General features: G+C 40.8%; 17 protein-coding genes and 1 long non-coding RNA gene across 61 annotated transcripts; 8 read left to right on the top strand and 10 right to left on the bottom strand.

Annotated features, from left to right (window-relative positions):
* The first annotated feature begins 29,210 nt into the window (after positions 1-29,210).
* On the top strand, positions 29,211-43,144 carry arsj (arylsulfatase family, member J). Its single transcript, XM_058626256.1, has 2 exons — positions 29,211-29,897; positions 41,107-43,144. The coding sequence occupies exons 1-2, from the start codon at positions 29,575-29,577 to the stop codon at positions 42,503-42,505; spliced, it is 1,722 nt and encodes a 573-aa protein (XP_058482239.1). The 5' UTR covers positions 29,211-29,574; the 3' UTR covers positions 42,506-43,144.
* A 13,034-nt stretch (positions 43,145-56,178) lies between these two features.
* Positions 56,179-137,351, top strand: camk2d1 (calcium/calmodulin-dependent protein kinase (CaM kinase) II delta 1). 12 transcript variants are annotated; one of them, XM_058624013.1, is made up of 20 exons: positions 56,179-56,583; positions 59,313-59,407; positions 93,115-93,174; positions 98,742-98,796; positions 101,199-101,264; positions 102,761-102,833; positions 109,012-109,114; positions 109,552-109,635; positions 110,963-111,057; positions 111,814-111,936; positions 112,026-112,109; positions 112,783-112,825; positions 116,154-116,194; positions 119,399-119,458; positions 120,840-120,884; positions 122,214-122,262; positions 134,731-134,806; positions 134,899-134,993; positions 135,214-135,442; positions 136,013-137,351. In XM_058624013.1, the coding sequence occupies exons 1-20, from the start codon at positions 56,522-56,524 to the stop codon at positions 136,014-136,016; spliced, it is 1,542 nt and encodes a 513-aa protein (XP_058479996.1). In that variant the 5' UTR covers positions 56,179-56,521; the 3' UTR covers positions 136,017-137,351. The 12 variants fall into 12 exon arrangements, with proteins under 12 accessions (XP_058479996.1, XP_058479997.1, XP_058479995.1 ...); XM_058624012.1 differs by lacking the exon at positions 102,761-102,833 and adding an exon at positions 104,077-104,149 and having other exon boundaries at positions 56,180-56,583; XM_058624015.1 differs by having other exon boundaries at positions 56,180-56,583; positions 116,157-116,194.
* A 1,627-nt stretch (positions 137,352-138,978) lies between these two features.
* Positions 138,979-281,736, bottom strand: ank2b (ankyrin 2b, neuronal). 27 transcript variants are annotated; one of them, XM_058624393.1, is made up of 52 exons: positions 207,736-208,112; positions 199,578-199,679; positions 196,751-196,849; positions 194,766-194,864; positions 194,523-194,621; positions 194,179-194,364; positions 191,283-191,306; positions 189,164-189,262; positions 188,247-188,345; positions 187,730-187,828; positions 187,151-187,348; positions 186,943-187,041; positions 185,700-185,798; positions 185,449-185,547; positions 185,033-185,230; positions 183,772-183,870; positions 182,868-182,966; positions 182,485-182,682; positions 181,638-181,736; positions 181,456-181,554; positions 180,645-180,743; positions 180,444-180,542; positions 180,257-180,329; positions 179,925-179,981; positions 178,948-179,089; positions 177,829-177,916; positions 177,287-177,390; positions 176,785-176,823; positions 174,752-174,976; positions 173,235-173,333; positions 171,959-172,113; positions 171,540-171,751; positions 170,794-170,998; positions 170,618-170,714; positions 170,302-170,530; positions 169,657-169,782; positions 169,446-169,568; positions 168,864-168,896; positions 168,617-168,638; positions 163,990-166,119; positions 161,533-163,578; positions 160,946-161,023; positions 160,363-160,494; positions 160,111-160,260; positions 159,148-159,376; positions 158,657-158,717; positions 144,143-144,235; positions 143,735-143,818; positions 143,483-143,647; positions 143,183-143,371; positions 142,940-143,031; positions 138,979-141,762 (listed from the first exon to the last, which is right to left on the bottom strand). In XM_058624393.1, exons 1-52 carry the CDS (start codon positions 207,877-207,879, stop codon positions 141,531-141,533), a joined length of 10,245 nt encoding a protein of 3,414 aa, XP_058480376.1. In that variant the 5' UTR covers positions 207,880-208,112; the 3' UTR covers positions 138,979-141,530. The 27 variants fall into 27 exon arrangements, with proteins under 27 accessions (XP_058480376.1, XP_058480377.1, XP_058480381.1 ...); XM_058624394.1 differs by having other exon boundaries at positions 161,533-163,575; XM_058624398.1 differs by having other exon boundaries at positions 164,548-166,119; positions 207,736-208,111.
* Positions 281,737-287,938: 6,202 nt separating this feature from the next.
* aco1 (aconitase 1, soluble) lies at positions 287,939-299,375 on the top strand. Its single transcript, XM_058624767.1, has 21 exons — positions 287,939-288,069; positions 290,374-290,504; positions 290,592-290,760; positions 291,753-291,890; positions 291,992-292,061; positions 292,169-292,352; positions 293,851-293,990; positions 294,088-294,259; positions 294,342-294,442; positions 294,640-294,756; positions 295,353-295,512; positions 295,622-295,757; positions 296,366-296,450; positions 296,554-296,710; positions 297,159-297,283; positions 297,380-297,484; positions 297,645-297,787; positions 298,079-298,226; positions 298,327-298,449; positions 298,770-298,955; positions 299,038-299,375. Exons 2-21 carry the CDS (start codon positions 290,396-290,398, stop codon positions 299,152-299,154), a joined length of 2,685 nt encoding a protein of 894 aa, XP_058480750.1. The 5' UTR covers positions 287,939-288,069; positions 290,374-290,395; the 3' UTR covers positions 299,155-299,375.
* Positions 299,376-304,944: 5,569 nt separating this feature from the next.
* On the bottom strand, positions 304,945-308,018 carry paqr9 (progestin and adipoQ receptor family member 9). Its single transcript, XM_058624768.1, has one exon. The coding sequence runs from the start codon at positions 307,178-307,180 to the stop codon at positions 306,020-306,022; it is 1,161 nt and encodes a 386-aa protein (XP_058480751.1). The 5' UTR covers positions 307,181-308,018; the 3' UTR covers positions 304,945-306,019.
* Positions 308,019-315,549: 7,531 nt separating this feature from the next.
* LOC131456892 (leucine-rich repeat-containing protein 72) lies at positions 315,550-319,083 on the bottom strand. Its single transcript, XM_058625565.1, has 4 exons — positions 318,872-319,083; positions 317,457-317,648; positions 317,302-317,379; positions 315,550-316,541 (listed from the first exon to the last, which is right to left on the bottom strand). Exons 1-4 carry the CDS (start codon positions 319,018-319,020, stop codon positions 316,340-316,342), a joined length of 621 nt encoding a protein of 206 aa, XP_058481548.1. The 5' UTR covers positions 319,021-319,083; the 3' UTR covers positions 315,550-316,339.
* A 2,718-nt stretch (positions 319,084-321,801) lies between these two features.
* On the bottom strand, positions 321,802-346,323 carry frem1a (Fras1 related extracellular matrix 1a). Of its 2 annotated transcripts, XM_058625924.1 has the most exons (37): positions 345,241-346,293; positions 338,650-339,052; positions 337,133-337,227; positions 336,547-336,857; positions 335,782-335,978; positions 335,332-335,655; positions 335,127-335,235; positions 334,798-334,929; positions 334,337-334,681; positions 334,099-334,241; positions 333,688-333,884; positions 333,505-333,595; positions 332,267-332,434; positions 331,969-332,177; positions 331,353-331,446; positions 330,992-331,244; positions 330,165-330,368; positions 329,236-329,421; positions 328,806-329,002; positions 328,509-328,719; positions 327,781-327,925; positions 327,553-327,694; positions 326,954-327,149; positions 326,553-326,817; positions 326,000-326,417; positions 325,567-325,768; positions 325,336-325,480; positions 325,117-325,246; positions 324,912-324,984; positions 324,176-324,322; positions 323,849-324,054; positions 323,731-323,778; positions 323,454-323,639; positions 323,166-323,297; positions 322,742-322,857; positions 322,564-322,649; positions 321,802-322,470 (listed from the first exon to the last, which is right to left on the bottom strand). In XM_058625924.1, exons 2-37 carry the CDS (start codon positions 338,890-338,892, stop codon positions 322,268-322,270), a joined length of 6,549 nt encoding a protein of 2,182 aa, XP_058481907.1. In that variant the 5' UTR covers positions 338,893-339,052; positions 345,241-346,293; the 3' UTR covers positions 321,802-322,267. The 2 variants fall into 2 exon arrangements, 1 of the variants encoding a protein (XP_058481907.1); XR_009239982.1 differs by lacking the exons at positions 321,802-322,470; positions 322,564-322,649; positions 322,742-322,857; ... (16 more) ...; positions 329,236-329,421; positions 330,165-330,368 and having other exon boundaries at positions 331,193-331,244; positions 331,974-332,177; positions 345,241-346,323.
* Positions 346,324-346,802: 479 nt separating this feature from the next.
* Positions 346,803-347,838, top strand: LOC131455923 (uncharacterized). Its single transcript, XM_058623801.1, has 2 exons — positions 346,803-347,067; positions 347,423-347,838. The coding sequence occupies exons 1-2, from the start codon at positions 346,803-346,805 to the stop codon at positions 347,836-347,838; spliced, it is 681 nt and encodes a 226-aa protein (XP_058479784.1).
* A 1,176-nt stretch (positions 347,839-349,014) lies between these two features.
* Positions 349,015-361,034, top strand: tspan5a (tetraspanin 5a). Of its 2 annotated transcripts, XR_009239924.1 has the most exons (11): positions 349,015-349,483; positions 351,802-351,852; positions 352,879-353,025; positions 353,140-353,310; positions 354,429-354,554; positions 354,883-354,930; positions 355,319-355,435; positions 355,551-355,612; positions 356,605-356,728; positions 358,196-358,235; positions 359,066-361,034. XR_009239924.1 is itself a non-coding variant. In XM_058625286.1 (10 exons), the coding sequence occupies exons 1-9, from the start codon at positions 349,403-349,405 to the stop codon at positions 358,206-358,208; spliced, it is 816 nt and encodes a 271-aa protein (XP_058481269.1). In that variant the 5' UTR covers positions 349,016-349,402; the 3' UTR covers positions 358,209-358,235; positions 359,066-361,034. The 2 variants fall into 2 exon arrangements, 1 of the variants encoding a protein (XP_058481269.1); XM_058625286.1 differs by lacking the exon at positions 356,605-356,728 and having other exon boundaries at positions 349,016-349,483.
* Positions 353,304-361,160, bottom strand: LOC131456725 (uncharacterized). Its single transcript, XR_009239925.1, has 4 exons — positions 361,054-361,160; positions 356,973-357,020; positions 356,568-356,843; positions 353,304-355,482 (listed from the first exon to the last, which is right to left on the bottom strand). It is a non-coding gene; the product is annotated as an uncharacterized LOC131456725 (long non-coding RNA).
* A 4,123-nt stretch (positions 361,161-365,283) lies between these two features.
* rap1gds1 (RAP1, GTP-GDP dissociation stimulator 1) lies at positions 365,284-388,458 on the bottom strand. 2 transcript variants are annotated; one of them, XM_058625143.1, is made up of 15 exons: positions 388,086-388,458; positions 384,110-384,217; positions 383,730-383,852; positions 381,647-381,772; positions 377,229-377,375; positions 374,362-374,490; positions 373,006-373,131; positions 371,695-371,838; positions 370,313-370,444; positions 369,498-369,632; positions 368,774-368,899; positions 368,208-368,347; positions 367,954-368,080; positions 367,161-367,289; positions 365,284-366,078 (listed from the first exon to the last, which is right to left on the bottom strand). In XM_058625143.1, exons 1-15 carry the CDS (start codon positions 388,087-388,089, stop codon positions 365,951-365,953), a joined length of 1,824 nt encoding a protein of 607 aa, XP_058481126.1. In that variant the 5' UTR covers positions 388,090-388,458; the 3' UTR covers positions 365,284-365,950. The 2 variants fall into 2 exon arrangements, with proteins under 2 accessions (XP_058481126.1, XP_058481127.1); XM_058625144.1 differs by lacking the exon at positions 377,229-377,375.
* Positions 388,459-389,931: 1,473 nt separating this feature from the next.
* On the top strand, positions 389,932-405,096 carry slc1a1 (solute carrier family 1 member 1). Its single transcript, XM_058625261.1, has 12 exons — positions 389,932-390,238; positions 393,262-393,402; positions 396,110-396,202; positions 396,355-396,469; positions 396,973-397,015; positions 397,129-397,224; positions 398,033-398,217; positions 398,717-398,824; positions 400,132-400,254; positions 400,373-400,567; positions 400,733-400,867; positions 400,962-405,096. Exons 1-12 carry the CDS (start codon positions 390,139-390,141, stop codon positions 401,200-401,202), a joined length of 1,575 nt encoding a protein of 524 aa, XP_058481244.1. The 5' UTR covers positions 389,932-390,138; the 3' UTR covers positions 401,203-405,096.
* A 1,914-nt stretch (positions 405,097-407,010) lies between these two features.
* spata6l (spermatogenesis associated 6-like) lies at positions 407,011-414,361 on the bottom strand. Its single transcript, XM_058623800.1, has 12 exons — positions 414,005-414,361; positions 413,393-413,530; positions 413,160-413,208; positions 412,322-412,363; positions 412,095-412,219; positions 411,630-411,722; positions 410,636-410,905; positions 409,583-409,682; positions 409,335-409,381; positions 408,603-408,718; positions 407,875-407,968; positions 407,011-407,124 (listed from the first exon to the last, which is right to left on the bottom strand). The coding sequence occupies exons 1-12, from the start codon at positions 414,050-414,052 to the stop codon at positions 407,056-407,058; spliced, it is 1,191 nt and encodes a 396-aa protein (XP_058479783.1). The 5' UTR covers positions 414,053-414,361; the 3' UTR covers positions 407,011-407,055.
* Positions 414,362-414,447: 86 nt separating this feature from the next.
* On the bottom strand, positions 414,448-418,465 carry trmt10a (tRNA methyltransferase 10A). The gene is made up of 7 exons (XM_058624895.1): positions 417,995-418,465; positions 417,309-417,483; positions 417,168-417,239; positions 417,010-417,084; positions 416,656-416,805; positions 416,438-416,543; positions 414,448-414,996 (listed from the first exon to the last, which is right to left on the bottom strand). Exons 1-7 carry the CDS (start codon positions 418,201-418,203, stop codon positions 414,812-414,814), a joined length of 972 nt encoding a protein of 323 aa, XP_058480878.1. The 5' UTR covers positions 418,204-418,465; the 3' UTR covers positions 414,448-414,811.
* A 2,734-nt stretch (positions 418,466-421,199) lies between these two features.
* c3h4orf54 (chromosome 3 C4orf54 homolog) lies at positions 421,200-438,871 on the bottom strand. Of its 2 annotated transcripts, XM_058624890.1 has the most exons (5): positions 438,615-438,871; positions 436,011-436,118; positions 432,778-432,845; positions 427,320-432,128; positions 421,200-421,501 (listed from the first exon to the last, which is right to left on the bottom strand). In XM_058624890.1, exon 4 carries the CDS (start codon positions 431,904-431,906, stop codon positions 427,332-427,334), a length of 4,575 nt encoding a protein of 1,524 aa, XP_058480873.1. In that variant the 5' UTR covers positions 431,907-432,128; positions 432,778-432,845; positions 436,011-436,118; positions 438,615-438,871; the 3' UTR covers positions 421,200-421,501; positions 427,320-427,331. The 2 variants fall into 2 exon arrangements, with proteins under 2 accessions (XP_058480873.1, XP_058480874.1); XM_058624891.1 differs by lacking the exon at positions 438,615-438,871 and having other exon boundaries at positions 436,011-436,162.
* hacd4 (3-hydroxyacyl-CoA dehydratase 4) lies at positions 437,344-443,098 on the top strand. Its single transcript, XM_058624896.1, has 7 exons — positions 437,344-437,617; positions 438,653-438,759; positions 438,854-438,981; positions 439,076-439,185; positions 440,088-440,194; positions 441,134-441,241; positions 442,041-443,098. Coding segments are annotated over exons 1-7 (645 nt in total). The 5' UTR covers positions 437,344-437,615; the 3' UTR covers positions 442,124-443,098.
* On the bottom strand, positions 442,729-480,448 carry focad (focadhesin). 2 transcript variants are annotated; one of them, XM_058624888.1, is made up of 45 exons: positions 480,365-480,448; positions 475,032-475,097; positions 474,847-474,918; positions 474,374-474,448; positions 474,023-474,177; positions 471,742-471,840; positions 467,491-467,592; positions 466,559-466,784; positions 463,037-463,246; positions 462,857-462,944; positions 461,801-461,994; positions 460,913-461,173; positions 457,782-457,886; positions 456,533-456,634; positions 456,001-456,128; positions 454,847-454,973; positions 454,607-454,741; positions 454,435-454,485; positions 454,132-454,215; positions 453,772-453,907; positions 453,476-453,664; positions 452,385-452,506; positions 452,177-452,269; positions 451,237-451,325; positions 450,952-450,993; positions 450,750-450,858; positions 450,540-450,656; positions 449,829-450,067; positions 449,638-449,727; positions 448,829-448,976; positions 448,590-448,709; positions 448,375-448,497; positions 448,195-448,272; positions 447,736-447,807; positions 447,255-447,357; positions 447,090-447,170; positions 446,862-446,990; positions 446,660-446,775; positions 445,447-445,707; positions 445,225-445,314; positions 444,372-444,549; positions 444,191-444,288; positions 443,831-444,082; positions 443,241-443,316; positions 442,729-442,868 (listed from the first exon to the last, which is right to left on the bottom strand). In XM_058624888.1, the coding sequence occupies exons 3-45, from the start codon at positions 474,901-474,903 to the stop codon at positions 442,795-442,797; spliced, it is 5,424 nt and encodes a 1,807-aa protein (XP_058480871.1). In that variant the 5' UTR covers positions 474,904-474,918; positions 475,032-475,097; positions 480,365-480,448; the 3' UTR covers positions 442,729-442,794. The 2 variants fall into 2 exon arrangements, with proteins under 2 accessions (XP_058480871.1, XP_058480872.1); XM_058624889.1 differs by lacking the exons at positions 466,559-466,784; positions 467,491-467,592; positions 471,742-471,840; ... (3 more) ...; positions 475,032-475,097; positions 480,365-480,448 and adding an exon at positions 463,435-463,555.
* Positions 480,449-482,275: 1,827 nt separating this feature from the next.
* Positions 482,276-531,283, top strand: mllt3 (MLLT3 super elongation complex subunit). 2 transcript variants are annotated; one of them, XM_058624893.1, is made up of 14 exons: positions 482,276-482,385; positions 483,419-483,599; positions 502,911-502,993; positions 505,089-505,232; positions 508,099-508,137; positions 509,190-509,318; positions 513,035-513,607; positions 519,486-519,555; positions 520,389-520,442; positions 521,321-521,459; positions 521,544-521,640; positions 522,574-522,642; positions 523,976-524,047; positions 528,704-531,283. In XM_058624893.1, exons 1-14 carry the CDS (start codon positions 482,374-482,376, stop codon positions 528,833-528,835), a joined length of 1,794 nt encoding a protein of 597 aa, XP_058480876.1. In that variant the 5' UTR covers positions 482,276-482,373; the 3' UTR covers positions 528,836-531,283. The 2 variants fall into 2 exon arrangements, with proteins under 2 accessions (XP_058480876.1, XP_058480877.1); XM_058624894.1 differs by lacking the exon at positions 520,389-520,442.
* The last annotated feature ends 2,271 nt before the right edge of the window (positions 531,284-533,554 follow it).

The following is a 533,554-nucleotide window of genomic DNA, read 5'->3' as shown; positions in this document are numbered from 1 at the left end:
ACAACAATTATTGATATAAAAGATTGAATTGTCAAAACAAATACATTCATTAATCTTTTTTTTTATAAACACAGTGGTATAAACAGTACACATAAGACACAAAAGGAAACATATACTTCGGCTTTAACACCATAATCCCCAGGGTATACTCTTATATCAGTCTAGTGGTTTCACAATGGTTGTCATACAGTAACAAACAAATAATCATATTTTAATCATATTTTAATCACTATTTTCACATGGGTTGTTACAGCTGGATATCACACTGCTCCCCTGCCAGCTGAAGGACGAGGTGACTGCAGTTACGTCATCATCCTGGACATATTTCACAGTCTGATTCTTGCCCATTGACAGCTCTTTTTTCCCACCACCACAGACTTCCTGCCATGTATCACTCACCTCTCTACACATCAAATGAGAAGGAGACTCTTTAACCCCTCCCCCCCCCCCCCCCCCCTTCTTCTAAAACAACTTTACTGAGGCGCTAATTCAGAAAAGCAGCTTTAAAGCTGTAGTACGTAACTTCCGTTTTCCGTGTTTCTCAGTTTGGCAGCGTTTAGATCATGCGTCACCCTTGCTGCACACAGGAAGTGATGCTTCTTTTTTTGTCCAATACAGATGGATACAACAACAACATTGCGCGAGTAAAGTGAGATGACTGCAAACGGGTTCAAAAGCGAATTCTGCTGCTCAAAAATGCAGTTGGATAAAATCCTACTTGCCCCGCCCACTGCTGCGCTGCCGCTACACACACACACAAATGGCGCTTTTCTATTATACAATGCTACCATGCTTCTGATCATGAATGTGGTTAGTTTTACGCAAAAACACACTGGTCTTAGGGTGAAATACCGTGTTCTCATGGCGGCTTTTCAGGCAGTTGGTGGGACAGTTACAGCTTATAAATTCATTTAATACTCTTTATCTTATTAATGTGGGAATATTTTACAGTTCATGTTTTTCTCATTTATCATGTACATAGTGAGTCATACATGCTTGAACATTAATCAAACAAACTCTGAGGGAGTCACGCAAATCCATATCCCTCCAACAGCGCCGGTTGGTTTTGTGGTCCTTGTGAACCTCAGCTCACGTTTGCGCGCCAAGTGTCAAAACACGGAGTCCAAATGGTGTCACGTTAACAAGTCTCTGCTGGTTTTGAACCTCGCAGCTCTGCGGTCGTGTATGGAACGACCTCGGCACCGCAGTCATGTTCCATAACAGAGACTGTGGGCCATGGCGTCAGGCCCACACACACTCTCGTCTGGCATCGCAAACGCGAAACATCCTCTGCATGTAAATGATTCGCCATTTACACATCGGAATATTCAACTGCACAGCATAAATAAAGAGTTCTGGAGATGAACCAAAGAAATACTGACTCAGCAAACCTGGTGAGCCAGTTAGACTCCACCCTGCCTAGTATGACCTGCTTCCTTCACCACAGTCAAGACAAGTTCCACAAGATGTACAGTTTTTGTAGTTATTCCACTGTGATGTGTTGTTTTCTAAGGAAAACACAATTTTTTTTTGTACCTCGTGAACATGTATCATACATTATACAATGTGATCTATACAGAATTTCTATTATATTTGCTGGAATAAGCTCCCCACTGACATGCATGTTATCACTGACCTGGGCCTTTTCAAATATGAACTCAAAACATATTTATTCAGAATGGCTTTTAATACTCAGTAGTGTTTTTATTCTGAATTCTTATCCTCTGGTCTATGTTTATGAAATAAAGCATTTTGTGGGTTGTTGTAAAGGGCTATGTAAATAAACAAATAAAGCTATTTGTTTATATATTTCAGTTTATTACATTTGTCGTATCATATCTTCCACTTGAAGGGGGGTATATCGCCACCTAGTGGAGCGGAGGCAAACACACTTTACTGAACAAATTGGTGCTTGTACAATGGGAACAGTGCAGTTGAACTACAACTGTAGCGTGACTTACCGGTACATGAAAACGTACTAATTGACAGTGTTGAAATGTAACAAAGTAAAAATACTTAATGACTGTACTTAAAGTAAGTGAAGTACAAAAGTCACGTATCTGTGCTTTACTTTGCTATTTATATTTCTAGCAACTTTTACTTTCACTCCGCTACATTTCCTTTAACTATCTTTGTTACTCGTTACTAGCAAATAAAATCAGAAGATGAGCTGGTAATGGTCTGAGCTTTTCTAGTCTTGATGAACTGCTTAACACTACAGTTTTCACTGATTCACACACTGCAACATGGGGTTAAGTCCCTTAAGTACAGTCACTTAAGTAATATTGTGACTTCAACTTAGTTAAGATACTTGTACTTTTACTCAAGTATCCATTTTAGGTACTTTATACAAGACTAAACTAAACAGCACGTTGGGGTTGGTGGGAAAATCAATGTAAGTAGCAAATAATAAAGATATCACAGGCACTTCTGAGGTGTCATTATGTCATTACTCCAAAAAAACCGATGGGCCTTTGCCTTTGTTATTCCTCCAATGTGCTAAATGTGTGCAGACTTGTCAGCTGTCCTGCACTTTCACAGACTTGACATTTGCCTCATGCGCATATTTGGCTCAACTGAACCATCATCATGTGCAAAACACTCCTCACGCAAACGTCGGGGAGGAGGCGTGTCCGCAGCGTCGCCAACCACACACCGATCACACGGAATATGATGAAGTGCCATCACTTTGCGTTGTAATGAGGTGTTTGCCGCACATTCCTAGGTGTTTTTTGAGCTTGTCCCACTTGGCGCTGAGTGGCTGCAGAGATGGGCGTGTGTGTGTGTGTGTGTGTGTGTGTGTGTGTGTGTGTGTGCGCGGCCATCAGCTGGCTGGAGCCGAGCCTCATGTTCTGTTCTCTGGCTCTCTGCATGCAACAGCTGGAGCTGTGCAAATGACTTCTCATGTCTTATTCACACGCAGGCACACACACATTCCCTCATTCTTGTACATACACAAACCAAATGTGAGCACACTGTATACACACACACACACACACACAAGCTGACGAGAGGATGTTTTTGTTTAAGATGAGGCCGTTTTATTGGTGTGCAGCTTGGTTTTCGTTGCTGTAGCTTTTCTCCCGGGGGTCCGACAAATGAAATAAAACTTTATTACACATTACATGTAATGATACATAACATCAAACACAGGAAAAGTGGAAACTACACGAGAAACGGAGAGAGACTGTGTGTGGACACGCCATTTGCCGTTTTTGAGCATTTTGCAGGTAAACAACACGTGTAGTTTTGTCTGAACTTAAAAGGAACATGTGTCAGATAGTAACCTCATCCTAACCATACGGCACGTCTTCACCCTCAAAATGTAATCATTTACATTAAAGGGGGAATTGATTTAAGGGGACGCCAAGTCCCCTTAGGTCGTTTTTTACACCTAATAGTCCAATAGACTCCGGGGTTGCAACATTTAGTGGAACAAACCAAACCTTTTGTCTGACAAGACAATTTTCCGTTTAAAATCCCCGGTTGTGTTTGTGTCATAAAGAGACAAAGTTCCGTCCATTTTTTACGAGTGAGTTTACACGACGGCCTTCAGCCCCATTAGAGACAATCCAAACACGCGGGCCCCATCCATGGACAGATCGCCCCCTATAGTAAACAGGGTCTAATTGATGGCGGGGTGCGGGATGAGAGCACACATAGAGTCACTCAGTCATTGTCAAAACACCTGCACCACATCCACACACAGTGACTCCTCCCTGCACATGCACACATCCCCCCCGAGGGCCGATGTCTGCGAGCTATAACGTTAACAAACAGCACACACGCCAGCTGCGCAGTGGAGGCAGTGGGGAAAACGCTTTTATTACTCATGCAGTCTTAAAGCTTCACAATGCATTAGTGCGCTATAAACAAAGCGGTCCGTGTCATCCAAACATGTCCAGCTGCAGACGTTTTAATACCTTCAACATATCCTTTCTGCTCACGCACGCACGCAACAAGGAGTCAAAAGGTGGACGAGAGAGGCTCAAAACAAAGAGCCTTAAAGGGGGCGACTTTTTTTGAGTTCTTCAATGTAGTTTATTATATAAATGTAATGTGTTTTCTGCTTTCTATTAGAAAGGAGAAATTAATTCATTAATTCATAACCCTAAATCCACTGAGAAACTTAAATGTCCAACGATTAGTTCTGTTCCAGTGGGGAATCGCTAATCAGTGGCGCCTCTATTGCAGTGTTTCCATCATGGTTCAAATGTCCTCACAAAGGCAGGTTTAAATCAAAGGTTGTACTACACACACACACACACACACACACTCATACTCGTATATATAAAAGACAGCTGCCTGATAAATCTGCATGAACCCGACTTCCTGTTGCAGAGAGTGAATCACGGAAAGTGAATGCGACGCACAACGTGGCCGAGGACGCGGTGCAGCGGAGATCACGTTGCAGAGGGAGTGAGATGATATAAGTTCACATATGCTGAATACAAATACCCCGACAGTGTTATGTAACCGCTGGCTTTCTTTTTCTTTTCTTTTCTTTTCTTCCACATCATCCATTCCCTCCTGCTCCCCGAGTCTCAGACGAGCCGAGATGAGTCCAGATGACTTCCTGTGTAACATCTGCGTGTGTGAACCCAATGTGTCACAAAAATAAAATCCTGTTATCCCGTTCTCCGCTTACACACGGTTCTGTGGTCGCTGGTGATCGGCCAAGACTTCAGCGGGGAGTGACGATGTAGGACGAGATCACATTACGACGCCGCTAACAACTTTCCTTGATTTCTGAGAGGAAATTAGAGCCTGCATTTAGACATTTACTGGACAATGACTGTTTAGAACAGCAAGAATCTGGTGATTTAGTGCAAATGTGAAACATGTTTTGGTTCTGGACGAGATTAATAAATGCTTCACCGAATCTTTCTCCTCTAAATCAAAGCAGCAGTTTCTCAACTTTGGAGGGCTTAGAATAGAGCTGCAACTACAGTAACGATTATTTTTACAACTGATTAATCTGTTTTTTATCGATTAATCGAGTGCTTGTTTGATCCTTGTTTTTCCCAAACCTGGAAATGATGATGTCCTCAAATGTCTTTAATTTGTCCACAAACCAAAAACGATTCGGTAACAAACAATTCTTTGTTATACGGAGCAAAGAACCTGGAAAATATTCACATTTAAGAAACTGAAAATCTGATTATTAATAAATAAAAATGAAAAAAAAAGAACCCTTTAAGACACGCGCGACCCGTAATTTCCGTAATTACACAAAGGTCTGTGCTATCGGCAAAATTCCAACTGTTTCTGAAAGCTGAGGAGTTGCACGTCAAAGCCAACATGTGGTTATTACGGTAATTTCACTCGTGCTGTTGCAGGAAGCCAGCGAATCAGTGTCTTTGTCAGCAGAGAGGAGAGAGTTGGAAAAACACCTGTACATAGTTTCCATTTTTTGGCCTGTTTTTGGACATTGAGACAAAGACTGTTCATATTTCACATTTAACACGCTAAATCTGGTGTTCGTCTACAACTACAGTGATTTTTTTTTCTAAATAAAACGATTAGTTTTTTCTTCTTTTTAAATTGGTAATACACTATTTTAACATACAGTAAATTGTAAATAACTGCCAGATTCTGGCCCTAAAGTCCAGACGGACATTTTGAGGCTCAAAAGTTAAAGGGTTGATCATCGATGAATTGTCGCAGGCCTAGTTTAGAATAGAATAGAACTTGAAAAATGTCTTTGGTCTCACCATCAAACACATAATTATCAAACATAGATAAAATAAATAAGAACAGAACGTCTGTCACACCACACAGTGTCCAGTTTGTGTATCTTTCGTGGTTTAGCTCTTATTTTGAAATCTTTGTTCCATATGTGTGGCTAGCTTGACTTCCTGCCCTTTTTGCTTCACGCCCTCTGATTACAGATTACACACACCTGTTCCTAAGTGTTTTCACCTGCCGCTCATTAGCCCACCTTCATTTAAGCCTGCATGCAACACGCTGGAGGATTTTCAAAATCTTTTTACACAATTTTACACACACTGACACAACAGACTTTGTGAGCGATTTTCACCGCTTTAATCCTGGGAAAGCACAGATTAGACGATCCAGTCAAGGCGCAGGACCACACACTTGGTGTCTAATCAGGAGGAGATTCCAGGGATTTGGGATCTTCACAAACATCTAAAAAAAAAACCCCCAGTGTTTGGGTCTTTTAAACTTTTTTAAAACTGTAACATTGAGTCCTGGTAATCACATTTCCCCCCCCCTCCCTTGCATTTTATATCTGCAAACTTCCTGCAGCTATAACATATCTGATTTATACATGTGGCCCTCAAGTAAAGTTTCATGACAAACACATCTGCTCCGGCTTGGACGGAGAGACACGAGTATGAGCGGATTAACCACACAGTTATGGGAAAGAGGACTCGGGACTCTGGAGGATCCGAGTGTCTCGGCTCCTCTGGTGCATCTGCCCTCCTTCCGTCCCTGAGGCGCTGACACAATCATGACGGCACACACACACACACACACACAGCTGGCTCTGTTTAGCAGTGCATCTCCCATTGTGCTGCCATTATTTAATAGCAGCTTTGGTGCAACACAGAGAGGGATGTTTACGTGGCCGAGGCTCAAACAGTCATTACGCGGCCAACCAATGAAATCGGTATGCGTAATTAAAGTATCCATAATTTATATTTATTTAATGTTTTTTTAAACAAGCACAAAACTTAAACTTAAGCAATAAAAAAAAACAATTATATTGTTGTTTTCACAGTGTGATAAAGATGATCACAAAGACCACAACATCTGGTGCCACTGCATGACATACATCTATTTTTAGCATTAGCTAAAACAGAAAATGGAATTACTAGCTCTTTTTGCTACTGCTACAGAGCTTTGAGCATCATAAAAACTTAAAAACATGAAAAGCCCGCTCTGTTGTTTGACTTATCGGTTCTGTTTGTACCCGATCCGCGCTGTAAACGTGTGTGAACTGCAGCGACTTCCTGTCAAAACGGGAATTTGATGGGATTTTTTAAAATAATACACGTATACATTTACATTCTCGCTACAGTTTTAGTTCGTTTTACATACACACAATTCATGTTCAGTTAATTATAACTCTAGTTTTGATTTTTCTCCAATTAACTCTGCGTTTGTGTGTGTATCTGTGTCATTACCTCGTTTATGTAACCCTAAAGTTTTAGAACAAACAGTTCAGCCACTGCTGAGAAAATAGGGTTTTATTGTTTTCCTGGGCACTGCGAAGCGGATCGGCACTTCCGTATGTTGATGATGTCATCAGTAAACCTCACCACTCCTCTCACCACCGTAGCGCCTCCCGGTGCGGGCGCTAGTCCGGGCACATCCGGTTGCATACATTCAACCGCAGAAGAAGAAGAGCTACTCTCGTTGTAGCTGCTGAGATGCAGAGCATCCACCGTGCCAGAGGGGGAGCTGTGTATCTGAGAGCTGGCCTACCAATTACATCACTTCCAGGCACCTGGCCAATCACAGGACAGTGGGAAAGCTCTCGTTGGCTGGCCAATCACAACACAGTCCACGTTCTGGGGGTGTGGTTTTGGTCTGAAACAGCTCGGCTGACGAGAGCGTCAGTGAGGAGATATTTTGATCGGCTCGTTTGCAGCGATTAGGAGGTTTTTAACCATGAAAACAAGTTAATATATGTAAGTAGACCTCCATAACTAACATATATGTGTGATACAAGCATGTCACCTTTAACTTTAGTTTTCGTTAACTATAATAACCTCGGTGCTGAGAGAGACACAGAGAGAGTCGTGTGGAGTTGACACACAGACAACATGAGAACACATTTGGCAACGGCTAGAACGAGACAGACATTTGTTTACATTTAAAAATGACACACTACAGTTTCAAATCCAGCACAGGTTGACCAGTGTTTACCTTAAATGCTGATATAGCACTGATATAACCACACGTCCATACATCCATCATAATCTGAGGTATACACACACACACACAGAGAGAGTCATGTTATCATTGCGGTGTTGTGTATCCAGCGAGAGTGAGGGAGCAGTCGTGAAAAAGCTCTTTTCAACGCACTTCATGTATGGTGAAAGAGAGTCAGTGTGTCGCTGAGAAACACACTGCTCATTTATTTATGTCAGAGCGACCTGGCTACACACACACACACACACACACATGCAGACTGCAGCCCCCAACCCCACCTCGCTCACACACCTCCAACCTTAACCTGCACCGGGTTGGTTAAAAATAGCTCAGCGGCTTCACTGTGGGCCGCCTTTGTGCGGGCGATTTGGACGTTATTAAGAGGAGGGGAGGTGTAATCGCACACTCACCCTCACACCCGTCACTCAGCTTTTCACTCACCCACTTTTCACTGATTCACTCACAACGGCACAGAGAAGCTTCATTTTGATTTTACAGGTTTGTTTTTGTTTTTTTTGTGCAAACTGTCAACAAAAAAAAAGAGCTGATTGCAGAATGGATGTCAGGTGTGCAGCCCGGTTGGTGATTGCAATCCATGAACTGCAGCTGGAACACACACACACACACACACACACCCAAACACTGACAGAGGCTGATGTTTTGTGCTGTGTTTTGGGCCACGTTCAGGTAACAACTCTGAAAAAATGACTCATAGCAATGTTTTCCTCTTATTGTGACTCATATTCAGGGCTACGTGGACACAGAAATAGGTTTGGCAATTCTGATTTTGAACTATTTTTGTTATGCTATGTTTACCCAACTTTTTCTCATAGACAATAATAAAATAAGGCTTAAATTAAACGTGACAATTGTTGAAAATGAAAAAAAAAAAGCATCAATGTGACGATTAAATGGCTCAAACTATTGTTCTAACTCTTGTGAAAACGTGATTTATGGGGAGTAATATAAACACAGTGGGTCTAGTTTTTACTCCAATCACCAAAATGATCAGTTTTAACCTCATAAAACTGTCTTTACATCTTTAATAACAGACCTGATCGTCGCCGCTAACCTGTTTACAGACACCCTCAGTATTTCTCTCTGCAGCTGCAGGCCTCGGTCCTGTGCGACACAACAGCGTCTCTGTGCAGCTCGGGTCTGAGGCCGAGGCGGTGAAAACAGATGCCTCCCGAGGGAGCGCCGCCACCGCCGCTGTGGACACCGATGATCTCTGGTGAGGGTTCATCAGGCGGAATCGACCTCTGAAAGAAGCACTGACACAGTGAGGTTTGTGCGATCGTGATGAGGTTCAGCTCTCCAGTGTGATACAATACTGACAAAAACCAGCAAATGGTAGAAACTGTCCAAGTCGTACAAAAAAGAATCCTTTCAGAGGTTTTGCAGACAAACACAGGCACAAAGTTTGGCAAAAAATAATAAAAAAAGCACCTGTTTTGGGTTACAAATATTTCAGAATTGAGTTGCAAGTGGTGCTTTCAGTTTTCCAGTTTAACTCATGGCTTGGCTTCACTCTCAAAACTACCGACCTTTCCTCTGTGAAGACATGAATCATTTGCAGTGTCCATCAGGGAGTTCATCCACTCACTGACTCTTTGTGGCTGAAGAACACAGTCATTTGTGCAAATGGAGTCAAATTAGATCCGACTCAAGTCTGTAAACAGAGGCCGAGCCAGATGATGTAAACACTTGGGCGGAATAGCCCATAACTGTTAGAGTGAAGAAGGTGTGGGGTCATGCTACTGCACAGGGATATTTAGTTTCAACGTGCAACCAGAGTGACACACTTTCCCAGTGTCCAATTAGAATCTAATTAATCGACATGAGAACGTTTTCTAGATTAAACCCCATTCTTACAGATTAAATAAAAACAGTTTAAACATGGTAGCAAAGTGTAAAAGTGTTCCTTTCATGTGAATTTCTATATTGGTTCATATCTTCTTCATCTGCTCTGTTTTTGACAATCATTTTAAATTCCTAAAAAGCTACGACATGCATTCATGTTGTGAGTGTTAGCATAGCCATTAGCCTAGCTGTTAGCCACGAACGTTTGTGGGCGAAACTTGTTCTTTACAACTCTGGCAATGCCTAATATGCTTTTGTTTCATTAATTGGATTAGTTGAGCGGTTGATTCATAGAAAGACAGAAGTAAAAGTTGAATATTAACCACTGTAGCGTTCGTCGTCTTTCTCTGGCTTGTTTTCGTGACGTCACATTTCACACACTAATGAAAAAGAAAAAGATAAAAAAGAAAATCACCACAGACGAAATCAACCACTGATAATGGGAATCATCTGAATCCCCTCTTTCTTAAAGGGTTCACCTGGGTGTAAAAAAATCCCCTGATATACAGCACTAGCTATTCTTTCTGTTTTGTTGTGGAAGTTCCCCTCATGTTTATAACCAGCTCGGTGAATCAAACACATTATTGTGGTCTCTACAAACCAGTTTTCTGGCCTTAATTGAGTCTGCGGAGAAAACAGCGCTGGTACATTTTCAGCTACAATGCCACAGATGTGTAAATTCCCCTTATCTCTGATTCAAAAATAACTACTGTAACTCCCACTCTGCTGGCTTTCTAGCATGTTCTCTACACTTGGTAGAGCAACCTTCTCCTGTGCCTGGATATTGAAGGGAATGCAATCCGTTGACCGGTATTAAAGGTGTTGAACTGAAGGGGTTCCCGTCCTGTCTGGCACATCGGAGCTTCTGTGTTCATGGGGGATTGTTCCTCAGACAAGGCTCTCACTTATTTATGGTGTACCACAGGGCTCTGTTTTAGGCCCCACCCTTTTTTTCCCCTCTGGGATGAATATTTAAAAAAAAAAAAAAATATATATATATATATATATATGGTGTATTAATCACATTGAAACGCATGACTTCATGGTGTTTTGTCACCCTGATGGAGTGGATGTAGGTGCACTAGACCCTCTAAACCCCAAATTCGACTAAAACCAAACTTCTTTTGTAGCTGCCCCCAAACTATGAAATGATTTACCCATTGAAAATAAATCTGCCCCCACTATTGGAAATTTTAATTCACTTTTAAAGACCCACCTCGTTTCCTTGGCCTTCTCTTCAGGATCAGAATAGTCTACACTTCTATCTAGATTCTTACCATTTTATTCTTTTACTATTTTACTTGGTCAAGCTTTTGTTGAAAATAAAGTTGACTTAACTTGACTTAAGGCTTCATGACTTGAGCTCAAAACGTTGACGTGTAACTCAAACATGTATCCTAACCTGTACTTGGTATGATGTGTTTGTCCAACATCAATTTTAAAGAAGTTCTTTTGTTATTGCGAGGTCTTTAAGATCTCAAGGGACTTCCTGGTTAAATAAAGGTTAACTAATTTCTAGTTTGTTTGTTTTGGTAAATTGGTTTCTGCATGTTTTGAATCCAAACTCTATGCAAAAAAAACCATAATTCCTCCAGGGAAAATCTCCCCACTTTGTGCTTTTGTTGCTAACAATACAATATAATTGTTTTTACACAAATTGCTGCAAAACATTCAATCACCCGCACACACCCCGAATCCAAGCTGTGATTAGTGGCAGTGCGACATGTCAATGCGGTTCTGCCTATACAAGCAAAACAACCACATAAATCTTTGCATACAAACACCAGCGAGGACAGATCTGGTATCAGATCAGCTGGTGTTAAAAAACAGAGTCATAAAGGAGGGCACATGGGGACATGAGGCTGGTGTTACTCCTTTTAGAGACAATGAGACAAAGTAGACCCTGAAAACAGTGGGTTTTCGCAGAATACATTAGGATTTTTCGCACTAAACCTTTTTTTTTTGCGACATGCGGTTTACCCAGTGCTAAGCCACTGTGGTGTCACCCATTGGTTAGTTTGTCTTTTTCCATATGTTTTTTTTTTCCAGGCACTTCTTCACTGACTTCAATCCCCAGACAAGAAGACTACGTCCGTTTTTACATACTGTCTATATGTCAATTTCCATCAGCCTGTTTTATGTGAATTTTCATAAAACTAAATAAAAACACAGAAAATTACAAACAAGAATCTCGAAATGTCACAAACAAGTTTTTATACTTGAGGGAGGTGGAAAAAGTTGGTGTAATTATAAAAGCTAAACATTGAAAAAGTGTAATGGAAATAGATTTAGTGAATAACAAATGGCATTTGGAAATCATGTGACCGAGACTCCAGCAGAAACACATGAACCATGATGAGGAATTCAGGGATTCAAAAGGGAAAGCAAAACCATGGGGAGAACATAAGTGACTTTCGTTTATGTTGAATTTACTGTTCTTACATTTTGATTCAATGTAAGGGCCTCGGGTCCCCAGAGTCCCTTGAAACACCCCTGTAAACTGCAAACCAACTTCCTCACTGGTTCTCACAACGTTTTGCTACTGTATAAACTAATCTACAAACAAAAAAATGTTTAAAGTTCACATGTGACGCAGTGCAACTGTTTATACTGCAATTTGTGGTTGACAAACTATATTTTCATCACTAAAAGTTTCAGTTACAAGTGGACTGAGCAAACAAAACGGTGTTTTTGCAACAGAAAATGGTGTATGAGAGGTTTATTCAGCGTTGTGATTGACAAAGTAAGAACCTGAAAAGCAGATATATAAGCTACAGGAGCCCTGCTATATATGGATAAGATGTATGATGTGCTTATTTTGGGATAGTATTGGACTACTGACCTGTATACAAACAGGTATCAATTTACTGAATGAAGTTTGTCTACCTTCGCTACACTAGTTGGCAATATTTCATTTTTTGCTTATTGTTGTCATGCTGTTTCCGGTTTAGCTGGCGGCTAGTTGTTAGCATGTCGATCACCATTCCAAGTCTTTCTATTACCCTTGAACGGGTTATATTTATTCAGTTCAAATACTATACGAACTTGTGGCGTTCCTCATGGAACGATTTCAGGTCCGCTACTATTTAATGGAACTTGTTGTTTTACATGTCACTAAGGTTAGGACTTAAACTCTAAGTCTTTCTATTATCTTTTGACACAATAATTCCTTTTTTTCTGACATCATGTAAATGTATTGAGTGGAAACATGCTAAACAAGTCCAAACCCTTGTTTAGCATGTGCAGTCTGAGCAGGCCTCCTGCTGTGAGGCTGAGAGAAGGTTTATGTTTGGGCTCACTGCATGTGCTGGGATGAAACGGATAAGGAGGCGCAGAAAGAATGTTCACGAGTAACGTGGGCTAGCTGATCGACATCTGTCCAGGGGGCGCGACCTTTGACCTGCGACCGGCACTGCGGGTCACTGACAGGAAGTGTGTGGAGGTCAACATTGTGGTGCGAGTGGTGGGAAAAACAGCAACACATACGCAGCTACCGGTGTTATCACGTCTCAGAAGACCAGAGGAACATCCACGGCAAAAGTCCGAAAGTATCTTCTGTGAAGGAAGTCTCACAGTAAAAGATGTGTGTGTTTAAAAATCTAAAAAAGAAGAAATGTTGCCACATCTCAACACCATCAACCAGAGTGACATCTGATGACAGCCTGAAAGCACAGTTCGCAGCCATGCAACACTGTCGAGCTTCTCAGTGCGGCGACTTCACGCTGGGCCTCAGGAATGATAAAAATGCCTAATGTGGTAACAGCGTTTACTCAAAGCAACACCAGCAAGGCTCCGCTTCTGCTCGTCTGAGGACACAGCCTTAGAATAACCCTTTCATATGTACATTACGCACTTCAAGCATCCTTAAGGCCTTGCTTTACGAAGGCCACCATCTTGCATTTCCAGTTTTGAAGAAAGAACAATATCCTTTCTTGTATGAGAAGATCTCCACTATTCCCTGACACGCTTGGGAAAAGGAAGAGGAATCATCATAAGATGTCATTCATTCTTAAACACTGGAACTTTTTAAACCTTTTGCGAATCATATTCAATCTCCTCCTGGAGCCATGTTTAACTGTTAACCTTTGATTTCCGTCGTGGTAAATAATGTACCGTTACAATTTTTTTCCAAATGCTAAAAGAACTTGTGGCGTTCCCCATGGAACAATTTCGGGTCCGCTATTATTTAATGGAACTGATGGTCTTTACAGATGTTTTTTGACATCACTGTCTTTGTTTTACATCTCACTAAGGTTAAAACCTAAATTCTAGTTATAGATGAGAGAAACTACCCTGAGACAACAGGCGCTGGCTCCAGACTTTCAGCAAATCGGCTTTATGATGACAAATATATACGTTTGCCTCCTACAAACAGCCTAATATACTGCCATTTCTGAAACTGATGAAGTTCAGTTTACAGGCAGGAACTTCATTCTAATGGAGGGAACAAAGCAGATATTGTGGACCTTCAGCCTTTTCTTATAAATATGCTTTTCCATGTTTTTTGCCATAATGACAGTCAGTGCGACCTACGTGCCTGCGTCTCATACAACCATACTTCAAAAAAACCTGAACTATGCCTTCAAGTTGCACTTAATAATGCACCATAACAACATATTTGTGCCTTTTAACATATGTTGCTGCATCAAAGCCGAGCCTTGGAGGCAAAGATTACCATCAACGTAAATGAACAAAGGGCACGCGATTATTGTTCCTTTATCCACGTTCTCTGCGCGGCTCTCTGTTTAGTGTCCGATGATGTTTTCTTTGTTAGCTAAATGCTTGCAGAGCCTCTCCAGTGTTTGCTCTGCATGTAGGATGACTTACATTGTGGTCAGGAGCTGCAAGACAAATAGATCACATGTGCTCTAATGGACTTACTGGCTGGTACGGAGGAGGCACGCTCTGTGTCTTCAGGCCTTGGATCGGCAGCTTGGCAGAGGCAGACAAAGCCGCCTCCCCGCCCGACTTCCCAGCGCTACACTGGCCAAATAAGATCAATATGGGCGCCGGAGGACGTCTGTGTGGCTGTGTGTGTGCTCAGAGAATGTGAAGGATTAGTAGCGAGGACAGTAGATGGATTGTTCCTCGGTGGGGGGAGGTTTAATGGTGATGAAAGCCGATGTTGCAGAGGGTTTTCTGATCATACTCACCGACTCATCCTGGCCGCTCACATCGGTCACACACACTTCCAGAAGCCATAACTTCCTGAAAAGATCAAAAAGAACTTTAAATTTATCTAAATTTAAAGTCTGTCTGAGCCGCGGGACGAGTGGCTCGATAGTGTATTGAGTTGCAACTCACGGCTGAAGAGATGGCACGGGCCGACAATAGAAAAGAACAGAAAATATTGCATTACACTGCATGAAATAACCGTGTCTGGTGCTGTTTGAAAGAGTTCCACTAGGTTTAATATCTTAAAATAGCAAAGAGGTGATGTCAAGGATAAGGAAAGAACATGCAGATACAAAAGTTACGTATACGACAGAGGGGGGGATTTAGCCAATATGGTTATAATTCCTCAAATTACTGGGCTATAACTCCAGAGAGGTCAAATGAATAAAACAGGGTTTTATTGTTTGCTCATGGAGATAATAGAAAACATTCCTATAAATCTGTCAAACAGTCAAATTTGGTGAGGTTCTTGCAAAGTAGGGCTGAAGGATTCTTCTCCCAGAGGTGTTTTTAGGCATTCTCATCATGGAGGAGACCCCAGGGTAGACCAGGACATGCTGGAGATATCACATATCCCGGACGGATTGGGAACACATCGGTATATCCTCGGTGGAGTTGGTGGAAGTGGCTGGGGGAGAGGAGTATGTGGGCTTCTCTGCTGAAATCCAGACCTGGCTAAGTGGATAAAGACGAGGCAAAAGGATTGACTTTGTTTGCTCAAAGTGTAACTTTGTTAAGTTCTCTGCGGCCAGACATTGGTGTCTTGTAAGAAATCGGTGGCGGTGATGGTTGTTTTCCTTTAGCTTCAGCCATTATAGCGTCCCACACAGTTTCCCTTTTAAACCGCATCTAAATTTGCTATGGTTACGCTTGCCGTCCACATGACCCCTGAGTTTTGGAGCACCTTAAACACAGACGTTTATAAATGCTTCTGACTCAGGTTTAGTTTGAAAACTCTGGGGATGCATTTTCGTCTGGACGGGGCAGAAACTGAAACCGTTACCGGTCATAACTCCAAGATCAGCTTTGAACGTTGTGCCCAATCCCATTTCTCCTTTTTGCCCAAAAAATTGAGACTGATACGTCTCACCGGAGATGATCAAAAAAGAAAAAATGGAGATGTCAGAAAACATTTTGAACATTCGGGAATATAAATGGAGCAGTTTATAGTACGTACAGGAGACTGCAACCAATATTTTTAGTGGTTGGCTTCATGAGGGTAACATTAGTTTCCATGGATTTGGTTAATCTGGGAAAGGTCTTATACTCCTCATTTGAAGTTTTGCCCAAGAAAAATCTGTTTTCAGATAATTAACCTCTGCATGTCACCCTACTCTTCTACCAAGAATCAGGTTCACCCCATTATCAGAATATAAGCAATTCCTTCTCTTTTTCTTCTTAGTTTTAGTCAACTTTCACAAAAAAATGGCAAGTGACAACACAGAAGATAAGATCCAGAGCTGAAATGCCCAAAAAGTTTGGTTTCTAAATGCAAACGCAGCTGCACGCATGGAGCCAAATGTCCCAAAACCCTCCACCATGAAGGAGATATATTAGGACCTGCACGTCCCCCCCCCCCCAGAACGAAGCCCGCATCCTGCTTCTGTTTCGTCCCGTAACAGTCGCTTCGTCCTGTGTTTATTTGTTCTTGAACAAACCAAAGTTTTACGATCTCACGAAGAGGCCACCAGACAACCGGCCTTTAAAAAAGAAAAACACTGGACCTGATGCCAGATTCATCACTCGGGCCTCAAGAGTGACTTTATCCTTTTTAACGTTTGATTCTGCTGCTGGATGTTAAAGTCTTCTAATACCACGAGGACAAGAGCAACTCACTGAGGTGCACTTCGGCTCCCAGACTCGGGGGAACTCTCTCAGATGGCTTTTCCCGTGTGCCGCAGGGACACATGTGTTATGGCGAGCGAGGGGCGGCGGGGAGGCTCGCGCCAGCTGAAAGTGCGCGGAGCAAAAACAAAAGGTCGTGTTGATACAGTCACCTGAGCCGACTGGATAACACATTAAGTAGCAGCGGACTCAAGCCGCTGGGGAGCAGCTGCGCACGTGGCCCGACACAAACCACAGTGGAATAACACTAATAGATATTGCACCGGCTCGGTGGAAGTGATTTACCTGCGCGAGGCACTGAGTTCTTCATTACCCCGTCCATCCCGGGTGAACGCGCTTCGGCCCGGTGTCGAGTTGCAGCTGCGGCGTTGTGACATCATGTGGAGGTGAAGAGCCCAGTGCTAGCTCACCTGACACAAGAGGACCATTCTGTGGACACGTCTGGCCACATGTGTCGGGGGTTAAAGGTCAGATTCATCCTGAATCAGACCTTGGTCTCTGTCCGTCACTGACGATTCGGCCCCAAAGGTTTTCTTTTTGCATGTTGTCGAGATACACAGCTGATTTTGTTTGTCTCCGCTCAGGTTTTAATATTTTTTGCCCCCCCCCCCCCATCTGAAATTTGAAGAATTTCCTCTACATAATCCCCAAGAAGAATTCTCATTACCTTTTAATGAAGAAAAACTCACTGTGTTTTCTTTGGATTATCGACTAATGGCGACACTGTATCTGTTGAGACAAGCTTATCGCGATATGATTTACACATAGATGGTGAGATTCTGTCTTTTTGAGTTCATAATGAAGGACTTCACAATAATTTACTGGAAAAGTTGGGTTTTAAAGGAATAGTTCTGGTTTTTTTTTGTATGACGTGATGTCAAACCACTGGAAATGAGTGTTTGCGTTGCGTTGTAAACTGCTCACGTACCTACACCAAAGTCCATAGAGAAAATTAACGATTTTACATCGCAACAAACAGGAGTGGTTAATCCACTTCTGCCTCCGTTAGTAAGTTCAAATGTGTCATTTTGTGACTTCTGCATTTGAAATCCTTTGCTCAGATTGACCAACGTGACACAAACTTCCTAAATGAGGCAGCAGTCGTGGAGCAGCTGCTGTGTCACTGTGAGCTAAAAATGCACATTTTCTCTATGGACTTTGGTGCGAGAGACTGAAGCGTTTACAAACTTCAGTTTCCAGCTGCAAACTTCTGTTTAGAGGTGAGATAAAGCAGATAATCTGTTTTTAGGATGATGTAGACTTAAATTGGCTTAGATTTCATCGACATTTGGATTTGTTAAGTGGACATAAATGTGTTGTTTTCATGCATCAGCCATAACAACGTGGCAGAAGACCAGACGTCGTGCTCATGGTCTCCTCGGCTGCCATGTTTGGATGAACCTCTTTACTGCACTCTATCTGCGCCACTATCTGTTTTGTCTGCTCCGCCTTTTTTGGCCTCAGTGGCCTGTGTTGCTCTCTCGCCTCGCTCCAGATGTGTTGTGCGTTGACAAGTCAAGGATGAAACACGAGTGTCCACTTAACACGCATACCTTCATTTCAGCGCTCACTGCCTGGGGGTGGTGGTGGTGGGGGGGGGGGGGTGTAACCGGGATTCGACCCTTATCGTCCCGTCATCTGCACTGACTCAGGGAGTCAAGCCCATCACTGCTTTCACCGTACGAGAGCAGGATGTCGGGGGGGAGGGCAGATCTTTAGTCTTGCTCGTCAGATGCTGTGATTAAATCATAGAAAAGTTCAAAAATCAATCGAAAGGAACATGTGGATTTTAAAGAAGCAACATAGTTTGATCATGTATTTTTCCTCAGAGCAGATGTGTCAAAAAAAAGTATGATTAAAAGGGGAATTATTTTGTCCTTAGAGCCAAATGTGTGTGTTTTAGCATAGAGCGAAACTATGTCATGTGTTGATTGACAGATTAAAGCGTAGCATAAATCTAAATCCATTCAAATAGAGATATTATCATGAAATACATGGAATGGGATAAAGGGTTTTTCTCCCCCCTTTTATTAGTTTTTTGCCTCCACAGTTGTATTTTTATATAAACATAAACAGATATGGGATAACTGTTATTATAATTTTAGTTATTTTAGTTTCATTTCACCTTATAATGACAGATAGCGACTTGTACTTTGAACAACGCCTGACAAATACGTATAACCACTTACATCTTTAACGGCATTACTACATACAACTACTTAGAACTACTAATAATCAAGCTATGTACAATTACTTACACCTTTATCGAACCCTGAAATAACTTATAAGTTCTTAAACCAAGCAATACTTTTTTATATAAATGTTTACGAGTGCATATACTTACTTACCTATATCTACTAATAACTGCTTATATTTGCTTATACCTACTTGTACTTACTTATTGCTACTTACAACTACACATGCTTACAGTATGACGACATAAAACCTATTTAAACTTAATTAACTACTTATGACGACCTATATTTATACCTTCTTATTCTTAATTATAACAACGTAAACCTCCATACAGTTTAATAACTACCTACACTACATATACCTACTGAGAACTCCTTATATTTAAGTACCTACACTTATACTTACTTTTAAGTACCTACAATTACTTATCTTCGTCTTCTTCTTTCAGCTTAACTGGTACTTATACCTACTTGTATAAATTGTACAAAAACAAGTGCAGTGAACGCTTTAAAATGAGGATAAAACACCGTAAGAGTGAAATATTACTGGTGTATTGATAATGTTTGAAAATGAGTGAAACACCTGTGTGTTTCCTGCTTTGTTGGTCTCAGCTGTGTGTGTGTGTGTGTTTGGTCCACACAAACGTATGTGGTGACAGGTGAGAAAGCCACACACACACACACACACACACAGTGATCCTATCTGAACAGAATAGCAGGTTTGAAGTGAGCCGAGCAGGAACAAACACGGCCCGTGCCCGTGCTGAGCTTTCTGCACCGCAGCCCGTCTGACGTGCAGACAAAGCAGCCGGGGTCTGGTTTGGAAGATAATAACAGGAATATCATCTTAAGATTGTGTTTCGGTCGTCCACGTCAATTATCAGCCTCTCGTTACCGCAAGACAGTGTCGGCCTGATGTTGGATCAGGTAAAAACAAATCTATATATGAGGTAATCCTCGCAAACAAAGATCCCCTTTGTCTGCAAATGTGTTACTATTGAGCCAAAATGAGTGGTAAACATGAAATGTTTGCAAAACAGCTCGTCTCTGCCCAGTCTGCTCTATAAAAGCCTGGAGCTGGAGCTGCTCGCTTTTATTTCCTAATCCCTCTGCAGCTCATTATGAAGCTCGAACACCAGCAGTCCTTTTTTTATTGTGTTTTATTTTTTTTATTTTATAGGTCAGAAGATCACATCAGCTGAATCACACTGGTTTTTTGTGTTACCAGATGTTTTAAAGACGAGCAGAATCAGTGTTTCTGTGAAGCCAAAATGTTACAAGGCGAGTTCTCCTGTCAGATGGAGCAGGAAGTGATGAGGCGTAAAAATCAAGATTATGTCCGACACTGACAACAAGGTCATGTTTGTTGTGTTAGCGCAACTTAAAACAGACTTTTAAAAAACACATCGAAAATGACTTAACCCTTTAACACCTAAGCCTCACACACACAAACTGTTGCATAATTACGGTAATTGCTCAAACGCGTCGTATGTGACATGCTCATTGTTAGAGGGATAAATTTGGACTGTGCTGACCCTTGACCCGGAGATGATAGAAGACGAGGAAGACATTTAGACCATTTTTTGGAGGGTTTGGTACCTAGTATTGTAAAAAAAATATGTACTCCCTCCGAAACTGTAGGGGGAGCTCTGCGGAGAAAAAGGCATAAGAGCGACCAGACTTGCAAAGTTCCCGCTTTGAGTTGCACAAAAACAGACAGGAAAACACAACCTCCTTTGTCTTTTGTTTTCTTAAAAACATATGAGATATATAAAATGTGTCAAATCCCACAGAGACAGTTTCTATCCAATTATTATTATTATGATGGGGTTTTTTTTTGGCTTGTCACAATGTCGACCATAGATCTTAAAGAAAAAAGAACAATCAAATCTCCGCATAGTTGACATTCCGCGTCTATCTGCCGATCAGAGGTTATCTACGCTCGGAGACCCAGTGTCCTCCACCTGCACCGCCATCAGCTCGCTGTGGAATGTTGGACACAATAACAGAGACGGGGCGATCTGATCTATAATCTCCATGTCAGACTCTTCTTACACTCCGGAGCCGTTTCCACTGTGTTGCTTTGAACGACACAAGAGCCTGGAAATGTTGACATACACAAGCTGCTGCAGCCGAAAGGTTAACAGCTTTTTACACTGGCAGGAAGTACGTTTCTTTTCTTCTTTTTTTTTCTTCTTTTCTTTTTTTCTCTGTGAGTGGAAACGTTGCTGCGCGTCATTTCTTTGGCACAGAGTGGCACTGAATCAAAACGAAGCCCGCAGCTGTTGATGAAACACAGAAATAATCTCAGCTGAACGGAAACATCATTTTTTTTCTTTCTTTCTTTCTTTCTTTTTTTTCAAAACTAATGATATTAAAAACTATAATTACCCGGGCAGATTGTTTGCACATTTTTCCACCCAATTTTTCAGAAGGGGATAAAGCACTTGTGGGGGGAAGTGGCTAATGACGGCGGGTGTTATGAATCACTCAGCCAGTACAAACTGTTTCCTTCAGCTGAAAGATTTGTAGTCGCTTAATATGTAATTCCATTACTTTGATTCTAACCGCAGCAATTGTGTCATGTTTTAAAATGCACTTTCAGCACATTCAGCAGTTAAAACCCACGCAGCTCGTCCAATTCAGTCTTTTGCCCGTTTACTTATAATAACGATAATAATAATAATAATACAAAGTTAATATAAAGTACACTTTTCACAATTTAAATGACTAAGTTCTTCAGACAAGTCATAAAATATCAGCAGAATAAATAGAATTTTCAGTTGTAAAAGCCAAATCAAACTTTGAGTTGGTTGGTGCGGTTACACAGACGATAAATTGGTTTCCAAAAATGGAAAAATGGTTCCCAGTGAGGAAAAACAACAACAACAAAAAATACTTTTTCATAGTGAGAAGAAGGAAGGACAACGTACCAGGAAAAAAATGGTCAAATATATCAACATGGTTTTTGGAATACGATTTTCTGAATTAACAGAGGGGAAAGCTCGCAGAAGCGGGGCCACACGGTGGAACATGTGGCTAGCACTGTTGCCTCAGAGCTAGAGGGTTCGGGGCTTTCTGTGTGGAGTTTGAATGTCCGGTTTGTCCCGTTTCCTCCCACATGTCCAAAACAATGCAGAGGTTACTCGGACACTCTAAAGTGACCCTAGATGTTTTCTTCATGTCGTGTAAACATGTTAGTCTGACTACTATTGGGCTATAGTCTTAGTCAGACTAACATAGAATGTGATTCATAGTCTGATTACTCCTGCATGTACACGTTTAGTCGGACTGGAGTCAGACTTCCCGTCCTCCCCGGTCTTTGACCTGGAAGCAGAAGGAGACAACAACTGGGCCAGTTGTCCGATTGCCTGTCTTAGTCAGACTATGACGTACTGAGTGAGTGGTTGTTCGTCTCCATATGTTGACCCTGCGATGGCTCGGTGATCTGTCAAAGTTGTACCCGGTCTTTCGTGCTCTGTCAGCTGGGATTGGTTACCAGCAGCCCTGGGACCCTCATGTGGAGGATAAAGAGGCAGACAAAGGATAAAAGCTCAGTACAAATCTGCCATGTTGCCGCTACCATGTTTTCATCTGCTCAAGTGGTGCATTTCAAACGTAGAGTGGTGGAACTTTGATCGCACTTAACTGGTGTGAATATGGGCTCGTTCACTGAGAACTAAGTATGGCAAGATACCACTTTTTTTTGTGTCCGACACCGATATCACAAAGACATAATTCTCTAACTGTACTGTATGTTGTTTCCCGAAAAAACAAGACATAAACAGCCCAAACATGCCTCAGCTCAAAATGCTTTTGCTGATTTTTATTTACATTTTTACAGGGAAGAATGTGTCTTTTTGGATTGTATTTTACATTCTTATCTGTCCCATATCCAATCCAGTGCTTTTGACCAGTATCTCACCGATAATGACCGATACCGATTCCCATCCCTACTGAGAACACCTAGTTGCTAATGGGAACCACAACCAGTAGGAGAACCATGCGGGTCCATGCCAGGTTCTTATGTGTCCGAGCTCTATGTGACCACACACACAATGCATTTGGGCTGGATATGGTTTCCCATTACATATAAAAAACAATCCCCTTCTATAAGAGTAATTATGTCTGGAATTTAATTAATTTGAGTGTCCTTGCTCCATGCTCTTAAAACAAAGCATTTACTGTAGAGGACACAGATCTCAGGTATGCACAGAGGCCACACTCTCGCCACTGTCTTACCAGGGTAGCAGAGTGAGGCGAGGCTGGTTGTGGCACTTTCCAGCTGTTTTACACATGGAAATGGAGAAATTGACAAACACGGTGCGTGAGTGAGTCAAAAAACTCGAAAGTTACCCTCTGCCAGTGCAATTTGTAACATGGTCTGATTTTGTGGAGCTTCCCCATTTAAGTACAGTGCAAAATAGTAGACCGGGGAGTTTGAGGTCCCATTATGTGAGTGGTAGTCATACCTGACCACCCTGTAAAAGCATGACTCAGGACTCATACTTCCCCTGTAGGGCTGAAGGATATGGAAGCCCATATATGCCTGCAAATGAAAAAAACAACAACTTGATAACTCAAGTGAAACATGAGAATAGTAGCCACAATTTTGTGATACAAAAGAGTCAGAATTGGGATTGTTACTGGGAGCTACAATCTCAGTATTATAAGAAACATGAGACATTTTATCTCATATTTGGAATGTATCTGATTACTTTGATGGTTTATCACAGTATTATGACATTTATCTAAGAGTTTGGAAGAGTTTGGACTTTTAATCTCCCAATTATGAATTTCCACTATTAAGTTCCACCTTTGACATGAATTGTCAAGGCTTGGTTTTCAAACAGCTTCTTTAGTTTGGGAGCTGTATCACTCTCCCACAAAAGCAGGAGGAACAGAATACGTTTCACTCCACAACCTGCGCTGAAATGATTCCTACTTTAGCTCGTTCTGGTAGCGTGTGCAGACTTGTCGGAGACACTCTCCTGCTCCGCTGTTTGCTCTGGACGCTCCAAACTGTCAACTTTGCTTTTCATCCGGAAAATGCGCTCCTGACTCGACACCGCTGGCTTTTTTTTTCTGGGTGTGTGTGCACGTGCGCCGTTTGCTGTAACGCATGCTATTCCAGGAGATTCTGGGCTGCAGGATGTGAGTGGTCTTTCACAGGCGCACTGCACCACCACCACCACCACCACCACCACCAACCCCAACCCTTCTCCACCTCCTGACCGACTCACTGGCTCACAGCAGGACTCTTTATGTAGCAGCATGCTAACATGAGCAGTTACAGAACTGAGATAAAAACATGATTTTGTCCTAAATTTACCTGAAAAAAAACGTTGGTTGCCGCTATTTGTTTTTTTAACACTACAATTAATTTTTCAGGGAGTTGTCTTTGCGTTTTCAGTCAAAACTACGACCCGTGTTGGAGTTTGCCTCCGTCCTAATGACTTTCTGCTTGCATCACATTGACTAAAGCCATGTTTCCATCATGGCACAGTTTGGTCTGGTACACCAACATCAAACGCGACACAACACAGGACATCCAGCAGATTTTACATTGTTTGAATAGACTTTGGGGCGTTGAAGCTGACTGTCGTGGGTCTAGCTCCACCCACGCTGTACCGTACCATCACTCTGGTTCCGCAAGGGACGGGTACCAAAAACATGGAATGGTTGCGGGTACATTTCCTAATGGAAACGCAAACAAATACGTACCGAAACACACCATCAATGTCATGTGGAGCTGTCAGCGCTTCGAACAATGGTTTGAATCCAACAGACATTTGTTTATATTTAAAGATTTAAGGTCGGTGTCAACAGCGTAGACAAAGCAGCGGTCCACCCCCAACCGTCTTATAAATGTGGGCGAACTACACATTTCACATGTGCCTCTTTGTTTGTGCCTCGTCCGCCCATTGTATTCAAATGGCACCGAGATCATCGCCCCCAGTTTGGATGTGTTCATTTCCCGCTGCATATCCCCATATGGCTTTGCTCACACAATGATCGCATATTTCCTGTCACGCCTGGACGGGGATAAAACAAAAAAAAGAATTGAACGCTGGTATTTTGGCCCCCGAACAGCCCAGCCCACCACAATCAATCACACACCAACCCAACTCCGCGCTCCCCTGAAAATGTACACCAAACACGTCCACGCCCTGAAAACACTGCAGCCATGTCTTGAGTGAGCGGGAGAAACGTTCAGAGGGAAGAGACGCGATGAATACCTTCAGAGGTTGGCGTTGCCAAATTGTGCTGTACGTATACGCCAATAAATTCTCTATGAATCCTGGAACAATGGGTGGCACTGTGTGTGTGTGTGTGTGTAAGGGAAGAAAGAGTGACAGTTAAATTAGACGTGACGCAAGACTGATCAAATGATCTGTGTTGAAAATCTCACCAGATCAGAGAGTTCTCCCTGGAGTTCTGCTCTGTGAACAGTCACGCTGTCCTTGTTTAATGTGGACATTTGGACATGAGTCATCTGGCACGCGCTGCCGAGGGATGACCAGTTGCTGCAGTTGTGAAAAGGGTGGAGCTGCAGGCTTGCAGGCAGCAGTTTCAGGCCCACAGAGTTAGGCCCCCCTTTTTTGCAACAGCGCCAATCAGCGAATCGGATGTGTAGGAGCCATATATTCGTTTTTATATTCTGGGTTTATTCCTCCTGGACACCGGGGGGCGTAATGGTAAAGGTGTTAGATGGCAAATTCAAAACTGGACCAAACGGGAAACGCTCATTATCTGTTTTTTCATTTTTCATTTGAGCACAATATCGGAAATTGGAAAAAAAACGAGTTGTTACCCATTGATAGGTCATTAGAGGTCATTACACCTGTCAAAATTATTAACATTATCATCATAAACTAAACTTTTTCTACTCGAGCCCATGATAAACAAGGTCAATATGATCTGAAGACCACCATAGATTGTTATTTGTAAGAGAAAAAAAAAAGTGCAAGAGGCGTTTGGGTGATTGCAATCTGCACCCTCGCCACTAGAGGTCACTAAATCCTTTACACCGGTCCTTTAAAAGCTTTATCTGGTGATTTCTGTTGACTACAACCAGTCACATAAGCTCTATAGAGTGGCTGCTCCGCGTGTCACTCATCCCCTGCAACCGTATGCACTGCACTTCCCTCGGCTATAGGAGGATGTGAAATACATCCCTGCTGCTCTGTTATTGTAATTTATGTGTCATCTCTCCGGGGCCGACGCGTAAATCAGATGCCAGGTTTTTGGCGCGAGAGTAAATCCAGATAAGAAAAACAAATGACACAGCTCGCGCTGGGACCACAATGAAAACAGATCACTTTTGTGGTGAGGTTCCGTCTCACCACTGCAGACGCTGATACAGGTGAGTGTTGACAGATAAATAAGCAGACTGGTTTGTACCTGTCGAGTACACAAACAGGTTTAAATGGGACAAATGTCTGAGGGGGTTTTCTTTTCTGCAGCTTTTAACCTCCACAGCATGTGGGGAAAGGAACCAGTGGGGCCCGTTACACAACCTCAACGTCACATGTTGAAATTATGAGGAAATCCTAAAATTATGGAGCAAAAACTGTGTATGAAAAATGGACAACCGGTTCAGAAAGTGAAGTCTAGGGAGTAGGATGGATGCGGCAGTCAGCCACCAGGGGGCGGATCCAATGGTTGCATGAGACTTTTAGAGCCTGACTTTAATCTGACTTTGAGTCTGATTAGTGAGATTAAAGTCAGAATCCAGATTTTTAGAACCTGACTTTAATCTGATTTTGAGTCTGATTAGTGAGATTAGTCAGAATCCAGATTTTTACAACCTGACTTTAATCTGACTTTGAGTCTGATTAGTGAGATTAAAGTCAGAATCCAGATTTTTAGAACCTGACTTTAATCTGATTTTGAGTCTGATTAGTGAGATTAGTCAGAATCCAGATTTTTACAACCTGACTTTAATCTGACTTTTAGTATGATTAGTGAGATTAAAGTCAGAATCCAGATTTTTAGTAACTGACTTTAATCTGACTTTGAGTCTGATTAGTGAGATTAAAGTCAGAATCCAGATTTTTAGAACCTGACTTTAATCTGATTTTGAGTCTGATTAGTGAGATTAAAGTCAGAATCCTGAGATTAAAGTCAGACTTTTAGAGTGACTATAATCAGATTTTGAGTCTGATTAGTGAGATTAAAGTCAGAATCCTGAGATTAAAGTCAGACTTTTCGAGCGACTATAATCTGACTTTGAGTCTTTAATGAGATTAAAGTCAGAATTCTGAGATTAAAGTCAGACTTTTGGAGCCTGACTTTAATTTGATTTTGAATCTGATTTAGTAAGATAAAGTCAGAATACTGAGATAAAAAAAAAAGTCAGAATTCATGCTGGGGTTTTTCTTACATGTGGCCCTAATACTCTTCCGTACTCACATGATTTAAAACGTCAGTGATCATTTTCTTGAGCAGTTAATGATCTTAATCACCAGTTTTGTGTCTTTTCCTTAGAACATGATGTCAGTTTTGTACATCATGTTCCCCTTCATTGACACAACCCACAGCTTCAGCAGCAGTGAATATGTTTTGCATAAAAACCAACAAAAACTATTGTGTAAAAAATTCATTCTTATTCCGAGAAAAAGCATGGCTACGTCTTGACGACTTTTCACCCACGTAGTGAACATGCTGTTGCTCTCGCCGCCGCTGCTGTGCTGATGAAATCCACATTCTTCAAAGTGAGTAAATGAATGAATTCCAGTCTGAAACGCGCTGCGTTTCCAAGGAAAAAGTGAACAGCTGTGCAGGAGGCAGAGTTGCAGGCTGCTGAGTGAGGAACATTTTACAAACAATAAATGGCAGCGGGGTGGTTTTCACTTGGAAGATCAGTGGGAAACATTTTTTAAAAAAAAAGCTATTGTCTCACCTGTGATGCATTTGATGGATTTTTATCATCTTACACATGGTTTAGTCCACTGCCTGTCTGGAATGATAAAAACTCCACCTGGACGGAAACCAACATGGAAAGCAGCTATTTCCACAGACTGTGCAGGGCGCTCTGCTCTGCTGCTGCTGCTGCTGCTGCACTTATATAGCTCCACTATGTGTTAATATAGTCTTTGACTGGTTGTTTTATCCCTTGCAAACATTTTATTATTTTGGGACGGACACTTTTTGACATCTGGAAGATGTTACGAACACGTGGAACATGTGGTTTTCATTTGACCAACTCCTGGATTAACATACAGAAAGGGCACACCAGAGCGTCACTTACAACCATTTCCATAAACAATAACCTGATTTGATCAGGAGAGTGGAGTTTGTAAAGTGCTCACTCTCCAGCACCAAAGTCCATAGAAAAAAGGAACGTTTTAAAGTCATGGGTGACACGGGAGCTTCTGGTTTACTGCTGAAAAGAACACATTTGAGCTTTGTGATGAACAGCAGTGGGTCAACAACCCCTGTAGTTTAGTAAGATAGAGGCTCACTGTTGGAGGAAATCAAGACAAATACACTGTAAATAAGGCTGCACTTTAAAGGAATATTTCATTCAAAATCCACACTATTGACTGTCCTGTCATTTAAACTGATGATTTTGAGTTCAAATGCATTGATTTTTAACGTTTTAAAAATTATATTTTACATTTTTTCTACATTAGGCTCACTTTGGAGCCCCTATCTTGGAGGAAATCAAGAATAAATGCACTGTGCATTGAAATTCACCCACTGAAGCAGCACTTTAAAGGAAGATTTCATTCAAAATCCACATTATTGACTGTCCTTTCAAGTTTAGGTTTGATTTTATAAAGTTTAAAACAGTATAAATGCACAGATTCTACTGCCACTTACACTTTATTGTCTGTCTGTGAATTTGAATAGATGTTATACCTTTGCGATGAAAAACCCACACCATTGAAAAAATGTATGTGTTATATGTTAATGCAACCAGAATAAAGACAAAGTTAAAGTTTAAATAACGTAAAATGAGAGTTAAAGACATATTTATTGAGACGAAATCGACAAATTCAACTTCAACTTTTTTTTTTTTCTGTTTTCACAGGACTATAAGAGTCTCAAACACACACGGAGTGAATGACAGCTGTGTTCCCTCCCACCCAAGTCATCGTTCCGGAGCTGCTCGTGAACGCATCACCGCGCTACAGTGTGGTGTTGTTGGCTGAGAGGAGGAGGAGGAGAAGCAGGAGGAGGAGGAGGAGGAGAGGACGCATGGTGCTGCCTCCACAGCCGGAGTTAGCGCTCAGTCACCGGTGTCTCTCTGCTGGGATGGACCGCTGTGTGTGACAGGATGGAGGACATCAGCTGCGGTGGACACGCTGCTCCAGACTGTGTAGCGTTTGCGTGGAGTGTGAAATCCTCTTGCGCGTCTTCCGACGCACACGCAGACTCGCTGTGCGCTTGAGTGAACTTTTATTGAGTTAGTCTCGGACACATCAGCTGTTCACGGGGGTGCGTTTGTTTTCCACGTGGACGTTCAAAGTGTCAGAGGAAGAAAAAAAAAAACCGATGCGAGCCCGATTTCCATGCGTCGCCGTTCCCCCGGATCATGTGCACCACCACCACCGCCACCACCGCTGCTGCTGAATCCTCCTGAAACATGTTCATGCTCTGGGTCCCGGTGAGTCTGTTCCTCGGCTTCATCGTCGCGCAGACGTGGAGCGTTCAAATGTCGTGGGAGAACTGGGACGCCGAGCAGCTGCGCAACCGGGGCAACGAGTTCGAGAAGGCGCAGGCGGGCAGCTCGCAGCCGCACATCGTCTTCATCCTGGTGGACGATCAGGGTTTCCGGGACGTCGGTTACCACGGCTCCGAGATCAAGACCCCGGCACTGGACCGGCTGGCGGCGCAGGGAGTGAAACTGGAGAACTACTACGTGCAGCCGCTGTGTAGTCCATCCAGGAGCCAACTCCTGACCGGCAGGTACAGTCATGATGATGATGATGATGATGATGACCTTTGACCCTCACCTGACACTACACCACAGGCCCAATGTAGGCTCTTAATCAGATTACCTAATCATAATTAATGCAATAAAACTTCTCCATCTTGAACCACTATAAAGACTTACAAAAGCTTTTATTTTGGTAACAGTTAAAGGTGCAGTGTGTAGTATTTAAAAAGGTTTATTGGCAGAAATTGAATATACTGTCCATAAGTGTGTTTGGGATGCAGTGTTGTAATGTAACAAAGTACAAATACTTTGTTACTGTACTTAAGTACAACATTCACGTATATGTACTTTATTTTGTTATTTATATTTCTAGCAACTTTTACTCCTCTAACTATCTTTGTTACTCGTTACTACCAAATAAAATAGAAGAAGAAGAGTTGGTATTATGGTCTGTATTCATATAGAGCTTTTCTAGCCTTGATGAGCTGCTTCAACATGGGGTTAAGTGTCTCGCTCAAGAGCACATATAGACTAGCAGAGCCAGGAATTGAACCCCCAACCTTCCAATTTGAAAGACAACTCGCCCCACCACTGAACCACCATGGCTCGTTCCTAACGCCTCACTTTTTTAATACCTTTACTTCTAAAACTTAAGTACATTTTGTATCAGATCTGATCTTGTAACAAACTTGTACTTTTACCTTTAAGTGTCCATTTAAGGTACTTTATACAAAACTAGACGCAACACAATAGATACATTATCAATTCTGCAAGTTGGAATTCTTATTTTTATTTATTTATTTATTTATTTATGGAAAAGCACATTAAAATGTACAATGCCAGGTTGTAGCCTGAGGCTAATTACCGCCTTTAGTCCCTTGGCAGGTTGATGTTATACAGGATAAAAAAAAATGAAAGTACATTCAGGGAATCAAAAAATAGAGACATGAGAGCTCACAAAAAGACAATTGTTCTGGAAAATATACGGCACATTGTTGCATAATTGCTTCATTGCACAAATCCGTTCACACAACATATTGTAAATGTATAATATTTATCCGAACTGCATTACACGCCGTTGCGATATTCAGTTTCACCGATGGCTCGATGCCATGGCGTCGTCTCCGAAATAAAATACATTCATGCTACGGGTTTCTTCACCTACCACTTCCAGAACCCCTGTCACTCCAGACGGCAGTTTGTGAAACACGTAGATTTCGGTAAAACTGATCCCGCGGTGCGTTCAGTGTGAACACACATTTTGTACGTACGCTGGATAAGGGCCTCGCTTTACGGAGGAAGCAATAAGCATCTGCTGCAGCCGTTCCCAAACGACAAAGGTCGAGTGTGGAAGGACCAGTGACATCTCAATTTCCCAAGTGCTTTAGAGAACTACGGTGGCCATCACATGCCAGAAAGTATGTCTTCTTCAAAGTCTGTTGCAGCTGATGACGTTCTTGCATGTAAAGATGATTTAATGTTGGTCTTCTTGAAGACACAGTTGGCGTAACTGATGAAATAATTCTAATTTTTTGTCTTCTGCTGCTGCTCTGCAAAACATTAGCAGTTTTTCATAATGAGTGAACGGATTGATGTTTCCAGAGATGAGCTGCTACTGCGGCTTATTATCACAACCAGGATCTTCTTTATCAGGCTTTTAGATCTAAATGTTCTGATAAGTCGTCGCTTATCAAAGCTCGGCTTCCTCCAGGCGATTGGAAAGCAGACACCGCCGTCTCTACCAGCTTTTTACAACTTGTAAATGCACTGGACTGAAGAGAAGGCATTCTTTAGTTTATGTGCACATTTAGCTATAATTTTGGGGAGCCAACGTTTTTCATAACTGATAAAACTAGATAAGGTTGTTTGGTTGCCAGAAAAATAGACATAAAGAAAGGAATGCTGAGGATTTCCAACTCCAGTTCAGCCTCCTGGGGAAGATCATGTGATATCATGGAAACGCTTCACATTAGCCATTAAATTGACCTCACCCTAAGTTACGTAGGGTGAGGTCAAGCTTTTAGCTCCACGTTGCAATTTGCAGGGATTTAAAGGACCAGTATGTAAGATTTACAAGGAATCTAGCTCCAGAAATGATAAGTACAATATTTCAAAGTTATGGTTTCATTCATTCCTTATCACTTAAAAGCCACGATGTTTGTTTCCAAAAGGAATTTAGTTTGTCGCAATACGCCGCTTCTCCCCTAGAGGCCGCCACATTCTACACAGAGGTTTTCAAATGAAGGACAAAGCGTACAGTAGATGTTCTTCTGGCGCGTTCATACCTAATGTGAAGCGCTTTGGAGGATTTTTGCTGTTTGAGCTTGGGTTTTTGTCAAACACAGTTTTTAAGGTTTTCCAAATAAGGGAGCGGTAGTGCTACCGTAGCAACCACGCGGTGTTTAACACGGCGACAGGAAGCTGTAGGGCGATATCAAAGGGGCGAGGCTGGTTAATGTGAAGAGTATCACATTTACCAGTTAAGTTGTGGTCTGGTTTTTTGCGCTTTGACATCAGCAGTTTTCCCTCTTTGTAGCGTACGCAGCTCCGCAGGGTTTGCTCTCGCGCGCTGCCTCCGCCATCTGCTCTGCTCCTCAGCAAGGAAAGCTTGGAGCCTTGCTGGGCACCGGTGACTTTTGGCAGGCGTCCGAGAAAATAATGAGAAACGTGCAGCCGCCACCTCCTCGTTCCTCCGTTTCCCTGGTAGCTGCTCTGATCTCTGGACTGCAGAAACAAAAACTATAGCGATAACATCCACGTAGGAATTACAGGTGGAGAATCTGATTGAGCTACACTTCCTGACCCAACGGCTGCTTGCAGGGAGGTTTGTACTGTACGTGTGTGGCAGTGTTCATATTAAATCATCAGCAGTCTACTTTGTATCGCTTGGACACACGCTGGAGTTCTTTCAAGTCACATTTTGGCACACGAACAAAGACTTGTCAAAGACAAATATGACTCCGAATCCAAAGCATCATCGCCTCGTAAGAGTCTGATGAAGTTTTACAGGCTGTTTAGACTGATTGCCATGGCAACTGCCTGCACCTGAACCCAGCTGCATGCTCCTGGCATATCCTCAGATTTTATTATACCTTTATTTCTTTGTTTTAATGCCGACTGGACCAATCCCTGTGCGCTCCTCTCACCTGTCCCCCAGATGGACAGGTTGTTCTGCCTCATAAAAAAACCCCCCGAATGTTCCCTCAGGACCACAGGGTCCATATAAAAATCCTGAATGATACAACCCTCATGTGACCAGTCCAAGTCACTGATTGTGAATAACAGTACCATTATTTTTAACAAGGATCGTTCTGGATTAAAGACTAGTTTATGAGGAACTTGGATTTTTGGGAGATTTGCTCTTTTTTTATGGGATAATTGACCTTGGTTTTACATCACGATCAAAAACAATCCTTTACCTCAGAGTGAAAACAGGACTCAACAAGGGTAACTATGAACCTGTAGTCACTGCAAAACTCATGATTGTATACACATAAGCCTGTCAGCTCATGTTTGGCATCATATAAGGCATCAGATTCGGTCTTGTGGGCGATCGTTTGTCTTTTGTTTTGTTTCGTGTGGTCGTACCCCCCAAAAGTCTTAGAGTCCAGTGCATCATTTGTGCCCCTGAGTGTCACGCCATAAACGTTCTTAATACAAATCTTATCTTAACATGACCAGAGCACAAAGTCAACTGAGACGAAACCGGAGAAACCGAGGGTAGCGCGACGCCAGACCACATACGGCCGAGCAGCACTGCTCGAATGCCGTGTTCCCGAGTGTGGTTAGGTATTCTATAACTCGTCACTGACAAAAAGAAAACAACCCAACTATGACTTTCCCGTCCCAGAACGTAAACAGAGACTTACAAATGTGAGTAGTTTGGTAAAATTTGAGAGCTGTAAACAGGGAGTTTTGGTTCTGCGGCGGCTGCTCTACAGCTGAGCTGAACCGTTACAGGTTTCATCCTCGCCGAGGACAAAACGAAGTCTGGAGTCACATCAGAAGTTAATCACATGAGCGAAGGTTCATGTTCAGAGTGGCTACTGTTGCGTTACGCCATGACGTTATGACCTGTGTGATTCCACATGGTTACCACAACCAGTGGAGTGAAGATAAAAAAAAAAAAGGACTTGGCAAAAGCTTGTCAACAGCTGTTGCTGAGAACGTTAACAAAGCACTGGGAACTCTCCAGTAACAGGAGCTTGAGAAACTCCGAACCTGTCTGATTTTCTTTAAGCTGCTCTGATGAGATTAGAGGCCCAAAGTCGGAGCTTTTGCCCAAATTTGGGGTGACCTTGCTCTTCAGCCACATGACCTTCCTTCTCATGTGATCGTAAGCAGTGGATTGCCAAGCAGGTGTTGCACCTTGAGCAGTCTACGATGAGGCATAACAGACTCAATAGATCTGGAACCTTTACAGTTGTTTTTTTTTTTTTTATCCTTTGTAGTTAAGGAAAATGCGCTTTTGAAGTGTCAAAGATTTATGTTGCAGAGTTTGTCGGCCATGTTGCCTTACCTGTCTGGACAAATCCCACAGATGGACTTTCTGGAAAGTTCTGGAGATCATAAACAAAACATTCGGCTCTTGTACGACTGGTCTGACTCTCTCGCACTTTCATCCGTTGCCTTGACTCTTGGTCAGCTTCACCCCTCCGGGGCAACACTTTGATAGATGACCAGAAAACCCTGATTAAATTCGTCAGTTTCATTGTTGTGGAATGAGCTGCAACCATCCATCAAGAAACAAAAGATGAAGAATGCAGTGAGAGGGCTGCAGGTCAGCGAGGAGCAGATCTGCAGCAGGTTTAGTGGCTGTGTTCCAGAATGCTCTTCTGCCATCCTGGAACACTCCTCTTATTTCTCAGACCTCTGGTTCTGCATCTGGTCTAAACCAGCGGGCAACTTGGACTGCTTGTTTTCTTAAAACAGCTCTTTTTCACTCTGCTCCTCACCCACTACAACTCCCTCTCCCACTTATTCACACACGTCCCAACTGTCCACACTTATCTCAAGCATGTCTAAGCCCCTCAGTCACCCCCTTTTCTTGGCCCCATGGCCTATCGCAGAGCTCCGGATTGAGTAGCGCGCTGACAAATCAGCCCAGTACATATGCAGGCTTTGAAATGTGTGGAAAAGGAAATATTGACAGGGGACAATTTGTTCCTCATCTCAAAGAAACCGTAAAATATAAAAACCGTGAGAGCACAAAGTCCAAAGCGAGGGGGCCGCACTGAAGGGAGACTTTCAGAGATAGCGAGGAAAGTAAATGAAGAGCTTGCTGAAAGGAAGAGCTAAGTGAGACCAACGACTCCTGGGCTGACTTTGATTAAATGCAGAGTGCTGTGCTTATTTGAACCATATGTGAGGAAGACGTGGAGTAGAAACATACGAGAGGGCTCCGGCTACGGGCATCAGGTCCTACACAACCTCAGTGGCTCGAGCAGCGGCCATTGCACTTGTCTTTTGGGACTTGAAAGATTGCCGGCACTTGGCGATTTGAGTTTAATGGTGTGTGTGATTTGCTGGCCTTGTGGCTCAGCGGTTGTGTAAATAAACCAGAGCGATAGAGTGATTACACTGGCGGACCATAACTTCGCTTTTTTTATTTATTTTTTATGAGAAAATGGCGTGATAAGACGTGGAATTGAGCCATCGTCTTTTAGAAGTATTCCCCCTGCTTGTGTGTGTGTGACTTGGAATTCTTAGTGGATAAAGGGTTCAGGGATGTGTGACCTCCGATCTGTGGCCCCTGCGCTTTAGCTGCAAATGTATGGTTTTAAAAGAACCTATAAATCAGTCAAGACAGGAAAGACCTGCAGATCTCCAGAGGGCAGTTGTTACTTCAGTCTTTATTTTCAAGTCTTCACGTAATAATTGTCCCCGACATTTCCCAAAACCGGCAAAGTCAAGATCTTCTCCGTCAAATCCTTGACTCGGTTTTGACTGATTTGTAGAGGAATCACAGGCTGCACTTAGCATGACATTCTCATTACACGCCTGTAACCTGTTGGTATGTGAACACCACCAAACCTGCAGGAGCCGTGAGCGCGAGGAACTGGGGGCTCTTAAGGGGTCAAATCCTAAACACGCACACATGTGTCTTAATAACTTTGCACAGGTATCTGGTCTCGGTTTTTGCTCTTGTGCTCCACTGTCTGGGTTTTATCATTGATTTTTTTTCCTGTCCTGGCATCAGTGCAAAAGTGCGTGACGTGTAAAAAATAAATGAAGTGAAGGGCAGAAGTGGAAAACTGATCCTTGTAGAAAAATAAATGAATTTAAAAAGAGATTGACGATAATGGAGCGTAGAACATCCAAAAGTGATTTTATGTATGTTTATGGGCAACTTACAAGGCTAAATCTACCATGTACTCTGCGTGCTGGAAAATCTAGATTGTGGTGAAGGTTTCTTATGTGGATTTTCTTTTCTCAATGAAAATGAGGCAGAAACTTTTTTCTTTAAGTCTTTTTTTTTTCCAAAGAAATAACTTTTCAACACCAAGCTTGGTTCAAGCCCTGTTGTTGATATTGTCGTCTTTCCCACAAACACAACTGGCTTTGCTTCTTCCTGTCATCCCCATCCCTGGCTTTGTTCATTGCGTTCAGATCTCATCGCCTAATGACAGGCCAACAATACATCCTCTATCCCCCAGCGTGCATGTTTGTAATTGGATTTCAAAGCCCTCCCTGCATAGACCACCAAGTGTCAAGACATTTTTCTCATTGCCATTCGAAACCACGACGCTCTCTCTTGGCGCCCACCAGGGCCAGTGTGGTCTCATTCTCATATTCACTGACCCGACCTCAAAGACTTGCAACAAATAGAGGTATCGAATTCAGATTTGTGCCATGTTATTACCCTCAGCAGTTGTAACATACCCAAGGTCCTGGGAACCAGAATTGAATTCATGGGAAACCTGTTTTGCCAACTTGTAAACACTACAATTTCCTCACTTGATTTCAAAAAGTTTTGGAGGCCTCAAACCCAGATGGCATTTTGTTGTAGCCAGGCGTAGTGCAGCACGGTGGATGTCTCACCAGAGATTAAAGCGCTCTGCCCACAGGTTTTTCCAGAAAGCCTCCACCAAACGCAGCTGGCAGCAGATCCTGCTGCTGCTGATGAGGTGGGTCAGCGGTCAGGGCTTCCCCCTGCGAAGCGGGGGTCAGCGTTACTGGCAAGGGCAGAGCCGTTGACCACAAACACGCTCCGCCGACACAATGCAGCAATGTACAAGTCACTGTGGTCGTCCTAACATCTATCTAACATCTGCGTCCTGTGGATATCAGATGAAAGTATCGGCTGATGATTGGCTGAGTTCATCATGTTTTTGTTGGACTGATTCATGTTAATTTCTCAAAGATTCGACTTAGTAAATAATGAACCTGTCAAGCGCTATTTAAAGTATACGCAAATATGAATCCAGTAAAAACATCACGACTTCGTCTAAGACTAGACTAGACTGACGGATGACTGATGCAAAATTGTCGGCAATCACCACTTTTAGCATATTGCTTATCAGTATTCGTCATGGAGAGCCAAACATAAAAACAAATGCTACTGATAATTGGTTAATACAGAAGACAGCAATGTTACTAAAGCAAGAGCTGTTGCCAACTTAAAAGTGTTTATAAAATTGTCTGCTGATTATTATTATTATTATTACCACAGACCTTCAAACACCATTCTGAGGTTACGTTCGCTCCACCGAATCGAAACTGAAGCTCCATTAAAAGCTCAATTAAAAGACGATGCTCTGGCTCACTGTGCTACATGCAGGGGAGTGTGCGTTTGTTTGGAGAGTGTACGACTCGAGTGATAAATCAACAAGTTATTGGCTCACGTGCCACATGTTAACCTTGGAGTTACTTTTGCATTCTCCACAAGCAGCAGAAGATCACTAGGCCTGGCCAAGCCTCTGGTTCTCTGCCAAATGAATCCTCCTCTCTGGAAACCTACACCAGACACTTATTTTCACTCCCGTTCCCTGGTGACAGCTTGACTGCACACCACTAACCTCAGGAGAGAAAGAGGGGAGGAGGTGGAGAGGCATCTGGCTACATCAGTCCCGCGTCTTCTGGCTGTCTGCCTTTTACTCAAAACAGACGTAGGGAGTCGCGCAGAAATTAACTCGGATCTCATTGTGTTTATCTTCCCACCGTCCCAGCTGTGCAGCCTCAGTGTGAAACGAAAACATAGTTAGTCACATTCTCAGTAATGATAAAGTTTGCTTGGCTGTTTTAAATTCAGACCGCTAATCCCACAGCGCATAGTTTCGATTATGGGAGACTCAGACGTGGTCCAAATGTCCATTAGTATAATTAGATCTGATCCAAAACGTGGTAGACCCAAAGAACAGCAACTCAATAATATGATGGATCGCCATCGATTAGAAACGTAGCTAACATTATTTTTCATTGCACTCAATCTCTTTTTGGAAGACTTTACTTTGATACCTTGTTCTAGGGAATGAAAACATGTTTTAAGCTGGGATAAGCAAAGTATTTTTGCCATTATTGGTCAGTAATCAGTAATCCCATAGTAACCTTCCAGCATAAAGTCAATTAAGTTATCTTACCAGGACTTAGTTTGACCCAGGACAGTAGACTTTGAATAGTCACAGGGCAATTCAGAGAAATTGGTTTACTTACTGCTTACTCTGCAAAGCAACCTCAAATAAACTAAAGGAAAGTCAATAAACATGTGTCAATATTGGTGGAGCCTTTCAGAAACAGAGTCTAGTTTTTTAATAACCTGGAGTTGCGACTCAACAATGCCAGCTACAGCTTTTGTCAGGTTTTTCAATAAATCTGTCGCAGCAAATCAGGGACAGATGTAAGGGTGCCTTCTTTCGAGTAGAAGTCTGGAGGACATTATCCACTTCTGATGCAATATTTTAACAAAATACTGGATGTCACTTTTTTGGAACTTTCCTCCCAAAGCCCATCATTTGGTGATATTCGCAGTCACTGAATAATTAAGATGATGTGGTGGTGTGAGAAGGAGAGCGCCCTGAAAGTACTCAAAGGTCCAGTGTGTGAGAATTAGTGACATCTATTGGTGAGGCTTAAAAGTGCAACAAATGGACGAATCCTCCGCTGACTCCCTCCCTTTCCCAAGTGCTTTAGGAAACTGGTGATCTTTGCATACCAGGAAGAATGTAAACGCTCTTTAACAACTCTCTCTCAACACTCTTTCTGCCGTTTGGTGTTTCTTCTTCATCGGTTTCAGCATTGGGTATATGTACAGTGTACTTGTCTGTGAAGGCGCTCAGTCGTCCATCCAAATCATGGTAATCTTTGAGTGCTAAAAACAAAGGCAACTGGACTTCTGTAAGGTTCTGTAAGACATTTCACCTCTCATCCAAACGGCTTCTTACGTTCTGATTTTAGTGTGGGAGTCCCCAGGTTTTTTTAAACCCTTGGTGGCACCTTGGAGACCTTAACATAGCCATCATATGAGTCCTTAAAGGTGGGAATTGGGGTGAAACTGTTTGGGGAGGGCCCTCAAGACAGCATTGTAGGTTGACCTGTTTGAGAAGTCCAGTTGCCTTTGTTTTGAGCACCTAAAGAGTACAGATCATATATCACCCAAAAAACCCCTCTTGGCTAAAAGGGCAGAAGATGGATGGATGGATCCCGGAAAGCAGAGAAAAAGAGCTTTGTGCCCATATACCTGTCATGATAGTGGCCCTCAGGACTTCTGCAGAACGACACATTTGTGACGTCAGCTTCTTAGTACCATAACTCTTAAACGGTTGAATAACTGCCAGATATTGAAAGTGAAAGTTACCTTGGAAAAAGGGGCAGAAGAGCTCACTCATTGAACATTTTTTGATAATTCTACAGCCATAAAATCTAAATAAATCCAGAATTATCATGTTGGTCATAAGAGGGTTAACAAAACCAAAAAATGCATTACACATGTCCATTCAAACAAGGCAGTTGTTGCAAGATACAGTAGCTGCCTCTATAAAGCAAGTCCCTTCCCTTAAGTACATATAAAAGGCTTACTCTAAGGCCATGAAAATCCAACTTTTTTTTATTTTAACACAATTATACAATTATATAAACCCAATCATGGTTAGCATATTCAATTTTTGCCAATAAACCCTTGTAAACGTTTCACACTGGACGTTTAAAAGTTTACATTTGTGGTTTCTATCAAAGTTGCTCGATACAAACAGTCCCCTTTGCTTATCAATAGTGCTGTGTTAGCAGCATCGTTTTCACCAGGTCACAACTCTGCTTCCTGTCTAGCCTTGAGTGACAGGTCCTCTGTTTTGGCTCTGGGCCCCCAAACTTACCCCAATACCATATCCACCTCTGCCTGCACTGCCAGACTTCAGTTGAGCATTACTCTGTGCTGGGGTTACCAGCCTCTAAGTATCCTCTGGTCAGCTCAAATGTGTTTGCTTTGGATGTGGTCAAGTTGTAATTAGAATTGAATTGAATTGAATAAAGTATTGGTTTGTGATTCCCCCATACAAAGACTCTCTCTGTGACTGGACAACCTGTTGCCTGTCGGTCTGTGTGGGAGGAAAAACATTGTCTTTAATTTTCTAAATATACGTCAGCAGCAAATTCAATGTAAAGGTTTTTTGTTTTTGTTTTTTTTTTAAATGGCAGACAGTAGCATATAAATAAAATCCTATTATCCTATCTGGAGCCATTTGCTTCTCTTAAAAGTTTAGGCAAAGGAAAGCTTTTCAGAATGTTTGGCAATAAGGCCAAGCTGTAAATGTCACTCTGTGGAAGAGAGCAATGTACAAGCATAACACTCTAATGTCTAGCTCTTATGTTTTTGGCAGATGGTTTAGTGCTTTTTGCAGTTACCGTAATTGATTTTCTTTTTGTGTGTAGTAGCTAATGGGTTCAGTCCTTTTTTGAGTTTTTACATTACGCATGCAAGCATATGAAAATGTCTCCATTATACTGACCAAAATAATTGTGAGTCATGATATAACTGTGAAAATATGCTTTTGAAATCTTGAAGTAACTCGAAAATGCCCTGAAGGCATTTTGTCCAACGAATTCTCATTTTAAATAGACTAAACAAGATTATGATATATCATGAGCTCCTGGAATGAGGGTAACATTGTGGCTCCTGAAAATAAATCATTAGGATTGTATGTTGGTAAGCCAGACAGCATTTTAGATCAATGATTTGTACCACAATAATGAGTTTTCATCAAAGTTGATTCATGTTTTTGACCTAGTGATGTCTGTTTTTTCTAGGTATCAAATCCACACTGGCCTTCAGCACTCTATCATCCGACCTACCCAGCCCAACTGCCTGCCCCTGGAAAATACCACCCTGCCCCAGAAGCTCAGGGAAGCAGGGTACTCCACTCACATGGTGGGCAAGTGGCACCTGGGCTTCTACAAACGTGGTTGTCTCCCCACCCAGCGTGGTTTTGACAGCTTCTTCGGCTCCCTGCTCGGCAGCGGGGACTACTACAGTCACTATAAATGTGAAGCGCCCGGTATGTGCGGTTACGATTTGTACGAAGGGGAGGAAGCAGCTTGGGAACAGGACCGCGGCTTGTACTCTACTGTGATGTTTACTCGAAAGGCTATCGGTATTTTAGCCAATCACAACCCTCGCAAACAACCTTTGTTCCTCTACTTAGCCTATCAGGCTGTTCATTCCCCGCTGCAGGTTCCTGCCCACTACCTCGAGCGCTACAAGGCCATCCCGAACTTGAATCGCCGTAAATATGCCGCCATGGTGACTTGCCTCGATGAAGCTATACACAACCTCACGGTAGCGCTAAAGCGCTATGGTTATTATGACAACACAATTATAGTGTACTCTTCAGACAACGGAGGCCAGCCATCAGCTGGTGGAAGCAACTGGCCCCTCAGAGGGAGTAAAGCCACCTACTGGGAGGGGGGTATCAGGGCTGTGGGCTTTGTTCACAGCCCCCTGTTGGTGAACAAAGGGACAAAATGCCGATCTCTGGTCCACATCACGGACTGGTTCCCTACTCTGTTGACTCTGGGTGAAGGGACAATAGACGAAGATCTAAATCTGGATGGGTACGACGTGTGGGAGGCTATCAGCGAAGGCCGCCAGTCGCCTCGACAGGACATTCTACATAACATTGACCCAATTTACATCAGAGCCAAAAACGGTTCATGGAAGGCTGGGTACGGCATATGGAACACAGCCATCCAGGCTGCGATCCGTGTGGGCCACTGGAAGCTCCTGACAGGTGTTCCTGGGTACAGTGACTGGGTGCCACCACAGACCTTCTCCAGCCAGCGGCTAACCAACCGCTGGCATAATGAGCGCGTGCGTTGGGACCGAGGTAAATCCCTCTGGCTCTTCAACATCACAGCCGACCCTTACGAGAGAGTGGACTTGTCTCTGCGCTACCCACACGTGGTGAAGAAGATGCTAATGCGGCTAGCGCAGTACAATAAGACCGCAGTGCCGGTGCGCTACCCAGCCAAAGACCTCCGTTCTAACCCTCAGTATAATGGGGGCGTTTGGGGACCCTGGTTCAAGGATGAGAGGGACAAGCAAGGGGAGGAAGAGAGAGACAATCATTTGTTCTCCAGCCATCTTGGAAAAAGAAGGTGGAAGAATAAATCAAAGAGCAGAAAGCTGAAAAGGAGGGTAGATGGCTAGCTTGCCCCATTTGTGAAAGACTTAAGCTGCCTTTTCTCAGGGATTGACACTTCCTGTTTCAGGATTGTCCTCGTTATAGGCTAAAGAACTCATGTTCGTTTTAACTTGACTCCAGTTAATACTGTATGAAAAATCAAAGCAGATGGAGCTTATGAAATGCCTCAACAGAATAAGGAAAGGATCCACTCGTTCAAACACTACTGTCATGCCCAGACACAGCTAAAACCTCATGTTAATGTTCGGGGCATTTAAAGAATGTTTATTTTTCTAGATTGTGTTGCATGCTTGAACTGTTGTCACCTTTTTGAATTGCTCTGTATACTCATGTGTCACTTAGAGTAGCAAATCGATATTCATAGACAGTTGCCATAAATTATGGTAACAGGAATATATATATATATATATATAAAAAAAAAATCATGATTCTATAATGTTATTGATTGCAGCGATGCAGTCTTGTGGACACAGATGTAGGATTTATGTGACGTGTGAGTTGATGTGTGTTGGTTTTATAAGCACAGTCTGTCTGAACTCAAAAATAATAGATTCGGTTCTCTCTTCTCGATGACGTCTGGTCCGGCACCAGGCCAACCTGAATGTAAGACAAACTAAAAAAAAAATAAAAGCTCCAGACACAAAGCTCTTTGTCTCCTGCTATCGTTCATGCTCTGTCTGGTTTGCATTTTATTCCAGCGCGATCGCTTTTATCCCAGTGACAGTAAGTACTCGTGTAACTGGAAATGATTTACCATTTCTCGCCTTTCTATAAGCTGAGGTATGGCCACAAAGAACATACACTCATGGAAAATATTATATAAAGTGCTATCCCACCAGTAATAAAGACATAATTGCTTGCCTCACAGCCCTCATCAGTGTTGATGTTCTGTAGCGGTCGCGGAAAATTTGGAAAACCAAGCATTTACCCCACCGTCAGCTTAATATTTTGCAACCTCACTTGAAATATGAATAATAAATGTTTTGTTATTTAATTACGGGTGGTGGGACCAGTGAAGTTGTCCAGGTCCGCTCTGGTGAGTTGGTCCATGCAGCTGTTCTTAGGTCTTCACCTCAAGTTGGACAGCTTCAGTCGACTTGTGTTTGCTAATTGTCGGAATAGTATTACATTAGTATTTGAAAATGACCAGAGAGGCAGAAATCGATTCCCGACAGCAGTGCAGGCTCCACAGCTGCAGACACCACGGCAGATCATGGAGACAACAATATCCTTGACAGCGGCAAAGCCATTATGGAGAAAACAGACAAAGTACTACTTTCCCCTTTTCATGACGTCAAACCTAATGTCGGTGCCGTGGTTAGAACTTCCTTCAGGTTAATTTCAGACCCTGTTTATACCTGGTTTTAACATCTATCCTGAGTGATCTGGTCTGGTGTACATTGCACTAAAGTACAAATCCATCCTGATACGCCCTCAGGTCTGAACGCAAAACCACATTCGAAGGTGGGTTGAGGACGCATGACCGCAGTCTGTCCTCCTCGGCTGGGGTCCTCTGATGCCCTGATGTATCTGTAGCCACCAAAATATAAACAGTAATTTGTTTTTCTAATGGTTAGAAATCTTAATTTAATGAGAACTATTAGGTGGGGTAAGGTTTTCACTTGCCACAGTTTACATCACGAGGCATCTGTTTTTAGTTTTCAGCTGAAATCTCCTCCCAAAACAGACTATTTCTATTGCTGTTGTTAGTATTGTTTTATATATACAGTAGATCATTCATAAATCATGTTAATTAGTGTCTAGTCTCCGAATATGGGCAGACTCTACAAGGATATGAGAGAAACTGTGGGTAATCACATAAATGCCGCAGCGGATTACGCAATAAACGGCCGACTCTATTTTGGTTTTGATTATTCGGTTAAAATGAGTTTCACAAAGATATGCTTGTATTTTTCCCGTCATGGTTACTATGATAAACTGAATCAGATAAAAGTTGATGTTTTGGCAGGTGATAGACATATTTTTACATTTGTGTTTTGTTTTTTTTTTGGTTCTGGATCCCGGCCCATTAGAAAAATGTTCTTCATGTGTCTGTTGCTTGGCATTTATGTAAATAGTTCCTAAACTCAGTGACATGAACTGTTCATTACGTTGGGTAGTAAACGGTTTGTTGTGCTTTACAGGACAATTAGATCTTTTAATGACACTAAATGACTGCTAAACGTCCCCTAGACCAAAAGATTTATTGCTGCCTATAAACGGAGCCCTTTCTGTTTTGCTGGGATTTGACTCTGCAGCTTGTCTATTTGTCTTTGTAATTGGCCTAAGCAGCTTGAAATTTGCTATGCACATAAGGAACAATTGGAGCCCCAGAGAGAGGGGCTTTCCTGTGAAATAGGCTGTCAGGCTTCACCACCGCATAGTCACGCTAACTTTGATCCCCTCTGCCTCAGAACCCAAATCTAGAGCCAAGTTATGACTCAACTTTCACGGTGACATTTGTAGCTTACACTGATACGAAGATGGGTGTTTCCACCCCGAGCCGCTGTAATGCCTCCTAAAGACTGGGAGATCTCGGCAACGTTGAGAGTTCATTAAAAAAAATCCCAGTGGGGCTACATGGATCTAATAAACGTGGCTAAGACCCCAAGTATGATGCGGACACCTTCTGAATCATAGGCCATGACGCAAGTCATCACTCAAGTCATCATCTCCAAAGCAACTTTGCTAAGTAAGACCATGGGTCTCAAACTGTGGTACACAAGCTTCCTCTAGTGGTACTTTCTGATCCCAAAAGATTCATACTGTCTTCTTGCCATGTTTTGGACCACTTCCTGTGGTCCTCTGAGGGAGACAGCACCCCCTGCTGTCTTTGCAAACCTGTACAAAAACAGGAATCAAGACACGTCACATGTTAACGTCACGTGACCCTTCTGAGGAAGACCACAGGAAGTGATCGGAACATGTCATGGTAAGCAAAAATCCTTGTTCTTTTTTTTTTTGTCCGACTAAACAAAACTTAAGCTAGCTAAGCTAACAGTATTTACACCACTGTGTTTTAACATGGTGTTGCTATGAGAGCTCACTATTTTTCTCAGGTGGTACTTGGTATAAAATGTTTGAGAACCAGATGCGAAGCAAGTTAGCGACGTCATCATCCACCCATGTAAGTTTGCAATGCCATCAGCTATGACATGAAGATTCATTTTGCATGCTAAGAAGATGAAGATGTATTGGATGCCACATACAGGCTTTGAGATGGTGATCCAACAGTGTCAGAAAACATTCCTAAGCTACCTTCCGCCTCATCAACATGACACCAGTTGTTCACAGTGTGAATTAGGAGCAACATCTTGGACTCATAATCAAAGAATTTGCTGCGTCATCTTTCGCCTGGAACAGTGTAGCAGGCGTAGTGCAGGTGAGGTCTACTCGGGTTAATGAGTGGTTTTTGTCAGCTCCCTCGCAGGACTTGTGCCCACAGACCGTATTGTACCCATGGGAACCAGAATTCACCCGGGTAAGCTCGGCTTTACTGTAGCAATTCCCCACGTATAACATAAGGGAAGAGTGAGAATTATAGAAGATCGGATTCTTATTTTACTGCGTCGGCCTGAATTTCCTCTCCCACGAGCTGTAGGAACAGTTAAACCCTGGTTTCTCTGGGGAGTCACATTTGCTTTCAGTTATGGGCATTCACATCCCTCTTATGGGAAAAAAAAACCAAAGGCATTTCACCCCCCCCGTGTAACTGAGCTGTAAGGCAATACATCAAGCTCCCTCACTCTGTCGCCTCACATTGAGAGTGCCCATTAGTGCTCATTGGGAACGATAGGGGAAAATAAACCTGATCGATGGCAGAGCCAGACGCCTTTGATCAATGTGAAGGGCGGGGATACCATTTTTTGCTGGACTCAGCTGTGGCACCGCACCTGAAATGTAAAGTTCTTGCAGGATCACGGTGCAAAAACCGGCCAAATTTGTGCACAGCCAACTGGAAAGAGCTGCCGGCGCCGGAGCCAAGAGCTACGTCCTGAAACACCATGACTCAACGAGACCCGGGCTCTTACATTATTTGTCTCCCAATAAAAAATGATGTGATGAAAAATAAGAATAATATCAAGCAGCTGTGTCCAAAACAATCAAATAAATAACACAGCAGCCACGAGGGAACCCCTGAACAACCGTCCCAAAAGTGTCTTAACAAATTTAATGCTTGAAATGCATCCTTTCGCGGGATTACAGCGCGCGAGGCTCTGCTCTCCAGCAACTTGGCAGAAGTGTGACATTCCATTTGTGAGAGGTAGTTCAGTTTTTCCCTCTTTTCTTTTTTGTTTTTTTTTTTGTTCAAGATGATGTACCAGCATGTGAAACAGCTGCTGTCATGTTTCAGTGACATCATAGGAAGTCCTTGCCTAGGAAGTGGCTGGAGGAATTACAGCGCTGATGCATCCTTTTTCCTGTGTGACTCACAGTCGTGCACAGCGCTACCAGTGCTCGTGCTGGAAAAGTACAGTCTTCTCCTGCAATAACGATGTGACTGTTGTTTATTAAACTCCATAAGACGAGTTGAAGTGAGGTTTAGAGAGGACAGAGGAGTGGATTAGCTTGACGGACAGTCTCACTTGGCTGTTGCTCTTTCTCCAGGAATGGGGATTTCCTGCAATGAGCAATTTCATTCATGCATGGAACTGGAACGTATCTTGGCCACCTTCAGCAACAACTTCTACCACTCCCACTTTATCCACATTATGACATATCGCCCTGTTTTCACTCTTCCCCGGCGACCACTCCCTTTATATCTTTATATTTCTTTCTCATCCTCATTAATCCTTGTACACACTTCACTCACGCATCTCCTCGCCGTTGCAGCCGCTCAGACGTTCTCCATTTTCTCTTAATTCCTCCCATTATTCTTCTTTATTTGCACTCCTTTCATCCTGTTTCTCCTCCCTCTCTGTATGTGTGTGTTTGCGCCACAGGTTTTGCTCAAGTCCAGACCTGTAGGGGGGGGGTTTTGGGTTCCTGCGCCAGCTGTGTTGCGAGCGATTCCTGCATCCATATCTTAGTGGTGTTCTGCTCCCCCCCCCCCCAGGCTTGCTGTCCGCTTGCCACCATCTTAAACTCCTCTGCTGCCGTCCATCACTCCTCCTTTTTGATCTCTCCTGCAAAGTGTTTTGAGTTTTTCGCTCCTCTAACGCTGTCAATCAGCCGGCTGCAGAGGGGAAGGTCCTGTGGTGCAGTTAAATCCTGACGCCGCGTGCCCTGTCCACACCTCTAATGCTGTGTTCACACCGAACCATCAGCCAGCGCATTGTTGCACTCCCTGTTGTTGGAAACGTCCGCAGAGAGAGAAACCGTCGTCTTGTGTGGTTTCACGAACACACCCCGCTGAGCCGGACACAACTTGGCGAGTTTCATACTTTAAATTCTGGAGCTCCGTGTGGATGAGAGCCGCTTCCAGCGATACTTTCGCCGCCAAGCTGTGAGCGGCTCCGCGTGGTGTGTTCGTGAAACCACACAAGACGACGGTTTCTCTCTCTGCGGACGTTTCCAACCGCAGGCAAAGTGTCGTACAGCTCCGAGTGTCCACACACAAAAATACCACACCGGCCGCTGGCAGGTACATGACATCATTCGGAGAATCTTAACGCTGATTGGCCATCGTGGGGTGGAGTGGCTCAGTGGTTAAGACCCTACCTTGTGTACGAAAGGCATCATGGTCGCAAGTTCGAATCCACCCCTGGCTAATTGTACTGACATGTAATGTAATGCAATGTAATGTGTCGACGCGTCCGTGCAATTTTTCGCAAAAGTTGAAAAGAGCGATTTTATCGCGTCTTTTGCGCAGTAGTTGACTAGGCCGTCCAGAATACAGACATGAAGCTGCTTGGGAAATTATTTCACTATAACATAGACCAGTGGTTAGCAATTGGTGGCCCGAGGGCCAAAACTGGCCCGCCAGCATCAGCATCTGGCCCGGCAGATGTCTTAACAAATCTGATTTTAGATTATTTGCTTATCTTCAAGTTCAAAAGCTTTTATTCTGAAAAAATATGATCTCATTCAAATAGATTCTCTTGCTAGAATGGACAGTTTAACCCACACTAAATGTTTGTTTGTTTGTTTGTTTGAAGAATAAAAATTAAAAAAACACTGCTGTTGTCATGGTAACAGCCAGATTTGGGGGAGTAAATGTCCATAAAATAGCTCTTTTCATATGTTAGGCTCAAAAAAGAAGCAGTAACTCTTCAAATTGAAATGATGCAAGACGAACACTAACAGTACGAGTACGTAAGCTGGTGATTAAAGACACCGTCTGCATTATTGTTAGTTTAAGGCAACAAATGTAGCTTTTTGTTTCTGACTGAAAACATGCAGACGTGATGAAGACACCATATTTTGGCCCAAATATTCAAATAAATATCAATTTACTTGCTGATCCCTGACATGGAACCTTCAATTTTCATGTCACACGAAATAAAAAAGCATGACTGAGTGAATGACTGTATGAATCTGACTCTGACTCACTGAGTGCACAGGGAACGTCCACTGTTGTATCTCACCTCATCTCTTTCTCCCTGTTCCTCAAACAACATACAATCACGTCTTTGTTTGATTAGTGTTTATACAATGAGCACGTGGGCAGAAATGTGAGCTCGTGCACCACCTGCTGAACGCACCAAACCCTTCCAAACTCCGAACTGACACTGGTGATGAAGAGGATGTCAGTACTTATTTAAAATGACTTCCATCTTCTACAATCAATCTTTAATCTGTCTTTTACAGACTCATCTGTTCCTCATCTGTCCGTCATCAGAGCTTTTGTCTGTCTATTTCACTGTTGTGATATTTCTGTGTCCAGGACGCAGACATGTGGGATAATTTTAGCATGGTGCAATTTGTGTTTTAAAGCCTTTGCACATCAACGGTGATGCAAATAAAAAAGCATGACATTTGTCCCAGAAACAAAACAAAAGAACATCCAGCTATAATAACCAATAATAATAACATATCGTTGTACTCCGTGTTCCAGTTAAGAAGGGTTAGCCACTGTAGCCACTCTATAACAACACTCTATATAGTATATACTGTATACAGTATGCAAAAAAAAAAATTGTATCTGATTTACTGTGAAACAAATACAGCAAACGTGGTTTTAATGGAAAAAGTAGAAGTGTTTGTTTGGTGGCAGCTTGGAATTCCAAGGTCAGGGTTTCAGGCGGCATTGCCGTGTAAGGAAGTTGCAAATTCCGAGTTCCAAATGCAAATGGAATGCACCCTTGCCTGAGCTGCTTCTGTTTGGTATACACTTCTACCGCGACATGTTTTTGTTGCACTTTTATCACATTAGTGATAGTACCTGGTACTTTTTTTAGCCCCTGCTCTGACGAGGTTCAAAGTGAGCTGAGCCGATACTAATATGGGACGCCGACAGACTGCCGATCACTGGTGGGTCAGAGAGTGTGGTCACTGTAAGAGTCCGACACCGAACTGCAGATCAGTGAAAAAGACTTGAAAAAACTTTATACATTATCTTAAAATGTTCCTTTTCTTTTTTGTGTTTTGTGTTTCATATATATATATTCTAAACACACATCTTTGTACATTTTGGTATAAGTTCTCTTTCTTGCAGGGAGTTCGGGGGAAATGGGTGTTAGATGGTGGAGGGGGTGAAAAAGGAAAAAATCCTGAAAACATGTTCAGGTGTTAATCTCCAACATAGACCGCAGATAATAATAATTTATAATAATATAATTGTGGCTTTATTAACACAACAGATATCAGGTGAACTGCATTTCCTTCAACACAGTAATGCAGTTTTATCAGTGTCATAAATTACATCATCATCATTATCATTTTCATGCAACCCCCCCCCCCCCCCCCCGTCTTCACCCACCCACCAAGAGGATGACGTAGTGAAATCAAGGCTTATAGGTGATCAGTATCAATGCCGATGGTGTTGTTTTTCTATCGCCATTAGACTGTGGAATCCGTTTTTACTAAGTTTTTAATAAGAGAAAAAATAGATACATCCTGAAAAATGGGAGCCGCGATATTGATGTAAAAGCAAAGAAAAGTGAAATACGCGAGTCAGAAGCACAGACATAATAATCAGCCAAAGGTCAAAAGTTCAAATGTTTCTGAACATGTTACCACATGAAGAAAACCACACTAGTTTCTCACTAATTGTTCAATAAATACTTGAATTAGGAATTAATAACTTAGTGAAGACAGAAGACAGAAATAACTCTCCCCACAAGTCACACCCTCAGATTTTCTCGATAACCCGCTTCAGTAAATAAACCAGATTGTAACAGCTATTCAGATCCGCGTGTTTTTTTTCCGACTGTTACGAAACAGCGTCGATCAATCACGCTCCACCGACTCGACCCGTGGTTTGAATCAGGTTGAGGAGGAGGTGAAGGTCCAGCTGTGGTACGTCAACTCCAACTGGATGTGACACGTGGGCCTCTGACTCTCCTCCAGGCAGATTAACTGGAGTGAGGACGGGGGAGGACGGGGGAGGACGGTCGGGGCTTCTCTTCGTTCCCAAACAGCTGATTGTGTGGCGTTTCCTTCATTGAGTTTTCACTGATTTTTGTTGTTGTTGCAGAGCTTTTAAGCCTCTTTAAGCCTCTTGTTTTGATCTTACACATCTTTTCTGTTCCTTACCGAGGTTATTATAGTGAACGAGAATCGTTAACGGAAATAACGAAAGCTAAAATTGATTAAAAAAAAAAACACTTAAGTGAAATTAAGTGTTAAAAATAAAATGATAACTAAAATTGTAGCGTAAAGTTTTGGTATTTGCAAAATTTATATACATAAATAATAAGTGAGTCCGATTACATTACGTTACATGTCATTTAGCTGACGCTTTTATCCAAAGTGACTTACAATAAGTGCATTTCACAACATTTAGATACAAACAGATGAGAAAAAAACCCCACAAAATATAAAGTTATAAAATACAGTCAAAGTTCAAAGGTTTCTGAACAGGTTACCATGCAGATTTTTTGGTTATTGGCACATCTAAAAACAGCCTGTTATTAGACCTCAGAGCTCGGGAACAAACTCATTTTAAACGAAATAAAATAAAAACTAAAGACTGTTTTCACACAGGAAGTCATTGTGTGAACTCAGTGGGACGATGCTTTCACCGATGAAAAGGGGGGAAAAAACAACAACACAGAGACGATATGAAGTATGACAAACGGGAGGAGAAATGACATGGCGGCCCACCAGAGAGAAGTTCCACTGTAAGTGTGTGAGAGAGGGGGATGATTCGTCCCATCTGGCGTCATGGCGTCCCGCTCAGCTGTTCACTGTACTGGCAGAGACCCACAGTCTCCTGCTGCAGAGACCTCCTCCATTCCTCGTCTCTGCCAGGAATGGAGAGAGGGGGGGGGGAGAAAAGAGGTCTTTCCAAGCGAGCAGACTTTAAAGCTCTCCACCTGTCACATGACAGGGTGTGGGAAGGAAATCAGAGGCAATGGAAGGTTGGACAACGCTGGACGTCGACACTTTCATGATGTCATGAGGACGACCTTTCCATTTATCCCTCTGTAGGGGAAGGTGATAAACGTGTGTGTGTGTGTGGGATGACAGCAAATATTTGATTTCTGACTAAAATACCATTTCATTTTAGTCTACTTTTAGTCAATTTAACCTACAGTAGATTTAAATCTAATGAGTTTGTTTGTATTATTTAAATGTTTCTCTATCATCCTAAAAATTGCCATGGGAATAACACACAACTCCTTATATGGACATCCTGGGGGGGGGGGTTGTTTATAGGTCACATCTTCACGCTTTAAAGATTTTTTTAAACTTTTTAACTGTGTATGTCCAATTTAAATTTTTTTTTTTCTTAATTGTACTTTTGTGTGTGTTAATTATGGAAGAGTATTAGGGCCACATGCACAGCATGAATTCTGAGATTAAATGCTGTTTTATTTTTTTGACTTTCTTTGAAAATATCTATGTGGCCTAATACTCTTCCGTAGTTTATATGGTTGTTGGAAATGAAAAGAAATATATCATTTCATCCGATTGCATATATCAGACATTGTCGTCCAGTTTTTATGTCACAACATTGCGTCCTTTTCATTAACTTGATGTCTCGTTTTGATCGGTTATCGTAAAGAGTACACAAATCTGGTCTGTAAAAATGTAAATACAAATCAGCAACAGCATTTTAGCTGTTACTTGGAGACTTCTGCTTTAAGAGCACAGATGTAGTTTTAAAGGTGTAAAATTGGACTGATAGCAGTAGATACTCAAGTTTGCGATATCTGCATCAGTGTCATGAAAAAGTGACATGTGCATGAAAAACTGGTTAGTTGGATATGAGGGGAAAAAACTCCATGTCGTAAAAGGTTCTTGAGATAATCCTACATGTATAGTTTGAAGCAGAGATTCCAGACCATGACCTAAAGTGACCTGTTCGTAATCAGAAGCCGTATTACAAGCAGAGCATCGTTCAAAACCAGTTATCCTCCCGCACCTGTAACTGAAAACACATGGCGGTGGCTGTGCATCAAGGGGAAGAGTGGGTCGTCAGAGGGCCGGTGGTTTGATCCCCTGCTCCTCCAGTCTGCTTATTTATTTATTATTTCCATCTTTGGGAAAAAATCGGAAAAGTTTCTTCTGGCAGTTGCAACGTGTGTGTGTGTGTGTGTACCTGGTATTCCTTATGTTGTGGGGACCTAAATCTGTTTCCACAGTCACATTATGAGGACAAAAATCGAGTCCCTATAACATAAATGACTACATTTTAACGTGAAGACATGTTGTAAAGTTAGGCTGAGGTCAGGGTCAAGGGTGTGTGTGTGTGTACCTTACCTAAGACTTATAGTCTTTTTTGAAAGTATTTTTATTGCGGACAACCATCACTTTTTTGGTCTTTACATGTGTCAAACTGTAGCTGTTTCTTATATAACGAGGCTTTCGGGCCTCCTGGGCCTTCACTCTGACCTTCTCTCTCCGAGCCGCTCCCTCCGCCAGATGGGAACGCTGGATCTTCTCTTCACATGAACTCCACATGCTGTCGTTAACTCACGCCAACACACAGGAAGGGGGGCGGGGGGGGGACTGTACCGGTGTGCTGTATATGTTACATTACATATCTAACTTCGCTGCGTTGTGAATAACTCTGTGTGTATCCGTAGACCACCTGTGATCACGGCTGGACATTCATTTTCAAGGGATAGTTCATTTTTGTTTGAGGTGCGGTTGTATCGCTCACCCACACCAAATCCCATTGAGAAAATCATCATTTTTACCTGGCAGGGACTCAGGAGCTGCTGGTGTGCGGCCGCCTCGTTTGTTACGTCTGTGCCACTCAGGAGAGTCCGACCAAAGGTTTTCAATCACCAAAAGTCACCAAATGACGCATTTAGAGTTAATAATGGAGGCAGGAGTGGTTTGACAAACGCTGTGTGCTGTGGTGTAAAATCGACGTTTTTCTCTATGGGATTTGGTGCAGCTGAGTACACGGTTTACAGAGCGACACACACTTCAGTTCCCATACCATTGAAATGTATAGAAATGAGAAATATGAAAGAAAAACCGTGAGTAAAGGACGTGAAAGATATTTTATTCATTATTTTTCTGTTTTCATTTACTGCTATATACACGTTTTATTTAATGATAGTGCTTATTTTCATACATATACATCATGTTATGGCCAAACACCATGATTGTGTTGTAAGTGTAAGTTCATATGATCTTTTTGAAAAAAATAAATAGCTTTTAAAGAGCAAACTGAAACCTATTGGAAGTGTGCATTGATCCTCTGCCATGGCCAGATGTTCTGAATCTACTGTGCTGCAACAGCGCCCCCCTCCTGTCATTTGCTGTCTCTCCACTCACACTCACAACATGTGGACAACTCACTGTACATTTCCTGCCAAATAAATAAAGGTAAAATGACATAGTCCTGCTGATTAAATGCTGCACCAAAGTAATGATAAACTCAAGGTCTGTAGTTGCTTTTATATGGAGTTTATCATCAAGGAAACACTATGATTTAAATGAGATTCACTCATTTAAATCATAAACTTCAGATTAAGTTTACTTTCACACTGGTTTACATTGATTCACCACAGCAAACATCACTGTGTGGGTATGATTGCAGATTATTTCTTTTTAATTTGTACTGAAAGCTCATTTAAAGCTGAACTAACTTGTGTTTATATAACTGATAATATCGATTTAATATGAATAATTTATGGTTAACTTAAAAAAAGTTCATTCAAAGGTACTTAAAACTGATGAAAATGTTGTAAAAACAGCCTTAAACTGATGAGGCCACGTCATTTTGAAATGTAACAGCTGCGTGGGTGAGATTTCACAACAGTGAATAAATGGCTGTTATTGCTTTGCAGACTCAGTCTGCAGCTCAACTCCAAGGTAAACATAATCTGTGAAATAATCTGACTTCTTGTTCTGAGAGGAAAATAAACAGGGTGTCTGATCACTAGGGGGCAGCAGAGGGAGGCGGGAGGCTCCCAGTTTTAGCAGGAGCACCTTCTTCTCAGTCTAAAAATAACTCATCGCCATGGTGATGGTTCTGATGGACTCACTCACACTCACACTCACACATTAGTGGTTCACTTTACACCACTTCCTCACTGGTGGATTAGATGAGATTACAGGCTAAATGGGGATTAATGGTGATCCAGCATAACCTGATCAGGCCCCTTTTGTCGTTCTGAACCAGTTCTGTGACACAAAGTGTTGGAATTTTCCCCTTAAATCTGTGTTGACGTTGTCTGTATATACTATGATATAATTACTTTAAGTAATAGCTTCCTATTAAGGAGCTTCCTGTTCATGTCTGACCCATTTTTATCAAAGCAGTCTGTGACATTTTCACTCCTTATATTAAATAATAATAACAAAAAAACTAATAACTGCACAGAAAGTTGAGTTTGACAACAACAAACATTAAAAACACACAATAACACACTTGTTTCTTTGCATGAAGAGAAACAACAGGAGAAAATGTTTCAAATAAAAAGTTGTGGTGGAGTCTGTAAACACAGTATGATGTTTTTCTTAAATATTTACTGGAGTCGACAAGAGACAGAGGTCAGAGGTCACAGCAGGTCTTACTTCCTCTCTCTCTGCGGATGAACAGAGGAAGGAAGAGGTTTGGCACCAATAGCTCAATCTTTGGCCACTAGAGGGCGCCCGTATGCAGGTTGTCCAGGTAGAGAGCGGTCGGAGGAAATTGAACCTCATAAAGCTGCACACCGCACAGCAGGCATAAAACCGGATGATGATGAGGATTTCACCTCCAAAATAAAATAAATAAAACATTTCAGGTTGAATGTTTTTATTAATTGAAATATCCCAAGGTAGAAATAAGATTTGCTTTGAAAGGAAAGATCTTGAAATCACCCACAAAGATGATGTGGCAGTTGTCAGTTGTTGTTCAACTTGAAGGTTGTGGGTTTGATTCCCGCCTCCAAAAGCTGGGTACGAATTATGAATGAAGGCAGTAAAATTGTACATCTGTGGTGGTTGTTAAAATATAACCAACAAAAATACATTATTTTAATTATTATTATTTTAAATGAGAGTATATTTCACATATTTTATTGAAAATACATGTGAAATACAAACATATATTATTTTGAAATCCGGGCACCGGATATGCAACATTACGCGTGAAATCCGCTTTGACGGCAATCAACTAATCCAAGTGTCAGTGAGGAGACAAACACAACAGCAGGTCGCGACGTGTGTGACAACTGCAGGACAAGCCGGGCTGAGAGCGCAGGTGCTGGGAGGAGCGAAGCCGAGCTGTCACCGCTGTCATCCAGGGAGTCACTTCCAGGAACATTCCCCGAGTTTTGCCTTTTTTTCATCTAATTTTTCCCCCCCTTTGCGGAAGACGACAAGTGCCACTTTGGGACACGCACACATACACACACACAAACACAGAAAGGACGGGGATTTGTGGAGAGTAATCAGTGAAAATAAAGAGCAGGTGAGGCGTTCACGTTCCAGAGTTGCTGCGTTCACGTCCCGGAGTCTAACACCTTAACATGGCTTCAACGACCTGCACCAGGTTTACTGATGAGTACCAACTCTACGAGGAGCTCGGAAAGTAAGTCATTTTTTATTTTTGTTTAAATATTTTATTGTAAATGTAGTGAAATTGCAACGTGTTTTTACTATTTGCGGACGCCTACCTGTTCCTGCCGGGATTCTCAGACAGCACGTACGTCGTGAAGAATCCCATTCAAAAATCCTACCACGTATTTGTGTCTTATTCATAAATGTGTGATAACAGACTTTTTAACCTGAAATTCATGTTTAAAACTTTTCCCTCATTGTTATCTCTACTATTTGATTCACCCTTTGTTACTAGTTAACGCCCACTTGTGTTTTAAAGGAAGGGTGTGTTTTTATCACGGTCTGGTGTGGCAGTTTTTTTTAAAAGTTCAAATTGCACTACAAAGCGCCACTTCAGTGCACTGGAGTGCATGCGGAATGATCAAGCGGTCAATTGTAATGTTTCTCCGCTTATAAACTACGCTGCACAGTGCATGTACATCTGGAAGAGAAGCAAGACAAGTAAAAACAAGCAGAAATTTGGCTGGAATTTCGTTAGAAGTGCAGGACAGGTTAACCTGTAACCCCTGCACTGACGGAAGCTGGGTTTAAAATGTATACAAATCATTTTAAATGTGTCTTATCATCTTGGTGACTGTATGTACTGCTTTTAAAGTATATATATAGTTATTGGTTTGCACAAGTTTCCGCCCCTGTAGTGGAAAAGCATCGACATTCCTCAGTGGCTCAGGCACAGAGTGGTGACCTCACATTTACTGTGCTTCGTCCTGAGTGTGTTTTCTTGTATTTTCTCCACGGTTCCATGTGTTGACATAGATATAGAGAGATGTGGAAGTAGATGGACATGTTTCAGTGGAGTGGACAGTGTGAAGTGTCCGCAGCCTGGGCATTTTTTTTTAGACTTTTAAGGTCACAGGTCAAAGGGACCCCAGGGGGCCCCTGCAGCAAACTAAACAGAAGTGGCGTTCAGCAGCGCAGTCTCTGTTTTAATCAATGATTAATTCCCAGTCTTTTTAATTGTCTTTAAAGCTCCACTGTATAACATTTTGGAGCATTTATTTGCAGAAATTGAACATACATACCTCAAAGGTGTTTGTATAAGCTTGTGTAATAGCTTTAAAATAAAAAGTGCTTAGTTTATTTAGCCTTAGTTTGCACCCTAGGCAAAGGCGAGTTTGTTGTCATTTTTCTACAGCAACTCAAACAAAGAAAGAAAGAAAAATTGGTTAGAAACCCAGTTTTCTGGTATTTCAGCTTTTTAAATGTGAATATTTTTGTGTAGCCTTAAAGGAACATTCCTGTCGTGGCAGCATGAACACTGTACTTTAGATTCATTGTATTTCAGCTGCATATATTTTGAAAGAGTGACTATTTTTAGGTCTTTTCGAAAAGACGGGGTGTCGCACTGCTTCTGAGAATCCCCTCTGTTCATTAGACATTCACAGCAGTCTGGATTTAGACCCGTACCTTTCGCACGTGTCATGTTCAAACTTTCCTGGCATCCTTTAACACATCCTTCCATTCACGCACCATTTCTTTAATGAGCCGTGCATTTCTTTCTGTGCTGCCAGTTCGGTCGGCACGTTGTTTTTGAGTGAATAAACAGGAAGAGGGATTTCTGTTGAGTGCACTGAGTGTATATACATAAATGACAAATATAAAAAGGTCATTTAATGTCACGCAGAATTCCGGCGGCAAAACACCCAGAGATACACAGCCACTTCAGAAGCTTTTTCCCCTCATTATATTCTGTCGGTTTAAATGGTCAAACAACCGAGACCTTCAAGAGTTCACCTGTGCCTTTTTTAATTTTAAAGGTACAGCGTGTAAAATTTATGGGTGAAGTTACATGTTTCAGTTGAATATCCCTCACCTCATTCTAAATGTGTTTAGTTTGTCCATTGCGGGTTTATTGTAAAAATATGGTCGTCCAAAATCGCCAAAAGTGAACTCAAAATGTGAGTTTTTTCTGGTTTCTTTGCTCCGTGTCACAAAGAAATCTTTAAAACTGAATAATTTCGGTCTGTGGGCATAACAAGACATTCGAGAGTAGGGCCGGGAATGACCGGGTACCTCACAATACGAGACGCGATACAAATAATATCGCGATACAACGATTCTGTGATAGTCAATATATCGCAAGACAATTATCACGATATCTGTCTAACTGAAGAAAACAAAACATTACCGTAAAAAGTTAAAAGGATTTCTCTATTTATTCCCAACATAGAGAACAAAGTGCATAAAAAGTCTATGTATTGAACGTGGATGTCATCTCTTAACGTAGCTTTCTCCAACATTATCCCGCCATAAACTCCCTCTTCTTCGGCCAGGTAAGTTTGCCTCATTCATTTGAGCAGCGCCACCTTGGGGACACATCAAGTAGCGACGCCCAGCGAAAATCAGTGTTAATTTATTAATTAAAATATCGATAAATACCCTGGGGTATCGATTATCGTATCGCACGAGGAAGGACGACGATGTATCGCCGAAACAATATTTTCATTTCAAATCATCCTTTGTCATTTATTTAGTGCATTGTTTCATATTTACAGATTTTGATTCAAACAATTGATAATTCAGCGCAGCATTAAAATTTCCAAGAGTTCTAATACTCGAATGAGGGAAGCGAATGATGGCGTCCACTCGCTTTTCTGCAATGATTTTTTTGTGTGTAACCTAAATTTCGGTGCGAACGCACCATCACACTGTCCCTGTAAATGCCGTGACTGATCCGTGAGTGTCTTGTGTGTTGTGCAGAGGTGCTTTCTCTGTGGTGAGGAGGTGCATGAAGATTTCCACGGGGCAGGAATACGCCGCCAAAATAATCAATACCAAGAAGCTGTCTGCCAGGGGTGAGTACACACACATACATACACACACACACACACACACAGACAAACACACAACTGTGACGTGAAAAGCTGCTTTGTTACAGGCCTCGAAGCGCTCCGTCACTCAGGCATGTCACTGTGTAAACACTACACACTCTTTTTTCTTCTTCTTTGACTGTACTTTTTCTTCCTCCCTGTCATGTCCTTTTTCCTGTGACTTCACTCGTCACTGTGGCACCAACATGCAGGGAGGCCAGGAGTGGCATTTTTATGACTCATTTCTCCGATACACAACCACAGCGTCGCAACTCTGACGAGCTGCACATGACTCACAGCGCTGCTTTCACACTAGAGCGCGAGAGGGTGAGAGACGGCAGCATGGTGAGGGAAAAACTCCCAGTGCCCTTTAAAAAAAGATTGTGTATGTGATTTTTGTTTCCCCCTCTCCTCTCCTCTCCTCACCTTCCTCCTTCCCCCCCATCATTATCCGTGCAGCGTGGGCCGAGGCTCCCGCTGTCTGGAGTCTGTGCCGCTGATTGATCCCAGCACAAGACCTTAATGGGGTGATGGGGGGAGTGCACGGTGCACAAATGCACAAACAGAAAGGCGATAGGCCTGAATAAGTGCACGGAGATGGTGAGAAGTGGGGCGAGAATGCGGTTTTCATAGTGATAGATCAGTTTTTGTGAGGTGTGACTGTATGAGTAACTGACACAGTTCCCACACACCCTTTACCCCGGAGGTCTCAACCTCGAGACCCTCCAATCGATTTTTTTGCACGGTAAGTAGGCTTTTATTGTGTTGCATATTAAAACAAACACTTTTCTTGTGAAATTCTGTGAACTACTGTCACAAATTTATTGTTATTGCAAATATTGTTGTTGCAATATCATGATGGAATTGCTTTAAGCTTAGAAACATTAGGCTCCCCCTCCTGATGAGACTAGATGCTCAGTGGCCCCCAGGTCATTTGCGTTTGAGACCCCTGCTCTCTATGCAGCAGCAACCCAAGCAAAAAACAGACTTTAGCCACTTAACAAAAGACTAATCTAATCTATATTTGTAGCTTCGTGTCTCCATTTGACAACTTTTTTTGACGGTGAAATGGAATTTGTGAACTTGTCACCAAACTCCATTCAGAAAATGTATGTTTTTAGCTCATGGGAAGTTTTTGCCACTTATAATTATCTGAATGAAGGAATTTGAACCCCGAACTCACAAATGAACTCACGTAAACTCACTTAGTGGAGGCAACTCCTGTGTGCCACAATGTAAACTTTGGTGTGCGGGAATGCGTCGTTTACGAACTACAGTTTCCAGTCAGAAAGCGCTGTGTAGTGGTGAGACAAAGCAACAAACATATTCCTGAGACATTGTAGAATTAAAGTCATGTAGATTTTCTTCGGTGAGCCTTTTCAGTTCAGTAGCTAAAATCAGTTTTTCCTCCTTGTGTCTCTCACAAAGGGGCTGCACACAAAAACCTGAATATCCATTTCAAAAGTGAAACGAAATCTAAAACGAGTGTCCACTCTGCTGGCCGTGATGAATCGCAGGCACAGTATCTCCATTCATTCTGCACAAATGGAGGTGGAAAAACAAAAAAAAACGAGAAGGTCTGTGGCTCCTGGGTCTAATCTGTGGAGCCGTGGCTGCAGAGGTGAAAGCAGAACATGAGCGATGAAAGAGAAGAGGGCAGATGTTTATAGAGGGGGGGGGAGTCCATGATTGATTCCATACTCGGATTGCTCTGGCCCGATGCCTTCGCTGACGCCGAGTCTCCCTCACCTGAAGGAGAAAATGAGGTGGAATGGAAAGGTTTCTTGAGGCGTGGTGTGTGTGTGTGTGTGTGTGTGTGTGTGTGTGTGTGTGTGTGTGTGTGTGTGTGTGTGTGTGTGTGTGTGATGTGCCAGCGTGGTGTTTTGTCGACTGCTCTGGTGTTTGTACAAGGAAAAACTTGTGGAAGCAAGAAAAAAACACAAGATATAATTAGTTCCTCATTATTTTTGAGTTAACCCCAGTGGAAACATCTCAGTTCACATACACAGAACTGCGTTATTATTTTCATGGTCCTGGTTGGTAATATGATCGGTGGTCTCTGCAGATTCAGTACTGAGTGATGGGAACAAGGCGCAGGTTTGATGATGACTTTAAAGCAATACTTCACCGATTTGCATTTAGCTTTGTATTACTAGAATAGGGGTAGTACTTTTGAAAAATGGTGCTTCCCAACCTCAGTTTCCCCTGAGTTGAGAAATGTCTTCATTCTTTTCTTTGTTACGTGCCCACCAGTGACACTTGGTCCTGTTAGCATGACTGTTAGCAAAGATGGCGGACACTGTTTACATTCTGTGAATGAGGACCCGTCCCCCTACGAGTGGGTCTAAAAAGTGCGGAATTAGCGTTGCAGTTTCAAGCCTCGGACCAAGTGTCACCGGTGGGCATGTAACAAAAAAGATATTTCTCAAACTGAGGTATTCTTTTAAGGCAACAGTGTGAATGGTCGTGTTGTGCGCTTCTGACAACGGGAAGTACACAGTTATTATTATTGTCTGTGGCTCTTGGTTATGTCATTTATATTTCCTCACTCCTCTCCCTCTTGCTCTCCTCTGGGTCAAAATCTCCACCGTGAAGGCCTCATGGCCACAAGTCAAACACAACACCAGGATCCCAACATCACCGTCACTCAGTGGTTGCACACTAGCTCACTGGAAAAAAAAAATAAAAAAAATTCGTTCAACTCTCAGCTCCGAATCAGGATCAAAAATATGGATTTTGTCGAACATAGATGTCATATTTAAGCCTTTGATGATGATTTAAACCGACGTCATGAAGCAGCAGTGAGTGTCAGAAGTGAGGAAAAGAGCGCAATGGGGACTTATTATGTCTTCAGGCTGATACAGCAGTGCACTGTGAAACTTGACAGATACCAAGGCAGCGGGAGTGACCTCAGGGTCGCGTCCAATGAGGGGAAATCCCAGAGTCGCCGCTGTACTCGGTGCTGCTGCTGCTGCTGCTGCAGCTGCGTGATGAGAAATCCTAAACAGGATGCTGTGTCTCTTTGGAAAGACCTCAATGTGGCTGTAAACCTTGGCTCCACACCAAAGGAAGAGCTTTTTGGATGCAATGCAATTCCAAGGAGCATTGACATAACTGCAGCTGGATATACAGGGATAGATCAGGTTGGTTCTTTTGGATGCTTACACAGACATTTGGTCACAGTGAAAACATGGCTGCCAGTGGCAGAAAAACAAGGGAAAAAAACTGAGTTTAGCTGATTTAAAGAAGGCTCACAAGCCAACAATAGGAAAGTGACGTCTGAAAATCTCTCACTCTCCCACACCAAAGTCCTTTGGCAGCCACATTGTCAGTGAAGTGGCGCATCTTGTGTCGTTAGTGTCGTTACCTAAAATAATGAACTATCCCTTACTAGTCTTATGGACAAATTTGTCTCTTTATTTTGACAGCGGGGAAATACCGCATTGTAGATTCCCATTCTGTATTTTTATTGAACCTGTGTTTGTAGCATTGAATTGTCGGATGCAGTAAGGCAGAGTTTTCTCCAGCCCTTGAAGTTTATTGTCAGAATATATTACAGCAACAGCACAGAGCAAGGTCACCCCCTCCACGCGGGGGAATCGGGAAATGGGCCATTGATATGTAGATGGCACACAGCTTGGATTGAGAGCAGCGTTGGCGTACGCAGCCAAGTTTATTAGCTTTAATGGAAACCGCAATATATAACAGCTGTGATTGCTCACGTGTCATTGTATAACATGTAAACGGGCCAATCTCAATCTCTCGTTGCTTTATTTTCAGTTTCCTTGTGTGCATAGTGTGTTTTATTGTTGAAGAATTCTGGATTACAGTTGGAAGATTTGATTTAAACGATGGTTGGTCCAATTTAGTCAAATAGATCTTATGTCCTTACAGATGCAGGTATAGGACAGTTCATGGTTGAAGGTTGACACCAGAGCAGAAATCTACACTTAGTTACTATTATTTGCAGACATTTATTGATCTAAATTCTCAAAAATGCTGGTATTTTGAGAATTTAACAATATTAATGTTTCTTTCCGGGTTATCAAAATGCTAAATATGTCCATCCATTGGATGTTCTACTGCTTTATCCTCCACATGAGGGTCAATTTAACAGTCAATTTAGAGTCCAATTTGCCTAATCCCAGAATCTGTATGATTTTGGACTGTGTGAGGAAACCGGAGAACCTAGAGAACCTGGAAGAACATGCAAATTCCATGAAGAAAGGCCATTGTTCCAAATGGATCTTCAAATGGGCAACCAACCATGTGGCCTGCTAAATATGTGTTCCAAATATTTTGTGATGACAATCGACTAAAACAATCAATCATCTTATGGCACTGTGACCTATGGGAAATTGATATGTTCTACTCTTGTCAAGCATAATACTATTTAATTGAGAAGGATTATGTAATCCATTATAATGACTGAAGGGTCAAAAATAAAGTTAATCTAACCTAATTATAGTGATTCAACTGGAGTCAGTGGCCCAATGGCCTTCAAAAACGATTTTCTGCTTGGCTTTTTTGATGAGTACATATGTCCTGGGATTGCTTTGTAGCCTTATGCTTCCTCCCCTTTGGCTAGTTAGATAAATTATTGAGTTATAGAGCATTTTTTCCTGTTTCTTCCCCCTTTGTAATGTTGGGAGGTTAGATTTCCATCTTGTTTTTAAATCTCTTTTTAATTTATGTTTTTGCATGAATTTAGTGAATGGTTTGTTGGTTTGGGCAAATATGTTTAATTTGACTCTACATTTATAGCTTTTGTTGTGTTAAAAGTTGATAATAATAATAATAATAAAAGCGAGAATGTTGCAAATTTGGATAGAGCTTGTGTGCACTGCCGCCCGCCTTCAAAATAAAAGCCAGGACGTTTGACTGATGCATTGGCCAGATGTTGTGGACTGAAAGCATGTCCTCAGTGACAGTGCAGAGGTGCATGAGGGGAAAACTAGGACAGCGGTTAAACACAGACCTAGTGATGCTTGGACTTGGCCGAGTGGAAATGATCACTTGACAAACCCACCAGGCTGTGGAAAAAAAGCGAGGTCTGGTTCAGGATCCAGCCATTCTCTCTTTTTTTTTTTTTTTTTTTTTGCTTCTGGAAAATACCCGAGGCCGCGGTCGCTCACGGTGAACTACTCATTCCCATGGAAACAAAAGAGATGGAGAACTAAATATAGTCTGTGGGGTAATATAGGCATTTGACTATATTTCAGGCTTTGTTCTGTTAATTGGCCGAGCACATGACGCCTTGATTGTTGTATGAATCACTGAGCTCAGACACATTTAGCTGAACAATGAATATCATGTACACATGCACACAATGATGCTTCTTAAAGGGAGGGTTCAGGTTTTTTGAAGTGTGTGTTGTATGAGGCACTGAGACAAAGTCGGCACCGACTGTGCCAGGAACCAGCTTGAGACAGCAGCAGGGACACAACACTAAAAATCTGCACCAAGTCTAAAATATCTTAAGACTATATAATATATATGTAATAACCCATGTTTCTGACTGGAAACGCACACTGTAAATCACTCTCCTGCACCAAAGTGCAAAGAAAATCACAATTTTTACCTCGTCAGTACCTAGTGGCTGCCGGTCTACAGCTGTCTCATTTAATAAGTTGGTGCCACTTGGTTAAATTAAAACGAAGTATTTCAAACACCACATTCACAAGATAACAGATTATGAATTCACTGACGGAGACAGCAGTGGATCGACCACACGTGTTTGCCTTAAGATAAATCGCTGATTTACTCTATGGACTTTGGTGTTGAAAGTTAGTTGAATTAGTTTCTGGGAAGAAAACACCGTCTAGCAGCGAGATAAAGCCGTGACTGTATTCCCAAGATAACATAGTCTTATTAAACTGGCCTAGATTTTATTTGTTGAGCCTTTTTAATGGATATAATCTGTATTTCTATATTTTTTAATGAGGGTGAGCGTCTCAGGCCTTATCCCTTAAAATGCTGGTGCCAACTACTTATAATGACCACAAAGAGCAGGAACAGGAGCTGGATACCTTGAAACTGTGGTTAATGTGTTCATGTCATGTCAGTGCATTCACTCACACACAAAATGTGAAGTGTATCTCGATAGAGTGCTATGTCAGAGGTGGGCATGCCATGTGGGGCAATCGCCGGATTTGCAGTTAATGTCACGGACTCAACACGCCATTGACACTGAGCCCCACTAAGACCAGGCATGAAAGAGATGGATCAAGGGAGCTGAATTATGCGAGAGTGTTGTGCGTGTGCGAGTCTATGTGAGTTTGCGTGTCCATTTATAAAGGGTAAAGGACACATGACACAAAGTGTACATGATATTTGAGCGTGTCCTGCCATTGTATCCACATCGGCTCATCCCTCAGGTCCTGACTGACCCATATGGCCTACGAGTAGGAAACCAGTGAGCTGTTCACACAGACCCATGTTGACACAAGCATAAGCGATGAGTCAGTAAAGCCTTGGAGAACATCCCCGTGTCTTCCTCACCACTTAAACAGTGCGTCTCTCCTTTCCTTAAGTGATTCCACTGACCCTGGTTGCTTTAGTCAGGGCTTGAGCAAATTGCAATGAATGCATGAATGATGCTGGAGTGGTGTGAAAATATCACAATATCCCTCCATGTAATCTTCCGTGTAGAATGCAGATCGATCACTCTACATACCTCAGATCTAAGAGGTGTATGTGTATTTTATTTCATTTCATAATCTGAACATCAAAGGTGATCAGGGCTGCTGCTTTTTTTTCCCTATTATGTGACATGTTATCCCTATATTTTCTGCTTGAACACACAAACAGGGCAACATTAGCTATTGTCACAGTTACCATTAGTCACTGCTCATCTGTGATGCTTCTTCTACACTGCTTCAATCGGGTGGCGCTAACAACTAACATTTGATTCGGTGAGAACCACTACTTTTCAGACGGTTAAGTTTTGCTTGTGTCGTTCATTTTCACAGCAAGGGAAGGAATAGGACACATTCCTACCAAAGAAGAAGCGAACAATGCTTCACCTCCCTCGGACACATCTGGTTAGAGCGGCTCACAGTCAAAATCTGGTACAGAGTGTGTGATGAGCTTCTAGGCTGTAAAATTTCAAGTTTGCGCTTTCTCCCACTAGTTTTTTTTACAGATATCCAAATTTCTGTTGGATCTGGTCTGTATCTGCAACATAAAAGCAAAAAACTGTCAAAGAAAATCAAACGTATCGTAAAGAAAACAAAAAATACATAAATTACTAATTACTACCATACAACACTTTTCCAAAAGCCTCTCATCTTTCTGCTCTAAAAGTCTCTCCCAGGGGGAAACAGGTGGAGGCGTTTTATCTACTCGGGTTTCTTTTTTCCCCCTCCTCGCTCAGGCTCTGTTAGTCTTGCATTGATTTTCACATCACTGTGTTTAACCCCCCTGTGATTGATTCACCTGAAACCACAGGTTTTGGAGTTTTCTTGCTTTCTGCCTTGAACCGTATCGGTTTTTGCAGCAGTCTTCAGTTATGCCACAATAGAGTTGTATATATCTCTATGAGCGTGTGGTGTTGAAATGCATCGGTAAAGTTTAACAGGAGCTTAACAGCAGCAAGTGTTTGTATGTTTCCAATCTTTCAACTCAGACTCCCTGGTCTTGTTACTGATGCACAGCTGCTTGCGGTGTTCTAAAAATATCTCATTAGAATGGCGCGAGGGAGCATGAAAAGCAGAAATCAGGCTGCCATGTAATAGAGCAACTGTCAGCGGGGGTGGAGGACTCCTCAGTCCGTGGCAAAAGGTATTTTCATCTCTGCCTGAGCTAATTTACCCATCAATCACCGGGGATGAGAGACACCTATTGTTCCACCTTTTATTTACTTAATTGCTATTCCATTTTTTGTCCACTTTTATTTCTACCCAAATATATTTGTACTGAGGATGAGATGAATAACTGAAAGAACAAAAGGAGCAGAGGACTACAAATCGGCATGAAATATGCATGATGATGAAAACAAACGGGCATCTGACATCACCCTGAAAAATTGACCTAACAAAACAGGATCTCATTCTTTCATTTGTGGAATTACTTAATCTAATACAGTGCCACAATGTGACACATTGTAATCTGTGGATTCAGTGGGGTACAATTCTTTTTTACTGCTCAGCCGGCAGGCAGCACATGGCAGGTATTGAGCATTTGATGATGAAATACGTCAGTGGGTGCTAAGCTGATTTGTCTCCTATCACCCACTCAATCAAAGCCCACAGGAGGCACCTCATCAATACTGATAAGCTGCATTGTCTCTCCTCTTGTGCAATAATAACAGTGGATGGATTTCTGTGGATTAGCGGCTCAGTCTCTCTGAAGTCGAGCCTTTGTCTGATGAATCAACCTGTCGTTGAAAAGAAAGAGGCCGGGCTAATTCTTACGTCTTTTTTTTTTCTTTCTCTTTTATTGATGTTCAGCTTAACAGCACGAACATTTTCTAAAAGCATAATGATGTTTTAGAATTGAAAAGTTGAGTGTGAGATAAATGGTGCTGTAAAAAGTGCTGTAACAATCACTGACTTAATGGTAATAATATTCGATAACTATTAGAATTAGATGGTAATATAAATGCAAGGAACCTCTGTCTTTTAATCGCAAACTTGGCAGGTGACTTACTTAAGGCACCAGTGAGTGCAGTGCTAAATTTGGTGGTGTTTGGATAAGAAATGCAGGAGATATTGGTAGAAATGCAACAGATACATTGCTAAAAGAGCTAAACTTCCATCCCAATACCAATAGATATTGCATTCATTTTGTGGAGGTTTATTTATTTACTTTAGTGAGGTGTAAGGAACTGAAGCATAGTCTGTTTATCCTACTGCACTTTACTCAAGCATAGGTCGACTCTCAAAGCTTGCCATTGAATCAGATAAGCTGGTATGTGACCTGTTTTATTGCTTTTTGGATAAGAGCTTTCGTTGTGTAATAGAAACTGAGACCATTCAAACACACCAGAAACACACACACACACACAAAATAAAAACTCCACAAACACAATAAAATACACATATTGAATCTTCCACAGTGAAATATGTTGGGCTTTGACAATGTAAATTCTTAATACAATGAAAAGACTTGGTCTGGCCGTTGGGCGGATTGTATTTTGACAATTTAAAGTCACAAACAACATCTTTGTCATCCCACCGTACTCTAATTTCAGCCACCGCAGTTTCATGAACCAAAAACAAAATTACACTTTTGTCCTGTTGCTTCATTATAGAGCTTTGCACAGTGCCGTTTCTCCCGTGCTCACTTTGCCGTATCCCTCTTTGCACGCTCACGTCATCAACACAGCAGTAATGTCACCCCAGTTTTCAGCTGCAGCTGCGCACATGCTCGCAATCTGTATTTAGTGCAGTTCTCTGTGTGACACCACTGTTGGCATAGAGTAATCTTGTTCTCAGGGAAATATTGGAAGACTTGAGTAAACGATCTTTGAAGAGGCTCAGTGATATCGTGACACATTTTATTACCTTTTAAATTGCCTTTTTAGTACAGATATTCTTAAACCGAGCCATGTCCTTCAGGTCTTCCTTGAGAAGTGTCCCACGTTGGATTTTTGTGTGTATTGTCAGTCCGTCACATGTTTGGGATACATTCAGTTGAACAACCTATACATTGACCGGACAATCGGAACACAACCCTTTTTTGGCAATTATCTCGGATTCTACCTGTCAAGGTACCTGAGTGTATCCATTTTTCTGAGCTGGTAACCCCATCTCCCTCTTCTCTGAATGACAACAGGTTTGGTTAGGATGTAGTTTCCCGTGCACTACCTGAGCGTTGAGCTCTGCCTTTGTTGTACCAGGGTTGTCAAAGTCTCACGATGCAGCTGACTTGCATAGAGTTCCTGAAAGGCCTCAGGACAGGGTTCCTGCTTGTTTCAGAGATAATGTGAGGTGAGGAGGCCAGGCATGTGATGTTTGAGGCCATCATATTCGGCCAGATAAATATTGAATTGGTAAGCATAAAAAAAAAACCCTCAAACATCATAAGCTGTGTCTCTAATATCGATGTTTTTTTTCTGTTTGCCTTCATGTATCATTGTTGCAGCTACTCAAGGTAAGCACTTGAACCACTCAGGTGCTGTCTCTCTCTGATTCTTTGAAACATGGGAATAAATTGGAGTAGTCCCTCCAGTCTTTATTCTAAATCCTCTTTTAGGCAAGTAGGCCAGCCACTTGAGGGACAGGCTGCCTGCTTTAATTAGGGCTTCCTTGTCTGTCAGTCACAATTCGGGTATCGTCCAGCGGTACTCTCTTTCGCCTTAATAAACCATTCCGCTCGCACTGAGGGTCCAAGGTCAGCCCATCGCTGTGCCTCTGAAGCTCTCTGGAAAAGAGCAAATCCCTCTCCTTCATCCTTTTATCTCCGCACCTGCTGCGAATGGGAAGCCATTCCACATGGCACTGACGCCCGAACTTTAATCTTTGTGTTCATCGCTGTTTCTGCGAGGAGATAAGGGTAGAGTGGGAATGAGATGATGACCCGTGAGAGATGTACAGTCTCGTAGCTCTTTGGATACACCATCAAAACAAAACACATGTCCCGGATTTGAATAATGTATTCATGTAATTGCTGCTCTGCTACACAAGTGTAAATGTGATGGGGGGGTTGTCTGTCTCTTGCTGAAGGATTTTGCCTTTAAAAAGAAAAACAAGTAGTTCAATCAATCCTTCGTCAGCTCCATGGAGGAGAAAATAAATGAAAAGTGTGAGTATCAGATTCATAAAGCCATAAAGCCATAAAAACATCTTTTAGCGCTGTTTGTGTAACTTGGATTGTTGCACCATAGCTTCAGTGCAGTGAAGCTGTATTTATTATACTGAAGAGTAACTAGTAGCTTAGCTCACTACATCGTCCAAGTAGCTTGCTCATCACCACGGTGAACCGCCACGAGACAGCAGATGGTTAATAAAGTCCGTAGAGCTTTTGTCTTATGATGACCTGAATTGTTTAAAGGTGCCCCGGGGGTTTCTCCTGGAGTAATTACCCACATCGCTAATGGAACTCGCAGAATTTTCCCCGTGTTGCAGAGGGACACTCTCTGGACTGTGTCAGTAATAAGGCTTCCCTAATGCGTGGACAGTCTGCACGTAATATTATGCACCAACAGCAGAGGTGAAAAGCTGCCAGCGCCATGTGAAAGGCGTTGAGCCCTGCAGGACCACTCTTGGCGAGAACCTTGTTTTGTCTCTCTCCCTCCATGCCTTCCCTCCCATCAGTATGTTTTCTCTCCCTCTCTCTCTCGCTCTCTCTCTCTCTCATGCTCAGTGTATGAAATCAGGAATTGCATCAGTCGCTGGGGCTGTTTTCAGTCTTGTTTTTAGGGGAAGCTACAGCAACAGCTTTCTTTTTTCTGCCTAAGAGACAGACTTGGGTAATATTGTGTGGGAAAAGTGGAATGCTGTTTCTGTTTTTCATTGTCACACTGGAGCCAGTCCATAGTTGTTTGTATTATTTGTTCTTCTGTCAACATGAAAGGGACAATCTGCCTCTTTTGTTTGTCCTTCTGAATTTGTTTCCAACACTGATGGAGCATTCTAGTTTCTTCTATCCATACATGCGCGCAGCTCCTACTCCCCCTTATGTTTCATGTAACAGGGTTAAAAACATGGCAATTGTCTTGATAAGACACTGTCAGATTGGCCATTAATCTAATTTGTAGTAGAAAAAGCAATCAGAGAGAGCAAAGCTCTGCCAAGCTGTATCTGGATCATCACCAAAATCGAATCATTTATACCTTGGGCCATAACCTACTTCCTCAGCACGTTTTATCAAACTCAAAGTGACATTCTTCCTTGTCCTTTTTAAATGTGTTTTCAAATTATGTAATCAACAAGTTGCCTCCTTCCATTTTCCTTCGCTCTTACCCTTTTACCTCGGGCAGTGTGTGCCCACGTGTTGACATTGCTGCCACAGTTTGTGATGTTGCCATGACGCACAGTTCTGCTCATTAACTAAATTTCCAAAGTCCAGAATAGCTCTAGAGCTTTTATCTAACCTGGGCAGCAGGAGCGGCTTCCATTTCCTGTCATCGGCCAAATCATCGAGTCAACATCGCGGAGCTCGCAAATTGAATCGCTTGACAGCAAGGTCGATGAATGCTGAACAGCTGGGATAAACATAATCAGAAAAAGGAAATCTAATGTGGGGAAGGATATCCAGGTGGGAGGAACTGGCTCTGCAAAGTCTGTGATCCAATAAGCGAGGGGCCATATTCTCTCCACTGTGGAGCCAAAACATCCTTAGAACTCTTAACCTTCAAATGGAACAAGGGCTATTTTCAAAGGAGCGAAGGAGAGAGTGAAGCACACTGATGGCATGGAGAGGTGGGAACCAGGCAATAGGGGGTGAAAACAACTGATATGACCTGAGGTTAAGAGTGTTTTCTGCATGCAAGGGTTTTTTTTTTTGAGAGCAATATAGGGAAGGCACGACAGGTTAAAAGCACACAGCGCGGCTGAATTAATATCAAGTGAGTAAAAGTAAAAGAAAAAGGTTAGAGAGTGGGAATGCAACGCTTTTCAGCCTTGGGGAGAGAAGAAGCGACAGAAGCGTAGAGAAAGTGACGAACATGTGGGCGAGAGCCAATAGAAGAAAAATTCTAGTGACTGTACTGAGGCAGTTAAAAAGGTAAAGTAGTGTCCGTGTCTGGTCCAGCAAAGACCTTTTTTTGATTCCTACAGAAATTGGTAGACCTTAAACGTTTGGTACAGACTCTGAAAGAATACATGGCTTATGTATTTACAATGTCAGCCAGGTGTTACTTTGTTCCAGACGAGTTTTCCTATGACGCTATGAGTGGTTGGTTTTAAAGTAAATGCACGTCTGGGTTCCATAACTCTTTAAAATTCTAATAAACAACATGTAGTATGTTTGAGTGCACTTAAAGGTCCAATTTGGAGGTCTATCAGCATGTCTCACTTTTGAATGAACCTTTCATATCTACATCAGCAGTGTGTTATCTTCCACATACTGTAGTTCCCCAATGCTGTACCACAAGGTTTCTACAGTAGCCCTGAATGGACAAACCAAACACTGGCTCTCTCTTTCTTTTTTTTTTTGTATAAAACCTGAAGGTCACCGTCATTTCTCCCACATAGTTGGAAAGGTAGAGTGACGCAAAGGATACACTGGTAGTTTTAATCTGAACCCTCACCACCAGATACCACTAAATCTGACACAATGGCAACACCATTGGGTGGCCACTATAGGGACACAAGACCAGGGTTACACTGGGGTTAAATCTCCCAAAAATAATGGCAATGCACAGTGTTTGCATGATAACTCCTGCGATAACTCTTACAACATGTACATTGAAATCGCTTGACCTTACAGTTTGATAAGAAACTGTTTTGCTTTATTTGCATCACACAGAGGAAAGATATTTTTGGGGGACCAGTGTGAAGTAAAGAACAGGAAGATGTAGGTCGCTCCTTGTGACACATTAACTTTTGTCCAAATTCAAAGAAGCAGCACATGGTTGTATGTTAATCTCATTGTGTATTTGCTCATGAGGTCACCATTTAGCTGTGGGAACATGAACACGCTGAAGGGCATTTCTGTCTGTTTCACCCTGTGAACACACAAAGTCAGCTGCTCTTATCATGAGTTCAGTGTGGAAAAAATATGATTCGGCAATGACCTCACCACAAACTCTGGATTATTGACAGAATTGGTCTACACGGTGCAGCTGTTTAAGCCAGCAATTTGCTGTGAATTTCATCTCCGTAAGCTTTCATTCACACATTACTCCCCAAGCCATAAAACATCTCTTATTTACCATTATAGCGAATGTGGCACGGTTTGAAACATAATCCCTCTTTCATCCCACCTTATTTCTCTTTTGGCTGCACCTCTGACATTTGCTTCCAGCTTCTTCTTCTTCTTCTTCTTCTTGTTCTAAACATTGGCACAAGGACATATTCAGATTAATAAATATTGTCACAGGGCTGTGTGTTCAAACCTTCCCTGAAACAGATGGTCACTCTGCTCGGTGGTGCTGGACTGACGCTGTAATTCCAGTTTAACTCAGGGATTCCACTGGCACTTCCACAGTGGATACTCGTAAAAACACAATGGAAACTGGAGCAGATTCTCTGAACACAAGCTGATCCTTTCCCCCCTGAAGGAAATTGTTGAGGTTGTCAGATTTCTGTTCTGTCATTATCAGTTCACAGACAGTAAAAAATGAAATTAGACTAGTGTGGATTTTACAGTGTGGAAAAACACCTACTGTTTAAACCCATGGTTCTTAAACTGTGGTACATATACCACCAGTGGTACGCGAGCTTCCTCTGATGGTACTTACCAGGGTATATCGGCGTGGAGATGAGGAATTTTGACTGGAGTGCATAGCGGTGTTACTTTGAGAGCTCAATATTTTCTCAGGTGGTATAAAAAGTTTGAGAACCACAAAATGGAGGAAAAGCTATGCTGTGATTTTAGCTAAATCTCTGATAAAGGAGGTTTAATGACTATTATCTGAAAACTGTTGAGCCGAATTGTGGAGGTTTTGCAGGTAGTATATTGGTATCAGCATTCTTCTTTCTTCTTCTTTTAAAAGTACACCTCTCTGTGTCTCACTGTTCAGTACAGGGTGTTTTGGTGCATCACATTCTGTTTGTGTTTTGATCCAAATGCAAGGACTTTTCTCTCTTCCTCCGTGTTAATCATAATCCATTCAGAACACAGCCTGAACCGAACAGAATGTCCCTTACAGGACGGAATGGAACGGCACAAATGCACTCACTATTAAACCCCCGCTTAAAAATAGTCTCCGTATCATCCTTAATAATATCTAATATTGTTCATACTTTAATTAAGTAAATGTCAGCGCGTGTGGATGAGGCCGGTGCGGTTGTGCAGGTTATTGTAATTTCACTCTGCCACAGCCTTTTTAGAAATGTCCTGATAAAAACAGTTGAGTATGCTCCTATCAACCATAACTACAGTACAGGTGTTAAAGGGCATCGTGTTCGCTGTTTGGATTCTATTTATAGCACATCATACTCCTGTAATTTGGGGGACTTGGGGAAAGAAAGTGAACACACCTTTAGCCTTACCTGGTTGTAGTGCTAAATGTAGCCTCTGATCGGTATTGGGAAAACATCCAATTGTGATTTTACTGACAGATATTGTGATAGTGGAATAATTTTTCAAGTCTAGCTGGAGTTCAGTGTTGAATCAGAATCTTTTTTTTTTTTTTTATTGCCAAAAAGCTTTTCAATGATGTGCTGAATCTTCTAGAGGTCACAGCCCTGTTTACTGCGAGCGTGAACAGTGCGTCATTTCAAATCTGCCAAATCTATTTTCAAATCAAACACGTCTGTCACGTCTGGTTTTCTATGGGGCAGAAGTTGAGTTTTGTCATTCGTTTGGGCTCACCCTTTCTTTGACCTTTCGACACCCTGTAATTTGTGTCAAGATACTCCAACGCTGTCTTCCACCTCTGAGCTCAGTCAGTTACTGAACTGTCTTGGGTTAGACAATGCAGAATTAGTGAATAATGCTGTGAAATAACACATTGTCATTGTTGATTTAACTCTCTGGTCGTGCTACACAGCTACGGTTTTGTACATCTTTAGGTTGAAAGATGGCAAAACAATCCGTTTCCTGTTCATTTGGTACGTTCCTCCAGGCATAAGCAAGGGTAGAATCCGTTTATCCCTAAATATACATGTGCCAGTGGTCGTGGTCTCATGTATAACACAGAAAGTTTCTTGTTTGTCCATTAGATTGGAGTCTGGAAATGATCACAGTGGCTGCAGCGGGAGATAATTGCGGTTGTGTCACACCGCTGTCGAGATTTACCGCCTCCACTTGAGGGTGACTCACTTCTATAAACTGACTCAATGAGGTACAAGGAATGAAAGAAAAAAAAAAGTGTGTGGGTCCTTGTTCTCTTGTGTGTTGTGTGCGTCCATGTGTGTGTAGTTTGTATGGTTTTGAGTCTCGGGACATCTGCTTCAGTCCTTGTTTTCTCGGGTTTTTTTTTCCGAAGTTTTCGAGTCAAAGTTGGTGTTCATCAAAAGCAAATTGGTGCCACTGGTGACAACCGGTTACACCAAAGAGCTATTACAGAGGGAACAGGCCCATTAAGATATACTTGTCGCTCTTGAGAGAATGAGTCAAGTGTATTGTTCAGTAATGAATCTTTAAACATTTCAAAAGATAATTATGCAGTGTAAATACACAGTGTTTGCTGTCATAGTCTGGAAACTGAAGGTTGTGGCACTTTGTAAACCACACTAACTTTTCCCACACCAAAGTCCTCACAGAAAATTAGTGTTTTTAGTTTGCGGGTACATGCAAACTGTTGGTCTACTGCTGCCTCTTTGTAAGATCACAAAATCACACATTTGTGTTTCTATGATGTAAAATGGCTGGATTTCTCTATGAGGTTCGGTGCAGGAAGTTAACAAAACAACACCATCGTGTCTAATGCTGCGTTGTGCCACGCCATTTGCACCATGGGATCACTGCAGTTTTTGTTTTTGGCAAGGTACATATAGCAACCTGTGTCTTGGGCTCCGGGTGCCCACACACAATTGTGTGCATTGATTTTTTTATGTAAACTCTGGTGTAACAGTGAGATAAAGCATTGAACATATTCTAAAAATGGCCTACACTCAGGCTGATGTAGGTTTTATTGGGTGAGCCTTTGTAAGTGGCTGAAATCTGTTTTTTTTTTTTTCCCTGTTATCCTAGGTCAGAGCTTTTAAGATTTTACTGAGCTTGTGCCTGAATGCTTCGCAGCAATAGTCCCAACTATTGATCTATTTCACTCCTCTTATCAGCGGCTAGGTTGGTTGTGGTGGCAACAGGCTAAGAAGGTCTGCTCCAGAGATCTCCATTTATATATCTCTCCCTCCAAGGCTGAGTTCAAACACCCCTATGGAGAAAACTAATTTTAGCCGCCTGAATCTGTGACACTTTGGGTCATTAGCCACAGTTAATGACCACAGACGAGCGTGAGAACGTGGTTCCACTAGTAAATCGAAAGATTTGCCTTCCATTTGAACGAGGTACTTATATGAATCTATTGTGATATGTTTAGCCACTGTAGTCATACGCAATTTACAGTTGCTTATAATACCTGACTGAAGATCTACATTCATAAAATTGGATTAAGTGATGCATCCGTTAACTGTACAGTGTTTTGTCCTTTGACCCTCATTGTTGCCGTGTGTAGCATGACAACAAGAAGAAATGATGATATGCTGAGCCTTTAAACATGGGAAGTTTCAGTTTGAGTGAAAGCAGGCCCAGATCCAGTGGTGGATTTATCTTTTTGTGTGCCAGCATGTGTAATCCAGGGTTTATAATCCCAGTCTCGTGCTGCTGTTAGTGCATCACAGCCAGAGACTCGCACACATCCTCTTCCTCTTCGCTCTCAGCAGCTCTGGATTATGTCTCTCCTCCGCTGGCTTTGTTGTCCCTCACGGTCGTACATCTGTCGAAAAGTCCTCTAGGGCAAGAGTGGGTTTGGAGAAATGACAGCTGGGAGTTAGAGAGGAGGAAGTGGCGGTCCCCAAGTGTGCGCGTGGTCAAATCACATTTCAAGCTCAATGCCATAACTAAAGGTCATCTGAAGAGGTTTTATTTTTTCCATCCGTTCACGGACAAGATGGATTGGGCATCATCAGGGCTTTGGCCAGGGCTCAGGTATATTTTCCACATTGCCTCAGTATTAGTGTTAACATAAATATAAATCTCAAGGTTCTTTTAAGAGCCAGTTCAGTCCAGTGAAAGCAAGAGTGCACAGGGTGAACAAAATGGCATGGACCCATTTCTACTACATAGAACTTCAAGATGAACTGTTAATTCATTCCCACATTTACAGATAATAAAACATGCGTTTATGGTTTTTCTCACAAGAGTTTAAGGGTAAGTCATAATACAATAAATGACACTGACTTTGAGTGCAGGATTTTAAAGGCGTTAATATTCTTTCAAGCACTGTCCGCCATTATCCTTCATCAACTTCTCCTTCAGCAAGTTAAAGATCAAGCAAAGCCAAAAATGTAACTTCTGTCACCAAGGCGCACAGTACTTGGCTTGGCTCTACTCGACTCTTCTCAGTTTGGTATCAGGTACATTGTTTTTCAGTACTTTAATACTTCCTCAGCATAGGTGTGTTCATGATCGCATGGCCGCAGGATGTACTGTACCATTACATTAGTCACTGAACTGAAATACTCGCTGGATTTCCTTGCTAAATGTCGGAGATTAGTGCATGTTTTCAGGATTTTTAACTCTTTTTAACTGATCTATGATTCAGCATTGTTCGGTTTGATTCTTGTGTCAGACGTCGCGCTCATGACTCTTCCATGACACTCTCTTACCAATCAGTGGCCGGTTCTCTGTTGATGTCACATTTTAGTATCTACTCAGCTCACCTGGAACCTCACCAGAGCAGGTACTATCCCTCATGGAAAAGCAAAAAAAACCGAAATCTACTTGAGTAGAGTCGAGCCGGGATGTGCTAGAACTGTATAGTGGAAAAGCGCCACAGTAGCATGACACTGGTACGTTTCTTTAGAGCCAGTACTGTATTGTGTCATAATTCCCCTGTATGATAAACACAGTAGTCACCACATGAAAGCTACTCACTGCAGTGTTTAAGATTCGCAATATTGCAAATCAAGTCTTCGTTTTTCTGCAAAAAACCTCAACTTGGTGGCCGTGAAAATGAGATAGTGAAAATGGGGCTTATGGGAATTCAGTGGAAATGTGGATGCTGTCATTTTTCATTATCTCCAATTCTAGCATTAGGATGAAGAGTTTTAGCCAAGAAGTGTCTATGTCTGCCACTTTTGTCCCATTCCTACCTGTGACACACAGACACAGACACACACTTTCCCCTCAGGCTGATGGTGTGATCACTTTCCCCTTTAATCCCGTAGACAGAATGAGATCAGAGAGCTGCTCTAATGTAAGTTTGGCATCAGACAGCATTTCCTGCCCTCCTGCTTTACAGCCTTTGTCAAACATGAACACCCTGAGAGGACACTGTCAAAAGTCTCGTTAATCTTTGTGACTTACCTTTTTTACTTAACTTCTACCCCCACCAATTTCCTCAATTCTTTGCAACATGTGAGAAGGCTGAACAATTAACACACAACTTTTAAATGAGCACTAATGACATGTAAGCGTTTGGATAATGAAGGCAGGTTAGACGGGAGTTAAACCTAATGGAAATTTGTAACAGAGTCCCCGCTCTGTGCAGTAGAGAGTGCAAGCCAGCAAGTGTTGACTCATTAAACAGACTGTTTTCCCAGTTGACGGTGACTCACGCCTGCAGCACAATCTCTGGAGCTGATGAGATGTTTCAGTACCACGTTTACTTTCAAATACCAATTTTGATACCTGGACCTTGCCAATACTGAGCATTGATCCCATTCAGACTTGCACTATATGTTTCAATCAGGCTTTGGTTTGGCCCCTTATCTCCAATGAAGGGCAAACTTAACGCTTCAGCATACCGAGACATTTTGGACAATGTTATGCTTCCAACTTGGTTTTGCAACAGTTTGAGGAAGTCCCTATTCTGTTCCAATAGGATTGTCCTCCAGTGCTGAAAGCAAGGACTATAAAGACATGGTTTGACGTGTTTTTGTATGGAAGAACTTGACTGACCCGCACAGAGCCCTGACCTCAACCCCATCAAGCACCTTTGGGATGAACAAAGATTGTGAGCCAGGCCTTCTCGTCCAACATCAGTGCTAGACCTCATAAATGAATGGACACAAATTCCCCAAAAAGCACACTCCAAAATCTTCCAAGAAGTGTGGAAGCTGTTAAAGCCACAAATGTACTGTATTATGTATTTGAATACAGTCCCTGTTGGTGTAATGGTCAGGTGTCCAAATACTTTTTTCCATATAGTGTATCTTAACAGTTGTATTTGACTGACCTTGTATGAAGTATGCAAAGATTTAAGCCATTGGACATATTTTATAATCTAGTTTTACACTCACAAGAGAACAAGAAACACCAACAAAGAACTGCAACTTAAGAAATTAATTAGCACATTTTCGAAAAAAAGGAGCCACAGTTCTTGTATACAGTAGACGTAGCTTTTGTAAATGTTACACTGACAGAAATTGGTTCTTCTTGCACTCTTAATACAGAAGTTTGCCAGTGGTGCTGCTGTGGTTTTATAGAGGAAAGGAAAAAAGGCAATTATCTGTAGTGTAGCGTTTACAGGGTTATCCGGGTGAAAGCGTGTACTTAAAAGATGTCACATTTAAAGATTTCTGTGCTCCCCAATGCCCAATCTGGGGTGGATTTTCAGCTGTATCTGAGGCATTGTAACATTTCTAGAAATGTGGAAGGTTGTGTCCAGATGAGGGGCTCGTTCTGGTGGCAAGTGATTCAATTTGACCCCTTGAACCTGCCCTTCTGAAGCCTCTCTGATCAAAGTGTAGCAGAGGTAGTGAAACGGTGATTTGTCCATCTGCACTTTAATGGCTCCTTTTAGTGAAACAAACACAGTAAACAACAGCCATTTTAAAGACTCACTGGGCTCGGGTCATACCGAGAAAAAGCAGCAAATGACAAAGAAAATTGAACAATTATCATGAAGTGAGAGGTCGCATGCTTTTTGGTGTTCAAAAGACAAGGCAGATAACGTGACAGAACCCAGAGCAGGTGACAAACGCTGTGGTGGAGATGAAGAAATAAAGGTTTTGACCTGAGGAAAGAAAAGAGTCTGCTCACATCAGAAAAACCATTAACACGGGAGGTAGCACTTCAGTGTCATCCAGACGGGACGCACTAGCAGCAATTAGCTGCGAGACCTCATCAGTGATGATGACTAAGTGTGTCTTCACATGTGAGCTTTTGCTTTTTTGCTCTGGTCTGAATAAGTTGAGTTTGAGTTCCTTTTAACCGAGAGGAGCTCTAATGCTTCATCCATTATTGTTAAAACAGGTGTCAATTCTACTCTGGATACACATGCTGTCCACATTACCCAAGTGTTTAAGAGCCCTAAAATGGCCATACCGGAAAAAATTGTATTTGTTTGAAAGCTCTGGGTCTGCGTATAAATCTGGACAGACATAAATGGAGTCTTGTTGAAGCAGTTACCCTCATAAGTGTCCTGACTGGCTCTTATCAGTCATGACTCCACCAGTAGCTATGAACAATTACTTTCAGTTTCACCTTGATGTCAGTCTTCCAACAGAAACCCTTAGAAAGTGGATGCAGATTACTCCTGATACGGAGTCGTAAGACTTGTTTGGATGTTGATTTGATGTGAAAATGTCCATTACAAATAGAAGCTGCAGGCTGTCATAGTTATACAGTTGTCATGGGCTAAGAGTTTTACTCATACAGCAGTTTAACTTGACGGTTTTGGTTCACTCATTGCTTTTTTTCTGCACACATACTAATGGGTTTCTGTCAGTGTTGTTCCTGTACCTGCACACACACAGTTAGAGAGCGGCTGTTGAACACAGCGCAGCGTTTAGCGTCTAAAGAGCCCGATGTTTGTCTCCAGAGACCAAATCAGAGCTCAAAGGAGGCTCATTAATGGACTTAGATCCACTGGGTGGACACAAAAATATCTGCGCATGAATGCTAACGTTTCCTTCAGCGGTGCTGGATGTGTAAAAGGACTGATTTTTTTTTTGTTAACATGTTAGTAATAGACTGTCGGCCTTCACTGCAGTTAGGTTAAATTATACTTGACAAGGTTTGCATTGTGTTCAGAGGATGTCTGTAAATTACAGATGACTTTTGGAAATGAAGGTTTTCTCTGTCCCCTATACTTGTCTTGGTTTTGGACTGAAAATAACTTTTATCTGTCGATTTATTCTCTCTTATTATTCTCTTGAGTAATCGCTTGGTCCATAAAATGTCAGAAATGATGTTCTCAAATGTCCCAAACATTTATATATATGGAGCAAAGAAAACCAGAAAATATTCACCATTTAAGAAGCGGAAAAATCATAAAACTTGTTTTAATAATAATTAAAAAAAAATCTTAATCAATTAATCGTCAAATAATTGTTTCAACCCTACTTTGTTATTCTCCCACACATTTTCAAATCTATTTTTTAACATTATATCAGAAAGACATGAATTTGTTGTCACTCTTCTCCCTTTCGGCTTCCTATAAAATATGATCTGGAAGACTGTTGAGCTTAATTTTTCCAAAGTCCTGACTAAAACTCTTCTTTAAGCCAACACGGCCCCCATGACCTCACTATTGAATGTCTTTATGCTGCCTGATTCTGGATAAAGAAATCCTTTTTTTTTTGGTATTTTTTCCCCCGGTTAGTGGAAAATGATGAATCATGTTGACACACTTGATGGATGGAAGATGACAACAGAATCGTTCAGTGTCTCTTTCATGTAGCATCCATAACTGATGGTCTTGGAAATGTGACTGTGCAGCGTTTGTCAGTAAACTGGAACATTACATAGGAAAATAATACCATCATAGTTTGGAGATAGTTTTATGGAAAATGTGTAATGCACTTTCTGTCATCAGATGTGGCTATTGTATTGGAGAAGAGGCGTTTTTCAGCTTGTTAAATATGAATATTTTCTGGTTTCTTTGATCCATATAACAAACAAATCATTAAAACTAAATAATTTGGGTTTGTGGACAAAACAAGACATTTGTTACAGCATGTTTTTGTATCTGGATATAAATACAGTGAAATACAGTATAATTAAAACCGCATAAAGGTCAGGAGATGATACTGTTAGGCTCAGCTAATATAAGTACAACTTTCAGGTCTAAATAGGGTCAGTTTAGTAGCTCTATGTAGATTATGTTTATTTTAAACTCACAGAAGCAACAGTAGCTGGATATTTGCTGCGATATAAGAGGTCGATTGTCTCCAACTGCACTTTTTTTTTTAGCATGTTTCACTTCCTTGTTTTTACTGGCAACAGGTTTACTATTTTGTGTTGCTCCCCAGAGTATAATCTGTTTTTGGCATATTTAAATACACCATGTACCATGTTGTGAATAGAACTTAGAGTCAATATTGTGCTGTGGTGGTTGCGCCTCCCAGTAAGGCCACAGTATCACTCTGTATGTTTCCATGCTAACACTAGCCTGAGCTTCATTAGCAGTGAAGGCGACACTTCACTGTATGAAATATATAATTTACAAGATTAAAAACAAAGTCTACTTTCAGATATGGATTTGAATGGTTACGAGTACTAGCGGGAAATGGATTTATAGTAATGCTAGGTGGCGATATTCCCCACTTTCTGCTTGTTAGTGTATATTTTTTCAGTTTAGCTTGTGGCTCATTGTTAGCATGCCAGGCCCCATTTTGAGTCTTCCTACCATACACGAACTTGAAATAATGGCAGATTGTTTCATGGCTAAGATACATGCAGAGGCAGCCGGACTCCCAGTGTCAGTATTCGTGTTTACATTTATTATTGAGTCGAGTTTCAGTCGGACAATAATTATTTTTTCTAATGTCACGCAAACAGACTGATTGGAATAGATATTATCCAGTCTTGTATTAGAAGTACAAGTAAAAGCATTAAAAAAAAGTGAGGAATTAGGATTGAACCATGGCAGCTCAGTGGTAGGGTGAGTTGTCTTTCAACGGGATGGTTGTGGGTTCAATTCCTGGCTCTGCTAGTCTATATGTGTCCTTGAGCAAGACACTTAACCCCATGTTGTAACGTGTGAATGGGTGAAAACTGTAGTGTAAAGCAGCTCATCAAGACTAGAAAAGCTCTATATAAATCTGATTTTATTTGGTAGTAACGAGTAACACAGATAGTTAGAGCAAATGTAGTGGAGTAAAAGTAAAAGTTGCTCGAAATATGAGTCACAAAGTACCGATATTTGAATTTTGTACTTAAGTACAGTAAAGTATTTGTACTGTGTTACATTACAACACTGATATCATCACAACAAGTGCTGCAAAGACTACTGGCAGCAGCTTTAATGTGATTTTCCCCAAGAAGAAAATTAATGACAAATTTAATGCTTGATATACTCCCATAAGCTGTCACAGTCAGTTAGGTCCGACATATTTTTAGTGTGAATGTGTTTGTTTGATGTTATTTGTGAGACGATGGAGTCAGGGGAGCGACGGCAGCGAACCAGTGAACTGTGACAAAATGGTGAAAGAGAGAAGAAGAGACGACAAAGGATGAGAAGAAGAAGAAGAAGAAGAAGAAGAAGAAAGGGATGGAGGGGAAAGATGAAAGTGAGAGATGTGAGAATGAGTGTGGCATTAACTGAAGGTCGCCAGCGGGGGATTTTCTCAGTGCCACGACGGCCTGGGGTTTGATCGGCGGGTCATGTGCCGACATGTTTTTGTTAATTGCTCATGAAGATGATGAAGAGATTGTGTTGCTACACAGAAATAGAATGTTTTTTTTAGCACTATTCCTCTGTCTTTACTATTTTGGTACCATACATGGAGGAGATTAATTTTCTCAACCTTCATTTAGACATTTAAAGCTTTAAAATATTAAAAATATACATGTTGTAGCAAATTTAACATAAAAATATGCATCTACTGTGCTGTACTGTGATTATCCTGACCTAATAATTATAATTGACAATATAATTGAGATAAATGGTTAGAAATAAACACTAATCTCTTTACCTTACAGTTTCATAAGCAACACAATATTTGAAAGGCAAATAAATAAATAAATAAATAATTTAATAAATAAATAATGAGGTCCTGGAAAGATTTCAATTTTATTATAATTTTTCTTCATTATGTTGCTTTCTAGCAAATATTGAAAAAGTGTCAATATTTATATAAAAGAAATGCTAGCTTAGCTTTAAGACATTTTTACATTTTAATCTTCTGCATTTCACATTCTTTTAATTTAAAACAAGTAAATGACGGTTTTCATCATATTTTTATTTTTTATTTTCATATATAAAAATAATGACTAGAAAAAAGGCACAAACACAGATTTAGAGATTGGTTATGGTGCTTAAGTGTGACGGTTTGAAGTATTTCAGTTCAGCACTGTTTGTGCTCCATTAGAGGGTGAATTCTTGTTCCGTCCAGGCTTTTTTAGTTGTAACGTTAATCCCTTAAACCCTGGACGACCTGCACGTCTCATCCTCCCTGTGTGTTTGTCAGCTTGCTTAAGCAGAAAAGTGTTTCGGTTTTTTCCCTGTTTATACAGACTTTCCCGCAGAAACATTTTTGCCCGGGGGGGAATGTGTGACACCCAGTTGTGTGCATTCTTTAGTGCACTTGGTCTCGCAGGTTTTGTTGAAGCAGGCCCAGACTTGTGTACATGGGTGTCATTCTTTTTGACTTGGTGTCAGGAGTTCACTATGACTTAGGTTTTTGCTATGCTGTAAAAACTGGAACATCAAATTGATCAATTAAACAGTTTTTTGGTTATAAAAATAGCTACTTTACAAAAAGATTGCTGTGATGCTGCTGGTTTGTTGCAGCAGGTGTGAAGTTGACATATTCCCTCGTTGTGTGAGGCAGGGTGTCATGGCAGCAGTTTAAAAAAAAGATAAATAAATAATATTTTGCTTAGGTAACATACTGTACAACAAGGTGTTCCAGAATCCTGGGTGTTCCCCAAGGATTCGTGCCAAGATTTGTTCGTGTCCTACTGAGATCAACAGCTGGAGGAGCTCAGGTTTTGGGCATGTGGGTGCTTGTGTGCCTGTCTGTTAACCATACTGTATAAAGTAAAGTTGCCAAAGTAGTTCTTCATTATAATGGCTTTAAATATATCATCTATGTCATCTGCTAATACTGACCAAATGAATAGCCAACTATAGCCACTTAACAGAAGGCAAACCTGATAAAAAAAATCTTTATAATGTGTTAACCACTTCATTTCACTTCGACTTTAGGTAGCCTTTTATGTCTAGTAATTGAAGATTATAAACTGCTCACTCCTTTAATACCAAACCCCATAGAGAAAATAAGTAATTTAATATTATAGCACACAGGAATTGTTCGTCCACTGCCACCGCCAAATGTTGTATTCTTTTAATTTCGGTGTTTGAAATCCTTTGTAGTGACATAAACTTGCCAAAGGTGGCAGCAGAAGCAGAATGACAGATTTTCTCTATGGACTTTGGTGTGGGAGAGTGAGTCGTTCACAAAGCGACACAAACTTCAGTTTGCAGTCTGAAGAGGTCAACGTGATAAAGCGTTGTTTGTGCCTTCCCTTTAAAACAATAGTCATTATCACACTACACTGATTAGAATGTTACTCTGTAGTGAATCAGTGTGCACATTTGATCCAAGATGAAGGAAAAAAAGAGCATGCATCATTGTGCAATTCACTGCCCCATGAGAAAAAATCAGTATGGAAACCCAGCTGGTCTGTCCAAACCTCCCCCCTCCTCCTCCTCCTCCTCCTCCTCCTCCTCCTCCTCTCTGTATGTAACAGCTGGGCCTGTTCTCTTCCTGTTTACACTACATCAACTTCATCACATGATCAGCCTAAACCATCAGTACATGTGCTGTAGCTGCAATCTGGCTGCTTTTTTTTTTTTTCTGTGAACAGAACTAGAGAATGCCCTTGTTATTTGTACATTGTCATAGTCGGTAATAAAGCCATGCATTTTTGAGACACCGGTCTGTCCTCTGAACGTCAATTTTTTAAAAGATACTCACTCGCTCACTCACACACTCACTCGCTCACTCACTCCCTTGGTCATTACTTACTCTCCAGATCCTCCTGGACTTTAGCTCATCAAAAACTGAGAGCTGAGTGTGGGGAGAGAGTGCGTAATGCGTATCAGAAAGCTCGGCTGTCACATGCAGGATTATGATGGATGTCCCACTGACTGCTCGTGACGCCGTCTGAGCCCCTGGAGGCCGGTGATAGCGGGGCAGACCGCTGACCGCCGCCGCTGGTGCCACCTGCCCGCCCACATGCTGACCCATCATATCAACCTAACGCCACGTATTGAAGGGCCCCGCGTGGAGAGAACAACCAGGACGTCGCTGAGTGAAAGCTGCTGGGACAGGGAATATGGAGGATCAAATAAAGTAGCCAAGCACTGATCTGACGGCTTCATGTCCCCCGACGAGACTACATGCTGCTTGACAGGCCTTTAAGAGAAACCTGTGAAATTCCACTGACATATGTCATGTAGTTCTTGTGTTTGGCTTTTAACCTGTCAACTCACAGCTGTTCATTTTCCGTACCTATGACTGCGTTTAAAAAATAAAAAATGGCCTTGAGTGGAGGATACAGCGGTAGAAGACGGATGGATGGATGGATGTTCTCATTTAGAGGAAAATGGACAACAAATTACAGCACATATGAGTGGACGGACACCAGCGTCATTGACAGCTGGTGTCGTCCAGTCAGTGGGAGCCTGGTTGCAGGTGACGTCTGTGAACCTCCAGTGCATATTTGTCTCGGAGGGTGCTGACTGTATCTGTGTCCATATGCTATTCTTTAGGAGCAAAATGGAGCATTAATTCTTGACCTTGAACACTTGACCTTGAACATTTCTTAACCATTAAACTGTTAAGTTTTAGTCTAACGTAATCTTAAATCTGCCCCACACTAGAGGAGAATTGGCCAGAATTCAGTCCCGATCTGGCCCTCCCGAGAATTCTGATTTTAGGATGATATGAAGATTATTTAGCCAAATGATCTCGTATTGTGAAGGATTATCAGACACAATTTTAACGTCACGGAATTAAAATTAAAATATGAAGTATTAAACAAGTTTTACGATTTGAACAGCGATAAATTGTGTGAGCAGAACCACACAATAACCAATGAGAGCGAGTTGGGAAATGGATGTTGAATACTCTTTTTTAGAACTATAACTTTTACAAGCCAAGTTGATTCTGTCTTCTCAGCAACATTATGACATTTTTTTTGTGTTTCTCAGCACAAAACGTCACGCCTCCATGTCTGTTTATATTCTGAAGTCACGTTAAATCATGCGAGTTTCTGTGAGATTCCAAATCCCTGGAATCTCCAACCCTGCAATAGTTTGATTAAACACCAAGTGTGTGGTCCCGCGTCTCGCCTAGATCGTCTCGTCTGTGCTTTCTCTGGATTAAAAAAAAACATTGAATATCGTTTACAGAATCTGTTGTGTTTGTGGTCTCCCACGTTTTTTTAAAAACCAAGTCAGATTTAGTGTGGGGCAGCACCGACAAAGATTTAAGGAAAGGTGGATCTTTGTTTTTGTTTAAATAAATAACACATGGGTTGTCCAGGCTCTACATTCCATCCATTCTTATCACCTTCTTCCCTCTTCACCTCCCACTCATCCAGATACACATTCTCTGAATGTTAGTCACACCTGCTCTCTGCTCTTGCCCACGGCAGCATCAGTCCGTCTCTCCATGTGTGTTTGCGTGTGGGCATGTGCTGTGGTTTCCCGACCTGTTCTATTTTTAGCCCTTTTCACGTCACATCTGCCTCCTTTGCCTTTGTTTTGTCTCTACTGGTGCTGTGATGATGATGATGATGTTCTTGTCTTCACTTAAGTGTACAGGTAGGCAGAAAGGGAAGGGGAATGTGATAAATGAAGCATAAATACAGCAGCAGCAGCCGCCTCCCACACAAACGCAATGCACTTTTCTTTTCTTCCGTGCCTCAAGCCACGGAGAAGCAGTGTTGCCGTTCAGAGAAGGCTCACTGCCGCTTCTGAATAGTTGGTTTTACATCTCGAGTCACAGTTTTTTTTTCTCATTTCTCATGTTTTATGACACAATTTTTCCCCGTTCTTTTCACTCTGTGTCATCATAATGGCAACACGAGCCGTCTGATGGCCTCGTTGCGCGGTCTCTGAGCGGCTGCAGTGGTCAAGGTTCTGGCTTGGAATATCATCTGTGGGCTTAACTGTGCCAGAGCTGCGAGTGAGTCAGTGCGAGTCTGTGTTGCTCTGTATGTCAAGGAGTTTGGCCTCAGGAAGACCTGAGAAGCAGAATACGATGTGAAATTGAATGAGGAAGAGAAAGAGTCTGTAGTGGATAGTAACCTAGACAACAGGTAGAGAGGTTATTTCAATTATTTATTTTACTTGTATATTTCTTGATCACTCTTGAGCCTGTGCTGGTTATAAAACGGACGTCTAAGAGAAAATCGCACCGATCGTACTGAGTCTAGCGGACTATTAGGTATGAAAATGACCATAATGTCCTGAACTTTAACTTAATTAACAAAAACTATGAATTAGCCTGTACTACTCATGATCAGCAATGCAAGTTATACTATTTGTGAAGTGAGCTACAAGCAGAGGGCAGGAGGAAAATGCTACCAACATGGAACCGATGTAAGTACATTTCAATGACAAAAGAGCATCCAAAAAACATGATTCATGGTCACGTAGCTTCAAAGTATCAGTGTGAGCAATAGAATAAATTGGGGATAATAGTGGAAACTTTTACAGTCTGTCCACAAAGGCACTATTTACCAATGAAGGAATCATTTTATACTAAGGTTGAGGAACATGCGGCATCCAGGCCGTGTGCAGCGTGCAAGACATTTCCAACCCATGAGGCAATTTATAAATAAAAGCAACTTAGGAGCAACAACAACATCATAAAAAAAAATTCTCATGACAGCAACTATTTTCCTGCAATTTTTAGATCATAGTTTGACATCTCGCCAACTCTGCGTCAATGTGAAGACGCACATCGACGCAGACACTGAGAATCCTTGTTAGCTACAGCTAATTGCATTTTATCAGGGCTCTTGTTACAATTCCTGCAATTACACACACACACACACACACACACACAAGAGCCTCCAGTGCCACTGCAGCTCCACCAGTAAATAAAGTCACAATGATTACCATTGCTAATGATGACTGTCAGCTCAGGCGTCAGAATAGACCTGTGAAGCTGACCCACCACCCCTCCGTTGGGGGTTGCGCAGCGAGGATCGGTGTATTGTGGGAGAAAAGCGTGTCTCGTCTTCTTCCCTGAAGTCATTGTCTTATTCATGAGCCAATGTGTTTCAGGTTTATCCAAGGAATAAGCAATTGTTACAAGGCAGTGGGTTTCAGAGTGTAGACACTGTGCTTGCAAAAACACAGTTTTTGATTTTCGCTTGATTTTTTTTTATAGTTTGGTTTCCTGAAGAAAAGACTTATTCAGTTTTTGTGAATTAAAGTCAAATTTTAAATTGTTATAGGGTCAGACAAGCAGCAAAATTTACTGTCACACATGCAGCAAGGTTGATGGGGAACTTGTATATTATTGAAATTTGGAGAAAAGGTACAATGGGGTGTCATCTGCGTACAAATTGATTCATTTTCCCAATCAGGAAACAAAATTGTAAAAGTCATAGGTGATGTTTATGGTTCTAAAAAGTAGCCAATTCTTTACAAAAATAGAAGAGAGAGTATTTAAAAATGGCAGATTTTTGACCATGAACCACCAGTCATGTAATATCTTACTATAATACTAGTTCTGTGGAATGTCTCAAGGATTAACATATAAATTGAAAGCGATATAGGACCATATATGAGGTTCTGCGGCACAAACACAGACACAGTAGTTACAATGTTAGAGAAAATATGTGTAACCACTGACACTGCTGTGCTGTAAATGATTTACAGTGTTGTCATACAAAATTTACCAATCAAAAATACCATGTTAAGTGATGATAAAAACCCAAGGTTGTGATATAAATGAAAAAATAATAACAGCCCAATGATGGTTCCCTGGGGCACCCCACAAGATACAAGGTGAACAAAAGTAAAATATTTGACAGGTGTAACAGAAAGTGTCCAATTAAAGAGACACGAGACAAACCATTTTAATGGCACAACCACTGATCCTGACCCATTTCTACAGTCTGTCAATTAGTAGGTTGTTAGTTCAAAGTGTCAATAGCAGCTCTTAATATATATAGTGTTTTGAGAAAAAGAACTGTGCCTCATATTCTGTTCTCTTTCCAATCCTTGCCTTTTTTTTTGCGTTTTGGCATCACTTGGAATCGGTTGACTCAGTCTGCTGGAGTGAACATGTAGAAGGGAGAGCCAGGAAATAAGAGAGGAGATGTTGCCTGAGGGAACAGGCAAAGTAAAATGGGTTAGTATGTATATGTGGGCGGTTTGATATGTCAGGGGTGTTTTCATCACTTCTGCCATTTTCTTATTACACTCACTCTCCTGGTCTCTTGGCACCAAACTCCATTACTCACTTATGACTTGAATAACAGCAGGTGAAAATGGTCAGGAATGACAGATCTTTTTCGTTTTCACACTCAGTGATTAAAGGTTAGACTGTTTTAAAATACATGTGTATGTGTGCTTGTTTCGAGGTGGGTATGTGACAGTAATGACTGTCTGAGCACGTTGACGGATTATGTTTTAAGTGACCGAACCTCGCTGTCTGTGATTGAGAAGCCAGATGTGCTGCTTCACTGCGAAGGCCGCTCATTTGATCAGTCAGCTGAGATGAAAATAGCTGGCTGTCCTCCTTTCTGTGGCCCGGGGATGATGTTCAGGAGCTCATGTAGGTTTGTTAAATGGGTCGGCTCCTGAGTGAATCACGCCAGGGCACGCAACAGGAGAAAAATAATATTCCGTTGACTTATAATGGCATGGAAGGTTCTTCCGTTAGCTGAGGAGTTTCTGAACTGGTTGTTTAGAGTTTTGGAACCTTAAAACTAAAATATTTCTGTAAAATATCGGGTATTGTTGGGTTTTAACTGGGAACCATCTTTCATCAGAATGTTACAGCGTGTAGAAAATGAGTCACGCAACATTCCACATTGCAAATCAACAATCCCTTGTGTCCTACTCATATTTTACACTGTTATTTGTTGTTATGTAGATTTTAACTGAATGTCAGTTTTGCCTGTAGCATAATGTGCAACAATACGTATTGCTAATGAGATTTAAAAAGAAGGAACAGTGTATCTGTGTGCAAAAGTCTATAGCCCTCATTATAAGAGGATATAAGGGTTTTGGCCCCAGGATTGTGTAAAATTGTGTAAGTAAGTTCCTATTCACATTGTGGTTGAGTTATTTTTAACGCCACAGGAATTACAGTTGGTAAAGTCTGAGTCAAAAAGGAACTCTAAGAGAAACTGAAACAAATCCAAGATTTGCTCTCACATTTATTTTTGGTAAACTTGACAGACAAAACGACTTAAATGCAAGATATTCTTCTGTTCAACAGAAAACCAAACCAGACATAATAATAAACAATAAACAAATAATTTCACTACTTTCAAAACCGTTTTTATGACTGCATTTTGAATGGGACTATGTATTTTCAAACAGGAAGAGATGAAATTATCTGAAGTATAAGAAGCTGCACACAACATGTGGCGGGCTGATAATGAAGACTGTGAACGAACGGAAGGAAGAGACCAGCTGCCTGTGGTGGGATGTTTGACGACGGGTGAGCACCACTCGTGCTGTGCATCTTGTTATGTCACAGATTAGCAGCAGTGATGTGGAGATAGGGAGGGAAGTCTACTTCAAACCCAGTGACTGAGAGGATTATGGCCCCCCGTGAAAGTGCATCCCATTGGTCAGATTAGGACTAAGAGACTTGTAAAGCGAGGTGTGATTGGAGTTGGTACCGTCACATCTGACACTGGTGATACTGTACATTTACAACAGATGTTACAACAGGACCTCTCATATCTGGTCCATATTGAGCTTTTTCTTTTGGTACAATCTTACTTACTCTGCAGCCAACTATTACCCAAGCCTCAACAATTTAAACTTGTTCTGTTGAACCTCCTCCCTCGGCTGTTCCAACTTTCCCCTCAGAAGACTGCTCTTTCCCCCACACTGTCCCATGATTTTTGCCTTACTTTTGAGAATTCAGATTGGATTAACAAAATATAGTTCCAATGTTCCCTGAGCTTTTCCAACACAACTGCCGAATTTGCTATTTTATCCACCGCTTCATTTTCCTTTATTCCTACGTGAGCTGGCACCCACGTGAACCCCAGCTTTATGAATCCCGTAACATGATTTCTGTGACTATTTCTGATCTGGCTTTTGGCTTTCCCTTGTTTTATGGCTTCCAATGCGGCGAGGGAGTCACTGGGATAAATGTTGAGGCTGTCTTAGAGTCTTCAACCCACCTGAGGCCCAGATTATTGCCAGGATCTCTGCTGTACAGAAACAATCTTGTCATTTGTTCTTTTCGAGAAGCTATGACGCAATATTACGATATTCCTATTTTGGTTTAAAACGACGCTGTAAGAGCTGAGATTAAGCGCCGGCAGGGGACGTAACCTGTGATGGAAACCCTTCAGTGTGTGAGTGTACTTCACTGGAGTGTGAATTCCCATGAGTGGATGTTAGCATTTAGTCACTGCTGCATGAACGTCGAGTGGTTATTGATGAACGTGGCACTCGAACACATCGGACTTTACATCCAACGTTAGCGCATGTGGTTACATCACCGGGGGCCGTGGAGTCGAGCGTGACAATCCTACACTACTCACAGTTGACTTTTGTCTGATCACACTGTCAGAATGTCTTCCTTCATCCTGTATTAAGAGTATTGCTGGAGACGTTTTCCTCAAATGGATTTCTGTACTCTGTAATGAATTACGATCGTTGGTTTATTTGATCATCTGTTTCGGGAAGGGAGGGAGTGGTGGATGGGTGGGTGGATCTCAATACGTGGAATCTCTGCGCTGATGTTTAAATTGCGGGGGCTGCTCCTCGGACAGATGTGACTGATGTGCCGTCTTATTGTTTCCCGCAGATCACCAGAAGTTGGAGCGCGAAGCCAGGATCTGCCGTCTGCTCAAGCATGCCAACATCGGTAACCAGCGCTCCCTTACTATTTCTTTGTGTCTGTCTCGTCCATATCTGTCATGATGTCTCATCAAGAGTTGTGTTTAATTAAAGTAAAGTAAGTAAAGTAGCTAGTTAAGAGTTGTATGATTATAGGTTATGTACCCAATTCCCATCGCTCGCTATTGATTTAGAGCTGCAACTAACGATTATTTTCATAATCAATTAACCTGTTGATTATTTTCTTGATTAATTGAGTAATCGTTCAGTGCATAAGATGTTGATCAGTGTTTGTCAAAACCAAAATGATTCAGTTTAAATGATTTCATTGTTATCTCGAGCAAAGAAACCAGAAAATATCCACATTTAAGAAGCTGGAACTACTTAAATCTTGTTTTAATCATGAAAAAAGCTTCAAACCGATGAATTGATTATCAAAATAGTTGATGATTAATTTAGTAATGGATTAATAATCGATTAATCGAGTTATTGCTTCAGCTCTAGGTTAATTTGGACACTCAGCCATCTATTGTCGGGCCCAAGCCCGGACAGGAGCGTTGCTTCAGGAAGGGCATCCAGCTTAAAATATCTCATATGTAGATCACTGAAAAATGTGATCCGCTGTGGCGACCCCTAGAGAGGGGAAAAACGAGAAAAAATGTTTAATATGTAGATCATGAAATACATTTTTAATACTTTTCTAGGACTAAAAGAAATCATACTGATGCTCCAGTATATCCTTTAAACTGCAGCAGAAGTGCAGTTGGGATTTAATTCAATTCCAAGTGGTATTAAGAAAAAAAAACAACCTTAAATTTGATTTAGTGAACCTTGGCAGCACAGTGAGAGGAGAAACAGAGTATTTCCCTAGATTTGATAAAACTGCCTGGAAATGATCCAAAATAGCAATGAGGCATATTTCACTGGGGCAAAAAAAAAAAAAGAAAAAAAATGTTCCTATCCTGCTGTATATTGGCACAGAAGCCAATGTATGACAATAATCTTCAACTTCAATACACCCAGACCACTGGCAACTTATGGCCCGCGGGCCAAAACTGGCCCACTAGCATCAATTTGTGGCCCAAACAAAATTGAAAGGAGCATTTCCTATTTAGCTGTTGAGCCTGCAAAGTAAAACACATAATGTAGAAACTTGCTAAGGAAAAAATGTATTTGATGACCCCTGATCTGGACCCTTAATTCAGGTACGGTGGGTGATAAGTGAAGCTAAACTTCTGGCTACCTTCCTTTCCTTTGCTGCCATTAGGAGCGGATCCTGACTGGTTTAAGTTACTAGACTTTTCCTTTTCTTAGCTTTCAAACACAACAGCTTTTATATTAATGTCCTAGCGCTGTCTCCTCACCGTGACTCCAAGGGCTGCAGAGCTACCTTTTGAAGGTCTTTAAAAATGTAGCACACTCATTTATTGAAATGACACCAGTGTTCAGTGTGCGGGGATGTACAACACAAACCACACAAGAGTTTTTACTGTAAATGTAAATGAGTTCTGCCTCAGGGGGGCGTGGCCGTGGTGAGCATATTTACATTGTCCCATACTTTGCATGGGCTTTATCTACAAATATAGCACATCTGCATACATGAACACCCACATCCCCCACCACCACGTCACAGATACTCACACTGGGAGCTACAGAGACCAAATGACTGTAATTACCACCTCAGTCATGGCATAATGAAAACTAGCATTTATTAGTTGTTTGGTCCTTTTCTTTCCTCTTTAGGGAAAAAAGATGGATGAGTTTGTGGCAGCGACAAACGGATGAATAATGGGGGGTTGGTTGGGGATCGATAGACCAACGCATCACCATGGAGTGTTATAAAGATAAGAGAGGGCTATCTCACAGAGGTTTGGCTTCCCATGTGTATTGCCCAAACTAAACCGAGGCTTTATTTCAATGGAACACAGTAATTTTGCATTGAGAGAGACAGTGTTAATAGGTGGTTAGTTAACAGACCGACATTTTAGATCCCTTTAAATGGACTTTAACTGTTTCACAGTTAAATAAGCAGTTGAGGAAGACGTGGATCAGTAGGAAAACCTTGATAAAATGTTAGGAAATCTTGCGTTTGCACACATCCGCTGTCACTTTTCTCCTCAATAAATGTCCCAGCGCTCTCATTTGAAGATGGTGACACGTCGGCAGCAGCTGGTGTTGGACTCATTACTACAGTATGCCATTCACGAAGCACCCAGCTTGGGAAAAGCCCTAATTCCTTTAAAGGTTTCAAACATCAATATAGCAGCCAACAATTATTTTCTATATATAGAAACTGTATAGTGGATTAATGACGTTAGGGACGTCTTTGTTTTGGTAGCTTGTGCAGGCGTGTGCTGTATGTGTGAAGCCGTCTTTGTGTCATCATTAGCCCTCCCCACACAACAGATGATGACTCCAGCTCCAAAAGGCCGCGTGGACACACTCATTTTCACCCATTTGCATTTAAATAGGCACATAATCACTTCAAATACACCTGTCTGCTGCCAACCACAGTGCAGTCAAACTTGAAACACTGTGGCTACACCTTATTTTATGCCGTATATGGACTAGGCTAATCTTGCCACTTGGCAACCATCTTGTTCACGCCTTTAGGCAGCTGTTATAGACTCACAAAGACCAGGTTCCTATCTAAATAAATGGAGGAGAAAGACGTTGGGGCAGACAATATTGCATTTATAACCTCTAAAGTCTCCCAGTGATAGATCTCTGCGATGATGATCGGGGAATTATCTGACAAAGACGTCAGGGAATCCCTTGGGGAAGATCTTTCCTTTTTTTTAAAAATCTTCTAATCCATCCATCATCTCCTATTTTCTCTCCGACCTGTCTCTCTTTAACCTCTCTCGAACACCGAAATTGGAATGACCTTTTTCCCGAAGCCCCTTATTTCATATTCATACGCATTCACGGCGCAGTCGTTCACCGCTGAACGTATTTCCAACAGAATCCATTTCGCCCAGACGAAAATATCATAACTAGAGCATGAGTTATTCCCCCGCTGACCTTATACAGACCAAACAAATCAATTGTGGATTATTAAAACTGAGCCAAAATCAATTCTAGCGGAGCTTTTTTTTTTTTAATAATATTATTGTGCGGGCTGTTAAAGCTGCATTACGTTGGATCTACACTGTCAATGATCACTCATTAACCTCATTGGCACTGCATTGAATTTTTGAATCATCTGTCTAAGAAATGTGCTGTAATTACTCGAAACCATTAAAACTATAGAGGGAACTGTCAATCTTCTTCGTGTGATTTAGCATTTAATACAAAATGGACAAAACAAATCCCAATAGTGTATTATGCAGAGATGAGACAATGCCATACTCAGTGTAGTGTCCAATACTGTAATACTGTACTAATATTGGACAGCTCCACTAAAATCCAATACAGTCCAAAGAGAATGGAGATTGGAGAATTATGCCGGGGCTTGAGCTGTGTTAGGTAACCAGTGTGACACAGAAGAGTCGTTTAACTGCAGTGAGACATTAATTATTGACTGCAATTACAGCGTCTCCAGGGGTTAATATTGTTGTAACAGTTATTTAGGCTGTTCTTAACCAGCTCTGAGAGTTGTTGTTGCCAATCAGTAAAACCTTGAATATTTAATCAGATTTATGCCCTGTTCTGTAGTGTATTTAAAAAGAAAATAACATATGCTTTCACTGTAGTGAGACCGCTCAACCTACACAAAGCCAAATAAAGGGCATACATTAAAATTTCAACAGTCTCTCCTCATGTATTTTCCACATAATAGTACATTCACAGCTGTATCTCCAGCCTCTTATGGAGAACAGAGGTGAATCATTTATTTCTTATAGCGGTGTATGAATTCACTCTGGCGACGCATGGAGACTGTGCTGACATTTAAACCCCAAGCAGCAAATTCTGTGTTCTTTCACTTCATGACTAAATGAATGAATGATTTTTCAGCTTCTTAAATGTGAATATTGTTTATTTTTTTTTAGCTCCATATAACAAAGAAATCCTTAAAACGAAAATAATTTTAGTTTGTGGACAAAACATGACATTTGAGAAACATCATTTCCAGGTTTGGGAAACGCCGATCAACATTTTACAACTCGATTCATCGAGAAAATAACCGACAGATTCATCAATTATGAAAACAATCGTTAGTTGCAGCTGTATTTATCGTGATGCAAGTATCTTGCATCTTGCATATTATCGATATCCTTTATTGTGAGTTCCTGTGCGATTCCCACTCCTATTTCACATGTTTGTTGGGAGACTGTGTGTCGTTAACGTATTAACGTATCTGTGTCGGTGATGATGAACGGTTTATTTCACAGAAGCTGCACATGAAGGATTTGTGTGGCTTTTATCTGCTCAAAAAACCTAAAGTGTGCTGTTTAATATTAATATGCTTGATACAAGAACAGTCACTTTGATGAATATAATTAAACCTTTAGGGAAATCAACTGTGTTTTTTTTTGTGTGTTCCTACATCTGACAGTGGCATGAAAAGAGTTCTTTTCAGTCACTGTGTGATGACTAAAGAGCTGTTAATCTCGGCAAACTGTTTCTGAATGTGAATATGCGAGGGACAGGGCGGAACAGAGAGCAAGAAGACTCTGTGTTTGTCGAATAAAGACGTTATAATTTGTCTTCTTTGATGTGTGGATTGTGAATGTGAACAGACATTGGGCAAAAAAGTTGGGGAATAAAATCAGGTTATAGTTGTTACAACAAAGGCCCAGATTTTTGCTGTTTTCACCGGAATCCACCAGAAAATATTGGCACTTTAAAGGCCAATTAAACACCAGACTATAGAACTGATGGACTCCAAGGTTTCTGCCGACATTTCACATCAATTAATCCAGTATCAGGACTGCAGCAAACTATTCTTTTAATGATAGGTGAAGATTAAAAATAAAATTGTATTTTCTCCAACCAAAACTCCATTTGCTGCAAATAAATCGCAACATATTCATATTTAAGAAGCTGGAATCTGGAAAACGTGTTTTTATTCTATAAAATACTCGCTCAAACTGATTAGTTCAGTGGTTCTCAAGCCTCTTATACTGTGTGCACCAACCGTAGTTTTCCAGGCTTAACACGTTGTGATGTCATCTGTCTTTGAGGAGTAATATGACATTTAAATGGGGGTGGAAAAAAAACACAATGTTATGAAATCTCTTTAAAAAAAATCATTTTCTTACATTTGTACAACCGAGGAAATGGGAGAACAGAAACAGTTGGAACAGACTCAGAGAAACCTGGCAAATTAACTGGGACAACAAGGCTCTTGGAATCCAGAAAACAAATCTCTATTATAACTGTTCTCTCACAAAACTGTCTTTAACAATGACAAATAATAATAAAAACAAAAAAAACAACGGGTGATTTTAGTGTCGGAGTCTTAAACACACTCCCCACTGAGCGGAAACAACGCGACTCTGGTGTTCAGTGCTTAGTTTGTGCTTCAGTGAGTTGTTCATCCGTCACGCAGTTACCTCCTGCTGCTTCCCTGGATCTGCACAACACTGTCATACATAATAGAATAACTTTCACGTCTCTTTTGTCCCCCCCCTCCCCTTTCCTTTCTTCCAGTGCGACTCCATGACAGCATATCAGAGGAAGGATTCCACTACCTGGTCTTTGACTTGTAAGTGCAAGAGATGTTTATTTCTACGTCGCCTCTTTGTCGCGTTTTCCTTTTTTACGACACTCACAGGTTTGAAATGTGCTCAGCGCACAAGTGCAACCGCTGTACAAGTTCAAATTTCCCCGCGGTGACATTTGGGTTGAGTGCCGTGTGTCACGACAGATGAGAAGATGGTTCGCGCCGCTCATTTAATCCGTGTAGGGATGGCACTTTGTGCTTCTGTGGGGGATTATAACTTCACCTGGAGTCAGCTGGTGACTGCAGATGGCTCGACAAGGCTGGTTATTGTCTGAAACGCCGACTGATTGCGGTAGTCCATTAAAGCTGTAGTATGTAACTTGAAAATAAAGCAAATGTTCCATTTTAACCATTGCGAATTAAGGCGCTACGTGATTCTCTCTCTCTGTCAGTGTTTTTGTTTTTGTGTCTGTGGCGACACAAAGCAAAACAGCTTTACACTTTTCACTTTTCAGATTATTCAATTATTAATCGATGACTTAGTATCAGAGTATTAGGGCCCAACTGAAGAGAAAACAGTATTTAGTCTTTCGAGAAAAGTCGTAATATTACAAGGAAAAGTCATAATATATGACTTTTTCTCATAATAGTAAGAGTTTTTTAATAGTACAACTTTTTTAATAAAGTCGTGATATGAGATTCTTTTTATCATTTTAGAATTAAATGTATTATTATTATTGTTGTTAAATAGCAACAGAATGCAGAGGTAACTCCACAGCTGATCATCTGAGATTCTGCTTGAATAATAATTATGACTTTATTTTCGAAAGGTTTTTTTTTTTTTTTAAATCTTCAGTTTGGCCTCAATACTCAATTGGAATGTTTTTTGTTTCTTTTTAAATGATTAAATCAAGCGTTCAGATTCTTCAGCTTCTTAAATGTGAATACTGTCTGGTTTCTTTGAGACATTTTGAGGACATCGTCATTTCGAGGTTTGGGGGAAACAACGATCGGCATTTTATGGAGCAGACAAGTACTCGAGAGTTAATTGAATGACAGTGCTGAACCTAAGAAACAAGAAAACACCCATAAAAAGTCTCAGAAATGGATTCTGCTGCTAGACCTAAACCTGTAAGAACTCTATATGTGCAGAATTCGAGTGCTAGAAACACAAGAACCTCATATTTATATATTTATAACCAGATTGATGTCTTCCACGTGAAGCTTGGGTGCTTTTCAAATCCGATGCAAATTTAGAAACTGACATGAATGATGTGAGATTTACATTATCCGACACATTTCAGTGATACATGAGGGGAATTTCACGCTCGGGAGCTGGATGTTTTGTTTCCTCCCGACTCTAATCTGCTGTTATGAAGCGTAAAAAGAGAGCGGTTTTGCCTGCATTTCCTGCAGCAATAATCATCTATACACACATGTATATGTATGTGTTACTTTGATGATGAAACACTTATGTTAGGCCCATGAGGCAGCTCACTCTCTATTAAATCCACCAACCTCCTCTGCTGCTGTCAGTCGTCGTCTTCCTCTACATCTATTACATCCATTTCCCAATTTGTTAATCACGCAGTCAATATCCTCATCCGTCATCGTGAAACTAATAATCCAAGCTTTCTCTCTTCCACTTCCTTTAATCTACTTCCCCGTTCTGTCACTCCGCCTAACCCCTGGTCAGCTGTTTGCAGACTAAGCTGACCAGCTTCCTTTTTTGTCTTAAACTGTGCATTTAAAGATTTAATGCAACAATAATTCCATAATAACATTTCTGGATTATTTTAATCAAGTGATTTTGATGTGTCTCTCTGTCATTAGTACATTTACTTACTGTTCGTATCAGAACCCTATCCGCATTGTTAGGACTGCACTTTTTAAATCATCGGGCACAAAGTTATTATCGGATTAATAAAATCAGATTATTGGAAAGTTTACAGTGTCTGCATAGGCAGCAAACCAGAAACAGCAATTTTACTTATTAAATCATGTCAACCCCCTTTTATTCATCAATTTACTGAGGGAAAACTAATTTAAAACGACAAAACATGAATACAGGACGTTCAGAAGAAGAGAAACATAAAGCAAAACAAGACAAGGTAAACAAAAAGAAAGGTAAACAAAGAAAACAGATAATGAAAAGGATATACTCAAAGGAAATAGTGGTCTGTTTGGCTTGTTTTTCATTTGTGTTTAGTATGCGACAGAAAATATAAACAAAACAAAAATGTGTTGACCGTACCACAGTCATTTGTTTATATTCAACATTTATCCAATTTGCATCCATCTAAATTCTGGTGGGTGCATGTGTGGCTTTATGTATTTGTTTACTCATTGACCAAGTCACATCTTCATCTCAATAATGCAAACACAATGATCACACGTTGCATGATTTTATTATATTTTGAATGTCTTTTGTCCGTCCCCTGCAGAGTCACTGGTGGTGAGCTGTTTGAGGACATCGTTGCCAGGGAGTACTACAGTGAAGCTGACGCCAGGTCAGAGTCACACCTCACTCTGTTTACATTTCTGTCAACCAATGTGTGACGTGAAACCTCGTTTATTTGGTATCATGAAGGCATATTAAGGTAGAAACACAGTTGACGCCTATTAACAATAATATAAAGCAAAAACTTAAGCAAATACTTAAAAAATATGAATGTTTAAAATATTTCAACTAAAATCTAGCAGTATTAAAGTGTCTCCTCTTCATATGCCTTTCATGCTCCTATTTCTCTCTTCACATTTCCTCTTCTACCTGAATTTTACCTTCGATCATGGATCTACTTTCCCAGTGTCGCCGTGCTTCCTGTTTATTTTTAAAATCCACTCAAAATGGAACCAGTTTTTGCAAAAAAGAAACCGCTTCATCCCGAAGAATCCCTCTTCAAATTCCTCATCCAGTGTTTTTTTTTTTCCATAAAGCTGGGTTGAAGTTTGTCTTCCAGAGCGGCTCCAGGTCCTCTGATGTTCAGAGTTGCTCGTTTATGAAAATAAGATCCACATTTTGGAGAAATCTGGATTCTAAGTTGCAGTGGATTTTACTGATTATGTAATTATTATTTTTTTTTATATAAGCTTTATTGATGAAAACAGCATGCGTGTGACCTTTGTATATCTCTCTATGTTGAATAGCATAAAGGAGCAGTTCCACACTGTGCTTTCTTTCTGAAAGTGACGTGAAATGGTCCATAGTTAGCGGGAGTTAGCCTAGCTTAGCATTAGGACTGGAAACAGTGGGGGAAAGCTAGCTTACAGCTGTATCACTCATCAACATATATTCTAGTCAATAAATACTGTAAATGGCATAAAGGAGCGGTTTGCTTCAGAATGTGACGTGAGAACATGGTCCGTAGTTAGCAGGAGTTAGCCTAGCTTAGCATTAGGACTGGAAACAGTGGGGGAAAGCTATCTTACAGCTGTATCACTCATCAACATTTATTCTAGTTGAATAAATGGCATAAAGGAACAGTTTGCTTCAGAAAGTGATGTGAGAACATGAGTATCGTATAGTTTGTGGGAGTTAGCCTAGCTTAGCATTAGTTCTTAAACCGGGGTGAAAGCTAGCTCATCAGCATTTATTCTAGTAGATGAATAAATGGCATAAAGGAGCAGTTTCTTACTGAATGTCATGTGTGAACACGTTCAGTCACAGAATGTTGTCTAGCTTAGCTGTAGAGCTTGAAAGGGCGGAAAGCTAGCCTAGCTATGTCCAGCCATTTGTGCTTCCTGTCTTTATGCTAAGCTAGGCTAATGGGCTCCTAACTGAACTGAAACTGTCATCTCACTCCAGAAAAGAAAGCAATCAGTCATATTTGCAAAAAAAACAAAAATAAAGGGTGAACTGTTCCTTTAAAACATTTCCTCTGTAAATGGAGTGTTGGTACATGATGTGTTGTGGTGTGTTCTGTCTGTTCTCCTGACATTCACCTGTTCTCCCTCTTCCTCTCCTTCTTGCTTCTGGCCTCCTGGTATCTCTCTCTCTCCTCCACAGTCACTGCATACAGCAGATTCTAGAAAGTGTAAATCACTGCCACATAAATGGCATAGTGCACAGGGATTTAAAGGTTAGTAAGTGATGACAGGAACGGCCAAAAGACACAGGGCCTGCCCACCTGCGGCGCCTCACCCCGCTCCTCCGCTGCCTGATCAGTCGACTAGTTAACCTTTTCGCAGAGCGCCGCCTCCCCGAAAAAACACAACCGCCACCACCCTCCCTCCCTCCCTCCACCAGACACAGCTCACACACACACACACACCGCCACCTGACAGAAGTGTTCAAATAACCACTTACTGCACGGCATTGTGGGCAGTTTTGGCAGGAGAAGGAGGCGGTGGGTTGTGTCGTTTCCTGGGGAGGGGCTGGTAGATCTCTTGTAGATGACCTGCCCCTCCTGTATCGCGGGGCACAAAGTGCATGTAGCATCTGACCAAACCCATGCTGTGACGAAGCAACTGAGAGGCTTGAGGCCTGAGGGAGGAGAAGGAGGAGGAGGAGGAGGAGGCTCCAGAGAATCGTCTGCACACACAAAACACAAAAGCTTCAAATTGAAAAATCCCAATCTGATTTGTCTTTAGACATTAGATTAAATGATGTCCAGTGAACCAACAGCACCTCCACTACGTTATAGGATTAGTGTCTTTGTCGTGTAATTTGAAATTATAATAATAAGACTTTTTATGGACAAAACCACACATTTGAATCAGAGTTTGAACACTTATTATTAGTATTTTGAGATTCAGAAAAGTGTAAACAGTCTACTCCACGCGATCTTTTGTGACACTTGAGTCAAACAGGTTTGTGGAGGTGATGTGGGTATCATGTAGTCTGTGTCTGTTACATGAGAACCAGCTGCAGATTTGAGACCTCCTCCCCCCTCCTCCTCCTCCTCCTCCTCCTCCCCCTCAGTCTCTCGGGGTCCTGCTTCTCGTTAGCCTGGAGCTAACACTACTTCTGTTTTGAGACTTTGGCGGAGACTTGGCCGTGTTGTGTGAGCAGCAGATGATGGCGTAATTACAGCCATGTTTTTCTTTCCTGGGTTCAGTCACAGACACACACACACACACACACACACATACAAAAAGAAAGTTGGGGAGAGTGTTTTTGAGTAAATGGTCCATTTTAGCATAAATTGCTCACCACTGTGGCCTCTGGGTGAGTCACTTACCACAATGCTGTACAGTCACGAACACGGCCATGTTCTCCCCGTCCCTCCCCTCCCCTCCCCCGAGTGTCAAAGTGAGCTCACAGCCATAGACCGCGATTGGTAGCTTGTCACTAACCCATGGCCCCCTGGTGTTTGCATGCAGTCATTGCATTCAGCAGATCCTAGAGGCCGTGCTCCACTGCCACCAGATGGGCGTGGTCCACCGCGACCTCAAGGTAAGTAGACGCACAAAACAGACGAAGCAATCTCAAAGTCTTTGGTGTCCCTCATTCCAGCAAGTCTGTGTTTTACTTTTCGTGTCCCCTTTTTTCTCTGCTTTGACTCTGACTTTTTAACGCTACCAATCCTCCAATCAAAAAAATCACCCCACGCGATCATTTCCTGTCGCTCGGAGATGTCGGTGCACATTTTTGCAGGTCACAGTTTGCGTTCAGACCTGGATTTAATATTCATCCTGAGGGATCAGATCACAAGTAGAGCAAATTTGGATTCTACTCGTGTCTGAAGAACATCTACCATGGTTCACATAAATCATTCAAACTGAAAAAGTGAAAGATCTTGGACTATTTAGGTCAAAACATTAGTGCAATGATTGCATCCGCACTGGTCTCGTTTCCATCTGATCCAGTGCTGCATTTTCTCGCTGTGCTTTGCTGCCCAACCTCTGGATTTGCCAATCAAATGAACCAGGTGTGTCTGAGGTTTGGTTTACCTTCAGCAGTAATGAGCTCACTCTCTTTGCATCCCGTCCCTGCGCCGTCTGATTGGCGGTTGCCGGGCAGCTGCCACAGCTCGCTGCAGAAACACAAAGACAAAACAAATACAACCCCCCCCCCCGAAAAAAAAACAAGCAAGCAGCAGAGCAGAGGTGCGACAGGGAGAGCCACTTTGTATTGTGTGTGTGTGTGTGAGTGATTTCATGTCTCAGAATGATGATTTTGAGCAGCACAGTGAGAAAACACTCACACACACACAAACAGGAAGGCAATTCATAGCCGTCCTTTGTACTAAGTGTAGCACGATAGTTTATGTAAGAGTCTAGACGCAGTATAACACACAGAGTTTTGACTTGCATTCATTTCGGCAGCCTTAACAAAGCCTTATCTCTAACTTTAACCATAATCTTCACCTCTAAGTTCCTCAGAAATTGGAGAACAAAATCAGTTTATAAGGGACTACTGGTCCTGCTGAGGTCAGGGTTTGTGTCAGAAAAGGTCCTGAATACACATACAGTTAATTCTCAACAGACCACAAGTAACAGGAAGACAGAGTAGAGCTTAAAAGAGAGGTCATAATGACAAGATAATAGTTCACACAAATGCAACACAAGGTAAACAGCGACACTGCACACCGATCGACAACATAGCACTGGAAAATGCATATTGATCATATTTAGGAAGTTAAAATAGACAAAATTATTCACAAAAAGGATATGTGGACACACCAGCTCTAAAACCACAACACTAACACTTTATTCTAAATATCCATTAAAACAAAAGTATAAAGAGATAAGACTTCATCTTTAATTAATAGTCAAATACATAATCTAAGAATTCTGGGGGTGGGGGGGCTGTACATTGTTTGTGCATTTCTGACAGTCAACGCAGCTTGTGCATTTGTCAGCATCACTGTTAGTCCTTCAGACTGAGGCAGAACCCCTGGGCTGCTTTTTCGTAGGCCAGTAATTCTATTTACTTTATGGCTCGCAGTATTACACAAAATCCAATTACAGCTATTACACACACAAGCAGCAAGGACGGAGCATAAATCCTGATCAATCTGATATGAACTGTACTTTCTGCACACACATACAGGACGTGTGTGTGTGTGTGTGTGTGTGTGTGTGTGCGGTTACACAATCTGCACATTGCCAGGTGTTAAAGCACACTGAGCAGCGTCCACACAGATCTGTGTCACACCATCTGTGGCGTGATTCGAAAGGCACTTTTCTCTCCCAAATGGATTCAGATATTACTGAATCAAAGCAAAACACAGGTGCACCCCATAATATTCTACCACATTGATTTTCTGTCACATCTCAAGTCACGGAGAGCGAACGTAGAACCTGAAAGTGCAGAAGCTGCCGATGATTGAATAAATCAGTTTTGTCATCACAGTCCAGTAAGTTAAGTAAGAATATATTGAATGGCCACTAGGAGGCGACTCTGAGCCTACTTCTCATTTGATTTATAATGTCAGTCACCCTTTTTCGGCCATTTGGCATGCCTACGCCTCATTACCCTAACTCCTAGACCGTTTGTCTAGCTAGAAAATTCAAAAACTATGGATTGGCGATCCGTCCAGGGTGTGACCCCGCCTTTCACCCTATGTCTGAGATTGGCACAGCACCCCGTTTGACCCTCATGTGGAGGATAACGCGGTAGAAGATGGATGGATGGATACCGGAAAGCAGAGAAAAAGAGCTTTGCGCCCATATTCTTGTCATTACGGTAGAACCTCAGGACCTCCACGGAACGACCGTCCAATCACAGACAAGATTCACCGGAGAATGACGTCAAATTTTGTGAATGATGATGAGAAAAGTAGAAGATAAAGTAGAGCACTTATGAGTGGACACTGGTGTGATTGACAGCCGCTATTGTCCTGGTTGCAGGTTCATTCAGTTCAATTCAATTTTATTTGTATCGTGCCAAACCAACCTTATTTATTATTTAGCCTTATTTAATTTAAGAGAAATCTAGATGTGTGGTCATCTGCCTCGACTGGTTGGGGTGAAAGGAAAAATGGGGCACAGAGGAGAGGTGGGGGAGCAGAAAATACAACAGTTGTGAACAGTGCGTGATTCACGATGCTTCAGAACGGAAGTTCAGCTCCCCGTGAACTCTGTGTGTGTCTGTGAACGCCTGTTTCAAAGCCTTAAATTTTACAGTTTTGGCCAAAACACCATGTTGTAGTTTTGTATTTTAAACCAAAACGTGCACTTGCCCGTCACACAGTGTTTATGCCCTATTTTATACTGTGGTTTGTCCTGCACTTCACTCTAAATTCAACAAAAAATTTATAAATTGGGCGTCATGCTGTGTTGAGACCATAAACTCAACACAATGTGTATGGACTTTATGAATCAAGTAAGACGTCGACTCCTTTTCGCACATGAACCAGCTGTCGTCCATTTCTGTTACGACGTCGGACAGTTGGAAGAATCCCAACACTGATGTGGAAGCACAGTGCCCGATTCAGTAGCAACTCCATTTCTTGAATGTTGCTTCTGTTTCGGTGACATTTGAAGAACAATGACCTGCATGAATGTGAATCTACAGTGAAAACTTGCTTGACCTTCTTCCTTTCTTTTTTTTTTATATATCCTTCATTCCTGGGATTTCATTGGGTGTTTACAGTGGACGATATCAGGGTCCAACGTTTGCAATGACTGCATGACGCTGATGAATGCATCTAGCATCAAAGTCCTCCTCTTCCTCCTCCCATTAACCTCTTCTTCCTTCCCCCTCTTTAAACCTCTAACCACAGCATGCCCTTCTGATCTGCACGTGTCAGAAATCTCTATCTCTAACTGCTTCCGAATTCCCTTTAAATGCACATGTTTTTCCCGGCGCAAACGAACGTCTTGTCGGTGAAAGGCATGTGTGGTACCCTCCGGAATAAATAGCACAAACGGTATGTGTTGGTGATGTGTGGGCCGTGTATAACGAGCGATATGAGCCATAATTCATTCCGCATACACACGTATACACTCTGCTTTCGTCGGATGGGGACACGGTGCTGTATACTGTATGTCTGAACTCAATATGTCAGCTTTAACATACAGCGTGTGCGAGTGGGAGGCTGAGGAACGGGCTCTTTGTACGGCAGACATTTTCGTCAGAGAATCACAGGTGTGAATAATCTGATGAATTATGGCTGGGTTCCATTTAGCTGCCTCAGTTTTGACGGCGCATACTGGTTCACTTCGATATTACCCTGACGTACATGAACGGAGCTATCGTTAATCTGATTAGTACCACTTTTTGGGCTTTTCCTGCCAAAACACGTCACCGTAGGATTCCTGATTATGTCGTTGTGAAAGTGCCTTAATATAAAGTGAAAGTGGCAGAATTCCTCTACCTACATCTGTTTTTAAGTCTGGGTTCATAAGCGTTCAGCAAAAAAAAAGGTGGCAATCCACCTGTGAACGGCTGTTTAAAAGCCTTACATTGACAATTTTGGCCAAAACATCATGTTGTAGTTTTGTAATTGTCTGTCACACGGTGTTTTTGCCCCGGTTTATCCTGTACATGACTCTAAATTGAACAATATTTTCTAAAATGGGACATTTCGCTGCATTGAAGAAGACCCCAAAATTAGCAGACGAGACCATAAACTCGAGAAAAATGTGTATTAACTTTATAAATCGAGTAAGAAGAAGACTCATTTTCTCTCGACTAACGAACAAACTCACTCTCGCTCACCCAGGGTGAGCACATGAACCAGCTTTCCTCCATTTCTGCAACAAACACACACTTTATTGATATAGAATGCCAGAATCTTCCACCTGATAGTAGTGAATTATTGTAACATAATTCTTAGCTGTTATTAAAGCCGTCGAAGCAGTTTTTAATATGGTCTCAAATTCTATTACACATTCAATTATACATTTATATAATGTGGATTTACAAATGTAGAATGAGTAAAACTATACAGACATCTAAAGTAAAGTAAGTCACAGTGTGTGAATTATGGCTCGCTCCACGTGTCACAGTATGCCGTGGCTCCGTAGAAAACGAGGTGTAATTTCTTTTCGACCGCAGCACGCTCCTCTTTTGTCGTGATTATGTTGCACCTCAGTCACTTCGAATGATTTCCTGCTCTCGAAATGTCAACAAATACATTATTCATGTTGTCTGAATGTTTACCAAAGCCCCGCCCCCTACCAGAGCTTCGCTGACCCGAACACAACAGAAAACAGGTCCTGACTCAGGTCTTAGGTCGTACAGTTCAGGTGGACCTGTAAATAAAAAATGATAGACAATGACCTCAGCCTTGCTTAAATCTTTATGAATCCCAGTATCAGAGTAAAGTATCACTTAAAGGGTTTGTCTTTGTTCCCTTTAACTCCAAGCCAGAGAATTTGCTCCTAGCCAGCAAGTCGAAGGGGGCGGCGGTTAAACTGGCCGACTTCGGCCTGGCCATTGAGGTGCAGGGAGACCAGCAGGCATGGTTTGGTAAGTGCGCATCACTTTTACAGCTTTTAAGTAACACTGCATGAGCCTTTTATGTTTTAAATGATCTAGTTCATATTTGAAATGGAACAATTCCATTTTTTTTTGTCCCAGTTTTCTTTCTGTTAATGCCTAAATCAAGTAATCTGGAGCCCAAACTAAGTCCCTTAGTTGCACCGCTCTAAAGGGACAGGGTGTGTCCCTGCTCCTGGCTCTTACATCAGTCTGGATTGGACAGATGTCAGACCTATTTCTCTCCTTGTGTTCCCCAAAGAGCCGAGGAATAATTGGTCTGTTCCCTCAGCTCCAGCCTCGCACTGTGTTCTGACTTTAATACCGCTTGTTGTACGTTCCATTGCCCAGAGGGTCTGCTGCTGATTTGAGGTTTGAAACTAGGCTGTGGTGGGGAGCTTTAGTGTGTGTCTGTGTGTGTGTTGCAGGGTTTGCCGGAACTCCAGGGTACCTGTCTCCCGAGGTGCTGAGGAAAGATCCCTACGGGAAGCCGGTGGACATGTGGGCGTGTGGTAAGATTATTTTTTATTTATTTATTCTTTGGTTGCCCCTCGTTTTCCATCCCAGTGGAGCAGGTGCTCGTTACTAGTTGCACACAAATCCCGTCGCTGTGTGTGAGACACACAGTGACTGCAGAAGTTTGCTGCAGGTGCTCATTTTCTGACACCCATAGATGGCACAGATGACTTTTACCTGACAAATTTAAACACTCTGTGTTAGTTCATGTGGGACATGGTAGTCATTGACTCAGCCGAGCTGAACATGAATATGCACGGTTTCCTAAAGATTGACAAATTGGCCAATGGGCCATTGAAGAATCAACAGTGACAACCTCAAACACAAGGATTATTCGATTAATTGATTAGAGATGGGACGATACCGAACCCTTTATTTTAGAACAGAGGTGTCAAACTGGCGGCTCGTGGGCCACATGCGGCCCCGCATTTGATTACATGCGGCCCACCAGTATCATGTTATAATGAAAACGTGGCCTGCGAAAGAAAATAGACAGAATATAATACTTAATATATTTGCCAGCAATATTTTTACAATATTAAGATATTTGGTTGTAATTACATCATCGCCATCTTTCTAAATCACACTGTAAGGTTTTTTTTTGTAAAAATCTGTAAAAATCACCTTCACATGATATGTCCACCCCCCCCCCCTTTTTTTTTATTTTATTTCTTTATTTATTTCTTTATTTACTTTATTACTTGTACTGTTCATTTCATCCACATCTTTCTCTTTCACTAGGTTTTGTATGTTAGGCCTGGCAGTGGGTGGGGGGTGGTGGGTGGATAGGGATTCCACATTCAGATGTGATGTCTTATGCTCATAATGTATTTTTATTTATGTCCGTCAAATTATTAAAAAGGTTCTATAAATAAAGAAAAAAAAAATCAGCTACACATTCTGTACATTCCATGGTGTGTGTGTGTGTGTGTGTGTCTGTATGTGACGCAGTGGAACACAGAGGGCTCTTACTTCTTGAATTAATCATTGCTCACGCTTATTACACACACTTGTGACGGGCCAGGGCCACCTGGGCCTGGGATGTCAAACACACACACACACACACCTGTACTGACTCAGCGGCTGCACAGAAACAATGGCCCGTGTTGTGTTGTGTGGCCACCGTCCAGCCAATCCAAACCCTAACCGTCCCTGGTAACGGCAGCAAAGTCAGACACTTGGTTTCTGTTTCTGTGAACACGCCGATCTATACTTAGACGTGGTGCAGGTTCATTCATGTCTGTCTTTATTTCTCACTTCACAAACTCAGGATTGTGGTGTTTTGGTCATTAATGTTTGGTTTGTGTGTGTTTTGTCGTGTAGGTGTGATCCTCTACATTCTCCTGGTGGGATATCCTCCATTTTGGGACGAAGACCAGCACAGACTCTACCAACAGATTAAAGCTGGAGCCTATGATGTGAGTGGGTGCATGTATAGGCGGTCAATGCAAAACTGAGGAGCACCACAACAAAAAACAGAAAACAAAACATGAAATTGAGTTTTTTTTACATACATTTACTTCGTTAGACAAGTCAAGGAGAAGAGTCCAGAGTTTTCTCTGGAAGTAAATCCACAGGATCAGCTTTAGCTGGAGGCTTTGAACTACTTTCTGCTTCTGTTGTGCACCCAGTTAAGTTGAACTTGTGAACTTGTAGAGGACATCCTGAACTTGGAGATTTCAGAAAATGTAGAGATAAAAAAGTAAAGTTAGCAGGTCATGGCAGAGCTCGGTAAAGTGGAAATTTATGAACAATGAAAGGGTTAATCTTACTGTCTTTTCTTCACTAGTAAAAGATATGTTTTATTAATTATTACAGTATTGTTTTGTGTATCGTTATCGCTATCGTTCTCATTTATACGTATTATTTGCAGCCGAAAATTGATTAAAATAACAAACTCAAATCAAGGGAGTGTTGATATGTGCTCGTCTCACAAACACAGCTAAGGTTTCTGAAGGTTTTAGAAAACAAGAGCCAAATACATGATAACAAACAGAAAAAGGAGATTGATGTTTTTGTGAGGTCTTTGTCTCCACTGGTCGGTGTTTCCTCTGCAACTCTTTCAGTTAGTGTCAGTGTTTGTACAGTAAAAACGGAGGATTTGCAGCTTCTTAATGTCGGTGAGAGACGCTAAATAAACGTTTGCCGCGGTGTCTCCGTCTCTCTCAAAACAGTTCCCGTCCCCAGAGTGGGACACGGTGACTCCAGAGGCCAAAGATCTGATCAACAAGATGCTGACCATCAATCCAGCCAAGAGAGTCACCGCCACAGACGCTCTCAAACACCCGTGGATCTGCGTATGTATCGGGTTTTTTTTTTTTTAATACAAACACACGACTGAAAGTCCAGATAAGCTCATCTCTCTTCTCTCTCTGTGTGTTTACAGCAACGCTCCACTGTGGCGTCCATGATGCACAGACAGGAGACTGTGGAGTGCCTGAAGAAGTTCAACGCCAGACGGAAACTCAAGGTTGGTAATAACGACAACACTGTAACACACACTTTTTTTGTTTGTTTTTTTATTCTAGGAAAGAGGAAGTAGTCAAATAGCTGCACCTTTTATCAACACATTGAGTATGAATAATTCACCTGCTAGAGAACTGACTGAAGCATTATTCCTGTATTTAAATCACTTATCTGGCTCCAACCATTCAGCAGAGAATTCACTTCAAATAGTAGGTTTTTAAAGTATCATATCCCATCAGACCTTTTAGATCCTAGGGACGGAGTGCATGAAAAATGTGAATAAAAACCACTCGCAATGAGTTAATATTGTTTAATTTACATTATCAGGGCTATTGTAAATGGGAAAAATAATTTATATATATATATATAATATATATGTATATGTATATGTATATATATGTATATATACATATATATATATATTATAAAAAAAGTGCCTTGCTTGCCCACATACAGTCCTAATGGTTTATTTTGAGGTGCTACAAGAGGGAGTCATTCCAGGACGTAATGATTTTTTAGTACTCCAATAACAGAGGCTTTGTTTTAGAATGATTATGATCACAATAATATCATGACGTGACCTTTATTCAAAGTTACCCCAGGCTTTCTGTGGACCTCTGTCTAATCATTAACCTTTTAGCTTATGTAAACATCATAGCCTGTTTGTCTCTCCCCAGGGTGCCATACTGACAACAATGCTCGCCACTCGCAACTTCTCAGGTAGGAATCGACCAGTTATAGTTACAAGTGACGGCCTTTATGGAGTAGTTCTTAGGTTTTTTTTTAAGTGGAACGGCCGGACTCTGACTGCGTCGTACACACGTCCTGTGCTGAGGAGCAGCAGGAGACAGACAGAAACTCTGTGGAAAATATCAAGAGAAACAGATTTTAGCCGTTTAGCAAAGGGCTTAGCTAAAATTTAGTTAAGATAATATGTCAAAGGGCTTTACAGCGTCTCACTCTTAAACTGCCTTTTGTCTGTGACATTTGTGTCTGCAGAGAAAGTCAATTATTTTAACTCTTAGGGGAGCTACGTCTATGAGGTGACTCCAAATAAACGACTTTCAGTGCAGCAGTGGATGTGTGCTGCGATGCAAAAATTGATGATTTACAAAGTGACACTAACTTCAGTTTTCAAATGGTAAAAGGCTGCCAACATTAAAATACAATCACATATAGAATATACATACTCTTTAGATGGTGTAGACTTATATTTTCTGCCACTAGGGGTCACTCCCTCAGTTTAAACAATAACAAAAGACCTAGTTTGATGATGTCGGGATCATGAGCTTCAGCTCACTTTGTGATTAGGTGACTGATCCTCTCCGTCACTAAGTGAGTGTTTAATGTATTGTATGACAATACATTAAACGCTCACTTACTTTCAATATAAATGTGGATTTGGCTTATATTTAAAAAAATTAAATATAATATTAGTCTTTTGTAATTTTTAGTTACTTTAATGGAGAAATGTTACATGTGATTTGAGCTGACATACGTCAGATTTGATTGGGTGGCCTTTCTTAGCTTTTGTTAAGTGGTTTAAACCTGGTGTCTCCACTTTAAGCCATGTTTTTACTGAGCTTGTGTCTGTGTGTCGACCACTGTTTCTCAGCACAGGGAGCTCACGTCACACAGAGCGCAGTATGTAAGAGACTGGCCTGTTGTCCTTCTCAACAAAATGACTGTAACATTTGACGTTGTTTGCTTCCTTGACTTTGTCTTTATTATAGATTTGTCTTTTGTTTAAGATGCATTTCTTTCAAGTGCAGCTGTTTTTGAACACGTCCTTCAGTGCCTGTTAAACTCCACCTATTTCCTCACTTTTTTTCAGCAGAGAATGAAGGATCAATAAAGTCCTGTCTACAGGTCAATTGCAAAGTGCAAAACCTTTAAACGCAGTCTAAAGCGATGGATCGTTTCTCTTTGTGACAAAAAAACAAGCAAACAGTCGAAGCTTATATTTTAACACTGATGTAAAGTAACCTGTGTACTGTCAGTTGCCTTCAGAGAATGTTAGTGTTCACCTTTGTTTTTCTTCCTTCCTCCTCTTGTGTGGTAACTGGTGTGTAAGGTAAGAGTCCGCAGTGCAGTTGACACTTGTCTACAGTGTCTAACTACCCCGTCAGGTTTGATTCTGAGGCATGGCATGACGACTAAAGCACCAGTAGAAGTGCTTTCAGCTGACTCAGCGTGTCTGTTAATAGTCATATTGGAGGAAAAGTCTGAACTCATCTACCATTTCCGTCAGTTAAACATGAAGCATGTAATTTCTGCCACTAGGGGTCTATCCATCCATCCATCCATCATCTACCACTTTATCCTCCACCAGAGGGTCGCGGGGGGTGCTGTGCCAATCTCAGCTACATCGGGCGATAGGCGGGGTACACCCTGGACAGTTTGCCAGTCCAAGGCAGGGCCACACACACATAGAGACAAACAACCATTCACTCTCACACCTATGGTCCAATTTACCTAATCCCCACTATCAATTTATGGAAATTGTGGTCTTCGGCTCACTACCTGCCCACAAGCAGCTCACTTCCAATTACTCCAAGGCTTGTGCAGAGATCTGTGAGCTTGTGCAGCTGTGATTTCATGGAGCAGCAAAGACACTGAGGTGACCAGGCGATAGAATTTTTATAATCAGCCAGGTAGTTAGCAATCACATCAAGAACCAGTGCCATATTGGGTTTTGGTGCCAGCGCTATTTTGAAACTGCGGTAGGCAGGTGTTTTTGACATCTTTCTGGGGCGTTAAGCATCAAATCCAGAACTATTTTTATCAAATGCGTGGAAATACTACTACCAAGATTCTCCATATCAAATTTAATACTTTTGAAGTCCTTTTTTTACTTACAAAAATAATGGAATTTAATGCCATCTGCATGACCGTAATAAATTAAATCATCAAATTAGATTAAGATAAGAGATAAGTATTATTATTTATATAATCATTTTCTACACACTCAAAATTCCTACACTAGGGTTAGGGTTAGCATTTCTGAATTTCCCCCAAGAGGAAGTGTGCGTACCACTGGTGCTACACGTACCACAGTTTGAGAACCATGGAGATTAAAGTCAGTGATTCCTATGAAACAAAAAACATCTAATTTCTTAAAGCACATAATTAAACAATCACTTTCAGAAATACTTTCCTATAATCTGAGACGTTATCTATCTGTTATCCCATAATACTTTCACATGATGAATGATACAGGGCAACCTCTCTATGTATTATCCAATGAAATGTTTGGCTCCTTTTTTAGGTTTCTTTGCAGAGTTACGAGATTTACATTTAGTCAAAAAGGTTATAATGGAACAAGCACACTTTCCTCCAGTATGGCTGCTAATAGACAACTGATGGCATTGAAAAGCAGCTCTTAACTATTAGACATGCACATGTCTTGGTTTCGACAAATCACTCCTGCTAACGCTACCCCTCATTTTCACTGAGGCCGCATCAAAACACCCCGAACTCCTTGTTGCTCCTGCCTCCACCACCCACTCTTCTCTTTCTCTCACCGACTTTCCCTGCACGTTGACTTAAACGCCGGTGGTTTTTCCCCTGCCAGCAAGAAAAAAAAAACAACAACAATCTCTTCTCACATGATTCCAAGTCACTTCTTCCAACAAACCCAAGGTGTTTGTCTTTTTTTTTCCACTGGCGTGTTTGAGATAAAACACACAAGTGCCTGTGTGAAAGCTGGCAGAGAAAGAAAGAGCGAGAGAAGCTTAAAAAGCCCAGTTCCTCGGACACTGCTGTGCCGACTCCTCAGCACTGCTGCCACTGTCTCTTACAGTCTCATGTGATGAATCTAATTCCACGTTCCAGACTTAATGATCCACTAAGTTTTATTTCATCTCGACTTGATTTGCATTGCCCCCCACCCCCCCTTTCTGCTTCCAATTCTAGCAGTATCTCTTTGAGGTTGCTGGTAATTGGGCAGCCTTGAATAGACCTTATGCATGCGTGTGTTTCTGTGTGTGTATGTGTTCATTCTAGCTGGCCACTGATTTCCCTTCATTGTTGTCTATTTTCTCAACAGCAGCCAAGAGCCTGCTGAACAAAAAGCCGGATGGTGTCAAAGTAAGTCCAATCTCTTTTTCATTTCCTGTACAGAAAGCGTCGGTGACCTGTGCGCCACACTGTTTTTAACACAGTGTGGAACTTTTGGACTCTTTTCAAGTGCTGTTCCTCGAGTGTTGTAAGGACTGTCAGTGGTATTAAATATTACAGGGAATGTCATCATTGTTTTGCCCACAAACAGCCACATGGATGATTTGCTTTTCTTCGTTTTCACTCACATATTTGCAAAAAATCATAGCAGATTTCATTCACGTGACACATTGTACGGACATTTATTATAAATGTGTGTTTGTTAATCAGGGCTGTTTATTTGCAAGAATCCTGAAAGCAAACGCAATATATTATGATTTCCCTCCCCCCAAAAATAGTCTAATTCAAGCAAAACTCTCATTGGAAATCCTGCTGCCAACTAGTGGTCGGTGGCGTAAATACAACACAAAACAACTGTCAACAATATTTCCAATATAACTATACAGCGCTAAAAATAAATGATACAGTAGCACACCATTGAAATATCACAGTATTTTAGTGTGGCTGTATTTTCTTCCACCTCTTCTTACGTACACGTGAGGATATTTAAAGCTGCAGTCCGTAATCTTTGGCAAACCTTAGGAAAAACCTTTTCATAAGCTGAGTCTTTCTTCTGTTAGCATTCTGGTTAACACTCAGCAAACTACCATTCATTTTGATTCATTTCACCCTTCAGCTAATGTATATAGCCTCGATAGTCTCTTGCCTTTTTGCTCTGCTTTCTTCTCCACCATCTTCTCCAAAACTAACCATCTTCTTTAGATGCTTATTCTCTTAAAAAAAAAAACACATCTAGTAGAATCAAGGTTAAAATGTCAAAGTAAGAGATTTGACTCACTACGATAATAAGTTGTGAAACCAAAACAACGAGCACCAAAAACCAGAACTCCCCCCCCCCCCCCTTCTCCTTCAAAGTTTCATGTTGACTTTCACACTTTCATTCTTGTTTTGACTTATTTCCTCTTCCCTCTTTAATCTCGGCTGCCTCAATGACTAATGTGTGTTGTTTCTGTGGTTTTTTCTCCTTTGTGGCAGTCTTGCCTTTTCAGTATAGACAATCCACCTGTTTATTCTCTGACTGCTCTCCAATGTGTGCTCTCATTAACCAAACACAGGCTCAGTTACGATCAATAAAAGTGATCAGTCCACTTATGATCTATGTTATGGCATCAGAATGGGACTATTCATTATAGACTAGTCACTGTTTTTTTATGATCTTGGGCAATAGCCCATTTACCCGCTCTACATTTTTATCCCTGCGGGGCTTTATGTTTTTGGGTTGTCATTCCATCTGCCCCATTATTGTGAGTGTGAAATCTCAAGAATGTCTTGAGGGAGTCCTTCCAAATTTGGCAACAAAAAAAAAAATGTTCTCCTGGAACTGAGAATGAGCTGATTTAATGTTGGTGGTCCACGGTCACATTAACCTCACAAAACATGTTTTTGGCTTGGACATTGAATTCCTTTCAAGCCCATGTTATGTGACTCTGAAAAACCTAATTTAATTGTTAGTGAGGGTGGGTCATACATTTAGACTTGGATTCATTAACTATCTTGTTGTGTTGCCATGTCTGCTCACCAAAGAAAAGGAAGATGGACAGCTCAGAAGATTTGAGGGTAGGCCTTGAGCTTGTAGATGGTAGTTAGCAGTAGCCAGAATGCTGCACAGAGCTAAAAGATGGGGAGTCACTGTCTGACTGAACAGACTGAGGGAGACATTAACAATTTAATAACAATGTTGGCATGTTACACTCCTGGAATGTTCTGATTACAAGACACTGTATTAAAATCTATAATCTATCAATTTCTCTCTGATCAGGGCTCTGGCTACTCTTAATGAGATTGATCTCGTCATTTCAATATAGAGTTTTATTAACTTTGCATTCTGTATTTTAAAAGTTAGAAGTTAAAAGGTAGCTTTTTTACTTTTTGATAAAAGGACTTTTAGAATCAACACATTTAAACTTTGGAAGTTAAATTGTAGCCACACAGTTGGTGTAGTGGTTGGCACTCTTGCTTTTGAAGACGTGAAGGTTTCACTACCCAGTCTGAAACAAGGGCCTTTTTGCATAAGGTTTTCAACTTGGGTTTTCTCCAGGTTATCCAGTTTCTTTCCCTAGTCCAAAAACATTCAGATTTGGGGGATTAGGCAAATTGGACACACTCTAAATTTGTGTGAGAGTGGATGGTTGGCCCTGTGATGGACTGGCGACCTGTCCAGGGTTTGCTCTATGTCAGCTGGGATTGGCACCAGCCCCACCAAATCTTAACCTCTGTGTTGGAAGGAAAATCTTGCTAAATCTGTGCTAAATAGCTCTTATTTTGACATCTATTCGTGACCTAGAGTGTTTGATCAGAGCTCTGATTGTAGATCTAGGAGAAACTTTCCCAATTAGGCAGTTTGTCTAGGAACAAATCGCTAAAATACAAAATGGTAATAGCTACATTTGTCCAAATGCACCAACCTTTGCCTCATCTGTACTTTGCATCTCATGCTAAGACGACCAACATATTAAAACATCAACATCATCTGAGTGTGTTGATGTTAGCTGAGGGGATTACTTGTCATATCCAGGCCATATGGCATGTACTGTAATCTCGACTGTTTCGTTGCGGATCCTCGTGCCAAGTAGTAACCCCCTTCAAATTAAGTGAGAATTTGATTTGAGCAAAGTAAGAACGATGTCTTTAGCATAAAAGCAGTTGGTGTTTACAGTTCATATATGAAGGACTCAGCGGATGATCTCATCCTATATTATGTTGAAAATGCTGCATCATATGCACCCATTCACCAGGTAGATGTCAGTGCAGAGTTTCCACTGATTCATAAATCTTCTGCAGAGTAATTGGGTCATTTGTTTTACTCCAGACTGTCATTATATTTTCATCTACCTCAGTGAGCAGGCAGCCCCTCTGAGAAGAAGCCTCCAACTTCATTTATTCACTCCTGAACTTCATAAAATCTGCCGATCTCAGCCTCAACCCTGAAGCTGATCCGGTCTGTGCCGGATCTTTGGATCATTCAGCTGTGACTCCCTGACAGAAACTCTCCAGGCACAGCGTTTTCCACTTTTTCCCTCCACAGCAACTGCTTGCATTAGTGTTTGGACACTAAGCCTTGTCACTTCTGCCCTGTCCCGCCTGTCTACCTGTCTCTCCACTCTGTCCCTCCAGATCAACAACAAGGCCAATGTGGTCACCAGCCCCAAAGAGCCTGTCCCCACTCCTGCTCTGGTACACTGTCTGTCTGCCTTGCCGCATGTGTGTTTGTCTGCATGACTCTGTCAAACGGTCCGTCTATTGAATTACATGTCTTTCTCTTTATTGTCCATTGGTGTTTTATTTCTCCACAGAGCTCAAAGCCCACAAATGTCGTTCATGAATTGCGTAACATGAGCTTGTCCACAAACAGGATCGCTTTATTGCATTGCCACGTTGCTGTACATGGGCTACATTCTCCTTTGTTGTTGATAATGACTGTAATGACAGCACTGGGGTCATTGCACGTCAGCTGTTGCCACATAAAAGTCTTTGTTGTCAAATTAAGTGGAGACAACAATGGCTTGTTATCAGGCAGAGACATATGGAGTTCCAAAATGGGTTTTGAAAGCAGTAAACTGTAAATAACCATCTGAATTTCAAGGTTAAAACATAATGTGTAGTTAAGCTAGTAGCCTAGCATACCACATGTGAGTGTAACAATTAGATTAATTTCACATTTTGAGATGTTTAAATTCAAACTCATTGTTTGAACAAGACATAGAAAGAATATTAATAGAAAGAACATTGATGTCACTGATGTTTCGTTTGTCTTAGTCTCAGAGCTAAAGCTAGAGGAAATTAGCCTAGCGTAGCGTAAAAATGCAAAGCAAGGTTTTTGCTAACATTTTCCAAATATGACGAAGCACATTTAAATTCATATTTTGGTGGATGCTAAGTTCAGATGTTGTAATTTCACTTGCATAGACATCAGAATAGTTTAATTTGTTCAAGTTTTCCAATTGATTAGATTTCCTCCCTCTATAATAATTGCATTGCTGTCATGAGTTTACTATTTGAAAGCCCAAATTTGCCATTCCAGTTACAAGAAATCCTAGCTTAGATTTTTAAAGTTCAATAATTAATGCTCTCCTTTCACTGCTTTGAAGAAAGTGCAACTTCTACTGAAGGGATTTAGCTTTTTTCCACTGTCTTTGGTCATCTACCAGTCATATGGCACATGTGTACAGTTTCCTCTAATTTTTTAACTTCACACCGGGTTATTTTACTACAAAGTTGTGTATGATTGCTCTGCTTCACATCTAAACCTTCCACGGGTGTTGAAGTTGTAGAAAACCTTTCTATTCTATGGTTGTTTGCCAGGAAAAGACAGATATGGATCATTTACCACAGTGTCTGTGTTTGATGTCTTTGCAAAAGGATTTTACCTGTCGTTCAGGGAACTGTCACAACAACCCCATCTGTCTGTGATCGTGCTGTAGCGTAATGTCGTAAATCTGTCTATTTCCCTTACTTCCTTCGCCACTTTTATGTCTCTTCCTTTTCTTTCCCTGTACGTTTCTGTCCCACTTCCTTCCTAACTCACTTTTTGTCCCGCGTCGACCTCTCAAATCAGGAGCCTCAAACCACTGTTATCCACAACCCAGCTGATGGAAACAAGGTATACAGCTGATCAGGTGCTAGTCTGAGGCTGTAGTCTGCTGCGCTTAGAATAGAGCCTGGATGTTGTTCCTTCAAATATGTGTGTGTGTGTGTGTGTGTGTGCCAGTGGTTGTTCTTGACGCTCAACATGTCAGGCAAAAGAGAACAATATGGACTCGCATTGCATGACGTCATCAACTGCATGTCATCCTTTAACCTCATAGTGTTCATCTCAGAAATACAGTTTTTTTTTACAGTGTATCTTTCTATAAATAAGATAAAAAAATTTTTAAAAAAAGTTTGATGTGCCGCCATCGTCATGGTAACCTCACAGTCACTGTCATCATTGTGTGACCAAGGGATTATGCATGCTGCTGCTGGAACATAATAAAGACCATGCAAACGTTTATTCCAAAGCTGTTCCAAGCCAAATCCTGAAGACAATCTAAGCCTGGAGTCCCATTGACTTTTTTTTCCTATATATGGTTCTATACATAATAATGTATAATCCATAAAATGGAACATGAGTGCATGCTCGTGTTTTTTGTTTTTTTTGGCTTTGTGCAGTGACATGATGATGTTGTAGCTCATGGTGACGCCTAATGTGTTTTTGTGCATAGACAGAGCGTTTGTAGAGTCATATATGAAACGAGTGTAGAGCTGTCCGCTTAATCCATCACTACAGCGCAACTTCCTGTTGGTTTTGTGTGTGTTTGTTGAATATGATATTTGTGTAACATGTACGTACAACACATAAATGAACAAAGGGAAATTCAGTTGAACTCTGTTGTTTTTTAATCAATTTTAATTAGATTTAGTAAAAGTAGTCTTTCAAAGCCAGAGAAGGGGCTACATCCATACTACTACATTTGCATTTAGTCGTCCAGACAAGCATGTGCCAGGATTAAAACGAAACAGATTTCTCCTCTGCAGTTGTTTGAGCTTAGTTCCAGAAAGCACAACCAAAGAGTAAATAACAGCAGCTAATAAAGGCGGGGAAACCAGCAAATTATGTTTTAATGAGAACCTATCTGGAAGTAACTTCTCAGTGTCCTGAGCAAAACGCAGCCCTGGAGATGTCAAACGAAGACAGAACCAGCTGCATTTCCACTCTCCTCTGTTTTAGATGCTTCAAAACAGTGTGGACAGCAGGTGTAAGTGTCGCTCGCACACAAACATGTAGTAGCGTGGATGTAGAGCCGAGAGTGTGTCAGCGCTTCCTGGATGAAATAAAGACAGCGGGCGACAGCGGTATGTGATGGAGGGGTGAACGCTGAGACAGGGCTTGTTTGTGCTCAGTCGTCAGCCTGCTTATACTCACTGGGGGTTTCTATGTGTCGTCTCACAGGAGTCCAGCGAGAGTGCCAACACTACCATCGAGGATGAGGACGTGAGAGGTAGGACGGTTCAAACTGTTCTTCTCTTTGCAGGACTTGAAGGTCACATATCTTTTTCTTCTTTGGGTCACTCATTAGTTATCACTACTGTTTTTTGGACTAACCGTTAATTGGATGCGACTTGCATGAGTGTCTTGCACGTGTACAGTATTATTCACTGTCTTTAAAGTGTTACCATGTTTCATTTCCCATCATTCACGTTGCTCCATTTTAGCTGGACTCGTGTAACTTTTCTGGGTAGATTATGGGCCTGTACACACGAGTTGAGCAGAATCTGTAAATGTTTTGCATTCTACCTGCTTTTTATTCACACATAATCTTTTTTTTTGGAAAACATGTCCAAGAAAACACCATCCTTGTGTTTCCGTGTATATAAAATCTACAGTACACAGTTTGGGTATCGGGCACGTCGTTTTCATTTTAGACATTTCCAACACTTTTTCAGGATTTCTAAGTATTTTTAACCGATCTACAGTTCGGAATTGTTCGCTTTGATTCCTGTGCCAGATGTCGCGCTTGTGACAAAAAAAGTACTAAAGTAAAGTACTATTGCATTCCATCGCAGGGCCACACACAGATAGAGACAAACAACCATTCACTCTCACACTCACTCCTATGGTCAATTTAGGGTGTCCAATTTACCTAATCCCCACATTGCATATTTTTGGACTGTGGGAGGAAGCCGGAGAACCCGGATTTTTTGGAGTTGGGTTTCTTCTTTTCTTTTTCTGATTCAGTGAGTTTGATTCAGTGTCGCACAGATACGGAGGCCAAGTATCATAGCGACTCAGCTCTATTAACAAACAGAGAACAAAGGTATTTCCTTATCTAAATAACAAAACCAGACAATCAGGTAGGGTCACATGACTGAGGTACTCATTAACAAATGTTGATTAAATCATGATGTAACCAGTTTTTGGAGCTAAACGGGGGGAAACATTTGGCATTGACTTTTTTTGATGATGATTTTGATCAAAAACTAATTTTGAACTACAGAAAATTTAGTAGAGTGTAGAAGTTTCTCTGTTTCTCTGAAGCAACCAAACATCTGAGAAGAGCAGTACAAAGTTGAAGTTGCTTGTCGTCACTGAAGTCAATATTTTTAGTCCATTTCTTTGAGCTGACCAAAGACCGTTCCTGATTTGTGATTGTGTGTCTCTCTGCCTGTGTTGTGTGACCTTTCTTTGACCTTTTGACAGAACAGAAAATCTTACCGACTTGATTTTTCCCCACATTTGCGCCATCTTTACAGTACTAAGACTTTCCTCATTCCTCTGGCTCGTCACATTCATATCCTTACCCTCACTATGTGTGCAATCATGCTTCCACTACATACACCGGGCCCATTAAGGGCTAAGCCTGTCCCCTTTATAATGACCTCCATTGTTATTCGTAGCTGATGGGGACATCATTCCTCAATGCTCCAGTAACCTGATTCAGAGGGGCTTTGAAATTGCTCTACTTATTACAGTCTTCACTAAAATGTGCTCAGGTTTTCTTTTCTTTTTTTTCTTTTTTTATTCAGAATAAGACAGTTTCTCCCCCTCATCATTTCTTCCCACTGTTATTATACTGTGATCCTGCTGCTCATCTGTCTTTTGCATTTTTTGCTTCTCAGCCAGACTTTGAGCAACAAAGAGCCTTAATGAAGAAATCTTTATGAATTAAAGGGGAATGTTTTAATCACGACATCTTTTGTGGTGATCACAGCGGCGCTTTTGTGGAGAATTAAAAACGCTGGTATCGTAACGAGGACATGTCCGATTCATTTGCCCCTACTGTACATGAATGTGGAATGTATGAATGTTTTATTTCTTCTCTGAAAGAACATGGGATTGAAAAACCCTCATAAGCTGTATCTCAAATCAGGGACTGCTTCCTTCAGAGGCTGCATTTGAAGACTGATTGTGTCACAGTGTCATGACTACAAAGGATCCAACGAAAAGGTGAAAGTGGTGGCCAACGTCAAAAGTCGTCTTTTTAAGTTGATTTTAACATACATATATATATATATATATATGAGACTCAGGCAATACAATCTGTCAGTTTAAGTCAACGTTATCCTTGTCAGAACAAATAATAAAATAGAAAGCCCTCCATCACCAAAGTCCATAGAGAAAATGTGCGTTTTTAGCTCATGGGGACACGTGTGATGCTGTGCTACTGCTGCCTTGTTTGGTAAGTTTGTGTCACGGAGTTGAATCCAAACAAAAGTTTTCAGTCACTGAATTTGCTAAATAACACAGTTGAACTTTCTTTGTGGAGGCAGCAGGGCAGCAACAACTCCTGGGTGCTATTATGTAAAATTGCTTATTTTCTCAATGGGGTTTGGTGCGGGGGGTGAGCAGATCACAAAGCGACACAAACTTGAATTTCCAGTCCAAACAAAAGCTTTGATAAAGTAAACTATATTCTTGAGTTTAGTTAAGTGTCTCCATGTGTCCCTCCTGACAGGTAGGTTTTCAGTGGACACTGTCTCAGATTGATACTCATCACACTTGAAAAACCTGAACTATCACTTTAATGTTCCGAGTGCTTCGCCTTAGCCCTCAAAGTGGACAAACATGTAATTAAATCACTAATTTCTAATTTATACGCCAAACATATACATAAAAACAGGTGAGTTCTAAAGTTTATTCAAAAAAATATCATGGATTACTAAAAAGAAAGCATGAGCACTTCCATTTAGTTTGTAGACAACATTTTCTCTGAAAATAAACCACTTAAATCCATCCACTTGAGAGTAGTTTAAGGGTTGGCTGAACTTCCTGGCAAGTGTTCATTTCTTAATTAGACTTAATTAGTGTGTAGTTAAAGCAGGTGGATTAAAAAAAAGTAAGTGTAACTATGTCATATTTATGTCATAGTCACATAAATAAAACAAATGAATGTAGTGAGGTGAGTTGAGCTTTATTAGAATAACCTCTTACCTTTTTTTTTCAATTCTGAATGTTTAAATGCAGAAGTGCTGTCTTATAGCACCCCCCACAGGTCAGGATTTATCATGACATCCTGACTTGTCAGTGTCTCTGTGAACCTTGATGACAGAGAGTAAAAATTAAGAAATAATAATTCCCCTTGTCAAAATAAAGTTACAAAGTTATTTACAAGATTGTTTTTTTTTTTTTAAACTATTCAAATAAGGCATCCAAAATGTCTCAAAAATGTCATAGTATAGTAAGATGTCCAGGAAGAATAGCTTGTGCTGTAAATACACGACTTGTATCTGTAAGGTTTTGAGTTCAAGTCCCATCATCATGGGTTTTAGTTTCAATGAAAACAGTCAAAAGCATAGGATTTTGTAAGGTCATGGCCTTGAATCTCACAAATAGGATCATTCCAAGACTTCAGAACATAAAGACACCAATAAAACAATGTGAACTAGCTCAGTAAGATTAGCTTGTGGTGAAAAAATAAAACTTCTCTGTCAGAGCTTGTGAGTTCAAACCCTATCTTGATGCCTTTCTTTTTTTAGCTCAAGATTCAGTGAACAGTCAAAAGCTAGAAGAAAACATTTATCATTGTCAGAGCTCAGTAGTTTAGAACACTGCTGTGAAGGTCACAGAGTTCACAGGTTCAGTTCCTGTAGAGAACGAGACATTTTAAAGTTCAATAAACATCCAAAGTAAAAACCGAAAGGAGGTAAAAACTCCCAAACGAACCAGTTACACAATGAGTGATTTTGGACGACATACTATACTATGACTTTTTTGACTGATTTTCGACGACATGCTATACTATGACTTTTTGACTGATTTTCGACGACATACTATACTATGACTTTTTTGAGTGATTTTGGACGACATACTATACTATGACTTTTTTGACTGATTTTCGACGACATGCTATACTATGACTTTTTTGACTGATTTTCGACGACATACTATACTATGACTTTTTTGACTAATTATGGACGACATGCTATACAATGACTTTTTGACTGATTTTCGACGACATGCTATACTGTGACTTTTTTGACTGATTTTCGACGACATACTATACTATGACTTTTTTGACTAATTATGGACGACATGCTATACAATGACTTTTTGACTGATTTTCGACGACATGCTATACTGTGACTTTTTTGACTGATTTTCGACGACATGCTATACTATGACTTTTTTGACTGATTTTCGACGACATACTATACTATGACTTTTTTGACTAATTATGGACGACATGCTATACAATGACTTTTTGACTGATTTTCGACGACATTCTATACTGTGACTTTTTTGACTGATTTTCGACGACATGCTATACTGTGACTTTTTTGACTGATTTTCGACGACATACTATACTATGACTTTTTTGACTGATTTTCGACGACATACTATACTATGACTTTTTTGACTGATTTTCGACGACATGCTATACTATGACTTTATTGACTGATTTTCGACGACATACTATACTATGACTTTTTTGACTAATTATGGACGACATGCTATACAATGACTTTTTGACTGATTTTCGACGACATTCTATACTGTGACTTTTTTGACTGATTTTCGACGACATACTATACTATGACTTTTTTGACTGATTTTCGACGACATACTATACTATGACTTTTTTGACTGATTTTCGACGACATACTATACTATGTCTTTTTTGACTAATTATGGACGACATACTATACTATGACTTTTTTCACTAATTATGGACGACATACTATACTATGACTTTTTTGACTAATTATGGACGACATACTATACTATGACTTTTTTGACTAATTATGGACGACATACTATACTATGACTTTTTTGACTAATTATGGACGACATACTATACTATGACTTTTTTGACTGATTTTCGACGACATACTATACTATGACTTTTTTGACTGATTTTCGACGACATACTATACTATGACTTTTTTGACTAATTATGGACGACATACTATACTATGACTTTTTTAACTAATTATGGACGACATACTATACTATGACTTTTTTGACTAATTATGGACGACATACTATACTATGACTTTTTTGACTAATTATGGACAACATACTATACTATGACTTTTTTGACTGATTTTCGACGACATGCTATACTATGACTTTTTTGACTAATTATGGACAACATACTATGCTATGACTTTTTTGACTAATTATTGACGACATGCTATACTATGACTTTTTGACTGATTTTCGACGACATACTATACTATGACTTTTTTGACTGATTTTAAACGACATACTATACTATGACTTTTTTGACTGATTTTCGACGACATACTATACTATGACTTTTTTGACTGATTTTCGACGACATACTATACTATGACTTTTTTGACTAATTATGGACGACATACTATACTATGACTTTTTTGACTAATTATGGACGACATACTATACTATGACTTTTTTGACTAATTATGGACAACATACTATACTATGACTTTTTTGACTGATTTTCGAGGACATGCTTTACTATGACTTTTTTGACTTATTATGGACGACATACTATGCTATGACTTTTTTGACAAATTATTGACGACATACTATACTATGACTTTTTTGACTGATTTTCGACGACATGCTATACTATGACTTTTTTGACTAATTATGGACGACATACTATACTATGACTTTTTTAACTAATTATGGACGACATACTATACTATGACTTTTTTGACTAATTATGGACGACATACTATACTATGACTTTTTTGACTAATTATGGACGACATACTATACTATGACTTTTTTGACTAATTATTGACGACATACTATACTATGACTTTTTTGACTGATTTTCGACGACATGCTATACTATGAATTTTTTGATTAATTATGGACGACATACTATACTATGACTTTTTTGACTAATTATGGACGACATACTATACTATGACTTTTTTGACAGATTTTCGACGACATGCTATACTATGACTTTTTTGACTAATTATGGACGACATACTATACTATGACTTTTTTGACTAATTATGGACGACATGCTATACTATGACTTTTTTGACTAATTATGGACGACATACTATACTATGACTTTTTTGACTAATTATGGACGACATACTATACTATGACTTTTTTGACTAATTATGGACGGCATACTATACTATGACTTTTTTGACTAATTATGGACGACATACTATACTATGACTTTTTTGACTAATTATTGACGACATACTATACTATGACTTTTTTGACTGATTTTTGACGACATGACTTTTTGACTGATTTTCGACGACATACTATACTATGACTTTTTTGACTGATTTTCGACGACATACTATACTATGACTTTTTTGACTGATTTTCGACGACATGCTATACTATGACTTTTTTGACTGATTTTCGACGACATACTATACTATGACTTTTTTGACTAATTATGGACGACATGCTATACAATGACTTTTTGACTGATTTTCGACGACATTCTATACTGTGACTTTTTTGACTGATTTTCGACGACATGCTATACTGTGACTTTTTTGACTGATTTTCGACGACATACTATACTATGACTTTTTTGACTGATTTTCGACGACATGCTATACTATGACTTTATTGACTGATTTTCGACGACATACTATACTATGACTTTTTTGACTAATTATGGACGACATGCTATACAATGACTTTTTGACTGATTTTCGACGACATTCTATACTGTGACTTTTTTGACTGATTTTCGACGACATACTATACTATGACTTTTTTGACTGATTTTCGACGACATACTATACTATGTCTTTTTTGACTAATTATGGACGACATACTATACTATGACTTTTTTCACTAATTATGGACGACATACTATACTATGACTTTTTTGACTGATTTTCGACGACATGCTATACTATGACTTTTTTGACTAATTATGGACGACATACTATACTATGACTTTTTTGACTGATTTTCGACGACATACTATACTATGACTTTTTTGACTGATTTTCGACGACATACTATACTATGACTTTTTTGACTAATTATGGACGACATACTATACTATGACTTTTTTAACTAATTATGGACGACATACTATACTATGACTTTTTTGACTAATTATGGACGACATACTATACTATGACTTTTTGACTAATTATGGACGACATACTATACTATGACTTTTTTGACTGATTTTTGACGACATGCTATACTATGACTTTTTTGACTAATTATGGACGACATACTATACTATGACTTTTTTGACTGATTTTCGACGACATGCTATACTATGACTTTTTGACTGATTTTCGACGACATACTATACTATGACTTTTTTGACTGATTTTAAACGACATACTATACTATGACTTTTTTGACTGATTTTCGACGACATACTATACTATGACTTTTTTGACTGATTTTCGACGACATACTATACTATGACTTTTTTGACTAATTATGGACGACATACTATACTATGACTTTTTTGACTAATTATGGACGACATACTATACTATGACTTTTTTGACTAATTATGGACAACATACTATACTATGACTTTTTTGACTGATTTTCGAGGACATGCTTTACTATGACTTTTTTGACTAATTATGGACGACATACTATGCTATGACTTTTTTGACAAATTATTGACGACATACTATACTATGACTTTTTTGACTGATTTTCGACGACATGCTATACTATGACTTTTTTGACTAATTTTGGACGACATACTATTCTATGACTTTTTTGGCCAATTTTGGACGACATACTATACTATGACTTTTTTGACTAATTATGGACGACATACTATACTATGACTTTTTTGACTGATTTTCGACGACATGCTATACTATGACTTTTTGACTGATTTTCGACGACATACTATACTATGACTTTTTTGACTGATTTTAAACGACATACTATACTATGACTTTTTTGACTGATTTTCGACGACATACTATACTATGACTTTTTTGACTGATTTTCGACGACATACTATACTATGACTTTTTTGACTAATTATGGACGACATACTATACTATGACTTTTTTGACTAATTATGGACGACATACTATACTATGACTTTTTTGACTAATTATGGACAACATACTATACTATGACTTTTTTGACTGATTTTCGAGGACATGCTTTACTATGACTTTTTTGACTAATTATGGACGACATACTATGCTATGACTTTTTTGACAAATTATTGACGACATACTATACTATGACTTTTTTGACTGATTTTCGACGACATGCTATACTATGACTTTTTTGACTAATTATGGACGACATACTATACTATGACTTTTTTAACTAATTATGGACGACATACTATACTATGACTTTTTTGACTAATTATGGACGACATACTATACTATGACTTTTTTGACTAATTATGGACGACATACTATACTATGACTTTTTTGACTAATTATTGACGACATACTATACTATGACTTTTTTGACTGATTTTCGACGACATGCTATACTATGAATTTTTTGATTAATTATGGACGACATACTATACTATGACTTTTTTGACTAATTATGGACGACATACTATACTATGACATTTTTGACTAATTATGGACGACATACTATACTATGACTTTTTTGACAGATTTTCGACGACATGCTATACTATGACTTTTTTGACTAATTATGGACGACATACTATACTATGACTTTTTTGACTAATTATGGACGACATGCTATACTATGACTTTTTTGACTAATTATGGACGACATACTATACTATGACTTTTTTGACTAATTATGGACGACATACTATACTATGACTTTTTTGACTAATTATGGACGGCATACTATACTATGACTTTTTTGACTAATTATGGACGACATACTATACTATGACTTTTTTGACTAATTATTGACGACATACTATACTATGACTTTTTTGACTGATTTTTGACGACATGCTATACTATGACTTTTTGACTGATTTTCGACGACATACTATACTATGACTTTTTTGACTGATTTTCGACGACATACTATACTATGACTTTTTTGACAGATTTTCGACGACATGCTATACTAGGACTTTTTTGACTAATTATGGACGACATACTATACTATGACTTTTTTGACTAATTATGGACGACATACTATACTATGACTTTTTTGACTGATTTTCGACGACATGCTATACTATGACTTTTTTGACTGATTATGGACGACATACTATACTATGACTTTTTTGACTGATTTTGGACGACATGCTATACTATGACTTTTTTGACTGATTATGGACGACATTCTATACTATGACTTTTATGACTGATTTTGGACGACATGCTGTACTATGACGGTTTGGTGTCATTTTAGATGACAAAGTATACTTTGCTTTTATAGGAAGTGATGTCAGTTGGCCCAGCGGTTAGTGTTGTTTATTTTGGATACCAGCCTCCCCAGGGGACACTGGTTCGAATCCTAACCCTCACAGTATCTAAGACATTTTTATTTGATTTTGGACCACATACTATACTATGACTTTTTTGGCCAATTTTGTACGACATACTATTCTATGACTTTTTTGGCCAATTTTGGACGACATACTATACTATGACTTCTTTGAGTGATTTTGGACGACATACTATACTATGACTTTTTTGGCCAATTTTGGACGACATACTATACTATGACTTTTTTGAGTGATTTTGGACGACATACTATACTATGACTTTTTTGAGTGATTTTGGACGACATACTATACTATGACTTTTTTGACCGATTTTGGACGACATGCTATAGTATGACTTTTATGACTGATTTTGGGACGACATGCTGTACTATGACTTTTTTGGGTGATTTTGGACGACATACTATACTATGACTTTGTTGACCGATTTTGGACGACATACTATACTATGACTTTTATGACTGATTTTGGGACGACATGCTGTACTATGACTTTTTTGACTGATTTTGGAAGACATGCTATACTATGACGGTTTGGTGTCATTTTAGATGACAAAGTATACTTTGCTTTTATAGGAAGTGATGTCAGTTGGCCCAGCGGTTAGTGTTGCTTATTTTGGATACCAGCCTCCCCAGGGGACACTGGTTCGAATCCTAACCCTCACAGTATCTAAGACATTTTTATTTTATTTTGGATCACACTATGATACTATGACTTTTTTGACTGATTTTGACGATATGCTATACTATGACTTTTTTTGTGATTTTGGTTGACATACTATACTATGACTTTTTTGGCCAATTTTGGACGACATACTATACTATGACTATTTGAGTGATTTTGGACGACATGCTATACTATGACGGTTTGGTGTCATTTTAGATGACAAAGTATACTTTGCATTTATAGGAAGGGTAGGCAGTTGGCCCAGCGGTTAGTGTCATTTATTTTGGATACCAGCCTCCCCAGGGGACACTGGTTCGAATCCTAACCCTCACAGTATCTAAGACATTTTTATTTGATTTTGGACCACATACTATACTATGACTTTTTTGAGTGATTTTGAATGACATACTATACTATGACTTTTTTGTGATTTTGGTTGACATACTATACTATGACTTTTTGGACTTAATTTTGGACGACATACTATACTATGACTTTTTTGAGCGATTTTGGACGACATACTATACTATGACTTTTTTGACTGATTTTGGACGACATACTATACTATGACTTTTTTGGCCAATTTTGGACGACATACTATACTATGACTTTTTTGACTGATTTTGGATGACATGTTATACTATGACTTTTTTGGCCTATTTTGAACGACATACTATACTATGATTTTTTTGAGTGATTTTGGACGACATACTATACTATGACTTTTTTGACTGATTTTGGACGACATACTATACTATGACTTTTTTGACTGATTTTGGACGACATACTATACTATGATTTTTTTGAGTGATTTTGGACGACATACTATACTATGACTTTTTGGACTTAATTTTGGACGACATACTATACTATGACTTTTTTGAGTGATTTTGGACGACATACTATACTATGACTTTTTTGACTGATTTTGGACGACATACTATACTATGACTTTTTTGGCCAATTTTGGACGACATACTATACTATGACTTTTTTGACTGATTTTGGACGACATACTATACTATGACTTTTTTGACTGATTTTGGACGACATACTATACTATGACTTTTTTGACTGATTTTGGACGACATACTATACTATGACTTTTTTGACTGATTTTGGACGACATACTATACTATGATTTTTTTGAGTGATTTTGGACGACATACTATACTATGACTTTTTTGACTGATTTTGGACGACATACTATCCTCTGACTTTTTTGACTGATTTTGGACGACATACTATACTATGACTTTTTTGACTGATTTTGGACGACATACTATACTATGACTTTTTTGAGTGACTTTGGACAACATACCATACTATGACTTTTTTTAGTGATTTTGGACAACATACTATACTATGACTTTTTTGATTAATTTTGGACAATATACCATACTATGACTTTTTTTAGTGATTTTGGACAACATACTATACTATGACTTGTTTGAGTAATTTTGGACAATATACCATACTATTACTTTTTTTAGCGATTTTGGACGACATACTATACTACGACTTTTTTGAGTAACTTTGGACGACATACTATACCAGGGGTTTCATAGCACAAGTTGAGCTAGAGGGTAACATGTAACTTTGTGCGACATATACTATGACGTTTTTGGGTGTTGTCATAGTAAACGTCATGTCGTCCAAAATATCACAATAATGTCATAGTATAGTAAGGCATCCAAAACCCAACAAAAATATCATTGATAGTAACGTGTCCAAATATGTCATAGTATAGTACACTGTGGACATTAGCACTCTTATCTCAAACAGTTCCGGATACCTTGTAAGCTTAGTCTTTGCTATTTGCTGAGTAAAGTCCACTGTGACTTTCTGCTACAAAACCAATCGGAGCAGATGTACTCTTGTCCTCTTAAAGCTTCAACTGAAGCTGGAGCTGCTGAGAAGGACATATTTAGACGGGAACATGTTTCACCTCGTAGCAGTTAGTTTTCTGGTCCTAATGTCAGTGGAAAGACTGAGGTCACAGGTCACACAGCTGCCGATTGTAAGCGTCCAGTCGTCCTGGAACAACAGTGGCGATGTCGCTGTTGAAGGTAAATGTAGATTTAGTTTGCTGCCATTTCAATCCTTCACGTCTCTTTGTTCACGATCATCTCCATGTTCCCAGTGTCAGTCGTTGTTTTTTACTTTTATCCTCAACAACTGCACTTATTCTGTCCACTCATTGTCTCCTAGCTTACCTACTTAGCATGAAAGGTAATTTTGATGTTGTTCGTGTTGAACCACTAACTGAACTTCCAGTCCTTGTGATATTTGTGGTTTTGGAGAACGTTGTGACTCTTCTGTCCCTGTGATGTTGGATCGACGTTGTCTTTATGTTCCTTCACTGATCAATTTTCTTATTTCATCTATATTTATGAAGTTGTCTGCTCTTGTGTCTCTCAGCTCGTAAGCAGGAGATCATCAAAGTCACAGAGCAGCTGATTGAGGCCATCAACAACGGAGACTTTGAGGCCTACACGTGAGTTCAGCAAGCATGTCACACGCTTGCTCTCATGTTATATTTGAAGCCGATGAATTAACATAACCTGGCGTCTTTGTGCACAATTTCAGGAAGATATGTGATCCTGGCCTCACGTCCTTCGAGCCGGAAGCTTTGGGAAACTTGGTTGAGGGAACCGACTTTCACCGCTTCTACTTTGAGAATGGTAAAGAAACTAATGTGCAGTTTCCTGCGTCCAAGAAACTGGTGACTTGGTTAATACTTGAGTTTTAATGTCACCAAAATGTAACAAGAGTAGTTTTAACGGTCTGATAAATGCAGCCCTGAAATTTAACGTCTCCCTGAAGAGAAAACTGTACAATATTTATTTTTCAAGGGTAGAACGTCTTGTCCACTTCCTGACTTGTCCTTGTCGTCCTCTGCAGCTCTGTCTAAGGCGAAGCTGCCGATCCACACCATCCTGCTCAACCCCCACGTCCACCTGATCGGAGACGAGGCCGCCTGCATCGCCTACATCCGACTCACCCAGTACATCGACGGCAGCGGCATGCCTCGCACCATGCAGTCAGAGGAGACACGCATCTGGCACCGCCGTGACAGCAAGTGGCAGAACATCCACTTCCACCGCTCCGGCTCGCCCACCGTGCCCACCAAGTAAGGTCAAAGTTCACCTGGGTTGAGGTCTAGCCTCCGGGAAGCTGCTGTGGATCGGAGAACACATGAACATTAAAGTCTTTTTTTCCTCCCTGTTTCCTTGTTTGTTCTTGTCTTTTTTTGTTTATTAATTTTATTTGTCCCGAAAAGCATTTTGTTTTGGGAAACAAAACCATGTTTTTAACCCTGTTGTGTTCATAAATATGGCATGAATTTTGGCAAATTGTGTATTTTATTTCCAGCTCAGCTTCTACAGTGAAGTTAAATTACACCGTGTACAAACAAGTGTCACACTCATACCATTAAGCGCCAAAAATGTCCCATTGAAACATAATACATGCATTTTATTATATCTGGGTGTCAATCTGGGATTTTTGCCTTGGAATTGATTATTTTTACTACTCTCGACCACACATGCTATTTCCACTAGATGGCGTTTTTGGCACTTTATTAATACTAATTAATTAGTATTTGATAACAATAATTAGTTCAGATAAAGCTGAATGACAAATAACAAAAAACAAACATAAATGCTGTGTATTCTCATCATAATATTAATTTGTGTTGCAGTTGAGAGGAACATCTATGATGACCAAACACCCTCCAGCCTACAACAGTCAGCTGAGAAGACCCCGCCCACCAAGTGTCCATCTAACCCCACCTCCTCAGCCAATCCCTGTCCATGACAGCTAGAGCTCCGCCCTCTTCAGTGTGTTGTTTACATATTGTCGCTGCTGGACTGATTGATGGTTATCATACATGTAAAAAAAAAAGAATAAATTAAGGGAGAAACTTTATCACTTACATTTTGTAGTGAGAGTGTGTGATATTTCCATCCACTGCATGATTTTATTTTTATTTTGTTTTAATAAAAAGTGTTTGGTTTTTTTCTGAGGAGCCTGTTGGTCAAATATGTGAACCTTCCAGTTATCATGTAGTGAGACTTTTTTCATTTAAATATTGCACATATTCAGGAGCTGTTGTGATGTGTGTGTTTTTGTTTTATTGTTTTTTAAACGACTAATATATCACATATCTGCTTTTTTTTTTGAATTGCCACTTCTTGAAGCTCAGACACAGGCTCGCTTTGTTTTGGTGACGTATAGGTTTATGGTATAGTTGACGTGAATTTCCGCTCTCTTGGCGACGTTGTGCGTTTACTAGGAATCTTTTGCGACGTATTAAAAAAAAAAAAAAAGAAAATGAATAAAAAGATGAGTTTAATTTACGTGTGTTTGAATCATCACACGTGTGAAGAGTCTTATGGTAGAATGTAAACTATAGAGATATAACGTATAAATCCTAACGGCCATTCTGTGACTCTTTCCAGTTTAAAGTCATATTTTTCATATTTAGCACACGACTAATTATGTGAATTTTCTTTTTTCTATTTTGCGTTGTTTACTTTTTTATATTGTGACATTTGTCCCTCTTTTTGTCATATTATCATATTTCTTTAACGTTCTTTGTTTGATTGACACGTCTATATTGCTCTGCTTCTTTTCTTTTTTTACCTATAGTGTATGTTTAATTTTACGCCAGTGTTTTTTACATCACCACAGTTTACACTGGACACCATTAAAATAGAGAAAATATCATGTTCACACAACGTCAGTAAGTTTCTGTTGATTATTGCAGCTATGACAAATTGGAACATTTTTTGGCCAAAGTTACTAACAAGCATCTCTGTTAGTTATTAATGTGTCTATAATTATGTCACTTAAGGTTTTACATTTAATTCAGATGATGTCACATGGTTTCATTAATGATTTTTGCTTCTTTTTTTTTTGCTTTAACACCACTTTTATTTACTTTTTTAAAAATCTTCCTAAAGCGCACTTTTAGGAAAACCTGATGTATGTTTTAAGAAAAATAAAAAAATGTAATGTGTGATTTATGCCAAAATGAACTGAACTGGACTCTTGTGTCTTTTTTTCTACCGATATGACATCAAACCTCGTTTTTACATTTTACAGCAGAATAATGGTGTAAAATTGCTTATAGTAGTTACACCAGAGAGTTTAAATAGTATCACTTTTACAAAATAAACATATCACGTACACCGTTCATGTTATAACACAAAACTTAATACCTGTAGGTACAATTATATTAAAAAAATTATTATTTGTATTTGCAACCACATTATCGAATATTCTGATATATCAGCAGTAGAAGAAACCAATAATGTGGTACATATTGTTTATCTCAGCACATCTTTTACTAAATTTATTAAAGCACTCCGACCGCTAGATGGCGGCAAAGTGCTTCCAATATGAATCTTGGTCTGTGTGGAATGTGCATCAACTTTACGTGCACAGTGTCTTTTAAATCTTTCAAAAACTAGTGAACTGTTAATATAATAACAGAAAACAAACGCTTATGGAGTACATGTTTACGTCAAAACATATTGCTTTTTGCTCTATTTTTAATTTTTAATATTACGTCAAATGTATCACTATTTTACGATATTCACTATACTTTGTATTACACTTCTCACATTATGCAAAACATGTTCATGCAGAACATTTTTTACTTTATAACACGAAACTTATTGTATTTTGTGTTTGAAACTTATATTACTATATATATATATATATATATATATATATATATATATATATATATATATATAAGTTGAGTATTATATACTCATATTTTAACACCAAATGTATCATTATATTTGCATTAAACTTTTCACATTATAAAGGAAGGGAGGGAGGGAGGAAAGAAAGAAAGAAAGAAAGAAAGAAAGAAAGAAAGAAACAGATTGGGTCATGGAAGGAAGAAGGAAGGAAGGGAAATGATGGTTGGAAGAAGGGAGAAAGGAGGGAAAGAAGGATGGGCAAAGGGAACAGATTGGGTCAAGGAAGGAAGAAGAAGGAAGGATGGAGGGAAAGAAAGAAAGAAGGGAGGAAAGAAAGAAAGAAAAAAAGAAAGAGAGAACAGATTGGGTCAAGGAAGTTAGAAGGAAGGAAGGAGGGAAATGATGGTTGGAAGAAGGGAGAAAGGGGGAAAGAAGGATGGAAGAAGGGAGGAACACAGAAAGGAAAGGAGTGGAGGAAGGAGGGATGGAGAGACCGAAGGAAGGAAGGAAAGAAGGTCCATTTGAAACAGATTGGGACAGTTTGACCCAGGAGGACAGAAGGGTTACGCAGTAAATGTTAACGTTATAACACAAACTGAATCCTTTTTTTCGCTATAAACTTAATATTTTAAAACGTATCACGTTTCACATTGCAACACAAAACACGTTTAACGTAGTAAAATTCCCCGTTATAATGCTAAATGTAAAGCTTTTTTTTCCCACTAAACCTCTCACCTTTACATGGTAAAGATATCACTTACCGAGCATGTTTCAGACGTTTCTCTGCTTCAACACACTTTGAAATGAAAAGCTCAGCTCATCAGCAGCTGATAACCATTCATTTGAAGCAGGTGTGTGTGATCAGGGAAACGTCTCACACACACACACACACACACACACACCTGTGTGATGGCAGCGAGTAAAAGAGTTGTATAAAAAGTAATGACATCACTTCACATTTGACACATGTACAGTTTTATTGTTCTGCCATGTAAACACACTGCAGCTGCTAGGCCTTGTTAGCGTTTCAGGTTCATATTTTTTATTAGTTATTATTTAATTTTTTTTTAGTAATAATTTGATCATACATGCCCGCGTAGATAGTTGCACTGCTAATATGTATATATTGTTTATCACCATGGAAACAAGATGCTCATTTCTCAAATCAAATGGTCAACTTTTGGACAATTTTATTGTCGTGTTAAGTCTCAACTGCAGAGCCTGAACGCAACTTTCAAATCCACAACACTCTGTTTCTCTGCAATGACGGGAAACACAAAATAATCATCTGTCTTCACTTTCAGCTTGAGACTACATTCACACACACACACACACACACTGTACAGGGGCCACAAGCAGACAGCAATAAATAAATAAGGAAACACAGATGTGGATTTAAGGTGTGATGTGTCAGTTCCTTTTGTGAGCAACAATTAAAAAACAACATCAGAAGTGAAAGCAAAGCATCTACACGTGATGTGAGGAGACACTTATTAAAGGACAAGTCTGGGGTTTTATTCACGTCAACAAATCCCGATAAATCACACAAACGATCCAAGACCTCAAAAAAGAAACACAACAATTCACACAATTTCAGGAGAAAATTCCTCCTGCTTTCCGTTGTTTCAAATCAACGTGAACGCGAAAGCGAGCAAATAGTGCATTCGTTGGGGTTTGTAAATATCTTATATTCTCTATAAATGCAATAACTTCAGTAATAATGAAAAAAGGTCACAAAAAAATACTAAATTCTACTAAAAAAAATTCAATAAACATCCTCATCACCTGGTAAAGAGCCAAGGGAAACCATAGTATATATTAATTGTTGTATATTATATTAGTCATGTGCATGTATATATATATATATATACTTAATGTAGATCAAACTTCCTACACTTCCCAGAATGCACTCTGCTATAATCTTGTAGACCAGTGTTTTACTAAACTCCACACCTCCTTGTTTACAGTCTGTGCTACATTTCATTTAAATTAAAATAGCATTAATTAGGTTAAACAATGTTATTTTAATTCCAGTAAAGATGACTATAAATGACAAGGATAAAAGGGCCTCATGTTTATGGTTAATTTATCTGGTTGGAACATTAATAAGTTAAATTCTTGGACATTAAAAATACATAAATAATACAAAGTGTAGTATACATTTAGTTAACATGGGACAGCAGGAAGTTAAATTGAATTTAAAATGATATTCTCTGCAGAGAAAGAACAAATTTGGGTAAGAACGTGTAAATTAATCCAGGATTTGTAATCCAAATTTTACACGCAAAGTAAATGAGGCCTAGTGAGAGAAGCTAATGCCTAAATAAAACGGACGAAATTAACACAAAGTACGGACGAAAGGCTCTGTTTCCGTTTCAGTGAGTCAGATGTTTGTGAAAAATGAATTAAAACTAAATAAAATCCGACAAAAACTCCACACAGTATTCTGTTAACTGTCCTAATACGTTCATAGCGATAAGGGAACATGTCACACACTTGCGGTTTTAAAAGTTTGACACGACAAAAGGATTAAGATTAATTCAGGCTTAGAGACACAGACAATATGTAACTTTTTCACGGGATTTGTTGACGGCAAGAAAACTCAGACTCGTCCTTTACAAGGCTTCGCGGAGACAGTGACGCGAGTCTGAGGCGAGTCTGAGGCGAGTCGAAGCAGCACACGTGACGGCGGGCAACAGGAGCGGCTGCGTATACGGGGGAGGCGGGGCTTAAGTGCTCGATCTGCATCATAGCGGTGCTCATCACTACTTTCTTTCTCAGTACACACGCTGTAGATATATACACACGCACAAGCACACACAGAGGTGGCAGATAAGATGTGAACACACTTAGACGGACACGTGAACATTGACGACAACGACAAAAAAAAAAGGGGGGGGGGGCAGATGCATCATGGGAAGACAAAAGGTGTGTTGTAAACAGATCGAGAGTCCGTGATGATGCACACTTGCTCCTCCATGTGACTTTGATCTCTGTACAGTTGCTTTTCTCCAGCTGAGGCGATGCATGTACAGCAGGTTTATGTTGAGGCTCACATATTAAATGCTTTTCATTTTTTCCCTCCTTTTTTTTTTTTTGGGACTTTTTTCTTCCCCGGTCCCTTTTTCATCTCCTCTATATACAAAAGTTTTTTTTTTGTTGTTTTTTACAAGAGTTCTTCAAGAAGAGGCCCGAGCGTGAGGCGAAAATGTTTGATCTGGATCCACCTGCGGGCGCGTTGGTAGTTTGACGACACCGCAGCAGCCCCGAGAGGTCGAAAACAGCTGGGAAAAAATCATCATCCCACAAAAAAAAAAATAAACAAAAAAAAGTTGCTTTCTTTGGCTACGAAAAGAGCAAATGAAACACGACGACGCAGCGATGGCGAAAGGAAGAGTCGTCGCCGGAGCACAGAACGCTTCCTTCCCAACAGAAAGAAGAGAATGACGAGTGACGGGTGTGGAACTTTTTCCATCCGAGGAGACGATCAGCGGAAGCAGCTGCTCAGTCTTCATTCTCATCCCCCTCCTCTCCATCATCCTCATCATCATCGTCGTCCTCCTCCTCCTCCTTGTGGTCGTCGCAGTACTGCTGGAGCAGTCGGCGCAGGTGCTGCTGCAGGGCGTCGGGCTGCCGAGCAGCTGGAGTGTCGTCCAGACGCTCCAGGTGCACGTGCTTCCCCCGGGCGTCCCTCACCACCGTCCTCTTCTGGGTTCGCGACTTACGCATTTGGCTTCTGCAGGAAGAGATACAGAAAAAAGATAAAGAAGTGACACCACGTCACTGTTTCTCGATCCTGATCCACTGTCCTGCCATGTTTTAGATGTTTCACCTGCTCTAACACACCTGGTTCTAATAGTCAGCTCATCCAGAGGCTCTGCAGAAGCCTGGTAACCACATGTTTATTGGAGCAGGGAACATTTAAAACATGCAGTGTTGCTCTTCCTTTTGGGTTTCATTAGATTAATGAATGAATTAATGAATGAATAATTAACTTTTTGCAAAATAATTTTTAAAAATGAATAATCCAATCAGAGTATGTCATATAATCTAGTTTATTTTTTTACTCGTATCTGTGCTGTTGTTTGTTTTTAATGTTTTTTGTGCTTTGTATTTCCTGTTTCCTGTTTTTTTTATCTTGTATAATAGTAATTTTATGAGGTTTTTATCCTTTTTCCTGTGAAGGAAAATTGTAATTTTTCGCTTGACAGTTTTATACCATTTTTCATTTTTTAAAAACACAGAGTAAAACCCGCTTACTCATACTCAGAAGAAACTGATATGTGCTGACACATGACCAAAATCCAAACTGGAAACACACAGCATGCACATCACAAGGGAAGTAGAGCTGCAACTTCTAATGGATGTTAACGGTTAATTCATCTTACAGAACATGGAATTGAAACACAACTTTTTAAACACTATGCTAATTATGCTAAAACTGGAGAGGAGATAATCAGCTTCCTGTTTACAGCACACACATACTGTACATTTTAACTTATGGTACTGCAGAGCTCCGTGATCACCCAATCCCATCATGCAACACTCGGAACCAAAACGTCGCCATTTTAAATCAGCGTGTAAACAAAGACATATGTCTCTTCACTGGCTGTTTCTGTTAAAAGTAAAGACTAAGTAAAGGCTCAGGATGCTCAAACAGTCGGGGAACAAGCAAACGGGAAAACATTTTACTGGATCACTAAAGATCTGAATTGGATCTGAGGTTAAAACACCAATAAAAGACAAAACAATGACACTGATTAGTTAGGATTCAGAGCTGAAATGCTCATGTGGACACGGACTGAACTGTAATCGAGATGTTAAAACGTCAGGCAAGTGAAATCACACCATGTTAGCCTAACCCGGATTAAAGGATCATTTCTACACAGTCCCATGCCGCAAGTCAGTCCAACCTTCTAACCACAGAACCGTCGTCCTGCACAATCTGTCTCTCTACTACATGAGGCATGAGCACTTTCCCAAAGCCTCCGGCAAAACTCAAAGCCTGGAGGGGAAAGAGTAGAAGAGGAGGAGGAGGAGAGAGGGATCAGGGGGAGGAGAGAAGACAAAACACTGGAATCCAAACAAGGGTCTGATCCACAGTAGCGAGAGAGCACCATGATAGAGGATGATTTCCTTTTTCTCGACACACTGACCTTCTCAAAGTCCTCTCTAGCTGAAGGGAGATCTACAGCCAGCGACGGGTCTCCCATCTGCTTCTCCGTCCTCTTTCCCGTAACGACCGTTTTCTTGACGACCTTGCTGACCTTTCGACCCTGCACTGGCTCCACCTCAAACTCCGATGACGTGGCAGCGCCGAGAGCCAGAGGCTCTGAAAATGTCAGCTGGAGAAACGGAGAGAGAGGGGGGGGGGGACATTTATGGGGTGAATCCAGTCGATGATACGATTCACACAAAAGAAACTTGTAGCTGCTGTAACGCCATATTAAACTGACCTCTCTCTGATCTCCCTCACTGTGAAGCACCGTTCTCTTCACCACTCTGGAAACAGAGTCTCCCTCCTCGATCTGCACCGTCTCCTGATGCGATCCCTCGATCGTCACTTCCTGCGACTCCATGCCGTCCGGAGACACGTATTTACGAATGATCTTGCGCGTGATCTGGTCAAGGCGAAGAGAATAAGCTCACAGTAAGAAGAAGACAACACCGTCACAGATCTTTTAGGTGAGGCTGGGGGTGTTCCTTACTTTCTTAACAACCATGTTCCCCTGGTCATCTATGTACTTTTCCTCCGTGACAGTCTGAGGGGGAATATCCGGCAAGTTATCAGCCTGTTGAAACACAGAAGCATGCGCTGTGAGTATTTACAGTCCTTTCATCAAACAAATAAACAAAATAATGACCAACACCTCTAAAGCTATCTTAAAGCCCCAATGGGAAGAATCATTTTAATGTGGAAATAGAGAATTATAATCAAAGAATTTGTAATTCTCTCAATGAAATCAAAAGGAGACACAAACGCCAAGAAAATAAAAATGGAAAAAAGCACTAAACACTAGAGCTTTTTAAAAATACTAAACCTCCACCACCAACTAAGCCTGCGTCGCTCACTCCACAGTGCACTGCGTCTGCACAGACGCATCATGCTTGTTTACCTGAATGATAACTCTGCGTCGCACCACCCTGGTGGTCAGCACCTCCTCCTCTGAGCTATCAGAGGACAGCATCCCTAGTTCCTCTGCTATCTCCTGGGAGACAGCACACATCCAGCAGACAGGTCAACAAATCAGGTCTACACTGAATCACTCCGTCACACTCCTCTGACCCCCGTTCATCCTTTCTCTTTACCTCACTTTTGTGTTTGCTTGGCCCAAACAGTTTATAGACACAGTAAATGACGTGATGAGGGGAATAAAATCAACTTGTATGGCTGACGTGAGATGAAGAGAAGGTACAGAGGTTTTTGAAAGAAACATGCAGAGATGGGAGCCACCAGTGTACGAAATATGAGGGATCCCTTATGAAAGGTAGTAGAGTATTTTGTTGTTTTATAGTCTGTTTTATTATTGTTTTTAGGTTAGAAAGTTGGATTGGATATTATTCATTTGAAGCTTTACTTAGTTGTTAAGTACAATTATCTGCTAAGATTTGAGACATCTCTGCTGCCAGTCTTACTATTATGAACAACATTTAAAGACTTTAAAAGGCAACATTAAGCAACAGTTTGCCTTGCATGTCAGGAAATACATGTTAGCTATGTAAATACAGTATACAGTGTAGCATTTTAGAGTGCAATGATTATTTCAAAGCATCCAACTGAAGGTTACCCTGCACATTATCTCCAAAAAAAAAGGTCCTTCACCATAGCGCCCTGTAGGGCAATTTGCAGTGACCCAGGTTTCATGTAGTCCTTTGGTCCATGTCTTCCCACTTTCATGCTTCACTGTCGTGTCAAATAAAGGCAAAATATATCTTTAAATCATCTCTTTTCATGGTCTGTTTTTGTTTTAGTCAAACTTTATTTGGTCCGACATGCTAGCATTCAAATTCAGCATTTTGCACTTTTAAAACCACAGTCAACTATGGACGAAAGATTCTGTATTATGTCACAATGACCACGTTCATGTTGAAGATGAAACCAAAAATGTCCCTTTATTTGTGGTTTTAAGTTGGCCTACTGTGCAGAACACTACCAGACCATGAAGGGGTACTTCGCACACTGACGGGGAAAGAATTGGGATGGATGGGGAGAAAAAAACAAGCACAAATCAAACGATGCAAACAGAGTTGGTTGTGAAATAACAGCAATATGTTGTTATTGAATCTGTTGAAAAACAGCATCTTCCACCTGTGTCAGCAACACTGATTTCAGTCAGTAATGATGCAGTATTTACACAGCAACACATCACAGTTAACACTTCTGTTATTTTCCTTGAAACTTTGGGTACCCATGCACAGAAAAGCACTCATAAGCCTCACTTAGTCCATAAAGTGCACATTTGTGTGTCAAATTGCCCGAGTCTTGAAAGCAGCACCACAACAACCAGCTTGAACTAGGCAAAACACCAGCCAGTGCAGGGTTACACTCATGCTTGACCTCTTACCCTTCCCAGGAAGTCATCATCATCGTAATACCCTGCCTGATCTCTTGAAGGAAGCTCCTCGCATTTCTGGAGGTCGCCTTCTGTGCGACACTCACGTGAAGCATCGGAATCATAGGCAAATTCCCCAAGGCTTTCACTGCCAGAGGAGAAGCGCTTGTATTCGTCCACTTGGAGGAAAGGATGAGAAGCGTACTGAGGGCTCCCTCTCAGGAAACCAGTATTAGGGCTACTCCCGGGCATTGGAGACAGTGGCTCTGAGATATGATATCTAACATCATGTTCCGCTTTCACTTCTTCTGATTCAGAGAGGTCAGAAAAGCCTTGTCTGCAGTCAAAGAATTCCATATCTGAGTCAGAGTGCTGTGGAGACTTGGAGCCTGTAGGGAGTCCTTTTGTTGGAACTTTTAGTTCTTCTGATTCAAATTCTGAGACGGTTTTCTCAAAGTCTGAGAGGACTCTCTTAAAGTCTGGGGAAAACTCAAAGTCCTGTGCAGTTTTTGACTCACTTTTGGTGGTGACTTCAGTCACAGTCTCAGCTGAGTCACTGAACACTGGAGATACTGGACTCAAATCATCCAAGGACATTGTGGTACATTCAGAAACTCTCAGGGTTTGTTGTCCTGAAAATACCGCTTCATAATCAGGTGGCACCAGAAACTGGCTTGACATGGGTGAGAAAAGCTCACTGGACTGTGATTCTTTAGGGGACAACTCCCACTCTGAGTACCCATGTAATCCCTCTGATGTTACATTAAACATCTTCTCAAGTGAAGGTAGAACTGGAGTAACAGTTCTGTGGGTTGTGATTGAGCTATATTCAGGTAGCTGTAGAGGAATGGTTTTCATGGGCTTGGCATCAGAGAGCAACAGACCTATTTTACTGGTGTCTTGTGTTGCTGTTGTGGTGGACAACAGCGTGCTTTGAACCTCACCATCTGTTGTCTGAGGAGAAGCCTGTAAATAAATGTCAACATTGATCATATCCACCAATAAAATTACCTCAACATTTTACAAAAACTGCTTTCAGACATGCACTGAAGTCCAGACATTCACAGGAAATTATCCTGCCAGCTCCTAAGTGTGTCAATTTTACCACTGCATTCATCAAACTCCAAGCAATGTCCAGAGCAATTCTTCAGATATGTGAAACCAGCTAAAGTTAGTCTAACTGAACAAAGATTGTTTTGTGAAAGCCAAAACATGCAGCCTCAAAACCATCAATGGTGATGTTAAACTTCCATATTTTCACATTCCACACACTTGCTCCACACACATTGTGGACAAAGTCCCAGGATTAATAGACTGCATTCTGTCATGAGTCTGTCAAGATATGTCACACAGTGTTATCACTTCATCCCGGTTAATGAACTCTCCCATTGTGCTGGACTGTCATGCTTTAACTCTTACCATTTGCCCGACAGTCTTGTTCTCTAGTTCCCCAGCTTGGACCTTTAGTATCTTCTCATCCTTTTTATTTACACCTTCAACTGGTGATGACTTCAACGGAAAGTCTTCCTCACAAACAATACTTTGGAAAGTTGAGGTACTTTCAGTTTCTGATCCTTGCTGTATCCATTCTTTGTATGACAAAAATCCTGTCTCCAATTCTGTCTTTGTTTGCTCGTCAGAACTTTGAAAAAGTAATGGTGACAGAGCCATCTGCTCTTCGATGGGTGAGTGCTGCTCAGGTGATAAAGATGTAGCAAAACTCAAAGGTTTTGATTTGGGAACTAACTTATCACTGTCCTCAGAACAATAACCTAATTCCTCCTCTGATTCAGCAGTTTGTGGACTCTGTGGCCTTGGAATGTCATCCATCCAACAGTCGACAGGTAGAGGATCAAACTCAATATCAGATGACAAAGACATGGGTGAAGATGATCTTTCAAGGGGGGTAGGATCCATGAAATAAGATGACAATATCCTCATAAACACAGGCACGGGTGAGTCAGGCAATAGTCGTCTGAACTCATTGACAGATGAAATGGATTCAGGTGAAGATGGTCTATCGGTCTCAGCAGCTCTTGAGGATGTGACTGTAAGCTCCCAAAGTGATGAGTCTGAACACAGTGACTCAAGTGATGATGACCTACGTGCTGTGGTGAACCCCTGGACTAACACAGCAAACTGAGGGATGGGAGAGTCTGGAGGGAGAGACATGTTCCCGTTGAACTCTGGCATAGATTCTGGAGATGATGCTCTTCCATCAGCCATGTGCATGGTTGATTCAAGTGACATATATTCTATATCGGATGCTAAAGTGTCAGGTGAGGTTGATGCTGATCTCAGGAATGTTACGCATTCAGGCAATGTTGCTGTAAATTCGGGTATGGGCGAATCTGGTGAGAGTCGTCTAAACTCATTAACTGATGCTACGGATTCGGGTGATGATGCTCTTGATTCTACCACCATTGCTGAATTCGGGGACATGGGTCTGAAGTCTATCAGAGATTCTGGTGAAAAACGTAGATCATCTTCCTCTGTATCAGAATGTAGTGTTTCTGGTATTTCAAATGTGTACTTGGTATCCTTGTATGGTGCTGCTCTAAAAGACAAACTGTCATCAATCCTTGGGGGAGGTGGTTCCAAAACAGGCATGTCAGGTCTAGCGTTTGCACTAAAAGCTTCATCAGCTATTGAAGCTGTTTCTGTTGAAGTCAGTTGATCTGTCATTTCTATAGGTTGTCCTGTGGCATTAGCATTTTGATCTTTTGCAATTTCTTGCTCATCACCTGAAACGTGACTTTCATATTCTATTTTGTTGCCAATAAATTGCAAAAACCCTGTTTTACTGCTGAATGTTTCTCCAGCATACTGAGGATCGTGTACTTGTGAAATAAGCTTCTGTAACTCAACATCATAAATGAGATTATACTCAGCAACCACAATGGCCGACTCCTCAGGAATGGTAGGAACTACTACAGGGGATAAACCTCCATCAGAGGCAGTTAGAACTTTTAATTCTGTTAGCGGTGATTGATGTGTCAATAGGAATTCCCCCTTATCTGATGCAACAGATTCTGGTGATGCAGACCTGTCTTCTGCACAAAACAGGTCTAAAGTTTGTGACAAATCATCTGAATCTGAAATTTCACTGGTTGGTGTGTCTCTTAAAGTCATGTATTTTTCTACTATTGTCTTTGAAAAATCTTGCACTGGCGAATCAGGGGGCAGGTGTTTAAATTCATCATTTGAACTATCAGACTGAGGTGATACTGATCTCACGTCAGTGACATCGATGCCAAATGAAGCATCATCTGACACATCACATTCAGAATCTGACAATATAGCAGACAAACTCCCAATGTGCCTCTCTGCTGATGAAATCTCAAGAACATCTTGTGTAAAAGAAGGGAGAGGTGAGTCCGGAGACAGACGCTGGTGTTCATTTGTGGATTCAACTGATAGTGGCCTTACATGTTCTAAGCTTTCTGATTCAGCAGAATCTTGTCTATTTCCAACACAATAATTCCTAGAAAACAAAAACTCATTCAAACCATACTCAAAATCAGATTCAACAGATTCAGGGGAAGTTGATCTGTACCCGACATTGACAATTACATGTTCACGTATGGCTGGCCTGAATTCAGGTATGGGTGAGTCTGGTGACAGAGCCCGATATTCATCTACAGAGTCAGGTGAAGAGGGTCTAATTTCATGAACTGGTGATCTTACACTAAAAACAATGTATTCTTCATCTGAACATGCTGACTCAGGTGATGTTGACCTACATCCAAAAAATTGAGGTAATTCTAATATCGAAGGCATAAACTCAGTTATAGGCGAATCAGGTGAAAGTCTGAGTGATGACAAAGATTCAGGAGATGAAGGTCTACTCTCCAAGAATATTGGCAGATTCGATTCCATGTCTAAATCTGAGGAGACTGACTCTGGAGAAGTGGACCTCAAGTCCATGTGGTAAACAGAGGATTCATGTAGTGTCGTTTTAAAGTCAGGTATTGGTGAGTCTGGAGAAAGAGGTCTAAATCCGTCAACGGATGCAGTTGAACAAGGAGATGCTGCTCTTTGCACAAAATCCCAGGGGAAATGCAGATCTGTCTCTTCATCCCAATCTGAAACTATCGATTCTGGTGATGTGGATCTGTACCTTACCCTTAATATGACAGGCAGATTTATTCTGTACTGGGGGAGAGGAGAGTCGAGAGGCAAATATGTAAGATTAACATCAAATATTTCTGACTGAGGAGACTCTGCTCTATCATCAGAATTAAACATCTGTGAAATCTCTAATGTATATTCATCTTCTGAAGCCTCTGATTCAGGTGATGGCGACTCATAACCATTAAACTCACAATAAGTCTCTGTAAAAGCTTGTCTAAAGTCAGGTAAAGGAGAATCAGCAGAGAGTCTTCTGTTTTTACTCAGAGATGCTAAGGACTCAGGAGAAGAAGGTCGCTCCTCTATTTCCAGTGGCAAAGATAATTCCATTTCCAAGTCTGATAACACTGATTCAGGTGAGGAGCACCTTGAGGCCAAATGTGATATAAAGGATTCTTGTAATGACTGCGCAAATTCAGGAATGGGTGAGTCTGGTGAAAGAGGTCTTAATCTATCATTGGATGCGGTTGAACCAGGAGATGCAGCTCTTTGCTCAAAATCCCCCAGAAAAAATAAATTATTTTCTTCATCCCAATCTGAATGTACAGATTCCGGTGATATGGATCTGCACCTTCCTCTTGATATAACAGGTGCACTTACACTGTACTGAGGTAGCGGAGAGTCACAAAGACAATATTTTAGATCTCCATCAAACCCTTCTGACAGTGGCGATTCTGCTCTGTCCTCCACATTAAACACTGGTGAAGTCTCTAATGTATATTCATCTTCTGAAGCCTCTGATTCAGGTAATGGTGACCTATAACCTTTATACTCACAATAAGTCTCTGTAAAAGCTTGTCTAAAGTCAGGTAAAGGAGAATCAGCAGAGAGTCTTCTGTTTTTGCTCAGAGATGCTAAGGACTCAGGAGAAGAAGGTCGCTCTTCTACTACCATTGGGAAAGAAAATTCCATTTCCAAGTCTGACAACACTGACTCAGGTGAGGAGCACCTTGAGTCCAAGTGTGATGTGAAGGATTCTTGCAGAGATTGTGCAAACACAGGAATTGGTGAGTCTGGCGAAAGACATCTAAATCCATCATTGGATGCAGTTGAGCCAGGAGATGCTGCTCTTTGCTCAAAATCCCCCAGAAAATAGAAATTATTTTCTTCATCCCAATCTGAATGTACAGATTCCGGTGATATGGATCTGCACCTTCCTCTTGATATAACAGGTGCACTTACACTGTACTGAGGTAGTGGAGAGTCACAAAGACAATATTTTAGATCTCCATCAAACCCTTCTGACAGTGGCGATTCTGCTCTGTCCTCCACATTAAATACTGGTGAAGTCTCTAATGTATATTCATCTTCTGAAGCCTCTGATTCAGGTAATGGTGACCTATAACCTTTATACTCACAATAAGTCTCTGTAAAAGCTTGTCTAAAGTCAGGTAAAGGAGAATCAGCAGAGAGTCTTCTGTTTTTGCTCAGAGATGCTAAGGACTCAGGAGAAGAAGGTCGCTCTTCTACTACCATTGGGAAAGATAACTCCATTTCCAAGTCTGACAACACTGACTCAGGTGAGGAGCACCTTGAGTCCAAGTGTGATGTGAAGGATTCTTGCAGAGATTGTGCAAACACAGGAATTGGTGAGTCTGGCGAAAGACATCTAAATCCATCATTGGATGCAGTTGAGCCAGGAGATGCTGCTCTTTGCTCAAAATCCCCCAGAAAATAGAAATTATTTTCTTCATCCCAATCTGAATATACTGATGCTGGTGATGTGGATCTGTACCTTAATCTTGAGAGATTACGAGAGGCACTTGGTGTGTACTGGGGTAATGGAGAGTCATGAAGCAAAAACCTAGGATCAACATCAAACACGTCTGACTGAGGCGATTCTGCCCTGTCCTCAAAATTACACATTTGTAAAATATCTGATTTAGACTCCTTTTCTGATGCCTCTGATTCAGGTGATGATGACCTATAGCCTTTAAACTCACAAGAGATCTCTGAAAAAGACCTAAAGTCAGGTAAAGGGGAATCAGGAGAAAGTCTTCTGTTTTTACTCAGAGATGCAAAGGACTCAGGAGAAGAAGTTCGGTCTTCTAAAACCATTGGGAAAGGTAATTGAATTTCCACTTCTGACAACACTGATTCTGGTGAGGAGCACTCTGAGTCAAAGTGTGATGTGAAGGATTCTTGCAGAGATTTTGCAAATACAGGAATGGGTGAGTCTGGTGAAAGTGGTCTGAATTCATTTTGAGAGGTATTTGAATCAGGAGAAGCTGCTCTGTCGTCTAAAGGACCGGGAAGACACGACTCAGTCTCCAAGTCGTTGTCTGAATAAACTGACTCAGGGGATGTAGATCTACACATTACTGCATAAAGAGGAGGCTCAGTATGGGTGTAATGGGGTATTGGAGAGTCTGGTGACAACTTCTGATATTCAGAGGAAGACAAGACTGACTGAGGAGAATTTGGTCTCTCCTCAGCTTCAAAAAACTGCAACACCAGAGGGGCAAATTCCACATCTGATGCCAATGATTCAGGCGATGCTGACCTGTAACCACTGACATCAACATGTGGAATAGTGGGTTTAAAGTCAGGAATGGGAGAATCAGCTGAAAGTCGTCTGAATTTACTTACCGACGCTAAAGACTCCGGGGATGAAGGCCGCTCATCAAATACCAGTGAAAAGGGTAATTCCAATTCTACATCAAACTCTGACAACACTGACTCAGGTGAAAAGGACCTATATTCCATTTTTGACTCCTGTAGAATTGGTTTAAATTCTGGAATGGGGGAATCTGGTGAAAGAGGTCTAAATTCATTTAGAGAACTCCTGGATTCAGGAGAGGATGATCTTAAATTTGAGGTTAACATTAGCGACGTAGGTGAGAAAGGCCTATATTCTGATTCCGAGTCAGGTGACAGAGGTCTCTTTTCTACTTGTGCTTCCAAATACTCAGGGGAATCTGGTCTTTGTTCTATATCAGATGGAGAATTAATCAAAGGTGCATACTCAATATCTGATGTAGTTGATTCAGGGGATGCAGAGCTAAATTCAATAAATGATGGAAATCGTTCAACTACTGTTGTGCTAAATTGGGGAATGGGGGAATCTGGTGACAGGGCCGGGTTTTCATTTCTCGATGACCCTGAATCAGGTGATGGAGGTCGATGCTCATTGGATACTGATGGAAACAATTCATCTTCACACTCTATATCTGAGTGACAAACTGACCCAGGGGATTCAGCAGTTAAAAAAGTTGGTTGAAGTACGGTCTGCCCAAAGTCAGGTATGGGTGAATCGGGTGAAAGAGCCTTGAGCTCATTTTCTGAATCTGAACTGAAGGATTCCCGTTGTGCCTCCACAAATGACATGTCCAAATTAGCCATTCCAGTGTCTGACATTATGGATAAAGGGGTTGATGACCTGCTGCCCGCAACTAACACAACTGATTCTATACACTGGCTGAATTGTGGTACATGAGAATCTGGTGATAAGGTCCTGATTTTATTAACTAATGTTGAATCAGGGGATGCAGTTCTTATTTCTGTTGTCAACTCAACAGATTGAGGTGACACGGACCTATATTCCATCACACTTTCTTGTAAAAATGGCCTAAGCTCAATTTCTGATGTCATTGAATCAGGATCACATTGTCCTTCTTGGTAGCTGGACTTGGGTTGACTTGATGAATCCTCAAACTCTGGGGAACCTGGTTTACAAGGTCTAAATATGTCCTCCAAGGACTCTGTGTCCTGAGGAATGGACATCTGAACATAGTTAGGTGAGATTGGTCCACCTCTCTCCTCGTCTGAATCAAGGAGACCATGTTCTTTACCGACATCCACATATTTAAACACTACAGTTGTACTTACGTTAGCATCCTTTATATAATGAGGGTCATACAGCTGACGTATAAGCTGGTTTTCTCTAAATGTTGAACCTGCAATGGATTGCTTTTCTTCAAGCATTATAGACACGGATTCAGGTGAATCTGCTCTGTGGTCTATAAATTTGTCTGAAATAGAAACCTGATATTCAACGTCTGAATGCACTGATTCTGGTGAAGACAATCTGTACCCAATGGAAGCTGTAATGGATTCAGGCACTGATGGTGTGAAGTCTGGTAAAGGTGAGTCAATAGAAAGCACCCCGTTTTCTTCAGTAGATATTGAAGAACCACGTGACAAAGGTCGAGTTTCATTAAAAGACATAGGGATGTAAAGTTCTGATTCCTCATCTGACAAGGGTGATTCTGGTGAATGTGGCAAATATTGTGAAATGTGACAAATGTCAACAGAAAATTGGGCAATCGGTGAATCTGGGGGCGAGTCTTTCAAAGATTCAGGAGAATCAGACCTTAGTGTACTTATTAATGTTAATTCCCTTGCTGATAAAGGTCTGTATTCAGAATCAGAATCAGGTGACAATGGTCGCTCTTCTCCCTGAATCTTTGCTTGAACTGCTTGTAGAACATCTGCATCAGGTTGCCCATCAATGTCCAACTTCACACCATCACCTTTCTCGCTTTCTTTCTCACCAGAATCCTCTAGAACATTTTCTCTCAGTGTTTCTTCTTTCCAAATCTTTGCTTGTAATACTTGTATAACACCTCTATCAGACTGTCCTGCAATGTCTACATTCTTACCATCATCGGACTCTCTTTGAACATGCCCGCCTGGTCTCTCTTCCCCCTTAGTCTTTACTTTTAATGCCTCTACAACATCTGTCTCAGATGATTCTGTTATGTCCAACTTTACACCATTATTTGACTCTCCTGTCACACCAGAATCATCTAACACATGGTCCTCTTGTCTCTCAATTTTCATTTTTGCTACTTGTATAACACCTAGATCAGACTGTGCTGCAATATCCAACTTCATACCATCATCTGACTCTTCTTCTTTTACACCAGAATCCTCTAGAACATACTCCGTTCTAGTTCCTGCATACTCAAAAATCGCTGTTTTATTGCAATATGTTTCTCCAACATATTGAGGATCACATATTTGAGAAACTAACTTCCAAGGTTCAGCACTATAAACAAGCCTATAGACTGGTACCTGAATTGCCTTTAGATTTTGACCAGTGCCACTCTGCCCTCTCTCAGTGGTCTCTTTAATGTGCGATTCTAAGTCAGATCTCTCCTTGGAGGTAACTATAACTTCACATGACTGTAAACATTCAAGATCTGGAGTCACTGACTTGGGAGATGTTGAAGTATCGACAATGACTGAGACCAAATCAGTAGGCCCTGTTTCGATGTTGGGAATTGTCAAACCCCCGATGTAGTCATCTCCAGGAACTACTGAATCATGTATTGATGGTCTTGCTTCAGAGCATTGTTGTGATTGAGAGAGAGTCCCATGTTCTAGATCGGAACAAATGGAAACCAGTGACAAGGACCCTTCCAGTGTGTTTGAAACAGGAACTTCTGACAAAGTCTCTTTAAGAACAGGAATGGGTGACTCAGGGGAAGGTGGCCTGTTTACGTCATCAGAATTTGGGGAGGAGAGTCTGTTTTCAGTGAATAATAATGGCTTGCTGACAAACCCATATTCAACATCTGAGGCTACAGATTCAACTGATGAACAGTGATCCAATCTAGCATAAAGAACTGATTCTGACAAAGACGGTCTAAAATCAGGAATAGGTGAGTCAGGTGATAGTGCCCTGTATATGTTCATACATGGCGCTGAATCAGGAGATACTGATCTGTCTTCAAAAGGAAAAGAAATATCTAAATCTGTCTCCAGCTCCACATCGGACAATGCAGACTCTGTGGACACTGATCTGTGATAAATTTGAGATGGGCAATCGAGAGAGTGTAAATACTGAGGAATAGGGGAATCTGGTGATAAAGCTCGCTGGCTATCTACAGATCTCCCCGAGTGGGAGGAGCCTGGTCTGTATGATTCCAGCAGACTCAGTGATTCTGGTGACATGGGTCTATATTCTGCTTCAGAATCAGGCGAAAGTGGTCTTTGGTAATTTTCTAATTGCAAAACCATAGTTTCTTCTGCATCTGCCTCATCTAAATGTGTTTGGTAAGACTCTGTTACTGTTTCAAAATGAAATGCATCTGTCTTACTTATGAAGGTTTTTCCTACATACTGCGGGTCACAGATAGGAGAGATAAGCGTCCTAAATTCGGTATCATATGCTATACTGGGTTTTTGCTGATCTTCAGGTACATTTTTAGGAAATGTTAGTGACGACAGTAAATCATCAGATACAGTGTCTGTTAATGTTTGATCATGTGCTGGCATTCCTTCATGTGTTTCAGATATAAACTCAGCTGATTCATTCTGATATGTTGTGACATTCTGCACAAGTTCACAAGAAGATGTTTCCTCAGTCAATGGGTTGTGCATTTCCTCCTTTGATTTTTCTATGTCAGACTCATGTGATGATTCCTCTGTCATCAAATCAGTTGAAAAGTACTCAGCTTCTGCTTGTGGCGTGACAATGTCAAACTCTCCAACACCCAGGACCACTGTTTCTATGTTGGTAGCTACTGTTTCACTATTTTTCCTGAGACTTTCATCTAAAGCTTTTGACAGAACACAGCCTTTGTTCTCTGTATCAACAATTACATTTGATTTTGCTTTATTGTCTTCTAAATTAATTGTAGCATCTGTTGGCTCAAGTGCCATATCCTCTTCAGGAGGTAGGTCAATCACAGGATTTGATAACAGCCCATAAGAAGTTGTGGAATCACTATAATTAGGAGATAATGACTGTTCCTCAAAATGCGACTGTAATGGTACAGGCTGATGCTCTTTATCTGACAATACCAGTTGTTTTACAGTCTCGGTTTCAGGTAAAGATGTTCTTAACACCCTTGTCTCTGGAGAAATTGGTCTGTCATCAGAAACTAGCTCTGGAGAATGAGGAATTTCATCAATATCAGACATACCTATAATAACCCAGTCATCATCAGACTCTAATACTAATTCCACTGGTGTTTGTGGTTTGGGCTTAATATCAAAGACTACAGGTTCAGGTGATATTGGTCTACGACCAGCAGATATGGAATCATATACTATTTGTGAGGATTCAGTTGAGTCAGGGGAAGGTACTCTATGTTCAGTGACAAATTCATCTCGAGATGCAACGGAAGCAGGTGATGTAGCTCTTATCTCATGATTAAATGATCCTGGAGACATCGAGCCATACTCCACATCTGAGCATAGTGATTCAACTGAACTGGATCTCTCCCCTCTCATGTAAACAACAGTGTCAGGCCAATTATAAGGGAACTCAGGTACAGGTGAATCAGGTGACAATGCCTTATATTCATTTACAGATGCACAAGACTCTGGGGATGAGCACCTGTTCACAAAAGGCAATGATAACAAAATGCTCTGTTCAATGTCCATATTGGATGATGCTGATTCAGGTGAGGATGATCTACATTCACCAAATGTAAAAGATTCACAGACAGCATGACCAAATTCTGGTATGGGAGAGTCTGGTGGAAGCTGACAGTGTGCAGTGATTGATCCTAAGGATTCAGGGGATGATGATCTCATGTCATGGAAATCAGGAGATACAGTCACATTCTCAGATGATGTACAAGGCCACTGCTGACTTTCTGCAATTCTAGACTCAGGGGATGAAGTTCTGTCCTCTATGTCAAAAGTTAAAGACTGAGGTGAGATGGATCTCTCACTGCTGTAATCACTGACTAGTGGTAATGGCCTTCCAAATGGCCTTTTGTTTGGAACCATTGGCGTTAATGGCCTTTCCTCTGCTTCTGATGTCCGGAGCTCATAAATGTCTCTTGATGCACCCAGCAAAGGTTGCCACTGAGCAGATTCCATATCATCACTTGTTTCCCATGAAAGAACAGTGGGTGGGAGGGGAGACAATGGTCTAAACTGAGGTATTGGGGAATCAGGAGCAAGAAAATTCAGCTCATTTACTGACACCTCTGATTCCGGTGACGAGGACCTACTCTCTGTCAGTAATATTGATGTATCAGGTAATAATTCAAGTGAAAATGATCTATGAAGAACTAAACTATGACACTGGCCACTGGTTTCTGATGTTAATTCTGGTGAAGAGGGTCTACATCTGATTGGTTCAGTTTCAGTTGTCTTCTCTATGAAGTACACAGCCTCATATTCAGGTTGCAATGAGTCATGGGTCAACTGAATAAAGCCAGAGCTTAAAGATTTTGGTTTGGCTGAATCTTGGGTTTGAATTATGCCATCCTTGGATCTGATATCAAGGTCACAGGAAGCTGTCGCCTGGTAAACATTAATCTTATGCTCAGAGTTTGAAACATCTTCACCATTCTTTGCTCCTGCAACTTCATCTTTCCTATCCTCACTTTGAACAGCTTCTTGAGGGGAAGCATTAATGCACATGACAGAAGCATCCTCATGATCGGAATCAACCAGTTTAACATCATATCCATAGAGGACTTGATACAGTCGATGTGTAACTTCATCCATGTGTCTTGAAGCCTCTTCTGGGGGCTGTGTAGATAATTCCGATGCAGTAAGAGAAACAGAAGAAGGCTCAGGTGCAGGCTGAGTAGATGGATTCATTTGTTCATTTCTTGACCCTGGTGTGAGGCATACCTTCTCCATAACCTCTTTGGTTTCCATAAGCTCCATTGACAGGCTCATGAAGTCTTGCTCAGCTTGTTCACACTCAATCAAGCTGTCTCCAAAATCGGTCATAGATAGCGGTCGACTCTCGCAGACACCTGTACGAGAGCCAGAGGAAGACTCCCGCCAGCGCAGCAATGACAAATGATCAACATCATATTCAGCAGTTTGTAGACACTCCAAGCTCCACTCATCTCCCCCTTCTGCCCCCTCATACCCAGCAGCCCCCTCATCATCACATGGCTGAACCGTGGGATAAGGAGGTGGGGTAATTTGGGTGCCTAGCTTGGGTCCCCCTTTGTACACAGGGTCAATCACCTGAGACCGTAGGTTGTAGGGAGAGGTGCGGTATACTGTGAAAAAAGGACTTACTTGTTTAAAACTGCTTGTGTGTACAGAGTCTGTCATTTCCTCATATATCCTTTGTGATGAGCTGCAAAAAAGAGCATTTTAATTTTCAGTCACTGTCAAAACACAAAGGGATAGCTAAACAGTATGCACTTTATGTTATACACAGTGAAATTCCTTTGCACAAACAGTGGAATCCCTCTACTTGTGATGTTTGTTGATTAATAAATGTTCACCCCTTTAAAATCATATAAAATAAATCTTCTTGATGTCAGATGTCTGCAACAAAAATAAGAAATGCTCTTTTTACCTCATTGACCACACTTATAGGACCACTGCTAAAATTTTAAAGTATATGAACTATGTGCTAGTATGTGAACGGAAGCATGCAGGCAAGTAGTTTACATTTTTAGTTTAGTTCAAATGTTTTTCAGATGAAATGCAACACATGAATTTGCTAAAAACAGCGAAAAAGCTGATGAATTGTCCTTAAATGTATGTTCTGGATTACTTACTATGCTGTTTCCATTTCTTTTTGTAATTTCTCTTTCTGAGCATTTCTAAGAAGGCCTCTGGAGTCTGTCTCTGATCTTCCTGTTGTGTCGTGAAGCGATGACAAGCTGGAGGACAGGTCTTCTGCTGACACCATTGGGACATCTTGTCCGGAGCCAGGACTCCTACGTGCAGTCTCTGCGCGTCTGCTTGGCCGAGGGCTGTCAATGTCTTCATGAAGGGCAGAGAAACCTGTTAAAAGAATATAGAGCAGGTATTTAATATAGGAACATTTACAATAATAAATGAGACAAAATACATGCTCAGATATTCAAAACAGTATCCAGCAATCCAAACAAAACAAATCATACATAAAAACAACATGTAATTCACAACTAAAACCATCACAAATGCAGGGATGCGATAATATAAACTATGACTTCCAGGAAAAAAAAATATGTTTCCTAAACTTTAGCATTCAATTTGCCATGACTATACATTATTTATGCTAAATACATTAACATACATAGTCAATATCCAGGACACTTGCCTTTTTAAAACTTAGTGAATATCTTTGATCTCATATGGAAGTCTATTCCACTCAAATGCTGCCAGTTATAGAAAGGTGTTTTTAAATCTACATGGCACGATGTCTGTAACACTGCGTCTAGTTGAATAACCATTTGTTTCACCCACCATCTTGAAATAATTGCCAAAATATCAAGGGCCATTTCCTTGCGAGACCTTATGTCATCCTGTTTGCTAATGTCAACCATTTAACTCCATAAGTTGTGATGGGCCAATGTAGATCATGACGACTCTAACCAGTTTATTTTTGGGCTGTCTATAGTTTAGTATTGACACACTTGGAGTAGTGCTGTACCAAGTAGTGCAGGCATAATCAAGGTGTGGATGAAGTAAAACAAAGGCTAGCATGTTCAGAATGTTTTTTTCCTTTTGAGAATCCAGTAAAGTGACTTATGCACCTTCACTGTGGTCAAGTGCTATGGTTCGTTCAATTTCTGCATAGGTATGTGATGATGTCTCCTCCTGAGTGGACTTTGTTATTTTGGTTTCAATGAGGTGAACGATGTCCATTCGGTTGATCTTTGTCAGCCTTTTGATGAGAGATGTTTCTGTTGAAGCAAAGACAAAAAAAAGGTCAACTTTATCTCAACTAGAGGTTTAACTTTAAATTCTCACAAGACCTTTTGCTAAATATCCTATTCATCGCTGACCTGCGGCATGTTTTCCTTCCCTCTCTGCCCAGTGTTTCAAAAGAGCATGACTCTGGTCTTGCAGTGAGTTGGGGTTTTCGATCCTTATCAGGTTGATCCTTTCCTCACTGAAATCAAGCTCTCGTGCCAACTCTACGGAGAGAAAAGAAGATATATAATGAGTACATTTTAAAATAAATAAACAAGATTTGAAATGATGTGTCAGAGTCTGCCAAATGTTAAAGCTAGGATCAGTAAGCCTGGAAAAGCTGCAGTGAGAAAAAAATCACATCTCCCCTTTAGCCATCTTGTCGAAGCTCTGTCCCTAAAACACTTCCATGACTAATTTGTATACTTTAGATGTACAGTAGATTACTGTTTCCAAGTGTTCTAATTTAAACGTTTGGTTGTATTTATTATAGTATTACTATAGCTACTGACACCGTTTGTGTTTTTTTTTTGCTTTATCAGTGGTAATCAATGTATGAGATTTCAACAAATAAGATAAATGTGTTTTAGGATGAAAATGAACCCAGCTTTAAGTAACAATGTAGTTTGAGCATTTGGCAGTCTGAACACTTACTGCTACAAAGAGAAGACTCACCCGTCCAGCTGAAGCCCAAGTGGTCAGCTATAATGGCCAACCGTTCCTCTCTACTCTCTGCTTCATCCTGTGGGTCTACTGCAAATACCACCAGACAGCCATGAGCGGTCACAGCCGCAAGATTTACCAAATAAAGACAAATTCACAAGCAATATCTGCTAGAAACTTCACTGGCTTTCTTTGTGTTATTCACCGTATGGTTTTATAAAATCTAATTCCTTATAGACTGGGACTAGTAACTATCATGACTGTATGTAACAGATCTTTTAGCGATACTAAAACAAAAAAAAAAGTACATTTCAACTGTTGTAAAAGTATTGATAGTACATGTGCTTCGTCAGATAACTACACTTTAATCTTTAAATGTTTTAGGTGCTAGGTTTCCATCTAGCCTTTAGGTCAATCTTGAGATTTTCTACACACATAGAGGAAAAGAGACATTACAAACACATCTCAAACGACAAAGCAACATGGATTCTTCAACTACAACAGGGAAAACTACAAGAGACAGAGAGGCAGCATCATTACAGCTATTGTACTAGTGAGGCAGAAGAGATAGAGAATAGCCCCTTATACTGGGGGGATACCTTGACTTTGGAATGTATCATCTGGAATTCGCTGCATCTGTGTCTCAACAGGGTCGTCCCACAGTGGCCTAATAGGAAAGACGTCTGCTGAAGGAGGGAACTGCATCTCAGAGAAAGTTTCCCTTTCTATTATTGACTGATCAATGAGACTGCTCTCATCATCTGAGTTGGTGGCTGTAACCTCTTGTTCATTCTCTTTCCCTGCCTGTGCCAACCTTGCCACAAGTTTTGCTGCCTCATCGCTTATCTCCTCAAAGAAATCCAAAGACTTTTTGCATGGCTCCCTTTTTTTCTCTTTAGTGGGTGCTGGTGCATGAGGTGAATGAGATGACTGAACACTTTTGCCCCGGACTGGCAATCTGGATTGAAAGCCTTTAGATTTTGCTGACTCTACACTTAAGGGACGACCCTGTTCTTTTTTAGCAGTGGGCCTGGTAGACTCCCCTTCACAGAAGCTCTTGGCTTTGAAAGAAGTTTTCTTGGTTTTGACATTCACAGAGGGACCTGCATCTGTCTCAGATTTTCTCCTTGTATCCTTTTTCACAGGGACTTTCAGCTTTTTCTCTTGGGTAGATTCAACACGTTTGACAGAGGAATCAGGCTTGGGAGTGCTAGCTTTGATGGGAATTCTAGATTTAGAATCAGATGTAAAGGATGCCTCTTTTTTAAGAGTGGTTGAGGAGGAGGTTGCTTTGGATTGAGAGGGAACTGTGGATTTACTCCTAGGGATAGATTTGGCTTGCGATTTGGCTGGAGTCTTTTTAATGCTACTGGAAGCATTTTGTTTTGATTTTCCTGTTTCTGTTGGTTTGGGTGTGTCTACCACCTGTGGCTCTTCTGGAGAAGAGTCAGAAGACTCTTGGCCCTGCTCAGAGTAAACAGATCTGGTAACTGTAGATTCTGCTGTCTGTACATTTGTTATCATTTGGTCACAGAAACTTGTGTCTACCTCTAAGGACCCTTCATTTACAGGTTTATCTGTTTTGGTATCTAGACCTTCTGGGGATGTCTGATCTTTCTTTGTAGAAGCTGAAATGCCCATTTTAGGGATTTTAGATTTGGAAGCATCAGCTTTAGATGCTGTATGATCCCTTTCAGGGGGAGACTGAGGCTGAGAATTTGTTGTTTCTTTGGATTTTTCTTCTTCCTCGATCTTAATCTCCAGTGTTAGATTGAGGCCAACTTCAGGTTCTGCTGCTGGTCTCCTACTTTCTTCCCTGGCCTCTTCTAAGACAGGCTCCTCTAAAGGATGTTCACCTATCTGGAAAAAGGCAAAACCTCCGCCCTCTTCCTCGTAGCTCCTCTTAGTCATGTCAATAGCGCCACTTCTGGTCATCTCAAAGAGCTTTCCTTCTTGGAAAAGAAAAGGGTTGGGCTCACTGGTGGGAGTGCTCTCTTCTGTTGGTGTTCTACCAGGTGTTGTGTCTGGAGTTGCTTGCTCAGATTGACGGTCTACTGCTAGATTCAATATCTTCTGTTCCTCCTCTTTGACACGAGCTGCAAAAGTAGCATCATCCTCCCGCATGGCAGACCACGAGTCAGTATCTACCTTTGCAGTGACACCTTTTGACTCAGTTCTGGGCGGCCCCAGTGCCTCGTCATCTTCTTCTGTGTCTTCGTAAATACACACCTCTGATTTAAACATTTCCTGTGTTTGATGCGTGGCAACACTTGAACTAAGTCCAGTTTCTAGTGCTCCTGTTTGTCCTCTGTGATCTCCTTTTATTTCATCTGTTACATTACTACCAGTTCTTAATGTACCAGTCTGAAGCTCGCTAACACCTAACTCTTCTTTGTTTTCCCTTGCATTCCTTAAGCACTCCTCTTTTTGCTCATCCGTCTTGTTTTCAATATTTGATCTAACATGTTCCTTTTCAGCACTAGAGTCTTTATCAGACTTTGCAGATGGTGAAAGTCTTTGTTCCTGTGCAGTTTCCAGTTTGCATTTTGAATGCTGCTGGTCTGAGACAGAGTGAGGTCCCTCTGAAGTGACACTGGCTGTTGTGTTCTTGACCTCTTTGCAGTGGGATTCCTCATGCAAACCTGCTGAAAAATGAGAGGGAGGTTGTACTTTAATATGGGGATCAACACAAAGAGCTAACTTTGATTCCTCTGTGGGTCTATCAAGCCCACAATCACTTGTGGGCTCTAATGCTTCATGTCTGTCATCCCCTAATTTGGCATCTGCTGAAGGTAACAAATCTTTTCTAGAGTGCTTTTTGCTCTTTGCTTCTTGTTCCATTTCATCAAATGTTTTTATTTTGGCTGCCATCTTAAACATTTCTTCCTCTGGAGTAATTTTTCTCTTAGCTTCATAGCAGTCCTCTTCTTCTGGATCTTCAGGGATGACAGATGGTTTGGATGGAACAGAAAGGAATGTATGGTCAGGGGGTCTGGGGTTTACCTCATAACTTACCTCTTCAGAACTAGGAGTATCAGGGGAGAGGGGACTCTTACCAGAACTTGTCATCTGAGATGTCTGCTCACAACTGTCATCATCAGCACTAGCCTCACGGTCTCGAAGCAGCCTACTACGTAAAGCATCTTGAGGGAATTCTGTAGCTTTGGTGGGCTCTGGTTGGCTCGAGGATTTACTAGGTAGACCTAGTGATGATGGAAAGAAAGGGTGGCCTCTTTGCTCTACAGGGCTACTCTCTAAGGAGTCACGAGGAGGTGATTCCTTGGTTGGGCTAGGTTCAATGGAGTCGGGGGACTTATGGGAGGAATTTTCTTCCATGAGTGAACTACCATCTAGAGAGTCTCTGTGGCTTATTGTACAAGAATCATCAGCAAATGGACTGAGAGCATCTGAATCTTGTTTTAATGACGGATCTATGTTTTCTTGATGCAGAGAAGAGGATCTATAGTCTGGAGAACCAATTAAGGGCAATGTTAACTGATGACCAGGGCTCTCATCATCACTAAGAAAAGATTCTACAGTCTCTGAAATTCTTTTTGTAAGCTTTTGAGGTCTAGATGGCTTAGACTCACTCCTCCTATCATACAAGGACTCACTTGTAATGTGGTCATCTGCAGCCTGGCTGGAAGAAACAGGGAGGGTCAAATCTGTAGATGGTTGGTCTCCAGTGGCCCCTACACCAGAGTCTCCAGACTTCTCTGTGCCTTTATTTAGTTTTTGGACTGTTGTGGTAGCTTGTGATGAAATTGTGTGCTGTCCAGTTTTGGGAGAACACGGACACGGACTTTCAGGACTTGTTCCAGGAGTGGCCAAACCCTCATGTTTGTAGCTGTCCTCTGAGCTTAGATGAGGGGTTCCTTCTCCAGAACTAGCACTTAGTGAGTCTGCCGCACCCTCATGTTTTAGACTGTCGGAGCTGTCATCAAGCCCACCACTTCCAAAGTCTACAGTTTCAGTCAGCTCTGAATGGGCAGGAGCAGCTGCCTTGGTTTCTTTTCCTCTGACTTGCTGCATGGTCTCTTTTTTGCGAGGTTTAGAATCCAAAGATGCTTCTCGCTCTTTAGAGCTTGTTGCTTTGGTCATGGATTTGGAATGGATGGTTTCAGATTTTGAGGTTTTCTCTGCTCTTGGTTTAGTGGATGTTTTGACCTCAAACAGCCCAGACTTTCTTTTCGAGGGGTCCTGCCCCGTTTGGAATGCTTGCATTAGTTCTTTAACTGACATTGTCTCCTCAAGTTTTTCAGATTCAGATTTGGGGGATTTAGGGGGCCCCTGTTTTGATTTAGGGCTTTCTTTGGCTTTAGGAGAGGATTTGCCCACAGCCGGCAATTGTGAAGGCTTGCTTCCAGTGACCTTTTTGCTCTTCTGCTCTGCTTCTACTTTCTGTTGTAAAGCTTTGACTTTGTCCTTTATTGAACCAATGGGAGTTTCTTCAACAAGTGGGGACACAGGTGATGCTGGCCCAGGAGCTGTTGGCACACTTAAGCGAGCACCTGTCTCTGTTGATTCTTCTGCCTGCCCCTGGTCTTTTTCCTTCTTTCTCAGTGGTTTTTTAACATCACCAGCAGTGTTTTTGTCATGTCCTTTGGTCGGAGAGGTTACTTTTGAACTTTTTCTTAGGACAACATCCGTAAATCTTTCTTGGGTGGCTGGTTCTTTCTTAGGTTTTACTTTAGATATTACTGGTGCATCCAGGAGGTATTCTTTAAGATCACCACTGTCCTTTATGGCTTTAGGTCTCGGCGCCCCTCTGTTAGCTCTACTTTCCCTTAAAATAGGTTCTTGAATTTCTAAAGCTGCCATCTTTTTGGCTTCTTCTAGCTCACTGTTTGAGAGAAGAACCCATTCTTCCGACATTCTAGCTGCTTTTGCTGCCTCCTCTGCCACCTCACCCTCATATGTTCCACTTCTTAGTATCTCACTAACTTTCTCAAGGTCCTCTTTGACCTTCTCTAAGTCTTTCTCCATTATTTCTAAGGGTTCTCCAGAAATGTCCTCAGCCCCTTTCTCTAGACCACACCCTCCTAAGGAAGGGGATTTCTCTGTAGAGTCTGCAGTCAAGATGGCAGTCATTTTGATCAAATCTTGTTTCATCTCTGACACGTCGGATAGGAGGTCTGGCTCTCGAATCAGCTCTGATTTCAGGACTGATGACTCCGTCTCTTCATCTTCCATTTGGAAGAACAACAAGTAAGGATTAAAAAAAATCAAAAATTCAAATGAAAGGAGACAGACATGGAAAATGTGGTCAGGACAAGATTGGAGCACACTGCAGGGGTTATAGGACAACAGGTTTACAATGGGTGCTACATCAGGGTATCAGAGGAACTGGGCTTATACTTTGTTTTAAGGATACTGGGTAAACCAAAAAAAAAAATACTGATGGGAAAGGATATGAGCAGGAAATAACTTGCTTATACACGCAGCCAACGCACCCAAACTCACAAGACATAACAACAAAAACAAAAGTAACAGAAATGAAAATAAAAATAACTTCATAATAATGGTGGAAACCATCTGACCAAGAAACACATACAATGGAAAAAGGGACAATAAAAGGAAACAAAGACAAATCAAAAATATCTCAAGATTGCTCAGATGACATGACAAATGTCAACGTAACAAGAGGCCAAAATGGATGAAAAACTAATAAAAAATGCTACTTGTCTATCAAAGAAAGCCAGTGATAATTTACAACAGAACAATGACATGTACAACATAAAATAATTTGACACAGTACAAAGGAAAATCTCAAGAGGATGTGGGATATTTGGAATACTATTACTACTAAAGATTATAAGGAATATTGAAACACGACAAAACAGTGCACAAAACCATAACCAAAAGGTGCTATTTGGGGGACATTACAAAATATAAAGCATGGCAACTAAAGAATAAACACACAAAGGTTGTTAAAACAACAAACCATTAAATATTGTCATACAGACACACAAGCACACGCATACACATGTATGTAAGGCAAGTTATTTCCATGCAAAGCAAAGGGAGGTGCTGATGAAGAGGTCCTGGTGAGGAGTGAATGGAGTCATAGAGAATATGATCTGGTTATGATCAAGAGCTGTGTGATTATAAGGTGTCCCCGTTCAATAATGTGGTCAATATTCATTAAACTACTATTATGTTCAACATCTCTATAAATTATTTTTACAATGTGAATAAGTGAAATTCACAAGTGGACCTATTACTGCTTAATTTTTACACTGTTATATGAACAAGGTGAAGAGAGTAGAAGGACTTGCTTTACCAATATACAAAAGGACTTTTCTTTACGAGGAATATTACTGTAGTATTGTGGTCTCTAATGTTCTGGAATTGGTTGTCAGTGTAATCACCAATACCCAGTTTCAAGAAGCACATATCGGAGCAAGCGACTTATCTTTCAGATTTTGGTACAGCAAGGCAAAAACTGAGGAAGGGGGCAATAGTATCACCAGATGAAGTCCAGATTTGCTTCTGGGATGACATTTCTGATGCTACCTGAACTCTAAATGATGGTGAGTGCATGGGATTGTGTCACACATTGAGATCAATGGGTGTCGTTTAAATCAACAGGACACTTTAACCCATACTAATTCTAGTAAGCCATCAAATGTTAGATTTTGACAAAATCAAATGTGCAGAAATCACGTTAAGTTGGGTATTTGGTCAGAGTTCTGACTCTTTTAAACTACAAACATTTTTCCTGTTCTTTTGTGTTGTCCACAGTTGAATAAGTAAGTAAAAATGCTAGTGTCTAGTCTATACCTTTAAATTTAGCCAAATTGTTTAAATATCTCAACTGTGTCACACTATAAACCTCGAAATGGGTTATTTTTGGTTTGGAACCGCTCAAGTATAAGCGCAAAAATGATGCAACCCCACATGTTAGCCATGACAAGAGGCCACTGTCATTACCACTGACCCATAAATACAAACAAGTCTATGGTTCATGTACATACGTAGATGGCACTGTTTGACCCTTTCTTCATACGTCCAATCTCAAATTGTGAAGAGGAGAGAGTTAAATTGATGAGCGATGTTGAGACAGGTGTAAAATCAGAACAAAAAAAAGAGTGCAAAGTAAAGAGTGAAGTTTAAGCCTCAGGAGGAACAGAACATTGACATGAGGGTGGTGTGGGTAAGGCCTGTTTGTTTGTGTGACACGACAAAAATACAGGAAGCTTAAAGGACTTTGATTAGATTTATAGTCTAGAGTTAATCTACAGTGTATCAGTGTGATTATTCCTCTGCACACTAACTATGTTAGCCTGGCCATGTATCAGCCGTACAATATCAGTGCTATAGTTGCCATTCATTTAATTAACTAAAGGCCTCTTCATACTTTCCGCATTCTGCGTCCACAGAGAGTTACGCATTTCTATTTATACTAAAATGAAGGTCAACAGCGGTCTCCCACGACACACGTGTACCTCATCCAACATTGTATTCCATTATATTATCCTACGGGACCACGTGTCATCGATGCATGGTCACTCATTTTTGGGCTGTGCGTGGACTGTCTTAGACATGACTGCATTTGCATCACGTGAACTGCAGCAGACTTCAGCTGATGCGGAAACTATGAATTGGCCTCAAAGCATGCAGTATTGTTAAAGAGCTTTGGTAAAGATTATAGCAAATTTAGAAAGGATAAAATAATCTTACATTTCTCTTGTATTCTGCCGTTCTGGAGAGAAATATGGAGAAAAGATTGCAGTTAGTCTCCTAACATTAGTTGCACGTGCAAAGATAATTTACAACTACCGCCCAACATCTACAGAAGTAAACGGAACACACGGGACATGCAACACAATGTAGCTAAAATCTGACTAAATGCAAACTATATTCATTGTTGGTGGTACAATGGTGGACAGGAAAGAGAAGCAGTAAGAAAGGCGGTGGCTGCTTTTACCTCCTCTTCTTGCTCTTGGTCTGAATCGGACTCCTTTTGTGAGCAAGAAGCAGCGAGAAGCAAAGAGATGCACAGATAGAAACAACAGCAACATTAATGGGAAGGGGAAAAAAAGACAGAGGACAATGCATGGTTACCATAGCAACAAAGACAACATGTCAGTGTGATTTTTTGGGGGGGAAGTCAAAGTGGTATTTAAAGCAGATTTATTAAGCAAAGTCTAAATATCTTAAAAATGAACTTGGTCCATTTCTCTTGATCCTTTGGCATTAATACTTTTAATTCTATTATACTTATTGTCTGGTTACAGGTGATCTATCTCATATGTTGCTTGCCAGGTGTCACTCAAACTAAAGGAGGAACAATTATTATGAAGCTAAGCAACATTAGTTTCCAGACATGTAAGTATGAATCATTTCTCAGACCAGGAACATAATGCAGGTTACATGTTGCAGTAATGGAGAAATGAGAAGCAGGTGATAGTACAGAGGCTGCAGTGCAACAACAACAACAACTTTTATGTTCAAGAACGAACAAGATGAAGAGTAGTTTTTGAGAAGGACAACGGAGCAGAGTCCTCACCTTGCAATATGACGGGAGGGTGATGTTAAGGTTGCATATGGCATTCTGGGCAAGTGACCTGTAGTTTCTGGGTTCTTTCATAAAGGACAGACGGCCACACGGCTCCTGCGTGTTGTCTCTGATCTGCAACAAAACAAAAAATCAAATCAAAATGATCTGCTGCGGGCATTAAAGGCTCGCACTTGTGTCAGTGTAAAGGAATGGATCGTACTTTGATGAAGAGCGCGAGTCGGTTCTCCTTAAAGGCAAAGAAGCTGAAGAGATGATGCTGGCCACTTTTGGTGAGGGGGACGAGGTTTCCAAAGCATTCTGCATAGATAGGTTTTCCTTCCAGCACCTGAGGAAAAATTCAACAACGATCCTTTAAATATCATGGTTAAATAATAACACAATGACATAGACTAGAACCTTTAATTGTAGTTTTTAATTAGCCTATACCTTCATCACAGAAGTCGATATTCAGGGTCAATATTACTGCAATATTCAACTACAAATTCATAAAATCTCCCCTGTTGAAAGCTCCTGCCAAGCACAAGCATGATAGCAGCATGTACTGTAGTTCAAAGCTTCAAGCTGAAGGTGGCTCTCCCGATGAACTCTCAAAGAAAGCGTGTTGTTTGGCTAACAGGGCTCCAGACGAGGACAGAGGTCATATTGGTGTGGCATCTCCACGATCCAAGAGCTATCTGACTACTTAGTAACTTACATTATGTGAGCATGTGTACACACAACGGCACTATTATGGTCAGACCACTTCATGAGCTGTTGCGAAATGACAAAATGTCAATTTACATCCTATCTCATCTTAATTAATTAGTGCTTGGTGAAACCTTCGTCCCACGCGCTCCTCTCTCACCTCTACGTCTCGACTGCGCGCCACCTCGCTGAAGTTCTCCTGCTGCTCCAGGGTTTTGTCAATCCTGTCGTCAGTCATGCAGAAGCAGCGCAGGCGGGCTTCGATGGGGTCGTGGGTCTTGACGAAGATGACGAACTTGGCCATGTAGGGGACGCAAATGATCTCGCGGTACACCTGCGTGGAGAAGTTGACAGACTCCTGGACTTGTCGACAGTCAATGAGCCAAAACCTGGAAATCGGTTGGGGAGTTAGAGAGAAAGAGTTTGTATTTTCTGCTACATGTGTAATAAAAGAGGCAGAATAATTTATGTGTTACCTTGCAGACACGTTGGTGGTAAAGGAGACACAGTCGTTGATAAATGTTAAAGGAGTAGTTCCTGTTATATCCTCCCATTGGGCCGGCGTTGTTCCACCTACAAACATAAGATTGACATATAAGAACATGATTGGTTTAAGGTTTGTCTATGCATGGTGTGATGTCTCCTCTCTGACCTGTGATACTGCAGAGGAGTCGTAAAGTAGGGGTGTCTCCTCCAAAACCGTTCAGGGCTGGGTCTGAGTTGCTCTTTGGGACAGGGATGGTCATGGTGATGGGCTTGTGGAATTTCCTCCTGCGTGGCTCCAGGGTGACGATGGGACTAAAGGTGGCCTTGTTTCCCAGGATCTTTCTCACGACATCTATATTCACTGGCTGGGCCTAGAGGAGAACGTGGAAGATAATCGTCTGATCTCATGTCATGCGACGAACATGCTCTCCTGACTGAAATGTTGACGGCAGTGGTTCGTCCATTTTATTCAGCAGGAAATGCATCTCCTGAATTAAATTAAAATAAATTTGATTTCCCAATTCCCTTGGTTTATAGTAGACCTGTTGCCAAGGAGATTACTGTTGGATAGCATCCCAGACACACAGGTCTGAAGCTGGAAATTGACTTTCAGCTCTAGCAATATTGACAGTCAGATCATTAAAGACGGCGTTAGACTTTTAAATCACCAAAATAACTGATATTTCTTATAGTAGGTTGGAAGTTCCCAGCAAATATTTGGTGATATCACAAAGACATTTTATGCAGATGATCCCCAGAAGAGGAATCCTTTTCAATGCAATGCTTTTCTGACTGTCTATCTAGCATGATCCTAGCTTCAGGCGTCTGTTGTGTATCACCCTAAAGAAGACCATCTTTAATGCTCAAAATCGAAAGAAAACTCAAACTCGAAAAACACAATATGTCAATTACCTGCAGCCCAACCCTGATTCTCTTGGTGAGGGCTCCCTCGGGAAACACTGCCTGCACTTGAGGCACAACTGTGCTGCTCAGGATGCCTCCCTCGGGGCCGATCAAATTACTGTCCTGCTTGACGCGCGACACCACCGCAAAGTATTGTGGGAAGTCTCGGGTGATGATGCGGCAAATGCGCTTCCTCTCCAGCTCCTCCGGTGTGTCCAACTCTGGAGGACGGAAGGGAAAAAGATGGCGAACTGCATATTTAAGACCAGTGTAAAATAGACATTTAATAAGAACAATCATAGAGAGTCTAAAAATATAAATTTTTTAACTCTTTCTTAAGAGAATCAGCAGACTCAAGACAGCGTAAAGGCGAGGGAAGTGCAGGTGAATCACGTCTACTATAGTATATACAGCAGTTAGAGACTGACCCTCATCCATGCCATTGAGTATCTGGTTGAGTTCCTCCTGTGTGTGTTCACAGTGATGCTCCTTCCAGCTCTCTCCTGTCTCGCTCCTCAGGATCACCAGTTCCCTCTCTTTGCCCCTCAGGGCAGCAAAGTGCGGGATCTCCACGATCACAGGGCTGGAGGAGGAGGAGGAAGAGGAGGACAGGACACGCACATATGTGAGCCAGTGCACAAAAAAGACAACACAGTGCACATGTGTGTGTGTATTATTAAGTGTTGTGTAATTAACAGGGTTTTGAAACCTCTTTAAACATGTAATTTATGTGGATTTGGTGACCGTAATCCATTGATGACTCGTGGGATATTAATAAGTGAAACAGTAGTTAAGTAGGAGAATTACTGTGACAAGTAACAGAGAAGATACTTGGATTTGTGATTGCATAGGAGCGTATACATGTGTTGGTGAATGTGAGGGGCATTTTAATGTGTTCTTTCTAACATTTTGCCAATTCTAATGTCTGCCTGAGCCATTTATCTAAATAAATGTTATCGTGTAGTGTCAATTTAATACATACCTGTTGTATTTAAAGCACGACAAACAAGCTACAACACATGTCTATTGGAAACATGCTACACTATACTTCAACATGGGACAAAGACAGCTATCGAAGCAGACCAGCTGATCGTTTCATGTGATGTTTACATGGTTGTTTAGCCATACAGTACCAAAAAAAGGAAAATTGTGCTTCCCAACCTCAGTTTCCCCTGAGTCGAGAAATATCGCAACTAGTATTTGCCAGCTCGCTCTGCACTTTGGTTTTAATACATAAAACTTGATACTAAATAAGGGAAAACTTGGGGTAAAGCCACAACTAATTTGGCCAAATTCAGAATTTATACATATTTAATACATTTTTGGAAATGTGTCTTTTGGTCAAGATGCCAATTACGTGATTCAAAGTCAAAAACAGAAATTGACTTTGTTACCCATATAGGCCACACAACCACTTAAATTCCACATGAATATTAAGACACAAAGATACATCTATTAAAAAACAAAACTGCATTGAAATAATAAAGAAATGGAGAAGGCGAAGCAAGAAACTGGAGCAAAAATAATGTCACAGCGACGTGATGTCTACAGTGAGACGGATAAAACAGGGTGCAAGACAAATGATCACAAGCATGACGACACAATACGCACAAAAACAATATCAGGTGGAAGCACTGAGACCAGCATCCATGGATTGTTTCATATGCAAAAACCATTGATGTTTTCTTTTTTTTTCGACCCTACCCAAGGAATTTTGTCCCCGGCGGGCCGAGCTGGAGGATTCTGCTAACCAGACTCTCCCCCTCATTAAGAGGTGGAGGGGCAGTGGGGAGGTGGAGTTTACTGTGGGATCGACCACACGTCCATACGCAGCAGTGAGGAAGGAAAGAGTACACACAGTGTGTTGGTCGGGTGTAAAATACAAAATCTGGGGGACAAATGTGCATTACTTGACGTACGGAGGCCCAAAAGAGCTCAAAATTGTATTAAAAGTGAATACATTACAAGAGAAATAAATGGGAAAACATCTGTTGAATTAAAAAAACTTTGAAAGTGAGTAGGTGGCTTCTTTATTCAGCCAATTATTAATTTAATTTGAACACACTAGGTCTCTACAGCTGTTGAAGTAAAGAAAGGTAATTTCCACAGCTGCAAATACACAGCAGGTGAAGTGTTTCTACTTCTAACAACCATCTTTAGGTGGATAACTGACATTTTTCATCTTTACTAGAGTTTCTGGACTGAAGAGCAACATAAATGTACTGTATATCAGTATTTATGGTCGGGGGGGGAACCTCAGGGGGAATATAATGTAAGTCATAAATGTGGGTTGAAACTTTTTATGCTCTACAGTCTCCATTATTGCAAGAGGCAACATATCAAACCAATCATGGTGCAATACAGCAGAGGCGGAATTCATAAGAAAGGCTTTTTGCATTACAGGTTAGGGATAAGGCTGAGAAGAGTTAGACTGCAGCTGTCGTGAAAGGAAACAGAACATGCTGAAGAGCAAAGATTGACCGTTCCCTGGCACTGGGAGAAAAGCAGGAGCAGATACAGAAACAGTTTTAGTAAGGCAGACGCAAGGGGAAATTAATCTGAAAGAAAAAAAAAAGGGGGCTGCAAGTTGTAAGCTTCTTATTAAAAACAGTACAGCTCAGCCAACAGCCTGCAGATACAGGTAAAACCTCTTTCTGTCTGAAGAGGATATTTTACTGACACATAGTCAGTGCTGACTGCATAAGACTGCAATTTCTAAAGAATATGTTCACTAGTTTATCCCGCTTTGCCAACTGGAAACTGAAGTTTGCAATTCACTCTCTCTTCCACACCAAAGTCCATAGAAAAAGCTTTTTTAGCTCTAGTGGACATCTAGTCTTGTGGTCTATTGCTGACTCATTTGGTGAGTTTGTGTCACTTAGGTAAACCTGAAAGAACAATTTACAAAGCTACAAAATAACACATTATAACTTCGCAAATGAAGCAGCACTGAATCAAAAACTCCTTTGTGCTGTGATGTCAAATCACAGAATTTCTCTATGGACTTTGGTGTGGGAGAGCGAGCTGTATCCAAAGCAACACAAACCTAATTTTTCCTGTTGGACAAGGCTGAACATTGAGGTAAAGCAGTGAATATATACTTATTATAGTTAATATGACACTACATATTGGATATTCCATATTTATAAGCTTCTGATATGAGTTTATTTCATCCTTCATCAAGATGACAGAATGAATGAATGCTTTTCATGTAGCCTTACCCAAGGAACTGGGCTCCTGACGGCCCCACCTCGATGAGCCTGCTGGCCAGGCCCTCGCCCTCCACCATCGGGGGCATGGTCGCCAAACGGTGCCTCTTCACCAGGCGACACGTCACCCGCGTGGGCGCGCTGCAGTTCTTGGGCGGAATGATGATGCGCAGGCCGTGTTGTCGGCAACCGCGCATGGCTCCGCCCCTGGCATCCACCATGAAGCTGACCAGGAAGCTGCAGTGGAACAGGGAGTTTTCCCAAACACAATTAGAGACACATATCACTACAGTATGTGCATTAAGTGTTGAGAATAAAGACACCAAAGATACATGGATTGTATTACCAAATGCTCACAGTGATCATATTTCTTTTTAATAATAAGTTTGTAAAAAAAAAAAGACATATACACATACAGCTGATGTGAATGTCTTGTGTTTAAACCAGGTGGAGATTGACAGCTAATTTTTAGTTCTGGAAACAACAACTGACAAATCAATCTTCATGTAAAGATACAGTTTTTCACCACGGACAGTTTGAATGCATCAGAAAATGGCAGTGGAATGTGTATTTTGTTGTCAGCTGCTCCTTCTAGGATCAAAATATGCTGTCAGACTCAATGTTTGAATGTACATTTTGATTATTTATCATTCATTAATTGAGAAAATGTACTATGTAATAATGCTGAATGGCCCACATTAAGCCAGCCACAGCTAGTCAGATCATCTCGAATGCAACGATTAAACCTGGCAATATAAAGTAACTTTTGTGGCTTCTAAATATTTTGGTGTCTGTCTCTTCAACACAAAATGAACAAGAACAGCAACAGGACCGCAAACCTCATCAAAGTGCACAACAATATTTCACTTCATAGCTTCAGACTCCTTCACGTCACCCCACATGCAAAGTGGCAAATACAATAAACATGGATCACACGTCTGTATGAGGGAATGGGGTGGAGGTGTGTGAGAGTGATGAGTATAATACCTCACCCAAGTTTGATATGATTGACAAACACAGTAATGATTAAAACACTTAGAATTGACAAAAAAAACAAACACTTGTTAATGAATTCAGGAACACAAACTAAAAAACTGTTAGGGAGACAAAGACTGTTGTCTTCTTCTGCTGCTGAGTCTGTCATTATGTCCGTGTTTTGGGCAATGTACTGTACTGAATCTGGTTGAACACCTGAGTACACTGGTACTTTGGCATAGGTGTATATGTTAACGTACAACACATACAATTCACAAAACACTGTGTGATATTAAAGGTGCTATATATAAGTTTTTTGCTCAGCTGTTGTACATGAAGTGGGCGGTGCTGACAGTCGCTAATTGTCAAGAGCTTCTGCCTTTGTTATGCTAGGCTACGCTCTCAGCAGACTGTGCACAGGGTGGGAGCTAGCTGGTTAGCATGCTAACTTCAGTGGTAGCAAAGTACTAATAAAAATTAAAGACGTTTACACTAGTTCGTCCACCACTATTGACTAATAATTGTATCTTGGTGAGAAAAGGAATAACGCTTAATGAAGAACTAGCTTATGATTGTGCTAATGTTGGCTATTTAGCAAAAAACTCACATATAGCCCTTTTTAAAGGGTATCACCAACTTTTACCACCTCCTGACATCAAGTGTGTGGGATTTATTGGAAGAAGTAAACATTTAATTATGTGTTAATTGCTATATAATCACTTAAAATTACATTTGCCTGATTTCCATTAGCTCAGAATGAGACGTTTTAGTCAACATCTGGCTCTGGAGACATCTTAAGGACTACTTTTGGAAAAAACACAAGTGTAGGGACATAAGATGGATATGCTGTTGGCTGCAATAAGCAAGTTCTCCACTAGATGCCACTAAATCCCACACACTGGGTCTTTAAATTTGAAAATAAAATACAATGAGGCAGTGTTATTAAGGACAACAACAAACACACACACACACACAAACACCTCTCCACCAGGAGAGCACACTGTGGAGGAAGAGGAAGAGATTGATGAGGATGGGGAGGAGTGTGATGTAACCAAGGTGCAGACGGTCACCTGCTGTGGTCTCCATGATCAGGGCACGGAGAGGAATGGCTAAAATAACCACATCAGAAGGAAAGGAATCAAAAGGTCAACCAGCAAGCAAGTGAGAGAAGGAAGAGAACACACAGCAACGTAAGCCTAACTCCAGCGAGCAGTTGACAGACCACATGCCAAATAAGAGAGTAAAGAAGAGGAAAATGAAAGAGAAATAAAGAGAAGAAAAAGGCAGTAATGTGAACTGTACATACATTTTTATACTTAATTTATTGAGAACATACGGTATGGTGCTTCCTTCAGTTATTAAAAATGATACCACCACAACCTAGCATATTGTTTGTTTATTAAGTGTTACGCTTAATACATATTCATGAATTTAAGAGGTTTGATTTTACAAATCCACATCATCCCGCACACGTCATTCTCCGGTCACATATTTCAAAATAATATAAGTGTGTAGAATGTTAATTATTCAGTTTTCTGACATTGTCTTTCACATGTTTTTCTCTGTACTCACCCAGAGTGAATTGGGCTGGACGACAGAGCCACATTGTCCAGATTCTCAGTTCCCCAGCTCAGTCTGTACGACTCCCGCTCATTCTCCCTGCTCAGTGATGAAACCTAGAATCCAAAATTAAAAAAAAAAAAAAACCCATAAACTATTAATGTAGGAATAATAAGCAAGGGTAATGACCTCATCATTTAGTTTCTCAGTCATTTTGCTGAAGTCATTGGACCTGCTATGCAGTTAAAGCAATTGTACACTTACACAAACACAATTATAGGTAACATATTACATTTTGTCAATAAACCCTTAAATGTTATGCAGTGGAACTTTAAACAAAAATAAAATGGTTTAGGTATTACAAAATTGTGTTCTCTTAGCACTGAATGCTGATGAGCAATTTTAATATAATATAAAACAAAAAAAATTGGTATTGTAGTTAAAGTGATGAGAACTGATAACTTAAAAGTATAAAGTATGACGTTTTACAGCACTTGAATAAAAACCATCATTGCTACAAACAGTATTATTTTCACGTGACTCTGACACTGTACCTGGTGGCTGGTGAGCATCTCCTCCATCATGCCTTCGTGTTTGGGTGAGTAGTAGCTGTGGTGGGTGGGCGTGAACGACCTGTCCGAACTGCAGCAGAGATCAAAGAGAGAAAGAGGTAAAAGATCAGGAGAAACCAAAGCTTTTTGAACCACTCAATCAATACGAAGGAAATTGTACCTGCTGGCCAACATTCAACATAGCATTTGCATGGAAAAATAAAATGGCAATGTGTCATGAAACATCAAGGCACTGTTATGTATGTTTAATAATAAAGGTTTTAGGTGCATCTAAATACATAAATAATATATTTGTGTTATGATGCACACTTGACATGAGTGATTGCTCATTAAGGACTCAAGAACTGTTCAAAAATTCCAAATGCTGACGCTAATTACCATGAATTTGAAATCAGAAAATGCCTAATTGAAAGTGTAAATAAATCTTGGAAAGGCCTTTCCATATTTTCTTTGTCTGTGAACTTTGACATTCTGGTTCCCTTTATACTAAAATGAGGGTCTGCACTGGTCTGGGTTCTTTTTATCTCTTTTTATCTAGAGTGTTAACCAGTGTTTATCCTTTCATCTCACTGCTTTCTTCCTTTCTGTGTATTTTATTATCTATGTAAAAGCACTTTGTAAATTGCTGTTTTTAAAGGTGCTATACAAATAAAGCTTTACTTACTTACTTACTTACATGTGTACCTGATCCTACACTCTATTCAATTTTAGTATATTGTACAGCCTGAAAGGTCAATGAGTACAGTCTGCGCTGTAACTTAGCAGATTTACATATGTGGGAAAATATGAATCAGCCTTTAAAACTGGTTACTACAGTAGTGCTGGAGATTTACTAGGCCTCAGACACGGCCAGCGACAGCACATACCTCTTCATTCGACTATGGAGGCATGACAAGGAAGACCGACGATGAAGTATGAGCAGGAGAGGTGGCATAGCACACAAACACATACACAAATACACACAGTGAGTTGTTGAGTTCATAGGAAAAGTGTACACAGTGATCCATGAATCAGTAATTGGACAGGACTGTAACCAAACAGACACATAACCTATTGATTACTACACAAAATAGGATAGCGTGCGCCGGTGTTTGATCGCACCTGTCAGTGCGTCCGGCCTCCAGGCTGAAGCGGAGGTAGTTCATGCCGTCCAGATACTGTCCGGGCAGCGAGTCGTCTCCCAGCTCCCTGAGATCCTCGGCTCTGAGATACTCGCCTCCGTCGCCCGTCATCGTGTCGTCACCTGGAGAGAACGGGTAGACAAAAGTGTTAGATGAAACACAAAGAAGAGGAGACACGGGGGCCGGATTATTTGGTTAACCACTAATATAAAACAGGCAACATACATGTTAGGAAATGTGGAAAAGAGTGCAAAAAAGTTCATTCTTAAACACTGAGAACACTTTGGAAAACTCAACTCACATTTCTGGGTAAGAAAAATCTAAGTAAGATTGAATGGCATGCCCGGAAAAGCAGGAGGGTCTTTCACCAGTACAACTAAGGGATTCTATTCTATCCATGTTTCCTGTCCGTAGAGAGTTGTATACGTGTTATAGTCGCTCGTACAAGCTCCAAGGTTCCTTTTCATTGTAAACTGAGAGTCCATGTTGGTTTGGCTTTTCATGTATATCTGATACCAGGTTCCATTCTATTCAAAACACACTGTCCCAGCTGGAGTTTAGGAGTCCGAGAAAACCAGACCATTGCAAACACATGGTCACAAGACCGTCCAAAGTACTTGCAACACTAAAATAAATATCATTATCAGAATACTTGATGCCATGTAACCTTGTCACGGCATTTTCTATCGAGAAATTCACAAAAATATCTGAAAAATCGTCCATATAACAATGTTAAAGTAGGTTAAAACAACTTTACAACACTTTAAAGTTGAATCCCGCCAAGCTTCATAGAAATCTGTGTGATCGTGTTAAAAACCATACCAACAAAATCTAACTAAAAACACAACTGACTTTGTAAAAGTATACAGTTAGTATTTTTTGCATCTGCAAAAACAGCATTTTTTTTGGGTTAAATCACCACAACAACTCCTCACACAAAGCGACCGTGCTGAATACCTTCCACATCCATGGAGTCGTCTGACATAACATCGTCATCATCGATGGGTCTTAGTGCTGAGGGTGGACGGCACAGTCACTTACTACCTCCTCCATTTAACCTCACACTGTATTTGGTTTTCATTCACTTCTGAAACTTTACTTGTGTTAGGGAGCTTATAGGCCTAACATTGAAATGGCTTGAGGATATGAGACATTTTAAATTTAAACGTTACATACTGCAGCTTTAAATACACACTCATTTATTTTGGGCTCTACCTTCTGCTTATTCTCCACATTCAGCTGGTTATCTTTAAATATTTGCATCTCCTACTGGTCACAGCACGACTTACCCTCTTCATCGGAGACATCCAGCACTTCAGTCATGGTCTCCGGCACGTTCAGCTTGTGTTTCTCTGTCACCGTCTGGCAGCAGTGAACGGGAAACGGGGATTCATTAGGCCTTTCATTGATCCACTCTCAAAAATGTGCTTTTCTGTCCATCGGACGGATGTTTTTGGAAGTTTGTTTGGCACGTACCGTTGTGGTGGTGATGATCTCCTCTGTGACGACCCTCAGTGTGTCCACCACAGAGATGTAGCCCAGCCGCCGAGCGATACCCAGAGCAGTGTTACCATTCTAAATCATAGGAACGGGAGAGGAAAAAAAAAGGATGAGACGCTACAGTCTGTGTGTACTGTACGTGTGCTTGTGTTCTTGGGCGGATGAGAGTAGACACACCATAGTGACGGCGTTGGGCTTGGCGCCGTATTGCAGCAGAATGTTGATGATGTGTGTGTTGCCTTGCTGCGCTGCCTGGTGAAGGGGCGTGTATCCATTCTGAGACAGAAAGAAACAACAATTGTTACAGAGACAGGTGTCTCCGGGATCATCTAGCACAAACTGCCTGCTGCTGCTGCCGCGTCCTCGCCACATGCCACTCACTGCCGAAGCAGGGGAGCCTGGGAGGGCAGGAAGGGGGAGGAGAAGCCAATCTGCCCCACCTGTAGGCTCAAAGCAGCCCCGCCTCCTCTCCCCCCTCAGCCACAAACAGCCGGCGTCCACTACGGCTCACTCATGACCACCGTAAACACTCACTACTTGGATATGATGTCAAGCAAATATGGAAAGCATACTAGGACAAAACTAAGAAAAACTCAAAGCTGTAACTGAGCTAGGTAAATAACACAACATATCCATACTTTGATTTTATAGAGTATTTTTTTGTAATTTTAGTTGGCTCTCACTTTCACAAAAGACAGGCATTAGCTATAAATATTGACATCAATAAGAGTCTTTTCCTTTAATCTTTTTACCTTTTTCAAAACTTCTAGTCTTCCTAAACCTTTCATTTCATTTAAGCTCTTTTTTTGGGGTTAGGGTTTTAAATGCTCCTGTGCCCTGCATGATATAGGCAAAAACATTTTTTACATTAACATTTCATTAGATTGTTAATAACCCATATTGAATCTAGAATATTGATATTTAATAATTTATGCCACATATGAAGCTGCTAATCTGAATGCTCCTGTACAACCCCGAGCTTCAGTACCTTGGTCTTGGCGTTGACATTGGCTTCATTCTGAAGGAGGAAGCTGACCATCTTTGCGTTGCCATAGTGACACGCTACAATCAGTGGAGTGTATCCCAACTGCAAATAAAAATAGCAAGCAATCAATCACAAGTGACACAAAATACAAGCAAAATAGAACAGAATAATATAAGTGTGCATACTTTGGTCTGCTGGTCGAGGTTGGCTCCGTTTTTGGAGAGGATCTCAGCAACAGCCACTTTGTCTTCCTGTGCTGCCAGATGGAGAGCAGTCAGGCCGCTCTGCATGACACACACACACACACACACACACACACACACACACAGTTATTATATTAACAACACAACATATTTTGTAAATTTATGGGATGTGATGTGTCACGGATGAAATGACCATGTTCTTTCATTAAGAAGTGTAATAAGTCCATTATTTGTCATATTAGTGGTTGTAAATTTAAATTACATGCTCAAAAAAAACACATTCATTTAGCTTTAAATAGGTAAAGAGCAGATGATTTGTATCTCCATTAGGGCTGAACAATTTTGAAGAATTATCTAATTTGAGATTATTTTGGATGAAATTGTGATTGTGCTATCAGAGAGAATGGTCATTTTTACAGCACAATTCTCATTTTCATTTGAAAAACATATCAAATGATTGCTGTGTGACGTTTTCAGCGATCTTTACAATATAATGTGTATACTGTTTAGCCCTATTTCCAATAGACGGATTTTTCTCATCCCTCTAAGGCATTTAAGTTCTCTTCCAAAAAGAGGAAAGAAGGTGGACACTGTTTGTTACAATCTCGACACTGATTGACTTTCGTGATGTTGCATCGTGATATTTTTTCTCCAAGATGACAGATGTGAAATCAACCAAATAAACGGAAACTACACAACTTTTGTATCTTAGCAAAATTGGACAGGTTTGGTATGTTATTTCTATGCTTAAAATACTTTGCATTGGGTGTTTATGGACCATTTCGGTTACTTTCTATCGACCGAACCGAGACCCTGGTCTCTACAGTACCTTGTTGGGCACGTTGACCTGAGCTCCCTTGGCCACGAGCAGCGCGGCCATGTCGGCGTGACCCTCCTGCGAGGCCAGATGGAGTGGGGTGACGCCCTGCTTGGTCAGGATGTTGGTCTCGGCGCCGTACTGCAGCAGAACCGTGGCGATTTCCATCTGGTTCTTCTTGGCCGCGATGTGCAGAGGAGTGTAGCCGTTCTGATCGACGAGGACGATAAGAGAAAGAAAATGGAGTTCACTTTCAGGTTTTTCATGTTTGCGTGTCTTGTTTAATTCAAAACAGCAGAGACAGCCAAAAAAAAAAGGAAACATCTCCACATATTAGAAGCTTCTACGTCCAGGCACCAGCTTCTCCATCAGCACCAGTTTCTGTGGTCTCTCACCTTGGCCATAGTGTGGGGCGAAGCTCCTTTATCCAAAAGCAGAAGCGCCACCTTCTGGTTATCGTAATGCGCTGCAACGTGGAGTGGGGTGAGGCCGTTCTGTGAGTGACGGACGGTGAGCGCACGAGAATTAAAGAGCAGCTAATGCAGTATGAAGTCAGTCAGTAACACCACACACACACAAACATACAGAGTTAAATAATATTAACTGGGATAAAACTACACGTTAAGGTGAATTAATGTTATATTAGACAACAAAAGCAGGAAGATTCACTGGGCTGGTTCTTAACATGACATTAGGAGGAAACATATAAAGAAGAAAACAATATAATCTTGACATACAGAAGCTTATGTTGTCTTTTTTTTTTAATCCTGGAATGAATTAATCCAACAACAAGGGACTGATTTTAATTTTTATTTCATTCAAACTAGGCTTACCGGGACTCTTGTAGGCAATTTAACCTCAATACAGAAACACAGCAACACAGCATTTCAATGAATACACTCTTTATATTTTGCACTACATGCACTGAGGGGTTCACATTCAGATGAAACATCTTTTGTGTGTAAAAATTAAGACACTTGACATTTTTTAGCATATTCACATGTGGTATATCTGGAAAATCATCTTAATCTTCTCTATTCATTTGACTTAACGCAGGGACTCGACTTGACTTGTTTGATTCTTGAAAGAAAGACTTCAGACTTGCTTGTGACTTGTATTGTGAGTAAACCGCAATGCTATCCCAATTTTAGCACTCAGGTTCCCATTGCTTAGTAATTATAGATGTTACTAACACGTTTTTGAGATGTTGCCTCTGAAAAGTCCCTTTAACATCTCTTAACGCTACAAAAATCTCAGATTCCACACTAAGAATAGTGATATAATATAACAGTCGCTTACCTTTCCAGCAGAATCAGGTAAAGCGCGGCGCTGGAGCAGAAGTTTGGTCACATCCAGGCTTCCGTACTTTGAGGCCACATGCAGGGGAGTGAAACCTTTCTGTGGAGAGAAAAGGACACAGAGAGAGGAGAGTCAGAGGGTTTCTATAAATAGAAATAAACAAAAAAATAACCAGAAGTCATGAAGGACACACTTGTGGGACTATATGTTCTCAAAGCAAACATCAAGTCCACATGCTCCAATTGTTTTATTTGCACCAGCAGAGGGGGCACTTTAACTGTTTTTCAAAAACTGAAACCACATGACCAGTGTGTTGTGGCTCAGCCCTGCCCATGGACGAGCAGCTCTTTGTTTATCCTGCTGGATTATAACTGATGAAACGTGTGTTCAGACGAAACAATAAAAGACAAAAAGATGAAGGGGAGGGAAGGGTGAATGCTGTCATGGACATGTTTCTAAGAATGGAGACTTCACACACGTATAACAACTTCCACTGGTTTGGTTTCTATAGCAACAGCCACACCCTTCCTCCCCAGAGGGAGTAACCGGGGAGAGAGACATCCTGACAATGTGGGGGACAGAAGCACTGGACCCTAATGAACACTCAGTGCACTCTGTATGAATTAATTCAAAGACTAATCTGTACTGGACTGCGCAGCCGTTGCTGGTAAACACCTCCTCAGTGATGACAATTTAGAGGAAAAGCTGCCGCTTCAGTGCTTCATCTGTCATTTATGAAATCTGGGTCAAACAGACAAAGACCTGCAGATATAATCATATTTAGACACATCACCTCCCTTGCTTCTTCTATGTCACGCCGGATTTGCACATGTTATACATATTTATCATACGCTGCTCTTGTCTTTTTTGTTGTGTATTGTTTTGGTAACTGAAGTTATCATCTACTCTCCCACACCAAAGCCCCTAGAGAAAATAAGCATTTTTAGCTCACATGGATACAGCAGCTGCTGGTCTGCTGCTGCCTCATTTAGTTAAGTTTGTGTCATTTAGAGAAATCCAAACAAGGGATTTAAAACATAGAAGTCACAAAATAACACATTTTAACTGAATAATGGAGGCAGCAGTGGATCAACAACTCTCGTGTGCTATGATGTAAAATCGCTTATTTTCTCTATGGACTTTGGTGTGAGAAAGTCACTGAACACAAACTTCAGCTTTCCCGTTGGAAAAGACTGAACCGTATTCTGAAGATACTTGAGGCTAGCAGCCATGTTTTCACTGCTGGGTTTTTAGCGTTCACCTTGGTGGCCATTGAGTGTGACGCTCCAGCCTCCAGCAGCACAGAGGCCGTCTCCACCTGCCCCTCCCTGGCCGAGATGTGGAGCGGAGTGTAGCCGTTGGTTGTGGCAGCATCAGGATGGGCCATGTGCTGCAGCAGCAGCTGGACAATCTCTGTTTTACCCAGGCGGGATGCAATATGGAGGGGAGTCTGGTCCTCCTACGCACAACAGGGTGGAAACACAATGAAGTCTTTATATGAAAGTAGTAGCAACATATTCGTCATAGTTGAAAAGTGCTAAAGCATAAAAGGTCCCTGTTGTGTGTCTGTAGTGAGGCTGCAACTAATGATGATTAATCTGTCGACTATCGTCTCGACAATTAAGTTGTTTGGTGCATAAAATGTCGACAAAATATTGTGTAGAGAAAAATTCTGACCCGAGCTCTGGCGTCCACGATCGCTCCATTCCTGAGCAAACATCGAACCACCTCCACCTGACCCGCTCTGGCTGCCATGTGCAATGCTGTTTCCCCACGCTGTACACAAAACAACAGTGGGTCAGCAACAGAAATGTGCACATAACATCACTTTAATAGTATCTTCAATAGTATATTTGATATCCGCTGCAATTAATCACTGTACTGTGTCATTTCCCTGCAGTCACAGCTGCTTATTTCTCATAACTCACAATGTTGCTGACGTCAGGCGAGGCTCCGTTCTGCAGCAGCAGCAGGACGATGTTCAGGTGACCCATGAAGGCTGCTACGTGGATGGGAGTCAAACCAGACTGGACAGGGGAAGGTAAAAAGACGAAGGGACACAGGATAAAGTATCAGCCACTTCTGACGCTCAGGCAGAGCTCATTGAAACTGCTGTCAGTTAATTAGCTCATAACCTTCTTATATTAAATCTAGAAGAAACGCTTAAAGACAACATGTTTATGAGGTAACATCTTGGATATATTCATTTATATAATAATAATACCATTTTATATAACCTACTTAGATAAATCCTTGGATTTTCACACTGGAAAATTAGTTTTTAAACACTATGCAACTAACTCAAACCACCTGTGGTTGTTAAAGAGACACTGTACTGTAAATCACTTAAGAAATAAAATAAATGTCAATCAGCAATAAAATTTACATTTGGTTGCAACCAGGCATTTTGCCGCTGAACCCTAAGTGAGTTTAAGTTAACATTTGCAACGTTAATGTTAGCAAACTAACATAAAACTTCTTCACTGGACACCACAGTAGCTAAAATTAAAGACTCACTTTAGCCCTGAATGCTAATATTAGCATTAGGTTATCTTTTGCTAACCTTAAACAACCTCTCGCCAAAAAACTCTTTGCCGAGTCCAAATTAAGGTAAAATGTACAGGTTAGGTGAATGCTGTTTTAACCCTCAGGCTTCAGTTTGATTTACTGCCCTCTAAAGTTATTAAGGACAAAAATGTCCACTTCCAAACATTACAGATGAACATTTTTTCATGCTTTTTTTCTGTATATATCATCACTTATCGTTCAATCATGAGGAATTGAACCCTTTAAATGCCAGTTTGATTCATTTTATTTAAATTTTTATGTCACTGTTGGGTGGCTCAAAATGATTGAATGTTTGGTTGTTCTGAGAAAGTTGTTTAAGAGATTTATGCAGAAAAAAGGCATGAAAAAATATTAATCTCCAATGGTTTTATAAAAGTTTTTGTTTTTATAATAGTGGAAGTGGACATTTTTGTCTTCTAATAACTCAACAGTATGGCAAATTTGATAGACTCATAATGAATCCTGAGGGTTAATGTGTTTGTTTTAACACTATTATTACAGTTTCCTTTACCGAAACCTGATTGACTTTCTACTACTCAGTGTGTATTAATTCCAAAACTTAACATTGCTACTGATTTAATTTCACTCCGGTGTGTGACGTACTTCTGTGATGGCCTGGATGGAGGCTCCATATTTGACCAGCAGCTCCATCACCTTCACACGGTTTTTCTTACAGGCTATGTGCAGCGGAGTGAAGCCGTTCTGTAGAGGAAACGCATACAGTAAAGGTTTAAAAACAGTGCTGTGTCACCAAAATGAATCTAATTTCTCTGCTGTATCTGGTTTCTCAGTATAATTATTTTTATCGTACCAGTGCTCTGGCATTGGGGTTGGCTCTCTTGTCCAGCAGCAGCTTGGTAACTCTGTAGTGACCACAGTGTGCCGCCACGTGCAGTGCTGTCAGGTAGTCCAGTGTGACGTCATCAACAGGCGCCTTGTGCTGCAGAAGGTGTTTGACGCATTCGACGTGATCCCCTTGTGCCGCCATGTGGAGAGGAGACAGTCCATTCTACAAGTGAAAGACAAGTTGTTTAGTTCAATGTAGATTTAAGAAACTGAGGACACTAAATGGAACTCAGCCATCACAAATGTGATCATTTACACCTGTGATTTTTGCAGTTGGTATTTCAAAACCCATCCTTTTTACTATCCTTTGTACAACGCGCTGGTTGTTTACCTTTCCTGTGTGGATGTATGTAAATGTGAATGTAGTTGGTGGACTGTAGAAATGGAATTGTTGTGTAAACCATGACAGAACCCCTACCAATGTTTTACAATAAACATTTACATGAACATTTAGCAGCTACAAAACCATACGTAATATATAAACCCCCTCTCTGTTTTGTTTTGTTTCTTCCCTTGGATCGAGATGATTGGACATGTCACACACCTTGGTCCTAGCCAGTAGTGGCGCTCCTCTCTCCAGCAGCAGCTCCACAGCTGTGTCGTGTCCACTCCGAGCAGCACAGTGGAGTGGGGTGAGACCATCCTACAGAACACAGACACACACACACATGGTGACATAACACATATTTATAAATGGAATTAACTGCACGTACTATATATAGCAGCATCTTCTAGATTTAACCACCACTCAGAGCTCTTTACAGATGGTCACATTCACACATACAGGCCTACATTTCACACCATTACTTGCCACCACCAAAACATCTGATTAAAGGACGACTGCTCTACTTTCCGAACCACAGCCATGCCACAGAAATCAACCACGCGTGATAAAGTGAGGTCACAGGCTTAACCTCAACCCCCAGAACAACTCATTCTCAGATTTAAGAGAGCCGCCACAGCCTGATTTGAATTTTAAAAAAGGTCAGGTCACAGAAGCCTCAGTCCACATTAACGTGACAATTCGCCAAGTTATTTTTATTTATTTCAGCAGTACTCACCCTTGTTTTAGCATCGATCTGAGAGCCACGGTCGAGTAACAGTCGGACCATGTTAGTGTTGCCACGTTTGGAGGCAACGTGTAGGGGAATAATCCCGTTCTGTGGACAGGACAAAAACACTTTAAGTGACATAATATGACATTCAGGACAACTATTCCTTACAAATGATCTGTAGTTGACATCAATAACAACGCAACAGCATTTAGAACAGCTGTAGAACAGCTATAGAAGTTATAGTATCACTAGTCTATTTATTTAATATGAGACAAAAAGTGGTAACATTTTGGACATAAACAGTGGTGGAGTCAACAATTTAAGTCTTTAAAAGCCATCATTTAAAAGTACTCTGTCTGTGTTGTGTCTTTGTCCATCAAACCAAGAGGCCCCACTTGAAGAGGGCTTCATTTTGTGTGCTAGTGTGTGTGTAAGTGTGTGTAGAGCATGAGCCCACACACAGTGACAAAGCACTGGAGACAAAGGATGACCACAGGCTGGGGTTAGGGGGCTGTGGGATGCGGATGGGGGTTGGAAATTCAGATTTGTTGACAGTACAATTTAAAAGTATGTTAGCAGATTTAGTCAAAACCGCCATGGGAGACCAAGACATCCTCTCGATATCAGACACTCCCAGAGACTGTCAGGATCCACAGGTGGGTTTGCAGCAAATTAGATGAGGTCGCCAAATAAATTGGCAGATGTTCCTATATTTTCCATGGGTATATGTTTTATATAACATGCATAAAATAAGAGGTCCATTATGTAAGATTTGGCGACAACAAACAGAATATTGTAAGACTCAAAGCTCACTTTCCCAAGCGCATCAGGGAACTACAGTAGCCTTCACGTACCAGAAAAAAAATTATCTTCTTCTTTACAAAGACATGAAAACAAGTTTATGTGTGTGTGTGGTGTCCTACCCTTGCAGTGAAGTCGACCGCCGCCCCTCGGTTCAGCAGGAGTGTGGCCACATTGACATTGCCATAGTGGGCAGCGATATGCAGGGGGGTGAATCCACTCTGCAAGACAGACAGGGGAGGACACAGACACACAGAGAGGAGAGAGGTCAAACATCGATTTCATGTCCCTGAACTCCGACCCTCGCCTCTTCACCGTCAGTCTTCCCAGCATGCAGCAGTCGTAATCAAGCACCACGGAATCAACAAAAAAAGTCAACTGAAAACAATAATAAAGTAATAACGAGAAAAAGAAATGAAAACTATTCCAGTCAGAAAATCCCCCAAACACTCACAAGACACGTCACGTCCATGCAGGAATAAAAATGAGTTGACACATTTCTTTAAAATCAAAGAAAAGAAAGAAACCAACACGCACATGTTCGTCATCGAGAGACCGACATGAAAATGGACAAACACGAACAAAAAACAGCTATAGAGTCAAATCGTAAAGTGGGGGAAAGATTTCCCGTCACCAAAGTGCACTACATTAGCTGAGCATCTTATTAGTATCATAGTGAAACAATGAGGAAATTATGCACATCAGAGAAAAGTTAGAGAGTTTGCAGAGCAGGTTGGAGTAGACGTGGAAAATCTTGCCTTACCTTGCCATTCTGTAAGTGTGGTCCGATTTAATGTGAGAAAGTTGTTTACACAAGTGTGAAGATACAGTGACTAACGTGATGGTTTCAAAACTTTACACAGTCCAAAGCTCAGAATGGTGCAAATTAACGTTTAGCATGGATGCAACATGCCAGTCCGTGCCAGCGCAGGTAATTATACGAGAGCATTAGAAGCTTCCCATTGCTTTTTTAATGATTAGCAGTGTTTGTTTGAAGTAAAAAAGTCTATAATATGACTGTTTATAAAAATACATGCACTCATAACACTGTGATGAGGGAGATTGTTATGTGTGGGAGGCCAGGGACGCCATGATTAAAATAAAATCACTTAATCAATTTAGCTGTAGCAGAACTACTCCCAAAGAGAAAACACTTACAGTGTTTTTATTATATTCAATTATTTTTGATTGTTTGTGTAATTTATCAATTTTAATGGGACAAAAAAAGACTAACTTAAGTGAAAATGACTGTTTTTACCCCAAATTGGGGTAATTCCTTTAAATTCCATTTTTTTTTTTTACAAATTTGAATATGGAAATTGGATTGTGAGTTTGAATTTAGATAATTTTAGCTTAAATCTTATGAACGTCGCACAGGTCTTTCTTAAAAATGCACCAAAAATATATGTCACAATTTTAATCATTTTTAATGGTATCGTCCAATTTTAATTATGTTGCATATTATATTGCATTGGGAGTCTTTAATGGTATTTTTTTTTGTTCAGTGTTCTGATTATAATGATACATTATTTCAAAAAGGGAAATAAAATGTCATTTTATATGATGAATATACCAGCTTTTTTTTGTCGAGAAAATTCAAATTTTTGGAAGTAGTGCCGCATTTTCAAACATGAATATAAAAGTCAAAGCACTAATATGAAGTGAATTGAATTAAATCTTTTCATTTTCCTCTTGGCAGAACTGGACTTTCCACTTACGAGCAGCAGTTAATTGTAATTTTTTTACATATATATATATTTGCAGTTCATAATGCATCTCTAGAAATCATGCAGCACGACATGAAGAGACAAGAGTACAAAACGAGACAGACGTTATACACTCACAGCTGTCTCCAAAAAAAATCAGCACAATATTATGAAATCAAAACCTAACAAGTAGTATTGATGGGGCACAAATATGAAAAAATTAAAATAATACATATATGCATAAAGACAGTATGAGTAATCATTAAAAAAAACTAAAGCAGACTGTGTGCAGTGCTTCAGAGAGGACAGAGTAGCCATCAGCCATGCATGGAGGCCTCTTATTATACCAAACCAACAGAAATAGAAACAGTCGGGACTGGAAAACATGAACCTAATCATTCTTTAGTGACACCATGCAGTGCTGTGGGAGTAAAGGACATGAGGTGTGGAAGGAAAAGTAAAAGTTGACACAGTGACAAAGGGGGATGAGGCTGTACAGTGAGTCTGTGGAGAAGGAGAGGAAGCATGTGTATACCTCAGTAGTCCTATTGACCATCATCTGTAGCAGGAGGGACGAGGAAAGGGAGGGGAAAAGGTCAGGTCATGGTTATGACAGTGGCTCACAGCTGGAGGCACAGCTGTGCAGGCAAGACACTAAAAGTGACCGGCTGACGTGGCTGGAGTGGGTCATTTAACGGTCCCTGCTTCAGCAGTGAGTCCAAATTTGAATATGATACAACTAGTGATAGTTTAGTAACATGTAATTAACTCAGAATCTGGTAAAACTGCTTATGGACCATGGACATGGAATGAGGGTTTTTTCAGGGGTTCAGATTGAGGATTTTCTGCACTTTACTTTATGATATCTCTCTTTTTTGAGTGAGTTTCATATCTGGAATTATCTCATCTTTGTAACTATTTGTACTATGCTGCTGTCTTTGCTAAATAAAGGATACCTTTTAATGAAAAATTGGTCAAAATTATTAAAAAAGGGCTGTATGTAAGATAAAAATTACCACGATACGTCAACAGAGATTAAAGAAACCTGTTCAATTGAATGTTTTCACTCATAAAAATTGATTTACAACATTGTTTTCATCAAAAAGAGTCGTGAGCTGGAGAAACTACACTGATCTGTACGCGCAGGGACCGTCTAAAAAAATTATTATAAAATATTCAATAACTTTACTTTAATACTGTGCAGTGTCATCAAACTTTTTGCAAATATTACTGCTACTCAGTTTAATGGAAGGTGCCTTTGTATAATTGTTGTGAATATTTATGAGTAATTATTTTCAATTAATTCACCAGAATACAGAGTAGTGTCATCAAACCTTCCGAAAGCGTTTGTTATTCGTTTATTTTTGTCTTCATTTTTCATTTGAGCTCAATGTTTTTCGTTTTATTTTGAAATACGAATAAACAAATGATACACGGATCTGTAGTGGAGATGTAATTTAGTAACTACAAGGGAACAGTTTGACATCTGCAGTTTTTGAATAGGCACCGTGATCATAATATTTTTTTTTTCAGATGCCGTCACTGGACTGTTTTCCGAGGTCTTTGTTGAGAAACGTGCCCAAGTGTGTGAGAGTCGTGTGTTTGTGTGTGTGAGTGTAAACATGCTGCCATTTTAGGTCGTTCTCCTGTGAGCTTCATCACAGCACTTGAACCACATATGGCATTGCCCTACATGCATATATACAGTATATATATGTATATATGTATATATATATACATATATATGTACTATATACATATACGCATATATATATATATATGTATATGTACATATATATGTATATACCTAAAGTTTTCTTTCATAACAATTTAAACGGTGGATTTCAGTTACGTGTAACATTCAGTAAATAGAGTTCACTCAAGCCACGTCAATTACAGCCTACGTCCGGTATCAGAGAAACAGTCACAAGTAAATAACAAACTTTTTGCTCAAAAACTGATGGTTAACTGACTTCTAACCAATACCGGATCATCATTTAAAGTCCCTCCCACCCCTCAGACATCCAACAGTCTTAAAATATACAAGCCCCGTCCCATCCCCACCCCCCCAACCGACATGCAGCGTTAGATATCGGCACCATACAACCTGCAGACAGTGGCACACTCCATGCAGTGGACAGTGCTACACTTAGACACCGGTGCAGCAAAGGGAGGAGGAGGAGGAGGAGAAGGAGGAAGGGGTGACGAGAGGGGAAGTGTGTGAGCGGTAGCGTTTCGAGAATAAAAAGGAAAAAAACAAAGAAGAAGAAGGAGAGACCCAGTTAGTGGCAGGCACAGACACAGTGAAGGAGAGACAGAGAGGAAGAGAGGAAGAAAGACACAGACAGACTGATGGACATACAAGCACAACCTCATGGGGGGAAAGTACAACACGACAAGTTAGTCTCCTGTCATATACGACATCGCACACACATACATATACAGTATGGATACTATACAATCTGGGACCTTATCTACACCTGATGTGATTTGTATCTGGATAAGAAGAAACATAATAACAGACGTCATTAAATAATGTTATAATGGTATCACATCTGACAAGAGACAGTTTATAGTAAAGTGACAATATGGTAATATTGTATATGATTCTCATTCTTCTCTTTTATACTGATAGTTTACTTGATTTTTTTAATAAGAATATATTCTATTGTTGTTGGGGTTTCTGTAGTAACAGCAATTTCCCCCCAAGGGATTTATAAAGTATAAGGGATTAAAGCGAAACAAAATGTACAGGATAAATAAGATCAAAAATATAGTGAGGCACTTTATCAGTGTTACATTTGGCACTTAATATTTAGAAGTGGAAATATTCAGTGAGTCCAGATCTAGGTTTAAACTCCAGTTTTAAGTATTTTCCCACGTGTTATGTTAATGAATAGAAATAATGAGAACTTGGACAGGAAGGATCGACATCGTCATCATGAGCTGATTTTATGATGGTCGTGGTGGGTACAAAAAACTCTCACCACACACACACGTCATTAACAGCAATGTCATTAATACAGCTCAGCCCACACATGAAGTCTGCACTATTGTACTGTTAACATCCTACTTCCCACCTCCTCGCCTACTTTGTATAATGAGAGAGAACAAAGATATTGTTAGAGCAGATTTAGAGAGTTATGTATCCACATACAGATCACATTTAACTGCAGATGTAAATAAGGTGTTCCCGTTTAAACACTTCTACAGGACCATTAGGTGAACCCCAGTCTTACTGAGCCAAAGTCATTAAAACCAAGGCAACTTGAATGGTTTTTAATCATTCTGTATCTTAAATATCACCTGATAAGACCCACTTAATTTAGCTTTGAAATAATCTCAGTGAGGACAAACTGACACAAACACATTAGCGCCACATTAGCTTCACTTCCACACATGCCAGTGCCGGACACTGTGACGAAACATACCTTCGACTGGACATCAGCGTTGTGGTCATTCTGGAGGAGCAGTGCGGCCGACTTTGTGTCGTCCTTGCGCGCCGCAATGTGCAAGGCGGGTAAACGGACCTTGCCTTTAGTGTCATTCTCCAGTAGGATGGAAACCACCTGGTTGTGGCCCTGCTGGAGAGCGATGGCCAGAGGGGTGAAGCCGTCCTGGCAGAGGGAGGACAGGGAGGAGAAGGTCGAGGAAAAGGAAGTTTGAGGAGATTAGTATTGATGTTTCAGACTAACTTTATGGTCTATTTCGGGGTTCCTCAATCCTGATCCTGGGGAATCACTGCCCGGCATGTTTAAGAAGTGTCCTCACTCACCTCTGTAGCCGTGCTTTGGTTGCCTCCATTCTCCAGAAGGTATCGCACCACATCCAGGTGATTCTCCTGAGCAGCCATGTACAAGGGAGTGAATCCATTCTGCAGAAAAAAGGCAGATGACACTCTTATTACTGACAATAATGCAGAACCGAGGTTCTTTTATATGACACAAAACATCCAGGAGGTGTTAAGTGTTGTTAACTTTCGAGAGGATTCACGCAGCAGCAGTGGACGAGGGCTCACCTGAGACTGTGAGTTGATGTCGGCTCCTCGTTTGACCAGGACCTTCACGACTTCAGCCTGACCAGCTAGAGATGCTATGTGGAGAGCTGTGTTTCCTTTCTGCATCAACACAAATCATAGGAGAGCAATTAGGAAAAAAGGACTGGTTACTAATACAATAACTCATTTTTAAGCCCAGTACCAATATAACAATCTTTTTCTTCTTTTATCTGATATAAAACCTGGTGATTTTTAATACTGAGTAGAATATAATCTCTAATTAAATACAAATTACAATAATCAGTGAGTAGTGATGAGTCCCAGACATATTATTATGAATATATGAATGCTAATAACAAACATTTTGGCTATTTATTAAATGATTGTAATCATTTATTATTTATTATGTGTTCACTACATTTTACTAATTGGTCATGTTAATTACCGTATTGTGAGGGCTACAGCTATTTTTTAACAGACTATTTGTTGAGGGCTAGCAGCATTATATTCAACAAATTCAACAAATAATATAAACTGGAAAAAAAGGCAGACACTGTATAGACACACTCGTATTTAACTCAAAGCACCTAATGTACACTTACAGTATCACATATAGTGTATTTATGAGTTTTTAATTACACGCTTATACACGCAAATACAGTGTTATCAGCAAATATGTAGTATTGACACCCAAGAGTGTACGTCTTTATTACATTAATTATAGTGTATGGTGATTATTGATATAATTGGATATTCATTTATGCACATCACAACCCAATATGTTCAGAATTCATTTTAGGCATTGGCTTTATAATTATTGTTTAAACACAGCAGTATAAATGAGCATGAACACTTAATAATTATTATTATTATTAATTATAATTAATAATTATAATTATTAATAATTATGGTTATTATAGAGCACTATTGACGCACGATAATGATTTATAATTATGTAAATAGTCTGCTCTCGTGTATTATAGCCACAGGCTTCATAGAAAGTGTTACCAGTGTGTCTCAGTATAGTGAGAAGATACCAACCTGTTTACACACTAGGTTTAGTAATCAATTCCAATGTGTAACAGGTGAGGTAACTCACACCTCTGCACTTGCTTAACTGCAGTTTGATCCAGGAATGAGTCGACCTTCTCTCATTGCAGGAGCTGCATTGGTCCCCCATGTTTACTACTTTCTCCTCAGCTCACTCCCTGCACTCTAAAATCATTAGTTAAAGCTGTTCATTTCTGACAGTTTTCAATTTTGTCACCCAAAGATGTTTTTTCTCTGTCTTTAACGGGACTTGTTTATTCACTGTACTTCTATCAGTGAGTTCAAATGTATTATTTGGTGAGTTTGATGTTTAAAGTCCTCTTAAACGAGGCAGCAGTCGACCAGCAGCTCCTGTGTACCCTGCAAGCTAAAAATGCTAATTTTCTCTATGGACTTTGGTGCAGGACACAAACTTCAAATGTTGACTTACACCAAGATAATGTGGTAAACACGTCTTTTGCTAGCAGTAATGTTTTCACTGAGCTTTCACGTCAAAAAAAACAAAACTGAACTAACCTTGAATGTTTGGTTGCAACCATTTTGACAGAGTTCCCATTTAGCTTCCTGAATTTCGGGGCGCACAGCTGACGACATTTCGTTAATGAGCTCAGTATTCCCTACGCTATTTATGCTAATAGTGTGTTCCAGTTGTAGTTAGAAGTCGGAAATTTCAACATTTCTAGTGCGAATTGTTTACTGAAACACACACACTCAAGTCAGAAGTCACAAACTGTGACACAGGATTCCAAGAGTGCTGCTTTTACACTAAGCCTAATGCTATGGCTAACAATGGCTAGTCTGCGATACATCTGCTTTGAAAAAGATTAATCAATCTTTAAGCTTTTGTAGTTTCAGTTTTTGTAAAAAGAACTAAGCTGAAAGTGACCAACTCTATAAATAACTGTATAGTCAAGAATAATAATCAGTTCTTAGCAGTTTGAGAGACAATATCTTACCTTTGTGGCTGAATCAACAGCTGCTCCTCTGTCCAGCAGCTCCTGCACCAGATCCAGGTGTCCCTCCTTGGCTGCCAGGTGCAGTGCATTAAGACCATTCTAGAAAGAAGAAACACAAGGAAAGGTTGGCCGGCTAAACAACAACAACAAAGCACAAAGTCGGACCTGGGTAGAAAGAGAAGGTTTTTGTACCTCCTCCTCCTCCTCTGAATTCATCACTATCCTGCCTTTATTTCTCTCTGAGAAAGACTGAGACTGAAATATCAAAGCTGGGGATCAAAGTTGGGTTAGATGTTGTGCCATGTTATGCTGTTGTGGAGCAGAGCCAGGCCTGGGTATGAGGTTATAAATAGTTGTGTGTGTGCATGTGCATGTGTGTATGTGACTGTTGTCAGGTCAGACAAGCAAATCTACTTGTTCTTGTAAGATCACATGACTGAGAAAGTGTTTACAAGATGTTTATGAGTAAAATGTGATGAAATATGTAGGTTACACTTGGCTTTAAATTTGCTAAACTGTAAAATTATTAATATTACAAGCCATTTTTGGACATTTATCACCAGTTACGTGCCGAAATTCAACCGTAACAAAATGATTTATATCGCTTTCACACCCACACCATTCAGTGACACATTGTGTCCCATGTATGGGGGCGTTAATCATCCAAATTTGCCCTCCATTTGTCAGGTTTTCCCTTTCATTTGTCACCCATCTGCAGTAAAGCAAATCAATGCTTTTTAACACGGGGCATAATCTCCTGTCACCTTTAGCTTCCCCCAAACCTTTGGGCCGCATTTATCTTTGAGGACACGCTCCACGGCGACATCCGTTCACCTTCAGGAGGCAAGAAACCATTTTATCATTTACTGTGCTCGGGTCCACCCACTCCTACATCTATCATATGTGTTACCTCATTCTGTCAGCATTCATACGAGCGCAATCAGTCTGGAAACGCCTCGTTATTGTCTCTAACATCTACTCAACCTGGTTTTTTTAGATGCAATTTATTATGTGGTGAAATTGACTCATAATCAGTAGAAATATGCACATCAGTGAACACTAAATCCACCAGTCAGTCTCTAAAAAGGTTTTTTTAGGTCAAACGAAAAGTGTGCCTGTTGATTTAAACAATATCATCATGTTTCTACATTCATTCTCTAATGCCAGGGGCGTTTTGAGGGCGTTTAAAGGCCCTAAGAAAAAAAGGCCGGGGGGGGGGCCCTACAGCAAAGTAAACCAAACTGAAAATCAAAAGCGGAAGAAGCATAAATTTCCCAATTATACACTTAATTTAGACAGAATTGGGTCTACTAGCAAACTGCACATTTTAATCTAAATGCTTCATTTAATTTCTGTGGAATAAATTAATTTTTTTGTACATGGATTCCAGAAAATGTCATATAGTCTGTGTCAGACATGTTTACAACAGTAGGAGAACCACTGAAATCCAGATATTTGACTTGAGAGTGACCTTTGTGGACATTTAACTTCTCACATAAAGCCTCTTCAGACAATCTGAGTTAAAATATTTGGACTTCAGTCCAGGTCTGAATACAGTGCAAGGTATGTGGGCGTTTAGGGTTCCTTTTCTCAGAGTATCCAGTTAACCTAACACGGACAACATGCAAACTCCAAGAAGAAACCTTTAATGAAGTGGGTTTTTGAAACAGGAACCTTCTGTGCTGCCAACTATACTGCTGCCATAATGAAGTGGTTGTATCACTATAGATTTGGAGACCATCCAAAGCAAACATGAAGATCTTTCCACATAATTAAACACAAAAAACAGCATATATCACAAAAACGCTAAAAAAAACAGAGTTCGCGCAAATGACAGTTGCTTTGGTGGCAGAGCTTTGTAAAAGGAGTAAAACAGGATGGAAGTCAAAAACCATTAACTGCCTAGACCAGCACCAGTACTTCATCACTGTAATGGAGTCATTTAGGTCCCAAGGGTGTCAGAACATATGTCTGACTGATGTTACTGTCGTTTTTACTGTGAATATTGAGGTTATTTCATGGTCAAACATCACTCTGGAGAAAAAAAGAATTATGTGTGTGTTTATGTGTGGCACCCAAAATATCTTCAAGGCCACGAGTGATCAGTGCAAATCAAACGACAACAAACAACAAAAACGTCTCCATGCAACACACACAGAGCTGCCGGCACATGTTACATTTCCACCCCTCATGACTGTTGTTTACCGGCCTGGTCGTTGTGACTGTTGCCAACACAGAGCTGCTCACAGCCAATCAGCTTTCCCCGCCTCTCTTCATCAGCGGATGAAATGTTAATGGGCTGAGAGGAGGGCTAGATAATAACCGCACCTAAATAAAGAAACTCCCTTGGATCAAACATTAACCTACTCCAATATAGAGAGGAAATGGCTGTTGCTCTTTCTGCCCAAAATATCTGTTGACAGCATATAACATGCTACATAAGCATGTTTCAGTGGGCTGGATCCTACTTTACACATCCGTGTAATGTATGTTTTGTCATTGACCCATTTCTGCATTAGTCTGTGTGGACCCCACAAGGATGGTGGGGGGGAATAGGAGCTCCACTAAGCATGCGTGGAACACTAGACTGATGCGGACCCTTGTTTTGGTATGATTAGAACCATAGGTTTGTACACACAACTATGGCATAATTGTTTTAAGGTCATTCTGTCCACAATTAGTGAAATCCAGGTATTGTACTGAAAAAAAGCTTTAAATCAAAATGTACATTGCATCATCTTTGGTTTTTTTACTGTACATTTCTATGTCTGTAAGTGAAATGGTGAGTGGGTGTTGAACGGCGCATGACATATAAACCATATCTTACCTGATTGCAGGTGCTGATGTCCACTCCACCTTTCAGATATTCCAAAACCTTGTCAATGTTCCCCGCCCTGGCCGCTCGCAAGAAACTGGTGTTACTGTCCGACTAGAGGGAACAGAGAAAGAATACATTTTAAAAAAGTAATCCACATAATATGCATAACATTTTACATTCTGTCATTGAAAGAGATAATAAAAGGGTAGCCAAACTGCCTAAAGAGAGAAAGAATACCACCTCTCAAAGTTATTGCTGAGTTAATAATGTCATATTCTTGACAAAGAATGAAACACAGCAGGACGTTAGCCAAGTCAAATATTATTTGAAGCAAAAACAATAGACTGCCAGACTCACAGTTAAAAATACCTGCTCTAAAATACGATCATTAGTTCAAAGGTGATGCACAGAAGGGGAATCTTGACCCCATCAAATAAGAAGTTCCCTGTGTTTCATGACCAATTCATATGAAAAACTGACTGGCGTCCCACAAGGCTCCATTCTTGGACCGCCTCCATTTTTATCTTCCATGAGCTTCAGCTTTGTTTATCAACAGCAAACACAAAAAACATAGTGATGCAGGTGATGCACAACCATACGTCTCAAACCCCAAAAGCCAACCACGCAAACAATATACTTTCATTTTCTATAAAGTGACAGAAAGTGTTTGTGAAAGGTCCAAAGTGACACTGAGAAAAAAATTGTGCATCTATGATTAGACATAGAGCTCTACCTCCTGTACGTGCACAACAGTGTCTCCAAAGGACGTGTCCCCTGTCTGTTTGTCGATGCCAAGTGAGCTGCAGTTGGAACCAGACCAAGACTCTAAGGAAGCAGAATGATTCAGCATTTTTCTCCCGATGCCTTCACTAAAGCTAAATCCTGGCTCTCTCACACAGCTCGTTCAAATCTTCCAGCTCACTGCTCCTGCTGTGGAAAAATACTGTGCGATGCTTATTTTTACTTCACTCAGAATGCGCTATAGTCACAGGTCACAGGTCGGACACAAAAATACTGCAGCACCACACTAGAGGTGTCGGGGACTCACTGTTTTGCTCACGGACACTTCAGCAAAAGTTTTGTTTGTTTTGCAGCTGAGGGACGTTCTCTCGTGGATCATTAATGACATATTTTGCCGTACTGAGATTAAAGTAAAGACTTCAGCACTGATGATGAGCAAAGAAAAAAAAAGAAAGAAAAAGAAAAACACTGCAGTGCTGATGTTTACTTGAGTCAGAAAAAAAGAAAAGCCCTGGTCTGTGGCTGTTAAGTTGCTGCAGAGAACTGCACTGCATCAATCATGGTCACACTCGCTGTGCCGCACTGACACAATCACCTCAAAGTCCCAGGCTGCTTTCAGTCCAAAAGTTTGTATATTTACGTTAAAGTAAGCCACTGATTCATGTTTGAAGCCTGTCAGACAGGATGTGTTCTTGTGTATGTGATCATTTTAACACTCATCACTTGAAGTTCCCATGAAACGACTCACGGAAGCTCAAGTAGCCTCCACATATTTATGTCTTTCTGGTTACAACGAGCTGCGTGGGAGGGTCTTGTCACCATTTTGATTGGCATTTAGAGTAGCCAATAGCGCTGCAGCTACGGCACAGTCTAATCAGTGAGCTTTATGGATTCATAAGTAAGTTTTCCTTTAGCTTTGTTAACAAGTTTTGGCGTGTATCTTCTGCCGAAACTTGTTAAAGGCCACATAGACCGGAAGCTCCAATTAACGCTGCGTTTTTGTGTGTATCTGCGTCATTACCTCGTTTATGAAACCCTAAAGTTTCAGAACAAACAGTTCAGCCACTGCTGAGAAAATAGTGTTGTATTCATCACCAGAAATCCTCACCACTCCTCTCACCACCGTAGCGCCTCCTGGTGCGGGCACTAGTCCGGGCACATCCGGTTGCGTACATTCAACCGCAGAAGAAGAAGAACTACTCTCGTTGTAGTTGCTGAGATGCAGAGCATCCACCGTGCCAGAGGGGGAGCTGTGTATCTGAGAGCTGGCCTACCAATTACGTCACTTCCAGGTACCTGGTCAATCACAGGACAGTGGGAAAGCTCTCGTTGGCTGGCCAATCACAACACAGTCCACGTTGTGGGGGTGTGGTTTTGGTCTGAAACAGCGCGGCTGACGAGAGCGTCAGTGAGGAGATATTTTGATCGGCTCGTTTGCAGCGATTAGGAGGATTTTAACCATGAAAACAAGTTAATATATGTAAGTAGACCTCCATAACTAACATATATGTGTGATACAAGCATTCGATGTCACCTTTAACAAAGGTTACACCTTGAGAACATTGTCCAGTAACCGAAGTGTTGGCCGTTTGATTCCCCGGACTCCTGTAAAAGTGTGTGTCAAAGTCTGCTTGGGCAACACACTAAAAACCAAATGTATATAAATTATGTTTAAAAAAAAAAAAAAAAATTAAAGAGCAGCCATTTACCAATTTAACTTCTGCAACATGTGGATTTCCCCTTACATTTATCTATCAAAGACGGCATCATAAAAGGATGCGCCGTCTTGTGATGAAGAGGCTGAAAACACTCTGCAAAGTCCCGCAGATACTTGTTCATGCAGCCTCATGCACGTTCTCACAGAGTTGCCATTGTTTTCTTGCCGCGCTGCACAAAGCAGCCATTAACCCGAAAAATCGAGTGTGTCTGATAATATCCTCACATTGTCCCCAGAGCTGCCGAGTTACATTATGCAAGACGTTGCCTTAATCATCCTTCTCAACAAGGGGCAGGTTGCTATAGTGACACTTGGACCGACATGACTCTCAGACAAGTGGAGTGTCTGAATCGTGACGGATTGGAGATGGAGAGAAAGGGAAATGTGTGGCAGCGAGATGCGTCCTACAGAAATAGTTTTATAACTCCTGGTCGCCGCCTTTGATGGTGATGTGTTTTGAATGTGCCGTGCAGATGGAAAAGACTGAAGGTCACGAGAGGTCATGATCGAGTGGATCAACTAGAAATAGAAAATAAAAGATGAATGGATACTGAATGTGAAGGTCTTCAGTTCTATTCATGAGTTTAAAAGGAACATTTCAAAGAGAAGTTCGAAAAAGCCTCAGCTGAACAAAAGTAAACACTTTTACAGCATGTTCATAGTGATTTAGGCTACATTCCACACTACCCTGGCACTTTCAGGTGGTTTGAAACCCTGGTGTCTACATCTTTGTCTCCAGAGCTGTTTTAATCTAGTCGGCCAGAGGCTTTTGATCATTCATTACCTGCATTTGCTTTACTATAGACTCTTAAATCATCTTATTTTAAGTTTCAATTTGAACTCGTCTTCGGTCTCACAAAAGAAATCCCTGCTATTAGTTTTCAACATTTTACTTTCAACATTTTAACAACTGCAAGCGAAGAAATACACCTTTCTGTTACATTAGCATGTGCAAAACCAATACAAATTATTGGACATGTTCTGTTTTCAGATGTAATAGTATGGACGCAGTTTAGATACATAGCCAAAATCCTATGCTGGACGACATTAATATTTGAAAATACTGTGTTCAAAAGAAAACATAGTTAAATGTGTAAATGTGCCCTTAAAAGGAAGGAATTTGAAAATCCATTTTCACTGTACGAATTTTGGGGTTTTCTCTTCTCTCTATAATATTTTAAAGGTCACTGCCTTATTATGTAAAGTGCCTTGAGATAGTGTATGTTGTGATTTGTTGCTATACAAATACAATTTAATGGAAGTGAATTGAAATGTTGTGCCAAATTTAAAACAATTCACTCAAGGTGATAACATGATACCGCGTTCACAGAACAAAACAATGTTACACTACATTCCATGTCATTTGGCAGACGCTTTTATCCAAAACGACTTACAATAAATAATAAGTAAGTAATGTTCAAAGTCGTGTTTCCATCATGGTACAGCTGGGTTTGATACAGTACGGTACAATGGGGAACTGTAAAGTCCTCGGTCAGGCTTGAGTTTGGAGATACGTAACGTGACGTACTGGTGCGACAAGTGCGAACAACATCATCAAACGTGACACAACAGAGGACATACAGCGGTTAATTTAAAGTTTGTCTCAACCAGATGTCAAGCTTCGTATGAGAATAGACTGCGGGCGTTGAAGAAACACCATTTGCAAGGGAGTGACGCTTTCCTCCCTGTCGTGAGTCTAGCTCCACCCGTTCTGTACCATACCATCACTGTGGGAACCCGAGGGAAGGGTACGGAAAAATGGAACAATTGGGGCCACTTATTTTGGTACTTTTCCTATTGGAAACACACAAAAAAAAACATACTATACTGAAACATGCCACAAGAGTTCAAGGCAACAAGAGTCTTCGATCATTGACCACCAAAGTCCAATGAAGAGGTTTTTTAATGTTTATGTGGATGGACGGATGGACAACTGGCCACAATTATGGCCAAGAAAAAGGCATAAAACTGACTGCACTATAGAGTACATTTGATATCATCACATACCCTACTGCATAATCATATCTCTAACAATCTGTTCCTGGATGTGTTTCAACGACCAAATTAGTCCGAGACCTTCAAAGAATGACAAGGAAGCGTCCTGAAGCTCCTCCAACGTCACGTTTACATAAAACATTCATCACAAGGAGCCGCATCAATAATGCACAGCCGTCCTCACAACCCTCCCTTTCACACACACACACACGGCCATATTTGGTGAGAGACAGGTGCCCAGGCCGGGAGCGACCTCAGCACTGCCAGTTACCACGGAGACAAGCACTGCCATCCGTGGAGGTAGCCATGACAACATGGTTATCTGTCTGTCAGCAGAGTCTTAGTGGATTCCGTTTCTGTAGAAGTCGGTTGGGAACGACGTCACACTGGAGTTGATTGAGGTTCCAGTTGCTACAAAACCTCACAAGTTTCATAACAAGATGTTCAGAATGGTCTTTCAGATTATAGAGCGCTACGAAATCCAGAAAACAGAAGTCATGGCTTAGTACTGATTGGGTATGAAGGCTAGTAAAGTTGGGGCACAAGGAGTTTGAACGACTTGAGGAAGTTAAAATTAAACAAACTTTTACAAAAACATGAAGGAAATTGATTCATTTTGGACATTAATGTGTCACTTTGACATAATAAACAGATACAGTTTCAGGATGCCTGACCAAAAAAGTAAAAAAATTACATACATTACACGAGCTTTTGCGACGTCCTCATTTGTCTTAAAATATGAAAACATGGACTATATACTCAGCAGAGATTCAACACATGTGTGTTCTTAGAATGCATAGTGCCCTCTAGGGGGCACAATATGTCAACACCTGGACATATAAGAGAAAACATCTCCCAATTACAAAGACTGACTTTGGTCAATCAAGGAAATTTACAAGGACAGGGACATCCTGAAATGGAGTAACTTGTGGCTTTAACTCCATTTTTTGGTGTACAAATATTACTTGTGTGTATTACTTGTTGTATGTCCAAATCATGTAAATCATTAAGTATAAAGTTAAAATGAGAATAATTCATGTCTAAAAAACTGTAATGGTCATAGAAGGTCAGGAGACTCTTCTTGATGGTGTGAGGTGTTTACCCCACATTAATATTAATCCAATTTTAACAGCGGTTTTATTTAGTGTACACATTTCTGTGTATTTTCTATGTGTATATGTATATATATATATATATATATATCTATATATATATAGATATATATATATATATATACATATACACATAGAAAACACACAGAAATGTGTACATAAATGTATATGTATATATAAATAAATAATTGACCACTACATGTAGGAGGATATACAAAGGCACTTAAAGCTGCACATGGATATCTCAGAGTGAGAAGCGGTCACAGGTCAAAGGTCAAGGCATGGCGTCGTCTAGAATAGGCCACGTCTAAAACCAGAAGATGTTTGGGAAAGTCGGTGGGTTTCACACAAGTACAAAAAGGATAATGACAGTGTAAGAAATGTCCAAAAATAAAACTAAAGATGTTTAAATGTGACATTTTTGATTAATGGCGTAATCACGTGTGTGATTCTCATGTATTTGAGGCATGAATGAGCTTTTCTTAGCCATAACTAGGTGCTTGTTGAGCCTAAACCTAGTTGCTCATGTGGCAGAAACACCCCTGGTAAATTGCTCCTTCATGTATATCTATTATCATTTTTTTGCAGTGGCATGTGATAATCCCCCTTGAAATTTTTGTTTTTTTATGGTTTTTAGACACCGTTAAAGTATATTTCTTTAACGTGTTTTCTTTAAGTTTATTGTATCAGAATGAATGTTTTTACAATTTCAAGCTTTAAAAACAAAACAAATTTAAAGAAAAATTGGGTACTTTTTGCTCAGGTGTGTTTATATAGTTAGTGAAAATGAAAAGAAAATAATTTCATCAGAGGTTGTGCTGAAAAACAGGATATAAGACACTATATTTAACCTTCTTATAGCCTTTGTACGTATGTTTTATCATAGTAATGGAAAAAAAAGCAGCTTAAATTCTCTGTGTTCTACGGGTTAAAACAATAATATGTTGATATTTGAAGTCTGTAAGTCATCATTCCGGTTCAGATGTGGTTCAAAGACACATTAGTGCAACACAATATGATCCTGGAAAGTGGATTGGAAGGGAAAGTGACACAGGACTCTCGTGAGACCGTCACTAAAAAACATGAATCTCTCTCTCTGTCACCGTCTCGTCAATAAACTGCAGTTTGTTATTGTAATCTTCAGTCACCGTAGGAGACACGAAAACAACCGTGTTAGAGGAATCGATTTGTCTTGACTGAGCCCAGCTCAGAGACACCAGTCCCTGTTTGTCCACCGCACTGATAAAGTCTGATTTCTCCCTTTGTGTTTCATCTTTATCCTCCTTATCCATCCATTTATCTGTGGGTTAAAGCAGCTAAAATATGTGCTACATCTTTTCCATTCTGGCAGTTTTAGATGGAAATAATACATACAATTGGAAAATTACAAAAAGTTTTTTTTTAAATGTATTCAAAGGCAATTAATCTTTAAATTGAGTGATACTGGATTAGGGCTGTAACGGTTATTTTCTCGATCATGGGCCATAAAATGAATGAAAATGTTGATCAGTGTTTTTCAAACCTGGAAATGATGACGTTTCTCAAATGTCTTGTTTTTCGTCCACAAACCAAATTCAGTTTAATGACTTCTTTGTCATATGGAGCAATTATTCATCAGTATTATTCAGTTCATTGTTGCAGCCCTGTACCAGATATCACAATTGATTACAATAATGTGTTTTAAGGGCTTAAAATATACGGTAGTTCTGTTAGAATTCTGACAAATAATCTAATATCCTTCACTTTAAGGTCCACCAAGCACGTCAGGGGACTACGGTAGCCTTCAGATACCAAAAAGGATCTAAAAAAACTCTTTCACAACTTTCTGCCATTTCCTCCTTCTTCAGGTTTAATTAGGTGAAGCTGCTAAAGTCTATACAAAAACCAAACAAAGTGATTTTACAACAATACAAACACACTTATGGGCAACTTATTAGGAGGATTTATTGAATATATTACTCGTAAGTATCTTTGTATAGTTGTAAAAACTCATTCATATACACAAAATCAGTGCTACAAAAAAAAGGGAAAAGAAATTACTCTCGCAAACAAAACACTGCTGCCCCACTGACATATATATTATACTCCGCTGTGGAAGAACTGAGTGATACGTTCGCCTTGTACTCACAGTAGCAGCCGCATGCCACCAATGTCATTACATAGCTTTTCAAATTAGCCACTGGAGTCCACGCGCCGCTGGGCAGAGACACTTGAGGAACAAAAATGTCACACTGGCCTTTAAAAGGAGAGGAGAGGGAGCTGTATCACACCCAGCAAACACCACCACCACCACCGCCGCCGCCGCCTCCGTACACTTTACAGAAGCTCACACCCTTAACACTGTAGTAGTCGCTCCCACTTCACACCTTTTGCAAAAATCACATGTTTAAGAGCAGAAAAATGTATCAGCTCCGTGCAAAGGCAGCTGATGCGAAAAGTTGAGCAGTTCATCTGTGACACCTACACAGAACCCTGTCTTTAGGACTCAAAATAACTCCACATTCAAGATTCACGACCTACTTCTTGCTCGAATAAAAGTTACTCAGAGCCTTCTCTCTCAGCCCAAGCTGCACACGCCAGTCAAACCAGTTTAAGATCTTACCACAGTCAGTGGGGGCTGCTCGGGGAAGTGGTCCACACAGAAGTAGTCTGGCGGCGAGTTCTGGTCCAGGTTGGACTGGCTCCCCGCTGCCTGTCGAAGGCCCTTGTCTGAGCCGCACACCTTACACATGGCCGCGTTGCCCATGATGCAACGTCTAGAGGTCTATCCCATCAGAGCGTAAAGGAAGCATTTAATGAGTCAGATAATCCACCTAACAGGCTACCATCCAGGGTGGGGGGTGGTGGTGGTGGGTGGGGGTGACCCCCTCAGTCCAGTTCAGGCCAAACCTTGCTTCCCCAGAGGCTCAGCAGAGCTGATGTCCCTCTGAACCACTTCACTGGACTTAAGTCCTGGTTCTCCTGGCAGCACAGCACAGTGCTGGCTCTTCCTCGTTGCTAATTCCAACTCTCTGACCATTGGCTAACATCTCCCCCCACCCCGACTACACCACCTCCCGTCATGGCTATTTTTACACCCACCAGCCGAGCTATGCATGTAAAGAGAGAAAGAGAGAGAGAGGGAGGGAGGGAGGGAGGTACGGAGGGAGGGTGGCTGGTAAAGGGCAACATGCCAATCATGCATCAGAGACACTTAGCATGGACTGATATGAGAGCAAGGTTTCAAATGAAGCACTTGGTCCAAAGATGTCACTCAGGCTGAAGATCGAAATAAAAAGCCTCTGCAAAGAAAGGACGTTAAGGAACTTTTGTGTTTAATAACAAAAAAATATTTGAAATATTCTCACTTCTACATAATTGTTCATAATCTGTGCCTAATCCTAAACGTTACCTTTCTGATCGGCTGTCGTGGAGATGTCACTTGTTCATATGAGCTAATATTTTGTTTTAGGTCTAATTTCTTTCCAGGACCTGAACTTTTATTTGAAAGATTTTCAGTGTTTTCATTGACAATGCTTATCCGGGGTTAAACATTCTCAATGTTTGTTCTGTGTAGTCTAGGCACATGAACCAGTAGGTGGCATCAGAACAAACAAGGGAGACATTTACCTGAATATCAACTTAACACTTTCAATGACCCATGTCTATTTAGGCACCTTTTGAAACACCTTTCAAGGACCCCTGGGAACCCTGCTTATTGTGTTTTGCAATATCTGATTCAGTGCAAGACTGCAAAGTTCTTAGGTCTGTCACCAGGTGTCATCTTGGTACATAAAGACCAAGGGTGGACAACACTGCTGCTGAATGGGCATGCACATCAAGTCCTCCATAATGTATGAGAAAGAGCCACAAGGTGTAGTTGTTAAGTATTGTAATATAAGTGTTTGTCATATAAGTTGACCCCTGCACTGACGTTTCTTTGGGACTGCCATCACTGCACCTCATGTCACTGACTGTTTAATGGAAGCTGCCAGGGTGTTTTGCTAATTCAGATCTGTGTCAGGCTGTAGCCCAGAGCAGGCGCGTATTGATTCTGCCGGACTGGATGCAAATTAAATCCACCCAGACCTTTTCACTACAATTGATTGTCTCCAAGAATGAATGTGCCGCTGTGGAACAGAAGCCTCGGTGACCAGTTTCCTGACATTTCCAATCGAAGTTTTTAGTGTTTTTGGTCTCAACCAGGGTCAGATGTGTGTTTGTGTTCACTCTGTACACACGTGTTTGTCCTTGTCTGTTGACATCAGGGATACAAATGTCCCCATTCTCTTTGTAGTCTTCTAGGTCGAGACATTCCACACAATTGTCTTACTGTTGACAATATAAACCCAAACAGTCACTGAATGCGACAGCGTAGGGAGAAAGAATCCTCATTGTTGAGCTCGTCAGAGAAAAACCACATGACAAAGCAGCTTTGGTGTTTTCTATGAATGAATGAATATAAACTGAGTGAGGAAACACAAGATCAGCACGGTTACCATTTCTGACACAATCACACAACTTTTGTTTTCTTAGAGATGCAAATCCATCTTTACAAAACCAACCAAACACCTCATAAACACATCATAAAACAAGGAACTAATTAAATTAGCATTTTGCAAAAAACAAATGCTACTATTTAGTTTTCCACAAAATGCATCTTGTCACAAGAGCACAAGTCAAGATGAGTAAAAACCAAAGAATTACTCAACGCTTTGAAGAAACCAAAATAATCTTGATCATAAGCTATAAACAACAATCTCTCCTTAGCTTTCCACTAAAATTAAGCCTGCTTTGACCGTTCAGGGCCTAATTACTTAACATATTAATCATTCTAACCTTTTACTGACCTTTTTTTTTTTTTTTTTTAAACACAACCAAAAGGATTGAGAAACGTCACAAAAAACAAGTGGACCAAGTGTGGAGCCCTGTGGAACACCCCAAGAAAAGTAATGGGGATTTTAAGCATCCACCTACAAGTATTTAAATGTTTTCTTGTTTTAAATGATGAAGGATCTTCATAGCTTCACAATATAACATCATAGCAGAGTAGGGCTTGTTTAATAGCAGGTTGCTGTCTTATAAAATCAAATTTCCATGTAATTCTTGGCATTATTGCTAGGGTTGCTGTGGGGTTGAAGTTCAAACACAGTCTCTAGCGACATGATGGGAGTTTTTTGTAACTTTGTGAAGTAAAATAAAATATAGATCCACTCAATGAACAGATGTAATGTGTGTCAGAAGTAAAGACACATTTCTCATACTCATGGACACAGTATCAAGAGAACATGGGGAAACCAATAGAGGGCAATTTTCAAAAAGATCCCGCAGATGTAAGGTGAGACAAATGACCTGTCTCTGCTCTGACAGTATGAGGTCAACTGAACTGTGGCGGCATTACAGGAGGTCATTTTTCACAGCATCACACACACATACATGAACATATGCACACACGCTCAGGTCGTTACATTTGACACGGTTACATATCATTCCATGTACGGTATGTGATATATTTTAACTAGCTTAGTGTTAGGGCACCAGGGTGGAGGGTCATGGTTGGGAAAGTAACAAATGCAAAACCAAGGATGATTCAAATAACTCCTGTGAGGAGGTTCTAGCCTCATACAACAGTATTTGTTTCAGATAAACTTCACTACGTTCACATTGCCGGGCTAAAGTGACTCAAATCTGACTTTTTCCAATTAATTTGACCCAGATTGGATTATTTTTAGAGCTGTGTGGAGACAAAAATCCAAACCCAATTCCAATTTTCAAATCAAAATCAAAATCTTCAGTATGTGTTCCATGCGACTTTGTGACTATAGGCATGAAGTGAGCTTTGACTCTGTGAACCTGTACTACAGAAGCACAGAAAACATTATTTTAAACTTTTTAAGAAACAATTATTAAGGAAATTGTTCAGACATTTGATGAATCAATCCAGACAAAAATACAGACTCTGAGACGTGGCCGAACACTGGTCTGTCACTTCACAGGTCTTTTAATTTCCATTAACCTTCCCCTGGATGTAATTTACTTTCAGTCTTGTCCAATCTCCTTACTGAAGAGCGGTTGCCCGTCAACAAACTCATCCAATTAAGAGCAGATGAGGTCACCCCTGGTCCTATACAGGTAAACTACATTAGACGGAAGTATGAAAGTCCCTGACTGCAGAGATCTAGACCTCACATCTGGTCCCAGACAAACACAACCCCGCCTTCACTGTCCCTCTGTGGTTTAGTAACCGAGTGGGCAGGGCAGGCATTGTGAAAATAATCTGTGTTTGACCATATGGCTCTCTGGCTTGGGTGGGGGGATGTTAGTTAAAGCCGCTTGTTTATGTTCCTGCTGTGGAGGGAAATGTGATGACAAGCGTGTGGACAGGAAGAGCATGAAGGGGGTTTATTAGAGAAGAGAGAAGGTACTGTACTGACGCAGCTAACATCCTATCAGCTCAAGATTACAGCACCAATTACATACACTGCAGGCAACCAAAACAGGAAGTACAGTCCATGTGACATGTTGTGCTGCATGCAATACGGCAGGAGGAGGTCCAAGTAATCACAAATCTGGGATTAAATATTCAACATAGAGCTCTAAAGCCAGATTTAGACCAGAGATGGCCCTGGATATGACATTATTCCATTATTTGTTTGATTACAGAACAGATTTTTCTTTCTTTATCCATGATTACATAGCTAAAGGAAATCTATTTTTTTTCTCCACAAGCATTTGAACGCATCTTGAAGCCGCTTAACGATAGAGGGTGAACCTACAGAAGTGAAATTTACCAGGGTCATTGAATGCATCTCAAAAGTGCAAATATGGGACTTTTCATTTGAAATTTCTGAAACAAATGTACAATAAAAATGTCTGAATTACAGTATGGTGGTAGTCAAAGATATCCTGAACACAACCTCAGTCATTTTGCAACATTTACCTAAATATCAACTTATCTTCTCTCTTACACAAAATTCAAGCACCTTCAATGACCCAGGTCTATTTCAAAAACTTTCAAGGGAACCCTGCTCATTGTTTTTTGTAATATATGTATATACAGTACGATTGGAATGTGATGCACAGCTGAACGCGCTTTTGCATTGATGGTTTTACTACAGTGAATTTGGTTTGAAGGAAGCACGTGTGTTACAATCACTGGTCGAGGACGTTGTCATATTTTGTCCTGCACTGTGACTGGCAGTCAAAGTCTTCATTTGGATGTTTTATCTTCAGCTGACAAACCAGAACATGTTTTCTCCGCGGCTCAGTTCATCGATCACGACCACTTCCTACACAACCACTGTCAAAATCTTTTCCCTCGCAATTACATCAACAACTTCATCAAATGAATCCATTATGAAAACACAAGACAAAGCAGTACAGATGCAGGTCTGGGTGAAGCAAAAAAAAACAGTTTGTAGTTGGTTGCCATGGAGACTTAAACCTTCCATCGCAGCATAAACTAAAAAAATGATCAGTTAAACTAGATTTGTCCACCAATAAAGCACAGGCTCCACTTTAACACAACTGAGGAAAAAAAATGAATTATAGAAATAGGAGGATAGGATAGTGTTGCTATGGAAACACAGATTTCATCCAAGCTTTATGCATGGATGTTTCTTTGGAGAAAATGGATTCTCACATCTGACCATCTGTGAGACACTTTAGAGGCCTGACATTCAAAGCTATGCTGGTTTCAATTTGTGTTCATTGTGGTATTCATTCATTTAAAAGTGGTCTATAAATCAAGTGGATTGGATAGGTACATCCAAGTCCATAAAACGTGAAATAATTATAAATAAATTCTAAAAAAAAACCTTATATATTATATCATATTACATATCTTATCTTTTTTAAGGAAAACATCTGAATTCAAGACTTAAATAACACAGAACTGAGTCAAAGATTAACACAGCGACTCAGCGTTCTTAATCGTGGTTTATAGGTTCCTGTCATAGAAATATATTTTTATTTTTATGTTCATGTGAAACAATTTTTTTATATATTCTAGGTATTTAAAAGGTACAGCTGGCAACCTATAGTTGATATTATCGATCACACATCCCATAATAACCTTTGTGATACACATATCAAGTCCACAAACGTGTTGCGTCTGTCCTGAAAACATGTTTCATGTATTTTAAAAATGATTTCACACTCATTTCACGAGGCGAATAGGAGATTAAGCAGATTAACAGCCTGGTTGTCCCGTCCTGTGTTGCACTGACCCTTTTTTTGACCCCTTTTTATGACAAATCCATCAAGATGTCACCATTTAAGTTATATTTCACATAAAAAAATTAAAAATTCTAATAAAAACTGTCTAAAAATCTGTCTTAATGTCTTAAAATCTACTGAGAAATGTCGTGATGCAATGTGTAAGTGGACGACTGTACATGCATGTGGCTACAACAGCTTTGTTTTTGTACTGTAGATGTTTCCTTCACTATCCAATTTGTATGATTTTGTGACTCATACTGTATTTTTCTCCAGACAAAAGAAAAGGACATAGTAATGAAGGACAAACACAAACACACACACACACACACTGATGCCTGGACTGAATCCTGTGGGACAAATTAATCTTAGCGAGCTTCTCCCCGAGCATCTCCTTAAGTGAATTGGTTTGACGACAACAATGTTTTATACCGAACAACCTGAGCATTAAACAAACAAAAAAAACAAAAAGAAAGTCACAGAGGGAGAGAGAGAGAGAGAGAGAGAGAGAAGAGAAGTGGTGTGTGTGTGTGTGTGTGTGTGTGTGTGTGTGTGCGTGTGTGTGAAGAGATGATAAAATAAAAATAGCAAGCCAAACACCCACAGAGCTGTGTGAGAGAGAGAGTGGAAGCAGGAATATCTGCACAGAGGAATGATGTGGACAGAAAGGAACATGTGTCAGATAGTAGCCTCATCCTAACCATACAACACGTCTTCACCCTTAAAATGTCCTAATTTATATTAGGGGACTTGATTTTTGTCCCATAAGGAAGACAAGTCCCCTTAGGTCGTTTTCACACCTAATACCCAGCTGGAAAAACCAGCATAAACCAGCATGGTTTCCATAGACCAGCATGGACCAGCATAATGATGATGGTGGACCAGCATAGACCAGCGTAGACCAGCGTAGACCAACATGGAGCAGTATACACCAGCATAGACCAGCATAGTTTCCATAGACCAGCATGGACCAGCATAATGATGCTGGTGGACCAGCATAGACCAGCGTAGACCAACATGGACCAGTATACACCAGCAAAGACCAGCGTAGACCAGCGTAGACCAACATGGACCAGTATACACCAGCATAGACAGCATAATAATAATGGTGGACCAGCATAATGACGCTGTTGGGTCAGCATAGACCAGCAATGACCAGCATAATGATGCTGGTGGACCAGCATAGACCAACATGGAGCAGCAAAGACCAGCAATGACCAGCATAGACCGGAGTAGACCAGCATAGACCAGCGTAGACTAACATAGACCAGCAAAGACCAGCATAGACCAGCATAATGCTGGACCAGCACCAAAGCACAACAAAATGCTGGTCTGTGCTAGCGACCAGTTATGCTGGTTTTTCTAGCAGGGTAGTCCACTAGACTTTGTATGTTTGGGGACTCGGTTCAGATGGGGGTAGCAACATTCAGCCAGTCCAAGTTTGTTTTCACACTTTCGCAATTTAGTGAAAAACGAACCAAACCTTTTTAAATCACATATTCCCCTCCTCGCCTGAGGTGGCGCTGCATCAAGAATTACTGAAGGAGAAGACAAGACAAATCCAATCGGTCTTGTTTTTTTTTTTATTTTCTTCTATGTGAACAAACAACGCATTCGCTTCAATTTCTCCCAGCTATCGATCTACACAAGCGCATGTTTTGCTTGTGTTTACCCACAATGCCCTGCATTGTAGTCCACTTCCTGCATTGATTTGGGTCACTTGAAATTAAAACGGGATCGGTTCGGTTGTGCATTCACACCTCCACAAACAAACCGGACTTTCCAAGCAAACAATCTAGGCTTAGATTAAGTGTGGCTGGTGTGAATGCAGCCTAAATGAGACGGTGTAAACAGGTTTAGGTCCCCACAACATGAGTAATACCTGGAACACACACACACACACATATACTGTCTCCAGGCAGCAAGAGTAATATCACACCTTGTTGACCTCACTCTGCCTGCAATTGCTTCTCAGTCTTGAGATGAAATTCAAATTATTACCTCTCACTCACTCGGTCTCGTTATATACGTATTAGAATTATATATACTGTATATATATAAATATGTATGTCTATATATACATGGCCCTAACACAGTGCCATTAATCTCTCTGCCTCTGTGCATCCAGAGCAGACTCAGACTGTTGTTGCTGCTACTTTGGATTCTCCCCTTCTCGGTTGCCATGGCGATACCATGGTGTCTCTGTAGTGTCCCACAGTGCCACTGCCACAGCAACCAGATTATTACAAACGCTGTAATCCATGCAGGATTTGGCCAATCCCACTTCAGCATCCAAGAAAGGTGCGGGGTCCATGTAATATCTGTAAGTGTGTGTATTTATGTCTTTGTGAGGTCAAGTGAAACGCACAAACCTGTCTCTGTGAGGACATTTTGACCTTGTGGGGACATTTTGTGTGCTTTTTCAGGGTTAAGACCTGGATTTAGGGTTAGAATTGGGTTTAGGTTAGGATTAGGGTAAGGGTAAAGGGTCCTCATGAAAATATAACTCTATATGTATTCGTGGAAGTGACTGCGAATGCAAAAAGCGTTGTTATTTTTTGTATTTAATCTGCCGTATATTTGATGACAATGAAAACAAAACTGCAGAAACAGACAAAAGTAAAAAAAATATTAAAAAATACCGTGAACACAGACGCATACATTTAGTGTAGAAACACTCATAAAAACATAATCCAGCATATTCGTAGCTGGAGAGGAGGTGGGGGTGGGGTTGGGGGGGTTAATGGGTGGAGGCAGAGATTATCATCACCGCCATAAACATTTCCACTTGAATTGCATCAGCTGAGGACGGAGCTGTGGTCTGGTCTGCAGAGATTAGACAGTCAAAACACACAGCTGCAGAGGTGATGCTCAAAATGTTCAATATAATGAGACAGAGGAGAGCGGCCAGAGTTCAACATTAATCTGAGCTCCATGACCAAAACAAGAAGGAGCGTATACGAGGGTTTCAGTAGATACTTTATACTTTATGTTTTCATGGACAAATCCACTTTTACTAGTTAAACAGTGGAAAAATGACAATTATGGGCGTGATAAACCAATTTAGGCTTTAACACTTTAGTGTTTATTAATGGACTAATAAATCATATTGCCAACTATTTTGACAATCTATTCATCAATATGGGTGTTTTTAATCAAGAAAAAAACAAGGTCTTTGAACTTGGTATGACGGGAAACTTTCCTTGCTCAGACGATTGATTTAATGAGTTTTGTTTCGGGGGAACTTTAGTTTAATAGATTCGGTCTACTTACTCGATCTTCTTATGTTTTAATTGATCAATCTGTACACAATATCTTTGGTCTATATATCTAGTTTATACCTGTCATCTGGTTTGTCATTGTGTTGGTGCATAGTTTTTAAAAAACTTTTTTCACTTGGTTTTCAAATATTTTGCTTCATAATCTTCTGTAGTCTCATTATCTGTCAAAGCAAAGTGTCTGAAACAGTCAGAAAGGTGTTAGTAGCTACCTTAGGGGGCGTGGCCACTATGTAATTCTACAAATATGCACAAAATACTGGATGCTGGAGCCCAAAAGTCTCACTAACCTTGAATATGTGAGATCAAACTCACGGATCTAAAGACGCAGGAGAATTTCAGTCAACACTGAATCTGTCAGGGTCAAGATTCGTCAAAATTTGGACGTATTGGACTTCAGCTGAAGCAGATTTTGACTCAGTCGTCTGGAACAAGGTCTTCCTGGCGTTAATTTCCCCATTTTCGAAGCAGATATATAATAGCAAAATTAGTCCTCACCAACCCAACCCTAAAGTAGGACGAGCTTTTCTTAGCTGCCTTGATGCCGTTGACAGTGTTTTGATAGTTGCTGCTATTAAATGCCTTCTACTTTTAGAAGCTCCAGTTCCTCCGACGCGCAGCACAGGAACAGCTTCCAGCACGCGGGGCTGGAGGACACGATGAATCACAGAGAGGGAAAAACAAAAAAATAATAAAATGCTCATGTGCTGCCAACATAGGAAAGGTGCGGACACCTGGAAAACCGTGTCAAACAGTGATTCCGCCTTCACCGCCCAATTTCAAATGTCTCTGGAGTAAAAAAATGGTGCACACACGCCGTCATAAATCACGCTTATACTCCAATTATACTTCTAATTTGCATAGATTTCATTTAATGATGTTCCATTTGGGCTCCACTTGCCCAGAAAGTGATGACAAATGAACGTTTAAGGCTGTGTCGAGCATTAACGGTCATATATATATATATATATATATATATATATATATATATATATATATATATATATAAAAGGACCACAACGGAAGATGGCGAGTGGATTATGGCTGCGTCTAAGGCTCTGTGGCAGATTAGGATTTGACCGTCAATCTCCTGCTGTGTTACAGAGACAGAAACCAAAAACATAAAGTGGAGAGAGAGCGCGGTCGGGAGGATAATTACGTAATTGTTTAAATCATTACAATTAGGCTCTGGCAGGAGCTGCAGAACGACTCCTGTGGGCGACTCCATCCGAGCGATTGAGTGATGAAACGTGAGAGCCAAACAAGTTTTTGTGAGATAAGTTTAACAGTTTAACAGCTGGTCCTGTCGTCAAGGCAACTGCCTCTGGGTGAGGAGAGTCAGATTTCTCCGCAGGCAAACTGTCTCTTTGAGGACAAAAGAGATGCAGCAGAATTCAGAGCTGCAGACGGAAGAATTTATGATTCATTATCTCAACCGAGCATGAACTAGGAGTGTTAAATATGCTAAATATGGAGAAAAGTGTTGAATTCAGGTGTTTCAATCAGGCTTTGAACTCTAGGTCCCTTATTGTCTCCAATGAAGGACAATCTTCACCTTCATCACACTAGGACATTTTGAACAATGCTTTACTACCAGCTTTGTTTTGCAACAGTTTGAGTCTGACCTCAACCTCATCCAGCACCTTTGGGATGAACTGGAACACAGATTGTGAGCCGGGCCTTCTCGTCCAACATCACTGCCTGACCTCATAAAGGCTCTACAGAATGAATGAATGAATGAATGAAACACTTCAAAATCTTGAAGTCCTCCCAGACGAGTGGAAGCTGTTAAAGCAGCAAAGGTGGGAACAATTCCCAATTCCAAATTCCAAATTAAATACTCTATATGTATTTGCGTACGTCATTACAGTCCCTGTTGGTGTAACGGTCAAGAGTCCAGGTCTCCATGACTCTGTTCAGTCCTGGTATTAACATCTGTCCCGGGTAATCCAGTCACGTCCAGATGGCAGTACCTCCAATCCTCAGAATCCCAATCCTGCTATCAAAGAAACCTCTCTCAGAAGACGTCCGAGGACACGTGTCCACAGCCGACATAGTCCGACCTGCTGCAGTTTCAGCTCATGTTCATTTGTATGCAGCCAAAGCCACAATATTAACACTAGCCTGTACAATCTTATTTCATGTTACAGCACCAGGAGTAGAGCTTTTATGGCAGATGGGAACCACAACTGTTGTAACGCCGGTACAGATCGCAACATGCTGTGTTAGCCAAAAGATTAGGCAGCCCATGGTCAAGTGGAAATGGAACTTGACTTGTAACTAGAGGGTTGCCAGTTTGAATTCTGCAAGGTTCCCCAACCCCCATGGCTCCCCAGGCAATGCTCAGTGGAAGTCCCCAATTCTAGGAAAGGTCCTAGAGGATGGATTAAATGCAGAGAGGACTTTCCCTTGTAATAAAGATATCTTCGATAAGTCGCTTTGAACCTGGAGGTTTGTTCTATATTTTAGTCCAAAAACACAAACGTTCTTGCACTGAGCAGGACAAGGCTGTGACTGGTTACTGAAGAAATCCAAAAAATTCTATTTGAAAGCTTTTTTATTTCACCTTTGGAATGCACAGGCGCGGTTTCTTTACAGCTTTTGTTGCCTTGGAGACCCCAATAAAATCTAAGATAAAGCAGAACGCGGCAGTAATGCGAGGTATTACATTAGCTTTGGTCCATTTGAGGACGGATAAAAGGTGAACGCAGCATTTCACAGCTGAGCAGCGTCCTGCAGAGGAAGACAGCAGAGAGAGAGAGAGAGAGAGAGACATAGAGAGGACGAGGGAACGTGTGACCAAGAACTTGTGTCTGTGAAAAAGAGATAATAATCTCAGAGAATCAAAGACGACTGAAGAGTAGACTGCTTACAGCTTTTCTTGGTGAATTTTTTACCTGCGAGGACAGACGAGTGCACTTGGCAGGAGTACACTGCAGTGTCTGAGCAAGGACAAAGCAAATAGAGACACACAGAGACACACAGAGAGAGAGACGGAGAGTAAACCACCTCCTGTAAGAAGAGGCCTGGTTCCTTATTGGAATGCATGAAGCAGAATTCTAATTCTGATCTGTTAGATAACAACAAGCTGAGCGGAATTTTAATACAAGACGAAAGAGAAAGAAGTGCTTTGATCCAAAGTGTTTACATCTAACTTTAAGTGTAAATTATTAGGCTGAATAGAAGTGATTGAATTGTTTTGAAAACTGGAAAATCGATTTCGCCTCTTTGTAAAATCAAAATAAACAGCAATGCTCCATTTTGTTTTAGAACTATAAGTGAATATGTAAATGAAGCTTAAGAACTGAAAATCAAATATATATTAGTAAATCCACCCAAATGTGTCCTGAAAGCATCACTCCGCTGTCGTCCTCTGATACGCGGCAGTTTTGTAGTATTTTTACACTTTTTTTCCTCATATATTAACACATTTTCTGATGTTTCAAATCTTATTTCATGCAACAGCAGCATGAGTAGAGCTTCTCTCTCTTTCTCTTAACTGGTGACGGTAACACTTATTCTGGGGTCAGTTGATCTGCATAAAATACAGTATATGCTCATATTTGTTTTGTCCTACAAACAACAACAACAACAACCCTAACCTTCAACTGACCACGTTCACATCAGACATACGGAGGAAACGTGAGGCTGACAGTGTGCGTTAATTCAATTCTCTCCCTCCGGACACCATTTTACAACGGAGCGAAAGATGGATTCATGCACACAACGTTAATGTGATTTCAGCTCACTGCGGGTGACTATTAAACTGCTCACGTTTAATGAAACCTCTCACCCTACAGTGATTTACCGTGTGTGCCTTACTGGTAACATTTTAAATGTGCATGAACGTGGTGAGAGCTTCAGGAGACAACTTTGGTTTGGATTTCCTGGTTAACTCGTGATTCACGCACAGTTCAATCGAGCTAAGGCCGTAGTCTGACTAAGACAGGCAATCGGACAACTCGCCGAGTCCGAGTATACATGCGGAGGAGGATAATTATTTATCCTCCGTAGTTGGCGCTGTATCTCTCTATAAGCGTGTCTCCTTCCGACGAAGACCGGAGAGGACATTTTGGTGCATGTGCTAAGCAAATACATGCTGAAGTAATCGGACTATGAATCGCATTATCCAGGTATGTTAGTCCGACTAAGACTAGCTTGATTTTAGTCGGACTAACATGTTGACATGACATTAAGGACTTGAGTAAACGCACTGAATGTCTGATTGATGATGATTTGATGACTCTATGATTGTTTATGTCCCTCTCACATGTAAATATATACATTTTTCAACAACACCTGTGTGGACACGTCTCTTGGTTTCCAGACTCGTACTCGAGCTGAAATGAGATTGAGATGAAGTCTGGCGTTATAGCCAGACCTGAGGTCTAACCCTCAGGTGAAAAAAAGCATTGTTGACTCATGAATAAATCTAAGTAAAGTCATATCAGAGTGTGGTGGATTTTCATTGTTGTTTCTTTATATTGTCAGAGTGTTTGAGGATTGCTTTGAGTCCGGCCGGGACCTCTGCTACCAGCCAAGCACCACTTACACAGCTTTGATTGTTTTCACCACTGATGATTTAACTGCAGTGTGTGTGTGTGTGTTCTTGTATGTGTATCTTTGTGAGGACCAAAAAGCTCAAAAATCCAAAGGGAGTGAGGACATTTTGGCTGGTCCTCAGGTTCTTAAAGACCTGGTTTTAGGGGTGGTGTAAGAGTTAGGATTAGGCATTTAGTTGTGATGGTTGATGGTCTATGAGTGTGATGTGATGTCTGTCCCTCAGGATGCTTTGGAGACAATTTCCCGAATTTAATCCATTAATCACTTTTAAGTGTGTGCGTGTGTGTGTTGATGCAGAGAGTGTGGGGGAACGTCACATAATCCCATGTGATGATAATCTGTCGCATTTGGGTGAATATTAACGACAGCGAGCGGTAAAAGGGGACAAAAAAAGGTCAGGACTGAACTTCAGCTTTGATGGATGCTATTTTTGATGCCGAGTGACGGAGTGGTTATGTTAGTGAGTAGTCAGTGTCGGTTCAGTTTCAAAAGATGCACATGACATACTGAACATTAAAGATACAGTGTGTAACTTTTGGGGAAGTTTTCATTCTCCATGAACAGCAACGACTAAACATTATTTATACTCTGTGTCCGTCTGAAAACAGGCTCTGTCAAACAACGAGGGAGTGTTTGCGTGTATACAGCACCAGCGCAGGGGTGGGCGGGGACAAGGAGTGTTTATCTGGCCAAACCGCTGCAATAATTGGCGTGATTTGTGTTTTCAGCGATACTCCAACAACTGTTCACAGTCGTCTCGCTTTAGTTGTGCAATGTCGCTTTTGCCTCCACCTGTCTCTAGTTGTGCAACGTCACACAAGATTCAAACACCATAATATAAAGAAACACAGAGGAAATTATTATGGCTTATGCAGCGTGTGTGAACTTATTTGACAATGGTTTGAATGTTACATAGGTTTAAAAAGCTACGCATTATTAGATACACAAAACAATACTCTAATCGGCAAATGTGCACAACTGGGATTGTTTACAAACAAACAGGCTCTTCCTCATCTTGAAGTCTGTCCTGAAGCAGTGAGGTAAGGAAGCTCTCACATCTTCTCCAGTGTTGGCTGTCATGAGCTGAATAGTTTTTTCTGGTCCTTTTCACTCAAAATTCACAATTACACACCATTGTTGAACCCTGACAGTCATGGAATGTACTTTTACTTCCTCAAACAACCGTAATCATGTCATTTTCAATGTCAAATAATCTGTTTTTCAACCTTTGCTTGTATCAAAGTAAAAATCAGACGACAGACCAACGACCATCAAGGTTCTCCGTGTGTCCAGTGTCTACAACAGTCCAACCCCGAACACACCAACACCCTGCTCAGCCGCGTCCTTCATAACGAAGACATCACATCACAACGGTGCAGTTTACTGATGAAGCCACAAAGCCTGAGTCCTTTGTATGTGCTGAGAATGCAAACAGTCTGAAGAAACACGGCGTGTGTGTGTCTGTGTGTGTGTGCAAACACACTGCAAAGCCTGGCAGTCACACCGGGGAGTGATCTGCGTCGGTACGTCTGCAGGGGGACGACACGAGTGTTTGTTTTGTTGTTTTTTTTTACTGTACACATAGAGTGTGAAGAACGACAGCGATAAAGACGGGTTTGCACCGAGGGACGTATGTGATCTCGCAGACTGAGGCGTGAGGAATGAAGGGAAGGATCGATGGATGGAAGCGGGGATCAGGCAGGAGTTCAATCAATCAGACACTTCACTAGGATGCTTGTGCTTCATGGGGATTTTTGAGAGATTAAATCTGATGATTTGGATATTCGGTCTTCGTGCTAATCGGGGCTTTAACGGTTCCTCCGAGCATCACTCAGTGATAAGGTGGAGGATGTGAGCGGGACGCAGATAAAGTCTTCTTCTTCTGTGAGTAAAGGTGATGAAACACTGAGGTGATGATGGTGATGTTATGGAGGGATGACTGGAAGTGGGATGAAAGGTGCGTGACTTCCACTGAGTCGGCCTGGTACCTTGCGTTTGCGCTCAGCCCGCTCCCGGGAACGTCTCCTCCTCTCTTTGGCTTTCTCCAGAGCCTTCAGGTCCTGAGCCGGTTCCACCTCCAACCTGGCCTTCTTTATGGAAGCTGCCGCGTGAGCCATGGTTTCTTTCGCTCTTCGCCTACTCTAAACGCCTTCAGGACACTTTCAGAAATCCTCTCAGGGAGCTCGATCTGTTGGCAAAGAAGCCAGTCTTCCAAGGAGACGTGCCTCGGCCTCACCCAGGTTTCAAGCAAAAAGGACAAAATGTCCCAAAGTGATGAAGGTGGTACAAGGATAGAGGCGGTTCTGATGCCCTCGAGTCCTCCAACTCACCAGCTCTCCTCACCCATGCAGAGAGTGTGAGTGTCTGTGCTGCCTGGATAACTGCATCTGAGACAGGGGGAGAACGAGAGGGGGGGAGGAGCCAGTGCATGCCACAGAGAGGTAAAACTGGAGGACCAATGGGAGGGCAGAGAGTCCAGAGGCTCCACTCCTCCTCTTTACAGCTCAGGCTGCAGAGGCAGCAGCAGATACAGACGGGAGCCTGGGAAGAACTGTACGGATACATGACGTCTCCATCAGGCAGCAGGCGGGGGGGGAAAGAGGGGATTAGAGAAATCTGTGTAAAGGAGGAGTTAGACGGAGGGGGGGTATCAGACACACGGAAGCATCGCTTTGGAGTCTTTTGTAAAAGGCAGTCAGAAGGGGGTGAACAACTTTGTTGCTTCGGCCAGATCCCTCCCCTACTAGGAAGACTGAAATGGTACAGTCTGACAATGTGATTGGGAGCACACGCTCCAAAAAAAAACACACACACACACACACACGTCAGGTTCATTTCAAGCTGAGTTACACTATTGTACCCTCAAAACCACCTTTGTGTGTTATTATTTGACAATTATAATGTTGTAATGCTGGAATCAAGTGGACCACAAGCACAGGCGTTGGGATATATCCCAGAATAACAATCAGGCAGAGACAGAGGGAATGAGTGGGACTGAGCTGACGAGCACCGTTTCACACAGACCCCTGTCCATGGTGCTGAAATCACAATGAAGCCCGTGTATCATCGACACACTAAAGAACAGCATATGTACGTATATACACATGTGATTATACATATATACACAATTACATGTGTATTCATTTATGTATTCAGTGATTCAGTGCTATTGTTAGCACCAGTGTCTCAGTTCAAGCCTGCGTTCATCCAGTCACATCCCATCCATGAACACATGAACTCTCACACTCCACCTGCACCACACATTCATGTGATCATATAATCACATTCACAATCTACAAACGTTTAATCCAGGTTCTCGGCCAGGACTCCGTGGAAAACATCCAACTGCAGTGTTTGTGTTATTCCAAGGCCTCACCCTAGTTGCTTTTTGGTACCATGGCGCCGCCCCATGGCCAAAATCAACATTACAACTCAGGAAATGTAGCAAGTGAGATGCTGAATATAAAGAACTCAGGTTTTTCAGACACTGGACACTGAAAATAAAATGAATTATCATTAGGTACTTTAACTGTAACATTTGTAATATTTAATAGGTATATTTCATTTTGATATGATGTTATTTCATTGTTAATTCTTACTACCATTTCCTATCTCACTGTTGTTCTATCTATGCTGGACATACATGACAGTTTTTATTATTATTATTTAATAAAACTATGTCATTTTGGAATTGAAAAATTGAAGAAACATGAGGAGGAATTCCGTTTAAATTAATCGTCACCTATTTTGATAATGGATTAATCGGTTTGAAGCGTTTTTCATTATTAAAACAAGATTTCTGATGGTTTCAGCTTCTTAAATGTGAATATTTCCTGGTTTCTCTGCTCCAGATACAAAGAAATCATTAAAACACAGAAAGGATCTGTGCATGTTTCTAAACTGGTTCCTTACATTCATATACACTTGCAAAGTGCAAAGGAATCCTGGAATAAGTCTGTGGTAATTCGACCTGATTACTAATCTCGTGCAGACCTTCACTGACACATAGAGACTGTATTATATCAGTAATCTGCTGAGGGTCTCGGAGATTAACGGACGTGCAGCTGCTTCTGCCTCTCCTGCAGAACCGCATTACCACTCACACACAAAACGCTAACGGCGTCATGAGTTATATGAGCCACAACAACAGAGACGTGACCTCTGACCTTTGTGATTTGTGCTTTTTGTGTGTGTGTGTGTGTGTGTGGTTTTGGACAAATTGCGATAGATTGTGGGTCAGACTCAAATAAGAGTGACGAAGAAGATGACAACAGTGGTGGATTAGCCCCAGGGTCCATCTGGTACTGTGCAGGCCCACCCCCTCCCCCCCCACACAGGTTTTACTACTCAGCTGAAGATGATGCTTATCCAGGTCTTTCAGTCTCTACAGCAGTGATGTTTGAGTACAGCTACAGGACAACAAGGTCGTCACAGTCTCAGTCAGTCAACATCCACTTGAACTTACCTAGAAGAAGAAAAAACAAAGAGACAACAGAGTTAACCCTTAGTGCTTACATGGCACTGATCTGTGCCGCAGGTGCACCCTTGGTAAATACACAACTCCTTATATGGACATCCTGGGGGGGTGTGTTTATAGGTCACATCTTCAGGCTTTACAAAGTAATAGTGATAATTGTGCAGAAGTCATAAAATAGAGCCTTTGTATTTTATTTTTGTTCATGAAAAAACAAGCCTAGCAACCTTTGAACCTTATTTCCCAATTCAATATGATTATTGATTGATTAAGAGTATTTTTGCTCAGGTGTGTTTATATAGTTCATCATATGATTGCCTATGTGGTCGTGTATTGCCTCCTTATATACACTTTAACATAGTAATGGAAAAAAAGCAGCTGTTCTAAGGGTTAATATCAGCTGTAATGTTGAACTTGTGCTTCTTTCACAAAACTACTGGCTCGAAATGGGCAAAATATCACAAGCAAATGGCTGCAATTTTTTTGTTTTCATTTTAATTAAAAACCTATATTACAAACCACAGTTATTAACATCTAAAAATGACATTTCGATATTTTTGCTCAAGCAACAAGAGTATTATTGTAATAATTAAATCAGCATTGTAGGACAAAAAAAACCCGACAATAGTTCAAGTCACGTACTACAGCTTTAAGTCATGTGATGAGTGGGCCATCTCCATGACAACAAAGTGACTTTATTTGTCTGTTAAGGCTCCAGAATAAGATAAAAAAAAAACATGATTTAAAGATGATTTTTGAGATCTGAGATCATCAGAATTGTAAACATAACGAAGCGTGTTTACAAGTTCAGGTGTTTACTTGTCTCGTACCAGACTGAGCGGCACCAACAAACAATCCCATGGGTGCCCACTCTCCAGGACCCGACTGTCACTTTGGGGTTTTTTTTGTCCCTTGGGGACAGCGGAGACAAAGAGACGCCGCTGCTAACCGGCGAGGGGGACACGCCCTTAGCATCACTAGCACACGTTCATCACTTCACAGCTGAGCTTCAGTCTTCCATCAACATATGCATTTTATTAAGACATGGCGACAAACATATGTGACGCTCTTATCTTTGACGTGCTGTTCCCTTAAAACCATTTAAACACCATTATTCACCTCTGACACGCTCACACCAGGGAATCCAGAAGCAGTGTGTGTGTGTGTGTGCGTGTGAGGGGGGCGGGGGGACAGTTCATGTGTTCATACTCTATATGCATCTGTGGCTGTCTTCTTCAAAGGCCCTGGGGGAGGGGTCTTTAATTTATTGCTGCCGCTCAAAGTGCTGCTGCTGCTCAGATTGAGCTGTAATCTGTGCCGGTGCTGCTACAGTGTGTGAGTCTGATGATATTAGTTAGCGCACAACAATAGAGCAATTTAGCAGCTTTCCCAGTACAAGCTTGTCTCTGTTGTCCCGACGACACCCGAGGGACTGATAGCGCTCGGCGTGACCGGGCGTCAGGTTCCAGCTCTAATATCATTTACGGCGTGTGATTAGATGAAAACATGATTCCCTCTTGTCTTGTTGCTGTTGGAGTTTTGTAAAAAAAAATGAGTTTGTTACATTTAACCAATAAGAATGTTGACAATGTGACTTTCAAATTAAAGGTCCAGCGTGTAGAATTATTTTCGTTTTATTACAGTTCATTCTTCTTATCGTGTACAATGACCTATTGACCTATTAGTACTTTTAATATCCAAAACAAAACCATTAAAAAATTTTAAATTTTTAAATCAGCCCTTGTGATTTGACAAAACTTTTACAATTTACATTGTCACAGCAGCAAATACGGTAAAGATAAAGGTAATAAATAATAAACATTCATTTCCACATATGTGGGAGTACAATATAGAAAAATATCAACAAAAAGACTACAAAAAAGTTCAAATAGAATGTATATTATAAACATAAACTGTCATAACGTATTATTATGTTGAGGTTGACTTTGCTGGATGTGATGAGGGACGTGAGTTTTTACTGTGTGTGTGAAACTAATGCTTCACATGTGTGTGTGTGTGTGTGTGTGTGTACAGTAACAACTGCTTCAACATCACACCAGGCTTTAGACCGTCTCCCCATCGTTTATTGCCTAGCAACAAGGTTGTAGGGCGTAGACAAGAGACACAAGGGAAGGTAGAGGAAAAAGCAAGTGTGTGTGTGTACTAGGACCTTTTCTGTCATAAACACTGACCGGTAGTCCTCTTAGAGACCAAAACCTGGTCCTACAGAGGCAAAACCTCACTTCTGAGGAACTAAAGGCTAACATTTGAATCGTGGTTATGGTTAAGGTTCGGGTAAAGGCTTTGTTTAGTTCATACAAATGAATGGAAATCAATGCAGTGTCCTGAGAAGAGACGCTGCACAAACCTGTGTGTGTGTGCATGTGCGGAAAAATCCAGTCCCTTAGGTTTCATTAGCACAACCTTTGCTCACCTAATGAGCTCCCACCCTGTGTGTGTGTGTGTGTGTGTCAGGGTGATAGAGAAGGCACATGCACATCCTAACTGCCATTATCTGAATGTCAGGCGTCATGAAGGGAACGATCAAGTGTCCTCATCTCTGCTGACAGTGGACACACACGGACGAGTGAGGGAGGGAGGGAGAGAGAGAGAGAGAGCGCAGACAGACAGGGTACGAGGTACACATTTGGCCTCGCCCGCCAAATGAGCCATCCCAGAATTCTCCCGAGGCCTTGATGACATCATGTATCGCTGCCGCCCTCACCACTTCACGCATTATTCATTTTTTTTACACACACACACACATGCGCACACACAGATTAGATGTTAGGGTATGAATAATGTAAGTCAAATAGAGAACATCCCTCCACACACACACACACACACACACACTGATTTCCATGACCTCAGAGGACATTGTTTTTACTTACATTCATTTCCTGGAGACTTACCCTAACAATAACCATAATTACTACTGGTCTAACCCCCGACCCTGACCTCAGCCTAACTTTCAAACACGTCTTCACCTTAAAAATGTAGTCATTTATGTTATGGGGACTTGATTTTTGTCCCCAAAAGGACAGATTTATGTCCCCACAATATACGGAATACCAGGTATACACACAAACTTGTTTTTATAGCTAAGCGAGGACACATTATTGACATTAATGCACTCCCTAGGCCCTTAACCCTAACCCTAACCATCACAACTAAGTGCTTAACCCTTCTCTTAGCCCTTAACCTAAACCCAAGTTTAACTCTTGAACCAGGTCTTAACCCTGAAACACACACATGGTTAAAAAGAGAGCCTGATTCCAAACTAGTGTAGCCTACATTTCCCATAATGCAGCGTCACAGCACTGGCAGCCTTTGGCAAAATATGCACCAATACATGTGAACAGATACTCATGAAAGGTCCTAAAATAACTATAAATACTTACTATGATATGTTAGTTTCCTGCATATTTGTGTCATAAAGACACAGATGTTATGACGGAAGGAGAAGCTCGGTGTGAAAAATATGATATTGAACGCAGTGTTTTGGAGACACGACACCTTCTTTTCTACCATAAGATAAGATAAGACTTTATTGTCTGTTTGCACAGTAATTGTAGACAGACATACGACAAAGTCAGAGCCAAAAGTTCTGTTAAAATTCACAATAAAAGTCCTTAAAAACATAATAAATGACACACCGTGACCATAAACCTTGTTGTCACTGAACAGCCAGTAGAAGAACACAGCAAAAGTCAGATTTATACGTGATGAAAACAACATTTTTAGCCACTGGAATAAAGTTCAGATGCAGCGATACTGACATGATTTCATAACAACAACAGAGCTCGGTCACCTGTCAGCCACAGCTCACCTGGCCTGTCGCTCCAACCACCATGCCTGCACTCATGGGTTCTCCTGTGGAGACCTCGATCACCTCAGCGGCGGGAAATGTATCCAACGTGTGTGCGAATGTGTGGGTTCAAGCCAAGATGGAAGTGTGTGTGTGTCTCTGTGTGTGTCTCTGTGTGTGTGTGTGTGTGTGTGTGTGTGTGTCAGAGACACTGGGAGAGGGAGGGAAGAGGAGCAAGCGATGGACGGACAGTTTTGCCGTCGGCTAGTGGATTAGTGGTAACGTGCTCGGAGGTATTAACACACTGACACACACACATGCGCACACACACACACACACACAGAAACAGAGGGGTGTGTGCATTCTTAAAGGGGATTACGTGGACTTAAATAGAGGAGACTTTTCTACTGACGTAGAATCAGAATCTTGATATATAGAGACAATGGAGGTTGGACGGTCCAGAATACACACACACACATACACATACACACTGGTTTCCCTGACTTCAGAGGACACAACCTTCACTTTCTAATTTAGGTATCAAAATAAGACTTCAGTCACTTCACGGAGGACCTTAACAAAACAACAACGTGTCACTGTAGCTCCTCCAGAGGACAAACGTGGAGAGGTAACACTCCACGTCCGCATCTCAGGGACGGATTAACGTCCAGAACAACCTGTTAATCAAAAACCACTCGTCCTGCCTCAGAGGGTTTATAGGGTTTGGTAAGGTTTGTTACATCATCTGCTTATCGTCACATCTGGAGTCACGTCGCTGATCTGTCTGGGGCCTAATGAAAACCTTCATTATCACTTAGAGGACCTTCATTATCACTTGTGGGCAGTTCTAGCACTGTCTTGAATTGGAGCTAGTGGACAACGTTACAGAGATGAACCTATGATGGATAAGGTTAGGTGGTTAAATTGAAAGATTTGATTGAAGAGAGCTCAGATGGAACCTTCTAAGACGCCTAGTTTGTGTCTTAGAAGTTATGGCTGTTTATATTGAACACCAGTGTTGTAATTTAACTGTACTTAAGTACAAAATTCACGTTTATGAACTTTGTTTATTGTTTATATGTCTAAACTTTACCTTTACTCCACTACATTTCCTCTAACTATCTTTGTTACTCGTTACTACCAAATAAAATCAGAAGAAGAAGAAGAGTTAGTATTATGGTCTGTGTTTATATAGAGCTTTTTCTACCTTCCAGTTGCCAGACAAAATGTCCTACCCCTGATCCACCAGGGCTCAATCCTCACTACTCTTTTTTACTTCTTAAACTTAAGTACATTTTATATCAGAAAATGACTTTTGAAACTACAGTACAGTAAATTTCATATACATTAAGACTTCTACTTAAGTAATATTATTAAAAAAAAAGTCACTACCAAAAGTCATTTTCTGGTAACATACTTGTACTTTTACTCAAGTGTCCCTTTTAGGTAGTTTATACAAGACTGTTTATAAGAATATGTGAGTAATTAAAGTGGAATTGACACATGGAGCATCCTTGTGTCTGCGCTCCACAGGATTTAATGTAGTAAAGAAGATCAGTCAGCAGGTGCCGCCACAGCTGCGGCAGCAACACTATGAACACTGTACTGTATGTACCAGAGTCAGGTGGTCATTGTCATGGTCATGGTCAGATCTGGTCAGAGAAGTAATGACATACGGTAGAAATCAAGTTCATAACCAAGACGACGTTGTTAAAGGTGAACTCTTTTGAGAATTGTTTAATCTGTGTGGGTTTTTTTTATTTTTTTTTATTGAAGAAGTGTTTTTTAGTTTCTAAAATGTGATTTTTTTTGCTCCATATAACAAAGAAATCATTAAAAGTGAATCATTTTGCTTTGTGGACAAAGCAATATACTCACACACACACACAGATGTGTATTATAAAGACAGTCTGTAGAGTCAGCAACACACAAAATAACACACAGACAAGACAAAAGATAAGGAGGTAGAGCTCAGGTACATTTACACACACACACACACACACACTCGGATGCTCCGTTGGGTATTGAATAATGTATGGAGGCCAAAAGAAGGAGGTGGGGAAGGGGCTAAAGATGTGGAGGTGATTATTCACCAGGATGCAGGAGGTTGGGGTTGGGGGGGTGGGAGACGTACTGCAGACACGGGTGGTTCAGATTTGCAAATCTTGTGCCCGTGTCAGACCAAGGTAAATTCCTTGCATTTGGGGTCAGAGGTCACTCGATGGAGATGCAGGGTGAGGATCAACAAATAACCCGGGAGATTACATTTGCATGCAGCTCCCACTGGCTGCGACCTGTCGACCGCCTCTGTGAGTTATCACAGGCGCGGAGGCTGAATGTATCTCATCTCGGGTTTGATACGCGAGCCACTGGAGGTGCAAGCGGAAAAATATGCGCTGAAAATGAACACGACAGCGCCGTGTTTGTATGTGTGTGTGTGTGTGTTTTGGGTTTACAGTTTCAACTGACAGATACCGCCATGTGATTTGCGATTTCATTTCCTAAAAAGTCAATATTTACTGTGTTAAGATTTAAAACCACATGACGCCGTCAATAATACCGTAACACAAGAATGAGACTTTAATGTAGGGCTGGGTAATAACTCAGTATTCAATAATAACGACACACATTGCACTATAATTTTGCTCAATATCAATATGACAGCTGTTTTTTGTGTTTTAAACCACAAAATGACAAATGTCAAGATGATTATTAATACCATCTGACAAAATTATTCAAATGAGTTGCATGTGTATGCAAGTGTTACATGTTTTATATTGGCACAGAACATAGAAATTACCAAAAATACCAAAAATAATGTTCTTGTAATTTGCTAATTATATTGTTCCATTCTTGAAAATTATTACTTGTTCTCAGAATTATATGATTTTGAAGAATTTGACTTCAACGTCAAAAAAAACGCCAGTATTCATGATTTTTGATTAAACCTTTGCCACTTTGACCATAATCTTTTGCCACCCAACGTCTAAATAATGTAATCCATGGCTCCGAGTGAAAAGTTATGCCAAATTTCACAGCAACCGTTGAAATCTGACCAGACATTTCTAATCCCATCATCCTGGAGTCAGGTTGAAGGCTTGTACCAGATGCAGTGACATTTCCTGAGGCTGTTTTTTTTTAATACATCACCGTAACCTTGACCTTTGACCATCAACCACCAAAATCGATTTAGTTAATCTTTGAGTCCAAATGATCGTATGTACCAAATTTGAAGAAACTCCCTCAAGGCATTCCTTTGAGATTACCTTCACAGAACGTCATGTTTGACCAAATTACACACAAAAGCCAACGCTATGACGAATTGTCGCGATGGATGTGATGCGTTAAACGCGCTGTCGTGTCAAACGCACAAGCTGAAATATTTAAACTTGCACGTCACTGCAATAACCAATCATCAGTCGAGATTTAAGGGAAAAAAATGAAAGCTGGGATATGTGGTAAACCCGGGGTCACATGGAGGCGTAGCGGCTAGCACTGTTGCCTCTTAGCAAGAAGGACTGGCAACCTGTCAAGGGTTTACACCGCCTTTTACTTTTACTGGTAGATGAATGAATGAATGAATGAATGAATGAATGAATATGTGGTCAACCAAAGATTCAAGACCTTAATTTCTGCCTCTATTAACAGTTTGATTAACTTCAGCTCTTCCTCACTTCTGTTTCTTCTGGAATACATCGCACATCAGGCGCGTCTGACACGATTTCTACAAAGTTGATCATGTGACGCCTGACAATTGGAGATTGCACCGATATTAAAAAGGATTCCCCAAAGACAATCTTGAGGTATCGTATTCACAAGAGTGTGACAGATGGACAACATGAAAATATGTCCTTTCGCCTTCCTGCAATGTCCGACAACCCCCCTAACGGCGAGAAGGTCTTCCAGCCACCAGGGGGGTGTGGTGTCCGGCAAATGTAGTCTGTGAGTATAAGATAGTATAGAACATTTGCTTGAATTAACTTAACGCTAAGGTTGTAACTCCATATAGTGCACCGGCTGTTTCTAGGGAAACTCCACAAATGTCGAGTTAATTGGGTTTCTTCCGAAAAGACAATTGGATTGAAAGTTACAAGCCCCTCAAGTGTAATATACACTAATGAAAAGGCATCGAAGAGGCAAGGCTGGAATATAAATCAGGTGGTTAATGTGGAAAATAAGCTCTGCCTCTAATTGACCCGTCTCAGTCTGACCAATTAGACCGTCTGCAACCTCGAGCTGAAGTGGAACAGACCACCAACCTCTCTGAAGCTCCTTTTGTATTTGAATCAATTCTCGTCCGATTCCTTCATGTGAAAAAACATCAACAAATCCCTCCACGATACGGAGGACAGCGTCGCCTTGTCCCCCTCTGTCCTCTCCGTCACTTCTCAGAAGGCGAGGTGCAGCGAGGGTCTTGCGTAACAAGGCAATCTTTCTGTGCCGATGAATAGAACGACCTTCTTTTTCCGCCCGCTGCTCAGCGAGCTGCTCATGTCTCCAGTGCTGCTGCTCTCACATGTATGACGGGCCTTGTCATGAGAAACTGGGCCTCGATTCATCCGAGGCCAAACACTTCCTCTGACTGTAACCCTGCAGTGACACGCCGATACTCTGGAATGTGGACAAAGGAGCCTGGCAACGTGACTCGAGACTCATAGACACACACACACACACACACACACAAACCACTCGCCAGAATCATGTGGTGCTATTTTATATGTCAGTATTTTAACTAGAGCTGCAACTAACGATTATTTTCATAATCGATTAATCTGTCGATTAATCGTTTGGTCCATAAAATATCAGAAAACCTTAAAAAAATGTTCGTCAAACCTGGAAATGATGATGTTCTCAAATGTCTTGTTTTATCCACAAACCAAAAAGGTTAACTTTTAATGTTATCCAGAGCAAAGAAATGAAGAAAATATTCACATTTAAGAAGCTTAAACAATCGGAAATCTTGTTTTAATCGCGAAAAAAGCTTCAAACCAATTAATCGACTATCAAAATAGTTGTCGATTCATTTAGTAAGCGATTAATAATCGATTAATCGTTTCAAATCTAGTTTTAACATGTTGTGCTTTTGAGGAAATTGGGTTATGAATCGGCATAAATCGTGTTTTTTTTTTTTTACACACCACATTTTCACAACATGATATTTTAACTTTTACGATACGATACAATAAACCTTTATTGTCCCACAATGGGGAAATTCCCAGTATTACAGCAGCAAGAGATAGTCACACAACAAACAATGGCATTTATGGCATTTAGATTAACTGGCAACCAGTCATGAAATCATCTAAAATAACCCAAATATCCCGTTCTGAAGCCTCTAGATTCATGATATGGCCAGTTCCATGTCGAGGAACCTGAAAATCAAGATGTTCATAGATGTTTCACTGCAACCAGGCACCTACTGGACGATACCAACTGTCAATCCCACTGGTTTCCACTCATAACAACCCTGTTTTATTGTGTAGTTTTCTCTAAATGGGAAGATCATTCACAAAATTGGCATCATGTTCCATTGAAGAAGACTTACTTACTTCCCTTTTAGCTTCAACAGGCAAATCACCACTTTTTATAAACCGTCTATGAGTAAAACAACACGTAGTGGAGCCAAATGCTTTGTAATCAATGAGCTAAAATTATCTGTCGGAAGAAAAACAACTTATTTCAGTCCGATTCACAGCCTGACAATAAGACGCCTTGTTTCAACACCGGCGTGACGACTGACGAGACTTAATCTGCCGCTGACAACGGGGTGTGTTGCGAAATGATAAGCACCTCAAACAGGAGCTTGGTTTTTTTTTTGAATGTAACTCAGCCCTGTCATGGTGCTGCTGCTTTATCATGTCACACAGCCAGAGATGTCACTCAAGCATCGTTAATCCACACGGAAGGGGAAACTTTTTTTTGGGGTGTGTGGGGGGGGGGGGGGGGGTTCCTTTAAAAGATTTTGTGTGATGTCTTTTCTCCCCCTGTGTGTGTGAGTGTGGAGGTGACGGGGCGAGGAACAGCGCCGAGGATGTGTGCGAGAGTGTGTGGCGGAGGCTCTGCCAATGGGATTAGCAGGAAACAAAGGGTGATGTAGGTGGCGAGGCGGCGCGAATGGGCCCCGCTGCACCGGTCGAGGTAACTGGATTAACCCAATGACTGTGGGTTTGCCCGTCATTAGGGCTTCATGGCTTCATGCCTCCAAACACGCAGATGGACTGTGAGGGAGGGAGGTGCAGACAAGGAGGAGGAGAAAAGGGAAAGTGTAAAGAAAAAATAAAAACTGAAAGAGGAAGATGAGGCAGTTGGAGGAAAGATGGAGACGCATGAGGGAGGCGGGGCCAATTTTCCCCCAAAGATTAAAGAGAAGAGGAGGCCACAGAAAGTGAGTTAATACAAATGTGACCACTAGTGGGCCCTGTTAGTCACAAATACTCGGGGAGTTTCTCCTTCATTTGAAAGCACTGAAAGCAGATATTGAAGAGTACAGTCCCCTGATTGTATGATTTCATCCAACTTTGCCTCCCACCTGCCCGTTTGACCACCACGGGGTCGAGAGCCTTTGGCCTTTGGAACATCCTACCACATGACATCAGAAACTCTGATTCTCTCTCTCCATCTTCAAATCCCGGCTCAAAACTCTCAAACCTCTTCAAACAGGCTTATTCACTTCCATAGACTTATCAATATTTTGGTTTGTTTTTAGGTTGTTCCTTGTATTTTATTGATATTTGCATTTTGCACTGTTGTCATACTTTGAAATTCTGTGAAATATCATTGTGAATATTGTTGATTTTAAGCTAATAACAGACCAAACACTCTTGGCTCCTGGTTAATTTGAGTGTGAGAGCCTTGGTTGAACAACATAACACCGAAGAATGGATTTGGACATACAGTAACTATAGAGTTTGTGTCTATTCTCTATTAACATCTGCCTCCATAAGAAAGCAGACACTTAAAAAAAAAATGCCTTTACTCATCTAACGAGATATGGAAACAACACGATTCACATGCCCAATATTTTACCCCCTCACCTTTGAATTCTACATATTCACATGTCAAATCGGTTTATAGAGGTTAATGTAAAGTTTCAGACTCTCCCCGACTTCAGACTTGGTCTTTATTCCAGGTAGCAAATCTCTCAAAGACATTTGACAAGACAAAAGAAAGAGGAACAATGATATATTGATTGCAAAAAAAAGTCAAGACAGGGGAGGGAGACGCTCCATCCATTTTTATCAGGACCTTCAGAAGATAAAGCGCACACAGAGACTCCAGTTCTCAATCTGAGCTTCACGCCTCAGGGCAACAAGACAACGTGTTCGAACTCGAGCGGAAAACCTGAAATTTGATGATTATACTTGTGATAGTGAAATTAAAGGATGCGCAACTATGGACTAAAGTCAACAAGGAACAAACTAGAACTAAACTAAAAAAAAAACTAATAACACAGCACAGGAAATCTCACTAAATCCTCGGCAGGCCCGTCAGCCTCCACTGAAAGGTCACTCTTCAATCAGGAACTCAGAGGGTGGTGAGCTGCTGCAGGGTCAGAGCCACAAAAATGAAAAGTCTTTTGATGCAGATTGAAGGAGGGGTGTGTGTGTGTGTGTGTGTGGTCTCTACGCCTGAAGTGTGAGGTGAGGATGAGGTTAAACACTGGTGAGAGTGTGTAGCGTTATTGCACCAAAGGCTAACAGCCTCTTTGCTCTCTTGTATTCCCGGGAATCCACTTCAAGCCTCGAGCCTCTATCCTGGGAATCTAGATACAGTCTGCCCATCGGTGCTTCTCAAAATAACAACGATCCAGCAATTTCATGATAAAAGCCAGGATATGTGAGAGACACACACCTGTAGACTTGAACTACAGCCAGTCTACAACGATATATCAATGAACTCTGCACAGTTGTGTTGTTGATGACTCAATTTAACTGATTTAAGACTAATTAAACTCGACTAAAAACCAGAGGTGGTGCAAAAGTTGGATCCCGTGTCCTTTCGTCGGATATTACCACAACATATCTGAAAGCGCAATACTCGCACGGACACTAGGGGGCGGTGTAGAGGCAGTACCAGTAACCTACACTTAAGATGTGACGGCTTTTTCCTCAAAGACCGTGAAACCGTCAAACCGTCAGCTCTGTGTTTTTGTCTGTATGGGTTTTTTTTGTGATGCTAATTCTAAAATGTTTTATGTTTCGAGTTCTGTGGTGTGCCCCCTAGTGGAGTACAAATTGTTTTCAGCGAGCGCACGAACATCTAAGCTTACGACGCATTTGATTTTCTATAAACAGAAACGATATCTTCAGGTTTTACAGTCATTTAATCACCCAAACGTTCAGTACTACAGCTTTTCAATAGGAACTGGGGATCTTCCTTCAGGAAATATAGCAAAGGGAACATCCCTTCTATTCACACTCCAGAAGATTGGAGTCTTGAGAGAACAGATGGCGGGTTAGCGGCGTGCCATATGTACACACTGAGGCATTCAAGAGAAATTATTCTGATTGGCTGCATTGAATGTGACAGCCTTTATTAATGTCAAACCATTTGACCTTGCTGGATTAATAAAGCAGTGAAAGCTTTGTGCAAAATGACTGAAGGGTTCTTTCTCTCCATAGCGCTGAGGATTATGTGTCAAGGGTTGTGATATGAGACTGTAAAAGAAACTGCTGAACAGCCACAGCGTCAGTCTCTATCATCAGGATCATCTACAGTGTCAAGGTAAACCGAGGCGGTCTTGGTCGTTTCGAAAGCGGCGCGATCTTTAAAAGACGTCGAAAGAGATGTCATAAGGTAGAATGACTGAACTGTGAATAAAGACGAGCTCTTTAGGGTCAAATTACTGCTTTTAAAAAGACGTCTTTTCTGCGGCGAATTACACAAAACCAGGTCTGAAATGTAGACGATATGATATAGAATATTACAGAACATGATCATTTAATGGATCATACGTAACCAGACTTGTGGTCTAACATGCATTAACAAAACATTTTGGGAGTGGAGGATCAGCGGGAACCTTGACCCAATGAGGCCTCCCATTGTCGGAGGGCATTGACCTCGTTGACCTCGTCAGTAATCCATCTTTACTTGAACAAGGCAAAGAGAGGAAGTCAAAAATATACTCTTTCTTTGTGCCTTCTGTTCATTTTTGCAGCTGAAATGATGTTAGTCTTGTTGGCAGCCCCATAATGAAGAGGTGGTTTTTAAAGGTCTGGGGGGGAAAGTTAGGTCTTAAATTGTGTGTGATGTGAGTCATAATCAAGTTTTAAATCTGCAACCGAAAAGTTCAACATGAATGGAGACAAATGTCAAGGTTTTAGAGTGGGTTTCAAGTGCTTGAAGGCAAATTGAGTCACAGGACATTCAAGACGAGGCCAAGTCTTTTAATCTTGGTTAAAAAGGTCACTGTTACTTAACTGTAGAGGCTCAGCTACAGTGCTTTTTACTGTTACTGCAGGTGGAACCAGCTTAAAGTACCGCACCACAGCTCAGTAGTTGGCAATCTACACTCTTAATACTTTTGTCATGTGACACTGAATATCAGTTATTGGCTAAACAATGTCCAAGAGACCCAGCGGTCAAGTTTGTGCCACCCAAAATAAGTCCTCTAGTCAGTGGAGACGAGCCCAAGACCAGACAGATTCTCAAGTCCAATCACAAGTTGTTCGTCCAAACATTCAAGACTCAGTCTTTCAAGAAAACTCCTCAAGACGAAATGATTTGCAGTAAAGTTTCAAGTCTGTCAGAGGAAGAATCAATCAAGTAATACAAGTTTTAGGTCTTTCAGAAGAAGAACCTTCGTCAGGGGTCCCTCCAACTTCACAGTTTTTCTTCTACCATCTTGGCAGAACTTAGAAAACCAAACTTATCCTCAAAACAAAGGGCACAGACTCTTTATTGAGCCATAGAGCAACATCAAGTCCGTCCACCTCCTCCCCCTCCTCCTCTTTCCTCCTTGTTCTCCATCACACTTGGCTAAACTCAAAACCCCTCCCCCAATCTTTCACCCTCATCCATCGATAACCCCACCCCCTTCTTTTGTATTGTTCCCGGCAGCTATACATCAAACAAAATTACGGCAAAATAATCCCAGTAAAGTCCACTAATCATACGCAAAGATAACGTGCTATAAAAAGAAAATCCCACTTAAGTTGCTTTGCCTATCGTCTAAGTCTTTTAAATGCTTTGTTCTACCATGCGCCAATAAAACCATCACAGGGCTGATACACAGCAAAAATACTCCAAATGTTACAGTATCATTTCACCACTATTTTCTGTGCTTGTGACGACTTGGCACCGTGTTGTCATTGCTAATTAAAAGACCGGTGGTAGCGTCGGCTGCCACTTCTGATCAATGTTTCTCAGTTTCAGATTTTAGAAAAACCACTTCCAGACAAATTATCGTCCTCCGATACTATTTTTGTACTATACTCTTTTTGACACCAAAAAACGAACAACAAAACAAGAATTTGTTTAGTCAGACTCTTCATGATCCACATCTGACCAGGGTTTGACAAACACCTGTGGGCGGCTCAACAACTGCACCTTTTAACTGCATCTTTGAAAGCAACGTTGGAGCTCGCCCAGTAATTCTTTCCATCGTGGAGATTAGTGGACGATTTAGACTTGTGAGAATTGTGCGACTCTATTCTCATCTCTTTATGTATGCAAGTCATTTTGTGCTGCCTGTTTTTTAATTCCTTTAATCTTGAAGGTATTTTGTTCCGTTTCTTATCGTCTGGACAGACGGAGAAATCCGCAGCAGCTACAGATCCAAGGCTTTGGAGTTTTATCAGATATGGAAATGAGTTCCTGCTGTTCATCTTATAAGATCAGCCGTGTTTGTACTTTATGAAGTGCATAGCAGAGTGATATGTGGGAAGACGAATTAAAAACCCAACCCACGTGGACACCTGTGTGCAGACAAAGGTCACTGTTGAATCAAGCTGAGTCAAGGCCGTTTCTGAGGTGTTATAACACACCGGTGTTATAATATGTGAAGCTATAGATAGAAGAGGAAAAAAAAAAAAAAACCTGGTTACACAAGATTGATTTGTGAATGTTCTTTCTTGCAGCTTCTCTACCGAGGCCGAGTGATGGCTGACACAACAGGAAAGCACCAGCCGATACCAGAGGTTTGCCTCGGGTCAATAGCTCCCCTGTTACGTCTCGTACTCGAGCTCCGGATGGAAGCCTGGGAGCCAAATCGTCTTCCTCTCTGCATTAACATACATAACGACGTGCTGCATGTACAATATCTACTGTCATAAAATCGAAAGAGGAGCAATTAGACGCCTACGCAGTTCACGTGAGCAGGAGGAAGCCGAATTTCCCAAGATGATAAAAATACAGCATCATCTTACAGCAAGGTTAGAACATTTGGAGGGAAAAAACCTGACATATTCTTCAATTTATAAGGAAAAACTAAGGTTTAACAGCTACAGCTTGTCTTGATTTAGCCTCTGGGTTTACACATGTCCAATTATGGTATTTGTGAATGGCTAAACGATATCTTAAGAATATGTCACTTTATTTCACCATAAAAACAGCCCTTTCCAACAGGATATGGAAGTAAACCACCTACACCAAAGTCCATTAAGAAAATCTGCATTTTTACATTGAATCACACAGGAGTTGTTCATCCACTACTGCTTCTACCAGTAAGTTTAATTGTGTTATTTTAGGAATTCAGTGTTTGAGAACCTTCATTTGGTTTTACCTAAGTAACACAAACATACCAAAAGAGGCAGCTACATGTAGACCGGCAACAACTGTGTCCCTGTGAGCTAAAAACACTGACTTCCTCTATGGGCTTTGGTGAAAACATCTATAAAAATCAAAGTTCATAGAGAAAATCAGATTAATAATGATAGACTATCAATATAAACTACATTTATATTGTATTTTTTTATGAATAAAGTTATATAGGAGCACTACATCTGTAGTAATTGCACTTTGTTTTCCCAGGTCTGGGTTTTTACGACTAAAAAATAACTTGTGCACTTTGCCATCCAGCTGGAATTACACCCTGTCCCTGTAAGATGCAACACCTGCAGGAGTGAAAACTCTGGCCCGATGCTGATTCTTTGATACAAGAGAGGCAATAGAAAACAAGCCGGCGCGTTGCGTTACAGAGTCCGCTCCTGTGCTTGAATGCACAGCGATCGCAGCTAATTCATTGTCTCCTGCATCAACAGTTTAGGTTTCACTGGCGTTCCAAGGGCAGTGGTGGAGAACAAAGCACAGGGGAGCAATATCACGTTCCGGTGGACGTTTGTTTTCTGTAAGTGATTGCTGCCTTTGCTGAATGTGACTCTCCCACCTCCACAGCATATATACTGTATATCATTAAAGCCAGTGTTAAAACCTACATTCCCTCCTTTTGTGCTACAATGGGCTTCTGTAAGGATGGAGTGAAAGAAAAGTTGACTCCAAACTAAATCTTTCCTTCATGTGAGAAGATGTCGTGGTATTGATTCAAACTGGCAACAATGAAAACTTAAGAGACAATGACAATTGGGGTGTCATTTTCACCTTTATTTATTTTTATTTTTTCGAGGAAAGCGTGTCTGGGTTTGGAGACAAAATTTAGGCCACAGGTGCCATGGAAACAGGCGTAAAAGGGAATAGAAACTGACAGGGAAAGCTGAAGAGACGAGGGTGAGGTGTGGTGATGTGGAGAGGTTTGACAGATATCTCTACTTTCAGGGCAAACACGGAGCTCTGATGAGCTAAAGGCGAAAGAAAGAAAGCTTGAAATACAGTGGTAATCCCTGTCGGTAAGACTTTAAAGTATAATATTGTCCATAAAACGCCACCTGGTCAGCAATAAAGAGGGATTTTTGGGATCAACAACTGGTCTATCTACTTCTTACACTGCCAACTTATGGCATGTTTCCATCATAGAACAGTTCTGTACCAGTTTGGAACGGTCAGGCTTGCATTCTGACTGAAAACAGTACCTTTATTTGGTAGACGGGGTGTGCGCTCAGCAAGATACGTGGCACGATATCGTACCGGTGCAATGACATAGAACGCGACACAACAAACAACACAACGGACAACAAGGGAGCAGTTTTTCCTGCTCGGTCTGTGGCTGTTGGTCTCAACAAGACGTCAAGCTTTGTATGAGAATAGACTGTGGAGTGACACTAGCTCCACGTACCATTACTCTAGTACCCCAAGGGAAGGTTTACCGAAAAATTGAACAGTTGGCGATGGTTATTTTGGTACTTTGGTAATGGAAACATGCCTATGTAGAATCAAAGGCAGCATTCTCCCCTCCACTCTGGAAAACAAAGCCTCACCAAACAGCTTCATGTTCCTCAACAATCCCAAAACCCTCTGACTTGCCCCAAATCCCCCCCCTGCATCGTCCGAACCAGAGAGGTTCCATTGAGCGAAATCCCCAGGCATTACTAATGGATAGATCTTCTCATCAATAAATAATCCATGTCCATCCATGAGTAAGACGGTCGACGCCTGCAAAGTGTCAGACTGAGAACTTCCGCTTGAGCTGTGTAGTGTCCAGTGTAGTACTAGAGAACATTTATGAATTTCAAAACAAACAAATAAAAAAACAAAAAGACAAGTGTCCATGGGGATAATGAGAGAATAAAAGCCCCAACCGCTTTTTAAAATGTTCACTGAAAGCCTGTGATGGACTGACTAATAACCTAATAAAATGCATGTAATTATCCACATTAGTAGCTGACAACATGGGAGGGAAGAGCGGAAATTGAGAGTGTCAAACACAATCATTCTTTTTTTTCTTTTTCTTTTTTGACACAAACCAGAGGTGGACATGTGAGAACACGTTGCCAGAAACTGTAATGTCACCTCACATGTTTCCAGCTAGAGGTTTTCTTTTTAGGCTACAAGGCTCATTATCGCCATGGCAACGCCAGGGCTTCTTTCTCATCAGAGACCATCTGTGTTGTTGTTGTTTGCTGTCCAAAGAAAAAAAAAAAGACACGAGGCAGCATGGGAGGCTCGAACACACACACACACACACACAATCTCTCACAGTAACACACTTGTGAACGCGGAAAGCGAGAAACAAAAACGGAAATTAGTGTTTATTTATAATCTTTCATAATGGACATATGATTGCCTGCAGATATAATGACGATACACAGGTGAACGTGCAGAAAGCACATATGACAAACACTCTCACACACACACACACACACACAGAGAAAGAGAGAAAGGAGAAACTGAAAAGGGTTTACAGTGGTTGAAAACTTTAGGGTAATTTTGCATCAATGCTTCACCCCATCCATAAACTCAAATAAACACACATGCCTATTGATTGAATCCTCTCTATAAATCCTAAATGACCTTAAAACTATTTCTGTAGTTATTTAACAACAGCCTGAAATATTTATTTTTAACACTATCTTTGGTTCTCCAGGGTATTTTATTTTCAGGTCACTCTCCACCTATCTAGCCATCTACTGCTAGCTACTTAGCTACAAACCGATCTATCTATTGTTTGCTACCTTGCTAATTAGCTACCAACATGGCTACCAACATGGCTATCTATATATCTATCTATCTATCTATCTATAATTTGCTACCTTGCTAATTAGATACCTACGTAGCTAGTTATCTATCTATTGTTTGCTACCTTGCTAATTAGCTACCAACATGGCTATCTATCTATAATTTGCTACCTTGCTCATTAGATACCTACGTAGCTAGTTATCTATCTATTCTTTGCTACCTTGCTAATTAGCTACCAACATGGCTATCTATCTATCTATCTATCTATCTATCTATCTATCTATCTATCTATCTATCATTTGCTACCTTGCTAATTAGATATCTACGTAGCTAGTTATCTATCTATCTACCTATCTATCATTTGCTAACCTGCTACTTAGCTACCCACATAGTTACCTATCTATCTATTGATCTATTTACTTATCGATCTACCCATTTTCCAATCTACCTATCTTTCTATATATCCATCTATCTATCATGTATCCATAAACATCAAAAGAATATTTGAAGCCTGATTGCTTTGGTCTCCCAGTAAAAACAGTCACACTGTGTTCCTCCTCTCTATCCTTTGAGTTATTTCCAGACGAATCAGAGCAGATGTCACAGACGTAAGCCAGTAATTGTGCCACACGGCTCTGGTCGATAGCAGTCCTCCAATTACAAGTGACTTTCCCCGAGTCAGTGTCTCTCCTGACTGACTCGTTAACAACATCTTACATGTCAAGTCCAGGCTGGTATTACTGCTGCTAACAGATTTTCAAAGTTTTATTTTGAAAATTAAAATATGTATTTCTCATTAGGATATTTGATTATGCTATTTAGAGTAATTCATTGTTGAGAAGAAAAGGGAAACGTGGGCAGATTTTTTAAAAATGTGCTTTTTTGTTGTTGTTGTGCGTAATATTAATGATATTATTTCTTATTGTTGTACAGCTCGTTATGAAAGTGAGTGGAGGGTTTTGAAAACATGCCCACTCCAGTGGGTGGACGGTCCACAGTGGGAAATTAGCTCTGCCTACTGAATGATCAGACATGAGTCAGCAGCCATTTATAGTGCGGGGTCGACGCTCAAGGATTCCAAGAAAAAAACTTAACAGAAGGAATGGAGCAATTTAACAACACTGAAAAATAAGATTATGGTTCTCGGCACAGTGACAGCTTTTATTGTTGTTCAACATTTCACACAATTTTGTGGTTTCTAGTCAAAGCCCTTGTATTTGGATAACATATACAAGGTAAAAAAGAGTTTTCTTTTCTTGTAATATGGATTTGAGCTAATATTCCTTAAATTTGTCATTACTTTTCCAATTGTTTTACATGTGTAAAACAGTGGGCATGATTGTTCTGGCATTACTGAGCAATAATTCCAGCATTAGTGTTCAGCAATTTGGCAATCAAGTAATCTGAAATAAAAAAACAACACTTTTGCACCTCTACTACTACTACTACTACTACTACTACTACTACTACTGCCTACACTGCAAAGAAGCCTCAAAAAATAATAGTTTGTTTTCCACAAAAAATTTGAATAATCAAACATCAGCACTGAAAACTAAGCATGACATAAAAAAAATGGCCAATAGGAACAAAGCCTTGGGGACCACTTTATATTTTTGCATCATAAATAGTGGTGGGTCAAAATATCCATTTGGTGAATTGCTGTATCATGATATTATTGGTATCGTGAGATACCCTGTGATTCCCATTCCTATAAATATGTTTACTTTGTGTAACAATGTATACATCTATAAATATTTTTTCTTTGTCACCTGACTGGCTTTCTACTGACCAAACTAGACACTCCGTGGCCCCCGTGGCCCCTGGGTCATTTGAGTTTGAGACTCCTCACATACACATACTCCTCACATACATTACTGCAGCTTTGTGTGTTTTTGATTGCATTTAGAAACATCAGACTCATAAAACCAAACACCAATCTGTTCGTCCCAGACCGTCCTCGTCCTGCAGGACCGAAAAAAAAAAAAACCTTGAACCTGAGACCTTCCTGCGCCCGCCAGAAAATGAAACTGCACCTTCATCATGACTGCACTCTTCCTCACCTTGAAAAAAGCTACTATAACGTATATGTGCAGACTCAGAGCGGGGCGGTGTTTCAATCCGCTTTTGGGGGCAGTTTTAATTGAAGCAGTTGCAGATTAAAAGTGCTTAAGGCTTTTTCTGACACAGCCAAGAACACACTGTATTAATCTGACGCTGCGAACATCAACTCAAGTGAGCATTTGTGTCCAAATATGAAGGAAATTGAGCAGCAGATATGAACACAACACCTCTCTACGAGTCAATTGTGCCACACACAGCAAAGATCGGCTTTAATAAGTCACAAGAGGGGCGTGTTTTAGTGCATTAGTGCATTAGTGTGTGTGTGTTTGTGCGCCAGTGTGTCGATCTAAGCATGGGGGGAAGGAGCAGATCAATAATTCATTCATTGATTCTGAATGGCCCCCTGCTCCCTCTGCTACCACCGGCCAATTTACCGGTGTAGATTCAGCAACTCTAACATCAACACACGCCGCCTTCCTCGTTTTTCTCTCCAGAGCTCCTTCACCGCACTAAAGAGCGGGGTGGAAACTGCACGTACACAACAACACGTGTCGCGCTAATACATCCCCGTCCATACTACTACGCTGATGTGCAACCAGACAATCTTTCAGGAGTAATCTGATCTGAATACGTGCATCACGCGAACCCATCCACATAAAGTGGGCCGGCATGAACATATCAGAGTAAACAGGAAGCTGGTTTTCTCCTCTGCAGGAGTTTGCTTTTCAGAAAATATCACTCCTGCCCGACTGAGTGACAGCAACTGGGTAAAAGTCCGAGCAGGGATTTATTTTATCAGAGCGACAACCGGGTGAAACTCAAAGCGAGTGTTAGCAGCACTTCATTCACAGCTGAACAGTGTTGAAAGGCAACTCAGCCAAGGGCCAATCACACAATAAATAGAGGTGATTGTGTCACACTTTTCCAGATGTCTTTCCAGTGCATAACTGCTGTTGCTGATGTTAACAATATAACCTTTATTTGTGATTGTTCTGAGACAGCAAGTGCTCAGCTTCCTCCTGTACGGTGTTGTATTTACAATTCAATACAAAACGATCAGAACGTGTCACTAGTTTGTTGAGAATCAGCTGTTTATCGCAGACGACGGGCCGCCTTACGTGATTTCCGTATTCCCGTAGCAGCCTCCGCATTAAAACCACTTAAAGCTTCAGCTTCAACTGTTCTCTATGGCAAAAATGTCACTTCCACAGAAGCTCAGCTTCTCTGGGAGTCATAATTATCGCATTTCCTTGTTCTAGTTGTTGGCAGAATTTATGTATGAGTAACTGGGCCCGATTGTCTCAGATTTTATATTGTTTATCGGTCCGATATACAAGTAAGTGAATTTTGAGTAAAACAAATCATTTGTGCAGTGTGGGAATGTTGCCGGGTGACGATGAAGATCTAAAAACTGAGAAACACAGAGAGAGTCGTGTGGAGCTGAGAGGCTTAATCAGCAGTGGTTTGACTGTAGTGGACTTTTTGTTAATAATTTAAGTTATACACAACCACATCCCTGGATTTTTACAACCATAATAGAACCAGAAGCATTTTCAATCTTCTTCACTTCTCCACTGTAGGTTCTCAAAAACCGCGGGCCACCGTCGTCCATTTACTTTCTCCGTTGTTTACAATATCAGTAAAGGGAAGGAAAATGCTGACAGAAGGAACACATTTTATTGTGTATCTTAAATTTCATTTTCATATTATCATACTGGTGGCCAACAACACATTAGCATATGTAACATCAAGGAGCTTCCCCTCCGGGTTTCTCGAGGCACGCTCCATGCCCATTAGAGGCAGACACGCCCTCAGGCTGCGAGCCTCTCTGCTCTGTGAATGGAGGTGTGGCTACATGCTAATGATGTTTTGTTTTCTGTAATTTTGTCTTAATTTTGGGGGGTTGGAGGTTTGAGTGGACTAATTACCCGTTTTTGGCCAAGCCTGATTTTTTTGGAGTGACAAAACTCAAAAAGTATGCGATTTTGCTGTGGTTGTAGATTATGGGCCAATTTCTTTGGCAACCTTGGAAGATTAGAGAGTGCTTTGACGTTAGCGCTCTCTGGCACAATCCCAATTCTCAGTTTTACCCCATCCCCTGCACCTCTGACCCGAGTTACCATGTGTAGCGGTTAAAATCTAGCCCTATAAAAGGAGGCACTCCTTCAAAAATGTGATACATCATTAAGTAAACAGATGAGACGCGTGGGATTCATTAGCTGTTATATCGCAACACCACACTGGTTTATGATACATACAAGAGACTGTTAATCTGGGGTATAATCTCCACCATTACCCTGTGTTTGAAATGTGTCCCTAGCTAACAGGCTAGCTATCTCTTATGCTGCGTTCCCACTGCATGCGGTACATTTTATGTAAGCGCACAGACGCGAGTAGGCATGAATGTGCGAATTGTGCGAGCGACGCTTGCCCCAGCGCTCGGGTTGAATTTGCGATGCCGCTAACGCCAATCAACGTTGAGATTCTCCCGATGACGTCACATATTTGCCGGTGGCCAGACTCCGTTCAAAATGGAGGAGAACTTTATCATTTTTGTGTGCGTGCAAATGCAGCGATCCCGCGTCGTGCCACGGCAAAATTCACATTTGGCGTGAAAGCAGCCCTACTCTTCTGTCTTAACAAAAATCGTGACGCACTACACCTACATGTGAACGCCCAATCTGGAGGAGTAGAAATGGGTTTTAGCGTCCAAGTGTTTTTTTGTCTGTGACGCTGGAGACATAAATACCCCATCTGCCATTTTTTTAAAATTCCTCACACATTCTCTAATCCATGTGGAAATCGTTCCAAAAATGAAAATTAAAGACTGAATCCAAACTGCCCAATCGAGAAACAGCGGGTTTGTGCACATCTCGAAATTTCTATTTTTCATTTTTTTAAAAAGAGCCCTTGTCTCCTTTGCAGTTTGAAACCATAAAGCAGAATAAAACCCAATAAGGTTGAATTGTGCCTTTGTAGCCTGAGGGGAAACGACTGCACAGAGGGGCGGAGGGAGAGAAACAATACAGCTGGACAGACACAGGAACATGGACCGAGGACACTTAAAGATGTCCAGATATACTGCATGTTTCTGTTATAATTAACTACTATGATAAATAAAGGCATGGTACGTTCACAGACGTCGGTCAACGATTGATACAGATCTATTCAACCACCGTAACAGAAAAGACCTGAAGGACACCGAGCGGAGAGTGTTTCATTATCTTACTTACTTATGCGTTACATGGTTAGTTCTTAAACTAGGGATTGGGGTTTCAAGAAGGCTTTCAAATTAAAATTGTGAAAGAAAATAAAACGTTTGACATATTAAATTGAGTCATAACTGATGCCAAAAGTAATCAAGGCGCTAATGTGTAAAGGGGTTGCCTGAGTTTTACATAGGTGTGTTTTAGGTGTAACACAAACTAAGACAATCAATTGTTCCAATTGCCATTCCTCTGGTGGCAAAATGGAGAAGCAAAGAATTCTCTGCTGAATTGACGATTCTTGGCCGGTGGAGGCAGAGGGTCTACTCTCCAGCTGCTGTTCCATCAACATCTCCATTAAACTGCACAGGATAAGGATTTGCACCAACATGCAACCTGAATCTAACTCATGAGGCAGAGGAGAGGAGGAGGAGGAGGAGACGGCGCATCTAATGCTCCGTTTAAATCAGCATGAAATTAGTGCACCATTGACTTTCAACCAGGTTTTTGTTGGTCACTGGCACAGTGGCTTTCTGCTGCCTCCAGATAGAAATCCACCAACAAAACACAAAACAGGATTGCTATAAAGTAGAATTTTATAGTTCTTCTTATAGATCCTGCCAATGGCGGTAATGTTACATGGGTGTGTTGCTTTAAGACCAGCACACCCAAATGTACATCCCTACACCGACTTCCCGTCTGCCAAAGAATTGATTTGTCAGTTTTTAAGGCGCTGAATGGTTTAGGCCCAAAAAAAGCATTTCTGACCTGGTGGCTCACGATGAACCATCCAGACCACTAAGGTAATCCGGGTCAGGTTTGCTTAGTCTAAACATGGGGAAGCCGCCTTCAGGTTTAATGTCCCAAATATCTGGGACACAAACTCCCAGAAGAGTGCAGGTCTGCGAAATCAATTCATTCTTTTAAATCTAGCCTGAAAACCTCTCATCACTGCCGCACCTCAGCCGTAACTGCAACTTTAAGTCAATTTCCTTTCTTTTACCTCTGTATTTAAGTGTTTTCATTGTGTTTCTAATGCTGCTGTGTTTTTCCTTTATTTTCCTTACTTTTGCAACCTACACAACATGAGCGCTGGGCGTGAGAATGACAACTGCGTTGTTTAGGAAACTTGCAACGACACTTACGAGCTTTAGGACAAAGGTTACGATGATGGTCAACATCCACGGGTTAGCGTGTGATGAACCGTGTCGGTATAACAGCCAAATCCACAGATGGCCCAGCAGGTGAAGAGGTGAAACAGTCAGAGCTGATCTTTCCCTGAACTTCACCACAGCTTCCACATCAGAGAAAAAAAACACACTTCTATTCATCGTTTTTCAAAAGCATATTGACCAACAACCTGTGCTGTCATTCAGGGTGGTGGAGTGAATAGTTTTCTTGTAGGAAAAGCAAAAAAAAGAAAAAGAAGACAGTGAAGTATTTTGTTCTTTTTGTGATTTTTCAGTGCAGAAAGTGATCTCATGATCTAAAACAGGCTGGCGCTATTAAGAAACAATAAATCCTTCATTACACTTTGCATCAATTCCTTCTTTTGTAATACACATACACCCGTTTAGATCAAAAATAGTGGAAATAAAAATAGTTTTGGTTAAATAGGCTGTAAAAATTACATTACATTACATCAGACTTTTAAAAAAATCTACTGAAAATTGTCTTTTTAATCTAACAATTAATTACAAATAAACTGCACTATATTTAACTGCATTAAAGTCTTACAATGCTGGTTGAATCGTTGGCAATAAATGTCAACGTCAATAAATCATTAGCAACAGTTGAGACAATTGAATGCTTATATGAATTACACAATTAGTGTCAAAAACACATGATTCTTTGTTTTATATGATGTAGAATCAGGTTTTATTGTGATTAATATGTTTTATAAACCAATAGACTGCTTGAAAATAATTTAAATTGTGACATTAATAATGATAATATGAGTAATTATTTCATTCTAAGCTCAGTAGCTCCTTTTTTAATGAAGACAGTCATGTGAGGCTGACGTGTTACAAGATATAACCGAAATATCTGCTGATCTCTGTGTTTGACAACGTCCACAACAAAGAGCGGAGCGGAGCGGAGAGAGAGTGGACCCACCCCGTCAGCATGTGAGAGAAGCCTCCTCCTACTACTCACCAAAGATGTGCTCACAACAACAACAACAGCGAGGAGGACACACTGAGAACGAGAAGAAAAGATAAGAAAAGACAAGAAAAGAGATGACAAGAGAGGGGAGATACAGGCTGAATATGAGGCAGAGGTGGAGAGGAGGAATCCATCGAGGGGGGAGAAAAGAGACGCTAATCAGCAGAGATGGAGAGCTCCCACTGGAGAACAGCTTTCCTCCAGGGGCTGAAGATGGAGATGAAGGTGGAGTCAGCTGTGACATGACCTGAACACCTCAACAGCACCCAGCACAACAAAAAACACTCCCAGGGTCAAAGAAGATGATTTAAAACAACAACAACAACAACAAAAGAAAAAGAGAGAAACCACACAAACACACTCCAGTTCTCTCCTCCTCCCTCACTCCTCTTCTCCTCCACACCATGTGGATCTCCATCTATTCATTTACCTTCTTGGGTCTCCTTCTCCTCTGCCCCAGTCCATTGAGGCGGTCGCTGGGGTCCAGCCTGTAGTGGGAGTGGCTGTCCTCACTCATTCTCTCTCCCCCGCCACAAAAACACCCCCCCAAAAAAAAACCAACCACTTTTCACTCCTTATTCCTCTTTTTCTTTTCTTGCCTCTTCTTCTTTTACTCCTTCTCTTGATCCACTCGCCCGGTTCTTTCACACCCTCCTCAGTGCAGCGAAGCAAAGCGACCTCTCTCTCCTCTCTGGTCCTCACTCTCTGACTGAGTGTGGAGCAGCGAGCGAGCGAGCCGGGGCGGAGGTGGTGGTGGGGGGGGAGTGGTCGAGGAGGGAAAACAGAGAAGAGGGAGGGAAGAAGGGACTGGGGGAAGGGGGGGGGGGGGGGAGCACAATGGTGTTGCTATGGCAGCAGCTGCCACCAGTGTTTATCTGGAAACCTCGCCGGCGAACCAAAATAGTTGCCCCACACACGCACACACACAAACCCAAACACACTTAGCAGCCACGTGTGTGTGTGTGTGTGTGTGTGTGTGTGTGTGTGTGTGTGTGTGTTCTCACATTTTCTTTAAATAATAAGTGGAAGCCAGAGCAGAATGACGATCACACACAATAAAATACAATTAAAAGCCAATACTTTTATGACTTGTGGGAGTAAAATACTACTACAAAAAAAAAATGAAAAATATGAATGAAAGTCGTTAAGTAATACCATGGCAGTTTTTTGTGTTTGTTCTGAGCCTAAAAATACATTTAAAATTTTAGTTTAGTTTTAATTTTAGTATAATTATTGTGTCTACTTTCAGGAGACTCTACCATGATATTTTTGCCCATTTTTTGGGGGGCTTTTCTGAAGTGAAACTGCGCTGTGATTGGTCAAATTAGTGGCCAAAACGCCTGCGGTGCAATAGATGCAATGGGCGCAGAGCGACGCAACAAACCGCATTCAGTGCGAACACAGCATTAAATGTGACGCGGACAGACTCTGATTGGTTCTGTGAACAAATCTTCTATATGAACTGATTGTAATGATTCAGTACACCTTTGACTCCGCCCACGTTGAGGAGGAGCTATAGTCATGGAAAACCGTACCAAACCGCGTAGAGCCGTGCTGTGCCTTAGGCTTGGCATTTAAATCTCTCCTCATCACTGGTCAGTAATATGACTGGATTAAATGGCTGTAGACATGTACAGTGACACAACGTCATCATGTTACATGTTTCCTCACCCGACTGTGAAACACAAGCCTGTGTGTGTGTGTGTGTGTGTGTGTGTGTGTGTGTGTGTGTGTGTGTCCACTCCTATACATCCGAGTCAATAAACCTCCGGTCAGTGAGGATTACACAGCCAGACACACACAGCAGATCCACATCACCATGTGAGTCTTTTGTTGTCTGAAGGCAGCCAGACCTCAAATCCATGTGTAACCACACACACACACCCACACCCCTCCCTCCCTCCCTCCCTCCCTCCCTCACATACACACAATATGAGTTCCTTTGAAAACACATTGATTGCCTGTGTCTTAATGACGGCCTCTGGCGATGGGTTTGCAGTCACAGCAGGCCGGAGCAACATCTCATCACCCCGTGAAAAATGGAATCTTCACTTTTTTTCATATTCTCCGTCTGCGCCTCATACAGACAAAATAAGATCGTAACGTGTTTTTGTTGTCTACCCCCCTTTTTTTTTTCCAGACCCTGGTTTCTCTGTGGGACTCACGTCGCATCTACATCTGCCTCTTAAAAGGAGCATCAGTCAGTAAAGATAAGTGTGTTAACACCTGAGTTTACACAAAGAAAAACAGAGAAATAAGTATGTTTATTAACTTCAAATTGTCATTTCTGTGATTTCTGTGTTCATGCTCCCTGGAGAATAAGCCCCATCACATTTGGGTTTATTTCTTCGTTTTTAAGCTTTTAGGACATTTAAACTGACACCAGATTGTCCTTCACTTGTTTTTGTGTATATTCATGGTCCTAAGATGATTAATCTCAGACATTTAAATCATGTTTTTTAAGTTAAATATACAGCTGATACACACAATTCTAACACAAAAATCACATATATTCTTCTGGAAAGATGAACCACTTCTTTGTTCAACACCAATTTTGGCTCGTTTGTTGAGAGAAAATGTAGGAAAAATTTAAAATCCCAGGATGCAGCTTCATTTTCTGTTGTTTTACACAACTAAAAGATGAGTTCCTTAGAAAATAACCTGCTTTTTTTGAACCGCAAAGTGCCACCATATCTGATATTCATTTCAACCTGTTACTGGCGTCCATCCTGCAAATGCCAGAGGGAGAACCTGTGCGCTGGCAGAGTGCCATGTGTGTCATGTCTGTCCAGACTGGTCCAGACTGGACCGGAGTAGGCCTAACAAGCTCCAAACACCATCTTCATCATCAGGCCCAAGATCCTAATTAGTCCGACAGCATCTGTTGCATGTTTGTGCAGCAGATTTCTGATTTACATCTTCCTCAGGTCTGTGTCTGACTCTCCACATTAGAATATTAAGATTAACCCTTACAGTAGAACACAGAGCATTTAGGCTGCTAGAGTGTCTTATATTCTTTGTTTTTAAGGACAACATACTGTTTTTGGGTTGTTGTTTTTTACTTTCACCAACTATATAAACACACCTGAGGAAAAAGTACTAAAAAAATGTACCTGCGACAGTTAGGGCTGAAGCAGCTACTCGATTAATCGACTATTAATCGATCACTAAATTAACCGTCAACTGTTTTGATCATCGACACATCGGTCTGAAGCTTTTTTCATTATTAAAAAGATGATTTCTGATTGTTTCCGCTTCTTAAATGTGAATATTTTCTGGTCTCTTTGCTCCACATGAGAAAGAAATCATTAAAACTGAATAATTTTGACAACATCATCTTTTCAACGTTTGACAAACACCGATCGACATTTTTCAACATTTTCTAACATCCTGAAAGTTTGCTCGTCTCATTTTAATGAACAGAAACAAAAGAAAAACAGTCAATTTTGTGACTCTTGCACAATTATCACTACACCTGTTTAAAAATAAATAAAAAAGGAAAGAAATCATAACTTTGACTCAAAAACACATTTTGTAAAGCCTGAAGGTGCGACCTATAAACACACACTCCCCGGATGTCCGTATAAGGAGTTGTGCATTATTACATTATTATTATTATTACATTATACAAAGAGTGCACCTAAGGGTTAAATGAAATCATGGCATATATGAAATATGACATAAGCACAGACGTGTACCTCTGCCGTCATGTGACCAGAGCATGAAGGCCACACGAAGATCAGCGAGATCTGCTCCAGACTTCTTTAAGGCACAGGAAGTGGACTAATACGACCGCTCGAGAGACCAGACCGAACCAATAACGTCTCATCTGCATCTTCGACACTTTCCAGCAGAGCAACAGAACCCAGCCTGTGCTTATGATGCAACACACACACACACACACAGAAACGACACATTCTGTCACGTATACAATGACCGTCTTTATCAAACGCGAGCGCTCCATCAGACGGGAGGAGACTGCAACAGCTGCAGGATGGAGAACGAGTGCTCGACCAGACCAGTGGATGAAGACATCATTCAGACCGCGACAGAGGACAGATTTAAAGGACAGTCCTCGGAGGTGCAGACAGTTTGTCCTTCTACTGAGTAAAAGCAAAAAATGACAGATAAACCACTTCTTTTCAACCAAAAACTTGTGCGATTGTAAAGAAGGCTTTTATTGCAAACACAGCGGAGGAACGCTCATTAAAATCTTAACAACGGCAATTTGTTTGTGCACGCACAGCGATTATTTTTCTAATGAGACAATGTCAGCAATTATACTCCCCTCTGGCCGGTGTTTGCCAACTGCAAGACGCGACAGGTATGTAGTAAAACAACACAAACATCGCTCGTTTCAACCACAACAAACTGCCAAACTGCCATAAAGTTGACCAAAAATACTACAAAAATTAACTATATAATGTGAATGAGTACATTTACAGTGTGGAACACTGTCAACGGCCTTTTATAGGCTAATGACTGAATATTCAAATGTCACCTGCAACTAGGGCTGAACAGTTTCGAATAAATATCTGATTCTGTGCTTTACTTTGTTATTTATATTTGACTTTTACTCCACTACATTTCCTCTATCTATCTTTGTATCTTTACCAAATAAAATCACAAGAAGAAGAGTTGGTATTATGGTCTGTATTCATATAGAGCTTTTCTAGTCTTGATGAGCTGCTCTACACTACAGTTTTCACCCGTTCACACGCTTCAACATGGGGTTAAGTGTCTTGCTCAAGGACACATAGACTAGCAGAGCTAGGAATCCTTCCTTCAACCTTCCAGTTGAAAGACAACTCACTCTACCACTGACCCACCATGGCTCAATCCTTACTCCTCACTTTTTTTTTTAAACTTTTACTTCTAAAACTTAAGTACATTTTACATCACAACATTAGTTTTCAGAACTTAAGTACAATAAATATCATATACTTTAAGACTTTTACTTAAGTAATATTATAAAAAGTGACTTCAACTGCTACCAAAGTCATTTTCTGGTCACAAACGTACTTTTACTTAAGTATCCCTTAATGGTCTGGTTGTAGTAGTGCTGAGTTCCAGCTTAACCAAGCAACTCGATGGCTCTAGTGTGTGTGTACTAAAACCGAAACAAGGGAATTCTCTGTTCGACTACTATTAAATTAAATCACAAAGAAGAAACCAAGATTCTTCAATTTATGACCCAGCGAAGAAAAAGTCTTTTCACAAAGTCTTTCTCACACACACACACACACACACACACACACTGACCTGACCTGACCTGACACTACTTCCATTAGGATGCCTGGGAGCGATGGACTGGAAGGAGATGGCATTTTACACACACAACCAAGACAAAAAAAAAAAAAAGACTAATAACATTCCACAGTGGCACTTAATGACCCTCCATCTTACACACACACACACACATACAGGATTCCCGTTGCAATCAAAGTGATTTAGTAGCGTACAAGTGTCTGTGTGAGATGTTATTGTGTTATTGTCACATCGCAACAAGAGCAGGAGACAAATCCAAAGGCGACAGGCTGAGAAGAGTCGGGAGCAGAGCGACGAGACACGCATACAAGGAAGTTCAAAGTCAAAATAAAACGGAAAATATTTGAAGAACCCAAAAGAAGGAACTGAAGAAAAGATGCAGAGTTCCTCTAAATATAATTAGTGAAGTAGGAAAACAGTTAATTTATAGTCTGTTTATTTTCACTGAGAACCTGTTCCTCTCTTTCAGCAATGGAGCTTTTCCCATCATTCAGTTCAAGCATGACTCAGCACAGCTCTACTCTACTCTTTACTCTTTATTTTGCTTTTCCATCATTCCAACGTCACGGCAGTTTTGTGCCACCGTGCTATGTCGACCTCTTCCACGTATGGAAAATAGCGATACCAAACCGAGTAGAGTAGTGCTTGGACTGTATCATGAAAAAGCGCCATTACAGTCTCCTCAAATATCTCAAGGATTAGCCATCAGGCAAAATCATGACTATGCATAAATGTGAATTTAACCAAAGGGCAAACACCTAGCATTTGGTGTGAAATCATCAAGAGACACCTAAAAACTATAAAAAAGGCTGAGTCGCAGTAGTGTTGACAGAGAATTTAGGTAGGAGTGGAGTGATGAGTCAACAAAGAAACACTCATAAAAGGAGTTAGGGTTAGGGTTACTAAACTTAACTGTTGATAATTCACGTTTTCAGTGTGTGTTTTTTTTTTTAAATAGAGTGAGTCATCATCTCGCCAACTCCGCTGCTAACAGCTAATCTAACATGCGATTCACTTCACCACCTATGGTGTACAACCAGAAATACTTCCATACGCCACACTTTAGATCAGAGGTCTCCAACTCCTGGCCTTTTTGGGCCATATGCAGCCCGCCAATCACTTTAATGCGGCCCAGTCATGAGTCATTTGTTTATGTTTTTATTTATTTTTATTAATTTGCGACAAAAATATTTAATTTAATTTATTGTGAACGCCATCATTTCATTTCAAAATAAACACTTTTATTTTGAAAATCTTTTAAATACAGTCACAAATGCAATATTGTGATATCTTTTTAAGCTCATGTCTCCCTCCCCTTGCTTTGTCCCAGATAGTTGGACTTTTTTGTCCCCTTAAATGGCCCCCTACTGTCCAAATTAGACACTCAGTGGGCCCCTGGTCATTTGAGTTTGAGACCCCCTGCTTTAGATGCTTTGGTGACACGATTGTCTTCTTCAGAGGAAGACGTTTGTGTCTCCCATTGTCACAGTAAACAAAATAACATCTATGTTGGTTTAGGGCACAGACGCAGGGCAAGCTGTGCTCACAGCACCCCCTTCTGGACAACCTGACAATTACTTTAAACGGTCTCATGCACTTATAAGCTGTATCTTCTGATCTCAAACAGGGTTTTAGAGGTAATTGGATTGGTTAATCTGTCTACTGGACTATCAAGGCAGTCTTCAGAGAGGCCTGAAGGATCAATTCATCCCTGATACTGCGATCAAAAAAGGATTTGTATTTCATTGGAGGCTTTGTGACGTCACAGAGAGAAGCGCTTGAGCAACAGTCCAAGGCTCAATTTTCTAATCCTGAACGATCAAAGCCAGGAATGAGGGACTCTCCCCTGCTCGCTTGTTGGACACGGACACATTTGGCCCTTTGCGAACTGCACAATAAGTGGGTTTTCATTATGAACAGGAAAACATCATGAAAGCCTCCCTGTTCTGCATTTTAAAGCCCAACCTGCTCTTTGTATCCCTGCCCTTTGTACCCTTAGATGATGCCCTGTCAGCTGGCTGACTGCCTGGCAGAGAGGGAGGGGGAACCGGGCTCTCTGAATATTTTATAAGACGTGGGGAAGGGTAAATGAGGGGGAGATGAAATGGACAGAGCACTGTCTATCAAGTTTGCAGTATAATTATGTGGTGCTATTCAAGAAAACTTCTATCTTGACTATGTATATATATATATATATATATATATATATATATATATATATATATATATATATATATATACACGCACGTATAGCCCTCATAATCATGGAATATGAGACAGTCTAATCCTCCACAGGTTGTAGAGCCCCCATTCAGACCGACACGCTCCTCCTCTCAAGGCTGAATGCAGCTATTTGACAACACCCCGACGTGAGCGCCTGCTTCTGTGTGACAACAACAGTCAAATCCACTTCACTCCTCTTTTAAATCCTCCACAAGGACTCTTCAGCATGAAATGAATGGCAGACGTGCACAAACAGCCAGAGCAAATGATTGGACAGTGAAAACCCATATCAAATTAAAATGTATGTAAAGGGGGAAACAAACACTATTCACCCCTTATACTTCCTGTTTGTTGATACAGCAGTTATAAGAACTAAAAACTGGTATTAAATTGGTACCAGTTCCTCTTTTGTCCGTAACGATTAGCATCTGGACAAATGCTACCGCTATCAATATTAATGCTATAATTCAAGAAATGGTAGCAGTTTGGTAGTTTGCTAACGTGTTCCACTGTGCAGTTAGTTTTAGTGTCATTATGACAAGTTTAAATCGAAAAAGGTTGTCTATTCCAGCCCCTAATGCTGGATTAGCCACATGCTAATTACAGCGGTGCTAGACTCTGACTCAGAATTGATTAAAGTGAGTCCACTTTAATGTTGTTAGCTTGGTTTTTGTCTCCAACTTCTGCTCAGTAGACATATGTGTAGCTTTTTAGCTGCTAAAGCGAAACTAGCTTACCTCCTGACCACAAACATTATCTTGCTGGTACAAGAAAAAAGCTTAGTTCAAGAACAAGAAACTATGACATTATAATTGTTCAAGTAAAACTTCACATTTTAAACTATAGTAATTGAATCCACTGTTAACTCAACTGTATGATGTGCAGTTTTAAGTTTTGCTGACTTTATGTTTCTTCAAAAGTACACCTTAATAAAATGTAAACTCACATATTTCTGATGACATGTATCACATTTTAAGTCTTGTTTACCTATTTTTGCTTACAGTATGTTGTGAACAGCTCATTCGTTCATACTCAGGAAAGGTCTAACGAGGACACAGACAGCTGTTGATGACCTGTGGACAGTGGACAGTGTCTAAAAAAAAGCAGCGGTGAAGAATTGATTAGGCTCACGGACCGATCCATGGCGTGACGATGGTAAATTTGATCCGACCTCTGGTGCTGCTAACTGGGCAGGCAGCATGATCAGCGTCTGCTGATCCACCTCACACTAAATGAAGGAGACAGTGACAGAGCTGATCAATAATCCAGTCAATCAAATATTAAAGTGTGAATTTAAGTTTAAGTGCATTACGGATGATTTACAAAGTGTTACTATGAGAGTATACACCAAGGTGGCTTAAATAAATAATCATCATGATTTTCACTTGTAAAAAAAAAAGCTGGTTAATCCCTGAACCTCCCACAATACAAGAATGGATAGTAAATTATATATGTTATGAAGGGGATTACTTTCTCTCTCCGTTTAATTATTGTTATAATTATTCACAAAATGATTTCCATACTTTTCCATACTGCTATCTAATTACCACAAGGTGGCAGTAGCAGCTTTATGGTAAAATATGACAGATTTTTGCCACTTAACCATAAAAGCTTAAACGTATGTTATCTTAAGAATATGTCTATCACTTTATCTCACTTTCAGACAGTACTTTTTGTCAGGAAACGTGTATCACAGAATGTTGAATGTTGCTGCATGTGGATTTAAAAACTCTACATGAAGCTATATTATTTGAATAATATTGCCATTTTATAATCAATTCAAAATGTATACTTTGAGTGACGCACAGAAATGTGTGCGTATCTCCAGCTGGACTCCTGCTGAGCCACTTCCTTCCTTCCCCCCCCCCCCCCGCGTCTCTCGGAAACAGTGTTGCTATAGTAATTGTATCTAAGTGAACCGCCATGGCAACCGCAGGGATGCATCTGATGACACAATCTCAGCTGCTGGTTTCTCTGCTGGAGATCAAACGTGCCTGATGCTGTCAGGAGAGAGTGAAGGGAAGAGAAAGAAGAAGAAGAAAACAGACGAAAAACAGGAGAAACCAACAGACAATGGTAGAGGAAGGAGGGAGGAGAGGAGGAGGACAGAGGGAGAGGTTGCAGGTACAAGTCCCTCATGTCTCATAATTACCTATCAGGGGTGAAATGTACTTTGCGAGTAGAGCAGCTCATGTTTTTTTTTTTGGCTTAGCATCAGACGTAGTGCTAAAGCTGTTTCACATGGGCTGTTTGATTAGAGTAAGAACAAAGTGTGGGAATTCTCTTTCATGGAACAGTGAGGTAACATGAAAGCTGTCCTTGTGTCAGAGTTTGGGTCAAAAATGATCATTGTTTTACGGTAAAACATTGAATAATCCTTATGGATGTTATGGATATTTTATATCATAGCTTAAAAGAATAGGTCAACTTTATGTTTGCGACAATAAAGTGAGCACCAAATCTCATAGAGAAAATCAACTATTTTAGAGCAACAGCACACTGGAGTTGTTGATCCACCGCTGCCTCCATTAATATGTTGAAATGTGTTAAGATATCACAGATTTAGGCAGGCATTCATTTTATTAATTGAGCCTTTTATTAGGTTGCAATAGCTGTGTTTACTCTTCAAGAAATGCATTTATTTCACTCATGATATTATAAAATAGTAATTTGTGAACTGTGTCTTTGTAAATTAAGTCATTTTAGTTTGTCTTAGAGCTACTTTGAGGTTTAAATCCGAATTTGACTATTATCGCAGTAATATCGCAGGATAATTGTGACAGGAAATTTCCACAATATCTAATTTTTCCAATTCTCCCTTTGCCAATTAACTGAACATCCATGTGTTGCTACACTCGTCAAAATAAAAATTCACATCTGCTCAAAGCTCTCGGGTTTAAATGGAACGAAATCAGTTTATCTACATGCTAAATAGAAACAATCGCAGGTGTTGCTGCAGCCGTGAAGAGCCGGGTAAATGAGGGAACCCTCCTCTGTCCTGTCTCCAAGGAAACCCCTCACCTGGGTGTCTGTCTGTTGTCAAGACAACGGGGGCAAATTGGGAAACAGTGGAGAGGAAAATACCGACGGAGACGAGGGGGCCCCCCGAGAAGGGACTGATGTGGAGACGACAAAGACGCAGGCGTGCTGTCAGCTGAGACCGTCACGGTTCGCGGCTTCGCTGGCTTTAAAAAAAATGTACAGGCTAAATATGAATGAGCAGCTGTGCCGCCGTGCATTATGTATGAATATGAACTTGGCTCCAAGAAAATGTGGTTAAATGTACCAAATATTTCATTCATGGTTCAATATTTACAAGACTACACAAGAACGACACCATCACACTAATCTAGGTTACATTGTACGACTCGTCGTTCGCTACGCTCCGTATACTGTGCTCGTTTATCTTGTCCCATCATTAGCAAACGCCCCGCCCACCTCCACCCATGTAAACAACTTCAGGGACGAGCCACTTTTACAGAGCTGAAGAGCCAAAGAGGGAAGAATAAGAAAAAAAGAATAGAAGAAAAGATCTTTATGTGTAAATTTACTGTACTAACACTTTACTGTATGACATCAGGTTATTCTTCCACCAATCAAAAGGGTCAGTCAAATAATAATAATAATAATAATAATAATAATAATAATATTAACAAAAAAAGTCCAACTTTTTGGGCAACTGTTGTGTAGGGGTGGGCGCTTGTAGCTTAAAAATACATCACAAAATTCCATCATGATTTTGCAATAAACAATATTTGTGCTGCTATTTCACAGAGTTTCAAAATAAAAGCGTTTGTGTTGATATGGAATGGTACACAGTTCACAATAAAAAGGTAACTATAATGTAAAATGAATCTATTCATTTAAAAAAAAAATATATATATATACAGAAATAACTCAGTATAACGTGAAATTAAGTGGCGGCTCGCATGTGTTCACCCACTCAAACCCTCACTCTCTGTGATTTTCCTGCTAATGTGGGCTGGTTATAGTGCCGACATTTTCTGGAAATTTGACTAGGGATCTGAGGGAAAAATTCCAGAGTGTCCCTTCTGGAAAATTACAGAAACTTGCCCAGACTAAATTCAAAGTAGATGGACTCCAGACAGAGCCTGAAATCAAGAGATTCTTCAAATATGCTATATGTGTGAACGGCAGACAATATCCAGACCCAGGTCTACGGAGTTCATATCTAAAAACGGCTCTGGTGAGAGTTGTCGCTCTTTCCGTAGCTTCACCTTTGCAGTGTTTTTTTTCATCACTTTGTAGCTGAATATCGCACCTATGTGGCAGCAGCTGGACACAAACTATAACCACACAGTGTTTTCTAACTTATTGTGCTGCTCCTCACTGACAAAAAAAGAAATATCATGTACATTTACTTTAAAGTATGTGAGTATTTAAACAAAAAAAACCAGAACACCAGAAGCCTGACTTGCTGATTATTCAGAACAAAGTTCTGCTCTTCAACTTTATGTCGTTATTCAGTTGGTGAGTGGCGCCCTCTTGTGGATGCATAAAACATCACATGGCCACAATCACTTTGACATTAATAAGAATTTAAAGGGGCATTAAAGATTTATTCTACGTGAAATGTGAATAATAAATGATGAGTATAAAGCTGAGGAAGGAGACGGAGCTTTCATACAGTAACAGCTTCACTTTGTTATGTCCTCTTCTCTCCTGACCTTCTTCACACCTATTGTGTCTATTCCTGGCCGCAGCTCACACACACACACACGTTCACACACAGTGACAGACATGTACTAACTGTGAGAAAAATAACGCAGATCACAGTCTGTCTTGAAATGAAAACAAAAAAATTAAAGCTTCAGTGTATAAAACAAGATGTTAGGGCCGGGTCTATGAGTCACACTCGTGCCACAAAGCACCAAAAATGTGCTTTTTAAAAGTAAGCTATAAAAAAAATTAATATTATTATATATTCTATTTTCATTGAACTGATTCTCATTGACCTAATTTTTGATATCAAATACTAATATATTTTTAGAGCTTTTAACCCTTCAAATGCTAGATTTTTGTCATGTTGCCACCATGTTTTTAGATGACAAAAACAGAAAATATGAATTATTTTCAATATACTACATTATTACAGCATGGGTTGAGTTGATGATTAGCAGCAACACTTGTGTTCCACTTGACAGTGCCATCAAGTGGAAATAGCATTTTTATCCCTCCATATGCCAAATATAACCAAAATGACTACATCTTGTGGAGAGTACCAACAATTATCACTGCCAGGGACACCCATATAATAATAGAATGAATGTATTATGCTTTAATGGAAATGTGATGAGAAAAATTGCAGTTTGAATGGGTTTTAATGGGACATTTTTTGCACTTAACGGTACGAGTGTAAGACTTGTTTGCACACGGTGTATTTTAGCCTTACTGTAGGAGCTGGGCTGGAACTACAACAAGATGTCCTATGCATGGAACACAGACAAAATTATCAAACAAAACGAAGAATGAAAAGCCCGTAAAATGCACACAACAGTCTCTTGGGGCCCTAAAATGCCCCTGTTGATGAAGAAAAAAAAGCTTGGGTTTTAAATAAATTGCCACTACATGGAATCATGTGAAGCACTTTGGTTGTGTCCAAATCCAGTTTTTCCTAATTCAATCACGGCTACTTGGCATTATACTACTACCATGTGAGTTTAAACCGAGGTTTAAGTTTATTGACTGCAATGTGTTATTGTATTGTACATTGTAGCTATTATACAACTTCATCCTGTCACAATTGGGTCTAAAACGGACGTGAATGATTTATGAGAAGCACCAGACTGGAAGCATGAATGAAGTTATTGAGAAATCCACCATGTATCCCTGTTAAACACACAGTTATATCAGTGTGAAAAGAACCTGAATGGCTGAGTTGAGGAACCAAAGAGTGTAATGTGTGAGCAGCGCCCCCTGCTGTTGTCAAATCAGCATCACATCAAGTTAAAAAACAAACAAACGGTGTAACAGCGTGATGGCTCTCTGAGGGCAACTTCATCAAAAATGCATACATCTGCTTAACAGCTTTACACAAGAGGAAGAAAACATGCTGACTCATTCACTCAGCTGTGTGTGTGTGTGTGTGTGTGTGTGTGTGTGTGCTAATGCACACGTATAATCACAACTCATTGATTTTATTTAACAAAAGACAGAAAGCCCCCAGTCACTACACGACTGATTTTCATTACAAATCAACAGCGTCTACATCGACTCGGCGAGGAAAGATGCAGATCTTTCATGACTCCGCTTGGCATCACGCCGTTAATCAAGTGTGAAGTGACATTTTGATGCAGATGCGTTCGTGGTGACTCCACAAAAACTTAGGAACACAGTCAAAGAGCCTGAAGCTAAGACGAGCGAGCTGAATCATCACTGAGTGATTTTCTGTTTCAGCAGCTTTGACCAGTGAAGCTTCTCTGTGCTGTGTGTGTGTTTGCCTCCTGGTTAACAGCTGCATTAAAGTGTCCACAGCTTGATAGTGTCTGTGTTTCGGGGGCCGAAAAACCTCTTTCACACTAAAATTAGCGGCTATGCCCTAATTTTTTCCAATCTCATTGGAGATTGGAAAAATGAGAGAGGGTGGAGTCACCTCCCACTTCCAAGAAGTGTGGCCGACAGACCCAGAGGATAAACCTACAATCAATGGGAAGAATGCTCCTGATGACGCGTGTAGGGCAAAGGATGCTTGTTGTAGTTTTCTATGAGCGATGGCTATCTACAGGGTTCCCACAGGTCCGTGAAACAATTGAAAGTTTGTAAAAAAATAGCCCTAAAAGGACATGTGCCCCAATAAGTTAAGTTGATATTTAGGTAAATGTCTCCCTTGTTTGTTACGAGGCCACCTACTGTTTCATGCGCCCTGCACATTGCTTGATGTACCTGTGATCCAAGGTTTGGGAACACTGTATCTACTTGTATCAGCTGCTCTTCAGTGGCCACTATGGTGGATGCTAGATGTCGCTTCTCCGACGTCATCATCACGCTAAGCCCCGCCTCTTGCGCTCCGGAAGGGAAAAAACACGTTTGTGATTGGTCACAAACTCAACTCCGAATGTCACATACATTATCATGAGGATCAGTTTCTGAACAAATGAAACTTGTGCCCTAATTAAAAAAGAAGTTTTAAAAATATACATGTAAATGAAGAAAAATAAACCTCTGTTGCCATAGCAAGTGGATGAATTGAGCAAAACAGAGTGTAATTAAATGCATGTTTGTGCAATAAATACAGTTTTATTGATGCCTATAAATGACAAACAGTAAATATACTGTACGTTACTATGACAACTAAATGAGCAGAGGATGTATGTTGTCTGAATACAAAGCTCACGCAGATGCCTAAAAACCCTCCTCCGCTCACACCCTCACTACAGTGGCATCAATACACAGGTCAAAGGTCGTGTGCTTTCTTTCTCTCCTCTGTCTCTTTCAGCTTTCGCTTCCCTGACGTGATAGATGGGCTCCTGCCCATGCAGAGAGTTCACACACTACGCACACAGACTGTGTGTGTGAAAACAAAACGTTATTTAGTGAAAGTGAGGGGGGAGAAAATCTCATTTAAAAGTCTTCGCTCAGGTTAAATGGCTGCGAGTTGTCCCTCACATCCTTCCTCGAAATGTCAATGTAAAAAAAAGTTAAAGTTGCGGCTTTGATGCTAAATAGACTACACTTGGCAGATCATTTATTTCTTGTGCTGAAGGGGGGGGGGGGGGGGGGGGGGGGGAACACAATAGGAGGATCAGACTTCTTTTTAATTGCCAGCCTTTTGATGTCCAAGGTTTTGTCGGACTGTGGTGAGATCTAAGCAAATGCTTAGTTAAAGCCAACAGCTTAATTCTAAACATTTCCTTCCTGGACTCATAAAATATGCTTTTGTTGACTTAAAAGCAAATTAATATTCCAAAAGGAGGAAGAATGTTTATGAGGCCACCATGGCCTTGATATTGGTAAATGTCCACTTGTACATAACATATTGTTTTACATCAGATTTTCAAAGTGTTTGTTTGTCGTTTTCCGTCCATAAATAAGTTTTAAACCCACTGGCCACACCTTTCTTGGCCATTCTGCCCAGCCCTAAACTCCATGCGGACATTTGTGCCAAATTTGAAATCATATTCACAGAAAACAACAACCTTGACCTTTGACCACTAAAATCTAGGACAGCTACAAGAAAACAACAGGACAAGGACAGCACCCAGATAGTTTCCAGTGTCACTGCCTCACATTTGAGAGAAGACACAACACAGCAAGGACACTTTGAAATGCAAGCAACTAGGACAGAAGCTTTTCAGGTCCTGTGGCTTTGACAACTGCAGTGCTTGCCCCTGTTTGGCAGATAAAGAAATCCAAATATGTCTTAAAATGTCAAAGACGACTAAAAGCTGACTAAACAACTGAAGAAATTTGACAGAAAAAAATGTATGTGTGATGATTAGATTTAAACCTCCTCTATAGTTCAAGGTCCTTACTGTGTGTAAGCTATATTATGCTATATTATTCCATTTAAATACAATTATAATCAATAACCCATGTCAAGGAGATAAAACTCATTTCTAGGGGATCTTTATAGAAACATTACTGGATGATTTGTGATGTGGTTTCCTTGACTGTTCTTCCAGTCTGCCAAGTCTGGCGCTTTAATGACTTCCTTCAAAATGTACCACAGTGGCAACATTTAACCAGCGACTCCGCCGCCATCATCATCATTATTTCCATATTCATGGCCATGGAAAAGTCACACAGTATCTTCCTCCATGAGAAAACTACCACAGCAGCAAAGCTCAAAGAATGAGTGGAATCAGCTGTACGTGCTGTTCATAAATAGGCCCCAAAAAATAAAAACAGCATGGAAGTGTTAGAGCTTTTTGTCTTAACTATTTATTTGGTTTGAATCATTTTTCGGTTTAATCCAGATAAGCATTGCTGACTGAATATCATAATGTTACAGATGAATATTGGTCTATACCATTTACATCCTCAATCCTTTTTCATAATCATTTAATCTGTTGATTATTTTCTTCATAATTGATTTGTGTTTGATCCAAAAACATGTCAGAAAATGTCCCCAAACCAAAGATCATTGAGGAGCAAACCTGAATGTACTCACATTGTTAGACAAACTTGGTTCATTAAAAAATAATAATAATATATTGATAAATATATCATCAAAAAAGTTGACAAATACTAAATTAGTTTGCTATTTATGTTAAAAAAAATACTTTAAAACCTGATAACACATCAACCCAGCAGGAAACAGCTAGGACACAAAGCTAGTTAGCAAGCTAACATTGCTAGCTTACTAATTTACATATTTTCAGATTTGGGCACAAAAACAACTTATAATAATTAATTACAATAATTAATTTGTTTTCAAAAGACGTCACTGTCTACTATCATCCTAGTTTCCAGCCACAACAGACTGTGATTTAATGTTAAAATCATATTGAAAACGACTATATATAGTAAGCAACTAGCTAACTTTGCAGGCTAACTAGTTAACATTGCTTGAAAAAGTGACTCACGTTAGCATTTCTTTTTTTAAAAGCAGTGCCTTTTAAAATTTCAACATATCTCTTTTACAAAAATGACTCATGGCTGTTTTTGCTCATCCACGATTTGTTCCATATGGGCACAAAAATAACAATTTATTTGTTTTCAAATAATGTCACTGTCTATTATCGTCCTAGTTTCCAGCCTCAGCGGGCAGCAGTTTAATGTTAAAATCTTATTAAAAGCAAGTACTGTATAGTAAGCAACTAGCTAATTTGCAAGCTAACTGACGTTGCTTTAAAAACTGACTCATGTTAACAGTTCTTTTCTAAGAGCAATGTCTTTTAAAATTGCAACATATCTCTTTTACAAAAATGACTCATGGCTGTTTTTGCTCATCTATTTGTTCCAGATTTGGGCACAAAAATAACTTGGTTATATAATACTTTCAGTTGATTTCACTTGTTTTGCTTTTTGTTCATTATCAGGGTTAAAAAGGAATCCAAAGCTGATTTTCTCCAAAAGAAAACACAGGAAACCTCAGCCTGCGGCACAGCTCTGAGTGTGGTGATGATGGCGTGTGTTCGAGCTGCATGATTACAGACTGAAGTACCTGAAGCTCCATCATCTCCCCATGCACAGCATCACACCCGAACAGAGCTGGGAGCCTCTTTTAGCCGATACTCAGTAAGGTCACCAAAGGTCGGACAGAGACACGGCTGCAATTGGAACACCAACAAGAATACAGATAACGTGCTCTGTCGTACACACACATACACTGAATACAAATCAATACACTCTCACAGAGTGCAAACAGACCGGACCAGACTTATCACATCCATAGAGACAGAAGCGAAGCTAATCAACAGATTTGTCACAATATCCATATTTAAAAACATAGTCACTGCATCATTTCTCACTGTTTTCATCCCCGGCGGAAATGTCAGAAATGCTTTCTGGAGCAGCCACATTCAGGATTGTGAACGCAGGCTTAGCATGATATAAATAAACTCAGACACACATTTTCCAATCAGGCCAAGATCAGTGGTGTGGCATGCAAATACCATGTAATGGAATCAATCCTGTCTAGATCCACATGATTCCCCTTTGGTGTTGAACGCAATGTGTCCCAGTAACACATTCCTGCCTGTTTAGGCTCTGCTGCCTCGGATAGTTGCTGCATTAATTTAATAAAAGCCCTAAAGGAAGACGGTACGAGGTGATATTTACAGCAGGATAGTGCAGGAATATGCTTGGAAGGAGGCTCACATCAAAGTTTCTCTAATTTTATACACACATTCATAGTTGTCTTCAAATGTACACAGAAGATTGCTGCTGACAAATGAAATCTCAATGATGAGACCAAAACACCTTATTTTAAAATTATAATCAAAACTGGTCCAAACTGACCAACAGTGAAGAGCATTTTTATAAAAAAAAATAATAATACATTGGGTTATATTTATCGCATTATTAAATTCCCCAGCTTGTATACTGTTTTAATTAGAACTGTCAACATGTTACTTTGATTCTATTTTATTTCTGTATGTTTCCGTTATTGACAGATTCATTTTGCATCATAAATGTGTTTTTGTACTATAAATATATATATATATATATATATATATATCAAAATGAACACTTTTACATTGAAATGGTGTGCAATATCATCCTAAATATGATTATTTTCAACATCATGATGGATTAACACGATATAATTTTAATTTCTAATCACTAAACAGTTATTTTTTCCCCAAACTATTGGACTATTTTCACGAAATCCTACACAGATTCATGTTGCCAACATATGTGTTTTTAGCTTTTCAGTGAGTGGATGCAAACTAGATCATTAGGTAATCAAGTTATTTAAACTCTTGATGTAGGACAAGGTTTTCTATGAGAAACGGATGTTTCATAATCCTGCCACCAAAGAAGTGTGTTTGCATGAAGTAATGCTTCATGCAAACACATTCTAAAATAAGTAGTTTGAGTTAGACTACTGTGTATGTATAATCTTGGAGCATGGGAAACATAGACTCTATTATTGATATTATCAATCTGCCTGAGCACATATTTAATTTGTGGTTAAGTCAGATTTAGATTCATTTTTGGCTCAGACGTGAGGGCCATACTAAAATGGAGCATTAATGTTGCCGTGAGATATATGACAGAGCTGAGGTCAACACTGGCTCGTGAGACTAAAAGACCAAAGAAGAAGAAATGATGAATGATTAAAGACAAGTCTTACAGTTAACTATGTCAAGAGAGCGCTGTTGATATAAATAGCCTTCATAGAAGAACGAAGATGATGATGTAACCAGAGGACGTTTTTGATTAGGTTTGTGACAGGGCCTGGAATTAAAGCTGCAGTGCGTAACATTTAGTGATTCATGTTATTATTTCTGCCTCCGTTTGGTCTTTGTGAGCAGAAATGATGTAACATTATTTGTTTGCTTCATTTAAAAAAACAGGGTCTGTCAAGAAATACTATCAGCACTGACCCGAGGGTTTTCTTTGCAGTAAAATTCCCTCCTAAAAACATTTGGTGGGTGCTTTTTTGCGTTCTCAATCACACTCCAACTTTTTTATTGGTTTTTTATTTTTACACACGGTATGCATTAGACGTTCCCAGGGGACACAAATTGCTAAGTGCAACCTAGACCTTGTATTAACAGTTTTGGCAACGATAATCTTCATTCTAGTCACCTGTTTAATACCAAAGAGCCTCAAGAGAAACATGAGCAGATAGATGATGACAACAAACTCCCTCCAACGTTGTGCTGTAAACATCATAACTATTTACAGAACCACTTTTATGCTCAACTGGGACAAACTCACTGCTCCAGGTCTTGGCTACAATGTCCTGACTTCAGTCCAAAATCAAGAGCGGCAACTCCCAAGTCAAGGTTAAACCTTAAACTCAGTGTTTCACAACATAAACAAGTCATCAAGACTGCTTTATAATGAGCCTGTGCATCTACAGTGTCATCCTCTGCAGGCACGGGGTCCTGTTTCATCTCAGGGTCAGCAAAGGTCTCAGGAAAAGGACACTCTTCAAACAGTCTGGAAGATCAGAGAAATGTCAGACACAGAAGTGAAACTTTGGTTTCTAGCTTTCTAAGAAGTGAACATTTTACAAAGCTATTTAATTTAATATCATAACAAGTTTTTTATGCTCAACCACAAAATACCAGAATCAGGAGTGGACAGAAGCAGTGACCAAAATTTGGACATGTCATCCAGCAATCTGTCTCTCCAGGCAATGATCCAAGCTCAAGACCAAATCCCAGGACAGTGCTGGAACGATCACTTATTACAAGACAAATAACACAAATCCAAGGTCAGTCATTATGACAGATGTGCAAAAAAAGAAAATAGTCTGCATAAAAGTTACTTATGTCACACAGTAAATGCTTTGACAAGAAATCAGGGCAAAAACACGAGACAGAAAAGTCCGACAGGAGTCACACAGGTAGGGGAGCATGGTACATGACACACACACACGTGTGAATCACACACTACGCTCTCTGTTACATGAGCGAGATAAACGGATTAGAGCCCCCCTGCTATAGTATTGTCCAGTGGCCAGATCACCCACATGGTACGTCTGTCACTTTGCGGAAGTCCAGTCGTGTCAAAATGAAATGAAAAGACAAGATTCCAAAATTATAAAGACCATTTTTGAGTTTGGTTATCTTAACTCAAGCACTAAGTCCAGCAGCCTACAGTTAACCATTAAGGATCACTATGACCTGAATGAATGAGAACCTTCTCAGACAGATTATGGCCATTAACTTCTCAGGAAAAAACTTATCTTATAACTTTATCATGTGGTGTGTTTATGATAAAAGTACATTTTCTTTGCGTTTCCATTAAGAAAAGTACCAAAATAATTTTTTCGGAGTCACCCCCTAGCGACTATTCAATATAGCCTTATTTCCAAGTTGGCTTAAGAAGGAAACTGGAAGCCGATAGTCTATTTCTATATGCAGCATATACCAGTTTACATCAGTTTGACCAGAGTGCACCACAGGGCCCCAGACTCTTCAGGATCATGCAGGACCAGAGACAAGACGGACGCCTGAATTAATTAGACAAGATGTAACAAGCGGCAACAAGTACACACACACACACACACATACACCACACAACAACTACACATCTGAGAAGGTGTTAAGAGAGGCAAGAATAAGTGAGACTGGAGTAAAAGACAAGCCAGCGTAACAGAGCAAATCAGCAGAACATTGCTCAGGCCGTATTGAGTACATGTTGGTTTGACACAACTTGCAAACACCCCATCATTACATACATTTTCCCCCCAGACATCTGCTCTGTCAGGTCACGTCAGACGCAGGCAACATGTTCTGAAGTACAGGAGTACAGTAGAGTCAGCGCTCCGTCAGCATGTAACCACGGCAGGAACGAGGCTTAATGCTGCAAAACCACAGCGCCAATCAACAATCGATCTCCACCACTGACACGACCTGAGGACACGAGGCCGCTTCAAATCAGCTACACAGCGCAAACACACCCATACAGTGAAGTCATTACACTGATATGAAGTTCAGGGTGGACACATTAAAAACAGTGAATGAAGGAAACAGTCAGCACAGGCCTGATAGATTTTCCCAAAAGACAATCTGACTCATCTACTTAACATCTGAAGCATTTGGCTTCCGCCCAATTGTTAATGATTGGAGAAGAATATCATACAACCAGATGCCTGCGGCTCAATCCCAGGCTGGTTTGGTGCTGCTAAAATGCTAAAATAATTCCTGCGCCAGTGGTTTCAAGAGCTGGACGAGCCAAGACTGAGACGTTTTATCAAATGAAGCCTCAATGGACAGAATAGTGCCCTCCACCCTTCCAGGGCTGTTTTGTTTCATTTAACCATGAGTGATTTCTCTCCAAGTGCTCACAAAGTTTGACACATACAGTCACATAATGTGGTGTAATGGAGGAAAAAAAATGTCAGTCCATCCAAGGGGAATGCTGGTGCAGCCTCACCCAGATCCAGTCACTCTCTCCTGGGTAACATCTCACGTTTCACCCCCTCTGCTGACATCATGATGGAAATGCATTAAAACTGTGAAATACAGAGTCAGACTCACAAACTATCTAAAAGCCTGAAAGACAAAAATCTGGTTGAGAGGAAATCAAAGTCCCCAAAAATATAATTTGCATACAGTCCCTTGCATTTTGAGAATGAGCCACAGGACTTGGTTGTTGAGTCAGCTGCTCCTATTTCTCAAATACTTCTACTCGTGAAATACATGAAATCCTCACAGAAATTCTTTTAAGCGTTCACCGTGCAAATATTTCCAGCCTTTCAGGCCAAGTGATATTTCCTGCACTCACTGGCAAACGTCCACATACAACTACCAAGCACAGCCAGCAGGCACGTCTGAAAAGAATCAGCTCGTAGAAAGAACCTGATGAAACTCGTCACTGTGCTTATGCAGCATCCTGAAGACAAGTCCCACATCAGTGCTATTGATCTACTGCGTGTTGGACGACATGTGTTCCAACCCACTGAGTCCTGGGCCATTACAACCTTCACTTCAAGGCCAATGGAACGTCAATCCACCCCCCTCCACTGACAGCTCAAAGGCAGAGGGAAGCATGAATGAGATGGGACGGTGAGTAGATATGATGTAGGAGGCATAAAAATGATACACTTCAATGTCATGTCCAGTGTGAGCGATGGTGAAATCACTACCACATTAATGAATCATCATGTTATATAAAATAACTGCAGTGCTAGCGTTTCCAGAAGTCATTAAATCAGTAGCAACTGGACTTGGGAGTCTTCTTGAAGATGTTTCCCCTCTAATCCAAAACTCAAAATTGCTACTGATTCAATGACTTTTGGAAATGTATGACCTGGATGAATGGGAATTTACAGAAATATCTTGAGGTTCTTGAGCTTCTTTGACAAATCTTCAGTGATGGACCTGGAATCACTGGCTGGTTCCTCGCTCAGGTGACCCAGCCGAAGATGTTCAGTCCCTGACTTGTGCCTAAGTGGCATCCATGCGACCTTCCCTCCAGATCCACAGCCACCATGAGGCCACATGAGAAGCCTCCAGGATGTTCTAACTACACTCTGCCACCAGCTCTACATATATCTCCTGTATCGTGTGTGTCCCAGGCAACAGCATGTTGCCGTTTCCAATGCTAGAAGAATATCTGGGAGAAGTGACGTCAATGAAGCTGCCACCCTAGATGAACTCTGGATGGTACCTTTTCCGCAAATACCTTGAGATGCTTCAACACCGTCAAGATGATGGTGTATGAAATTCCACCTCCCTCAGACAACACGTGACAAAACATGTGAGAAACTGGATAATTACAACCTTTATAACATGCCGAAAAGGAAGAGTTTAAAAATCGTCACCCAATAGGCCATTATTACAGATATATTCAGACGCTTGGACTATAAATGTACCACATCTGCTAGGTTCTCATGTTATTTGCTCACTTTGGGTTAAGGTAGTTTTGAGCCCCCTCCTAAAAAGCTTAGTACAGTACACTAGGAACAATTACCACAAGTATTTGAGCTTGGTATTTAATGATATTTAACTTAAGATTGCCTTATATCAATTTCTTATTAGAGACCTAAGTGAACAAAAATTAGCTGTGGCGTTCCCCAAGGATCCATTCTGGGGTCTCTTTAATTCAACAACTAAATGTTCCTGCTCGCTCTATCGTTATTTACTGAACTGTCCGTTATTTTTGTTATAGCTGTTCTTGCCGTTTGTGTTAGCATGACTAATATGCAGTTAGATAACATAAACCATTGATTTTAGCAGATAAAATGTGAAATATAAGTCTTACATGTCATCAATTAGATTTGGTTATCTGTGACTATCAGTTTCCATGCATCAGAGGTAGAAAATACTGTCTGAACTACATATAATTGTTCCTCTAACAACTAATGTTAAAACAAAATACATAAATCTAAATATGTACATCCGAGATTTAGATACCGCTGATGCTGCACATCACGTCTGTGTCTGCGGTTTCCTGGACTTGTGTTTTCTGATGAAGGAAGTAGAGAGGAACGGTCACTTCCACTGACCTCTCAGACTGCTGTAGGCCACATGATAAGACAGCCTTAGTTTAGATACCGGTCTAAAAATAGACCCTGTTTATCAGGTTAGAGAGTACACTGAATATGCTGGATAGTTGATTTACTTATCTAAATTAGAATCCACTATTGCAGACTGTAAACAGATAAAAAAAAAATACCCCTTAGCAATATAAAAGTTGCTAAGTCACTGCCAGATCAGAAATATATGGAAAAGCTAATAAAATCATGACGAATAGAGTTGGAGAAGGTGCAACTGAAATGAGTGTAGGACAGTGATTACTAACATTTGCTAATGGTTTCAGTCAACTCATGTATCTTTATAATAGTTATTATATCCTCCACATCAAATCCATCAAAGCCCTATTATAACATGTCATAAACTTATTTACAGGCCAAAGTGATTGCATCAGAGCCTGAGTGGAGCTTCTGGGCCTGTTCTGTGTTACATGGTTTTTGGCTACAGTAAACATCTGTCTGCTACACTAGTATTAGATGATTTGCTACAAGTTGTTTTTTTTACAGTTACAGTTATCTGGATAATAATAATAATAATAATAATAAAAATGTGCCTCTGTCGTGAAAGGGTTTGGGTAAGTGGTCGCAGAATGTACTAGAGAATAAATCACAACAGAACAATACACAATGTGATCGAACAGATTAAAACAAAAACAAAAACAGCTACAATCACGCTGACTTTAAAAAGATACTTCATTTTTATTTGATTACATGAAATATCAAGCAATTTGTCATCTCGGAATAATGACTAAAACATGTCTGTGTGCTCACAGTGACCTTTAAAACAAATCTAATCAATCCATCCTTATAAAAATTGACTGAAGAAAGCATTCACTTATGATGGTTTCAAGTTATCCTAAAAAAAAGGGACAGTTGGCTGCCATTGACGCATAAAACCTTTATATTTATGATTCCTTGAAATTAAGTGGTGATTTATTGTGTTTAGAAAAGCTTAATTTGGTTCAGAGAAGTCTTCTGATTGTGGTTACAGTTTGACATTAGTCACGGGTTTCACGCGGCAATCAAATCGGCTTTGTCGAGATTTATGTTGGTTTCCTTTTTTCTGTTCGAGACGAGTGATCAAGGCTCTGACGGATCCTTTTCACAAGGTTCCAAATGTCCAACTGTGGGGGTTTTTTTTTGGGGGGAATGGACAGCATCCAATGTCCACCTCCTTCGACACAGAACACAAAAGGTAGCTTTGTCCTCTGGAGACCGCCGACTGTCCCCGGGACACACACACACACACACTCTGCCATTCACGCTCCTTACACACGTATGCACACAAAACAAGAAGAGCCTCCAGTTTGTGCTTGATCCCATCAAAGTGGTCCACCGCTTTACACCTCACACGTCCCTGCCCGTCCTCCCGAACTCAGCAGACACTCAAACACACACATATATAAACAGTGGCTTTATATACGACCCCAGCAGGCATCCCACCAATGTGACGCATGCCAGCCTCGAGCCCGGAGGCCTGTGTGAAGAGTCTCTCTGAGCCCACAGCAGCGCAAATATGCTGTCAGCGCCTCCACTTTCACATCAGTGGAGAACCAGGGGACAAAAACGGGTCCACAACCTCAGATACAAGATCATCACGGACTATGGTTAAGGTTAAAATGCATTAGATCTACTGGAGGGATTATAATCTGCTGAGCTGTCAGAGTGATACATAACCCCAAGGACAAAGTTGCATATTACTACTTCAGAATAAGTTTAAAGTTTAAACGTACTCTTATCTTTCTTGTCATTCTTTAGGGACAAACTTTTTAAAGAGGATCTTGTGTAAAAATAGTGACATCTAAAGAAAACTGCTCACTCTCCTGCACCAAAGTCCATAGAAAAAATGTGCATTTTTAAGCTTGCATGGACACGGGAGCTGCTGCTCTATCGCTGCTACGTTTGGCGACTTTATGTCACTCAGGTAAATCTGAATGAAGAATTTCAAACGCCTAAATCCCAAGATACCACGTTTGGACTCAGTGATGGAGGTAGCAGTGGATCAACAACTACTGTGTACTCTGATTTAAAATAGCTGAATAGATTGTGGTTGTGGGAAAAAAAAAAAAATCAGTTTCCAGTCATAAAAAAGCTTCCTAACAGCAAGCTAAAATAATCCAAATCAGCATGATGGTGAAATTCTGTGTCAGTGTCGCAACAATCTTCAGATGACAAACCCAAAAAATGATCAAATTACATTTCTTACATTTTCAAAAATGATCATTTGTACCAATTGTGAAACGCATCGCAACATCTGGCAAAACAATTGCAATGGGACTATTACTTGCAGCTCTACTATGTGGCTACCTAGTAGTCACAAGTATGTCATTGTAATAATGTAGATAAATAGATAGATAGATGCATGCACTTCCCTGGTCCCAAAATTGTGGAAAAACTGTTGTGTTTCAGCTTGAATATAAGAATATGAGAAAATGTGATACAAAAGCAAAATATGCCCGTAAAGAAAAGGGCATACACTGTAACTATACAAGGAATAAAATTAATTTAAACAGAATAACAAACACAATCGGACAACAATTAATAAGAAAATGTAGTGCAATTGTGCAGTTTTGTGCAAAGTTATGGCCTTTGCCACTGAAAAGATAAAGATTTAACCTTTAAGTTACCTTACACATAACACATCAGTGACATGTTGGTGGCGTTGTCAACAGCTGATGTGTCCGCAGCCCAATCATGTAACCGGATTTGGGAGGATAAAGAGATGGAGATCAGTGAAAGAGACAGAGGCATAATGCTGACTAATGAGAGGAACAGAGCGAGTGAGAGATCAAAGCAGAGAAACGGCAGAATGTTTGAGGTGAGGAAGAGTAGGAGGAGGAGGAGGAGAGGATGTCTACATTACAGAGACATAATGAGTCAGCTGTGCGAGTGCGGTCTCGGCGAACGCACCGGCGACAGCCTCGTACGGACTCAACACCAGCATGACACTGCAAACCGAGCTGGGAGTACATCTGCCTGCAGACAGCTGTGCGGAGAGATACATGCTCCTCCGCTGTCCAATGAAGCCCAATTATTCCACAGCACAGCGCGGCACACGGCCAGGACATGGACTGATTACCGAGTGATTCCACATAAGACCAGCATTTAGAATTCAGGCCCGAGTTGGAGATGATTTTCCTTCACTGTGTCGAAATGAGAAGCGACTTAAAACTGTGGCGGAGAACTTGAGTCTAAACAATCTCCTGCTACATTCAAACACACATGTACCATGTACCATGTTCAATATCAAGCCCTTTTCTATATTGTACATACAAATGCATGTTTATTATTTATTACCTTTATATTTACTGTCAAGGACTATCTTGTCTTATCTTAAACAGCTACCTAATGAGTTCACACAATGCTGATTTAGATCAGTTTCTAGTGTTTAGATCCAGTGTCGCTAATAAAGGGAGACAGCTACAAACGAGTACCCACCCAGAAGTGAATTCCACTGTTCGAGAGAAAACTCTTCACTAGATAACGCCACTGTATACACACAAACGCTCCCTCCTAACGCTTTTTGCTTCACCAATAAAGTTGCACACAGCAGCTTTAAAACTGTAGAAAGTGTATATTGTCCATTAGGATCCAGGCGATTGTCCTTAACACTGCTAAGAATAAAAAATAGTGAATAAATAATGTTTCTTTCACGATTCAATGACATTGGTTCAATGAGTTAAACCCGCAAACATCTCAAATTCAAATCCCCGTCGCCATCGACCCGTGAGCCTTTTCCCCCTTCCCCTCTGTTCTGTCTTTCCTTCTGTCTCACAGCCCTGTCTCTCTGTCTCCCTGTCTCACTGCCAGCTTTGCCACACGCTGACTCCCATGTCGTCCGTCACTATGTGACCTTGGTTGAAGCAGAGAAGACAAGTGGCAGATGGCCTCTCCTACAGGAGCAGACCTGGTAGAAAACTACGCATTGGCTCCTCCTCTACCTCCATCACCACCATCATCACGACCTCCGGTTTGAGATGTTCCGCTTTCACGCCTGAACATCCAGCGAGCCGCAATGAAGTCACAGAAATTAGCTCGACTCGGAGGTGAAACGGAGGACGGAAATGAACACGAGATAACTGTGAGCCAAAATGAGCATTTAACCATAACTGTTTAAACAGGAGAGGCGATCTGCACCTTTTACTGCCACCTAGGGGTCCATAGCTCTCCACTTCTCATTTAGTCCATCATGCAAGACCAATACAGTCCATTAAATCAAGGGTATCATAAAAATAATGAAAACACAACTGTAATAGCGTATTCGATTTTTTGTTGCCGTGCAAAAGCAAATGCTGTGATGGTAGTCTTGAGACAAGAAAGCCAGACATCACATGGGGAGGTGCAGAGCTTTGTCTGATAAAAGCTTTAAACGTATTAATCCATTTATCACCAACACTTCTGTGATTTTTCCAACCAAAATGTAGATTTCATAGCAATTTTAAGTTAATTTATGCAGAGCTTATTAAAGATTTCTTACGGTCACTTTTAAGTTTGACAAAAACACATATCCTATCTCTGACTTTTCCAACCAAAATATAGATTGTATAACAATTTAAAGAAAAATTTGCAAAATTGTGTGATAGTATCATGAATTGCAATTATTTTGATTGGTATAATTGTGACGTGCGTGACTTTTTAGATACTGAAAAGTGCCAAAAATCAAACTGCAGCTTCAACTAGTCAACTCATATCTTCATGTCTGACTTGTGCAAAGTGTAGAAAACAAGCACTCAGCAACGCTGGCATCTACTCGTGAATTCCTGTCACTCGTGTCGACCGCGTGCACACATTAGAACATCAGTGGCGCCGCACACCGCTGACACCAACACCGCCGTACACCTGTTGTGAAAGCTGTAAACAACTTCACTATGGAAACATGATGTAAACAAGAGGCCTTCTTCTACGCCGCAGACATGTTCCAACAGGAATAGCACAGGTGTTTGTGATTTACATTAGGGACGGCCCTGTGGACACTGACGGCTGCATACTCCCTGAAACAGAGGAAGCTAAATGGAACTGGGCCATTATTAATCTGATCTAATTGACACCTGTGCCTTTACAATCTGCCATGTCATAATTCCTATATGTACATGTACTGTCTTACAGAATAAAGCATTTGGTAGATCTGGGTGGGTCACAATGATGTAAAACAGTGTGTTTACATCATTGCTGGCCCACGATGAACTGTAATGGATTAAGCAGCGAAGGCAACTTCTTGGTGCAGTGATTTGTGACACACTCAGGGGGAAACGCCTTCCTCCACCAGTCAGAACAGAACCTGCTGATTCTTCATGGCACAAACTGTGACCCAGCACTCCTACGTCGCACCAAACTCCACTCAAATATCATATTCAGGGATCCTTTAATGAGACAGGGCATGACTCATTCATTTTCAGATGTCCCTGTGCAAACTAAATTAACCTTGTGGCACTTGTTTTGATAAAGTGTAAACTTTTATATTAGGTCATGCTGCTTATTCCTTTTCAATCACTATTTTGTGTGTAAAATGAAATTCAGGATTCTGAATTTATTTACAACTATGTGCTGGTTTCAGTGTTAAATAGATGCCGATTTAAAGAGCAGCATGTGCTGAGTCAAATCATGTGCAACGTCATGCTGGTGCACGCAGGTGCCTCTGCATGTGCCCCGTGTGACTGTTAAATTGACATGTTTTCAAAAGGGGATTCGGCGTGCCTGGATTACAAGGGGTCACAGACGTGTACCTGTTTGCCCGGTGTGTGGGATGAAAGCCGAATTAAAGAAAAGTGTCTGCTGAGTCAGACAACAAATGACATCATGCTCATGCATGCACGCCCCTCTGCATGTGCCCGAATAACTTCTAAATGTATATATTTTCAAACGACACCCGGCGTGCATGGTGGGGGAAAAGGGGGGACAGACGTGTACCTGTCTGGTTGTAGAGATCTCCTCGTTGCCCGTGGGTGAAGGTGTCTCTCCCTCGAGTGATGCTGGGGGAACCGGAGAAGAAGCCATGTTCCCGTCACTCAGTCACAAACAACTGTCCCTGGTGTCACTTTGCGCGGTGTCCTGCAACATTCAACCCCGCCGCCGCTGCCGCCACTGCCGCCGCTGCTGCTCCACAGAGGGACCGGGGACGGTTATGGTTTCCTGTCCGAGCACAGTGACTCTCTGTCCGGCTACACAGAGGAGCCACTGTCCCTCCCTGCTCCGGACGGTGCTAGTATGTTTGTAGTCCGATCGTCCAGTCCAAGCAGATGACGTTTCGCACGCGCTCTCTCTCTCTCTCTCCCCCTCTCTCTCTCACTCACTCACTCTTTCGCGCACACACCCTCGCGCACAGTCACGCTCTGCTTCTCCACCTTCATCTCAGTGCAAAAAAGGGGGAGTTTTATTTTGAAGGGCATCTCTGCGTGAGTAGGTAGTTTATTTACCAATGTTGTTGTGATTGAATTATGTTTATTATGGGCAACAAAAAAACATTCGATTGATGAGGTTAAATGTAGGTTAAATCCAGGGTGAGTTCAGGTCAAGGGTTTAAAAGAATACTTTACTTTAAAGCCACTTTAGTTCATGGAGTTTCTAATCCACTGCTTCCTCTATTGGTAGAGTTCTAAGTTATGTGTTATTTTGTGACCGCAATGTTTGAAATCCTTTATTCAGATTAAACTGAGTGACACAAACTAACCAGAGGAGGTGGTTCTGGACCAGCAGCTCCTGTGTCCCTGTGAGCTAAAAACACTGATTTTCTTTATGAGGTTTGGTGCAGTGAGCAAACTTAGAAACCTCAGTCATGCATGCAACCCAAAATATGGCACAGCCACATCATTAAGTATTACAAATTGGAGAAATTGGGTTCATTCGTCCCAGGCCAGGTCATCCGTTTCCAGATCCACAATTTGGGAATCACTGAACTAGAAAACGATGAAAAAAGCACAGAGTGAAGTAGTCACGTCCATTGTTTTACAGCTCAGAGCAACACTTTATTGGCATGAGAGGAATGTAGCCATGTTGCCAACACAATATGCCGATGATTAGATAATAACACAAGGTGAAAAACTGGACTGTGTTAATGCACTGCAGATGTGTGTGTGTGTCTGTGTGTGGGGGGGGGGGGTTAAAATGAGTGTTGATACATGAGTACCAGCCTGTTCAAATGGCGGTCCGTGGGCCAAAAGCAACTTCTTAGTGGCGCAAGAAGTGGTCCCTGCAGAAACACCTAATGAAAAACTAATGTTGTTGCTAGTATTGTGCACCTTTTTGATTTTATGCACCTTGAGGTGTACAAAATATTTGCATTCCAAAGTGAAAAAACATGACTGCTCGTCCCTCAGATGCTGTTCACGTACAGTTCTTTTATTGTTTTTGTGCAAATTCAGCTTGAAAACGAAGGCCCAGCTGAGTTTGGTGTCGAATAGTCCTGCACTAGTTTACTCTGTGTCAGATGGCATCAAAGTTCCTCACTTCTCCAAACACTGACTGTCCTCGCCATGTCACAGCTCACTCACCACAAAATGTGTCTGGACGCTGCACGTCACGGCGACTGTGACAATCAGCCGCCCTCCTGCTTCTTCACACTGAGACAACAAGCAACAATAACGTCAAGGTGTTTCACCAGTTCCGACCTCATGCACCTGCCTGTTATGCATCTGCGTCATGGGGGAGGGTATTAGACTATAGCTCGTCTTATGGGGGTTGGTGTCGGTTTGATTTGTCACAGTGGATGCTGGGGAGCATGGGGGGGGTGTATGTGGTGCTCAGACTAGCTCAGCTGGTTGTAGCCGATTGGTTAAACTGGTGACAAAAGGGCGGTGACATTGTCTGGCCCTCTTGGTGACCTCCAGAACAGAGACAAGAGCAGGGGAAAAAGGGGAGAGGGCGTTTTTGTTTTTGTCATAGCCTTAAAAGGTCAGGAGAAAGAGAGTCACAGTTTGTGAGTGTTTATGAAGAGCCAGATGTACGAGCTTCACAATGAGAGCATCTCGATTATGAGCTTATTATCATGCAAGGTGTTTGACTGGAAGGAAACAGAGGGCATAGTGAGCAAAGAAATCTGACTCTTTCAGATAGATTTTTATCAAATGAATGAGTAAATAACCCATGGGAAATTCAGTATCAACTTTCAGTCAAATCACTCAAGTATTTCTTAGGGAAATGTTGACCTGACTGTCCTCAGATCTCAGCATCTCTTGCTCTAACTTACTCCATATTCAATGAGGGGCTCGTTCTGCCTCCTCCCCCCATTTTATGAGCCGCTTCTTTCTTGCCCCCGTGGTCCAGACCTAGAGTTAACATCTGCTGTGTTGATATGATCACGTGTTTAGCCTTGACCATGAGAAATAGGACGGGCATCCAGTGAAGATTTGTTACTCGAGTTCTGTGAAATGAGTTTGTTTTTTTTTTCAAATCTGTGTCAAAAAGCTAAATATACTCACGGCCATTAGTGATGTTCAGTGACACGAGACTCAGTAGTTCATTTAGGAGAAACCTTTCAGGTACAACACTTTATCTGATCAGGAGCAAGAGTGGGGTGATGTGCTTTATTCACAAAATGATGCCGTTTAAGCAGGAACTCAGTGTCCATCCTCATAAAATGTGTGCATGAGACGACATAAGGAGGAGGGAGAAGCATGCTAATGGATGACTCTGCAGAAAACAGGTTCAACCATGAGAGAATGAATAAAATGTAAAAATAAAATGTGCATTTTATTTGGTGGTTTCGGCACAACAGGCTTTTTTTGACCAGGCATGACTCAGGGATATGGAATAGAAGCTGCATTAATTTGAAGCTGAGTCCCATTCTGTTGAACATGTCTTCCTGTTATCAAGATTTGATCTATAATTTTAAAGATATAAAACTTTAATCCCCGTTTTTCTACCTTGTAAAGCTGGTTCACTTCATATCAAGGTAAATTATCACGATAACTATAACCCTAACCTGCTGCTCTGTATACAAAGATGTAATTTTAGGGCTAAACAAGAATTTACAACAGTCAACAGTTTATTTTTCTTTTCTGTCCAAAAATGTGCTTCCCCATACAGTTTATTTCTTTGTAAATGCAAGATTTGATGTTTATGTACAGTAGGTCTATGTAAACAACTTCACCTTTTGAACCTTGTAAAGATGAGCTGACCTGAATATTTTAGTCCTCACAAGTGAATTTGACCTAACAGCCTTTCAGATCATCTTTCTACGGTGGCCTTGGAGTGCCAAACACTACAACATTAACAAAGCACAAAGACATTAGAAAAATGCAACAACATTAAGAAAACACACTAGCACTTGTTTGTGTTTTCTTCTTAATGTTTTAGCGTTTTTGTAATGTTGTGTTTTCATAATGTAGCGTTGCCTTAATGTTTTAGCATTTTCTTAATGTTTTAGCTTTTTCTGTTTTAGCGTTTCTTAATGTAGTAGAGTTTTCTTAATATTTTAGCGTTTTTGTAATGTTGTGTTTTCATAATGTAGCGTTTTCTTAAAGTTTTAGCATTTTCTTAATGTTTTAGCGTTTGCTTAATGTTTTAGCGTTTTCTTAATGTAGTAGAGTTTTCTTAATGTTTTAGCGTTTTCTTAATGTTTCAGCGTTTTTTCTTAATGCTGTCTTTACGCTTTAGCATTTTCTTAATGTTGTAGCGTTTGCTTAACGCTTTAGCATTTTCTTAATGTTGTAGCGTTTTCTTCTTAATGTTGTAGTGTTTTCTTAAAACTTTAGCATTTTCTTAATGTTGTAGCGTTTTCTTAACGCTTTAGCATTTTTTTAATGTTGTAGCGTTTTCTTCTTAATGTTGTAGTGTTTTCTTAACACTTTAGCATTTTTTAATGTTGTAGCGTTTTCTTCTTAATGTTGTAGTGTTTTCTTAACGCTTTAGCATTTTCTTAACGTTTTAGCGTTTTCTTCTTAATGTTGTTGTGTTTTCCTAAATGTTGTTGTGATTGGCACTCCAGGGCCACCGTATCTTTCGCCCCCTGCACACACACACACACACTTATTTGTGGTTTGGTGGGTTTGGTGATTCAATCACAGACCTAACGAGCTACAGAAAACAGGAGACAGCTGTCTGTGATAAGTGAAGGAAAGATGGATGTGTGATGGAGGCACTGGGAGAAGAAAAAAAGAAGAAAAGTTGCAAACCTCGTTATCCAGTGAAAGACGGATGAGATCAATACGTCTGCTGGACAGCAGTGAGACATGTTGGGGTTCATGGCAGGATTTGTGTGTCTCTACATATTATGTAGATCTATTAGTGTGTGCACGTGACACTGAGAGGACGCAGGTGGTGGTTTTAGCAAAATTGGGCAGCAATGACTTATAGTTCACTTGTCAAAGAATATCAACAGCTGCGTGAGGATCATGGTGAATGATAACTGTGGAGGACACATGGACGACTTTTAAGGGTTTTGTTAAATTAAACCAGTAGGAAATAAAGAAAAGCTCATGCATCTTATATGGATTTGAAGTGGGATTAACCAGATTAATTAAATTCATCTGGAAAACCCCCTCCTTTAATATTCAGTTAACCAATGACATCGTGGTGTTAGGGCCCAGCCTCCTCATGGCACATGTGTGTGTGTGTGTTTGTGTGTGTACGTGTGCTGTGTCTTTACAGTGGAGGCTGCCTGTCTGAATGGAAACAATGTTTTGCTGTTATTAGAACAGAGTGAGCTGTCAGTCACTCTCACCCTCCTGTCTGGAATGGCTGACATTGCCACACGCACATGCACACACACTGGTATCCATGACTTCAGAGGACATTGCATTGACTTACATTGAGAACCTAATCTTAAACTTAACCCTAACCTTGACCTCAGCCTAACTTTAAAACACGTCTTCACCTTAAAATGCAGTCGTTTACGTTATGGGGGAAATTATAAATCCCCATAGTATATGTGATTGTGTAAACAGATTTAGGTCCCCACAACATAAGGAATACCAGGTAAACACACACACACTTTTGTATATTTATTGATTTTTCTATTAGTTTTATTAGAAACATTATTTAAGGGTAAGGTATTTTAGCATTATAGATATGATAATGCCATTAATAACTGTAAAACAAAATGACAATCAAGTCATCTTAAAGAGAAAAACACGTTTATGTGTCCTCTGGACATTTAACAGCCTCACTACTAAAACTAAAGTGTCACGGGAGGCTTTGACCAATCACACATTACTGTTTTATTTTTGTTTCATTATGGCTATTCCAGGAATCTCAGAATGTATATTGTAAAATACATCTTTATTACATTAATGTCAATTTACAGTAGTTTCCAATAAACTAATACAAAGATATAATACAACTATTGTGAAAGTACAATATAACATTTTTGCTGTTTTTAATATTTATAAAGTTCAAATACAACATATGATTCATGTAAACACTGGTGATACGTGATTGTCATCACATTCAACAACAGCAGAAATTGATTGTGGGGCTGACAAAAGCTGCGACCCCTATGCAACAGCACCACCTAGTGATACAAGTATGAATCAGCAACAGGACTTTCAATAATACAACAGATCAGAAACCACTGATTTTGTTAAATGTGTCCATTTTAATAATTTCATCACCTCAGGTGACATATATCGTTCAGGAAGAAACACGTATTTAATCTGGATTATTACAATTGCAGTTTAACAAATTGAAACAGCAGATAATTTATTATATCACTATAATTTTGACAAGGCTTTTTGGGGAAGATTTGAATTCCTGGTTATTCCCCGTTTTAAAAGAAAACCCCTAAAGACTTGTTTTTTGTGACATTTTGAGAAATTGAACTCTTGACAAAGTAATTAATGTATTTACTTAATTGGCACTGCTCCACATTGTTACTCTCTGTCTGACAGATTGTAGTTTTTTCATATTGCACTACTTTTGTTTTTAATTATATTCTCTAACTCTTTTCTATTTTATTTTCCCCATACTATTTACGTATCTGTCTCTCTGTGCATCATGGACAGGAGCAAAAGTATTGAGTAAACTTTACCTGGCAATTAACCTGATTCTGATTCTGGTGTATTATACCTAGAGAACAACTCTCATACTAAAAGATTCCCATAATTTTAGCTGAAATTTCATTCATTCCACGAGGAAAGTTTAAATTTAATGTTTCATCACTGAAAGAAAAGAAAGCTGTGAAAAGGATTACTTAACTCTAGAATTTGAACATGTTGACTACAATCGTGTTTATTTTTTTCATTTCTATCTATTTTTGTTGTTTTATATGTGTATTTCTAACGTATTCCATTGAACCTCGTTTATTATTTGAACAATGCTTGTCCGATGTCTATTTTCACATTATTTTATCATGTTTGATAGCATATTTAAATCAAAGTTTACGCACAAAAAAATTGTCGAATAAGACCCGCCTACACTCTTCCTGATTGGGTGAGCTGAATGAATACGGCGCGATGATTGGTCAATGGTGAAGGCGGAACAGCCGCTTCAGCCAATCGGAGGACGAGAATGAACGGATCATCTTTGTTCCTCGGGAGGGAACTAATTAAGGCGTAGTAGCAGCAGCAGTGTAGTAGGCAGTTAATACGCGGTGTGGTCCTGCAGTGCAGTGTCTCTGGTCCTGCTAACACTCACGTAAGTCAACAAACGAAGCAAAATATGACATTAAATTATAATTTGAGAGCTGGTCTTCCTGTAACGTCACGTACTGACGTAGTGGAGCCCGGGCCCCCCCCTCCTTTCGCTGTCAGTATGCTAGCTAACTTTACCGCTCCTTCAAAAACATTTAAGCCTTTAAACTCGACTCATGCCGTTATGAAGCAGTATGTAACATGTTTTAAACAGCATTTGTTGCCAATTCCGTTGCCCGTGCTATCATACAGAGCGAGTGCGTTCTTTAAATGTTTAAAGTTTTGCCAAGCAGCTAATGCTAAGTTGCGTCAAACGGGGTCAAGGGGGGAGGAACTGTGACAAGGATGCATGTAAGGACGCATGAAGGAAGCATCGAGGACTCACGAGTCTAGTAAAACACATTTCATTATGTAGCATGTGTAATGATAAGCTTAATAAACAGCAAGCATGCAAGGACAAGAAGTATCAAAGTAAGGTTTATGCCACAGCTGCCCTTAATTAACAGTATTGACAATTATTAAAAACATTTTTTTTATGGTTCTGTAATGGTTAAATTCACCAGTATGTACAAGCTCTTTAATCAAAAATATAATATAATGCTAAAATATAATTATTGTCATCCATGAATTTTCAAATGTATTGTTTTACAAATATTGTAAAGCACATTAGTTCTTGATTAAGATGTCAAATTATAATTAGTTACTTGGATTCCTGAACAAAAAATGTTGTTGTAGTGGTTGAATGTTTTTCTTGATTAATTTCTGACTTCTCAGAGAAGCCCAGTGAGCCGGCTCAAATGTGGGTATAAAAAGGTGAATTCTGTTTATGTGACAAATAATATTAATCAATATTATTTAATAAATTATAAATAAATTAATATTAACAATATTTTAGTTTAAACAATTTCTTTGAAAGATTTCAAAAATATGTATTCTCGTTTTTATGATGGGTGGTCTAATTTGTTAAGCACTGTGCATATGGTGTAAAAAGTAAATCTGCACAGTTCTTGTGGTTTAAATTAAGTAATCGTATATACCAGTCACAACAAAATGATTAGAAATACCACTTTTTCATTCATCAGGAATCAAAGTTTTAAAAAGACTGAAATTCTGAGTAGATGTCCAGTCACACAGACACAAAAACAATGCGTGTTGATCTCACAGTCATTGTCAGTACATTTAAAAATACTTTTATTGTAGGGCGAAGCGCTGAATGTGGTTGCTCTGTGGTCATGTTACACCACATAGTAATGGCGGTATCATTATTAGACTTTGCACTGTGATTCAGAGCAACATTAGCGTGTACTCCAGGAAGTATGTGGACATACTGGATGTGTAGGCTCAAGACAAGTGTCCACTGCCTTTCATGCAGATAACCGCTCCCTTAAGGAATTCACCTGTGGTAGAAGAACCCGATTTTTTAAAAAAAAAGCCTGTGTTTCCTTCTTTTTCCCCACGAGGGTCAGCTTTTTCAACATGCGGCTGCACGTTTCCCTGTTAAGTTTCGTCATATTGTTAGAGATGTAGTTATGCAAGTTTTTAAAACTATGGGCCAAAGGTTCACTGTCCCTCAGTTTCAGCACTCAGACTCCCTCTGTTCCAGGCTAAACCATTTCCACATGGAATAGGAAGGTTTTTTTAAAAAAAAAAAGGTACACTGGAAGATATTGATGAATAATGGCATCACAATCTTTCAGCATAATGTAAATAAAGTGATCTGAGATAGTGACTTTTACAGAGGGCTGCAAAATTCATTGTCACCGCAGTTATTTGATAACGATAAAATGTGTGTCAAAACGGTGTTATGATGAAATTATGCAGTGCTGCAGGAATTCAATTGCCCCATAATCCTGCTGATCAGGTGATAAGATACACTTTGACAGAATCCTTAAACAATATGAATCTTATGGAAATTGTAATATCTGTCAAATAATCTCAATATAATTTTCTGATTTAATTGCTTTAGACTATATATCGCTGTCGCAAATGTTGCTCTTCTACTTTACTTATGTGTTACTGCAAGCAGCTGCAAACAACTGCCTACACTGCATGGCAACTTAAAAAGAGGAAGTTGGAAAATATTTTCTCCTTTATAGTTTCTGGAGCTCAGGATAGAGAGCGGTGATCTTAAAATGTTAGTCTTCCCACAAACTGTGGATAAAAGTCAACAATCAACAATTTCTCTAGCACTCCTGCAGCTTTAACTGGACTCTACATCATAATTTGAATGTATTTGTTGTCGTCATATGGTATAGTGATTGTATCGTGTTAAAATTAGGATTTAATTGCTCATATTTCTGTTTTTTAGCTCCACTGAGACAGAGAGGAGAATGTCTACCACTGTAAGCAATCCCTTTCAACATATTGTTGAGCCCCTGAACCCCGAGGACCCAAAGCAGCAGTTTTATAATCTTTCCAAACTTGGAGACAGCAGATATGGTAACAATAAACTTACACTTCTGTCTTTATTTATTTTTTGAGTGTATGTTTCCCGGAGTGGTTCACATTTTTCTGTCTGTTCCTCAGAGCGTCTACCGTTCTCCATCCGAGTCCTCCTGGAGTCTGCAGTACGTAACTGTGATGAATTTCTGGTTAAGAGCTCAGATGTGGAACGCATCCTCAGCTGGAAGGAGACCCAGACTCAAAGTGTGGAGGTGCCATTTAGACCGGCCCGTGTCATCCTGCAGGACTTCACGTATGTCTAAAACCTTCCTCCAACTAGTGATTTTCTGTTTTTCTGCAGAATCAGTTAAGCCCTTTGCTTAACTGATAGTGAAGCATTCAAGGTCACTGCCCAGTCTGTGAGAGTGTAGAATGTCTTCTGTGGTTTTGGAGCATCAAGTCTCAAAATAAAACCCTTATGTCGTAACAAAATCATCCGTACGATGAATTATGGGAAGATCCAGTGTTATTGTCGATTGGTTCAACAGTGAAATTTGCTTTGCAGTGCTCTTGAAACATGGAAAGACGGAAAACTGTTAAAAAAAATGTGTGTGTGTGTGTAGAAGATAATCGATGTACAGAAACATTTCACTATGAAACAGGATTATTTCACTGACAATTATTGTCCAGTAACAAAAATTGTAACTCGCTTTAAATTGAATAAATTGCACTTGGAGGTAAAATAGGAATAATTGAATTTGAGCTTGCACTGTGATGTGTTTTACTGATCGATTCGTGCAAACAGTTAATAGTGGTGATATCTCAGCCTTTGCTGCTTCAATTCAGATCAACAAATATCTAAAACTATTCACACTTTATGGGATACACGTCAGCAATAATTCTGTGTTTTGACAACACACCCACATATTCAGATTAAGAGTAATATGATTAAGTGAAAAAATATAAGATAAGAAATTGAATCATGGGAAGTAATGGGTGGAGTCAGCATATCGCAGTGATGAGCTGGTGCTCAGTAATTTTACTTAAAATAGAGAAGAAATATCTGAATACAGTCAACCCTGAAGTAGAAAAGTAAACTTTACTGCCTCAGGATGTTCTCTTCTAAAAAAAATAAAATAAAATGAAAATAATCTTTTATAAAAATGTTTTTAAAAGAGTGTCGGGAGATCGGGCAAACTCCCGATCCTTGGTTCTAGTTTAACATCTCTTGCTTGTAATCTACGTTATACTATTTAATTTAAGTTAATTAAGTCTGAATGTTGAGTTTCTGAACTCTTGCTGCAGTGGCGTCCCTGCCGTGGTGGATTTTGCCGCTATGCGTGACGCAGTGATGAAACTGGGCGGCGACCCAGAGAAGATCAATCCAGTCTGCCCTGCTGACCTCGTCATCGATCACTCTATCCAAGTGGACTTTAACAGAAAGTAAGGCCAGGTTCATCACACTCTTTCTACCATGGCACCACCACCACTTCATACACACAGTGTTTTTCAACACAAGCATAGCCCCTCTTTATTTCCTTCAGGTCTGATAGCCTCCAGAAAAACCAAGATTTGGAGTTTGACCGCAACAGGGAGAGATTCCAGTTCTTAAAGGTATGAACAATTAACAAACCCAGTGCAACATCTTATATCGTATCTGATAGGTATTTGTACTGTCAGCTTTTCCTTTATGGCTTAAATCTGTTCCCTTCTCTTTTCAGTGGGGCTCTAAAGCCTTTAGGAACATGCGAATCATTCCTCCTGGCTCAGGAATCGTTCACCAAGTCAACCTGGAGTACCTGGCCCGAGTGGTGTTCAACCACGAAGGGTTCTTCTACCCCGACAGCCTGGTGGGCACAGACTCCCACACGACCATGATCGACGGCCTGGGTGTCCTCGGCTGGGGTAAGACAACATCTGGGAGATGTTTGCATTTAATCATTTCTGACAATATGTGACAAGCTGCTCTTGGAGGATTCAGCTGTGGGCTTTAAAGGCAAAGAGATATTAGATCTGAGTGCAGCTCTGTTTGAGCAGCAGGCAGCAGCAGGCAGCTCTGATAAACCTGCTGCCCAGCATCAAACTAAAATACAGACAAAGCTAGCTCTAGTGAAAACAGCTGATGAACAGTGGATAAAGAGCCAGATATGGAATTACTGTGGCATAAGGGGAAACCGAGGGGGGAAATAAAGCATCTAAAAGCAAAGGAGAGTGATTGAGAGTGTGTTAGGATGGAGACAAACTAATGCATGCCATTGTTGCTCTTGCAATTCAATGTCAAAAAAAAGTCAACTTTAGAAGCGCAATACTCAGCCATACTTCCAGTTTTTACAACATAAAGTGCAAAATAAATTGAGCCAGTAGTGGCATCACATGTACATTTTTAAAAAGGCCACTTTGTTTATAAATAATTCCAGTATAGCTACATTTTTCACAATACAAAGCACATTCTGCCTTTAGTGCCTTTACTGTAAATGACATTGCAACTCTGAATGCACCTTGTGAAAACTGTAGCTGTAGTTTTGGTGGTTTAAAGAAGCAAGCAAGCAGACAGTACAGACAGTCCTGGCCGATGCTGGCGTCAATGGGCTTTCGTGTTGGATGTGGTGTTACTTTAAACAATGTCTTTCGAAGCTCTCTGGTTTACAGTCGACGCAAAATCCAAAATGATTCTACACAGTGGATTTAACGAGATGACCGTGCAGCCTTGAACTTTGCTTTACATTCTCTGCTGAATGCTGACATCGGCACTATTGTCTGGCTTCTGTTTTGTTTCCCTCGCTTCTAATGTTGCGTGGCGCGTCATTCGTATAGTGACAGGTAATTAGATAGCCAGCTAGTGGAGAAGAAAAAAAAAAAGGATCCTTGTATAGACAATTACACACATAATCCAATCCATGCAGAATCTTTATGGTGAATGTATACAATTTTAACGTACCGAAATATTGCAGTTTACGTCCCGAAACACATGTGATATTTGTCCAGTCGAGACAGACGAGCTCACATAATCTGCTGATTAAAGGGCAATAAAATATCAGTATGGGTGGATTATTATTTATTTTCCATACATTTCAATAATGCTTTTGCACAATAGCGTAGTCTGTGGTTATGTACACACGACCGGTTCCATATAGGAATGATTGAGCTGCTTACAGGGTTTTTTTTTGGGTTGAAATATTCTAGAAAGAAAAGGAGATTACAGAATGAAAATTAAACGAAATTAAAAGCCTCATTTACATGATTAAAATAAATTAACATTTCCTTCCCCTTAAGTGTGATGGAAAAACTGATAATCAGAAATGACCCATCATTTAAAGTTAAATGGACGACAAAAACAATGTTGTAGCAGTTTGATTTTTTTTTAATTTTATTTTAATGCGACAATTTAACCTTAAACCTTCAGGTGTGGGTGGAATAGAGGCGGAGGCGGTGATGCTGGGTCAGCCAATAAGCATGGTCCTGCCCGAGGTGGTGGGATACAAGCTGCATGGGACCCCGGATAAATTCATTACATCCACTGACATTGTCCTCACTGTTACCAAGGTAAAAACAGTCACTTTTCGTGCAGCTAGTACCTCACAGGGTCGACGTGTGTGTATGTGTCATACGTGATCATCTTCCTCTCCGTCTGTGCTCTCAGCATCTCCGCCAGGTGGGTGTCGTGGGGAAGTTTGTGGAGTTCTTCGGCCCCGGTGTGGCTCAGCTGTCCATCGCCGACCGAGCCACCATCGCCAACATGTGTCCAGAGTACGGAGCCACAGCGGCGTTCTTCCCTGTGGACGACATCAGCATTCAGTACCTCGTACAGACAGGCGAGTGTCCCCGGCTGCGAGGCTCATTCACCCCCACATCTGAGTTTCCTCCTAATTGGGTGACTTTGTTGGTTTGATTCAGGACGAGACGCAGAAAAGCTGGACTACATTACAAAGTACCTGAAGGCAGTGGCCATGTTCAGAGACTACAACGATGTCTCTCAGGATCCAGATTTTACTCAGGTCAGTCTCATGTTTTGTTGAGCCAATTAACTGACTTTAATGTTTGATTATTCATTGATTTAATGGGCATGGTTCTAAAGTGAGAAACTGATTGTACGTGGATGTTCCACAAACATACAAGTGTAATAAAGCAGTAGGCAAATGCTAAACCAGTACAACTTACAACGTAAATGATGGTCCGTCTGTCTCTCGCTCAGGTGGTGGAGTTGGATCTCAGTACTGTGGTTCCCTGCTGCAGTGGTCCCAAAAGGCCGCAGGACAGAATCCCTGTTACTGACATGAAGACAGACTTTGAAACCTGTTTGGGAGCAAAGGTAGAAACCAGTGCGTACATCCACACAAAATGGACCACTTTCACCCTTTCCTAGTCTCTAGAGTTGATCATTTTGAAAACTCTGACTTTCATATTTAGTGTAGTCCAAGAAAAAAAAATTTTTTTAAGAAAGTTTAAGTGAAGAAATGAACTGTTCTTTTGTTTCATATGATCAGTGTTAAGAATTCAATGGCACCATCTAGTGGTGAAGTTGTAGATTGCCGCCAATTGACAAATCCTTGAGCGTCCGTACTTAATTTCCAAGCACGGAAGAGCCTCTTTTGATGGTCCCTTTTGGGTTATTATTGAAAGATGTAAATGCTCTTAAGTGATGAAACCACAGAAGTGCTTCACCACAAGAATTTTGGACATTTCCACATTTATTCCTTCTGTAAAGGACAAAAAAATGCTTGTGCAAAGTCCCTCTTTAACCTAAGTTTATATTCCTTAAGTACTCACAGATGTCAAATGAAACCCGGCCCTTTAATTTGTTATTAATACTTTTCACTTGACGAGTGTACACGGGAGAATTGCTGTTACTTAGCAAAAATAACTGGGATGAATTAAACCTTAACTACTTCTTTGTGACACATTCAGCAAGGCTTTAAGGGTTTCCAGATGCCGGCCGAGCGCCACAGCGCTGCCGTCCCCTTCCAGTTCAATGGAAACGAGTACACTCTGAGCCACGGCTCCGTGGTCATCGCCGCCATCACCAGCTGCACCAACACCAGTAACCCCTCTGTCATGCTGGGAGCCGGTGAGTCCTCGTCTCTCAGGGGGTTTTGTTTTGGAACTTGTCTCTTTCCGCTTTTTACAGAGTTGATGAGGATTAATGGGTTTTCTCTTTCTTTCTTTCTTTCTTTTAGGGCTTCTTGCTAAAAAGGCAATCGAGTGTGGTTTGAGTGTGAACCCGTACATTAAGACCAGCCTGTCACCGGGCAGTGGAGTGGTCACCTACTACCTGAAGGAGAGCGGTGTTATGGACTACCTGTCTCAGCTGGGGTAAGCTGCTCACAGCACTTATTTTGAATAGTTAATCTTAGATGATTTAAGGTGGGTAAAACAATTATTTTATATTTGATTCTGTATTCCAATAGAACAAGTACTTAAAAGTCCAAAATGTGACCACTGTAGAGCTGATTAGTGCCAATAATGAATTGGTACAGTTTTCTAACACGGGTCTCTTATTTTGAAATCGTGACGCAGTGTAAAATACAATGCATTTTGGTTTGTAATTGCTTTAAGCGACTGACTGTCGATAATAGTTAATAAAAGCTGATTACAGTAGACTAAACGTTTGATTTTAATAAGTTAAGTTACTTCAATAGGATTAAAGGATTGTAATATAACAGGATGATCCAGTACTGTTTGATTATTGAAGCAGAAACGCTGGAATCCCAAAATGACGCCGCTGCCTTGTGTATTTACTTTAACAAATTGGTCTCTAACTAACGAATTAGAAACGGTGCGTCTGTACAAACATGGTTTTATTAAATGAAGTATAAAAGCTGCAGCGTAACATTTATGCACTGCAGCAAACTTAAATGAAAACATGAATAAATTAGCATGCTACCACAAAGCTAATATGTATTTTTGTTTTGTCTTGGCAGCTTCGAGGTCGTCGGCTACGGTTGTATGACGTGTATCGGCAACAGTGGGCCGCTGCCAGACTCTGTGGTGGATGCCATCACACAGGTACCTATGTTTTTACATCCTTATTGTATCCGTCTCTTTCCACTGTTGACTCTTAATAAACAAGTGTAACATTAATCTTCGTGTGTGTGTGTGTGTGTTTCAGGGAGATCTGGTTGCTGCAGGAATCCTGTCGGGAAACAGAAACTTTGAAGGGCGAGTCCATCCCAACACCAGAGCCAACTACCTGGCTTCTCCTCCACTCGTCATTGCTTACGCCATCGCGGGGACCGTGAGGATAGACTTTGAGAGTGAGCCCATCGGTGAGTTTAGAGATCGAGTTGCTACTACTTTCATGTCACTCAACCCCTAAATGTGCCTCAGCTCAGTCGGCAGCTATTTTTAAGGCGTTAACGCCCAATTTCTTGTAAAACAATGTACAAACAGGACTGATAATTGTCATTTCTAGCTCTTTATTTTTATTCAGACACTACATTAGAACTGCATTTCATGATTTATAGCTTTAATTAAGAATAAAGCAAAGGCAAGAGGCACATGGGACATCTACATGGTCAAAACAATGCTTTTTTACAAGTTGTTTTGCAGGATGACCGACTGTAGTCATTATACAACTGAAGCGCCACTTTCTTTAATTGTAACTCTGCTAACCGGCTGTGCACAATCACAGGAAAGAGTCATTTAAGTGATTACAGCTACAGCACCAAGCAGAGCTAGATTGTATTCTCCTTACATCGCATCTCGTCTCCACAGGCACCACCTCTGAAGGCAAAGAGATCTTCCTGAGAGACATCTGGCCCACGCGAGAGGAGATCCAGGCTGTGGAGAGGAAGTTCGTCATTCCAACGATGTTCAAAGAAGTCTACGAGAAGATTGAGGTTGTGTTACTTTAAATCTTACTGGAAGAAAAACACATGTGACATTTGATATAGGCATGACTAACGGGCCCTTATTGGATTATTGTGTCATTGCAGAAAGTGAATGAACGCTGGAACTCTCTGGACGCTCCCTCTGACAAACTCTACACCTGGGACCCTCAGTCCACTTATATCAAGTCTCCTCCGTTCTTCAGTGGTTTGGTAAAAACCACAAATCTGCACCATTTTCCAACAATTAGGAAACTAGAGCACTCAAATGAAATAATTGTGTAGTTATGAAAACCTCTGTGCTAGTATTGATCAGTGTACATCAACATGGCAGCTGTATTTAAGTCATGAAATGATGTCTTACCTGGTTCAGACGATGGAGCTGCAGCCTCCAGAGTCCATCAACGACGCCTACGTGCTGCTCAACTTCGGAGACTCCGTCACCACCGACCACATTTCTCCCGCGGGGAACATAGCCAGGAACAGCGCTGCAGCGCGATACCTGACCAGCAGGGGGTGAGTGAGCTCACTGGGAATAAATCCTTCTAAGATGAACAAAAACAAAAAAACATGGCTTTGAGAAAATTGAAGATTAATTCAGTTTGATAATGATATCAATAATATCCGATCTAATACTAATAACGTAAAGGTTAATTCAGCTCAACATTTGCTGTGTTTGTGGCAGCTTGAGTTCAATAATCAACTAAAGCTGAACTCGGTCAACGCCACTCAAATACTAAAAGAGTTAGCTGAAAGTAAATAATGTATTTTAACTTTTAATTAAAACTCTGTCTGTGTTCTGTCCAGTCTGACTCCTCGAGACTACAACTCGTACGGCTCACGCCGAGGCAACGATGCCATCATGTCTCGAGGGACGTTCGCAAACATCCGCCTTTTTAACAAGTTCCTCAACAAGCAGGCACCACAAACCATTCACCTGCCGACAGGAGACACGGTCAGAATACTTCACTTTTTTAGATCATGTTCTGTTCACGTTCCTCTATTTTTGTGTATGAGATTAAAGTCAGTGTTGTGTTTTTACCCGCGTTGTCCAGTTGGACGTGTTCGATGCTGCAGAGCGGTACCAGCAGTCCGCTGTTCCTCTGCTGGTTCTGGCAGGGAAGGAGTACGGCTCGGGCAGCTCCAGAGACTGGGCAGCAAAAGGACCTTTCCTACTGGTGAGTAACACACAACTTTACATTTTGTTTGTTATTTTACAATCAAAAACAGAACAAAGCTCTGGTAGAGTGTAAACCAGAGGTCTCAAACTCAAATGACCTGGTCTGATAAGTGGGAAAAAAAGTCTTAAAACTATGTTTATGATAGAATTTGAAATTAAAAGTGCTTGCTTTGACGTGGAACGAGGAATAGGTCAATGAAAAAAATTAATCTTTAAATGAAAAGACAGAAATAACTCGATATTAAGTGGCACATGTGGCCCTACAGGCCGCGGGTTTGAGACCTCTGGTGTAGACTGAAGTTGTTTGTGTTCTCTCAGGGCATCAAGGCCGTGCTGGCAGAGAGCTACGAGCGGATCCACCGCAGTAACCTGGTCGGGATGGGAGTGATTCCTCTGGAGTATCTGCCCGGAGACACGGCCGACAGTCTGGGTCTGACCGGCAGAGAGCGCTACACCGTCGTCATCCCTCAGCAGCTCACGCCCAGGATGCTCGTCGACGTTAAGGTGAGTCCGGGACAGTTTCATGCACAGTTTTACCTCGTCTGTCCAAAAGGTCGTGACGCCTGACGTTTGTCCGCCCTCACAGCTCGACACGGGCAAAACATTCCAAGTGCGGATGAGGTTCGACACGGACGTGGAGCTGACGTATTTCCACCACGGAGGAATCCTCAACTACATGATCCGCAAGATGTCTGCAAACTAACACGCAGAAGAAGCACAGATTTAATAACATGTTAACAGCTGACTGAAGATAAACCGTCCCCAGCCACTCACTCACTGATTCATCAACAGAACTGTTAATCCTACAACCTGAGAACGAATGCTGCTACGAGTCGTGGAGTGAAAATACCGAGTATGACATGACGTGTGAATATTGTAATCAAGATATGTAGGAGGATAATATTTATATCAGATTAAAAGAAACAAGACTGAAAATCTAGCAGCAGTGTAGTCTTTCTTTATTCCACTTAAATAAATCTTGGCTGGTTGACGTAGTAAATATAACATTCCAGTGTAAACCTGTATTTGTCAGTGTGTGAGCTGCCTTAATTACCTCATGACATACTGACAAACACTGCTGTGTCCAACATGTTCTATACAATGTGAATGAATTAAACAGGATACTCAACACAATAAAATGTGACCCGTTTTTGCAACATTTCCTCTCATTTGTTACATTTTATTGTCTTCTGTCGACAAAGTTTATTGACAGAAGAGGACGACGGACCTTTAATGTATTGTTTGGCCCCTAAACATCAAACGTTGACTGTCGGGAAGCTGGATTTCTATTTTAAAATACATCAGAGAACGTCAGCCTCAAAATAATCTATCAAAGGCCTTTTAACTACAAAAATAACTCAAGCTTGAGCTGATGTCACAGACTTTTTTTTTTAGCTTTGTTTAGCCGATTTGTGTCTTTCTGCCTAATGAAAATGCTGGTTTAAGCCACTAGAGGGAGCTGTGTGTAAGAATCAAAAATGTGTGAACCGCTGACATGAGCAACACTAGTCTTCTAGGGACAAGGATGATGCTTTTCCTCCTTTAATCTGAGCCTGTGTTTTGATCAATTCTACATACAAACTTGAATTGTAACTGATCTATACACTAAATTTCTACAAAATGATAAATGTATTCCCCCTGTGATGTATAAATTAAGATTTTTTAAATTAATTTTTTTTAGCTGACTTATTTAAAAGTACACATTGATAAATCACATTCCTTTAAATATGTATATATTAATTCAATTTGATTATTATATTAATTATAACATAAATATCATTTGATATTTTGACACTAAACTAAACCTGAATTTATAGCAGTCTTCCATCTCACGTATTTCAACCATTTTTACGAGATAAAATGTAGTTTCCCATTAATTTACTCAGTACTAACTCGGTTGTCCAGTGTGAAAGTTGTTCAGCAGCTTGTGATAACTGACGGGTCCATCTGAGACCACACTGATTTAGCAACGGTTTGACCCCCGGCGAGGATCTCCTGTGTAGTTCATGTTTCACTTGTCGTTTGTTTACTCTGATGTCCTGAGTCACAGAGACAGAGCAGTGGAAAATGCTGCTGTGGGGGGAGGAAGAGGAAGAGGAGGAGTGGACATTGGACAGAAAAAAACAACCACATGTGCTGCACATGTGCACGACTCTGGGCAAATACTGTAGGACTGGAGCCATAGGCAAACTCACAACAGAGATACTGTATGTAACCGAGGAAGTTCTGAATTTGCAAATCAGCACCTGGACTGAAGCTCATTTGGAAACATTTGAATTATTCAAACCTCTTAAGTGTGCAAATGTCCACACACACACACACACACACACACTAGAAAGCAATGAGATCATCAAAACTACAGATAAGGTTTTGTTGCTTCAAACAGCAATAAAAGTTCTATAATCTGACCATTTTATATCATCTTTGGAAGTGTCACCAGATTTGCTTATAGGGCAACTATTGATGATGTCATAATAAAATAATGTAAAAAATATCTAAAGCATATGTTCACTGTTTCCTCTTCTGGCTGCAAACTGGAAGTTTGTGTCATTTAATAAATCAGGCCACTCCCTGCACCAAAGTCCATTAAGAAAATCAGCAATTTTGCATCACAGCACACAGTTGGTGCCAATCGGGTCTGCTGCCCCCGTCACTTTCAGTTCCCTCGAGTTCTAATGTGTTGTCTCGTGACTTCAGGGTTTGAAATCCTTACGTCAGATGAACCAAAGTAACACAAACTTACCATATGAGGCAGCAGGACAACAGCAGCTCCTGTGTCTTAATGACCTAAAAATGCTTATTTTTCTCAATGGGATTTGGTAAATGGCAAAAACAATGTTTAGATGTTTTTAAATCATACAGATTTAAATCATTACAGCTTAAATCAGTTATTTCTTCGTGTCCCTGCTGGCAGCCTTGTCTCAACCTGGTTCTAGGTGCAAGGGTCACACTCAGTATACAGGTCAGTATCTCATAAAAACACATTACAACAGACCTGAACTGTCATATCAAGTTTGGCAATGGCTAATCTAGAGATCCTGAAACCACTGCTGGACCAAAACAGAAAATTCAACCCATTTTCTACATTCTTAAAGTAAAAATCAATACACAGCTACAATGATATACAGTTCATCATAATTTATTTATTGAATAAAACTCTATTATAAGTGTAATTTATTAACATAATGGTTTTTCTTACTTTTCCAGCATTAACAGACAGAGTACGATAACCTCCACCTCAAGTCATTCATAATTTAAATGCATGTGTAAATAATAGATTAGTGTCGCTTTTCAGTCGCCCCCCGGAGTACTTCCGTCAAGAAAAGACACAGTAATCTGACATTCACATAATGAACACTGCTGAGTTTTGAGGTCCAGTGTGTAAAAAGTTGGTTTTCAAAGACTTCGAATGGATGTTTATGTGTACTTTAGGCTGCCATTTTGTGTTGTCATGTTTCTACAGCAGCCTGAGACAATTACAGAGGAACAAGGCCGCCATAGTACCCCCAACGGAGGAGTTCCCCCCATTAGATGTCACTAAATTCTTACACACTGGACCTTTAAAACAGTCTAAAGAGGACGAAATCAGTTTCAACAACGGCTCATCTCAGTGACACAAATGTTCTGTTGAGGTAGAAACATCGCTTTTCACACCGAGCGCATGGTTATCTGGCCGGATCTCTCAGTAGAAAGCACTACCTACACCTGAAATGTGCCGAAAACAATACAGTACTACAGATTCTGACCCTTTAAAAAGGAACATTATGTTTAAAGTGCACTATATAACAGCGTGATTATAGCAGCCACTCAATATGGTCCTCGCATACTCATTACATCACAACTCGGCGTTCACCTCCAACCTTTCTGTCTTTTGTGCAAATTAATGCTTCAAAAACACAAATGTGCAGATACGAGCAGAACTAATACTGCGGTAATGACATTTCTGAAATGGGACACTGACAAACACGAGTTAAAACTGTGACACATGTGACAAACGCTTACAAACTCAGCTGGAACTCCATCTAAAGCAGTGTTTCCCAGTAGTTGGCAATAGTTAAATAGGACAAAGACGATTATAACCTGGATGATTGAGAACCTTCACAGATTTGCATATGGGCACCTATACTTTCTAATAATGCAAACTATTGTGACCCAAATTTACATTTATAAATCATGACAAAAACACATTTTTGACTAATTTACATTCATTTCTCTTACAGCTAATACTTTAAATTTTCAAGAGATGTTTTGTAAGTTGATTAAAATATCTGCACATAAATCTTAGATATAAAGGTTAAGAAAATTCTGCAAATTTGTTTGGGGACCCTAAAAAAAAAAGTCCCCTGCGACCCATCTGTGGGTCCCAACCCAGACTTTGGGAATCACTGCTCTTAAAAAGGAAGACTAAACAACGACACAGTAAGAGATAACACGAAAACACAGCAGTCACGGCCCATTTTCAGGGTCACACATTAACTCAAAACAATAAATATTCTGTCTTTACGACTGTTCGTTCAAATCATTTTCATGTTAGCATGTGGGCTGTCGGACCACGTTGATTTAACGTTAAACACAAAAAAAAACCTCTAAAGAACAATGATACAGTCGTGGAAAATATGGACAAAAATAGGAGTTACCCTTATTCAAATAATCCTAGGTTTGACTACATCCTTGTTTTCTTTTCAAATGGGAGCAAACTGACTGTTAGCTTTCCAGGCTAACATGACACAGTCACTCCCGACACTGCAAATCTAACACAAACATAGACGTAGACGATTAGTACAGTCAATATAGAGTTCAGTCCAAAAGCCACAGGCCAAAGTTGTACACCCAGGTCACACTGGATATGGAAGCAGTGCGAAACACGACCAAAGTTCCCCGTGTTCCCGTTGAGCAGTGGACACTAGCCCGACACATCTCAGGCTAGCCACTGTTAGCAAGACCACTCTATAACAACGCACACAACAGCGCCTATGGTGAAAACCTCAATAGTACTCTTATGCACGACTGATTAAATGTGAAACTAATATGACTAAAGTGCTATTAGCAGTAAAAGCAGTGTTTGTATGGTGGCCGGTGGCCATAAGTTGTGACGTTCACACTCGGTACGTTAGCATGCAGTTTAATCGAGCTAAAGTTGTAGACCGACTAAGACGGACAACCGGACAACTTGTTGAGTCCGAGTATAACCTCGTCTCCTCCTACTTCCCCGTCAAAGACTGGGGAGGACATTTCGGTGCATGCACACAACACCACGTCTGACTAATACATACATGAGTAATCGGACTATGAATCACATTATCCAGGTATGTTAGTCCGACTGAGACTAGATCGACTTTAGTTGGACCAACGTGTTTACATGACATTAAGAAAACCGAATTATTCTCTTAGTCCGACTAAGATCAGACTTTTAACATGCATGTTCTGTGTCCAAACTTCACAAGCACTGGCAGCCGCGGTCTTGCTAAAACTTAAAGTAGTTCAAAGTTCCGTTTGCACACATGAAAATTAACTAGCTCAAAGTTCATGTTTCACATTTTAAACCCAGTTCACAGTTCCAAAAAGCAAGTAGTTCACATTTTAGCTGAGAACGCAGAGTCAGCATTTCCAACAACAGCGTTCCTGTTTCCTTTTTAAAAATGTATTGCTTTGTGATCGTGTATCCAGCGTGGCGCAGACATAACACAGTGAAATGAGGCCTTAAGAGTTTAAGACAGACGGAAGAATTCTCAAAAGCAGAAAAGAAAACCAGAAAACCGAAAAAAATACGGATAAGGACGAGGGTTTTTCAACAAAGGGTGGTAGCTAACATCTGTGCAAGCAGGATATTATGATCCTGGAGCACAGTAAAACCTTGCTTCATGCATTTAAAAACACTATTATTCATCTATGGCAAAGGTAGCGTCTACTTCACCAATGAACTAAAGCCTCAGTTTGTGCCTCTCGTGTATTACTATTACCACTGGATGACCAGTGTTGGTAACCCGGTACATTTATACCATTACTTTTTCTTTCTCAGCTCAAAGCCCCAGCAAACTTCCTCCTGTGCCTTCTCTTCTTGCAACTTTGATAAGAAAAATAAGTTTTAATTATGGCTTAGATTTTCTAAGGCCACAGAGAATTGGTAATAATCTTGGGAAACCATGTTTCTATTATGAAAAAAATAAAGTCAGAATAAGAGAATCTGTGATGGTTGTGGGAGAATTTGAGGCCCTTTCTAAAGATATTTCAGAAGATAACCTAATACACAAAAGGCCCAAACCGCTGGGTGAACTATTTTATCTACAGAGTGCAAATCTATCCAGGAAGTTCCTGGCGACAGTACGACTACAATATTGCCATTTATTTCAACGATCACTCGTCTAAAGTATGGCTTTAACTCGGAGGCAGCTATACATCACATGACACGTCAATGTGCAAACAAAGGCCTTCATTAGAAACTGCTGCTTGAATCTTCTCTTCTTTTTTTTTTTTACTTGAGCTGTTAAAAATATACAGTGGGCAACAGAAAAGTCTGCTGACAATTTATATCACATTTAATCTGAATTTGCTGTGAATATAATAAGATATGGACTCCAGCAGCAGTAGGACATCATCATATACGCTGAAGAAGAAACTGAGCATGGCTTTTTAACAACGTGGGCTAATTTATCTACTCACCCCAACTCCACCGCCAACCCCATCCAACCCACCCTCCCCAGAAAAGTGCTTTACTAAGACTGAGCTCCAGGCCATTACTGTGACGTCTGCACTTCCTGCTGCATGCGTCACTCGGACAGAGGGAGGAAATGAGTGCGTGTTTGTGGATGTCGGAGGCAAAGGCAGGGTATGGGTAACAATGGTCTGGCAAGCATTAAAGGGATACTTTTCTTTTTGTAAGTGTGGAGCACCAACACCAACGTGTGGGGCCCCGACTGGAAATTGGAGTTTGGAAACCACTCATTCACACTCTCACACACACACACACACACACACACACTTGTGTGCCAATTTCCTCTATAGACTTTGGTGTGAGGGGTTTAAAAAAGGTCCAGTTTCAGCAGGAGTAGGTTACCAAACAGCAAGATGAAGCAGCACAGGAGATGTCACAAACTGAAGTGCACGTCCAATCATCGCAGTCACTGCACTCATACAACCACACTTCCACAAACCTGAACTATCCCTTTAAGTCAATAGGAAACATTCAAGATCAGGGGAAGAACAACAGGACATGTCGGCAGACGGCTTCTGTCAATTGTCTCGCCGACATTCGCATCACATGTTCTTATGGGTAACAACACTTTTCCTCTGTCCTCGAGAGGTAGTTATTATCCTCAGTGCTCCCGCTTCCTGTCGCAACATGCTGGGACAGCTCAGGGGAAAAAGAGCTTTCAATATGTACGCTAGCAAACAGCCACCCTCTATGGTGAGCTTAGAATATAATCCTGTCATTCTCCTCACAAAAGGTTGACTGAAATGAGTTTGATTATACGACGGACTTGAGATTGGAAAGGATGGATTGTTGTACTTGTGCGTGTCTCTTGAGTGGCATGTGCAAATCGTTGTGTGAAAAACAATGCTGTGCGTGATCAGTGACATTTCAGATGTTTCTTGGGGTGTTCCTTATTGACCTGGTCCCTCTCGGGGTCATAGATGGAGTTGGCACACCAGGAGAACCACGTTATGATGGAGATGATGGTGGTCTGCAGGACGAGCATCACGCCGTAGGTGGAAGCTACGGTAGGTCCAGGTAGGCAGGGGATGGTGGCGGGCGGCAGCAGCAGAGTCTGGCTGAGCAGGATGGCCCTCACCTCCGTCTTGATCATGTGTAGCTCGTCAAGGATGGACAGGAACGTGCAGCAGTGGAACCACTGGTGACTGTGTCCCCAGATGTCAAAGCGACCCGGCGCCAGCCGCTCTGGGAACTTGCTGATGTTGAAAACGGCCGACGCCACCAGCCAGAAGCAGTGGCGATAGAAGTAGACGGGCATTGAGGTGGACGCAGCGAAGGAGGAGGAGGCGGTGGAGTAAGGCGATCTGGTGAGGAGGCGGTAGAAGATTGGTGTGGAGGACATGAGGAAAGGGAGGAGGAAAACAAGGGTACGGATGGCGTAGCGGTGCTTTCTCCACCTCTGGCGAGTATTGCAGCAGGATAAAACACAAATGATCGCGACGACACATGCGCACGGGATGTAGCAGTTCTCAAAGAACACACTGAACTCTGAGATTGCATAGGAGGAAGTAGTAGCCCCTGCTGGTTCATGCTTAAGGTCCACACGGGAGTCATTATGTCCTCCTGTCTCAACAATCCCTGCCCGAGGGTGGATGTAATAGAAGTACGCCAATGACGAGCCAACCGTATAAGCACTGATGGTGCCGTAATCCACAAAGAAGCAGACTTCTCTTACCACCAGAGACATGGAGTTGAGCAGGTGAGCCATGCTGCTCGCGACTAGTAGACAGAAAACCCCAATATAGTAGTTCCACAATGGATAGAAGAACGGGGAGTCGCCCTGCGGTGCGCCATCCCAACCAAACACCTCCACAAAATAGAAGGAAAAAATAAAAACTGGCAGGAAGTGGGTCCAGAAGTTACCCGTTTCATTGGTGGGCCTGAACGCTGACAGCAAGCAGTCCCTCAGGCTGTAGTTTGGGAAGCGGTAGCCGGTCAGGATGAAGTTCTCTATGACCCGAGGCGGAACATCTGTGTGCCTCAGAAGAGGAAGCGGCTGACGACAGTTCAGGATCATGATAGCAAGCAGAAAAAAAGTCTCTCAGGATCAGACTTTTCCTGCAACAAAGCTCATTTCTTTTATTGCTTGACCGTTGACTTTACAGCCACTAACAAATCACATGTTCTGCATGATTGGATCAAAGCTTATCTCAAAGATCTTTCCGCCCTGATGTGATCTAGACCTTTGATCTGACCACATCCACATGAAGGCTTCAGAGCAGAGTCGCGGTTAATATTGGGAGAGTATCCAGAAGCCTCAGGCCACCTGCTGCAATTATTTCCCTTTTGATTTCCTCTTTGACCCCAAGACCTTCACAGAAGGTCAGATGTGGCTCCTTTAATTTGCATAGGTCTGAATGAATGAATGATTCGAGGTTCTTCAGACTCATGTACACACATTCACGTGTCTCTTCTGCAGCAGCACAGAGACGTGAAGGTCAATTACCACTGCGTTACAAGGGTGAAACAGCACAGTGGTGTCGTGGACATAAGCTCCGTGGTATGTAGGTCATGCCGGCCATGAGAGCTATAAGAAGCCGCAGCAGGGCTTTCCCCTGTCCCTCCTGGTGTTGCTGCTGCTGCTTCAATCCGTGTCAGACTCACTTCATCCAACTCCAATTCCGTTGCAATGCGGGGACGAATCCATCCACACTGAGCCGCTCTTTACCCACCGTTAACAACGCGAGATTAGTATTTAAAACAGCGTTACATAAACGGGATTTTTCCACACGCACACACAAAAAAACAACCAACATTTAAAGAAGCAGCAGTGACTGAGTGAGAGCAGCGTCCTGAGAGCCGGCGTGTCACAGCAGCACTGACGCGGAGCCGGAGACTCGCTGACAGGTACGAGCGTCAAGTTACAGCAGAGGCAGCACCGCACTTCCGGTTTGGGCTTTCAAAAATAAAAGGCCGCACAACAAGAGGCTGTGACGTAACCCTCTTTTAGAGGTCATCTTTACTAGCTGCCACATACAAAAGGACATAATGAAAACGAAGACACAATAAATACAATAAGCCCTAACTAAGAAATACAAACAAATAATGTTTAGTTAAAAATATAGTAACTTTTAAATAAAAACAAATGTTAGATTCAAACCATTCTAAAATGAGTTAACTCAACTGATTAATCCTACCAGATCCATACGAATGTATAATTAATCGTGTTTAGCTCTCGTGTCACCCAGTGATTTGATTCATGTCAAGACAGACGGAGGCAACAGCAACACTGCTCTTGTAAAGTGAGACGGACGCAAACAGGTGTTGGGGTATGACGGAAGATGTAAAGAAGTGCCACCAGGAAGTTTCAGAAGGTGGAAAGGAATTAGGTAACCGGAGGGTTTGTGCTCCTTGGGCACAAATGGGCAGAGGTCAAACTCAGTGGTGTGATTGGTGTGTACAAAAATATCAACAACAGCGACGGGATAAATGCTTCTCGTCCGACCCTGTGCTGCTGTTGTGATTAAGAATTTCAAAAGACAGTCTGTGTGAGTGTGGACATCCAGAGACAATCAAACACGCTCCACTCACGTGTGGTCAATTCTACAGAGAACAGCAACAGTCGGCCCATTCGGGACTCCCATGCTCCTCAAAGTAAACTCCAAATACTGAGAAGAATCCTCGCCCTGCACCTGTATCCTTTCATCTCCTGTCAGGAAACAGGCAGCCTTTCAACTTCATGTTTCACAAGGCAGTGTCTGGCAGCATGGCAGATACCAACTCCAGTAAACCACCGCAGAAGAAGAAGAAGAATGAAGCAGGAAATCCACTGTCTGATGTGTCTGGATCTACCAAAGGATCCCGTGACTATTTCCTGTGGACACCGTTACTGTATGAAGTGTATAATAAGCCCTTGGTGCACAATAAATCAGACGATCTATAGCTGCACTGTGTGCAGATATATCTTCACACCGAGGTCAGTCCTGATGTCGTCACCTTCAGAGGAGGAGCTTCATGATGATGAATCACCTCCATGTAAGAAACACAAGCTGGCGGACTCCTCTGAAACTCCACAGAGGAACGTTTGCTCTCGTCACGGCGAGGTGACGGAGATGTTCTGTTATCTCTGCTCTCCGGCAGAACAGCTGCACAGACTGAGAGAAAGCCAGCAGAGACTCCAGGGCGGAGAAGAAGATGTGAAGGAGCTTCAATGGGAGGTGGAGGCCGCCAGTTGCTCAGTAGAGAACACCGAGCTGGACCATCTCCTAGAAAACAGAGGCTCTGATGTGGAGCAGCAGATCATCGGACCTGAGCAGAAAACTAAAGCGAGGCAAGTCCAAGAGTTTGAGGAGAAGCTGCAGCGGGAGATCGACGAGCTGAGGAGGAGAGACGCTGAACAGAGTCAGCGCGCGCACATGCAACATCTCACGCTGCTCAACCACCTCTCATCACTGTCAGCACTCAGGAGGTAACAGACCCCCCCCGTTCTGTAAGAGGTCAAAGGTCAACGACAGAACATTCCACCCGAGGTGAAATCGTGAGGACAACATGTGGATGTCAACGGTCATCCAATACACAAAAACAATCCAGAATCTTTTATATCTAGGCTTTCTGCAAACATACACTCACTCATTGCAGCCAGATGTCAGGAAGTCTTTGAACCAGCAGTTCTGGCAGGATGAGGTGGAGGAAGACGTGGTGGTGGTGCCCAGGGCGGGGCAGCCTACATTTTCCTAAATCTCCCTGAGGACGGAGAAGCTAAAAGACCACACCTCAGTGCACGGCGCACTGGCCGAGACCTAAAACATGGCTTTTTAATTAATGACCGACAGTCAGTGATGGATGTGGAGACATGCTGACAGCTCCTTATGACATAATGGACAGAAAGTAGATGTACATTACAGACCCACAGAGAGGCTTTGATTCCTCGTGAATACTGTACTGTATAAACAAGCTTAAGGTACCAATAATAATAATAATAATAATAATAATAATAATAATGTTTTTCTTTTTAAAATGTCAGTTACCTAGGAAAATCTACCTCTGCTTAAGTTTACAGTCTGAAACAAACATGTGCATTACATCATCACACAGTTAAACAGCGTTCTTGTACTGGAAAATGACGTTTGTGTCACTTTGTAAAACCACACGCTCACCCCAAAATCATGGATTTTACAACACGGCACACAGGAGTTGTTGATCCACTTGCTGCCTCCATCAGTAACTTCAAATGTGTCATTTTGTGACTTTATTTATATTTAACTGAATGGAACAAATGAAACAAAGTCACCAAACAAGGCAGCGGCAGACCAGCTCACTCACTATGAGCTAAAAACGCTGATTTCCTCTATGGAGTTTGGTGTGGGAGAGCGAGCAGCTCAGTAAAAGGTCATCTAAAAGGTGGCTAACCCGTTCTTAAGGTGTCCCAGATTTAAGGTGGAGAGTACCCGTCTCATGCTATACAGAAACACTTGAACGATCACTTTAAGTCACATGAGTTTCTCTCCAGGCAACATGAAAATCTCTTCAGGAGCCTATTAAAGCTCCTCTGGGTCTTTGTTGTGCATCTGGCACCATGCTGGGTCCTTAGGGGGCTTTAGTCTCCTCTTCAGCGCCAAGTATAGAATAGATTATTGAAAATACAGTATATACATATAAATAATTAACCAGAGGACACACACACACAAAGACCATGTCACTTGGTTCAGATTACTTGATTTTCCAGGCTGTACATTTGACCTCCATTCTAACTGAATGAAGGCAGAAGAGTTACTTTATATTGTGAAGTAATATTTTATTTGTCTGTTATTTGGATTTGTATTCTAAAATCACAATTAATGACCATCTAACTCAAATTTTACTAATTAAATTCATTTGTACATGAGATACAAAACAAATGGAAAGAAAGAAAGAAAACAAACATGTCAGAACCCAAACAAATATGCAGAGTCAGACTCTTGACTGGTCTTGTTCTGCAGAGGAAAAACACCGTCTTTAAATATTTAAAAATGTATCCCCTGCAGCAATAAAAAAGGGTGAGTGCTCTTCATGTCTTTTGTTTTCTTACTAAAGGTATTATATGCAAGTTTCTTTGTCTTTGTTAAACAGTTTACATTAACATGATATTTAATGATGTCCACACACTGACATCATCAATGTTTGTAATAAACAAAAACATGTGTAACTGGTCTCTGTGTGCGTGTGTGTGTGACACGGTGAGAGAGAAGAACATCTCAAGTTAGTCAAAGCACTACTTGCGCTGCTGTGACAGAAAATAGGTTTATCCATTAAAAAAATTACTAAATCCAACTAAACTGGATCACTTTTTGGCAGCGGCTGCAAATAAATGAACGTATAAAATGTATGTTTTAAAATAAAAAACAACTAAACTGCTGCAGCTCAGACAAAGAGATTGGAGTGAGTTCTTAGATGTTTAGGAATGTGGACGTAAATGAGACTTCAAAACCACCTCTGAATTGTAATTATATGGAGGCCCAGAAGGGACATCTTTTTTTTTTATGGTTTTGCCTTTTCTTCCTTCTAACAAAACGTTTTGAAGATTTTGCCCAGTTGGGTAAAAGCCATTAGCGCCATCTATGGGGGAACTTAACAGGCCCTGGTAAACACATGAATGAAGTATAAATGTACCACTATTTGGATTTTAATTTTTACTTACAAGTAAAAGTATTCGTCTGAATCATTCATTCACCTGTCCTCATCCATTCATATACCTGTCATTCATCCTCTTCATTCATTCATTCATTCATTCATGTGTCCTCATAATCATTCATATGTCCTCATAATCATTCATTCAACTGTCCTCATTTATTCACGTGTCCTCATCCATTCATTCATATACCTGTCATTTATCACTTGTCCTCATCATTCATTCACGTGTCCTCATAATTATTCATACATTCATTCATATGTCCTCATAATCATTCATTCACTCATTGATTCACCTGTCCACATCATTCATCTGTCCTCATTCATTCACCCGTCACTCATTCATTAATTCACGTGTCCTCATAATTATTCATACATTCATATGTCCTCAATCATTCATTCACCTGTCCACATCATACATTCATCTGTCCTCATCATTCATTCACTCGTCACTCATTCATTAATTCACGTGTCCTCATTCATTCACTTGTCACTCATTCATTAATTCACGTGTCCTCATAATCATTCATACATTCATATGTCCTCATAATCATTCATACATTCATTCACCTGTCCACATCATTCATTCATCTGTCCTCATCATTCATTCACCTGTCCCCCTCATCCATTCAGTGCCAAAGTTTCAGGCCCACATTTTGATCGTGTGAAATCAGCTGCTGCAGAGCTAAAAGTCTGTTTAACCACAAATGTTCATGTGCAGAATCTTCTGGAAACTTGTTTTTCACAGTAAAAGCGCTGAGAGCAGAGGACAGATGGACGTTTAAAGACGAAAGAACATCGAGTCCAGACACGGGGAGTCCCGCACAAGCAGAGAGAAGATAAGAAAATAAACAGAGTAGAGGGAGAAGAGTTGAAAAAGTAGCTGCTGGTATGAAGGTACTGTGTGTGTGTGTGTGTGGGCGCGTGCGTGTGTGTGCAGGAGGGAAACAGTTTGAAAATAGCAAACATTTCTCAAGAAAGACAGTTTCAGTGTAACCACAGCGATATATGAACTTCCCCCAAAGTCAAACAGTTTCTTTACGTTCAACTTCCTGAAAATACTGATAACACAAATTCACTGTTACCTCTGACACGCACGCAATTGTCAAAAAAACAAAAAACAGAACCTGACTACTTCTCTACAAAGTAAAGGCTTAAATTTAGCCTCATGTTGAAGTGTGAATAATGACTTAAAAAGGGACAGGTCAGCTTGTAAAGAAACATGGCTGTCAGCAGGGACACGAGGAAAAAATAAAAACAAAATTATTTTTACATTTCCTTCCTACTCTTTCCTTTAAATGTTTATTTTACATATAACAACTGAATAATAATAACAGTTTTATTTTGTAGGAATTTCTCCTGAATCAAAAAGATTATTATTTTACAAGAATAAAAACATTGCTACTAAAACCAAAAGGAAGTAAATTAAGTGAAAATAAAGACTCAAATGTGTCATTTCATGTGTAACCTTCTACCAGGACTTTAAAAATTGCACCACCTACTGCGCATCTTGGTGAACTGACACCCAATTTTGGTGATTTTTGGCAGCAGTGGATTGAAATAAAGACATAAATCTGCTTTTACGTCAACAGAATTCTCAAAAATGCCGTTTAAATAAATTTGTTGTTGACTTTTTCCCTTCTATCTTTATAAAAGAGTGACTTTCTTACCATTTCTGAAGCTCAGCGGTGAAGCAGCTTCTCTATTCAGAGAATAAACGGAGCTCAGGCTGTAAGTATATAGAATAAAAATCAATATTTGTATTTGGTAGTCATTTTTAAAATAATTGTATTGATCATTACAATATTATTTTAAAATAATATTGTCATGATCAATAAAATTACGCAACTCGTAATATTGTGATTTTAATTTACATCGCCTGTGTTTTCACAGGCAAGTATTTTTAGTCACTTACAGGAAGGTGAACATTTTACTAATATACAATCTGTCAATTATTTTCTCGATTTGAGCGCTTGTTTGGGCTGTAAAATGTCAGAAAATAGCGATCAAACCTGGAAATTAGGACTTTCTCAAATATCTTATTCAGTTTTAATGATTTTTTTGGTTATCTGGAGCAAAAAAAACAAAACAAAATACTCACATTTAAGTAGCTGAAAAAACAGAAAACTTGATTTATTTGTTGAAAATACAAATGTATTTATTATTTAAGTGTGAAGCTACAGTAGAGAAGTTTGAAGTTGTGTTTTAGTGTAAGTAAACAGTTAACAGGCTCAGGAGTCTTTCAGAGTCTCTGGGGGAAGGTTTTGTTCTCTGCTGACAAAGCCTCGACATTTGAGACAAAAGAGGGTGAATCTAAGAGAAACTCAACTTGAGTTATAAAGAGAGAATTAGAAGCAGACACACACACACACACACACAGAGAGAGAACTCACATGTCTTATTATGTGGTGGTGTGTCCTTGCACCTCTGCAGGCAGCAGTGACGCACTTCCTTCATCGTGTTAAAAAAGGTCAGGTGAAACGATCCTCGCCCAAAAAAAACCAGATCATATTTTCCTTGAGGACAGAAAACACAAAGAACATCAGAGAATGACTGAGAAACATGAGTCCACGAGGAGTTCTCTATTCACCAAAAACACCAGTTATGTAAAAGCAAGAGCTTCTGTTAGGCCACTTACTCTTTAGTGTTGACAAAAAAAAGACAATTAACACCTTCAAGAATATTTATATTTTTAGAGACTTGTCCTCTTCCACATGTCCACAATCTATATACTGTATTTCTAATCCATTTGAACTCATTAAATGACAATTAAACAGAATTAAAACGTTTCTGAATGTTGGATTACATTTACACGTGATTTAACTCACGTGTATAATGAAAAACAGGTCAAACCCACTTTGATTTTCTAGGTTAGAATGTAATTAAAAAGGTTAAAAAGTCACAAATTATTGTTGTTAATACATGCAAATTAAACTGTTCACAGTGACGTGTGTATGTGTAAATATGAGCACATGAACTTTGTTAAGAGTGGATGTTTTTCGTTTGGAGTTGTGTCTCTGATTGTGAACAGAGCAGAGTGAATATTTCATAAATAGCAGGCTTACAGAGTCAGAGAGCGCAGGCAAAGTCCAAAAGTCGGCGCAGAATCACTGAACTAGACAAAAAAACACGTAAAAACGTGAGGTTACATTCGAGTTAAAAGCTAAAACACATGAACTAGAAGAGTGTTGAACACAGAGGAAGGATAATTAAACACAGGTGTAACACGTTAAGGGCGGAGCAGATGATCAGAGAAACAGGAAACCAGATAAAAAAACAAACAGGAAGAGATGTGATTTGTATGAAATTACAAAGTAAAACAGGAAATAAAACATTGGTTAGAAACTACAAAGTAAAACAGGAAATAGAACAGACAAGAGATGTCATTGGTAAGAAACTACAAAGTAAAACAGGAAATTAAGCATTGTAAGAAACTACAAAGTAAAACAGGAAATAGAACAGACAAGAGATGTCATTGGTAAGAAACTACAAAGTAAAACAGGAAATTAAACATTGGTAAGAAAATACAAAGTAAGACAGGAAATAAAACATTGGTAAGAAACTACAAAGTAAAACAAAGCATAGGAAATAACGAGTTTATAGTATAAATAAATTCAGTTTGAGTGATTTTTCTTGGCTACTCTTTAGTTTTTCCCCCTAATTTATTAAGTATTTTCTTGTTTTTTTGTGTATGTCTTGCAAAAATGTGTGCCGTTATTCACATAAATCAGATTAACTATTAACAAACAAAAACAAAACAAAAACAATTAAAGGTTTTCACGTTTTTATTAACACATTTATTTAATGTTCACTTTTATTAAATAAAGACTACAATGTGTGGTTTGGAGACAAATTAATTCAGTAAACTATATGTAAATAATGTTTGAAGAGAAGAAAATTTGTTTTACACACACACTAATATGAGTCATGAATATTCTGAGGTGGACTTGTGTGTGTGAAAAACAACAAACAGAGGAGGTCATCTGACTTTTTTTTACTCAATGTTTCTCCAATAATCTCATCCCATGATTTCTCTTAGTTTTGCAGTTTAATCCACAAGCTCAAACTCTTATAGACGCTCATTTAAACCCAGAAACAGGAAATCCCATAGACTGTAGGAAGTTGGATGCAATGAGAGATTTCTACTGAACGTTGCTGCCCTCTAGTGGTAACACCATGTAGTAATCCTGCAACGTAACAGTTGTGTAATCTTAAGCAGTTTTTAATGTGATGACCAAACACTTTTCATGTTGATATAAGAAATATATATCCACATGAAATAAGAAAATGAATATAGATTATTTTCATTTTTAATGTGTTGCTGGTGTTTGGATTTGAATACTAACAAAAACAGCAGATTTTGACTGCGTTAACACGTGGTTTTGGATTTTTAGACATGTATTCTGCAAAACAGGTAAAACATATGTAATTAAAGACGTTAAAAAGTCACAAATTGATGTTGTTAATACCTGTAAAGTCAGACTTTGTTAAATGTCTTGCTATAAACCTGCAAAACTCACAGTGACTCTGTGATTCTAAAATACTAAAATAAAACTATAGTGTGTATGAGCTATTGTCTTATGACAGTATGAGACTTTTTCTGCATGTGCGTGCGTCTCCTGGAGGACTCGTCCTTCTCCCTCCTCTTCCTGCTGCTGTTCCTGCTCTGACGCTGCAGTCTGTAGGTTTTACGAGCCTGAGCTCTTTCCTTCTCCAGGACCTCGGTGTCGTCCAGGATCTCCAGACCTGGGATCTGACTGACGACGTACTGTCTGAAACACACATGGTGAAAGGAGACGCCGACATAATTATTATAACGTTATAATGAATGTAATTGTAACTTAAGTTAAATTATAAATAAATACTACTTAAGTAAATTGTAGCGAATAATTATATATATATATATATATATATATATATATATATATATAAATTCTTAATTATATGAGAAAGATTTTGTAATATTATGAGAATAGTCATAATATTACAAGAAAAACGTTGTAATATTACAAGAAAAACATTGTAATATTACAAGAAAAAAATTATAATATAACAAGGAAAACGTTATATTAGAGAAATTATAACATGAGAAAAAATATTAGATCAAATAAATAAAATAAAATAACAAACAAGTACATATAAAACTTTTGTGTGATGTTCAGTTTTAAAATGTATATTTATCCGTTTATTTTTATTCAAGATCTTGTCTTATTAATATTTCAATTTTCGATTTTTTTTTTTGATTACATTTATATTAAATATATTTTTTAAAAAACCCTAAATGTTAAAATGTTTATTCAGTCAATAACCTGTAAAGCACTTTGACAGGTATTTTATTTGTCTGAATAATGCGATATAAATAAAGTTTGACTCATCTCTGCTTAGAAAACACAACTCCAATAATTCTCACTGTCTGAATTGACCACTCATGTTCATTTAAGTTAAATAAACATTTTAAGGGTAAATGTTGCTAAAATAGAACAAAAAAGGGCATTACCCTGATAATAAACTGGATTATAAGAAATTATTCACCTATAATCTTTGTACTGGGTCAGACTTCCTCCGTTAAAATAACTAGGTGCTGCCTCGTTGTTCATCATGCTGAGGATCCTAGTTTTGTGGAAAGAAACAGAGAAGGTTTTAAAACAAAACACCAGCACAAATACGACACAGAACCTGGGCCTCACCTGATGTTTGGGAACTTGCGCCTGATTTCCTCCACAAACACAGGCAGGTTGTTGATCTTGTTCTTGTTGATGCACAGCGTGGTCACGCTGGCCATGTAGGGGAACTTGACGTGCGACGTGTAGTTGTTACAGTCCAGGATCAGCGTGCTGAGCTTCTCCAGCTGACCAAGCAGAGCCGGGTTCCAATAAAGACTGAATGAAGGAGAACAAGCTCAACGACAGCTGGTGGGTGGAAAAAAAAAAACCCCGGCTGCCAGCGGGAACACGTGGAAAAACAGATTATAACTGCTTTACAACTTGCTTTTTTTAAAACTGGTCACTCTCCTGCACCAAAGCCCATAGAAGAACATCAGAAATGTTGCATCCTGGCAAACAGGAGGTTTCGACCCATCGCTGCGTTATTAAGTAACTTCAAATTTGTTATTTAAAGATTATTTTGTTTGAAATCCGTTGTTTGGATTTACCAAAGTGACACAAACTTACAAAATGAAGCAGCAGTAAACCAAAAGCTCAATTAACGCTGTGTCCTAAAAACGCAGATTTTCTCAATGGACTTTGGTGCAGGAGAGGAAGCAGCTCACAAACTTCCTCTACAGGTCTAATCTTTGGATGTAATATGAAATGTGATATTTCAATGTATTATTATTATTATTGCATGTTTTATGCTTTTATACTTTTTATGTTTACTTAAACCAGAAATTAATAAACTGTACCTGTAGGATATTAAACTCACAAGATGAAAAATCCTGATCCACAGTCCAAGTTTTACTGCTGCGAATCGTTTCTAACTTAATTTAGTAAGTGGCGCCGGCCTCAGTAATGAATATTTTCACATCAACACCGGCTCAAATCACACAGTATAATATAAAAGGCCTGGGTGGTTAACGTCATCCAACCGTGCACTTCCTCTCTGCTTTCAGAAGTGCCGCGGCGTGTTTCACAATGACCCCTAACTTGTTTTGGTTCACTCTCATGGTTCTCATTAACCTAATTTCCTGCTGCCATCGCCACGGCAACAACAACAACAGCAGCAGCAGCAGCAGCAGCAGCAGCAGCAGCAGCAGCTGTTTCTTACATGTTAAAACTACCACATAAAACAGCACTAAAACACAGCTGAAGATCAGGATGGGCATCATTTTGTTTTTTAAAACAGGTAAATCCATATTTGGGAGAGAGTGGGTGGAGCCTGAGTGAGATCTCATCCTACATCTATTGGCGTATTCGCCCTGCTATATTGAAGACCTGAGACTAGTGATTGTGACTGTTATCTCCTCAGAAAATTGTCATTCAAGCATCAACATTGGCTTCAAATTCCAGATGACTATAGTACATCTATTTTTTATATGCAGTCTATGGCTATAATCTAATCTTCACAGACTACATCAGTTGTAGTTGTTCCTATAAGAGAAGGATACTCGTCCAGCAGATTGTAACTCAGGTCCAGCACCTCCAGACTGTCCGTCTGTTTCAGTATGTTGTCATAAGGGATCTCTGTCAGACCCTGGTAGGCAAACGAAAGCCACTGGAATCTCGAGGCGTGGTTGGGTTTACTGTGACCATCCATTTTCTTCACTTCCCCTCGCACCTTTGAAGATTCGGTTCACAAGTCAGATGATTTTGCCATGATCAAACCTGGAGTAAACAACGAAAACAAATAGATAAATGATAGAAGGGCCACAGAAGAGATAAGTGGATAAGTCTTAGCTCATCAATTCTACATTTATATAGACTTAAAAGGCAATTTACACTACATATCTTACTTATATACAAACACTGTATCTCGTATAAGTACTTTAGTTATATAAAATGATGTCATTAATACTATACTGAAACATTATCATGTTAGGAAAATTAAATAATTACAATAAATTATATACCTGATCTCCACCCTAACTTTAACCCATCAATGCTACAGAAGCTGTAGATTTTCACAATAAATGACTATATAATCTTATTCCTTTTTTCTACGTACCCTCCAACCAACCAACCACCTGCCTACATACCCTCCTAACAACCAACCGACCAACAACCAACCAATCAACCGCCCCCTACCTACCTACCAACCAACCACCTACCTACATACCCTCCTAACAACCTACCAACCAACCACCCTCCCTAACTACTAACAAATGATCATTGATTATCTGAATGCACCTGAAGTTTTGCAATTTTCTTTCCTGTAAATGTCCAAAACATGTATTACACATAGTCACAGTGGAATTTATATTTCTATTTAAAAGTACCAAACCAAAGGCTCCACAGCAGACTGGACAACATACAAACCTGAACATGAGGGGAACAGTCAACACCTCTAAATTTCACTGACAAACACAGAGATCATCTATTTTCAATTGGACACAGTCAGAAATTAATTTTAGCCACTGTAGAAATCAGAATTCATCAGGAACAAGCCAACTGTCGCAATAAAAGTCACTTGTCAGATACAGCCATCACGTTACAAAGTCCAAATCTGCTACTGCATGTGATGTTGGCCTCTTTTTTTCTTTTTTTTTTAAATCTGCTATGCACATTGAGATTAACATGATTTATATAGCCCTGCTGCTTTCAATCAAATCTAAATCCATACGGCTGCTGAGTCAAAATGTAAATGAAACAAGACTTTCTTCCTGACTGACTGACTGATCTTCTCAATGCTGCCACTGTAAATTCTAGATCGAAACACTTTGTAATCCCTTAGATTATCCTGGTCCGGCTACTTCTCTACACAGACGCATCAGATACATGTATGTGTTTATCTGCAGAGGTTTAAATCTGGACTCACCGATTGCCGAAGAGGAGAATGGTGTGTCTGTCCAGTGCATGCAAACTTCTGAGAGCTGCTCTCATAAAAAACAAAAAAACACCTTCTTTCATGCCAGTGCTGTAGATCACATGATGGGGGATAATCACATTGCAGCTTAAACTTGTGGTTTGTAAAACCCACTGCCCCGGATCTGAAAAACAGTGATAGCATTGAATAAAAAAAGGACAAGAAGAATTAGAAGTGTAGCCTAAAAAAATAATAAAGAAATGTAGATTTACTTTACCTTAGATATGTTGCTTTAAGCACAGAGATGGTGAAATAATTGATTTTGAATAACATCACATGTGTTCCTGGTGTCTGGAATCAAGCTGTTTGAACACTACATTCTTTCTCCTTGGAAAATACAACAATATTTCTTAAATAATTTATTATAAATGACCAAAAAAAAAAGATGACATTATTCTGCAAACATAGCTTAATTTACACATATTTTATCTTGAACTTTATTACAATGCTGTTGTACTCTTTACACGGCTGAATAAACATGTTTATGAATGGAATCAATGAATATTTCTAATGGAAAAGACAAAATTGTTAAAATGATTGAACCTATGATGTTCTGTCCATGACTGTTAAAGTTCCCTTTTGCACCAAAATGACCTCATAAGTGTCAGTTTTGTCATGTTTCCTGAAGCCGTTCATTTAGGAGTAGGTAAAGCAGGGAATTGCCCCAGGGGCCCCTCACCAAGAACAGCTGATAACATAATTCCACAATGACATCATTCTTCTAAATACGCCCTCGCATTTAACGACTTGCTTGTGAGTCTGCAACGATAAAATAGTTGGAAATCCCCAAATTAGGCCCAATAACACTACTGCAACTGGTGTCCTTCAATGAAGGTCCCCAGGAGACAAGTCTCCTGAGACAATCCTGCATGTAAGTTCAATATAAATTATAAAATGGATATTTTAAAAAGAGGTATGGACAAATGAGTCCCCATTTTCACCAAGCATTGCAGTTCGGTACCAACAAATCTGATCTGTACGCTCTCAGATCTTGGCACCCTAACGTTTGATTTGTCGACAGAGAATAAATCACTTATGTGCAAACGGAACTTCAATCAACAGTGTCTTTACATGTCTTTCCTTCTCTAATAGCCCTTTCATGTCGTGTTGCGGTTCCCGGACCTAATTTTGAAGTGGTTGATGTGTTGAAACCGAAAAAAAAATGCTTCAGAACAAAAATTAGTTGGTTCTGCGAACTGTGACATCATCAGTGGGCGTGTCATATTCTGGGTTGTGAAAGAGTGGAAAGTAGAGGAAGTTTAGAGTTGTGCTGGTGTTGTCTCCACCAGCACTAAATTTCCACCTTAGGAATGCGGAGTAATGTCCTCCTACTTTTGTTCCTCTTAAACTAGTGTGAACGCGGGCAGGTTCACCAGAATGCACCATGGTTCTGAGGCTCCAGAACGTAACCAGATTCAGAACTGTGTCTGTCTGAAAGCCTGAAAGCACTATAAGAGTTCCTCTTCTTCTTTTGATAAACAGGGACAAGAAGAAAGAAGAAGAAAGAACACAAAATGCTTTTGTGACCGTGTTGCATTTTTCTTCATGGAATTATTTGGCAAGCTGACACAGCCGACACAGATTTTGCCATCCAAACCACACGCCCTGGGGTGGAAACGCGAGCCAGATTAGTTCCAAACCACATTGTGGCGATCTGAACTACGCTGCACCATTTGGTGGAAGTGAGTCTTTTTTTAATCCAGGCTTGGTTCTGTCATAAATAAGTAAAAACAGGTAAATACATTTTTAAAAAAAGAATCTCCTCTGAGTTTTACATATAGCTTATAACCCTACTTTGAGTGGCTAATTGGAATAGATGCTGTGTAAACAATGTCACATAGTGAGGAAAGTTATATTTTAGACACAAGTTCATTATACTTGAAACAGTTCCACAAGAGCTCCCACTGATCCTCTTGTCAGTCGTCCTGAGAGTAACTCCTTCCTCCTTCAACTTCTCGTGACACGATAAACAACGACACGCTCAAGTCTTGACTGCACACACAAAGCGATGCCCCCTGCTGGTTTTACAATCCCGTATCTGCCACTTGGCTCTTCTCCACACCAGGACGCACTTTTTGCCTCCCTTCATTTTGGAGCGAGCGGGCGCTTTTCTCCAGTTGGTGTAGCTGACCGGCTCGCCACCCGTCCACTCCCAGTGTCCTCGGCCTTCCCTGTCATTCAGACCTTTTACAACAGGGGAAAATAATAATCAGTGTACAGGTCAATAAATAAAATGAATAAATAATAAATAAATTACACAATCTTAAATGATCCAACCTATCCAGAATGGTTTTCTCCCACTTAAGTCCCACAGCCAGTCCATGTCCACTTTCGAGAGAACGCTTGCTAAAGTTCCTTTATATCTGAAAATAAACAAATTGTGTCTGTTGTGTCTGTGTGTGCTCATCCTTTGACAAACTCCTTTAACAATATTCTTCATTATGATGAACAGTACCTCTCCCTGCAGGCTCTGTTCGCTGTGCTCCAGGTGGCTTTGTGCTCAGTGCTGAGGATGTAACAGTGACCACTGTGAAAGGTCCACCCCCGAGGGCACTTCTGAGATTTCACCATCTGTGCACAGACATTTGAAAGTGATAGAAATTCATTTTAAAAAGACAATGTTAAGACATCATTTTTTTTAGGTTTATCAATTAAAAACATTACAACAAAAGAGCAATCTATGAATCTCTTCGGAGTTCCGCAAGGTTCTATACTAGATACGCTACTTTTCAGACTTAAAATGTTAACATACACCATCCCAACATTATTTACAGAGTTAAACCAAGTTCTACGTGGATGTGGATATATTAAACAGACAAATTTCACCTCGCATTCTTTTATTAAAGACAGTTTCCCAATGTTGTCCCAAGCTTCAATACCTGATCAGTTGGCGACCAGGGTTTCCAGGACACACCGTTGCAGTGAAAGAGCCGATTAGCCGTCTGGTTGAAATGTAGGAGTCCCATCAATTCTGGCACACATGGCTTGGGAATGGAGCGCTCAGCTGTGGCCTGTGGACCACGAGGGTGTAGTGAGTGTGGATTAACCAATGACCAAGCAAAAATGGAGACACCAACACAGCTACTGAGCAACCACCACTGCTAGACTTTCTGCAGCATCTAAAAGAGAGAACAGATGTTCTGAGAAGCAGTAACATTTGCACTCACAAGCCCTTTAACCAGTCCAGTTTTCTGGGTAGTTGAAACTCTTCTTTTGGGTTCCTGTTTGGAGTCAGCCAATCCAGATGATGCCTGCGGCTGTGGTCCTCTGCTGACCACACGAATATTCGCTTTTCTGCCCTTCCTGGACGGGGAACTTTCGTCTTCGACTTGCATTTGCATGATGCCATGATACTGGAATAAAGAAAGGAGAAAGAAGGAAATGAGGAGTTGTCTAATTTGGAAAGGTTAAGTCGGATTGGTATCAGCTGTTGTTGCTCCTTACTGTGAAAATTATGTCTGTCCCATTGTGAAAAACCGAGGACGGTGCAATCTGAAACAGAGTTACAGCTTATACATATTTGTAGGTTAGGAGAGAAAAACCTTACCAAAATCGTACTTACGGTCTTTGGATTGCCAGTCACTCTGATTTTCTTTTTTGGGAGACTTGCAGGCCTGGGGATGCTGTCTCCACGGGCCCAAACGACTGATTCACTCCCCAAAGGTAGTTTCTCCAGTTGAATGGATCCATGTTGGGGGTACGCGTCTGACTTGACCTCCTTTCCTCCAAGGACAGGAGCCTCGCGATCCCGGTTCAACCTGCATTGTCCTGTGGTGATGAACGCCACTTTAGCATTTTTGGCAAATTAGAGCCCCTGCAGTAAATATTCAGCCTTGAGTTCAAGGAGCTACCAGCGCGGCTATTAGAAATACAGAGAATAGTTATATACCTCCAGAATCCATGATGGTCACTTGGGCCCTGCTGATGCTGCCGATCAGTGTGGCTTCAGGGGAGACGAGGAGCACTTCGAACATTTCCTCAGCCTCCTCAAGATGATCCTGAATGATCTCTATCTGCCAGGTCCTCTTTGACACTCCTACACAGAGTGAAATGTCCCTTTTTAACAAGAGTTGGTAAAGGAAGTAGAACAGAACTGGACCGCAGGATGAATTTGTTGAAATATTCAGTTCTAGATACCTGTGATGACCTGAAATGTCTGTGCAATTTCAACAATATGATGCTTAAATGGTATTTATCTCAAAAAAGTTGAGGTTCTTAATTTGTTTTGTATTAAGAGACTTCATTAAATGTAAAACAAAGGAAAAATGTTATTATGATATTATTTGACTGGTCCGGCCCACTTGAGATACAATTGTTTCCAGACCCGTGTTGACTTATTTTGAGGAATAACATGTTTTAAAAGGCTAAAAACATGATTTGGGAAGCCAATATTATCTGTAATGTTAGCCCACCTGAATTGAAACAGTTAACCTGTGAGTCTTAGTGAACATTTTTGCCAAAATAGGTGTTCATGAGACACTGCGTTCGCAAGAATGGTACAAAAAAGGACAGAACAATAGAAAGGCAAATAAAGTGCCAGATACAAATAGGAATAGAAATAGACAATGAAAATAATTTTTATAATCGCACAGATTACATAAAGCTGAAGGGTCTTTGACACATACCTGGGTCAAACTGTATAAGGGAAGAAGGGCTCACAAGGAAATCTTTACTCCCAACTGCAGTCACTGGCTTAACCTACATAAAAACACAAATATCAAGCTCTAAGACAGAATTTTGCACAGTTTAGTGCTGTTAATTGGGACACTCAGAGGCCTTATTATTCAACATTGCTTTGCCAGTCAGTTCAAATACCAAAGGGCAGCAGACCTGGACAGTGATGTATGAAGACTCTGCCAAGTTTCCTTTCCGTATGATGTCCAGTGAGACACTTCCCTGCTCCTCACACACAGACAACTGAGGCCGAGACAGCTCCACACTTGACCAACTGAATTCGAGGCTGCAAATACAAGTTCAAGAACAGTGATTACACAACTTTTAACATAATATGTCACAACATTTTTAGTATTTTTTTGTTTGCCTCCTTACACACGAGGAGACCCAGTGTTTCCCAAAGGATCAGACACAGTGAACTCCAGGCTGTCAGAGAGCGACTCCGTCTCTCCACTGACGACGTAGACGATGGTTCTCCTGTTCAGCTCCATCTGAGAGAAGCACTGTGGCACAAAACCGCCTGCCAACAGCAACGAGAGCAGGAACTTAACTTCTTCGTTCATTGAGTGAGAGAGAGAGTATAGATGTATAGAAATAAAACATTACCTGTGGTAATATTTTCTAGGAAACCAAAGTAGGGTGGGCGAACGATGCAGAACGTGAGCTCTTCCTCTCTGCTGTCGCTGTCTTGGGCCTTCAGTTGCAAAGATGATAGAAAGATCCCATGTCGACCGTTGTCTAGAACCTCGACTTTCCAAAGAGGGAGGAGTTTCACAACCTCAGGAGGCGACTTATCCAAAGGCTTGATCTGAAATCAGACAGTTTGTAAAAAAAAGAGATCACAAAAAATTGGAAGTATCAAGTTATAAAACTTGAATTTATGTTGTATGTCCAAGTAGGGGCCTTTTTAAGGGACTATGGGCACCCAAGAGCCCCTGAACCCAAAAGTAACCTGTGACACTGTGCTCGTAATGAGGGTTTTCCAATCATTGTTGTTGCTGTGGACTAAAATAATCAAACACCTCTGGAAATCACCAACCTGAATGGTGAAGAACACGGGTTCCACATGTAACCGTCCATCCAGGAGGAAGCCTTGACTGGTGCTGTCAGAGGCAGTGAAGGCAAACCGGTCAATCTGTGAAGGCCCTCCACCATGTTTATAGGATACCTTCATTTCCTGTATGTCCCTGTAGGTGAAATTTGATCTAGTGGTCAGCGCGGCGTCCCGTAAAATCAGCCGTCCATATTGTGGCGGCTGGAGAATGGTAAAGGTCAGGGCGCCGGGTGGAGTGTCGGGGTCAGACAGGGCCAGGCAGTCAGGGCCCAGGATGATGGAGGAATCCTGAGGGACTGTGACGCCTTTGTTGGATGACAGAGACGGGAGGACACGGTCCACCATTTCCACTGTAACCTCAAAGCTTCCGTTTCGGCTGGTCTTTCCATTACTCACAACAAACCTGCAGAAACATAAAATAGGCTGTGAATTGAGGAATCTGTCCAAATGACTGAATCTGGATTGAAGTTCCCTTTTTTGTGCTGATATCTTTGATAAAAAAGCAAATATAGGGTGAGTTTTGAAGTTCTTGACTCACTGAAAGGTTTCTTTGTGCGCGCTGGCTCGGTTGTCGTGCACATAAGCTACGAGGTTTGCTGCTATGTCCATCTGGCTAAAGGTAGAGATGGCCAGTCCGGGATGCTTGATGTATTCCACGTGTCCATGAACAGGAGGGTTGGTGATGACGTACAAAAGCTCCTCAGGCTTTTCCGTGCCGTCAGTCGCTAAGAGCACATCTGTGGTGAGAACCACACGGTCGCCCCGACTGACGTTCGCTGGCTTCACAAAGATGGCAATATTTCCTGGAAGTCGTTGAAATATGCAAAGATTAAATCAAATTGTGGACCGTGTCATGAATACACTGGACATGTGGTCAAGCAGTCATGAGTAGAAAATCTGATCCAAATCTATGCCTGGTGAAGAAAATACTTCTCATACCTTTCTCGAGCTCTTTGACAGAGATGTGAAAGTGCTGAGGCGGTGATTGATTCTTTCCGTCCATCAAGTGGAAGACAAAGAAGTCCTGTGTTTGAGTGGCATGCAGGCCTGTGTGCACATACCGCAGAAGGTTCATGTCCACCGTTTCCTGGGTGCAGTTCCTCCCAGCTGTCAGCGTAACCCACTCTTGACCTTCCTAAGACAGGACAAGGCACAGTTAGAACACTCCATTGGGAATTTAGACTGGACTTCTCACAACAGGAAAACTCTTCTTTCCAGGAACACCACTGGCTAATAGATTCAAGATAAGAACATTCCATAATTCAGTAATTTTCTATGTCAAATCCGATTCCTCCATTAAATACAGATACACATACTGACTGAGCTGAATCATTAAAACACTGGCCAATTGACGTGGGTTTTCTTTGATGGCTATTCACTTGAATGTCATTTACCTGCTGTCAAAATAACACATTAGTAGAACACCTCACCTATTAGTCAATAATGGATGATTCCCTTTTCTTATCACTATATCAAGACAGCTAAAGTGACCAGATCAGATACTTTCTCTAAAAATAGATTAATGTCACTGCACCAACCTTAAGCTGAAGCAGTCCTTGTGTAGGAACACTCTCAAACATGTACTTGACCTCCGAGGACGGCGTATCGCCATCCTGTGCAAACAGTACGACACTGGAGATGAGCCTCGTCTCCCCTGGTTCCACCTCCAGCCCGTTGTTCCTGAAGAACACGTGTTTGTTTTCCACAATCAACCATGTGATTGGTCCCATTTAGAGTATTCATTTTAGCGAAGGCGTTTGTCTCACCTAATGGTACGAGGCTCCTTGTCATTGACTGGCAGCACTTTAACCGTCACTTGCCTTTGGAGCTGGTGGCGACCGTCGGTTAACTGAATGGTGAAAGTGTCCTCCATATTCTCAGAGTCATCGTGCATGTACATCAGATCCATACCTGGAAGACAGCGAGAACAGATTTCTTCGATTTCTTTGGGGGTGGTCACATCGTCCAAAGGTTCAGTACAGTGTACAATGACATACAGTATAGCAATTGTGATAAAAAAAGGTCCAAGTTATTGGCTGTTCTCTAAGGTTTTGACTATAGTTCATGGTTTTCGGTGGCTAATTAAATTTTCGTGCCCATAGAGTTCCCAAGTCAAGGCTAATAACCAAAGATGACCAGGCTTTTGCTATCAAGGCTCCGAACCTCTGGAATGTCTTACCAGCTGAGATCTTAAATTCCAGCACTTTACCACATTAACTAAGTTAAGACATGTTTTGTAACAGGAAACTATTTTAGTGCCTGATTCCTGAGGTACAGCAGAACATATTGGCCAATAATTGTTTAATAACTTTTCAGTCCTTGGCCAACCACAAGGACATTCCGAGAGAGTCAGTGGTCTTGTTTGGGAGCAATTTTCATCACCATAGCTACAATAAGACAAGCTGTATCCCATAAAATGGTAAAATACCAGGTCAAAATGAAATGTACAGTGTTTCTTTGATATATCTGAGGGATATAAGCGAGTAAAAAGTACCATTAGTCAGATCAGTCATTGTAAAGTCAACAACAGGTGACTGAGGACCGGCCTCTTGCCTCTTGTTGACCGGCCTTTCACTCCCGTCGTTAATGATAGTGCCATGTTGAGGAGGCTTAACGATGCTGAAGCGCAGGACGTTCCTGGGAACATCCAGATCCACTGCGTTCAGCACGGACGAGTCCAGCTGCTTCGTTTCTCCTTCTCGTACCTCATCACAGAAGGACATGAATGAGCATCAGAACGTCTCCTGGTTAATGTCGTCCTCACAAGTGAGACCGACTGAGGAAAACTTACAGTGATATTGCGAGTCATAAACTCTGGGATCTCGTCGTTTGTTGGGTCAATGATGATGTAGAAGGGAACGTGTGCAGAGCTGTGTTTGCCGTCTGACACACAGAGCATGAAGTGGTCAGCGGTGGGCTCCATCCTCTGGTGTCTGGACTGTACGTAGTTCACGTGACCGTCCATGATGTCTTTGTATGAAAAAGAGGCTACACACACACACACACACATTACATTACATTACATGTCATTTAGCAGACGCTTTTATCCAAAGCGACTTACAATGGAATCAAGTACAACTAGCCAGGGGTGGAATCGAACTTGCGACCATGATGTCTTTGGTACGCAAGGTAGGGTCTTAACCACTGAGCCACTCCACCCCAATTAGATTTTGTTGTTGGTGATGTGATGAAAACAAACCGCATATTTTGATGTGGGTTACCTATGCTTATGCCCATGTTGCTTTTCTCAAAGCCGGGACTTGGCAGGACATTTTCAATGTAGCCAAACTGAGGTGGAGAAATCAGACTGACCACCAGTTCGCTCAGGACAGTGTCCACGTCAGAGGCCTTCAAATGAGACTCAGTTATCGGTACAGTTCCACCTTCATCCACTGTAAAGATGTCTCCTGCAAACACATAATAAGGTTTTAATACATCATACCAATCATATCAACCTCAATACTCAATTAATTGACAAAAATCTATTCATTTAGTAATCAATTTTACACTCATTAGTTGTGAATGTGCTATATTTGCTTTGGTGTTTTAGAAGATCATTTCTGAAGCATTACTATATGAATAAGCCAAATTATTTGTCAAATAAAGTTTTTGTTTTTTAATTTTCAAGTTGTTTAGTTAATGTTTGAGTTAACGTATAAACAACAAATTGCCAATTATAGCTATCAACAGAAAAATGTAAGTAAAAATGTTGTTGTTTCTGTCATTGTTTTGGTCAACATTTTTGACCAAAACAATGAGCCAAATATAGCGACATTACACCATTATTAATTGATTTTGTTTATTGTTCTTTTTTTGGGCTTCTTAAAACAAACACAAAATATTTATTTGATCCATTATTAATGCAAAAACAGATATTATTAAATGTTAAATATTCACAGTTTTGTTCTGATTTGTCCACTCTAATAATATTGGCTTCTTTTAGCTTTGTTTTGGTCTCCACCATCTCTTAAAAAAGACGCCAAATGTAGAAAAACACGGGTAATTTTACAAACAAATGTATGCAAATGTAATCTGTACGTTAACTAGAACGTGAACATATAACCAGAAGATGCAGTTGGGAGTGTTGAGGATCCTCACTGTGTATACTGTATGTGACTCATGTTATATGACAGAGAATAGATTGACCCACCTGTTTTCAGTGAAGGTGCCTGGTTGTCGACTGGAAACACCGTGATGTGGAGGTCGTACGCCGGCAGACTGTCTCGCAGCCGCACTGTGCTGCCGCTCCTGGTGGGATTTCTTCCGCCACAGCATAGAGCGGAGTTCTCCGTCTCTCCGTCAGAAATGACAAAGGTGATGGTGTCGTCACGAGGAGTGAGTCCAACCTCCAATCCTGAAACGATACACAAAGTTCCTAGGGACATTTTGTGCCATTCTGTTTTTTATTGTTTAGCCATTTTGGCTGTGTTGAATGAATATAGCTCAAATTTTCGGAAAGATTTTGTACTGCCATCTCAGTTCCTGAAATTAGCCTAAAATAACTAAGCTACACACAAACTTACTAATTTGTTCCTGGCGGCAGAAAATGTCACCTTCCCAAATCAAATACCCCTTTTTTCGAGTGGTGTAAACATACTGCCTTTTAAGGGTTAAAATCTCAAAAATATTAATAATATTTAATATGTATATTTCAGGCTGAAGTAGTTTTAAAAGACTGACTAATTTAAAGTGGGAAAAACATTAATATTTAGTATTTTTACAGCAGTTTTTGGGAAGGTGACATTTTCTGCTGCAAGGAACTAATTACTAAGTTCTTTTGAAAGGAACTCTTGAGTGTTAAGATTACCAACAAACAAAAGTTATGCAATGCTAGCATATTTCAAACTTGGGACATTTACCTTTAAGTGTTCTTGACATACAGTGTGATATCTACATTGCCAATAACCTTTTTTGGCAAGTCTCTGCAAGTGGTTGTTTGTGGGGAAAAAAACACTGAGTGCAACCTCCGCCGTCTACCTGTGTGTTTGTAGCTGACGATGCCTGCGGTGACGTCAGCCTGAATGAAGCGATCCACCACCACCCCACCCCGCAGCACAACGCCATGATACGGCTGCCGAGCGATCAGAAACACCAGGCTGCTGTTGTCGCTGTCTGCGTCTAAGGCAAAGATGTACTCGGCCGTGATCACTGCCGCCTCTCCCTCAGCACAGCTGAGGACTGGTTTCAAACCGGCAACCACCACAGGGACCTCGTCGTTGACGGGCTTCACCTGGAAATCACACACGAGTCACTTTGTTGAAACGGTGCAGGGGTTAAAGGTCAAAGAGAGCGGCGCAAGTAAGGCTCCTGAAGGAACCGAGCAAAAGAGAGTGATTACCTTCACCTGCAGGACGAAACCGACTGAGTTGGTGCCATCTGTCGCTGTGAGTTCGACGTTGTCCTCCACAGTTTCTGAGTTGTCATGATGATAGCTGTGCCAAAAGGGAGATGACAGATTCAATTTGCTGAGTCATCAAATTGGCGGCACATTTTGACATGCTATAGCAGGCTATAGCAGGAAAAGCACAGGTGTTATTGACCAGTTCAGTTTATGGAACTCAGTAAACAAGCATGCCATGTAAAACCTGGGGCAAGCTAAATGGAACTCAGCCATAATAATAAATTAGATTGTTTCCACCTGTGTTTCCTGCTGTAGCTGGGTTTGTCTGTAGCTCCTTCAGTGACATTTAACTGGATAAACTGTTAAATTAACATATTCAATTTCCCACTGCAAGGTGTCACGGCCCATTATTTTAGGAGAATTAAAATATCTGGACGTAATGCATAATTGGAAGTGGATTCTGTTGTTGTACATACTGTGATAATGCTTTTATTCTGAAATAGTTTTTAATAAACAGGAACACTTGAGTTTCATCATTTTCGGGATCATACATGTTTTCTAGTGCCATAAATCCTACATGATGTGAAGAAATGAATAATCCAGCATGTCTGACCTAACTTTAAAACTTTTCAGGTCTTGCACGGTGAAAGCCTGGCCTGGTTTTAGTGGGAGCCCTCCGAGCTGCAGCACTCCATGCTGGGGCTCCCTCTGCAGTGCCACCTGCAGGGCTTCCTCCATGGAGTCTACGTCTGACAGCAGTATGTGTTCTGGGCCGAGCCTTGATTCACCTCCTTCATCTACGCTCAGAGCATTGGTGAAGACCTGGAAAAGAATATATCCATGTTTTTTTATATATATTCTCATTCTCATCTCCTATTAATGAGAAAAGACAAATGTTGCATTTTCTCTACCTGTGGTGGCTGGTTGTCCTCTGGTGTTACAGTGATGTTAAAGCAGATCCCAGTGACTGTTTTGCCCAGACGGTTGGTGACAGACAGAATAAACTGGATGTACTGGGGGTAAGGGCCGATGTCTGTGACAGGAGGCATGTAGGCTACTTTCATGAAGTTCACTGCATGCTGGATACAAGAAACAAAAAAAGCAGTTTTGGATAACATGCATCTCAGGTTTTACTGTAGAGTCTATGATAACTTGAAGAATGTTTTCTGCTTTATCTCATCCAAAAACGGTATTTTCAACATTACCTCTCTTGCACCAAAGTCCATTTCGAAAAGCTGGTTTTACACCAAGCAGACACATGGAAGTTGTTGAGCCATGCCTGTCCTCATCAGTGAGTTCAGATGCATTTTATTTTTCTCTTACTTTTTTGAGTTACAGAAGTAACAGGGTTTTGAAACACTTAAGGCCCAGGTATACTTCTGCGCAGGGCCCTGTAGTATCTCACTTCACCATCGGGTGACGGTACAAGTCTGGATGCAGGGAATAGGACGCATTCCTACCAGAGAGTGAGGCAACAGCTCCTTCAAACACGTATGGTTCAATGATCTGTGCATTTCGTGCACGGAAGTATACCAGGGCCTTAAGGTGTTTGCATTTACCGAAATGACCAAAACATGGGTGCAATAGATGCTCTTATGTCTCCATGAGTTAAAGACACTCATTTTCACTATGGACTTTGGTGAGGGAGAGAGTATTGAAATGTATTTGAGGATGGGTAGTAGCAAGATACAACAGCACATGCAGCAAGTGCAAAAGTCTTAGGCCAACATTAGATTTGTTTAAGCAATGCTTTATACAGTATAATTATTTCTAATTCACTTTATTGGAACACATCCAGAAAGTATGGGAAACATGTTTGCAGTAAGACCAACTTTCAGTCACATCATTCCAATCCAAATGTCAGTGATCACAGACAGGTGCCCTGGGACTTTTGCACAGTACTGTATATTCTAAAGATATCGTAGTCTGAAGCAGGTATGGACTTGATCAGGTGAGCCTTTTTGTTAATTGGTTTTTCTTGCGTCCCATTTTAGCTAATATTCTCGGAACCTGCAGGAATTATTTTAACTATACTGGCTTTCAGTGAGGTGATATGATCTTTCAGCTCACGCTGCTGTTAGTATCCTTACCTCAATCCATGAACAAGGCAACTTAAACTGTTAAGTGTGTTAAAATGTCAAAGCATTACCTGTGTGAAGAGCCTGAGCACTGGTGCATTGGGGTCTTTGGTGAATTTGGGTATGCTGTCAACCAAGAACAGCCTCCCTGCATCAGGAGTGCTGTGCATACAAGGAGAACACAGTTCAGACAGAAATCTCTTCCCCAGGTTGTTGCACAGAATACTTTGAGTAGGCGAGAAGAACACACTGACCTGTGAGGACCGATGTAGAAAGGTGTGGTGGTCACTGTGTACATCAGCTCACTGTCTGGGGACTCCTGGTCTAGGAAGTGCAGCTGCTGTCGTGTGATGTGGACCACTTCTGTTTCTTTGATTACGAGACAGCGGCTGGAACCCGGAACCTCTTTAGGTGGTTGGTCTGGAACAGGTTCTATGTGCACCAACACCACCTGAAGACCAGGGTTGGGCTCATTACCCAGAAAATCTTGTATGTTACTATTAAGTTCCTTCATTCCCGGTTACATTAGTTTTAAATAAACCCCCACAAACTAGGTCATTGTGTCCTTTCTTGTCCTAACTCAGACATCACATCTTCTTATAGAGAATCATTCATGCTCACTTTCACATCTACAGGCAGTTTTTTAATGTGTTACTGTTACCCACTTGAGGTTCTGACAGGTTGGGAGGGTCGTGGAAATCAGACAGCACCACCTCAAAGGAATCATCAAACACTTTGTTTCCAAGGTGTCGGTAGTAAACCAAGGAATGAAACAGGTCCTTTTGAAGAAAGTGGTTAACGGGGTAACCTGGATTAAGACAAACACATCACCAACAAACTGTTAAAAAACCAAAAGTGTGATTAAAATAAACACATATTCCTTTCCAAGTCCCTTCTCCTGACCTACGAGTCCTGGTCCCGGGACTTTCATGAGCTCTCCAGACTGAGGGGGTCGGGTGATGTTGAAGAGGACGTAGTCGTCACTGGAGTCCATATCTGAAGCCTGCAGGGTGGAGCCCCTCAGCAGAGCCGTCTGGCCCTCAGACACCTCCAGCAGCATGTTGGTGATGAGGAAAGGGGGACTGTCGTCCTTCGGCAGGATCTTGATTGGGAACTTGTGCCTTGTCTGATGGCGACCGTCGGTGATACGGAAAATAATGAAGTCTTTGGTCGAGTCGCTGTCGTCGTGGTGATAGCGAACGACACCTGCTTTGATGTCGCTGACGGTGAACATGAAGCCCTTTCCGCCTGGAGTTTACATCAAGTCAAAAAAGCAAACTTTGTTATCAACCTCAAAGACCAACTTGTTTGATATATTTTTTAGTGTTTAAGTCACCACAGAGGAATGATAGTTGTATGAGTACCTCTGACAGTGAGACGTCCATGCTGCAGACCATCCACTGTGATGATACGGACGGCATTCAGGTTGTCGTTGTCCACAATCTGGACCTGGTCCCACGTTATTGGACGGGACTGGCCCTCCAGTAAGCTCAGACCTGCAATAGAAGTAAAAAATACTGTTAGCCTTACCGTACTGTAAATGGCAAAAGTAATTCTGAAAGATAAAATTAAGGTGAATTCTTGGTAGCAAGATGGGGGAGTAAAATTCCAAATAGTTAACTAGATTAACATCAAAACAATAATAATATAAATAAAATTTATAAATTAATTTAATTTAAAACTGCTAACATACCCATGTTCCAGGAAACTCTTGGTGCATTTGTGTCTGCATTCCTTACAGACGCGTGAACAGTAACTGGTTGGCTTTTTTCAAAGAAAAAATCATGCACCTCAAACTCCACCTGCAGGAAAGAAGACAGATTTATCAGACTAATTACAAAACAAAAAAAAGAACGATTGGTATACACCACACAAACGATAAGAAACCAAAGTGCTACCTCGTAATTCCTACGCTGGGTGTGTGAGGAGTTTGGAGGTTGATACCCGATGAGCATGTCATTGAGATCCAGCCACGTGAAGGAGGAGATCGGGCGAGTGTGATCGGACAGATGAGTGATGAAACCGTCCACAGGGGGTCTGGTGATGTTGAAAACCAAGAGCTGTTTGGGAGTTTCCTCATCCTCGGCATCCAGTGTAGCAGTGGAGAGTGGAGTGAGGATGAACTGGTCTACTTCCAGGATGAACATGGACATGAAGGAAGGTTTGGGCGGCTGGTTGGGCATTGCACCAATGATCCGCACTGGAATCCATGCCTGTTCAGACTGGACCAAAGTGAAATGAAATGGTAAGAAGTTTTTACAGAGGAAGGAGAACACAAAATAATAAAACTTAATTTAAAAAGTAACACAACAGACTGCCATTAAACCTTCCTGTACAGGCCAAGTTACCTGATAGATGCTGCCACTCCTGGTGTCCTTGAGGTCCAGTCTTATTGGGATATAGTCTATGTCTGGAGAAGGAGGCTCGATGTGCTGGTACCTCAGTCCCATCGACAAGAAGTCATCACAGGGGATTTTGTTGACCTTCACACGCTTTAGGCCCTTCAGGCAGTCTTCAGATTTACACATGGCCCTGGCTTTATTATCTAAACGATGACAAAACCACAAAAAAGAAACACAATTTTGACGTAACTTATTTCCATTCTTAGTTTTCAAGAACGTAAAAGTCCAGTGTGGGGGAATTACGGCGCTTTAGCAGTGGTGTAATGACCTGAAACTATAATAACCATTGTTTTTGTCACTTTAGAATTAATCTTCATATCGACATCAGGAGTAAATCCTCATCTAGATGATAAAAACTATCTCTTCTGGAAGTCATTCACATTTTAATGTCACCTGAAGACAATTGTAGTTCCTCCAACACATTAATTAGAGGTTGGGCAGACCATTAACCAACACACTTCTAATCTGGGGAACAGCTATTTTTTTTTTACAATGTTCATGTCTATACTTACCAATGCATTTACTCTTTACATAATGGCAGACAAAAAATTGAGATTCTATCAAGTTAAAATGTCATCTGCATAGTAAGACACCTTTTAAACTCACCTCAAAATGCAAAATTATTGCAGAAATCATAAATCTGGTAGATAACCTATGGGTTTGGGGATCTTTTTTCATAATCCCCTGTAAGCCTTTTATTTCATTAGTTACCTAGTTGCTGACGTAGGTGGATGAAGCTCTCTGGCTCGTCCCCTCTCTTGGTAGCTTTCTCTGGTTCTCCGGTGACCAGCTGGCCATGGGCGGGCAGGTGTGAGTTGTGGTTGATCAGATGGACGCTGCACTCCAGGCTAGACCTCCTCTCATAGCGGAAGGACACCACGTTGCCGTCAACTACGTCGGAGAGGCTATAGAATTCAGGAACCTCCAAGGATTTAGGCCCAAGCCTTATGATGCTGCATTCAGGCTCTATAATTTCCACATGGAGAGAAAACACCTCCATGTATGTCTCTGTCTCTGTGAACCTGGTGGAAAAGAAGACACATAAGATCATCATGCTGCTCCAAGAAGAGGAAGAGAAGACACTATGAAGACAGTGGACAATATGAGAAGACAGTATGTGTGTATGTTTACTTTACAAAGATTTTGGTCAGACTGCACTACTTCTGAGTTAAGACTTGGTTTTCTTGTTAGATTATGGTTAAAGCACAGCATTCTGAAGTGAGTGTTATGAAGTGAACATGACACAAGGGGGCATCTCCTGTAAAAAACCTCCTGTAAAAACTTCAATAAATTGTACCTGTAGAGTCGGAGCTTGACAGTGTCCTCTTTCAACAATGGGCAGCCATTATGGACATACTTCACTTCATCAGTCAGATAATGGCAGTCAAACACCTGAGCAAAGACAGGGAGAAAATATCATATCGATAAATATCATATAGACTTGATCCCTGACTGCTATTACTGACCATTTTCCCTGATAATACCTTAATGATTAACTTAAAATCCTAATTATCTACATATAATAAGCTGTTTATCATAAGCAGATTCTGCAGACAAAGGCTTAGTGACTGGACCTGGAAGATAATTAAACACAGACTTCTGTTAAAATCCTGAACAAATTGCTTTATTGTCAACAACTCAAGTGCAGTCAACAAACCCAAGTAAGTAAGAGGCCTAAATGTTGCCTTCGCTCACTCATTGTGAATGAATGTATCTAGTTTTAATCTCAAACTTTGTTTTCCACTTTTAAGCACAAAAAGAACTCATTTGGGAGATTGAACAGACGAGTGTTTCTGTCAGCACAGAGTCATTAGGGAGGAGACGGCTTGTCTGACTGGAAAACAAAGGAACAAGTATAAAGATGTTCCTTCACATTCTCTTCCCCAAAATATATGTCCTTTTTCTTTTAGTGAACACTGTTATGCTTCAGACATGGGCATAGATAAAGTACTCTAGCCTTAAGAAAGTCAAGAACTATAGAGGTCACACAAAGAAATGGAAAAATGTTGTACAAAAAATAAAATGCAGAATTCAGGCAAATCACCAGACACCATTATATTATCTGACATAGCAAATTTGTAGACTGAATCCTATTAAAGGCACAATTTCTTAGATATGATGCAGTAGTGATCTGTTGAGCATTCTTTAAATGACAATCAAAATAAATTGTGTATTAGCTGCAAAAAGGTTTTAGGAAATTCCACTAACTGAATCTAAAAAGCCCTCGACTGAAGAAATAAGGTCATGAATGAAAGGGAATCTTTCAGATTTAAGAATCATGGGATGCGGGGTGCCACAAGGTCATATACTGGGCCCTTTACTTATGAAAATAAGAAAATAAGGTAAAACAGAAAAAAAAAAATATATATATATAAATTTGGGATTAAACTGTCAAAACACATGTCAATTTGCCAAAGGACATATTTCAACATGCAGATTAAAGGAGCCAGGGATCAAACCAATAATCCTTTGGATAGAGGATAAACCCACTCTACCTCCTCCACTATAGCTGCTGCACAAACTTCACACATTTTTAACAAAATAAAACCAATTACATTTTTCGCAATTTCTCAGAACTGCATTGGGTATTTATCTTTCGTGATCTTTTATTGATTTCTGACAGCTTATAGAACCAACACGACTTAAGTATTAACCTTGTCATCATTACCACAACACTAATAATGTACATCATGGTCACCTACATCTTAGCTGTAACACATGCCTTCAAGCTATTCAACTTAGCTTTTACTACGGATGTTAAATTGCCTTGAACATACAGGGGTTTTTCACTGGAGGAGCATTTTTTTCCATTACCTGAGGCACGAGCCTTCCCACTCGCTGAGTTATGGGCTCATTTAACACCACCTCCACCTTGCACGCATCCTTCTGACGAGGGATATGGAACTGCAGGTCGCCCTCATCAAGGTAGGCTGACTGACCCCTTTTGACCTTCAAACCCTTGTTTACTTTCACCAGGGAGCCGTGCGAAGAGCAGGTCAATCCCAGCAGAAGCACTGGAAGCAACGTCCAGGCCGGCGTCTGACTCCGTGACACCATCACTGTCAGTCACAAGCCGACGTCCTGTAGGGTCTTCAAAGGCTGCGACGCAGGATTACTTTTGGCGGGAGACGTCAGTGGACTGCGAGTCTTTCTTCTTGAGAAGCTACATTGTCCTCTGGTTGCATGATGATGAGTTTTTCACATATAGAGCAAGAAGCTGCAAAGAAATGAAACAGTTTCAGTCCATGGTATTCCAAAAAAGATGGTGTTCTAAAAAGAAATCTGCAGAACTTTAGTGAGAATGTAAGAATGTTGAGAGACTCTTTCATCCAATCAGTAAAAAACACGTGTCTGTAGATTCGTTCCAAAACATACTGAAAATATATGGATCATATAGAAAAAGACATACACCAGGCCTTTACGTTCATTATTGATTACTTCAACATTTACCTTTGAAAATCTCACAATTTAGAAGTAGAATCACAATAATGTTCCTCATTATTTTAGCTTCCTTGTGAGTGTCTGCCATGCAACAGCCTCTTTTAATACATTCAGAGCAGGTCACTGGCAAAGGGCAGAAGCTTTAGAGAAGATTGAAAACAGTCTCCTCTGTGTGTTAAGTACACATGGATGTAGTTAGCTTTGTTTAACACATGTGGGAGCAGAGGGGAGGAAAGTTCAAAGATACGCCGTACATTACACCAATAATTAACATGTGTGCCGTGTGCTAAATGAAAGCAGGAGACATTTATAAATAATAATTCCATAATAACCGTTTAGTTTAATGTAAATCAAGTGATCTTAGAAGGTAAAAGACTTCTCCTCCTCCATAACAGCCATTAATAATCACAGGTAATGGTAATAGGTTGCTCCTGCCATTAGAGAGGGCAACATTTCAGCTTGAGTAACAACCTCCTGTGCTGCAAAGTGACCTATGAAACAAGAAAAAGAGTCCTGAAAGACATTAAACACAATAAAAATGGGAGTCAATATGAGAGGAGACTTTTGGAAATATAGAAACTGCAAGGTGTGTCTGTTCCTGTTAATCTTGTGGGAGGGGCTACAGACAAAGAACCGCAATCCGAAGGAAATTTGTATTCAATGAGCTGGGGATTAAACTCCACAATCAAGTACTTTTCTGGAGATTATGCAGCTTTGAATAAAAAATAAATAAAACTACATAAACTAGGTGTAAAAAAAAAAAAATGCTGGGGGATGCAGCACAGAAGAAGAAGATTACTATAAACTATATAAACTATTTTTGATTTTGGGTGTATATTTGCAGATTAGATAGAGCAGCTAGCAGTTTCATCCTACATCCATTCTTATAAGATACATTGCTAATGCAAGGCTAGTTCATAGCATCTGCATTAACTATGGTCTATGTCAGGCAAATGTTGTCATCAACTCATGTCCACCGCAGCATGGACCATGTGAACTGTACATGTTGATTTCTAAGTTCTAAAGGTAGGACACCGTCATTTTGTACCTGCAGACACGTCCACATAAGCGAAACACATACACAACCCAGGGGACGGAAAGGTCTTAAAGGTCCGGTGTTGCGGCCCAGGTTTTGGGATCTGTACCCGACCGAAGCGTGATTCACCCCAATTTACCTCTCCCAATTCTGGCAGTTTTACTGCGATTTCTTATCCCATGTAAATTGGCCATTAATATTACGCATGTCCTGTGGTAAAATAACATTACTCCGCCTCTCCATGTGAAACTAATGCCGCTCTGAATAGGGCTCAACAAGGAAAGGGTGATATTAAGCTGCAACATGCCACTTCACCACTAAATTTTACACTCTGTACCTTTAACACCGAGATCATTAAACGGGTTGGTACCACAGGAAACAATCTTATTAGACAAAGCTATTATGTCGAACCACAAATATAAGCACATATATAGGAAGAGGCCAACGCTGAAGGTTTACGATAACGACGGAAAGTAAAGGTGTTACCCTAACCCTAACCCTAACCCTTTTAGTAATTATATGTCTGCAGCAATAATAAAGAAATGATTTGAGTTCTTCAACCAGCTCCAGGAAATGTTCCCTCACTCATAAACACTTATAATTTCTGCTCAGCCTGTCAGGAAATATGTTCATTGTGAACAAATGTTGGTCTCTGCCTGAGGCTAAACACGGTTTCTTTAGTAATAACATGATTTACTTTTTTTTTTTCAGTGCCCCTCAACATGAGCCCATCCGTCATATTAGACTCGTCTTATCGTGATGATTAAAAGCAGTAGGGAATTATTTTAAAAATAACATTTTCTTAAAATAACAAGAGGCCAAAATCCTCCTGTTGATTGTTATCCACTTTTCTGCTTTGCCATTCGCTAAAAAGGAACTCCTTCCTCTGCGGGGAAGAATAGAACGTCATCCTCCACAAGAGGATGTGTGGTGGCACCGTGTTGTGTTTGAAAACCAGGCTTCAGGTGTCACACTGCCACATTCCTTCAACACTTGTTGTGGGACACCTTCCCCAGACCTCACACAGGAAAGAGCCTTATAATCAGCCCTCTGCTTTGGGGAACATGTCAAAGCTTGTCTCTCTGTGAACAATGCTTGTGTTTTGGGAGCTGGAAAGATCATGTTCAAGGAGCTGAGTCCAAAAACAGGATTCCAAATGGTCACAGCCCCCTCTCCTTCACCTCCACCTCCACCAGCAGTGCTAATGTGCTGCTTTTGTGTGTCAAAAGAATCCAAATGGGCTGATTTTTCTGTTTGAAGTTGGCTGATGGCTGAAGCTTCCCCTTAAAATCTTCTGTGTTGCATTTTATTTTATCATCTTTTATCTTTTACATTATTTTCTATTTTTTTTTTTGACTTATTTTTCGTGTAAAGTACTTTTTGGTAAAGCTTGAACACAGCCGTTAATAAACTGACCTTTTTAAATTGCCAACATTGTGTCACAATGCTGACAAATTATCTCCTCATCACGAACAAGGCTGACATGTTAGTTGCATATTTCCACAACCACATCCGCGAGACAACAAAGCAACATTAGAATTAACGTCTACTGTGTTGTCAACAGGTGGTTTCACACCTACTTTGTTTGGCCCAGATTTTGTAAATCAGTCTGTACCTAAAATAGATCTAGGGGTAAAGATGGCTGCAGGTTTTTAGAACTTTTTTAGACACTTTATATTTTAGGATATTTATATTTTATATTTTTCATTTACAATTATTTTCTGATGGTTCAAACCAATTCCAGGAGGCTTTTCACCCATAAAAATAGTACAAATGCATCAGTACAACTACAAAGTTGTGGAATGAAGAAACAAATAATGTAATGTTTGTTTTGGATTTGAAAGCAGGAGAAATAACCCTAAATGTCAGTCTGTTTTGGTCTCCTCCAACTCCATTTTCCAATATCTTCCAAAGTAAAGTGCTCCACCAGTTCATTTCTAAAGCCTTTTTTACACTACAATTAGCAGGTGGACTCACTCAAAGGGGCAGTTAACACATTCCATTTGCCAGTGGTTGTCCAGTTATGCTAACATATGAACGAAGATGACAGTGGAATTTGCATTGCTGCCAAAAAAATCGAGCAAATTAGGAAGAAATTTGTGTCCACTAAGGTCATGAGCACTTGTCATTTGAATTGGAAGTGACTGCCAATTAAACACAGGGTTTTTGACCATTTAAATTGGGTATAACTTTGCTAGTTAGTTTATCTGGTGAGTGGCTGAGTTTTACTAATACCCCCAACCCCCAAGTTTCATCTTAACTTTAAAATACCAGCTATACTCACTAAATTCAGTGTAAAAGAGGCTTTTAAAAGGCGTATATCTGTTGCTTCTGTTGGTTGTGAGGTTGATGAGAAATGTGAGCTGACACCGGGCCGATACTGCTGCGCTCTCTAGTCAATATGAGGAACCTCTTTTTTTATATATTATTAGTAGAGGAAAACAAAGTCCAGCCGCATACCAGAGCTGAGAGTAGATCACACACGAGCAGATAAGAGCCAGTCCAACCAGTGACCCACTAAATAACCCCATGTAGCCATAATCTGTCCTGCTGTAGATTTGGATGCTTCTCTGACTGATGTGGGGAGTGCTGGGAAAGGTCCTAATGTTAAGCTGCCTGCAGCACTCTGAGGGTCCTGGCCGTGTTTGCACTTGATCCCTTTTCCTGTTTGGGTAAAGCCTCATGTTACCGTTGCTGAACAATACAACGCCACACAGGATGTGATGATGAGCCCGACGAGCAAACAAGCAAGAATTCACCTCAGGAGTCTGAAGAGACCGGAGAGCCTCTGCTGACATGCTGCTCAGCATCTGCTCAGTGTCACAGTCAGCGCGTCTAATGACAGACTACATTTTACATTCCCTGAAACCTGCTGCTCGCTCAAGATCAACTCCCTAATCCAGACCCACACACAAAACACATAAACACTGGATGGTACGGGACCACTCTCACCCTCTTAAAGGGTCACTACACTCATTTCTGCACACGTTAATCAGAATTTCATCACAAGACATTTAGATCATCCGTCCATTTAAAGTCAGTTTTTGTCATTGTTTGATCCAAAAGCAGATTAACTTAATTTCAGCCATTCTACATTATTGTTGTAGATTTACTGCCAAAAAATAAGGCCTGACTGTTCCATTTATGGCCACTGATTGATTTATTGATGCTGCTCTGCGCACTAACTCCTGTCTTTTTCATATCTTTTTAACTATAGGTCTTCTTAGTATAGTGCAACATTATAATGCACAAGCTTTTAACTTAATTTTGTGCTATGTATGTACTGTATTTGTGACAAAACTGAGAGAATAGTCCAACAGAATGCTGACATATGAAAGAAAAACAAAGGAAAATGCTAGATTTGTACTCAAAAAACTTGAATGCTTGTCTAGGAAAAGAGCAATAATCTGTTGGAAATACCAAAAAAAGTGTAACTATCCTTGTGGTGCACTAAACACACATAAGGATTGTGTTGCAATAACCTACTCTATAATATAATATAATATAATGGTCAATAGCAGCTGAATAAAGTGTGATATTATGTGGTGAGGCACTGAGTGACCTGGCTGAGAGCCAGGATGTTTACGTGAAGTCGTTCGACAAACAGCTTATTAAGAATTCACTAAAGCGCAGGCAGGTGTCAATTATGACAATGTAATAACTGTTTTAAGTCCAACCTATAACGTGCATTTTACTGCTAAAGCTTTAACTTCAAGGTTCTGTCTTTTTTTCCCTTTAAAAGTTCCTTTTTTTTTTAAAGAGCACAAAGACGAGCTGCTCACTTTGCCCTTGGGCCCAGTTTTTGCCTTAATAACAATTCTATCGCAAAATTCAAAGTAGTGAGCACACACTCGTTGTTGCTCCCAGAAAATCTCTTTATGACCGACTAGGTGAAGTTTCTTTTGCTGTTTTTGTCAATTCTGCCCATAGTTTAATAAAATTAGACGTACATACATTTGAACCTTTACCTTTTCCTGTAAATTGATTCACAAAAAAAACACATTTTCTCAACAATGGCTGTGGTCGCCATCTATTCCCCTTTCAATGAACACTCGAGTCATATGAGTCATGAAGCTACAAAATTACATTCATAGAAAAGCAAAAAGTGTAAATATAAACGAGGTATAAACACTATAATTTTGCTGGCTTTATATATCTATATGTACATTGAAAACTACGCTTGAATTTCCTCAGACTGTTGTTTTCAGTTTGTAGCCTGCATTATTATTATTTCATGGATTAAAACATCGGAAGTACATCAGCTGCACATGCTTCCCCCTACTCTTCTCCTTAAAAAAGCACAGAATCATAATAATATCAACAATGCTAATAAAGGCGATCCTTCCGTAACGCAGCTGATTTACATCCTGCCCTCGACAAAACCGCCACTTATGACGGTGACGGCCACAAAACGCACAGCTGTGAGGGAATGTGTGTGTCATGTAACAAGTGGCTTCGCTCCACAGCTGGGAATGCCTCTCACATGCACTCACAGCAGCAGCAGCAGCTTCTTCTTCTTCTTCTTCTTCTTCTTCTACCTCCTCCTCCTCTTCTTCTAATCTTAATAATGACAGGGTCCTTATAGCAGCCAGCAATTTTCAAAGAAAAACAAGGCATTGGGGAATAGGAAGGCATGTTGGCTGCTGTCCAGTTACACAGTCCAGATTGTGCAGCAAAAAGAACTCTGTGAGGATTTTGGGATAAATGGGGGGGAAAGTGCAGTATTGTGCATGTGTGTTGCAGACAGAACTGCAATTTTTGTGGATTTCAAACAACATTTGATGTAAATAAACCAACACTGACATGTTATAATAACACATGGGCTCCAGATTTCATTCAAAGTATTGACGTCAGTTAATGTGGACTCCTAATATTTAGAATAAAGAACATTTAACAAACGCAGCTGTGAACCCCAGACATGTTCTTACCTGATCCGCTGACATCTGGCTCGTCTTCTTCTCCTCCTGCACCTTCCACAGCAACTGGCTCACACTGACAGACTCACAGCAGCACTCCTCAGCGACAAACTCCACCTCTAAAGAGAGTGAGATGAGTAGATAGAGGGAAAAGGGAGGGACAGAGCAGGGGAGGCTGAGTGCAGGGAAAGAACACGGCGACTCCGGACGCCTTCCGTCGTCTCATCGCCGCTGTGGGATCAGTCGTCGGAGTGGAAAAAAACCCCCCCCAAAGACAAACACCGGGCTGCGAGATCAAAGTCTTGTCTAAAGTGCCTCAGTGGTTTGTCATTATTGAAAAGAAGCGGGTGAAGATAAAAAGGCTTACAAGTGTTAAACAGTAGTACATGTGGGGAAGGACACATGGACACTGTGTATCTAAGAGTGTGAACAACACAAGTACTGTATTTGTATTTTAAATACAGAGTCTGTGCCGGGTCTTACTCCCTTGTAAAGGAGATTTTTGAGGACACAAGACCTTTTAAGAGTGAATAAATGATGAGCGGGCTAACTGATTACGTTGAACTAGCAGGTTTGCACCACATCACAATTTCTGACATTCGACCTTGACAACAATGGTGATCTTAAAGAAAACTAGTCCCCCAGAAAGTGTCTGTCTGCCTGTCTCTCTGTCAATCACACTACTGTCGAACAGGTCAAACTTGGCAGGTGACGTCCTAATGGCACCAGTGTGTGCAGCGCCAACTTGGACATTGTTTGGATAAGAAATGAAAGAGATAATAGTAGAAATGTGACAGATATATCACTAAAGGGCCACCCTCCACCAATTTTTAATCTTTGGCTTTCGACCCATAAAAAAACAATTAAAAAAAAGGGTAAAACCAATGTCTCATACTGTAATACTGAGAAATTTTTTTTTTATTGTTTTTTTATTGTATGTCTTGTTTATTTGTGTTGTTGTTATACTTTCTACAGTATTTTATTGTGTTGTTGTATGTATTAATTGCTTGTTTTTAGGTCTGTTAGGTCTTTTTATCTCTGACATACATCACTTTGTTTCAGCTGTTGTTGTTTTTAAAGTGCTTTATCAAGACGCCCCAATGACATCAAGGTCAGAAATCCCTTCATGAGGCCCAATACAACAATACCCCTGCCCATATTTTACCAACGTAACTTAGTACAGAGTTATGTTAGAAAGTAATGAGTAATAGGAATATTTAAGCCTTTTATTTCACGAGCAATGATGAAGAATCAGTGTTATTTTTATGTAGACTGTGATTATCTACCATTTTACTGAAGTCAGAGTGGAGTGTTTGCAGTCGGTGCATCCACACTGTGTTCGTCTGTGGCTCGTTACACTCCACAGCAGAGTGTTTGTGAAAAGGAAACATTCCTCGGCTTCAGAGTGAACTTGCTTCACTTAGTCCTGACAGCTCCTGTGGTTCCAGCAAACCTATTATACTGTAGTGTCCCGACTGTTGCACGACTGCACCAGAGAGAGAAGAAACTTCCACTCTGACTGGAAGAGAAACGCAGAGACAGAATCGTATCAATATAGGAATCAGATAAAGTCAATGTTTCGAGGAGTGGGTCTGATCTTCCTCCTGCTGGGTCTCGTCACAAGCTTGTCCCTGACGGATCGTCACAGAGACAAGGACGACGACCCGGATCGTAACAAAGCTATTTTGGAAATGCTACACATCAATAAAGTGTCTGTGAGGCATCAGGTGAAACCACATCCCTACATGACGAGGGTCTTTCAGCATCTGGACTCACTGGAGGCTGAGGACTTTGGGAGGACAGATGGGACGCTGGTGCAGAGTTTCCGGAGTGTTGATGGTAAGGATTGACTTGAAGTACTGACGAGAACAACTTTACTTTGTATTATTACAATATTTTCTGACTACTACGCTACTTAAAGAGGGAATTTATTTGTCTGCAAGGTGCAAAAAGGCAGGTGCACTGCAACAGTCATTCTCAAAGACTGGGTATGGGCGCACACATGGGTCATAGGAGATTTATTCTGGGTCACCTAATACATTTGCTGGATATTTTACTGATTTGTAAAAACGTAGAATACTCAGTATCATCATCAATCAACGATACAACCCAAAAATCCTATACAGTCCCTATATATAAAAATGGGAAACAGTGCACTCTAAGACACATGAGAAGAAGTTTCTCTACTTTTCAGGTCCAGATGAAGCTCCTCCAGGATGGATCTGGTTTAACATCAGCACCGCGAGTCCGTCCATGTTGGGCGCAGAGCTGGTGCTGTTCAGAAAAACCCTCCACCCATATCCACTCAGTGTGACGGTCACACTGCACAGTGTCACTGCCTCAGTGGGAGCTCTGCAGGAGGGCCCGGCCGGGGAGGAGAGGCCGCTGAGCCTGGACAGGAGACCCTCATCTGGATTCGATGTGTTTGACGTGTCGGCCGTTGTGGCCGCGAAGCCGCTGGACGTGGTGGGTTTTCAGCTGCGTTACACGGACGAGAGGGGGAGTCTGGTTCTGCATGAAGCACTGACACAGAGTCTGTACTGTCTGAACAGAGGAGCCATGAGTGAACCTTTACTGGTGCTTTACCAAGGACACACTGTCAACATCTAACAATCCAACAAATCTGGCCCCTGTACGCTGTGAGCTAAATAACAAAGTTTCAGCACATGATTAAAGATTTGTATGTTTTGTTGTATAACACAAAACCGTTTGCTTTTACTTATAGTCTTGAGGAACTTGTGATGAAAATCTGTCTTTGTATTGTGTCAGTTATTAATTATTATCTCTTATTTTGAAAGTTTTCACTGGACGTGCTGGTGCTTTACTCAGATAACATCCATTGTGACTGAGCTCTACAGCCCCCCAGTGGACATAATTAGTAACTACAACACCACATTCAACTGAAACAATAATAGACACACATTATTATTATAATTATTTATATTAGTAGTAGCAATAGCAGAAGTATCAGTAATATGCTACTTGTCATAGCAGTTAAATAATAATTTTTCAGCGGTTATTAACATACTACTACTACTATCGCCGTTATTAGAAGCAGTAATAGAACTCAATAGAAACTTTATGATAAGAATAGTATAATACTATAGTAAATTAGTATTTAGCAAGTTAGTATAGTAATATATATATATATATATTACTATGCTATATAATATCATAGCATAGTATAATAGTCGTAGCCAATAGTAATTGTGATTACTGTAGGATAGCATAGTGTAGCATTGTACAGAATAATACTCAATAGTAATTTATTAGATAATGAATATAATAGTCAGTTATTATTGTTTTTTTATTATTGTTATAATTATCGTATAGTGGTAGTAGTAATAGAGGACTATTTGTTATAGTAGTAAAACTTAAATGAAAGTACAAATTTTATATTGTTATTATTTATTATCGTTGAAATAATTATTAGTATTCAGCATGTCATAGGTCTCAAACTAGTTATTTTGATAGATTAGCCTTTAAAGCAATAGATTAATGTTGCATCATAAACACGTTTATATAGTGAACTATGTGCCGTACCATCTGAAAACAAACACTTTTATTCTGAAATTAAGTGCAATATCATCATAAATATCATTATTTATTTGTCTTTTTTTCACATGACTGTCCCCTACTGACCAAACTAGACCCTCAGTGAGCCCTCAGATCATTTTGAGTAGGAGACCCCTGGTCTATGTAGTCACAGGAAATGCTCCATACTTCCTCTGCTCTGATTGGTCGCCGTCTCCGTCATTCAAGTCTCGCTGCAGCCAATCAGTGAAGAGCAGTGGCACTTAACGGTGCAGCCTCCCTTGTGTGCGCAGAAAGCGAACGGTAGATTATCGTTTATGTTCGCAGCTGTTAAACAGGTTAATCCTCATTGTAATAATCAGTTCCTTATTATTGTGCCGGAGCGCGGCCGGAGCTCCGGCGGCAGCAGCATGGAGCTGACGCGGCGGTGAAGCGGCAACGGGAGCGGTTTCTTGACGCAGTCGCGGCGCGATGCTTCCCCGGGGCGCTGAACCTGTTCTAGCCCGCACACAAAGCCTGTAAGGCAGCAGCGGCTACAGCAGCAGCAGGCCTCTCTCTATCTCTCTCTCCTCCCTCCACACAGAGACGGAGACATAAACACACAGGGTAGGACAAGAGACACTGCTGATGATGATCAAACATGTCCGGGAATCTCTACAAGGGAAACGAAGTCAGCTGCTGCATCAAATACTTCATCTTTGGATTCAACATCCTGTTCTGGGTAAGAAAGATCCCCCCCCCCCTTTATATTGTCTCTCTCCACTGCTATCATCATGGAGGACGGCCCGGGTCATCATCATCATCATCCACCTTATATTATTATTTATACTGACTGAGTTTGTTTGCAGTGGTTCAGTTGGATAAAAGCAGCTGAAGCTCAGCTGACAACACTGAGCTGTAATCGGCTTTCTCACGCACACACACATGCTGGTCTCATATTCTTTGTGTGGACACTCATAGACATAATGCATTCCCTATAGCAGTGGTCAGCAATTGGTGGCGTGCGGGCCAAAACTGGCCCGCCCAGCATCAGTGTCTGGCCGAGCCAGATGATTTAACAAATGTGATCTTAAATTATTTGCTTATCGCCACAATTTTATTTATTCATTTGTATTTCATATTGAGTTCAAAAGCTTTTATTTTGAAAAAAAAATCAACTTATTCAAATAGATTCTGTTGCTAGAATTGACAGTTAACCTTAACTAAATGTTAGGTTTAAAAAGAAATACTGCTGTTGTCGCGGACAGCCAGGTTTGGGGAGTAAATGTCCGCAACATTACTATTTGCATATTTTAGGCTCAAAGAAGAAGCATTAAGTCATTCTTAAAGGGATAGCTGTATGACACCGGCACCAGGAGTAGTGTGGATGTAATGTTGTTCAATCATTTAGCGAGGCTCCGATTCAGAGATCTTGCCCCAGTTCGGAGCTGAGAAAAGTAGTTAAAAGTTTTAAACCACAAACATGCATGCATATGTTGTGTTAACACATTTGAACAATAAAACCACTGTATCACTACATTGGGCAGCCAAGCATGTACTCTCACACACACACACACACTTGGCGTAAGTAGTCTTGGCGAGGACAGCTAGACATAATGTATCCACTAGAGTCCCTTATCTTAACCTTAACCCTCAACTTAAACCTAAATTCTAACCCTGACAACCAAAATAGGGTGACCGGATCCCAACACTGTAAATGATACAAGTATAACATAAAAGAGACAAACGACTACATAAGTATTTGTGATTATGACTGCAGTTTTTGTGCAACCACATGACCCAAGGAGAAACTCCTTCAGCTGCCTTGACCCAGTTGCAAGTAGTTTCCCCCTCTTTTTTGTTTTAGCTGCATTTTCTTATCTTTGTTTATTAGTTTTTTTCCTTTTTCAAAAATATGCCTCATTTGATACTGACTCAGCCTGCCTTCTCTGTTTTTTACCCAGTGTAATAGATTCTATATAGTTGCCCCTGGGACAGGGGATGCGAATGCTCCAGTCCCCCACAAAGTACGACAAGTGGTCACCCTACCCGAAAAAAAAACCCAGGTCTTAAGCCCTAAAAAAGCCCTTAAAAGTTGTGAGAACCAGACAAAATGTCCCTACATTCCCAAAACATCCTCATTTCCTGTTGTTTATAGTTTTTTGTTTGTTTTGGTCCTCTCGAAGATAAACATGTAAGTTTACACACCCACAATTATTCTTTTTGAATGTCTTACCCTAACTCTTAACCTAAACCTAATTCTAACCCTGACCCAAAAACCAGGTCTTAGCCCCCAAAAAGCCCTTAAAAGTTGTGAGAACCAGACAAAAAGTACTCACTTTCCCAAATAACCCTCACTTCCTGTTGTTTATTTAATTTTGTTAATAGTCCTCACAAAGAAATACATTCACACATATGAAGGTTTTTAGAGCTATTCTTGGACACTGCATTGAATTCTGTACCATAAGTAACATTTTTCCTCTAACCTTAACCTGGGCCAAGCCTTGGTTCATTAATATGTAGATTTTTCTTGATTAATAGATGGGTAAAGTAAAATGTCCAAAAAAAAAGCATAAAAACAGAAATCACTTAAACACTCAACCATTTTATAAATTAATAGTCGATTACTAACCAATTTATTCTTGTAATCCTACTGTGAGAATTATAAATTAGATTGTTATTTTTTTTCGCCCACACATGAAATCACTATTTAGCCATTCCTGTCATTATTATTCTAATCTTAATTTAGCGAAGTGAGCAAAAGTGGGCTCACTCTGACTCGCATGCGTCGCATAAGCAGTAACGAGAGCCTGTTTTTAAAAGCTACTGTGGTTCAGTCTTTAGTCTCCTGGACACAAGCTTCTTCAGCTTCATTAAAAGTGATTAACGAGAACGCTGACAGTATTGAGACATAAATAAACGCCTGTGTGAAATAACAAAAGCCAAGGACAGACAGGAAGCACAGCAGGCAGCTACATCACAGAGGGTCACCGTCACCTCACGAGTACCAACACATTCATACTAAACTGACTTGGCTGTGATTGTCTTTGTCTCTCGCAGCTATTGGGCATGGCCCTAGTTGGAATTGGACTGTGGGCATGGAGTGAGAAGGTGAGTACAGAGTTGTTAACTACAGTGTTGTAACAATTATTTCTTCATATGTGTAGTTTATCAAAAATGAAACGGCACTTTTGAGTAAAACTGATGTTTCCACAGGACAAAGTGACACAAATTCCATTCTTATTTAAGCATACTAACATTAAATAATATAATTTTAGTGCAACTGCTCTCATGAAGGCATTCATGTCAGTTAAATATTTGGCGACGTTGCTGGATGCACTTCCACCATGTGCAGCATTAGTGTAGCAAAGCATGTGAGATTATGTAGCTTTCAACCAGCACATCACTGCACAGAAACAGTGTACAAATTTAGCATCAAGATTAATACATTTCTGAATTTGTGGTGGTTTTAGATCAATTTTAATACATGGGGCTAGGCTGGGGGAAGTGTTAAAGTGATCCCAAGACCTCAAACCCCAATATGTACCAATCTTAAGAGGTCTTACTAGATAAAGTCTGATTTTAAGGTTTATTCTAAGTTATATTAGTTTTGTCTTTCAGATTAGCTTTAAACATTTTCAGGGCAGTGGAAGAACCAGGGTTTAGCTACAAAATTTGAATTAAATTCATATAAGTATCTTTCTATAATGATAATTGTGATATATATAAAAATAAGATAATGAAAATAGTTCTTCCGAGGAGTGAGCAGCAGAGTCCTCCATCAATGAAACAGTCAACTTAAAAATTCAGATTAAGTCATAATAGCAAAATGTTATCTTTTTAAAGATAGTTAAATAAAAGTTAAAAGGTTCCAACTTCATGTCCATTATGTTATGTACATTATAATCTACAAGAATGGTTCTTCATGACAACACCACACTGAAGTGGTTCATATATAAACTCCCAGAAGGTTTCCCCGGTTATTTTTTGCTGCGGCCTTGTTTCCCCTCTGAGCTCCATGCTGTTTAAAGTCACTGTGACCCTGTTGGCAAACGTGTGTGGTGTCGTGAAAGAGACGCAGCTGCCTGCCTCACACTGACTGGGTTGTTGCTGTGTTGCTCCGTCTCTATGCTGCAGGGAGTTCTGTCCAACATCTCGTCCATCACAGACCTGGGTGGTCTGGACCCCGTCTGGCTCTTCATGGTGGTGGGAGCAGTCATGTTCATTCTGGGTTTTGCCGGATGCATCGGTGCGCTGAGGGAAAACACCTTCCTGCTCAAGTTTGTATGTTCCATGATGAGAAAATGTTTAAGATGAAAGATCCCAGATTCATACCACGACTGACGTCACCGTGACTTCATCATCTTCTATTTTTAATTCCCCCTCTTCTTGCCATAGTTCTCCGTGTTCCTGGGAATAATTTTTTTCTTGGAGCTGACGACGGGAATCCTGGCGTTCGTCTTCAAGGACTGGATTAAAGACCAGCTCAACCTGTTCATCAACAACAACATTCGCGCGTACCGAGACGACATCGATCTGCAGAACCTCATCGATTTCACTCAGGAATATGTAAGCAGACATCATTTCTCCTTCTCAGTCTTGGAAAATATGTTAAGTTTAAAGCAGACGTCATATGTTTGAGGCTGTTAAAAATTCTGCACAACTTTCAAGACCCACTTCCAGGAAAATAAACATTTAAATGCATATGAGTGGACACCAGTGTGATTGACACCTGGTGTTGTCCAATAGGAGCCTATTTGCAGGTGAGGCTGCTGAAGTTCTGGTCGCAAATGCTCAACATGGCGTCGGTCAAATCGCAATTCTAGACGCTTCTAAAGAGAGTTCATAATTTTTTAGGTGATGTCATGAGCGGTTGCCACTTCAACAGATGTTAGCATTCCACTGAAGTGTATTGTAAAGTGCTACTAAAAGTTGTACGAGTTTCGAAAGTTCACCTTTAACTAAGAAGATGTTTCATTTATAGTACGCTAAGTGCTGATAGGTATGAAATTCTGGGAAAGCAGTAAAACACTTATATGTTTGTATTGTTTTATATGTCTGCAGTAATTAGAACTGCTTTCTCAGAGTAATGCTATTAAATGTCTTGCCTATAAATGTATTTAAATGCATCCTCACTGTATAAATTTGGAGACAATTTGCTAATGAGAAGCTCTACCATCTTGGCAGTGAAACACTGACGTGCAGCCAGGAAATAAAACCCAGTGGACAAGTAGTTAACATGAAATATTGACAAGATGTTATAGAGTGAAAATGTGAGAAGCTAATTCATAATGAAGAAAAGCTTAATGTGAACCTGCTGTGGAAATAAAACTTTGAAGCTCGCTAGCTTCTGTGTTGTTGAAGAATTTCCAATAAGTTCTTATTTTTCTTTCTTTGGTCTTTATCAAGAAGTTAAAGTTGTTATTTTTAAAAGTACACTTCTATAATTTGAGTTCATTTTGCGTGGAAGTGTATAAATTACAACTATCATCTAATCTCTTCTTCTACTAGTCTTTGAAGTCGTGGATAAATTAAATTCTGCTGAGCCTTATTAAGTTGAAATTACCATAGAAATATTAATATATTAACTTGTAGTTATTTCTGCTAATGGTCAGCAAATAGAAACATTTTTAATTCCGACCACAGGAGCATTAACTGTTAGATATTTTCTATTTTTCTGACTTTAGTGGGAGTGCTGTGGTGCGTTCGGAGCCGATGACTGGAACCTGAATATCTATTTCAACTGCACTGACGTGAACCCAAGTCGAGAAAAGTGTGGCGTTCCTTTCTCCTGTTGTACAAAAGACCCAGCGGTACAAACAACTCCTCCACACTGCACCTCCGTTTATAATCAGAATTACAGGATCAGAAAGACTGATGTAGAGTATTTGCTGCTTCACATAGGGTCCTGTTTTTTTGATTGTGAGAAAACATTAAAATTTACTGTCTGTGTTGCTGTTGCATTTGTTCTCCTCTTTTTAAATTAATCAGATTGATTGATTTAACTTGTGTCGCAAGGTCTTAGTCTTCTTTGTTTAGTTGTATTAAAAAGTTGCACACATTTTAACAGCTGCTAACTTTACATTCTGTTTGTAAAGAGGTTAGTTATGATAAAGTTTGCTTTTTTGATTGATTCTCCAGGAGGATGTAATAAACACTCAGTGTGGATACGACATGCGAGCTAAGCCAGTAAGTAACATATCTACAATTTAACCTTTATCATATACTGTATATATATTTAATATTTTTATTTAAATATGTAAAATGTCTTTTCCCTCTTTTTTGATTGTAGCGATACAGAGTCAGTAATGGTTTTACGTCAAAATTGGATAAATGGCGCTAATCTTTTAATTTACCACTTATGGACTTAAAAATTGTGATGTGTAACAGATTTTAAACAATTGATTATAGAACTCATAAAAACTAAATCCAAAAGATTTATCTTGTTCATGTTTCTCCTACAATGGATAACAGTCAAGACGGATTGGAAGATATCTTACTTTGCCTCCCCTGAAGCTGGTGTCTTTTAATTCAAGTGTAGATGAGTGTGAAAATAAGTGTGCTTACGTTCACACAGGACTCGGAGCAGAAGGACTACATCAACGTGAAAGGCTGCGTGCCACAGTTTGAGAAGTGGCTGCAGGACAACCTCACCTTAGTGGCCGGGATCTTCATTGGAGTCGCTCTACTGCAGGTCAGTTTCCATTCATGTGTTTTAGCTGTTGTGGCGCTGCAGAAAACCTGGCAACGACAGTTATCCGGATTTATAAAAGTTGCCATTTCATGTTTTTTTCCTCTCCTATCTACAGATTTTTGGGATTTGTTTGGCCCAGAACTTGGTGAGCGACATCGAGGCTGTGCGAGCAAGCTGGTGAGTAAACAATCTGCACTTCTACTTTTCGTCATGTGTCCACATTTTTATCCTCAATTTGAGCACATGTCCCTTAATTTGACACCCATTTGTTTTTCCTGTTGGCATTTCACAACACAAGATTTTGTTTTGTCTTTCAAAAATAAACCTAAAAACAAAGTAAAAGTGCAGACCATAAGGGTATTGTATCATAAATGTATGTGAATTTCACAAGTCAAATGTAATCATTGGCAAAACAACGCATTTAAAGCTAAATCTATTTTATCCTGATTTAGACATCAAAGCTTCATTATATTCCGGTCAGCCTTTACTGTATATGTACATACTGCATTATTAAGCCTATGTACACATATAAAGATTAACTATACTTTTTCATTTCAGAAACTGTAAAACTATGAATTTCTGACACCGAGACTCGACTTAATAGTTTTTTTCTGGCAAATTCCACCAAAAGGTGGATATTATTAAATAAGGTGACGTGCTGAACTAATGAGTTTATAGTAGGAGCACTATTGGACAGTATATAGACTAGTAAGCAATAACAGGATCTTGCCAAATAGTGAGACTGCATCAATATGAAAATAAACTAATGGGCCCTTTGCTCAGCAGCTATTTTGACATGTCACATTAGGAAAATCGTAGGTGTAAATAATCAAATTAATGATGGCTGAGTTCCATTTAGTTTTCCTCCGTTTCATAAAACATGCTTAGTTCACTGTCACACTCCCCTGGCTTACATAAACACCTGTGTTTTTCCTGCCAAAATGGCTGCTGTGCAAAGGACACATTATAAACCATTTGTAGATCATTTCGAAGGGTATTCTTATTGTCATGTAGTACAGAAAAGGACAAAATATGTGTTTCTTCATTAAAATAAATTAAACTCATAAGATGTTGACGGCAGGACAGGGAGGACATTTGGTGACATTTTATTATCACGACTGCCAAAACTCACCTCACCGCCTCATTCTTCCTCCTCCATGCTGCATCAGGGTCCCCCCTCTTCTTTCCATGCGTCGACTCCCACCTCATTCCAGCAAGAAAGCATCGGCTTACTACTCATGAAACACATGCACACACACATACACACACACGTGCTGTGTGTGTTTGTAGCCGGTGGGTGTGACGGATTCATTCGCTGATTTGTTTAGCTGTGACTGGGCGATGGTTCTTCTTTGTTGTGTGTGTGTGTTTATATGTTGTGTTAGCTGTCCCGTCGTAAGATCCAAACCTGGAAACACAGAGATGCATTTAATGTAATATAATATACACTTACAGATTTATATGGAGGCAAAATGGTGCTATGTTTTTATAAACTAATAAATGAATAGGTCCAATGATAACATTTAAAATTGCTTACTTCTTGTAAAAACTGCTTCTTTTGTGGTGACCTCACCAATGGGTGGAGCTAAAAGAAGAAACAAACAATTTATTTATAACTTATTAATATAATGCTCTTTCAAGCCTAACTTTTTCCACTTTCAAAAATAATAGCTTTATAAATAATACCAGGAAATGCTACATTTTGAAATGACTAATGAAATTACAATTTTTATTTCACAAATGTCAGCTGTAAACCTGTAAAAATAGCTTTACAATTTATATAATTTTGGATATAGAAACTTTAAATGTATTTTTCTGAATCAGTGTGGAAGTTTCATTCCTTTACTTATAACTTAACACAAAAAATGGATGAATTAAGGATGAAGAGAGCAAGAGCTTAAAATGATAATGTCAGAGTAGAGTCAGGCACCGGGGGAAAACAAAGCTGTGGCACTGACAATAAAACTGTAATATTAAGAACAAACCATTCAGAAACTGAAGAAGTTTATGCACATTCAAGTGCTGCTAAAGAACCGGGAAAATGGTGTAAAACATCAACTTTTTAAATGTTTTACATGTAACATATTCAGTTGACACAGAGCAGAAAAGAAACAGGAAAATATTTACAATTATCAAGATGAGAATATTGTAAAAAACAACAATATTTAAACTGATTATTTGAGTATCAACATTGCTGGAAATGAATTCTAATAATTTTTAATTTAACAATAATATTTTCTGATATTTTATGGACCAAACTAATTGATTCATCAAGAAATGAATCAACAGATTAAAGGATGATGAATCCAGATTATTCCAGAAAAGCTATTAAAGCTAAATTAGCTCTTTGAAGCACTTGAATCCTCTTGAGTGAATGTGCATGTCAGTGGTTTCCTGTAGCTTCACACTGAGCTTCTTCACACTGCTGTTGTGGTTTGCATTAATGAGGAGTCTTGGAGTCATGTGACTTATTAGACAACAGTCCTTTTCTTTCCCGTCTTTGTTGGCCTTTTCTCCCACTGTCCATTCACATAGTTAGTGACCGCGTTAAGCCAAAGACAGTTTGACCGGCGTCTCTGTCTTTTCTCTGCCTCGTCTTGTGATCCTGAACCTTCTCTCTGTAGTGTCTCATTAGTGTCTTCCATGTCTAATCCTGTCCTTAATTGAAATTATTGAACCAAAGACGTGGTGGAACCTTATCATGACTCTTTTTTTGATTTCTTTAAAATTGATTCACCTCTTTCTCTTGTCTTTCCCCAGTTTCTTTACCTAATGTGAAGCAGAGTTTCAGCACAAACAGGTAACTCCATATTTTATACATATATATATATATATATATATATATATATATATGTGTATATATACTGTATATATACATATATATTAAATTAAAGCTACTGTCAGTAATTTATTTTACTAATTTACTAAGTTAAAACGTGTGTTGAATGGCTCTACGTTTAATAATCTGTAGTAACAATTGTGTGTTGAGATTTTGGAGGACAAATTTGTTATTACTGCAGAGATACAAGAAGCTTCAGCCATGGTTCATGGTGAAAACAAATAGGGATGTGTCCAATAGCGATATCACAAACTCACAAATATTAGTACATTTTTAGAACAAATTTCTAAGGCATAACTCAAACAGCCCAAACATGACTCAGCTTAAATGCTTTTGCTGATTTTTATTCACATTTTTGCTTTATATAACAAAGAAATCACTGAATAGTGAACATCACTCCAGTGACATCACTTTCTGACATTTTATAACGATTACTTGAGAAAATTATCCACAGATTAATCGGTTATGAAAATGATCGTTAGTTGCAGTCCTAATCGGATTCGACATTAGTTTTCTGTCCGATCCAATGATTTTGACCAGTATCGGACCAATACCGATTCCCATCCCCAAATAGAAATAGCCACTCCTCCAAAATGTTCAAAAATGATCACGCTGTACGTTACACACAGGCTGTGTTTGGTGTGTTACCCAAATTCCGCGCAACGAACATTAGCCAAGTTTTTGAGGAAAGATGGCATCACTGACAGTAGCTTTATTTGTTGTATTTAACGACATCATATTGACAATAAAATTGTGTGTAATTCATTGGATATTCCCTTATTTTATGTCAGTCTTTGAACACACCGCGGTGAGGAGAACGTCAGATGGCGTCATTCATCACCTGCACCATCCTGGTTTTTTTTACCGAAACCAGCACCTTCTTTGAGGCACTAATGTGTGAGAAACTGCTCTGTATATAAATAACACTGTATATGTGAGCGACTACTGTAAAATAAAAAAAAAACCACGCACTACACACAGACCGTCACGCCGTTCCAGTTTTGATAGCCACTGTTTGTGTAAAGAGTAGGAGTTTTGATACGTCTTTTTTTATATTAGATCTGTATTTTTCACTGTTGGAGTTTGCTGAATCCACCATTTCAGACTGTGAAATAGTGTTTAAGTACAGAAGTTAGGTAAATAAATTTGTGTCATGGCAGATTCTGCGTTACAAAAGTTTAAAAAAAAAAAAATCTAAATTTCACGACTTTTCCTTGAACACGGGGTCAAAGAAAAAATTATTATAGATGAGTTAGAAAATGAGCTGCCTACATTTACACAAGGGTGTTTTTAAATTAAAAAAACACGATATAACAACAAAACAAGATAATGTGACTTTGTACAGAGGGAACCAACGACTACTAATAAGAAGTAACAATAAACTAAATATAAAGTCAATATAAAAGAGAGAATGACAGAAAGCAGCGGAAAAAATGTAAGTGGCAGCAAGAATGTCGTGAACAAGCCAAACGTCTTGATGTACAAATAGTATAAATCACCTAAAAAAAAATATGGCAGATATTTGGAAATGCTGACTCAGCATTTCCTGACTAATGGTGAAAAAAATAGAACATTATCAAATTATAGAAGTAGGGAAAGTTTAGTCATTGAAATAATAATTCAATAAAAAGAAGGATTTGCAAAGGTGGCAAGACTAAATAAAAGTCAGACTTTGTTTGGTTAGGGGGCGGGGGCATATTCTTTGCCGACAAAGAGCATAAACCTCACGAGCAAGCAAAATGGACTACATTTTAGTAGAGTTCATACAGTTCATGAGTCGAAATAAAGATCGCACACTTAATTAGGAAAAGCAGACCGCTAACAGCTAACCCCTTAAATTGATTAAACTGCAGGTTTTACAGGAGAGTAAAGAATAATCTTGACGTACATACAGCTATGTGTTACACTCACAACTCCCGAAAATTTTAAATGAATTGACACAAAAAAGTTTTTGTGGTGAAATGTTTTTACATGGAAGTGTTGTTTTGTAAATTTTATACGGCACCCGTATTCTTACACTTTTATTGACAAACTCATTCATAGTCTTAATTACTAAATAAATATGAAAAGGTCACTGTTGGGTTATAATTACCTGTCATTATTATTATTTATGACAGGATTGAAAAAATAATCGTTTATTTATCTTAAAAAATAAGTGTTAAAATTTAAAACAAAAATAGGGATTACACCCCCTGTCTTCATACTGTGGTTATTACATTTTTTAAAGGTCATTTTACAAAAACATGTTTTTTTTTGTCTAATGCCATGGTTCTCAAACTGTGGTTCTTCCTCTGGTGGAAAATCAAAAATACTATTCTTCTGTATATACCAGGGTATGTGATCACACTGGAGATGAGGGATTTTGACGGGATGGCATAGAAAATTAAACAAATAACAAAAAGATTATAATAATTAGAGTCACCTTATCTCTCGCTCCATCTTAATCTAATGTCACTATACCAATGTGTGAAATATATGTGAGGAGTGAGAGGATGATGATGAGAGAGCAAATTATCTTACTGGGAATAAATCTGCCTCCTGTGAAAAAGTCTGTGGCTGACTTTGCTTGGCCTTTTTACACCACTGTATTTAAACGTTGCCGATAATGGTGTTACTTTGAGAGCTGAATATTTTCTCAGGTGGTATAAAAAGTTTGAGAACCTCTGCTCTAATGATTGACCTTCACTGTGTGTATTTTGGTGCAAAACAAACAAAAAAAAATCTTTAAATCAAGCCCAGATTTTTTTAAAAAAGTATTTCATCAAAGGAAAATACTCACTCAAAAGCATGCATCTCTGATTTTTATCTGTGTTATTTTGTATTATTTGCAGTGTTGTATCATCAAAGTATGTTTTTTCGGTCACTTCCATTCGATATTGTGGTTTTCAGATGGGATTGCAATCTGAAAAAAAATGAAATGTGAGTGTAAAAAAGGGATCAAGTGTGTTTTTTTTTATACTTATGGCTACTGTACATTTTATTTTGTCTGGTTATATAATGTCCCTTTCTCTGATTCTTCTACAGTCCTGCTGTACAGGCCTCACACTTAATCACAATCTGTTTCACTTCACCAGGATAGTCTAAATGGTCACAGTACACTGATGAGACTAAACATTAAAGCTAAATCAGTAATTTTTGCCTCTGAAAGACTTTTTTTTAATCTCATGATAACAATGTTTTCACGTCCAGGTAAACATCAGTACAAAAAATAAAATAAAAGATGACCTGCTGTTGCTATTTTTTCCCCACTTAAACACCCCAGCTACAGTTTTAATTTGATTATGACTACAGTCCTTATCCCACTTTCATAGGCGGAGTTTGACCTTTAACTGACAGCACACAAATGTGCAAATAATGTGGTGTGATATGCAGAGACAACTGACATACAGTATAATGGAAGACAACAAATCACTTATGCTTAGTCAGTTTCTGGCCACTTTCATGGTTCAAGTTATAATTATTTAATCGCAAATATTGCAGTTTTCATTGCAATGCCTATCATTTACATAAAAGGAGATATATACAGTTGAACAGAAACATGTTTTCCAACCAGCAGCATAACAATCGGTCACAGTGTACACTAGTTACTAAAAATGAAGCACAGCACATACAAACCCACAGTATACAGTAGCCAACAATTTGGATTTTACTTTACTTTTACTTACCTAATTGTATTAGGAAAGTGGAGAGGCCAAAGGGGAAAGTGGTGCCATGTCAAATGCCTGCTGAAAAATGTATTTGTTGAGGATAAAACAAAATAGAATTGAGATTTATTTCTTGCACTCATTTTATCTAACTGTATTACTTAAAATATGTATTATACATATACAATAAATGGTTTTATTGGACCTAAAAAAAACTGGAAGTGAATTATTGAATTAAACTATAAGTCTTTTAATACGACCAATGTCTTTGTCCCAGTTTACAAGCACGAGCAGGGGGAATTTAATTATTTAATTAAGTTTGTCCACCTGTCCAAACGTCCCCTTTCAGCTCATTAGCATTAGCATTAGGCCGTTTCCGATTTAGCTAACGGCTAGTTGTTAGCATGTAGTGCCATTGCTAGCTTTTCCCACACGTTCACACCCCAGCTACAGTTGTGGCCGTTTTAGCTCAAATATGTCTTTAATTTGGACTAATTTTAACAAGTTCCCAAATTGACAAACACTGGCAGAGAATTTAATTATTGAAGTGTGTCCACTTGTGTTACGCTAGGTAGTCGGTTGCCGGTTTAGCTGGCGGCTAGTTGTTAGCATGCCAAGTGCCATTCATAATTCTATCATCTATGAAATTAAAAATAATAACTTCGATGCTGGTTGAGCAATAACTCAAAAAAAAACAGTACTTGCCTGGTTTTCACCTTTTTGTCCTTCTTCTGTGCTCCAGCTTCTTTTATTTTTACTAGGTTCAAGCCTGGAATGGGAAAAGTGAGACACACACCTACCACAGTATCTCTGTGCATCAGTCGAGAATGTCTCTACGCAGTCATTGTTATTAATCCTACATTTTGAGACAAAAATAATATAATAATGGTGTGGTTATAAATGCTTGGTCTCATCAGATTACTGTACATCCTTGTATTGTAACTACCTCCTCTCATTTGCTTGTCTCATGTCCTGCTCAAATTTGACTGATTTTAATATCAATTAAATGAATAAAAATAATAATTTAAAAAAAGAGAAAACATTTGGTCTCTCAGGTCTTTTAAAGTGAATTTTTCTCTCAGTATTTTTGGCACCACAAGTCTACAAATGTGTTTATGCATAGCACCTCCTACACGTCATCTGTCACTGCTGTTGGACATCTTTGGTGTCTGCCACTGCTCATAAACCTGACTAATTTGGCTAAATAAAAATGTAATGTCTACATAAACATTTGAGCCAAATTTTGATAGAATTTTTTTTTTAACAGGCATTTTTAACACAGTCACAAGGCAAAATGGGGTTTGTCTTCAGGCCAAATTTAAATCTTGTGATACTTTTACTGTGAGAATCAGAAATGCAAATTCTTTTAAGACATTAAAATGTAAATGTTTCCATGTTTTAAGTTGAAAAAAGGAGACGGCATGAGACACAACCAGCTATCATCTTTTAATTATCTGCTGAGTTACAATCCTCCAAATGTACAACTCATGACATTTACAACAAACATTTAAGTTTATAGTATTTTATGCAGTTACTATGGATACATCTCCACTGGCATGTGTCTTCAGAAGAGCACAGATCTGATAAATAACCTTTCATACTCTTTCATTTCTTACTTAATTAAAACAAAATCAAAAAAAGGATAAGTGTGGGCCCAGATCAGGAAACACACTGTGGCATGTTAACAGGGTGTGGGTACAGTGATGGACATGTGAACAGAAATCCTTTCTGACTAGAACCAACTGTCACATGGAGAGAAACTTGTCCTCTAGGGGGTGCTGTTGCTGCTGCTGTGGCGCTTCTTGAGGAGTAGAGGTTCCAGCAGCACACGCACAGTGATACAGTGATCAGTGTTTGCGTTTAAATGCCCGTTCTCACCACATCCAAGACTTTGCTCCGTGCCACATATTCACAAACCATACACTTAAGACACACACTCTGAGAAAATGATGGCTTCTTCATTTTGTTCTGTTAAAATTACGCTCCCCGATTTGTGTTTTTGAATAGAATCCGGGAGAGAGGGCGTATCAACAGGGTCCCCTGAGCTAAGTGGTCCCCGAGAAGGACCGACTTACTCTTACGCTAATCCTCACCATTCATTTTGTGACAACCCCCTTTAATTCTTTTGTTACGTTGCATTCACACTAAAAGCGAAAGTGTTTTTTGAAGACATGATGCTCACACTTTTTCTCCCGCAAACAAACACAACCATGGCTGCTCACTTAGACCCAACTACATTCATTGCAACACGCGATCGACAACTTTTATCATGTGACACCAACACATATTTTCAGAATGTAGCCAAACTTCCCCACTCATTATTTGACCGACCTTCTTCCTCTTCGCTCACTGAATTTTGGTCATTTGTCGGTGAATAAATACCCCGGGAATGCTAACGGTAGCAACAGACATAAGCCAGAAGTCAGCCGACATAATCAACTAGCCATCACTCACATTAGCACATACAGCAACTATCTTCCATTTCTAAATCTTTTGCCGCCACTTTCTATCCAAAGTTTAAACTTAGGTGGTGGTAGTTCAAACCCCAACTTTGAGTTAAAAATGCACAGACTCAAAGTGTATGAGGTCATTTAAAGTAATAACCATGTGTTCCAGCAGAGGGCACTGTAACCGTAGATTCATTTTTAAAGCCATTTTGGCTTTAGAAAAATGAGTGGAAATAGCAGATTCAAGACAAACGTCCTCCCTTGCGCACAATCACAACACCAAGCATCTGAAAAATGGCGTGTGGAAGCATTTCTGGTTTTACACCATACTGTAGATGGCACACGAACCAAGCTAGTAGCTGACCTGTGTGAAGAGGTGGAAAAGAAACTACGGACAAGCAGCGCAACGACTGATCAACCACACATTAACTCTCTGACCACATTACTTATTTTTATTGTTTAATAAAAATAAGTAATGTGGTCAGGGGGGGGGGGGAGATATCATAATCTCTTCCAAGGAATAGCCTGTCATGCAATATTGGTTCCGGCCTAGTTCCTTCCATGATGCTCTTTCAGCGGCGGAGTGTAAACATGTGGCGCCTCTAAACCTGCAGAGCTGTTGGACCAGGGAGGGAAATGTGTCCGGATAAAATCTGTTAATCTAAGTCATGACGGAAAAAAAAATATATAAAGTGCAAAAAACGAGAGTGTAGACGACAGCAGAGGCGAGCAGGCTGTACTCCGGAATATGCGAGCGGCAGAGAGGGTAAAATGAACACTGGCACACCTTCAACAGGACTAAAACATGCACAGTTCCTAGTCAGTTTATACTTGAGCTACATGGGGACACAACTGGGCACGTCATGGATGTCGGCTTTTTCTGAAAAATGAACGAAAAATCACAACAGTAAATGTTTGTTTTGTTTTGTTTTTTTTTGTTCTTTTGTGCACTGTCACTGATGAGATACTGGCAGATGAGTTCACAGCTAAGGTCGTAAAAGAGTGTCGTCTCTTAAATCTATTGCGTTAGGCTGTCTATGGCGCCTGAGCTCCTGTGGAGCGACTTGTAGCAGAAGATGCATGCACAAGTAAAAGTGGTGGGGGTGGGGTTAGGGTTAGACCGACGCATCAGTCAAATCACTGTGTGAGCATTTGTTTGGGGGGGGGGGGGCGTCAGACTACAACGAAATGAAGCCTGCCTTAACCCGCTGAAATAAATCTATCCTGTTATGGCTTTCAGAGGAGAGGGTTGCCTTCCCGTAGTCGTCGAAAAACAGTCAGAGGCGTCGTTTCGTTCTGGGTGAAGTCTTCTCCTTAAAACTTCTTCTTGAAAAAAAGGTTTGTGATTTGGAATGACGAGTAAAAACTACATCAGTCTAACCCTAGTGGAGGTGGGCAGGGGGTGGAGACATGTCTGTACGTCTGGCTGGCAGTTAACGCGACATGGTACCTTGGCACATGACAATGGGTCACAGGGCGGGGGGGCAGTCATGAGGTGTCACTGGGTGGGTGAGTGGGTGGAAGGGTGGTCGGTCAGGCAGGCATTAAGGTGGGTGGGGTTGTGGTGGGTTTGGGACACAGTCATTTAGCTCTGAGCAGTTAGCCGCTGCTCCGTGAGCGACGCCTGATGTGACACCGTCTTGTTTTCGTGAGCCCTCAGCTTGGAAACCACGTCGATGAACGCCAGGCTCTGCACTTCTTTGTGAAGAGGCTCTAAAGAACAAAAAGAAAAGAGGAGAAGAGAGAAAGAAAACTGGAGTTGAGTTTCACTGTCTCCACTTGTTGTAGCCATTAAGATGAATTCAATGTGATTGTGTTGAACAGACTGGAGGTCCAGATGTATTTATATAATAAGATTTCTATTGATATTTTTACATTCTGTATGGTAGACACCTGTTGTGGAGGCAAGGTATCACCTACCTTTTTGGGAACTGAAGCCGTGGTCGAAATGAAGTCTTTTACCACTTTTCTACACTAATTTATTTGGAATTTTTTACATTTCATTCCAGTATGAAATTATGCAATTTTTTAACATGACTTCTTCTGTCTTTATTTTTAAATTTATGTATGAAACCCACAAATCTTTGTTGTGCACATTTTGATTTGTATTTATTTACAGTAAATGTTACTACATCATAATTTCAGGAGAAGTGTCATAATATGCAGGAGCAAAGTCATGCATCAATCACAATTATCTGTATGTTTTGCCTAATACTACTTCCAGGTATTTCACAATAAAAGCCTGAAAGTGAGGGGACACTAATCTGTGAGCTTTGATAAAACCATTACTGTCAAATCATCTTATATATTTTTTTTATTTTGGATTTTATTTAATATATTTATTTTTGAAGTTAATTTAGCCTTAGGATGAAATGTCTGGGGTTTACACAAAAGCTATACCACAATTAAGTGCTTTAAGTACATCACTTTCTGTTGTAATGAAATGCAATGAATCAAGGACTGTCCGTGAAACAGCTAAAAATGTTAAATTCAAATGAAGGTATGCTCTTTGTTGTCGGTTCTTTTCACCATCGTCTGTGGATTTATCAAATTTAGCAGTGTAGGTACTTGTGTATTCATAGTGAGAGCAGAATTTAAAGCTTTGGAAATAAAACGTGTAACTCCCCCAAGGGCAGAATGAGTCATCAAACAGTTATCGGAGGTGGAAAACGGAGTGTGTCAAAATGTGGTGATTAATGAAGATTTAAGACAAGGAAACAGACTTTAACCTTGAAACATGAACGTTTCATTTCATAAAGCAAAAAACAGAAATGTGCATGTGTGTTATGGGTTACCTGAGCCCATGACTGCACAGATGAGGATCATGGAGTTGTACTTTATCTCTGGGGCGCTTCTCTCATCTGACAGCAGCTTGTGAAGCACCGACACCAGACTAGCCCCAACAAAGTCCTTCTCTGCTGCAACTGCGACAAAGACACAGATATGAATAAATGTTTTTTACCAGCTACATAGCAGTCTAGAGATGTGATACATAATGCAAGAAAAAAAAAAAAAAAAAAAGATTTCTGCTCTACTTCTCAGGAGACACTGGACTGAGTCACACTGGATCCAACACTCACGAAGAAAACTTTTATAAAAAGTATGAGACGTTAAAAATAAATCATTTGCCATTACACCGACACATAAGTTAAAAAAAATCTGTTCATTTAATTAACTTTCTCTTATTTTGGCAGGTTTTCACTGAATTCCACCAACTCAATAAGAGAAAATGGAGACATGGATGCTTGTTAACTATTTAACTATTTAACTATTTGTAATTATTTAAAATTCCCAAATCAAAAATAGCAGCTTCTACATTTGAAGCAGAAGCAGCTGACCAGATCTGGACGATGTGTTTTCGCAGAAAACCACAAAAACCAAGTGGGTGTAAATAAAAACTAAACTATCTTTCAACATAAATAATCAGACCAGCTCCTTGATCACACATGTGAGAAAGTAAATCCTCCATTTTGTGTCTTCATATGTTATTTTTTTAAATGGCTCCTGATTCCACATAAAAAAAAACATTCAGATACTTTATCACATTCGTCAATAACAGTAGTTAACTACTCTTTTGCCATATCTTACCCAAATCCAGTGATGCTATGAGCCCCAAAGCCACCAGTGCCTCATTCTGCATGATCATATGCTCACTGGTTGCCATGGTGACTAAGTGCTTGACTCCTCCTCCCTGGATGACGGTTCTGACGACTTCCTGGAATCGGCAAAAAGAAGACGACTTTAATGAAGAGCGTACGTTTATGTATTTATTAAATACAGTGAGTTGGTCAGAAGGTGTTGACCCTGCAGGAAACGAGCTTGTGTGCGTCTCGACGTCTCACCTTGGACTTGCTGTGTCGGATCAGGGCAGACAGGAGCCTGTTGGACTCGCCCATCACTCCTGCGTGGTCTTTGGCTTCGCACCACTCCACCAGTCTTTCCACCAGTTTCCCGTTGGTTCCCAGCTGGTCAGCGGCTTCGGCTAAACCAAAACACACACAGGATCACACAGTTAGATGTGTACTGTGTGGTGTCTCTCCTCGACAAAAATCCAAATTATGCCCCCAAATGTACAACAACAACAATTCAAACTCAGGCTGAATCTTTAAGGTTTGTGCACAGCAAACTGGAGCTCTGTTTATTTATTATTTCTGAGTGATATTATCCATCTGTCTGCTTTTGTGCACCTTCTTGAGCAGCAGCCGTGTCATAATGACTCAGAAATGAAGACTCCCAACAGCCGGAGCTGCTCTGAATCTCTTATAATGATCATATCAAAGCTAAAAGAGAGCAGAGGGAAATGGAAGGGATGATAAAAATATCCCTCACATGGGCTGGAAACTCAATGACCCTGTATAAGCCGTGTTTGCTTCGGTGGAGAGAGAGAAATAAAGGACAAATTTCCTACCTTGTGTATCGATGAGCATACGTAGTGTTCCCAAAAGTTTGAACTGCACTGGAGGCATCTCTGACTGCAAAAACTTCAGCACCACGTCGGCCACGCCCGCTGACAGCATCTTAGATTTGTTTACCACTGCAAAGAGAGAAGCAGCGGATTTCTAGATACAGAAGAACGAACCATTCAGGCAGTTTAAAAGTTGATTTTTACCTGAAAACACTTCTTTCAATCAATTCACACTGAATACAATTTGCCACAAATGGCATTGCAGTTCAGCGAGTGACACCCTCTATCATTAGACCTTCACATTAAATGAGGAAAAACGTCATGAAAACCCTTGTACAGGGAACAAAATGGGACTGAGTGGATCTCAGTATAATACACCATACATGTTGTAAACACAATAGAGGGAGCAGTATTTCTACTGACCGAAGAAATAGGAGCACGATGGGCTTGCAAGGATTCTTCCTATTCTGAAAAGTAAACTGGATGTTTTAGTTTCCTACTTCCTCTCCGGCTCATGCCCACGTCTGCTGAATTTATGCATCTCTGCTGCGGCATACGCCAGAAATAGAAGTGCTGTGCATCCACTCCATCCTTCCACAACTCAGCTCCGACGTAGGATCAGAGACGCAACGCAACCGTTCCGCAACCAGTGTAATTTGGGCGCGAGATGAAAGCGTCTCCTCACACAACAAACACAAACTAAACAAAATATGATGCAGCAGCTCACCAGGTATGGCCAGGTTCCTCAGGGCGCTGAGAGCGGCGTGCTGGACAGTGACGTTGCCTTCCTCGACGTGTCGATCCAACAGGTCCAGAAGCTTCTGCACGATACCAGTGTCCACCATGTGGATGCAGTTCCCATCTATACACATAAAATGCAACGAGAGGAATCAGAGACTGCACTTCACACAGAACACTGACCAGAGCCGGTGCTCCGTCACAAGCCTCGTGATGGTTTTTGATGGAGCATTTTATGTATCTGTAACCGAGCATAAGATAAGGCTCACAGATCACAGCTGTTATATGACACAACGACGTCTCACTCTATTAGATTTGTCGGAGCTACGGTCGGCTAAAAACGAGGAGGCCTGTCTCTTTCTACTCTACATTTCCAATCGTCCATCATCCAACTAAAATGCACGAATATTTATAATATAACTTGACAGGTGATTTACTGAATGCATCAGTGTGTGCGGTGTCAACTTTGCCGTTAAGAAAGTCAAGAGATATCCATAGAAATGTGGTGGACGTATCACTAAAAGAGCCACTTCTGCTCGCTTAAAAAACTATGTGCAAGCTATGTTTTTTGTCTCTTATTTAAAGCATAAAAAGGGCCAGCAAATGTCCTGTGAGTAAGTGCTTTTGACCATTTTTCCAGAATAACTGTCAGTATCAGTAAGTATTTTAATACAGTATACAGTTTACTGCATGTTAAAATAGTGTATTAACAATTTAAAATTAAGAAAAACAAAAAGAACAAACAAACAAACATCAAACCGTCTTTGACAACCTCATGCTTTAACGGTGCGAAGTAAATGTTACCGTTGCGAGCAAAGTTGGCGATGGCCAGAGCTCCCGCCAGCTGCAGCTGATGGTTGTGGGACGGAATCCAGGACAGGACCCTCTGGAAGACACTGCCCTTTCCTCCTTCAAATAGCTTCTGCATGGATTCGTCTAAAGAAAAATAAAAAAAAAAGCAGTGTGGACAAAGGTTACAACAAATGATGATGATGATGATGATCCACAAAGCTGTCAATAAAGAAAGTGATTCAGTTTAAAAGTTTTTAATGAATCCCTATTTTTGTAACATTTGTCGTGGGTTTAGATGAACAATAATGAAAGGGTTGCTGTGCCGTCTTTTCTTTTCTTTTAAATGAATACACTTTGACTCACGCAACACCTCCTGTTTACAAAGATAGTAGCCTTTATTTAGAGCAGTGCTAATCTAGATGTGAAAAGGTTGCGTCGGAGTGACTCAACCCATTGTTGCTTTAAAAGAAAACTGACTCAAGGCAACCATAGATGGACCTTATTTATTCATTTTATGTAAAAAAAAAAAAAAGGGTTCCTTGCTGAAGCCAACCTAGAAGAAGCAAGACATTGAATAGCCACCAGTGGGCAACTATACTTGTTGCAAATAAAAGTCAGTTTGAATGGAAATCCATAGGAAAATAAGCTACTTCTCACTCGATTTAGACATCAATAACATTCTCACTAGCTTCCAGACTTGAGATGATGCTGATTTTGTGCATTTTGATCACTTTTAGAGGACAACAGATGATGAAATACTCCACGTGTGGATACCAGCGTGATTGACAGCTGGTACCGTCCAATAGGAGCCCGGTTGCAGGTCAAATGGCGCCAAAAATGAGGAGGCTATAAAATGGCAATTCAAATGACATGACCCACGGGAGCAAAAAAAAAAAAGATTTCCAAATCCAGATCATTTTACTTTATGTGATCTATTAATATCAATTGTCAATAACTGAGCCTAACTAAGTTCTATCAAGCCTGAGCTGTCAACGAGGCCAGTATGAATATTTATGACGCACATATTCAGCCGTAATAAAACATTTACACGTACGTTTAAATTATTCATTCCCTACATCACTGCAGCTGGACGGAGGATATTTCTGGTCATATTATGATTGAGTGAGTAGGTGAAAAGTCAGATGAAGCAGGGCGCGTTCTCCTTGATGCTGCAGCACCTTCACTGCTGCTACAGCAGCAATGACAGCTTGAAGCGCGCATGAATTTTTTAATCACTGTTACACAAGCTTCCTTATATGGAATTATGCGCTCAGGAGTGCTCTCTGTGTGGCTGGATATGGATTTCTCAGTCACATCAGGTTTATTAGTTCTGTAGCACAGTTGATGATGAGATTAGATGCAGTTATTAGAAGTTAGAAACCCTGGTGTTTCACCTCCCAGCAGCAGGAGAACCATGAGGTCAGAGGCGGTCTTGAGCTGGGCGATGTCCTCCTCCCGCTCCCCGTCCACAGTCTGAGCCACCACCTGCAGCAGACACTCCACCAAACCGGCCTCCACCAGCTGCAGCTTGATCACATCTGGCAGAAAATGGAGGGAGAGACGCTCAGAGGAATAAAGCTATGTAACACTTAGACGATCCCTGTTTCACAATTCAAGCTTTGACAAACCAGCGTTCGGTTGTTGCTCGTCTACAAAACCAATAAACAACACGCAGAGTGACAAATAAATGAGCTGGTGACAGCGAGCTTTCTCCAGAGTCGGGTTCAGTGGGACGTTGTCGTGGAGACGGACAACGTGGGAGCACCGCTGCGTGCCTGGGAGGGTGATAACAAGAGGCAGTAATATGCTTTTACCGATACACTCATGTTTGACGGAGAGCACCCGAAACCAGTGCAGGAGCGCTCGGCCTCTGTCATGACAGCGCAGTTAGTCGGGAAAGCATGACTCACACACTGAGCTGATAAATGGCTACACAGTAAGTGGCCATGATTTTCATCCTCACATCCACACTGCAGACTCACAATTCAGTGTTATAATCCAGGATTTAAATACAGTGAATGTGATCCCTGAGGAGCTTTATAAAACCCCGCATGTAGCTGGATTGTGTCTCATCATCACATCACAGGCCTCATTTCCACGCAATAGTCCAGTGTGTAGGTAAACTTGCCTCTTGTGTGGGCCTGCTGCTGCATTTTACCCATTGTCTACTAAAATACGTCCTTGAATTAAAAGCAGTGTGGAAGCCACTGAGCAGCGTCCAGGGAACCACCTCTGGATTGAATGTCACTGCTTTTGTCAGGGGGAACTGACAGAAGCACGATCCTATTGCCAACACATGTTTTCATGGTTTGACCTGTTACTGTGAGGCAACAGTGCTAACCACTGTAACACTGTGCCGAAGAAGAAGGTTATACAGTATACAGTCTGTGGTCTTTCTAATGTGGCTGTTCATCACAAGAAGAAAACACGCTTAGTTTAAGGACACTTTACACATCAGTGTTGTTTGGTCTGCTTTGACTCTACTGTACTGAACTGGAACTGGACTTCTTGGTGGAGATGAGGCTATATTGGCATTCATTTTGAGAACATCCAATGGTGAAACTGCAGTCACTCCTCTGGTGACCACTGGTGCAAATTCATCATAAATTCACCTTTAACACTCAGATAAAGCACATTTTGTGAATGCAGCACCGGACCTTTACCAGTCAGGACAAAATGAGGGTGGAAAAAAAAGAGGACATTACCATTTTCCGCAAGCGGAGCCAGGACCTCAAATATCATTTCCTTCTTCTCATGCTCCGTCTGCTTCTGGAAGAGACGCACCAGCTCCTCGGCAATGTTGGTGGAGGCAAACTGCTCTTTACTGGACTCTGGAAACACAAGAGGGTCATTCATCATCACAGACACGTCAATGACAGAGACGTCTCATGATATGATCATATTTTCTGCACAGCAGTACAAGGATTTCCAGGCTCTACAGCAAGACATGGATTCAATGTGAAGTACAAAACGGAACACTTAGTATTATTCTCTATTGTTATACATGTGCACACACTAAACAGTATTTACCAAGTAAGTCGCTTTGGATAAAAGCATATGTACATATGTACATGTACCACACAAAGACACAGTCATTGCTGGTGTCCATTTGTTGAATTTCAAACAAATATATCTTATTCCATTCTAGATCAGTGCTTGTCCTGTTAACAGTGACAACGCAGAGTGAAGAAAACATGGTTTTATATGTGGGACCAATGGAGACATTTGCAGTTTGGTTGTGTGGTAATTATTCAGGTAAAATACTTGGAAAGCATGTCAACATATATATTTATACTTGAGCCAAAGTATTAAAAACATCTTTCCATTAGAGGTTTATGACTTAAGTGGGGATAAGTCAATACAATACTTTATATGGCATGTTTCACTATAAACAGACTGTAAAAATGGAAATAAAAAGCAGCAACCGCATTTTAGCTGAGTCATGTTAAGCAATGTAAGACATTATTATGTCTTTGAAATCAATTGAAATTGTTTAAAAATGACTGTATCGGTAGATACTCGAGTTTGTGACAAAAATGTGGTATTGTGCCATCCCTAAAACACAAACATTATGAGAATAAAGTCATAATATTGTGAGAAAAAAGTAGTACAATTAGATTTTTTTTAATCATTATTTCATGAAATGTATTATACTATTATTAAATAGCAACAGAAGCGTTGCAGTCGACCACTACCAGCTGTTTCCTACTGCACAAAAGAGATGATTTCAGCCAAGTCTGTTCTGATTATTTCTTCCAAACAGACTCAGTTTCTTTCACAATCTCTTCAGAGTCCTGATGCAAATGATAACGTGGCGCTGATTTGCCAAAAAGATTCAAGTATTTCTTTATTTGTGAAGCCCAAATGAAAAATGCACCACGTTCTTCATCTTGACGCAGGTTGCAGCTGATCATCTGAGATTTCACACAAATAATAATTACGACTTTATTCTCAAAGTCTTCAGTTTGGCCCTAATACTTTGCCGTACCAGCCCTAGTAGAGAGCTGGCAGCCCTAGGTCTTCCAAACTTATCAGATCCGCGGTGAAGCAGATGTACTCACCGAGCTCGGCCAAGTTCCCAAAGGCAATTAGACACATCTCTGTCAGGGCTGTGTTGTGGGAATGGATGCCTAGCAGCTTCACCAGAGTGGGGATCACGCCCATATTGATCAGCTGGGCTTGTAAGGAATCTGCAGCAGACACAGACACAGAGAGAGAGAGAGAGACGGGCAGTCCATCTATTGTTCCACACACAGTCTACAGCTCAAAGCTGAGGAGATCACAAGGAAAGGCATGTGTGACTTACATTTAAGACACTTATGTGGATAGCAGAAGGTACCATATGGAATCACTTTTACTTGTTACTTGTAACACTGTAGTTAACACAAAAACTACTAAGCAAATTAAAGGCAGTACATGTGATGAGTCATTCGCTGACTTGACTTCCTTCTATATTATACTGTTCACTCTCATCCTCATGAAGCCACCAGTCTGATGCACATCACAGTCAGAATGTTAATGCAGTATAAAAATAGTAGCAGTGTATGAAAAGCCCCAGATTCGCCCCCAAAGTGTGGATTTGATTTGTCTGAGAAGGAAGAAGCCCCTGAAGAGCAGAAAAGGACAAAATCAGCTTTGTCTGTTAAATCTGATCTGTCTGTTAAAACTGAATCGGCGGTAGACGACAGTGGGTAGATGAGCAGAACAGAACAAAGCGGGGGGGGGAAGGTCATGTTTTACGTCACGTCGTAAGACGGTCACGTCTTTTCCTCACAGAAGCACCACAACCACAACACCACGGACCAGGAAGTAAATCCAGTCAAAATGTCTCACTTAAACTAAGATGAAATAGAGTAAGAAACCTGGAAAACTATTTTCCTCCAGTGTAGATGAGACCAAAGCTTTCAGAGGTTTTTAGAAAGGCAGGCAATGGCAGGAAGTAAAGACTGAAAAAACCAAGACGACATCATCTCTGTGACGTTTTTTTCTGGTCTGTGGCATTCGAGATATTAAAGAGAATGTTATTTCAGGTGAGCGATGCAGACAAACTTGATTTTAAACACAGAACAAAGAGCAAGAAGCATCGGTGTTCTGGGAAACGCTTTTAAATAAATCTAATTGCATTAGTGCGACCCGGGAGCCATTTATCCGCTGACCGCTGTCTCATCCAGGGTATTTACATAATTCACGCCTAAGCGAAGCCATCGAATAACAACATTTACATACCACGCCTTTAAACACTTAGCAATTAATTAAGTCCCTATTAAAGAGACAGTCATTTTTCTTAAAGCACATAATGGCTTTCATTTTAAATTACTCACACACACACATATAAATAAATAAATCACGTGTTAGTGAATTACCACTCTTAATGTGGCCAGTGATGAAAATACAGTAGACTGCCAAGGAATACTGAAGCTAGCGATTAATGACTCAAGATCAGATCGTGTATTATCAGCTGTGCTGTCTGACTCTAAATATAATTCCATAGATTACGTATATAGCATTCAAGTGACAAGCTGCACATTTCAGGTAATTCAGTCAAAAACGATCCGTATAACCCTGTAAGCATATTATGTGCCCGCCGAATTGATTCCTTTGAACTGACACAGTTTATTCAGCGTTATCGAGTGTGTGTGTTTTTTTTTTTCATTATTAGCTGGATGCGAAGAGTCCGCTTTGTGCTGAGAGTGCTTTTTCTGATTCGTGCGATGCCACGCCTCCCCTCCACCACACCGGGGCCAAACTGTGTCCAACCATCATCCGCTGCCAACAATAGTCGCTGGCAGCAGCTCAGAGTCTGTCAGGTCACATACGTGCTGCTCTCGACGAGCCTCGTTATCGCAGAGACACAACCGGCGCGGCAGACCAGGAGATAACACTTTTATACAGGAAAACAACCGGATGTGATTTTAGGTTCTGAAGATAACAAGAGAAAGTTTGAGCTTTGATATTAAATATGTAAAGTTACCTTCTTTTTTTTTTTTTGTACTACTGATTTGTGCAAATTAAAACAAGAAAGAGACTTAGAGTTCTGAACTTTCCAGTAGAGTAAAGTGTAATTAACATGATAATAATGGTCCATGACATTTCCAATTTATGGCAGTGAATTGAATACAGAATCTTGACAGTTGTAAATTAAATCGCAATTGTAATACCTGTGCAAAAAAGTTGGCCCAATTAGCTAAGTAATGAGACCAAGGCTACGGCCAAACGTCAAACTAATCCAGAGATTATGTGCACTTAAAACAGCGATTTTCTTGAAATACTTCAATTTTATATTTTCAGTTGTGTGGTAAAACTGTCGCATTTTGGTAATAACAATGTAATAATATGTTAATAAGGAGATTAGGTGAACGTAATATCATGTCTTTTTCTGGCTTTTATATTCTGTTATTTTATCTATTAGTATTCCGTCTCTCTCATTTGAAGCGCTGCTAATGTACGTTTAGGCATGTGGACATGACAATGTAACAGCTTGGTAGTGATAACGATCATACTATTACACATGTTGTTACTGTTCAAAGTCAATCAAATTCATCATCTAGGGCCTAATCAATATTTGTCACGATATTACATCCTGGATGGTTCAAAGTGGTAAAACCACCAGACGTTGCCGTCTCTGGAGCGCCGTCACTCCAACAGCTAAAATCATGAAGGAAGGAACTGGCTCATGGAAACTACAACACTGGGAGCTGGCTCTTAGCAAACATTACTAACGGCAGATTACCTCAGAGAAAGTGGAAAAAGCAACAGAGAGCGTGGAAGAAAGATCAGGAGAAGGAAGAGTCTGAACCAGAAACACACAAGCGAGTCGCCCTGTGGTTCAGTTCAAAACCTACTGTGTTCTGTGTGCAAGAAAGAGAACATTCGCTGATTAGTTGAGATTAGTTAAACAGTTGATCTTCGGGGAGAAGGTGGTCATTACCATTATCATTGCTATAGTTCATCAGCATGCCACAAAAGACAGTCAAGAGCTTCTCATTTTCCGGCTCAGTATTTTGGTAGAGGGACTTAATGTGTTCAGCTACTATCTGAGCCCCTCCTGCCAGGTCAACTGCACTCCTGCCCTCATCTGCAAAACAAAGAGGCCAGGACACAAATCAACCACAACGCAAAATAAAAATAAAAATAAAAATAAAAATAAATGAATGAATAAATAAATAAATTAAGGAGAGAAAAGAACCACAACTTCAAAACACACACATAAGCAGAATAAAACAGGTAAATCAGTGCAAACTAAGGCTACAAAATAAAATAAAAATGACCGCAAGTGACAATTATGACACAGGTGTTTGACATTAAAGCTGCGCTCAGCGAGATTTTTCACAGCTAGCATTAGTGTTAAAATAGCTTTACAGTCTGAAATCTACGTCTGATTTAAAAGTGTTCAGTGCTCAGCCTAGTGGTTCTAACCTAGAGTAAATCTAAAAAGAAACCTTTCCAGTGTCCAACCAATCGAGAGGGGTCTGTCTGCACAGCGCAAAAAGGGGCAGGACTTTAAATGGGTGGGGCTACAAGTGATTGACAACTCGCAGTTCCACTGCTCGTCGTTTGGACCATTTGTGACAGCTCTTACCAGATTGATTTGTTTTGGTTATTTCATCCTGCAACAACTTGGACGTTCTGCCGCCTGCTTATAGTCCCGCCCCTTCGCTTGCAATCTGGATGCTACTGCACCGATCAGGAGGCAGAACAACACAGGAGCGGTCTTCTTTACCCATAAAGTAACGCTTTAATTAATCGGTCCGATATTGATCAGAATCACTGGTTCGGATATCGGGACAAATACAAATATAAAATCAACCCAAAAATCCTATATATCTCAAGCGTCACTATGCACACACAAACTGTAAATGTAAATACAAATCAAAAAGCCTTTTAGCTGAGTCATGTTGTGGAAAAATTAGAGATTAATATGCCCAACTGACTAATCGTCTACTTCAGGACCATTGTCTCTAAGAAGGCTTTGTATGGTAGAACAGCAGCCAAAAGAAACACCAGGAGAAGTCAGTCATCTCACTCTCAGCAGCCTGGCCTCTTACTCAACAAAGAAAAGTCATGTTCATGATATTCTGTTCAGCTCATGTGCAGCTGCTGCTGCTGCTGCTGTGACTGACTCTACATGTTGTTCCAGGAAAAGGCAGGAGCTGGACTGAAGATAATCACAGAGCTCAGGAGACTGTTGTAGTCATGGTGGTGGTGGTGGTGGTGGTTCTCCACTAACTAAGTGGTATCAGCTGAGATAAGAGCTACAAAAAGCTGAGGAGCAACAGATTTAGCTGCAGCTACTATTTGCAAAAGTAACAGACGATTAGACACCTGGTAGTTATGTGCATGACTAAAGAGACCCTGGAGGAAGTGAAGGAAACAATTAGATGTTTGCCTATAAAAGGTAATCCGTCAATATATTCTCGATTAATCGGTTGTTTCGTTGAAATGATAATGCTCCCAAATGTCTTGCTTTGTCCTCAAACCAAAAATGTATTAGTGAGAACCATCTCTGTATTCTATGAAGCAAAAGAAAGCAGAAAATATTCACATTCAAGAAGCTGATCAGGCCAGAAGAAGATCAGACAGCTTGTTTTATTACATAAAAAGCACAAAAGCCAATTCATTGATTATCAAAATAGTTGCTGATTAATTTAGGGAACCATTAATAATCATCAATTCAAGTGACAACCACTTTTAAAATGCTGCTTGTTGTGTGGACGAGGTGTCTACTATTATGTGAAACTCCTAAGGGAATACAAAATGACATAAAATGGAAGCTGAAGCTGAATTTTAATTACTTTAAAAATCAAACTACAGTTTGAAACAATGCAATTAACAAAGGATGCAATTTATTTGTTGGCGTGGCATAAAATATAAAAAACATGTGAACTATACGATGGACATAATTCATATTTTCCTCATCCTTTCTCTTGTATGAATGCTCCAGTGGGTTTTAAATCTACTACGTGTTGAATTTTGAATTTAATCTCATCACGTTTATTGCTGCAAATCAAATTGCGAGGACAATATGAGTCAGAGAAAACAAAAAAAATCACAATCTGATTACGTCCCTCCAAATCATTGAGCCCTAACTGAAGGATTGCTTTGCTGCGTCATAGAATCACTTAATTCTGTTTCTGTTTAATCATTTGCACATATAACGCAGAAGCCGAGTCGTTCCTGGTTCTGAAAGGGAGCAGAACAGATCAATACACAATCAAATATTCAGTTATTTTACATTATGGCAGCAACTACTTTGTGTGTGTGTGTGTGTTGCAGCAAATCACACATCATGATGTATGGTGATGCTGCCAAACTAACACAGGTATTTTGCAATCTGATTTTTAAGAAAAAAAATTGTATTTTCTTTCATTTAGATCAGACTAAAATGCCTGACTAAAACAAACACAGGGTGATGCATGATAGAAACCAACATTTGACCAAGTTAATATTAAATGAAAGTGGTTTCAGAAGATCTGGTTTCATTTATTCTACAGGAGCAACCGAGGCAGAGTCATATATTATACATCACAAGCGTGCGTCTCTGTAAAGGCAGCGAGCAGCTGCTTCTCCACACTCTCCCAGAGCGTCTTTCATAAAACCGTGCCAGCGCACCGTGACCCCCCTCCACTCCAACAAATGTCACCTCCCACCAGATTCCACAGATACCCAGATTTTTACCAAGACGACAAAACTCACGCCGCACCAGGACTGACAGCTGCGACTAAAGCCTCTCCAGCGGCCGACAAAGGTCGGACTCAAGCGCCGCTGCTCGTCCCTGAGGGCAACACTCAAACGTTCCCATTGTACATTTTTCTGCTCAAGACTCTTCTTTTTCCAAATACAGTCGTAATACTGTCAGGTAAACCCTATAATACATGGGATTAATGTGGAGCAAGGCTGCTGTTGACATGCTGTGAAAAAGGAAAATAAAACCAAAAGAACCAAATGTAATGTGATTTTAATGTGATACACAAATGCAAAACTAGTTAATATTCGCGGATACTCTCCGTGTGGTAACTGGGATGTTATCAAGACGGTGTCATACTCGTATACAATACATTGTCATTTCCGTGCCACGCGCCCAGGGGTCCTGACAATTAAGGCAGGAAGATGACGTGTTTCGACTCTTCTCGATTCTCAGGTTTGATTGGTTTTGCCTTACCATAAAATATATGCTTTTAAACATTTAATTTGAAGTGAAACTGAACCATGAGAACAAACCAAAAGTACTGAAAGGTTCCAACTGAATGATACACAGTTTCACATTTAGGGCAATCAGGGCTCCCACACCTTTTCAAGGACTTTCCAGGACCAATTAAAGGGCCGAATGTGCAGTCACAGCTTAAGATAGGAGGGCTACTTGTAAGAGCCTCTTCGCCCCATGGCATCCACTTATATTGATTTGCACCACGCGCTGCATCCGGACAAGTGATTGTCCTTGGGATCTTGGTCAAAATCAGTCTTTGTGATTTTCTTTGGTGAGACAGAGATCTTGGAATTTTCATCCGTCGTCATTTGCTCTCTCTCTCTCTTGCTTTAACGTTACTCGCATATTGTTCCACATGGAATCTCACGTCAACGAGAGAGACAGTAGACAGTGTCCACAGCAATGCTAATAATTACGACTCCACGTTTGTTCTGCGTAGGCCTGGTCTACGTACATCAAGCAATGCAGGGCATGAAACAGTAGGTGGCGTCGTACCAAACAAGGGAGACTTTTACCGAAATATCAACGCAACTTCTTTCTTGGACCCGTGGGAACCCTGTGCAATACACTTTCAAACCAGTGCATTACATTTTAAAGCATTTATTCAAAAGTTTCATTTAATTTCCTTTTAGTGAGGTATTATGAAGAAAAGGTTCTAGAAAATGCTCCAAATCACAGCCCTAAATGCCAATTATGATAAAAAGCTGTGAGGTTAACAAACAGTAGGTTGTGACATCACGCAGACAATCAGGGCTACAATGAGTAAGAGCTGCAGCTCCGAAAGCTTTAAATACCACTACAAATATTAAGATAACTCACGAGTATCAGTCTACTGTGAAACACTACATACTGTACATGCGGTAAGCGTGTCATTTGTCAGATATTTCTTTCAGCGACTCCAGTAACACAGTGAAAACAAGCAGTGTCAGGGGAAATCACTTCCATGTGAGCGCCCGTTCAATATCGTGTGCTTACTCAGAGCTCAGCTAAATTTCCCCGCGCTCAGGCCTGTAACTCTGTTAAAACGCTCGCCTGCTGTAGCAACGTTTATTACTTAACTTCTATTCGGTGCGTGTGTGATTGTGATGACAGGTCTCGTGAGGGAACCGTCGCTCCCGAAAGTAAAGCAAACTCCTACTTACGGCTGTCATAACAGATGTTGCCAAGAGCTCGGCCGGTCTGCAGTAAAACCTCCTGGTCGCTGGAGTTTAGGAGCTGAACTAGAGGAGGGATGAGGCCGGCCTCCACGCAGGAACTCCGCATGAACTCTACAGACAAGCAAGGACATCAGAGAAGAGATCAGAATGAGACTGTTAACAGCAGCAAACACACACCATACATTTAAATTGGGCTGTTTCACTTCTCAAGTATGCAAATCTAGACCTCCAGGATATTTTATATGATCAAGATATTAATAAGAATGTCCATGAAGGTTCTCCATCACCTGAGCTCCAACAGTCCAGAGATAAGTTAAAAACTCGAATTACCACCCGGCAGTTGTCCAGACATTTTCAATACGAATAAATGAACAACTACATTAACTGTCAACTAATCTGACAGGACATTGATCTGTTTGAGTGTTTTCCGTTTTTTAAATAAAAACAAGTCTGATTTCAGCATCTTTGAATATGAATTAGTTCTCGTCTCTTTGCTCCTCTGTGACAGAAAACTAAATATCTTTGGTTTGTTTACCGACGGAGGCAGCAGCGGATCAATAACCCCTGTGTGCCGAGATGTAAAATAAAACACAGGATTTTCTCTATGCACTTTGGTGCAGAGGACAGAGCAGTTTATAAAGCCACATAAACTTCAGTTTCCTGTTGGGAAAGACTGTCTGACTGTGAGATAAAGCAGCAAACCGTTTCTGTGTGATGGCTTACGCTTAAAGTTAACATAAATTCAATTCCGGTGCTAATAATAAACTTTTTTTTTTTCTAATGACTACACATTTTGTGGTTCCAAGGTCAAATTCAAGCACTTTTAAGGTTATTTTTAATGCTTTTCCAGCACCTTACAGCTGTGGTAAATCAACATGAACATATACACACACAAAATGATTAATTAATTCTTTCTATTACATTAAAAGAGATGACATTTTACTATAAACCATCTAATAAGCAAACTGTTCAGCCAATACGCTGTGTTTGGGATAGAAATACAGTATTTCAAGCACTAAATGCAAAATTCTTTTCACTTTTCAAACCTGGAAAACACAACATTAAAAGTCAAGGACTTCAAGAACCCTGGTAATAATTAGTAGGGCATCCATTTCCAAAAAGTGGCAGTAGCAGCAAGCATTTGTTTGGTGGACAGCAAGTTTTTCTGCAGAAGTTGCCTTGAACGCATCATTAATGGGCGGCGTGCAGGTTTGCTAAATGATTGACATTTCTGAGGGTCACGGAATGCAACTCATAACTGCATTGAGTTTGTTTGTATTCTTAAAGCGGATAATAGTCCGAAATAGTCCGTTTTAGTAATTTATCGTTTCCTACACACACATTTTCCGGTAAAATGGTCTTTGAATGAGCAAATATGTCTATATGTGACCCATCATTTTTGTGAGATATGTGCATTAACCAGTAGTAACCATGTCTGTGAATCCTCCACACAGAGCAGAGCCAGTGTCCACTACTGCCAAGAGGTTGTAAAACGTCCGAAACTGAGCAGATTAATCGGCTAAAACAATTAGTCGGTGGACCTCCACTTCGAAACAATCACCTCAATTGACAGACAAAACAGTCGTCTTTAGCCCAGCTGTCACTTGGTTCCTTGCAGACACTTCCTGAAGTGGTGACAGATAAATGCCAGCGGGTTGTTGCCAAGCTTGGCAAACTGCTGCGGAGTGATCATTAGCTGCAGTCTCGCAAGCTGCTGGAACCCATTCATTATCCTAACCTTTTCTTGCCCCGACCTCTATTCACGTCTGCTTTTCTGTGCTTTTAAGCTTCTGCTGTGGCCACACTGACGCATTATAACGTGTCATGTCCTCGCACAGTAACCTCACACGCTCTGAAAACATCAGGGAGAAAATAGCCCCGGTCTTTAATGACCCGTCAGTCAATTCACACGGCGCTTTTTGACACTTCTCATAATTTATCACACAAAAGTTTTTGCATGAAGAGCTGATGGAGAGACACGAGAGGATGTGAGCAGGAGAAATTGTAAGATTAGAGAAAAGAAAGACAGGATGTTCTTGAGTGGGTGGAATTGGAAGTAAAACCTCACCATTTTTGGCCACCTCAGCTATCACGTTGGCTACTTTAGGAGTGCAGGAAGACTGGGGGCTCAGCAGGCTGGGGAGCAGGGGAAGAACGCCCATCTCCTGGATCTTCACACTGGCCTCAGTGTCTGTGGATGGAAAACAGAAAGAATATGATGTTAAAATTTTAAGAATGGGTGAAAATAACACAAATGTTTTAGTTCTCTTTACTAAATAGAACGTTGTAATCTAGTTCTCCTTTTTTATTACTTTTTAATGGTTTAGAAGACATTGGGGAACTAGTACTGGGTCCAGGGAAGCCAGGCTGCCACAGTGATTTATACAAAGCAAAAGTAAACGGTTAAAACCTACATGCTTATTGTACAGCAGGTCAGGCTTAACTTACTGTTGTTGGCGAGTGCTTTGAGCAGGCAGTCCAGACAGCTCTCCACGCTGTCACTGGTGCTGTCTGAGGACGCTAGCTTCAGCTTGTCCAGGGCTTCGCTCAGGTTGTCTGCAAACACAAGGTGGCAGGTTTTTAATTGAGGATGACGAAAGAGACGAGAAAAGAGCACGGGTTACGTTTCACCTGAAGCCAAAAACTCACTAGAGTTTATAAAGAAATCCAGTTGCAGATATCGTTTCTCAGCGACGACATAAGCTCATACATCTTATGCTGCTTATCACAGCGTGAGCCCAGTAAAAAAAAACACAGACATTTTGGCATTAACATCCACTGTCTACACAGGTTGCCAAAAGATATCGCTGAGTGGTTCAGAGACTCCGTTAAACTCATTCCTGATCGCATATCGGACAGATAAAAAAAAGTTAAATCAGACACGACCCAAAAATGCTATATATTGCATGCTTCACTATGGACAAAAACATTTAAGCTGAGTCATATTTGGGCCGTTTATTTCTTCTTTTTTGGGAGAACAATTTTTGTTAAACAGTTGGAGAACTATGTCTTTGAAATGACTCAGCACAAATCATAAATGATCTAAAATGACTGTATCGGACTAATACCAGTATCACAACGGACACAGAAAAGAGGTATTTGAAAATGTTCTCTTCAGTCTGTAGAACAAGATGTGTATAGATCAAGACAATAATCTAAAAATCTAAAATGATATTTTGACACGCATTATGGCTTGAACAAATATCACGCCTCCAGAAATGGGACGATACTAGGGCTAAACGATTAACTTAGCTTAGCCCTAGTATCGTCCCATTTTTTCTGTTTATTTATTTTTACACAATGAAGAAAATGTACACCTGCATCTGCTGCAATATGAGCATGCAAACTTGTCTTAATAAAAATACATACATATCGGCATTGGCTATCAGTCCAAGCACTCCCGATATATATCAGCAAAAAGTCCAATATCATGCATCCCCAGTTTTCTTTTTTATGAAAATGTTATATTTGGTGTCAGCGAATCAAAAAATATCATAGCTCCAGAGTCAGGATGATGATACATTGCAGTATTGATTTTTTTTTTTTTGTCCCACCCTGCATTTTCTAACAACTGCTTCACATCTCCAGCAAAGCGTGACATTGATTTACTGGTTCGATGCTCCACACAGATCTATTTACAGTCTGATCCAAAAGACTGGTGTCATTCATGGACAGACAACATCTGGGCCTAATGCCGTACATGTGTTCTGTGACGGAGTAATGCTTATTCACTCCATCTGCACACTCTTCAGCCTCCCGTTCCAGTTCAGTCCACTTCAGTCCACAGCAAAACCTGATTAGGACTGACAGTTGGCTTTGATCCAGAAAACACTGTCTAATTACTCCAGAGGCTGACACTCGACTTCTTCCTATATTTTATTGATCATCATTAGGACAGAAGCAAAGAAACGTTTACAGTAACAGCAGGAGGGTTTTCTTAATGCCGCCCCGGCTTTGTGCCTACATACCTACAGGTGATGATATGATTGCATAAGGCTTGTACACACACACACACACACACACACACACACACACACACACACACACACACGGTTGCAGTGACCCAGTTGTTTCTGCCAGTTGTTGTTGCACTGCACAACCCACACACCCATTCATCCATACATCCATCGCTTCATTACTTAATGTGTTAATATTACATGACAAAAACAAGCAGCGGAGTCAGGAGCACAACCTTTACACAATACCAATGATGAGAGGTGGATCGAAACGTGTTTTTCTGTGGTCAATTTATGACGCAGATTTTCTTTCTTTCCTCCATCTGATGAAATATAACTGCTTAGTGATAGCAAATAATATAAAAAAGTGCTTCATTTCAGTAATCGTTTATAACAACACTAATGTCTGTCTCCCCGTTGTATATTTTATCTCTGTACTGACTGCTATGCTATAAGGACTTCAACTAACGATTATTTTCATCATCGATTCATCTGTGGATTATTCAATTGAAAATTCAATTATGGTATTTTTAATAAAATCAAAGTATTAAGTCTGATAAATATATAATAATCAGCAAATATAGATTAATAAAAAATGGCTAATGTTGGCCAGATTAATCGACCCAACCATATTAATTGATAGTCACATAAATGTATTGATGCCGTACAGGGACACTGACTTTCTAATGTGATTAATCAAAGGTCACAAAATGGCCGAACATTGCTCTGGGTCTGGATCTGATCCCTGTCCCATCCAGACCCAGACATACTACCAATAAATCACTACATTTTCACTACTATTAGCCATGTGGTGGTTGGCATTGTCCCTGAACAGCAAGTAGAGCGTCGGTACGAAACCTTGCACGACAGTGTTTCGAGGGTCAAGGTCTTTTCTGTGTGGATGTTTTCCTAGTGTTCTCAAGATACTCTGAACATCCCATCACTGTCCAAAGACATGCAGTTTGGGGGTGAACGTGAGAATGAATATTTGTCGGTGTATGTTGTCCCTTTGATGGACTATCAGCCATGTTACAAGCAGGTACACCCCACCTTTTGCCCTATGTCAGCTGGGATTTGTTCCTGCTCTGTCCACAAACCTGAACAAGAAAAAATCTGTTGTAGATGGATGATGGACGGATGTTCCAGACCTTTGTATAAGAAGATGTTCACTTGCTAGACCTCCCCGAATTTAAACTGATATATACGCAGGTTAGAGCTGAATAATATTGGCAATAAATCATTACAATTTGATGTTTTAACATCAGTTAATAATGATTTCACTATTACTGTCAGATAATTAAAGATTGCTTACAAAAATGTGTAAATTAAATCTGTGAATATTATCTAGGGCTGCAACTGAGTGATTTATTTTTCAGCTTCTCAAATGTGGATATTATCCGGTTTCTTTGCTCCATATAACAAAGAAAATGACATTTTTGGTTTGAGTACATAATTTCCTGGTTTGAGAAACACTGATCAACATCGGACCAACTGTTTGCTCGATTAATCGAGAAAATAACTGGCGGATGAATTTATTAATAAAATAATCCTTAGTTGCAGACTTAAGTGTTCTAAGTCAACCAGAACATCGTACATTATCCAGTCTAGAGTGTCGATTTTGGCAGCTGGATTTCATCCCAGATCGACACTCTTGAAGATATGAGCTATGGTGGACATGTCCTATTGCAGGAAAATTACACTGCAATATATTATTTACTTACTAAAACATAGCCCAACCCTAATGGGAGGTTATGCATATATGATCTACAACAGGCCTTTAAATATATGTGTACATTTCATTCAATCTGCTGATGCAGTAGCCAAGCAACTCAAGCTGTCAATCACCACTAACAGTGCAAACAGTATGGAAAGCAGTGCAGTATAAACAGCAATATACAGAGGACTGCTGCTGCCGCTGCTGGATCCTGTTGCATAACAGCTGTGGAGATGGAGGAGAGCTACACACACACACACACACACACACACACACACACACACACAGACGTGTTCTGCCATTACAGGATGGAGCTTCATGTGGCAGCTGCCTGGAACCATCGAGCCATTTCAGGTCCCCAGCCGCGGAGAAGCTCCTTCCTGTCCGTGGAGCCAGCAGTGTCACCGGTTAAAGGCGGTGGTGATAACCCGGTGAAACGGTTGGATGATGGGATGGAGAAGTCAAGGGAGCCACCCCACCCCAGCGCTGAGGCAGGCAGGCACGCACGCGCAGGCACACACACTCACGCGCCTGTGGCTTCAGTCAGTTGTAGCCCAATTCCTCTTGACAACAACCACACACTCAGCAGAAAACTACCCGAGTGTCAGCCCCCCTTCTCTCCCACATTAACACACACACTCCGTCAACTCTCTAACATTACATTTGTGTTTTCATGAGAACCAGCCTCGGTTCAAATAAGAAAAACGCGCCTAGTTAGCATAAACAGGGCTCATTTAGCTAGCCGTCTACTCACCCATCTCGGCAGGAGCAGCAGGATGTGGCTCCGGAAAATAAACCGGCGTGCTCAACTCTCCAGAGCAGCCGCAAACCGAGTCGTAGTAGCCGGAGGCCCCGCTCTTAACACTTCGTTCCCGGGCCTGAAGACAGCTGAAGAGGTGTGGGGTACGCGTAAACGAGCTAAGGAGCCACTTGTGTAGCGACAGCAGCCGCCGGGCCGGTAGTAGGGCAGTCCCGCTCCGATGGATGCTGCTGTGCGGCGGCCTGTTTACCGGCTCACTACCAGGTTAACACATCCGCCTTCCTCTCATATCCACGCCTAGAGTGAAGAGCCGCTGCTTGCTTCTGCCCCCGAACCAGGCTTCACAGTCTCCTGCCACGGTCAAGTCTGTCACGCAGCGTGGAGAGTGTGACTTCCGGGCACTGCCTTCAAAATAAAACTCTCTGTTGGCGCACTACTTGTGTTGTAGACGCATTGCCGCCAGGTGGCAGCAGGAGACCTCTTAAAAAACGGGAGGTGAATATATGGAAGTGGTCAGGGGCGGACCTATTTCTCCATGAAAAAGTGAAATGTGCATATGAATGTATGAATGTCAGACCACAAAGAGACTAACATGTTAAATAAACAGTCATTGACAATGCAAGCAACATTTACAAAAAAGCTAAAAAGAAATATTCTGCATAGTAATAAATAATAGTAAATGGTAATAAAATCAATACATATAGTAAATGGTAAAATAAACAAAACACTGTTACATTACAGATCATTTAAATTTGACACGTCTTAACTTCCATACACTCTTTTTTGTCTGTCTCTTCTCATATATATACACACACACACACACACATACAGTATATCTGTATATACTATATATATATATATATATATATACAGATATATATCAACAAGTAGGTTACAAACATAAGCTGCCCTCTCACAGCTCCATAACCTTATCTGAACGTGTCCTTTTACAAGCAGCCATTTTGACATGTTTTAGCAGGAAAAGCCACAGGCTCTGTTCAGTTCATGTAAGTAAGGACAGTGTGTCAGTGAACCAGCATTCACCTGAAACTGGGGATACTAAATGGAACTCAGCCATTATTAATTTGATTATTTACACATTTTCCTAGTGTGAGCCTGGGAAATGTATCTCGGGTGAATACAATACAATACAATATTCTACATGGTATTTTGTGCACACAAACAGCATAGCAACAAGTCTACGGTATAAAAAAATTAAACAGTGCGAGGTGTGTGATTGATTTACTGTGAAACAAATGCGTCACAAGTGCTTGTAATCCCATGTCATGGTTGGTGAGGTTGCTCCAAGTTTCTCGATGTCTGTTGTTAAACACTGGCCGACATTTCTTTTACACCATTTTCTTACATTTTATTGCCCAGCAACAGAAATTCCCTGATTATTTGAGAGAAGAATCAACAGAGAAGTTGAGGAAAATAATCAAATGCAGTCCTTTATGCATCCCTGTGACTTAAGAGTGAGACTCAAAACGGTTGTCAGGTCTTAATGGTGATTTTCGCAAGGGATCATTTAACAAAAAATATCAATAATCCATTCATAAAAGCCACCTTCTCAAGCACATCACCTCTTCACTCTGGTACAGGTGCCAAACAGGGGGCGGTGGGGTGGATAAATGCCATGTAAGGGAACCTGTGGTTTGGCTGATTCCTTTATTTTTGTGAGTCTGTTTTATCCCTAATTCCTCTGCTCTCACACGGGCCAGAGTCAAAAGGAGAAAATGTCAAAGACACCTTGTGTGGGGGAAGGGTGGAGGAGGGAGAAGGCGACCGTCTCCCTCCCTCCCTCCCTCCCTCCTTCTCTCTTCTCTCTCTCCACACCACACACTCCCTCCAACCCTCACACCAACACAGGCTATCAGCAGCGTCTGACGGCTGCGTCCTCTGCTGTGGCTCTTTCCATCCCTCTCTGCCTCATCTGCATCTGACATCCCGGCCACACAGGAACCTTCTTTTGTGTCTCCACGGGGGGCCACTGGTCGTTTTTCTTTTACCCCCCTCCAGTCTTGTCTGGAAGCGAAAACGCAGCACCATGGACATGATGGGCAACAAAGAGCGGCGAGGCATGAATTTCAAAGGCTTGCTGAAGAGGAACTGGCTTCTGCTTGCCACGGTTTTATCAGTGGTGCTCGGTACGTGGTAGCCCCTTCATGTCTGCTCATGTATGAGGAGAGAATGAGACACTTTGCCATTTTCCCACTTATCTTCATTGCTGTTTACACATCTGTCCATCCCTCTTGGCTTCACCATTCAGCTTTGTTTTCTGCTGCTGTCCCATGCTGAAATAAATCAGCCTCCTTTCGCATCAGCTCTGCGCTGCCTGACTAAACACCAGCAGCGATGTGGAATGTGTGCTCAAGAATAAATTCTCCACCTTGTTGTGTGCGATCATTGCGATTCATGACAGAATGTGAGGACGAGTGGCGAGTGTGGTGTTGCAGGAGACGTGGCCTCTGTCCTCCAGAGGCAGAGAGCAGTGTCCTCCCTCTGTGTCTGGATCTGTCTCAGTCAAACGTGACCAGACTGAGGTGACAGCTGATGCTGCTCCTGCCTGTCTGCGCGAGAAGCTCCAGCACTGAGGCGGCAAAGACGAGACTCAGTCTGCAGTCATTTACACATTCAGGCTTGAAGTGACTTAAAATGTCTTTCATTTAATGATTTCTATTTAGGGCGTTGCAACAGTTTAGATGAAGGCAATTGGTGGTGGCCCCGAACTGAGAGGGGGGCCCCCCTGAGAGGGACTGATGACACAGCAATAACATTTTTGCGAGAGCACCTGAAGGTGTAAAATTCAAAAATGACTCAACCTTAGAAAACACAAAAGTCATTTGTTTTCCATAGCAACAGGAAAACAAACCATGAAAACCAATATTATGTATACAAAATGCAGCAAATTCTGTTTTGTCTTAATTTTTGTACTTTACATGTGATTGTTCGGCTAAATTTAGCTGTAATTTGTTGTTTAACTTAGCTTTTCAGGTTCATTAATAAAGCAAGGGTCAGTCACATCCGCTAGTTTATCTCACAGGTGATAGTTTATCAAAATTTAGCAGCACATTATGCTTTAATTGGTTCTCCTTCTTAAAAACGGCCATGTCTGCTCTCACAGGTGATAGTTTGGCTAACCTTAGCAGCACTGTGTTTTAATTGGACTTTTGGGCTTCATTAATAAAACAGCGCTCGGTCACGCCCGCTATTTTATCTCACAGGTGATAGTTTGGCTAACTTTAGCAGCACACTATGCTATAATTGGACTTTTGGGCTTCATTAATAAAACAGCAGTTGGTCAAGTCCGTTAGTTTATCTCACAGGTGATAGTATGGCTAATATTAGTTGCACACTATGCTTTAATTTGACTTTTGGGCTTCATTAATAAAACATGGGTCGGTCATGTCTGCTAGTTTATCTCACAGGTGATATTTTGGCTAACTTTAGCAGCACACTATGCTATAATTGGACTTTTGGGCTTCATTAATAAAACATGGGTCGGTCATGTGTGCTAGTTTATCTCACAGGTGATATTTTGGCTAACTTTAGCAGCACACTATGCTATAATTGGACTTTTGGGCTTCATTAATAAAACATGGGTCGGTCACGTCCACCAGTTTATCTCACACGTGATAGTATGGCTAACTTTAGCTGTGGTCTGCACTTTAATTTGGCTTTTGTGTTTCACAGGGGTCAGTATCAATATCATGCTAGCTTACCTCACAGAAATCTAGTCTGATGATTAGTGTACTACTACCAATATTAGGTAAATGGTTGCTATGTACACAGCTGTTATTTACTACTTCATCACCTATTATCATCCGTGTTATTTAATTCTGTCATTTCTTTTGTAATTCTGTGTGTTTTCGTATATTGTACAAATATACTCTGAGGTTACCTTTCTACAGGTGCGGCAGTGGATTAAATTACAGCTGGCTATATGGAAAAGTGTCATCCTATGTTGTTCATTAACCTTAAATTAATTTGCAGTAATCATCCATCTTCATTTATATATATTTTAACCAGGCTATTAGTTTAGTTAAAGGCGTCATCTGTGGACTAAAGTCTGATGCTGTAATAAAGTCAAGGTGTGAATCATTACCATTACTATCATAATCTTTTAAGTTTTTTTTTTTGTGTCAAACAAGATTCAGACTTTTAAACCAACTATAACAGCTTAGAACAGAGGCTTCAAACCCACGGCCCGTGGGCCACATGCGGCCCCCAATCGATTTAATGCGGTCCGCCACTTAAATGTGTTTTTGATTCTAAAAGATTCATTAAGCATCATTAATGTGTTTTTTTATTATGAACTATGTATCGTTCCTTATCAAAACCAGCACTTTTCATTTGAAATTGTGTGAAATATCATCACAAATGTCGTTATTTTGTATCATGATGGAAAATCATGATACAGCAATAACGACAATAACAACATTTGTTGGTGCAGACTCTCACATATAGACGTGGACTGAGCAGCTCTGTTTATGGAGAATCTGCAGTCAGATTGTATGAGTGAGTGAGTGAGTTACAGGCTCGCTGTAAATTAGGTCATGTTTTGATGTGTTTATATGTGTCACCCAGCTGTAATTTGCTGTGTCATCTAAATCTTTTACAGGCATCATAAGAGCGGTCTGCTGTGTGTGATAACGTAGATGATGTTCACCGCAGGGGGGTGTGTGTGGCATTTATAGCAAGGAAATATAAAATGTTTAATATACACTAATGATTTCCGTGCCTCATAAATTCCATACGACAAAACACGACTGACCTTTCAAGTGTCATCGGCCCAATATCAAATTAAAGGGATAGTTCAGGCTTCTGTCAGCACACAGTCCCAGTGACAACATGGCAGCAATACCAGAAATGTCATATATACGTTTACATATTACGACAAAAAACAAAAGTGCGTGGCTTTGTAAACTGCTTTTCTTGCACCATAGAGAAAATCAGTGTTTTTAGCCTACAGTGGACATATAATTCCCCAGCTCTTCTGCTTTGTTTGGTAGGTTTATGTCACTGAGGTCAATTCAAACAAATGATTTGAAACACTGAATTCACAAAACAACTCATTTAAACGTACTGATAGTACTGAATTGCTGATTTTCTCAATGGGCTTTGGTGCAGGAGAGTGATTTTGACTTGTTTTTTGACCCCCATCTTTCAGGGATCAGTTTGGGAGTCATGGTCAGAGAGTACGCCTCCCTCTCAAACCTCCACAAGCAGTACTTTGGCTTCCCAGGAGAGCTCCTAATGCGTATGCTGAAGCTGGTCATCCTCCCGCTCATCATCTCCAGCATGATCACAGGTAATGTAAAGCTAGGGTAGGCCATTTTTGACAAACGTCTTTCCGAAAAACTTATTATTGATTAGTTGAAATCCCATTCACGTCCCGATAGTCCTTAATAAATGAAGTTGTTTGTGAATCTCACAATACTGTAAAAAAAAAAACACAACCAGAGGTAAGTTAGCTAGTCACTATACTATACTATACTATACATTAGAAGTATAGTATAGTAGTAAAAAGAAACTCCTTACGCCTTAAACGATGACAGTTTTCAGGATCTGTGTGAACAGGCTCATAAAATAAATGTGGTTTATTTACCAAGTAAACAAACAAGTCACCACAAATTCCTGTTGTTCACTGCCTAAACTGTGAGTTAATAAGAAGTAGAATGGTCTTCATTGCAGTGAGGTCGAGTGTTGACATCAAGGTGGTGGATTATGGGTAATAAAAGTATCCATGCATATCCGGAGTTCTTTGAATTACATAATAATTGAGTTGTCTAGTTGTTAAATATGTTACTGGTTATATATCGACCAAGTTTTGGTCAGTTTGTTAATCTTGTTTTTGGTCATATTAAAAAAATCAAATCTGTGTTGAAACCAATTATTTGGCGACAGGTTGTAATTGTTGACCAGTGTGGGTTTTTTTTTTTACATGACAATAAACTAGAAAAAATGAAACATATTTTTCTGATAAGCTTGTGATGCACACTTCACGACTATATTGGTCAATGACTTGTCAGAGAGATTAAAAATTAACTAATAATTATTGACATACTAGTGTTATTTTTATGGGGCAGTTTGAGTACTTGGAAGATGAGATCATAGTGCATTTGGCTCCACGTCTCCCACGTCTCTCCTGCTCAGACATTGACAACTACATTTCTTGAGGATGTTTCACCTCTGTTGTGCCATGTGTTTGTGTCGGCGGTTATAAAAGCCACCAACATTTCCCGGGAACTTTTATTGAACAGTAACTTATTTACCTGGGGGAAATAATTACCGGTAATCTGTGTTTGTGTTACCACCACACCTCAAGGTTCCGGAAAATGTATTCAAATCAGACTGATGACATACGGGGGAGTGGTATAAGAAAGTAAACACAAAAACAGAAGAAGACGCGGGAAAGGATGAGACAATTCACTTTGCAAGGACAAGTGACAGCCAATAGAGGATTGACATGTGCACAGCAGGTGTGAAACGGTTTGAAAGAGAAGTAGAAGAAGGAATTTCTTATTAATATCGGTCCCCTGCTCTATATGCAAATGTCATTTCTGATCAAAAATGTGGGGAAAAAAGACTTAAAATTCCTAAAATACAGCAGTAGAATAACTGATGCTCCAGGTGACTGTTGAAGAATGTCACGTCGGAGCCGCATTACATCGACTCTGACTAATCCCTTCTCCACATCCACAGCAGCATATCAAGGCTCGCTGCTGGAGTGGGATTAGGCACTTTATTATTCTGGCAGCTGAGGGAAAAACAACGTCCAACAATTCACTGAAGTTTTATACGGACTTTGAATCCAACAGTGATGAACGCAGAGTTGGTCAATTTGTGTTATCTTCAGCTTAGGGCCACAGCGATTAAACTTTTAATTTATGTGACGTTATGAACGATTAGTAAAAAAAAAAAAAAAAAAAAAAGATTGTCCCCGTGATCCCATTCAGTCTATGAAGGGTTGAATTTACATTGGAGAACACTGCACCACTAAACACAGATGAGACGAGTGGATTTACAACATGGTCCTTGGAGACGGAGACACAATTGCACCAAAGTTACTCGAGGATGAAAATTGTTCAAAGAAAATTGCAGTTTGATTTATTTCATGTCACCCAGTGTATCTGGGAGCTTCTACAGCCTATATCTCTTGGGACACAGATTATTGATAAATGAATAAAGAATTTGAAGAAGAATCTGCATCACATGGACCAATTTTGCTCAAAAGTAGAGACAAAGTAGCTAGAAATCAATGTTTTAATTCATTTTAAAGATATTCTTTAAAGTGAGATTTATTTTAAACACTCAAGAGTTACCTTCAGTGGGGATTTTTCTTTTCTTTCTTAAACTTAAAGTCAGGATCCAGTGTTTGGAATTGGAGGGGTTGAGGTGGTGGAGCTGATAGTAAAGATTATCTCTATTTAAACGTTATGCTTCTGAAGCTCTTTGGCAGAGACACAATACGGTCCGGAAAAGTTGAGGAAAGGGTTACGGTATTATCTGAAGTTGAAACCTTACAAATAAAATCCAATCTAAATGCTATGCACACATCCTTTACCCTACAGGACACAAAAAGGACAATGGATTCGAGACATACAGTAGATTAAAATAGTCCATGAACTGCTTTGTACACTATTACTGAGTCCAGACTGGGTCCACACTCCCCTTCTCTAACATTCTGTACATTCTTTTGCTCTGGAAGACATTAAAAATAGTACTATTTTAGGCACAGGTTAGAGTTTGATTTCATTTTAACATGATCAAATAAGGTGTGAAACAAATTGCAGATATTATTATGAAAAAAAGACACATGATGTGAAATGCCCGTGAACAGGTGGGTTCCAATTATGGATCCTATGTTTCCAAAAACCTCAGTCCTTCATAGCATGTCCCAGTGAAAAGGTCAACAATGTTGTGTTTTGATTATTAAAAGGACACCCCCTTCCATGACCTTTCAGTGATATGTGGCAGATAATGAATGGATGAATTGTGCTTTATTTGGTGCACAGGTGTTGCAGCCCTGGACTCTGAGGTATCAGGGAAGATTGGCCTGCGAGCCGTGATCTACTATTTCTCAACAACCATCATTGCAGTTATCCTTGGTGAGCTCTCGCCCTCTCTGTCAAGTCCTTTTCAGATTCAAATTCTCCGGTTGAAGTAGTGGAAATTTTGTAAAAGTCAGTGAAACATATTATACTGTATGTATTCCGATAAGAAAGCTGTGGTGTCAGGAACATTGTGTGACCAATTCCAGGAATCATTCTGGTGATGACCATCAAACCGGGAGTGTCTCAGACAGCTGACCACATTGACAGAGCGGGGACCACGCCCAACGTCACCACAGTGGACACACTCTTGGACCTGATCAGGTGAAACTTCCAAGTCATGTGACTGTAGTGGCAAATCACACAGGGGAGATAAAAAAAAAAAAAAAAGACCAAGGAGGTGGTGGGAGAATGTGACTCTTGTCTAGAACTGTCAAGATCATCAGTTATTCAATACAAGACTATTATGGACAAAAGAAATGACAATAACTGTACTGTAAATGTACATTTAAGAGGATATTGTGCAAACAAAAATGTAAACGGAGATCACATTAGAAAGAAATTGAACTCCAAATGATTCAAAATGGTGCTATTGTTGACACTTCATGTCAGGAAATATCATGATTCCCACTTAAACGTCTTCATACATGAAACTTTGCACTGATTCAAAACGTTATACTTCTTCAAAAGGACAAGATTGTGCTTGAAAATGTGAGGTTAACATTGTTTTGTTCTCTGTTCTTTGTGCTTTGAAAGCAACATACAATGTGTCGGGGCATTATCTAATCAGTGAAGTATTAACTGTTTCTTTTTGTGTCCTTCAACAGAAACATGTTCCCGGAAAATCTGGTGCAGGCTTGTTTTCAGCAGGTAACACATTCACGATGCATCGCTGTCTGCTCAGTGTATAAAACTGTATGTACATATATATATATGTATGGGAAATGAACACTAATGTTGTGATTTATGACCAACTATATTAGTACAAGACTAAGCGCAAAGAGCTGGACCCTCCAAAAGTTTCGGTCAACACGACCACAATTCCACCTCTGACGACTACGATCATGGCAGTAGTAGAGGTAAGTGTAACAGCATGTTACATACAAGTCTCTGCACAGAAAGAAAAAAAATAGACCTCTAGACTTAAAAAAATCTCATATACTTGTCATTACGGTAAGCCCTCGACCGTCCAATCACAGACACGATTCACCAGCACGTCACACGTTTGTGACGTCAGCTCCTCGATACTGTAATTCCTAAATGGCTGAATAACCACCAGATATTGTAAGCGAAAGTTGTCTTGGAAAAAGGAGCGTAAGCAAATTTTTTGGACAATTCTACAGCCTTATAATCAAAATAAACCCAGGCGGCCTGATTCTCATGATGGTCATAAGAGGGTTAACATGAACTGAATGTCTCAAACAATTCAAAAACACCTAGACTATCCCTTTACTGTTGTCCCTCTTCACCTGGCCCCAGCTGGACCTCCATGTAACTCTATGTTTATGTACTTTAAACAACCCCAACTAAGAATCGCATTGGGTTACGATATTTGTTTGATAAGCGAGTAAAGGATGACCTCGAACCAAAGTTTACCAGTGTCCTCTCTGTTTACACGACTGTTGAGTTTCTAATCTTTATCATCAGCTCCACTTTACGTTTCATGTTTCTGCACCTGGCAAGAAACGTGCGTCTGCTCCGAGTGCATCAGTGGAGCCAATAATGAGCCATAAGTACCCACTGAGCAGTGGGCTGTGAAAACATTTGCACAGTTTATCAAAGGGTCTTTAGAGTGAGCTAACATGGTTGTGAGAGCAGCTTCCTGGCCTGGTTATAGAGCTAACTGAATGAATTGCCTCCTTGTTTCCTCTCTCTCTCTCTCCGCAGAACATCACCAAAGAATATAAAATCGTTGGGGCGTACACAGATGGAATCAACGTGCTGGGACTCATCGTTTTCTGCGTTGCCTTTGGACTCGTCATCGGGAAGATGGGCGAAAAGGGACGCATTCTTCTGGAATTTTTCGACGCCCTGAATGACGCGACCATGAAGTTGGTCCACATAATTATGTGGTATGTGTCAAAAGCACTGAGCTACAGGGATGCAATTGTGGCACTGAAGGACAAATTAAATACAAAAGCAAAAGCAGAAAACCGCAAAATAAATAAACCAAACCAGCAAAGTGGCTATTGTACCATCACACCAAGGGAGTGAGAACATGACTTCATAAGTAGTGTTTGCAGCAGAGCCAAGCATCACATTTATTCACTAGATTTTATAACCTGGATATTTTTGGGGGTCAGTTGCACACAAAACTATATCATCTGCATATAAAGATATTTTATGCTTGTTAGTATTAACAATGGGGTCCACATGAAGCTGCATACAGTACAGCCAATCTTCATATTCAGGTAATAATAATGTCTATTCCACCTAACAGTCTACACACGGGATGGTATTGATTGAGTAAAACACAATATTTCAGCGGCCGTCCAAGCAAATTATCCTAAAACTGGCTTCAACTGACATTAGAATCTAAAAATCTGAACTTGTGGTGTGTTTTTTTCCCAGCTACATGCCAATAGGGATCCTGTTCCTAATTGCTGCAAAGATCATCCAGGTGGAAGACTGGGAGATCTTCAGGAAGATGGGTCTGTACATGGTGACGGTGCTGAGTGGGTACGTTGGGCCCATTATTCTGTATCCGCCTGTTCCAGACTCTGGAATTTATGGTTAACATTTGGGCCAGTTCTTCCCCCCCAGTTATACAGTAAAAAATGAGCTCTGTGTGGGCACTGATAAGGGACAAGGACATTTAAAACTGCTCAGCCTGCAGATAAAGTAATAAAAGCTTCGCTCACACCTCTAAATCTAAGTGACACCATTAGAGAGTGCACTAAAAACCCCGCGCTCAGTTAGGTCACAGGGTTAAGTCAGAGAGGTCCTGTGATAACATGTCTTTTTTGCAGGAAAAACCCTATGAAGGAAGAGACGGTAAAGAGATAAATTGACTGCTTGATAATTTATACTTAAATTGAAAATACAGTTTTACAATTGCGGTATTTTTCCAGGAATAAATAGTTTAAGATAAAGAGAAAACTGCAGAATTGGTCATGTTTACGTTCACCCAATATGTGACAGACCCACGAGACAGAAACTGTGATAGAAACTGAATGGGCGCGTTGCACGGCAGCCATTTTGACGTGTTTGACTGATCACATTAATGATGGCTCTTTCCGCTTCATATAAGTCAGAACAGTGTGACAGTGAAACAGCAGGCACCCTGAAACTGGGGAGGCTACACGGAGCCGAACCATCATTCATTTTATTTTTCACCTGTGGTGGTTTTCCTACTGTGCCCTGACAAAATGGCTGCGGTGCAAAGAGACAAGGTTGTTGGTGAAGGTTACGAGGATTATGATCCAGCATGACTGACCCAGCAATCATTGATTTTACATTTTTACAATACTATCAAATTTGTACTATACAGCAGCATGTCAACATGTTCCACAAAGTACACCTTTTATAGGGAGAGTTATGAGAAACATCATGTGCAATCAGTTTTGATTGGAGGCACATCATCACATAACAATCTATTGTAAAGGTTTCTCCATGAGGCAACCGAGCGGTTAGTAACAAAACAGTTAACCAGAGATATCTTTGTTGCGATGATTAATACACCGATAGCTATAATTCCATAACTCCGGGGTAACTGAGGATATCCATCCATCCACATGAGGTTTGTTGGTGCCAATCCCAGCTGACGAAAATCACAGGCCACATAGAGACAAACATACGGTCAATTAAGAGTGTCCAATCTGCCTAATCCCCAAATCTGCATGTTTTTGGACTGTGGGAGGAAACCGGAGAACATGGTGTAAAACACTTGGGGAGAACTTGCTGCAAGAGTTAACTGACGATAGCTTGAACTGGAATTATGATGAGTCTGATTTAAACCAATATCTCTTGTGCTTCTGGCCCCACAGTCTCGCCATCCACGCCACCGTCTGTCTGCCGCTCATCTACTTCATCATCGTGAGGAAGAACCCTTTGACGTTCACACTGGGAATGGCCCAGGCCCTGGTGACGGCGCTCATGATCGCCTCAAGGTCAGAATCCTCCCAATCCCTCATTGTGCCAAATCACGTCCTGTACAATTTCAACACATTAGACTAAAAATAGTGTTTTCTATAAGAGCGCCAACCCATTCCGATTAACGTTCCCCAGCTCTGCCACGCTACCCGTCACCTTCCGATGTGCCGAGGAGAACAATCGCATTGACAAGCGGATCACCCGCTTCGTCCTCCCGGTGGGCGCCACCATCAACATGGACGGCACGGCGCTCTACGAGGCGGTGGCCGCCATCTTCATCGCGCAGCTCAATGACTACGCTCTGGATGTGGGACAGATTGTCACCATCAGGTACAGATGGACTGCATCTACACTTTGACTTGTCTTTCACATCCTAACAATATTTTCATCACTCTTTCTCGGTGTTTGACAGCCCTACCGACTGAAAAATCAACTCATTTACATCACACTTCTCTGTAAAATGAATATTTGTGACATTGTCTTTCTTTGTTGCAGTATAACAGCAACTGTTGCCAGTATTGGGGCAGCAGGAGTGCCTAACGCTGGCCTTGTCACCATGGTGATCGTCTTAACAGCTGTGGGGTTACCTGCAAGCGATGTGACTCTGATAGTGGCTGTGGACTGGCTCTTGTAAGTTTGTCACGCTTTCCTACTTTTCCTACTTGAGAGTTTAAACTCAATCATGAGCGATGCTGCAGGTTAAGTCTGAACGTTGTGTTTTTAGGGATCGATTCCGGACAATGATCAACGTGCTGGGTGACGCCTACGGAGCCGGCATCGTTCAGAAACTATCCAAGCGGGAGCTGGAGAGGATGGATCTGATGTCAGAGGTCGACGTCACCAACCCCTTCGCCCTGGAAACCACCGCAGACGATGAAGAGTGCGAGAAGAAATCCTACGTGAACGGGGGCTTCACCGTCGACAAGACGGATGCCATCTCCTTCACCGAAACCTCGCAGTTCTAGCGCGCGGCCGGGAACAGAGGTGCAGAGAAAGTGTCACGCTGCTAGGGGTGCAAAGCGAAGAGCTTTCCATCATGTATCAGCACCACGACGTGAGAGGAAAGCGCTCCAGTCAGACCCATCCAAGCTCAGACATCAACTATAGAAGCCTCCACGTAGGAGACGATCACCCTTCACGTTGGGCATTTACCACCATGACTAGATTTAAGTGCTTCCCTCTTATTGAAATTGTGCCAAGATTAAGAAAAGTCAGTCTTCAGAGCAGGTGTCCTCTTTCTTGCAAAGACGCACTTAAAAGTAGGTCGGTGTGTGTGTTTGTGTGCGTGAGGATTTGCTTTTTGAATGTATATTCGGTCCTACATAAATAACTCGCTCTCTTATGTGACAATAGAGTGATAGTTTAAGCTTTATGAAGCATGGTTGTATGAGGTACTAACACGTGGACCGAGCGCTGAGGTCAAGAAACAAGGAAAAATGTATTTTTTCACTTAAAAAATCACTTAAATTGACTCACCTAATACACTCTCACCTCACACAGCTTTTTTTTCTTTTCGTTGCCTTAACCCTTTGAACACAGTATACAGAGGCTATAAGAATGTGCAATATAGAGTGTCCTGTATTCTTTTTTTGCAGCACAAAGACAATCTGATGAAAAAAATGTCATTTTCACCAGCTATATAAAGACACCTGAGCAAAAAGTACTAAAAATGTTTAAAATCGAAAAAGTATCTAATTTGTGACTTCTGCACAATTATTGCCACTTTATATCCCTTCTAAAAACGCAATATAAAACGAATCGTAACTTTGACTTGACAACACATAAGGAAACGAAAAAAATTCGCATTTTTTTAAAGCCTGAATATGTGACCTATAAACACACACCCCCAGGATATCCATATAAGGAGTTGTGTATCGCTATAGCTCACTCCCTGCACCAAAACCCATAGAGAAAATCCACGATTTTTACATCCCAGCACACAGGAGTTGCAGATCCACTGCTAAGGTCCACCACAAAGTTCGTAATTTTGTAATATCTGTGTTTGAAATCCTTTCTTCAGATTTACCCAAGTGACACAAACTCAATAGACGAGGAAGCAGTGGACCGGCAGCCACTCTGTCCCGACAAGCTTAAAACATTGATCTTCTCTACGGACACTGGTGCAGAAGAGTGCGTGTCAGAACCTCATACAACAACACTCCACAAAACTTTTCAACCATCCCACTCTAAAATGTCTGAATGATGTTCGTGTGGCTGTCGGTAAACGTTAATGTCCCATGATGCACTGCTTGTATATCTATCTGTATATTTAAACCGTGCCAAACATATATAAAGAGTTGTTTTGTTTTTTTCCACCGAGTTGCATGAGGCAATATGTTAAAGGAATGGCGTTCGCTGGCTGCAGACCGATTTTTCTAAGAGACTGGAGATGGTCAACAAAGACTTTTGAAGTCAATGAACACTGTGATTTTTTTCCTCTTTTTGTTTTTTTTTCAGAACCAAATCCCGATCATGTATTGATGCTTTTGCAAAAGTATAATAATCATCAATAGTATCAGTATTTAGACAATGTGAGGCAAAGTATATTAGATTCAGCTGATTGTTCCTTCTCAAAACCAGAGCCTGTTTATTTGTCAGCTACTGGATTTATATGTCAATAACCTGGTAATCAAAGAGTGTATTTCTATGTGCTTTTTAAAAAAAAAAACGTTGCGCCATTATTTCACATTATGTTGTACGACTGAACTACGTTCAGATGCTATGTAGCTTAGCTGCCGCACAGACGCATGGCAAGCTTTCGTCTTAACAAAATGAAGCTGTTTTTAGATGTTTTTTGGTCAAAGACGACAAGAGCTTTGAGTATGTTGAAGGAATAGTTTGACGTTCTGAGCTAAACACGTGTTGGCCTTGTTTTTTTCAGCGAGGGCTGAGACGATGGGTTAGCTAGTCTGATTATTACTGCACTTTTAAAATACTAGAAACATGTTAGCGTAACTGAAGTCCCACAGAATGTAACTCGGAGTCAAATACGTCGGTTCAGTCGGACGAAAAGAAGGCGGCACAACAACAACAACAACACAAACATAGCAATATTCAGGCTGGTACATTTGTTGGCCTGACAAGGAGACTGATTTTATGTTCCGTCAGTTTAAAGAATTGGATATTTTTAAGTTAAAGGGGGGTAGGGACGACTCGGAACTAAAAACCAAACCGAGCACTAAACCGGACACCGGAAAAAGGGACTTTTCGCCCCCTAGTGGAGCAGACACTGCTTGTATACTGGGATAAGTCCACAAAATCTGTAGTCGGCAGGATCACTTGAAAAAATAGTCTAACCTCCAGGGGGTTGAATGCTAACGTTATGAAATGAAGGCTATCTGTTCTAAGCCCCTCCCACCAGATTAGCACAGGGAGATGCACATGCTTAATTTAGGGGGCAGTTTTATTGTGTTTAATGACTCTTTTTTCAGCGTTTAGGTTAGCAAGTTTCTAATGAAGGGACATGCACACACAGCTGCTTAATAGCCAATAGGAGGCGCTCTCTCTCTCTCTCCCAAATCTGCCTTGTAATTGATTGTAAACAGTTTATGTTTTTCATGATATTACCGATCAATAATGGCAAAAAAATAAGTCGTCTACTGCAGCTTTAAAGCAGTGGCTCTCAAACTGGGGGCTGGCCTCTGCAAAAGAGCCACTGTGTGCAAAGTTTAGGGTTCACAACGAAGCTGCAGGTGCAGACAGCATTTAGAAAGCGTGTCACGCCAACATGAAGACTTAACGTCCCCATAACATGACTTGTCATGGCATTTGTCCTAGTGTCGTTGAAAAAACTTGCAAGTGTGGAGAAGCGAAAGTGTCGCAGTGTCCCCCTCCTCGCTCATTTAGCTGTGAAGTGACTTGTGCACAGACTCCCTGCCAAACATGGCTGCTGAGTGAGCAGGACCTCAGCACAGAGTCTTCCTCACAAATTGTATTCCTTTAAGACGAAGTATATCATCCGGAGGAAATAGCCACAGCAGCATTTGAAAAAAGAATTGTTTCATCGCCAGTGGTGAATTCAAATCAAACGCCCGCCGTGGGTTGTTAAACTTGGAGAAGTATTATAGCGTCCCCTTCAAAACGCTAAAGCCTCGAAAACATCGGAACACTTGCTGTACGGGCTACTGGATAATGAAAAACCCTGAGTTATTATTAAATATTTGCAGTTATTGTCATGGCCTGCAAAGGTGTATGTCCCCCCCCCCCCCCCATCATACCAACAATAAACAGATATTGATTTTAAACTAAAGCAGGTCATCCTTCCATAAGCCATGTCTCAGCATAATTATGTGATAAATCTACATGTGGCATATTCTTAATACAATTCAGCAGTTGGGTTTTGTTCCCCCCCCCCCACATCGCTTAAGTGTGAGCTTAATATCTTTGTCGATGTTCAGAGAACAGAGAAGTTATTTATCTCAGCCTCACTCAGTGTCACATCTTTAGATCGATAGACTGAGCTGAGTTACACCACGGGTGAAGAGAGCTTTACAAACTTGTTGATTTCAGTTCAAATTAAACTGCCACAACACTTTACAGCACACTCCTTGGCTACTATACTATGTTTGTCAGTGGACAATACTAATTTTAGAGGTCGTTTGGTTACTGTTTAAATAAAACAATAGCTTTTTACCAGCCTGGACACGATGTGACGTAGTCTGTCCAAAAATAACAGCTAATGATGCTGCAATGTTTAAAAAGAAAAATGAGCTGCTGCAAAATGCTAAAATGTTATATTTTGGCTTCATCTTTAACCAAGTTATCATGCACATGTTTCGATTGATTTATGGTCATGTGTTGAGAACTCAAACTTCAATCTATTTTCAGAGTCATATCAATAAAGTGATCATGTTCAAAGAGTGTTCTGATGTCTTCTGTGGTCCCACGTCACGACACCCTTGCCCACTGTGGTGTCATTCTCCATGTTGATGACGCTTTTATTCATGAAAGTCCTAAACGGTGGCAGCAGTCTCTTGCAAAGCTAATCGTCTCGCTCGAACTCGGCTCCACCACAAATATCCATATCGTAAAAATACAACTTTATTTATCACAGCACCTTTCACAACACAGTTACACAGTGACTTTATAGGACACCGAAAGTCCTATTAAGTCACTGCAGTTGAAACATAAAGTAGAACTAAATAAAACAATAAAAGGAGAATAACATAAGGTCAAATTTGCGATAAAAACACACTACACCATAAAAAATAATCGTTATATATATATATATATATATATATATATATATATATGTATACACATACACACACATACTGAAGTGACACTAATGTGATTTGACAGTTGGATTTCTGTCTTTTTCAGCTGCTTCTTTCCAACAAGGTATTTTAAGACTGATCTGGAATCACCGACCTCTGCTGCTTTTACACTCGTCTATTATTCACAGTATTATTCCAGGCTTTATGTTAAAACTGACCCTGTAAAGCCCCTGCGCTGCCACCGAGGCCCCCACGACATGAAAACGCCTCCATTTCAGCAGACAATTCTGCAGTAGATCACAATGTTCCCGGTGGAGCCGGAGCTTAATGCTTCGCCGTCACAGTGAGCGGCCATTTTTCCCTGATATACGGCGGCGTTCAACACTGAGCCACGGTTTGCTTTTAATAGGCCTTGCGGGTGATTTATCGCAGGACTCGACAATATCAGCTTGACAGATTAACGATATGGAGACGCTGTGACGTCAAAAACCCCACCCCCATCCCCTCCCGCCTCGCTGCTGAAACGTTATTTTTTGCACGTGTGCCATGATCACTGCATTTAAAAATCAGTTTTTAGGGCTGGATTGGTGTAAAAGTGGTGTCTTTTCATGGAGGAAGAAGCGAACGGCTGATGCTTGGTCACATAAAAACAGAATAACATGCGTATTGCAATGTGACTCTCGGGATAGAAGAGATGGTGGAACAATAGCACTCTATGATATCATACCTACAGGACCAGTGTGTAGGATTTAATGAAAAAAAATTATGTCAATCTATGTCTGTGTGCATTGACAATGAGGACTTTAGATGTTTGGATTGTCTGGAAACCAGCCTTTGCTTTACGCTCCACATCCAAGTGTATATGAAAAACTACAGAGGTCTCCCTGAAGCCTGTGTTTGATTTGTCCACTCAGGGCTACTGTACAAACATGGTGTGCTCCATGAACGACGACCCACTCAGTGTTTAATATAAGCGGTTCATTGTAAGGTAAGAAAAACGCAGAAGTTCTTAATTTTCTGGTGATAATACACTAATAAAAACATGATTTTAATATTATATTTGATTCCTGGTGACCGATTCTCCCTTAAATTCTTTAAAGTGGACTTTAAAAGGTGTGCCGGTGGGTTGGGGGCTTAAGTTCAGGTCATGAGTTCAAACGCGACATAAAGGGTTGATGAGTCTTGGACGACAGCTCAGTTTATCCTATTAACTGATTATCTTATTATCTCTATCTTTAACTTGATAGCCAATAATAATAATAATAGTTTATGGTAGGAACAATCATTAGTTGGAACCAAACACATCAGAGCCACATCTGGATGTTTCTAGTCCCTAAGTTATATCAAAACTTGCTGGTTCCCTGACCTTTGACCTTTCCCAAGATAATTTTGCTTCCACGCCCTCGTCAGGCAAAGAAAAGGATGAATACACTTAAAAATAAGCTAAAACATACCGTAAGTGTATAAATCAATTAATAATTCATCTAATTAAATTTGCAATAGTTGTTCCGAGTCTTTTTTAAATGCATACTTTTTGTTTTTCTGAATATTTTATCGTCCAAAATGACGCACGAGTCACATAAAACGTGGAGACCTGACCTCTCAGCACGGGGGACCTGGAGAAATAGATCTTCTGGCCAACACTCTGTCCACCTCAGACACCGAGGCCCCCTGAAACACAACAACAACATTTTTTACATGATTATATAGCGTCAGTCTTTGATACTAAAGTACATTCCTGGGGCCTCCAAAAATAATAAACTACAAAAGCTTTACCTTCACTAATGTTAGTTTACTTTCAATTCTGAATTATATAATGACTGTTTTCATTCACTGGATAATTGCAGCGGCTTCTTTCATTTCTTGAGAGTTGGTAGTTTAAAAAAGTTTAAAAAAAAAAAGCTACAAATTGAATAAAAATAGAAGCACAACAGGCAAGTTGTGTAACTTAAAATATGGTTGACATGCAGATTCTTCATATGGGCACAATGATACCCATTCAGTGAAGATAACAAATAATAATTTACAAATAAACTACTCTTCCCTTTCTTTGCGTCTCCTTGTGACAGTGGACTTTTGGGAAATGTGTGTCTGTTGTGTTTGGCATTGGCCGAGAACATTTGATAAGTTTTTCTTGGTTCCGATCCACATACTCAACTCTTGCTCAACCAACGGCCGCACAAATACTTTTATTTTAACCCTTGTCCATCTGGACTTTTTGCTTATTTTAACCATAAAGGGGCCAGAAAATGTACTGTGAGTAAGTTATTTACAATGTACTGCATGTTAAAATAGTGTATGAACAATTTAAAACGAAAAAAAACAAAAAGCCACCAGACTTTGCGTGTCACATTTGAAATTTGAACAGTATAAAACACATTTAAAGTAACATTTGCGCAATAACGCAATTCCCTGACTTACATAGAGGAGTCGCCGCACGGCTTTCGGCGTCGTGAGGAGTCCTCGCACGCGCTCGTTGACTTGCTCCCATTCTCCGTGAGAGCTGGACGGAGACCTGGACAATCACAGTCAAAGTGAGATGGTTAAAGAAATGAATGTGTGAATGGGTCAAGCAGCACTGAGTGGTCATCAAGAATAGACGAGTGCGATATCAATATCGGTTTGTGTATGGATGACCCTTCAAAGCCGGCGTGCGCGACAGTTTTACCATTCACTCACACTTTCATTGGTTCATTTACTCGAACCTGCGGGGCAGGAATTTAACCCACAACCTTCAAGTTGAAGGACGGCTCCCTCTAGCACTGAGCTAACGTCACAGCAATACGTGTTTACCAAGAAGTTAAAGGGCAGTTTTGGACATGACATGCTTGGTGTTGCAAAAGTTGTCAGGACACTGTTGCTAGGCGACGGGAGGGGGGCGGTTATCAGCATGTAATGCCAACGGAACGCGAGGAATGAAGATACTCTTCCTTAATGCGAAGATAAACAATTCCCAACACAATCAAACAGATAACAACATTCATGTGGATGCAACTTTCCTGCGCCTCCTCCACTCGGTGATTTTCTCTGTTTATACAGATTAGTAATTCACAAAGGTGTAGCAGTGAGATAAGGGCTCAGTAGTCGACAGGTGAAGTTTATGATTTACAGAGAATGTTAACATTCCAAACCTGGTTAAAAAAACGGACCTGTTGATGTGTGTGGCTTGTTCTCTGTCAGGCCGCGACCGCGACGGAGGTTCAGGATCGCGACGATAGTCGTGTGCTTCCGAGGAGCCGGAGTCGTCTTCAGATATTCCTCCAAACTATCAAAGGAAGCAGAAATAGTCGTAACTTTGCTCTGATTTGTTAAGAGGAGTGAAGCTGAGTTGCAGCTGTAGAGATTATTATGACAGGTAATGTCTTGGTTTGTTCACACGACCAAACGGGATTCACTATTATGACTCAGAAAGCCCACTTCTGTGCCTGTTATGGATTCTGGAGCAAAGAAGCCAGAAAATATTCACATTTATGCAAACTTGTTCAAAGTCTATAAAAATCACTAAAACCGACTAATGATAAAAAAAAGTTGACAATTAATTTAATACTAGATTATTGTTTCAGCCTTAATTTAATTCATACAAGTATACAACTATTTTGTTGTAAATGAAAAATTAATCATGGCCCACCTGTAGTACATTCAATGGCCCACTGAGGGGCTGCAGCCCACACTTTGGGAAACACCGGTGTATTATTTATATTTTTTAGAGGATTTTTTTAAGGAAACCACACATTAACTTTTATTTATTTAACACAGAGGCATAAGAAGAATGCTAAAGCATCTTATGAAGGGATAACCAATCTTTTTAATGCTCATATTTAAATCTACTACAGCTCGTGACTTCCTTAGTGTGAGAGAAAATAAAAATAAAATGTGCGTACCAATCCGTTGGATACTGATCTTCTTCTCTCAGTGGGAGAGAATCGCACTAAAACAAAAACAAACAGGTACACAGATAACAAAGTATTTCATCATCACAATGTCATCATCTTTGGTTTTTTTTCACAGTAAACTGTGCCGGCGCATTCCATCACAATGTCACAGTGCACTTCTTCACTTCTTCTTCTTTTTTTAAATGAGCAGCTATGATGAAGTTGTTTGGAGACCCTGAAGCAGCTTTAACTCTTACCTGTGGATGAAGACCTGATCAAAGGGGAGGAGGAGCTGGTGAACACTGTGGAGCTGTGGGAGGAGTCTCCTCGTGTGGCTCCGGGCCGCGAGGACAACGTCTGCACACACACACACACACACACACACACAGACGCGCAAACGTGGTCAGACTGTAGCCACGCGTTTTCACTTTTACACGCTCAACCCTGTACGTGGTGGTGTAGACGTTATTTTAAATGTTGCTCTAAAAGCCTCAATGACGAAGCTGACGTGACACTCAAAGGCTTTGGGGGCAAGAGTCGATTTCAGTGTTGCTCAGTTTTTGTGAACGCTGAATTGGACTTTTGGTTTTTGGACCGGGGAGAAGATGCAAACTCCACACAGAAAGGTCCCACACCTGGGAATCAAGCCCAGCACCTTCTTGCTGTGAGGCAACAGTGCTAACCACTGTCCCACCATGCCACCCCAAATCATTTTAGGCACCTATGTAATGACCTTTGTGTCACAAAACTTTGAATTTTAAACGCCTTTAGCATTGAAATCATGCATAGTAATTTGTTGCCTCTGAATTCAACTCTCTTTACTTTTATTTTTCAGTATTAAAACATTTGGAAATGCAATGGGCAAAATTATAAATGTATAAAATTGAGATTCAACATCGGGGCTACCAGATATCAAATCTGACTGAAATCGAACCAACACTCAGCCAATCACACCAAGCTCTGTTGGTCATGTGACTGTGATGCTGCCAAGTATCATTGGAGCAGAGTGACATTTTAAACGTAGATCATTTTACTCAAATTTACTTAAATTTCAATGAGTTAAATTCATAGGGAAAAAAAAATTCCAGTACATTATTTAATGAAAAACAAAATACAGTCAAAGAAATTCAAATTTAAAAATCTAGTGAGACATATTTACTTCCATACAGTCCAGCTGAAGCTTAAACCATTCATTAACACCTCATGGCAGATATTTGCTGAGAGCTCTTGTCTGCCATCTGCTGGCTACAAATGATAACCAATCTAAATACAGCTGTGTTGTGTTGTGTTGTGTGTGTGTGTGTACCTACAGGCTGGGAGGTGCAGGACGCATCCATGTCAGCTGAGACCGGTGCTGCAGAGTCCAGGCTGAGGCGGGACAGACGACGATGAGCGTCTCCAGCTCTCAGCGGGGACAGGGACTGGGATCTGGGGACGTGTGGCAGCGAGCTGCTGGTGGTGGCGCCGCCTCGTTTCTTCCTGAAACTTTGCGTCCTTCCAGTTGTTTGAGGTTGGTTCCTCTGAGGAGAGGATGTCCTGAATCTGCTGGAGCGCTTGGTCTTCCTCTTCATCGTGGGCCTCTGGGAGCAAAAGGTTTGGGTGTCTCAAAAAGCCTGAACAGCACTCAGCTTAAACCTACACGTGTCGATGCAATTCGAATAATAATCATTCTTGAAGTCAGTCATCGTTTAGGTCCATAAAATGCTGAAAAATCTTGATTATTCTTCCTCAAACCTGGAAATGACGACCAAAATGATTCTGTTTGAATGATTTCTTTGCTACATGGAGCAAAGAAACCGGAAAATATTCACATTTAAGAAGCGGGGGAAAAAACGTACTTATGACAGCTTTAAAGTTGCATCAAAACGAAGAGCTCCTCACTAAAGCTTGTGTTTGCTTGTGTTCCCCATTTAATACAAACAACTCTTTTGAGGGTAACAACAACACAACAATTCTTAATAGTCAGGCTGTACATTTCTTTTGATTCTACACACTGCACCTTTAAATTCAAGGAACACACACACGAGACACACCGGGAGTGAAGTTATGCTGCTTCTACTGTGGAACAGAACATTTAAGCTCAACCAAAACAGAGTTTACTTATTCATGCATATTAGAGTCTGAACTACTCGGCAACGGCTATGTCACTGCCATGAAACGACATAAATTATGCATTTTATTACAAACCACACATTTCACAATACTATATGCTAAATATTAATGCTGAGATAAAAGTGTCGACGGCGTGACTGGGTCAACTCAGATGCAAATTTAATATTTTCAGCCGCGTAAGGTGATCTTTACCGTGACTACATTGGGGTAAACGTTGACCAGGGCATCAACTGAGCACTCAGTGATGGTGGTTTTGGTGGAGAACTCCAACCTCGGAGCGATTCCCTGAGGAAAAGAACAGAGAGGGAGAAATTTTATTTCATCACATAAATAAAATGAAAGGGATAGCGCTAATGGTTTTTTCATCACTTATTTTTACCTGTTGCCAAGACAACACGGTGTCAATGACAGCATCAACATACACATGATCACTTTATCTTTATCTCTTTGTTTACAGCTCCTTTGATCAGAAACTCCTGCCTCGTTTGGTACGCCAATTTTCTCCATGGACTTTGGTGTGGGAGAGGGAGCAGTTTACAGAACCTTCTTAGCACAGGAAGCACACAGAGACACACTGACTATGTCCAAGTATCTCATAAAAAAAACAAAAAACTGACCTATAACCTTTATGGTACTGTATGAAAAAGCTGGACCTACTGGAAAGTAAGGAGCTCGGGTCATGAGAACCTCTCGGTCCACTCCAGAGAATGAAGGAACCAGTTTGGGCTCTGGGAACAAGAACTGACGAGCATCTTCCTCAAAGCAGGCCAGAGTGTCTCCAGCTGCAAAAAAAAAAAAAAATTAATTAATCAAACAATCAAAAAAAAAAAAAAAAAGACATTCTACCAAAGAATAACAGTGACTGTGAATATACAGCGTCTCACCTGGAGGACACATCTGCACCAGTTCAATTCTGACCGCCTCGTCTGAGAAGAAAGACATGTCACGTTGAAATAATATTATGTTTTATTATATTTTATTCTTTGCATTTGTATGTAAGGTGACCTTGAGTGTCAGAAGGGCGCCAACAAATAAAATGTATTATTATTATTATTACAACAACAATAATAATAATAATAATAATAATAATAATAAATCTACAATCTAATCTCTACAAGGACATTAAGGGACAATTTCTTAAAATCACTTTACAAAGATCACCTGCTGATTCCTTTTAAGGATGCCTTTAAAAAAAAAAAAAAAAAGCTCAGCAACCACTTTTAAATCCATTAAAAAAACACATCTTTTCAATATATATAAAAAATTGTAAACCTACACCAGTGACTCCTAAAGACTGGATCAGGACCCACACATGGGTCATGGGAGATTTTGCGACCTTTTAGTCAAGACTGAAGTGTCCATGATTTAAATATGATGGAAATGACTTGTATACAAATTCAAATTGATATTAGGGGTTACCGTTCTGGCTGTAAATTAGTCACTACATTATACACAAATTGGTTCCTGTGATGATTTATATTGTGGTTTGATAATTTGTCTTTTAAAAGTGGGTCCCCTTATGGAAAGATGAGTGAACTTTATCTAAGATTATGTTTTGAAAATGTTTTATCTCGTTTCAAAAGACTGGGCAACTGCAATAAAAAGGGGAAATAAAAATCTCAATAAAATTGACTACAAGAGCCAGAGTAGCAAAATTACGATTGGCTGCATTAATCACTTTAATACAACACATGCGACTGTACATGAGTGAATACGACTTACGCTCAAGCATTACAGCTATGTCTCCGGGGTCTACCGCATGCCTGAAAATCTACAGACACACACATATATACACAAATATTATCAGCATGCAACATTTCTGGAAGCTGACATGATTGTAGAGTAATACAAACACAGTTTATTTAGCTATATGCAGGCATGTATTAGAATTTCTCAAAGAGAAGTTCATATCATATAAGTAAAAGTGTTTATTACAATATAGAGTAAGGACCTGCCTTTTCAAAGGTCATCTTCTCATGAAAGAGCAGAGGGAAGACAGCAGGGAGACATTCAGACTGACGGTACTGTCCCATGAAGCACATGCTGAGGTTCACGTCATCCTTGGTTGGCAAATGAACCCCAGGACAAGAAACCTGACAAAGAAAAATTGACAAACATACAGTAAATATGTTCAGTTTAAGATGTTTGTCAGTACTTGGCAGGAGATGAAGATGCTGCTTTAGGGTTCACTCCAAACTCACAATGAAAATAAATGAATAATAATAATTATTAGTTGGGAAGAAGTGTAAACAAGCACAAAATGAAATTAATTCATATCAACAATGAACACTATACACTGCATAATTCAGTGCACCCAGAAACAAATGTTGACATGTGTAACACATTTAACACACATTGCCTGCATGAGATATATGCCGAATTATTAAGTGACTCTTGAAGGTTCATGCACTCTTTTTACTAAGACGACAAGAAACGCGTGTTTTCGCTGGCCACACGGTGAAATAAAAAATTACGAATTTCCGAATGAAGACTGGAGTTCGACGGGTCAAACTTGAGCCGCTTATTGAAGGTGAAACCAGCAAAAGAAAAAAACAGTCAAATCTTACCGCTCTGAACTTTACTTCAACCAACACTTTCAGTGCTTTTCGGGACATTTGGCTCAAGAGTCTGCGGTGAAAACACGCAAATTGGCGGCAGCTTCCAAGTGTCACTTCTCCGGTCAACTTACCTTGTTACCACGGAAACCACAACTTCCGGTTGTAGTTAAGGCCAACCAGGACCGTCATTCACTAACCATATTGACCACTGTATAACACATTTCCACCTAAAATGTATTAAAATACATCGTACTCCCGCCATTTTTTGTGGCTTTTGTTGTTTTCCGGCAGAAACCTTACACAATGTCAGGAGAGTAAAAAGCCCATTGGCTCTAGCATCCAGTGTAGGATATGACTGCCCCCTTGTGGCTGCTTTCGATACTGCATGTCACATCATGTAAATACATAGACATTAAATCAGAAAATTCCAGGAATTTAAGGACAAGTGGGAATAATGGTCACATGTCGACTTTATCTTGCATGAAATGGGTCCATTTGGCACAGGTTTGATATCTGTGGTGATCAGCTCCAAGCAAAAACATTTATATCTAAAAATAAAAAACTAACCTCTGTGTTCCAGTTCTAGAATATGATGACCATTTTATATTCTGCAAAAAAAACTGCAAAACTGAAATCTTTTCATCATTTACATCAGCAGTCTAACTAAAATAAGCAATGAAACTGGCACTGAGCACATCTTTTAAATAAATATCTAGTATAAAACAAAATTAAATATGATTATTATTATAAATCCACACATTTTCTTATTTCCTATTCTGTCCAACGTTAAAGAGTCTTGTCCATCTGTGCTCAGCATCAGGTTCTTTTCTCCGTCTGCTCCGGTGAGTCTGGGTCCGGGTCCGAGTCCGAGTCGTCGTCCTGTTTCTCCTGAGCGATCGTTCCCTTTTCGACAGCCACGGCTCCTTTCCTCTGAGGCAGGACGGTGAAGAAGGCTTCCTGCCAGCTGCCTTTCTCCATGTACGCCAGGATGATCTCGAACACTGCAAGACAAAAGACAACATCATTGAAACCAGCTGCAAAACAACTTGACAGGGTCTGGAGTAGGGATGTAACGATTACCGGTATGACGATAAACCGCGGTAAAATTCTCGACGGTTATCATACCGTTTCAAATTTTAATTATCGTTAAAACCGCAACTGATTACCGAAAAACTCACAGTGATACTGCTCATTTCCTGGAGAAGCAGCAGCACCTGAACGGCACTCGCTCAAGCGGGCGCGCATGCGCAGTTTGCACTGTCTGTCCAGCGACAACACGGCTGAAGCCACCTGCGCTCCAGAGATTACCCCCCGTAAGATCAGAAGTCTGGGCATATTTTGTATTTTTAAAGGATGTTGAGAGTAAAATAATTGAAGACAATCAATCCTTGTGCAGAAAATGCAAAAAAAAAATCTCCGCGAACTTCGCGGCGCGAAGCCACTTCCAATATGATGAGCCATCTCCGTGACCACCACACACAACTTTTCAGCGGGTAAGTCAACAAAAACGGGATTTCGGAATAGTGGGAAACGTCATGGTTTGTCTCGCGAAAGCGAGTAGTGTGCAGACGACAGATACCGTAGCAGACCAAAATGTGGTTGTTTCTGTGTTTTTTTATTTTATTTTTATGCTGTGTACGACCGCTGCTACTTAATTATTATCCGACACAGAGTGAGGACCTGTGTGTGTGTGTGTGTCAGTCAGTCAGATGATAATTATGAATAATAATAATAATAATAATAATAATAATAATGATAATAATAATAATAATAATAATAATAATAATCATATAATATAAAATATCTTTTTCTAAATAAAACTTGGTTAAAAGATTTCAGTGTGTGTGTGTTCAGTACTTTTGGAACATTTTGAACACATCTAACAATACCGTGATAATATTGATAACCGTGATAATTTTGGTCACGATAACCGTGATATGAAATTTTCATATCGTTACATCTCTAGTCTGGAGACAGCGCTGCGGCAGAGGATGTCGCGCAATCCCATCAAGCAGAAATTGGGCTGTGTTCATAAAAAGTAAAGATGGTGGATAACTGTGAAAAAACAGTCGAGGACAAGCAAACGGGTGACAATTTTACTGGATCGATTGAAACCAGCACTAACGCCGTTCATTTTTGCAGCAGCTTTTCCTGCCAACATAGCGTGTTAAACAAACTTGAGTCCTCCTGTGACGTCTGGAGCTCCAAATCAAATGTTGCAGTCAGCGTGATGTTCCTTTAACTTGGGTCCTGACATAAAAATCTAAATTTTAGTGCTTTAACTACACATACGTCGCTTACAAAGGCCACCAAATTGCCTATATAATATCAAAAGAGATGTTTTTCCTGTATTTGAATTGGATTTTAAAGGCTTGTTTGCCCTCAAATCCACTTGATGACTCACATACTATACTCACATACTACTCTGATAGACGGACTTACCATGGTTGACTGCCAGAACTTTACGACTGTTCATCTTGACAAAGCTGCTCAGCGGAAGCTGAGCGTGATGGATCCCCAGCTCCTTCGCCTTCTCAAGTGTAATTCCCTGCAGAAGAAACCAAAACAGAAAAGTTGTGCGACACAAACCAAGGAAAACGGGACGTGATCATCACATGGTCTGTCCCCATCAAAACTAGTAGCAGCAGAGTCGGACAGACCTTATGGTGGTTGTGGTCCACCAAGCCTCCGATGACGTACGCTTTGTTATGGTCCAGTTCCTCCAGCACATTGGGAGAGTCCGATGTCAGGTAAACCAGATCCTCTTTAGCCACGACCTCACTGTAGTGCTCAGTTTTAATGTTGATGTCCTGAAAACAGACAAGGACAAATGTCTGCGAGCTGTATATGTTTTTATAGGAGGGTTTTTTTAGGGCCAATATCTACTTTCCTTTATCTTCATAACCAGGTGAATCTGACAAAATACAACTCTAGGAAATATCTCACATTTGAAAACTGTAATAGTCGCCTCACACTTCCGTGACAACATGACGAAGTACTTCAGCTGTGTTTACCTTCCAGTTCACCCATCCTTTGTCCTTTTCATCCATGCTCTGTTTCAGCTGTCCACCCAGGCTCGTTAGGTAAAACTGGAGAAGCGAGAGAAGCGGTTACAAGGATCAGACGTGTCCCGCTCTGCTCGTGCATGTGTTGACCAGCACTGGTCACTAACCTGAACCGGATGAACTGCCCGTCTGTTCTCAGCATAGCACCGCTGGATCTGCTTGTGAAGTTTACTCACGTCCTGCACAGGAAAATGTCGTGAGCGCTCAGTAAACGCGGTGCCTCGCTTCACATTACCACAGCCGCTCACCTTCATCAGCATGAGACTGTCGAAGCCGCAGTCCACCACCAGCCTCAGAGAGCTGGGTGTCACGTCCCGACGGAGGCGTTTTCTCGCGCTCTGGGCGTCTCCACCGTGCTCCTTCTCCTCCTCCTGATTCTGCCTCTGCTGGCGACGCTGCTGCCTCTTCTCTTTACGCAACTGCCTGCAGTGACAACAAGCAACACTTGAGAAATGTCATGATTACCAACACAGCTTTCCTCATTTTAAGTCACTAACCCTTCTAGAATATTCCCATGACTTCCTATGACCTTGTACTGTGTCCTTAAAAATGTGGGCAGAACCGTAGACACCTATTTTTATTTCATAAACAATCAAGAGCATTTTCTTCACTAATCAATGACCTATCATATACTTTAAGACTTAATACTCAAGTATATTATAAAAAACTTCAACTTCTACCAAAGTCATTTCCTGGTAACATACTTGTACTTTAAAGTACCTTAAAGTATCCCTTTAAGGTACTGTACTTCATACACTGTAAATATAATAATGAATACATAATGGTTTGGCCTTGTTTATCATGATACTGTTACTGTAGCTTTAAGGAACTAAGATGATTAGTTGACAGTCCTTTATTTAGAAATAAATATGTGTATCTGCATGTGGTTAAACTAAATCATCATAATAATATTAATAATAATAATGACACGTACTTCCTCAGACCCCTCTCTTCTTCCCACTTCTGCTGCCTCAGGAGCTTCTTCTTCTGTCTTTTGGACAGAGTTTGATTTTCTGCAGCGGTTCCTCCTCCGCTGCTGCTCACAATCTTCTCGTCAGCTCCGTTAGAATCTCGCTGCGGAGCTGCTGCTGCAGCAGCAGCAGCTTCTTCTTCTTCTTTCACTGAATCATCATCAGCCATCATCGACGTCGTGTGTGGAGCATTCACTCCTGTCAGCTAGCTGCGGGGGGGTTAGCCTGCTAGCACTAAGAGCAAACCGGCGGCTGCATTTAACGACAGAATTCCCTCACTTTACTTTACACTTTACAACTCATTCAAACACACGTCATCACCCGAACAAAGAATTGCACACTTTAAACACGCGAACCAGATAAAAAATTAACAAGTTCTTCGACTTAGCGACTAGCCCACATGTACGGTTTGTGATGATGGCGCATCAGTGACGTCATTTATATGCGTCAGATGCGTTCAAATGATACAACAGATTATTCATGTTTAAATACTATATTATTTTATTTTACACAAACGTGAGTAAAACACTGAGGTGTTTTAAATTAGTGTTTCTGAGAAAAAAAAGTCAGAATTCTGACTTTAAATATCTTATTGAAATAAATCTGAATTCTGAGGGGGGAAAAAGTCATAAATCTTGACTTTATTCTTATTGAAAAAAAAATCAAAATCCGAAATGAAGAGAAAATCAGAATTCTGAGATTATTGTCATAAATTTGAGAAAAAATGTCAGAATTCTGACTTTCTCGTAATTGGAGCCTAAAATGGAAGTGAATTCAGTCCATCATTAATTTCATTATATACTGTCAACAATAAACAACATACATTAAAACACATTGCATTCATGTGGCTAATCTGTATTAATGCAGCAAAAGTGAAGATATATGGAATGAAACAATGAAGTACATGCATGAATTGTCCATGAAGGCAGCATCATGGTGGTGGAACACTGCCCCCTGCCGTTACTGGACCCCCATTGATTATTATTGTATTGGTTTATTAGTTTTTCTTAATTCTTATTATTCCTTTTTATGTGAAGCACTTGGAGCACCTTTTATTGTAAAGTACTACATAGACAGTGATTGATTGATTTTCTAATACGTGTCTATTGATTGTCTATTACGTATGTGTAAGTTGACAAAACACAAGAACTAAACACATACGTAATAGAATTTAAATTGCAGTCCAAATTGAAAATTCAAAGGCTCTGTGTGTGTTTATGTGTATATATTAGATATATATATATACATGCAGTCAGAGCATTGTAACATGACGCTGCATCCCCTGACTTGCTAACCCAGTGTCTAAACAAGCCTACAGCCAGACTGCACTGAGGCCTTCTACACACACATTCCAGCCTCAGTGGTGCTAAGTCAGTTTTCACTTGCACACATGCCAGAGACTTCTCCAGTTCCACATCAGCTCATTAGTTCCCAGTTCTCATCTACCGCGCTGCGTCGACACTTTTAAGCAATTCATTTGTTTTGGTTTTTTTAAATGTCTGCATGATGTACAAATAAAAAGTGTGATATGGTGAAAAACTTCGTTTTTTTCCATCAAAACAGGTTTTGCACAAGGTCTTTTTTTATGTTTATTGAATTTCCAAGATGCACAAACCCTATTTATAAACCGTATCTAACAAAATATACCAGACAGTATATGTGACGCACAAAACATCTGAATTCTGTACATTTTGCAAATACATTTTCCATCAAATCAACTTTAACAACTGTCCACATTTTCATTTTTGAGTTCACATTTCTCTTCCTCCACTGTGCCACCACCACCACCACATCACTCCAAAATAACATCGTCCTCAGCTCTTCCCTCCACGACAGTCCTACGCTCTTTTACCCACAGTCACGTCAATCATCATCTGTCTGTCCACATGGTTCATACACAAGAAACTACAAAAGTCCCAGAATCATACTCGGAGGTATCAGGCCCTCATGACACCCGAGGGAAAACAAAATTTGTACATGTACACAAATTGCTGCAGTGTGACAAAAAAAAAAACAACACAGTGAAAATACTAAATAAAAATGATTAAAGGTCTGACACACTAGTACTGAAACACTAATATCATAGCAGACTTGTAAAATGTGAGAAAGAGTATTTAAAAAGTTATGTATGTAAATGTTTTATTTTGTCCGAGCGCTAGCAATTTATTTTAAGATACAGTATTTAACCATATTTTTTTGTGTTTAGTCTTTAATTCTAGCAAATCCTTAACTCTACACCTTAAAAACAAACTTAATAAAAAACATGTGTCAAAATAAAACACCTCTAAATTAAACAAGACTATTTCTATTTTTAAATACAACAATGAAGCATCCATTCAAAAATAAAAGTTGTTGGATTTGTGTTAAGCAAATGCATAGATTGAGTTAAAATGACAATAAAGTTGCATATTTCCAACATCAAAAAAAATAAAATAAAAATATGGACTGTCCAGCAGGTCCGCAGTCTGTGAACTTTTATGTACAAATAGACAACTTTAAGTCAACAAAGTCACCAGGAAAGTGTGAACCAGTTTGTAAATCACACACAGCGTCGTCTGCTGGACAGAACTTTACATCCCAGTGAAAAAACAGAGCAAAGATTTGACTTTTTTTGTGTGTAACGGGACACGTGAATGCACACAAATAGGTTCTGCCTGGATGCAGGAAAAGTGCATGGCTAAATATACTATTATAATAAAAAAGAAAATCATTATATTGTTATCATCATGCTGGAGCCCAGTCTCATTTTATCTTCTACAAAAATACACAACAAAATATCCCCCCACAAAAAAACAACACAACCTGACCAAAAAATATGAATATGTTTACCACATGTTAGACAGCCTTTTTCTACTGGAAACCTCAGCGTGTAAAGTACCCACTTTCCTGCACCAAAGTCTATAAGAAAATCTACGTTTATACTGTATGTAGCTCATGAGGACACAGGAGTCGCTGGTCTCCTCCTGACTCATTTGGTAAGTTGGTGTCACTTGGGTAAATTGGAATCATCAAAAGTCACACCAAAGTTACAAAAGAACACATTTGAAGTTACTGTTTGAGGCAGCAGTGATGTAAAATCAGTGATTTTCTCTATGGACTTTGGTGTGGGTGAGTAATCGGTCCACAAAGCAACACAAACTTCAGTTTCCAGACAGAAAAGTCGTGAGAACAGGTGGCAAACACGTCATAGACTTTACACTGGGCTAGATTTTAATCAGTGAACCTTCTGAAATCCTCATTTTGCTATCCATGTTTTCAACGATAGCAAGCAGTCAGCGCTGACTATTTGTTAGTACTTCATACAACATTCCTGAATTGTCCCTTTATATCGCATTTCTGTGAAGTGACTACATAAAATAAAACACGGAAGAAACGCTGACCTTATAAACATTATGTACAAATAGAAACAAGTGAAGCAGGATGTAAATAAGAGACAGGAGAAGAATCCAGCTTCCATCCAGAGTTTAGGCCTGTAGGAGACAGAACAAAAAGACACTTGTGTTAGCACGTTTGAACACAACATGAACAAGAAACCAAAGGTATGTTTATTCTAGGTAGGAAATTACATTAAGTTAGCAAGACACCACAGTGTTGTAAGTAAAGAAATCTGAAGGGTTTTCCTCAGTCACTTTAAGACTAGACAATCTCAATATGGACACACACAGATTATAATTGATCACTTAGAATTTATAATGTGAACAGTGAGTCAGGAAGATCAGATTCTGATCGAATATGCTTACAAATCCGATTTGAGCTTCAGTCCAAACAAGGCCTTAGATCAGGGGTGTCAAACATACGGCCCGGGGGCCAGAACCGACCCGCCAGAGGGTCCAATCCGGCCCACAGGATGAATTTGTTAAAATTTCATTTCATGTCAAATACCATATTTTTCTCTTCCAGATACCTGTGACTAAATGTTTGTGCCTTTTTAGATCCAGTGTAATGTGTAAATAGTACATTTAGCCACGATATTGTTGAAATTGCACTTATATTTCTCAAGAAATTTCATGTTTTGTAAAAAATATTCTTCATTAAATGTAAAACAAAAGGAGAAAAAAGGAAGGAGTTCTTGTTGTTCATAGGTTATTATGCTATTATTTTACTATTCTTACTGGTCCGGCCCACTTGAGATCAAATTGTGCTGTATGTGGCCCCTGAACAAAAATTAGTTTGACAGCCCTGCCTTAGATGGTAACAATCAGGTGGGTATCAATCACACAATGTCCTCACCCTAGCTCATCTAAATTGGACCAAAATTGACCAAAAATGGACAGCATGTAGTATTGAAGAAGACATAAAACAAGACATGTAGGAAAATATTCAGGAAAAAGTTTGGGAATGTTACAATTCAAGTGAAAAGTTTTCATTTCATTTGTCATTTTGTGACAGACTTACATACAAACCAGGGGAGTCCCCCTCTGGTGGCCATTCAAGAGAATACAGGTTCAGGCACTTCCACATTGGCTTCACCTTCCAGGTGCATACAGTACATCCAGTTTTATATCCAGTCCATGCATCAAAGTAAGCTGTGATCCCAAATTGATGGGTTTTTTTTCCCCCCAAAATCTGGTCCCAGCAGATCCACAACAGCAGCAATGATTAAAGTGCCCTCACAATAAACAACAACAAAGTCCATTGAAGTGCATTGTTGTTTGTAAGTCATCCAAGATGCAGAGTTTGGTCTTTTTTCTTTTATAGTAAAATTTTCTTGAAAAGTGCATCAGGTTTTCCCACTGATTTGCCCTTGGGTGTTGGTCTGAACTTGGGTGTGTCTCTCTTTACACAAAATGTTATTTGTTCTGACAGATGAAAGTGAAAGTAAGACAAGTTTATCATATGAGAGGAATGATTTTGTTGTAAATCCTTCTGTTAGGTAGCACATTAGATTTGATTCTTGAAAAAATAAAGCTCTTATCATCCTAGTCATGATCCTCATGATGACCAGTAACTTACTTGTCTACAGGACAAAACTCTACCTTCATTTTCACTGGTAATATACTCAATGGTGTCTTGCTTTGCGTGTTAATGAAAGGAAACAACCTTTCGGTGAAAGTCTGTGAGAAAGTATAAATGTTGGTGTTTGTAAGCGGGTCTGAGAACGACAGCTTTCCTCTGTTCCAGTCGAGATGAACTTGGATCCTCTGGATCGTTTTCTTCACAGAGAGAACTTTATCTGTGTGTGGTGGAGCAAATGCTTTGTATTTACTGTCTTCAAACCAGATTTCCCAGGTACCGGTCTGTACATCCCCCCGCCTATTACCATATTCTGTAATCACGCCCACTGCCCAGTTTGCATGCTCTGTAACTTTCACATCCCAGGTCAGAGTCCCTGAGTTAATACTCTCTGATCCCAGGACTGTGGAAAAACAATCAAACCGTTCTGGGTTTTTCGGACGTGCAATTTCTTTCTCGTCATATGTTACACTTCTCAGATCTTCACCAAGTTGAAGATGTCCTGCAGCTGTGTTTGGGTCCAGAATCACAGGGGTATAGGTGACCATGTCCTTCATCTCGTCCCATATCTTGTAGGCGAGGTTTCCTGTATGCTTTGCTATGTCTAACAAAGATCCAGGAGCTAACTGTGGATCACCCTGCTGGGGCTGCTGCTTTACTTTTTCCACTGTAGCCTTGAAATTGTGTAGAAATGCAACATCTGTAGTTTTAAGTTCCTGCTCTGTGGTTCTGATTGCTTCTGAAAGTGCTGAAATTTCTCCTTTCAGAGTCCTAATCCTCAACCTCATCACGCTGCTCTTCTGTCCCTCTTCCATCTTCAACGCCGCGATCCTGGTCATTTCTTGTTGTTGTAGAAAACACCGAAGCCTCTTAAACTCTTCTTTAATCCGCGTCTCTGCAATCTGTGCCTGAATCTCAATTTCCTTTTCCGTGAGATCCCAGTCAACTTGAACTTGACTCAAGCGCTCAAATTTTTCCTGTAGGGGCTTTAAGGATTCCCTGAGCCTTTCCCTGTACTCCTCTGCAGCTTCATCAATGGGCCGGAATCTGTGTTTGGCATGTGTTTTTGAGTCACGACAGACAACACACACTGGCTGCTGATGATCCAAACAGAAAAGCCTTAGTTTCTCAGAGTGCAGACTGCAGCAATTCCCTGGTGCTGAAGTGGCGTTCTCTCGTAGAGAAACCTCCCGAGAGAAATCTTCACACAGGTTCTTTAAGGTCAGGTTACACAGTGGCTCACTCTCTGTTTTTCTTTTACAAACTGGACACTGACGAATCACTTTGTCTGCCCACCAGGTCTGCAAGCAGTCTTTGCAGAAGCTGTGGCTGCATGACAGCACAACAGGGTCTTTGAAAATTTCAAAACAGACCGGACAAGTAAGGCCCTGTTTTAATCGTTGAGCCATGATCTATCCGAATGAAACACGGAAATAGAGATCAAGGGATCTCTATTTCCGTGTTTAGAGAAGAAGTTCGAAAAAGTTCCTTTGAGTCAGCAAAGCAGAATTTCAATATTGCCAGTTCCCTCCTCTCTTACTCCTTCCTGTGTTTGTTCCTGTGTGGTGAGAGAGGTGGGTTTAAATCCTTCTGTCCTTCCCTGCGTCCGTCTCCTCAGTCAAGAACAGTTACAAACTGTGACCTGGTTTGACACTTACTTAATGGGAGGAGTCATGTCGGGGAATTTATCACAGGAAACTAAGATAACCAATAGTGATGATGCACAAAACTGAAGAAACCAGTCTTTCAGCATGACAGACTAGCATAGCAAACATGGCAGGGTTTTAGTTCAATTCAGCAAGTTACACAACTTGTGTATTTGTATAATGCGTCATGTAGTGTACCAACCTTGGGTAAATCTCTCTTAATCTGATAAAGTGATAGGACTCAGTCAAACATCCTTCTCATCTGTCCTGTACAATTCATGTTTAATCTTTTGCAGCACACATTTGCTTTTTCTAACAAACAGGCCTTTATACAGTGTATACATTTTAGTTTTCTGGTTTGAACTGCATTGACTGGGGCACTTATAATTTCCGCGTCTGGATTTAACAGACACAAAAGGGGGAAGTGAAACAAACGCAAGCAACTGTGGTTGTCTGCTTCTGCTGACCGCATCCTTTCTTCTCATATCACATGCACTTTTTGAGTGAAAAGAAATTGACGGGGCTAAAAATATTAACCTTTGGCTTCCCAAACCTTAACAGTTAATCTGTGAGTTTGTGTCAAATTTAAAAGGAAACTCCTAGTACTGTACCCAACCCTTATTGACACTAGTGATGGCCTTATGTCACTTTTTCCTTGTCCAATATCCCTACAATGATTATCTACTGATATTTATATCTGTCTGAAACAGTTACCTATTGACGATCAAGCTGGTCCAATATCTGATCAAGTGATTTTGACTGATACAGACACTGAGTATTGGAACGGCTCATCCAGACTTGACACTCAAGATTTAAATTAGCAACCTTTGAGTTTCTTTTCACCAGCCGGTCACACTGCAGACTATTGACTTTATAAACAAAACTGATCCCTTCAGTATGTGGGTGTGTCGTACGCCGATGAGAAGGGGAACTCCAAATGTTCAGCCGAGGTTATGTGCTGCCATGCCACACGTTGTGTTTATGTAATTGCCGATCAGTGGCCACATGAACCTGTCCTCTCACTCTCGCTCTGTCTTCAAATGACTGATCCTATAAAAAGCCAGCTGACCCTGCTGCGACTCTGACCTGCCAGGCAGCCCGTCGATGTCCGGCAGCAGCTGAAGCTCGCCGTGTATACACACATAACAGACACCTGCCACCGCCTGACCTTTCACTACATGTCCGACGTGCCACATGCACACCTTGCCAGTGAAGAAGTGTATATCAATCTAATCCTCTACGTCTGCCGTGAAATCAGAATTCACCAGCTACTGCTGAGGGGCTCAGATGCACATGTTTCATTATGAAGAAATTACTTTTTGTGTTATTGTTTAAGCTGTACTGCGTAACCTTTTTTTTTTTAGATAGTTTAGTGTCTTGTTGTGGGGAGATTGCGGGCTGTCTCCACCCCCTCTACGGTTTGTTAGCAGAAAACCAGCCTTGCAAGTTCAAGGCTTCCAACAGAGTTGCTTCACGTCACTACACGCACACAAACACACCCACACACTAGCCAGCTAGCAATGTACCAGCTATAAGATCAAGGCAGCTATAGTGTTATTTTAGATCAGAGTAAACTTCAGACTGACTTTCATAAAATATGTACTATGAAAGAGTGACCAGCCTTGCAAAGTCAACTTTAAATATTCCACATTCAAACCATTGTAAAACAAGTTCACACAATGCTGATTAAGCCTATCAGCTCCACACAACTCTGAGTTTCTCAATATAGCAGCATTTAGATCTTGTGCCTTCGATGTCCATGTGCTGCTGAGTACTTTTTTTTAGAACTCTTCACAAAATCCTATTTAAAAACACTACTTTGTTGAAAACAAACCAAAACAAAGGGAACCATGATGTTGCCTTCCTTCACTTACTACTGCAGGTTGTAATAAATCCATATGGTAGAAAAAAAAGGCTGAATCTACTAACCTGAGTGGTTGTTCATGTGCAACCCGAACATTTGTGATCACACAAACCAAACATGTCTAATGCTAACATGCTACGACGATACACTGGAATGGACTGTGGGATCAGGTGCACATGTGTGGAATGCCAGGAGGTCACAGAACTTAATTTTAGTATGAACTGGACTGCAGGTGTGAATGCACTGAAGGAATGCTAATGGCCACGGAATGCAGAAATGTATGTTATGACATTATAAATATGGAGTTGATTGATTTGGAAATATTGACAGTATTTGCAATTATTCTGACATTTGTTGAGATTTCAAGTCTTGCTGTAATACAGTTTTTGCTGCGTTATATGGAACATTACCCACAAGATCATATCAATTTCTTTTTTATTCCGGCTTCTCCCTCTCTAGGGGTCACCAGGCAGAATTGTTATCCAAGCTTGGATAAACCTGCCATTTATCCAAGCTTGGGAGCACCACAAGGAGTACACTTTAGTCATTTTAGACAGCCCAGAAACCATCAAAATATTGACTACTATACTCTAGTAGTCATGTCTTTAAAATGTATGTACTGCATCTTTTGTAAATGGCCTAAAATACAAAGCAACAACGAACAGGAGGATAAAGGATTGATCTTCAAAATTTGTCAATTTTGAAGATCAAACATTTTCCTTTTTCTTATCAGATTGTTCTGCTATGATGGTCTTGATTTGAAAAGATTAAAATGTAAATTCAGTCCGACACCAACTCATCGTTGTATATGTTAACTCGACTCACCTGAGCTGCTGTTCATCTGTGTTCCACCACAAAGCTCATGGTGGTCCCATCAAAGGAAGGCGGGGCAATTATCCGTGGCCCCTGCTGGGACATGATGCTGATTACCGGCTGGTTGAAGCCCTGCACTGGCCTGCTGGTGGTGGCCTGCTGTTGAACACCAGAAGCTACGTGGGGAGACTTCCCTGTGGCCATGTAGAAGGGGCTCTCCATGTACATTCCCTCAGTCTGCTGCGACGACGCCTTCTCCACCTCTGAATGCATCGACATTTGTGACTGCACCAGCGTCCGGGCCGGGATTACTGAAGGTGTGGGCATAAATCCTGGGTAGATCATATAAGTATGTCCGTATGCTCCGGGACTGAGGGCCAAAGGTGAGATGGGCATGGGCAGAGGGGTCATGGGAGGCTGTGGCATGGGCACATCTACATACTGCCCTGTTTCTGGGTCAAAGAGACGCTTGCTGGCCGGCTGCACCGGAGTGTCCACCAGGTAGTAGTTGCCAGTGGTGGGATCCAGGAGCATCTTCCTCTGCGTGGCCTGGAAGGGGTCTATGGTGGGAGCAGGGGTGATTGCCGGGGAGAAGCAGTACATTTGTGGCTGATTGGTGCACATGCCCAATGGCAAGGAGTGGTAGATGGTAGCAGGAGGGATTTCTGGAGTACACGTCCCCATCACAATGCTGGAGTGCTTTGGGGTCTGACTGTGGTTTTCCAGGCCCCTGGTACCAGATCCCAAGTATCCAGGAGGAGTGGTAGGCTGGGAGTGAGTGGTGGATGTAAACAATGATGTATTATCTGCAGGTGCGGGCTGTCTGCTGCTGCTGGCTTGGGACTTGAGCGGAATGGTTAGGTAGTTCTCATTGTCCTGTGAAGATCTGTCCACCTCCTTCCATTCGGGGCCTTCATTTCGGCTATACCTCGGCTGGCTGACTTTTAAGGACGTGGGCCGTTTGGGGGATTTTGGGACAAAGTGTTTGTCACTGAAAGGTGTTTGTGTGGCGCTGTTTGGCTGAGTCACCTTCGCGGATGTGGAAGCCTTGAAGCTGGAGCTGAGGCTGAACATGTTTTTACTGCCAGTGGTTTGCACTGTCTTAGCAAAGAGCCTATCGTCAAAGCTGCTGGACGTCGGAAGGTCCTTATAAAGGTCTTTGTTGCCCCGCTTTGGCAGGTTCTCACCACTGACCAGTGCTCCCGCTGCTGCTCCCACCACTGCGGCCACTGATGATGTTGATGGTGGCAACTTGTCAGTGCTGGGACATGAGTCTCTTCTGACTATCTTGTCCATGATGAACCCTCTGGCTCCATCCTCCTCAGGTCGCCCATGATCCTCTCCGGCTAACAGTGGAAGCACGTGGCTGTCTGTTAGAAGCAGAGGCTTGTTTTTCCTTTTCCACTCATTCTTATCATACACATAGAGCTGCTCCATGGTCTTCACAGCCGCCTGGAGTTTCTCCAAAGCCACCCGATTTGCCATTTTTGATTCAGGCTTCTTCTCTATTATGTCTGATATTTTTTCCAGTTTCTTTGAACCTAATCTGCTCTCAGTTTTTGAACCAACGCCTCCCTCTGAGGAATTATTAATGGCTGCTCTCCCTGCTGCCCACTGCAGTGGAATGCTTTTGGCGCCCTCTGGAGATGATCTGTCTACCTCCAATGTTTCTTGTTTAGATAAATCAAAACTCCCACATTGCTTGATGTTACTATTTGTATTCACAGACTGACATTTAATCACAATAGGTGACACAGAATTGAGATTCCGATGTGGCATTTGCTTCTTCTGCTCTGGGTGACTCTCCACTGAGGCCAAGTTTGATTTGTTATCATTGTTATCTAGAGAAACAAAGTGATAGGAGCTTTTAACCAGTTTACGCACGTCCCTCACTTGGTGAATGGGTGTTTGCAGTTTGCCTTTATTATCTCTAATGTCTCTAACCATGAAATGTGGCACTTTGTCAGAGGACTCACCCTTCAGAGCTGCAGCCAGCACTTGGCTTTTTAACTCGTCTGTTCTGGAGAGGCTCGCTGCGTTACAGTCTATATTCGGAGCGCGCAGCTTGGAGACGCTGAAAGGCTCCGCTTTGTTGTCCCTGACGCTCCTTAAGTTGATTTTAATTTCGGGAGATTTGGATGTAGTTCTCCTGGAGTCTGCGACGCATAGACTGTTGTCAGAGCGCAGCTTGGTGTCTCCTTCACCCCCGTACGGAGAGTCATCTCTGCTCTGCAGCTGCTCTCCGGCTTCTCCGTCACTTTGCAGCAGTTGGATACTTGGCACAAACAAATGAGACATTTTGGTGGCTTTGCCGCTCTCCGCGGAGCTCTGGTCCCCCTCGCCAGCTTTATTGTCAACTGACGGCGGCTTCTCCTCCTGAGTTTGATCGTTTTTACGATCCTTCTGAAACTCTAGCTCCTCGTCCTTCCAGCATCTGAACGCGCTATTCTGGCTGCGGAGGAGCGTGTTTTTAGACGCGTCCAATGTGCCTTTTTTAGTGTCAATTCCAACCTCGTTCGCCGGCGGCTCCAAATTAGTTTCTGGTGCGTCGTGTCTTCGAGAGTCGCTCTTCGTATCACACGAGCCGCTGTCCACGATGTCCCCTAATTCATCCAAGCACATTATGGCATAGTCGGAGCTGCTCTCTGACAACCTGGAGCTCTGTGTTTGCAGCTCCCTGCTCCCTTTGCCCCTGTGGACACCGTCGCTCTCATGGTGCACAAAGCACGGAGAAGGCGCGTGGAGCGGCTCACTTATCTCCCCTCTCTCCATCTTGCGCTCCTGCTCGAACTGCATCTTCTTAGAAATCACATTTTTAATGAGGCTCGAGGCGAAGATGGCTTTCTTGTGAGTGCCTTCCATGGTTTTAGACGGCGGCTTGCTGGCCTCTCTCCTCTGCGCGCTTGGAAAACTGTCGGTAACTTCATCCGTGGAACGTGATCCTGCAGCGTTTTGTGCAAAGTCCGTGCGTCTTTCACCGCCGGGCATTCCCGAGTTGACATTGCACCGAAAATTCAGCGTCTCTGTGAGTGTAATCACTCCACTGTGGCCCTGGCTGAATTTCCCCATCAGCTCTATTTTCTTGGTGGATGATGACGCGCCGTGGGGATCCCCACCCAGAGTGAAAATTTTGCTGGTGGCCGGTTTGATGCTTGCCAGCGCGATGCCCTTATAACCTATATTCTCTAAGTTCTTGGCTATTTCAAACGAGTTCTGGCGGGAGACAACACTTTGGTCCCGGCCCTGATGCGGCACATTCATGTTGCCATACTTCAGGTCGACAAACGTGGACCACCTGTTGATGCCACGGTCTGATGCTGAGGACTCACTGGAGGTGCTGAAACCGAAGGCGTCAAAGTAAGGATAAGCTAGACTCTTGAAGGCTTTGGCTGTCAAGTTGCGCACCTCCTTGTCAGCGTCGTCCAGCTCACTCACGGCGCTGGACGCACCGCTGGAATACCCGGTGACCTCTTTCCCCCTCAATTTGCCGCCAAAGTGAACGCGTCCGGGCAGAGCTATGAAACACTTTGCCTTGTCACACAGCGTCTCAGCCTTCGCATCAACCCCCCTCAACACATAACGACTCGTGTCCCCGGAGCGCCTGGCATGATAAAGAATATTTCCCTCTTCTTGGATGTTGCCAGGGTCATTTATAGCTCGAGAAGTGGCTGTGATTGACAGGTGGATCTGTCCCGCGCCGGAGCCGCTGCTCTGCTGCTGCTGGATCTTTGACACACTCTCATCTGAACTGGAGATCTTGGCCGCATCGCACAGATCACTTTCCATCAGAGTGCTGACTGTTGCTGCGCCTTCACGGCCGCCGTCCCCGCTGCTCTCCCCCATCGCTCCATCCCTGTCCAGAGCCGCGTAATCGACAAACGTGTACACCTGATTATCATCCTCCCAGCTGGTGGAGGAGCCCACCCTGGGGTCGTAGTCCCCCTCGTGGTCGGATAGCTCGCACAGCTGGATCTCGTGCGTCGTAATGTAATGGGACTCGTCCTCTGTTGCGCACGGGACGCTGTCATCAGAAAGCACCACGCTGACATCATCCCCCTCCTCCTCAAAGTCATCAGACTCGCTCCTCCAGCTCAGATAAAAGTCCCCACAGTGTAATTCTTCTTCTCCTTCTGGCGTTTTCTGGTCTTTATCGCTTCCAGGTTTACCTGGCTGCGTCATGGCGCGCGCGCGTTTGTCGTCCTCCTCTGACTTTGCCTGAAGAAGATGATGAATTGAGGACGACAATGGATCAATGGGACCCCCCAGCACAGCCCCCGTGCGTTTCCCAATATCAGAATCATCCTTATTCATAGTTTCAATTTCCCTTTTTATCGCCAAGTCACGGTTTGGTGCCGTTGCGCACGGAGCTCTTGCGCTGCTCTTGTCAGTAAGGACAGACATTTGGTTTCTTGGGCCAAAGCGACAGTCTTTCCCCGCTCCTGTCCCGCCTGTCCTCACGTACCCCAACTCCAAATCGGCGTATTTGCTTTCCTCCGTCTTCTCCGGTGCATCATCGTGTCCGTGCGCCGGTTTTTGGAGCACATACTTCACCGCCTGGAGAGTCGCCGGTGTCTCCACGCAGCTCTGCTCCGTGTCCATGGCTGAAGTGGCCGCAGATAGTTCTTTACATTGAGTTTCCGACAGACAAGAAGCGACAGAGATGGATGAGCCCCCCCACCAACCCCCCTTCCCCACCCAGGATCTGTCCTCTGTCCCTCAGACACGAGCTGGTGCAGTGCGCGCACAGCGCAGTCTCTCTGATGACATGGAGCCGCTCCAAACATTCCAGCTCCGCGCATCATGAAGCCCAAAGCAGCGTATCTAAAACTGAGCGGAGACATTACTGACTACTGTCTGGGCCACACGGTTCTCAAGCTGGGGTTTGCAGACCCATAGAGGACCAGCATGCAAAAATGGGTAAATTAAAGTAAAAACACAAATCAAAGTGCATATATAATTTTGGGAAAGTGGAACATAGAATGCAAAAAATCCTATATGTTTTCCCTTTATTTTTTATTATTTTAGGTAAATCCAGGGGTGTCTCAATCAAGTTTGGGGGGCTCCAGGGGCCGGACTCAGCTGTAGCAGCTGCAGGGAAAAACAACCCAAAACAAAACGGTAAAATGGTGCAATAATGACTGAATGTATCTCTCCAACTGACTTAGTTGAAATAAAGTTGTTGATTTTTTTGTTTTTGTTTTTACATGTAATCATCTCTATTAGCTGAAATATCACCCAAGGTATTTATTCATTGAATTGTCCTGTAGTTTATTTTGTTGTTGCTTTGTTAAATGTATTTATTCTCTCATTTTAGGGGCCTATTATTGCATGATTATTGGGTGAGTGATGTGCAATGTTTTGATTGAAGTTTGGGTGGAAAACTATACTATAGTACTATAGTAGAGAGATCATTATGCAATAAAAATCAGGCTTATGCAGTTTGTGTAAGTGAAAGTTTGGTATGACTAACCTTTTCTTCTGACCTTTGACCACCAAAATCATCTGTCCCAGATGTGAAAAAAATCCCTGCAGGTCTTTCTGAGAATAGAGAAAACGGTAGCATTATGTTTTTGTTATACTATCATATTACTTGTTTTTCCTCATTTTAACCATCACCACTTTATGACCACAGTTTCACTTTGTATCCTGGTTGCTGTGACAACAGAACCTATCTGACACATCTAATGACAAGTAAATTTAGCACAAGCACATCTGAGGTATCAGTGGATAACATGATAACATGTCTGTGCAGACACACACCTCACCTCACTGGCTGTTTTTAAAAATACATGTGCAGCTCAAATGTAGGCTCCACTGTAAAATGTTAAAAGTGCAGTCATGTCAGATGAGAGGATGTGTGTGTGTGTGTGTGTGTGTGTGTGTGTGTGTGCAGGGGTTTTATGTCACCTCACATGGAGACAGTCTAGCAGATAAACACCCAAGTGACAACAACTCAGCAACAACTCACTTCAGAGTGGACTGAGCTGCTGGTCACGTTCCACCGCTGTGGATCTGAGCAGGTTAGTCTGTGTCAGTGGGGGCCAGTCTGAGGCCAGGGGCCCCTTTCACAGATGCCTGAGGTTCCACAGCATAAATAGGTCAGGTTCAATCTCTCATAATTCTCCTCTAAGGACTCATGAAGGACGGTGTCTATCTGATGATTTTACTGAGTGAGCTCCATAGTTAAAGCTGCAGTCTGCAACTTTTCAGACACAGAGTGATGCATCACTACGACACCCCGACTGATTGAGGGAAGGCGGAGCAATAACAGCTACAATTACAATTATAACGAGAATCTAATTGCAGCAAATATGCCCCGCTTACTTATGTTAATCCACTTTGTTTTGGGATTGAGAGCTTTTATTTTGTAAAGTATCCAGCCAATTAAGATGTCTTTGGAAGAATTATCGTGGTAAGTCTAAAAAAAACCAAAATTTGATTTTTATGGACATGATCTCATTAATTTAGTAAAACAAAGTTGTTTTTCTGTTTTGTTTCAAATTATTGCATTTGTGTAAATTAGAATGAGACATGTCCATGGGTGGCAGCACCACTGTCAGTGTCAGGACGTCCGCCAGGAAGTCCAGTCTAATTGGAATGAATAACTGGGCATGCTGATGTTTCTCTAGCAGCAGGAGCCGGAATTCACCACCAGTCCACGATTACTGTCGCTGTTGGTAGGCAAAACATGTCCCCACTCCCCCTCCCACTGTCAGCAGTGTATAACTACTGTAGACAGTGAATGGGAAACCAGAGAGGACTCCTGAAGCCTGAGTGGATGAAACTCTGCTCTACATGTGTCAAAAAACTCAACATATATGAGCTGCTAGAGTCACTGAAATTATGTAACGGCTGCTGCTTTCACTTGTTTAAGGGGTCGGCAAATATGTCTTCAGACATTAAACCAACTTTTTTGTGTTTTTGGTGTTTTTTTTAACTTATTTGGACAGTATATTACCTCCACCTAGGAGGGCAAAGACATTTTGGGATGTACATTTATACATAAAATAACATTTATAGATTAATGGGGTGAGAAGGCTAGTGTGTCCACATGTCCCTGACAAGCTACTATAAGGTTGACTTTAAACTTGACACAAATTTTTCAGAAATGTTTTTGTATAAATATGGGGTTCACTGGGTCTAGTAGCATGAACAACCTCATATGTTGATCTACATGTTGACTGCAGCACAGTTACTTTTATCCCGGCTGCACAAACAGGATATATTTAGCACACTATTTTAGCGACGGCCTGGTGACTGCAGGTCTTGAGGAGATACAGTTACTTCTGGAGTCCACATTAAAACAGCAGGCAGTCCATCATGTCGCAGCATTCGTCAAAAAGAATTAAGAAGGCGACATAAGTGGTTGAGGAGAGGAGTGCACCGCTAAATACTCCAGTCCTTTTCACTGCAATCACTGTCAGAGTCCACTGTACATCTCCAAAACATAATCCAAATTAAATTAACAAAGGGCAAAGTTAAAATCATAAAAATAGAAGCACAACTATAAAATAACCTGATAATAATAAACACGACAAAACATGACCACGGCCTAGAAATGTTCTTTATGTTAATCCGTGTGTTACATTATATTTTGAAGATGGAATTTAACCCTGGCAGCAACATATATACTGTAAAAGCATATCATGAACACTTAGGTCATATACTGTATGAAATAGCTTGTGAAAGTCATCTAGACACAGCAGGACGTCTTCTTTAGCCGCTAATAGACTTATCCAGAAATTTCACTCTGCTCAGCTCATCTGCTTTTAACCCTGTCGTTCAGAGGCACCTGAGCAATATGTTACAGATTTACTGTCTCTTTTAAACTCTTCACTGGATAGCTGGCTAACTGTTTATCTGCCTCAAAAAGCACAGTAGAACCAAAACATAACAACAATAAAAATTGACCAACAATAATGTAAAAACTATCAATCTATCACTAGCTGCTTAGCTAACTATCTATCAATCTATCACTAGCTGCTTAGCTTACTATCTATCAATCTATCACTAGCTGCTTAGCTAACTATCTATCAATCTATCACTAGCCGCTTAGCTAACTATCTACATACTAGCTTGACTATCTATTACTTACTTAGCTAACTATCTACTGTTAGCTACTTCGCTAACTATCATCTATCACTAGTTGCTTATCTATCTGTTGAAATTCAAGGGCTAATTAACACAATACATTACATGTCATTTAGCAGATGCTTTTATCCAAAGCGACTTACAATAAGTCTCAGATTTTCTCTGCATGACATGAAAGTCTATGCAAAGATTAAGTCATGTCCATATAATGTCTGTAATGTCATTAAGGATTTAATTAGAGTCAGAAAGAAAAAAACAAGTGTTACAACAACCACGCTCTAACCCGAGACATTATCAAATTGCACCATGGGAAATCCAGTATGTGAGTGAAGTGTGATATTAAATCCCCGGGACTTCCCGTTTAACACCAGTGTATCACAGGTTTATGTCCGCTCTCATGCCAGCTATCCAGCCTTTAAAGATGAAAACAGAAATTCAGCACGATAGTTAAGAGCCAAATTTCAATGATTTATTGTCAAATAAAATGGAGGAAAGATTGTGTCTTTGTTCCCTCACAATGATCACTATATAATATTCTGTATATCGTAGCATGTTGTCAAATTGTACATTTTGTCAGTGCAACTGACAGACTACGTCTATTTTGTGTCTTACCATTGAGCTGCAGAATGTCACCACACAGCTTTACTGTGCTGGCCTGGTCAGAAAGGTCACACTGTGCAGGTTCTTGAGTCCAGCGCAGCATTTGATACAGAAAATCATCTGTAATTTCAGAGGATATAGGAAGGTGTTAACAACGAGCTGAGGTCCAGAGACTCTTAGAACCCACACTAATCCGTTCTCCATCTGTCGCTGATCATTCATCTGCAAAGTGACATCTCAGATCATACACTTTACATCCCCTTTGATCTCTTTCTTTAAACTGGACACTCTGGTCTGGAAGAAACACTTTAAGGACAAGCAGAAATGATGCTTCATGTGTTGGAATCACTTTTGGCCAAAAAAACATTGTAATTTACTAATTCCAAACTCTTCATCTCTAGTAATAACAGTATTGGTCGTTGTCATGTGCTGCTTCAGTGGAGCTAATGTTCAGGAGAAATACTGAACTGAATCCTCTGTAGTGTAGTTTTTTTGTCCACCACTAGAGCGCACTGCATACTGTGTTACTGAGTAGCACCAGTAACCATTAGAATTGTTTTGGTTTCTCCATTTTAGAACATTGTGAGGAAATTCTTTCAAAATCAGTACAAACTTTCATTTAATCTCAAGGATTAAGTAATCACTACTAGTTACTATGAGAATTATTACAGACCTGTTTAACCTTGTGGACACTATCTAAAGAGAATCATTTAAAATGTGGCACAAACAAGACCTCAGGACATCCTATGGCATGAAACAGTAGGTGGCGTCGTAAACAAACAAGGGAGACCATTACCAAAATATCAACTTAACTGCTTTCTTGCACAAAATTCAAGCACTTTTAATGACCCATGTCTATATAACTCACACACTTTCAAGGATTTCAAGGACTCGTGGAAACCTTCCCTATCCTAAGCACTTTATGGAAGTACAGTAGCCTTCACATACCAGAAATGATGTTGTTTGTTTCTTTGTTTTCAAAGTAAGCTTCAGCATACGGAACTTTATGAACTGTGGTTAAGACGTTCAAACGGAGGAGAGCAGCATTAGACCTTTAAGTGTAGAAGAAGAAGAATAAAAAAGTAGCATTTGGGCAAGATAGCTGCCTCTGTACAACAAGGCTCTCGCAAAAACTACATATTATTACAAATTCAAATTGATGAAAGACTTATACAGATAATATAATAATACATAATTACATTATGGCAAGTAAATCCGTCTAAATGTCGCACTCTGGACCTTTAATGAAAGAATGTGTGCCTTTGTTTTCTTGTGTTCTTGAAATTCAGCTCATACTTGTCTCTCAGGGGGTTGGACTATTCCATGTCAAACTTTCACACATGGAATGTCAACTTCCTGCTTTCTGTTAAGTAATGACAGCTCCAATCAGCCTGAAGAAACAACAACCAAACAGAGATATTGCAGCATTTTTCTGCTGCCACTTGTGAGGGAGGATGAAGTAAGAGGCAGGTCTCGGTTTACTGAAGAGAAGCTGGGGTAAAAAAAAAAAAAAAAAAGTCTCTGCTCTAACTCACACTGGGATTCTGAGCTGCTGCTGCTGCTGATCCCTCTTTACTGGCAAACAGAAGCGACAAAGACAAAACGACAAGGGGAAAAATGTACGTGAGTATTTGAGTGGGAGCTGCAGCATTGTGTGAGTTCTTACAGTGGGAGGAATGCTGTGTTTTTCTTAGGGCGTGTTAAGGAATGACAGGCAAGTCTGTTTCCAATCCCAAAAAAACACCTAAATCTTTGCGCAGAAGACAGGTTTGAATTCAACGTAAAATAGAAGTTTTTGTGTGGATTAATAAAGTGTGGTCGTGTTGCAACAAAGCATTCCTTAGATCTAAATGAAGACGCGTATTCAAATGTGATGAGGAATTAACAAAAGGGCAGTTCTTTTTTTGGACTTCTTGCTGTTTTGGGGATGTCAACAAGGCTAAAAAGTGCTACTTTGCTACTTTGTTTCCTGCCATTATTCACACTTTTGCATCTACAAATGCATTTATAGTACCTTGATATTTACAGTTGCCTCATCTTGCATGAAAAAAAAGTTCCCATGATGTGGTTGCTTACTTCTAGCTTGTAATTAAAGGGGCCACCAATATGCTAACAAGCATAATGGTGGACAAGTGTTAGATAAATCATCACTAAATATCCCAATACAGCACGTTTATGCATGATTCTAAGGTAAAGAAAGGGATTTCTTAGTCTAGTGTTTTCCAAACTTTTTATATGGGGAGCAAATTTGTACATAATACGACACATTGATATTGTTTTGAATAGTTAAACTAGCCATATCCAAGGAGACTGTATTTTAGGCACGTTATTTAGAAGCATGGTTGTCAAACGCAAGCTTCCTCTGGTGGTACTTGGGGAGGAGCTGACTTGTCTATTTATGCCACTGTATTCACTTCAAGGGCTCAATATTTTCTCAGGTGGTGCTTGGTGTAACAAGTTTGAGAACCACTGATTTAGAAAACTATATGCATAAATTATTAGTAAAAGCTAAAAAACAAAAAGACTGTTGATGCTCTTTAGACTGGTCCCAATAAAAAGTCATACAATGCAAAATCTCCACTCATAATTAACAAAAAAAAAAAGGTGTCAACTTACCAATGAAGTGATCCAAGAATTTTTCTTTTCATTTACAGGTTCAGCTTCAGGTTTGTTTACATCTTCTCTTATAACCTGTTCCAGTTCTGTGGCCACACATGGATCCTGTGCAACACCATCGCCAGGTTCCTCACTTTTGGCAAAGGTGACCTTTAACAGAGAAAATTAGACACACTTGAGGGAAGCAGGAATAACTTGGATTGTGCTAGAATGATAAAATATGCTGTTGAACTTCTCAGATGCCTTAGCAGACACATTCCACTCTGTGGGCTTTGTGATGAGCCTTTGCCAGCTGCTCTCCATCCTCGAGCTTTTCCACATCGCAGATGGGATTGAGAAAGCCAGACTCCTTCCTCGCTTCATCCAAGTGAGTCATCAAGACCTTTAACCTCGCTGGAATCCCCTTACTAAACATGCATGTTTAGTAAGTAAACAGTTCTGCGTTACACTTTCTTTTTCAGGTAACGGAGAAGAACCTCCTGCTGATCCTGGTCATCATGTTGGAGGAGATCCAGAGTGAACCAGTTGTGTGTGTCCAGTTCTTGTTGTGGAACATCTTGGACCTTTTACGGTAGAAATGTCACTTATAGAGTGTTCTGCCTTGAAATATATTTCACACAGACAGGATATTCAGCATTATTGATCAATAATTCCAGATAAACTCTTCAGCATAATCCAGAAACCAGCAGCCGTATGGTGTTTTTCATCCCTGCATGAATTGCGATGCTAGGTATGCACTGAAAACCAAATCAGAAGAACAAGAAAACTAGTGACGATGTTACAACACTTACTATTTTATATCTTTTTCTTTAGTCCCATTCCCAATTGATGTAAATGATAAGACGCTGTCCCACACTGTAAAAAGTAAGGTTCGCTATGAACATTCCTGGCTAATGGCTATGCTAAGGGTCAGAATTTGCATCAGTGCCAAAAATTAAGAAGACAAAGAAGAAACTAACATGTCTACACTGGTCTTTCTTGGGTTCCCAGTAGGGGTGGGAATCGCCAGAGGCTCCACGATACGATTATATCACGATATTTAAGTCAAGACATATTGCAAAAATACTGGACATTTATGAAATCATATATTGTGATTTACTTACACAACAGCTCTAGTGAGGGTGAGCACTTGGCACCATCTAGTGGACAGAAACGTCAATGGATGTTTATGCTAATCCACGAAAACATCAGCCAAAAAACTGCCACACAAAATATCACAATATTTCACTGTACCGATCATTTATCATTTATTTCACTGAGGTTAAACCTACTCCTGTTAGATCTTGTCAGGCACCATGTGAACCAACTGGTTGCACAGGTTATGTTCACTACAAAGGTATATGGAGAGGAACAGCAAGAAAACAGGCCTTTGCTGAACTGAATTTGGTGTCAGAAAGGGCACCGATATCTATCATAAAATGTTAAAAGAACTGCACTGGAATCGTAACTTAAATGTGTGCCGTTTGATGACAGATATCCACATGAGCTGCTGCGAGTCATGGGCACACCGTCGGTCACCATGCTGAGGACCCGCTACACACTCTGGATCCCCCTGTATGTCCTGTCAGTTGCCACAGAAGGTGACGATTCCAACCTTCACTTCTGCCACTGACCTGAGAAACATCACATAAAAACAAAACACAGTACCAGCTACGCTTCACTCGTAACGTATTGCAGGCTGGCGTTGTGCAAGGGAAGTGGTGTGCATACAGGAAATGAGTTGACAAAGCAGAGGTGATGATAAAATGTCAGGAAGTGTGCGTAAAAAGGGCAGTCCGGTTTAGTCCATGTGTGAGGGAACAGTGTTGTTAACTGCAACCAGACACACTTACTGTGTCACATCACAGTCAACAGTGGCATTGAAACAAAATTACTCACAAGTACTCACATCCAATTTTAGTAAATACTTGGTGCTGGGCAGAATTGACATATAACTAGAAGCAAAAATGTCTTTAGTGCCAACCAGGTGACGTTTCAGGCCAGTGCTAGGACCCAAAACATCACGTGGTCAGTAATTAGGTGATTTTTCGGGGAGCAACAACTGGTGTGTCAACACTTTTCACGAGTCGAAAAAGTTAACAATCGGACATGGCTTTTAAGCCATACTTTAAAGAACTTTTTAGTGAGGTTTTTAGTACGGGTTTAAATAATCTATTGTACTTTTGGTGCCTTCAAAAATGGTACACGTGAACTTTGTGAGCCCACGATTCGCAAAGGCAAGGAAAATGCCACTGAGAAAGTGGTGGTATGTTAACGTAATACCACGAACTTAGTTCATAAATTCAGTTTGCACATTTTTTTCAATGAAAATTCTAAACGATTCCAAGCTTTATGAGATATGATAATGTATTGACGTAGCATCGACCGAATAAGTGACTTCTTTTAAAATGTTAGCATAAACATCACAACTCGCAAACTCCCTGAAGGGGAATGTACTTTTAAACGCGGTTACAGTCACATTTGAAGATAATGTATAATGGACAATTAATGTATCATTTTCTTCTCTCTCATCTTCTCAGGTGTCACTTTGTACCAGGCCCTGCCTTTACTTGAGGCAGCAGGACCAAACTCAATCTCCATTCATCCCCCCTTCATCCTGCTGTTCTACCTGCCTGTTCTCGCTCTCGGTAAGATCAGTTATCCAGAGTTCATTGTACTACAAATTCCTAAAAAAAACGATCCAGATGGACTGCATGGACACGTCTCCACAAGAATCAATTTGGCCATTTTCCAGAACTACTTCTTGTGCCAGCTCCCTCGTCAAATTTCCACACAGTGAGCCCGCGTGAGAACACAGCAGGAAAAGCTTGTGTTAATTCAAAGGGAACTAGTGTTCTGCCTCTCGTGTGACGTCACCTCTTGCCTGAATGTTCTTCTTCTGCGTTCTTTGCGTGTACATGTTAGATTTCTCGTTGTGGCGTCGCAGAGCGTCCCAGATGCCAAATCTCTCAATCGTTCCCGACATTCAGAGGAGACGACAGGGCCACAACAACACACTGTAAAAAAAAAAACGTTACAAGAAAGTGTATGAACGCAGAAGAAGTTCCCGTGTTGCTTCCTTTTCTGGAAGAAACAAATCCGAAATAATTTGTCGCAAACTTGACTGCGTTCCTTATTTTTCTTTTCTGATTGAGAGGTTTAAGAGATGGGTACTGAGACTTTTTAGAACATGAAGTTTGTGACGCAATGATGAAACTTTATTTTGATATCATGATGTTGTCAGTGGAGCCACACTTTACCATGATTTCCTCCCTCTAATGACACATCATGATCATTTCATGTCTAAATACATGTATAATACTTTTGTTTGTTTTTTTACATACATGACCTTTCATATCTGCAGAGATCACATGCACAGACAGTTGCATGAATGCAGCATTAGCATAGACACAATATTCTTATTCTGCCTGCATGTCGTCTTTTCAGGAGCCACGGTGACCGTGTGGCAGCTGCTGAAGGAGAGGCAGCGCCACCTGGATAAGTTGAACAACAAGATAAAAAGAAGATGACACATTTTAGACAAAGAACTGGATGGGCACGGAGGAATTTAGTCTCACGGGTTCTGGTCAGACCTGGTATTTAACATACATCCAGAGAGATTTGATTACAAGTGGACAGTGTTGGGTGAGAACATTGTCCATCTTGTGTTGTGTGGATGTTCAACATGCAAACGCACTGTTTGCAAGGACAGAATTATGTTTTTAATAGTATAGCTATGTACGACATCCTGTGATTGTGTGAGTTGTATGAGAAAAACTGAGTTGGGGAAAAACATGAATTACCATTTAGGTCTAGTGAATCCCCAAAAATGCCAACTATGAATGTGTTTTTTTGTAATCTGACCCGAGGACATTCTCAGGAACTGGGGGCGTTCAGACTTGGACTATCCACTTGAGATGAGATCACTCAGGACTGATGTTAAACAGGGTCAAATAAACTTGAAAGTTGAGGACTTCAACAAATCTGAATTTGATTTGTCCATGTTTTTTGAAAGATCCACAAAAGCAGCATTTGGTTTAATGCATGTTTCTATCCGAGCTCATAAAAGCTGCAGCGAGCCTCCACACATCTGCTGCCGTCACTGTGTCCATGTCCCACAAGCTCGGGCAGGACAGACGCAGCTCTGCGTGTTGCAGAGCCGGAACTGTGTATGTGTTGCCATGGTTACATTCTCTGAGGGCTACCACCCGTAAGCTCTGGTCCACACGGCCTTCTTCTTGAACTCAGTGGAGGACTTGAGCGCCAACAGAGCAGCTGAAAGCACAACAACAACAACACAAAGAAGACAATCATGTAAACTACAAGGACTTTTTCCTCATGTTTGTTTGTTGCCGTGGTGACTGTGTGATGGAAGTGGAACAGGAAAAGACACAGTCTGTATTTTTATTTTGGAAATTCTTTCCAGTAGTTAATGTTTCTGTACATATTTTATGTTCAATAACAATGTTTGCCTTTTATTACATGATAAAGAACAACTTGGGTCACATTGTTATTTTATGTAGTTCAATTAATGCAGCATTCAGGGAAAAACACGGCCTTTAGAAAACATTCACATGTCACAAGTGTGTTACTAAGGCGACTTGCAGCATGAATAGCGTGTGATGTGTTTGTGTTTGTGTTTTTCACCTTTGGCTGTGCTCACGGTTGCAGGCGACACGCTTTGGTCGGGACCTTCTGTTATGCTGAGAAGCCAGTCTATGAACTGACACACACAAAATATACATATGTCATTGTCTTAACACACAAAAACTACTAGCTTGCAGAAAACACAAAATGGTGTCTTGATTTAAAGCTGTAGTACGTAACTTTTAACTATAAACGTCTGTTGCATTCAAACTGTTTTGAAATGAGTTCACACAACGCTGACTTTGGTCTATAAGCTCCACACGACTCACTCAGTTTCTCAGTAAAAGCAGTGTTTAGATCTTGTGTCACGTGGCGACATTCCGCCGCTGCACACAGGAAGTGATTTGTTTCATGTCGAGACACATGGAGGCAACAGCAAAAGAAATGACTGAAAACATTAAAAAGTGCTCAGGAAAAGTGTCAGAAGCGAATTCCACAACTTAAAAAAAACACAATTGTTTAAGCAGTTTCACGAGATATATCCTTCTTGTCCCCGCTCGCCCCTGCTCTGCTGGTGTATACACACAAACATAATATTTGACATAAACAAACAAACAAACGTCAGGTGACGCCCTGAACTCCACACTCACCTTTTGTCTCTGGCCGCTCCACGGCTCTTTGTCCACAAGCAGAGCCAAGCTGTGGGGCAATCCCAGCAGGCACTGCGGCAGCGCGTGGTCAGCGAGCGACTCACGACCATACAGACTGTGCTGCAGAGCGTGAGGTTTGGGGCCCGGTTGCCACGGTAACCAGCGGGTTCTGATGCCCAGCAGGACGGGCATGACGTGGTCGCCCCAGGAAACGACAGCGGCAGCAAATACCTGGAACAGGAAGTCTGTGGCCTTCAGGGAAATAAAAAAAAAGTTATCCAGTTAATGAATGTGAGAGATTTAAGGGGTTTTAAAATTCTAAATTGGATGACATAGATTTTCTTCCACAGAGAAACTGACCAGTCCGGTGTCTCCACATGTGACAGACGTGGCACCGTAGGCAACATTTCGGATGTGTCCCATCAGCTCCAGGAGCCACTCCATTCGTTTTGTTACGCCTGCAGCAAAGAACAAACCTCTTTCCTCATGTGAACTCAAGGACATATGATGATAAAACATAAAAAAAAGGTTTCAACTTCACCTGTGTTGGAGCCGGTTGCCAGGCGACACTGATAAAACATTTGGAGGAGGAGCCAGCCGACTGTGCGGCTCGGCCAACCGCGGAGCACGCCCGCGATGATGTCGTTGAGACTCAACAGGGGAACTCTGCCCTGGGACGTCAGGTAAGACAGCGTGAAGCACGTCTTCTCCATCTGACTCTAAAAACAACAACACATGAGCATTATATATATACATGACTGGTAATATTTTTTACTTTGAAAGTCTGTAAATTACAAATTTTTGCTCATTTTCTATTATATTTTAAATCCTGCATGTGAAAACTAGACTTTTTTTTGACTCTGTTGCCCCCCAGTGGTGGCATAAAGAAAAGAGACACTGCTCATCTTTAATTTTCAGTGTGATTTTAAATCCAGCGCTCAAATGTTTGGTGATTCTGATTTGGTTTGTGGATGTTTAATTATTTTGTTGTCAAAGATATGTGATTTAAAGTGTTCCCATGACCCTTTCGGGGGGGGCATGTTTCTACAAATGCAAACTTTATAAGAATAATTTCATTAAAAATGGCTGTAACCATAGAAATTGAGCAAATCAGAACACTCCCTCAGGCTGGTTTGTCTGTTCAGGCTGCTGAAAGTCAAAACTCTTGCCTGAAGTAGAGGCTTACTCTACATAAAACCCAATACATTTATATTATAAAGCAATTATGAGCATACGCAAACATATTTATGGGTAGTATAATCGATTTCTGCCAATAATCTGTCAATGCTTATTGGTACACACTGGACTTTGAAGGGCACTGACTAAACAAACTCACAACTGGGGATTTTCACATCACAAGCTCCACAAATATGGGAGAAAACGTCATACTGTACCTCTGTGACTCGAGCGACTCGATCAATCTCTGTGTCGGACATCTCAGACAGACATTTGGCCACGCCCATGTACAAATCCACCTCGTCGTCCTGAAACAAATCCATATCATCACAAGAAAGAAATAAGAAAAGACTGAGGGAAAGTTTTTGTTCTGCCCTCCACAAAATACAGAATTATCAACAAAAATTATAATCGCGATGACTGTCCACACTCAGTCGTACCTGGATGTTGTTGGGCAGGAGGTTGAAGATCTTCTCTGTGGTGGAGCAGAGAATTGTCCAGCAGTTGCTAGGCGGGTTGGGGAGGGCCATCGCCTGCGCGAGGCCCTGCAGGAGAGAGCGGCACAGGGACAGACGCCGGAGTCGAACGTCCTCCTGGAAATGCTGCAGACCCAGAGTCTCCGCGTAGACCTGGAGCTTGTCCTCGGCGACATGTTTCATCCACAGGCCCAGGGTCATGTAGAGGTGAGCGCGGGTCTGAGACTGGGGGGGCAGGAAAATACACTGTGAAACTCTACCTGGACATGAACACGCTGTATTTTTCATCCATATCAACCCAAATATTGTGTGGAAAAAAAAAAAAGAACAGAAAGTCTGCACTGAATGTGTAGTCAGAGAAATAAGATGTAGGTTTGAAATACAGCATTTATCTGGTCTGAGTTTTCAGCGGCTACATATATTCTATTCTAAAAATTGAAGATTATAACATTCACATGACTTATTATGATTAATATTAAAAAAAAAACAACAATTTAATTTGAGTGGGCCAATCTGGGTAGAATGTCTGTTTTAACCAATGCAGAGGATGCACTTGCTGTATATACAGGAACTTTTCAGATCATCAGGTTACATTATGTCCAGATAAAGTGTCAGATATAAGAAGTACTGTAAAAAAAAATTGATTTCTAGTAAGTAAAGAATGGAGAAAAATTGTATTATATAAATAATGTCTGGACCAGCCATAGCACTGTCACACTGTGTCAGTTCTAATATTCATAATCAATAAACAAAGATGAAAAGAACCTCTGCACAGCCAGAAAAAAGTACAGACACTGGTCAAAATATAAGATATAAGCATGAAAAGGAAAAAAACCCACAGAAATTACTAAACTGAAATCATAAAAAATATACCTTTTCTATATAACCCAATATATTAACAAATACGGCAGAAACAAAACAAGACTTCAATCCCTCGTTCAAACTCAATGGCGAGTGAATACTTTTTAAGGAGCTAATAACATGAATTAAGATGAAACAAGAAATACTGAGCGCTGTCCCATGTTGTCAAAAGTAAGGTTCATTACCAATGATGCAGAGGAAATAGGGGAGTGAATGAAACAACAAAAATAGGTTTAACCAGGTTTAAAAATGGTCTAAATAAGTGATTTCACTATGTGGTGGTTTTAATGTATGTCAGAGGAACAGAGGAACTTACACTGAGACTGTGCACGAGCGGCGGCGACAGCCAGGAGCCCAGAAAGAGAGCGGCACTCTGAGAAGACTGAGCTTGACACGTGGCCAGGACCACACACTGATGCTGCACGTCCTCTCCTGTGTAGAGACGGAAACATCATACGCGGTGCTTTGACTCTGCTCGTCTCTGACGACGGACACGTGACCATGTGAAGATCTCTTACCGAAGCCGAGCCTCATGAGAGGAGACAGCACCGCGCTCCAGTTTATAGGTGGGAACTGGAAACTGGCTCCAACCGATGCCAGAGAGGTGAGAGCAGCTTTCACCAGAGGAGGAGGAGAGAAATCTGGACCTGCGCACAAGCAGGCATTCGTAATTAGTCAATGTTAAACTCCTCATCTCATTACAGCTACGCTAAGATACGTTTAAGGTAATAAACTTGTTGACAGACCTTTCTTTCCAGCCTCGGAGATGAAGTCGGCGACGGATCTGATGACACTTTTCTCGGAGAGGTAACTGAAATCCTGAGGAACTGAGAGCAAACACAGAAGGAAAGATGCAGATCGTGTTCATGTCGATGAAGTAGAACCATCAGTGTGTGTTGCACGTACAGTACCTGCTGTGTGACTGTGACTGGTGGACACCTGAGCCAAATATAAATGAGCCACCAAACAGGCACTGTTTGACTGTAAACCGATGGCTCCTGAGAAGGTGATGACCTGTGAAAGGAAACGCAGAAGGAAGAAAAACAGTTTTTAACCCCCTTATCAAAAGTTCTGTAACTTTTCCAGGTTTTTCAAGGCTGTTCAAACCCTGTTAACTTTAAAAAGAAAAACAGTTACATTAATAAAATGTAGTGTAAGGGCAAAATCATTTGAATAATTTAACTTAGGGGGGGCACTGGAGACAAACAGAACCAGGTTTTGAATTTACTAGTTATGGTGGTAACACAGACAGTAGAGCTCTGTGAACACTGCTTTAAGGACGGGGGATGAGGATGTATCAGGTCAGAGTTTTGTAAAAAATAATAAAGACAAGTGTTTAAAAACAATGACAATGAGATTGTCTTTAATAAGAGAAAAAAATGTGTCATGTACCTGTGTGATGGCTCGAATGACCTCATTCAGTCTGTTCTGCTGTTGAGAGGAAAGCTCCAACTCACTTTTTAGCTGCAAAACAAAACACACAAAGGTAAAATGTATAAAAAAACAAACAAACATAATTTTCCTTTATTTTGTACTACATGAAATAATTGCTTTTGCCAAATGTAATGGCTAATGACAATGCTAATAAACTAAAACAAATGTTATGAAACAAAACTAAGCTAAGCTACTCAAAGCTAAGCAAAAAGAAACTGAAAGAAATGCAACAAAGCTAAACTACGCTATTAAGCTAAACTAAAAAATACTCTCATTCTAATTATTGAAGCACTAAAACAGTTTTTTTTTTACAGTTTTTACAGGATATTTAAGTACAAAATGGCAGAACCTCTGATCTAAAGCAGCCGTTCCTTTACTCATCATAAACATTTAAAAAAACAGGAGTGGATTTCTTACCTGGATGAGGTAACTCTCAGATCCTACCAAAGCTACAAGGCCGTTCACAGCAGCCAGTCGCTGCATCGTTGGACAACCCTGAAACAAAGAGACGTCTCGTGATGTAAAATCAAATACTGATGGTAGACAGTTCAGACCTGAAAACCACATTTTCATGTAGGGCTGGGAAGATGGTGGTACCTCAGCCAGAAGGATTTTGATCCAAGCAGCGAGCAGTCGAGGGTGAATGTCCTCTGCTTTCCCGTGACCGGACACTGACAGACCATGGACGACCAAACCAAGAGCCAGAGAGAAACCGGGAGTCTGGACGCACAAGGTTGTTTTTTTTTTTTAAATCAGGTTTATATCTTTTTATCTGACTGAACACACAAAGACTCCACTCTCCCCTGCCGAACCTGCTGGCTCTCCTCGGTCAGAGTACGCAGTGTACTCATGGCCTCCTCAGCTTTGGCAGCATCTATGAGGCCTCCACTGAAGGCTGAGACACTCACACACGCCACAGCGTACGCCAACACCTGCACAAAGCCATTCCACAACAACACGTCATTGTTATCAACCTTTAAACGAGTCTGTGTTGCTGTACTACAACACAAAAAAAGTATGATATTAATGGTGGCGTGTCTGGCTGTCGAACCTCTTGCAGCATGCGCCCGTGTCCACTGCTGTCCTGCAGGTTGGACAGTAGTTTGTCTAGAGTTCTGGTGACGTGAAGGTGTTGGTCCTTCTGTCCACTGCTGCACAGAGCTGCCAGCACCAGACCCACACCCAACATACAGCCAGTACTGAGGAGGAAGACGAGAGAAGAAGATGATGATGTAAAGGAAGGACGATGGAGGAGAAAACCAAGAGAACAAAGCAGGGCAAAAACAAACATGGACATAGAAGAAAAGTAAGAGAAAGAGGGAAGAAAGAAGTTGACCAAAAAGAAAGGAGATGTGGAAGAAACGGACAAAAAAGAAATAGAAAAAGGAGGACGGAAACAAAGAAAAAAGGATGAAGATGACGAATAAGAATGGAAGAGCATTGGAAGTAGGACAAAGGAAAAAGTTGACGAACAAAGAAGAAGGATGATGAACAAAGACGGTAGACAGAGGAAGAAGATGAAAAAGAAGAAGAATGAACATGTAAGAGGACGTGGAGAAGAAGATGGCAGGAAAAAAAGATGTGGACAAACAGAAATATTAGAAGAATAAATAGAAAGAAGATGGAGACATAAGATATGGACAAACACAAAAGATTGGACAAAAAGGGAAGAAGTAGACCGAGGGCAGGAAGTATGAAGCAGAGGAAACAAAGAAGAAAAAGAAGGTAATGAAACAAAATCTGCATAAAATAATTAAAGTATTTCCTAAATTTGCAGCACAATTCACATTTCTCACTTCTTAATACCACAATAAAACTAAGCCACATTGAAGAGTTCATGTCTGAAGACGGAGCACTGACTTGTATTCCAGGTCAGGATTGAAGGCGCAGCGTTCAAGAGCCTCCAGAGAACTGAGGAGGAGCTCAGTGTCCCTCTGAACAGAGACGTCACTGAATAACACACACACACAGTCACAGGTGATGAGACTCAACAGTCAGTGATAAGTCACGGTGCGTTTGATTTACTTCTCTCCAGAGTTAAACAAATGTACCCGAGGCGTTGGTGGTGCAGACTGGACAGTACCATTCCCAGCCCGAGGCCCGAGTGGAACTGGACGGCCTGGGAGTCGTCAGCGGTGGGTGAGCCCGGCAGACCGGCCTGCAGAGCTGACAGCACCTGGACCACGCCGTCCTTCTGCCACACCACCAGCACCGGAACCAGCAAGGACAGAGCCAGGCTGGCACAGGAGCGAGCGATGGCACTCGCTGTGTTCTCACCCGAGTAGGAACGCTGAAACACGGTGTCCAGAGTTTTATTTCCTTCTTCACATCATAGGCAGCCTTTTCTTACAGGAAAGTTGAGTTTGTGTTGCTCTGTAACAGCTCCACACCAGAGTCCATGGAGAAAATCAGTGTTTTTAACTTACGACGACACGGGGGTCGCTGGTCTCATGCTGCCTTCTTTGGAAAGTTTGTGTCAATTGTGCTATTTTAAACAAAGGTTATCAAACACCCAAGTGACAAAACAACACTTTTAACCTTACTGATGGAGGCAGCAGTGGATCAACACCTTTTGTGCGCCTTGATATAAAATCAATGATTTTCTCTATGGAATTTGGTGTGGGAGAGTGTGCAGTTTAAAAAGTGACAGAAACTTAATTTTCCTTGCTGAAAAAGACCGTCTTACAGTGAGATTAAAAACCCAGTGATGACCTGAAGTAACTTCAGTGGCAGACAAAGGCCCAAAACACACGGACACTCACATGTAGGAACCAGGGGAAAACCTGTCCTCTGGCCTTGTAGCTGCTGCTCATGATGCTGAGCAGCGTCTCCAGCACCATGGACAACCAGCTGGCTGTGGGCACAAACTCTGGTCCGGCCTGAAACAACAAAAGTCAGTCAGTTTCATCTGTGGAGCTTTGACTCTCTCACACACATTGTCATTCCACAAGTGACAATGTCGAGTATCTTACCCCGAGGCTGCCGTCGCTATCAGCAGGCAGGTTGCTCTCATATTTAGCCAGGACAGCGGCCAAACTGCTCAAAGCCAGGATGGAGTTGCCCTGAACTACAGGACTGTCTCTGAAGAACATACCGAGTCGTCAGATAAAAATAATAATTTTAGCGCTTCCTGTAGATCTAATAAATGTAGTACTCAAAAGGTGGAGAACTCACTTTGTAGCAGCTTTGATGACGTCAGTCAGCTGATCTCTGGCCCTGAGGAAGGACAGATATAGGAAAGAGAGGGAAAAGAATTGTTCTAATAATGCCAGTGATGTGTTTGAAGTCAAAAACACACACTCCATTAAAACAAATGTACAAATCTACAGCCAGAACCAGTTTTTTTTTTTTTATTCCTGACACCATTCAAACTAGGTCTTTTCATTGCGGCAGAAATGACATAGGATGCATTTAAATTACTGATTGAATGTGTGTAAGTGTGTAAAAAGTGAGTCTCACCACATCCAGGCACAGTGCTGTTTGTACTGCAGCTCCTCTGCGTTCTCTTTGCCCTGTTTCTGTTGCATCTCCAGGTCAGCGCGTCGACCCTGAGCACAGGCAGCAAACCACAGTCACCGTGACAATGTAGATCAACAACATCATATACTTTTGAGGTTTTTTTAGGTCTGGATTAGGCAAATATTCAATTTACAGTAGATTTACAGAGATCAAAAACGACCTAATAAATAACCAAGAATAAGCTGTTAAAGCAAAAAAGATGAACAGTTATTTACACAGTGTGTCCTGAAGTAATTTATTAAAATTCAAATATCAACACCTGACATACAAAAACCTGCTTTTAAAGAAATAGAATTTTCATACCGGAAAACGTATCATAAATGACAAAGTTATGAGGAAAATATGATGTGTGGTATTTAAACAAAATGCAAAGATAAATGTATGTGTGCTCTGTAATGTTAAGTAATAATCTTTAAAAAAGGGTCCTAATTACATTATTAGCACAAAACCTTTTCAAGCCCAGTGTGCTAACATAATCATAAAAGAAGAAGAAAAAAAAAGGCTATATAAAATGTAAGATATATAAAAAACTAATAATTCCAGCAGAATAAAAATGAAATCACAACATATTCACTGTTTATACAGATACAGGGAATATGAATTATATACAGGCTTAAATTCAAATGTGTACAGGTAACTGATTATAAAAGGTGCAATGTGAATTCTGAACGAGAATTTATACATAATATAAATTAATAATGTCATTAAGTATTTTATGTACGGGATATAAAATGTTTTGGGCAGTCAAGACACACAAGCTTAAAAACAACTGGTCAGACAGTTTAGAAAACCGTAGATAGTTCTAATTATTACATTAGTTTGTGACCACTGTTTCACTCTTTTAATCTAGAACCACGGGTAGAATCAGTCCGTCACAAACCTGTAAGACGGCGTGGAAAGCTCGGTTCATGAAGCCCCTCCAGGCCTGCGGTAAGAGCAGAGCTCTGTGCCATTCGGACGGCTGAATGTTCACCTGCGCGGCAACAATCGAGCAAAGAGTAAAGGAGTTAAGATTTTACTGTATGTTGACAAAGTAAAATAAGTCGGAGGAGGAGGGCGGACGGGTTTATATACTGCGTGTGTTCTACCTCATGGATGAGAGCAGTCAGGATCTGCTGGTAGCTGCGGCCGCGGCTGACGAGGAAGCGGTCGATGGGTTTGCCGCTGCGGTCGGTCTGCACGGGTAGCTCGTAACTGAGCAGCATTCCAGCTGAAACACACACACACACACACACACACACACACACACACAGGTTTGCACAGCTATTCTTCTACTATGCACACACATTATTCTTTTTTTAAATCAACGTAAGATTTAAGTCAGTGGTGAGCAAGTGAAGGCTCAGTAGATTTATTCAAAAAACTGATTTTTTTTTTAAAAAAGAAAAGATTTTCATTCAGAATTCAGAGCCTTCATTCTGAAAAAAAAAAAAAAAGATTAACCTGATTCAAAGAGCAGATTTAAGACACTGGTAACAGTCTGTGGCAAATTCAAGTTTGTTTTTTAAACCAAGAAATCTTATATAGTTTAGATTAGAAGAAAAAAGATTCATACACAAAACATTTCACACCAACATATGAAATCATATAATTGGACATCTTTTTTTGGATCATTGGAGATAATATAGTAGGTCAGTGGTCAGCAAGTGGTGGCTCGTGGGCCAAAACTGGCCCAGTAAATTAATTGACAAATTAGATTTTTTTTCAGAAAAAATAAAAAATAAAAATAAAAGGGATTACACGGGTAATTTGTGTAATCAGCCAAAAGAAAGGCAGTATTAAATTGTCATTCAGAATTCAGAGCCTTTATTCTAAATAAAAGAGTAACTGAGTCTAAGAGCAGATTCAAGACACTAGCAACAGCAACACATCTCCTAAATGTGCCATTTTTGTATAATATTTAATAGTTTAGATTACAAGAAAATGGTTTTAGCCCAATATTCAATAGCTTTCAAAAAATACCTACCGACCCTGGATTTAGGTCATGTCCATATATTCTGAAAGGATTCAGAGATTTGACAAAAATACGCAAACATTTTCCCCCAGATCAATAATTATTTATCATATTGGCAGTAAACAGCTTTCAAATACTCAACAGGTTGGACAAAAGCACAATTTAACATTAGAGAGGAGCGCTTGATCTCAGAGATGTATGCCACAGACAGAATTCTTTATTCACCTGCGAGTCCAGGCTTCAGGCCAGGCTGCTTGTTCTTCTCGTAGGTCCTCAGCATGAACGGCGGGATCCCCGCCACAGTTTTACCCTGGTCTGATCGCAGGTTCCCTCCCCTCAGGGCGGAGAAGTAAACCCCCCGCGGCATCTGACTCATCTCCTGCCTCACCAGTGATGTCAGGAAAAGCTCAAACGCTGAGGGGGCAAAAAAAAAAAAAAAAAAGAGGATAAATATCTTTAAGAAACTCAAACACCGGTCGCAGCAGGAGCTCTGTTTGAAAAGTATAAAAAAAATAAATCACCTGGGAGAACAGAGACTGGAGTCAGATTCATCAGCTTCACATAAGAAGATCCTGGGACGGAGAGATCTTTCTCTTTCTCCTCTTCCTCCTCGCGCTGTCCCTCCTCCTCATCTTCAGGACTTGCAGGTGGCCTGGCCTCCACATTAGACACATAAGCAAAGCTTCTCGGTACATTGAAATGTCCACATTTCCAATCAATCAGCTTCAAATTTATTGAATAAAACTTGTGTGTTTTCAAAGGTGCAATTATTTTCTCTTCATTTTAGTGATCTTTTGATAGACTTAGCCTAAATCTGAATTGAATTACACAGTAAAACAACCATTTTTTTTCCATGCACATATGAAAATGAAGACTCTTACTGCCTCAGGAAGGAACGTTATTTTGTGAACGGCTTCAGGAAACTCTGCCAGAGCCTTGTAGCCACAGTTGGCCACGTCTGGATCCTGGTACAACAAAAACACACACAAAAAAATCATCTTGTGTTCATCCCAGTGTGCAAAATAACTCACATTATGTGAAGCCAGGACTCTTCAAGTGACAATGTGTCACTACCTAATACAACCACACTTTAAAACCTTTCCTTTAAAGTTTTTTTAAAGGAAATGTTCCCTTTAAGAGCAGCAAAAATGTCCTTAAAAGAGTAAAAAGATGTAAACACACACCTTGCTCAGAGCATAATTCCACAGAAAGCTGACCACTTCCTCTCTTAGTTTCTGTGAAAAGAAACAGAAGGACATTGTAAGATAAGATATTCTTTTATTCATATCTGAAGTGTTAAAAATATGAGCAAGAAAAACTATTTAAAAACAACGACTATAGCTCCACTATATCCACCTCATACTCCTCGGACTTTACTTTGAGCTGAGGAACCAGAGCCAGAAGCTCAGCTACACCTTTGACCATCAGAGGACGGGAGTCGCAGCTGAGCTCGGGACCGAGACGTCTCCATGTTGAGATGATGTCCACCACCTGAAAAATAAACCCTGATGAAGTTTGGTGGAATATGTCACCACCATTTGTGTTGTGTGTATTGTTTTAAGTGTGCGTGTGTGTGTGTGTGTCTTTTGTTGGAACCTCAGCCCGGCACAGCTCCTGTAGTCCCTGCAGGGCCAGAGCAGCTGGGGTTGCCAGGTCTGGTCTGGTGCACTGGTTCAGAGTTTGTGTGATGGCAGCCAACATGTCACCTCCATGCTGGTATGGCCTGGTGGTGCAAGACAATACAGATACACTAAATATCGCAATATGTGATACTGTACCAAGTTGATGAATTGCTGTTTCCGTTGTTAAATATTCTTAATAGGGGTTTTCTTTCTTGTCGTTTTTTTTACAATGTCATTTTTTTCTTAAAACTGACTATTTAGGGGGTAAATAATGGGAATATATTGCCGTGCCTAAAATTTAATCTGTTAATATATCAGCATATGTACAAAAAACACAGCTAACACCTTTTTGGAATATGCACCTGAAAAAACATGGAATGACTGCATGTTACACAAAAGTCTCCAATATTTATTTATTTATTTATTTATTTATTTAACTTAGATTTAGTCTTGAAGCAAAACACCATAATTGACTGTCAATAATGTCACACCCCTAAAATGAATCAGTTTTAATGCAAACTTCCTCTGCACTATGGTCTGTTTAAAATAATAATAATATGCTGCATCTATGAGGCACTTAAATAGCCCCATCTAGTGGTGCTTCTACAACTGTAAAACTATAAATAAATGCAGCATGATTAGGATTTTAAAAAAATTCTTAAATTTCATGGGATTATGTTGTACTAATAAAGAAAATGTGGGTTTTTGTGCAACAACTACAGGTGACCTGTGTGTTTGTTACTTACGGTGGCCTGGAAGTACAAAACCATTATTACAAAAGGAGAAACACTTTCACAAAGCTCGAGACAAATTTGAAGCCACAGTCCCTACGTTTTCAAAAATGTCAATTTGTAATAAAGGTTTGCACTTCCAGGCCACCGTAGTTACTTCTTTAGGACCCTTTTTGGCATAAACATTGACCTTGTCAGGACCAGTAGTCCTCATAGACATCAAAACCTGGTTCTTATGAGGCAGAACCTAATTTAAAAAGAACTTTAAGTTAAGTTTAGGGCTAAGATTTGAATAGTGGTTATGGTTAAGGTTGGGGATAGTGCCAAGTCAATGCTGTGTCCCGAGAAGAGCATCTGTGCAAATCTGTGTGTGTGTGTGTGTGTTGGGTGGTCAGACCTCTCCCTGCAGATGTCTCTGAGACAGGCAGCTCTGGCCAGGATCTGCTCCCACTGGGTGTCCTTCCCCATCACCACCCGGCTGTCCTGCTGACCCAGCAGACGCTGCAGCTCCGGGTAAACTCGGTCCTGGGAGCAAAATGAATATAAATATACAGTGCTGTGCAAAAGTGTTTGTATTGTTTTTGTGGCTGACAAATTTTGTGATCACTGGCATTTGGAGTGAAATTTTATGACCGCAAGTTGCTCTTACATATTAGCAATTTTAACTCTCATAACGTGTGTACATAACGATCAAGCATGTTTTGAATAAACCTGGTGAATAAACAGACCTTTAAGAAACGTTTAAGAAAGCCAGAGTCGTGTTATTGTTCAAGTGTAAGAGTAAGTCACACTAAACACTTGACACTTGAACCTGTAAAACTGTATCTTCTGCTGCTCACAAACAAAAATACATCAGATGACACAAACAACAGCTTCTTTTTTCCAATATGAAGGCATAATATTTGTGATGACCACTTGCAGGAACTGACCTGTTTCTTCCAGAGAGCAGTCATGAGGCGCATGGCCATAGCTCTCAGCTTGGGGGCGCTGGCGAGCATGTGCAGCGTCTGCAGCACCATGGGAACACAGAGCTGGAAGAGTGAAGCACATGGTGTGTGTGTTAATGGAAAAGATCATCCACTAATGACGTTTCTTTGCATGCAACATATTCACAAAGTAGTCAAATCCATACAAACAGAGATTTGGGTGAATTCTAATCTAATATAAATCATAATTTCGTTTAAAGTTGATGTAGGAATTGAACATTAGTGGTGGTGTATGGAAGATGGGCTCAAGATCAATTTACATGGTCATTTCAAGTTCCTTTAGTGAAACATGGAGTAAAAATGTGTGAATTAAAATGCCTTTTTTTTACCGCTGTGTAAACTTTTAATAAATAATACACAAAACACATGCATCGCGAGTGCCAATGAGTAGAAATCGATGAGTGATTGACTGGGTTATCAAAAGGGGGATGTTATCACTTTCTCAAAATAAACCACAATGGTTGGGATTATGTCGATAATGATCAAGTCAATAAAACAGTTAATAAACAGTTAATAAAGGAGAGTGCATGGTCTTTAAAGGTGAGTGTGAAATTTTATGATACTCATTAGTTTGTGACGTGTGTATCCGTGCCTGGTGTGAGTGTGTGTGTGTGTGTGTTCATGGGGCTATTAGTTAGCTTCCTCCAGGGTGCAACTATAAATTTTGTCATATAGTATAAGCATAAATCAAGTTTACAGCCACCTGCGTGGCTGTCAGAGTTATTCTAAATGTGTCAGGTGTCATGCTAAAAAAGTTCTCTGCCAAGAACTGATGCAAATCCGTGGGAGTAGTGCGTACAGCCTGAATTTATATAAGACATAATCCAGATTAAACCTCCCTAACGTGCAAATATACATTATGTCTGTGGTAGTCTGTGATAGTTATGTCTTCAGTTGGTGTCTCTGATATCTGTGGGTTGTTTTTTTGCATATACTTGTAAATTAGTGTAATTAAAACAATTTACAGACATTTTTAAAAAAAGAAGTGATGGATGTTGATGTTAAAATACCTGTTAAGGGCTAGTGTAAAGCATTAGTGTAAATTAAAGCCCCTTCGGTCAATATTATTAAAAGATATATATAAAAAAAGCAGAACGAGCGACACCGTAGTGAACATGCAGTGGTTTCTGTTCAGTGCTGTGTATCGTCGTCATGGTGAAGCAGGACAGGAGAGGGCAGAGTTGCTCAGCACCTTGTGAGTCCCGAGGTTTGGCAGGCAGTTGAGCACAGCGTGAGTCTGGAGTGGATTCTTTTCCTTCCCCAGTTTGAACAGCAGAACGGGGACAAGGGAGGGAACCTGCACACACACACACACACACAAACATGAAAACAGGTGAAGGACACTCAAGAAGAAACGTCCTGAACTCAAATGTAGACCTCTTTCTCCCAAACCATCAATTACACACATTTATTCCAGAGGGACAAAGAAAGAAGTGGAGGCTGTTCCAGGAAACATTGAGTGAGACTGGGGGGGGAGAGGGGGGGGTTATCTGAGGCTGAATAAATACATGTTTTCATTTTAAAAGAGTGAATGAAGTCATCAAACATGTCTGCAACCCTCCTGAGCTTTTTATCCATATATCTGTACATGTATTCTATTCTATAATCTATTCATCTGACCATCTACAGTATGTCTGTTCATGTGTTTGTCTATCTATGCATCCATTAATGTGTCCGTCGGTAATCAACCTGGGCATTCATCCAGCCATCCATTAATCTCTCCATCTACATGTCCATCTGCCGGTCCATCATCTACTGTACCTATCTTTGTAAATGGTAAATAATTTGTATTTATATAGAGCTTTTCTAGGCTGCTTTACACGACAGTTGTCAAGAGAGTCTTGCCCAAGGACACATGCACTGAAGACTAGCAGAGCCAGGAATTGAACCTTTGAGTTGAGAGACTGAGCTACCGTCGCACCATCAGTCCATCTCTACGTCTATCCGTGTATCTATCCATCCATCTACGTGTTTTTCTATTCATCCGTCTGTCATTTACCTGTCTCTCAACCTATTCATCCATCCATCCATCATCTATCTGAACAGAAACCAGCAGGATGCGCTGAGGAGACAAATCAACTGCCCCAGATATGAGCTGTCCAACCTCGCATTGTCCTCATGGTCTGACTCACAATCATGGTCTGACCCAGAATCATGGTCTGACTCACGGTCATGGTCTGATTTACAGTCATGGTCTGACTCACAGTCATGGTCCGACCCACAGTCATGGTCTGACCCAGAATCATGGTCTGACCCACAGACATACAGTTGAACGAGGTGCAGTGTTAACTGTTAACGCAGCATCGTCCTCTTACTCGCACTGAGGTCAGAAAATAATCCAGTCCATCGCCGCGGTGTTACAGCCTTAAATTAACATAAAGCTGCCCTGCATCTCAGCTGTTGCATAGCAACCACTTCACCTGCACGGCTTGACAGACGTAGGGAGGGGCAGCGTGGAAGGAAGGAAATAAAGGGTTTCTCATCAGGTTGTTTCCTTGAAAGGTAAACCGCTAATCCTTCAATCACATACACATTCCCCCCCGGTTATATTATATGATAAACAATGATGAATATAATCGCCCTGCGTCTACACACTGTGGTTAGTTTGTCAGTTGCGCTAATCGCCTTTAACAAAGACCTAAGAGGTGCTTGGGGGTGTTTGTGGCAGATGTGAGAGGAAGTGATAGTGTGGGAGGGAGAGTCAATGGATTCAGATATGCCGATAACCTTCCACCGACACACGCAAAGACTGCACAAAGTAGCACCGTGGGAGCAATTAGACCAGCGGGTGGAATATTCCGAGGCGTCTAACAAGCCCCAGTAATGAGGAGCCCATAACACCATGTGATATTTCACATCATCTTCTGGAGCTTGTGACTCTATTTAGAGTCCCGGAGGAGGAGGAGAGAAGTCTGTCAGTTTAGACCCCGCTTGCTTTCTTTCTCTCTCTCTCTCTTTATAGAGCTGCAGGAAACACAGCAGATGAAGATTGAGATTGTTTAAGAATGTGTTTTTTAAAACACAGTAAAATATGCCCATGGAATGTACAATAAATGATATGAGTAACCAGCGCTTTTGCCAATTTTGGTCCATCTACCAAAATAAACTACATCTAGTTTAGTAATACTGTCAAAATAGACAGTCCACTCCACACTAGTCCAGCCATCTTGGCTGTTTCTTCAATTTCTTGGTTTTAATTTGGGGTGAACAATTGACAGTTTCCAAATTGAAATTTAAGATTAAAGACAACACAATATTGTCAGGTAGATTATGTCAAACATTCGACCCAGAGATCATACCTTCCTGTCAGTGGTTTCACAAATTCACATCATCATGCTCATCACAACCTATTTCACTGTCAAAGCCTGTTTACTACAAAGCCCTATTACTTTTTTTTTATTGAATTAGTTGATTGTGATTATCACTAATTAATGAAACCTAGCCACAGCTTTTGCGATAATTGTTTGATGATCGTTTTTTTTCCCGGGAATATGACTGGACGTGCTGATCTAACAGAAAACAAACTGTTGTTTAAATGTTGGAAAAACCATTATATCATCCGTTGTTTATAATATGTTTTGATTGAATATCTTCTTTAACAATCACAAAACTTGTTTTGGTATTATTGATCAGTAAGTACCTTTCAGCATAATCAAAAATCAATTAGTCTGTGAGAGATGTTGCTCTTCTACAAGTCTTGAGGGAAATCTGGCCAGCGATGGGAGACTTTAACAGACCACGGGGCAGTTCAGAGAAAGAGAGAATGCGCCCCCTACTGGCTAAGCAGCTGCATGTACATGATTGGTAAAAACTGCCTTTTGTAGCAGCCTAACACACACACGTGTGACTATAATTGCCATTATTTCCTACTTTATGATATAATACGTATCACGATACATAATACGATGCATGTTATGATACAAAGTTGTTTTATATAATGACCGGAATTTTAACAGGAACGGCAATGGATGTGTTTTTGAGATAATGTGCTGCAAATGGTGACCTCTGCTGCCACCCACTGGCTTTATTACACACTGCATATTAAAGAGCCACTTCACTCAAAAAAATATATCATTTTCTTTACTAATTTCCGGAGATAAATGTGTTATTCGATCATCAGGAAAAAAATAAATAAAAATGGGTGAAAGCGCCCTTTAAGTGATTTCGTCCACCATCACTGTGATTCAACAATCAAAGGAGGACGAGAAGTTTTGTTTTATGTCGGGTTTATTCCTTTTTATTCTATTTTTTGTCCGTTTGTAGACGCTCAAGAGAAGAGCTGTAACGTCTTTGTTGTCAAACCGAGCTGTGAGAATTAAGTACCTGGCAGGGGTCGGCCGCAGCGATGGCCTGGACTGCGTCCAGAGCCAGCTGGCAGACGTCTTCCGCGCCGTTCGCGATGAGATGGGTCACAATGAGGGTGAGGGAGCCGGGCACACACTGGCTGGACGACACCGCCGAGTGAACCGACAGCAGCCAGGCGGCGGCGTGCGCCGGTTCGGCTGTCGCCTTACGCAGAACGGACAGAGCGGCGCCAAGCTCGCTGTACCAGGGACTGAGTGGAAGTGCCAATGGTGGACAAGGCTGAGGAGGAGAAGACAGATTCAAGAATGAGAGAAACATTATTTGATGCTCACAACTTTCTTTCTTTCTTTTAAACTTATAATATAGGTTTATAATTATCCATATCAACAAGAAAACTGTGGTTTCATCGAGCAACACATGGCGCAGCACTAGATGTACCTCAGTGCTTGTGGATAAAAAGATAACATTAATTAGGATGCTGCAAGAGCACAGTGTCGCCACAAAATAAGCCACAGTCACTGTGTTCACTGCTTTGTGTGAACACAGTGTAAAATCAAATAAGCAGCTTTATTCCAAAAAAATATAAAACAAAATAGAGATAAATTCCCATTTAAACTGTATTTATAACCAACCCTGAGGTCTTTGTGAAGAGATTTTAACACCACCTGTGTCCTCATCTATCTGCACTCACATGCATACATGTGTTAATAGAAATTAGCCAAAACGCTCGTTAACTGTGGCAAAAAAAACGGAATCCCAAATATACTGGCAAAATCCCCCAGAGGCTAATTAGTCATTGGACAACTGCCGATATGTTCCGAAATGGTAAATTCCTTCTTTTGTACAAAGTTTCTGTGGCTGCGCTCTATGCTGTGTACTCACACACTGCTTCCAAGAGTGTGTTACCTGTCCAGGTTTGTCCGTCTGCCGGCTGATGTTGCGGAGCAGGATGTTGGCCAGGCTGTGGTTGAGTTTGTGTGTCCTCGGGTCAGCCAGCGGCTCGGTGAGACCCGAGCACGTGAGCAGCTGCAGGACAGGAAGGAGCAGGACTGGACTCAACCAGGGCGACACCTCGGCCTGCTCAGGAACCAAAGTCAGTGCTGAAAAAAAGGAAAAAAAACATGAAAGCATCCAGGTTGGTAGGGAATATGAGGACAATACATGATTTTAGAGACAAAAAGCACTCCCAACAAGTTGACTGTGATGATTATCAAGATAATCATGAATGGAAAAGGCTTGAAAACTGGGGATTCCAGCACCTCATGATTTACAATGACTTGCTGAATATTCTTGTATTGCACTTTAAAATGTTCAAGATTTGTCTTGTTGTATTTGTCTCTTATCAACATGTATGGTTAAGTGTTATCAGTGTGTTGTTTTTTTTTTTTTTACAATTAATGCAATAATATTGTGATATATAATATATTATAATTGAGATGATTGATTATATAATAATATTATTCGGTTCAGGACAAAACGTGACATTTAATTGTCAAATTGTCCCGCGCCTATTAAAGTGACAGGCAGACACAAACATGCAGCCAATTTATTTCACCATCAGGCTGCCCTTTCCAACTGGAAACAAGCTCCTGCGTCAAAGTCCATGGAGAAAAAAATCAGCAATTGTGCGTCACAGTTCAGAGGAGTTGTTGATCCACTGCTGCCTCCATCAAATGACTACAAATGTGTGATGTTGAGACTTCTGTTTGAAATCCTTTATTTGGATCGGCCTAATTAAGACAACTTTACAAAGAGAGGCAGCAATAAACCAGCAGCTCCCATGTCCCCACAAGCTAAAAAGGCTTTTTTTTTTTTCTGAATGGACTTTAGTGCAGTTCACAGTTGGAAAATTATGCCAAATATTTTCCTTATGTCCCCACTGGCAGCCACGTTGTTTTCACTTGTTGATGTTGTGATCATTGTAAATGAGAATACTGAAGATAGCTGACAGTTTTTTTTTACCCAGATTGAGCAGGCTGGTCTGCTGAGCTGCAGGGGCCTCGAGAAGGAGCAGGGCCACCCCCATGATCAACTCGTCTACTGGCAGCTCCTTCAGACAACAATAAAGCTTCACAGTTAATCAGTATTTCAATAATATGCTATAATTCTACTGGACCGAGGCTAATATTGTTGCAGCGTCACCTGTTGGCAGGGGAGGAGGAGCTGCTGCAGTAACTTGAGGAGTGGCCGACAGTCTCCGTTCAACCCGAGGCAGCGCTGGCAGGCGCAGAGCAGGTGCGCGAGCAGCGCGGCTCTCTCACTCCGCCAGCGTTCCTCAGAGCGCTGAAGAAGAGCCTGGAGCAGAGCGTTGATGAAGCCACACAACTCCAGCACGGCCTCCACGCTGTCCACCTGTCGGCACGGACACGACGACACCAACACCGTGATTACATGATTCATTTTGCCCAATGTGAAATTTTTAAAGCTCTAATATGTAAGCTTTTTAGACGACAGCATCTTTTAAGTCAACTGGAACATATGTATCGCCCGAGAAAATGCAGTCGAGTACTTCCAACAACAGTTTTCCTGCTCTTTATTACCCTTTTTTAGTCACTTTCTTTAATAGTTGGAATTTCTTCTTCTTCTTCACTGGGGTTTAACACCAGCTTGCATCCATGTTGTTGCACTACTGCCACCTTCTGGAGGTGGAAAACTCCTACATTACCCAGTTCATCATATCCTTTCTATCACTTTTCCTGTCTCTGAAATTTTTTGTTTGCTAACTCCTCCAATGGTTCAGATCAGACAGATTAGACAGAAAAGGCAAATATTCAAATAAAAGTGAATAAACAGCAGACACAAAATTTGATGGTAGGAGGAACAAACAACAATTTGTTTGTAGCGCATGCCACTGCTGTTTTTGAATAATGTGATGATAAATTAAGGGGATTCTTCTTGGTAATGTTCACCTCTCCTCCGTTTCCATGCATCTTTGAAACCAAATTTAAAATTTGAATCCAGACAATGTTCATTTTTAATTCCATTATTCTTTATTCATTATTTGTTTTATTAAATAAATGCTTTACTATTTTACATGAAATGGTTCCTCTTCCACTAAAAAAAAAAAAAAGATGAAAAATTTGACAGATTTTCCTGTTGTTCTGCACATCAACATTATTATTTTTGACAGGACAATGTCGGCACTAGCAATGGTTGCTGGGCTACAGTTGCTCCTTGTGGGCGGGGCTTAATTTAAACTCTTGCCTTTGATCCTTTTAAGTCTTTTCAAGTTGTTTGAAGGCGGGGCTTAATGACCTTTTGCCTTAGTTCCTTTAAAGTAAATAAGTGGGCAAAATAGCTGTTGAGCCAAGGAAAGAGGACACAAACTGCCGTCAAGGAAGATGATGAGGACGCTGTTCTTCATTTCAGCACATCCAAACTGCTTGAAATGGAAAAAGAAAACTTCAAGAGCCAACACTATGACATGTTTGATTGGGACAACGTCTTGTCGACAAACACGGTGGTGAAAATCCCAGCGCTCACCTACAGCGACAAATCTTCATCCAGCACCTCGTCCAACTCCTCATCCGAGCACCCGACATTCGAGTCGCTCTTTGGCTCCATCTTTCCCTCGCTCAGCGTCCCAAGTCCAGACGAGATCTGCGAGAAGCCCGTCGAGACAAAACCGCCTCCCAGCAAAGACGCAAAGGATCCTCCGAAACCGAGATGCACCCTGCAGAAGCAAAGTGCAGGCACCAAGCGGCCACAGTGGGCAGGCGTCAAACCGAAGTGGGTCAAGACAGCCCAGGCCATCATGAAGAAACGGAACACGCAGCACGGCAAAGGCAAAGGGCGCAAGAGTCGTGACGGGCAGAGTAAATCTTCAGCACAGACCAATGGCCCAAGAACGAGCATGACGGATTATTTAACACCCGATACATCAACAAACGGAGACGAGTCTTTGACGGGGCAAGAGAATAAAGACGAGGCTCCAGACGAAGAGGAGGAGGAGAAAGGAGAGGAGTATGGCAACATTACGGATGTGATGCCGTAAAACACTTAAGAACAAGTCACAGCTGACTTCCACAGCTGATTTCATCCAGTACAGTCCTGGTAAACTGAAACTGTTGCCTTGAGTGTCTGAAAAAACTGAGCTAGATGTTGTGTCCGTGACTTTGAGGAGTTAATCATGTAAAACTCCTTCAGGACTGAGATGAGACACATTTGCACAATTCTTACCTGCACTGTTCTAATGGCACTTTATTGACAGTACTTGACATTTGATTGGGATTGTTCAAAGTCAAGTTGGGTTGTGGTGTCCACCTTGTCACTTGGGAGGCTTCATACTCAGCGTGTGACTTACTGAGGGCACCAGTGTGTGCAGTACCACCTTTGGTGACGCTTGGACGAGAAATGCAAGAGATAATGGACGTAATGCGACAAATTCTTGTCCCACTTCTTCTTCTAATAATAATAATAATAATAATTCCCAGCAGGGCTGTACACTGAGAGGTACAATGCTGCCCTCCACAGTTCAAAGTTCTCATTCACACTTCTTTATCCTCTCCTCAGTCTCATCCCAAAGCATACAATTGCCCCCTCTGGAGAAATGAAAAAGAGACAAGATGCTGCACATCATCTTCCTTTCATCTCTGTGCAGGTTACCATGGCAACCGTCATAGTAAATTACACTTGAATATACTTTGTTGGCCATAAAACACCGTGTGATCAGTGAAGAAAAGGAAACTTTGATCTGCGTTTAGAGCTTTGAACTGCGATGAAGAAGGAAGGGGAAGAACGGGTGAACTGTGAGCAGTATTGCGAAATTATTATTAGACGAAGAATGGAGATGTTTGTCTGTCTGTGAATTGCATATCCGTCTACAGGTTAGTTTGAAAGGCTTTAATTATAATTGAGATGATTGATTAAAATTAAAGTGAAATATCTAGGGTTTGTATTGAATAATCTAAACTAAACTTACCGTCATAGCTTTTATTATGACGACTGTGGGACTGATGTTTTTTGACAGTATGCGGCTGCTAGATGTATATATTTTTGTATATATGTAAGTAGATGTGAATTTTTTGTACGGTTGCTTTTTTATATATAAAATTTTTGTATGTGAAACTTCATTTCCTTTGATTAATAAATAATGAAACTCATTAAAATGCCTTTGCATGATCCAATTGCACTGAATCACAGTTGAGAGAAAATGATGATTTTCTTTTTCTTTTTTTTTTACTTGACCATCGAGGAGGACAATAACATTTCGAAGATATGTCACTGATGGCAGCTTTAACACTTGTGGGCATAAATGTCCCATTAGAAGCGTTTGTGGTCTCTGGATTCCTTTCGCTCCATCTCCGATACTCGCTTTGAGCACGTTTTATGGCAGTGATCCAACTCGGCTATCTCTCGGGATCTCTGGTCATCCAGTAAAATAGTTCCCCATTTGTTTGTCCCAAAGCATAACAGCTATGGACTTTTAATGAAACTAGCCGACAAAGAGAAGAGTTGCCTGACATATTACCTAGTAAATATTCTGCTGAAAAAAACATGTAAATGGACTTTAGCAGTACTGCTTCCTGCAAAAATGCCATTGTTTTGCTTCAGAACATTGCAAAACGTCAGTTACCGGAGCGCTATATATAAAAACACACAATATCAGACACTTCCTAATGTCGGCCTCTCGTTGGTTACCGAGAAAACACATCACTATGTCACCTGCATGTGAGGAACCAGCTGGCAGAGGCAGTGCAGCAGGCTGTCGGACACTGGGGACGACTTCTCCTCTCCCTTTGTGTGCAGGACTGATCCGGCGCCTGGATGTGTGGGCAGCAGCACCCGGAGGAGACTGTGTCGCAGGAGCGCGTGCTGGGGTTGTTGCTGAGGCTCACAGTACAGATACTGCAGGAAGGGGACCAGCATGGCGACGTAGGCTGGTTCATTGCTGCAGTGTAATAATGCACACAAAACGTGTTAATAAGCACTTCTAACCTGACAAAAACTACAATGTCGAAGCATTGCATGTCGGCGAATGACAGTCGAAATCTCCATGACAGCAAAACCTGGCTGAGAGTATGGCTGCCAGTGAGGAACCTATTTTAGCAACTAAATAAACCAGCTTAAGTATACGCCGTGTTAGGAACACTTTGAATTGTTTGTAAACCAATCAACTCCCCAGACCAAAGTCCATAGTGAAGATAAGTGATTGTATGTTATAGCACGCAGGAGTCTGATTCATTAAATTGAAATGTTTGATTTTGTGACTCTGGTATTTAAAATACTTTGATCGCATTTAATGAAGTTACACAAACTTACCAAATAAATAGTGGTAGACCAACAGCTTGTGTTAAAAACACTGATTTTGTTTGCGGTGTAAAAAGTGACCTAAATTATCATTTCAGATTGAAAAGTCTGTTTAACGGCAACACAAAACTAAGATGAGCCTTTTGTTATGAGGCTGAAATTTCTTTTTTTACGTGTGTCGCCAAAGATTTATGTCATTAGACTAATGAATGTCATGCTGTATGTACTGCAGCGTGAGAAGTGCGTATTTGTCGTTGCTGTGAATACCAGTGGCATGATGAATCGAACGGCGCAGACATCTTTGGAATGTGTGCACCTCAGGGGTGAGAGACTCTGCCGAGACTAACCTGTCAACAGCCTGCTGAATGAAATCATCCATCTCCAGCAGTAGAGCTGGCCAGCAGTCCACTCTGTTCTCCAGGGCCGTGATGTATGGGTGAGGACTGTTCCTGTAAAGTAAAAGGTACAGAGGAAAGTCATGACTCAACAAAAACCACAACACCTCTGCTGCCTGCAATGGCCTACTGTACAGACTGGATTTATAACTTGGAGACAGGATGTGACGTAAAACGCCCTCCCATATACTTCAGGTAATCATCATAGCGTGAAGTATATGGCCTTTAATTGCATAACTGTGTCTATTGGCTTAGTTCAGCCTTAGAGGTCGGTCGAGGAGCTCAAACATTCGGGAGGGGTTTAGAGTAGAACCGCCGCTTGAAAAGCTGCTCCTCCGCGTCAAGAGGAGCCAGCTGAGGGGGTTCGACATCTGGTTAGGATGCCTCCTGGGCGCCTCCCTAGGGAGGTGTTTCAGGCATGTCCTTCCGGGACCAGACCCCAGGGCCATCCCAGGACACACTGGAGGGATTATATTTCTCGACTAGCCTGGGAACACCTCGGGATCTCCCCGCAGGAGCTGACAGAGGTGGCTGGGGAGAGGGATGTGTGGGCTTCCTTGCTAAGGACTGCCGGCCCCATGACCTGGCCCCGGATAAGCTTCTCTGTCATAGTTTTTGTGGAGCACAGCAAAGGGGCTACAGTTCAGTTACGGCCACATGTGTCACTATAGAGAGCTGTTTTTGGAACTTTTCTTTAGCTTTTATTATTGTTTATGTTTGTGTTATTATTTGACAGTACAAATAATTCCAATTCCCTCGTTGTCACCAACCAGGCTTCGAGCCTCGGTCTGTCACGTCCGCGTAAACAACAGACATCCTCCATTATTCTTGCATGAAGTGCAGACCCATTTAGTCCAGACAAAACACTGGGGTCAAATCCAAGGTGAAGTCTCAGTGTTTTGTTAAGAGTCCGGCTCACAGACAGGCCAGAGGTCACCAAACAGGGTCAGTGCGCGTGGGGGGTGGACACACCGCCACACATGAGCTCCACTTATCCACTGCGTTCTATCAATCATCGCATATTAGAGAGTGTAGGAAGGAAGTTCAGTGACCAAACATGTCTGCGCCTGTCGGCAGCATACGGCATGGACTGAATTCCTGTGTTCAAGACAGAATATGGTGTTATCTGACCATCTCCACCCCCGTCCTCCTCAGGTTCCCCGTGGCAGTCTCAAACCAGCAGCATCAATGCAGCTCCCATCCATCAGCCTCTCACACCGTTCACTACCTTTCAGCTGCCACACAAAGGAAAAAGACAGGAAGTCAAGACAGAGACGTCCCTCCTTTTGGTTCAACTCCAAGTTCACAGCTGAATAAAAGTGCTTCAAGACAAATGAGCCAGGTAGAATATCTGTTGTTACACCAAACTTCCCGTGGACGTCGGGTTACACCAACACACGAACCACTGAGGTCAACTCACGGTTCAACAACATGACAAAATAAGACACATTTGAACTGACTGATGGAGGCGGCAGTGGATCAACAACTCCTGTGTGTGCCATGATGTAAAATGGCTGGTTTTCTCTATGGACTTTGGTGAAGAGGAGTAAGCAGTTTACAAAGTGACAAAAACCACGGAAAGGTTGATCAGAAAACGTGGTGGTTCAACCGCCTGTTTTCAAATACAAATAATCCAACAAAAGTCACACAAAGCTACGGACTGCAGCTTTGATTATCTGACATTTTTCAAAACAACTATCAGTATGTGATTGGGTGCCAGCTGAGTCGTAGAGGACTGGAGACAAATCATTGTCTACCCAGACCTGTTATAAACCAAAACACAAAATGTTCTGTACCTGACTCCATGAAAAAGGCCTCAAGCTGAATCATTACTGCTTTATCAGCCTGCTTTCTAGCTGTATTCGGTATCTTTATTGCATTTTAGAATGTGCTAATGACCTTGTCCGTGTACCTGAGCAGACAGGCCAGGCTCACAGAGCATGTGGGAAAGCCTGCAGGGGACAGCCGGGACCGCAGAACACTCCAGAAGCCACATCAACGGCACATGAGAAATGAGCTGGTGTGGCGGACGGAGCCCCGAACCTTCCCTGATCCTGCTGGGTGTTCAAGTGGCTCAGAGTCTCGGTGGCAGATTGCGCGGGGCAGCCGCAAGCAGACGGTCAACAATGGGCACCAGTGTGCATCCTCCATTAATCCCACAGCATTTACAGTTACCCAGCAGTGCCAGGTCCAACAACCAATGACAGGCCAGACTGCCAGGCCAATGGCGCCACCCTGCTGCCCTCAACACATTCATCTTCCCACCGGGGAGGTTCAGACCGCCAGACAGACGCAGACAGTGGAGACAGCGATGAAGATGGAATGAGAAAGAAAGGGACAATGGGAAGGAAGGAGCAAGAAAAAAAAAGAAAAAGGACAGGATAGAGCTGTGGAGAGCGCGAGGTTAAGAGGGATCAAGCACAGAAAAGGAGGAGAGGAAAAAAAAAAACACTGGAGAGGAGGAGGGAGGAAGGGAACAATGGTGGAAAAAGAAAGAGATAAACAGACAAAGCAGCTCAGTCTTTTTATCACCCGCTGTAACTGATTAAGGAGGCCCCAGGTTCTTGGCAGAGGTGCAGCTATAAGGCTGGAAGGGGAGAGCATGGGGGAGGAGGAGGGGGAGGCAGCATCCATGCTTCAGCAGGAACACACTGTATCAGCCTGGGGTGATAAACCCAGTTAGAGAACCCCCCCCCCCTTCCTCTGAAGAGTATCTGTATCATCTGTATTGTTGGTCACAATCCACCTGTTCTCTTTTTCAGTGGAAAACACACCAGTCGCACAACGGCATCCGAGTCATGGTGTTTCACCAAAACAGCAAATAGAGGGCAAATTACGCAGCTAATCAACAAGCTATTTATTTCTAATAATACACCTTAACCATAGGATTGTCAAAGAGGAGTCGATTCATTGAAAATAAATACTCAACGATTAAAAAAAAGAACGTGTGATGAATGAACCAACACTTTCTGTCATTTCTATAAAACCTTACATGCTGTGTAATTAAATGCATCAACCAACGCACTAATGTAGGGCTGCAGGGCTAAGCAATTCAACATTTTCAGCCTGGAATCGTGCTGTTCTCAACTCTCACAGGCTGCAATTTAATGGTTCTCTTTTTGAATGTTCTACGCCAACTTCAATGCCTGCTCTACATAAATGTTACAAACGCTTCATATTATTTATAAGTGCGCATCCTTGCGTGAGAGTACAAATGAATATTTTCTTTGACAGTAGCTCATGAAACACAGTAAATGTTGGATTGAAAAAGTTATAAAAATTTTAAGAAATACTTTCAGATTAAAAAATGCATCCAAACTTATGAGGTGGTGTGACTATGATACAGACTTTGCACCAAATACAATTGATGGCAGATTTAAGACATGGGTCTCAAAAGGGCTAACTACTTATTATTGTCCAAAAGGGCGCACTTGGATCATGGATTGGGAAGAGATTTTTTTTAGGTACCTGCAAGTGAGACGTTACTTTAATAAGAATCCTCAAACAAGAGGGTACAGAATACATAAAGAAGAAGTGGGGGGGAAAAAGAAGAAAACACTGAGATCAGGATAGCGGGGGATTCTTGCAGGAAACTCTGTGGGTCTAATCGAGCAAACCACTTTCATGTCTTTTGGGATTGCCAGGTGATAAAGACTTACTGGGAAGAGATCCACAGACATTGTTGGCGGCCGGCAAGAAATCCATCACAAGAAAATGGTTACAAGCAGAGTGTACACATGTGCTTTGTGTAAATCTCTTTTCCAGGTGATGGTTAGAAGGTCAGAGGTGGTGTGCTCCCCTGTTCTGTTTGGTTTGGTTATATGTATATAAGTAAAAATCCTAGAAGGTCATTATGGACAATCATTACAGCCTTCTTCATCCACCCTCTCAAGAGAGGGGGGGGCACAAACAAAGGACAAATACCCGACAAGGGATCAAAAGAAGTTGTGAAAGCTGTCCTTGTTTGTAATGGAAATTTGTAAATAACAAAAAAAGTTATAAAATTGATATACGTCAGAAAAATGTGATTCTTTTATCCTAATGGTTACATTTATACAGTCTGTGCTTAGTTAAGCATGCAATATACAAGATATTTGGACTGTATCAGATTTGACATATTTCTCTCTGCAACATCCAATCCAGGGATTTTCAGCCAGCAGTGCGACATACGACAAAGAATATTAAAGAGAACCAAACACAGACCTGATGGAGTAAGGGCAGGAGAAGGGTGAGTCTCGGTCCCTCTGGTCAGCCTGCATCTGTAGCAGCCGCCCGATGACCATTATCAGCCCCTGGACATTTCTGTTGAGAGGTAAAGCCAAAAACAGAACAAGGAGAAGGTCACGACAACAAGAAAAACACTACCGTGTTTGCTCTCTTTTCTGAAGTGTCAAGAAGAGCAACGTCGTTAATATCTGGCAACAAATTTCCCGAATTTCGCTCTCTTGTTTTCTCCGTTTTGGTCTCCACCATCTCGTCTTTAGCTGCTGAAATGCCACAAAAGCACTGAGTATGCGGTAGAACAGCACCGTTCGTGTGGGCAGACTCATGGGCGCCATCTTGGCTCCAGAGTGATTCCACACACAGTTTGTCTGGGGCATTAGATTCACTGCATTAGGGCCGAGAAAACTGAGAAAATACAAAGAGAAAAGTGTAACCCCAGCCGTGCTTTTATGTCCACCACAGACTGTTTTTTCTACTGTTTGATGGTGGGCAGACAGTGGTTGTTTTTCAGACCTTTTTCACTGCTGGTAACAAGCTTGATAAGAGCAGTGAGAGTCTGGCCTGTAAAAACCAAACCTAAAGGGCTAAAAGAGGCTAAAAGACTAAGGACATCTGACTCTCAATACTGTTTATAATACTCATTTGTTACTGATTAGTGAAGTGCAGTTTGGGATAGAGTGAAAAGAAATCACGGTCTACAGCATTAAGGTATGTTTTCCTTCCCTCCTGAACAACCACTGGAAAAAGGTCACTTTAAGTGCTGACTCAACATTTCCATACAAGATGAGCCATATCATGTTGGACTGAAAAGGTCACTTTGCTGTTAGATTTTTCCATCTCCTGCTCCAGTGGCCGGGACATGAAAGTCATTAATGGACCACAGTCGGCAGAGTGGGGAAGTACAACGTAGCGCGCTTTTAACAGAGATAGAGATGAAGATAAAGTCTGCAAGAATATATGACTCATCTGGGAATAAAACACAAGTATATTTTTAGGTAATCCCTAAAATGGTGATTAAAGCTGTAATACTGGTGGCCTAGCGGTGGTTAGACTTACTGTGTCAGTGTATAGAGTGGGTTTCTAATACACTGAGAAACAGAAGTAAAACCTAATTCACACAACAGGATTTTCTGGTTGCTGAAGACTATTATAACTCGCAGGCAAACCCCCCTGATCGGCACATGATGAGCAGAGCATGTGCACGCTCTTCGTAGCACGATACTGATTTGATTTCCAGCGTGCTGCAAATGTTGTCACAGTTTGCAAAGACTCCAGCTAACCAGAGAACAGGGCGGGGGCAAAAGGCAAACGGGAATGAAACGGTGCTTCATCAGAGAAAAGAAGAGGAAGAAAGACGAGTATAACATCAAAAACACAGGATGGGATGTCAAGGACGGCACTGCAACGGTCAACCTATGGACACGAAACTGACTTAAAGAAAATAGGTGTCACATTTGGTCACTCACGTGTGTTTTCTTGACCACACGCAGACAACCAGCAGAATTCCAACAACATGACAGCATGTCATGTAGAGAGAACTGCACACAAACCTTTGACTATTGTGCACTAACTTTCTCTTGTGAGACAGATCTTGGAATTTGCATTTCAAAGGCTTCAAGTCGTTTGTTACTCGCTTATTGTTCTGCACTGGAATCTCACGTCAACGGCGGCGAGAGACGGTGGACTTGAGGTTTGTTCTGCGTAGGTCTACGTACATCAAAAAGCATGAAACAGTAGGTGGCGTTGTAACAAACAAGGGAGACACTGACCTAAATATCAACAGAGCTATTTCTTGCACAAAATTCAAGCACTTTCAATAACCTGTCTTTTTAGGCCAATTTTCCAAAACTTTCAAGGAGTTCAAAGAAGGATGTTTGTTGCCTGGTAGTAGTGTTGCTTAAATAAGACATGAGAGCGAAAAGCAAGAGGCGTTGTGCGGGAAAAAGCCGAGACGTCTCGTGCATGAAGACAGTTCTGAATGAACCCTGAATTGTGCTCTCACTCGTTCACCTTATTTTTTAAAAATAAAACAAAACTGAACGAAGAAACAGTGTCGCAAGGGGACTGATGTTAGGAACCGGCTGCTTGTCCACAAGCAACAGGTCCCATGGCTAGTAAGCGGTCAGTCGAGCATCTCACAGTCTAGAAGCCCACATACGGCTTAGGTCAGGTTCAGTTAAATATGTGGGAAGACTAGACCCAAGCCTGGTAATCCCAAATCACTGGAGGCAAGATAAAGTACGAGTGCGTTTTCATGTACCTGGCAGAGGGCAGGAGGTTGAGGACACTGTTGAGGACGTACGGCAGGTCCGCGTGCCCCTGATCCACCAGCAGCACCACGGCGTCGCAGCAGGCCGAGCGAACCAGAGCGGAGTCCCCGCTGCACTGCTGCCACAGAGCTTCCAACGCTGGGCCCTGAGACGCACCGACGACACAACATTTAAAGCCAAATTCACCTCCGAGGCACTCTGCTGTATACTGTCCTACACTATACATCTCCTGCTTTACATTCTTGTATAAAATGGGGCCTTTAGGGTGGAGAAAACCCCATTTCCACACAATGTTATAACATAAATGAAATTGTCACATTGTTTTTCGGTGAGTCACGCACCTGAGGGGACGACTGCGTGATTTGCCCATTTTGCCCCTTCTCCTTCAGCACGTCAGCAACAAGATTTCTTACCGTCTGAAGAGAACAGAAACAGGGAGAAAAGTTATTTGGGAGCAAACACACATCTCACTCCTCGCGGGAGCTACCTGTTTTCCTGCAAATGGTAGGTTCACTGCAGGAGACACTGATTGTGATGGGATTTTGTGAGGTGAAGATAAAAATAAGTTGCAGAGAACCCAGAGACTTTATTAATCATCTCGCGTGCCTGTGACATTAGCCCAGAACAGAAGAAACACTAGACTGAGTTCAGTAGACACATCAAGATCTAGGTAAATACAGCCTACAGCCAACTACTGAAGAAGACTATGGAGCTTCATGACAGAGATCCTTCAACACGTAAATACAGACGTTAAAGCAGTAAAAGAACTAAAAATTCTACTCCCATTTGGTTGAACCGTGAGTCAGCAGCTTACCTGTGCTTGGATGACGGGGCTGGGAAAATCAAATCGTGTCTTTAAACTCTCCATCATGTCCGACAGTCATACCTGAGAGACAGAGAGGCGGAGATAAAAATGGATTGAGTTATGGTCCAAAACAAATGCTTTCATGAATGCTGGGTAATCTCGCCATGTGTGGCTTGTTTGTCTACATAACTCACGCTGTTGCCTTTGACCTGTGTGTGATCCACCTGGGCTGGCTTTGATCTGCCCTCACTATTCATTTCCTATGGGAGGAAAATACCAAAGTCAACGTCAAAGTCAAAAGTTGCAGAGAAGAGGAAGTATCTGGTGATGGTATCAAGAATTTCCTACGTTTTCACGTATGAATTGTTGGAACTGGCTGGAAAAATGGATGAGGAGATAACAACTACAGATATCGATATAATAATACGAGCATTTCCAAAGAAAGTGCAATTGGGAAAGCTGAGTCGCCTCACCACGTTTACATTTATTACGTCTATTTCTTCACCTTCAGTAAAGAGGATTTAGTTGGGAGTTTAAACTTAGTTGGGAATGCTGACCCAAATCCAACACAGAAAAAAAGATTCCAAAGAGATGTACCATGACACACAATGCATATAAAGAACAGGTAAATCACGTCTATAGGCATTGATATTTTGTAATACCGCTACTGAAGAATTGTCTATTTTGATGATAATACTTGAGTACTTGTTTGGTCCGTAAAATGTCAGAAAATGTTGATCAATGTTCTCAAATGTCATTTTTTTGTCCACAAATCAAAAATGATTCAGTTTTAATGATTTCTTTGTTATATGGAGCAAATAACCCAGAGGATGTTCCCATTTAAGAAGCTAAAAAAACCTGATAACTTGTTATCTATATCTATAATTATCAAATAGTTGAGGATTCATTTTGGTAATAGATTATTCAAGTAATCGTTTCAGAATCAATTTGAAAGAAGTCAGTTAGCAAGTAGCAAAGGTTGTGGTTCAATTCTTCTATTTAAGGCAAATTTTCTAAAACATTACTCACACACGTTGGAAACAATTCAGGTATTAGCACTTTCATGCTCCCAATAAAAAATAAATGTTTCAATGGGGACGTTTCAACTTCACCATCATATCATATTTTAAAGTGAATATTTAACTGAACCTTCGTGAGAAAAATCTCAACCACAATATCTGTCAGAAAAAAAAAATCACAATATGATCCCCAAATTGTTCAGCCCTATAGTTGGCATTATCATTTTTCTGATCTTGCAATAAATCAATGTCAGACAACACTAAAAGACAACAGCTTAAATAGGGTGACACCATTTGTTTGAATCAAGAATATCACGTATCAGCTGTGCTAAAGTCAGCGTCTGAAACAAAGGCTCACTGATGCAGCCACCTGTTGCTCGCTCAGAGGGGCGGACGGTGGTGTTTGCCTGGAGGTATTCAGGGTCTGACCCTTTTGGAAGCCGATCCCTGCCCATCCTGTCCGATCCCATGTGTTCTCAAATTATCGGCCTGAAGCCGTGACATAATTTTGCATTAAATTATTCACAAATCCATCAAGTAAAACCTGTCTCCGCTCGCTCGCTCCCTCACAGGTTGCCAAGCAGGCGAGAGTCAAGTCTCAGGTCTCAGGTCGCATCACCGGGTTGGACAATACTGTGTAAAAAGACGCTGACCGCCAGCTGTCCACGGCCACAGCTGCTCACCTGCTGAGCAAGGCATTTGAACAACTTCTACTGTTTTCTTTTGCCGACTGAAATGTGTCTGTAGCATAGCAATTTTTAGGTTTAGAATATCTCGACTTTCGGCATCTACATGTGGCCAATAGGGCCGCTCCAGTCATTTAGATTTTCACCCGATCGCACAAACTTTCCTGTCTAGTTGGTGGTGTACTCGAACGACACAACAAAGAAGATAGTAACCATGGAAACTTGTTAAAGTTCATGTGAGGAGGCACATTGTTACCACCGCTTGATATCACTTTTGTGTCCATTTCATTACCAGCCTGATACAGTCCTGCTGAGTCATGCTCATCATGACTCACTTAAAATGTTATTTCTATTTGTTATTTACTGTTTTACAGTCTGTGCTTAGAATTGAGACACTATTTAGGGTTTTTGGATCACTCTGGGTTTAAATTTTTCCTGATATACGGAACCGATACCGATACCAAGTATCATACCGAGTCATTGCTAACTGACAACTCAGAAATATAGCGCTAATGGAACGGGATCTGAGATCAACGACGACGTGGACTCTGGTAAGTATGAAGGGAACCACCACGACCAGGTACATACTCCATGTTTCGTGCCTGTCTGGATTACAAAGCAACCGTAAGGCAGAATGTGCTCCTTTTTTCGGGCCTCAAATACTCCAGATTTGTGTGAACAGCATGCAGAATTTACTGGTTTCTAAGCAGAATTGATTGGTTTTTAAATCGCTCAGAGTAGTGTGTGGATCTATCTTAATTCACATAAACAGTGGATTAGGTCTCTGAGAAAGCACTCATTGGAAAACTGCCTGTTTTGGCCAACGAGGCTTTGCAGTGACACTTATATCGCCACCTGTTCACTTGACGCTGTTGAGTTATCATGTGGACTATGATATTGTTGTGAACTTAGCAAGTATATGTGGACAGAATTACTACTCTCTGACGTGTGGACTAGGCGTAAATGTTGAGAGCAATTAAATGGTTGATTCCAGCCTCTAAAATGAGGGTTGTTGTTTTTTGAAATTCATTATCACTCGGGTTTTAAACTCTTGTGCATTCAAAGCTGAAGTTCCTGTTTGAATTTAGATAAATATCACTGAAAATAAGGACATTCACATAAGGAAATCACATTCCTAAGTGAGAATATTTGAGTCAATTTTCTGTGGGTTAAAGACAGTGTATAGTCTGGTCCATTGTTGTGACATTTGCATTTAAACATGGGGAATATGAGCCCCAACACCCCCACCCCCTCCCCACCCAGATACCCAACCCCACCCAACCCCCTTTGCTGTTATCTAATTGATAAGCCAGGCTGTCCTGCTGCACTGAGCACCACCCTGCTCTTGCACACTGTCCAGCAGCTCCCACTGCCACGCACTCCCACAGGTAAGTCAGCTGCCCCAGCTCACACGCGCCTACGACTCCACGCTCGCTTTCACCAGGAGCTTAATATTATCTGGTGGTTGTACTGAACACGGCTGTTAATCGCAAACAGGTTCTAGTTCTGCAGTGAATTACCAACACAGGGATGAGAAGACGTGAGCAGCTATGTGTTCTGCTGTTCTTGTGCTTGTGTGTTTTTAGAAGAAATTGGGCTTCTTCGTCTTCTTCTCATTCGCGAACCTAAACCCAGTCGGCGCCACCAGACTGTTCCAGTGCTTTCTGCTGCATATTTACTTCACATGCAAAAACAATATGGGCTGCCCCCTGTACTGCCAGCTCTGCATTAGCGATACATGCGAGGACAATGCGGGCAACAGTGTTGAGCCATCAGTGCTTTACAAATGAGGCTTTACTGCTGCTCGCTGCACATGCCACGCTGGAAGGCCTCAGATCACAGCAGCACAGCTGACGTGTGACACAGACAGTCGTCTCAGCACGCTTTCATTAAAAAACAACAACTTATTCATTTGATATTTTTAAGTTTTGCGTCATGATCATTCTGCTTTAAACTCTTAAATATCCCTAAAACACACTGACAACACTTTGAAGGATATTTTTTTGAATAAACTCAAAGTTTCCTTTGCATGCCAGATAGGATGCATGTTTTTTAGTGTCTTAAAGCTACAGTAGGGAGGACATTTTGGCATTATTTTGGCAATAATTACATAATAAACTTTCAGCACCACTTCCGGGCCTCTTATACCCCATTCACCTGAGTCAAATTGGGAGTGGAAAGCAAGACCCAGGAGAACGTGCACATTTCTTCATTGTCTTCTTCATTTTGACAGCAATGCAAATTCCTGCTTCATTTTTAGAGCAACTGAATAATGCACAGTCATCTTACAGCCTTTTGGAATAGTCTTTAACCATGAATGTTTGTAGCTTACCTTGCTTTTTAAACAAAATGGAAAGTACTGTAACATTGCTGTTGTTTTCTTCTACCTTTGACAAACAAAACTCCCCTGGGAAGGTGAACCACTGGCAATGGGAAGAGTTAGTGTCTATAACCTTTTTGGAAGCAGGTTTAAACCAGGTCTTAAAAAATTCCAGGTATACTTGCTGCTTATTTTAGTGTGAAAGACTCTCTGGTCTCAAAGCTAAATCTGACGCATCACAGAAGGCTTTTAAGAATCACTGGGCAGTTCAGAGACAGCGCATGCTCCTACTGGCTGTTCCACTACACCCACTCTTCAGGTTCCCTTGCTGCATATTCAGCAAATAAACTGAATAAACCCTCAAGAGTCTATAGAGAAATAGACAATACACACAATAACATGTGTTTCACTCACAAGTGCTTATATCATCATGGGCAATAGAATTGTATAAGCTCCTGTTCTTATATTGATTAATTCATCTTCATTTTATCAAATACAGCTTACTAATGCTTAACTATTGTGGCCAATGTGCTGTGTCATGATACAGTAAGTCATAATCATGACTGGGGCACAAATGTCAACAGCTGCCTGTTCCCAGCTTCTCAAACATAAATATTTGACCTTTCACCTGTCGGCTTCAAAGGTCAGCCATATGGAGATAAACTACAATGTTCCCAACAGTTTAAAAAAAAAATAAAAAAAGAATACGTATATATGTTTTTTATATGTCTTAAAATGTACATAGCATGTCACAGTATTGTTAGACAACATTTAAAATGCAAACAGCAGCAATTCCACCTAATAATATGATACATACAAGTAATACATGAGTAAATTTTTCACAGGTGTAACTAATAATGAAACTAACGATGGCTCTGTTCAGTTCATGTAAGTCAGGACAGTGTGAGCAGTGCATGCACCATGAAACTGAGGAAGCTAAATGGAATTCAGCCATCATTCATTTGATTATTTACACCTGTGCTTTTTTTCTACTGTCACCTGCTTTTGTCATTACACATGCAGTGTGGTGCTTTATATTTAAGCCGAATTAAAAAATAAGTCCTTCTTTGTCAGAAGATGCTTTTGAATGCGATTTAAGTATTACACTATTTCGGTAATAAGTTGAGGAAGATTCATTTGAGAGACTTTTCTATAGGATTTAGTGCAGCGTGTATTCATGCTACACGTAGTCCTGATGTCGTACATGCAACAACAGTCACGAAGCACTTACGTATATATATGCGATTAAAAAACAACTGTTTACCTCCTGAAATACTTCTTAATTATAACTATAGAAGTATAGTGAACGAGTTAGCTTAGTAATTAAGTTAGCTGAACCGGCTAATAACAGCTATACCGGTGCTATTAGCTGAAGCTAAAGCTAACGGACCATTGTAATACAGGCAGGTGGGCTGTATCCGTACTTTGGCGTCCTAAGTGGCACATTAGCCTTTCGGCTAGAACTTAATGAAAGTTTTAAATGTTGATTAAAGAAACTTTACCTCATTCAATCAGGCTCCTATGAACGCACATGATGATGCCTGGAACTACGGTGTGAAGCGAGGACCAAAAGTGTTTGAGACGAGCCACAAACGCACCATGGCGTTTCCCTTTCATTTTTGTGCCAGTCACTGTCTAATAGTCCTAATATATTGCAAGAAACCGTTAATATGTACTAAATGTTATGACAAAAAATTATTTTGTAAAAGGAATGTCAACATTTAAATGCACATTCAACAATACAACAATATTTAAAGCTGCTTTATCAATAACTCTCGAATATCGTGAACTGTAGGATCTTTTTTTAGGTTTTTATAAATTACCGGTTTTAATTGTGTTTGTGTGTGACTCAAATTCAAATTTTTGAATAAGAAGTGAGGTACAATAACTATTATTGTGTTCTAGATAAAACAAGCACTAGTTTGTTAAGGGAGTTTTAATTTAAACATTTTCAGAAAGCCGTATATTATACGCCCTCCTATAAGAAAACACCAATTAACATTTTATTTATCAACTTTCGAACTCAGCGTTTTAAATTATTTTTGTTAAGTTGTGCATTCCTAAATTTCATAAATCATAACATTATCAAATGTTTAGCTTTTTGATAAATAATGCTTCTGTGCTTCTCTACTGAAACCTGTAGACGTCCGTTCATTGTAAATGTACAGATTACATGTATAAACTAATAACAATAATAACGTGAGAGAGAAATATAAACTGTTATAAATTAGCGTTTTCAGTTTTTTTCCCTGTGGATGTTGGGTTTTCCGCTGGGACATGAAGGCAACACCAGTGCAGGAAGGCTGCTGCCACCTGATTCGTTGGTCCGCGTGTCTGCCGTTCTGTTATTGGCCCTTTCCATCTCGTGCTAAAAATCTACGGTCCCAGCGGGGGGGACGCCAAGCTGCGCGTGCGCTTTTCTCCTGAAAGCCATGAAGGTTGCAGAAATGAGGCAGGGAAGTAGAGGAAATGGGAGGGGACGCAGTTTCAAAATAATAGCGCAAAGGGCTAAGAAAACGTCAAGACAAATCTGAAAAATATCTTCCGAGTTCTGTCTGAGTATAATGTTATTTATATATTTTAATTGGTAGATTATGATAGCTACAACTTAACTTATACTTACTGGGAAAACATTGATTATGATTGTATCGTACTGTACAATGTAAAACAAATATATCTAAGAATTAACAGTGTGAAGTAGACAAGAAAAATAGGTTGAAAGTCGTGCTGACAACTCAATATTCACTACCACAGATACTACATCATATGACTGTGTGAATTTCCAATAATCTCTTCATTGAAATTATAATTTCTGTGTACAGCATGAGTTTTTCGTGCAAGAGAGACTGGAGATTCACTCATAGGGTTATACCAACATTTTAGTACTCAGTATATTTAAATTTAATTACTCTTAGATGTTCCTATTATATATTATTGCCAACTTCAATCCTAGTGTTGTTCTAAATTCTTTGTTTATGTGTGTGTTCTAATTATTTGTCTATTAATTAATTAACTGAAACATGCAGGGTTTGCTAAAATGTTGGTCTAATATACAAACAAGCAAATAAATGGAATAAGTAAACTATTAATCAACGAAGTTAATGTAGATAGTGAAATATGTTTATGGTGTACAAAGGGAGAACTTGAAGTCATGATATATTTATTTATTTATTATTATTATCATCATCATTATTATTATTTTTGTTATTATTATTATTATTATCATTATTATTATTATTATTGTTTTAAAATCAGTGGTGATTGTTCCTAAGTCACATATGCAGAAAACATATTACCCAAAGTACGTCTTAACTGGGGCTTTTATTTTGAAAGTGTAAAGCGGAACGTGGCTGGCTTACTCCAGGTAATTGACAGCCGGCGAGCCTTTGAAAGTCTTGAGTCTCACTTGGGTCCAGAAGACCATGTCCGCCGTCACAGGAGAGCCGTCCTCACCTCTGCTCTCGTTTAAAACTCATTCTCCATGAAATAACAGGAACGCGCGGCCTCCAGCATGGCCAACTCGGTGAGTGAACTGTCGCAGCGTCTGCTTGTCGCGGTCCAACGGGACCGTGTTCGGACATATTTGCTGTTTTGTCACAGCGGAGCGGAGGAGTCGATGGAACGAGGGGTTTTCACGCCGTGCAGCTAGCTAGAGTCGATACGTGTGCCGCTGCTCCTGTAATACGGAATTCCCTTCAAAACCCTGGCAATTTAATATGTTTTCTCAATTTGCATGCTAAATTAGGCGGTTTCGCTGATGCGTAAGTTATGGCTTTGAATGACTACTTTCCATGCTTTAATGCGGCATATGTTTTGCACAATGTGCGTACATAATTATGGTAAGATGACAACTTTCCGCATGGCTTTCCCTTCCTTTAACATTGTAGTATCCGGGTAATATTACAGCACTGTGTGCATTTCAGTAGTTTTTAGTGAGTGCAAATTATATTTACCACTTTTTTCACGTTGCAAGTCACGTTCTCCCAAATTGAAAGAGCAAAGTGTCATTAAATCTGCATATTTTTAAACTAAGTTCACCATGTCGAATTTTTAATGGAGTTCTGCATGCGGGAATATGCATCACATCTGCACATTGTGTTTAAATGAGGTGTGCATGCAGGAAAGTTATGCACATGGAGGTTTGCAGTCAGGACAGTGGCATTCAATCTGCACAATAAATGCTTGGAAGTGACATTCAGTCAGCATTTGTTTGAATCGACAGTAGTAAATCTGTACAGTTATGAATGGAGGTTTCCATGTGGAAAATAATTTCTTAAATCTGCCGTTTTTTTGAATGGGAGTTCTGCATGTAGGAAAGAGTTTACTAAATCTGCCCATTTTTTTAAATGGAGTTTTTTTCTGCATGTTGGAACGTGACATTGTTAAATCAGAATTTTCTTTTTAGGTCTGCTTTTCGGGGGTGTTTTAAATTGTTAAAGCATCTGTAAAAGGATTAACCAGGTTTCAGTGTCTGCCTGGGTTTTGTAACTGTGTTATAAGCGTTGATGGAACTCTTTTTGATCTGAGCAGTAACCCAACATCCTCTTTCTCCTCAGGGTGCTGTTCAGGTGAAATTAGAACTTGGTCACCGTGCCCAAGTGAGAAAGAAACCCACAGTGGAAGGCTTTACCCACGACTGGATGGTGTTTGTCCGAGGACCAGACCACGGCAACATTCAGCACTTTGTGGAGAAAGTAGTTTTTCACCTGCACGAAAGTTTCCCTAAGCCAAAAAGAGGTAAAAAATATATATATATATCTATATCTTAAGCTGTGCTTTGTGTGTTCAATGGCTTCTTCAGTTTCTCTGTGTTGTGAGGGGGAAGCATCCACAGTTGTCACATGATCAAACCAGCAGAGTCGCTGACTCCCACTGTACCCCTGAGGTTTTTGGAGAGTGGCAGAGAAATCTGTTGCGTTTCCAATCTTCTCCTTGTGTAAAATCAATGTGTTGTGCAGCAGAAAATGCAGTGGATTTTGGCTGTGAACAGAACAGAGTGGTGCATTTTAAACTTCAGCTCCAAGAAGAGGCTGTGACATTAAGTTATATGATCTTGGGCGACAGGATGGAGAGATTTTAAACGCTGGTTAATGTTGCAAAATGTGTTTTTATGACGTTCCAATCTCTTTTTTTTTGTTGTTGGAAATGTTGTTGAAATACTGTTTGTGATGTTGTTGCTTTTGGACGTGAAATTGATAGAGATAGGTTGTAGATGTCGTCCAAATAATCGATGATATTGATAGGACATTTGTTAGGTATTGGTATGAACAGATATGCAAGCTTAGCATAAATTATGTGTCAGTTCATATATTTGCTAATTTACTAGGTGTCTATATGATGTGATTTTCTCCTGATGATTAATAATAATAAGAGTTTAGTGCAATTCGCCATTGGTTTCTGTTGGTTTCTACCTTTCAAAAAGGGGTAGAAGAGTATCAGCTAATTTATTGGCTGTCCACTATTTTATTGCTATTTTATCGTCCTTTTTACCCCAACTATCATACCCGACCTCTGATATGTTGTGTGTAAGAGCTGCTTGCTCAGATGGGTGTTGCTTGTAAAGGAGCAGCAGATATTTGCTCCTCATCTCAGGAGCTCACTCAGCTCCTGTACCAGCCAGTGACCCCCGGAAATTCAAGCATTGCAACACAAGAGTCAAGGTTAGCGTGATAATTGCTTTTCGCGGTGAACTTAGCTGTGTGGCGTGGTCTCCATACTGTACTGGCACGCACACACACACACACACACACATGCACATGTGGTTTACAGCTGCAGTAACAGCAGTTAGTTACAGGTCATTAATGATTCCTCGGATTTTGCCTCATGCAATAACAAAACAAAAGCACATGTTTCTCCCGTGAGATAGAGGATGTTTTTGTGAGTAATTCTCCTTGTAAATATCAGTATTGCTTTGAGTTGTTTTTTCATTAGTAATTAAAACAAGTTCCCTGAGTTTTGAGCTTCTTGAATGTGAAGATTTTTCGGATTGTTAGACTTCTGAGAACCTCGTCATTCCGAGGTTTGGGAAACACAGATCAACAGATTTCAATATTTGGACCAAAAAAAGCTTGAAAAATCAAGTAAATACTTGATAGTTGCAGCCGTAGTAACCGTACCGTTTTACACACTGGACCAAGAAGTCTGCAGTTTTTTCAACAAATGTGAAGCAGTTGGTTCCATTTCAGTCAGTGCAAGCTCAGCTAATGTTAGTTTCGCTGAGGTTCCTCCTTCCTCATGGCCACATGGTCTTGTGTTGGATTTGTTTTCCCTTGGGTTCAGTCAGATTCCAGACAGGAAAAATGCAATGTTTCCAATTCTGTCACATTATCCCTACACAAGTTTTCCTTTGTTGCGAAGGAGTGGATTGATATTGAGACGTCACCATGTTCACTAGAAACTTGATAAACACTTGTTTTAGCAGCTCTGGACTGCATTTACTCCACAAATGATGAATTTATAATTAATTTGCATCTCAAACATGAATCTCTCTGAAGCTTTTGGTCATTTTTGGCACAGTCACATACACTTTTAAACCAAATTCCTCTTTGTTTTTCAAGTTGAAGCCCCAGAAACCTCAAAGCAGCCAGTGTATCTGATCAGTTATTTCAATTTTAGCATCAACAAAGTCTGAAAAGTAATTTTCATTCATTGGGGTTCACACAAATTCATAAAACGCAGAAGCAATAAGACCTGAAATTGAATAATCTCGACCAAGAAAATGAAAAATTAAACCTTTTTATTACAATTTTATTTAGTTCATTTGTCATTGCTTTACCCACATTTATAGTAAAAGTCTCCTTTCCTGTCATTTTCTCTGCTCCGATTGGAGACACTTTTCCCTCACCTGTGAGTCTCACGTGGAGTTCCGCCATCCACTTTAAACGGGAGGCATTTAAACGCAGCGTGAGCATAAAGTCAGCCTGTCAGAAAGAGTTCTCTCCCCCCCCCTGTCGATAAATAATGTCTGCCTCTTTGTTTTCCTCCCTAACTTTTATGGACAGCGGGAATATTTGTGGAGCTTTGGGAAAGTAGCTGTGATTGGCTCCACGCTGTGTCGCCTTGGAAACCCGATATTTAGTGTGAGGAGGAAAGGGAACCATCTTGAACTAAATGGACTGGAACATCATTTTGTCTGTGAAGCCAGATTTTTACAGATGCTGGAATTAATCTTTATTTTTATTATTATTATTATTATTATTATTATTATTTTGTTCAAAATGTCACGAGAAAAAGTGACTGGACACATTTGTGGTGTGACGCACCTCCACCTGGGTCTCGCCATCCATTAGTGACGGCTGTGTTGGATGAATGGAGGTGAGGTGTGTGTGTGTGTGTGTGTGAGAACCTTGCATCATGATTCTGCAGCAGGAAAGCGTTAGTCATGTTGGGCCGAGGATCCACGATGGCCTGTCAGGATTTCAAAGTGAAAGCAGGGAGCCGTGATCGTATTTCAAACTCGCTTTTTTTAAAAAAAAAAACACAACTAAATCATTCTCTGCTGCTCAAATCGTGTGCAGGTTTAATTTAAGACGCCACCTCTAGTTTAGGTGAGTGTCGAATGAACGACGCCGACGACGGGTGAGGATTTCAAGCCACTTTTCCCCCCTCATCGGCTGTTCCCTCCTCGTTCACACGGTTCCTTCCCCGTTTAAAAAAAAAAAAGATTCTTATGAATTTTGTTTGTCAGAATGAGAAAGCGATCAGGGAGTGTAACTTCCTCTCGCGCTCCCTGTGATTTGTTGTGCAGCCGAGAGAAGCTGCCAGACGCACATTAAGATTAATGGCCAACCAGTCAGTAAAGCTGCCACCGTGCTTCATTATTGCCACGCGGTTAACGGGCCAGTGTTGAGGCATCACCATGGCGACAGCCAAATGGCAGCGTCGTTTGAACAAATGGAGGTAAAGGAGCTCTTTGCAACCAGTGAAGGGGGTGGGTGGGGGGTGCTATTTTTTTTGCCAATAGGCGGCAGCGGCTCATGCTGCTTAAGCACCTCATTTGGAGCCTCGGCTGCCATTTAATCCACTCCAGAGATGGCTTCCCTTCAAAGGTGTTTGTGATATTTCACAGGATTGTCATTTTTATGGAAAGATGTAAGAGCGTGTAATGGGGCAGCTTGGTGAAAGGAGGTTTTTTTTTTGAGATTTGTGGTCTGTGCAGTGCAGGGAGAGGGATAAATGAGACCTGAGGGTGTAAGACCACAGTGTTTTCTGTTAACTTTACACCTAAAGAGGGTGTGGTGGTGTCTTCGGCCTTATCTATACGGAAACAGTGTTTTTCCTATACGGTCATGTCAGTCTTTTGATTCTTATCTTCAAAGATTCAAAATTGATGCCAAACCCCCCAAAAAATGACGCTTCAATTTTGTCATTATAATTGTGCATGTGCCAGACCTGTATGTGGCGCTGTAATGCTGCCCTCTTGGTTGTCTACACAAAAACCCAGATACTTGGACGTTTTGCCAAGTATTGGCATCAATAGTAATTGCTGTTGGTGTAAAATAATGTGTGGTCACGTGTGTCTCCAAACCTCCTCTGAATGTGGTTTCTGTGAGTGGGTTTGCTCGTGATCAGATCACTGGAGAGGGATGTTCATACAGAGTTGGTACATTCCAGGTTCTTGTTTAAAAAAAAAAAATAAATAAAACATTGCTGTTGCTACTGCTGGAGTCGGGGATAATTCAGGTTCTACTGCAGCTGCAGCTAATTGATTCAAGGCGATGTGCACTTCCATATGGCTTCTGCATACAGGGCAGCGGGTAATTCCTCGATGTCTTGAGTGCATGCGGTGGCTAAATCCTGTTCAGCTGTAGCTTATGATCACATGTGCACTACGCAATAGATAATCCCTGGCGAACGGCGGTAATTTCAGTTGAAAAACTGGGTTTTGGCCACTTAGAAACTAAAATCTAAGAATATGTTCAACAGGAAACTGAAGTTTGGAAACTGCTCACTCTCCCATATCAAAGTCCATAGAGAAAATCAGCGAATTTGCATCACGGCAACCCAATTTCTTTAAAGGACTAAGTGGTTGCCCGATCACTCTGTGAAATATCATTGATATCTATATGAAAAACTATGATAATCGTCAGGAGTAAGCACTGGAATTAATGTGTATGCAATTGAATGCATAATGTTTGTCATTTAAATGGTAAATTTCACAAACTGTTAATATGGTAGCCCTCCATATTATTCTCTACCCTCCAGGTAGCTCTCAGCCTCAGAAAGGTTGGCGACCCCTGGCTTAGACTTTATCAGGTGAGCCCTTTTGCTAAGTGGCTAAAAACAGCATTTACTTCTGATGTTTTCAGTAATGGCATGAAAATGATTCAGTCCCGCATACAACCACCCTTAAAAAAAAAAGAAAATTCATTCATCCTGAAAGAGTTTTCTCTTGAATGTCAGAAAAAGAGGAAAAAATAACTCACTGTAAGACAAATATTCTCTCCGTGTGAGGCTTGTCAAACGTGGATGTAATGGATTCACCGCTGCTCCTGTGACTCAAAAAGCTTTCCTCAGCGGTTTCACTCGGAGCTAAATTTTTACCTCCTGTTTTGGGATTTTTTTTTTCAAAAGGCCTTAAAGTCAAAGCAGGCAACAATAGTTGAGCGTGAAAGAGTATCTCCTTTCCTTAAAGAAAGAGCCGTCTGTTCTGTGAGCCAGATTGGCGACGGTATAAGCCCCTCGCCGTGTACACATTACACACACACACACACACACACACACACACACCCTCAGATTGATGCCTTAATGATTGGGCCAACATGTTCGCCTCTGGCCATCTCCTGGGCTCTCTGGAACGCTCGCATGAAACCTTTTAACTCCCCTCATCCACCGCGCCAGCTTAATTTGCGGCTTGTGTGCACATACCACATAAGTCAAGTCACTGCAGTGACCTATGCATAAGATACAGATCCTCGGGGTGAAATATGTCTCAGAAGCTGCGGCACTTTCTTTTTTCCTCTTTGCTGCGGATTTGCTTGTGTGATCTCCCTGAGCTGTGATGATTGCACTCTATCAATATCCTCGCAGGGTATGAAAGATGACTTTCCTGTGAGCGAGCGAGCGAGTGAGTGTACTGCACGGGCAGTTTCTCTTCTGATCTGCCCGTTTTGAATGAAACTTTCAAAAGCAACGTCATCATCATCACACTTTACCTTAGGGCTATGTAAATATTCAGCTAGTGGTTGATGAGTAAAATGATGATTCAGCTAATTGGATAACATTAAAAACCTGTTCCGGATTAAAATACACCTATTCACAGCCTAGAGGCGCATCAGACTGTTCAAAAGTATGGATTAAGTTGTTGCATGAAGTGCTGAATATGTGTCGGTGCTGATCCGCATGGTAACGTAACAAAACTTAAATATTTTCTTTGTCGTTTTGATAAAGTTTTCTGCAAACATGGCATTGTGGCAGGAAATGTCTTCATTCACACAAAACACTGTACTACATATGCCAGGCCTGTATGTGGTGCTGTAGCAAGTAGGGATGCACGATATTATTGGGCAAGACATCGGTATCGGCCAATCTGTACCAGTGTATGTTATTGAGCCCAAGCATTATATCGGCTTATTGGATATCGGCAGAAAGTCCAATATCGTGCGTCCCTGCTAGCAAGTAAGTATACATTATAATGTGTACAATTACAAAAAGATAAGTGATGTTGAATTCAAGAGAGGTAGGATTATGACATCAAGTATTTTGAGATTTTCTCACTCTGGTTCCCAAAACACTTGCGGATTCACCTAGTCTCGTTTTCCTTTTGGGCCGTCCCTAAGAATGTCTGCAGGAATCTGTGATCTGGCAGCTGCGGCTTAAGTATGTTGGAGCATTTTCTGCTGTCGGGGACCAAATGTGAGGCTGTTTGTGTTGCATTGGAAACTGGAAATACCTGACTTGCTGTTTAAAGGTCCCCAAGATGCCACCCCCCCCTCCCCCACTTTATTCCAGGGTCTGGCCAAAATCAAAGAGCTGTCGGAATTTGCCAGTAATTGTTTTACGATTCCTCCGTAATCATACCTACTTGTCTTGGTGGAACACAAAGAAAGCAAAAGCCATGAAAAGCTGCTGCTGCTGTTGCTGCTGTTGGCATGAAAGGATGGTGAAGGAGGAGGAGGAGGAGGAGGAGGCACAGATAGACGGGGCAGCCACCACCAAATAACAGGAACTGAGCTGTAAATGCCGGTTTTCCCTCTGTTCAGTCAATGAAAGGACGATGGAGGAAGTGGTTTATTGAAGCCTGCTTTATATGGGCTGTCTGCTGGCAGCCCTTGCTCTCCTTTCTCACTTGGTCCTGCCATAAAACATTTGTCTTTTTATTGACACCGTAGCTGGAAGATTTCAGTCAGGAGGAGCAATGGGCTCTGTTTAAATGGAGCTCAAAGATTAAACTGTTTACCTTAAGTAACACCATCTGGAACTCCTGGAATGGGAAAAACTAATAATCTGGGTGAAATTTTAAAGTGATCCTTGAAGAATGGTTGAAAAAGGTACCGACGCATAATTACCGCTGTCTGTTTGATGCATGCCCCCTGCACCAAGAACCATTGATATCTTCACTCTCCTGCACCAAAGTCCATAGAGAAATGTTTTTTTTGCTCATGGGGACACAGGAAATGCTAGTTTACTTATCTGCAGTGTTTGACAAGCATGTTCCATCACAGAAAGGGGGGAGAAAAACACTGAAAAGTCTATAAAAGTCTGAGACCCATCATCACAATAACTCTGATATGACTTGAGTGCAGCATAAGCTCCTGCCAAACTTCAAACGGCTTCACTCTTAGCATCAGCTACTCGTCACGACTGCTCTGATCTTCCTGCATTAGCATCACCCGAATGCCCTTTTAACTTTAAAACGTAACGGTAAACTCGAGTTTCATGAATTCTCCCACAAACTGCACTGATGGTGAATTGTATAATAAAGACAGGACTTGGTATGTCTGCTGTGTTTGCAGCAAAACCTGCTTACACCTGAGCGACAGCAGATGTCTGCGCAAGTTTTACTTAGCCTCTCCCTTTGAAAATGGTCATAAATAATATAAGTTTTTATGTTTATGTACTCTAAATACCAAAACTCGAAGCTGTGCGTCTGTCGGTCCTGCAAATATTTCAAAATAAAAGCTTTGTTTGAATGAATGGAGTCAAGAAACAAAAACAAAGTTGACAGATGAAGACACTGAAACTGTGATAAATGACCAGTTTCTAGTTGATCTGGGTAATTCAAGCAGAGAAAATTGTCGAAAAACAGCTCATACATACAGTGTGGCTGCTCCAATCTGATCAACACATGCACAAAAATTAGCGAGATGTTTTAAGATGCCGATGCACTGCTCACGCATCCAGCGTGGCCACGGCTTTATCACTTGTGGGCTGAGGGGGGAGCTGGAATGAAGCCATTTGTGAATAAGTGAATGATGCCATGCGTCTCAAGGCCAGTTTCGACACAAAGGAGAAATATTATTGTGCATGTTATTGAAAATTCCAAGTAAAAACTGTGATTTTCCCCCCTCGTTTGATTTTCCCGTTTTGCATCTCGGTGTTTCTTTGTTCAGCCACAGCGGCATTTGCTAAAGGGAGAAAACGTAAAATGTTCGACACCGACCGCTGTAACTCAGGTTGTCATAGTTTATTCATGTGCGAGACAAATTGTTTTCACCCAGTGTGATAATTTCCCATTTCAGAGAAATGTTCCCCAGAAAAGACAGGTACTCAAATGTAAAAAGCTTTTATCTGCCTCACACCTGCTGTATCAGACCACGAGTGTCACAACTGACATTTCAAAATGGAAATGTCACAGATTATTTTACTGGTGCTGTGCCAATATGAAATGAGGTGGTTGGATCTTCTTTTGTTGAAGAATGAATCGGTCAATCAAATTCAAACAAATCCCACCGTTTTTTTGTGAACAACCTTGCACAAATATGTCTATAAAATGGTTGGAGAAGACGATCCAAAACCCACAAGTTCAGCTGGTAATAGAAGATAATGAGTCGTATATGCTCACCTTTCACTGGCTGGAGGTGGAATTTGATTCATATACTTTTATTTCAGTGATTTTCAGCAGAGTAACCAACTTTAAACATCTATTTTCGCACTATAATCCACCATCAATATATCAATTTGATGTCATATTGTCCTCCTTGATATTTTAATTACCAAATTCAGGCGCTCTAAAGTTTTACTCGCCCGGCGTGTCGTCACTTGATGTCTCCTTGTGGTGGCGCTGCTCAAATAAATGACGGAAACTTGTGTGGAAGTTACCTGGCCGAAGAAGAGGGAGTTTACAACGGGACAATGTCGGAGAAAGCTACGCTAAGAGATGCTCCGTCCACATTTAATACATAGACTTTCACTTATTGTTTTCTTCAGTCAGACGGATATTGCGACGTGATTGTCTTCCAATATATTGATTATCACAGAATCTTTGTATCTTGATATTAGGTTTTGCGTATTGTATTGTGAGATATCCTGTGATTCCCACGCCTAGAGAATAGTGGACATAAACCATGGCTGAACCAGAAGAGGTTCGTCCACTGAAGGCACCATTTAATTTCTAAGTTTTAAAGACGGAGAGAAGAATTCTCTTTGATATCCACGCAAAATTGGTCTTGTTACTGAAATAACCATAACTAAAGCAACATCAAATCAAATTGGAAATGGACTGTGTGTGTGTGTGTAATCCAATATCCAGCCTTTTTTTTTTAATTGGTCATATTGTGAAGAATTCCATCCGCTCTGCATGCAGGAAGTCTCACGATCCAAGTGAAAATTGCCTGAAAACACAGCCTTTTTTTTATTATTATTATTATTATTATTATTAATAAAAAAAATCAGATTGGTGACATAACCCTTTCATCGGCCCCTGTGAAGGTTCCAAGTGTAGTTAGTTAAATCAACAGTGTGGCAGATTTAGCGCAGCTGTACAGTGATACGCTTCCCTCGCTAGCATGCCTGTGCATGTGAGGTCTGAGCCCCAGCTGTTGGCTCCGAGGCAGCACATGTGGAGGAGGAACAAACTAGTCCCAACCAAAGGCTGGTCCAGGTGGATCCAGTTTCTAGCCACCTATGCCCACACACAGTTTAGTGGTTAGCTGACAATAAGAGTAATTTGGAGGTGGGGAAAGGAGATGGTCTGCCTCGAGGAACGTAGGACAAAAAGGCAAGCATCAAAGTTTTTGCTCTACTATTTTCACTGTGGGAAAAGTCACAATTTGATATGTTTGATGGTACTTTACTGTGGCGTGTACTCAATAGAGTGGGGCATTAGCTCATCACAGATGCTTTTTATGTCAATGTAGCCGCTAATAAGAAGCCGATGTGCAGAAAGGTTCAAACTCAAACCTTAGAAAAACGGTTTGAGTTCACTAGTCGCAGCCTAGAATCAGACTGTCTGAAGTGATTATCTCGTGGTTCAGGAGCTCTCAACACAGCGTGGCCTTCCCCTCCGTTCTGAATGCCCTCTTGGCACATCAGAAATATAAGATGTTTTGATGTTTTTGTTGTGAAAATGGATGATTCAGTGAAGCCTGCTGAGCAAACAATCATCACGTGAAAGCAACAGGAAAAAAAAAAGTGTGTCCAAGTACTTCCACGCCATAGACGACAAATTATCAAAACAAACCTGCACGCTCATTCTTTGTGAATAACTGTAAAGGAACTGTGTTTCACATAATATTTCAAGACTTTACAATATACGGGAGAACTCCATCAGGAGGAATAGTGAGTAACACTTTGTGACAGTGGAGAAAAAGAAATCAATTTCCACAAGAAAGAACAACACCCAAGAAAAACAGTTTCACTGTTGTATTTAACCCTTAGAACACAGAGGCTGCTATCCTTTTTTTTCCCAGCACAGCCATGGCAATCTGATGAAATTATAAGAAACACAAATATGGAAATGACCTATAAACACACACACACACCCAGGATGTCCATATAAGGAGTTGTGTATTATTCCCACAGCAATTTACCAAGGGTGCGGTGCGTCTGTGGCACAGATCTGTGCCGCATAAGCACTACGGGTTAAGCATCATCCTCATTAAAACCTTTTCCCTCTTTGTTTCCCTCGACATAGTGCTACTCTGCTGTAATCTGACAACACGTGAAAAGGAAAGGCAAGATGTTTTATGATGCCAATGCCGGTTCGTCTCAAATCTACTCTGACTGTTTGATGGGTTTCATATTTGCTTGCTCCAGTTCTTGAATGCAACAAGCCACTGCATGGAAGTGGACTTCTCAGTTTGGTGTTGGTTTTGTGATTTGATTATCAGCAGACTATGACTAAATCATATACATTTAACTTTATTGTAAAAAAGAAAACAAAAAAAAAACAGAATGCCAGTTCCTCAGGAAGGTTGTGAAGGCTGGTAGCATCATCTCATGCCACTGAGGTGCTGTTTACCACCATGATTTCATGGTTTTCCACGCCATCTGTGTTTGGTCCCATGAGGTGGGTGTGTACACCTGTGGTTGTAGTCCAGGATGTGCATATGGTGTTCATTCGGCCTGCACTATGTCACATTTTTAAGTGATAGAAAAAGCTGATCATGATATATAAACGGCTTAGCTGCTGTGGTGACCACAATGTGTTGTCTTGACAACAACAAACAAATGGGCGTAACTAGCTCAAACTAGAGATAAGCTTGTCTGAATTCACAAAACACTTTTCCAGGATACAGTTCCAGCATGTCTTCAGGATTTTTTTTTTTTTTTTTAACTGATCTACAGTTTGTTCAGTTTGATTCCTGTGTCGGATGTCGCACTCATGACTCTTACAGTGCCGACCCTCTTAACGTCACATATAGTATCAGCTGTAACCCAGCTCACTTGGAACCTCGTCAGAGCAGGTACTAAAAACCAGTACCAGATATTATCCCTACTGGAAAAGCAAAAAAAAAAAGTTCCAAGTCAAGCTGTTCAGCCGTGCTGGAACTGTGTAGTGGAAATGCGCCATTAGTAACCTAGTGACCTATGGCTCAACCACTCTATGAGCTAAAATCAATGTGTTTTTTTTCTCAGTGGACTGTGGTGTGGTGGACTGAGCAGTTTACAAAGTGACATTAACACCACTTTCCTATTGGAAGTCTTTCTATGGTAAACTTATTATATTATGGTACAGATTTGGTGGATGCCAAAGAATCTGGAAAGATAATCTAGGTGATGTGTTCAGGGTAACATTGTACCGTTTTTTTTTTTGTTTTTTTTAATTATCATAAATACTGTTATCCCAAATGTCTGTCGGAATGTTCTGAAACAACACCTACCCCTTGTGGTCTTGTATGTATCGTCTTGTTTCTTTCTGTTGTTGGGCTCTGGTGGGACTGAGGGAGAAGAATCCCCCTGCTCAACCAAATCAAAGCTGCTTTACATGATGAGATGTGAGGAGTGCATGTCTCTCTCTTGACCCTTGCTCAACCCTGAACTGCCCCAGGCCGGCCACCTGTTGGTCCTCCTCTGGCCTACAACGCAAACTCTGATGTTTCTTGCGTCCTGGCCTTTAATCTCAGAAGATGAATCTTGGCCCCTACTTGTTTTGGAGGGCCTTTGTTGTTCGTTGATTAGTGCGGGGTCATTGGGGTCAGGGAAGTTCCTGCAGGACGGTGGAGAAAACTGAAGTGTGAGGTTGTTTCGAAGGGACTGCGCTCACTCAACCAGACGCTTCATCCCCACTGAGCTGCTAATCACCACCTGACATTATCACAGAGGCTCGTATCATGACTATTCAACGTTTTATTACATTGCATATAATCATAGTGTATAGGGTTGTGACTTGCTTCTGGAAAGCTACAGCCCTGTGCTGTTTTTCGGAGTACAACACACACACACAATAGTGGTTTCCTCTTACAGTGGGGCAGAGTGTGTGCTACTGTTTTCAATCCACTGGCCCTTGGCTGAACTGTATCTGGTTTACCGCTGTACGTTCGGCACAGACTTTGCAAAGAAACTTGACTTGAGCCGCTAAAGGCAGGACATTTTCAGGAACTTGTGAAATCTCTAAATAATAACACAGCTTCTGATAATTCACTGTGAGTGAGTGGGCGATTGTTCTGCCACCCCTCACCTGAATGTGTCGGACATTCTCCTGCTGTTATGAACACGTCTTAGACACAGTCCCCTGCTGGGCTTGTCATTCTGTATGTGACAGGCGAACTTGGTAAAAATATCCACAAATCAAAGACAGTCAGTGCCTGGTAAATGAATAAATTTTTCCTCTAAATTCAGTCATATTTTTGTACTGCATCTTGTGTCTTGTTTTGGACATCAAACTAGACCTGGCATGAGTCTGCGGGCATGTTCAGTTCACCATCTCAGCTAATGTAGAACTGGAATTGGTGGAAGAACAAAGTCAAGCTCAGATGTTTCCTCTTTTTTGTCACGCGTGATAGTTTACTGAAGTATTTTACATATCTCTTAATAATGCATTTTTTCTCTAACTTAGTGTTTTACCTTGTGGCTTAATTATAGTGGAGTGACCGCCTAAATCATGAAAGGGTGGGACAAATTTGACAATTCCAAGCTTTCATTTTATTTTATTTTCATTTTAGGCAAGCGTTAAAAATGTTCTCACTTCATAATCTTAATAATTACATAAGGAATTTTAACTTAATAGAGAAAACATTTAGCATAATAAAGCAAAGTTGGTTGTTGTGTTGGCATAAGTAGAGCAAACCTCTCAGTATTTGGGGTCTTGGCCTATTTTAATTTTAATTTTAATATTTAAATCCTTAAAAACTAACTCTGGTGCAGATTTGGTCTCCACCAAACAAATCAAGACACTTTTAATCACATCCCGGTCCTCGCAGGCTGCCATCCTGACACAGGTGTTAATGATTGCAAAGCGCTCCAATAGTATTCCCAGCAGACGTCATTAATTTTTGGCAGCGCAGGTTTCTATCGGTTTAAGTACCCACACCCACCCTCGGTAATTAATGTGAAATGTGCAGTATTAGAGCAGCAACACCGTAGGTTTCACAGCGGTGTTAATGTGTAGCCTCGCGGGATTAACCAATAACCATTTGTCTCTGATGGACTGTGAGAAACTTTAGTTCTGGTCTCTGTGACCGCTGGTCTGCTGTGTTCTGTTGTCTCAGAGCGGTTTGGTCAGCGGCTGCACGTGTTGTGCACGTTCTGCCACTGTATGTGTGTGTGTGTGTTTGTTTGAGGTTGTGTGTTTGCATCCTCCTCCTCTTGATACCAGCATCGCACTAGTCAGCTGTGCAAGTTGTCTTCCTCATCAATATTAATGGGCCATGTGAAATTTCAGCAGCAGTGCTCATTATTAATGCATACAAAGGGCAATACTGTAGTAGTCGACTAAAAGCAAGTGTTCACGTATTGACTGAACGCTGTGAGAGCTCACCCTTGACTTTGGCTCTCACCGATTAACAAAATTAGAGCATAATTCAGCAGAACATTTGTAAATACCCACTGTATATCAATGTTGGGGTCCGCCACGAATAATTATTTGCGTTACTGGTTAATCTGGTTGTGATTTTGTTTGTCATTACATGTTGAAACATTTCCAAAATGGCCTGTTTTTGTATTCAGTTTACTTCCAGAGTGGAGCCAATAAACCAGAACATATTAGCATTCATTAAAGCGAAATCACAGTCGGTTGTCAAATAATTAATTTACAAGTACATTAATGTTTGATTAATGGTTGCAGCCCCACACAAAATCTGGAGAGGTGCTCAGAATGGACTGTTAAATTCCCCATTAAGTGCACAGAGATGCAGTGAAGGTACACTCTGGAGAAAACTGCAGCGTTACATAATGAATCCGTTTCTTTTTCTGCCAATCGACGGATCAATTCCTAATACTCAGGTTTTTGCATGTCTGGCTGATTGTGTAATAAAGATTCTGTGTGGAATGTGTTGGCAAACAGTTGCTCCTCTCTAATTCCAGCAGACAAAGTGCAACATTAGCATTCTTTTGGCTTTTCATTTTACATATGATCTTTTAGATCCTTGTTAATATAAAAATATCCATCAATGCAGCTTTAAAGCTTCCTCTAGGCAGTGGTGTTAACGGTGAGGGTGGAATAAGTAAAGCGACTAAAAGTCCATTAAATCTGGCTGTTAATAAAAGTTACTACCAGCACATATACTGAGTTAGGCACTTTACAGCTGAAATCGAAACTTGTCTGTGGTTTTCATAGTATATGTGGATTCTTGCCGCCCCTGGCATTTATTTCTAGGCTGATGTTTGAGATGAATAGCGGCCTTAGGAATGAAGGAGCCGTGGCATTAACAGTAAATCAGTGAACTGAAGGAGCTCGTGTTGGAGCTCATATTTTTACGCTCCTGTCTTGTCTTTTGTTTTGTGGCCCGACCTGCTGTTGGGTCTGGCCTCATTACAAACCAGTCTGTGGAGAAAGGGCAAATAAGTAGTGACTGGCATTGTTCTGTGATTGGCATCTCGGTTTAAACCAAGGCCACGTTAATAAACAACGCGGCCATGTCACTCTTTGAAAGCTTCGCTGGCCACTGGCACATGTTCAGTTACAGGTCAGTGGTTGCATTGTGCATCTCTGCCTCTCAGACGCTCCTTCGGATACTGGTATCCTTTTCAACCTGAACTCCTGAACCGCTGCCAAGATGCTTCCCTGACTTTCTTTTCAAGATTACTCCCTTTATCCAGTGTCTGCAGGAGACTTGACTATTGTTCTCTCATCTTAACTGTTACCTGACCTAACTTTTCTGTTCCAACACACATTCCAGCCTCGTCTTCACAGTATATTTTTTACCCAGTATCAATACTGTATTCACCACTCAACTTGTTTTTTTTTACCAGGCAATAATGCACAGAATGGATTATTTGGAACGTTGGAGGTAAACTGGGAATTCATGCTGCAGTATCATAGATCATTTGAAGTAGTTCCCTTTTAAGGATCCAGCAGGGGGAGCTTGTAAGGTTTCCTACCAGGTCATGTGACAGTGACTGCAGGGACAAATCGAGCTAGGATCGTAAGCAGTTAGGAACGGGTCCTCGTGCCCCCTTGCGAATGGTGGGGGGTTTCAGTTTTGTGGTTTTTGGCGAGACAAAGTTGCTGATAAGTTTGATGAAATTTGAAGTTGATCGAGGTAAAGCTCTAGGAGAAGTTCTTTCCGATACCCAAAATAAGGTTTTTGAAATAAATAGACATGGGTCATTTAAAATGCTTGAATTTTGTGCAAGAAAGAAGTTTTGTTGATATTTAGCTAAACGTCTCCCTTGTTTGTTACGACGCCACCTACTGTTTCATGCCCTGCATTGCTTGACGTACGTAGACTAGGCCTACGCAGAGCAAACGTCGAGTAGTAATTACTAGCGGTGTTGTGGACACTGTCCCACTGTGTCTCTCCGCCATTGATGTGAGATTACAGAGCAGGACGCTGAGCGAGTAGTGAAAATTCCAAGATCTCTTGTCTCACCAAAGAAAATGACAAAGACTGACTTTGACCAAGATCCCAAGGACAATCACTTGTCCTGATGCAGCTCATGCTGCAAATCAATAAAAGTGGACGCCATGGGGCGAAGCGGCTCTTACAAGTTGCCCTCCCATCTTAAGCTGTGTCAGCACATTTTAGTCTTTGAATTTTGGTCCTTTTGGTGTGGGAACCCTGTGTAAGGTTTCCTACCATGTTATGTTACAAATTACTTTGGTAATGGCATTTGTAGCAGCGACTGCACCTGTTCAGGCAGTGTTTATTTCGTTCTCATGCTAGCAGCATTGTTAATGACGTAACAATTGTGAAAATTATTACTAAAATTATGAAAACTGGCATTTGTGAAGTATTAATGGGAGCAGCAATGGTGGGGGTTGGAGGATGTGTGTTTGCATATATTCCAAAGAATTACGGTTCTTACAAATTGTGGTCTCAAGAGGTACAGGAAGGCGAGTTGGCCCTGGGGTATTTTTCCATTGTCAAATCTGGCCTCTCTTGGGTGGGGGGGGAAAGAAGTTTGGACACCCCTGGTTTAAGGACTCATTCTTGCAGCGCTCTATTGTTCAGGCTTAAGCTGCAGTGAAAATATCTCAGCATGACATCATGTCTGCCCGTGTATCCATGCCAATAAGCAAAACGTCGCAGCACATGCGGAGAGTTTATAGTGTGAATTTTCCCTTCCATGCCGAGGCTTGGGTTCAGCTCATCTCCTGCTCCACCTCAGGTTTATATAAAGGTGGTGTTGGTGAATGGGCTCTTTGAGTCGGCTGTAATTGAACCTGACCCGCTCGCACAATTAACTCTAACCCATAATATTTGTTCAGCGGTATTGGGTTTTGGATGGCTCGGCCCCAGTGGTGATGTCGACCTCGGAGTAGTCAGCTGAGCCATCAATCACTGCTGCTTCATGGGGGGGGGGGCTTTAAAGTGAAACAGGAAAGCACAGTAATGACTAGACTGATGCCAAAGTCTGAGGATAACTCAAGATGTTTCCATGGTCTCCTTCATCACCGGAGCCAAGCTGGCAGCCGTGACATTTTACTCTGTGGTTTTCCACCCTCTGCATTTCTTATTTGACCTTATAAGATCTTTGGCTACCTGTCGAGTACATGGCACTAAAATACGTTTTTTTTGTCTGTGTCTTAAACGCACTTGTTTAAAATGTTAAAATTAATTGAACAGTGTAATGGTGGTAGAAGAAACGGCTCCGTCTATGTTTATATTGATTTTCTACAAATCCACCTTTTACTGCGCTGTTCTCTTTGCCACTGGGACGTTGTTCTTGCCAAAAAACTACTTGATTCATCACAGGCTGCTGCTTCATTAGATTAAGACAACAACAACCCCCCCCCCCCCCCACCTCTGCTTTATTTACTAATTTGTAGTAAGCAATAGCACTACTATAGCTGTGCTGTGCAATGCGGATCCTTTATGGCACTTTATTTCAGTTTAACACTTAAGTTTACCTCTACAGTGTACTTGGGCTGGACGATAATACTGCAGTATCTAAAAATAGCTGTGATATTTACTAACAAAATCCAATTTCATTATATTGGAGGCCTTTATAATACTGAATCTACCTTATTAAATGCCTACTTAAAGAGTGTTTGTCTAACAAATTTGTTTTATTTGTTTTGACGTTCCTTCTGAGCCTCATTGTGCCGTTTATGAATTAGTCACTGACCACGTTTAGGTTTAGGTGTTCATGTGCAGTGTTTAAAAACGTGTGAAAGTAAAGCACCTGTGAGGGGGCACTTCTGTCACATCTGTCGCTACTAAGTCATTCTTTTAACCCTTCAATCGTGGAAAAATAAAATCAAAACAAATAAGGCTACCAGCTCCACTTTTCTCTCAATTGATTCAGTAAAAACATGGGAGAGAAAAAAAGAGTATTTTTCACTTTGCAGCCTTATCACATCTTACATTGTCATCCATGCATGCAGTACAGCCATGAAAATAATGGAGTGCGGCCACCTTCGTTGTGATTTCGGGGATTTTTTTCCCGCTGAAGGATCATCTAAACAACGTGCGACTTGAAGCCTAGCGGAGAGCTTTTCTTCCAGTAAACACATACATGGGCCTAATTGGTGCTTTTTTTGTGTGCAGGGTCCACAGGGATGGAAGCTGACAAACACACACACACACACACACACCTCCAGAGAGGAACTCCTGAGCTCGACTGGTGCTTGTTTGTCTTTATGAAAGGCCATGGGGTTGGAGGTGGGGGAGGACGTGAGGGAGTGGGCCTCACCTTGTCATCAGCTGGCTGGATTCATACGTTTTTAAAGGCTCTGGTTTCTAATTTACGCCAGTTGTTGTTTTTGTTTAGTTTTTTTTCTTTTCCTTTTTTGTATCGATACCTGAGCGGACGCAATGGAGACAGGATTTAATGAGCTCTCAGGAGAATGGAGCTCGAAAGTAAACGGGATAATTCAGGGGTTTTTGTTATGTGGCTGTATTAGGTACTGACATTTATTCAGCGTCTTGCAAAGAGCTGACTGCGCTGTGTGTGTGTCTGTGTCTGTGTCTGTGTGTCTGTGTGTGTGTGTGTGCACCCGGTGTGCCCAGAGCCATCATAAGACCTGCAGGCAAACTTTCAGTTACACACACATCTGCCAGTGGGGACACAATGGAAAACTGAGTTTAGCCACTTAACAAAAGACTGACCTAAAAAAAATACATCTACAATACCTTAAATGGATGCTATTCTGAGAATACGTTTGCCACTTTATCTTGCAAACTAGACAGCAATTTGTAGCATGTGTTGCTTTGTAAACTCCTCTGCAAAAAGGTCCATGTAGAAAATCAGCATTTTTCACTCATTAGGGCACAGGAGTTTCTGGTTTACTGCTGCCTGGTGTTGTCATGTATAGGTAAATCCAATTGAAGGGCTTCAAACTGCCGTATCACAATTAGGGCTGAAACAATTACCCAATTAAGTGATAATTCATCAAATACTAAATTTAATGACAACTTTTTTTTGGTTTGCGAACAATACAAGACATTTAAGAACATCATAATTTCTATTTTCTGACATTTTATGGACCGATTAATTGAGAGAATTACAGACGGATATATCAATTATGAAAATAAAGCCCTAATATAACACAATATAACACACTGTATCCTATCAACGGAGACAACAGTAGACACAGAACCTCCCGTGTGGCATAATGTAAAATTGGTCATTTTCTCTATGGAGTTTGGTGCAGGAGCAAAACAAAACTTAATTTTCCAGTCAGAAAATGTGCACTGTTCACCCTAGTTGGCGACTGTATCACATGAAAACCTGAGCTATTCTTTTAAATCGTACATTCACTGATAACTAGGCAAAAAAAACTGTTAGCGTTCACACACACCATTATAAGTGAGTGTTGTTTCCCTGTTAAAACCATTTGAGAACGTGATAATTACATTAATAATGGGTTTGTCCTCCCGCGGCCTCCACTGCTGCTGCCCACACAGCAGTGATGTGGTGAAGGCGACCTCTTTGTACTCTCCACAACTAACCCAAATGAGCGCAGACTCCTCTTTTCACCACGCTGCTCACTCACCTTGTGCTGAAGGTCAACGAGTCTCCCTTTTTTTTTAACGGCAAACTTCCTCTCCCTCCCTTTTTCAGTGTGCAAGGATCCGCCGTACAAAGTGGAGGAGTCCGGATACGCAGGCTTCATCTTGCCTATTGAAGTTTACTTCAAAAACAAGGTACATGTTATTGTGTTTCTTCACTTCTTTCTGCTTGTTACACACAAAGACGCGCGTGTGCGCCCTCAGCCCTCAGGTGATTTCTATGCCACAGACTTTGTATGAAAAAAAAGGGTACGAAGTGGCAGAGAGAGTTGAAGGTTGCGGGTTTGTTCTTGGGCTCTGCTCGACTGAAATGCTGACGTGTCCTTGGGCAAGACGCTTTGCCCCGCGTTGCTCCTGGCACCGCGTGACTGGGTTTGAAAGAGAGATTTGTGGTGGAAGATGCTCTGTATGAAAAGGCCGTTTCATAATGGCAAAAACTGTGGTTAAAAGCAATTTAATTTATTTGTACAGCGTCCAAATCACAACACACATTATCTCAAGGCAGTGTACACAGAAAGACCTTTACAATGTGATAGAGAGAAGAGAAACCCCGGTTCTCGACCAGTTATGACATTAAGACTAGAGGAAGCGCGATATGAATTATGGCTGAACAATTAATCCAAATTTGAGGGCGAGACACAGTATTCCTCAAGGCCAAACTGTGTCAAATTTTAGATTAAATATTGTCCTGACCTCTGCGTGTATGCACGTCATATTCTACTCACTGACGAAAACAATCTTCGCAGATCTGCTCAAATGTCATACAGTAATACAGATTTGTGATTTTGTTGAGGAGGTCGCCGCTTATTCAGCCTACTTTTTTCAACATTAGTCATATCGGGTGATCTAACTGATATTGTACATCCCTAAAAACAAAGTTTAATCAGTTTATCAAGAAAATAGTCAACTGATTAACTATGAAATATAATCATTGCCCTGCTTAAGTGAGATTTTAGCTTTTGAGTTGATTTATTGAACGAGACGTGTGGACCTTTGATGCCCTGACGGTGGGTTTTAAACTGTCGCCAGACCCCAAAACCATAGTTTTTGGTAGATATTAATAAATGTGTATAAGTATGGGGGGATGAAATGGACTCATTGTTTTCTTAGTTCTTCACTGATTGATTGGAGAAGGCAGTCGGCAGCGGGTCGGCATCGATTCCTCCGAATTTCCATTCTTCCTGAATCGTGCACAGTGAGACAGTTCCGTGACGCTTCAGTCACTTTGACGTCACGTTTGTCGAGTGAATGTGAGAGAACGAGATGTGACTGTTGACTATGGCCCGGGCAATATCACAGTATATCATGAGAGGCTATATAAAGCCTTCAGAGTTTCCTTTTTTATTACTTCTGGGTGTTGAGAGGCTCGGCACTATATCGTGTTTATTTGCTTTATTTAAACATGGATTTAAACTTAGATTTTTTTACCCAGTGTGCCTGATGTCTCATCATTAAACTAGAGTGTTTTGAAAGCATGCGCACGCAGAGTTAACACAATTCTTGTAAACTTAGCGGTCTGCAGATATGAGTCTCATCTCTCAGCGGGAGCAGAAGCGCGAGTGAGCAGACACTGCAGAAACTGATCATTTGCATCGATCACTATTCTCTCCAGCTGATAATGGGGCTGCCACTAATGATTATTTTTGTTTTGCAATTAACCACTTTATTGTTTGGTCTATTAAATGTCACAAAAGGGTGAAAATTGTCCATCCACAAAACAAAATGCACTGAGTTTATTGTCACTGAGCAACAAAGAAGCCAGGAAATCGTCTTTTTGTTTACAAAAATCCACCCAAACAGATCAACTAATGATCACAATTTGATGATGTTTCTTTTAGTAAACAAATTAATAATCAGTAAAAACACAAAACTGCACTGCAGGTTTAACGCTGTCCGACAATGCATGCCTTTGAAAATGTGCAGAGCATTCCCTGAAAATGCATAAACATTTTTCCAGAGGTAGCTTGAAAATATGTTAGGACCCCGGTTTAATCCAGATGACCTCCAGCTCTGCTCGTGTTCATTTATCAAGTGTTTGTGAGTCATTTTGGAGAAGCAGATGAAGTTTCTATGGCGGAAACCAGGAAGGAACACTGTGGTTGAAGTGTGAAATAAACCTTTTTATAAACTGAATTTGATCTTCTCTTTCTCTCTCTCTCTCTCTCTCTCTCTCTCTCTCTCCCTCTCTCTCTCCCTCTTCCTCTCTGGGTGAATCACCACTTTTCCTCAGGAAGAACCCAAGAAAGTTCGCTTTGACTACGACCTGTTCCTCCACCTGGACGGCCACCCGCCTGTCAATCACCTCCGCTGTGAGAAGCTCACCTTCAACAACCCAACAGAGGAGTTTCGTAGGAAGCTGCTGAAAGCCGGAGGGGTAGGTGTGCAGAGGGGTGGGCGGTCTGAGTGACATTTCTTAACGCAGCACAGACACGTTTTGCAGGAAGAAACGCCTTTTATCTCTGTTATGCGAGGGTTGGAGGTCAGTGCTGTATTTCCAGAAACACTCTACTTTACATTTATACTTTTTTACTGAGACCTGTTCCATAGATCTGCTGTCTGTTTAAATCCGGTGGTCACTGAGTTTAAATAGCTGGAAAGTGATTTCAGGTTCATTCAACCAAGACGGATTGAATTGAAAACCCGCATAAGACGGGCAGATTCTCTCTCTCTCTCAGTGAAAACATGGCTTCTATCACAAAAACAAGGGGGAGAAAACAACTCACCTGATTAAATCTATGTCTGATTATTATCTTCACTTCATGTTCACTCCTTTTATCTCAACATTAAACAGCTTTTTACAATTGGAAACGTACGTTTGTGTTGCTTTTGTAAGCCACTCATTCCCCTACACCAAAGTCCATAGAGAAAAACAGCATTTTTAAGCTTGTGTGGACACATGAGCTCCTGGTCCACTGTTTCCTCTTATGTTAAGTTTTTGTCACTCGGGTAAATACAATGAAAGGATTTTAAATGCAGAAGTAACAAAATAACTTATTTGAACCTTCTCATGGAGGCAGCAGTAGATCAACAACTCCAGTGTTGTCATGGTGTAAAATGGCTAGTTTTCTGTATGGAATTTGGTGAGCAACACAAACTTAGATTTATGGTCCTAAAAGGCTGTGTAACGGTTTAATAGATTGGTGAAGATGAAGGAGGAGACTTTTATTAGTGAACTGTTTGTTAAGTGGTGTTAATCTGTTACCTGGTGTCAAGAGGGGGGGGGCGGGGGGTTCACACAGAGTATTCAGTGCTGACTGTGTGTCAGTACCTCAAACAGCCTCACTTCAGAAGAACTGAACCATCCCTTGAACAATAGTTCTGTGAGAACAGTGCTCCAGAAGCAGTGATGTATAACTCTGTGTCTCGAGAAGAGAAAAGAGTTTTAGAAACGGTTCCAAAATATATGGGTTTCGTATGTGGCTTTTACGGGCACAATTTTAAGATTGCAAGAGTTCAAGAAAATATCAAAATATTATATTTAACTATTAATCCCAGTGGGAATCGCTGCATTATCCACAAACCCATTGATCTTCCCTTCATAAAAAAATACAGGGTTGAGGAAAAACATTTCTTTCTCCAGTCTTAAAAACAAGGTCCAGTAATAGAAAACAGAAAAATCCACATTCAGTGCTCCAGTAATTATTTCTGGCAGCAGCGTGGTGTATGTGGGATGAAGTCAAAACAGTGCAGTGTGGCCCATTGATGTTTTTTTTATTAGTTTTTCTGAATTTCGGTGGAGCTCTGCGGAGTAAAACACATCGGGCTTTGAATGGTCTATTTTCTGGTGAGATTTAATGACAACTTAAAATAATACAGACTTGATTATTCATTAAAAACTTGTCGGGAAAGGACTCGCTGTGCCATTCTCTCAAAATGGCAAAGTCACATTTGATTCTTACAGGCATGAAAGGAGGAGCCTTCTTTGTTGCAGCAGCAGCAGCAGCAGCAGCAGCTGTAGAGAAGGAAAAAGTGACCACATATGCCAAATGTCACTCTGTCAGTGTTAGCGGTGTAACCTAACCACCCGTCTTATCTGCTCTCCTCAGAACAAGCCGGCCGAGTTGTTGTCTTCCAACACAATGCAACAAAAAATCCCACTGAATGGCTGTAAATGTGGCAGCGCGCGCAGTAAATCAGCTGACCTCGGCTCTCGGCGCTCGTTTCACTTGTGATAAATTGGCATCGGTTTACCTTCAGCTGCTTCCTCCACTGTCGGCTGTAATCAGTACGTTGGCTCTTGGCCAGAGGAACCCCTGTAGTCTGGAGGTTTTATAGCTGCAGCTAAGTGCTCTCTATTTACTTTGCCCCGCGCCCTCTGTCTTAGCCTCATGTCGCAACTCACGCTCTCCTTTGTCAGCACGAGAGTCATCACTGAATGGTCCGTGATCACATTTGATAATAATGAATGGTGTTTCTTTTTGGTTAATCTGGTTAATCTGACGGTGAAAACTTGGCGGGCCAGCAGGGTAGCACTGCAACTCACTCAATTAATCGATAATGAAAATATTCGTAATATTTCGTAATATCGTTTGGTCCATAGAAAGGTTGATCTGTGTTTTTCAAACTTGGAAATGATGATGTTCTCAAATGCCAAAATTATTCAGCTTTAATGATTTCTTTGTTATATAAGAAACCAGAAAATAATCATATTTAAGCAGCTTAAAAAGTCTGAAACGCTCCACTCAATTCTACTATTTCTTTTGTAAGGTAGGGACACTAGGAAAACTGATTTTAACCACTTAATAAAGGGCTTATCATATAAAATTGACACTAGGTGTCTTGGGAATTATGTCCGCCACTCCATCTCGCTGTTGGATGTCCTTTTCCAACCGGAAACTGACGTTTTTCATGTTTTGCCAACCGCTGATTCCCCACACCAAAGTCCGTTCACAAAATGTGCCATTTTAGTTCATGGGGACACAGGAGTTGTGGGGTCTACTGCTGCCTCGTTTGGTAAGTTTGTGTCACTTGGGTAAACCAGAACAAAGGTTTAAACTCCAAAGTCACCAAATAACACATTTTAATTCACTGATGGAGGCAGCAGTGGTTAAAAAACTACTGTGTGTCATGCTGGAAAATCAAGAGCAAGTTGGTATTGCATACAAGATATTTTATCAGGTGTGGTTCTATGAGGTACCGTCACCTTTGTGTTTGTTTGTTTTTTACATTTTATTGAATTAAATCATAGATGATTCATTATTAAACACATTTCTCTCCCTCTGTGTCATTGTTTTCCACAGCAACGGGATCCTCACAAACGAAGTTCAGAAGACTCAAAAGTAAGATTTCCATCATGTGTTTGGTGTTGTGCGTTCCTTCTGTAAAGATGACCAGAATTTTTTTTTTTTGAACATAAATGGTCTTCAGCTGCTCATGTAATGATACCAGTGGTTTCATATTGTGTCTGGGACATTTACTGTCACTGAGGCAGCTGTGTTTTCTTAACTTGAGTATTCTGGCCATTGTTCCAGTCTTGTCATGACTCATGATGTTCCAGCAAAAACAAAACAAGTCTTCTCAGAATACATGCTGAGTCGACGTGCAGTGGGATTTATCGCCGTTTTTGCTGAAAACGCACTGCCCTTGTCCCTGTATACAAGCACTAGTGGGGACTAGATTGATTAGATGAAGTGTGTCGAAGCGCCCCCTGTAGGCTTGCTAGTTTAGATTGCAGCTAGTTGTTAACGCGTGGAGCACAACATCTATTAACCTTTTGGCGCTCACGTGGCTCTGTGCCACAGATAAAATTGGTGAATCGCAGTGGGATTGATACTCAACAACTTTTATGGATATCCTGGATGGGTGTGTGTGTGTGTTTATAGGTCACATCTGCAGGCGTTACAAAATGTGTTTTTTCGTCTTTATATTGCTTTCTGTGAGTAGTGATATTTGAGCTAAAGAGGTACTCTATATTGCACATTTATTCTTATAGCCTCTGTATATACATGTTAACACAGTGACAGAAAAAAGCAGCCTAAATTCTACATATTGTAAGGGTTAACTTTGAAATATCTTATTAATTAAGCTGATGGAGCATGAAATTGGTCTCCTCCTCAGTCCAAAAAAAATGGCCCAGCCTAAATGTTGCCATGTTTTTGTCACAGTCGTCTTCTTAAGTTGTAGCTCGACTCTATGGACTTTGGAGTTTAGGAAAACATTTTTTTTTTTCTAGTTTCACGTCAACATACAGAATTTCCAAGCAACTGGAGTCGTATTCTTCTATTATGGGATTATTTAAAGTGGATTTAAAGGATAAGACGACACACTTTGTACCTGTAAAATGGAGTAAAAGTCTCTGATCCTGTTGGTTTGTCGCTGTCTCTTCTGGTAGGTGATGGTAATGCAGGAAGGCTCCACCTCGCTGTTCGGCCAGCACCTGAAGCTGCCTACACTTCCCAACAGCTCGCTGACGTCCAACTTCTCTGACCCGAAGAAGAGTAAAAGCTTCCTCGGGTCAAAGGTGAGTGTTGTTTCCAGTTTTGCTGCCTGCGGTGAAATCACCTCCTCTTCATCTGCTCCTTCACTCATGAGCCTCACTTTTGCTCTGGGACTCCTTCAATGTCTTCAGGCTTTAAATTTTTAATAAAAAAGGCTTCCAACTTGGGCTTGGGAAAATCACACTCAGCTATAGTGTGTGTTTCCAGCGCTGAGTCACTCTTTGTCTGTTGAAATTTCGAACTAAAATCAGGTATAAAAGAGAAATATAAAAGAAAAATGTCTGTAATGATGGTCACGCGTCACATTTGAGACATTATCTCTCACAACATTAGCATGTTGTTTCCATTATGTGATGTTTTTAAATGGTGTCATTTAAGAGCCGGGTCAGAAGAGGCCCATTTCACATGGAAACGGTTTCCAGTCTAAACACAGTGTGTGTGATGAATTACCAGTGGAGCAGGAGGTCACACACACACACACACTGTCAGACCCCCCCCCGTGCCCAGTAATAGAACACATTTGATATTTTTTATAATGAATCATAAACTATTTGACAAAAGGTCCTGAGCTGCTACTAAAAGCTACTTTTCGCTCCATTAATCTGTGGCCTGTTTTACAGATACGTCAATTATTCAGATCTTCAGACGGAATATCTAAGGCTACAGGAGAACGATGAATTCCCGAATTGAGCGTATTTAGCCGCTGCAAGGCCAAAATGCCATTTAATCGCCTTTTCCTTCTCACAATTGCATTTGCATTTTCAACATTTTCTGCAAACGCAACATTCATTTCTCCTCAGGTGTTTGAGGAGCCAATTCTTTCAGCTTGTCGTATTTTGAAGTCGTCAATACGTTGAAAGCCTTGGGACTTTTGAAGTGTTTGCTCTGAACTGAGTCAGACGTTGTTGCTGCGGCCCTTTTCTAAAGATGGAGCCAGTAACCAGTGAGATGTACTGAAAAGCAACTGGTGTCTAAATGCAGTAACTGAATAGTGATATTGAAGAAAAAGTTTTGTTTTCATGAGTTCAATCGTTTTAGATTTGTTGGGTTCAAATATTCATGTTGGCAAATTGTCCCTGCCTTAAGTTTCAATTATTTTGTTTTGTGAAACACTGCTGCAACAAACCAAGAGTTGTAACTTTTATTTATCAACAATAATATACACGAGCAATAACACTTTACACACAAATAAAAAAAAATAAGAAGCACACAAAAGCTATTTCGCATTTAATACATAAAAACACCAAAATAATTGATAAATATGTGTCCTATGAGCACTACACAACATTTTTATAAAATTAAATATAAAACTTTAGAGCGAGAGTCATTGAAAAGCTTTATTTTTACAATTTAAGTTAATACGACGTTTCTTCTCCGTAGTCCTAGTCTACGCACATCAAGCAAAGCAGGCCATGAAACAGTAGGTGGCGTCGTATCAAACAAGGTAGACATTGAGCTAATATATCAACAAAATTGAAGGACTTTGGGCTATTTTCAAAAACTTTCAAGGGCCTTGAATATTTTTTTGCAAATTCACAACCTTTTAAGGACCCATGGGAACCCTGAAAAATAGATTTAAAAGGTTTATTCTAAGGCGAATATACACCTATTATGACACAATTACAGGTAGTATATTCACTAAACCCTTGTGCTTTTAAGCAAAAATGTTGGTTTATAACATTAATCGTTTCATCACTTATTTCGTCTGTTATGTGCTGCCGATCGAGTTAGTTTAATATTATATCATCCTGCTGGTTTTCACCGTTCCTCACAGTTTGACAGAAGGACTGGTATTAAATTACATTTGGTGCTTTTAGGAGCTTAAATCGTCGTAAATTTAACTCGGTGAACCCTGTTCACCCGTGAAACTGCCGATCCTGATCATTACAGAATAATATCAAGATTACATTTTACGTTTTACTTGGAAATAAAATGGATTCGTAAAGAGCTTTTGTTGTGTTTACAACATGCTTTCAGGTCGAGTAACTACACCCAGTAGTATTATTATCATCATTATTATTATTATGGGCCGTCCGCAGATTTACATGATCCCGGGTCACCTGCTAACCTGCTAGTGTCACGGTGCTGAAAGGTTTGTTAAAAAGTGCCGCTTCAGTGATGCCGTCAACGGTGATGGCTGCACAGCCTCTGTGTGTGTCACTTCCACAGCACTAAACCAGTTTTATGTCGGCCCGAGTCGGGAGGGAAATGGCTTTACTGCGGTGGAGGAGCACGCAGGAGGTTAGAACGAGCTGGCAGCTTTACATCCCGAGGTCCCGGGGTCAGCAGCAGATAGACAAAAATGAAAAGGTTTTTAGTGGTGCTTGGGCAGAGTTGTAACACACCCCGTCGTCTAGACTGCTTTAATGGGTTTACGGCATTGATGAAATATTGACAAGGGGCCTTGAGGTGAGACACGGGGACAAATGGCCCCCGTCGTTAGAACGAATGCATTTCCTCTTTGCTCCATGCTTGCCCTTCGCTCCACTTTTAAGGTTGCACATGTGCGGCGGTTGAAAAGGCTCCCTCCACCCCGCTGAACAACATTGCTCAAAAGCAGCACTGAGTTAGCTCTTTAAGCCTTTAGATTGGGCCTGAGAAGACGCCTTTGAGTTCCCGTTAAGAATGGACCTCTTTTCACAGATGGTAATGCCCAACTGCAGGGTGGCATGTGTGTTTTCTCTTGTGTAAAAAAAGCAGAGGATTAATCTAACGTTGACCTCACGGCCTGGTTTTTGCTCACTTGGCTGTTTTGTGATGAAAATTTAAAAAAAAGTGAATTCTGCTACGACATGAACAGCAGGAAGTCGACATATTGCCACGTCCTTTAATTAATATCCCCCTTACTTCCCACTCCTAAAAGAGGAAAAAAAACAATATTCATATAAGAAGTATTTCCATACGTCACCAACTAATAAGCTATATATGCTATATATGATACTGAACGCCTCATCAGCCTGCATCCCTGTGTGGAGAATTGCCCTAAACCGTTGTTCCGTCGTCATATATCAGCCGTCAGCTGCTCTATTATGTTTGTCCATTGAACTTTAGTGGGATTTCCTTCTTCCTTCCACCATAATCCCCCTGTAGCTCAGATGAGTCGGTGTAATTCTGCCTGAACACCCTAAATGTTGGTTAGAATTTGTCTGTATTTATTTGTGCATGACTTGACTTGCAGTAACTCTGTCATGATTTAGTCTGTCAGGAAACTAAGAAATCTAAGCCCGTCGCTTATTGTTGAAATTTTTTTGTTCCTCAACGGTAGTGTGGTTCCTAGAACCTGCACCTGGAACCACCAGGGGAAAAAAAATGTACTTTTCTGCCTGGAAACTGAAGTTTGTGACGCTTTTGTAAAGTATTCATTGCCTGCTCCAAAATCCATAGGGAAAATTTGCTATTTCACAACACAGCGCACAGGTGTTATTCATCCACTGCTGCCTCCGTCAGTGAGTTCAAATATATTATTTTGTGACTTTGGTGTTTAAAAAATCTTTAATTCAGATTTACCAAAGTGATGTAAACGTACCAAACAAGACCGCAGTAGACCAGAAGACTCTCCTGTCGCCGGGAGCTAAAAATGCTGATTTTCTCTATGGACTTTGGTGCAGGAGAGTGCGGGAAGGTTTTAGTGATGGCATGCTTCTGTTTATCAGGCTAGTTCTCAGAGTAAGAACTACCACCCTATGACAAGTTCCTTTATTTCAAAGCATCGCAATCATTTGTCGTCTTTAATCCACAGGATGGCTCCAAAGGAAGTGGGACGACGCTTCTCACCACTGCCACAACCACCAGCACCAACAGCAGCAGCTTCTCCAAACTATACAAACCATCCAAGGACCACAAAGACAAGCCTCCGAAAGACTTGAAAGAGCCCAAAAGTGCCTTCAGAGACTCTGGCTGGGAGACCAGCAAAGCCCCCAAAGAACCTTCCAGGAAACCCAAAGAGAACCAGCCACTTAGAGATCCTAAGATGGGCTTCAAGGAACCCAAGTCTCTGTCCAAGGAGCATCGAACTGAGGGTATCACGCATGGGTCGGGGATAAACAAACGTCTGTCCACCCTCGACACTGACGATCACATGGCCAAAAAACGCAAAAAGGGATTTGTGGATTCATCGGGGAAGCAGACGTCGGTTCCCGATGCTCCACATTTGGACAAGAAACTTTTGAAGGATAGATCGCAAATGCGAACGATCAAATTGCGGCCAGAAGGCGAGGACGCGGAGTGCAAGAAGGTGCCGGCGCTTCCTCCATTCCAGGAACTCGTGGATCCCAATGACTCTGATATGGAGGACCAATCCAACAAGTCAGATGTAAGTAGAATATTATCATCTTATCACTGATACCAAGAAAATATGGATTCTTGAGCAAAAGTATGAGGTTGTGGAGGTTTAAGTTCCTCGTGTTGATGATAGTTTTCAGAGTTTTACTGGTATAAATGTTGCAGGCGGATTGGTAAGTAACTTTTTCAGGGGGGAGGTTTGTTGGTGGTCAGTCCTTCCTTGGTGTGGAAGGACCATAAAATCAAATGACCTACTGGGAGAGAATCGTCTTTAATGGTGCTCTGGTGGACTCCAGGGGGCTGGGCAGGGAAACTGCAAGAAGGGGTGGGAACCAATAAACCTAGTGGGAGTTCTGTTGCATTTGTCTGGGTGGCCAAAGAGGAAGTGAACCCAAGTGACGTCTTGTTTTTGTTTTGTTGACTTGATTATTTTACACACGCAGATTTGCATTTTTCGGCCATTAAATATACATGTAACGTAAAAGTTGAGGTATTGCTGCTCATGTCCAATCAAAGAACGGGGGGGGGAGAGGGAAAATGTGATCTCTACGGTGTGTTCTTTTTTTTCTTTTTTTCTTCTATTCATGAATAGCCTGACATTCAAATGGGTTGCCTGGTCCACGCACATTTGCCGGAGAACCTCCCCATAAAGAAGGGCTGCTTTAAAGCCAAATAGTAGACAAGGAAGATTTATGGTTTTACAACACCTGAGGAGAAAGGGGAGACATGGCAGTGAATAGAAGCAAGTTCCCCTTTAATCCTTTTAGCTTTTAAAAGAAGAAAAAGGGGGTGAGCGTCTGTCAAAGAAAGGTCTAAATCCCCGTGCTTGGAGCAGTTTTCTTTTATGCAACGGTGTTTTCATTTCTATTCCCAGTGCTTGTATAAAGTGTTGGGTCTTTGTGCATCTTTCTGTAGTTTAGACAGGGGGGAAATTTTTTTTACTTAGCACTGGCAGAATCTGCGTTTTTGTCTGAAGGTGCCTTTAAAGTTTTTCTCATACAGGGACCCAGGGTGGGGGTGGGGGTCGCTTGTAAAGGGGATGTGGGGTGACAAATGCCAGGTGTTTGATTCTCCCCAGGCTCGCAACCCCGGTGGCCGAGCACCGGGCCGACACAGAGCGCCACTCTCATGTGACCACTTGTTTGATCTCAGTGTTTTCCAGTGAGCGCTGGGCCAGAAACGGCAGAGAGGAGGAAATGTGGGGAAGGTGATGACATGAAAGGAAAGCATGCTGGCTGTGTTAGCATGAAAACCTCGTTCTTAGCACGCTTGATGTGGGAACTCACTGAGTGATTTGTCACCTGCATAATGTAGGTTTAAACCTAAGCCCCGTGTGTCGTGAATTCATCACGGAGGCATGTAATGGAGAGGGCTTTGTGCTGAAGTATTTCCAGTTATGGGTGTGTTATATTTTTTCCCAACGTGCAGACTGTTTTAATATTTGGTTTCAGAATTAACTTTTAATGTTTTAAAAAAAAAAAAAAGAATCAAAGCTATTTTTCTTTCACATGATCTTTTGGCCATTAAAAACAAAACCTCTCCTCATTAGAGGAGGTGAACAAAGACAGCTTTGCACAGTCTGAATTAATATAACATCTCCAGAATTAATCATTTATGGTTATATTAATTATAATATAGTGCTTGTGTGTGAGCACTGACATTATCCGATTAGGTTCTTCTGAACTGAGCTCTTGCCTTCTTTTATAGACTGAAAAATGATGTTTTACCACAATCTGTTGAATATGTCACCAACACAATACTGTCTTCTAAATCCACTTACTTTTGTCAACAAGGCTTTTATTTTATTGTGTCGATGGGCGATCTTCCACTGAAGAGTCCTAGTATTTAGTTACTACTTAGTGTTTGTGTTCATTTATATTTATAGTGATTTCTTAAAGAGAATCTATGCAAAACATAGCAGCAGGTTTACATTTACAGTGAATTTAAATATTGAAAACCTTGGCTTTTACAGTGAAATTGCTCCATCACTGTGTGAAATATTTGTGGTGTTCTGCAACCTATTGCTGATTTATGTTTTATATACATATATAAACTTGGCCTTCAATCGTCACCCATCATTTACCTCCGTAATTTCATTAGCAAACATCTCACAATCTTAATAAAACTCAGTAGGGCAATGTTACTAAAAGAGTATACATTAAATAAAGCACCTGAGCTACAAACCACAACATTGCGGCATAAAATGGCTTCTTCTGAAGAATCCAGTGTCAAACTGAAAGGCTTCTTAATTCACAATAAAACAGTTTTGTTTGGACAACCCCTGCTGAATTAGACAGGCAAACCAAATAGTGCTGGTCAGCTCTGTCTTGTTTGCTGGCCTATTTTTTGGGGCGGGGGCGGATTTGTCCAAACTGTGCCAAGAGTTAAGAGAAGACGTCCAAAAGATGCCAGTAAACTACAGCTAAAGACTATTTATTGTCCTTGAAGAGCACAGCTTTGGTGGCTTTTAGTGAAACAGGACAAAGGCCCTATAAAGGAGTGGTGGTAAGATTTATGGCGCTCTGAAGGAGCTGTCCCATAAACCAACAGACCAGCTGTGTGTTGTTTGTTGGCAGGAGGTGACAACCATTGAAGTCACTCTGCCTTTTATCCTCCTTTTCTCCCTTTTTCTCTCAGGTCTCTCATGTTTGGTCACTTCTCCCCAATTTGTTTTCTGGTTTGCAGCCACAGATTTCTTTTTTTTTTTTCGTTTTTGTGTAATTTCGCTTTGCATACTCTCTCTGTTCCCACTGACACTGTGTTGCAGTTTCACCTCTCATTCGCCCTTGTGCTATGTCAGCAGTAAAGGCTTAAAAAAACAAGCTGAAAGAAATCTGACAAACGCTAAAGACGTCATTCAGTTCTCAGATAAGATGTTTCCAATGCAGCTGTTGAAAGTGCAAGATAGGGAGGTTACAAAATTAAAGAATATTTGGTTGATTTAGGTGCTGGTTGGCAGGTTGTTTGTTGGATGGCTGTTTGGTTAACTGATTTGCTAGTTGTCTGGATAGCTGGTTGGTTGGTTGTTTGTGTGGATGGCTGATTTGTTTTTCAAGGTTCTTGGGTGGCTAATTGGTTATTCGGATGGCTGGTTAAAAGGATGGATTGATGATTGATTGGTTGGTTTAGTTTGCATTTTGGCTGGCTGTTTGATTTGGTTGGATGGACGGCTGTTTCGTTGGCTGGTCAAATAGATGATTGATGGTTAATTGGTTGGTTTGACTGCTGTCTAGTTGGGTGGATGGCTGTTTGGTTGGTTGGTTGGTTGGTTGGATGGATGGATGACCGATTTGCTTGTTTTCTGGATAGCTGGTTGGTTGGCTGACTTGTTTTAAAAGTTCTTGGGTGGCTAATTGGTTAGTTGGATGGCTGTTTTGGTGGTTAGTGGTTGGCTGGTTAAATGGATGTGTGCAGTACTTCTCAAATAGTAATAGTACAATAGGCGTGGTGAGGTGTCGGGGGGGGCGTGAGAGGCAGGGCAGGACAACTCATACAGTGGTTTATACAGATAAATAAATAAAAATGATCAAGTTCTCAATAGTATTTCAATTCGGGGGGGCACTAAGTATTAAGTAGTAACTAAGTAGTTTTATCATACATCTTGAATAAAATGTTTAAATGTTCTTGGTTTTGCTGTAAGTAAGAGATCAGAAGATACTATAATAATAAAGCACACATGTATATAACAACACAAACATCACGTTAAGTTAATAAATGTGACTGAAACTAATTGTACAGTTCATCCAAACAACACAGTGGTTTTCCTCACTGTACAGTAACTTCCCCGCTGTATAGTAGACAATAATAATGAGCAATACAAAGCTCTGTTCTCCATTTGCTGTAGCTTTGATCACTGCAGCGTGTGTAATCCCACTGGCCAAGAGAAGTAAACATATTTCCTTACACGGCTTTTCCCACTAATACAACACAGTTTTTTTTTTTTACTCGTGCAACACAAACGTCTGTGGGCTTTTTGGAACATGTGGTAAATGTAATGTCATGTGTGCGTTGTGCTGTTATTCCTGCTGCTCGTTTCCAAGTTTCAGTCCAGTTTCAGTGAGAGTGTGTGTCTGATCACAATGTAGTAGTAGTGGTTTGTATACATGGGTTTTTCTTGCTGTGCGTCGTTTGCCAGCAGGTCACATCTGCACTTGATTTCTTTTGTTTCTCGCAATTTGAGGCCTATGATGCATTTTCCTGGCTTTTATTTGTGTCTGTGTGTGTGTGAGTGTGTGTGTGTGTGTGCGTGTGTGCTGTTTGGAAGTATTTCTCACTGGCTTGTAAATGTCACTGCGTTGTACTCGGTGGGCTCATGAGTTTGGCCCCAGCAGAGGTCTTAAAATTGAGCTTAAATAGTGGTGAACTCTGATGGATGTACTTTAGGCGTTCACTTGTGCCTGTCTGCGCTTGAGACAAACAACGTTGTCAGATGTTTTCAAACTTGGCTTGGATTTTTTATACTGTAGTCATGAGGAAAAGGCCCAGAGCTCAGTAGACCTTTAATCAGAGGAAGTCATTTTAGTCCTTATATTCTTGGTCACACACGTTAAAGCTTGCGTTGGTCATTTTGTTTATGAAGCAATTTTTTTTTTTGTTCTTTTATTTGTCAGAGTCCTGCATCAGGTCATACATACTTGTATAATAAATCCACAGGTTTGGGCACAGGTGAAAATGAACGAAGCGCAGACGGGCAGTGGGTGGTAAACACATTTTTTTATTGTATTTATTTATCCTGAAACTAGCATTTAAGACCATTAACTCCTCAGGAAAAAGTTTACAGTCGCCTCCCAGTGGCTGTTCAATAATCTACAAATCGAACAGTCTATGGCCATGGTTCTTAAACTGTGGTACGTGCACCACAGGGGGTACCCAAGCTTCCTCTGGTGGTTCTTGCAGGAAAATCAGAAATACTGTTTTACTGTATATACTGTATATATAAAGTGCAGATGTATACATGTCATACCAACAAGATCTTTAATCCGAACCCCTCAAAAAATGTATGAATGATTGAATGTGTTTGAAAAAGCCAGTGTCTGTATTTTCCTCCTCTGGTTAACAGACAACCAACCTACAGATTTATTCAAAATACTTTTGTTTCTCATAATAAAGCAAGATTTAAGATGTGCATTATAAAATAAATCATTCTTATTAAGCCAAAGTTGCTTTTACTTTGAAAGTCAGATGCCGCCGGCACTCACTGCATTGCCATTTGTACTGATGTCTTTTGTTTTGGACTTGGACAAAAGCACGGCCGTGGCTCTCTTAAATCTGGAGTGGAACCTTAATTAATGTTACTGGTAAAACCTGTGTTTGTCTGTTTGTCCTACTAAAATGTCAACAAATATCTGCTGTGAAAAAAGGTCTATTGCACCAGGTCCAAATAAGAACAAATTATTTGAGGTGTTTTAACACGAAAATACCTAACGGCTATACAAAGAGAAATAACTAAATATAAGATATGTGTTATTTCAAATTGTTTATTACAGAAATGACTGGAGCTTTCGTTTTCTGAAGCTTGAAATCCTTCCATTCCTGTGGTAGCGGTGGATCAGTGGTTAGAGCAGGTTGTCATTAAACCCCAGCTTTTCTAATCCGTGTGTGCCAAATTGCTCCTGTTGACTGACAGCACTGTACAAATGATGTATAATAGAAAATGGGCTGTGTGTACAATGCATGTGAATGGTTGTTAAGTGTTAACGGTCGCCATGGCTACAAAACTGCTCTATAATTACAGACCATTTAATGCTAATTCTTGTGATTTTGTGACATTTACAGCGAGTTTACAATATGCACTTAATTGTAAAAACAACTTCTTATCCGTGCCGATCCAGTATCAGCCAATGTGTCTTTTCTACAGTGTGTGTGTTTTATATTTTATATCTTGTGTTTTCTCTTCTTCCTCCTCCCAGTCCGAACAGCCCAGTCCAGCCAGCTCCAGCTCCAGTTCAGGCTTTGCTCCCAGCCACCACAAACGACAAGGTGAATGTCTGTCTGGAACACACTCCAATTCCAGCGGATCGCACGTTTTTGTCGTGTATTTCAGTCAGAAAATGATCGGTATGATTATCCAGGGTTGCTCGCTTGCTTTTGGAGTCACTGTTGGAGGATAAGAAAACAGGGTTTTTCCAATGAGTTGTTGAAATATTGCGGGATTATTAGAACAAAGAAGTTTCTAAAATGTGGAAAATTATGTCAATCAATACACATCATAATAGGATGAAGTTAAAATGGGATACATTTATGGAATGGTATTTAACTGGTTAAAGATAAGATCAGATCAAAATCACAATTTAAAAAACAATTAGCAAGTATTTTTAAAACAAATGTGTTGCATATATGATGTTTTAGTTCTTCTTCTTGCATGAGAGCATAGTAGTTACTATTTTAATAGTTTCTATGATGGTAATACTTGTAATATCTTGTTTTACATCTATTACAATACATTACATACATTACAATCGCACTCGTCACAAAATTTCCCAAGTAAATATTTTACCCAAGTCAATTTTAAGTGAAAACAAAAGGGAAACATAATCATGAAATTGACGATAACCGTGTAAGAAGTCACAGCTCATCACGCGTGATGTCATTTATTTCCAATAAATACGTTGTTTTACATAAACCATACATTTGTTGTGAGAAGAAAAAAATAATAAAAATAATGTAATTCAGGGACGAAAAGCAGTCAAAAATAATAACAGGACATGTATGAGTGTAGAATGTACTGTTTGGCCCAGAACGTGGCAGCTTCTTTCCTCGACGGTGACTTCTGCTTGTGTGTTTTGCCGTTTTTCTTTTCTCTCCGGATCTAGTTGTGGACTTCATCATCAGGAAACGGGTGGCTCTCCCTGCCCCCACCCACACAGGTAACAGCGAGGCCACACCCACAGTGGTCACATGTGCATGGAGAATATATATACAGTATATCTTTTCTATTTGCATGAACGTTCATGCGTCAGAGCTTTTTGGTGACGATGACCACACTCCCGAGCCTTCACTGCTCACTCAGCAACATTATAGCAGAATCTCTTTGAACACATCAGTGAGCATCCACATGACCGGAAGTAGTCACTACTGCTCTTAATTTATGGAACTTATCCAGGATAAATGCACTATTTCTTTCCCTTTGTTTGTTTAGAAACTGGGAATAAAACACGAGGATTTTGTTTTTGTTTTTTTACATATTTTCATCCATACAATGAAGTAATCGTCTTAATCACAGACAGAGAAACTACGTTGGAAAGTACTGAGAGATGGACTCAATTCCAATTACAATATTGGGTTTAAACCGATTTTTGATAGTTGGAATTGGTTTAATTAGCGTGACTCATTCATTAAGGTGCACAGGGTTTTTTTGGAACATAAGATTCGGGGGGGGGCCTCGTTGTCCTCATTGTTTTTTATATTTGCTAGTAACGTGCCATTTCTAACATAATGCTACCAAAAGGATTCGTCTTCTGGCCGTTAACTTTGTTGTTGTATCAATTTTCTCACTTGTTTATGGTTGGAACTGCATTTAGCTGCTCATTTAAAAGATAGGTTTAAAGACAAACTGTAAGTAAAAGGTGTTTTGTCTGAAATGAGCAGAATATTGTATCCCGTGTGTATATAGTGAAAACTGCACCATCTAATCCTTCCACTACACAGCATGGTCTGCTGATTCACGCATGTTTTATTTTGTCATGATGTAGGAAAAATACATGATTCCAATGTTGTTGTTGTTTTTGTGTTTTGTTTGGCACAGTGTTGGGCCCGCTGCAGTCAGTCATGCAGGACCTTCACTCCGACGACCACGACGAGGACTCGGAGGACGACGATGACAACGACATGGACTCGGACATGGAGCGACTGGCGCACACACACATCACACATCACCAGCGCAGGTAAGCGACCGCTCAGCGACGTAAGACAAACTTAAATCTGTGTTTTGATGTACTCGCTCATTTGTTCCTGTCGTTCCTGCCCAGGGTCAGTTTAAGTGACGGCAGTGAGAGTGACAGCTCCTCGCCTTCACCCCCCTCCCGCAACGAAGCTCCGCCCTTATTAAAGACTACTAACAACCAGGTAAGCTCCTTTCACATCACAAGTTCAGGCCTGGAAATCCACAGGGTTGTTAAACTAATCAGTTCGCACGCCATAAAAAGGGCTTAGTGTAAGTTCCAAAAATAGTTCTCCATAGTGACACGTGTGGTTGTATCTAAGCTGAATCCTCTTCTATGTGCTGGTGAGCTCATTAGTGAGCATCCCTGGGCAAAAACAGTGAACAGAGGAGTCTGCGGGGGTTTTTACTCATCAAAAAGATGGACTTTTCCAATTGTCTTAGTCAGACTATGGCTTTAGCTCGATTAAACTGTGCATGTAAACGTACCGAGTGTGCGGGGTATTCATGCGGATGAGAAAATCAATTTATTGGCCATGTACGACTGACTCTATAAACTAGAATCAGTTTCCTGTTGACCTTTAAGTCACAGAAAAACAGACTCCAGTCCGACTACAGTCCGACTGCATACGTGCAGGACTATAAATCACATCCACATCCAGGTATGTTAGTCCGACTAAGACTAGCTCGATATAAATTGGACTAACGTGTTCACATGACATGAAGAAAACTGAATTACTGTCTTAGTCTGACTAAAATTGGACTTTTAACATGCATGTGAACATATTGAGTGATGAGGTCACTCAAGCAACATTGTGGTTTCACTCGGTGACGGTTACTTTTCCAGTTTTGGTCCAAGGCTGTGATTTGAGTCTGACATATGCGTGAATGAAGGGCGTGGTAATCCAGATGCAATCATATGTGGTCACAGGAGACGCATTTTAACGCCAGGTGTGAACATTCGTGTTCAGAGTTGTCCGCTCGTGATCGTCTCTCTCTCAGGCCAGATGTTTCTACCACGTGTCTGAACGAGGCACAGGGGAACCCCGTGTGTTTACTGCCTCTCGTCGCGAGTCGCTCAGAATGACTCACCCCGTTTACTCTGTTTCCTCTGTCAGATCCTGGAAGTGAAGAGTCCCACCAAGCAGAGCAAACAGGACAAGAGCAAAAACCTAGACTGTGATAAGGTACATTACCTGTGACTTCCTGTTGTTTGTCAGTGTAAAACACCTCATGTAAAACATGATTAAAAAAGTATGTAAATACTGCCCTGATGGAAGTTTTTAGCCTGGTCAGGAAAGGCCAGTGAATTGGAAACAAATCCAAATTTATTGAGGAAAAACTGATATTTTAAAGTATTTGTGAGGATATTTCATCTAATTTCAAGATAAAAGTGTTTGTTTTGATATATAAAGGATTAATAATAATTTAAAAAAAACAGACCTCTAATCTAAAGCTGCTTTTACACTAAATTTAACAAAAATATCTGGGGTTTTTGAACTTGGATGAACTTAAATCCAGGATTAAACTGCCTTTTGACGTGTGCAATGGAGTGTATGTGGCACTGGTTTGAAAAACCTGTCAACTACTTGTTTCTTTCCTTTATTTTTGTCTGGAAGGGGGGGGGGTCCAACTTTATGAGGGAAAAACTGATATTTACAAATATATGCAAGGATAATTCAGAGAATTTAAAGATAAAAAGTGTTTTGTTTTGATAAGGAACGATAAATAACTATTAATTAAAACTATGCCTTTTATGAACAAAAATGCAAATTTGAGACCTCTGATCCAAAGCTTCTTTTACACTAAATTTAATTATGTATATCAGGAACAAAACAACACCACCACAAAGGTGCTCAGTGACAACGTGGGTCCATTTCCTTTTTATATCTTTAACTCGAGTCCCTCGTTCAAACTCGGCAGCGACCAAACAGATTTTTTTTAAGGCTCTATAAAGTGAAGTAAGAACGATAAAAAAAACACTGGACACTGTCCAGAGTTGTAAAGAGTAACGTTTGGCTATAAACGTTCATGGTTAACAGCGACGTTAACGGCCAGAAGCAGACAAAGCAGAAATCGGTGTGTTCAACCGGGTTTCACTGAAGCCGCTCATCAGCCAAAGCCGATAAAAACCAGTATGTATTGAGTTATTTCTTCAGGGAATGAACGCCGATTAAACTCATTCCCACTGGTCAAAAAGCAGTTTAAATCCAGGATTAAAGAGCTTTTTGACACGTGGATTGGAGAATATTCTTTTATTATGTGGCACCGGTTTGAAAAACCTGTCAACTACTGAATCTCGGTTTATTAATCATCTGTATTTTGTCTCTGGGAGAGAAAAAAAAAATCCTTCTCTAAATTACACTTGTTGAGACGCGTCTTTTTGACGCACAAAGACGAGAATGTGCTCCCTCCTGTGTGTTTTGGAATGCAGCCGCAGAGCCCGGCCGTGTGTCGGGGGTCACACCCCCCCGGGGGTCAACATGTGCTCGCTGACGTCGACTCTGCTCTGTGTCGTAGGCTTACCTGGACGAGCTGGTGGAGCTGCACAAAAGACTCATGACACTAAGAGAAGGTCACATACTGCAACAGGTGAGCTGCTGCTGCTGCTGCTGCTGTGTGTTATTCCCGCTACAAGAGGGCCACAATTTCCCTTTAATCGCTTAAACATGTGCAGGGATTCGCATTAGCACAGTTTTATGTCACAATTTACACTCGAGCAATTTGTTTGTGCAAATACGAGTTGGAGAGATTGGTCATTTTTAGTAGAAAACAAATTAAATACATTAGATTTCAGCATGTGCGGCCTGTTTTTGGCAACCCGTATCACTTCATGTGTGGGTATCTTCTTTTTTATGTGACCGCATGCACTTTACTCGTGATGCACACTGAAGTTCCAAGCGTGCTAAGGCCTGTCGGCCGCTGATTGGCCAGAGAGTGTCGTCACTGGAAGAGTCATGAGTACGACATCCGACACAAGAATTTAACCGAACAATGCCGAACTATAGATCAGTTAAAAAGACTTAAAAATCCCTTAAAACATGTGTTAATTTCCAACATTTAGCAAGGAAATGTCTAAAATCTCAACATTTAACAGAGGAGTCTGGTGTATTTAGAGCCAGCACTGCTGAAAGCCGACGATCGTGAGCCGTAACTTATCTTTTTTTAACAAACTGATTCTAATGGTTCAGTTAGACTGAAAACAACTGCTTTACAAGTCACTGATTTGTGTGTTTGTGTAAAACGGCGTCACAGCAGTTTCATGCAGCCGTGCTAGGACGACTCCGCCCACATTGAGGAAACTAACTAAACTGTGCCGTGCCGAGCCATTTGTCTTTTTAGTTTAGCATTGTTCGGTTAGATTCTTGTGTCGGACATCGCGCTCACGACACTCTCTGACCGGTCAGTGGTCTGTCCGGTCTGCCAACGTCACATTTTAGTATCGGCTCAGCTCGCTTGGAACCTCACCAGAGCAGGTCCTAAAATTTAAAAAAAGCCCCTGGTACTATCGCTAATGGAAAAGCAAAAAAAAAACAAAAAAAACACACGAGTAAATCCGATCCGATCCGTGATAGAATTGTATAATTGAAAATCAGCACGAGTTCTGTCGTGTAGCCACTTCAGTCAAGCACAACTGCTGCTGCCGCTCTACACACACACACACACACACACACACACACACACCACCATCATCATCTGCTAGACATTTCCACCTTCTCCCACAATGCACTTCACACATTTAGGAACACGCAGGTGGGCGTGAGGATATGTAGACACTTGAAGGCTGCCAAGTGACGCGAGAACAGTGCGTTTATGTGTTTATGTTGGCAGTCACGGTCGTTTCAGGGAATTCATGCATGTCCTCATGCAGCACCTTCTGTCTGTCTGTCTGCTGTCTCTCTCTCTCTGGTGTCCTCGTCTCTCTCTCTCTCTCTCTCTCTGTCTCACACAAAGGAGACAACATTACGCTTTCTCAGGGCTGCAACGCATGTTTATTTTTAATTATGGACCTAATCTTGAGCCGGTGTCCCATCCAATAATTATCAGAGTCAGTGGATCGGATGTTGAAAACAGGAATACAATCTAAAAACACAGCGTCTTGCATAAATGCTTCACTAAGCACAGACTGTGAAAAAATGAAAACAGCAGCATTTTTTTATTTTTATTTCCTTTATGGAAACAAAATGTTAAACGTGTGGAGGATTACAGGGTTTTTTTGTTGTTGAAACGGCTGCTGGTGAGACATCTGTAAAAGTAAAAAGTAAAAGTAAAACAACTGTACAAAGGTTGCTCCTGTAAAAGTACAATATGTGTGTGTGTGTGTGTGTGTGTCTTTATATGGTAAAGGGACAGTGCACAGAAAAATAAGCCTGATGCTAAACAAGGGGAGATGTCGAGTACCAGGATTTTGCATTTCATTGGTGAAAATACTACTATTTTCCTTAGGCCACCTGGATTTATTTTGATTTTATGGTATAATACTCTCCTCCAGGACTGTCTGCCTCCTTCTCCTCCTTACAGCCAGACTTATGACGCTTTTATATACGAAAAAGTGCTTTGACAGCTGATTTCTAGGAGGGTAAAGAGTGAAGAATGTCCTTTTTGTAGAGATTATTGTCCAGAAAATGTATCTTTTCAACGGTTTAACCAATTATACATGCAGTTTTTTTGGGACCAGGTTTTAGATTAGATTAGATTAGAGTGAAATTTAATCAATCCATTTGGGAAGTTACCCTTTGGTGAAATTCAGGCGCCAGTAAAGAAAACACAAAATGTACACCATGTAAAACACGAAATACCTCCATGACACAAAGTGAAAAGGACACAAAGAGGTTGGAAAACATTGAAGACGGTGCAGATTAAACATCAAAAAAATAATAATAGAGCAATAGAAGACCAAAACCTGGCAGAACCTCATTTCTGAGGAACTGGCGATTTGAATTGTGGTTAGGTTAAGGTTAGGGTTAAACATTTAGTTTAGACTGTCCAAATGAACGGAAGTGAGTGAAGAGTCCTTAACCCTCTTATGACTGTCATGATATTCAGACCGCCTGGATTCATTTTGATTTTATTGCTGTAGATTTGTCCAAAAAAATGTTCAATGAGAGAGTTTTTCTGCCCCTTTTTTCCGAGAAAACTTGCGATAGCAACGCGCTGGTGAATCTCGTCTGTGATTGGACATTGGTCGTTGTTTTTCTCTGCTTTCCAGTATCAATCCATCCATCCATCCATCCATCTACCACTTTATCCTCCACATGAGGGTCACGCGGGGGTGCTCAGCTGACATAGGGTGAAAGAACTTTCTAGATATCACAAACGGTCGAGGAGTTGCAGTCATGAGAAGTACGCGTGCCAAATGGTAACAGAAGGGTTCAATGTTTTCTAGAAGTCTCAAAAACGACTTTAAAGGCCCCAGAATCTTATCAAAACAAATCATTTTTTGGCAGACTCTTTGATACTGTCGTCTAAAGAGTTAATATCACGTGGAGCTGCCCCCGGAGCAAACAGCGGCCGCTCCTAATCGGAGCAGATTTATTAGAAATCTCTCGATTCCTTTTGTTTGCGTTGGATCCGTTTCAGTCGCAGCGAAGCGAGGGAGGGAAATATAAAATAAATTTGTTTAAGATTTAATTTAGTGGAGGTTTGAGATGTAACAGCCGCATTCCTGCTCTGTCATTTTTATTTGGCACTGGAGAACCACACTCCAGATAGAAGTGCTCTGTGGGTTCCACACAGTTCTCAGTGGCAGAACGCCCAACAGTATCGGTGCGCGGGATTAAAGGAGGAGCCGTGAACTGTTGCGGATCCTCTGTAATCCGCACTTTCATCTGGAAGCAATGAATTACCCGGTTTAACCTCCCTTTACCTCAGAGATTGCATGTTTTCCCTCGCTCATATTCTCGAGGTCCTATCATATTACGGCATTAATGGATCTTCCCCACGGTGGGCGGCTGCCAACTTCTGTCTCGCTCTCCTAACGAGACGTCTGGCTCGGAGGAAACGCGGGAACCCCGTCCAGAAACGTGCACATGCACGCGCGTCAGTAATCAGAGCTAATCTGGCCCCCCGAGTTCACCAACCGGCTCCACTTCCTGTTACAAGAGATGGAAATGATTAAGCCGCTGCGCTCTGCGATGATGTGGAAGCTTGTTCCCAGTTGAAAAGAATCCTGAAATCCTAAATCGGGGTATGGGGGGGGGAGGAGTGTGAAGTGACATCTGACTTACATCTGCTGTGTCATTAAATCTAATGGGGGAGCTGCCGTTGCTTCCACGCCGGCTTTGTAGTGTGAACACGATCAGAACTCACCTAAACCACTTCTGTGGTCACATGAACACATGTTTTCCCACAAACTTCTGTGTCCATATACGAGAGCTACTAGATCCGTACCTGGAACCAGATTTGTTCTACTACATGTACGAAAGTGTGGCTACTTCCTGTTATGAAGGGTTTATGGCAAGGATCAGCCAGTAAATGTGGTCATTTTGGCCCTCAGTTTAATACGTGGGCCAAAATAAAGCCTTAAATCGTCCTCAGTCGTTTGCTGCCTTAAGCTAACAACTCATTCTCTTCATATTTATTGTTCAATTTTAAGAATGACTGCTTCTTCTGTGGGCCCAACATATGCAAGTAGTTATTTTACGGACACTTACTCCCCAAACCTGGCTGTTACCATGACAACACCAGTGTTTTTATTTACATTTTTCAAACCAAACATTTAGTTTAGGTTAACAGTCAATTCTAGCAACAGAACCTATTGGAATACATTCATATTTTCTTCAAAATAAAAGCACTGAACTCGATATGAAATTTAAATTTTCTGTGAAGATAAGCAAATCAGATTTGTTAAATCATCTGCCGGGCCAGATACTCATGCTGGCGAATTGCTTACTGACCACTGGTCTATGGTTTAGAGGTAAGGATTTTGACAGGAAGTAGGGATGGTCCAGTCATTTTAGACCATTTATGAACGTATGACGTCTAAACTGTTTTGATAATCGATGAATCAGTTTGAGTGGTTTTTTTTTTCAATCATTTATTCATTGACTGTTCACTAGTTTTGCTCTCATTGTGTTGTAAGCCATTTTAACATATGCATTTTTAATCGCCAAGACATTTACGTTGCAATTTTCATTTGAAAACGTCCGTTCAGTCACATTGGAACAGAAAAATGCCACTTTTTCCTCCCCGTTTGTCGCCTTTTGTTTAAAAAGTTGAACCCGTCCCTCTGTTTGCTGTGTTTTCCAGATCGTGAACCTGATCGAAGAGACGGGACACTTTCACATCACAAACACTACATTTGATTTCGACCTTTGCTCCTTGGACAGAAGTACAGTCAGGAAACTCCAGAGTTACCTGGAAACCTCCGGCCTGTCCTGAGGCCCTGAGCAGCAGCTGGCTGCTGGATCTCTGTCGCCACTTTTGATTTTTTCTGACGTTTCTTGAATTAAAAAAAAACACAAAAAAAAAAAAGAACTCCTTTTGGATGCAATGCAAAACGCCTCCCGCTCTGGCTGGGTCCAGCTACTGTGTGTGTGTGTGTGTGTGTGTGTGTGTCCAGCTCCTGCTTGTTGGAACGGGGCTCTCTGAGCGAAGAGCTCGTCCCACTGCAGAGAGCAGAGCCAGGTGTGGTGGGAATGAGCGCGGTGGATCAGGAGATCACCTAGAAAGCCTTGAAAAAAAAAAAAAAAAAAGGAGTGTGGAGTGACGACCGTGTTGCTCTTAATGAATGTGCATATTGTTACCATGTATGTTCCTTGATTTGTTGTACATTGTGACAAATGCATGGTCAGCGTTGCCTTACAAAAAAAATTGTCTTATTTATTGAATTTAATTTGCAGGCGTGTGTGCGTGTGTGTGTGTGTGTATTTGAAATGGCGAAAAAAATGAAAAGCAGCAGAATGAGACTTTTGTTAAAGCACTTCATAACACGTACAGTACCACATCATGGATATATCACTCAACATGTTACGGACTTGAATTAAAACCAAATCAGACTGGGGAGCAAAAAAAAAAAAAACTGCCGCAGCAGGTGTGATTTTTCTTTTCCAATTCTGTCATTTTTTAAATTTGCAATTTACACAATGTGAACGCTTGAGCTGGAGATAATGGCCTCTCTGCAACAGTGAGAAAATATAGAAACATGATCGGGCGATAACCCCGTCCCTTTTGTAGCTCCGTCTCTCAAAGGAAAATGATGTTTTAATTTTTTTTTAGCCCCGTCTTTCCAAACCAAAATATTGGGCTTTAACCCGATCTTGTTAAATCGGGTAAAGCCCGACCCTGGCAGACCCTGGAGAGCAAGTTTTAAAAAAAAATTGCATTCTTACCCCCAACTACCAAATGTATTTAAAGATGTCGTCAACAAAGATCAATGATTATGTGTTGAGTTTTACAAATGCGGATAATAATCAATAATCATTTCGAAAAATTGATGGTCAAGTCGGCTTTTAACCTGATCCTTCATCTCTCAAAAAGAAAAAAATATGTTTTCATGTTGTAGAACCGTCTTTCCAAACCAAAAGGTCGGGCTTCAACCCGATCTTCTTGTAGCTCTGTCCTCAAAAACAACATTTATTTCTTTGTTTTTCTGTCACTCAGTCTTTCAAAGATGAAAGATGCACGGAGCTCCAAGAATGAACAGGATCGGGCTCTAACCCGATCCTGGCAGTTCATTTATGGATGGATATCATCCACAAAGATCAGTGTGTATGTGTTAAATTTTGAGGATAATATCATGGGTATGTAATGAATCTTTCAAACGTGTTGACAAAATGCTGACGGTAAAAACACAATTTATTCATTTTTTTGCAGCCTTTTCTTTTGGGTTTTTTGAAAGATAGGGTATAAGATCGAGTTAAAGCCTGACCTTTGGCGACGTATAATATTTCTGTTTGGAACAGAAGGTTGCTGTTGAACTGCAACCCTCAACTGCATATTTATTTGACGATGTCATCGGCAAAGATCGGGCGACAAAAAAAACGGAACAGGAAGAGGATCGGGTGAAAGCCCGATCCTGTCGCCGAATAATGATTTATGAACTCTTATCCTGTGGTTTATTGATAATGAACTCTACAAAGACCATGCAAGGTAGTGGTTTACATGTTCAAATGTGGACGACAACGCACATTTCCAATAACTCGCTGTAAAGTGGACATTTTCGTCTCGTTTGTGTCTCGGTGAATGGTTTTCAGTTTGAATGTGTTTTGCAAAAAGGCCGCATGATTCTTATGCTGAGCATTTTTGTTATATACGGGGCTTTAAAATCCCACCTTTTCTTAAATGTCCTTTCAAAGAACACTTGTGTTCAAAATGTGTATTTCAATCGTTGGATTCAATGGAACGGGACTCGTAAAACTCATTTGACCTTTTCTTTTCCGAGCGCAATGACTCTGCTTCATTTTTGCTGACTCATTCTCTGCTACTGTGTCGAAAGTCAAATCAGGGGATTCACTTAGTTCACTCATGTTCATCTACGGAATACGATTGAAATGAAATCATATCTTTGCCTTTGGGGAAGAAATGACTCAGCATTTCTGAAAAGGTAACGCTAACGGAGGAGAGTTTTTAAAAAAAAAACAGCCAAATGCTAATTTTTTTGACTGACGGCTTCTGTTACGGGTCTTAAGAAGAAAAAAACAAGGTATTTTATTTATTGTGTTAAAGTTTCAGTCGCTCAACCAAATCTCAAGCGCAAACCTTCAACAGAGGACAAACGGGTGGTCCTTTCCAAATGACCTTAAAGGGGTTTTACCCTGTCTTATAGTTTCTTGTGTACTTTGAGGACATACAATAAATATACTGTATGATGTACAGATGAGTTGCTAAGCTACTTGTCAACGAGCGTTTTATTTTAAGGTGAAGGATTTGCAAAGAACTTCCTAAGTCCTGCCTTTTTTTTTACCCCCCATTGTTTGAACCAAATGTCCAGCTTTGTTGCCCCCTACTGGCAGTGTGAGAAATTGCAAACTATGATTTTAAATAGCCAGAAAACTGAGCTCTGTCGTTTTTCTTCTTTTGAACCACAATCGCGTGTATATTTTTTAAGAAATCTACAGTTTCTTCAGCGTAATTCATCTTTTACTTTATTTATTTATAAATTGTTTGAATTACTCTCTTAAAACTATTCAATGCTTTGCTAGCGTAACTTATTTTTTTTAACTTTCTGGTTAAAAAAAGCACAGGTACAATCCTGATAAAATCATGGATTATGTAGCAGCAGCTTTTTGACATTTAAAGCTTTTCAAAACACACCGTTTTCCAATTTCATTTCACTTAAATTTAACCAACTATGACAAATTATATAGAAAAATGTAAGTACAAAAAAGCAGGTTGTCTCCAACTGGTAGACATTTAATTTAAAGTTCATAACTGGCTTAATTTTTTGCACAGACATTGTGTATTCATTGTGTAATTACATTATTTTAACGGCTATGACGACAGCTAGAGGATTTCTCACTGGAGAGTTGTGGGAAAAACATGGTGAAGATGCCTCAGCGTCGCCGTCATTGTTGCCGAGACAAAGCTCCCACCGTCTCCTCCGCTTTAAAACCCGACTCTGGGCCCCAGCTGTCAAAACCAAATGAAACCTGAGTGCAGAAGAGGACTTGGCGAGCGCCACACGTGTGAAGTGTAGCGCTGGAGCTGTTTTTCTGCATGACACGGGGACTAATGTCTGGTCCTGAGCAAAAATCACATGCTGCTGCTGCTCCTGCAGCACAGTCGGGTTCCCGCTGCTTTTACGTACTGTATATTGTGTTATATGTGATTTATGAGTCACTTAAAGGGATCATTTGTTCATTTTGAAGTGTGGTTGTATGATGGCTGCGCTCTGTGCACCTGGAAACAGGCTGATTCAAACCATTTCACAAAAGGCAAACTCAATATCTGCATCTGCTAAAGTGTCCTTTATCTCAAGAACACATCTGCTCAAGTTATCTCATCATTACAGAGCGTAATTTTTACTAAAAGAAAAACCAAGGTTTGTGTCTCTTTGTAAGCCGCTCGTTGTCCTGCACCAAACCCCATAGAGAAAGTCAGCGTTTTTAGCTCATGTGGACGTGTGAATTGCCGGTCTACTGCTGCCCCGTTTGGTAAGGCTGTGTCACTCGGGTGGATCCAAGTGAAGGATTTCAAACACAGAAGTCGCACAATAACACGTTTCACGTAACTGAAGGAGGTAATGGTGGATTAACAACTGTTGGGTGCTGGGATTAGGAATTTGCTCATTTTCTCTATGGGGTTTGGTGCAGAGGAGTGAGTGCTTTACAAAGTCAGAAACAGAGAATCTATTCTCAGCATAGCGTACACATAACCTGGCAGCAATTTATATGTTTATTATGAACATTTTCATGATTTTTGAGAGCAGCAGGGTTCCGCCACACCCTCGCTTGTACTTATTTTCTTCCTCTGGTCCGAGATTTCGTCACTGACGCTTCAGCTGCATGAAAAGATCTCAGTATCTCTCTCACAACCCCACTTCAAAAAGCCAGGACTCTCCCATTCAGTTCTAAAAGCACAAGACTAATGTTTGTATCTGTGTCACCTACTCGCTGTAATCGCTCGCGAAAACGCGAGGGTGAAATATTTTCGACTAAAACGTCGCCCTCGTTTACTGAAGTGCACGACAACACGGCCTCTTTTGATGTCGTTCTAAGTGGGTGGTCTGATCCAAGGAGAGCTGGAAGTCGTCCAGTGTCTCCATTTATTGTGGGCGAAGAAGAAGGAGAAGAAGAAGAAGAATCGCTCCACGCTTCACGTCATTCTTTTTAGCAGGTCTGCACTGGAACAACCTGTTCCTGCTGACGGCAGAATGATGTTAAAAATGACTGCAGAGGAGTTTGTAGGCGTTTGCCTGTGTTGGTTTTTATTCTATTTCGTTGCGGTGCAGATCTGTTCCAGGTCCATTTTTACTGCTCTTGATTCTCTCTTTGTTTTCAATTTGCTAAATTTTCAGGAAGCTTCGCAAATGTGCCAGTTTGGTATGAATATGAAATTCAGTGCTGTTGCAAAGTTTGCAAATGCTTTAAAGAGTGTGTGTCACAGGGTACGTTTAAAGTTTTTTTTAAGGTGCCCTTCCTTCCTGACACAACCCTCCCA

Source organism: Solea solea, chromosome 3 (assembly GCF_958295425.1).
Source record: "Solea solea chromosome 3, fSolSol10.1, whole genome shotgun sequence".
Classification (NCBI taxonomy): Eukaryota; Metazoa; Chordata; class Actinopteri; order Pleuronectiformes; family Soleidae; genus Solea; species Solea solea.
Note: the sequence above shows the minus strand (reverse complement) of the source record. Positions and strands in the feature narration are given on the sequence as shown.

Coding starts and splice junctions, on each gene's coding strand:
- arsj (XM_058626256.1), top strand. CDS start 29,575: ATGTTCATGCTCTGGGTCCCGGTGAGTCTGTTCCTCGGCTTCATCGTC. Junction 29,898..41,106: donor AGCCAACTCCTGACCGGCAG/GTACAGTCATGA, acceptor TGTTTTTTCTAG/GTATCAAATCCACACTGGCC.
- camk2d1 (XM_058624013.1), top strand. CDS start 56,522: ATGGCTTCAACGACCTGCACCAGGTTTACTGATGAGTACCAACTCTAC. Junction 59,408..93,114: donor CAAGAAGCTGTCTGCCAGGG/GTGAGTACACAC, acceptor TGTTTCCCGCAG/ATCACCAGAAGTTGGAGCGC. Junction 102,834..109,011: donor TAGTGCACAGGGATTTAAAG/GTTAGTAAGTGA, acceptor TTTAACTCCAAG/CCAGAGAATTTGCTCCTAGC.
- ank2b (XM_058624375.1), bottom strand. CDS start 207,879: ATGGGCAACGCGGCCATGTGTAAGGTGTGCGGCTCAGACAAGGGCCTT. Junction 196,850..199,577: donor ACATCAGCACCTGCAATCAG/GTAAGATATGGT, acceptor TCTTCTTTCTAG/AATGGTCTTAATGCACTGCA. Junction 191,307..194,178: donor ACGCTGATGTCCAGTCGAAG/GTATGTTTCGTC, acceptor CTCCTGCTACAG/ATGATGGTCAATAGGACTAC.
- aco1 (XM_058624767.1), top strand. CDS start 290,396: ATGTCTACCACTGTAAGCAATCCCTTTCAACATATTGTTGAGCCCCTG. Junction 290,761..291,752: donor GTCATCCTGCAGGACTTCAC/GTATGTCTAAAA, acceptor CTCTTGCTGCAG/TGGCGTCCCTGCCGTGGTGG. Junction 298,956..299,037: donor GGATGCTCGTCGACGTTAAG/GTGAGTCCGGGA, acceptor CCGCCCTCACAG/CTCGACACGGGCAAAACATT.
- paqr9 (XM_058624768.1), bottom strand. CDS start 307,180: ATGATCCTGAACTGTCGTCAGCCGCTTCCTCTTCTGAGGCACACAGAT.
- LOC131456892 (XM_058625565.1), bottom strand. CDS start 319,020: ATGGATGGTCACAGTAAACCCAACCACGCCTCGAGATTCCAGTGGCTT. Junction 317,649..318,871: donor AGTTACAATCTGCTGGACGA/GTATCCTTCTCT, acceptor TCCTTCATTCAG/TCTTTATTGGAACCCGGCTC. Junction 317,380..317,456: donor CGCAAGTTCCCAAACATCAG/GTGAGGCCCAGG, acceptor CCACAAAACTAG/GATCCTCAGCATGATGAACA.
- frem1a (XM_058625924.1), bottom strand. CDS start 338,892: ATGGTGTCACGGAGTCAGACGCCGGCCTGGACGTTGCTTCCAGTGCTT. Junction 333,596..333,687: donor TTCTACATCGGTCCTCACAG/GTCAGTGTGTTC, acceptor TTGTATGCACAG/CACTCCTGATGCAGGGAGGC. Junction 322,650..322,741: donor AACAGAGCCTGCAGGGAGAG/GTACTGTTCATC, acceptor GTTTATTTTCAG/ATATAAAGGAACTTTAGCAA.
- LOC131455923 (XM_058623801.1), top strand. CDS start 346,803: ATGTTTCGAGGAGTGGGTCTGATCTTCCTCCTGCTGGGTCTCGTCACA. Junction 347,068..347,422: donor GAGTTTCCGGAGTGTTGATG/GTAAGGATTGAC, acceptor TCTACTTTTCAG/GTCCAGATGAAGCTCCTCCA.
- tspan5a (XM_058625286.1), top strand. CDS start 349,403: ATGTCCGGGAATCTCTACAAGGGAAACGAAGTCAGCTGCTGCATCAAA. Junction 353,026..353,139: donor ACACCTTCCTGCTCAAGTTT/GTATGTTCCATG, acceptor TTCTTGCCATAG/TTCTCCGTGTTCCTGGGAAT. Junction 355,436..355,550: donor TTGGAGTCGCTCTACTGCAG/GTCAGTTTCCAT, acceptor TCCTATCTACAG/ATTTTTGGGATTTGTTTGGC.
- rap1gds1 (XM_058625143.1), bottom strand. Junction 383,853..384,109: donor CAAAGCACTCGCCAACAACA/GTAAGTTAAGCC, acceptor TTCCATCCACAG/ACACTGAGGCCAGTGTGAAG. Junction 368,348..368,773: donor TATGCTCATCGATACACAAG/GTAGGAAATTTG, acceptor GTTTTGGTTTAG/CCGAAGCCGCTGACCAGCTG.
- slc1a1 (XM_058625261.1), top strand. CDS start 390,139: ATGGACATGATGGGCAACAAAGAGCGGCGAGGCATGAATTTCAAAGGC. Junction 390,239..393,261: donor GGTTTTATCAGTGGTGCTCG/GTACGTGGTAGC, acceptor CCCATCTTTCAG/GGATCAGTTTGGGAGTCATG. Junction 400,568..400,732: donor GGACAGATTGTCACCATCAG/GTACAGATGGAC, acceptor TCTTTGTTGCAG/TATAACAGCAACTGTTGCCA.
- spata6l (XM_058623800.1), bottom strand. CDS start 414,052: ATGTCCCGAAAAGCACTGAAAGTGTTGGTTGAAGTAAAGTTCAGAGCG. Junction 412,364..413,159: donor CATAGCTGTAATGCTTGAGC/GTAAGTCGTATT, acceptor CTTTCTTCTCAG/ACGAGGCGGTCAGAATTGAA. Junction 410,906..411,629: donor TTTACCCCAATGTAGTCACG/GTAAAGATCACC, acceptor TTTTGCTCCCAG/AGGCCCACGATGAAGAGGAA.
- trmt10a (XM_058624895.1), bottom strand. CDS start 418,203: ATGATGGCTGATGATGATTCAGTGAAAGAAGAAGAAGAAGCTGCTGCT. Junction 417,484..417,994: donor GAAGAGAGGGGTCTGAGGAA/GTACGTGTCATT, acceptor TTGTCACTGCAG/GCAGTTGCGTAAAGAGAAGA. Junction 416,544..416,655: donor TGGACCACAACCACCATAAG/GTCTGTCCGACT, acceptor TTTCTTCTGCAG/GGAATTACACTTGAGAAGGC.
- c3h4orf54 (XM_058624890.1), bottom strand. CDS start 431,906: ATGGACACGGAGCAGAGCTGCGTGGAGACACCGGCGACTCTCCAGGCG.
- hacd4 (XM_058624896.1), top strand. Junction 439,186..440,087: donor AACATCTTGGACCTTTTACG/GTAGAAATGTCA, acceptor GTTTGATGACAG/ATATCCACATGAGCTGCTGC. Junction 440,195..441,133: donor CCTGTCAGTTGCCACAGAAG/GTGACGATTCCA, acceptor TCATCTTCTCAG/GTGTCACTTTGTACCAGGCC.
- focad (XM_058624888.1), bottom strand. CDS start 474,903: ATGATGGAGAGTTTAAAGACACGATTTGATTTTCCCAGCCCCGTCATC. Junction 466,785..467,490: donor ATTCAGCAGGCTGTTGACAG/GTTAGTCTCGGC, acceptor ATTACACTGCAG/CAATGAACCAGCCTACGTCG. Junction 448,273..448,374: donor TCAAAATCCTTCTGGCTGAG/GTACCACCATCT, acceptor TCTTTGTTTCAG/GGTTGTCCAACGATGCAGCG.
- mllt3 (XM_058624893.1), top strand. Junction 519,556..520,388: donor CAGCCACCACAAACGACAAG/GTGAATGTCTGT, acceptor CTCCGGATCTAG/TTGTGGACTTCATCATCAGG. Junction 520,443..521,320: donor CCCTGCCCCCACCCACACAG/GTAACAGCGAGG, acceptor TGTTTGGCACAG/TGTTGGGCCCGCTGCAGTCA.